The 488,353-nt window shown below is 39.5% G+C and overlaps 4 protein-coding genes and 2 long non-coding RNA genes across 10 annotated transcripts; 4 read left to right on the forward strand and 2 right to left on the reverse strand.

The window, feature by feature from the left end:
* Nucleotides 1-324: 324 nt before the first annotated feature.
* Nucleotides 325-121,028, forward strand: SLC16A10 (solute carrier family 16 member 10). Of its 2 annotated transcripts, XM_087444006.1 has the most exons (6): nt 329-854; nt 67,858-68,002; nt 72,426-72,888; nt 97,100-97,243; nt 109,634-109,862; nt 112,737-121,028. In XM_087444006.1, the coding sequence occupies exons 1-6, from the start codon at nt 521-523 to the stop codon at nt 112,967-112,969; spliced, it is 1,548 nt and encodes a 515-aa protein (XP_087300132.1). In that variant the 5' UTR covers nt 329-520; the 3' UTR covers nt 112,970-121,028. The 2 variants fall into 2 exon arrangements, with proteins under 2 accessions (XP_087300133.1, XP_087300132.1); XM_087444007.1 differs by lacking the exon at nt 97,100-97,243 and having other exon boundaries at nt 325-854.
* A 29,596-nt stretch (nt 121,029-150,624) lies between these two features.
* SLC60A2 (solute carrier family 60 member 2) lies at nt 150,625-166,879 on the forward strand. 2 transcript variants are annotated; one of them, XM_004422218.3, is made up of 4 exons: nt 150,625-151,015; nt 153,032-153,200; nt 154,540-154,656; nt 155,952-166,879. In XM_004422218.3, exons 1-4 carry the CDS (start codon nt 150,965-150,967, stop codon nt 157,190-157,192), a joined length of 1,578 nt encoding a protein of 525 aa, XP_004422275.1. In that variant the 5' UTR covers nt 150,625-150,964; the 3' UTR covers nt 157,193-166,879. The 2 variants fall into 2 exon arrangements, with proteins under 2 accessions (XP_004422275.1, XP_087300134.1); XM_087444008.1 differs by lacking the exon at nt 150,625-151,015 and having other exon boundaries at nt 153,088-153,200; nt 154,593-154,656.
* Nucleotides 166,880-178,601: 11,722 nt separating this feature from the next.
* REV3L (REV3 like, DNA directed polymerase zeta catalytic subunit) lies at nt 178,602-354,279 on the reverse strand. 3 transcript variants are annotated; one of them, XM_004422219.3, is made up of 33 exons: nt 354,112-354,279; nt 353,240-353,731; nt 298,917-299,106; nt 293,706-293,780; nt 284,712-284,872; nt 277,582-277,678; nt 273,165-273,259; nt 272,497-272,601; nt 271,307-271,391; nt 271,071-271,219; nt 265,059-265,178; nt 261,889-262,126; nt 257,273-257,415; nt 252,147-256,314; nt 247,987-248,900; nt 246,057-246,136; nt 244,623-244,748; nt 240,592-240,784; nt 239,452-239,563; nt 234,199-234,314; nt 231,268-231,386; nt 224,097-224,215; nt 217,151-217,292; nt 214,882-215,126; nt 213,537-213,645; nt 211,501-211,707; nt 200,097-200,206; nt 194,229-194,343; nt 189,216-189,353; nt 187,654-187,844; nt 186,096-186,342; nt 184,407-184,616; nt 178,602-179,724 (listed from the first exon to the last, which is right to left on the reverse strand). In XM_004422219.3, the coding sequence occupies exons 2-33, from the start codon at nt 353,376-353,378 to the stop codon at nt 179,584-179,586; spliced, it is 9,399 nt and encodes a 3,132-aa protein (XP_004422276.1). In that variant the 5' UTR covers nt 353,379-353,731; nt 354,112-354,279; the 3' UTR covers nt 178,602-179,583. The 3 variants fall into 3 exon arrangements, with proteins under 3 accessions (XP_004422276.1, XP_087300135.1, XP_087300137.1); XM_087444009.1 differs by having other exon boundaries at nt 271,071-271,222; XM_087444011.1 differs by lacking the exon at nt 354,112-354,279 and adding an exon at nt 343,706-343,834 and having other exon boundaries at nt 271,071-271,222; nt 353,240-353,386.
* LOC147914524 (uncharacterized) lies at nt 353,842-414,580 on the forward strand. The gene is made up of 4 exons (XR_015555251.1): nt 353,842-354,178; nt 376,713-376,965; nt 394,640-394,790; nt 413,258-414,580. It is a non-coding gene; the product is annotated as an uncharacterized LOC147914524 (long non-coding RNA).
* A 2,843-nt stretch (nt 414,581-417,423) lies between these two features.
* TRAF3IP2 (TRAF3 interacting protein 2) lies at nt 417,424-458,343 on the reverse strand. The gene is made up of 9 exons (XM_004422221.3): nt 458,063-458,343; nt 445,221-446,057; nt 434,603-434,795; nt 430,943-431,121; nt 428,830-428,918; nt 424,790-424,858; nt 423,545-423,661; nt 420,457-420,531; nt 417,424-417,993 (listed from the first exon to the last, which is right to left on the reverse strand). Exons 2-9 carry the CDS (start codon nt 446,047-446,049, stop codon nt 417,847-417,849), a joined length of 1,698 nt encoding a protein of 565 aa, XP_004422278.1. The 5' UTR covers nt 446,050-446,057; nt 458,063-458,343; the 3' UTR covers nt 417,424-417,846.
* LOC147914525 (uncharacterized) lies at nt 437,162-456,045 on the forward strand. The gene is made up of 3 exons (XR_015555252.1): nt 437,162-437,446; nt 447,918-448,152; nt 449,786-456,045. It is a non-coding gene; the product is annotated as an uncharacterized LOC147914525 (long non-coding RNA).
* Nucleotides 458,344-488,353: the final 30,010 nt, after the last annotated feature.

Here is a 488,353-nt window from a genome sequence, read left to right on the forward strand (position 1 = left end):
CTGGCCTGCACGTAGGAGGAGCCGCGCACCTTCCGTTAACACTTTGAGGCGGGTCACCTGCCCCTCTGCGACCCCCACCGGGCAGGAGGAGGCCGCGCCGCAGGCGCATGGCCAGATAGTGCCGCCCGCCGGCACCTGCGTCGGGGCGCCGCGGGGGTGTGCGGGGGGAGGTGGGCCCCGCCTCCGCTCTCCCGGGGCCCAATCATCTCAGATTCTGCCGGCCACACCCCCAGCCGGGGGTGGGGGGTGCGTCTTTAAGACTCGGCCGCCTGGCCGCTCGCTCAGTTGGGGGTGCGGGGCTGTGGGCCGGGAGGCTCGGGAATTGTTCCTTGAGGCGCGCGCGCAGCCACTCTCCTCGCGGCAGCCTGCGCGCCTTGCGCCGCCGGCCCACCGGGGGCTCCACCGCCCTCGCCTCGGCCTCGCTAGCCCGCCCGGCCGGCGCTCGGCAGCTCCTCCGCGAGCCCGCCGGGAACTCGCGCCCTTCGTGCTCCCGCGGCGCCCGAGGTGGCCGCCTCGGGCCATGGTGTTCTTTCAGGAGGCTCCCGCCGCCGAGCGGGGGACGAGCGAGATGCAGCCGCCCGGCCCCGCGTCCGTGGGGGCCGCTCCGGTGGACGGCCCCGGCCTCTTGGACGGCCCCGGGGCGGCCGCCGAGAAGGTGGAGTTAGAACTGGTAGGGCCGGCGGGCGCCGAGCCCCCTCAGCCTCCTGAGGGAGGTCGGGGCTGGCTGGTGATGCTGGCGGCCATGTGGTGCAACGGGTCGGTGTTCGGCATCCAGAACGCCTGCGGGGTGCTCTTCGTGTCCATGCTGAAGACCTTGGGGTCCAAGGACGATGACCTGATGATCTTCAAGACAGGTGAGGGGCAGCCCCGGGAGGCGGGCGCGGGCCCGCGAGCGCATCCCGCGTGCGGAGGCTGTGCGCCTCGGTGGGTCCCCGTGTGCGGGAGGGTGTGAGTGCCACAGGCAGCCTGCCGCTCCCGGGGCCTCGGTGTGCCTGTCTTGGTATTGAATCCAGGTGTAGGGACTGTGTGTTTGGAAACAGGTCGCAAAACTTACTTGCTTTGGTCTTGCTGCTTTTCTCTCTGCAGAGCGGGAGCTAAGAGTCTACGGTAGACTTTCCTCTTAATTTTTGAAAACAAACAACCTTCCAAACCCAACAACACCGCACTGTCATTTTTATGGTCTATTTCGTGACCGTGTCGTTGGGTTTTTGTTCATCTGCCTCGGGGGTTGCAGAGGGGGGTGTGTGTTGAGGGGAGGCCGGTTTGGCGAGGTGTCAGAGATTTATTCCAAGGTCACGGGAGTTACGAAGGGAGCCCTGCAAAACCCACGGTTTCGTGTTTTTTTTGGTGGGGGGGATTAGGGGGTACTTGGTGCTAAATATAGAAAGCATCGGAGGCAGCTAGATCAGGGACTGGGAAGAGGAAGGTGAGGGGTTACCCTTTCCTGCTGGGTTCTTTGTCATATTTAACCATATACCAAACCAGATGAAAAAGGTGCAGACTCAACAGTTTTTTCACTGTAGAGCGTTATTACATGGTCTCTTGACTGATGAGGCAAAAAACAAGTCCAAGACCCTCTGTGTAACTCTTTTACAAAAATATATTATTTTACTTTATCCTGCAAGGCAGGCATGGTCCACCCCATTCAGATGAGAAAACTGAAGCTTGGGGAAATAAAGTGTTTGGGTGAGTAGCAGAATGGAGATAGAACACACATCTTATGACTTAAGGGGCTAAGTGATTGCCGTGACTAAATTAGGCTCCCTCCCTGCCATTTGGGGAACTTTATATGATTAATAGTCTTTTTTTAACCTTAATTTTGTATGATTTTTAGAGTGAATATTCCTTAGGTCTTTAGCATGTGTACAAGGAATATGCAAGACTGTTATAACAAATTCTAAGACAGAGGTAATGTTGAGAATTTTAAACTTTATATAAATAGTATTTTACTATATGTATCATTCTGCAATTTGCTTTTGTTCTAATCTGTTATATCTGTGATTTATTCCCATTATACCTCAATTTGAGCTGGTAGCTTAAATTCTTTACATTTTAACTCATGGTTCTCATTGTATGACTGTATTATATATATTTGATTTGTGCATTCTCCCTTTAATTATGCATTCTCCCTTTAATTATGCATTCTCCCTTTAACAGACATTTAGATTACTTCCAAACTTACTATAAAGAATGCTGCAATGAATATTCTTGTGCGTTGTCTCCTTGCGCATGTATTGAATAAGGTACCATATTTAACCTGGAATTTCTGTTCCATAAATAGCTCTTGAAGCTGCTGTGTTATGCAGGTCACAGGGCTAGGTACAAAAGTGTTAAAAATGTAATATCACATGCTTACTTTTTAAGGAAGGCAACCCTTGGAAAGTTTAGCAGGCTAGATAGATATGCATATGCAATAGTAAACAAAAATAGTTTTGTGTCTTTTCTAGATGAGTATCAGGTATCTGAGAGGGAAGAGCTCAAGGAAGCCAAATTGACAGAGTTAACATTTTAACACTAGTTCCTCAGCAGTTAGCGTGTTCTTCAGCATTTAGCAGTAATCTTGCCTGGGATTACAGATTTTTAATGCAGTCAGAACAACAAGACAACAGTCTTTTGTTTACCACCGTTTTTGCAAACTCAAATGAGTAAATCCATTGGTGTCTGTGGGGTTTTTTTTCTCCTTCCTTCCTTCCTTTTTTTGAGAGAGAGTGAGCAGCTGCTGGAGAAAGACCATAGTTTTGCCAGGGATCAGAGTTTTGCAGTGTCGAAGCCTCTACCTACCTTCCATCTCCAAAGTTCCTATTGGCTACAGTATCTTAATACCAGGTAGCTGAAGGTGAGGGAGGGAAAGTACAGGAACCTGCTCTCTCGAACTTTCTGAAACTCCGTATTTTCAATTTTGATGAATATCTTTCTCTCTTTACTTAGTTAAATCCTTGACAACTTTCAGTCATGTTTGTATGTGTGTGGGTGTGTATCATATAAATCATACAAACAGTTAAACAGGTATGCCGGTTGAATACGGAAGATCTTTGTGCTTATCTGCATGACTGCCATGTATGGTTGTGCCCTTGCACAAAGGTACCCAATTCAGGGTAAGTCGAGATTGAAAACCAGCCTGTGCTCTGGGTGCCCATTATTTAATTCCTACAAAGGGGCCCTGTGCACTTGTAACAGCCTTGTACAATACAGCAGCTAGATTGAACAATGGCCTTTACTTGGATGCTATGTAATACATGTGCAACAGATACATTTTAAGGTCTGAGGAAGAAAACATATTTAACCTCATCTGTGAAAAAAGGGTGACGAGAGTCTTTAAGCCAGTTAATGTTGAGATATCTATCCTTCCCCCACTGCTCACACAGGTGTTTCATAAAGTCCATCATCTATAACAGGCACTGAAGTATTTGATAATACCTGCTTTGAAGTTGGACTGTTCAGGCTTTTTCACTTTGATATTCTAATGCTGAGTCATCTGTGATCAAACATATGCAAACTTCCCAGTACAATGCAAAAAATATCTGGAATTACTTAAGGCTTTTATTTTTCAAAGTTTCAGTCCATTTTCTGTTAACTTATTCTTGATTGCTAATCCTGGCGTTAGAGGGCAGTTAATACTGTCTCCATGCTTTCATTAGCTTCTTCATAGTGATTAGCTCAAGGATACACAGGGAGGTGGTGGTGGAATGGAACCTAAGTTTCCAAATGATGGTTCACGTTTCTTGAGAATTTCCTATGTGCCAGGCCCAGTTCTCAGCACTTTGCAGGCATTCCTATTTAAACCTTACGGCAACACTGTGAGACAGGCTTATTTAATATCTTTCTTTTCAGATGTGGAAAGGCTTACAGAGTTTAAGTAAGCAGTGGAGCCGGGATTCAACCTCAGGTTTGTCTGACTCCAGAAGCTGGGTTTTTAACAATTGATCGTATTACATTGGCTAGATGACGTTCTGCTAATCTGATGTTCTTTATGTTGTTGATTAATTCAACATTAGCGATTAATTGAGTACTATACCTGGAATTCTGGGGTTAGAAAAGAAATCTGAAAGATTAGGGTCCCTGTTTCTTCATCTTACTTTGCTATCAATAAATAATTGCCAATTGTTGATGTCTCACTGACATAGATTTTTGAAGTGTAGAGAGACTTCCCTAGAGAAAGGAGATAACTTCGTATGACATTTGAGCAAAAGTCTGGAGTTTCCTTTGAAGAACCACGCTGACTGATCCAGAGCAGGACAGTGTTTCCAGGCAGAACTGAAGAGGAGCCTTTCTCAAGCTCACCTCTCCTCCTCAGGGCTCTTTTAACTCTTCTTATGTAACTGATGATCCACCCAAAATTCTTCAGGAAAGGGCCTGAAGAAATTCATTCATATTAAGATATAAATAGTGAGTTTACACGTCTTAATGTTACTCCTCATTCATTCTACAACGTTTACCCAATATTTGACACCCACTGTGCTGGGCACTGGAGGTGGTAACTGAGAGACAAGGTCAGCTGTTCCCAAGGAGCTTTGGATCTGCTGTGGAATACAAATAAGTAAAAAAGACAGAATACTTGCCTGTGACATTTGCAATATACCAGTCTTATTCCGTAAGGCGGAAATTCCAGGGAATGGTGGGGGCTGGGAAAGGCATTTAATGGCTTCTTTCTCTGTGGTAATAAATTTCACTTTGTGAAATTAAGACTTTGGAAAGGGTAAGCAAGCTGAACTCCCAGGTTAGCATAGAACCGATGAGAAGTGTTGAGTGCACCACAGCCCCGTTATGTTATCCTGGCTGCTGATGACAAGGCACTCAGAGACGTGCCTGCTACTACTGGTCAGTAGTGTCAGTCAGAGGGAGCAAGCTGAGCTTGAGCTTTCTCTTTTCGGTCAGGTTGTTACCTGTTCACATGTGCGGCTTCTTGCCTGAGTGGAGGGGAATCAGACACTTGTAGGAAAACTAAAACAGATACTACAATAAACTGGAACATTGTTTTCCCTTAGAAATGCGCAACTTTGCTTTAGCTTTGCAAGATATCGGAAAACCCATTTTTAGTTCCTTCGTGGAACTGATAATGATGCTAAGGTTCTTTTATCTTCTTGATGCAGTGCTGTAGACACTCTGGAACCTTACTAGGATATTCATCTAGTTTACTTACCTGCTATCTTCCTGGAGAAAGAAAAATATTTTAATGGTATATTGACTTTTTTAAATATCTATTTAAAACAAATATGTTTTCAGAATCAGTATTTAGGGTAGTTAATGATATCCTTTTGAGGAAATTATGTCTTCGTGGTCCAGAGGCTTGGTCAAGAAGACCCCTACTTCTTTCAGTAATTCCCAAAATGTGTTCCTAAATAGTCTTTCTTTAAAGTAGAGGTCTGGGGGCCGGCCCCGTGGCTTAGCAGTTAAGTGCGCATGCTCCACTACTGGTGGCCCGGGTTCGGATCCCGGGCGCGCACCAACGCACCTCTTGTCCAGTCATGCTGAGGCGACGTCCCACATACAGCAACTAGAAGGATGTGGGACTACGACATACAACTATCTACTGGGGCTTTGGGGAAAAAAAAGGAGGAGGGTTGGCAATAGATGTTAGCTCAGGGCTGGTCTTCTTCAGCGAAGAGTATTGGCATGGATGTTAGCTCAGGGCTGATCTTCCTGACACACACACACAAAAATAATAAAGTAGAGGTCTGTGGTTAAGTAAGTTTGGGAAATACTGCACATTATCCTCCTCTCTTGGATGTTTAAAGGACAAATCAAGGTATTAAAAATTCAGTAATTTTAAAGAAAAATGAACTATCAAAAAAGGTCCCCAAAGGGAGGCTCTTTGGCTACAATAATTAACGCAACTCTGCCTTCCCTGTATGGAGGTAGTTTGCTCTTTAGACAGTTATAATCATAAACGAGGATTTTTAATAGCAGTTAGGGATGAATACATCTTGCAGCACCTCTCAATAGAGTCTTACCAGCACCTCTGCAACTTCAAGTCAGTTACTGCTTCCTGAAGGTTTTTTTTAAAAAAAAGTCTTCACATTTACAGTTACACTGATATCTACATACTGCAGTTGTATGTTACATCTAAACTTAATATAGGAAGTTTTGGTTATAGTTCACAACTGAACTGCTATTTCTGGCCTTTATGCAAAGGGCTGTTTTTCTGTATGGGGAAAGCTGCCTGTATAACTATTTCTATATCTTAGGAAGGTTTTTAGTAACGGTGCTTTGTGGAGCTGGTTACCGTGAACGAATGATCTGGTTCATGGTCCTGTACATCTTTCACTGTAAGAAAAATACCTGACTTTATTTGTACCAGAAGAGAGATTGAAAAGCTAAGAGAACTCACTCATGGCAGCTGTTATGCTTAGATTTCCTTCATTCTCCTCTGTGTTAAAAGATCCAACCTTGTATTCCATGTGAATTCATCTCAACTGCCTGCTAAAATAAGTCATTAGACCATAAAAATGGTTCCAGGATTTTGGAATAATAAAGAAATGAGTATGATGTGAGCATTTTGTACTCCATTTCCAGAATGTTCCTGAATTCAGAGCAAGATTGAATAGTGTGAATAGTGTATAGTGAATTCTAATTAAGTACAACAATATGAGTATTCCTGTGGTATTTTATCATGGGATTTTTATCAATAAAATTAACTGCCAAAAGAACCAAAGCAACTAAAAATAAAAGCATAATAGAATTATTTCAGGAGAGCTTTTGAGGTGTTTTTTAGAATAAATCATCCTCTGTGCTCTTGGTGTGATTTGCTAAATCTTTTTTACGGTCCTTGTTGAACCCCGTGGTGCACTTCTTTGAGGCTTAGTCCCAGGCCACGTCCTTGCTTCACTTTTCCTGCCTGCCTTGCTTGTCTCATACGCCCTGTGGCTCCAGACCCTGTGTTGGGGTTGTTAGTTCCAAATGTTTTCTCTGTGTTCAAGACCCATATTTACTATTTCTGGACAGTTCCATTTGGATGCACAGGTACACCATACTCAACTAAAATGAACTCATTTTTTTAGCCAACCCATATAATCTTCACCTACCACCAAAAACAACAGCCCCCCTGCAAATAGACATTTCTTCTGAATTCTCTCAGTGCATGACACCTCTGGTTGCTTAAGTCAGAAACCTGGAATTCCATCTTATTTCTCCCCTTTCCTTATCTGTTTTGTTAAATCAGACAAGTGCTTTTGTGCTTACCTCCTTAATGCCTCATAAATCAGTCTCTTCTTTTCCGTTAGTGCTGTGTCTTAATGTGTGCCTTCATTACTTTTGGTCTCTACTGTTGTCATACCCTTTCACTAGCCTTAGTTGTACACCTTGAATGATTTTTCTAAACATTGGACCGCATCATTTTTTTGTTGAAAAGCCGTCAGTGATACCCATTACTTCTAGGAAAATGTCAAACTCCTTACACCAAAGACTTTCAAGCTCTGGGCCTCACCAGACCCGCCTCTCACCCCCTTCTTGCTCTTTATGCTCCAGCTGAGCTGAGGGTCTTGCACTTTCTGGAATTTGTCCCACTGCCTTTTGTCTCCATGCCTTTATCTGTACCACTCCTCTCTTCAGTGTGCTTGTTCGTCTTCGTAAGATTCTGGTGAAATGGCTGGCCATTTTATTCCTTTTGTCACATAGTGGGACAAAATGATTTTATGCAACTGTTGTTACGTGTTTGATGCACTTGGAATGTTTTGGGGGTAGCATGAATTCAAATGAGTTATGAATTAAGCTTAAAGTGGGAGACAGAGAACTTAATTTCAACCTAGTCTAGCATTCTGTGAAAGGCATTTTTAAGATAATACATATTTGCTTAAGTGATAATTTGCATGGTTTACCATAAAGAAAGGGCTTTTTTGTACATTACTTAATTTTATTTTTTAGAGCAGCCCGTTCTGTGTCTTTACCTCCACTTATAGATAAGGAAGTTGCAACTTGCACAGGTTGGAGTTGGGCCACATGGTATCAGGGTTTACATCCATTAAATTGAATTTAAAAGCATCTTTTTAGCTGGGTAAAGATTTGTACTTAGGTTAAAGTTGTCCTGAAATGTAGAACTCTGCCTTTTTTTTTCCCCTTGGAACTATTTTCTGCATATTTACCTATAGGTTCTCTAGAACCTTAATAATGTCTCTACACAAGTTATCAGAAATCCTGTGAAGTTGTTTTTGGAATAGAATTCTACTTAGAGTTATCAAAACCCAACTAGAGATCTGATCTCATTCAAATTAAGCAAACAAACTGTAACAAAAACAAACTAAACCCCAAACACTACTCAACAGTCAGCTCACCACAGCTGTGAGCACCCCCTAGCCTGGTGCCACCCACGCAGGAACCGTGGGTATTTTTATTGGCTGTGATTCAGAAGGAGCACCTCCAGCGCTTTCCGAGCTGGGCAGACCCACCACACAAGAGCCAGCCCGTCCGACACTGGAGTGATGGAGAAAACAGTGCTTTCAGCCGTACATGTACTGAGTGTGCACGATCACACCTGCTTTGCTAAGCTTAGCATTAACAGCAAAGATAATTCCCCACCTTGTGTACAGAAACTAGAACTAAAGAGCTGAGGAAATGACTTGCCTTATTTCTAAGTTGGAAGATTTTTTTTCATTTTTAATTATGGGGATACATATGAAATAATGTATATGGACCAAAGCAGTGTTCCTCACCCACTTTGTTCCCTCTTGTTAAACATAAAAATCTCATAGTCCTTGGGAGTTTTGATACACACCTCCAAGGGTAGTTTACCTTTTGAGTGAGAATCCTTAATATTCAGAAGATAAAGCCATACTTGTGTATTTATCCACCAGCTAAGATTTTGTCACTTTACTTTTAGTTGTAGTCTGGAAATAATGAGGATTCTTTTTTTGTTTTTTAAACACAAAATTATAATATTGAATATGCTTTTTGAAACTAAATGTGCCTCTCTGGAACTTCTGATATGCTCCTCTTAGTGAGGGAACTGTGCTGTCTTCCTCCTCCAGTCCCCCCACTTGAGCATCACTGACTGGAGTTTTAAATTCGATTCAAGGAATGCTTTTCTATCATTAGATAGTTAAATCTAAGTGAAAGGTCAGTGGTTAAATTAGTGGATAAACATCAGGGAAAGATGCAGTGGTCTGCAGTTTAGCTATTCTGCAGTTTTTGCTAAAGAGTAAATTGTATTAACAGTGCTCTGTATGTGTTCAGCAAGTCAAAATTTATTCTTGGGACAAACTCAGACTGGCTCCAAAAACCAATTCTGAGATATGTTTTATAAAAATAGAAACCCTTATTCATTAAATGGAGATATTTATTGACTTTTCTGGGTAGATAGGTATTAATGCCAAGTTGAGTGGGTTAGTCTGGTGACTTATTAATAGTAAAAACCTTTTCATGTTGCCTAATTATCCTTTTTATTAGTTTTGACTTCATGTTCCGATTTCAAATGGCAATATCTCAGAGGATTCATATTTGTCAATGGTTGTTTAAATAACGACATTCCGCGAAGTTCATTGATGTTTTAGTGCAAATGGGAGCAGAAAGTTGCCATTGTTGTCCTATGGTAATGTGAACCTCGGCAGTAAGACCCCCAACTCCCTAGTTATCCTTGAGTGCCAGGTTTTTGAGTTTCTTTCTTTCTGTTGGTTTATCTATAGCTTCTAATTTTCCTACATTGAACAAGTGTTGCTTTTATAATGGTAAAAATATTAATATTAAAAATAATTCACCATTAGCATTAGAAATATTGTTTCACGACTGTAATAGTAAACTTGTCCTAACAATAAGCTGTTTGTAGGAATAAATGCTGAGTATGGAGTTTTAGTTGTAGGCATTATGTTTTGTCTCCTTTTACTCAGAGAAAAGTGTTAATTATGGAATAGGCTGGAACTGGTAAAGGGACCTGATTTTAAGTAAGATCAGATTGTTTGGCCACATTTTGTTTTTGGCTCAAAATGGAGATAAATATATCAGATGGACAGTCGTTAAGAGCTAGACCATATGGTGCTAATCACCCTGAGCCCCAGCCAGACTCTGCACGTTAAATTCTTGTTGGTATTTTTCTTTTTGGGGAGGTAGAGGTGATAGAAAAGAGTCAGAAGAGATAATAGACTCATAATTGTGTTTGAATGCATAATTATATAGGAATCATTAAATCCAGAGTTGATAAATAACTTCTAACCTAAAATCATCTTATTTTGGTGGTTCTTATGTGTTTCTGGTATACAGGCTGCTTATATGGGAGGCAAAGGCAAATAGACCATTTCCCCCACCTTGTGTTGCTGGCCAGAAAAAAAAATCTCAGAGGATCCTTGCCTGGATAAAAAATGATTATGTTTTAAATGTTTATTTAAACTAAAAGATTTAAGGTAATGCTTTTAAATGATGTAAATTTTAGGTTAGTGTATTTAACGGCCAGCTAGAAGATTCTTTTTAAAACACGAGAGTTTATTATTTCTTTCAATAAACTTGTGTCTGTAGATGATGCTCAGTAGGACTGAAGACTGACCCGTTTCCACAAATGCTGTGAAATCTTCTACAGAAATTTACTTGAGTCTAAGTAAAAAGAAATTGTAATAAGTTCAATTTTGTTAGTTTAGAATTTGTAATTATTTGGAGAGGGATTTGGTTTATCTATAGTTATTTGTCTTTTTCACACATTCCTGTAGATGTAGCATTATAAAGAGCCTTCCTTATAATGTATAGATGTCATCAGTACAGAGCCACAATCCTTATCTGAAACTCTTGGGGCCATATATGTTTTGGGGTTTAGATTTTTTTGGATTTAAAAAAAGTAACCTGGTACATACACCTATATTCTTTAACACCCCCTGGGGGACTCTGAGGCAGCACCTTGTAATCAAATACATTGATATTTCTGCAAAAAATATATAAATATTCAGAGTAAGTGGGACAAACAGAGACCGTAAATAGCCTCATGTTAGTTCAGATCATGTTTTGCTTCTGAGTGAGTGTTGACACTACCTTGCAAAAAACTTTGGGTTTCAGATTTCAGAATTACAAATAAGTAATCGTAGATTCACAGGTAAATATTTACTTTTGTTTTCTGTTTCTCAGTGAACATTCTTTACTGTATCACATAATATACCTACTTAATGTTTTCAGTAAGTATGGTATTCTACCATGCTGGTCTACCCTAGGTTACTCAACCAGGCCTCCTTTGCTGGGGGTTTGAATGGCAGGCAGTGTTATGCAATGTAAGTAGCATATTTGTATACATCTTTAAACTAATTTTTTTTCCCCTTTTGGATTGCTTCCTTGGGGTATACGTCCAAAAGTGAGATTACTGGTTCAAAGGGTATGAACAACTTTATGACACTTGTTACACATTGCCAGCTTGTTCTTTAGAGAACTTAAACCAGTTTACTGTGCACCAGCAATATATTGGCTTCCTGAAAGTCCTACCAACGTTAGGTTTAATTTTTGTTAATATTTGCTAATTTGATAAGTGCCAATAGGATTTTTAAAAATTAGTTTAAAATGATATTTTATTGCTTTTAGGGCTATGTGTTTTCCCAGTTTTTGAGCTCTTCAGAAGCAGCAAATGGCTTGGCAATTATACATAATATCTGGAAATACAAGAAGACATACCAGTGAATATTAGAGTAAAACTTCATTACTACAGGTGGGAATATGAGGAAGGCCTGGGGTTATCCTAGCCCTTAGATTCTCACATGACACACCTTGGCAGGTGGGACATGCCCTTGTTCCCTTTCCTCTGCTCTCTCAGCCCAGGTGTTGATCAAGGCCTTTCTTGGGGTTGGGAGTGGTGATGGAAGTTAACCATCTGGAGATTGGCCATGAGGACTTCATGACTCTTCCAGGTGACATCTCATCCTTCAGAGGCTCAAGTCTGCAAGAGCAGCCCTGTCGCATTCTCTCTCTGTGCTATCACCTTTCCTCAACCTACTCTGGACCCAGCTAATTCTGTTGAAAATAGCTTTAACTAATTAATTTGGGTGTATGTGGGTTTAAAATTATTTTTTGCTCTTATTTATTTCTAAAAGAGATATAGAAATCATTTAACTTATTGAGCACAAACTATGTACTAGGGGCCATGCAAGAATCAGAAATGAATTTGACCTGTTCCATATTCTTAAGAGGTTATGAGGGGAGACAAAATGATATGTACGTAAGTAACTCTACAGCAAAATGCTACACGTGCTAAATGCAGGGTAACAAGATACAGAATTTTATAGGAAGGCAAAATGACTTCTGACTGAGCTGATCAGGGAAGGGTTCATGGAGGTAGCTTTTGAGTTAGGCTTTAGAGGATTGGTAGGCTTTCCTTAGCAGATTTAGGAGAAAAAGGTATTCTAGGTGAAGGTGCAAGGCCTGGGCAAGGGCTAGGAGGCAGTCTAATAATGAATGTTTTACTGTGCTTTACTATGTATTTTATATTATCTTGTTTTATCTATGCAATAATCCTATAATATAACTGCAATTATGGTCCTCATATTTTAGATGGGCGACAGAGGCTAGCAAGTAGTGGGGCTGGATTTGAACTTAAGTCTCTGGTTTGGACCCAGGATCTTTATACTCGCCTACACATTAGGCTTATTAAGTGAGTGACAAGGAGTTTGGTTTGGCTAGAGCTCAGGATATATGGTGGAAAGTCACAGAAGATCGGATGGAAAAGAATGATGGAGGTGGGGAATGGAGAGTTTGAATGCCGGGTTAAGAAGTTTGAACATTATTTAATAGACAGGCAATGGGGAGATAGCGAAGATTTCTGAAGTGTGCCTCAGAAAGACGTGACTGGGTTGCAGAGGGAATGAAATAGGAGGAACATCAATTACAAAGTCCTTGGCTGAGAGCCAGGTGAGATTTGAAGCATGGCAGTAGAAATGAGAAGGAAGGGACAGGTGACATTTCAAAGGACAGACTGAGGGAATTTTGGGAAATGATGGGTGTGGACAGTGCCGTGGAAACAGAGATGATGCCTGCGTCTGGAGCCTGCATTTTTTTTTTTTTTTTTGTGAGGAAGATCAGCCCTGAGCTAACATCCACGCCAATCCTCCTCTTTTTGCTGAGGAAGACTGGCTCTGAGCTAACATCTATTGCCAATCCTCCTCCTTTTTCTCCCCAAAGCCCCAGTAGATAGTTGTATGTCATAGTTGCACATCCTTTTAGTTGCCGTATGTGGGACGCAGCCTCAGCATGGCTGGAGAAGCGGTGCGTTGGTGCCCGCCCGGGATCCGAACCCGGGCCGCCAGCAGCGGAGCGTGCGCACTTAACCGCTAAGCCACGGGGCCAGCCCCTGGAGCCTGCATTTTAATACTTTTTGAACTGGGAGCCCCACATTTTCATTTGGTCCTGGGCCCTACAAGTTATGTCAACAGTCCTGGATGGACTAGGGGCATGGGACGAGGAGTTGACGGGGAAAGGCTGACTCAGACGTTGCACATGTAGGCCAGCAGGACGTCGGGGGATGATGTCAGGCAGACAACTGAAAATACAAACCTGCAGCCTCAGAATGAAGCTGAGGCCAGAGGTAGAGCTTTGGAAAGAACATATGTCTCTAAGAGGAACAGGATGTAACAATAGAAACCCAGAAATTCTGTCTCAGGGGGGCCTGGTTGCTGTTCCTAGGTAGTTTAGTTAGTTTCTGTTGAAATCATCATCTTTAAAAGTAACAAAGCTTCATTCCTTAACAAGTCTTTCTGGCATTTAGATTTCTCTGATTCAGATTTGCAATTTTCCAAAGATAAGAATTGTATTTTTGCTACCATTATCTTAAGTATTTCTAAAATTTAGTCCTAAGACTTAGTTATTTTTTTCCCTTTAATTTTTTTTTTTAATTTTATTTATTTATTTATTTTCCCCCCGAAGTCCCCCAGTAGATAGTTGTATGTCATAGGTGCACATCCTTCTAGTTGCTGTATGTGGGACGCGGCCTCAGCATGGCCGGAGAAGCGGTGCGTCGGTGCGTGCCCGGGATCAGAACCCGGGCCGCCAGCAGCGGAATGCGCGCACTTAACCGCTAAGCCACGGGACCGGCCCTTTTTCCCTTTAATTTAACACAACCTCTAAGACTATTGGCATATACTTTTCCTTCTATTCATGATGTAATTAAGCCAGTCTAAGTCTTATTTTCAAGATGTTCTAGACCAAGAGACTGTGAAGATAACTTAGAATAGTTTCAATTAACTTATGTATTTCAAATTTAAATATAAAATAGTGACAGTGGTGGAAAACTCGTTCAACAGGCAGATGGTGTTATCTTGTAGATCAGCCTTCGCAGAGTTTAGTAACTGAGTCACCTGCTTTATTCACCACTCATAATGAACACAGCTAACTCTTTTTAGTGTAGGCACAGTTACTTGTCTAGGAAAGCTACTAGGAAACTAGAATAAATGAAATTAAGTTCTCTGTTAACTAGGGCTAGGGTGGAATAGTGTACATTTTGCTAAAAAACATGACTTGCTTTTGCACGCTCACACTAGACGGGGAGGAGGAGGTGGTTGTCTTGTGCTTGTTGGTCGGGAATGGAGTCAGTCCTAATTCAGAAAATAACTGGCCACCTGGCCACACACACGTGTATTTTGCCTTAGTTTCCTGTCACACAGCTTCGGCAATGGGTCTCAAGTAAGATAATGGAATGTCAAAGTGCTTTTAGAGGCATAAAGCACTACAGCCGTGTCAGACACTTGTTACTGAGCAGGTCGGCACAGTGCCGGTGTGCGGGCGTGTGTATTGACTCGTGCTGTGCTGTAATCGCTCAGAACTCAGGTCCTGAATTGCTGTCTTGTGATTGAAGCCCAGCTGAAGGTGCTGGAAGTGCAGTGGCCCTGGAGGGAGAACCAGACAAGGCAGGGGGTGGATAAAAGGGAATTGATAGTTGTGCAGGAAGAGGGTATCTGCCTTTTTTTTGTAAGCCAAGACACCCTTACTCTTGCAGTAACTGTTTCTTTTAATGTCTTTTAATATCATTTAATATCAGTTGGCTTCATTTTGAAGGTCTGTATTAGCAGATGTCAGGGTTTAAGGCAGTATTTGGACCGTGCTTGTGTGTTGTTGTGCTTGCTGGGATGAACTGAGGTACTGGCTTGCTACCAAGTAAATTTGATATCTAACGATTATGGGAGAGCAGGAAAAAAGTCCAACTAAAACATTGTTCCTTCAGCGTTTGAGAAACAGAAGCCATACAGTCTTTTAAATCCCATGCCAACACACCAGACAGAAAGAGACTTGCTAATAGCCAAGGTCAGGAATCACAAAATGTATGTTTTGGGATTGGCTGCAAAACACCGTTTCCTATAACTTAGTGTTCATTTGTTATGTGTATGCTGTTATAATTAGTTTTGTATATGAGGTAGTTGCTTTTTGTAACTTTGATTAGGAAACAAATGTTGAGCCACTTAAATCAAAAGGCAGACTATGACTTTGGAAAAAAAATCGGGTAACAGTAATGCTTAATCCAATTAATCTATCTTCTTCCTCTAATTCTTCATGATGACTTCTGGTGGCATGATGTCTGGTGGCAACTGAGAGTGGGTTATGGAAAAATGTCAAGACAATGTAATCCCCATTATGTATGGTCACTTAAGAGGATAAATTAATCATTGGTCCCTAATCTTCGGATAATTACTCTATTTAGCTGGAAATATCCTTAGTTTTTTGGAAAGCAAGTCAGTGAGTTAGTAGAGCTGTCAAAATTGATCACCTTTTCTAAGTCTAATAATAAGTGAATGGAAACTAGTTGCCTTCAACCTTTTCTTCCCTATATTATAGCATGATCGTTCTGTAACTCTGGTAACTGTGCATAAAACAACAGGGAAAATACATTAATATGCTATCTCGTGGTTTTCAGATAGGCATTCTAAGCCTTACTCCAGCTGAGGATTAACAAAGCTGCCTTAACAGATAAAGGCTTGCAACCTGTGTATGTGTTTTTGGTTACTAGAATTAGGCAAGTTAAAAACATTATAAAATTGGTTTGAATATAGATTGTTTAGGAAGTGAGTCTTCTGGTGACAGCAATTCTATTTATGCATTAGATAAATAAATATTTCGAAGGAGTCAACATTGTTTAAGTACTGTCTTTATTAGATGCTAAGGGTAGGAGTGGGAATAAAGAAAAATAAACATTTCAATCCCAAGGGAATGAAAAAAAAAAGGAGGAAGTCCTTGGCTTGTCTTCTACCTGAGTACAGTGTCTCACAGGCAGATGAGTGTTCAACTTTTAGAGTTTGATGTCTTCATTCAGGAGATTCCCAAAGAATCGTTATTTTTTAGAGTAAATGAGATTACGATGCAGGTGGAATCAGAGACATACTACTTATTTATCACAGTCAAAATACTGCCATTTTGATAATAACAAAATTCATCTATTTGTGAATTGTTGTAAATTGTTGCCTTGATAAGGTTTCTGGAAATAAAACAGAATTCTGCTATGTATTATTTCCAATCAGTAGAGAGGGATTTGTGTCATTATGAGAGAAACACAATACTATCCATATGGGATTAAACTACCTTAGAACTAAAATATAAATTAGGACTTTAGAAAACAAATGCAGATTTAGAAATCTAAACTAGGACACATTTTAGAAGACTCACTTTAATTTTTAAAAGTCAACTTTATTGAGGGATAGTTTACATATGATAAAATTCACCAATTTTAAGTCTACAATTTGATGAGTTCTGACAAATGTGTAGTCATGTAACCACCATCACAATCATGATACAGAGCCTTTCCATCACCCCAAGATGTTCCCTTGTTCTCCTGTGCAGTATTCCCCTACACCTTGGCTCCTGGCAACCATTGATTTGCTTTCTGTCACTATAGTTTTTCTAAAATTTTCTGTAAATGGAATCATACAGTGTTTTGTTTTCTTTTTTTTTTTTTGTGAGGAAGATTAGCCCTAAGCTAACATCCATGCCAATCCTCCTCTTTTTGCTGAGGAAAACTGGCCCTGGGCTAACATCCGTGCCCATCTTCCTCCACTTTATATGGGACGCGGCCTCAGCATGGCCGGAGAAGCGGTGCGTCGGTGCACGCCCGGGATCTGAACCTGGGCCTCCAGCAGCGGAGCACGCGCACTTAACCGCTACACCACAGGGGCCGGCCCCCAGTGTTTTCTTTTGTGCCTAGCTTTCACCCAGAATGATGCTTTCGGGATTCACCCATGTTGTTGCATTAGTAGTTCTTCCGTTTTTATTGCTGAGTGGTATTCTATTCCTATACCTAATTTTTTATCCATTCACGTGTTGATGGACATTTGGGTTGTTTCCAGTTTTTGCCTGTTACCAGTAGTGCTCCTGTGAACATTTGTGTACAAGTCTTTGTGTGAACATGTGGTTTCATTTCTCTTGTGCACCTTATTTTTATTTTAATTTAATTCTGTATGCTTATCTGTATTTTTAAATTTCATAAGAGGATAACTATTTTTTTTAAATGAAAAGAAATTGTGACTGAATGAGGAGGTGAAATAGTGGGAATGGGAGGACTCTGGAAAGACAGATTTTTCATGTGGGTGATTGGGTGAGTGGTGGTACTGCCAATCAAGAGAGTCAAATATGGCTGAGACTTCCTATTTTTATTTTTATTTCTTTTGTGAGAAGGATCAGCCCCAAGCTAACATCCGTTGTCAAGCTTCTTCTTTTTGCTGAGGAAGATTGGCCCTGGGCCAGCATCCGTGCCCATCTTCCTCTACTTTATATGGGACACCGCCACAGCATGGCTTGACAAGCGGTGCATCGATGTGTGCCCGGGATCTGAACCTGCGAACCCAGGGCTACTGAAGCAGAGCACCTGCCCTTAACCGCTTGCGTCACCAGGCCGGTCCAGAGATTTCCTATTTTTAAATGACTGAAGAGAGTCCATTGAAATGAGTCAGTGGAGGGCTGGCCCGGTGGCGCAAGCGGTTAAGTGCGCGCGCTCCGCTGCGGCAGCCCGGGGTTCGCTGGTTCGGATCCCGGGCGCGCACTGACGCAGTGCTTGGCAAGCCATGCTGTGGCGGCGTCCTATATAAAGTGGAGGAAGATGGGCACAGATGTTAGCCCAGGGCCGTCTTCCTCAGCAAAAAAAAAAAGAGGAGGATTGGCGGATGTTAGCACAGGGCTGATCTCCTCACCAAAAAAAAAAAAAAAAAAGAAATGAGTCAGTGGAAAGTCACTGATGATTTCAGCCAGTGTACACTCACTGGTCTGGGTGTGCCAGGGAGTGGGGCCTGATTATAGTCTGTGGAGCAGTGAATACGAGGTAGACAAGGGGGTGCAGGCTAAGAAGTGAGGAAGTGATGTCGAGGGGAGAAATAGGGTGGTAGCTAGAGGAGGATTAGGGTCAAGGGAGGGTAATAATTTTTTTATTCTTTTTTTTTTAGTTTTTAAATTTTTTTTAATAATTTTTTTAAAGATATTATGAGCTTGAGGAAAAGTAGCCTGTAGAGAGGGAGAAAGTGAAGTTACCAAGTGGCCAGTTGATGGACCAGGGTTCATGAGCAGGTCAGAGATAAGGAGATCCAGAGCACAGCAGACGGTGGGAGGTTTCCCAGAGGTGCCAGGTATTGAGGCCCTGGAGAGAAGAAAGTAAGACCGGAAGCAAATGGAGGTAGGGTTGGTGAGGATCAGGAAGCCAAGGGGGCCTTTGTGTTCTCCGAGGAGAAGTTATATGTTAGGTGTGGAGTTGAATAGCTGTGGCAAAGGTTTGGGTGCTGATTCGTGGTAAGGAAAAGGATTGATAACAGTTGTGAGAACTCAATCAAGATTGGAAACCATGAATTTGTAGTGAAACCAGTTTCTAAGATTGTGGATTTTTTTTTTCCAGCTGTGCTCTGCAGGCTATGTGAGCAAGGAAGGTGAACGGAACACTTGATGTAAGGTTAGAAGAGAACACAGCCAAGTAATTGCACGTTTTCTGTTTCCAGCTGTGTGCTGTATGGCTTCCTCTCTTCTCCACTTTTCATACGCCATTCTGAGACTTGAAAGTGTCATGTGTTTAAGTCTTTGGTAAAGTTAATTAAACATTTAACAACTGAATACATTTTTTTACATTATTTTGTTATTGTGGTAAAATATATATATATAAAATATAAAACCTACCATTTTAACATTTTTTTTTGGTGAGAAAGATTGGCCCTGAGCTAACATCTGTGCCGGTCTTCCTCTATTTTGTATAGGGGACACCGCCACAGCCTGGCCTGATGAGTGGTGTGCAGGTCCGAACCTGGGATCTGAACCTGCAAACCCCAGGCCGCCGAAGTGGAGCATGCAAATTCAACCACTACGCCGCCTGGCCGGCCCTCATTTTAACCATTTTTAAGTGTACAATTCAGTGGCATTAAGTGCATTCACAATGCTGTGCACCTCACCACTGTACTACAATTTTGATTTGAAGCAAGACGTTGTCATCTGTTTTCCTCCCCTTCTATCACTCGTGATCTGTAAATTCAACATTGTCCTTTACTGGATACAGTATTTGTGTTTTTGAAATTGAGGTATTGATAACAGTATGTACTGAGCTTAACTTTGGCAGGTGCTGTGCAAGACAAATTATGGCATTACCTTTCTCGCTATTTAGTTGTAATTATTTGTTAACGTCTGTCTTCCTTACTAGACGTATAAGGTCCATGAGTGCAGGAGCTATCTATGTCTGTCTTATTCATGGTTATGTCTTTACTGCCTAGCACAGTGCTTGGCACAGAGTAGGCATTCAGTGAAGTTTCTGAACAAATCAAAGTCCTTCACTGAAAGAATTTATTTGTTTAATAAGTTCTTTCTGAATGCTTTGTATGCAGTAGGCAAAACTTGTATTCACACATTAATATAGATTATAGGGCATGGCACATTCCAATGTCTGGTTAATTGGTAGAAGTCAAACAGGGTTTATATTTGCAGTTTCACCTTGGAGGGTATTAGAGCAGACTGTACAGCAGACTGTACAGAATTGGCAGCAGTGATCTCAAAGCTTGAAGGCTGTAGGTTAATTAGGATAACTTGACAGTGAGTTAATCAAATTTGAGAGTTAAAAGAATGTTCCAATAATTTATGTTTAAACACACTTCAAATATATCAGCAGATAACAAGAACTTTAGTTGCAGAATGCTCTAAAACACCAGTGGATTTTATGGCTTACAATAGTGTTTGGGAGAAAGAAAGCCAATAAAATGGTTTGGGGCCATTTGATTCTTTTACCTTATAATAAATAGAATACACTGGAGTTTAAAATATTACCTTTGTGAAAGATAGAAAGATAGTTTATTAATAAATATATTTAGGAATTCTATTTTTCTTTTACAGTTAGATTTATTAATGAATTCAGTAATACTTTTTTTTTAAATTTTTATTTATTTATTTTTCCCCAAAGCCCCAGTAGATAGTTGTGTGTCATAGCTGCACATCCTTCTAGTTGCTGTATGTGGGACGCGGCCTCAGCATGGCCGGAGAAGCGGTGCGTCGGTGCGTGCCCGGGATCCGAACCCGGGCCGCCAGCAGCGGAGTGCGCGCACTTAACCACTAAGCCATGGGGCCGGCCCAATTCAGTAATACTTCTAATTATTTAAGAAATATGTTCAAATATGGGCATTTCTCTGTTAGCTGATATTAGATAAAGTAGTATTTTTTCAGCTGGCCTATGGTTAAATGGAGGTCAAGAGGCAAAATACACGTATGAGAATTAGTTAGCAATATAATACGTCTCTATAAGAATAATCACAACATGTCTTCTGATTCTGAAAGGTAAGGGATCTGTGTATGTGTTTGTAGAACACCTTATTGAGGCCCTTTTATTTTATTTATTTATTTATTTATTTATTTATTTTAATTATTTATTTATTTATTTATTTATTTTTCCCCCAAAGCCCCAGTAGATAGTTGTATGTCATAGTTGCACATTCTTCTAGCTGCTGTATGTGGGACACGGCCTCAGCATGACTGGAGAAGCAGTGCGTCTGTGCGCGCCCGGCGTCTGTGCGCGCCCGGGATCCGAACCCGGGCTGCCTGCATCGGAGCGCACGCACTTAACCGCTAAGCCACGGGGCCGGCCCTGAGGCCCTTTTAAAAAAATAAAATCTGGGGGGTCGGCCGGGTGGCACAAGCGGTTAAGTGCGCGCGCTTCGCTGCGGCGGCCTGGGGTTCGCCGGTTCGGATTTGGGCACGCACCGATGCACCGCTTGTTAAGCCATGCTGTGGCGGCATCCCGTATAAAGTGGAGGAAGATGGGCACAGATGTTAGCCCACGGCCAGTCTTCCTCAGCAAAAAAAAAAAAGAGAAGGATTGGCATTGGATGTTAGCTCAGGGCTGGTCTTCCTCACAAAAAATAAATAAATAAAATCTGCCTCCAGCAAGGTATTTTTGGATCATATGGAAAGAGAAAAGAAAAAGCTATCAGGAGATCTAGTTCTATCATTTTCTTGCCCTTTTTAACCCTCAGTAAGCTAAAACTGGAGTTTGGTTTTAGGAACAAGTAATGGAAGTTTTCCTATGTACCATCAGCAAAATCTAGTACTGAGTGGTTACTGTCTTTTTCTTTGTGTGATGTGTGTGTGTATGTAGGAGAACAGACGGGCAATGGACATAGGTCTTTGAAATGGACTTCCTCAACTAAAGTAATAGAAAGAGGAATGTAAGTGCGCAGGGAGAGAGGGTAGTGGGGAGATGAGGGGAGGCAGAGGGGCAGGGAGGGGCAGAATAAGAGGAAGCAAAGACTGACGCTGCAGTCTTGGGTGTGTAAATGCCACTTCTTTGACTCTGCATCGCTGTGGCTGCCCTATCATGATGCTGGTGTTCAGCGCACTTTGAGAGGAGTTGGCTGTGTAAAGGCAGGATCTGGGGTCTTAGCGCCTGCTTGGCTGACGTGAGCAGATTGCATCTCTGGCTAGGCTTTGGAGTTCCAGCATCACAGATTTCCAGGAAACAGTTCCTCCTATCATCGTTTTTATTCCAGAGTCAACATAGGTATTCAGACGTCTGCTGTCCAGCTAATTGCAAATCAAGCATGGAGCTTTTTCTGTTTCTTTTTTTTCCCTCCTTTTTTTCTTACTTCCATCTTGTTTGTTACTCCTTTTCTTTATTTTAGTCAAGCGCACACATTTGAACATAACGATGACCATTTCCACTAGTGAGCATAGGACTCCCTCCTTACCTAAAGGACTCCTAATCCTGTGATGTGTAATGATGAATCAAGACATTTAAAGATGTTGCATGTATGTAACAACATTAGTAAATCTGAAGAACATAGTATTGAGTGAAAATATGAAGTTGTAGAATGTTTAATATGATACCATTTACATTGCATTAAAAAAACCCACGTGAAACAATACTACCACATTTCATAGAATCTAACACACTGTTCATGCTAAGATGCACCATTATTTTATGTACACTGAGAAGAGGGGAAAACCTATAGATTAAATTGTGATGTAATGCTTTATTATGGATTGTGAGATGCATCCCGAGATGTTATAATGTGAAGAAAATATGCATCTTAGAATTGAAGAAATAAGGTAAATATATTTTATTGAAACATACTTATGTAATAAAAATATAAAAACATGCACAGAAATGATATATGTATAGCCAATTAGGGAAGTGGTTTATCTCTTATGAAGGAAGGGAGGGGAATAGAGGATGGGGCCACATAAGGGGCTTCAAATCTATAATTTATTTTTAAAATTCTAAAGCAAATATCGCAAAAAGTTAAGATGAAACAAAGTTGTTTGGTGAGTTCCTATAATTTTCTATATATTGTAAATATTTCACAATGAAAAGTATATATTTAAAAGCTACATAAAAAGCAAGTTGCAAAAGCCTGTATATAGTAGATCCTATTTTATTTTCTAGTAGTATTTGATTTTGTGTTCTTTCAGACTTTGTCCTGTGTTCATCATACCGTAGCAGTGGGGCTTTTGCTGCTGCTGTTGTTGGAAGGCTGGAGGCTTTCTATGTCTCCATTTTTGTGTGTGAATTAAAAGATGTATCAAGTATTGTCTTAGTAATGATAAAAAGAGGGGAAGCATTTAATGATAAAGATGTCACAGGATGAGTAGGATTGGCTGGCATTATTTCTTGTTTGTTAATAAGTAGTAAGAAAAATGTTTATTTGTTTCTTTAAAGCCATTTTTCTGGTTGTTTCCTTATTCATTTTTTCTTAGTCATATGGTGTCTAGAGAGGGTCAGGTCTTGAGAAAAAAAGATTATTGTACAAGTTGAACAAAAATAAGTACTATCATATCTAGAAATCTGATAGGCACTTTTAAAATAGAGTCATGAAGCTTATGAACTCTTTCTTTACTCTTTTTCTGAAACCTAAAATGAGTGTTTCAGTTTTGCCCTCCTACCACCAGATGGAAGTTCTGTACATAGTAGGATGTTTGCTTATTATGCCCCAAGCAGTGAGGAATCAAGGGGCTGAAGAGGGTAACAGTTTTTGGGTTTTGTTTGTTTGGGTTTTTTTTTGCTGAGGAAGATTGGCTCTGGGCTAACATCCGTGCCCATCTTCCTCTACTTTATATGTGGGACACCTGCCACAGCATGGCTTCATAAGCAGTGCACAGGTCTGCACCCGGGATCCAAACTCGAGAACCTTGGGCTGCTGAAGTGGAGCGTGAGAACTTAATCACTATGCCACTGGGCTGGCCCCAGGTGGGTATTCGTTTTATCATATTACCTTTAGAGACCCTTCACCTTTTACATCCATGAAAAAGGAAAATTTTTCATATCCTGTAATATTATGTTAGTATCTCACTTAGGTGTTTAATAGTACTTACTGTTAGATTAAAAAAATAATTTGGCAAAATCTAAAAAACATATCAAATAGAGTCATACCACTTGATCCAGAATGTCACTCCCTAGGATCTTGTCTAATGACTCATAAGAATAAAAATCTAGGGCCGGCCCCGAGGTTTAGCGGTTAAGTGCTCGCGTTCCGCTGCTGGCGGCCCGGGTTCGGATCCCAGGCGCGCACCGACGCACCGCTTCTCCGGCCGTGCTGAGGCCACGTGCCACATACAGCAACTAGAAGGAAGTGCGGCTATGACATACAACTGTCTACTGGGGCTTTGGGAGAAAAAAATAAATAAATAAATTTAAGAATAAGAAGCTATATGCATAAAGATCTTCACTATACCATGTACTGTAAAAAAGTAAAACTTTGGAGTCAACCTAAGTGCCCCCAAATATAGAAATGGTTAAATAAATGATGACAATCTACTTTATGGATTATCTTGTAGTTATAAATCATAATGATTGCTATGTAGCATCATGGAAAATGTTTGATGGTGAAAAAAGCAGGATGTACCATGTGACTATGACTCTAAAAATGTGCATGAATGTGAACAAAAATGAAAGGAATATGGAAAATAGCAAAACAAGTTGCATTAGGCTGGTAGAATGTTGAGTGGGTTTCTCCCCTTACCATTTGTAAAAAATTTTGTACTTTTTTTAAAGGGAGGAGCCAGATCTTTTAAAGAAAAACTTGAATTTCTCTTTAAGAAAATGACAGATGGTAGGATGAGGGATACTAGAAAACTAAAAGTAGTGGCCCTTTTGAAGATAAAACTAAAACATTTTAAACCAGGATTGCTTTAGCAATGCACATATTGATTACTTAATTTTGTCTTTTAGAAGAAAGTTGGCCTAATGCAGTTGTGTGGAAATCAGAATATTGAAGAGGATTGGTAAAAAAAAAAAGTGGGAGGATCAAAGCCAATGTGACTGGCTTATTCTTTTGCACTACCAAATCAACCAAATTTTGGGCTGCATCTGCGTTAGTCAATATTTAGTTATTTGCTTTGAAGCTATTTGTTTGCAATAATGCCCTTAACATCTCAACAGAGCCAAAGTCTGACCCTGAGATGGTAGAATCTTAACTAATTTTATCATTTACATAGATGGAAACCTTTTGAGGACATGAAGGACCATTTCTTTTCACTAAACTTCTTGGTTGTTTTTTTTTTTTAATTTTCATTTATTTATTTTTTCCCCCCAAAGCCCCAGTAGATAGTTGTATGTCATAGTTGCACAGCCTTCTAGTTGCTGTATGTGGGACATGGCCTCAGCATGGCCCGAGAAGCGGTGTGCGCCCGGGATCCGAACCCAGGCCGCCAGCAGCCGCTGCCACAGCATGACTTGATAAGCAGTGTGTACGTCCACGCTGGGATCTGAACCTGCGAACCCTGGGCCACCGAAGTGGAGCGCGTGAACTTAACTGCTACACCACCGGCCCCTAAGCTTCTTGTTTTTGATTTTCACATCATCGTTGATTTATGGCTACCAAAAAAACTTGTTTAGACCGGCCCCTAAACTTCTTGTTTTTGATTTTCACATCACCATTGATTTATGGCTACCAAAAAAAAGTCCCATAATTAATTCACAGTTAAATCATCTCACCATCATAGGTAGAATGGGGCTGGTGATGACTGGGGAAAGAATAGAAAAAGCCTAATAGACTGAAAGAATTTTAGACCTCTAGGGCCTTGCTGACTAATTAATCAGCCTCTTCACTTTACAGGTAGGTAAATAAGTCCCAGGAGCTCAGCAATGAACCTATGTGTTAGGAGTCCAAATCTAGTGCCTTTTCAATTGTACTGCAAGGAGAGAAGGAGGGAAAGGGAGAGCGGAGCTAAATTATTGACATTTTAGGACAAAACATTGAACTCGATGTCAATGATAACATCTTAAGTTATAGTTTTTACCAAGATGACTATCCCAAAACAAAAATAGGTAAAACACATGAACAGATAATTAACCAAAGAAGAAATACAGTAAACATGAAAAAATTTACCATGTAGTTGAAGAAAGGTAAATAATAAAATAAATGCATATTGCTTCCTCAAGGTACAACATTTACGTATGAACTTTGTTATTCAGACCGTTGACCTTCTGGGACTTCTTGTTGACAGTCTACTCTATACTCTACTTTTAGGAAATATAATCAGAATGGAAAAAACTGATGCAAATGGTAAAGGACAAAGCACAACCCGTCAACAAATTTCATGAACGTTGTGGTAGCTTTAAACCTCTTTTTATTCATTCATTAAGTCTGTCTGGCTCCCACAGGTGAATGATCTCAGGTGGTGGTTGCCGACAGTGGACCACTAGGAAGGAAGCTGTGAAGGGGTCAAAGCAGTGGAGAATAGATATCAGCACCTAATTTTACTTTCCTCTCCTGACCCACACAACCAGAGAAGCTGGTTCAGATCTGACTAAGGGAGTGTTCTCTTCCCTATTCAGAAGATACTGCAGGGTCCCAAGGAATAAGAATAATCCAAACAGGAACTGGACAAAGGCAAGCGCAGTTACTGGAGGGTGTCATGCTGAAAAAGACAGGGGTGGGACTTGACCGTGACTCTGAAGCCAAGTGTCGTTCAGCAAAGTAAGATTACGGGGACTGTCCTTGCAACCATGTGCCATGTGTTCTGAACAGACCTTATCACCTGCGCCAGACCAGCACAGGAGTTCTTGTAAGAGGTCTGAACTTAGTAATACTGACACGAAGATAGGTCCCCTCAAGTATTATGCTAAACGAAATAAATCAGACAGAGAAAGACAGATGCCATATGATTTCACTCATATGTGGAAGATAAACAAGTAAACACATATATAAGGAGAACAGATTGGTGGTTACCCGAGGGGAAGGGGGTATGGAGAGGGCGAAAGGGGTAAAGGGGCACGTATGTGTGGTGACAGATGGAAACTAGATTTTAGTGGTGAACATGATGCAGTCCGTACAGAAGTCGAAATATAATGATGTACACCTGAAATTTACACAATGTTATAAAACAATGTGACCTCAATGAAATAATTAAAAAAAAAATAGATCCCCTCAAATCCTACTCGGAAGTAAACAGGGTAAAAATAATAAATAGTCAATGTTGCTTTTTAAACTTAATTATATTTTAGAAGTGGGCTCAATCAGACCATATAGAGATAGATGTCTCATTCTTTTTAATCCCTCTGTAGCTAAGAGTTGGCAAATGGTCTCTGTAAAGAGCCATATAGTAAATATTTTAGTGTACTCAGCTCCACTCTTGTGGCGTGAGAGCAACCATACACAACATGTAAATGAATGGGTATGACTGAGTTTCGGTAAAACTTGATTGGACACTGACTTTTGAATTTTATATAATTTTCATTTGCTGTGACATATACTTCTTTTGATTTTTTTTCCAACCATTTAGAAATGTAAACACCGTTTTTAGCTTGTGGGCTATACAGAAACAGTCAGCGGGCCAGATCTGGCCTGCAGGCAATTGTCTGTTGACTTCTGCTCTATTCAGTTGAAATATAAGGCAAGCCATATACTATATAAATCAAGATCTTCTAGTAGCCATACTTAAAAAAGTAGAAACAGGTAAAATTGACTTTAATACTATATTTTATTTAACCTAATATATCTCAATGCTATTATTTCAATATGTAATCAGTGTAAAAAATTGCTAGTGAGATATTTTGCATTCTTTTAATATTAAATCTTTGAGATTCTTTGCATGTTTTACATTTATAGCACATTTCAATTTGGATGGCTTGATACTGAGATATTCAGTATCTAGATTTAGATTTCTTAAAATGTGCAGTTGGAAAAAGTAGATTCACAGGGTACACAAGTTGTTCCAAACATACTTAACAGTTTTCCAATAATTGTATTGAATATCAGCTTTAAGTTTAATTTTCAAGTGCTCAATAGCCACGTGTGGCTGGTGGCTACTATATTGTATAGTGCAACTTTGCAGTATTCCATTGTATGGATGTCCCATAATTAACTGGTCCCCATTGATGGACCATATGTGGTTTCTAATCTTTGGCTTTTATAAACAATTATATAATGAATATTTTTATACATATAAATTAAATTAACATGTTGGTAAATTTGTAGATACATTCCTAAAAGAGAAAGTTCTGGGTCAAAGGGTATGTGCATTTTTTCAAACTTGTAAAAATTTTTTATTTACAAATAGTTGAAAGAATGAGAATAGTATAGAGAAAACTTTTATCCTTTAAAAGTATTTCTTTAAAGATAGATAAATCTAAAAAAGATAAATCCTTTATCACCTCTTGTTAACATTTTACTCCACTTGCTTTATCATTTGCACTTGATTTCTCTTGTGTGTATACATATACACACGTATATTTGAGAAAAAAAATTTTTCTGAAATATTTAAGAATAAGTTGAGAATATAGTGGCCCTTTCTCCCTAAGTGTTAAGTGTGTATTTCATGAAAATAAGGATATTCTCTTATATAACCACAGTAAGTTATCAACTTCAATAAATTGAACATGGATACATTTCTTTAATATATACTGTCTGTATTCCAATTTTTGTCACTTGACCCAATAATGTCCTTTTTGGCCTGTATTTCTTTTTCTTTCTTTTTTTTTTTTTGTGAGGAAGATCAGCCCTGAGCTAACATCTGATGACAATTCTCCTCCTTTTTACTTGGGAAGATTGGCCCTGCACTAACATCCATGCCCATCTTCCTCTACTTTATATGGGATACTGCCACAGCATGGCTTGACAAGCGGTGCGTCTGTGCGCACCTGGGATCCGAACCTGCGAACCCCGGGCCGCCAGAGCAGAACGCGTGTACTTATCTGCTGCGCCACTGGGCCGGCCCCCTGTATTTCTAATTTTAATAAAAATTAAAAATTTTTGTCCTCATAGAGGTGGTACCACCTTACATTCCCAAGAGTAGTACATGAGAATGTACAATTTACCTTCAACTTCACTAACACAGTATGTTAAAGAAAGAATAATATTTCCTTATAACTTGCATTTCTCTTATTATGGGTCAGGTTGAAGATCTTCTCTTGTGTATAAACAGTCATTTGTATTTCCTTTTTGTGAACACTCAGTTGTATCCTTTGTCTATTTTTCTACTGAAATGTTAGCGTTTTTTATTGATTTATAGGAATTTCTAATTTATTGAGAAACTCAGCCATTTATCAGCGACATGAGTTACAAATATTTTTCCCGGTTTGTCATTTACTTTTTGTCCTTGTTTATGGTGGGTTTTTTGTTATCGTTGTTGCTATTTGTTTTCATTTGGGGCATTTTGAAACCAAGACATACTGGCAGATGAATTGTGAATATTTTATATTATATTTAGATTTCATAATCAAATCCAAAAATGTGCTTAGGATATCAGTAGAGTAATATAAGAAAGGAAGAGGCAGGTTTTTACCTCTCGGTATAAAGGAGTAAGTAAACCGAGTAAAACAGGAGACATTTATTTTAGACTTAAATAATTGCTACTGACCCCACTGTGCTATGGGCTGCTTTCTCTGGTTCTCAAAGAAAAAAAAAATATAACAGTTATGGTGAACATGTTTCATGTTGTCTGAAACTTGATCATACCCAGGCCCTACCTGGGACTTAGAATTTTGGAAACTAAACAACATTGCAGAACACTGTAACCTTACTGGTTTGGAAACCATGGTTCTGGTAGGATTTCTGGTCTTTATTATTTTGGATATCCTCTTTCAAATATTTTATGGATCCAAACTCAAAGGATTTTCTTTTAAAGCTGATTAGGTGCAGTTTTTTTGTTTGTTTGTTTGTTTGGTGAGGAAGATCAGCTAACGTCCATGCCAGTCCTCCCGTTTTTGCTGAAGAAGACTGGCCCTGGGCTAACATCTGTACCCATCTTCCTCTACTTTATATGGGATGCCGCCACAGCATGGCCTGACAAGCAGTGCCTCGGTGTGCGCCTGGGATCTGAACCTGGGCCGCCAGCAGTGGAGCGCGCGCACTTAACCGCTACGCCACGGGGCCGACCCTAGGTGCAGTTTTTAAATATGAAGTTGGTTTAAACCATTAGGTAGTATTAATGGGGACATCCATCATAGAAATTAACTTAAAATATTTAGAAATATAAAAAATGTGCTCATAAATGTAATGCCTATATCTATTTCCATAAAAGCTGATTTGCATATACCTTCACTTTGCAGAATCACACTGGTATTCAGAGAAACATGCTCACATTGTTCTTCCAACATCCTTAGTTTGAGTTTCATGAAGCATTTTTTCCATTTCTCTCTTTTCTGTGTGTAATACTGTCTCAGCTTCTTGGAAAAATAATCAAGACGTTTTCCTCTGGGTCTGCTTATAATCATAGGTGTATACCCAGTGTGAAAAGTGCTCATCCACATTGTTTTAAAATATACGTGAGCACACAAAAATGGGCCCCTAAATCAGAGGTTAGAGTTGATAAATGGCAATTTTCTTACAGGTCACTGTTTTAGAGATTTAACTTAGTTTATGGACTAGTTTAGGGCTCAATAACTGGCAGCCTTTGCATTTTCAGATATGCTTTTAGTTAAGAATTTCTACACAATATAAATTTTATACCTCAAACGAGAGTAAAGTAAAATGCCAGTTGGAATCTGTTACTGTGTGCATGTATCCAGTCCAGAATTACTAACAAAGAGAAAGAAGGCAGACATAATGATTTTGTATTTGTATTTTATATTATTAAATTTATCAGACATAAAATTTTCCTTTCAAATTGCTGTAATGTTTCTTTTCTTTTTTTTTTTTTTTATTGCGTATAAACGTTTCTAAACACTCTTTGTTTCTTTGTCGTGAACTGGTAATAAATAGTTCACAGACCTGCACCCATCCATGGACCACTTTAAGCATTGGTCTTGATGACTTGAACTTATGCTATGAACCAACAGGTACTGTAGATTATTTGACAGCCAAAAGAAGGTGAACATTGTGTCATAGTGCTGATTATTAATATTTGAACAAGATATTAGGGTTGTCTCAATCACTGCAGAGTGGTTAATGTGATATTTTTTTAAAGAATTGATTTGATAGTATCTATCCTAAGGCGTCAGGGTTATTTTTACTCTTCAGAACTTCTCATATAAACTGTATAAACTCTGAAATAAAACTTATTTTGTGGGGAATAGTTTTTAAAATGTGTGTGTGTGTGTAGAAATGAGGCAAGTAGGAATTTTATTTCCCTAATGGAAAAAAAAATATAAAATGTTTTGTCAAATATTTCTGTTTATTTATCCATTCATTCAAAGTATATTTGGAATGTTTATTGCCAAGTGACTTTAAAATGTATAATACAATCAGCTTCTTAAAACTGCAGTTAAGTGAGCCATGGGTCAGACAATGACCTGTAGAATATAATGACACATATGCTTCCACCCTCCTTTTGGAGGAGTTGAGGCAGTCTGGTTACCCTGTAGGCCTGGATTGGTTTAGTTCTTTGGCACCAACATTATCAAGATTTCACTGTATTTGGAAGAACATAGTTTTTAGAGAAATTCTGTGTTATTCTTCCATTTCCATTTAAAGCGCAGTTTAAAGAAACTTTGTGGAAAGCTCCAGACTAATCCCCTGTTCCTTTGATTTTCATATTATAGCAGAGAACCAGGCAGGGCCAGCTTCCTGGAACGTGGCCTGTGCAGTCACACAGGGCTCTGTGCTCAGAAGGGTCTCCCGCTTGGTTTAATTCTCTGCTGTCAGCATCATGAAATTATTAATAATTTTATATTTGATCTTGTTTTGTAAATGAAGTCAGATGGGACAGTGGAGCCTGTGCTTGGGGTTTGGGGCCTTGGCTCATGTGCAGTTCTGCCTCTGAATCTCCCCAGCCCCTGCCCCATGTCCTCTGCTGCCCTTCACCTGGGACGACGACTGGGTCATGTTGGGGAGAAGGAGGCCCGTGTTCTGCTGTCACCCTTCACCTCCTGTTGGATCTGGGTACAGGCTTAGAGAGGGTTGGGGCCAGGTGCCTGCGTCTCACAGTGTAGTATGGAATGGTGGTGGCCAACTCCATCGCCGGCTGGCAGCACACTGGGTGGTCAGAAGGGAAAACCCGGCAGCCATCAGACCTGAGCATATACTTGCAGGACCTCTCCCACCCCACCATGAGGGTCTGCACTTTTTCCATGAGTATCCTTGTACCCAAAAGAGTGCTCCCTTGGGTTGGCTACCTGCCTGCGGGCACCCTCTCTTCCTCCTTCCAACTTCTTGAGTCTAACTTGAATTTGTCTCTTCTGTCTGGCTTGAGGTACCCTCTAGGCTATGGAATACAAATTGTGTCATTTCAGTGATTTTGCGTACATGTTAAATGCTCTTACATTTGCATTTAAAACTGGCATTGTACAGCATAAAGATAATGGTAAAATTCATGTTAATAATTAAACTATTTTTCTCTACTGTGACTACACAGTGTCAGCCTCTGTCGATTTGTTCCAAATAGAAAGATAAGATCTCTTCATGGTTGGATCAAACCAACATGCATGAAATCTGACATGTGGTAAAGTAGATCTGTGAAGGTTTTTGGTCAGAAGAGTAATCCCACTGAACATACTAGATTCCCACTATATACAGTACATTCTGCCAGAACACATCTTTACTATACGAAGCATGTCGTTTTATGTGAGCATGTAATGGCAGGAATGATTTCTGCTCTGAACTGAGTTTCTTTCCTGTCTCTGTGCCTGTCAGCTTCCTTGTTTCTGACTTTGGGAGCCCATGGGCTTTTTGACCATGACTTGCCCTTATTGTTGCTTGTGAGTCCCCCAGCCTTGATAGATATGGCGCTGCATTCATCCATTCCCTCATCGACAGCCTCTGTGTCTTACTCTTGTGTGTCCTGAACCTGGACCGGACTCTGTGGACTAAAGTCTAGTCCACATCTCAGCACTCCCTAGAAACCCACCTCAGCTGCATAGACAAAGAAGGAGGTGCTTTGGGCTTTTAAGGATGGAACCCAATGTACTGACTATCAAAAAGGAGTTCAGGTTCTGGCTGGACTGGGTCAGTGATTTTCCAGGCAAGAGAAACGTTAATGCTTGTTGGACTGCCCACCAGTGAGAACTCCTTTCTCCACAGTAGGCTGGCTGGGGAGGGACCCTGGCCTTTTATCTCCCTGTGCTCTTTAAAGCTTCCAGGGCACTACTGAGATCCTTCAGGCGTGGCTCTTCCATGCAGACTTAGCACCTGGTTTAGGTAAGGGCTCTTGTTGCCAGGTTCGTATCAAGTTCTTATCACAGTCAGCACAGCTCCTGCTTCCTGCTTCCCCAGAGGGAACTGATGGGCTCTGTTTTAGGCTGTTGTGCACATTTGGAGTTCACCTTCAGTTGCCAGCCATCACCCATCTCCTGGGAGAGGGGTGTTGAGCATAATCACTAGATACTGCTGTTGGCATTTTATTTACTACCAGTAAATTCATCGTCACTGAGATTCATTCCATTTAGAAAATAAACATTGCCTCACCTGTTGATGGCACAATATTTTTACACTTGCCTTTCACTCACATGTTGCGTATTAACTTTCCTTCTGAAAAGATCAGCGTGATCTTGGAGCCTGGTGTGATCTGGATCGTATTACTCCCCATGTATGTTTTTATCGTCAGGCGCTTCTTCGGACTGTAGCCCATTCCTCCCACCTGTCATCATTCTGTCAGGCTGATCTCTGCCTGGTTCCATAGTAACTTTGCTTTTGGATTTTTATTTCTTCCCTTTACCTACTCTTGCTTCCCCTGTCAAATATAATTTTCTCATGTGCAACTGTGCCTGATAATCCCAATGTGAAGGCCCCGGATGTTTTAATGCTTGCAAGGACGTCTCTTCAGATTACTACAGTGTAAAAGAATCCTTTCCCTTTCAGCCTCTCGTTGCTTACTGGATCAATTATTTATTTACTTGTGTAATTCATGTCCCTGCTCAGGTATGTGTTAGTGTAGCTCTGAGACTGTGGCTCTCTCTGGAGAAGGATCAGTGTCTGATATTAGCCTCCTTCCTCAGTGTCTAATTTAGTGAGGACCAAATCATGGGGAGACCTCCTGGCTGAGACTCGCTGCTCACTCAGTTATTTGGTTTACTGTTTGAGCCCCAGAGCCAGGAGGTGACAGTAACTTTGTTTGATTCTGTTATGTTCCAATAGACTAATAACTAGTAAAAGTTCCTGAATATTCTGATATAGGTCTAAGGGGCAAATAGGAGTTGAATCGGAGCCCCTCATCAGAGATGGTTTCCCTGGGGTGCTGGATTTGAGTCTTTGTCCTCCTTCATGCTAACTTCTGTGACCCTCAGCTCAAGGGGTCCTTTCTCACCTAGACGCTCTCCTGAAAGAGGTGCTGATATTCATCAGAAGAAGAGCAGGAGAGTTTGTTATGTTACCATCAGGGCGACACTGGCTTAAATCCCTCTCCCCACCTTTTTTCCCTTTTTAAATCTCTGAGAAGTCCCAGAGTTGGGAGTCAGTACTGGGTCAGAAGCAGCAGGAGAGTTAGCCGGTTAGAGTGGGAAAGGGCTCCAGTGCTCTACTCCAGGGCGTGTTGAGAGGCTGCACTAAGAACCAACCAAACGCTCTTGGGTCCTAAGAGAAAATTGCTCTAAATCCAGGATGGGGGCCGTCCCGGTGGCGCAAGCAGTTAAGTGCGCACGCTCCATTGCAGCGGCCCGGGGTTCACCGGTTTGGATCCTGGGCGCCCACCAACACACTGCTTGTTAAGCCATGCTGTGGCGGAGGCCCATATAAAGTGGAGGAAGATGGGCACGGATATTAGCTCAGGGCCAGTCTTCCTCAGCAAAAAAAAGAGGAAGATTGGCAGATGTTAGCTCAGGGCTGATCTCCTCACACACACACACACAAAACTAAATCCAGGATGATTTCATTCTAAAACAGAAGATAGAGGGGTTCTTGATTTGCACTGGGCTCTTTAGTTGCCAACAAGTAAGTAAACTTTGGGTGATGGGATTGGCCAGGAAAATGCAAAGGATCCTATGCTTTCAACTTCTTAAGTTAAGGCCTTTTATCTCCTTATTCTGAACTTAATTATTTGGGGTTGGTTGATGGCTAAATGGACTTTTGTACTTATTGTTTGAAAAAAAAATTTTTTTTAAGTTTTTTTATTTTCCCCAATAGAATGCTTTTCCTTCGTTGAATCCCTAAAACTTTATTTTGGCTTAGGTTATTTAGTGAGAATGGCAGAGAGTAATAATTTTCAGTGTGATCTTCAGTATGATGTAAAAATTAATCTCTGAGATGTGAAGTAGAAAATGGTTTTACAGACTTTCTATAGGAAAAACAAATGTTTATAAACTCTGCTTATCAACTGTTTGTTTTTCCTGCCTCTGCAATTTCGTCCATTAATAGCTGTTAGAGTTTAAGTTCATTGCACTGTAACTGGAAATTTTCCTCTCTGTTAATTAGTAAGACTTTGAATCAAAAGTGCTAATGGCTGAATGGCACAGTTCAATAAAGATAGCCATACTTTATGATCTCACTCATATGTGGAATATAAACCAACACATGGACAGAGAAAACTGGACTGTGGTTACCAGGGCAGTGGGGGGGGGGGCACAAGGGGTGAAGGGAGTCATATATGTGGTGATGGACAAACAAAAATGTACAACCCAAAATTTCACAATGTTAGAAACCATTAAAACATCAATAAAAAAAAAAAATCAAAAAAAAAAAAAAGATAGCCATACTTTAACCTGTGTACTAGTCTACTGGGAAGATGAAATACAATTAGAAAAATATTAAAATATCTTAAATTTTATTAATAAACTTAATTTTAACCCTGAATTAGTCTTTATTTTTATTTCTAAATTCCTCAGCTAGATCTAAATAGATCATGAAATCTGCAGAGACTTATTTTAATCCAAAGATCTATCTGCTTCTATAACTAACCACACTAAAGCTCACATTATCAACCATAAAAAGCAGTGTTTTTTTTTTTTTTTGCTGAGGAAGACCAGCTCTGAGCTAACATCTATTGCCAAATCTTCCTCCTCCTCTTTTTTTTACCCCCCAAAGCCCCAGTAGATAGTTGTATGTCATAGTTGCACATCCTTTCTAGTTGCTGTATGTGGGGCGCCGCCTCAGCATGGCTGGAGAAGCAGTGCATCGGTGCACACCCGGGATCCGAACCCGGGCCGCCAGTAGTGGAGTGCGTGCACTTAACCACTAAGCCACGGGGCCGGCCCCAAAAACAGTGTTATTAAATTACAGATAATTTATTACTTCACCTCCAGGGATAATAGGAGTAGTTTGAGGTGAACTTTTGTAGAAATGGTAGTATGTTTTGATAAATGTGGATAGGCATGGAGTGGTTATCACTTAGCTTCCGTGAAATTTCTGGAAAGGCATGTTCTAGAAAACCAGGACACATTTACAGAAAGATGTTATGATTAAGACTCATTGAAAAACTATCTGACTTGATAAGTTCACCAAAAAACTACTCTCTCCATGTCTTATCAAACTGCCCTTGAAATCTGTTTGCCTCTGTTAAGTTTTTCTAGACAATGTGAATAAGGGAGTGTGATTTCTTGGGTATTTATATGATTAAATGAGTAATTCTGACAACTGTCTTCATTCTTAAATATCAATAAAATCTTCTATTTATAGTCTATATTTTCTGTATAAAAAATGTAAAGTCTGTTTACTGCTTTACACTTTCTGATGTATTTTTAGCAACACCCTTAATCCTAACTCGACCAACATGTAGGATGGTGGCATTATTATTATTATTATCCTCACTGTACAGATGAGGAAACTGAGGCTTAGATTGACTAGATCAAGCAGGAGGTACCTGGAAAACCTAGGATGCAAACCTAGATCTTTGGACTCTAAACTTCATGTTCCTTCTATGCTCTATACTGAATACTTTTTACATTACAAATTCTTAGTGAAGACAAACATGGCAGTTAGTAACTTGAATCAGTAGTGGCTTTGTTCAAACTCAGCACGTGCATATTTTATGGTATAGGTTTCGCTGTAATATTTTTCATAAATGTCAAAATTATAATCAATAGTGCCTTATTTTTAGATTTACAGTTGAGAACCACTTACTATTTTAGTGGGAATTATCTTACAGTCTTAGAATAAGAGACAACAGTCATCCCTCAGTATCCACCAGGGATTGGTTCCAGGGACCCCTGCAGATACCAAAATCTGCAGATGGTCAAGTCCTGTATATAAAATGATGTAGTACAATGAATACAGACAGCCCTCCGTAACTGCAGATCCAAAATACATGGATATGGAAGGCCGATTGTGTTAACATTTTGCAGACTGTTCAAAATAGCGTTCCATATTGGGTATTATCTCATTTTTTTTCCATGTGATGAATGAGGAGTCAGTGTATTGGTGTTTTGAGTATAAAGGTAAAGTTGATTTCACCAGGAGTATTTTCTTGGTGTTAATAGGTCCTCTTTTTCACACTCATGCTTTGGGTAGCTTCTTCCCATGCTTCATGCTTATGCAGTTGTGGCTGAAGAATAGGTGGGTAGAACATGCATTGACTTATGTTGAAATATATCTAGGAGTGTCAGATTCATGCTGCTACTGACATTCCAGAGATGAAGTGTGAGGTTAAAGAATTTTATTGCTTACTGCATTTCTCTTTGACCTAGTTAGATTCATGTTAGGCAGTCTGTGACTATTTTAGGATATTATAATACATCTACATAGCACTTGATACTTTTGTGTGTGTGTGTGTGTGTGTGTGTGTGTGTGTGTGTGTGTGTGTGTGTGTGTGTGTGTGTGTGTGTGTGTGTGTATGTGAGGAAGATTAGCCCTGAGCTAACATCTGTCACTAATCCTCCTCCTTTTGCTGAGGAAAACTGGCCCTGGGCTAACATCCGTGCCCATCTTCCTCCATTTTATATGGTACGCCACCACAGCGTGGCTTGACAAGCGGTGCATTGGTGCCCACCTGGGATCCGAACCCCAGGCCGCCACAGCGGAACACGAGCACTTAACTGCTACACCACTGGGCCGGCCCGCACTTTATACTTTTAAAACTATCTTTTTGCATATTTGCTCCTCACAATAAACCCATCAAGTTAAGTGAGAAGACGTGGTTATTAGCATATTACAAATGAAGAAATCTGACTTGGAGATACTATAGTACTGTGGTTAAGAATATAAATTTTTATATTCTTACATATTCTTTTATGAATCAGACCAGAATCCTGGCTCTGCCAAATACTACCTTGGTGACCTTATAGGAAGTTAATCTCTCTAAGTCTTGGTATTCTAATCCGTCAAATGGGGGGCCTTATAAGGTTGGAGAGTTTAAATAAGATAAGGGGTAGAAAGTGTTTAGAATAGTGGGAAACATACAGTAGGGAATCATTATATGTTAAGTAGCATTATCATCTTCAGAGGTTATTACTCATTTATTTAACTCAATAAAAATTGAGAGCCCCCTCTGTGCTAGTCACTGGGTTAAGCATCAGGGATATGATGGCGAACTAGATAGATAGGGTTCTTATTCTAATAGAACTTACATTTTAGTGGTAGAAATGGTAAATGAGTCAATAAGAATTTCATGGAATGACAAGGACTTTGAGGAAAATATAACTGGACAATGCTTGAGAAGGGCATTCTTAGTTGGGAAGTCCTGTTGGAGAAAGTGGCAGTTGATCTGAGACCCGAGTGGCCATAGCCATGTGAAGATGCTGGAGGAATAGCCTCCCAGAGGAGAAAAACAGAAGTGTAAAGGCTGAGAGGCAGGATAGGGACAGCACAGAACAGAAAGACCCTCCAGTGTGGAGAGGTGGAGCGGCTGGATTGTGTAGGGCTGTAGGCCAGGGTACAGAGCTTGGGTTTCTTCTAAGTTTGGGGTTTTGAGCAGGGGAGGGATGTGTCCAATTTGGGGCAAGCACTAGGTCGGGTGCTATGAAGGAAACAAAGGTATAGAGGAAATATTTCTCTCTTCCTCTGGTTTAGAGTCTTCAGTGTCATAAACTAGTTTGTGGCAGATGAGCAGTTGGAACACTGCACGGTGTTCCTGCTGGTGTGCTCCGAGTCTGATAATGGGTGCTCTTTATCACGTGTTCTCACAGCAGTCATCTCTCAAGTGACATGGTTCTTGTTATCTGTCAATATACCTGTTTCTCTAACAGTCTAAAGGGGCATGGAGAGTGGAGACAGAGTGGGGGAAGAAGGTAAAGAGACTACTTCTGAACACTGGATACAAAATAGAGATTAGGAAGGAGGGGCGGGGGAGTGAAGGCAAAAAGCAAGATCCTTGTGCACAGAGATGAGGGATGCTGTTGAAACTGTGGCTTCTTGAGGTTGGGTGGGTGTGCCTGCCTGGGCTGGGCTCTGTTTCTCCCAGGGTCACCATGAACCCCGGCTGGGCAACCGTATGCTGCCGCCTTGGCTCTGGAGCCTGAGACTGTTAGTAGCTTTTCTCATCTCCACTGAGGCCAAAAGGGGCAGTGATACCCTCATGTTTTCTTCTCAGAAGAGAGTTCCAGGTTCTTGGAAGTTTGTTTCTTTGAATCATTCCATCAGTTTAGCTGTGATAATTATATATGATTATTTTTATAGTAGCTCACATTTACTGCCTGCTTATTGAGGGCTAGTTACAAGCTCTTTTACCTACATTATTCTACTCATCCTAAACCCTCCAGAGTAGGTGCTACTGTCCTTCTCATTTTACCTATGAGGAAAATGAGGCACAAAGAGGTTAATTAATCTGCTTGTGGTCCCAGAGCAGGTCAGTGAAGCCAGGGCTCAAACCCATGCTTAACTTTAGACTGGAGACCATGCTCTTAATTGCTTCTTCATTCTCATATATTTAACAGTTATTTATTAGTTATTTAGTGGTCTGAGAAGAAGGGAGGTGGTGTTCTTCTGTTGGAGAAAGTAGACTAGCTGATCAAGACAATACCAGTTGGTTTTAAGAAGGAATAGTATAGAAGTTAATTTCATAGCACCATACAATAAATCTTTCTATTCCCAAGAGTTCCACCTGTATACCACCTGAAGTGATATGCATTAAGGAAGGCTGTTTATTGACGAGAGAAATGATACCTCTGTTTCTTCAAAAGAGGATGTGTTGTCCACTATAGAAGGGGGCTTACCAGTGAAAGATTGTGATTATTACCTCTTTAGTGGTTTTTTTAATTATATAAACAATATAATAATAATTTGTAAATCAAGAAAAATCTTCATCCCAACAAATGAGCTGTTTTTATTTTTTCACATTCACTTCCAGTTCTTGTGTTTGTTTCTTTATAATTTGTACATAGTTGTAGTTATAGAGTATTAAGTTTTCATTTAACATCACGTTATAATGGGTTTTAAAGTTAAGCAGTAAGTGTCTCCTGTGAAAAGGAAAAGAGTGAAGTGTGAAAAGGCTACAAGGCATTAATAACTGACTGGGGTCATGCCTCCCGGGCAGCCACATCAGTTTGGAGCCGGCCTTGGAAGGAGCAGCTGTGTCTTTGGACCTTGGAAATTCTTCATCTTTCCATGCAGTCTGTCAGCCTTCCAAGAAAGCCGGGGGAGAAATGGAAAAATACAGTGATTTGGAACCAATGTAAAACTAACAAGGTGGTTGAGCTCGCTGCTGGAAAAGAGAGAAAACAATCCCTACCTGATATGGTGCTTTAATTGAGGGGTAAAGCTTTAGTGACTAGGCAGTGCCTCATAGTTCATCAGAATTACCAATATTCTGCTCTTTTCAGTGGCTTTAATAGTTTCCTCTTGGTTATAAAACCAGTTTTATCAGAGTGGAATAACAAAGTACTTGACAAATACTGTTTTAGAGATAAAGCTGTTATTTTATATTTAAATTCAGTTTAATACAAAGTGGTTTTTAAGTTTCAAATTTGTGTAACTATAGACTAGTCACTTGGCATTCAAAGGCCTCCATGATCTAAATCCAAACACCCCCAAAGATGGAATCCCATATTCAAGATCTTTACTGATGGCTCCCCCATCCAAATTGCCCTTTTTCTCTTGGGCCTCTGGATGTGACAAGAGCTAATTTGTGAAAGGCAATGGGACAAAGTATTAATCCTGTCAAACCTGTATGGAGGAATCCTGAGACAATTGATAGAGACACTGTTTCTTCTTTTCTCCTTCATAGAATAAGTAAAATTCAAAGTAATTTTTTTTTGGTTTTGGTACGTTGAATTTAATCTGATTGAGGTCATTTTACATGGTGGATCCCTGGGAAGATAAATTACACAAACTAGAATTCCAAAATCAGGTTTTATGTTAAGTTCAGGCCCTCACGTTTTAAATTAAGGAAGCCCCCATTTGAGTTATGAACTGGAATATTTAATTATGAGACATCATTATATCAGAATATGTAGTTTGCTTTTTTTTTTTAAATTTTTTTTTTTTTAATTTATTTATTTTTCCCCTAAAGCCCCAAGCGATAGTTGTAAGTCATAGTTGCACATTCTTCCAGCTGCTGCACGTGGGACGCGGCCTCAGCATGGCCGGAGAAGCAGCGCGTCTGTGCGCGCCCGGGATCCGAACCCGGGCAGCCCGCATCGCAGCGCACGCACTTAACCGCTAAGCCACGGGGCCAGCCCTGTAGTTTGCTTTAAAACACTTCAATGTATGCTCTTAGACTTTTCTCCCCTACTTTTGTCATAAAGATGTGAGACAAATGTTGGTACTGGAGCATATGTATAGATCAGGGGGAATGTATTCTAAATGAAATGACACCTCAGTGGAGTCAGCACAGTGAGATTTCCAGGGGAGCAGTCTTTCTGTTAAATTCACATAAAGACTTTCTTTACTATGGAAACATGTTTATGTGACAGTCTTCAATGAACTTGTCACTGAAGTGTGGACATTTACTTTGTGTTTACATACAAACAGTGCCTAGAAAGAAGCATCTTTCCCCAAGATGTTCTTTTTTGGAGGCCTCTACCTTTTTATGGGTGCTCCAGTTGAGTGACCTCTCAGCACCAGACATACTGTTGTGTATGGGGAGAGCTGCCTTGTGGCCTGGAAGGCATTACTTCTGCCCTCAGGGAGGCTGCAGCCTCACTAGACGGAAAGGCCACTCGTGTTTGCTGCTGCTGTTCACCAAGGACCTCTGTTTCTGTGTGTGAGTGCACACTTCTCTCCTGCTCTCCCTGGGGCCAAGACTTGGGTTCCATTTAGCCATCATACATGCTCCCACCTGCCCATCTCTGCTCTGATCCAATCTACTAGGACAATAGAATAGCTTTTTCCCACCAGGGTAATCTGTTTTTTAGTAGACAGGCAGCAATGTATTGTATTAAGAGCACCCTCCAAACTGCCTATGTTTGAACTCTGGCTGGGTTACTAACTAGCTATATAATCTTGGGCAAGTTACTTAATCTCTCTGTGCCTTGGTTTCCTTAGGTAAAAAGGGGGTATTAATAATGCCCTCCTCATAGGGCTGACATAAGGATTAAATGAGTTAATATTTATAAAACACTTAGAGCTGTGTCTGGGCGTATGGTAAACATTATATAAGCATAAAATAAAATGAATACTTTTTTTTCCAAATAACAGTAATACACTAACCTTGTAGAAAACTTGGAGAATTCAGAAAAATTGTATTACTTAGTAAGAGTTGGACTGAATAAATACATGGGGTAGTCAGGATGGCAGGAGCGTATGTCAGGCAGCGAGATGTGTGATGTCAAGGAACTGAGACTAGAATCTGGTCTTTGAACTCCTAGCCTGGTTGTCTTATGCATCATGATGGTTCGCTTGTTTTTCCAATTCCTAGATTTTTCCTCTGCCGTTGATACATCAATAAATTTGGAATATTCGATGAGTGAATCTTCAGTGAACTGGCCTTGAGCCAGCCCTCGACCAACTAGCTCTGTGGCCTTTTGGAGAATTACTTAATCTTTGTGAGCTTCAGCTTTCCTCCCAGTGAAATGGAGTTAGTATTCCTTGTCTCTCAGAGTTGCTGCAGGGATTAAATGCCATGTGTATATGGAAAGCCCTTGGCCCTGTGCTGGGGTGCTGTTTGGATGTTCTTTCTCAGCTCTTTTGACAGTATTGGAGTTGATGTATATAGAAGGTCCCTACTTGCCTTAGGGAGTGAGAATCCTGGAGAGTTGTATGGCTTGACTCAAATCCTCCAAAAGCTGAATTCTAGTATTTTTTTGATAGGCCTGTGATGTTTGGATGAGTAATAAAGTAATATAAAGGCATATTCATTAATTACTGTGCAATTATTCTATAACATTAATTATTTACCTTTATTTCAGCAAACTCATTATGTTATTATAATCAAGATATTTGAGGGGCTGGCCCGGTGGCGCAGGCGGTTAAGTGCGCGCGCTCTGCTGTGGCGGCCCAGGGTTCGCAGGTTCGGATCCCGGGTGCGCACCGATGCACTGCTTGGCAAGCCATGCTGTGGTGGTGTCCCATATAAAGTAGAGGAAGATGGGCATGGATGTTAGCCCAGGGCCAGGCTTCCTCAGCAAAAAAAAAAGAGGAGGATTGGCAGATGTTAGCACAGGGCTGATCTTCCTCACAAAAAAAAAAAAAGAGATATTTTGGTGTTCTAGTAACAAGATCTGGTCACAGTAATGATGGAAGGATTAAAAAAATAATGTCCTTGTATTTAAAGTACAATATTTGAATTATTTTCAACAAATATGGAAATTAAAGTAAATGTAAAAATAAAACAAAATACATATTGTATGGTCCCATCTGTGTAAAACATAGAAAATGCAAACTAATCTATAGTGACATAAAATGAATTAGCAGTTGTCTGGGGAGGAGCAGGAGGGAGGAATTACAATGAGGCACAAGGAAACTTTTAGGGTGATAGAAATATTCATTATCTTGATTGTGGCAATGGTTGCACAAGTGTATACACATCAGACCTTCTCTTTGAACACTTTATTGCATATCAATTATGTCTGTAAAACTGTAAAAAAATAAATGAAAGTTTATTTGTTTTAAAAATGTTATTATATTTCTTCTAAATATTAAAAATTATTAAGATAAAAAATGCAAGCTAAGACAATTTAATGGGAGAAAGAACAGTCTTTTAAACTAATGTTGCTAGCACAACTGGATAGCCACATGATGAAGAATAAAGTGGACCCTTATCTCACACTATATGCAAAAATTAAATCAAAATGAATCAAGACCTAAATATAAGAGCTAAAACTATAAAACTATAAAAAGAAGAAAACATAGGTGTAAATCTTCATGACCTTGGATTAGGCAGTGGTTTCTTAAATACGGCATCAGAAGCACAAGAAACAAAAGAAAAAAATAGATAAGTTGAGCTTCATCAAAATTAAAAACTTTTGTGCTTCCATGGATACCATCAAGAAAGTGAAATGAGAGGCCAGCCCTGTGGCGTAGCGGTTAAGTGCGTGCGCTCCGCTGCTGGCGGCCCAGGTTCGGAACCCCGGGCGCGCGCTGAGGCACCCCTTGTCAGGCCATGCTGTGGCGGCCTCCCATATAAAGGGGAGGAAGATAGGCACAGATGTTAGCCCAGGGCCAGTCTTTCTCAGCAAAAAGAGGAAGATTGGCATGGATGTTAGCTCAGGGCTGATCTTCCTCACAAAAAAAAAAAAAGAAAAGGTCAAATTTTCTAGTATGTGAATTATATCTTATTAAAATAGTTACAAGAGAAAAATATAAAAAGGCAAAATACAGAATATAAATCAAGAATTTTAACTTTTAAATACAAAATATTTATAGCTGGATTTTATTTACTTTTGAAATTTAATAAAGTGTTATTAAGTAGTCTTGTAAAACCAAAACTGTTCTAACATTCAGTGTCTATTAATTCCCAAGATAAACAATCAGTCATTTTTCACTCATATGAGGTCCACCAACATATGGATGTATTTAGGAGTGATGTGAATTGTTTAATACTGCAAAATTTTTCTCTGCATGTGCAATGGCTGTGAATACCATGCTAATTAGTGAGTGCTCCAGAACTGTAACTTGGAACAAGAATAAAAGCAAGAAAATGAACACTCAGTACTACTTGGAAGTGAAACTTCATTATACAACAATCCATTGCATTGGTGCTCTCTTAGAGGAAGGCTTTGATAAGTTAATTTGTTTTTCTCTTACCTAAGTGCTCCTGCTGCTCGTGTCCTTGGCGGTGCCAGTCTCTGAGTTTGGCAGTGGTACAGCCACAACTTGGTGGCATTTAGGTGAGATCCCCTTTTGTTGTGTGAACACCAGACAACAGGATATGGAGGTGTGCTTCTCTGAGGCCTGAACACGAGCAAGTATTTAGAGTTACAAGTCTCGCTGTGTCAGTGCTGAGCGTCCACGTGTTCTTTGATAACGTTTGTATGAGAGTGTGTGTCTGTGATCTGCAGGGGTCCAGGGCAGGGCTCCTTCCTGTGGGGTTCTGAGGGGGGCTGCTGATCACATCGCATGCATCTTTAGGCCTTACTTGATCCTTGGTCTACCTTCTCACTGTTATGCTTTCAATAGATGCCTGTTGTTTAAATTTGATTTTGAGATTAAACAGAATGGCAGACATAATTTTGATTTGGCTAAGGTAATCTTTCTTTCCTTTCATGCTCTGGGAAGATTGAGATTTCTAGAACATAGTAGAATGGAGCAAAGAATGAATGGTTTTGGTATCCTTTCTATCTTTCTTTTAAGCTATTTTGTTTTCTCAGTTATTCATCAGCTCAACTTGTCTTAATAAATTCTTCTATATAAAAGATGATCTAGGTCCAGTATCCACTGTCAAGGAGGAATGTGAGTGAGAGGCTTGGCTTGCAACTCTGCCTATATATACAGTTTATGGTTTATCGTGGCAGTTTAAGTGTTATCTCTGAGTTTCCTGTTATTCAATAGTAAGTAACTCCCTGGCAGAATTACTTATGGCTAGGAATGCTGTTATCAGAGCATCTTTGTTTAGTTGGTACTTAGGACAGGGCAAGGAGACATTTGATTCACTGATTTTCTATCTGATTTCAAAGATAGAAATCCACCTGTTAGGTAGAAACTTCTGTGTGTGGGTTGAGGCTTTCTTAGAATATCAAGACTTGTTTGTGCATGACAGTTTTAGGAGGAGGTGCTCTAGTGTCTCTCCAAAGGTTTGCTGTGGCTCTTTACAGAAGTAGGGCTGCTCCTGGTGGGTCGTGTGTACTGGTTAAGAACACAGCCTCCGGCCTGTCTGTGTTCCCTTCCTCCACTCTGTATCTTTGTGGCCTTGGGCAAGTTGTTTAACCATTCTTTACCTCAGTTTCCTCGTCTGTGCAAGAATAATAAGGGTACGTTAATCACGGTTGTTGTAAGGATTCAATAAGTAATGCATAGAAAGCACTTCAGCAGTGCCTGGCACTTAATCAGTGTTACTTAGTCTAAAACTCTATCGGAAATGTATACGTAGTTCTGTGTTGGGCTACAGGAGGGGTGACGGTTTGAGGTTAACTGGAAATTTTACCTTAGAGTTTGTCCTAGCCCTACCTAAATTACCTGTACTCAGATAAATCCCTTTGAATGGAGTTAACAGTTCTTTATTCCCTCTTGAAGGCAATGGGGACATTGTAGCTGTCTAGAATGACCTTTATTACTCTGAGCTCCGTGAGGTATAATATTCCTTTTTACTTTTTAAAACAACACATGCTGCTATTAAGTTTTAAATAGCAAGATAAAGCTTTATGATTTTAAGTCACTTAAATTCTCCAAAATCTCACAAAGGACTTTTTTGAAATAATTGTCTTCCCCTCCTTAGGCTGGCCTGGTATTTACCTTCCTCGGCAGCACTGTTCGTAGTCGAGACTCTTCTTCTCCAGTTTGCTCTGTAGCTATTACTTTAACCTTCCATTTTCTCTTCACATTGCAGATATTCTCATTGTTAAAGGAAGGATAGTTGTCTTTATGCCTTTAAGGGTCAGATGTTCTGGCAAGTTAGTAATTGAACTAGGATTCTAGCTCAGACAAAACTAGTTATAAGCGTAAGACTGTTTTTATATCTCCCTCCACCCTAGTCAGGAAAAGCTATGTTCTGACTTGGCTCAGGGAACCTACCTCTATCTTTGATATCTGACCCACAGATTCATTCTATTCCTAGGAATTTGGATCAGAGTTCTCAAGTCATGAGCCAGGCCCCACTACCATCACGACTCTCCTATTCCTGATGATGTCATTCTTGGCTTAGGCTGTTTGCTGTGTAGTTTTATTAAGTTATTTCATCATAATGGGATCATAAGATTTTTTAAAAGCAGGGACTTGGTGATATGCTCTGATTGATTCTAATAAAGCTGGTATCAATTTTCTTTCTAAAATTAATTTTTATGATTATCAAAGTTATATATGTATAGAGTATAAAAGATCAGAGTTCTCGAAGGCCTATAATAAAAAGCAACATTCCCCTGTCACACTCCCCTCGCCCTAGGCACCCCGCGCCAAGAGCAGCTGCTTTCAGCTCTTCATATTTCTAAACAAAACGCGTATCTACAGACTTCCCTTTGTGGAAGATGAAGATTTAACTCTTGTATACTACCCCTTTTCTCAGCCTTTTAATATAGACCACATTACAATTTTTGGTTAAATCATTTCAAAGGCAGTATAGCATAGAGGCTAAGAGTGAGGGCTCTAGGCTCGAATTCCAGCCTCACCAACCACTAGATTTGTGTGATTTGGGGCAAGCTTTTTAATCTTGGTGCCTCAGTTTCCTCAAGAATAACCTACCTCATAGGATTGCTGTGAATATTAAGTGACTTAATATCCATGAAGCATCTAGAGTGTCTGGCACATAGTGAGTTTTAAATCAATTCCAGCTATCATAATCTTCAATATCATTATGATGTATGGCCATCTAATATCTCCCTCTACGTTTAAAGGTTGGGGCTGGTGTGGCAGTTACAGGTGAGCTGGTCAGCTGTGATGTCTCCTGCAGGCTTGACCCTGTAAGCTTTTATCGTGGATGATCAGAGAATTGGGACTTTCTGAAGACAGGCCACTACTAAGGAGGAGAGGAGGCCAGGAGGGGCTCAGTTCCTTCTACCAAAGGCACCAATCAGATAGTCATCTTCCCCAGGAGTGGTTGCTGAGGGGCTGGAGACAGGCCTTGAGTTGACTCCATGGGAAGTCCCTGATGGAAACAAGAGGCCAGGGAATGAGGAAGGTTCCCTGTGGCAAGTCTGCACTTGCACTTTATTAGGACAGATGTTTTTGTCCTGTGGGTGCGTATTTGTGATCTCCACAACATAACTGCTCACTAACTGTGTTGCTTTTTGAAATTTGTAACATCTAAACATGTAAGTGTGAGGTATGTTCCCAGGAAAATTATAAATCTGTGTTAAATTTCTTTGCTCCTTTTTAACCAAGTCCATCCATCAGGTGATCTCTAGGAGCATCCAAACCCAGCAACAGTTGAGGTAGTTTCTGGCTTATTTGTCCTCCCCAGCAATAACTTGTTCAAAATATAGAAATTGAGGAAGTACCTCATGATATGGAAACTTTTGAAAGAGAATTTAATATAAAGCAACTACTTCTTCCCTGAGGAATAATTTTGGAAAAAGAAACTTGCCTTACACTCAGGCATATTGAGCTAGTTGCTGGCATTTTCAAACAAACTCATCATCTTCTGCTTTCCCCACTCCTGACACTGATTCATTTTCTTTATTCTTAGACTCTGCCTCTGCCCCTCCCCCACTTTGTCACCTAGCCAGATCTCCTAAGAGTCAACCTTATTGCCACTCCTTTCACCTTTTTATATCTAATGAATCATAAGTTCTTTTGAGTCTGTCACTCACATCTCTCCAGTCTGTCCCTTTGGATACTCTGCTACTTCTGAATTCAGACCATTGTCATTTGTCACTTGTAGCAGCCTTCCAACTGCCTCTCTCCCTGTCTCCCCCATGGATAGTCCATTCTCCAAACTGTTGGCAGAGTGAAGTTTCTAAAATACCATCTGATCATGTAATTCCCAGGTTAAAACCTAATGATGACTCCTTAATATCTAAAGGATAAAGTCTGTAGTTCTTAGGATGACAGACAAGGCTGTGTTGTGATTCTGGTTTCACTCTTAGATAACCACTTCCAGATATTAGCTTTGTACATGGTTTTCCCTTTAAAGGGAATGTGCCTGCTCCTCTTTCCCCCATGCTTGCCTGATTAAGGCCTGTTTATCCTTCGAGACAGTTTGAGTGTTGCCCTGAGGAAAGAGTGTCTGATAGCTCCTTCCGTCCCACGTCTGGGGTGGGTAGCCCTCCTAAGTGGTCCCATGATACATGGTTCACATCTTGGTCAGTTATCACACTGTACACTGCTCTGTCCTTGTCTGTCTCTCTTGAATGTGAGCTTCTTGAGGTTAGGGATTGAGAGCCCCAGTCCTCAGCAGAGCCTAAGACTTAATACATGTTTATTGCATGAATAAAGCTGTGTATCCCTTCCCGTTCATATCTGTCCATCTAATTTCCTGGACTCTGTGTGAAATGCTACATTTTTTTCGCCACTAGATTTGATTTTGTTGCTTTGAGTCTCCTCTTTATATGGATTTCGAGTCCTGATTTTGCCAATTAGCATATCAACCATTCTTCCCAACTTTTTGTCCCCCAGTAGAATGGCAGCTCCATGAGGGCAGGGATGTGTGTCTGTTTTGTTCACTGCTGTCTCCTCAACACCTAGAACAGTACCCGCCTACACGTTATAGGCATGCAATAAATATTTGTTGAATGAGTGAATGAATGTGTTGTGTACAAATTTGATAAATGGAACTCATGCTTCCCTTTAAGTCTTGGTCCTTACCTCAGCTACATTCTGTTCAACATTTTTGTTAGAGATAATTTTTTTAAAAATTCCTTCATTGTTACATAGAACTTAGTTCTGTGAATCTTAGCAGAACAAGGCTGTACTAAGAAATTCAAGGAAAATCTTAATGAATCAGGGCTATTTCATTGTGGGAGAAGTAAAGTATTCTAGAAATGGCTCATACCATGCTGTAAGTAGTTTCAGTTGTATGTGCAAGAACTCTTTTCTGGCTGCTTAGAAAGCATGCTGATGGAGTAAGGGAGGAACATCTTACTGTGGACAGAGGAGGTGGATTTGGATCCAGCCCTCTGTGAGAAAGATAGAGAGACCTGATATTATATATCCAGCAGTAACTTCCCTTCAAGGATTGAATGTTCCCATTCATTCATATATTTGATACATTTTGAGTATCTACTATGATATGAAGAACAGAAGAGGGGGACAGCATGTATAAGGCATGATGGTGGCATTTAAGAACCTTAGACTTGAGAGACAAGGGATGTATGTGTGTGTGTGTAAAGACAGTGTACATGGTAAAGAAACTTGGGTCAGTGACAATGAGTGGCACCAACAGTAAGTGCTGGAGAAGCTCAGAAGAGGGAAAGAACACTGAGGGCCAGTATGGAGGAACAGTGCTGGAAGAGCTTGGTTCTAGCATATTCCTCCATACAAAGGCATTTTAAGGAGCTTTGTTGGGTCTTCTTATCTTGTTGAGAGGGTGACTAACTTGTTCTTAGATTTAAGATGTTCCCCAGCGTAGGTGCTCTGACGAGAGGTTACAGAAGTAGTATGGTTGTTTACAAGGGGTGAAGGAATGGACAGAGCAGAGCTTTGGACCAGGCAGTAAGGGAAGTAAATCTAGAGGCTTCCACTTAAATAGCTGGGGACCCTTAGGCAGATCACTTCATCTGTGAGCTTTGGCTACTTCAAATACTGTAAGGATGTTGTCTATCTCCTGGGGTTGCTTTGAAGATTGAATGAAGTGTTCTATCTAAAATGCCCCACATAGTGTCTGCCATGTGGTAGGTGCTCAATAAATGTTAGTTTTCCTTTCTCCTTGCAAAGACAAGATGCTTGCTCTGGGTATATTTTTAGTGTTCCTGCTGACCATCATTAGTTATGGTGTAATTCTTGGTGTAGCAGTAATTCTTGGTGTAGCCACCACCCACATGGTTCAGTTTGCACAGTTAAGAGACAAAGGTTCACCATGGGGAGAAGAGGTGCACAGAAATGGGTGTAGAGCAAATGGATGTTTGAAGGGCATCTAATTTGGAAAGTACTTTTCTTGACGGCGTGGGATTTAAAATTATGTCATAGAGTCTTATGAGAAAATGATGTTTAAGTGAGAACAGTTGTTTATTTCCTCTCTATTTTGGAGACATTTTTCAATATCTTATATAAGAATTTAGTAAAATATTTTCCCCTTAACTAAGTTTTCCACTATAGGCCGTTAATCCTGTTATTACTGCAAAGTTTAAACAACTATAGTAATAATAGGATTATAGGTGTATTAATTTATACTGCCTCATTCCACAAAGGATTTGAGGTGGTTTTCAGAAGCATAAAACCAATAAAGTGGTGAGACAGAAACAGAAAATAAGAAATCAGGAACCATTGAAAATATATGCTGTGTGGTTAAGACCAGGGGGAAAACAGTACCCGATACATAAATCATAAGGGCCTGTATTATTATAATGCAATAATAAATTTGACTTTAAGCTTCTTGGCAACCCAAATGAAAAGCAAAGCATGGTGGAGGTGGTTAAAGAGGAGAAAATTTACCTATTACTCAGAAAGCAAAGTGTTTCCTAACTCCTAGCTTCTTGTAAGAAGCACTGAGTAATGAATGAATATTGGCACTATCCTTATGGTAGATGTAATAATAGATTTCATCAGGCGGTTTCTCTAAGTGTCTCTCAATGAAAGCCAAGGCTATGACATCAAGAGATTCCTCTGAAAGCAGTTCACCATGGGCCAGTGTGATCTGATCCAAGTTCACAGGTTCTAGGTCTGGCCTAATCTAAGGTTAGTGATGTGGAGAGTGCACTGCACAATTTTCCCATCTTCCTTAAATACCATTGCTTTCAACAGGGCTTTGATAAGGACCTGTATTGTGGGTATTTTATTGTTGAATTACACTGGATTCATCTCTGTTATAAATCAAACTAGCAGACTGTCAGGTTGGCATCTTCTCATGGAAACTGAGAAGTCTACTCAAGACTCACATTTAGGCATATGACTAGCACACTGCCTTATGGACATTGGGCTGGCAGATTTTATCTTCTACTTTGAACAATGGTAAGGTTGGAAGAGCTTCATTACTCTTAGTGTGAGTCTTAATAAACGAGGAGCGAGGAGCTTTGCATTAGAGGCCAGAACTGTGAATCTAGGTTAGGAGTGGGGAAAAAAAAACCCAAACTCAAGACTGTATGTGTACTACTTTGTTTTTTTGTTTTTTTTTTTAATAATTTTATTTATTTATTTATTTTTTCCCCCAAAGCCCCAGTAGATAGTTGTATGTCATAGCTGCACGTCTTTCTAGTTGCTGTATGTGGGACGCGGCCTCAGTATGGCCGGAGAAGCGGTGCGTTGGTGCGCGCCTGGGATCCAAACCCGGGCCGCCAGCAGCTGAGCGTGCACACTTAACCGCTAAGCCACGGGGCCGGCCCGTATACGTACTACTTTGAATTTCTGAGAGCTGTAAATTAAAGGTGAACCCTGGAGAGTGATTTCCTCTCAAAGCATAAGTTCATTTCCACTGTTACTTGTGTAACTTTCTGAGGTGAGCAGTAGGAGATTCCCAGATTTTTCAGTGTAGGAATGGAAGGTTACAGACAAGCAAAGGAGAAGGCTAGAATGACTCTTGTGATACTGGATTAGAGTTGGAGATATCAGTGTGAATTCATATTTAGTTTAATATAGATATGGATGGTTACATATGGAAAATATTTATAGCTATGTGGGTTAGGTACATGCATGTATTTCCTAGCTCTCTCAGCTGAGAGGGCCTAGAAGCAATGACCCCTCTGTAGCAACAAGCACACTTGGCACCTAGGTCTTGGTTTCTAATGCAGTACCATTCTCTGATAAAAGGAACCAGGGCTCTTTAGGGAAATGGCTGATTCTAGGACTGGGGCAGAAAATATACAAGATGAGCCTGGAGCATCTTATAGTACCAGAAAGCCAGGAAGTGCTAAAAAAACAACAACCCACAAAAAAACTCCCTCCACAATAACTGAGATATGTTAAAGGGTCACAGGAGCCAACTGAGGACCTCTCAATGGCCAAGAAAATAAAGTAGTATTGGATTATAAGTCAAAGTATAGAATAAATATCCATGAGTCCATATATAAATAAATGATTGAATAAATAAGTGTGGGAGAATGGATGAATCTCCCATGCAGAAGAATTTCAAATAATTTATGTAGGTAGATACTTTGCCCTCAAGGAAGTAAAGCATAATTGCCTACTCCTGAAGTGTGGGCTATGCTTAGAGACTTCCAAGAATGCAGTAGGAAAAAGGGGAAAAGAAGGTAAACTTAACAGTGGGGTAAAGTGACAAACACTACCTCAGCCAGGTGATCAAGGTTATTATCAAAAGTGGTAAGTCATGTTGATACTATGTACTCTTGATATGATGTGATAAAATGGCACTTTACTTCTGTGGTCTTCCTTCCAAAAAACCTCATAACTGCAATCTAATCATGAGAAAAACATCAGACAAATCCCAATTGAGGGACATTCTACTAAATACCTGATCAGTGCTCCTCAATACTAGGAAATACAAGGTCATCAAACACAGGGAAAGTCTGACCAACTGTCACCGTCAAGAAAAGCCTAAGGAGACATGATGGCTAAATATAATGTGGTATCCTGGAGGGGATCCTAGACCAGAAAAAGGACATTAGGTAAAAACTAATGACATCCGAATAAAGTATGGACTTTAGAATAGACTGAATAATGTATCAATATTGGTTCATTAATTGTGACAAATTTACCATACTAATGTAAAATGTAAATAATGGGGGAAACTGGATATGGGGTATATGGGCACCCTCTGTACTGTCTTCGCAATTTTTCTGTAAATTTACTGTTAAGATGAGACTTGGGTGTTTTTCTCTGAGAATGAAGTTTCTGAAAATTGTAGATACAAGTTAGCTAGGCTGTCAGTATTGTGAAAGCACAGAATATAACTTCAAAACACCTGTAGTTTTAAGGTAGGTGTATGGCACAGCACGTGTCAGAACTACGATCCTAACTGCCAGCACCTGTGAACTTGTATCCAAAGATGCCTTTCTTGTCTGCAAGCGTCATGAAATGCTATCAGTATACAGAAGTGGTAGAGGAGGGGGTAATAGAGAGCTCTTCTATTGTATTTTTATTTGATGTTTTTTAAAAGAACTATTGATAATAAAATGTGAAGAAAAGCTCTAATTCCAGAACAGTGGAATATATGGGACTTGCGGTTTTCAATTTTGCCAAAATAGTCTCTTTCATTTTTTTGTGTGTTTGTGTGAGGAAGATCAGCCCTGAGCTAACATCCATGCCTATCTTCCTCTTTTTGCTGAGGAAGACTGGCCCTGGGCTAACATCCGTGCCTGTCTTCCTCTACTTTATATGGGACGCCGCCACAGCATGGCCTGACAAGTGGTGCATTGGTGAGCACCTGCGATCCGAACCCCGGGCCACCAGCAGCGGAGCGCAAGCACTTAACTGCTACGCCTTGGGGCCAGCCCCTCTCTTTCATTTTTAAAGTGAGCTTTGTAGTGGAAGGAGTTTGAAATTTTTTCCCTTTTTGTTAGCCCTTTTTTGTAAAGCTATTTTACCTCCTCTAGAATAACCTTTTGAGGATCTTTAACTTTATATGTCTTTTTTTTTATTATTATTCAGTATTTCAAACCTACAGAAAAATGTAGAGAACAATAAAACAAATACATATTCCATATACCCACTTCTGTGGGTAGAAGTACTCAGATCCTCATATTTTCTCATTTTTCAAAAATTGTAAATCGTTACAGACTCAATTGTAGTCCCCTGTGTACCTTTCTCCATTCCTAATCTCCTTCATCTGTGCCTTCCCAAAGGTACTCACTGTCCTGAATTTTTTTTTTTTCAATTTATTTTTCCCCCAAAGCCCCAGTAGATAGTAGTATGTCATAGCTGCACGTCCTTCTAGTTGCTGTATGTGGGACGCGGCCTCAGCATGGCCAGAGAAGCGGTGAGTCAGTGCACGCCTGGGATCCGAACCCGGGCCGCCAGCAGCGGAGCGTGAGCACTTAACCGCTAAGCCACAGGGCCGGCCCTGTCCTGAATTTTTTATTATTCCCATTGTGTTTTATACTACTATTACATATGTGTGAATTCATAGTCCATTATACATTAATACCAACATTTCTTTATTCATTCTAATGCTGATGGGCATTTAGGTTGTTTCTAATTTTTTGCTATTACAAATGATGCTTCAGTGAACATTCTTATTCATGTCTCCTTGTACACGTGTAAAGTTTCTCTGGAGTACATATCTGGGAGGGGAGTTGCTAGAATGTGGGGTATGCACATCTTTAGCTTTTCTAGATGTTGCCAAATTGCTATTCACAATGGTTACTCCCATTTCTGTTGGTGTGCGTAAGAGAGTCCCCATTTCCCCATAGCCTCACTAAAATTTGGTGTGGTCAGACTTCTTAATTTTTACTAAATTGTGGTATTTATTCTTTTAATTTGCATTTTCCTGATTATTAGTGAGCATGTTTGTAAATGTCAGTTGGCCATTGGATTTTCTTTTCTGTGTATTTCCTCCTAACTTTTGCCCATTTTTCTGTTGGGTTGTGTTTTTCTTATTGATTCATAGGCTATCTTTATAAATGCAAGGTGTGATAATACTTTACTAGGTATATGCACTGCAACGATCTTCTCCCATTTTGTGGCTCATCTTTTTTTGCTTTGGTTCTAGTGTCTTTTGTTGCATAGAGGTTGTAAATTTTAATGAGGTCAGATGTTATCCATATTTTCCTTCATGGTTTGTGATTATGTCTTGAAATACTTTTCTATCGTAAGGTCAAGATATTCTCCTTTATGATCCTTAATTTTTTTTCCATATTTAGCTGTGTAATCTGAAATAGTTTTCTCCATCTACTGAATTTTTTAATTTCAGTGACATTTTTTATATCCAGGATTTATAATTAATACTTTTTTTAATGCACTTGCCCTGGTTTCATTTTTTCTCATTTGTTTCATAATTTCTTGTTTTTTATTTATTTTTTTTTATTTTTTTATTTTTTCGTGAGGAAGATTGGCCCTGAGCTAACATCTGTTGCCAATCTTCCTCTTTTTGCTGAGAAAGATTGGCTCTGAGCTAACATCCGTGCCCATCTTCCTCTGTTTCATACGTGGGATGCTGCCACAGCATGGGTTGATGGGTGGTGTATCAGTCCGCGCCTGGGATTCGAACCTGTGAACCCCAGGCTGCTGAAGTGGAGTACGTGAACTTAACAACTATGCCACCAGGCTGGACCCCCATAATTTCTTGTTTTTTAAAATGAAAATTATTCCTGTTTATTTCTGTGAAAGTTCTAAACATATCATTTTGGAGTGGTGGTCAGACTGGTCTATAGAGTTAATTCCACCCAGAGTGACTGTATTTGCTAATTGATGATTTGGTTGGCTGTCTTTCTTAGCGTTGGATTGATTTCAGTTTTTGGAATTTGAGTTACAGAGTCATTCTGAGTGGCAGGTGTGTTGTTTTGTTTGTTTGATTCTCTCCTTCCTCACTCTCCTTCCCTAATGATTTGCACTTTCTTCCACCTCTCTCCCTAAATTCCCGGTTTAGATAGGCCTTTCAAGTTTCACGCTCCGTAGTAACACTAGAAATCTCAGAGACCTAGCCAGAGAGCCAGTGGGGACCTTGTTTCAGGGCCTGCTCATGAGGCTGAGTCTGTATCCTCCTCCTTCCCCTAGAGGCTTGTAGGATTCTAAATCTTTAATCTGTATAGAAATTGCTAAATTCCCATCCAACTCACTCTCGCCTCCAGCCTTCTTTTACAAAGTGAGAGGGAGTTCCAGCTGTGGCCTCAGTCAATGAGCTTGACTCTCGGGTTATGTCTCACAGGGAATACTTTTAAGTCCTCTTTACAATTGCCAATGCTTGCTTCCAGATCTGGACCCCAGAAATGCGTGCGTCCAGAGCTGGACCCCAGAAAGCAGGCCTAACCCAGCCCAGCCCTTTTACAGCTCATCTGTAGCTCATGACCAGGTCTTTTTCGTATTTTCTTCTTCTTCTTGTTTTTTTTTAATATATATATTCTAAGTGCATTGTTACTTTGTGTTTGGAACAGAGGATGATGCATGGAAGTGTGAATTCACTGTGTCATCTTGACTAATGTCTGGATTTTGTCTTAATTAACTAAACTGTGAGCTTCTCCAGAGAAGGGTAGCTTTTTATCAACAACCTCAAGCCTGGTACCTGGCTGTGGGTTCCCGGTGGATATATTTTATTTTTTTTTATTTTTATTTTTTTTAAAGATTTTAGTTATTTATTTTTCCCCCCAAAGCCCCAGTAGTTGTATGTCATAGCTGCACATCCTTCCAGTTGCTGCATGTGGGACGCGGCCTCAGCATGGCCGGAGAAGCGGTGCGTCGGTGCGCGCCCGGGATCCGAACCCGGGTCGCCAGCAGCGGAGCGCGCGCACTTAACCACTAAGCCACGGGGCCGGCCCCCAAGGGTGGATATATTTTAATGAACGACTTTTTTGGCACGTCTTCTTATTCCTGTTTCTACCTGGAATGTTTGGTTTGAATCCCACTAAATTTGCATAACCTTGGCAAGTTGCTTAATGCCTCATCTCTTTTTTCCATCTTTAAAATGAAGATAATACTTCACAGGGTTGCCTGAGGATCTAGTGACAATTTTGTGCTAGGTCCTTTCCATGGATTAGGAGGCACTGTAGAAATGTTAGTTCTCATGGGCCGGCTCCGTGGCTTAGCGGTTAAGTGCGCGCGCTCTGATGCTGGCGGCCCGGGTTTGGATCCCGGCCACGCCCCAAGGCACCACTTCTCCGACCAGCGCGAGGCCGAGTCCCACGTACAGCAACTAGAAGGATGTGAACCTATGACATACAACTATCTGCTGGGGCTTTGGGGGGAAAAAATGAATAAATAAAATCTTTAAAAAAAATTAAAAAAAAAAAAAAAAAAAAAGAAGAAATGTTAGTTCTCTCTTCCATCTGTCCACACCCTACCCTCATCGGTGATTCACAATTTCTCTGGCATAGCAAATAATTTTCTGCAATTGTTGTTGGACATAGTGTTCTATAAATGTCAGTTAGGTTAAGATGGTTGATAGAGTCATCCATATTTTTATTTTACTGATAATTTTTGGTCTGCCTGTTCTATTATTTACAGAGAGAGGTGTGCTAAAATATACAGCTATGATTGTGGATCTGTTTAGCTCTCCCTTTAGTTCTGTCAGTTTTTGTTTCATGTGTTTGTTTTTTTATGACATCTATTTTTTGTTGTTGAAATATTCCATATAAGTTCATTTCTTCTTTTATCAGCATTATTGAGATATAATTGACATATAATAAACTGCGTGTTTAAAGTACACAATTTGATGAGTTTTGTGATATGTGTATACCAGTAAAACCATTACTACAGTCAAGATAATGAACATATCCGTCACTCCCAAAAGTTTTCTTTGTGCCCCTTTGTCATCTCTCCCTCCAGCTGCCTCCTTCCCATCAGGTAAATACTGATATGCCTCCTGTCACTATAGATTAATATGTATTTTTTAGAATTTTGTATAAATGGAATCATACTTTATGTACTCCTTTTTGGTCTGACTTCTTTGACTGAACAGGATTCTTTTGGTATTCATCCATGTTGTTATATTTATTAATGGTTCACTCCTGTTTATTGCTAGGAGTATTCCATTACGTGAATACACCTATTAAAGACAAAAATTCAACCCCCTACTAAATTTAAAGATCTAATTGGCTTTATTCAGTGATTCATGAATCAGGCAGCATCCCATTCAGCAAACAGATAGGAGCTCTGAGGAGCTGTACAAAATGAAAAGTTTTTGTAGGCAGAAAGAGGGCAGGACAATGAAGTTAAAAGAGTAGATTATTTCAGGCAAGGTCACCTTCCCTTAGGGGAAGGCAGGGGGTCTTATCGGATAGATTACCTCTCTAGTGTGTTGATCAGGAAATTCTAGTCTGATTGGTTTAAAATTTCATTCCTGGGAGAGGCTGAAACTGCATTTAGGATAGGTATTAAGTCTTGGTGGGGCTTAGCATAAGTAACTCCATTTTGGGCCTGTTTTTTCTTTTTAACACACCCTAATTTGTTTATGCAGTCACTTATTTCTTGACATTTGGATTCTTTCCAGTTTTTGACTATTAGAAATAAAGCAGCTATAACATCTATATACCAATATTTATATGGACATATGCTCTTGTTTCTCTTAGGTAAATATTTAGGAGTAGAATGGCTGGGTCATATTGGGGTATGTTTAACTTTAAAGAAAAACTCCTAAACTCTTTTCCAAAATGGCCATACTATTTTATATTTCTAGTAACAGTGTATGACAGTTCCAGTTGCTCTACATTCTCACCAGCACTTAGTATGATTAGTCCTTTTCATTTTAACCATTCTGATAGGTATGTGTGGTTTTTCATTGTTATTTTAATTTGCATTTTCCTCACGACTAATGATATTGAACATTTTTTCATTTGCATATTTTCCATTTGTATATCTTTTTTGAAGTGACTTTTGAAATCTTCTGCCCATTTTTAATTGGGTTGTTTGGTTTTTATTGAGTTTTGAGAATTCTTTATATAATCTGGATACAAATTCTGTATTAGATATGTAATTTGCAAATCTTTCCCCTCAGCTTATGGCTTTTCTTTGGTAGCGGAGGAAAAATGATTTTCCCTCTACCCATCTAGGTTCTTGGCTAAGAAAAACAAACAGAAGTTTAGTAACATGTATACCTCCTGTATACATGGGAGATACCCAGGAAAACTGAGTGACTCCCTGAAATGCCCCAAGACAGCACCTTAAATACCATCTCCAGCTAAAGACAAAAGATGTTGGAGAGGGGGGAGCCAGCTATGGGAGGTTATCAGGAAAAGCACAGTAAACAAGGGTAAGGTTGTTAGCAGATTTAAGTCTCTGCCTTCTCCATTGATAGGAGTTTCTGGAGATTTAGTCATCCCCCTCTTCCTGGTACTGAGAGGAAGATACCATTACAAATGGAGAGTTCCCTTATACATGTAAATTTCTCGTACAAAAGTGTAGCTTCTACTCAGGTTTTCAGAACTTCCCCTGTGTCTGCTGTTTCTTAAAAATAATCAGCTTAAAATAATCCTCATGCCACAGAGTATTTTGGGGTGACAAATTCTGCTCCCCTTCACTTTTCATTTTCTTAACAGTACTTTCAAAGAGAAGTTCTTAGTTTTGATGAAGTTTAATTTATCAACTTTTTTCTTGTATGGATTGTGTTTTTGAGTTGTATCCAAAAAATCTTTGCCTAATCCAAGGTCACAAAGATTTTCTCCAGTGTTTTCTTCTAGCAGTTTTATAGTTTTCAGTTTTACATTTAAGTTTTATGATCCATTTTGAGATAATTTTTCAATATGGTGTAAGGTAGGGATCAAATTTTATTGCTTCCTGTATTTCTGAAGCTCTATTGGTAGGTGTATATAAATTTATAGTTGTTACATCTTCCTGATGCATTGACACTTTTATCATTATGAAGTATCCCTCTTCGTTTCTAGTAATACTTTCTGTCTTAAAGTCTATTTTGTCTAATATTAATATAGCCACTCCAGCCTTCTTAGGGTTATTTTTAACAGGATATATCTTTTTCCATCTTTTTGTTTTCAACTTATGTATTTGTATTTAAAGTTCATCTCTTTATTATTTATTTTTTTGTTTTTTTGTGAGAAAGATTTGTCCTTAGCTAACATCTGTTGCCAATCCTCCTCTTCTTTGCTGAAGAAGATTGGCCCTGGGCTAACATCCATGCCCATCTTCCTCTACTTTATACGGGACACGGCCACAGCATGGCTTGATAAGTGGTGCATATGTCTGCACCTGGGATCCAAACCGCTGAACCCCGAACCGCCGAAACAGCGCATGTGAACTTACCCACTGCACCACCAGGCCGGCCCCCATCTCTTTATTTTTATTTATTTATTTTTTATTTTTATTTTTTGCTGAGGAAGATTTGCCCTGAGCTAACATCTCCTACCAGTCTTCCTCTTTTTGTATGTGAGCTGCCACCACAACATGGCCACTGACAGACAAGTGGTATAGGTCCACACCCAGGAACTGAGCCTAGGCCACTGAAGTGGAGTGCAGTGAACTTAACCACTAGGGGCTGGCCCTAAAGTGCATCTCTTTAAAAGAGGATATAATTGATTCTTGCTTTTTTATGCAGTCAAACAATCTTCACCATTTGACTGGAGTCTTTAATCTATTTTTATTTAATGTAATTACTGATATGGACATATTTAGGTCTGACATTTTGCTATTTGTTTTCTATTTGTCTCTTTTGCTTATTGTTTTTCTGTTCCTTCTCTTCTGCCTTCCTTTGCATTAGTCAAATATTTTTCAGTAATTAATTTTAATTCTTCTATTGGCTTTCTAGCTATATCTCTTTGTATTATTTGTTAGTGCTTTCTCTAGGGATTACAGTATGTATCTTTAAGCTATCCTATATTTTAAGTTAATACAGAATTGCTTCAGGTAAAATACAGGAACTTTTCAATAGTATATTTTCGTTTACCTCCATCTAAGGCTGTTGTTATCTATATGTAATACATCTATATACAATGTTATAATTTTTGCTTTAAACAATCATGTATCTTGTAAAGAAATTGTGCAGAGAATGTGTATGTGTGTATTTTGGTCCTTCCTTTGGACCCAAGTTGCCTGTTGGTGTCATTTCCCTTTCGTCTGAAGACTTTCTTTAACATTTCTTATAGTGGAAATCTCCTAGTGACAGATTCTCTTAGTTTTTATTATCTGAAATTATCTTTATTTGGCATTCATTTTCTGAAGGCTAGTTTAGCTGGATATAGAATCCTTGGTTGACAGTTTTTCCCTCTTTCAGCATTTCGAATATGACGGTTCCAATGTCTTCTGTCCTCCATTATTGTTTTTATGAGAGGCCAACTGATAATATTATCGTTGTTCTCCCTGGATATAATATGTCATTTTTATTCTGGCTGCTTTCAAAATTTTGGCATTCATAACTGTAACTATGATGTGCTTAAGGAGTGGTTTGCTTAGTGTTTATCCTGATTGAGGTTCTTTGAGCTTCTTAGATCTGTAAGTTAATGGTTTTCACAAAATTTGTGATTTTGGGGGGACCGTTACTTCTTCATATATCTGTTTTCTGCTCTTCTTTCTTCTCCATTCTTCTAGGATTTCAGTTATACTTGTGTTTAGGCCTCCTTATTTTTGTCCCACAGATCTCTAAGACTGTATTCATTTTTGTTTAATATTATTATTCTCTCTGTTCTTTGGATCAGGTAATTTCAGTCTTCAAGTTCCTAGATTCTCTCTTATTTTTATCTCCAATCTGCAACTGAGCCTATTGAATGCATTTTTCGGCTGTTCTCCTTTTCACCTCCAGAATTTCCATTTTTTATAGTTTCCACTTTACTGTTGAGATTCTCTATCCATTTACTCAATAAGACCATTTTTTACAGTTAATTCTTAGAAAATGTTATCCTTTACTTCTAACATATTTATAATAGACATTTTGAAGTCTTTGTCTACTAAATTCAACATCTGGGGCCATTCAGAGTCAATAAATATTGATTACCTGTTTCTTTGCATGTCTAGTAATTTTAGGTTGAAACTTGGACATTTTAGATAATATTTTGAAACAACTCTGATTTTATTATGTTATTCCAAGGATTATTGAGGTTTTGTTCCTAGTAGGCAGTTAGCTTGCCTGGACTCAAACTGTAAATTCTGTCTCTCCGTGGTGTGCAGCAGCTGATATCTTTTCTTTCTCTGCTGCTGCTCTTCTTTAGTCTGGTCCCTTACTAGTCTACCCAGCACCTGCATAGTTTGTTAATCCTCAAGAAAGCCCAAAAACTTGTAACTCTTCCAGTTTCAGCTTTTTAAGAGTTAACTCTCCTCCAACTTCTGTCTATTTTTAGACATTTTCCAATGTGGTTAAATATGTGTTTTTCTCCCCACACAGATTTTATAATTGTTATCTGCAGGAGGGTTTGCTTGACCACTTCACCCTGATGATATTAACAGAAGTTGATAGCAGATAATTTTAAAACCTCTCTTAAGTGAAATATAACCACCAAATAACCTCTAGGGTGGCAATAAAATGGTCAAGGCTAGTACAATCTACTCATTCTTGAATTTTTGTGTAGTTGTCAGACAGCTCCATGCCCCAAGAGTCATTAGGACTTTGCTAATAATATTTTGCATTTTAATCTCAGTTTTGTATAGTATTGTTTCATTTCATTTAAGGCTATTAGACCAATGTTGAGATATTGCTGAGCAAAGATGTCTTGAAAAAGGCCAAGATCAAGTGGAATTGGGGGTTGGAGCTACCAAAAAAGGGCAAAAGAATATTTATGAACCTTAAACTACAATAAATCTTCACCTTGGGTGTCTTCAATTGTAAACCCTTTACCCTTGCAGTCATTTACATCTGCATAATGACAACACTTTTGTTTTACTTAATATGCAGGAAAATCTTCTTAAATATTAAACCTAACCACTTCCTTTGAGTGATTTGCATTCTCCTTTGGCCAAACACTGAGAGCTGAGGATTTGTTCTCAGTATGGAGTAGAAAACAAAGAGGATCTGGATGGGGAAATTGGAAAGCTTCATGGTATGTTTTGAAAAAGATTTCCCAGCATAGCTTTCTTGGTTGTGTCTCTCTATAACATCAAAGACATACACATATTCAAATAAGAGTACACAAGCATGTTCTAAAGCCTTTCTTCAATTTACATTTTTTTTTGCTTGAGGAAGATTAGGCCTGCACTAACATCTGTGCCAGTCTTCCTCTATTTTGTATGCCATGGGGCCAGTCCCTAATTTACTTTTTTTTTTTTTTTTTTTTTTTTGGTGAGGAAGATCAGCCCTGAGCTAACATCCATGCCATCCTCCTCTTTTTGCTGAGGAAGACTGGCCCTGAGCTAACATCTGTGTCCATCTTCCTCCACTTTATGTGGGACGCCGCCACAGCATGGCCTGACAAGTGGTCAGGTGCGCGCCCAGGATCCGAATCCAGGTTGCCAGCAGCGGAGCATGCGCACTTAACTGCTATGCCATGGAGCCAGGCCCTAATTTACATTTTTTGACATCTATATTTCTCAAAACCTTTAGCACATTCTATGTGGTGTTCTGGTGGACCTCTATTTGCATATATGTTACTAGTTTGAAAATTATCGGAAGGTAGAGAAATCTCTTAGGTGTTTTTGTATTCTCAACAGCCTAGGATAGTGCCTGGAACATAACAGGCACTTTTAACAGGAAAGGAGAGAATGTTGTTATTCCATAATTTAAATAGCACCTCTTCCATTGCAAAAGATTTGTTTCTTCAATAATATTAGGAAACCCAGCGTGGGTGTTTGGTTGAGTTACATAGAGGGACTACGGCTAGTTTGATTTTTTAAATAAAAATTTTACCATGCTGGATATAGTGACTGTATACTTCAGTTTCTCAATTATTAAATGAACTTAATAAAAGTACCTACCTTATAGAGTTTTGAAGATTAAATGAGGTCATCTCTGAGCACAGCAAACATATTGTCACCTCAACAGCTAACTCTATTGAGTTTTTATTATTAATAATAATCACACAGACTTGGAAGGATGAAAGACAACAACAGTCCATTTTATTTTTATGGTGTATTTCATAACCCTTAAGATCTTGGATTCTTTGGGATGCCATGTTAAAACTACAAAAACTAGAAATTTTGTGAGTTTACAGTGGCAAGTAATTACCCGTTCAAGAATTAATTTCTTTTCAAATTTGATCAGAAGATAGACCTAACTTCATCTATTGCTAATTATTATTATAACAGAATATGCTATTGGGATTTTAGCTGAAGCACTGAGGTACAATAGTGTATAATTCCAAAGTGAGATATTTCATGTTCAAGAACCAGTTAGAAGCTCTAAAACCCATAAGAAAAAAAAAAAAAACCTGCAAGAAGGATGCTTATGGGACAAGGAAGAGCATTTCGTGAGGATTCTTTGAGAAAATTATGCTGTGGCTTCCTCCGACCCCATGGGAGAAATGGGGGTGCATGCTCTCTCACTTGAAATCTAGTGAGAGGAGCTTTCGAGGGGCCACTCAGAGATTTAAAGAATTCTCTTCAGTTAGGGGGCACAGAGGACTAAGGTCTGAATCCCCTGAGAAATCCAACAAGGAGAGAACTGTAGCTGGCTAACTGCTCCCACAGCAAGAGCTATCCAAGACGTGACTGTGTTGGAATTTGACTACACTCCAGTGTTTGTCGGGGCAAAGGAAATATGAGTGTTTCCTACAGATCAGAGGCAGGCCTACTGGAGGAAGGAGGGCAGCCTAGAGCTGTTTTGACTCCTGCACAAGTAAACTGCCTAGAAAGGCAGTGAGGCTCCAACAGTGAGTCCTTTAAGTGACATCCAGAAAGCCAGAAGGAGAATGAGTTATCCATGTCAGTGGAGCTAGAGCCAGACGGAACTCTGAGGTAAGACTCTGAAGAACCCACAAAAGTGAGTCCGAGAAAAAAGTCAGCTTCAAACATCAGACAGGCCTTTTGGCAGGACTGCTTAAGTTGGAATCTCCTTGCCTTCCTTCAACCAGCCTCCCTTTCCCCTATGCCCACCCTGGAGAGAACCGACAGCTAGGGAGCGGGAGAGGAGGTCATGGAAAAGAGACAAAGCCCATCTCAGTCAGATTTGATTACCAAGTGAAGGTTGGTTTGTTACCAAAAGTGACCATAGGCCTTTCTGTTATTTAACATTGGCCAGAAGAATCATGTGGGCCTGCCCAAGTGGTCATCCAGTGGCAGGGAAACATTTTTCCCTACCACATAAATTTTAAGAGGATAGTTGAGACACAAAGAAAGTTGTGTTTGGTTATATCCTACAGTTAGTGCTTGTTCAATGGACATAAAAATCTGTAAAATTTTTCATATTTGGTATAGCAGATTAAAACCTACTCTAATGCATAAAGACTCATCTTTATTCTTTTTTTTTTAATTTTTGTTTATTGCAGTAACAGTGGTTTATAACATTGTATAAATTTCAGGTGTACATCAGTATACTTCTATTTCTGCAAAGATTACATCATGTTCACCACTCAAATACCAATTACAACCCATCACCATACACATGTGCTGAATTATCCCTTTCGCTCTCCTCCCTCCCCCCGTCCCCTCTGTGTCTTTATTCTTGAAAGTGCCTTGACTGTTATGAGCATTAAATGCAATATAAGTATATGCTCTTCGCTTTCTTAATGTGGTCTGTTATTTAGTGTTGGCTTTTTACTTAATTGTAAAAGTGCCTTTATCCAAAAATAGATGTTAGGATGTTATTCTTCTAGTCTGCCCAGATTGTTTAGATTGTTTCTTAAACATGATAGATGACTAAACTTTTTTGAATGAGATTAAATTATTATAAATCAGTGACATTTTTATATAAGATAGTAGACTAAAAAATCCTTACTTCTCCTTAAGCAGACCCATACTGAATGGCTCTGCACATCTGGGGCTGGGGTGGTGCTAACTCATCTGGCCAGTGGCTTCTTTCTACTGTCCACTTCTGAATCCCTCCCTCCCCCAACGTCTAAGTCAAGATCGCATTGTTTGCACAGTTGCTTCATTGTGTTTTAAGATTATCATCTCTCTTCTTTCTGGTAAGGGAAGAAAGGAAGTAGAACTATGGCTGATTAAAACATATGTAATTTAAAATGTAAGACGGCAATGAATTAAATGAAATTGTTAGTCTGGTAAAGCTTCATTTGGACCCCGTTATTAAGAAGTGATCATTTGTGTAGGGTCTGGATTTTCTTCCTTTGCTGAGGAAATAGAGTAATAGACTAGCAGACTTGCAGAGCTGAATGGAGCTCTAGAGATCTGTTTCATTTTATATGACAGACAATTTGTTGTTATTAAAATTCTAAATTATTAAGTGCTTCTGTGCTAGATACTGAGGTTTAGACACATTTTCTCTAATCCTTAATAATTCTGGAAAGGTATGTGTTGGATCCTCTTTCGAGATAAGAAAACAGACTCGGGAAGTGACTTGCCCATGGATACATGGTAGTTAGAGATGGGGGATTTGGACCCAGATCTCTTTGTTCTGTACCCACATTCACTTAGTCCCCATTAGTTTATTATACTTTTTAAGAAGAATTTACAGACTTGATATCCTGTGAGATCACTAATTTCTTTGGCACTGAATTATGATAAATTGTCCTCAGTATTTGTTTATCTTTTTTGAGGTTGTGATTTTTACAGCATCAGAGCAGGAAATTATGACTTCTGATTCTTCTTATTTTTTTATTGTGGAAGATAACATACTTTCAGAAAAGAAGATAAAATGTATTTATGGTTTTATAAATAAAGTGAATACCCAATAACTATTGTCTAGGTCAACAACTAGTCTACTAAAAGTATGACTTGATTCCCTTAGCAAAAGAACTAAAAAAGCCCAGACTTTACACAGATGATCAATTCTTAACTACTGGGTCCAAATGATTATAATTCTCTTTCCTCCCCACAAGAGTTAACCACCATCCTGACTTCAGTGGTCATCATTCCTTTGCAGTTTGACCACTTAGGCATGATTCCTAAACATATCTCATTCTTCTTCTTCTTCTTCTTCTTCTTTTTTTTTTTTTTTTTTGGTGAGGAAGATTGGCCCTGAGCTAACATCTGTTGCCAATCTTCCTCTTTTTTTGCTTGAGGAAGATTGTCCTTGAGCTAACATCTGTGCCAGTCTTCCTCTATTTTATATGTAGGACACTGCTACAGTGTGGCTTGATGAGCGGTATGTGTGTCCAGGCCCAGAATCCGAACCTGCGACTCACAGGTTGCTGAAGCAGAGCGCACGAACTTAACCACTATGCCACTGGGCCGGCACCTCATTATTCTTTTTTAAGCGAATTTCTTTCCATAGATTAGAAGTTGCTTAAAACCACAGGTAACAGGATAGAGGTTAATAGTGTTTGGGTCATAGGAGAATGTTTGATTTATTTAAGACTACAGACTTTTCAAGAATTTATTAAATACAAATAATTGCTGTTTACATTTAGTATTGGCCAATCCTTTGAACTATGATTCAGATTTGTTACTAATTTATTCCATCCTTTTCCCATTTATCAGTCTGAGTAATACCTTTTCTGCATTAATATTTTTCTAAATATGTGTTATATCCTATGGGATAAGTACAAATGCAATTTACCATGTCATAGTGCCCCCTTTTTATTCTCTTTTACAGCATGGGTAAGTTCTCTCTCCATGGGGATGATTTTCTTTTGCTGCCCAATAGCCAGCGTCTTCACGGACATATTTGGTTGTCGGAAAACAGCTGTCCTGGGTGCTGCTGTTGCATTCATTGGACTCTTGTCCAGTTCTTTTGTAAGGTAAGGACTCAGTTTCTTCATGTTGCTTTTCAAGAACTCTTAGATACTTCAAAGTTTTCCTTTCAGAAACTTTGCTGTTTACAAGGAAAAATCCTCCTTTTCATTGCTTAAAACTTTAAGCAATATGACTCACATATTGTAAGTCATGGCAGCACAGAGAGCTTGAGAATTTGAATGCTGTTGCTTGCAGCACCTGAGTTAGAGGTTCGGATATATACATTCCCTGGAGCCAAGAAAAATGGTTCTCCTTTGGTTTGTTTCTATTCACATAAAAATCCTAAAAGAACTCAAGTTATAACAGTGAGTTGTCTAAAGTAATGGCCTTAATTTAAGGTCAGCTTAGTCTGAGGCCCAAAGGGTACAATAAGTGGTATTTTGAAGGAGTTGTTCATAGGCTCAATAGGAAATATTTTTATTAATGAGATCAAAACTTTGCTATTTATTTCAACGTAGGTAGAGAATTCCTGTCTACTTTTTTTTATTTTTATTTATTTATTTAATTTTTTGTGAGGAAGATCAGCCCTGAGCTAACATCCATGCCAATCCTCCTCTTTTTGCTGAGGAAGACTGGCCCTGGGCTAACATCCGTGCCCATCTTCCTCCACTTTATGTGGGACGCTGCCACAGCATGGCCTGACAAGCAGTGCGTGGGTGTGTGCCCAGGATCCGAACCCGGGCCGCCAGCAGTGGCGCATGCTCACTTAACCACTACGCCACGGGGCCGCCTCCTACGTTTTTTTAAAAAGAACATGCTAAAATTTAAAAAGATCATGGCAAAGTGAAGTAGTCAAATGCAGCTTAAAATAAAACTTAATATCAGTACACTTTCTCTGTGCCTATTAAAAGTCGTCGTGCACTGAAGAGGACTAACTGCAAAGAGCTGATGGGCACATTACTGTATGAAGCACCTCTCCCTCCAGCTGCAATTCTACTGGTAAATCCCTTTCATTGTCAGAATAATCCCCAGGTAGAGAAACACTGGTTTTAATATGTAGCTCTGGGCAACAAGAGGTGATTAACAAGAAAACCTCTGAAGATGACTTCCATCCTCTGTCTCATTAGTTAGAGTGATTAATCTTCATTTTCTGCCTCTTCCCTTCCCTAGCTATCTTCATGCTTTAGTTGAAAAGCATTATTGTGGTGATGAGAAAAAAAAATCAAACTTAATTTCTTGCCCTGTTTATTTTTAAATTTGGGGTATTTAATCAACAGAATCCTTGGTTTTACTATTTCTACCTCTCTCCCAACATACACCCCTTCCTCAACTCTAAAGCAAGCGTCTTTCTTTCACTTACCTTAGAAATTTTATTTGGATTCAAACAATTATTTTTATTTCTTGGTAGAAAATAGATAATCCATCTTTAATGTGCCTTTATGATCTTTTTCCTTGCAAAAGTTTTTTTTAAGGAAAAAAACCAGTTTTGTTTGGAATAAGATTCTGCTTAGGTAATTCTGTGAGGTCATTTACTTTTAGTTCTTTTTTATCGGTAATACAACATTGTTTTGTCATCGCGTCAGGAGATACCTGCTTTGTGCTGGGCGCCTCCAGGTGTCCGCTGTTCCTGCAGCCATACCTCTTACTGAATGTGTTAGCACTCAGGCCTTGATGGAGAGAGGACTAAGAGGCCGAAAGCCTGTGTAACTGATGGCCGAGTTTGGTAGACAAAACACATATATACAAACCTACTTCTAGCAAGCAGTGTTTTTCAAGCTTTTTTGACCATTGAGAAATAAATATTATGAAATATATTTTACACTGCGACCCAGTTCTCTCCCCCCTAACTGAAACAAAATTTCTTGAAACCATGTTTACCTTACTACATGTTCTCATATTTTCTATTCAACTTCATTATTTAATGCACTGATCAAAGCCATCAAAATTTCAGAGCAATGTTTCAGACCAAGGGGAAATGTGGTATAAATTCCAGGTGTCAAACAGTGGACCCACTTTTCCTCTAGTTCGAGTTCTGCCTTCTTAGGAAACCTTCTCTGCCAACCCCAGGTCACCTCAGTGTCCCTTCCCGGAATCCTTTTTGCACACATGGTTGGTATCTCACTGATTTACTCTGCTCTTATTCAGTCGTCGAACCTCAGTAGTTTGAACCGTCTGTTACCAAGGTGAACATTTAGAAGTAAGTGGAAAAGGCTCAGCAGCAGTGAGCATCCCAAAGCTCGTGTCCTTTACTTGGTGGGAGAGATACCAAGCGAAGCTCACCCAGCACTTAGTATTTAAAATCGTGCGTGAGGGCCGGCCCCGTGGCTTAGCGGTTAAGTGCGCGCGCTCCGCTACCGGTGGCCCGGGTTCAGATCCCGGGCGCGCACCGACGTACCGCTTCTCCGGCCATGCTGAGGCCACGTCCCACATACAGCAACTAGAAGGATGTGCAACTATGACATACAACTATCTACTGGGGCTTTGGGGGGGAAAAAAAAAGGAGGAGGATTGGCAATAGATGTTAGCTCAGAGCCAGTCTTCCTCAGCAAAAAGAGGAGGATTAGCATGGATGTTAGCTCAGGGCTGATCTTCCTCACAAAAAAAATAAATAAATAAATAAAATCTTGCGTGAGAGGGTGTTTCCATTTATATACAGGGCTCTCCAGTTTTCCAGCTGACAGCTGTACAATACTGTGGTATAATCGTATAGAAATTAATGTTCATGGTGATACTGTGTTGTCAATACTATTTTTAATATATGCTTTGAAGAAGGCAGAGAAATAGATAACAGATTTAGATTTTTCCTTTAAAATTATTAAGTAAGTTGCAATTATCTGGAAAACTACTTATGTGGAAAAACTGGTGCAGACTGAATGGAGTATTATTTATATCTTGTTCTGTATTATGTTCTTATTATTTGGGGTAGATGTCTTGTTTCACTAAGCAGACTATGAGTAGGGCATAACCACATTTAAAAAATTTTTTTCCACCAAGTACCTGGAACATAGTAGCTGCTCTCAATATATGTTTATTGAATAAAGACTTAGGATTCAGTCAAGGGTGATCAGAGTGAGGTGAGGTTAATCTGGGAATGCCTAGGAGCAACTCTTGAGCCTGCATTTTTTGTGTGTGTGTGTGTGTGAGGAAGATCAGCTCTGAGCTAACATCTGATGCCAATCCTCCTCTTTTTGCTGAGAAAGACTGGCCCTGGGCTAACATCCGCGCCCATCTTCCTCCACTTTATATGGGACGCCGCCACAGCATGACCTGACAAGCAGTGCATCGCTGCGTGCCCGGGATCCGAACCTGGGCCGCCAGCAGCGGGGAGCGCGCACTCAACCACTGTGCCACAGGGCCGGCCCTGAGCCTGCTTTGAAGATGGTGTGAGCTGTGGATTAATAGAGGGGGAAGAGCAGCTCAGAGGGAGGATTTCCAACATGCCTTAATTTTATCAGATTCTAGAGTTCTTGTGATGACCTCAGCATATTGCTAGACCAGTATTGTCCAAAATGTAGTTATTAATCGACTATATCTATCTTAGTTTCTAATAAATAGTTTGCCTATCTTAGTTTCTAATAAATGGTTTGCCTTTACTACTGATAAATAGTCTTTTGAATTGGACTTTTCAAAAGAAAAAACTTTAACCAGTTTTCTTTTACTCCTTACCTTGTTTCAACGAATGTAATGATATGATCCTTTACATTCATAAGAGATATGTGATTAAGTTATTTGGTTAAACTGTAAAATTCTTAATCCTTTATTATTCTTTTGAGACATACATGGCCTTAAAGCTTGCAAACTGGGATCACTAATGAACACACTTCATTTAGTCTTTCTGCAATCAGAATATGATTTTTTGTTATCTTGCACAACACTGAGAACAGCGCAACACAGGGCGAAGGTTGGTCTGCAGCCCTTAGGCCAGCAAAAATGAGACGCCACTGCTCCTCTGTGCAAATGTTCCTGACATAACCTTGAGGGGAAAATATCAAATGCAGCTTTTTCTTTGAATAGATTGCTTAGTAAGTACCTGGGAAAACTCCATAAAATAATGAGTTTTCATAGTTAAATTATAATTTTTTTTTAACTTTTATTGAGACTAGGTTTTTTGTTTGTTAGTTTAATCACTGTCAGTTTTACTGAGGCCCTTCCTGGCACCATCCTTTATTTCTGAGTTGTGGAGAGCCAACAGTTCTTACCCAGTGCTGCGTGGTTCACCTGAAATCCATGGACAGAGGAGGAGGAACAAAATCACTGATGACCTTAATGGTCATTTTTCACATAGTCAAGGCATTTTTATTATCCGTTTGAATTAAATTAAGATTTTTTTAGTGCTACATTCTTGACTAAGTTTTTTGCCTCTCTTTTTGGTTAATTTTTATTTGTAGAAAATATGTTGATTAACTAAAAGCAAATTTCACTATATAAGGTTTTATTCTGCCAAGAACATGATAAAAATAATGAAAGCTGCTTTGCATCTTTTTACAGGTCCATCGAGCCTCTGTACCTTACCTATGGAATCATATTTGCCTGTGGCTGCTCCTTTGCGTACCAGCCTTCATTGGTCATTTTGGGACACTATTTCAAGAAGCGCCTTGGACTGGTGAATGGCATTGTCACCGCTGGCAGCAGTATCTTCACAATTTTGCTGCCTTTCCTTTTAAGGGTTCTAACTGACAGTGTGGGCCTCTTTTCCACACTGAGGATCCTCTCCATCTTCATGTTTGTTCTCTTTCTGGCTAGCTTCACCTACCGACCTCTTGCTTCCAGTGCCAAAGATAAAGAGAGTAGAACCGAAGGAGGCAACAGATTCTCCCTCTTTTCCAGGAGAAGGTTCAGTCCTCCAAAAAAATTTTTCAATTTTGCCATCTTCAAGGTGACAGCTTATGCAGTGTGGGCAGTTGGAATACCACTTGCACTTTTTGGATACTTTGTGCCTTATGTACACTTGGTGAGTATGCTTCTTTGGCTTTGCTGGTAATGGATATTATTATTTCATACAGAAAACTTCTTAGAAGAATAAGATAGATCAGTTTGAAGTTGGCCTTAAACATTATTCTGGTTGTAATTCAGGGACTCATGAAATTCAAGATCTCTTAAGACAAGGTCAACATATCCATCAGATCATTAAACAGAGGATATGTTTCATGATGTGCTTTGGTATTTAAAAAATCACCAAACTTAAAAAAAAAAACTTAAAAAAAATAAAAGGCTAAAATTAAAATGTTGGAACAAATGTCATCAATACAAAAAACTTGATAGGTCACTTTTTCTTTAAGTGGCTTACAAATCATAATCAGAGACAGAGATGGTACAATGATTTTGCCAACATCAGTAAATTATTTTTCAACAAAAAGATGCAGAAATTAGGTGCATTGTAAAAGCCAATGGCCTTGACACAGGGAGTCATTACATCCACTTGTGGGATACTTCTAGGAAAATGGGAATTCTATTCAGAAGATTATTGGAGAAATGTTAGCAAGTTCCAAATGAAGGGAGAGAGAAAGAGTTTCACAGGAAATTAGGATTTCAAGTGCTCAAGCAATTTATATATTGTTTATTTCTATTTCAAAGGCAGCCTTTTTATACTGAAACAAGAATTTGCCTCTAGCAAAATTTGCTCAAAGGGCTTATTATGTTTCTTCCTGTTTTCTTACTGTTGTAGCTGAAAATGTATTCCAGTTCAACATAGTTGATAAATGATAATTAAAAATGATACTAGGACAAATTTTTCTTTTGTGTGTGTACTATGTGTGTGAACTTGGATCTTTTCTAGCTTGCAGTCTACTTTTGGACGTTTGTGCAATTTTTCTTTAGTTACAAGTTTTGGTGAAAGTTGGTAACACAATTCAAAGAATTACTGGGTTCAAGGGGTCAGCTAGTAAACTATGTCATCAACCCCTTGTGGGTTCCCATGCATAGTTCAGAAAGGAATTAGGTCACGGAACCACAAAGAGAGATGGGAGGCATGTCCTGGATCAAAGAATAATTTTGATTTCTCAATTTTCCTTTTTCTTTTTTTGCCAGAGGTGTTGAGGAAGCAACTGGGATGACCACTGGGGAGACAAGGAGAAGGACTAGTTTTTCATACTCTGAGCCGCTTGGCATTTTGCAGAGACTGAGGTCCTAGGTAAAATGACCTAGTATGTGACCCCTGCTGTATGTGCAGTATGTGGCTACATTGATCTGATAGTCCATTTTCACACTTTTAGCAAGGCATATCTGAACCATCTGAAGCTATTTTTTGTTAGAATATAGATCCATTGTGGAAGGATCAACTTTACCCTAACTTCTGTAGTTAAGAAAACATTTATGTTCTTCTAAAAGATAGATAGATTTTTTTTTTTTTGAGGAAGATTGGCCCTGTGCTAACATCTGTTGCCAATCTTCCTCTTTTTCTTTTTTCTCCCAAAGCTCCAGTACATAGTTGTATATCCTAGTTGTAGGTCCTTCTAGTTCTTCTATGTGGGATGCTGCCTCAGCATGGCTTGATGAGCAGTGAGTGAACTGGCAAACCCTGGGCCACCGAAGCGGATCGCATGAACTTAACTGCTATGCCATCGGGCTGGCCCCAGATTTTTAAAAATTTTCTTTGGCACTACGAGGTGAACACACCCAGAGAAATCAATATCTCAGCTTTGCTAATACCAGACATTTACCAAAGGACAAGTGGTAGGTGATGGTCCAATTATTTCTGGTAATATATTTGTAATTTGTAAATTAATTTCACATATATTATTTCATTTATCCTTCACAATAAACCTGTGACATAGGCAAAATAAATAATGTTAGCCCATGTTTACAAACTGGAAAACAGATCCATCATTAACAGAGATGTTAAGTGAATCACATAATAGCAGAGCAGGGGTTGGCTCCCGTCCTCTGTGCTTACCTGGTAGCAAATCTAGTACAGTCTCCCTTTGGAGCATATTGGGCCACTTCCCTGGATATACCACCAGATATGTGCATCTTACTGGGGGTAAAATAAGTATGCCTAAAGTTATTGGTCTTTTTCCTAAAGTAGATCAAATTTCATAGTGAGTGATGAGTTAGTGTTATAAATAGTATTGTCATCAGGAGGCTGTAAATCAGACAATACACAGAACAATAAGGTCTGTGTTAACTCTGATAACAAACCGGGCCTTTTTTCTGTTCTCCTTCCTTCCAGGTATGTTTTCTTACAAAACGTGTTGATATTTTTCATTTGGGATTTCCTCTTTGTTAAACTGCTGTGGCGCTGAAAGCCACGTTAGAGAGGAAACACCAGACAGTTAAATGCCGTGCAGGCTGATGGGTGTGCTGGCTTTGTCACTGTGTTGTCATTTAAGGTTTGGATTATGGATACGTAATCCAGGCGTCATGGACAGGGACACCACTTTCCTCCTTAGAGGGGGAAAAGGTGTCTCAAATCTTTCCAAAGACTGGTAGGTAATGTTCAACTCATATTAAACCCTTTATTGGGTGTTGAAGGGGATACACATGTGAGGCATAAGAACCTGTCCTGAAGGAGCATTAAGTGTAATCATAAAGACTGTTATAGTTTATAAAGGACTTTTACATGCATCGTCTTATTTAATCTTCACAACAATGCAGTACCTGTGGTGTAGCCTCCTCACTTCGTAGATGAGAAGACTGAGGCTCTTGAGAGGTTTAAAAACTTGCCCAGGGTCACAGAAGGAGTGACTGATGATTATTAGGATAGTACTTGCATGTAAGAGGCAGTATGTATAGTGGGTAAACGTAAAGCTCTGAAGTAAGGCAGATCTGGGTTTAAATCCTGGTTTTGTCCCTTACTAGTTGCATAACCTTGCATGACCTCTCTAAGCGTCAGTTTCTTCATCTATAAAATAGAGATAAACCCAATTTTGTAGAGTTGTTGTAAGGATTAGAGAAAATGTATGTCAAGTGTCTATCCAATTCTGGTATAAAAGGAGAGTTATTTTGATTAAGACAATGCGATTGCCAATTGAGTGGTTTTAGTGGGGGCTATAGAAGAGTCAAAGGAGAAAGATGATATCCGCTGGGAAGAGTGGTTAGTAAAAGCTTCGTAGGATTGGAGTTGGGCCTTGAGCATGAGATTTGGTGTTAAAACCAGACCCTTAATCAACTGGGGAACTAATTTATCTATCTAGGTCTTCTTTGAAGATTCAGAAGTACAATGAAGTGCTCTCATGGTTATGCTAAAAATTCTAAGATCTTATTTATTTAGCTATATACGTGATGATTTGAGAGAGAGTGTGTATGCTTTGTGGCAATCTTGCACTCAAAGCAAGGTTGGAGGTTTTATCTTTTAGTAGTTGACTTTTAAAAATGAAGCATTATATTGCTTCCTGGAAGCTGTCAAGTGATCTCCGTTTTAGGCCTACCCACTTATAATCTCCATTGTAAGGGTACAAATCTTATAGATCAATTTAGGTGAAACCTAACTTTCTAATAACCATTCCTAGTAGCAGCTACTTCAGTTTTTATGAATTGCCCCTTTTGCCTGAGAGTTGTTTTTTGGGTTATGTTTTTATGGCTCCTCCTTATTCAATTTTTCTTCAGAAGCATCACTCTCTTAGTTTTCCTCTTACCTCTCCATCACTCCTTCTTAGTTTCTTTGCTGGTTCCTTCTTTTTCACCCTGACCCTGAATATCAGTAGTCCTAGGGCTTGCCCCTTGATCTTTTTATCTACTCATTCCACTGGTGGTTTCATCCAGTCTCCTGAGTTCAAACATCATATATATGCCAATGACTCTAAATTTATATTTGTAGCCCAGACCTCTTTCCTGAATTCTCCAACAGACTTTTAAAGCCAACTGCTTACTTAATATCTCCACTTGGATGACTGCTAAATGTTTCAGATTTAACATGTCCAACCCTGAAGTCCTGATCTTACCCCCCTCAAAACCTGCTCTGCCCCAAGCCATCCTCATCTCCGGAGATGGCAATTCCATCCTTTTAGTTGATCAGGCCCAAAGCCTCGGAGTCATCCTTGGTTCTTCTTTCTGTCACACCACATTCCTGATCCAGACTGGAAATCCTGGTGGTTCTCTTTTCAAAGTATATCCAGGATCTGACCACCTCTCATCCCCCTCACTACTGCATCTTAGACCAGGCCACCATCATCCCTGGCCTGGATCACTGCGATAGCCTCCTAACCTGTCTCCCTGCTTCTTTCCCTGCCCCTTGCAGTCTGTTCTCTACACAGAAGCCACAGGTATTCTTTCAACACTTAAGTCACTCTGCTCAGAATCCTTCAAAGGCTCCTCCTTTCTCTGAGAGTAAAAACTAATGTCCTTATAGTGGCCTTAAGGTCCTCCATGATCTGGTCCCTCCTACCTCTCTGATCTCATCTTCTGTCCCTGTCCCCCTTACTTACTTTGCTCCTGCAACACTGGCCTCTTTGCTAATCACCTTTTAATAAGCCTTACCCTGACCACCTGGTTAAAACTGCCTTCTTCCTGTCCCCTTCACAGCATTCCCAAACCCCCTCACACTGCTTTTTTTTCTTTTTCCATAGCACTTACTACCTTCTAATATATTACATAATTTACTCATCATGATTATTGTTTGCCGCCTGTATGTGTATCTCTGCTAGAATGTAAACCCCATGGTTTCTCTGTTTTGTTCAGTTTCTCTGTAGACCCCATGGATCTTTCTCTGTTTTGTTCAGTGATAGAGCCCCAGCACCTGGCATAGTGCCTAATGCACAGCGGGTGCTCAAATATCTGTTGAATGACTAAATATATTATAAGTAAGTCTAAAGTGACATTCCATAAGAAATATACATTTTCTCATCATTTTAATCTTTAAAATTCTCTGCTTTGATGCCATAATGATTTTTTACATTTTGTACTTATGGGACATGATGGTATTCATTTTCATGAAACACTTAACAAATAAGCTTAAACTCAGCAAACCTGAGAATAATTGAGTAACACTAATTCCATCTGTTGATGGAGCAGAGTTGATGTGTTTTGCTTTGAACCACAGCTTTATATGCGTATGTTGAAATGATAACTTGATAAATAGAAGAAATTTCTCTGTCTCTGTGACAATTCTAAGTATATGGAAGGAGTGAGTAGCAACTCTTGGTGGCCATCCTCATTAACAAGGAAAGCTAGACAATTGGTGTCTGCCCTACTGTGTAGCAACTGAAAATCTCAGAGAGCCTTGGGTGGTATGTGTAAGAGCAGGATGAGGATGCAGGAGCCATAGGCCAACCACAAGTCTACATAACTTTGGTAGAGCAGTGACTGTAGGGTCACATCAGTCAGATGACTGATAAATGCCTACAGATGACAATGATGATGTAACTTTTCTCAGTGGCATGAAATGCTCCATCCTGAATACGAGGAGGATGATTTAGTTTTAATTGCTTCACATCTCTCCACCACTACTCACTTTTGAAAAGCAGTTATTTAGTACACGTGTTCTTCGACTTTAGAACACATGATAGTTGGGTCGAGTTTCAGTTTTAAGCTTTAGACCTACATAGTTCTCTATCAAGGAGAAGATGACTGAAATCTGCAATATATGTGTTTATTAGCCTGTTTTCAGAAAACTCCATGATATAAGTGTGTCGGTTTTGTGGTGGATAGCAATTGACTGTTCTCAAAAGAAACTTGATTTGGTAGAAAGATTTCATTTACCTAATGCTGTGAAGAAAGACACAATCATTTGCCTGCTGACAGGGCAATTAATTGGACAGCAAGATAAGCTGTAACTGGGAACAAACAAGTTGTATTTTTAAACTAGAAATGAAATTTTGGGGCACACAAGCCAGTAAATGGGGCCTGTAGTACCTCCAGAGAAATTTTATAGCTTTGACTAATGCCAGATGCTCTCATGGGTCAATACTGGGATGTGGCTGTTAGACCTCACTAGCCAAGGCACCTCCATTCGTGTTGTGGTCAGAGCAGGAACACTGCTCCAAGCCAGAGCTCAGGGCTCTGAGCCATGCAAATAGGAACAGCATCCATGCTTTCATCTGCTTGTGGCTTCCTCAGAGGGAGAGTCAGGTAACATTTGTCAAGAATCTATCATTTGTCAAGCGTTTTCATGAAATCTCACATAACCATCACAAAGATGAGTGTAATAACTAACTATATACTTAGAGCTAAGGAAACGACTCTGCTAAGCTATGCTTGTTCAGAGTCAATCACTGAGTTATGCTCAGAGTGGGATTTGAACACAGGTTCAAATTAGACCCTAAGTCTCATGTTCTTTTTATGAAAGAGTCTGCTGCTGTTCCTCATCTGGCCACCTCAGAGATGGAGTGCTGCCTAATACCAGCCACACTGGCCTAGACCAAAGTTTTCTTTGCCTTGCAAGTCTCCCTTCTCTTCTCTCAGAACTAAGAATAGAGGCAGTGTTGGACCATCTCAGCACTCAGAGTATGCAGTGTAGCCATGGAGAGGACTCTGGAGGAAACGGGCTTTTGTTCTGATGTAACGTGAATGAGAGGCTATCATGTAACCTTATTTCCAGCCCCGACTTCTCCTCTTTTGATCTCTAGTACATTGTGAGTATGAGAAAAGTAAATTGCTTTGCACAACCTATGACAAGCAGCCGGATGGAATATACAGTTTCATGTTCAATTTTGTTTTCTACAGCAAACATTAAGCATAGCAGAAGAAAAAAATGGACAAATGTACAAGTTTATAATAAGATCTATCGTATATTTGGTTAACATAACTACTATTATAGGAAAATGGAAAAAAGTAACTTGCTCGAATTTTAGAGTTACATATAAACTCTTTGAGGCCACCGATGGATCAATAATGTCCTGAGAAGGCCCGGAAGAGTTAGTGGGTTGGAAAGCTGTTTCTTCTCTCTGGTTAATGTGTAAGTTTCACCAGGTTTTTGTTGCTTTTGTTTTTAAGTATCTCAGGTTTTATTTGTTAAAATATAATATACTTTTGAATAATCTCAAAATTTAACTGTAATATGGATATTTACTTATCCCTCAAATCCTTGGATTAGTATCAAATTTAAGTTTGTTCAAGTTTAAGGAACCTAAATTACCTGATAAGTGTCCTATCATGATTTTTATAGCAACTAGAAAATAAATTGCTATGATAGTGGATGAATAGAAATAGAAATCTTGATTTGGAGAATCTTCCCTTGTGAGGCTGTTCTCATTGGCTTTTACCCCACGTTTACCAGGTGGCTCTGGCAGGTGGAGAGAGTTGTCTGATCCACTGGGAGTACATTTCTGCTGGTTGAACCTTTTCTCCGAGTTCTTGGGCATCTCTTTGGAGAAGCCCTTACAGGCAATAACTCCAAGGATTACAGAGCATAAGGGGAACAGGCCTTGGTTACGTATTCATGCTGTAGGGAACAGTCTTTAGCACCCAAAGAAGGTTTGAGGGCTGCACATCTTTTTGTGTATAAGCTCCATATGCCCACGCTGCTGTCCATTTTCCCCTCTGCTTTCCCCCCATCCTATCCCCATTATCTCTGTCTAGTTCCCCAGCATCTGTTCAGGAAGTTTATATTCCCTCGTAACAAATTGGAGAAAAGCTCATTTACTGGTAGGCAGTGCTTACCATTTGGAGGCAAAACTGCAAATGGACAACTGGTGTGCAGTTATGCAATCAGGCTGTATCTGCATCCATGTCAAATTGAACTGATTCGTTGCTGGGGTAACATGGCAAGAACGACCTCCGCATCCAAGCCCCAGGGCAAATGTAAGATGCTGCAGACCCAGACATCAGAGCCCTGCCAGGGTTTGTTTTAAACTGGAAGTTTCTTTTAAACAAATGTAACATTTATTGATTTCCCACGCTTTTATTAACATTTAGTTTACAAGAAGCTCCCATAAAGTTTCTCTCATTGGAGCCTCAGGGCCACCCTATGAGATGAGCATGATCAGTGTTTTCATTTAGCAGGAGAGGGAGTGGGTGGTGAGACAACTTGCTTAGGGTTGCAGGGCTGGTTCCTGGGTCGTCTTAAGAGTGTGGCTTTTAAATAGGATATTTAAATGCCTGCAAAAAAGTACAACAGTAATTTAGGAGTTGAAAGGGATTGCACAGGTCATTTTAATTACACTAGGTTTTTTGTTTTTAAGACTGGTGAAAGAACTGAGGCACAGAACGGTTACGTTGCTTGCCAAAAGTCACATAGTTATAAAAGTGGCAGAACTAGAGGTAACGTCCAAGAATATCCAAGGAAAACAAATGGAAATTTATCGGAGCTTAAAATGTAAATGTGTACATAGTAGAAACAGAATTGTTAGAGGAATGAAATTTTCTCACCTAACATAACCCTGGTCAACTCATAGGGTTTATTTCCCACAGGAGGCTGCTTTGCCATTTTGACACAGTCCCTGTCTTCAGATTGCAAGTGGCAGCTGTGCTGGCTTTGTTGTCTTTCCTTTGTGGATGTATTTGGAGCTCAGGGTCAAGGCTGTTGTGCGGCAGAGCCCTGAGAATGCAGGCTCATGGTGGGATCCTTGTAAACCAAAAGTTATTGTATATTGGGCCGGGACTGGCTGCTGAGCTGACCTCTCCTGCTGCCTGTCTCTGTTCATTGGAAAGTTCTGACAGGAGAAACGCCTTGGGGCCCATTACATGTCCCCATCCTTGGGGATGATGGGTGCAGAGTTTTGGAAACATTTTAAAATTGATTTACAGTGGAGCTGTGTGAGCTGAAGAGTTGCCCTGTCTCAGTCTTGTTAGCACTACAGCCAGATTAAAGAGGTAGAGTTAACATTTTAATTCTGTTTTTAGCCTGGAGGCTAAACACGGAGGCTAAATCCTAGGGTCTGAAGGCTTCATTTTCTCCCTCCCTCCCTTCTTTTTTTTTTTTTTTTTAAGATTTTATTTATTTATTTATTTTCCCCCCAAAGCCCCAGTAGATAGTTGTATGTCATAGCTGCACATCCTTCCAGTTGCTGTATGTGGGACGCGGCCTCAGCATGGCGGGAGAAGCGGTGCATCAGTGCACGCCCGGGATCCGAACCCGGGCCGCCAGCAGCAGAGCACACGCACTTAATCGATAAGCCACAGGGCCGGCCCTCCCTCCCTCCCTTCTTTCCTTCTCTTTTTATTCTTGGTTTTGGTTTGTTATTCTGATTATCTTTATGTTGATTGTTATGTTACCACACAAAGGGCACGGTCTGCTCGCTGCAAGACAAAAGCCAATCGTCAAGAGGCAAGATGGTGGCAAAGAAAGGGCAGTTTATTACAGCTTGCTAGCAAGGGGGAAGATGGCAGACTAATGTCCAAAAGAACCCTCTTACAGAACAAAGACTACAGGCCAGTTATACAGAGGGCTGGTCTCTGGGTGGGGGAGGCAGCTGGTCTTAGTTCCTGGCAGTCTTTTGTTTTACTTGATATGCATCAGAGACTGGAGCAGCACCCTCTACCCTGATCTTTGAGTTGTTATTGATGATGGCTATCAGCCTAGGCTCTCTGCCCCGGGGTCATCACATTTCTAAGGAACTCAGAAGAACAAAATTATCAATTTATACCAGCTGGGAGGGGCCATAAAATCTACAGAGCAGGGCTGGCCCCGTGGCTTAGCGGTTAAGTGCATGCGCTCCCCTGCTGGCGGCCCAGGTTCGGTCCCGGGCGCACACCAATGCACCGCTTCTCTGGCCGTGCTGAGGCCGTGTCCCACATACAGCAACTAGAAGGATGTGCAGCTATGACATACAACTATCTACTGGGGCTTTGGGGGGGAAAAATAAATAAATAAAAATTATTAAAGAAAACAATGTCCTCAACTATAAAAAACATATATAAAAAAAAAATCTACAGAGCATGTATATCTCCTGGAGGGTGCATACCCAGCTGGGTTAGTTAATCAGGTCATTCAAAGTTACAATACCGTTTCTTTTCTACAGTATGGCTTCCCTTATGTCAACCTTGTGTTGAGCCAGTATCAATATGGTAGTTCTACTCTTAATTTTTTGAGGAATCTCCATACTGTTTTCCATAGTAGCTGCACCAGTTTACACTCCCACCAGCAGTGTATGAGAGTTCCCTTTTCCCCACATCCTCTCCAACACTTGTTATTTCTTGTCTTGTTAATGATAGCCATTCTGATGGGCCTGAGGTGATATCTCATTGTAGTTTTGATTTGCATTTCCCTAATAATTAGTGATGTTGAACATCTTTTCATGTGCCTGTTGGCCATCTATATATCTTTGGAAAAGTGTCTATTCAGATCTTTTGCCCTTTTTTTTTTGTGAGGAAGATTAGCTCTGAGCTAACATCTGTTGCCTATCCTCCCCCTTGTTTGCTGAGGAAGATTGGCCTTGGGCTAACATCCGTGCGCATCTTCCTCTCCTTTGTATGGGATGCTGCCACAGCATGGCTTGATGAGCGGCGCGTAGGTCCACGCCCAGGATCTGAACCTGCAAACCCCAGGCCGCCAAAGCGGAGTGCACGAACTTAACCACTACGCCACCGGTCTGGCCCCTGTTTTGCCAATTTTTTAATTGGGTTGTTTTGTTTTTTGTTGTTGAGATGTATGAGTTCTTTATATATTTTGGAGATTAACCCCTTATCAGATATATGGTTTGCAAATATCTTCTCCCAGTTGTTAGGTTGTCTTTTCATTTTGTTGATGGTTTCCTTTGCTGTGCAGAAGCTTTTTAGTTTGATGTAGTCCCATTTGTTTATTTTTTCTTTTGTTTCCCTTGCCTGGTAAGACATGGTATTCGAAAAAATACTGCTAAGACTGATGTGAAAGAGCATACTGCCTATGTTTTCTTCTAGAAGTTTTATGGCTTCAGGTCTTACATTCAAGTCTTTAATCCATTTTGAGTTAATTTTTGTGTATGGTGTAAAATAATGGTCTACTTTCATTCTTTTGCACGTGGGCATCCAGTTTTCCCAACACCATTTATTGAGGAAACTTTTCTTTCTCCATTATATGTTCTTGACTCCCTTGTTGAAAATTAGCTGTCTGTAGATGTGTGGGTTTATTTCTGGGCTCTCGATTCTGTTCCATTGATCAGTGTGTCTGTTTTTGTGCCAGTACCATGCTGTTTTGATTACTATAGCTTTGTAGTGCATTTTGAAGTCAGGGAGTGTGATACCTCCAGCTTTCTTCTTTTTTCTCAGGATTCCTTTGGCCACACATCTTCTGATTCAACTCTCACAGCAATCTTTAATGAGGAAAGCAGCACTGGTGTTGGTTCTCCCACTAATAGATAAGAACCTTGAGGATCAGAGAGGTTTTATTTTGCTCAAGGTAGCACAGTAAGTGGGAGGAATGTTATTACAACAGAATTAGAATGGGTTATTCCATTGTGTCACTGTTTTTTTTTCTTGCATGTGTGTGATTTCCTTTAATTACAACTCAGTTGAACAGATACAAGTGCCCACTGTTTGAATATTCAAACAATATATTCAAATATTCATTGAGCACCTGTTGGTGCCACTAGCATTCTAGGTGTGGGGGGACAGTGGTGAGAACAGATGTGTAGTCTCTGCTCTCACAGAGCTCTATAAATAAGTAAACACATAAATAAGGTAGTTTTAAAATAGTAGTATTTTCTTTGAAGAAAATAAAATGAGATGGAAGGTGATAGTGGGAGGTAACTTCCGTTTGGGAGACCAGGGGCAACCTCTTTGAGGAGGTGATAGTAAATGCATTCTATGGGTGAAGGGCACTATTAGGTTTTTGGAAGATAGAAAAATAAGGCTGGGGGCCAGCCCCGTGGTGTAGCGATTAAGTTTGTGCGCTCCACTGCTGGCAGCCTGGGTTCAGATCCCGGGCGCACACCGAGGCACCTCTTGTCAAGCCATGCTGTGGCGGCGTCCCATATAAAGTGGAGGAAGATGGGCATAGATGTTAGCGCAGGGCCAGTCTTCCTCAGCAAAAAAAGGAGGATTGGCGATGGATGTTAGCTCAGGGCTGATGCTCCTCACAAAAAAAAAAAAAAAAAAAAGGCAGCTTCCTATTGCTCTCAGGAAGCCTATGACAGAATTTCTCTAGTTTCTTTCTTTCAGGCCAGCTAATAATGAATATTTTTATCCAACTTATTTTTATCTGATGTATTATATTAAAATCTGCCTGTTGAAAACAAGGATTGCTTTTTCTTCAGATATTTTATTCACTACTTATATCTTCTAATAACATACTACTATTCCTCAGTTCTCATGTGGTTATTACAGAAATGATTAGACATCTTCTCTCCTTCACTTTATCACCACTTTTTTGAGATTTTTTTCAATGGTGTCTATGCTTTTCTTGCTTTTCTAACCTTGCATTTATTTCCCTGCAGATCTCAACATCTGCTGCAATTTGACTACTCAGGTTAGTGAACATTTGCCCATTTATCAGTTTTGTGCCTTAGGCAGTATTCACCAGCATTCTCCTGCTTGAGATGAATGAGGATCTTGACTTATCTGGCCACTTGTGGCGCATTAATGGTGAAGTTAAATATCTACAGAATGTTCTCATCGAAACAAGCTAGTGAGAGTTTTTTTGAGTATTTTTTTTTTCAAATTGTAATACACTAGCATAGGAACTTGATAATAGGACAGGACATAATACCTGAGAAATCTAGGAAACTGATCATTTACAAATAATTAAAACAGAGCTTCTGCTTTTAGTAAGGCAGAGTAAGTTTGCCATGTGTCCCAAATTATATTTAGTTAGCCAAAAATAAGTATTTATAGATAATTCAACAGTAGTTTTTAGAAATGATGCATGGTTTATTGCATGAAAATTATCCCTAGAATGTAGGCTCCAAACTGCTAAAAGATTTAAAATTTGTGGGGGAGAAAGAAATCCACAGACATTTTTAAATATCTAATTTTAACCTAAATTGAAAAGCAGCAGTAGTGTATTTTTGTTAGGCCCTTATACTGTATAATGTATTCAATGTAAGTATGGGAAAGGCTGGTGAAGACTGTGGATTTGTCTACAGAATACACTGGGGAGTTTTGTGGGGAGTGTCCTGACACCTCAGGACATGATAAAGAAACAGATGAGGTAGACTGGACCCTTCACACAGGATAGGGGCAGAGCCCCCTCTTCATGGCTCCATCCTCAGCACCTAGCATGTGCCTGGCACTCGAATATTTTTGACCAATTTCAGGCTGAGCTTATAGGTTAGTTGAATTGCTGAAGTATGAGGTCTATTCATTACCCTTCTCATGACTCCTTTTCATTCTAACAGCAGTTTATGTTCAAGTTCTTTCCTTCTTTGATCTTCAATGTATAACCCCTGAAGGTGAGAACAGTTTTATCTCCATCTTGCAGGGAAAGGAGTTAGTTGGTTTAGAGACTTGCTCTGGTCACACATATAGTTAGTGACAAAGTGTGGTTTAAAGCTTAAATAATAGAAATAAAAGTACGCTTATCTAGATGAGTTTCAGTGTGGAGTAATTTAAAGATATGGAAATGGGTGGCAAGAGGTATGTAGTCAGCCCTGCTGAGGTGAAATAACACCTCCTATGCCTGTACCCTCTCCCAGCTGCTTCCAGAAGAATGGGATGCCTGAGAGTGACCCAGCCCGGCAAGTAGGCTCACGGGTGTCCACAACCCTCTTGACCCATGCACATATCTGTGGAATTTAAAATGCTGCTATATATTGATTATTGAATTTATGAAGCATTATAATAGCCTCAACATAAATCAAGTGTCCCTGTCCCTACTTAATTGTATCTCTGCTTATGTGAATAAGGGTTTTCTTTTATATGTTTCCTACTCCTCAGGAGCTGCCTCAGGGACTTTTCAAAATTCCCCGTCAGGTGTCTTCCTTCCTCCTGTTCTTTAGTTCAGCTCTCATGCACTCTGAATCCTGGGGTCGGGATTGCCCAGTCCTAGTGTCCCTGTCCTGCCTCGTCCTCGTGAGGTGCTTTCTAAGCTCTGCATCCTGTTCACCTTCACAGCAGCGCTGTCACATATGTAGAGCAGTGTGTCAGAACCAGTGCCTCCTTTTCTCTCCTGAAATAAAACTCCTAGGTCATAAAACCTACCTGTACACGTAATTTTTTTTTAAAAAAGCAATAATGGCCCACCTGTAATATAAAGGAGAAATAAAAGAAGTAATGTTTGAAAAAACTAATGTGTATTTTAAAAGGTAGTGCTTGAGATACATGCTACAACATGGATGAACCTTGAAGACATTATGCTAAGTGAAATAAACCAGACACAAAAGGTTAAATGCTGTATGATTCCATTTAGATGAGTTACCTAGAGTAGTCAAATTCATAGAGACAGAAAGTAGAATGGGAGTTGCCAGAGGCTTGGGGAAGGGAGGAAACGGGGAGTTATTTTTAATGGGTATAGAGTTTCAGTTTGGGAAAATGAAAAAGTTCTGGAGACGGATGGTGGTGATGGTTGCAAGAAGAAGGTAAATGTGCTTAATGCCACTGAACTGTACATTTAAAAATGGTTAAAATGGTAAATGTTATGTGATGTAAATTTTATTAGAGTAAAAAAACTAATTAAAAAAAGATAATGCTTGGGCACAACTATATCAGAAAGACAAAAACAGCTGCCACAGATTTCCAACACACTGCCAAGGGGATGGTACTACCGACATTGTGAACCAACGTGCAGTGTTTGTTTTGGGATCAGGACGCTGATGCCCGAGATCTTAGAATCAGTCAGGAGTAGAGCTCATTAGCTGACTCCAAAGACATTTCTTTCCTGCCATGCCTGGGCCTTCCGACTCTTAGTCCACAAAAGTTTCCTCTCTGCCATCCAGCTGCCTTAATCCAGACCACTGGGCCTTCCATTTTCTTATCTGTCCTCCTACAGGGGTGTGGTCTTTTTCTTCCCGAACACTTTAAAATCACAAGACAGAACTGAACATGTTTAAAATAACGTTAATCACATATTCCTCCCCGCTCCATCCTGAAATAGTCTTATTCTTGAGAAAGGGTAAAAAATTGGGGTAGACAATCTCAGAAGTATGTGGAAATGAGAACAGTGGAAGGAAAACTGATCTAGGTTAATCCTAACAATTTTTAATCCCATTCAAATAAAAAATATTTTTGAATTTGATGTGATACTAAGGAGTTAGCAATTAGATAACTCTTAGAATTAATAGAAAAGACTCAACACTGTATGCCTTACAAAGACTGGAGGAGAAAAGGGGATAGAAGATTTTGGTAAAGGAGTTCTCTAACAAATATCACTAGTCTGATGGAATCTTAGTGAGGAGAGATTAGAAGAAGAAGGGAAAATTTTCCTAGAAGGATCAATCTTTCTTCACTTTAGAATTAAGGGCAAAATTAAGAAGCTGAATTTGTTTCTCTCAAAAATCAGATCAACCTTAAACTAAATAAGTCAAAATTTCAATAAACCAACAGTCTACACATTGTTCATTGTTCAAGAAGAAATAGAACCAATTTTGATAATTTACAAACTATCTAGCTTACTGACATTATTGTTGCTGAGTAAGTAAAGTTGTCAAATTACCCCAAATCCTAGTGATTTAAATAATAATTTCTGAAAAATTATCCCTTCCCATTTTAAGATGAAGTCTTAAATTTCTAAAATTTAAGCTTAATTGAACTAGCCTTTTGTTGGGTGCATTTGTTCATTTTGGACTACTTTTCCAAATTCATGCAATTCAACTATTGATTAGACTCCATAACGCATACCTATCTATTTATTTGCATGCATATTTAGCCAGTAGGTGACTTTATATCACCAGATAAATCCAGGAGTAAGTTTAAAAGAGCATATCCCCCCCCCTTTTTTTTTGTGAGGAAGATCAGCCCTGAGCTAACATCCATGCTAATCCTCCTCTTTTTGCTGAGGAAGACCGGCTCTGAGCTAACATCTATTGCCAATCCTCCTCCTTTTTTTTTCCCCCCCAAAGCCCCAGTAGATAGTTGTATGTCATAGTTGCACATCCTTCTAGTTGCTGTATGTGGGACACCGCCTCAGTATGGCTGGAGAAGCGGTGCATCAGTGCGCGCCCGGGATCCGAACCCGGGCCGCCAGTAGCGGAGCGCGCACGCTTAACCGCTAAGCCATGGGGCTGGCCCAACATATCCCCCTTTTTTTAAGCAAATGCAAACATGGGAACACATGATGCCTCAAAAGAGCATTAATCACAAACAGGATCCCACGTTTGTGGAGCCTTTGCAACCCCCGTGTATCTTCAGAGTGCTCTACTGGAGTAGTAGTCAGTCAGTCATGCAGGCAGGCTGTGGACTGTGGCTGAGCCCTCTGGAGCCACCTTGATGCCCACAGTAGAGGCCGTCTAACTCCTTCACAGACAGACACTGTCTCAGCAATTGACAGTCCACCACGTTCATCCAAACTAGCCAGGAACCAAGGCTCTGAGGAAGCGGTGACTCTGGTGTGCCAAGAATGAGACTCCAAGAAAGAAACTGTTCAGAATCAAATTTGGATTTGGGAGGGATGAATAAAAATTTTAAATAAACCAACAGATTAAACATCTTTCATTGTTCAGGAAAGACTAGAACAAATTTTGATAATTTCTGTGAAATATCTGGCACAGGGTCACTAAATAATTTCACGTTACATAAAGACCCTAGTGATTTATTTTCTATTTTAAATGAAGTCCATCTTAACTTCTAAAATTCAGGATTATTTGGACTGGCATCTAAATCTGAATTGGCTTTGATTGATAATTCCTTTAAAACATTTTGCCAGATCTTGATCTGATCTAAATAATGCTGTGTCAAGGATGGACTATTTACTTGTTTTTGTTTTAATCTAAAGAAAATTATTTTTAAAAAACATCCAGAAAGGGAATAATAACAAAGGCTTTAAAGAATTTTTAGAGTTTAAAATGTTTTCAAGGGGGCCAGCCCGGTGGCGCAAGTGGTTAGGTGCACGCGCCCCGCTGCGGTGGCCCAGGGTTCGCCGGTTCGGATCCCGGGCGCGCACCGACACACCACTTGTCAGGCCATGCTGTGGCAGGCGTCCCATATAAAGTGGAGGAAGATGGGCACGGATGTTAGCCCAGGGCCAGTTTTCCTCAGCAAAAAGAGGAGGATTGGCGGATGTTAGCCCAGGGCCAGTTTTCCTCAGCAAAAAGAGGAGGATTGGCAGATGTTAGCTCAGGGCGGATCTTCCTCACACAAAAAAAAAAAGTTTTCAAAATTAGACCAAGGTTTTTCTAACCATCAGTCATCTTTCTTCCTTCTGATCTCTTTTTCTACCCCTTGGTGACTGTTAAATGATCTTCACTCTGGAAACTCTTCCCTCTTTTTTTCTCAGTCCCGACTTTTATGTGTCTTCACAGTGCCATGTGTGATTACCAACACCATGGAAACCCATCTTGATGCAGTGGAAAGACTGGCCGTTTAAAAAAACAAACAGAACCAACTACCATGCCTCCTAGAGCCCTGTTAGGCCAAAGGTCAGCTCTCTTGGTCAGCTGCTGAGGAGGCAGTTGGTACCTGCACCAGGAGTTTAGTCATGACAGACTATATTATTAATAAATTGATGCCTAAAGATGTTAGTTCTTAAAAACGTTGGCAGGCGAAGAAATTTTGTCTTTTCACTTCAAGCCTATTTTAGAGCTGTTTTATTCTCAGAGTACAGCTGATCACATTTAACAAGCTAAAAATGACAATTTGAGGCTGACCTCGTCAATGAATATCTATCTTAAGGCCATAAAGTCCCATTTCAATATTATATAATGTAAAGGGCTTAATTTTATGTACCCAGATCTCTGAGTTAGTTTCCTTCCACCTTTAATCCCCTCCCTGGGCTTGCGGCTGCACAGTGCTCACGTAAAACTTCCTCCGGGAATGCCCCGCTTGTTTAATCTGCTTCCTTTCCTTTTCTTGGCAAAAACAGATAAAGAAAACACAGTTGTTTACAAAAGAAAGTAAAAACAAAGCAAATTCTCGTTCCATTCAGAAGATTTCTGTTCATTTTACTTTGAAGTCAAAGGGTGGAGTAAAGTTTTGATTTGCAACAAATTCTGCGATTATCCATTAACCACCTCAGCAGGGTGTCTGCTCCCTTTCACATGCATGTCTAGTTTTTAAAGGGGCCAGGCTCTTTGCTGTGAGTTCACCTTTGAAAAGGTGCATTGAAGCAGGACAGTCTTGTAGAGTTAGGGAACAGCTCTTCAGATGCTGAATGCGCATATTCTTTAGAAATTACTCTAAAAGGCACGCAGATGAGAGGCAACAAGCCGCAGCTGTTCATCTCTGGAGGCAACAGCAAGTGAGTCGAAGTGCTCTGAACTCAGTATCCCTCTAGGGATACTGGAAAGTAGGAAACTGCAGAAATCATTCTGAATTCTAAAAACCACTGGAAATACTGTACAGCACGTATTACCTGGTTTTTGGATGTACCATGTAAACGTAAAAGTTATAGGTCCCCTGGCCTGGCCAGAAGAGTTTCTTCTCCTAGAGACAAAATGAGTGCCGGTGCCTACCTGTTGCCCATACCTCTTTTCAGTTTGATGATGTGTATCTGAAGAGGAAGGGCAGAGGATCAGGGAATCAAAATCATCACAGACAAGGACAGATGATGACTGTGTGCCTGGAATCTGTTTATCTCCCAAAGGGCATGGTAACTGCAACAACAGTGGATAATAAATATTGCTGATTTTTTTTCCCCTCAGTTCTGCAAAGGCAGCTGTAGTTCTATTAATCCCCTAGCCTGCAGTGCTCTGTTGGGCCTGTTTTTGCCCTTGCTTTCCTGGCCTCCTTAAAACACTGCCTTTGTTAGCACTTGGTACCTGAGACAGTCAGCTGTTACTTCGAGTCTACCTTCAGAAACAAAGTTATCTTTATTTTAAGTCTTGAGTCTCCTCCTTTCTTCTTTAACTATTTCCCAAAAATATTTGTCTAACTCATATGCACCAAAGTTTATCATATTCTTTATGTAATAAATTACATAAACATTACATAAAAGATGTTAAGCAACACCCACTCATCCCCTCAAAAAGGTGGGAGGGAGGGCCAGTTGAGGCTAATGACCATCAGGCATGGCCAGATAACACCATCTTAGAAAACAATACTGTAGGTGATTATTGGACCTTTTGACCAATGACCTCCTTGCTTTGCAGGTGTGTACCACACTAGGTTTCAAGGGCTGCTGTAAATAAAGTGATCTGGGGCTCCTTCTATTGGGCATTCTTCTGTTGTGAAACCATTTGTCAAGGAGAAGCTTGAGTTTCTAATGCACTTACGTCAGCTTTATTGGAGCTGGCTTTATACTATGGCCACCCATTTAACTTCCTTCATGGTTGACTCTGAGAACCAGAGGACTCAGTCTAGATTCTCAGTGAAGAACACTATCTGATGTCTCCAGATGCCTGGCACTGTGGCTCGCTCCTAGGGAAGAGGTGGAGAGGGGAGAAGGCAGGGCTGAGGGCAGTCCAGTGAGATGATTGCTTTCTTAGGCTGCTGCCCGCAAATTCTCAAAAAGGGAACTGCCTCTGGGCTCTAGTAAGGGAAGAGGAACCTCTCTCTTCAGTTGGCTGGTCGGAAACATGTCATCCATAGAGAGAGGCTGTACCACCATTTACTTGAAGTGGGGTGTTTAGGAAGGAGGGAAAACTGTGAAGTAGTTTGTCCTTTTTTCCTTCTTTCACCTATGGATATCGAATGAGCAGATATTTTGGGAAATGAATTCTTGGTTATCTTTTGATAACAAAACAATAAATAGGGTTTCACACAATCCAAAAATGACTTCTGTGGTTAGCGAAAGTCATCGTTGCTTAAGTGATGGAAAATGTTTCTGGAGCAGGCAGCATTAAAACTGTTGTCAGCCAGGCTCTGGTAATCCCTGAGAGGTGTACAGCCCTGGAGTAAATTTATTTATGTTTGAGAACATAAATAAAAGACTAATTCCTGCCCTAAAGGCACATATACATTGAGATAAAGTCTACTTGAAACAAACGGCTCTACAAAATGATGTTATCTCATAGTAGATAGTAAACTCTAGCATAAGCTTTGCATTGGTTTAAGTAAGTTAGGCTAAATATGGAAACATCTGTTCAACATTTTCATGTCCTTATCCATGCAGCTCTTTATTAGAAATATCAATTATGCTCCATATTTATGCATTCTGCTAAGCTAAAGTGCATGCCAGTGTCCGGAGGATGAGAGATGGGCAGGCATTTGTAACATAGTGGGCAGCACTCATGGGAGGCCAGGCTGCAAATAGAACACACCGCTCTCCTAGGTACTCAATGAGGAGGGCCCTCTAGGACGCAGAGGTCCAGCATGCCTGGATTCTGTTCTCCAGCCCCTAGATTCCCTTACTTACTGACCAAAGAAACTGTTATAGTTTGCCGATTTTGGCTGAGGGTGGGGAATGGGATATTAGAAGCTGAAGTTCTTGCTTTATTTAAACAATGATAATAATAACAAAATTCAGTGAAATAATGCCCCTCATAGTTGAAGAACTAGTTTCCAGTTAAGCATAATGTGAATTTACCAAATTTACCCTCTGTCAAGAGACCCAAAACGTTTCACCTTATTATTCCTTTTAAGGATTATAAAGTAGAGCAGGGGAAAAAAATAAACGACTAATAAAGGATAATAGCAATTTGGCAGGCAGATGTTCTTAGTTTCATCAAAAGAATGGTAAATTCAGTCTTTTTTGAATACTAAAGAATGTCTTTTAAAAAGTTATAATAGATCCTTTGGGTGCTTCCTGAAGTGGGATTATCAGAGTCTGGATTCAGATTCCAAGTAAAGCCGATGAATACACATAACTATATCCCACCTGACTTAAATCAGGTTATTCCTTTTCTTCAGAACTGAGCTGGAATCCATTTCTTTCTACTTTGTCTAATCTCACCGGATGGGGAATGATAAAGACCTGGAGGAATAAGCCAGTTTGAGGTCACTCTTATCAACAGCTATCTTATCTCTGCAGCTATAGTAAAAAAAAAAAAAAACCCAAACAAATTAGTTTCATATTTTATTTAATCAATGTAGCCAAAATGTTATTTCATCATGGAATCAATATTTTAAAATTATTAATGAGATATTTTGCATGCTTTTTTCCCCACTATGTCTTCTAAATTTGCTATGTATTTTATACTTATAGCACATCTCCATTCAAACTAGCCAGTGCAAGTGCTCTCTAGCCCGCATGTGGCTAGCAGCTGCCGTATTAGACAGCACAGTGCTCATGCGGTGTGCATGAGGAGGCAGCTGGCATGAGGCTGCAGTAGCAAAGCAGGAAGCCTGTAGCTGTCAAACCAGGAGTTTGCGCTTTATCCTGAAGGCTATGGGAGCCATAAAAGGATCTTAAACAGAGCAGTGTTGTTTTTAATTTTGAACTTAATCTGGTGGTCTCAGAGAATGTAGGTTAGAGATTTAGGAGTCGGGGCTCAAGCAAGAAGCACGTTAGAAGGGCTGCAGTTGTCCCGGTGAGGAGTGATAAGAACTAAAACCCCGGGGAACATGGACCAAAGGAACTATGAGAGACTCTTAGGAGGTAAAGTGATCAGAACTTGGTGGTGACTGCTGGGTTTGAAGAGAGGGAAAAGGAGTAATCTAGGATGGTTATTGGGTTTCTACCTTGGGTAGTTGAGCCAAGTAGTTGTGTGAACTGAAATGGAGGGAGGGCAGGTTGTAAGGAGAGGTAAGTTCAGCATGGGGCATGCTGACTTTGAGATGCCTTTGCAACAGGCAGGTAGATATGTCTAGTTTGGCGTGGAAGAGTTTACTCAAGAGAGTGTGAGAGTTAGAAGCTAGAAAGTCTAGGTAGGAACACTCAATACTTGGTGCTAATGAAAACTTTAGGCAGTAACAAGAAGGGGATGTAAGGCTGAGGTGATCAAGGACAGCTTTATAGAAAAGCTGAGATTTAAGCCTAGTCTTAGAAAATGGGTAGGATTTAGAAAGTCGAAGAAGGTAGAAGAGACAGCAGAAACGTAGAGAGGTGAGGACATATGTTTAAGCGACCCTGTGAATATACCCGTCCTGCTGGGCCAGATGGGATTAGGCTGAGATCAAAGCTGGCCCAATGCGGTGTGCAGGCACGTTGTGTTTGGCTTGCATGGGGTTGGATCACGCAGTGTTCTGAATATAAGTGAGGTGCCAACATTTCCACACGAAAATCCAGATTTCTGACTTCACTTTAAAATAAAAGGGGATGGGAGGTCGATTTGGCAACACTGGTGGCCCTGTATGGTGGTAATCAACTGAACAATATGTCCCTCTCTCCAACAAGTCTGTTCTACTCCTTTATGCTATTTGCCTGAGTCGTGTAGACATTTGAGTTTTCTGCTTGAGTCAAGGATCAGTAGGTAATCAAGGTACAAAGATAGACTGGGACAGATTATGGAGGGCTTTTAATGCCAAACCAAGAAGTATAAATGTAGGCAGTGGGCAACTGATGAAAAAGGGATTGATGAGATTAAAGCCATATTTAGGAGGATTATTCTGGACAAGAGTGAAAATACAGAAGTTAGGGAGAACAGTTACCAGTTTTGAAAGGGAAAAGACAGATACAATGGTGTTGGCGTATTCAAGTGGGTTTAAATATGCGAAATGGAAGTGCCTTAAGGAGATGTCATCCAGAAAGGCTACTAGTGCCACGTGGGAACCATCTGGGTCATTGAGCTTGCTGGGAAATTTGCTTTGTAGGCTTCCAGAATTCAGGCCAGTGTTTGGTGTAGGGAACAGTGAGTCTGATTGTTTGAAACAACTGTTTGTGTTTGTTATAACATCTCAGTTATTTCAGAGAAAGCTATGGGAGTACAGACATGCTTTTTTTCCTTGCTGTGAGCACAGAGAGGTGATCACTGAGAAATGGAAGAGCTAAGAAAGAGGTGGCAAGCCATGACCTCGGGGCTGTGGGAGCAAAGCTCACGTTAGACAGCGAGCGGCTGCTGGGCTGCAGGTTTTGTCATCCGATGTAATACCTGCCTGGTCATGCTCCTTTCAGAACATCATCAGGTTGTCAGTTTGCAGTCACTGTTCTAAGTAGACTGTAAATTGAGGGATAAGGTCATTTTCTTTTTAAAAGGCTAAATATCTGGGGCCGGCCCAGTGGCGTAGTGGTTAAGTTCACACGCTCCGCTTCAGTGGCCCAGGGTTTGTGGGTTCAGATCCCGGCCTGGATCCTGGGTGCAGACCTACACATCACCCATCAAGCCATGCTGTGGCAGTGTCCCATATACAAAGTGGAGGAAGACTGGCAACAGATATTAGCTCAGCGCCAATCTTCCTCATCAAAAAAAAAGGCTAAATATCTGATCATTATTAACTACGTGTCAGGCAGTATTGTAAGTTCTTCTTCTTCTTCTTCTTTTTTTTTTTTTGTGAGGAAGATTAGCCCTGAGCTAACATCCATTGCCAATCCTCCTTTTGCTGAGGAATATTGGCCCTGGGCTAACATCCGTGCCCATCTGCCTCTACTTTATATGGGACGCCGCCACAACATGGCTTGACAAACAGTGCGTCGGTCCACGCCCGGGATCTGAACCTCAGAACCCCGGGCCACCGAAGCGGAGTGCGCGAACTTAACCGCTATGCCACCGGGCCAGCCCCGGCACTATTGTAAGTTCTTTACACAGATATTTTACTTAATCCTCGTAACCCCTCTCTTGAAGTCCTAGTGTCATCTCCATTTTAGAGACAAAGAAACTGAAGCCCTAGAGGTTAAGGGCTTACCCGAGATTATCAGGCTGCTAAGGGATGGAACCAGGGCTTGAACCCAAGCAGAGTCTCTAGAGGCTTTTCTTTTAGCCGCTATGTTAAACTGACTCTGTATCTTTATCTGTTCTGTCACACAAATAGGCCAATTCATAGGGAGAGAACCCCATGTTTTTATCCTGGAAGCTCCAGGACAGCTTATTTCAGGGGTGTCTGTTTGGTTCAGGCCCTCCTAGAAGAGGTGAAACTCCAGAACTGATCCTTAAACTGCCTTTCAGGGGAGCAGACAATGTGCTGGGTCCTTGGGTGACCTTGAGAGAGCAGGGTTGTGTGGTGCATTCAAAGGTCTGTCCTCGTCCTTTAGCTAATGGCTCAGTTAGCTTACGTGTTCTGGGAACCCTTTATTAAAAGTAAAAAAAAAAGACCTCATAAAAATTCTCATTTCTTATATGCAAACTAAATCATGTTAGCTGTCCTTCATAGACATCATGAATAATTATCACAGCAATTTTTATAAAGATTTGAATTTGGAACAGGTGAGAGTCCATAACATTGTAGAGACACAAAGGCATTTGTACAAAGTCTCAAAACTTGTCAAGTTTTCCTACCATATTTAGTGTGGCTTCTTTCTCTTTGGTCTACAGATGAAACATGTGAATGAAAGATTTGAAAGTGACAAAAATAAAGAGGTGGTTCTCATGTGCATTGGCATCACTTCAGGAGCCGGGCGGCTGCTCTTCGGCCGGATTGCAGACTACGTGCCTGGTGTGAAGAAGGTTTATCTACAGGTGCTTTCTTAAGCCTTTTTTCCCCCAGCAAAGTTATCCGTATTGCCTAATGGCTCTGTAAATTCTTCTGTAAAAATGAGAAATATTGGGCCAGCCTCATGGCCTAGTGGTTAAGTTCAGCACACTCTGCTTCAGCAGCCCAGCTTCTGTTCCCCAGGCGTGCACCTACACCACTTGTCAGTGGCCATGCTGTGGTGGCGGCTCACATACAAAATAGAGGAAGACTGGCAACAGATGTTAGCTCAGGGCAAATCTTCCTCAGAAAAAAAAAAAAAAAAAAAGAAATATTTTCTAGAACCTAACTTCTACAAGCAGTTTTTCAAGGGCAAATCAGTTATGGGTTTGGGGTTTTCAACATGAGAGACTGGCAATCAAACAACAGTCTTCTTTGTTTTGTCATAGAACTCCACCAAACCCAAATGTTTTTTGCCCATTGCTTTTTCTAGGAAGAATGTTTTCTTTTTAGCATAGTTCCCACAGTCATGTGCCTTTTGGAATATCTTGTGAAATTCAGGGGTGTGTGTATCTTTTGAACTTCTTCATTGCAGATTGCCTCCTGGGTGTTATGGGGTGTGCACTAAACAAATGCCAACGCCAAGATCGTATTGACACTCATTTGACAAGTATTTAAATGACTCCTCCATTCCAGACATGGTGCTAAATGCTGCAGAAGAAACATGGTCTGTGCCCTCAGTTAATAGTTAATGGTCTCATGGGGAGACAGATAAAAGTGTTGCAGCACATGGAATAATGGGTATCTAAATGGGTGCCATAGAAACATAGGCGCCAAGCGTCTCAATCACTAGTGAGGGTCTGAGCATGCTTCCTGAGCTGGCGGAGTATTAAGAGGTGAGTAGTAGTTGGATAGATAATGAAGACGGAGAAGCGTGTTCCAAGTAGAGGAAACCACGTCGGCAAAGAGGTGGAGGTGTGACATAGTATGTGATGTCTGGGAAACTGAATGTTTGAACAGAATAAAGAGAGAATGGTAGCTTGATTGGCTGGGAGGGTAGGCAGGAGCCAGGGTGGGAAGGGCCTTAATGAGCACAAAAGAGGATGAACTCTATCCTGAGAAATCTTCCAGGAGCCATTAAAGGATTTTAAGCAAGGGAGTGACATGACATGAGTTGTATTTTATAAGCTTAATCCAGTAACTGTGGAGGGTAGAATGAAGTGGAGGAGGGAGCAAGTGTTGAGATAGTCACAAAGGCCACGTATTGTATGGTTCCATTTCTATGAAATGTCCAGAATAGGCAGCTCTATAAAGACAGAACGTAGATTAGTGGTTGTGAGGGGTCAGGGAAGGGAACGGAGAGTAACTGCTGCTGATAAAGTTATTTAAAAAAAAGAGTGGAGGCAGAGAGACGAGTTAGAGACTGTTGAAGTCTAGGCAGGAAGAACTGAGGCAGAGATCCTAGGATCAAACAGGGAGTCAAGTAGGGATACAGGGAATGAGAGTTCACTGGAGCCACCCATCTAAGCTGGGGCTGGGGTTTGTGGCTTGGGTAACAGTGGATGGTTTTGCTGTTTTATCAAGATCAGTAATTCAGTAAATTAGAGTAAGATGATGAGTTCATTTTGCCATGTTAAGTTTGTGGTGCTTGTGGGAAAGCCAGGTTGAGTTTGGAGCTCATGAAAGCATCTGGATAAGAGACCTGTGGGACTTCAGCATCCCTGGGCTGTAGGGGGTGAGTGGAGGACCAGAGGTATGCAAGGGAGACCGAAAGGGAGTGGCCAGATTGGTAGGAAAAAGCAGGGCACAGAGTGTTTCCAGGGGCAGGAGTGGTCTGCAGTGTCAGCTAGTAAGAGGGCAGGCACATTTCAGACTGAAAGGTTTTCATTGGATTTAGCAACAGAGAGTAGTTTCAGTGGAGTGGCAGGTGCAAAGGACTGATCATGATCAGTTGAATAAATGGAAATAAGGACAACTTTGCACTAAAGCTTGGCTGTGGAAGGAGGGTAAAGGGGATCCAAAAGGGGGACTTGGGATAGAGAGATTGAGCACGTCTGCTCACTGTATGGAGGAGAGGCGGTATTTGAGCAGGGCCTGGCAGGAGAGGTGGAATTTGGGCGCAGGAAAATGATGAGAAAAGGCGTTTATTTCAGCTAAAGTAACTTCCATTAGTTGAAGTAATCACCACTACCATCTATTGAGCACTTCCGCGAGCCAGACAATGAGCTAGTGCTCCCCATGCGTTATCTCCTTTACTCCTTGCCCCAGCCCTTGGAGGAAAGAATGATGGTACTCGTTCTTTCCACTTGTAGACGTGAAGACGGATGAACAGAGGCCACCTCGCTATGGGTCTGTGTGTGTAGGTCCAGGCACACAGCTGCAGGAAGCAGTCTACACAGCTAGAAGCAAGTGTAGACAGCTGGCAGAGTGCTACTTTTTAAAGTATTTACTATGATCGTTCCCCCTTCTATTAATACCTGTGGATTTCCTTGTGGAACATTTAGCAGAACATTTGGTCTTGTTCTCAGGTGTCAAGGGAGCCCTCTAATGGACATTTGTTGCATTACAGTCTTTCAGCTTCCTTTCATTCATTGAGAAAATTCTGAGTTCGTACTGTGCCCCAAGCACCAGCCTAGACCCTGGTGGGGGTGATACAAACAAGACAGACACGGTCCCTGAGTTTCTGGAGCAATACTTGAGGCAGGAAAAAGCTGAGCATGTTTGGGAACTCAAGAAGACAGGGAGAGCGGCATGGGAAGAGGTTGGAAAAATAGAAGGGGCCAGATTATACAGAGCTGTGAAAGCCAAGATGAAGAGAGTTTACTTTAGGTGTAGTGGGTCTTTGTGGGAGAATGACACTGTCTGATTTTACATTTTAAAGTCACTGTGGTTGCTGTGTGTGTGGAAGATGGAATACTGGGAGAGAAGCAGGAGTACAAGAGGGGAGGATGACCGTTAGGGATCAGTACAGTGGTCCAGGTGAGAGAGGGTGGAGGTCCAGACCACGGATGAGGTCATGGTATATTTGATACATCAACGTTTTACTGCACAACAGCTTTTGAAAGCTTTCCCCACTACAGGTGGGGCAATCAGGTCATTTACAACATTTTTGGGGCACCTTTTAATACATTTTTCATGTAATTTACAAAAGAAAATATAGCCTTTCCTAAATCGTCCCATGTTTGGTCTGCAGTTACACAGCAGTGAATTAAAAGTGAGTAATGTCATTTTGGGTGAAAGGTTAGTCTCAGCCTGGCTTCTTTTAGGTCTTCTCTGTTTTTTTTTTGCATCTAAATGTGGTGCAGTGTTTGTGGCACCCAATAGTCCATGCTGAGTCACAGGTGAGATGACTCATTTGAGAGAGGCCTGTGAAGGGGAAAGAGGCTTTCAGTGTGTCCTGTGGCTGCTGGGAGCCACCAACTGGGCTCCATCTTGTGAACATGGTGGCGCAGGAGCCCACGCGGTCCTCACCCACGCAGCCTCCTGGACCTGCTCCTTGGCATCACTCTCTTCTCCCCTCCCTCCCCCGTTTTTCCTGGCTCCCCTGCCCCAACTCCCAGACATTCAGTGTGCTGTCTGATTCTTGGCTCTTTCTTCTCTGCTGCGACCAGTTCCAGCTCTGCCTGTTTGCTCGTTCCTCTTTCTCGCTCCCTCCCTGGCTGTCTGCCTTTTGGCCCAGCTTTAAGGGTTGGAATGTTCCTGCTGCTTACCTTCCTCTCCTTGCTTTCCTTGGCGGTGTGTTTTCTCAGACATACCCGCTGCCCTCCTTTCGTCTGCTATAGCCCAACCTCATGGGGCTGTGACAGTTCTCTCCCTTCCTTGTCCCCTTGAAGCTAATTTTGAGTAGCAGCCAGGCACAGAAACGCTTCACAGCCTCCCACACGGTCTCATTTCTGTCGTCTTGGGTTTGGGAGCCTGCAGAGCAGAAAAGCACAGGCTCTGGAGTGAGACGCGGGTTCAGCCAGTCCTGCCGTCACCTTGTCTCCAGAACTGCAGAGGGCTGCGGTGAGGATTCGTGGTGACAGCCTGGGTAAAGTGCCGGCCCAGGGCGCATGATGGATAAATCCTTGCTTTTATGTTTTAATATTCTGTTAAATGCTGAGGCAGATCCAGATTTGGAGCAGGTCTCAAGAAAGGAGACCGTAATTATCCTGAACTAGAGATCTTTGCTTATAGGTAACAAAGAGTTTAGGAGTATATCTCACGCTTCTGCATAAAAGCTGTGAATTTAAACTTCTATCAAGGTCCCGGGTTCCAGGTATTTTCAGCCTAACATTTTTGTTTTTTGTGAGGAAGATCGGCCCTGAGCTGACATCTGCCAGTCCTCCTCCTCTCTTGCTGAGGAAGACTGGCCCTGGGCTAACATCCATGCCCATCTTCCTCCACTTTATATGGGACGCCCCCACAGCACGGCTTGACAAGCGGTGCATCGGTGTGCGCCCGGGATCCAAACTGGCGAACCCTGGGCCACCACAGCGGAGCACATGCACTTAACTGCTTGCACCACCGGGCTGGCCCCCAGCCTAACAATTTTAAATGCTAAGCGAAGAGATGATTGAACTGTGTTATATACAATAATAATGGTTAAAGAAAATCTTTGCAAAGGTTCCCAGAGTGTGTCCTTTATTGGGAGAGGAAAGGCTGTGTCCTGTATCTTCTTACCACCTTTTAACTTCACAGGCTTATCTTTCTAGTCACCATTAAATTACTACAGATTTGTGTCTTTAATATGTGACTGTTTCAAAAGTGTGAGAGTGTTTTGAAGGTTTGAAGTTATAACTCCATAATGAAAGAATTGAAAACTTTGGATTTAGATCACTTTCCCATTGTGTCATATTTCTCTGTGACATGGACATATTGAAGTGTGGACATCATATCCATATATGTAAAGCAGAGAAACTCAAACCACATGTGTGTATGCATAGGAAAGGTCTAGGAGGATGCAAACCAATTGTTGAGTTGTTATTCCTAACAAGGAAAGTGGGCATGAGTTGAGGGTGGGAGGGGGTTGCAGGGAAACTTTCATATATTACTGTATATATTTTTCTAAGGTTTAAATTTTGTAAAGAATGTATTCATGAGTTACTTTTGTAATTTAGAAAATTTTTTTAGTAATTGAGAAAAATGAATCATTTTCCTATCTGTCTTCCTGTGTAAGCTTCCTCTTCTGGCTGAAGTAGAATTGACTGATCATTGTTGCCCATGCTTTTTTCATTCCTTTTTAGCATTTTACACTTTCCTCAAGATACCTTGGGATAAGGGTACATGCTTTACTAAACGTAAGCTATTTCCAAAATAGTATCCAAACACGTAGCAGTTCCCCAGCCTGAATGAGGAATCAGACCATGAGGCCCTCTCTTCTCACCTAGGCTCTGGCACTGGAGCCAGTTCCTCCATCAGGCAGAAATGGTGGCTCTCACGTGCCGTGGAGAAAGCTGAACAGACTCCCTGTGAAGCACTTTGAAAGGACTGTGGCCTCTGTGTGCGTTAGAAGAAGCCAGCCACTCAGCTGTGGCCTGAACACTTCCTTTTCATTTGTGATGGACCAGTAGATCTCTGCTGCCAACTGGTGTCTGCCCTGGGTTCCTAGCCAGAGCTCTGAAAGTCTGGAAACTTTATATTGAATAAATTTATAGGAGCAACACTCGAATCTAACCGTGGCCAGTTGTGCATCTGCCTCTGAAAATGCATTTCTGCTTATTCAGGTACAGCTCGCTTTTCCTCTTGAGCTATACTTAGATTCCTGAGCCAAACTTAAACTCACATTTCTCCAAGAATGCTCTCTTTGTGATAGAAATGGGAAAGGTAATAGCAAAAGAAAATTTTTTGTTGTTCTTAGGTACATAAACTAACACACGCAAGGGGTCATTCTTCTAGAGTCTGTAATGTTATGACAGAAGATATTTCCTCGGATGGTTTTAAGAATACAAAAGCAAGAAAGACATCTCCACTGTCAGTGCCTTATTAAATGTCAATGCCAGAGCCTAGAGGAGAATTAGGGACCTTTGAATCCCTTATTTAAATGGAACCAGAGCTGCTGTGTTTGAGGGGGAAAAAAAGATTGTATAGAATACTAAATTTATTCATCTTTCAAACTGGGGCTCAGTATCCACTATTTGATATATGGATCAATATGTGTTTTGGGAAGTGATAAGGAAGTACTGAACCTCCTACATGAACAGTTGGCTAAACCTTGTGGCTCCTGTGGCTCAAGGGTCCCTGCGTATGAGAAATAGGTACGTCCTCACCAGCTTGGCCTCTTACCCCCTAATTGAGCTACATTTTGGGAAGGAACAGCTACTGGGAAAGAGCACCATTTCTCACTAGTATTGCTACAAATAAGGTAGAAGCAGCTAGTTATTTTCCGAGAAATGCTAAAGAATAAATGTGTATTTCTGTGAACTCAATTCTCTTTTTTCTTTTTTTATTGATGTCACAATAGTTTATAACATTGTGAGATTCCAGTTGTACATTATTATTTGTCAGTCACCACATAAATGCGCCCCTTCACCCCTTGTGCCCACCCTCCAGCCCCCTTACCCCTGGTAACCACCAAACTGTTCTCTCTGTCCGTGTGTTAGTTTATATTCCACATTTGACTGAAGTCGTACAGTGTTTGTCTTTCTCTGTCTGGCTTATTTCACTTAACATAATACCCTCCAGCCCCATCCATGTTGTTACAAATGGGATGATTTTTGTCTTTTTTTATGGCTGAGTAGTATTCCATTGTATATATACACCACATCTTCTTTATCCAAACATCTGTTGAGGGACATCTGGGTTGCTTCCACGTCTTGGCTATAGTGAATAATGCTGCAATGAACATAGGGGTGCATAAGCCTCTTTGGATTGTTGATTTCAAGTTCTTTGGATAAATACCCAGAAGTAGGATAGCTGGATCATAAAGTATTTCTATTTTTAATTTTTTGAGGAACCTCCATACTGTTTTCCATAGAGGGTGCACCAGTTTGCATTCCCACCAGCAGTGAATGAGGGTTCCCTTTTCTCCACATCCTTTCCAACATTTGTTATTTTTTGTCTTAGTGATTATAGCCATTCTCAGCGTGTAAGTTGATATCTTAGTGTAGTTTTGATTTGCATTTCCCTGATGATTAGTGATGTTGAACATCTTTTCATGTGCCTATTGGCCATCTGTATATCTTCCTTGGAAAAATGTCCGTTCATATCCTCTGCCCATTTTTTGATTGGGTTGTTTGTTTTTTTGTTGTTCAGGTGTGTGAGTTCTTTATATATTATGGAGATTAACCCCTTGTCAGATATATGATTTGCAAATATCTTTTCACGGCTGGTTGGTTGTCTTTTCATTTTGATCCTGGTTTTCTTTGCCTTGCAGAAGCTCTTTAGTCTAATGAAGTCCCACTTGTTTATTTTTTCTTTTGTTTCTCTTGCCCGAGTAGACATGGAATTCGAAAAGATCCCTCTAACACTGATGTCAGAGATTGTTCTGCCTATATTTTCTTCTAGGAGTTTTAAAGTTTCAGGTCTTACCTTCAAGTCTTTGATCCACTTTGAGTTAATTTTTGTCTATGGTGAAAGATAATGGTCTACTTTTGCAAGTAGCTGTCCAGTTTTCCCAGCACCATTTATTGAAGAGACTTTCCTTTCCCCATTCTATGTTCTTAGCTCCTTTGTCGAAGGTTAGCTGTCCATATATGTGTGGTTTTATTTCTGGACTTTCAGTTCTGTTCCATTGATCTGTATGTGTGTTTTTGTACCAGTACCATGCTGTTTTGATTATTATAGCTTTGTAGTATATTTTGAAGTCAGGGATTGTGATACCTCCAGCTTTGTTCTTTTTTCTGAGGCTTGCTTTAGCTATTCGGGGTCTTTTGTTGCTCCATATGAATTTTAGGATTCTTTGTTCTATTTTCATGAAGAACGTCATTGGGATTCTGACTGGGATTGCATTGAATCTGCAGATTGCTTTAGGTAGTAGGGACATTTTAACTATGTTCATTCTTCCAATCGCTGTGCATGGGATATCTTTCCATTTCTTTTTTTTCTTTCTTTCTTTCTTTCTTTTTTTCCCCCAAAGCCCCAGTAGATAGTTGTATGTCATAGTTGCACAGCCTTCTAGTTGCTGTATGTGGGATGTGGCCTCAGCATGGTCGGAGAAGCGGTGCGTTGGTGCGCACCCGGGATCCGAACTCCGGGCCGCCAGCAGCAGAGCACGTGCACTTAACCGCTAAGCCACGGGGCCGGCCCTCTTTCCATTTCTTTATGTCATCATTGATTTCTTTCAATAATGTCTTACAGTTTTCATTGTATAGGTCTTTCACCTTGGTTAAATTTAATCCTGGATATTTTATTCTTTTTGTTGCGATTGTAAATGGGATTGTATTCTTGAGTTCTCTTTCTGTTATTTCATTATTAGAGTATAGAAATGCAACTGATTTTTGTAACTGCAACTTTGCTGTAGTTGTACCCTGCAACTTTGCTGTAGTTGTTGATTATTTCTAATAGTTTTCTGATGGATTCTTTAGGGTTTTCTATATATAAAATCATGTCATCTGCAAACAGCGAGAGTTTCACTTCTTTGTTGCCTATTTGGATTCCTTTTATTCCTTTTCCTTGCCTAATTGCTCTGGCCAGAACCTCCAGTACTATGTTGAATAAGAGTGGTGAGAGTGGGCACCCTTGTCTTGGAACTCAATTCTTAAAGACGACCAAGAAATTTTATTTTTAAGTAACTAACAATTTTTATTTAGTAATTACGATTAAAATTTAATAATTATAAATAACTAACAATTATTGTCAAATAATTGAAAAAGAGAATATAAATTAATATAGTTTGAATTGAGAAAAGGAGAACTTGCAGTCAGGTAAAATATCAAGAAGTAATATGCTCAAAATATATAGTAATAAATTTGAAACTCTTAAGTGAATGATTTCTTACAAAACTGACCAAAGAACAAAATTTTGAAGGGGCCAAAAGTGGATAGAAAAATCAGGGTAACTACCAAAAGTAAAGTGCCTGGGTCTCATGTTACATAAATTGGTCCAAGAAAATATTCGTTTATTGAGCAAAATTGACTTTGTGCCGAGTAGTGTGCTGGGCTTTCAACAGTTCACTCTGGTGCTCTTATCTTGGAAGAGACTTGCACTGAACAAAACAGGAAAAGAATAGGAAGCACATTCACAGAAAAAAATATCTTCCTGAAAGCTAACCTAGTATAACTACAGTGGTGTGGTGGGGAATGTTTGGTCTGTGGCTTTGCCAATTAAACTCATTGAATCTGGCCCGATAGTGTCCTAAAGTTTTAGTCTAGATTCTCTGGAGTTGATGATGATATATATGTTTCAAAGATTCAAATGACTTTCCATGTTTAGCTCCTTTTACGTTTGTAGGTAGAGTTAAAATGTATGTATAATTAAGAATATTAGGGGGCCAGCCCCGTGGCTTAGCGGTTAAGTGCGCGCGCTCCACTACTGGCAGCCCAGGTTCGGATCCCAGGCGCGCACTGACACACCGCTTCTCTGGCCACGCTGAGGCTGTGTCCCACATACAGCAACTAGAAGGATGTGCAACTATGACATACAACTATCTACTGGGGCTTTGGGGGAAAAAAAGGAGGAGGATTGGCAATAGATGTTAGCTCAGAGCTGGTCTTCCTCAGCAAAAAGAGGAGGATTAGCACAGGTGTTAGCTCAGGGCTGATCTTCCTCACAAAAAAAAAAAAGAATATTAGGGTTTGTCAGGTTAGTTTTCCAATAAAAATGACTCCCTAAATCTTTACTTGTTAATTTCAAACCACTTTCTACATTTTGATTTATCTTTAGATCTCTTTTTGCACAGATTGGAAGCATCAGGAGGAAGTCTTTTTTTTTTCCCCTCCCCCCCCCCAAAGCCCCAGTAGATAGTTGTATGTCATAGCTGCACATCCTTCTAGTTGCTGTATGTGGGACGCGGCCTCAGCATGGCCAGAGAAATGGTGCGTCGGTGCGCGCCCGGGATCCGAACCCAGACCGCCAGCAGCGGAGCGCATGCACTTAACCACTAAGCCATGGGGCAGGCCCATGGAGGAAGTCTTTGTACTAGCTCAAGGTCACAGAGAGCTAGAACCTGGTCTCGTCTCTCTGAGCCTTAGTTCTTTCCAACCTACCAGGCTGCAAACCCAATAATTACCCATTGCTAAGAAATTATGCTTGTGCTTTCATGGAAGTTGTGTTGAAGAAAAAGATATTTAAGTAGAAAATAAAAAGTCAGGAGAATGGGGAGATTGTGTTCTTTAGAAAATATGAAGTATCAGGGCCGGCCCCGTGGCTTAGCGGTTAAGTGCGCGGGCTCCGCTGCTGGCGGCCCGGGTTCGGATCCCGGGCGTGCACGGACGCACCGCTTCTCCGGCCATGCTGAGGCCGCGTCCCACATACAGGAACTAGAAGGATGTGCAGCTATGACATACAACAATCTACTGGGGCTTTGGAGGGAAAAAATAAATAAATAAAATCTTAAAAAAAAAAAAAAAAAAAAAGAAAATATGAAGTATCAGACTTATTTTTCAAATAGTCAACTCAGAGTCTTAAACTAATTATAATTTTACCATAAAGCCATATTTTAGTAATGAAGAAGAAAAACTTACTTGGCTATATGGTATGATAGTGTCACAAAGAGACCTAACCTGGAGTTTGAAAACTTTTTCAAGAGCATGTTTCTTATTGCGGGGTCAGTGGACCACCTGTGTTAAAGTCACCTGGGGAGCTTGTGAAAACCGCCATTCCTGGATCCCCGCACTCACACTCTGCCGCTTCAGGAGCTCCTTGGTGATCCTGATGCACACTAAGGTTGTGAGGGGCTGCCCTGAGGCGTGCTGCAAAGCTTGGTATGCCATAGGTGCACCTAGTGGGTCCTAGGACAAACAGAACAGATGAAGATGGTGATCCAGATGCTGTTTTATGTGGTCTCTCTTCCTCCCCAGCCCCATTGTCATTGGAGCAGACCCTCAAGGAACAGTTCCATCTGCTCCCTGCTACTGCCCACACAGACCATGGCTTCCAGGCTGGCTCCAGCTGTGCTTTGGGCGCGTTACTAAACCTCTCCCAGCATCACTATCTTCATTTGTATAATGGGGATAACATTAGTATCCACCTCAAAAAGTTGTTATTAGGATCACCATCTAAAGTGCTTAGAACAGTGTCTCACATTTAATAAACACTATATAAATGATAGTTGCTGTTGTATGCATACTTTTCAAAAACCTGATGCTTTAAAACATTTCTTCTGCTGACTAGTGAATTGTCCAGTTTTAATTAGTTCTTTACCTAAAAAAGTTATTGAGTTGTCTGCTCCTTCTTTTTTTATACCCATCATACTTTGAATATACAACTCTGGCAACATCTAGAATACTTTGTGTGCTTATTTATTTACATGCTCATCTTCCCACAACCCAAGGGTAGGAACCAGGTGTTATTCACATAGCACAGTGTGTAGCACGTGGCACAGTAGCTACCAAATGGCAGGCAGAATCAGGTGTGTGATTCTATTAACTACTCTAACACTAAAGTGAAAGGGTTCAATGGCTCAAAATATTTCTCACCTTAACTCTGGGGTGCTTAAATAGGGTATATCTGTGATATACCACCAGAAGACATAATGTTTTCATAGTGTTTGAAAATATTTTCTGATAATAATATTGATTTATACTATCAAAGTAATAAAAATGGGTTACATAAATTAGTTCTTAGGATGTTATAGTAGAATGTTTTCATTGCATATTATGCATCATATTTCCTATGACAGTCAAAACAATTGGAATTTGAATAATCAAAATTCAATACATATTTATATAATACATATCAAATCATGGTTACTTATTTTAATCTCTCTCACTTGGTCTGAATATGCTCATCATGTCTGGAATATTAGCAGGCAGTATATTTTAAATTGATTATTTAAATATCTAAAACTTACATCACTGTATTCCCAGAACCAGAAGCTCTGTGATGTGAAGAACTGATCTTGCTGGCATATTTGCATTTTGCAAAGGACTAATACCAATAAAGTGTATATAATTTCAAAGGTAAAATTAAAAAATCAAATGTTTGATGAATGAATTTCAGCTGGTATTCAAAGAACAAATATTCATTGAGCACTGACCAGATGTAAGATCCTTAAACCTTATAATATTTAGTCCAAAAATGACTTTTGTACAGATTCTGACCTCAAAGAGCTTACAGGCTGGAAGGGAAAGTAAGTATATAAAAATAGTTACTTTCTTCTTGTCCTTCAATGGAAATATTGAGAAAGTGCTGGGGGAACTCGGGGGGGATGATTATGAGAGTTGATTATGTATATAAAATCAAGACGAACTGGGCTGGGGAGGTGACTAATAACCACTTAAAAGCCCTAAGCAGGTTGCTCAGTAATGGTAACATTCACTTTCCTGAGAGCAGAGTTAACATTGTGGTATCTGTCCTAGGTACTCTCCTTTATCCTCATCGGTCTGATGTCCATGATGATTCCCCTGTGTGACGTCTTTGGGGCCCTCATTGCTGTCTGTCTCATCATGGGTCTCTTCGATGGATGCTTCATTTCCATTATGGCCCCCATTGCCTTTGAGTTAGTTGGCACCCAGGATGTCTCCCAAGCAATTGGATTTCTGCTCGGATTCATGTCTATACCCATGACTGTGGGCCCACCCATTGCAGGTAAATGTAATGATTCTCTGGTAATTATATTCATAGCATTTTCTACTGCAGGTCCTAAGTCTCACTTATATGTAAAATATATTGTGATTTATTGGTTACTGGTCATTTGCTTTTGTGTGCCTTATCTATAACATTTTTAATAAGATCAGCTGTGGATACACATTGAAAAAGTTTGCTGAGGAGTCCTTCTTATCCTTATTGATACCTAAAACACTCATAAAACGTGTAATAGTAAACTTCTGGGCTTTAAGCTTTCACAATTCCTATATTTCACTTAGTATGTGTTTTGGAGGAATGGGAACATGGTTTCTTTTTTTAAAAAAATGAAGATTCTGAGAGATTTCTAAATATGTATGCTTTGTGTAAGAGATCATATCCCCCTGAGAAACAGTTAATGAAAAATAACATTTAGTGGAAACAACCCAAATGTCCCTCAGGAGATGAATGGATAAATGAAATGAGGTATATCCACACAATGGACTACTACTATTCAGCCATAAAAGGGAATGAAGTACTGTGCTGATACATGCTACCAGGTGCATGAACCTTGAGAACATCATGCTAAGTGAAAGAAGCCAAATACAAAGGTCACATATTGTATGATTCCATTTATGTGAAATATTCAGAATAGGTGAATCCATAGAGACAGAGAGCAGATTGCTGGTTGCCCGGGGCTGGAGCAAAGCGGGACTAGGGAGTCACTGCGTAATAGGTATGGCATTTCCTTCTGGTGTGATGAAAATATTTTGGAACTAGATAGAGGTGGTGGTTGCACAACATTATGAATGTGCTAAGTGCCACTAAATGGTTAATTTTATGTTATGTGAATTTCACCTTTAGTATAGAGATGTCTCGTTCAATATTACTTGGGTGCCAGTGTGAATTATTATGAGAACTTCTGATCAAATTATGATTAAATTTAATTTATGATTAAAAACTACATGTGCAGTAGTCCCCACTTATCCATGGGGGATACGTTCCAAGACCCCCCGTGGATGCCTGAAACCACGGATAACACCAAACCCTGTATGTGTTATGTTCTTTTCACTTAAAAGAAGCACTTTACAGCTTCTCTTTGGCATGTCCGAATTGGCAGCATCTTGCACTTTGGGGCCATTATTAAGTAAAATAAGGGTTATTTGAACACAAGCACTGTGATACCGTGATAGTTGATCTGATAACTGATATGGCTTCTAAGTGACTAATGTGTGGGTAGCATATGCAGCATGGATCTCTGGACAAAGGGATGATTCCTGTGCCGGGCAGGATGGAGCAAGATTTCATCACGCTACTCAGAACGGCAAGCAATTTAAAACTTATGAATTGTTTATTTCTGGAATTTTCCATTTAATATTTTTGGATTGCAGTTGAGTGCGGGTAACTAAAACTGCAGAAGGTGAACGCTCGGACAAGGGGGTGACTGCTTTATGTACCATCATCTGTTTCTGGCACATGAGGGGCTCAATGAAAGTTCAGCTCAATTCGTTCTCGTATCCAGAACCATGCATATCTAGCAACTTTGCCAGTTGGGAACCTAGTCATGAATCAAGCAAGCAGAGTCAGTACTGAGCAGAACAAGTAAAATTAAGTTCTTCTGAAGGCCACAGTGTCCCTGTAGGAGAACCTTCCAGTCCTTTCCCTCTACCCCAGGTAATAGACTATTCACGTTAGTTTTACACCTTACAGGCTTAGGTTTTTAGGGTTTCCAAGTCCACAGCAGATGACAAGCAGCACTTTAGTAGGAAGGGTGTTTGCTACTCAACTAACTGATAACAGACCAAGAATAAAGGAGGAAACAGGAAACTTCCAAAGCAGGCAGAACACCACACTGCAACTGGCAGCAGAGGGCCCCTGTTCACCAGGAGGTTCCGAGGGATCACAGTATTACAGCAAACATAATAATTAGTGTTCACAGGGTGAAAGGTTCAGTCATATATGGAATATTCGGATTCAGAAGATAGGAAAATCATATATGCAGATATATTGTATATTTTAGGTTTCTATCCAGAATGAATGTACACTTTTTTTTATGTGTTGGTATTTAACTGGACAAGTCCTCAGCTATTTATTCATCAGAGTCAGATATTCAGTACATTGTGTTCCCTGGACATTTCAGATAACTGAAATACTGTATAGTAACTGAAATGTTGTATAGTGAAAGTTTAAAAACACTAAGATAACTTTTAAAATCTGGATTTTGTTAGAGAAATTAGAAGTAAGAAGTACTCCAAATAACCATTTTCAGAAGCAGAGCCCAAGGATCTATTAGAGTGCCACACATGTAGTCTTACATTTTCCTGCCAAGTGCTGACAAGCCTTACTATCTTTCCCAAATGTATTTAACAACCTAACTTTTCATTCTGACTCTTAGATTTATAATTTTTCATGATTTTTGGATTATAATTTTAAATAGTTGCGTGTTATTTCATAAACAAATAGGCCCAAGAAAGGTTTGAAATGTAGATGTTCTGAGGTATGTGTGGATGAGAGAAGCTTCAGCTGGTGGTCTGTCCACCATCAGCTGAAATAAGAACCTTTACACGCTGTGTCAGAATACCCCAATGGCCCCTGAAGGGTTTTGAGAAAGCCAAAGCTTGGTTGAAAATATTTTTTCCATGTAATATCTTGGTGTGAAAACCCAGAAGCCTGTAGTCTGTGACAAGATTAAAGATATGAGATCTTTTCCTTCCTCATATCAGAAAAGGCTTGTATTTCAGATCCATTTCCTAAAAAATTCTGACATCTGAGATGTTGTTTGAACTAGTCCTGCTGAGATGAAGTTATTAGGTTGGGACTAGGCCGTTAGTGTGACTGATCTGAGACCCTTAAGAGCCACACTTGTTCTCTCCTGGTGACAGTTTTTTCCCTCCCCAGGGTTACTTCGTGACGAGCTGGGCTCCTATGATGTGGCATTCTACCTCGCTGGAATCCCTCCCCTCATTGGAAGTGCCATCCTTTGTTTTATCCCATGGATCCACAGTAAGAAGCAAAGAGAGACCGATAAAACCACTGGAGGAGAAAAAATGGAGACAATGTTGGAGAACCAGAACTCTCTGCTGTCCAACTCATCTGGAATCCTTAAGAAAGAATCTGACTCTGTTATTTAATGTCTTATATACCTCCAACAGACTGGATTTGATTTCAGAATTTTAAGCAATTTTTCCTTTTATATGAATTGCAAATTTCTTACTTTTTAATCACATCCTGAGAATAGCACAATAATTGGGAAGTAGAACCCTTATTACTACAAGAACTATTTTCTGCCACTGAATAGCTGTTCCATTATTTCCATGAGTCTGAGGGCAGAGACTTGGGTACATGAAAACATGTCTGAAAGTCAAATATTGTGAAAATTTGAAGCTATCTCAGTAAAAAGCAGCTCTAGAAACTGAATGCTATTTAGCTTGTACAAATATTTTAAAATACCTCAAGCTATACTGAAAGGGTTACAGTTTGGTTAGGACTGGAAATATTGTTGGTCATCTCACATGGCGTTTTTAGTTCTGGTATCTCTGTTTTAGTTTCTTCTGCTATTTGGAAACTTTTTACAAAATTTAAGCCTGGATTCTAGATAATGTCGGTAAACCTCAAGTCTTTGTTCAAGTTGCTTGTCTGCTGTTAAATAAGCTATGAAATTAAGTTATTCTGACTTGCTCCAGTCTCAGGAGACTGCCCTGGAGCAGATGCTAACAATGTATTCAGAACAAGTATGTGGAATGAAAAGGATCCTGTTCATAAGAGCAGAGCAGTTCAGGAATCGGGCATTTCTTCCATTTACGTTTGTTCCCTATGGGTTTGCAGTGCATCTTACTCAAGTAGCCAGAAACCCCCCAAATTTCTGAATTTGTTTAAATTGTAACAATACAGTAAAATACAATGAATGAAAGATATTCTGGCAATTTTAACATAGAATTTTTCTGGCTTCTGTATTTGTTAGACTAGGACCTGATATTTAAACAAAGTCTTATTGAGCATGTTATAAAGTTGTGGTTTCAGGCATGAATGGGGGAAAAAGAAGTCTTCGTATTCATGAAGAAAATATCTATTTCTGATAGAAACAATTGCTCAAATTGGTTTATGAAATTAATGGGTCTTGAAAGGTTAAAATTACTTATAAAGAGAAACAACTACATTTCCAAAACTTTCTGACAAAAATTTGCATTCATATGTATTTATCCTAGCGTGCTCCCCATTCACATTCCCGGCAGTTTTTCTGTTTATACACAGACAATTGTAAGAAAGCTATTGGAGTTTTAAGGACCTAAAATGAAAACCAAAGTCATGCCATGATGCTTGCTCATCTAAGAAAAATAGGAACACTTTCTTCATCCTTGAAATTATACTTTAGTGCATTTTTGTTTTATTTAGTACATTTTTATTTCTTTAAAAGTTAATATGCAAAATATATTTAAATTCTAAATATAGATGTATATTAGATCTTCCTCAAATGTAGCTTGTTCACCTAGGAAGAAGAATGCTATGTTTTTCTAAAGCACCTCTAGGATCCATCTGTTTCCAAATTCTCTGTAAGCATAGAAACTTAATTATCTCCCTACTTTTCTTTTCAGCTTCTATCATTTCTAAAAGGCAAAGCCCCTCCATTCCTTGTCTCTAGCTGAGGATGGAGGTACCTGGAAAGCATATGGATTTGTAGTTGTTGATGGGGAGGGGGAGCAGCACGCAGCCGGCTGGAGGGACGTGAGGCTGCTAATTAAACGGCTAGAAAACCTAATAACTTTTCCTTTCAGTATCAGCTTCTTATCTGCAACCTTGCAAGTTCAATGTGTAAATGCTAAATGTAGAATTTATTTTTAATCGGATTTTAAATAACTTTGATTGCAAAGACATTCAGCAACTTACTGTGCCATACACGTAGCTGCAACTCACTGCTTCCAATACTTCCACATTTCATATTCAGGGGACTTAGGTTATTTGTTTTTTGGAAGGTTCTGTTGCATTAAAAAAAACACACACATACACTACATTTTGACCATACTGCCCTTTCATGTTCTTACGTTAAGCTTTTAGAACATGACTTAGAAATGATAATATAATACACTATCAGGGTCTTCATTTATTCATGCCCAGTTATATGAAACACTATTTCCTCATTATTATCAGTGCTTTTGAGATCAACAAAAATGTACAGCTAAGACCAATCATCAACCCTGCCATTATAAAGTGTTTATTTTTTAATTCTAAAATACAAAATTTACTCTGTAAAGACCTCCAAAATGTTTTTCCTTTCAAAATTTGGCAAATTTTAGGGAAAAAAATAGGTAATAATTTGAAACTCAAAAGACTTGATCTTGCTTGGTTAGTTTCTGTAATAAAAGAGGAAAGTGACTTAAGTATTTATAATAAAACTTAGATCTCAGAATATTGTGTTTGTGTATGATATTACACATGTATAGTTTTCAGTCTAATGGAATGAATCAAACAGGATCTATAAGACTGAAAAAGCTCCATTATAATAGACTCTTATGAAGAGTGCTGTGCTGTAATAGTGAAGTTAAAAAGAAAAAGTAGAAAAGGTAAGGTGCTAACTTCCATAAAATGCATATTTAATAATATATTGTTTGGTACAAAAAGTTCTAAAAGTTTTAAGTCTAACGTTCTAAAAGTTCTACAAACTAAGAAAGTGAAAAATACTAATATTTACAAAGATTTGTGTTTTAGATCAAGAAATATTACTTTAATCTTTCAAAGTAAATCCTTTCTAATTTCTGAACAGAGTGTTACTGTTGCAATAAAGTGACCTGATGGGCCTAAATTTTTTTGTTCAGTACAGATACTTTTTTGAGAGGAAAAGAATAGAGTCAGAAGTCTGCTTTCTATCCCATCATTTTAATTCTGATAGGACTCAGCAAATTCTCAAATTCAAAATGTTCTGGCTTTTGAGGCCAAGAACAACATAAGAAGGGGAGCAGTTATTCCTCTTTACAGAAACTGGATCAGACACTATTGTAACAGATGCCCAGGGATCTTCCAGAAACATTTTGGTTAAATTTAATTGCAGTGGATATTGTTGGGATCCCTCCATTTCGGTAATAATAAACTACGCAGATTACTGATACTTTATTCAAAATTTATAAATCTCTTTGATCACAGTTGCAATGCTTAGTCTACAGACTTATTACAGTACTTCTAATTTCCACTGAAAATTGCGTAGTGCTTGCATTAAGCTTCAAATTCTATTCATAAATAGAATTGACTTCATTTGCATTTCACGATCCATATATTATGTTTATGCTTGTTTGCCGACAGTCCCATGGGTTCTGCCCAAATGTGGAGAAACTTTTACCACTATTACTTTCAACTTCCCACACTTTTAAATGTACACTTAGTTGTAAAGTAAACGTCTGTTTACTTCTGGTAAGTGTAATCCTTTTCATTGCACTTAGGAATATTTTAATTTGTACCATTGTTATTTGTAAACTGTCCTATGTCCAGACGACTTTTGAGGTTAAATCAATAGAAAACTGAATAGAAAATGTGGTAGGAGATTAGGGGTAGGCAACCAAAGCATGGAGTGGCTTTGAGTTCTTGGTGGTGTACTCTCACGCCCTTTCACATGCCTCTTTTTTCTTACTCTTTTCATCTATCTTTATCCTTATCATTCTTTTTCCCTTTACTTCCCCCTGTCCTTCAAAAGCCTGCTGAGGAGTCCATTGACATCCTTGCTGAGTTCCACGGGTTGCTTAGCTGCACTACTTACTGGTCCCTGTGGTTTCAGAGGATGGAACCCCATCCAATTTCGTGGGTAACGTGGAGAAGGGCTTGCTCTCAGCTTTCAGCTTCTAGTTCTAATGGTCCACATTGAAATTTTTTTTAATTATGTGATTAGAATTTAGGAGGGGAAGTAATAAGTTTCATATAATTGGCATCTTTTGTGCTAACATATAAAACTAAACATTTAAGGTAAATGCTTTGAGAGGAAAGGTTGTCACGTTCTTAGCATAAATATTTTCAGAGAGCATAATTTTTTACTCTTTCATGTTCCATTCAAGTTTCGCAAAATCTTAGTCCTGAGGGCACATCCTGGAGGATACTTGGAAGGTAGTGGGCCTCCCAGATGCAGTTCCTAATGAACCTCCCTTAGGCTGGGTGACACTTAACGGTGAATGGTGTTAAATTCCCAGAATCTAGAAATACAAGTGGAAAGTATAAGCTAATTAGCTCTAATTTTTAAATATTTAAACAATTTAAATAAATATTTAAAACTCTTTAGGGAATGTCTAACTCTGAAAACTTCCTCGTTGCTGGCATAAACATTAAGGAGCAATTTTTGTATTAGGTTAAAGATTGTTGCTTTTTCCAATGTGTGCAAAGGAGAAGGAAGTAAAACATGATTACTTTCTTTTTACATCTATATTCTTTTTTAATTTGAAAAACAAGTGGTGTCTTGGCTAGAAAAATGCATCATCCATAATAGTTTAATTAACTCTTAAAAACACAAACCTTTTCCCTTGTTATTAAAACAAAAGAACACTCTGACATTGATAATGGTGATGTGGTGTGTGGAATAAGAACACACCGTAGAAGGAAGGCTTGCTACTCTACTGATAATCGCTAATTCTGCTCATACTATACTCACTGATTTTTGTTGATGATTTGGTGTAAGAGAAATAAAAAGACCATCTAGAGCTGAGTTTGAGAATGGGTCCAAGGGCAAATAACAAAGTGGAGAGCAACAGTAGACAGCTCCTTGGCTCACTATGTCATAACTACGGCCATGTTTATCATTTTATTTGTTGGCAGAGACTAATGCTTTGTTTTATAAATACACTGTAGAGTGATAGGTCACAAATCTCAAGAATAAAGGGCCAAATGCCCACAGCTAAATGTGAAATCTGCATACAACTTAGAACCATAGTTACTGAACTACCATAAATATGGACTTTATCAGATGACTCCTGAGACAATAAAGACCCATGAAACAATTCATCGCCACATCTTTGAATCACTCCAAGAAACCCTGAAACTTTTGGGACATACTAGCTTACTTAGCTTGTCCTATTTAAATTATTAATTTTTAAATAGTGAACACTGATCATCTTGACCTCTTATACATTCAAGGAAACCCCCCATGGTACTATTTTTTTTTTGACAGATATAAAATAATATAAAAGGCTACCTCATTTATGAAACATTTCAATTTTTTATCAGTATGTTGGAATGACATTGGGAATGAAATTAAAGCTTTCTAAGTACTTGATCATGACAGTCCACCTACCTCAGCTTTCAGTGTCCAACTAAAAGCCCAGCTTAATCAATTCTTGCTTCATCAGAAGGGAGCTAATGGTAATTCTGGGATTAAAAGGCAAGGGAGTGCACGTTGTTTAGGGGGTCAGGCTATCAGTAAAATTTCTTAAGTGCTGTGTTCTCATAATTGGATATAAAAGGAACAAAAAAGGAATATTAACTAATGTGGCCTATGGATAATCTGAAAAAGGAAAAAAGCTGAAAAAATTTATAATCTATATGTAATAATGAACTCTTACTACAATGTTTTATTAAAAACCAGTGGCTTTTCACATGACACTGGCAGCTTGATAGGTTTTGTTTTCACTTGTGTCTTCTTTGGCAGAAGATGGATGATCACTGACAGTGGACTGTATGCTTGTGCCCTAACCTTACAGCTTCCATAGGAAACTCACGTAAGAGGCACCCCCATTCCCCAGGGGAGCAGGGACTGTGGCAATTAATTTTTGTCTCACTGGAGTTTTTGAAAATGCTGTCATTGAGTGTGGCAGTAGTGTTGGAGTTAACCCACACGTTCCCAATTTAATGAAAGATGTTTCTAGCCTGTCAATATGAGTGCTGTAAGAAGAGTATTTTGGAGTTGGATGTCACTAAGCATGTATGTGATAGAACCTATCAATATAAAATAATATTTAGAAATCAAATTAGATCTGTGATACTATTTTGGAGCCTCTGATATATGACTTTTATTCTTCACTGGATAATACTTTCCAATATCTGTGAGTTATCAGAAGAGTCAATTTAACTGTTTTAAATGTGTGTAAACACATAAACCTTTTCTACTGTGATCGTCCCTAAATGTAGTCTTCTATAGTATGTTCTAACATGCTAGAAAGTGATGGGTCCGTGTATCTTTCATAATTCAGCCTATGTGGAATATTATTTCAGGGACTGAGGGTTGTTATCAAGAGTGCTGTATGTTAACCCCAGGCTATGAACAGACTATGTATTTGGTGCCTTTTTTTTTCCCTACCAAAGAAAGATTATATCAAGATTGGTGCTAAATTTCATGTTCCTTTCAAAATTATTTTTTCTTTTTAAATATACATAACACTATAGGAAATGTCTAGATCCAGCAGTATTATGCATGTTGCATTTTGTATACACATTTGAGGAAAAAAATTTGACCTATGAAGCAATTATTGAGTTCAAATATCTACTTAGAGGTATGTAATGTTTGTTAGTACATAACGCTTTAAAGTGTGAAACTCACAAGAAAATGATGGCCAAATGAAAACTTAATGATGAACATAGCCCACAAGGTAATAACTAAAGAAAAAGTCCCTGGTCAGTGTTTCTAGCATGAAGTTAGCTACTCAAAGTATTCTGTAACTCTGAGGGTGTGCGAAAAATATTTTATGTGTATTTTATTATGTATATATTTAAATATACAAAATAGCTTTCTATTGAGCTTAAGTAGATATTTTAAGCTATTTTTCAGGCTAGAATTGGAGTTTTGGGAGTCATCAATCTTAAAACTTAGATAATGAGTTACATTTTTAAAAAAAAATCACAGAGTATCATTGCTCAGCTTTCAGATTTAACATTAGGACTGAAATGAGTAAGGACTGTGTCTGGTGGGTGTCAGCAGATCTCAGACTTATGATTGATAAGGGCTCTCAGCAGCATCGCTGTGGCTGACCGTGTGACACACACACACCTAAACTACCCAGATTCCACGTGGGTCTCTGAGTCCTAATGTACCTGTAAACAGGATTCAAATGAAGTGGGGACCACAGGCTTTTATTTAATCCTGTTGTCTTTTACAGACTTTGCCTTAACTCTATTTTATGAGGATTTTATAAATATAAATTAGGGAAATGATACACATTATCATTTTCCTAATTAACACATTATCATTTTCCTAATTAGGAAGACTATACATTTAGAATCTACTAGAGTATACTGGATTCTCCGTTAACTAATGATAACTCCTTTCTACTGTTAACATGAGTTATTTGTGGAAGGAAGAATGAGGGGCTTGTTAATCAGAGGTTACAGGAGAGTGCGATTAAATATCCCTTTAATAATAACTTCTGATGTAACTGTTAATATATTGTGGTTTGAGAAATGTAAGATTGTAAAGGCATTGCACGATGCTTGATAAATTTGCATTTTTGTCAGTTTGTTTTCCTCCTACCAGTTTATTTTAGCCTGAAAGTTACAGGTACAAACTGAACCCTGCAGTATTATTAAGAGACAGTTTGGATATTTTAAATGTCTCCTAGTATAACGACATTTTTCATGTCAACTTATTTTAATGTTTATCTAAAAAAAGTAATTTTAAAATTATTTTGCATATTTTCAAAGTTAGAAAAACATGCTTTATCTTAGACATCAAAACCAAGTGCATGGGCCGCCCCGTGGCTTAGCGGTTGGGTGCACGCGCTCCGCTGCTGGTGGCCCGGGTTCGGAACCCCGGGGCGCGCACCGACGCACCGCTTCTCCGGCCATGCTGGGGCCTCGTCCCACATACAGCAACTAGAAGGATGTGCAGCTATGACATACAACTATCTACTGGGGTTTGGGGGGGGAAATAAATAAAGTTAAAAAAAAAAACCAAGTGTATGCTGCTCACTGCAGTGTGGCTGTGCTTCTCTACCTACACAGGATGCCATTTTTGGCACAATAGTCGTTTAAATATAGATCACCATGTGAAATGATTATGCTGGATTTGATCAGTATACAGGATTTTAGTACTTGCCTTTTAAAAAGTTTTATGTTTCTTTTTAAAGAATATAATTTATAATTGATTTTTTAATAATGTGCAATTTAATATAGATAACCAAACCTTTTTAATGAAAAACCTTTGTAATCATTTGGAGGATAAGATCATTTTACTGTGGAACAATGTGATATTCTTAGTCAATACAATAAAAAAATTTTAGCAAATTTCTAGAAGGCTTTGTGATTACATTTATGGAATTCCCTGGGGAAGGTGGGGAAGGAAAAATTACTAAAGTGAAGGAAACGATCTGTGTTGAATAAAAGAGAAATAAGCTGTGTGTTTTTTAAGCTACATATATGAATTCTAAAGTGTGTTTGGGTGTTGTTATTTCTCTGGGGCAAAGAACAGGGATAAAAATCACTGAGAAGCACTGGATAGTCCAAAAATGATTTCTTCTTGACACTTTTTTTGTAGTTGTCTTACATTACTGTTTGTTTTACTTACACTGATTAAATTTATTAAATTCAGCTGGTACTAGGTGACTTCCTACTCATTGACAATTTCAGGGGATGATCAAGAACCAGGCTGGCATTAATCCCATGTTACTGTAGATTACCCACTTGGAGAAAAACTGACTCTGTAGTCAGCAAATGTTGATTATTTGATGAGCCCTAACTACAAAGCAAATTATTATGTATGTTTAATGGTGCTAAAGAGATTTTATACATTAAACTCAACATGGAATTTGTGATATATCATTTAATCTAATAATTATTTACCTGTCTGCACACAGGCGCCAGGATGTGCAGGCCACTGGAGGGCTTTTGAAGGAGCCAGGAGAGAATGGATATGACAAATGGTTACTGATCCTAAGCAGGATAAAATTCACTCTCTGAGAAAATAACGTTTATAGAAAAAATACATATATGACTTCTAATGTATACAGAAAACTTAATTTTTCTAAAGGCATAACAAATAATTATCATAGTATCAGACTTATAGGATTTAAAGATCTCTTCTCATAGTCTCCTACAGATGAACCTAAAACTTTAAATTCAAGAGGATTTTGTGTGTGTGTGTGTGTGAGGAAGACCAGCCCTGACCTAACATCCGATGCCAATCCTCCTCTCTTTGCTGAGGAAGACTGGCCCTGCGCTAACATCCATGCCCATCTTCCTCCACTTTATATGGGACGCTGCCACAGCATGGCCTGACAAGCGGTGCGTCGGTGCACGCCCGGGATCCGAACCTGCGAACCCTCGGGCCACCAAAGCAGAGCGTGAACGCTTAACCGCTGCGCCACCGGACCAGCCCCAAGAGTTCTTTTTTTTAAATCCTCAACTCAAGAGTCACCAGTGTCTTCTTAAACCCTTCCAGGGTAGGAAGCTCACTGCCCCACACGGTGGTCTCCTCCATAGCCGGGCCCTCTGCTCCCCAGGCTCACTCCATCCAGCTCTACCACCTAGTACGTGTCCTTGCCCCAGTTGTCTGTGGGCCTCCCTGGTCACTCCCATACATCCATCAGTTACTCTAGCAAAAACCTTTTGGTGCAAGTTTCAATATTCATGTGCAGCAACTTTATTTCCACTCACACCTAACAGTGACACTTGGAACCTTGTCATCTCTGGAAATGGCTTTATCTTTGAAATCTTAAATACCAACATCCCTCTCTCTCATCACAGCTTCCTATCACTTTATTCCCTCCTCCTCACTTCCATTGGGCCTGCTCTTCAATTTTGAGACCATCCTCCCATTGACTCCTCCATTCCCTCTCAGTCTGTCTGGTCTCTTCAAGTCTCCACTTCGTGCCCTAACCCTTAACCCTGCGATCTGCAAAACTCCAATCAGCTCTCTCAATTTCCAGCTCACTAGTTGCCCCAACATCTTTTTCCCCCCAAATTAAACACTTCCAGCTTCCTCAACCTTTTCTTCTCTCTTGTATCATCACTTATCTCCTCTCTACTGGATCGTTTCCATCAGCATAGATACATGCTGTTATTTCTCCCGTCTTGGGAAAAAGAAAAAAAGACCTCTTTTAAACCCACATGCCCCTTGCAGCTACTGCCTCATTTCTGTCCATTAATTTACAAAAGACAAAAAAAAAAACAAAGTTCTTGAAAAAATTTCTATTCAGTCTCTCTAATTTTCTCTTATTCTCTTTTGAATCCGCTCCATCAGGATTTTGCCCCTACCTCCACTGAAACTGCCCTTCTCAAGGTGACCACTGACCGCCACATCACTAAATCACAGAGTCATTTTTCAGTCGTCATTTCATCTGAGCCATCGGCAGCATTTGGCACAGTGAATCATTCCTGATCTCTGCATCAGGGTTCCAGTGTAACACACCTACCTGGTTTTCCTCCCACACTTCCAGCCTCTCCTTCTCAGTCTGCTTTGCTGGGTCCTGGTCGGCTCCTGACCTCTAAATCTTGGGAGTACATCCTGGCTCAGGTTTTGAACCCCTTCCCTAGTCTATCTGTACTCACTCCCTAGGCGACCATCCTGTCTCATGACTTGAATTACTACCTCGATGCTGATGGAGCACATACTTCTCCCTTCGACTCCAGACCCGTGTTTCCACTGCCAACCCAACACTTGTGACTGGATGACTAAAAAGAATCGCCCAGCATAACATAGCCAAAACCGAGCTCCTGACAGTCCCTTTTGCAGCTCTCCTCACTTCAGTCAATGGCCACTTCATTTTTCTGGTCGTACAGACCCAAAACCTTGGTGTTATCCTTATCTCCTCTCCTCCTCTCACCCCTACTTCTGTCTGCCAGCAAATCCTCCCGGCTCTACTCCCAACATATATCCACAATCCCTCCCCACTTCTCACTCCCGCCACCTGCTACCACTCTGATCCAAGCCATCATGCTCTCTTTGGTTCTTGCTCTTTTCCCTGGCTTCCCCTCCGTCTGTGCTCTACAGAACAGCCAGCGTGATCCTGTCAAAACACATCAGATGAAATCAGTCCTCTGCTCAGAATCGTCCTGTGGCTCCCTCTCTCTCGCAGAAAAAGCCCAAGTCCTTGCCCTGACCAGCAAAGCTCCATGCATCCTGTCACCTGTTGCATCTCCGACCGGATCTCTTACTCTCTCCTGATCCACTCTGCTGCCTGCACTTCCGTCCTTGCGTTGCTGCCCCTTGCCCGGGCTGCTCTCCGCCCAGCTATCCACCTGGATTGCTCCCTCGTGTCCTTTAGGGCTCAAAAGTCTCCTTCTCTGAGAGGCCTTCCCTAACCATGTAAAATTTAATCCCCCTCGACACTTCATATCCCCCTTCCCAACTTAATTTTCTTCTCCTTAGCTAGCAGTTATCTCTAGCATACTACATAATTATCTTGTTTATTGTCTGGCTTCCTCACCAGACTGTGAGTTCCACAAGGGTAGAGTTTTTTGTCTATCGTTTTATCTCCAACACTTAGAAAAGTGCCTGGCATAGAGTAGGTGCTCAAGAATTATTTGTTGAATAAATGAATAGTGTACAAACTTGTCAACATTAGCATATTGACTTTCTCCATCTAGGGAATATTTCCCTGGAGAACTCAGCCAGTGCAGCTGGAGTGAGTCGGCAGTGTCGGATCAGGACTGGGGAGAGCTTGGCTGGCATGGCTGCTCCAGGGCCGAGGAGAGGCCCACATAGTCGGGAAATTGATTCTATATATGGGGCTTGAACAGATAAGCAAATATATTGAGGATAATGGGAACCAGGTTTCCACTATCAGAGAAGGGAGGTACATATACAGAAAGGTGGAAGGCTACAATAAACATAGTGATGGACTGGACTTGGAAGATGTGGTGTGAATATACACGCATATGTATGTAGGTGTGTGTAGGTGTGTGTGTGTTCATATATCATTTCCCAGCTCTGTCCACTGAGAGGGCCTAGAGCAGTGACATTCCAGGAGCAATGATTATACCTCCATATTCAACCTTGTAACAGCAGGGACTCAGATGATAGATATTCCGCTAAAGAGAAGCCCCTGTATATTTTAAATCTAAAATATAATGCCAGCATAATGGAGTGAAGGGGACACTCATGGAAATTCTACAGTACCTTCTAATTTTACAGAAAAAGAAAAGCTTGTCTTGAGACATTAAACAAGAAGAAAATAAAAAGCATCCATAATCCCATCATCCAGAGACAACAGCCTTTATCATTCCAGAATGTATCCCTTAAGACTGTATCTATGGAAATGTTTGTGAAAGTAAGGAAATACTACACATACTATTTTGCGACATGCTTTTTTCACTTAATACTTGTAAATATCTTTCCATGTTATATCAATTGTGACTTTTTGTTGGTGGTGATAAAAAACAAAATCAAACTGGCTTAAGCAAAAGAGTGAAGAGTTCAGGCGCAGTCTGACGTCAGATGTGGCAGGATCCAGGGTCAAATGGTGTCATCAGGAGCTGTATCCTTGCCATCTCTTGACTCCACTTTCTTGTCTTGTCATTCAGGCTGGCTCTTCCCCCAAACAACTCCAAGCTATCCTTTTTATCAACTCCAGCAGAAAAAAGAGCTTCCCTTTCCCAATACTTTGGACAAAAGTCCTGGGACATATTGGTCCAACACAAGTTAGGTGCCCATCTGTGAACCCATCATTGAGACCAGGAGACAGGATGTGCTGACTCACCAGGCCTGAACCTCATGCCACCTGAAGCTGGCTAGTGGTCAACCCACTGCATGGAATAAGAGAGGATTCTTTCCCTTCCATGCAAACTGGGGTCCTGTTGCCTGAACAAAGGGTGAATGGATTCTGAGAAGGCACAATAACAGAAGTTCACCACATCATTCTTTTGATGGGTACACAGTTATCCCATGAAATAGAGGAACCATTAATTTGGTGTAACTCTGTTATTGGACATCTAGATTAGTTTCATGTTTCACAATGATAAACACTATTACTATGAACAATCTAATAGCTAAATTTTTATGCTCATCTTTATTTCCTTTAGGCCAGAGTCCTAGTGGTAGAATTTCTGGGTAGAAGGACAAGTACTTTTTGCTTTTACTATGTTTTGGGCCAAAATGCATTACCACATGTTTTCTCTGCACCTTTATAACACTAGGTGCTATTATTTTTTAAATTCTAAAAACTGAAAATTTTACAGGATTAAAAAAACCTCATTTCGGCCAGCCCCGTGGCTTAGCAGTTAGGTGCGCGTGCGTTCCGCTGCTGGCAGCCCGGGTTCCGATTCCGGGCGCGCACCGACGCACTGTTTCTCCGGCCATGCTGAGGCTGCGTCCCACATACAGCAGCTGGAAGGATGTGCAGCTATGACATACAACTATCTACTGGGGCTTTGGGGGAAAAAATAAAATAAATAAATTAATTAAAAAAAACAAAAAAACACCTCATTTTAAATTTGCATTGTTTTCAATAGTGGTAAAACACACGTAACATAAAATTTACTATTTTAACCATTTTTAAGTGTACTGTGGCATTAAGTACATTCACATTGTTGTGCAACCATCACCACCACTCACCTGCAGAATGCTCCCATCATCCCAAACTGAAACTGTACCCATTAAACACTAACTCCTCATTCCTCCCTCCCCGAAGTCCCCAGCAACCACCATTCTACTTTCTGTTTCTGTGAATTTGACTCCTCTAGGTACCTCATATAGTGGAATCACACAGTATTTGTCTAAATTTGCATTTTGTATTACTAACTAGTGTAAATATTTTTTCAAAAGCTTCTCGGCTGTTTGCATTTCTTCTTTTGGGGATTGTTCTTGTCCTTTGTCTATTTTTCTATTGGAGTGTTTATCTTTTTCTTATTGGTTTGTGAAATCTCTTCATATATTAACTGGGACTCTCATATGTGTTGCTAAAAATTTCTCCAGGGGCCGGCCCTGTGGCTTGGTGGTTAAGTGCGCGCGCTGCGATGCTGGTGGCCCGGGTTCGGATCCCGGGTGCGCATCGAGGCACCACTTCTCCGTTCATCCTGAGGCCGAGTCCCGCATACAGCAACTAGAAGGATGTGCAGCTATGACATACAACTATCCACTGGGGCTTTGGGGGGAAAAAATAAAATAAATAAAATTAAAAAAAAAAAATTCTCCAGTTTATTCGTCTTTTGACATTGATTATGGTTTTTTTTTTTTCAAATTAAAGTTTTCATTTTTATGGACTGTCATTGCTTATATGTTTAAAAAGGCCTTTCCCACCCCCATTATATAAATATATTCTTTTTTTTTTCCCCTTTTTCTCCCCAAAGCCCCAGTAGATAGTTGTATGTCATAGTTGCACGTCCTTCCAGTTGTATCCTTCTAGTTGCTGTATGTGGGACATGGCCACAGCATGGCCGGACAAGTCGTGCGTCGGTGCGCCCCCAGGATCCGAACCTGGGCCGCCAGTAGCGGAGCGCGCACACTTAACCACTAAGCCACCAGGCCGGCCCCATAAATATATTCTTAAAATTCCTTGTAATATCTTTACGGCTCTATTTTTACAGTAAATCTCTAAACTCTATATGATTTATTTTGAAGTATAGTATGAAGTAGGAATTTAGTTACTTTTTTAAATGTTTATCGAGTTTGATACTGGATACTATTCATGAAATAATCCATCTTCTCCCCCCTCATCTGACAGTATTTAATAATTTTCTACTATGAACAATGACAAAAATTAATATTCCCTCTTTCTCCTTCTCCCTACTCTTTTCTCCATCACTTTATTTTAGTAGGTAATCTTTCTTAGTGTTTACCTCTGTATTATTCAATAGAATACTTATAATTCTACTACTTGATTTATTAGCTGTAAGTGACAACTTTTGCCCCCTAGTTACTGAGGGTGAAGAAATCAGCATACTTTTATCCTTTTCCACCCCTTGCTTCCCACCTTTTGTTAGTGATATAATTTTTACATTATCAGGGCTAATAACATTTCATTCTGTTCTGTCGCCATAATTCCCATATTTTTCTTAGTCTTGCAGTTCTCATCAGTGATCACTGCCAATCCCTTTGAAGGTGTTTTTTGACTCATCTCCTGGTTGGCTGAATCTCCTCACAGATTTCTCAAATAGGCTCATGAACAGAATATTCCCTGAGTTCTTTCATGTTCAAACTATTTGTCTTTTGTCTTTAACCTGAGAGAGTTTCGCTCACACTTTTCTTCCTTTGGAATCTTGTAGACATTGCTTCAAAATCTTTGAGCATGGAAGTTTTCTACGGAAAAAGACTGAGGCCAGCCTTTGGATTCCCTCCTCCACATCATACCAAGGAAGCTCTAGCATCTTAACCTCATTAACTGTAGACCACCACTGAGTCCAAATATTAGTCAACCAACCAAGCTGTTACAGCCATCTCCGGCTACAGCAACTCCCACTTTGAATCCATAATCTCTAGTAAAGTGCACCCATATCAATGAATTCAGCTGCATCTAGTGTAATATTCTGCTCTCCCTGGTCTAATACCCTTAGCACGTACTCCCACACATTCACCAGGTTTCTGCTAATACACATTTACAAAGTATTACAATTCTTTTGGTGTGTAACCTATTTCCTCCTGGGTCATAGTGTGTATCTGTCCCCCCGAAGCATGTTGAGATTTGATCCTAGCTGTGGGGCTAGTGGCAGTAGACAGTGGTGGTCATGGGTCTTGAGGAGAATGGGCATCTTTTCAAGGCATCTGTCCCTGGTGACATTATCACACAGTTTTCAAACAAAGACTAGTCTCTTCAGGTACTTGAGAGCAAGCAACTTGCACTGGTAAGGGAGGCTCTGCCACCTTGCAATGACCATCCTTCACCATTGTACGCCTATACATTTTAAAAAGCTTTGAAGCTTAAGAACAAAGAGAGTACCTCTGAATTTCGTATCATATATAAACTTTTATTATGAAGCCACTAGGAAAAGAATACTTCTGTCTAGAATCCTTATAGCATACAGTTGAAACATCACACTCTTTTGTTGTCCCTGGCCATTTGAGAGAACACTATTTGCCAAGCTTTGAGGCAGACATTTTATATGAGTTGTTCTCAGCTGAAGTCGTATTGCCCCCCAGGGGTACTCTGGAAATTTGTGAAGGTGTCATAGTAACTGGGAGTTGCTACTAGCATTTAGTGGGCAGGGGCCAGAGATGCTAGACATCCTAGAATGTGTGGATAGTTCCACATACTATCCAACTTATGAATGTCCTGCTAAATATTCATTGAGAAGGGGCCGGCCTGGTCGTGTAGTAGTTAAGTTCACGTGTTCTGCTTTGGCGGCCCAGGGTTCACTGGTTTGGATCCTGGGCATGGACCTACTCACTGCTCATCAAGCCATGCTGAGGTGGTGTCCCCCATAGAAGAGCTACAACTCTACAACTATGATATACAACTATGTACTGGGGCTTTGGGGAGAAAAAAGAAAAAAAGAGGAAAATTGGCAACAGATGTTAATGCAGGGCCAATCTTCCTCCAAAAAAAAAATAATAAGGTAAATAAATACTCATTGAGTACAAAAAGTTGTTTTTAATGCTCTGAGCCTAGACTCTAACTCCTTTGTACATATAAACATAAAATATTTTTTGGATAATCCCAATAAACACCAAATTTTCCAAGAACATAAACTATCATGTAACTCAAGGGAAGACTGCATTTTGTTTTAGTTAGAACTTTACCAAGAGTGGTTCTCCATTTTGGAAAATCATCAAAGGCAATGCCACTCATGGCATCTGAGTGGTCAATACTCATCTGATCCAACTCAGTCTGTATTTATAATGTTGCATTCACAATGATTTGATCCATCTATATGAATATACTTATTCAGTCCTTATTTCATTAGTTATAGAGAAAAAGTATCAATATTCAGTTGAATATTTCAAATTGGGTCTCATATCTTCACCCACAAATGAACAGTTACCAAAATGCCCATCTTGTTAACAAGTTTTTCTCTAATGAAACAAGGAAACTGGGGCTGGCCCTGTGGCTTAGCGGTTAAGTGCGCGCGTTCCACTACTGGCGGCCCGGGGTTCAGATCCCTGGCGCGCATCGATGCACCGCTTCTCCAGCCATGCTAAGGCCACGTTCCACATACAGCAACTAGAAGGATGTGCAACTAGGACATACAACTATCTACTGGGGCTTTGGGGGAAAAAAAGAAGGAGGATTGGCAATAGATGTTAGCTCAGAGCCGGTCTTCCTCAGCCAAAAGGGGAGGATTGGCATGGATGTTAGCTCAGGGCTGATCTTCCTCACAAAAAAAAAAAAAGAAAGAAAGAAGCGGACTATCAAGATTAAGTGACCACTTTACAAGGAAACATGGTGAAAAATTGGCAGAGATACAGCATTCTTCTGAGATATAGCATTCTGAAAAGTTTGAAAACTCTTACTATTCACTGGAATGTTTAACAAATTTTTCCTAATCAGAAAGATGGCTTTATTGTTTCTTTCAGAATAGCACAAATGATTGTAAAACGTGCTAAGCCTTCATGACATCGGTCTTGGCAATGATTTCATGGATATGACACCAAAAGCACAGGCAACGAGAACAAAAAATAACCGAGTAGAACTACATCAAACTAAAAAGCTTCTGCACAGCAAAGGAAATAATCAACAGAGTGAAAAAGTAACCTATGGAATGGGAGAAAATATTTGCAAACCACATATCTGGTAAGAGGTTAATCTCCAAAATATATAAGGAACTCCTAACTCAATAGTAAAAAAAAACTAGTAACACTTTAAAAATGGTCTAATGACTTGAATAGACATTTCTCCAAAGAAGACATACAAATGGCCAACAGGTATATGAAAAAATGCTCATTTAGGGAAATGCAAATCAAAACCATTAGTCATTAGGGAAATGCAAATCAAAACCATAATGAGGGCTGGCCTGGTGACGTTGTGGTTAAGTTCAGTGCACTCCGCTTCAGCGGCCAGGGTTCGAGGGTTCAGATTCCAGGCACAGACCTACACCACTCATCAAGCCATCCTGTGGCAGTGACCCATATACAAAATAGAGGAAAGATTGGCACAGATGTTAGCTCAGGGCCAATCTTCCTCAAGCAAAAAGAGGAAAAGAAGAAGATTGGCAACACATGTTAGCTCAGGGTCACTCTCCCTCACCAAAAAAACCACAATGAGGTGTCACCTCGTACCTGTCAGGAGGGTTATTATCAAAAAAAAAAAAACCAAAAACAAATGTTCGTGAGGATGTGGAGAAATTGGAATCCTTGCATTCCAATTGTGCAGCTGCTATGGAAAACAGTATAGTGGTTCCTCAAAAAATTAAAAATAGAATTACCATATGATCCAGCAATCCCATTTCTGGGTATTTATCCAAAAGAATTGAAATCAGGATCTCAAAGAGATATTAGCACTCCTATGTTCATTGCAACACTATTCATAATAGCTAAGATGTGGAAACAATCTAGACGTCCATTGACAGATGAATGGATAAAGAAAATATGATATATACATACAATGTAATACTATTCAGCCTTTAAAAAGAAGGAAATTCTGCAATACTTGACAACATGGATGAACCTTGAGGACATTATGCTAAGTGAAATAAGTCAGTCACAGAAAGCCAAATACTACATGATTCCACTTATATAAGGTATCTAAAATAGTCAAATTCATAGAATCAAAGAATGGAATGGTTGCCAGGGGCTGAGGGGAGGGGGAAATGGGGAGTTACTAATCAACAGGCATAAAGTTTCAGTTAAGCAAGATGAGTAAGTTCTAGAGATCTGCCGTACAACATTGTACCTGTGGTCAACAGCAATGTATTGTGTGCTTAAACACTTAAGAAGGGGAAAAAAACGACTCTACATGAATCTGAAATCATCTATAGACAGAACTTGACATTTTAAAAAGCCTTAGAAATGACAATGCTGCCTGATACCTTGTGTTAGTAGTTGGGCAAAATAGTTAAGACTTTTTGGTTTTAGTTTCTTTATTTGTAAACTGGGGATAGTGATGTTAACGGCACAAAATTGGGGTTTTCTTGCCCGATGCTCATTAAAAAAGCCAATCATTACAGCATCCCAGCTTTTGGAAAAAGAAAACAGCTACATTGCTGATCAATCTGCAGGGAGACAGGGGGCACCTGCCCTCACATCTGTCTCCCTGATCCAGGGCTTGGGGCAAAATTTATGGGATGAGGGGCAGGGCAGTCTGAAGTGTAGAGATAGATGATCAGAGGTGAGGAGAAGTGAGGTAATTGATCTGTGCAAGCACAGTCAAGCTTCATGCCTCTTCTTAGGATGCACATTCACAAAATGGTGATGTTTGCACAATTTGAGGGTAGAGTTTTCAGCCCTTTGACATCAAAAAGGTCACTTATAGGGCATTTGCTCAGGCCCAGTTGATGGCTTGGTGGTCTCAACTGGCCTGAACTGGACAAGGAGTCTCAGTTCCTGAAAAACCACTCTTGAGGGCTGGCCCCGTGGCCTAGTGGTTAAGTTCAGCATGCTCCACTTTCGCAGCCCGGGTTCCATTCCCTGGCATGGACCTACACCACTTGTTGGCAGCCATGCTGTGGCAGTGACCCACATACAAAATAGAAGAATATTGGCACAGATGTTAGCTCAGCGCTCATCTTCCTCAAGCAAAAAGAGGAAGACTGGCAACAGATGTTAGCTCAGGGTGAATCTTCCTCAGCAAAAACGAAAAACACCCCACTCTTAATTACTCTGTTGATAAGATGGGGTCAGTTGAACTGGTCCTGGAGGGCCCATGGTTACAGCGACACCTACTTTTCAGGTGAGACTGAAAAAGTGCACAATGTCTTACCCTTCCAAAGAAATGGTAGCTTAATTGGTGTGTGTACATGTGTATGTGAGTATTTGCTTTTTCCTAAATGTTTAACAGTAAAATCACCTTTAAAAAAGGAAGTACAGGTCTACAGTCCCTTATCTGGGAGCTTTGGATGCAAATATGTTTCAGAATCAGATTTTTTTTTCATTATGGAAAGGTAATACAGGATATATGTACCGTCAACTACATAATACCCCCAATGGGGTATGTAATCAAACACATTCCTATCACATTCACACTAAGTGAATAAAAATCATAAATAGTTTCACATCAATTTGGGTCAGGTTTTGCTGCCAAGTTAGTTTTTATGCCAAAGTTATGAAAAATTTACTGTTTTTAGAGATCTGGAGATTTTGGAATTGTGGAAAAGGGAATGTGAACTTATATAATTTTATTGCTTTTTAGAAATATTTTTAAAACTTCAAATTATTTTTTGTCACCTTTATATCTTCTTTAACATCAGCAGCATAGCTTTATTAAAGATCCCGAAAGTCCTGGGACAGAAAACAAACAAAAAAAACCCAAAATGTGGTTAGCTATACAATATTAGAGAAAAATGAATCTTGCCACCTGTGTAATACCTTATTGGTATGAAGATGGAAGGAAATCAAATTGAAATAATTTCTTCTATTTCATTGAACAATGATACGGTTTCAAAAAGAACTGAGATGGCAAAAAAAGATATTGGAAAATTGGCCAAATAAAGACTTACAGTCAAGTTTCATTACAAATGGATGGAGGTATTCTGCATAATTAATCTTTATTACGTGCATATGTAACACTCGTAAGGAATAAAAAAATCATAAAATTTATTTCTAAAAATACTAAGAACGGACACAATAATTGAAACTAAAAAAAAATCTTAAGGAAAAATTTCTATTTCAATGTCCTTGTTTTGCAGCATATGAAACAACAGCTACGCTTGCTGGCAACATGGGTTTACAGCCAACTTACAGCCACATCAGATATTTCCACAGCTCACTGCACTCTTCATCAACAATACTTGATCTTTAAGAATCTTAATGAAAAGACTTCAAAATCACTGAATGTCATCAGTGCTAATAAACAAGGAATAAAATGAAGAATGATCCCTGAAAGGTAATTATTTCATAAACTACAATGACGAAGAAGAGCTTGAATGCCTTATCCTACACACATAAGTAAAATGGCTCTCCAGGGCATACTGCTTAAAAAGATTTTGTTTATTATGGATACTGTTGATATTTTTATTCCATCAATGAAAATTTAAACATAAAAATTAAAGTATTTTGAAGTTATCTGACATTTATTCTAGATATATTTGAAAAGTTGAGGTTCTTTCTTATACTGTAATCTCATTCAAATGAATGAATTACTTGTCAACAAATGTACATTATTTAAAATAACTTGCTTCCTGAGAGTTTTTATAATTTCCATCTTTGCAGCAGTTAGGCAAGAATAGGCTTAAAGATACCAATTTTGAAATCTATTGTTCTCATTTGTTTGCTAGTAAAAAAGGTGTGATGATTAGGTTTAAAGATTCATGTGAACTTAACATTACCAGATGGGGTGACTAATCTGTTTGAAACTAAGGTGGAACATATGAGCCGAGGGAGAGTTAATTAAACTTCAAAAAATGACTTCGAGGTCAAAGCACAATTTAATATCCTTCCAATTATGAAAGGTTTTGGAGGCATTAAGACTTTCATATCCACTTCTCCAGAAAGAAGCTAAATTACTGTTTACAATATTTCCAACTACATATTAAGTAGAAATGTTTCAGTGTAGAAGTACAGTTACTGCAAAAACAATGAAACTGCAAATATGTAAAAGGGGTTTCGAGATTCCTTTCCATGACTTAAATCAAATATTAAAATCAGTGGAAATACATGAAATCCAGCAACCTTGAATTTCCTTAATGAAGGTTTTTAAAAAATGTGACAGTATACAGTGTGTGTATATATATAATTTTTAAACATTCAATTTAATATTTATAGGACAATGATAAGAATTATAAGCTGTAAAAATTACATGTTGAAATTTTGGGCTTCTCTGTTCCCTGATAGTATCCTGATACTATCCCGAGAAGCATAGCACACACCTTTTCTGTAATTTCTTTCTTTATTTTTTTTTTGTGAGGAAGATCAGCCCTGAGCTAGCATCCGTGCTAATCCTCCTCTTTTTGCTGAGGAAGACTGGCTCTGAGCTAACATCTATTGCCAATCCTCCTCCTTTTTTTTCCCCAAAGCCCCAGTAGATAGCTGTATGTCCTAGTTGCACATCCTTCTAGTTGCTGTATGTGGGACGCGGCCTCAGCATGGCTGGAGAAGCGGTGCGTCGGTGCGCACCCGGGATCCGAACCCAGGCCGCCAGTAGTGGAAGGCGCGCACTTAACCGCTAAGCCACGGGGCCGGCCCTGTAATTTCTTGTAACGCTGTTTTTTCCCCAATTCATCTGCTATTCTTCATCACCTTTTGGAGATAAACTCTAAGGTTTTTTTGAAATACTAGAGGACTATATGTCTCAAACTGTGGTGTAATTAAGATAGGAATTTTTTTTTCTTCTGTGATCAAATCAAAATATCTAGAGAATTATTTTGTCACTACACTTATTAAGCTGAACTCTTCTCCACCCTGACATACCTGTCTTAATTTAAGGTTTTCCATCTCTATCTCTTACTTACAAGTAAGTCTTGTTGGTTATTATTTACACTAATACTTGTTTTTATTCTAGTGTCTTTCTATACTTCATTCATTTCTTGTGCTTCTCTTATGAAATGACTTAACTCTTTAAAACCAACCATCTTCATTATATATAGATGAAAACATCTGATTATTTTGTCTTCCAGTGAAGTGACCAAAGCATTCACATTTTGAAATACATATTATTTTACCATGAATTGCTCTTTAAATTTTCTCCTTTATATATAGTTGTTTTAAAATGATGCCCAAAGGTAGCTTTTGTTATTATTAATTTTATTTCAGATTAGTAAAGGAGATACAAAAGAATACTGGTTATTAAAAGGGGTGTTTGGGGCTGGCCCAGTGGCGTAGTGGTTAAGTTCGCACACTCCGCTTCGGTGGCCCAGGGTTCACAGATTTGGATCCCAGGCATGGACTTAATGCACCACTTATCAAGCCATGCTGTGGCAGGCGTTCCACATATAAAATAGAAGAAGATGGGCACACATGTTAGCTCAGGGCCAATCTTCCTCAGCAAAAAAAAAGAGGAGGATTGGCAACAGATGTTAGCTCAGGGCTAGTCTTCCTCACCCCCCCCAAAAAGAGGGGGGGGTGTTTGGATATCACAGGGTTGAGAATCACTGTTGTACATCATCGTCATCACCAGTATTATCATTTACTGAATACCTTCCATGTACCAGGCATTGTACTAAGTGCTTTACATATGCCATCTCATTTCATCTTCCCAATAACCCATTTTACAGATCAGAAACATGAGGCTTAAAGAAGTTAAGTAACTTGCCCAAGCTAATAAGTGAGGTTTGAACCTGATTTGCATGACTCCAAAGATGCTCCTTCTACTAAATGAAATGCTTTCCTCTGAGGAAAAAAAATTGCTTTGAAAATAAAATTGCAGTCACGCACACCTTACTCTCTGTAAGGCAAATTGCCTTACTCTCTGTAAGGCAAATTTTTCTCTCCTTCCTTGTTCTTCTAAAATACATGCAGCCTTTGTACAAATGGAATACCAAACTTGCATTCCAATGGATTAGTCCCCATGTTAGGGAGATTCTGGAATTAAAGGTCCTGTGTATGTGATCATTATTAATGTGGTATAATATACACCCAACGTTCTGATTTTTACTCTATATTTTACTATGATTTATGTAATAAAAATAAAATCGGTAAAGGACAGACCTGAACAACTTCCAAATGAACTTGAACTTTGCCTGCTCTAATGTTTTGTTAGCCTGGCTGTTGGAAATTAATAGGTTATAAAGTAAATCTGCTTTAAAAATAGCACCTTTTGTGTGTGTGTGTGTGTGTGTGTTTGTGTGTGTGTGAGGAAGACTGGCTCTGAGCTAACATCCATTGCCAATCTTCCTGTTTTTGTTGAGGAAGATTAGCTCTGAGCTAACACCTGTGCCCATCTTCCTCCATTTTGTATATGGGTTGCCGCCACAGCATGGTTTGATAAGTGGTGCATATGTCCGCGCCTGGGATCCGAACCTGCAAACCCCAGCCTGTGAAACCTGGCCCACCAGAGCGTGCGAAACTTAGCCACTACGCCACTGGGCCGGCCCCTAAAAATAGCACCTTTTAACTTTATTTTGTATACTACAATTTACTTTTACATTTGCCTATTTTTTCTTTTACTTTTTTTTTGTGGTAAAATATACATAAAATTTACCATTTTAACTATTTTTAAGTGTACAATTCAGTGACATCAAGTGCACTTACAATGCTGTAGAACGATCATCATCCTATTTTTATCATTTTTACATTTTAGACATTTGCATTGTTTTAGATTTTTCTATTAAAAAGAATGCTGCTATGACCACTTTAATATAATTTTTCTTCTACATTTCTGATAACTTTTTTAAGCTGGACTTCCTAGAATAGAATTACTAAGGCAAGACAAATGAATATTTTTATGTTTTTTATGCATATATGGTTTCTAAAGTTTTCAATCTAAGTAACGGATACACAGATACGATGCAAATGTGTGCATTCTCATCAAATTATGAATAAACTTCAGTGGATTTAAATAGTTTTGTAATTAAAAGTCTAACTTCACTGATAAACCCAAAGGTAGGTGTGTGCAGAGGGTGTCAGGGCATCAGGAGTCGGCTTGGGCAGGGTGGTGTGGCCTGGGGTGTGTGAGGTAGCCCTGTCAGGAGTGCAGTAGGAAAGACCCCTCTGGGGCACAGGTGAGCTGAGGCTGGTGGGCCCGTGTGCAAATGGAGTTAGGGAGCTACTGCTAGCGTGATGCCTGGGGTCTGCCTTTGAGAGACTGAGTGGAGGTGGTGACTGGGCCCAGGCAGGGGCTGTGACATTGCCATCTCCAAGGGACTATGCACAGCTGTGGCAGAGCACTACTGGAGGGGACACCCCCACCCTCACCTTACGCTCATGGCTGTTAGACTGTGCAGCAAGGGCAAGAAAAAGCAAGAAGCAGCACACGGGAACCAGAAGCCTCTTTCCTTCCACAATGTCTCTCCAGCGCCCCCTACTGACAAGTTTAACCCAGTGTTCACTAAAAGAGAAATGCTTAAGACTCGAATCCATTACTGCAGAGCAGGTGCTTAAGAGTGAATACCCAGCTGAGAGGTAATCAATTGATAACTAGCTGACATGATGCTAAAAGCTACAAATAATTGCTCACTTGAACCTTTTTGACGTGCAGGAAAATTTACTTCATTTTATGATTCAATATTGAGAAACTTAGATGGTTAGTACATGTTGTAGGATACCTTTGATCTGACAGCCACAGATGTAACACACTCTGAGAATTTGTGGACAAAGTCAGAAAATGCAACTCCTAAAATGGGAGGGGGAAATTCACTTTTGAAACTAACAAGAACCAACTTTAAATGGATAGGAGTAGCTACCTGTGGAAATCTTCTGAGAAAATAACATACTAACATAATGATTTATAGGGGCCAGCATGGTGGCGTAGTGCTTAAGTTTGCACTCTCCACTTAGGTGGCCTGGGGTTTGCAAGTTCGGATCCTGGGCACAGACCTACACACCACTCATCAAGCCATGCTTTGGCAGCATCCCGTATAAAAAATAGAGGAAGATGGGTACAGATGTTAGCCCAGGGCTAATCTTCCTCAGCAAAAAGAGGAAGATTGGCAACAGATATTAGCTCAGGGCCCATCTTCCTCACAAAAATAAAAAAAATAAAAAAATAAAAAACAAAGTAATGATTTATAAAGATATTGCTGATAAAACAAGGATGCTATCTAAATCTCAGCACAGGTCTAGGTCATCTCCCTAAAAGGAAAGACAGAAATTTAAAATCGTAACAATGAGAGATAAACTAATGGGAAGACTTGTAAATCAGAAGTCAAGGATATTTTTAAAAAGAACATTAGACAGTAAGAATTTGTCAGTGTATTCCCAACACTTCTAGGATTCTGATTTTGCTAATACAGCCAAAAAATTAGCCTGACAGTGGGAAAGGACAATTATCTGGTTCCATAGTTTTAAGGACATATATAATTCCTTTAGCTTAATTTTTTAATAGAGAACCTTCAACTATAGTGGTCAGCAAACTTTTCCTGTAAAGGGCCAGATGGTAAATATCTTAGGCTTTGTGGACCATGAAGTCCCTGCTACAACTACTCAACTCTGTCATTGTAGTGCAAAATCAGCCATAGATAACGTGTAAATGAATATGTGTTCCAATAAAACTTTATTTACAAAAACAGGATGTGGTCACATATGGCCTGTAGGCTTTAGTTTGCTGACCCCTGTCTAACTTATCATTTGACTTCCAGATGGGTCCTACTCATCAGGAAGGGGTGCCTTGGGAATACCAGATACAGGGCATATCACAAGGCAGATCCTGGGGGTCTGGTCATACCAGTCAGTTTTCTGGGAGCTGATCAGTTCTGGATGAATAATTGAGTTTTTAACGTTGGAAAGTCGAGCTCTGAAGACACTTGACCTTGGGGTCTAGCCTGAGTAGCTGACTGTCTCACTCATTTATTTCATCATTCTTTCTCTCTCAATCTCTCTTCCTCTTTTTACCATCTCTAAATGACAGCACCAATATACAGATTTTTATTTTTATTATTAATAGGATTTAATATGTACTACTAATCAAACAGGACTTTTTTTTAGGTTTAATAATCACCGTATATATCTAAAATATTTGAGTATAAGAGAAAATATTCAGTTATAACAATTAACTCAGCTATTATCATGAAGAGTTGTTACTCGCATTAAAAACATAAAACAAGGGTCAGCCCGGTAGTGCAGTGGTTAAGTTCACGTGCTCCACTTTGGCAGCCCTGGGTTCTCAGGGTTGGATCCCGGGCGTGGACCTATGCACCGCTTATCAAGCTAGGCTGTGGCAGGCGTCCCACATATAAAGTAGAGGAAGATGGGCAGGGCCAATCTTCCTCAGCAACAAGAAGAGGATTGGCAACAGATGTTAGCTCAGGGCTAATCTTTCTCACCCCTCCCCAAAAAAACACAAAACAATATTATGAAAGATTATATCTTAGTCAGCTCATGCTGCCATAACAAAATACTGTAGATTGGGTGGCTTAAACAACAGGAATTTATTTTTTATAGTTCTGGAGGCTGGCAAGTCCAAGATCAAGGTGCTGACTGATTCAGTTCCCCAGTAAGGGCTCTCTTCTGGCTTTGAGATGGTTGCCTTCTCTCTGTGTCCTCACATGGCAGAGAGAGAGGGAGCACACGCAAGCGCAGTGAGCTCTGTCCTTACAAGAAGGACACTAATCCCATGACCTCATCTAAACCTAATTCCCTCCCAAAGGGCCTACCTCCAAATACTATCACATTGGAGGTTAGGGCGTCAACATATGAACTTTGAGGGGGATACAATTCAGTCTGTAACAGATTATTTTTGCTTCTTTATGAAATTATCATCAAAAAAGCCAGGAAACTGTTGAAAACCAGGGACATCCAATAAACTGTTACTGAGAAATTCTTTAGATTATATAAGTAATTTTCCCTAATTGTCAAGGAACATAGTAATACAATAAACTGTTCGTGGTAACTGACATTATATAAACCAGATATGTTTCGTTTCTGAACATGCTATTTTGCCATGCTAGGTCCTATCCTTGCCTTAACACTTCATTCTTGTGGTTTCTCAAACCCCTTGTTTTGGCTTATCATTTCAGCTTCCATTCTTCACTAGGCCTCTTTGCTTAATGACTCAGTTTGACTCATTCTCATGGATTTTGACTACTTCAGCTCCCATTCACTGAGCTCCCAACGGGTCTACTCACTGAGACAATAGACAAGCATTTCTGTCTCAAACTAATGGACAATTGAACTGACCCTGGCTCAGCCTCCTCATCAAGAGCTGGCCTGGGTGAACACTTTCCATTCTACATAATTTCTCTTTGAAGAGGCCTGAAAGCTAGATCTAAGTTCTTAGGGCCAAATCTTTCACATCATTTGAACTTTTACTGTAGCGAGGTTAGTACCAAGGGGTGGTTTGTGGTTGGATAGGGGAGTGGTTTAGCCCACTCAAAATCTCCATTAGTCCCTTACCCTCAGCCACTCTAAATAAAGCTACAATTGAAGTAATAATGGTTTATCTTGAATAGAAGTCCCCTGACTCTCCCCACCTTCCAACCAGATCGCTACCTTATGCCCTCTTATATAGAAATTCTGGAGCCACCACTGAGCGTGTGTCTATAGAAAAAAATAGACAAAAAAAAACAAAAGGGAATTGTTGCCTCCTACCCACCCTTCCATTCTCACCAAGCCACTGTGGTGCAAACATAATTATCTCTTTGCTAACCTATGTAATAAAACTACTAAAGTCATTTCCCTTTCTCTAGTTTCTTGCTGCTCCAATTCAACTGGCCAATACTGCCTGTTAATGTTCTCAATCCTCTGCTTTCATCATGATACTATTCCTACTCAAAAACCTTTAATAGCTTCCTAAAGTTAAAAGATAAAAAAGTTTGGTTTTCAAAGTTCTTCACAATCTGGCCCCCAAATGCCTTTCCAGACTTACCTGTTGCTTCTGAAAGAACTTCCCACTCAGTCAAAGCAGTCAACTCATTATTTTTAAACCCACTTTGCATGGTCTTCACCTTTGGGTCTCTCTTAATGTTGTTTCCCTGCCCAATCCCCACTCAATCTCATATCTCTCTTGAACCCCACCATAGGGTCTGGTGCACGCAATGCTTGGTTTTCTCTCTGCCCTTTATCTTCTCTACCTTGGCTTCTCTGTGCAAATTCCCAAGCTTTTTCCAACTCAACTCTTTCCTTTTAAAATTTTTGAATAATTGAATTTGTTTACCTCAGACTTTACTAAATCCTTCCTTCACTGATCTAGGGTTCACTCTCAATTCTTCCTAGGTGTCTACAATGGAACTTTGCAGTGACTCTTTCTATACCCTAGTTTTGGATATAACAATTCAGTTAAAGAATTATTAAAACACAGCACTTATTTAACCCTTTTTAATAATTACCTACAACAAAACTTGAAGGATAACCCCAATCTGGGGAGAAGCGAGTAACAGTATTACTGGTATTATACCAGTTTCAAGTTGTTTTTTACTATTGGGACAAAAGTGACAGTAAGGAATGGTTTTAAATGGATTTAAACGCATTAAGTTGTTTGCTGCTCTTCTCAAAGTCAGAATTGCAGTGAACCTCAGGTATCATCTAGATTAATCCGTGCATTTGGAAAGTAAGGCTGAGGAAAGTTACATTATTATTCAAGAACATGTGCATGATTCTATAAATCCAGTGTATTGTCCACAGGAGATTACAGTTGATCACACCTGCCTTCTTGAATTTTTGTTTACTTGCCCTCTAAAACCACACACTCTCCTGATTTTCCTCTTATCGTAGTCTCCTTTGCAGGATACTCCTCATCTTCCCCACTCTTACATGTATGATGCCCTCAGGGCTTAGTCCTTGGCCCTCTTGGGTCTATACTCACAACTTGGGTGACTTCACCTAGTTACAAAGTATTATATCCCATCCACACACTGACATCTCCTCGTTTATATCTATTGTTCTGATCCTTCCACTGAACTGAATATCCAGCTGCCCACTTGATGCCTTCATTATCTAATAAATATCATAATCTTAACATGTTCACCCTGAATTCTTGATTTTCTTCCATTTCCCAGGAGAATTCATGCTCCTTCCACAATCTTTTCCTTCTGAATAAATAGAACCACTATTCACCAGTTGGTTAGGTGACAAAGAGTCTCTCCTTGACAAAACTTGAGTCAGGCTCTTCTGAATCCTCGACTTTTGAACGTCCATGTCTATCTTTGCATCACCCAATTTTAGCAAGAATCCTGCTAAGTTGGTTTAACCAGTATCCTCTGCCCTTCATATCTGATCACCCTTGATATTTGTCTGGATTCCTCATCCTCCACCATCCCCCGGGGGGAGATCTGATCTCCCTGGTCCTCCTTCAGCAAGAATCCCGTTGGGTCAGTTTAGCCAAAATCCCCCCTTACCCCTGATGTTTCTCTTGGTAATTTTCCATCCACAGACCACCTTCCTCCTCCAACCCTGCTCCTTGGCTATAAATTCCCACTTTTCCTTGTTATATTTGAAATTGAGCCCAGTTCTATACTGAGGTCTCTTTTCCCCTATTGCAACAGTTCCTGAGTAAAATATGTTTTTATGGCTTTAACTACTGTTCAGCTCTGGTTTTTCTTTGACATAGGTCAAAGTCCTTGAAGTCATTTTTATATGCTTCCTCTCATACACCCAGCCCATTAGCAAATACTACTGTCTTTCTCTTCAATATATTTCCCAAATTTGACCACTCTCACCACCTACACAAATGTGACCTAATCAAATAACCTCCTGATTGGATCCCTTCTCTCTGATCTCCATCCTGCCCCTCTCTAGTATATTCTTCCAACACATCCAGAAAGTCCATAACATAAGGCCTACACAATCAGGAACCTTGCTTGCTCTCTGTCTCATTTTCTACCAACTTTCCCTTCACTCATGCTGTTCCAGCCGCTCTGGCCTTTTGTGTTTCCCCAACACACCAAGCTCACTCCTGCTGGCGATTCTTGCACCTGCTGTTCTCTCTGGAATGCTCTTCCTGCATGGCTGGTTCTCTCACTTCAATTGGAGTTCTGTTCAAACGTCCCTCACAGGAGACTTCCCCAACCCTACACCTTAACTGAAAACAACCCCCTTCCATCACTCTCTATCCCCTTTATTCTGCTTTCTTTTCTTTAGAGTACTTACCATCTGACATCATATTACAAATGCATTTGTTCATTGTCTAATTTGTCCATGAGGGCAGGAATTTTTGTCTGTTTTTTCACTGTTAGAACAATGCCTGGCACATACTAGGTATTTCATAACTATTTAATGACTAAATCAATGAACAGGTGGGCTTTTACGTAGTTTGCTTAGAAATTAAAAAGAAATACTGTTACTGGTATTTGTTCCTAGCTTAGCCATTCAACAGTCTTTGTGGGAATTTCTGCAAAGGTTTTGGACTTTTTCCAAGCAGGTAGTATCAAGTGTGGTATTAGATGGCAGTGATCAAACAAGAATGGCTAAAAGCCATCTGTAATTTCCAGTTTTTCCTTTGTTCTAGGGCAAAGCAGTATCCAGCTCTGGCTAAGTGGCCTCCTCTATGTACAGATAGAGGAAGATCCTATCGCTTACAGAGCACCTAAAGCCCTAAAAGGGTTTCCTTTTTTATGCAGATGACTCTCTTTGCGTCTGAAGCACTTCGTACTTTAAGAAATATTAGTCTATTTTTGTTCTCTGCAGAGCCTACAGTAGACATGTTCTCCCTTTTTGTTTTTTTTTTAAGGAAGATTGGCCCTGAGCTAACATCTGTTGACAATCTTCTCTTTTTGCTTGAGGAAGATTGTCGCTGAGCTAACATCTGTGCCAATCTTTCTCTATTTTGTACATGGGAAGCTGCCACAACATGGCTTGATGAGCAGTGTGTAGTTCCACACCTGGGATCTGAACTTGGGAACCCTATGGATGTTAGCTCAGGGTTGATCTTCCTCACAAAAATAAATAAATAAATAAATAAAAATAAAAAAGAGCTGAAAAACAAACAAACAAAAAAGTTACATTGAATCCAGTTAAAGGAAATTTGAAGTTTACATTTTTTTTTTAATTAATTTATTTTTTCCCCCAAAGCCCCAGTAGATAGTTGTATGTCATAGTTGCACAGCCTTCTAGTTGCTGTATGTGGGACGCAGCCTCAGCATGGCCGGAGAAGCGGCGCGTCTGTGCACACCCGGGATCCGAACCCGGGCCACCAGCAGCGGAGCACGCACACCCAACCGCTAAGCCACGGTGCCGGCCCTGAAGTTTACATTTTTTTAAAAAAGGAAATTTAATTTAAAAATCAGTACAATTTTATTTTTAATAAGATAAAAAATTAATTCTATCAGACACCAATGTCAGATTCTTTCAATATTATTTCTCACTTTTCAAAGTACACAGCACAAACATAAAGGTTATCTTACTGAAATCAAATCTTTGTGACAGTTGGTTTTAACAGACTGGGCTTTTAGCAATAAAGTTAAAGAATGATCATTGAGGGGCCGGCCTGGTGGCGCAGCAGTTGAGTTCGTGTGTTCCGCTTTGGCGGCCTGGGGTTTGCTGGTTCGGATCCTGGGCACGGACCTACTCACCACTCATCAAGCGATGCTGAGGTGGCGTCCCACACAGAAGAACTAGAAGGACCTACAACTAGGATATACAACTACGTACGGGGGGCTTTGGAGAGAAAAAAAAACGAATGATCATTCAGTATACTGATAGAAATAGTTACAAATTCTAGTTTTCCCATAATGCACTTTATAATTAGACATTGTTTGATAAGCAAAAAGGATGGCCCCACCAGAGAATAAAGATTAAAGAGGTCCTAAGAGTGATGTGCAGTCCCCAAGCATGATCCATCTAACTTCTCACTCTTACCCAACGTAAAATTTCAGGTTGAAAGATGAAAACTCTGCCTCCACCAATATGCCAAGACAGCAGCATACTAGTGACTAAGATCCAGATACTCTCCTTTTAGATAAATTGCCATAGAGGTTGTAAAATATCCATTTTTTCAAGGGAATCAATAAAGCTTTATTTATTTTCAATTAAAACAATGGTCCATCAACGTTTTTATTTCTCCTGAATTGTTTCATGAACAAGAATATATCCTCACTATTGACCTAAAGGGAAGTCTGCATGAAGCAATGCCCTGGTTTAACCACCCTTTTTTTAAAAGGTGGTGGTGACCTCTGGAGGCAACTGGAAAAAGTGCTGCTTTCAGGAGTGAAGTGGGGAGAATGAGAAAGTAGATCTAGTTTCTATTTAGAGATTATTTTTTGGAAGTTTAATCAGGGTGAATTAGAACATTTAATTTAATTTAATTTTATTATTATTTTTTTTAATTTTACTTATTTATTTTTTTCCCCCAAAGCCCCAGCAGATAGTTGTATGTCATAGCTGCACATCCTTCTAGTTGCTGTATGTGGGACGTGGCCTCAGCATGGCCGGAGAAGCGGTGCGTCGGTATGCGCCCGGGATCCGAACCTGGGCCGCCAGCAGCGGAGCGCGAGCACTTAACCGCTAAGCCATGGGGCCGGCCCAGAACATTTAATTTTAAAATTAGTTGACTGACCCTCAATTCAGTTAAGTAATATATATTAAGTATATAATACAATGCTACAGGGAGATAGAGACATAAGACTCATAGTTTCCATCTCACTGAGCTTACAATCTACTAGGGAACTAAAGATAAGTGCTAAAATAACTATAATACAAACTAGAATATGTGAGAAAATTTAGGTGTAGCATAACTACATAGGAATTCAGAATTTCAGTTAGGGTGTTCTGAGAAAGTCGACTACATTCAACAAACATTTGCTGAAGAGCCACTGTGTGCCAGGCACTATGCTAAAGGCTAAATAAGACACAGTACCTCCCTCAGGCCCTCCCAGTATGGTGGGGAAGATGACACATAAACAGGAAAATTCTATATGAAGTAGTAGGTAGCCTATTAGAATTATGCATAAAGGAGGGAAACTCAAACAGCCTCAAGACTGAGAGGAGAGTCAGAAAAGGCTTCCTAGAGGAAGCAACACCTAAGGTGCTTCTTAAAAGTTAAGTAGGAATACTTCTGCTTCAGCTTTGGCATCATAAGCCTTCTCCAGCCCCTCTCTCCCACTGATTACAACGAAAAACTCACGACAAAATACAAACAGCAACAACCTGAGGATTCTGAAAAGTACGTACAGGTTGTGAAGGGGAGTCCAGACTTAGAAAGGAAACCTGCAAGGGGATGAGTTTCCTGGCTTTTTATCCTTTTTTTTCTTGTGGCTTCATCCCGAGACAAGGCCCCATTTGGGAACCGTTTGGTGGCATGGGTAGTTAAAACTCTGATAGAAACCCCATCTTACTGGTCCAGAGAACTGAGAAACAGAGTCTCTGTGAGCTGGAAAGTGAGTGGGGAAGAGGGAGAGGAGAGAGTTAGAGGTGATCCCTAATTTTGCGTAGGAACCACACAAATCTTGGGTTCACTCCTGAGTTGCGCTTTCCGCAAGAGACCCAAAGCAGCATAGCAAAGGCTCTGACAACTGATCTAAGACTCAAACTGTGACCCAAGTCTCAGACTGACCCCTGAGTGGTACATGTTCAGGACAGACCCAGAGCAGCATAGCAGAGGCCTTGACAACTGAACTGAGATTGAACCATTGCCCACAGAATGTGATACGAAACTTGCCGTGTGAACTTAACCAGGTTGATTGCCTGCGTAAACAAACATACATTCTCCAGAAAAGGATTTTAACAGGATCCAGAGTCTGCACAATGTCCAGGATGCAATAAACACAATAGGAAATTACCTGTCATACAAAGAACCAGGACAATGTGACCAAATCCCAAGGGAAAAGAAAATAAACAGATACCAACCCTGAGATAACACAGATGTTGGAATTTTCAGACAAAGACTTTAAAGCAGCTATTATATGCTCCAGGATGTAAAGATAAACGCACTTGAGATAAATGCAAAGATAGACATTTTCAGCAGAGAAACAAACTATGAAAAAGAACTAAGTGGAATTTTTTTTTTTTTTGGGAGGAAGATCAGCCCTGAGCTAACATCCGATGCCAATCCTCCTCTTTTTGCTGAGGAAGATTGGCCCTGGGCTAACATCCGTGCCTATCTTCCTCTATTTTATATGGGACGCTGCCACAGCATGGCTTCTCAAGCGGTGTGTCAGTGCCAGCCCGGGATCCGAACCTGCGAAGCCCGGGCAGCCACAGCAGAGCGCACGTACTTAACCGCTATGCCACCGGACTGGGCCCCTAAGTGGAAATTTTGAATTGAAAGGTACAATATCTGAAGTAAACAAATTCATTGGATAGGTTCAACTGCAAAATGGAGATGACGAAAGAAAGAGGCAGTGAACTTGTAGATAAATCAACAAATTATCCAAACTGAAGAACAGAGGGGGAAAAAAAGATCAGAAAAAAATAGAACATATGAGCATCCAGGACCTTTGGGACAATATGAAAAAGTCTAACATATAATCATTAGAGTCCCAGAAGGAAAGGAGAAAGAGATTGAGACAGAAAAATTATTTGAAAAAGTAATAGCTGAAAACTTCTCAAATTTGGTGAAAGAAGTACATTTACAGATTCCAGAAGCTTGGTGAACTCCAACAGCTAAATTCAAAGAAAACCACGCCTAGAAACAGAAATATCAAAATCAAACTTCTAAAGCCAAAGATACAGAAAAAAATCTTGAAAGCAGCTAGAGAAAAATGAAACACTACATAGAGAAAAGCAATGATTTCAACGACTGCAGAATCCAGGGTGTGGCCAGAAGACTCTGGAACAACATCTGTAAGTGCTGAAAGAAAAGAACTGTGAACTCAGAAGCCTATATCCAGTGCAAATATTTTCAGAAATGAAGGTGAAATAAAGACATTCTCAGATGAAGGAAAACTTAGAAAGCTATTGTCAGGAAACCTGCCCTAAAGGAAATGCTGAAGGAAGTTCTTTAGGACGAAGAAAAAGGATACCACTGGGAAATCTGGATGCTCAGGAATGAAGGAAGAGCAGCAGAAAATATAATTATTTAGGTTAATATAAAAGACTATTTTTTTCTCTTAAATTCTTTAAAATAAGTGCAACTATTGAAAATATAGGAAGGAACGCTATTAGGGGAAACTAAACTACTGCAACAAAAACTCAGTGATTTAAAAAACGAAGAGATTTTTCTCTCACATAACAGAGGGAAGCATTCCAGGTTGACAGATAGGGTCCCTCTGCTCCACACATCATTCAGGGACCCAGGTGCCTTCCATTTTATGGGTCTCTAGTGCCCTAGGGCTTTGTTGTCATCTATATGGTTGAAACTCTGTCACAGCCATGTCCCAGTTCCAGCTGAGGAAGGAGGAAGATGGCATAGAGGACGAATATCCAGTGTCTTAAGGCCCCTGGCCTTTTTGCTCACATTCTGTTGGCATCCCTAATTGCAAATTCAGCTGGGAACTGTGTGAGCTGGGCAGTCACGCACTGGGTTATAACTTCATTACTTAGAAAGAAAGGGCAAATGGATTTTGATGAACAGCTAGCAGCCTCTGCCACAGCAGACGAAAGAGAAAGGAGGCATTTTAGACAGAGGGGACAGTTTGATCAAAGGTAAGGAAGTGAGAAACAACATGTGTGTAAAGAACTAGTAGCAATTTTGATGTTATTGGAATGTAAATAATGAGATCAGGATAGCAAGAGACGAAGCCAGAGAGGTGGGCAAGGGCAGATGAAGTTGGCTTTTATTCTTGAGGAGTGGAACAGTTTTATGTAGCTGATTTTCATTTCAGTTAGATACTTAGGGGAGAAAGACGGATTTGGAGAACAGAAGACTAGAGGGCAGAAAACCAATTAGGAAGTTGGGGCAATAGTCTCGGTGAGAGGTGATAAAGTTTTAAAAGTAGGCTGTGACAATAGTAGTACAGAGTAAAGGCCTGATTTTAGAAATATCTAAAGAGATAAAATTGGCAGGACTTGGTGATAAACTGTGAGAGAGAAAGAAGGAAGCATCAAGGCAGGCTTGCAGCTTCCTTACAGAGATGACTGGGTGGATGGTGGTACCAGTGTGGACTATCACAGAGTAGGAGCAGATTTATTGAGGAAACAGATGAGTTCAGTTTTAGGTGATAAAGATGAAATATCGTGAAGCTTGAATTCCTACAAAATATTTTTGGTTTTATTAAATCTCAGTGTGCCAGTAGAAGTGTGTTGCTCAAGTCCAAACTCCTTTGTATGGCATACAAAGACACCCCTTATAATTTGGACCTAACCTACCTCTCCCACATCATCTTCTGTTCTCTTTAATATATATACCTTCTGTTTGGACCATCTCAAACTTTTCTCAGAGACCTTCCCTGACTCTGAAATCCAAAATAGGTTCTCTTAAATCATAGCATCTGTACTTTCTGAGGTAAATTGGGAATGGCTTAATGACCAAATGGACTGGGCTGGAGAGATGGACTGCAAAGGAAACGACAACCAGACTCAGGTTTGTAGTCTGGGAGCCTAAGTGGATGACAGAGAGAGTAGTAGGTGGAAAAAAACAGTTGAGAGAGACGATAAAGAAAAATATTTACACATTTTGAGGCTGTGGTCTGTTTGGTCAAAGAGCAAAAGGAACCAAAAAGCTGGAGTCGGATAAAGAAGATAAGGCCTTTCCTTTTCCGCTAGCATAACTTTACTCAGGGATTTCTGCAAATCGATGCCCTGCTCCGGTTCCGTGCGGAGCACAAAATGGAATTATTTACAGGGATTGGGGCGACAGTGCGCTTGAAACCACAGCTTTGGTTCCAGATTGCTTTCTCGAGCTACTGTTACACTGTTGACGTACAGCCACTGATTCACTGACTGACCTTGGGCAAGTTGCTCCTTATTCTCTATGGGTTAATCCTCCTATCTGTAAAAAGAGGATAGCATGCAATTTAGTGTTGTTATGAGGATTAATTTAGATAATACACGTGAAAAGTTACATACGAGGTGCAACAAATATTGTGGGTGGCAGATGAATGACAGGTCAATAGACAACAGATCTCCAAGCAGCAAGGGCAGGAATTTTAGAAAGTTGTATAAGGGATCTGCCCCCCAGGAGACCCGGGGAGCGAGTGCGAAGCCATCCCTTGCAATTCTTGGCCCGTATTTTCTCAGTTGGTTTGGCCGCCCCTTACCTCATGATTCGTGGGGTCCCAGACTGCAGCTTCCGCTCGCTCCGCCACGGGGCGCCCGCCCGCTGGGCCTCTGTGGGCTCAGCTGTGTGTGATGCTGAGGCCGGAACGCGACGTCCGGTATCCTAGGCAACCGCATCACTTCCGGTTTGTGGCTAGGCCGCGGCTGGCGAGAAGCCACATTTCCGCTACGTGAGCCGCGCAGGCGCCGAGCGTAGAGGGGCCGCTGGTCGGCGGCCTGCCACACCAGGTGCCTGCCCAAGTCCGACTTCCCGAGCTTGGGGAGCGGCCGCCTCCGGGGAGGTGGCGCCTGCCAGGACGGCCGGGCCTGGAGGGCGGGGCCGGGGCGCGGCTCCGGAGTCCCGAGGCTGGGCGGAGAAGCCGGGCAGCAGCAGGACCGCTTCTCCCGAGCCGGCAAGCTGGAGCTGGAACTGGAATTCCGTGGGGCCGGGGCCCCGGCTGCCGGGCAGCGGCTCCTCGAGGCCGAGGTCCCGGCGGAGAATGAGCCGGAGGCGGTGGCGGGCTCCCGGCGGAGCAGCGGGTCCGGGAGTATGCTGCGCTGGTTCATCACCGTGATCCTGTGTGCCGCCTTCCTGGGGCTGGTGAGAGCTGCTGTTGCAACCCCACGGGCCGGGGCGTGAGCACGCGGCCTGCAGAGAACGCGGCCTTCCGAGTGTCGCCTCCACCACCTGCAACCTGCGTGACGTTGGGCGTCCTAATCTGCCCGAGACTCAGTTTCGCCATCTGGAAAATGGGCAGTTTTAATCTTGGAGGGTTATTGCCAAGTGCGAAATTTGCTTTCCTGATATATTTTCCAGCTCCAGCCAACCTTCCTCCGTCTCCTCCGTGGGGTGGGGAGACGCAAGAGGGGTTGCCAGGTCTACAGTCCTGTCCCCCGCGCCCACCCAACCCTCGTATTGTTACCCAAAGCTGCTTTTCTGGGATTTCCTCTTCCTCTTCTGACCAATTTCAGCCAACCCCTTTTTTTACAGATGGGGAAATAGACCCAGAGAGGGAAAGTGACTTTTCCTGGCCACACAGCCGTCTAAGTGGTAGAGCCAGGAATCACCAATATATCTCTTGTTCTGCCAACAATCCTATGTAAAACAGACCTTCAGATCCTTCAGTGTTTTTCTTAGAGCTAACGGCAAGGCTAGAAGGACCTTTTGCCAAAACCCTTGGTCGCCCTGCTATTCCCTTGTTTCCGGACCCCCCCAACCCCATCACCTGTCTTGAATATTGGGATTCTGGGGAGTTGGGAGGATGAGTCCTCCGAGGAGAGTCGCTTCTGGTCACTTAAGGTCTTTCTCTGAGCCACAACTGATTCTTAGAGTATTTTAATTTGAAAAAAGAACAATCATTGGCGACGCCTGGTGAGCGCTCTCTGTCTGCCAGGTCCTGTTGTAAGTGCTGTGGAGGCAGGAACTAACTTGAAGAGAGCCGGGCCTCAGCCGTCCCTCCATGTACCGGGCGAGTGCTCTGCGCCTTGTGCCCAGGCCTGCTCTTAGTCCCCGACGGCTCCGGGCTTGGGCCGGGAGCACACCCAAGCCTTTAGAGCAGAGCAGTGCAATTAGAATCAGTTATTCTTGAAATGTAGAGCAATTAGAAGCATATTTTTAAATGTCCAACGAATTTCCTCTGAAAGCCAATTGTGACCCTTAATTCTTGCTAACACTACATTGTTTTTGAGTAAAATTTTATCTATGTATGTTTTTGGTGAGGAAGGTTCACCCTGAGCTAACATCTGTTGCCAATCTTCCTCTTTTGGCTTGAGGAGGATTGTCCCCAAGCTAAGATCTGTGCCAGTTTTCCTCTGTTTTGTGTGTGGGATGCTGCCATAGCTACGCTTGATGAGTGGTTTGTAGGCCAGAGCCTGGGATCCGAACCCGTGAACCCCAGGCCACCAAAGCAGAGCACTTGAACTTAACCACTAGGCAACCCTTCTGGCCCCAAAATTTTATTTTTAAAGTCATTGTATACCTATGTATGTAGTATTCTCTAAGAAAGCTTTACAGACTGTACTTTTCTGATGGCTTGGGGTTTTCTTTGAAGAAAAATGTAGATTTAAAAACGTTTCAATTGTTTATCTCCTGCATATTTTATACTCGTAATTCAGAGGAAGGACCCCATGTGCATCCAGAAATATTGCTGTCTGTTTTGACAACATCAAAGATGGGAATAATATTTTGATGGTTTAAAAAAATAATTTTTAACATTTAAATTCTTATGTTAGTTATTTGTGCATGTAGTATATTTCAAAATGTACAAAGCTATTTCAAAAATTAATGTTACTATTAATACAAAATAGTCTTTTATGGTATTGTTCAAAAAGGAAACAGAATTGCAGCAAAAAGCCAAAAGAACTGAAGAATTTTTTAAAAACTGAGAGTTGTGAAAACTAGAAAAACGGTAGGATTTGGCACACCAGAAATAGGAGTCTATGGCTCTAGTAGTACTAGTGTTGTCATCGAGGATTTTTCCTGACTGTGGGTTTCAAATTAATTTCCTGCATTACATTGAAATCCCCTCTTCCCTTTTTAATAGTGAAAAAAGCTACCACATAGATAGACATTATTTTAATGATTGTAAATAAAATCTGTTGTCTTTTTAAATTTTAGGGAATGAGTGTCGCTATCCTGGGACCCACGTTTCCAGATTTGGCAATAAACGTGAACCGCAACATCAGCAGTCTTTCTCTGATTTTTGTGGGCCGTGCCTTTGGATATTTGAGTGGCTCTGTGATTGGTGGAGTTCTTTTTGACAGTATGAATCATTTTCTACTTTTGGGTAAGTAAACACCAAGTTTAGCTTCTTTCTGACTTTCCAGGAATTTACAATTTGTTTTTAAATATGAAACATACTATCTTGCTGAATGGTTGATGACTTCAATGGACTAGTGTTTAGGCATCCTCAGTGGAAGTCAGGTTTCTCTGGTGCCTGCTTTTACCTTGGCAGTTACAGGGAATCTGTGCTGGGCCACTCTGGGAATTCAGATTAACCCGGGAGTGAGTTAGCCATCCTTAGCCTCCTGACTTCACTGTGATTTAGGCACCACCCCCTGGATCACATACTAGTTGTCCAAAGAGCTGTGCCTCTCAGGGTTTAGGGCAGATCTCCTGGGGCCACCATAGATCAGAATGAACTCCTTGAACCTGCCCAGGCTGAACCCTGGACGGAGAATGAAGGTGGGAGGGAATGGCGGGTGAAATGACATAGGCTAAATTTTTGTCCCTACTGCCCCATGTCAATGATGACCCCAGACCTTTCTACCTCACCCTTGAAATAGATGGCAAAGCTTTTAACTTATTCTTTTTTGAATAAATTGACATGTTTAAAGAAAATCTGGATTAATGTAATAAAACTGCTTTGGAAATAAGGAGAATAATTTCCTATTGTTGATGAATAAATAAATAATCCCTCTGATTTCCAAAGTGGTTGAAAGAGTGTATTTCTTGTATTTCCCTCCCTATTCCCCAAAATAATTTATTTAATACATTTCTACTACAAACTACTATAGTATTTGTAGTTTATTTTTGTGTTTTTTATTTTTTACTTCATATCTAAAAATCTCTTTAAGTTCTTAAATATGAAATATTTAAATACATAATTTTTGAGCTCTTTTGCTCTAAAACTTTGCCTTGTGGTATAATTTATAGTTTGATTATTAGCAGTGCTAGAAATTTATTTATATTAGAATAACTTAGGGCCGGCCACGTGGCTTAGCGGTTAAGTGCACGCGCTCCGCTGCTGGCGGCCCGGGTTCGGATCCCAGGTGGGCACCGACATACCGCTTCTCTGGCCACGATGAGGCCACGTCCCACATACAGCAACTAGAAGGCTGTGCAACTATGACATACAACTATCTACTGGGGCTTTGGGGGAAAAAAAATTAAATAAATAAAAATTAAAAAAAAATAACTAGAATAACTTATATTTTATAGTCCGTAAAGATCATAAAAGGTTTTAAATGAAATAACCATTTGTACAAGCTGAACTTCTCATGTACTCATTATTACTCAATTTTAATTTGACTTATTTTGCACTTTGGGGAGTTTTTATGATGTTGACTTGATCCGTGACTGCGTGAATATTGTTGTTTACTGCTGACTTTTACCTTTCTTCTCAGGGATGTCAATGTTGGCTACAACAGTTGGTCTTTATCTTGTTCCATTTTGTAAGGTGGCGGTATTACTGATTGTCATGATGTCCGTCTTTGGTGTTTCAATGGGCATTCTGGATACAGGTTCGTGAGCCCTTCACTGTCATCTCTGGGAGTAGGGACTTTCTACTAGTAAAAGTAGAACAGATGATATTAAATTGTCACTTGCTGTGTCCCCTAAAATGACACCTACTAAGTTGGTCATGGGGTCACCCCATCAGAACCACCCTGCTGGCATCGACTCTTCTTGCCAAGTAGGGTGCCTGTTTTTGAGCAGCTAACCATGGAGTGAATTTAAAGAATTTTGTTGTATGAGAGGTTGTGGATTTACAGTATCCAACCAGGGAAGGGTCCCCATGTGGGTAGTTACAGTGCAGGTGAGCGTGCTTTCATTTGGGGATAGACCTTTATCATTGCAGTATGGGAAGAATTGATGAGTTAATCAGTTAAAGTAAGTTTGGAACCATGATTTGGCTGAGCAGGCATAGAAGCAGCTACCCAATTGACAATGCACCTTGCCTTTTGAACTAAGAGAAACCTGTGCTGGGTATTATTTTCCTTTTCCTTTTCTTTCAAACGTTCCTGCCATCCTGCCGGAGAACTTCTCCATGTATCTTGATATCTTTTAAAACCTACTAAATAACACACGTGACATTTGTTCACCCCTAAAGCCAGGTTTCTCCCCCTCTTCTCTGCTCCACTGTTATTTGATATGTCAGGGAAATATTTTCTACTTTAGGCTTAGTTTAGTTGTGAAGTTACAGGGTACAATTGTATGTTTATCTGCAAATATGTTTAAAAAAAATGGAAAACTCAAGACTTGGTGCTTCTTGCCTTTCACCTTGTAGAAGGTATCCTTGTTTCCTGTAATGGGCCTCGCAGAATCCTGTAGTGTTCAGGTTCCTGAACATGTGTTTTACATCTGCTATATACATAAATAATTTTCCTCAAGTGGCTACCAATTGCAAGTACAGAAAGCTTTGGAAATTTGGCCACTGTCTGATAATAATAAATATTTAAAATATTTATAAATAAATAAATATATAAATACACCTCCCCCTCCCCCAAGCCTGATATTAGAACTGTATTATAAAAAGCCTTGTGCTAATGTGCCTGGCTCTAGGAGGTAGTGGTTTACTAGCTTGTAGAATTCCATTTGTAAGTATGTGATGTTTCAATGCTTAGAGTTCTCTGGTGGTGGTGAGTTTGAGTTCCTTAATCATAGAATTGACTTGATACATCATGCATGCAAACATGTGACAACTTAGAGTATTATAATCCTGTGCCATGTAAAATAGACTTATCCTTTTTCTAGTTGTAATGAACTGTTTTTTGCTAAGTTACTTTGATTAAATCATTTCCCCATCTTTCACTGGTAGGTGGTAACGTCCTCATCTTGGCTCTTTGGGGGGACGAAGGAGCCCCACATTTGCAGGCCTTACACTTCTGTTTTGCCTTGGGTGCCTTTTTGGCTCCCCTGCTGGCTAAATTGGCATGGGGCACGACAGCGTCTTCTGAAAACCACACAGAGGCTGACTTGAACCATTCTGCTCTCAGCTGGTCATCTGAAGCTGACTCAGAATCCCTACTCGGAGTACCTGACAATATGAATTTACTGTGGGCTTATGCTTTTATTGGTACTTATATTTTTGTAGTTTTTATCTTATTTTTTGCTCTATTTTTAAAGAAAAGCTCAAGGCAGGAAAAAGCAAAAGCATGTGCTCAGAGGTCTCGAAGAGCTAAATATCACAACATCCTGCTTTGTCTCCTTTTTCTGTTCTTCTTTTTTTATGTTGGAGCCGAAGTAACATATGGCTCGTACGTTTTCTCATTTGCAACCACTCATGCTGGCATGAAAGAAAGTGAAGCGGCCGGGCTGAACTCCATCTTCTGGGGGAGCTTTGCATCCTGCAGGGGCCTGGCAATCTTTTTTGCTGCATGTTTACAACCTGGAACCATGATCGTGTTGAGCAACATTGGCACCCTGGCGTCATCTTTATTTCTGGTGCTTTTCAACAAGAACCCAGTTTGCCTCTGGATTGCAACTTCAGTGTATGGAGCCTCGATGGCGACCACGTTTCCCAGTGGTGTTTCTTGGATCGAGCAGTACACGACTATCCATGGAAAAGCTGCAGCATTTTTTGTAATCGGTGGTTCCTTGGGAGAAATGGCCATTCCTGCAGTAATTGGAATTCTTCAAGGACAATACCCTGATTTGCCTGTAGTTTTGTACACCTCTTTGGGGTCAGCAATAACTACTGCTATTTTATTTCCTGTGATGTATGAATTAGCCACCTCACCTCTTCGTCATCAGCAAAAAGAACACAGGAAGAGTGAGGACCACAAAGCTTTGCTCTCGAGCTCTGGGCTACATGACTGTGAGGAAGAGGGTGTAGAGGAAGATGCAGAAAAATGGAATGAAATGGATTTTGAAGTGGTTGAAATGAATGATACAATGAGGAATTCTGTACTAGAGACATCTAGAAATATCTTGATGGAGCCCACAGCTGAAGTCTCCAACCAATACCACTCAAATGCTTTCGTGTTTGAGTCTTCTTCAGTTAATACTGGCAAGTCCGCTGTGAATCACCTTGCAAGACATCAGGACAAAAGAGACTAACACTTAGAGAAGATGGATTATTTACTGACTTGCTTGAATAATTGCCAGTTCTAAAGAGGCCAGTCAGAGCAGAGCCTTAGCAGATTTCCAGCATGTTCTGGGTATCAAAATTTCTAGATCAGAGTATAGCAAATGCTAAAAACGTTTTGAAACATTCTCTGATTCTCAGAATCTTCCATAAAGAACCAATGGTCTCATACAGTAGAATCTTGTTGTAAGGCTAGTGTTTGGCATGTGGCTGATTTGGTAGTATTTTACGGTCATCACCCTTCAGAGCATGCAAAGAAGGCATTTGTTTTTGAGAAGTTGGGTGCTGTTCTAGTAAAACAAAACCATCCAGTAATTGAATCAATTAGTTGAACAAATTATCAGTCGTCAGTAGTCTACCAGGGAAGTCGAGGGGAGGAGTTTGATGAAAGAACCTCTTTGAAAATGGACAGATTTTCATTAATTGCTTTACCCTGTCTGTAGCGTTGGACCAAAGAATGCTAATGACTCATTTGATTCCTGATTTCTATGAAGACAGCATAGAACAGGGCTCCCATAGACTTGGCTTTAAGCCTTGACTGCTGCTTTCCAGGCTTCTGGACCTGCACTCAGCCACTTAACTTACATTGGCTTTGTTGCTCTCATCTCCTGATCTGGGATTCTGTAAGTGAAAAGAAGATGATTTTCAAACTAGGGATCCATAAGTTTTAAAGTTTATGCAGGATGTCTGCTAGAAATTAATATAAATGCCACCCCATTCTTCATTTCAAATGAGAAGGGAAACAAAATGATAGCTTTAAGAATGTGCTACTGATTATGAATTCATGTCAATTTAAGACACTCTGTTTAATATTTTATTTGAATAATTATTTGAAGAATACATTCTTTAGTACTGTATTTCATTGATTCTAAGATGCACCTTTTTTCACATTTTTAACATCTCTGAAATCAGAATATGTCTTAAAATCAATGATTATTTAACATTGTGACAAGATTTAATTGACAGTTTTTTTCCATATATATAGCGAGAGTAACGTTGCGTTTTACAATCAATGTCTTAGATTCAGTGAAATACAGTAATTCATTCAATTATGGAGATTATACTATTTTTACAGACATTTTAAAAAGAAAAGTTATTTTTGTATGCTAATTTTCTCTATGTTCAGATGGGATTTGGAGATGCTATGTTCTGATTTGAAAAGCTGTTTCAGAGTTACTGTGTTAGTAGTCGTGCTGTGGATAGGGACTCTTGATGTCCTTTGCCTACCAGAGTCTGGGTCTGAGCCTTGCCTTTCCAGGATTTGCTATTCATTAAGTTTGGTTGGTATTCCCATCATAAGCACTGTAAACCAGGCTGCTAGTTTAATTTACAGTGAGGCACAGTCTTTTCCAGTGGTTGAAATACTTGTATCACCATCCAGGGCTCCTCCTTCCTGAGTTTGAAATACCTGGGAAACCAAAGTAATGATTAGAAAGTGGCTTGGTGGCCTAGGAGTCAAGGGTCACGAAGGGTACTTCATGTGAGTGTGGCACAGCTGGTGTGGGTGTCCTTTGATAAATGACTAGCACCAATGACAGATTTTGTTCACTTCTCTTTACCAAGTTTTATGCTGAATAACATCTAATTTCTATCTGAGTATAGTATGTCTACTTTCTCTTATTTAATTTCTATAAATTTGCCTTTGTTTTTCTTAAGTGAAATACAGTACCTTTCTTTTTTTTTTTTTTAATAATTTTATTTATTTATTTTTTCCCCCAAAGCCCCAGTACATAGTTGTATGTCATAGCTGCACATCCTTCTAGTTGCTGTATGTGGGACGCGGCCTCAGCATGGCCGGAGAAGTGGTGTGTTGGTGCACGCCCGGGATCCGAACCCGGGCCGCCAGCAGCAGAGTGCGCGCACTTAACCGCTAAGCCACGAGGCCGGCCCTACAGTACCTTTCTTGACCACTGCTCATTCACCTTATATCCCTGCCACAGTATTGGTTCATATTAATAATCTAAATTTTGGAGAGGGCTGGTGGAGAAATCAACAGAAAGAAGCCTATTCTTCTTGTTCTTGTTATACTATACTTTTCTTGTAGCTGGGGCTTGGAGATGACCTCTGCTCCATTTACTGCTTTTTCTCAGGTGGTTGGAATTTAGGCAGTAGCAGCTGTTTGGCAGCTGGGAGATGCTAGAACAGGAATTCTACCTGCAGCATCTACAGAAAAGGGGTAGGAGATGCAGCTCAGGGAGAGAAGGATGGTAATAAGAACATGGCAGAAAATTTGGTAATCCACACTGGAAAAAATACTAGAGTTCCACAAACCAACATGTGAATGGCCATGTGAGATTATAGGCATTGTTCAAGTTTGATAATGTATTTCCATATTGGAAGGATAAGACTTAGTACAGTTCCAGGAATTAGCATTCATCCTAATAATCACTTCTTAGGTAAGTGTCTGTTGATAAGCAAGTGTCCAATACCAAAGTTTTCTGTTGCTGGGTAACAAATTACCAAAATTTAGCAGCTTGAAACAACAGACATTTTTATCTCACAGTTTCCTTGGGTCAGGAATTTGGGCATGACGTCATCGGATCCTCTGTGCAGGATCTCACCGGGCTGCAATCGAGCTGTTGGTTAGAGCTGTGCTTCTTTCTGGAGCGTGGGGTCCTCTTCCAGGGCCGTGTAGCTGTTGACAGTGTTCAGTTCCTGGCTGTGGTAGACTGAGGTCCCTGCTTTTTACTGGCTGTCAGCTGGCACCGGTCTCAATTCCTAGAACCTCCCACAGTTCCTTGCCATGTGGCCCTCTCCTAGATCCTCTCACAACATGGCAGCTTATTTCTTCAAAGCCAGCAGGAGACTCTCTCGCCCCAGTCTGCTAAGCTGGAGTTTATGTAACATGAGTGATCACAGGAGTGACGTCCCATCACCTTAGCCATAGTATTCTTTTGGTTGGAAGCAAGTCACAGGTTCTGCCCAAACTCAAAGGGAGAGGCTGGTGCAGAGATGTGACTCATTGGGGGTTCACCTTTTGGTCTGTGTCTTATAGTCAGATACCTGCAAAATCAAGGTTCCAGAGAGAGAAAAAGTTTGAACTGAGGGAAAAAACCTTCAGCAGTCACTGAAAGTGATTAGAGGCCCAGCCCATCGATTGTCCTAGTGCAGGGGTGGAAGGCTCCCCGTAGGCCAGGCCAACTAACCTGATAGGGAAGAATCGTTTTTTGTTTGTGGGGCACTGGAAGGGTTAACTCAGAATTATGCTTTTTTTCCTTGACATTTTATGTCCTTTACGACGGTGCTTTTAACCTGTTCAAATGCAGCTTGACATGAGGGAAATAGGTAAATTTCAGTTTAATTGTATTTTCGTAGTCAAGTCCAAGACCGCTTTGAGAGCATTTTTCAATTACTCTGTTATTTTTTTAATGAAAAACATTTTTAAAAAATAAGTTTTTATTATAAAGGTATAAACAAGGTCATGGCAGAAGATTAGGGAAGTACATAAAACTATAAGGGATAAATATAATTAATCTATAGCCGTCTCTGGTGGTCTAGTGGTTAAGATTCAGTGCTCTCACCAAGCGGCCTGGGTTCATTCCCCGGTCAGGGAACCACCACCTGTCTGTCAGTTGTCAGACTGTGGCAGCTGCGTGTTGCTATGATGCTGAAAGCTGTGTCACTGCTATTTCAAATACTGCCAAGGTCACCCATGGTGGACAGGTTTCAGTGGAGCTTCCAGACTAAGACAGACTAGGAAAAAGGACCTGGCCACCCACTTCCAAAAAAATTGACCTTGAAAACCCTATGAATAGCAGTGGAGCATTGTCTGATATAACGCTGGAAGGTGAGAGGGTGGCACAGAAAGACTGAGCAGGGTTCCGCTCTGCTGTACGGAGAGTCGCTAGGAGTCAGCATCAACTCGAAGGCACCTAACATAAGTAATCCGTATTCCTAAACACCTACAAAAGTTCTTGCATTTCTCATCAACTTAATTTCCTAAGTAAATGGTAAGGGGTAAAAAAAATTTCTTCCTACCAGATAAGGTATCAGAAACATCTTGAATTTTGTGTCCAGAGTACAACTACAGTTGGTGGACTGGTTATTAGTTTGAAGAATTGTAGTTTATTTAAAAAAAAACATAATTGGGAGATGACCAGTATAGCAACACTTCCAGATTACAGGTAAAATGGTTTTGTTTCAGGGAGATTCCTTGAATAATCAGGATAGCTTTCTCATAACCAGAACTTTTGTTTTACCTTAGCGATGTATCATCCTGCCACTTAAAAGTTGTTGCTAAAATAGAGCTTAAAATTCTTAATGGAAGTAGATATATTGTGGGATGCCCCGTATCTGTGTTGAGTGGCACTTGTTTTGTTCCTAGTGTTGTGAGTGTGTGTGTTTGCATATATGAACCCGCAGATGTTATATGTGTTTGATATTTTCCTGTACTCTGGGAGTGCAGCAGGGGTAGAGGTGGTAGGGAAGGGATAAAAAAAAAATTAAGGTATGATTCACAGTTTGGCAGAAATGTTCTCTTTTTTTAATCGAAATTTTTGTTGAGATTATTGTAGATTGACAGGCAGTTGTACATAGTATTTTTTTTCATATTTGCTGGGTGAAGGACACTTGCTCAATCTGGAAGGGTAGAGAACTAGACTAGTGCTTCTCGTACTTTAATGTGCATTAGAATTGCTTGTTAAAATACAGATTCTAATTCAGTAGGACTCGGGTAGGGGCTGAGTTCTACATTTCTAACAGGCTCCTAGGTGATGGGGTGCTGCTGGCCCGTGGACTGACCACACTTTGGGGAGCAAGGTCTACTTTTGGGGAGTGTCGAACTCTCTGCTGCTTTTGACAGTTTGTTTGTTTTAGCTTTTCTAAATCTGACCCTAAATCTTTGGGAGTCTACTGTCCCTGTGTTCTCCCTCCTCTCACACACATGCTCCAGGACTCTGTTCTAAGACTGAGTTCTCTTCAGTCCTCTCCATTTATCACATTGGCTTTGAATATTTATTTGACATGTTTGCCGAATGCCTCCTTTTTGACAGTCTCTGTGGGAGGTGCTAAGTGTACACTGGGGAAAAGATCAGAAAGTTCCTGCCTTCATGGAACTTAGCCTCTAATGCAGTGCTGTCTGATAGAACTTTCCATGGTGATGGAAATGTTCTCTGTCTGCACTGCCCAGTAGCCACTGGCCACATTTGGTGAATTGAGCCCTTGAAATATGGTTAGTGTGACGTAGAAAATGAGTTTTTAATTTAATTTAAGTATCTACCTTGGCTAGTGCATGCTGTGTTGGATAGCACATGTCTATTGGGAGAAACAAGGTATCAAGGAATCATGGGAGATGTTTCCAGGAAGGCTTTATTTCCTGTTGTACCAGAAATTAACAAGTATCTGGTGTCAGAAAGGTGGTGGTAGATACCTTGTCAAATGGTGTAATGTAAATTATCACGGCACTTAAGAAAGGCCTGGTTTTAATGGGTCATGATGGTAGACAGTGCTGCTCAGTGATCTAAAAGAGAAAGTTTTGGCCTTCCTTGTGTGTAAAGGAACAAAACCGAGGCTAGAAACCTTGGTTGACAGAAGGAGGATTTAAGCTCTTTCTTTTAACGGACTTATGCTAGTTGGCATTTGAGCTAGGTTGAACTTGAATTGGATTTTTATTTAGGTATAAACAGTTTCATATTTAATGATTTAAAATTATATAAGACTGAATTCTTATAGTCAAAGAAAATTGTTCTTTCTTTTCCAACATGTTTCTGGGGTTGTTTTTTTGTGTGTGTGTGAGGAAGATCAGCCCTGAGCTAACATCCGTGCTAATCCTCCTCTTTTTGCTGAGGAAGACCTGCTCTCAGCTAACATCTATTGCCAATCCTCCTCCTATTTTTTTCCCCCCAAAGCCCCAGTAGATAGTTGTATGTCATAGTTGCACATCCTTCTAGTTGCTGTATGTGGGACGCGGCCTCAGCATGGCCACAGAAGCGGTGCGTCGGTGCACGCCTGGGATCCGAACCCGGGCCGCCAGTAGCAGAGTGCGCGCACTTAACTGCTAAGCCATGGGGCTGGCCCTCTGGGGTTATCTTAATTATGTCTTCTCTTGTCTTCTATTTCTGCCCTGTTTATTTTAATTGTTTCCGAGAAGATCCCTTAGGTTCTTACACTGTGGCTGTTAATTCTTATATATTGTTTTCATGTCTTCTTTTGGCTTATATTTTTAATTGCAGAATGCCTTTAGTGTCTTGGTCTCTAAATTTATTGCAGGTTGCCTTTGGTTATAGTTAATGGATGGCCTAGAGAAATTTTTTGAAGTTGTTAGATGACATGAGTAACTTAAGGGGTTGGGCCTTTTAGCTTCTGAACAACTTGTTGAGATTATAAGATGCTTTTTAAAAAAAATACTTACTTTTAATTGTGATAAAATATACATAATATAAACTTCACCATTTTAAAGAATACAGTTCAACGGCATTAAGTACATTCACGTTATTGTGCAGTCATCACTGCCATCACCCACAGAATATTTTTTTCTTGAAAAACTGAAACTCTGTGCCCATTAAACAATAACTCTCCATTCCGTCCTCCCACCAGCCCCTGACAACCATCATTCTACTTTCTGTCTCTATGAGTTTGACTACTCTAAGTACCTCATGTAAGTGGAATCAGATAGTATTTGTCCTTTTATGACTGGCTTATTTCACTTAGCATAACGTCGTCAAAGTTCATTCATGTTTTAGCGGGTGTCAGAATTTCCTTTGTAAGGCTGAATAATATTTCATTGTATGTATATTTTATTTATCCATTTATCTGTTGATGGACACTGGGTTTGCTTCCACCTTTTGGCAGTTGTGAGTAGTGCCGCTATGATGTACAAATATCTGTGTGAGTCTCTGCTGTCATTTCTGTTGGGTATGTCCCCACAAGTGAAATGACTGGATCCTATAATTCTATTTTTAATTTTTTTGAGTGCTTTCTTTTTATTATTTCGCTTAGATATGTCCTAATCCAGTTTTTCCAGAAAAGACCAGCTGTAGGAAGAAGCTAGAGAAACACAAACTTTTGTTAGTACCGTTTCAAACTCTAGCCAAACTTCTGGCCCGTTAAAATCAGCTCAGTATCACCCACATACTGAGTAAGTGAACTCAAAGAAAGGTTATGTCAGGCATCTACCTCAAAGTTTTGTTGTCTCTGCTTCCAGTTTTTGTTCCGTCATTGAGCAAGCGTTTGAGAGCTTAGTTTGTTCTAGGCGCTGTAGACTAAGTACTAATGAACTTCCTCTCCTGGCCTTGGAGTACCGAGCATGGTAATCATGTATTGTGGAGTTTTGATCCCAGTTTTCTGCTAAACGAGTCATCTTGTGTCCTGCTTGTGCGCTCCTTTGTTTATAAACACAGGGCCCCTCTGGCCACCTTAGAACCAGATGGAGTGTGGTTGGGGAACCATGGGCTGTGACGGGCCTGGAGCCCCCAGGAGCTGGGCCCAGTGCTGGGGCCAGGCTGTTCTCTACCTCTTTCTCACAGAGGCTCTGGCACTCTGTGGGACTTCTCCCTGTCCCTCCTTCCTCCTGGCCCATCCTCTGTTTATCTCTGGTCCAAATTCCGGAAGGATCTGGACTGACTTGAGTAGCTGCCATTGCCCTTATTGGGCAGAGCCCTTTGCCCCAGCCTCAGGAGTTGGTCAGCCTATGAATGGGCCCCCCTTGGATCGGTGCCTGCTGCCCCCATCCAGAGAGTGGCCACCTCCACACTCCTGCCACTGCTCTGAGTCAGGAGCTGTTAGAACCAAAAGGGGAGGTCCCCTGTCTGCTCTGTAGCTGGGGTAGTGCTGGGCTTAGTGAATATTTGCTTGAACAGGAGAGGTTCTCGGGCCCTGGAGCTGATGGTCTGGTTCATGGTTTGACTCAGAATTTGAAAAACAAAATCACACCGCTTTGCAGACCTTTTCTGAAGAGCTTATTATACAAGGTTAGTAGTGGACTGTTTGATTTCCAAGGAAAAAAGCTCTGTCCTAATAGGGTACAATGTATACTTGAGTGAGATACAAGAGGATTCCCAGTTTGCGAGAGATACTATTACAGCTCTAATCTCTGTGGACCAGAAGGATTTCCAAGTCCACACATTTCAGTCATTTACTGGGTATTTACTGAGCATTTACTATGTTCAGTAATCAGGCCCTGGGAATATGACAGAGGATAAGGATGGTAATAGGTTTTACCCAGTTCCAGAAAAGTCAGTAAAGTAGCCAAGCTCTTATTTCCTTGGTGTATGTTTCTGTCTGTTCATTTCCAGTATTTTTCACCTGTAATCTTTGGGGTCATTCTTGATTTAGAGTTTTATAAAAATTAATTAGTATAATGCAGTTGAGGTTACTATAGCGAAAACTTGCTTGAGAAGGCTACAGCAGAGGAGTCTGACACCAGCCTTGGAATTTCTTCAGTACAGCCAAAGGACACGTTAATGTTGAACCGGATCTTGGGTTACACCTCTGAACATCCGAGGCTTTCTCAGCCCTGTCACTCATCACTTGCATAGAACTTACTGCCCTTAGGAGGAGATTACCCAGTTCTGAGTCCAAACACTCTTTGGGCCTTTATCTTTGTTGAAGAAAGACCCAGAGACAGAAGCATTTAGGAAAGAAAAAGTTTCCCTGCGAAGAGAGCGAGAGGACTGGCCTGCCAAATAAGAACGCAAGTATTTAAAGGAAAAAGGGAAGACCCACCAAGGTTTCCAAGTTTGCATTAGTTCATGGTGGAACAGCAGCAGCTCTCCCACATGATTAGCACATTCACAAAGGTCGTGACAAGCCCTCAGACATCAGCGCAGCAAAAACCAGGGATAAAACTGCTTTCATTAGGGAGTCCAGGCTTCTGGGAAATGCTCCAGGTTTTATTGTTTTTGAGATGGGAACTGGTTAGATGATTCTGTTATGTTTGGTTTATCTCAGGGTGTGAAGTGCCTCCTCCTGACTGTGATATGGGAGGGGCTTAATCCTATTGAAGGTGGGGCAGAGTGACATTCTGCTTCTGCTCTGCCAGAGTCCATAAGCTCCAGGAGGACCAAGGACCCAAGGGGAAAGCGTGATTGCAGTGTGTCTTCTTGTCCCCTGTCCAAGAGATAAGCCTTCACTCCGATGGTTTTTAACCCTGAACCCAGGAATGTTCAAAAACTCCTGATGCCCAGCATTTTTACTTTAATATGAATTTAATTAGTCTGGAGTGGATCCTGAGTATGGGTATTTTTAAAAGTGCCCTGGGTACTTGTGATGTGCAGCCGAGGTTGAGAACCACTGCTTTTATCAATGCAGAGAACTGGAGCCTCTGCTAGTCACAGGGGTTTTAAAGGCTAATTTACAGCTTGGTTAAGTCGTGCTGCTTTTGTAGATGCTTGAAATTCTGTGCACATGCTCTGAAGGAAAACTGGTGAGGAAGAGCTCTCCTGTTCCCTGTTCCCTCCACGGCTGCTTGGTCAGTTAAAGGGGGTAATCCATACTGTTGTTTGAAATCCTGCCCAAAATGAAACTGAACCTGGACCTTTTGGAGGTTGCCCTTCTAGACAGGTTTTCACTAATCAGTTTTGGTCCGAGGGGCTGTAAGGCAAAGGAGTGATCTTGTAGATTTATTACATCTGGATTTAAGACTGCTTACTGTACATGGCTTTGTACAATGTAAAGCTTGTTTGAATAAAATATTTATATAAATAAATACTGATGTTGGCTTAAGATAAGATTTGTCTCATTTCATTGATGTTTAAAAATGAGTTTGACATCTCTCCTTCAGAAATTAGTCAAGAGTATTTCCAGATTTTAGATTATGAGTGCTCCAAAATGTATGTGATAGTTGCATTGGGTCCCTAAAATGTGAATAGTATTTTATTTTCACTTTACATAGATATTTTAGAAATGACACCTAACATCTTTGATGACATCTAACATTTTTGGCTCTTCAGCTTCTCTTAGGAAGTTTATGGTCTAATTTCTAAACTTACAAGTCCACCAAGATACTGGCTGGATACCTTGGTTAATATTTTACTTGAATAATAACTCTCTAACTAAGATGATTCTAGATATATATCTGTTTGCGAGTGGAAAGGAAGTTTTCAGGGTTGCACATCAGGCAGAAATTGGGACGCATCTCCTTGCTTCCCTTCTGTACAGGGCACGGCAGCTGAAAGCCTGCTGTGGTGACCACAGCCCTATCTTTTAACTTGTTCAGAAACAGCTATAGTGATAGTCTGGTTAAATGCTTCTGACTTGGAGCATGACTGAGGTGCACAGCAACCTCTCCACCCCCTTCACGCTCTACTGGAGTCTTGAGAAAAGATACTTCTAAAAGTGGGCGTGTTTAAGCTGGGAGAAACTAAATGACCACGCCCTCCCTGGCCTTATCTGAGCAGTTATAAATGACATTCCCGGTGCCTTTATTTGAGTGCTGCCATCTCTGCTTTCAGTGACCTAAGTTTACAGCTGTGCACTCTGCTCTGGGCAGGGATCCTCTTGGACCTTTGCCTCATGCCAGGGACTCTGGGCAAAGCTTGGCCTTTTCTGGCTCCTCCTAAATAACAAATTCTAGAAGACTTGGCGTAGGGCTAGGTATGGCAGGCTTTCACATATGACTGACTGATATCCAAAGGTCACCAACACGTTCCATGAGGAAGCAGAGGCTCGATTTATTGTTCCCCTCCCACTTGCTCTTTCATGGGTTTGGTTAGGCGTGAGAGTGGCCCGAGTGACTACCACGCACTCCTAAGGGTTCCCTGGGGCAGGGGATGGGGTAGGAGACTGTGGATCACAAGGACAGGCTTCAAGACTGGCTGGGCCCTTCTGCTGCCTCTCACTGGAGAAGATAATGGTTTGGGAGTAGAATTTTTCTCTTTGCTCACTCCAGCAGCCATTTCATTTTCTCTCCTTTGGGAAACTTTGATGGATCCAGTAGAACACATGAAAAAAGCTCATGTGTGTGGTGGTTAAGAGCGTGGGATCTGGAGTCTGTCAGCTTGGATGTGAAGTCTGAGTGTGCCGCCTACTACCCAGGCCATATCACTTAATCTCTCTGTTCCTAGGTTTTCTTTCATGGGGTAGGCAGTGAGGCTTAAATGAGGTAATGTTTATAAAGCACTTAGCATATTGCTGCATACTTACATGAGGTTGAATTAGGCTCCCCCGGTGGGCTGAATTGTGTCCCTCAAAGTTCGTATGCTGAAGTCCTAACCCCCAGTACCCCAGACTGTGACTATTTGGAGACAGGGCCTTTAAAGAGGCAATTAAGCTAAAATGAGGTCATTAGGGTGGGCCTGAATCCAATATGACTGGTATCCTTATAAGGAGAGGAAATTTGGACACAGGCACAGAAGGAAGACCATGTGAAGACACAGGAATAAGACAGCCATTTACAAATCAAGGAGCGAGGCCGCAGAGGAAACCAGCCATCCAATGCCTTGATCACAGACTTTTTTTTTTTTTTTTTTTTTTTGGTGAGGAAGATCAGCCCTGTGCTAACATCTGCTGATCATCCTCTTTTATTGCTGAGGAAGACTGGCCCCGGGCTAACATCCGTGCACATCTTCCTCCACTTTATATGGGACGCCGCCGCAGCATGGCCTGCCAAGCAGTGCGTCGGTGTGCGCCCGGGATCCGAACCAGCGAACCCCGGCCACCGCAGCAGAGTGCGCGCACTTAACCGCTACGCCACGGAGGCAGCCCCCGCTTTATTTATTTATTTATTTATTTTTATATGTAATTGACATATAACATTGTGTTTGTTTTAGGTGTACAATATAATCATTTGATTTATGTATTGTGAAATGATCACCACAATAGCTTAACATCCATCACCACACATAGTTACAAATTTTTCTCTCTTCTAATGAGAACTTTTAAGATTTACTCTCTTAGCAACTTTCAAATATACAATACTGTATTATTAACTATAGTCAACATACTGAATATTACATCCCCAGGACTTATTTATTTGATAACTGGAAGTTTGTAATTTTGACCCCCTTCACCCATTTTACCCACCCCCACCCCCTACCTCTGGCAACCACCAATCTGTTCTTTCTCTGAGTTTAGTTTTTTGTTTTTAGATTGCACATTTAAGGGATATCATGTGGTATTAGTCTTTCTCTGTCTGACTTATGTCACTTACATAATGCCCTCAAGGTCCATCCATGTTGTTACAAATGGCAAAATTTCATTCATTTTTGTGGCTGAATAATATTCCATTGTGTATGTTTATCACATTTTCTTTCTCCATTCATCTGTTGATGGACCCTTAGGTTCTTTTCATATCTTGGCTATTGTAAATAATGCTACAATGAACATGGGAGTGCAGATATCTTTTCAAGTTAGTTTTTTTGTTTTCTTTGGATAAATACCCAGAATTGGGATTGCTGGGTCATATGGTAGTTCTATTTTTGATTTTTTGAGGAATCTCCATACTGTTTTCCATAGTGGCTGCACCAATTTACAATTCCACCAGCAGTGCACAAGGGTTCCCTTTTCTCCACATCCTTGCTAACACTCATTATTTCTTGTCTTTTTGTTAATAGCCATTTTAACAGGTGCAATGTGATATCTCATTGTGGTTTTGATTTGCATTTCCCTGATGATTAGTGATGTTGAGCATCTTTTCCTGTACCTGTTGGCCATCTGTATGTCTCCTGTGGAAAAATATCTATTCAGATCCTCTGTTCATCTTTTAATTAGATTGTTTATTTTTGCTATTGAGTTATATGAGTTCTTTATATATTTTGGATATTAACTCCTTATCAGGTACGTGATTTGCAAATATTTTCTCCCATTCAGTAAGTTGCCTTTTCATTTTGTTGATGGTTTCCTTTGCTGTGCAGAAGCTTTTCAGTTTGATGTAGTTCCACTTGTGATTTTTGCTTTTGTTGCCTTTGCTTTTGGTGTCAAACCCAAACCATCATCACCAAGACTGATGTCAAGGAGCTTACACCCTCTGTTTTCTTCTAGGCGTTTTATGGTTTCAGGTCTTATGTTCAAGTCTTTAATCCATTTGGAGTTAATTTTTGTGTATGGTGTATGATGGTGGTCCAGTTTCATTCTTTTGCATGGAGCTATCCAGTTTTCCCAACACCATTTATTGAAGAGACTGTCCTTTCTCCATTATATATTCTTGGCTCCTTTGTCATAATTAATTGACCACATATGCATGGGTTTATTTGTAGACTCTCTATTCCGCTCTGTTGATCTGTGTGTCTGTTTTTATGCCAATGCCATATTGTTTTGATTACCATAGCTTTGTAAGATAGTTTGAAATCAGGGAGTGTGATGCCTCCAGTTTTGTCCATCTTTCTCAAGGTTGTTTTGGCTATTCAGGGTCTTTTGTGGTTCCATATAAGTTTTAGAATTATTTGTTCTAGTTCTGTGAAAAAGGCCATTGGAACTTTGATAGAGATTGTGTTGAATCTGTAGATAGCTTTGGGTAGCATGGACATTTTAACAATATTAATTCTTCCAATCAATGAGCATGGAATATCGTTCTATTTATTTGTATCTTCTTCAATTTCTTTCATCAATGTCTTATAGTTTTCAATGTACGGGTCTTTTGCCTTCTTGGTTAAATTTATTCCTAGGTATTTTATTCTTTTTGATGCAATTGTCAATGGGATTGTTTTCTTAATTTCTCTTTCTGATAGTTATTAGTGTATAGAAATGCAACAGATTTCTGTATGTTGATTTTGTATCCTGAAACTTTACTGAATTCATTTATTAGTTCTAACAGTTTTTTTTGGTGGAGTCTGTGGGATTTTCTATATACATTATCATGTCACCTGCGAATAGTGAGTTTTACTTCTTCCTTTCTGATTTGGATGCCTTTTATTTATTTCTCTTGCCTAATTGCTGTAAGACTCCCACTAGTACGTTGAATGAAAGTGGCGAGAGTGGGCATCCTGGTCTTGTTCCTGATCTTAGAGGAAAAGCTTTCAGTTTTTCACTATTGAGTATGATGTTAGCTGTGGGCTTGTCATATATGGCCTTTATTACGTTGAGGTAAGTTCCCTGTAAACTCACTTTGTTGAGGGTTTTTATCCTGAGTGGATGTTGAATTCTGTCAAATTCTTTTTCTGCATCTATTGAGATGATCACATGATTTTTATGCTTCATTTTGTTAATGTGATGTATCACACTGATTGATTTGGGTCACTAATTCCTTGGATGCTGAACCATCCTTGCATCCCAGGGATAAAAATCTCACTTGATCATGGTGTAAAGCCTTTTAATGTATTGTTGAATTCAGTTTGCTAAGATTTTGTTAAAGATGTTTGCATCTACATTCATCAGGGGTATTGGCCTATAATTTTCTTTTCTTGTGGTGTCTTTGCCTGGTTTTGATCAGGATAATGATGGCCTCATAAAGTGAGTTTGAAAGTGTTCCCTCCTCTTCTATTTTTTGGAAGAGTTTGAGGATTGGTATTAATTCTTCTTTAAATGTTTGGTAGAATTCACCAGTGGAGCCATCTGTTCCCGGACTTTTGTGTGTTTGGAGGTTTTCGGTTACTGATTCCTTCTCCTCACTAGTATCAGTCTGTTCAGATTTTCTATTTCTTCATGATTCAGTCTTGGTAGGTTGCATGTTTCTAGGAATTTATCCATTTCTTCTAGGTTGTCCAGTTTGTTGGCACATAATTGACTATACTAGTCTCTTATGATCCTTTGTATTTCTGTGGTATCATCGTAATGTCTCCTCTTTCATTTCTGATTTTATTTATTGAGTCTTCTCTTTTTTTCTTGATGAGTCCAGCTGAAGGTTTGTCAGTTTTGTTTATATTTTCAAAAAACTAACTCTTAGTTTCATTGATCTTTTCTATTGTCTTTTTAGTCTCTATTTCATGTGTTTCTGCTCTGATCTTTGTTATTTCCTTCCTTCTACTAACTTTGGGCCTCATTTGTTCTTTTTCTAGTTACTTGAGGTGTAAAGTTAAGTTGATAGAGCTCTTTCTTGGTTTGTTTTTTGGTGTGTGTGACAAAATTAGCCCTGAGATAACATCCATTGCCAATCTTCTTCTTTTTGCTGAGGAAGATTGGCCCTGGGCTAACATCCATGCCCATCTTCCTCCACTTTATATGGGATGCTGCCACAGCATGGCTTGACAAGTGGTGCATTGGTCCATGCCCGGGATCTGAACCTGTGAACCCCTGGGCTGCTGAAGTGGAGTGTGCGTACTTAACCACTACGCCACTGGGCTGGCCCTTCCTTCTTGTTTTTTAATGTAAGTATTTATTGCTATGAACTTCCCTGTTAGAAATGCTTTTGCTGCACCACATAAGTTTTGATATGTTGTATTTTCATTTTCATTTGTCTCAAGATATTTTTTGCTTTTTCTTTTGACTTCTTTGATCCATTGGTTGTTCAGTAGCATGTTGTTTAATCTCCACATATTTGTGAATTGTTCAGTTTTCTTCTCGTAATTGATTTCTAGTTTTATACCACTGTGGTCAGAAAACATACTTGATATGATTTCAATCTTAAATTTATTAAGACTTGTTTTGTGGCCTAATATATGATCTATCCTGGAGAATGTTCCATATGCACTTGGGAAGAATGTGTATTCTGCTGCTTTTGGATGGAATGTTCTGTAAATGTCTGTTAAGTACCTCTGGTCTGATGTATCATTTAACTCCAATATTTCCTTATTTATTTTCTGCCTGGATGATATATCCATTGATGAAAGTAGGGTATTGAAGTCCCCTGTCTATTTGTCCCTTTAGGTCTGTTAATATTTGTTTTATATATTTAGGTGCTCCTATGTTGGGTGATTAAATATTTATAAATATTATATCCTTTTGTTGGATTGACCCTTTTATCATTATATAATGACCTTCTTTGTCTCTTATTACAGTCTTCATCTTATAGTCTATTTTGTCTAATATAAGTATAGCTATCCCAGCTTTCTTTTGGTTTCCTTTTGCCTGGAATATCTTTTTCTATCCTTTCACTTTCAGTCTCTGTGTGTCCTTAAAACTGAGGTGAGTCTCTTATAGGCAGCGTATAGTTGGGTCTTGTTTTTTTTATCCATTCAGCCACTCTGTGTATTTTGATTGGAAAATTTAGTCCGTTTACATTTAAAGTAGTTATTGATAGTTATATACTTATTGCCATTTTGTTTGTTGTTTTCTGGCTGTTTGGTAATTCCTTTGTTCCTTTCTTCTCTTGCTCTCCTCCTTTGTGATTTGATGATTTTCTGTATTGGTATGCTTAGATTCCTTTCTGTTTATCTTTTGTGTATCTACTATAGGTTTTTGCTTTGTGGTTACCATGAGCTTACATAAAACATCTTATATTTATAACAGTCTATGTTAAGTTGATAACAACTTAAGTTCAAATGCATTTTAAAGCTCTACATTTTTACTATCACTCCCCCAGGTTTTGTTTTTGATGTCACAATTTAAATCTTTTTATCTTGTGTATCCAATGTCAAATTATTGTAGTTATAATTATTTTTACTACTTTTGTCTTTTAACCTTTATACTAGATTGATAAGTGATTAACCTACCACCGTTACAACATCACATTATTCTGGATTTAACTATGTATTTATCTTTACCAGTGAGATTTATGCTTGATATGTTTTCCTGTTGCTAATTAGCACCCCTCATTTCAGCTTAAAGCAGTCCCTTTAACATTTCTCACAAGGCTGGCCTAGTGGTGTGGAACTCCTTCAGCTTTTGCTTGTCTGGAAAAACTGTTTGTCTCTCCTTCAATTCTGAAGGACAACTTTGCCGGGTAGAGTATTCTTGTTTGGACATTTTTTTCTTTTAGCACTTTGAATGTATTGTGCCACTCCCTTCTGGCCTGCGAAGTCCCTGCTGAAAAATTTGCTGATAGTCTTATGGGGGGTTCCCTTGTATATAACAAGTTTTTCTCTTGCTGTTTTTATGATCCTCTCCTGTCTTTAACTTTTGACAATTTAATTTTAATGTGTCTTGGTGTGGGTCTCTTTGAGTTCATCTTGTTTGGAAATTTCTAGGCTTCCTGGATCTGGGTATCTGTTTCCTTACCCAGGTTAGGGAAGTTTTTAGCCATTATTTATTCACATAAGTTTTCTACTCCTTTCTCTCTTCTCCTTCTAGGACCATAATGTGAGTACTGGTCTGCTTGATATTGTCCCCTAAGTCCCTTGAACTATATTCACTCTTTTTCATTCTTTTTGCTTTTTGCTGCTCTGATTGGTTGAATTCCACTGCCCTGTCTTTGAATTTGCTGGTCCTTTCTTCTGCTTCCTTATTTTGCTGTTGAATCCCTCCATTGAATTCTTCAGTTGAGTTATTGTATTCTTTGATAAACAAGCAAAGAGCAATAGGATATATTGGAGTATATGAGGAAGCTTTTTCATGTAAAACTAATTTGGCCTGACCTTGTTTTTCCAAAAGGGCCTGACATGGCCTGTTGAGCATGCATTGTACATCTGCTTTAAACATTTACTATATCCCAAAGACAAGAATGATGCCCTTAAAGATAGGGATGTGGCTTCCCCCCACATCGGCATTTCTTTGAGGATAAGCATCTCTTCCTGGAAACTAAAGATGAATTGCCAACCTGCTATGGTCACCTTGTGACCATTGACCTGCTGACCACTGACCTGCTGTGCCAGCTAAGCATCTCATGACAGTAGTAAAAGAGATAGTCCTGTCATATGTGATGTATGCTCTTTGTTCCAGGATGGTGTATAACCACTCTGTACACCCCACTTCTTTGGTGCCCTTTCTTCCTTGCAGAAGGAAGTCCCCGGGCCATAGTTCTCAAACCTGGCTCATAATAAACTCATCTCAATTTTGATTTATAGATTGATTATGGATTATTTGCATCAACAACTTCAGCTCCATGATTTCTGTTTGGTACTTTCTTATATTTTCTGTCTCTTTGTTGAAATTCTCACTTTGTTCATGCATTGTTCTCCTGACCTCAGTGAGCATCTTTATGACCATTATTTTGAACTTTTTTATCAGGTAAATCACTTATCTCCATTTCGTTGAGGTCTTTTCCTGAGGTTTTATCTTGTTCTTTTGTTTGGAACACACTTCTTTGTTTCTTCATTTTCCTTGACTCTCTGCATTGGTTTCCATGTATTGGATAAAACAGCCACGTCCTCCAGTCTTGGTGTGGTCTTGTGTAGGAGATGAACCTTATCCTTCAACTCTGCCTAGCTCTTGGTTGTCTCTCATACTTTTTTGATTGTCCAAGCCGCTTCTTTGTTCTTAGTGGCTCCTAGTAGTTGAGGGTGTGCCAAGACCTGTCAGTGTTTCAAATGGGAGGATATCAGTCAGCACCTAGATGCAGGCTAATTAGAAGCCAGACTCGCAGGCAGCAGCTTTTAAAGTATGCAAATATACCTCTTTCAGAGGAAAACCAGGAGATAGATGTTTCTGTCTGATCCTTCTGCACTGAGCCCTGGAGTGGTAGCCAGTTAAGAACTGTTTATTTGTTGGCTATAGTCCTGTTGAACTCGTGAACGCAAGGCCCACTGGCCACCAGAGCCAAGTGATCAAAGGGGTGTTCCCTAGGCAGCAGCTACAAAAACCAAGATGCCAGATGTGTGTACAAGCTCCTTTCTGGGAGATACCAGTGACCTGGAGCAAGGCAGAGGGAGAGAGGGAAGATGGCGTCCACTGGCCTTGCCAGTCTCTGGAGAGTATTGCAGTTGGTGCCTTGATGTGTGTTAAATTAGAAAGCTGCCGCTCAGGCTGCAGCTATTAAGATAAGCAAATAGGCTCTTTCCCAGAAAGACTGGTTTTAGTCTGCTGCCTCTGCTGGGCCCCAGGAGGTTAGCCGTGGTGTCTTACTGGTCACATTCTCCTCTCCCGAAATACATACAGAAACCTGATTTTGTAAGTCTGCGAGTTCCTCTTCCTCTACAAGATATTTTGCTTTGTAAGCCACTCTTGGAGCTTGGCCAAAGTGACAGAGCTATGGGTGAGGGTGAGGAAACGAGACAGAGATGCAGTGGAATCACTGCTGTGTCTTACGACTTCCTCCTTGGATCTCAAATGCTAGAAACAATCTATGACTATTTTCCTGTATAAAGCTATTTATTAAGCAGAACTCTAGGGGATTAATGGTATCAGATTTCGATACTGAACCTCTTAATCTCAAGTTCACGTGCCCGATACCCAGCAAGCCAGACACTGAGACATCGGTGCTTGGAATTGGCCAAAACAAGTAGGTGGGAGCCTGGGTCCGCTCAAATCCACCTCCCCCAGCACAGAAAATGGTGGGGGGGGCGGGGGGGCGGGGGGGAGGGGTTTGATACCAGCTCAAGACAAGGTTGACATAAGGGAAGCCATATTGTAGAAAAGAAACCCTATCGTAATTTTGAATGACCTCTGACAAACTAAGCCAGCTGGATATGCACCCTCGAGGAGATCTAACTGCTCTGTAGATTTTACAATCCCTGCTTGTGCATGTACCTCCCAGCTGTGATAAGATGATAACTTTGTTCTTTTGAGTTCCTTAGGAATGTGATGACCCCCGAACAGAGTTTATGCTGATAGCCATCGCCAATGAAAAGTGAAAGATCTGGCGTGGTGACTCCCAGTCTGTAACACCAGAAGGTCAACATTCCTAACCTCCTCCCCTATAACCCATCGGCCTATATAACTGCTGTAAGATTTTGTGCCCCCGGGCCGGCCCCGTGGCTTAGCGGTTAAGTGCGCACGCTCCGCTACTGGCGGCCCGGGTTTGGATCCCGGGCGCGCACTGACGCACTGCCTCTCCGGCCTCAGCGTCCCACATACAGCAACTAGAAGGATATGCAACTAGGACATACAACTATCTACTGGGGCGTTGGGGGGGGAAAAAAAAAAGGAGGATTGGCAATAGATGTTAGTTCAGAGCTGGTCTTCCTCAGCAAAAAGAGGAGGATTAGCATGGATGTTAGCTCAGGGCTGATCTTCCTCACAAAAAAAAAAAAAAAAGATTTTTGTGCCCCTTAAGATGATTCTTTCAGACATGAGTCGGCCATCTTCCCCCTGCTAGCAAGCTGTAAAAGTCCTTTCTTTCCTACCACCTCACCTCTTGACTATTGGCATGTCTTGCGGTGGGCAGACGAACCCCCTTTTTGGGTGGTAACAGTTTTATAGAGCTTGGCAGGAGGGGCTTCAGGGAAACAAAGGGGTCATTCCTGATAAGCCTCTGGGCATTCTGACTTCTGGGCTTCAACAGCTGCTGAGGGCCAGCCATCCAGTGACTGCAACCTCTCCGAGGGCATTCTCTTTTTTCTCCAAGACAAGCTCACTAGTTCTTCTGGAAAATAAGCTCACAAATCCTTGAGACCCCTGAGTCACCCCTCAAGTTAAACAGGAAAAACAGCAAACTGATTTAATATCTACAGTACCCCTCAGGTACTGGCCTTCAATTTCATCCATTTTTATAAAACCAAAAATGGTTAAAGGCAACAAGTGTTATCAGAGGAAAGAGAAGAGGTATTACGGGGTAACAGTAAGTAGACAGCACTTGGCTGACTGTCCTCCAAGAGTGCAGGTCTCACTGAGAGAGATCAGGACATAGCCAGCCTCAAAATAGCTACTTGTGGGCCGGCCCCGTGGCTTAGCGGTTAGGTGCGTGCGCTCCGCTGCCGGCAGCCCGGGTTCGGATCCTGGGTGCTCACCGAGGCACCACTCCTCCAGCCATGCTGAGGCCGCATCCCACATACAGCAACTAGAAGGATGTGCAGCTATGACAGACAACTATGTACTGGGGCTTTGGGGGAAAAATAAATAAAATCTTTAAAAAAAAAAAAAAAATAGCTACTTGTGTACTGCCGCCTCCCCCGTCCCCCCCACCGCCCCTTCCTTTTAGTCATGGCAGAGCTCTAACAATGTTATTTATAGCCAGGTTTTTTACTTTATAAAATCAAATATGCGAATATTTTAAGAAATACTGTTCTGAAATTGAGAAATCAGGTTAAAGCTTATTTGATAGGCCTTCAAGGAATATCCTCCTGCTTCAGCTATTATGAAAATGAAAACTATAAGCTATAAGACTTGACTAGTATAAAATACAGCTCTAGAAGAGACTTTAGGGCATAGGGCAGTGTGCTTGATGGCAGGGAATGTGCATCTTCTGGGACTCATGCGGATGTCCCATGACAATCAGCAGGGCTGAGTAGAGTCCACAAACTCTCTGGGTGGCTTGCCCCAGCCCTCACAGGACTACCTCCTCTAAGAATTTTTTATAGCTGCTCTCTGTTTACATTTTTATCTTTCCCCCCCAATATAGTGGCCTTCTTCACAGACACTATTAGAAAATTGAAGTTCATAGAATTGAATATTACATGTTTCAGCATTTGCCCATTTCCCAGTTGATTGGGACCTCTGTGGGAGTCGGGAGGGGAGACAGAATTGTAACTAACTTTTATTTTTTAAAACAAGCCAATTTTAAAAAGATAATACCCTTTATAGGAAGATAAAAATCACACATATATTTCATATTTTATTCAATTTTAATATGGTTTCCATTATTAACTTTTAAAACAAAATGATTTCCAGTTTAGAAAACAATGCACTGACCACATAATTCCTTTTTCATTTTATACAGTTATACAAATATTCTAAATACACATTTTGTGTTCAAGATGATGGCAAATAAGATTAACTGTACAGTACATAAGGAAAGAAAATATTTTAAGCATATTTAGAAGCAATAGAAATGTCTATACAAAACAAGCAAAAATGGAATAAATTTTTTTATTTTTAAAGTATTGCAACAGGCCCACAGGTTGGTAACAAAAATGTCTTTGCACAGTTCCTCACAATGCCCCATAGCTAAAGCAAGACAGCGGGTTTAGAAAATAATGTTTCAAAATGCTACACGATACTATTGTTTGCACAGTTTGATCAAAATAACAACTCTACTCTGAGTCAAGCAAAACCTAGAGGAAATATACCAAACAACTTGAAAATCATTTGTATAAAATTCATTGCACATTATTTTACTCAGTTGTTTGAAAAGTAAAAAAGTGTATTTACAAAATATTTCGCAGTCAAAATTATGAAGTGAATGGATATCTCTAAGTAACACGTCTTGATACAGACAGTTCAAGGAAAACACACGAATGGTTTTTTTAAAAGAGGTTTTCAGTGCTCCTTCCACAGGGAAGTAAATATGATCTATTCAAATGGATATACAAGATGTTACACATACTGGAGAAAATTCAACACCTGCATTATAAAACAATGTTAAAAAGGTGAAAGGATGAGGAATTTGTACGTTGTAAGAGGTGAGCTATTCAGAGATCAACTAGTACAATTTTTAATTCAGTTAGCATAAAAGTCTTCATAGTCTTCAGATAATAGACAGTGAACATACTTGACTCGATGAAAGTTGAAAAAGCACCATGCACAACAGTTTAGTGGTAAACACTGAAAAAAATAGCACCTGGAATTTTGTGATATTGACAATTTAAAACTGGTCTAGTAATTGCCGGAGATATGGTGCCTTGGATAATTCTCTATTCACTCGGGAAAGTTTGAAAAGTACTGGGCAGTTCAGAGAAACACATGGGATATGTCGATCAAAGCAACCTGTACAGTTCTTGCATATCTGAAAGTACAAGAGGGATATATAAAACAATAGGAAAGTTCCTATGTATATGTGTAAACAACAGATTTCTCTAATCCCTCCTCTCTGACCCACCACCGATTACTGGCAGACATATGACATGTAATATATTACAGAAAGTTTCATTAATTTTCATCTCTTTGAAGCCTAGCCTACCCTATGTTGAGACATTTTGAAAGGATATTATTTCACAAAACAGAGCACAAAATTCCGTAAGAATTCATTTCATTCCAGAGATCAACTTTCATTTACAGTAAAATTCTATTATATTAAGATCCACACACCATTCAGACACTGCCTCTTAAATGTGCTATAAACACTATTTTTCAAATTACTCAGATTTATCTTTTTATATGCCAATCATGTTTCTTATTTCAAAGGAGAAAATGCCAGTATGAAAAAAATTAAAGGATGTCAATTTGAAAGTAGTAGTCTAGACCAGTGGTTCTCAACCCTGGCTATACATGAGCTTAAAAATATACTCATGCCTGAGCTCCATGCCAGACCAATCAATCAGAATTTCTGGGCCTCAGAGCCTACAAATCTGTGCTTTTTAGGGCTCCCAGGTGATTCTGATGTATAATAAGATCTGATCTAAAGGAAAATAATACATCATAACGCAATTTTTAAAGAGCAGAAGCATTATAATGTCTTATACAATGATCAGATTTTAAACAATACGTCAAGTCTCAGGTCACACATACAGTTAAAAAAAGATTATAAAATATGAAAAACATCCAAAAATTAAAAAGGATACTAGTGAGGACCCCAAGGATCAAGAAAGTACAGGCCGATTTTTCACCTGAATAGTGTATCCATGTGATTAAAAAAAGGGATACCAAATAGTAACTATTACTCTAGATTGTCTTTTAAGAGAGAAATCAATCTGCTCTACTTAGTTCTTTGATCTCTATCAGAGTTTCTGTTTTAGACATGTCTCACAGGCAATGACTTTTTGTTCTTTGCCCCAGTATCTTCCAGTGAACTGAAGGACATGTTTTCCTGAGCACACTGGTTATTGTGTCCAGTGTTAGGATACTGCCACAGCAAATGGCTGAGAGACCTGTGCTTCAGTGTGTTCTCTCAAAACGAAGTGTGCTGTTCTACTATGAAGCCTTTCACCAATGAGATCTCTGCCCAGAGACCCAAATCTATTCCCAAATACAGAATTTCTGTATTGCAGCTCTATGTACTGCAGCTATATGCAGGTGCCAGGACAAACTGATAAATATTTATGCACTTGCTGTGCTCGTCTGATAAATAAGCCAGGATGGAATTACTTGCCTCACTAAATTTAACTCAATGTTTAGTTTCAAGATCCTTTCCTGGTGATTTAAACCCTGAGCATTATAGCTGAATGTAGCTTACGTTTAAAATTTTAAACACCACAACCTGGCCATTTACTTTTTTAGCTCATAAGGAGGCAGACATTTAAAAAAACATCTGCTTTAATCTTCACTGATTCTTTCTTTTTGCTATCCTTTGGCGTACTTTCCTATTTTTTCAAAAATTTTCAGTCAGATGCTTAATTCATTTATTTTCACTCTTTCAATGTTTATTATTAAAAGTGTTTAAGGTGATGAATTTTCTCTAAGATCTGCTAGGGCTGTCTAGAACCTTATATGTAGTGTTTGTTTCAAAGGGAGTGTTAAAATTTCCAAGTGGAAGGATCATTTTGTTTTCTGAGTTTATAATTAATTAACAGCTTTATAGCATTTATTGATAAAATGTTGTTTGTAATATTTCTACTTTTTGAAATTTATTAAGGCTTTCTTTACAGACTAAGATACAGTCAATTTTTTAACATTCCATAAACACTTGAAAAGAAGTGTATTTTCTAATATTGGGTTACAGAGTTTGATATATAATCATAAGTTCTACCTTATAATGTTATTTATATCTTCCATAACTGTACTTATTTCTGATCACTTGATTGGTCTTGGGCTGAAGAAGGTGTATCAAAGTCTTCTGTTACTAATGTTTCTGACCATTTCTCATTATATCTCCTATAATTTCTGCTTTATGAAAATTTCTACTGATTATTTAGGTACAGGAGACATATTTTAATTCTCTGAAAAAAAAACCCCTAAAGTTAAAAATATCTTTTGAAAGATGATGAACCATCCTCATTTATAAACAGCATCACTTCTTTTCAACTACATTTTTATAAAAAATAAGACCTAATATTGAAGGAGGATTCTGGTTAAACTGATGGCACCAACCAGTGCAGTGTATGTCGCTGAGGGCAGAAGACAGGAAGGTACAGGGAAGAGACCACTCACAGCCTTGGACTTCAGTGGCGCTCTGGAGGTTCTGCTCACATTTGCGCCTTGTACTAGAAGCGAACAAGGGAATATTCTATGAGGGTTGGTTACTGCCACGAGGGAGCTGGGAACAGCCAGTGACTTCAGTGGTTGCACTGACTAGCACCACAAAGCTAGCACAAGGTGGCTGAAAATTGGTTGGTAATCAGCCCAGTGACATACTGCTGCTTTAACTGTGCATTCAGCAGGAAGCTGTTCATTCATTCAATGCATATTCACAGACCAGCTCCACAGGCTGGACTCCATGCTGGACTCCATGCTAGGCACAGCCGACTGAGCAGTGAGGGAAGGGTAGGGCCTCTGCCCTCACTGGGCTCACTTGCTGTCTAGTGGGGAAGAGAGACACATAATCACAGTAAAGCAGAGGTTATGGCAGGAGCCCACTGCAGGGAAGGCTTCACCTGGGTTGGGAGTTTAAGCTAATTCCTCTCAGATGATGATTAGTGGGGGTAGAGGAAAGCGTTCCAGGCACAGGGAACAGCATGTTGAAAGGCCAGGATGTGGAACAGACTAAGGTGTATTCATGGCCCTAAAAGAAGTTCATGGGTGGAGGATAGAGTGTGACAGGCAAAAGGGCAAGAAATGGTGACAGAAAGGTAGCAGGTAGGGGCCAGAATGGAGAAAGACTTATAAAATATGCTAAGGAGTTTGAATTTTATGAGAGAGAGAGAGAACACCAGATTTGTACTTTTAAAAGATGGTTCTAGCTACAATATTGAGAATGGATAGGATGGGAGGGGGTCAGGGTAGGACAGGGTTGCAGGAGTTTAGGGGAGAGAGAATGGTGGTTTGGACTAGGATGGTGACAGAGGGAAGGAGAAAGGTGAGGGTAGTTAAGAATTATTTAGGAGATGGAAGGGGAGACGGAAAAGTCAACTTATTTCAACAAGCTAGGCTTCTGTGGTTGCATCAAAATCATCATACCTTTTAGATCCCACCATCCTTAATGAGATCTATTTAATCTCATCCTTAATGAGATCTGTTTCTAGATGACTGGCTATACTCTCTAAAACTTAAGAATTTTCTGCCAGGACAAATTGAGCAGCTAGAATGGTACAGAGGAAATAGTCTATACTTTACCAATCCTTAATCATCTTTCTATAATCATTCAAATTCTTAAGAGCCTAGTGTCCTAAGAGATGGTTTCTCTCTCTGGTCACCCGCGTGGCAGTTAAGTTTTCCTACTAAGAGACTGTGGATTGATAATCTGTCTTGATTCAAAAGCTTCTTCACCTTGAGGACAAGGTGCAGAGCCTGGCCTTTACATACTGCTGGTTGGGTTACATGAGGCCTCTGAGCAATGAGCTGCTAGGAATGATTGTGTAAGAGAATTTACAACATTATAGCTGATGGGACCTTTGCATTCTGATAACACCGAGGCCAAGGGACATGGCCAATGTTATGAAGTCCAGACTAGAATTCTGATTTCCTTATTATCAGCATGTTTCATTTTCTACAAAATCACACTGCCTCTCAATTATTTGGTTGGTTTTAAAACATTTCAATAACTTTATATATTGCTCTTATAAAAGAAGACAAAACAACAAACTCCACCCCAAAATTGTTCTTGTCTAGCCTGAAGTTAAAAATATAACTTGAATATGATGGTATATTATATAGATATGAGATATATAAGATATAACCATTCCTTTAAGAAATATACATTTAAAAAAATGTGCTATGATAATTTTTCTTTAGATTTCATTTTCCAACTTATTTCAAGAGATTTCTGTTTATTTCTGCTAGAATTCCTGTGTTTGAAAAACCATCTCTGCATTTTAGGTCTATATCTAGCTTGGCCGCTTATTAGCAGTGTACCATGGGGACAATTACTCAACCACTCTGTGTCAGTTTACTCCTCTGTAAGAGGGCCTACAATAGTCTCTGGTGTATAGTAGATTTAATCATGATAACTATTAATTTTCTATCTGGACTCTTAGAATTGAGAAACTTCCCAAGTTTACTAGCAATTCTGTAGGACAACCATATTTTTATGGGAATGGTAGTAGATATAGTAGATAGAGGAACTGGTACTTTTCTTTCTCTCTTTTTAATACTATGTTAAAAGAAATTGTGTGTATGGATGTTGTAGTTCTAGGTTTTAATAAACACAATACACTATTCCATAAAAACAAAAAATAAATTATAAAACAAATTAAGCCATTTTTAATAGTTTAGTTCAATTATGATATTTTTGAGCTTTTAAGAAGTTTATTAACTTGGAATCCTTACTACAGTTTTCACAGCAGTTTCATATCTCATACTATACCTCAAGAATTGACTACATTTCCCCCCAAAATTAGATTGCTTGGGATTCTGGGTCTACTGAACAGGTCGTACCTTTACAAGTTGCTCCTGTTTACGTTCCAACTCCCGAATCTCTTGGTTGAGGATGACTGCAACATGCTGAGGTTGGCTCCGACATTTACTACAGATGCCGTGCTGAGTCAGGTCATCACACACAGGACAGTGTAAGGTAGTGAAATATTGTGAAATAGTGCCTTTCCGTCCTCCAGGTTCACTTCGAGAGAAGCTGGTCACTTTCTGGATCTATAAAAACATCAATTCAGAAATAAGTCTGAGCCAGCTTAACAGCAGAGCTGCTCTTCTCATGCTAATTATGGGTTTACCAAGGTATTATTCATTCAACAAATATTGAGTAGCTACTAGATGTCAGGCACTGCTCTAGACAATGGGGCTACAGAAATGAACAAAGTCCTTCCTTTCACACAGCTTACATCTCGATATCATCAGATATATTGATTTTTTTCTTTTGGAAAAAAAGTCTCCTACAGCTCAGTTTTTTGGTTGAGATACGTAGATGTATGAGATCACACAGGGCAACGGAGAGCAGAGAGGACAGTGGAAGAAATCCAGGTTGAGAGTGGATACTGTTTATGGCTGCACAATTTGGGCCATGGAAACAAGGCAAGCGGAAGGTTAAAAATAACTTGTTAGGCAGTAGGGTGCAAAATTCAAGCAAAAGTAAACCTGGAGCATTTCAAATGTAATACAGATACAAGTTACCTAAGCCGCCTTTATTTGAAGCTAATAATGGTTTCAGAGATCTGTCCTCTGGGACTCTTTTTACATTGAAATAACATTATCATATTATTATTATACCCTTGGCATAGTCTTATGGTGTCTTATAAATCACTTTGCATAAAAGTTATTAGGTCAGCCTCTTACAAATGCCATTGGTTTAACATTCTTGCTGATGATGAAATAAAAACTAGTAGTAGTAGCTGGCATAGAGCCAGGGTGCAGCACTACAGATGTCAGCCAGCACAGAGTCTCTGGGCACAGCAGCCACCTCAGTTTCCTGGATGGTTCTTTTCCTGAGGCCATACTGAGGAAGTAAAAATAATTTAAGTTTAAACTTTTATCAGTTTGCCTGAATACCATCAGCCTTTCATGGTCTGAGATAACAGCAAATGACTGAGCAGATCTAATTCTAAACAGCAGATAAAAACGACTACTCTCCTAGGGTAATGTAGCCCCAATTATTACAGAATCACATATTGTTCCTTCAGCCTTCTAATGAGTAAACTAAGAAAGAAGAGTTCAAGCAAAACTCCCTTTGCTAAGATTCCACATTGCACGTTTTCCTTTAGTATAATGCTATTTTACCGTTATTTCTTTAGTCTGGTTTCTTCAGGACTATGTCCAGATACTACATCTTATATATTTCTTAGACACCCATATTGAAGGAATTTTTGCTTTCCATTTATTTTTTTATTAGCTGGTTTATTCTGAGTTATTTTGTAGTTAAGTGCTTACCACTGTAATAGTCGTGGAATTTATTTTAGTATTCTATAATTTGGCCAATCGGACAGCAGCTGGGAAGGTGTTTATAGAAAACTTAACAGTTTCTTTTAGGAAACTGGCAGAGTGTGGCGCCTTTGCCAGTTTAACAGAACATCTGCTTTGCCTTTCATAGCACATAAATAAAATATTTAGTTCTACTGGAAATTTTAAGTAAATTCTCTCTATAGTCATAGCACAGGTACTATTTAGTAGTAGGCTTACCCTTGGTAATTCATGATACCAGTTGAAGACATCAATACCAATAAGTGAGAAGATTCTTGCCAGGGGTGGAAGGATTTGCTTGGTGATATAGTAGGTGGCATTCAGTCTCAGAGTCGGGTCCTGCAGGAGTTCCACTGGGCGCCTTACCAGCTGGATAAGTGGTACTCCGGGGGCCCCATAAATGATGACGTATGGCACTCGCTCCCCAACTCGAGGCTCAGAGCGCCGGTCATAAGTAAGCATTTTCCTATTTAAATCCAAATAAAATATGTACTCAAAGACTGTCGTGGAAGGCATCTTTCCAGAAAATTGCACGAGAATTAAACAATAATGAAACCATGAGAAATCTACAAGGGGTACCTTCAAGTTAGAGTTATAACTTTTTTTGAGAACTATATACACTTCACTTAGTTGGCCCCAAGTGGATATCCTGTAAGAGTTTAAAACTTACTCTTTGAATCGTTGCTATCTGGAAAACAATACGAGTTGGCAGATATCAGCTGGCTTAAAATGTTTTCTATCCCCTAAGAGTAAGAACTGTCATAAATCTAACAATGAAAGACCAGAGAAAATTTAGCTGATTAGATGATGTGATTCCAGAATGATACCATCTAAGTAGCCAGCCCTGGTGGTCTAGTGGTTGAGATCTGGCACTCTCACTGCTACATCCCGGTTCATTTCCCAGTCAGAGAACCACACCACCATCTGTCGGCTGTCATACTGTGGTGGCTTCGTGTTGCTGTGATGCTGAAAGCTATGCCACCAGTATGTCAAATACCAGCAGGGTCACCCATGTGGACAGGTTTCAGTGGAGCTTCCAGACTCAGACAGACTAGGAAGAAGGACCTGGCCAGCCACTTTGAAAACATTGGCCATGAAAACCCTGTGAATAGCAGCGGAGCATTGTCTGATATAGCATCGGAAGGTGAGAGGATGATGCAAAAATACCAGCCAAGGTTCTGTTCTGCTGAACACTGGGTCACTACGAGTTGGAATTGACTTAAGGGCACTAACAACAACAACCATCAAAGTGCTTTGGTAGATCAATATTAAGGACTATGAAGTGATTTTTTTTTTTTAAAGATTTTATTTATTTATTTTTTCCCCCCAAAGCCCCAGTAGATAGTTGTGTGTCATAGCTGCACATCCTTCTAGTTGCTGTATGTGGGACGTGGCCTCAGCGTGGCCAGAGAAGCAGCGCGTCGGTGTGAGCCCGGGATCCGAACCCGGGTCGCCAGCACTGGAGCACGCGCACTTAACCACCAAGCCACGGGGCCTATGAAGTGATTTTGATGTGAGAAAAACAAACTATTCAAGCTCTGTACCAGATTACAATTTCACTGAATTTAGTTTCCCAAGGGAAGCCCAGAAGACGAGTTCCTTCTTCCTGTGGGGGAGCATCCATTTACCTTTAGCGAGGCTTCACGTGGGCAGGTAAAAAAACAACTCTGTGTCTTTGCCTGTGGACTAGGTGTCTTTCCATCTACTTCAAACTATTCAGAATCCCAGGACTACACTTGCTAGGTATTGAGAGTTGTGCTATAGTCAGCATCATTACCTTGTAAGTTCAAGGGCTGGCACACAAGATCCAGGTTTATAAGAGAAACTTCCTCTGTATTCCTTGGCAAAGATAAAATCTTGTATGCTGGCCTTTCCTTCCAGAAGCTTCATACATTGTCGCTGAACATACTGTTTAATTAAACTTATATCTCTTGTTTCAAATAGCAGCTTTAGAGAACGCTCAAGTATCTTTAAAAAGAAAAAAGAAAAGATATGCTCATAAAAATAAAATATCATCTAGTATATTTCATTATTGTTATACTTTCAATTATGTAACCTACTTGGGTAACTTGCTGATCTACCTAAACAACCTGCTATTTACAATGATTGAATAATAAAAATTATTAGAAATTGGAAAATACTTGAGACTTTATATAGCTTGCTATTTCTAAAAATAGAATATCATGTAGTTTGAGGAAAATCATATCGAGATGACAGGCAGATGAAATATTTGCTACGTGGTGAGCAACATAAAACATTTAAGTTTTTTTAAATGGCCAAAAGCACTCTAGGCACAAGAAACCAGACATGATTTCATGTACTGTTTTTTATCTACCCTATTATAGAAAGGACCTGATTCAGGTGGATAGAGAGAAATTTAAATATCACTAAGCAGTGAAATAAAAATCAGTTTTTGCCTTTTTATGGTGTCAATAAATATATACTAATTGTGGCAGAAATTTCTGCGCTAGAAATATTTCTACTAGGAAATGACTGACATGCAGTAGATTTATGTAGTGCATTGAACTTAAATTAGTTCCAGGTGAAAGTTCCGTATCTTACTCTGAGTACTGGAACCCATACATATTTATACAAGAAGTTTGCTAATTTAGCCCAGGTACAATTCTGCCCTCAAAGAAAGAATGCACTGGATGATACCTCTTCCAGAAACTAGTATTAAATAATATCTCAAATTCACACAACAGTATATATTGACATAATAGACTGACTATTGTCTAATGGTCTCAAAAAAACTCAGTTTGTAGAGTGCTATTCCATTTATACCACTTATTTTTGGTTTGTTACAGAAGGAATTTGGGCCTGAGTAAAGAAAAAATAAATATAAAATACCATGGTTAAAATTACTATGGTTGAGAAATTTAGGTAACTTATAGTACCATTGTTCAGAAATCTGCCTAACTTATATTTGATAACCCATGTAAACGAAATTTCAGTTAATCTAGGATGGATTCTATTACTTACAGAATTTCTCTGTTGCTAGTTTTCTTCTTTATCCTGCTCCCTAGCTTTTGGGTGTTGTCATACAACATATATTATCATCTCCAGGTGATTAGGCAGGAAATTCTTTCAAGTTCATGTATTGTTTTTTAGCAATTGTGATAGAAGGGAAGGTATGGGAAGAAGTCAGAAACTAATGACTAAAGTCAAATAAGTTGTTTCCATTAGAAACGAAATTCTCAAAAATCATATAGTTCCTCTTATAGTTATATATAGTCATATAGGCGATAATTCCTCCACCTAGATGTGTGCTTAAGGATTTTCACCAGATTCTTTAGCCATTTATTTCTTAAAGATGAAAACAAGATAGATAAAACTTACCTTAGAAACAGCAGGGCAGGAATCTCTTCTGACTGTTTCTATTCCTTTTGCATCAAATACTGGGTCCTTTTGATCCAGTGTTTCATACATGTAACCCACATACCTCTTTTTTGTTTGCAAGACACAGGGCAAATACACCTATGATGAAATTAACAAAATGCCTCTCAATAACCATTTTTTCCCTACAATGAATATCTTATTTTTATGTCTTTTTCTTTCCTAACCAAATGTCAATTATAAAGATAGGGCCCAATCGTATCTTTTTAAACAATGAAAAAATTACTTTAAGTAACACCTACATATGAATTTGTATGAATACATACATACATATTTGTATGAATACAAATATGAATTTGTAGGGGGAATTAAGAAGTTATAAGAGAGGCCGGCCCCATGGCTTAGCGGTTAAGTGCGTGCGCTCCGCTACTGGCGGCCCGGGTTCGGATCCCAGGCGCGCACTGACGCACCGCTTCTCCGGCCATGCTGAGGCCGCGTCCCACATACAGCAACTAGAAGGATGTGCAACTATGACATACAACTATCTACTGGGGCTTTGGGGAAGAAAAAAAAAAGGGGGAGGATTGGCAATAGATGTTAGCTCAGAGCCTGTCTTCCTCAGCAAAAAGAGGAGGATTAGCACCGATGTTAGCTCAGGGCTGATCTTCCTCACACAAAAAAACCCAAAAGTTATAAGAGAATATACAACGATAAGTTCTGGTTCTCCAGCCTCTACTTTCCCCTCCCTAGAGGCATCCTCTGTTATTGATTTCCTGTGTATCCTTCCAGAGATATCCCATGCAAACACATGTCCTTATGCACATAATGGTAGCTTACCATATACATCATTCTGCACTTGCTTATTTCATTCAATAATTTATCTTGGAGAGCACTCCATCCATCATTTTGTTTTGTAGGTACATAGTCATCCATTAAGTGAGGGTATCATAATTTACATAACCAGTTATCTACTATGGATCATTTAGGATGTTTCCAGTCTTTTGGAATTACAAATAGCGTTCCAGTGAACAGCCTTGCATGGATTAATCCATAGGATAAACTCCTTGAAGTGGACTTCCTGGATCAATGGGTGTGTGCCCCCACCCTTTTTTATGTTACCAAGTTGGTCCTTTCCTCAGCCCTCAAGCTTTATCAATATCACATTAAATGTAAATGGTCTAAACATCCCAATTAAAAGGCAGAAATAATCAGATTGGATCTGATCAAAAAGTAAGACTCAACTATATGCTAACTACTAGAAATCCACTTTAAATATAAGGACACAGAAAGGTTAACAATAAAAAATGGAAAAAGACAGATATGCTAACACTAATCAAAACAAAGCTGAGTGGCAATATATTAATATCAGAAGAAGCAGATTTCAAGACAAAGAATATTATCAAACATAAAAGTATCAATTCATCAAGAAGATACACAATCCTAAATCTGTATGCACCTAATAAGAAAACTTCAAAATGTATGAAATAGAAACTGGCATAACTAAAAGGAAGAAACAGGTAAATCCATGATTATACTTGGAGACTTTAGCACCTCTCTCTTAGAAATTCGTAGAAAATCAGTAAGAATATAGAAAGCTTCAACAACACTATCAATTAACTTAACCTAAGTGACATTTATAGAACAGTCCACCCAACAACCAGCATACACGTGGCTTTTCAATGTCACATGGGAACATTCACTAAGATAGACCATCTGCTGGACCAAACAACAAATATCAGTAAACTTAAAAGTGCTGAAATCATACAGAGTATGTTCTTTGATCACAATGGAATTAAATTAGAAATAATAACAAAAAGATTTCTGGAATATCCTTAAATATTTGGAATTTAAACAGCACACTTCTAAATAAGCTATCGGTCATTATCATTGAAGCAAATGAATAATAATGAAAACATAAGATAAAATTTGAAGCTAAAGTAGTGTTGAGAGGGAAATTTATATGTTTAAATGCTTATATTAAAAATATTTGTTTAAAATTAATGATTCAAGCTTCTAAATTAAGAAGACAAGAAAAGCAAACTAAACCCAAAGTAAGTATAAAGAAGGGAAAAATAAATAACGGAAATTAATGAAATAGTTCTTCAAAAAGTTCAATAAACAGATAAACCTCTACTTAGAATGATCAAATAAAAAAAACCCATAAATTATCATTATCAAAAGTGAAAGGAAGGGCTGGCCTGGTGGCACAGTGGTTAAGTTCGTGCGCTCCGCTGTGGCGGCCCAGGGTTTGTAGGTTCGGATCCCGGGCGCGGACTGACGCACTGCTGGTCAAGCCATGCTGTGACAGGCGTCCCATATAAAGTAGAGGAAGATGGGCACGGATGTTAGCCCAGGGCCAATCTTCCTCAGCAAAAAGAGGAGGATTGGTAACAGATGTTAGCGCAGGGCTAATCTTCCTCACCAAAACAACAACGACGACAAACAAGTAAAAGGAGGGATGTCACTAAAGACCTTACAAATATCAAAATCATAATAAGGAAGTAAAAATAATTCATGCTAATAAATGTGAGAACTTAGGAGAAATGGACAAATTCGTTGCCAACACAGGTTATCTAAACTGACATGAGAAGAAAACCTGAATAATTCAATATATATTAAAGATGTTTAATTTGTAACTAAAAATCTCCCCCTCATCCCAAAGAAAATTTCAGGACCAGATGGCTTCACGGTGAATTCTATCAAGCATTTAAGAAAGAAATAACTGTACCAATTTTACACACTTTTTCTTTCAGAAAATAGAAGAGGGAACACTTCCAACTCATTTTACGAGGCAAGCTGTTTTTTCTCCCAAAACCAGACAAACACAATATAAGGAAAAAAAACTACAGACCAATATTCATCATGAACATATGCATCACAATTCTTAACAAATGTTTGTTTTCTTTGAGAAGTTTTGCAGTTTTTGCTTTTATGTTTAGGTCTGTGATCTACTTCAGGTAAATTTTCATGTCTGGTGTCCTATTTTTCTAAACATATTATGCTCCTCACTTTGCTAGATGGGTTGAGTGTCCACAGTACCATACAAATACTTCTAGAATAGCACTCATTATCACTCTGTTTTCTAATTTATCTCCTCTCTCTCTCCCCCAATTAGAATGCTCTTTAGGGCAGATACCATATCTAAGTCCTCTTTGAATCTCTTCTAGCACAATTCTCACCTCAAAGTAGGTACATGATAAACACTTGGGAGTCATCCTTGATTCTTTTCTCCCTTTTTTTCCTCTTCACACCTGCTCTCCTAAATCAACCACTTCTAACTCCTGCTCATACTTGTTTCTCAATATCTCTTGAATTGTCCTTTATTTTCACTAGTTCATCTCACTAGTTCAAGGCTATACAGGTTGCAAGAGGCATCCTGTCTTGAGATTCTTCTCTTCCCAATCCATCCCATACACCACTCCCCAAACAGCTCTGACTATGTCAAGCTCTGGTTTGATAAACTTCCCTGAATAAAGTTTAAACACTTTAGCTTGGCATTCAAGACTCTCTACCATCTGGTCTTAACTTTATTTTTTCAGATTTCTCTCCTGCTACTCTGTATTCCCATATTGTACTTTTCCAACTCCATATCCTTCTGCATGCCATTTTCTTCCATGCAGAATTGCAGCCCCAGGGTGCGTATTGAAATTCTAACCATTTTCCAAGACACAGTGCAATATTACCTCCTACACATGGAGTCTCCCCATCCAGCCCAGGAGGACACAATACCTCCGTTTCTTTGTGCTCTTACAGTGGTTAGGGAGACTGCTCTCAAGATACTTTTCTAAGTTTACAATAAAAGAGATCATTTATATACATTTTTAATCTTTCTGTTTAGATTACTGGCTCTTAGGGGGCTGGACTGTGTCTTATGCTTCTTTGCATTCCATACCTCTTCTAGCTCAGTATCTTTTATACAGAAAGAACTAAGTTCATATTTGATATTTAAAGTAAAATGAAAATAGTCAAATGTCCTTGTGGCAGACTGTATTTTCCAAAGAACTAATATCTCCCATCCCACATGGTCTTCTTACACTGTGACTCTGACATTATTCCCATTAAGAGATGGGGTGGTCTGTGTTCCCTCTGTGTATCTGTATTGCCATCTAGATGGTCTATGATGCTTTGTGACTGAGACTAGATCATAAAAAGCAGAACAGGGGCCGGCCCCGAGGCGTAGCTGTTAAGTGCAGGCACTCCACTGCTGGCGGCCCGGCTTGGGATCTCGGGCGCGCACCGACACACCGCTTGTCAGGCCATGCTGTGGCGGCGTCCCACGTGAAGTGGAGGAAGATGGGCACGGATGTTAGCTCAGGGCCAGCCTTCCTCAGCAAAAAAAGAGGAGGATTGGCCTGGATGTGAGCTCAGGGCTGATCTTCCTCACACACACACATAAAAATAAATAAAAGAATTAAAAAGAAAAAAAAAAGCAGAACAGCTTTTGTCTGTTTCTCTTGGGGATGTTCATTCCTAGAACTCAGCCATCAGGCTGTAAGGAAGAACAAGTAACCCCAGGGAAAAGCCATGTGTAGGTGTTCCAGCTGACAGCCCAGCTCATGTCCCAAACAGCAGCCAGCATCAACCCCCAAACATGAGAGTGAGCAAGCTTCAGGTGATTTCAGCCCTTAGCTGTCAGTTGGGTCACCTCTGGCCTTCAAGTTTTCCCAGCTGAGGACCTAGACATTGTGGAGCAGAGACATGCCATCCTGCTGCACCCTTTCTGAATTCCTGACCCATAAAATCTGAAAGCATAATAAAATGGTGGTTGTTTTACACCATTAAGTTTGGGGTGGTGTGTTACACAGCAATAGTTAACTGGAACAATCTTTTCACTTATATAAAGACATTACTAAAAAAATTTGAGAAAATTATATAAAATTAAGGGAAAATATTTTAAATTTAACACTTTTATAGACCCATACATTGTTACTGATTCTGAAAATGTATTGAGCAAGTCAGAAATCTCTAGAAGTATGTGGATTTTAGATGTGATTATTAGTATTACATTTCTCTTACCTTTTCAAACTTCAATTTCACTGGTTTAGGATTGGTAGCAGTTACAGCTTCAGCAATTTCCTGACCAATCTTGAAAGACTGCTCCTTAGTGGCTCCTTTCAGTAGCACAAACATACTAAGAGGATTAAAAATAGAGTAGGGTAATGAGGAAGTCATTGTAATAAAAATTTCGTCAAGAGTAACTTTCCTGGCTAATACTCTAGTACCAAAGAACACCTTTTTTTCTCCTTATTCTTCCTTATTAAGTTGCTTCCTACCTAAGCTTTCTTGTTTTATCACACTATCCTTGTGTACTCATGGTATATCTTGTTACAGATCTTTAAGACAGCTAATATTTCTAGCTTAGCTACACACAGACCAGCTCAGCTATCACAGTTGCCAGGAAGGTCCTGGGTCATTCCTAGACATTTATAGCTTCGTATAACACACAATTACGTCAATCATAAAATAAGAGAAAGTGTAATCATCAAGAATTGGAAAATTTACTTGTGATATGGGAGGAAATTTCCTTCTAGAATGACCCAACTTAAAAAAGGCACACATATATTTTGTCACATGTTTACTGAAGAAGAGTTGGAAAACACAAAAAGGCACAAAGAAGAAAACAGCCATCTATGATCTTACCATTGAGAAAAAAGATGCTACAAACTTTTTGTGTATATCTTTAAAGTTTTTCTCATTTGGGATAACAGATCACGCTGTTTGGTAAGTTTCTCCTTTCATTTAATGGTATACTGTGAACATTTTCCCATGTCACTTAGTTCTTTTACATTATTTTAACAGTTGTACTGTATTTTAATTTATGATATATTAGAAATTAAACAAACCCCTATCATTGAAAACTTAGGTTATTTGAATTTTTTGCTAATATTTCAATATATAATAGTAATTTGGCACATCTGTGATTGTGTCCTTAGAATAAATTCCTAGAAGTGAAATTTTTGGATAAATGATATACACTAAAAATACTTCTTGAAAGATACTGTCAAACTGAATTCCAGAAAGCTATTTCCGATGTACAATCCCACCAGCAATATACGCTAGTCAAGAAGGAAGGCTTTCTAATATGGTTAAAAATTCCAATACAAAAAATACTCAAAAATAACTGGTAAAACAAAAGTATTGGGCATTTTTTTCCTAATATAATCTGGTTAACTTTATAGTAGCATTTTTCAGTATATACCACAATCTGAGACTGATAGAAATAATGGCTAATAAATATATTTAAGAGAGATTATAAAGTTGATCTTCACTTATAGTTTTAGTGGAAAGATATAAAATATTGGATATGTACAATATCTTGAACCATGACTTTAGGATTCTTGTTTCTAGTCTTGGAGCCACATAAACCAATCTCATATTTCTTAATTGTTTTTATATTGGACTTTAAATCTCATTTGGATGGTTTCTTTGGAAAAGCTCGTTCTCTGCCAATATTGTATACAGTACTTGTCTTAGAGTCTGATATCAAAGGCTTAAGAAAAGGAGTATTTATTCAGTATTACTTAAGGTCTTTAAAATGAAAATGGTCTCAGTCTGAATTTTAACATTCACTAAGGCGGAACAAACAGGCCTTAGATAGTTAATTATACCTTTAAGCTAAGCTATACTCTGAACCCCCTGAAGCTTTTTATAATAGTTTCTTTTTAGGCCCATCTGATGCTCATTATACTAATGTAGCCTTATTTTTTGAATAGATTATTATAAAATTTCCTTTTGAAAGATTGTTTTTAAAATCAACTTTGTTGAGATATAATATGCATATAGTAAAAATGAATACATTTTAAGTGTAGTCCATGAATGCTGACAAATGTATAGACTTGTTAGCGGCTGAACTGGGTCCCCCTAAAATTCATATATTGAAGCCCTAACCCCTGGTACCTCAGGATGTGACTGTATTTGGAGATAAGGCCTTTAAAGAGGGGACTAAGTTAAATGAGGCCCTAATTTAGGTGGTTAGGGTAAGCCTAATCTGACTGGTGTCCTTATAAGAAGAGGTAATTTGGATATGCAAAGAAACACCAGGGATGCACCCAAACAGAGGAAAGATCATGTGAGGACACAGCAGGGTGGCCACCTGCAAGCCAAGGAGAGAGGGTTCTGGAGAAACCACACCTGCTGACACACCTTGATCTTGGACTTCAAGCCTCCAGAACTGTGAGAAAATAAATTTTTGTTGTTTAAGCCATCAAATCTGTGACAGCCCTAGAAAACTAACACGCTTCTGTAACTACCACCAGAATCAAGACACAGGACATTTTCATCAGCCCCCAGAGTTCCCTTGTACTCCTTCACAATAATTTTCCACTCTACTCCCAGCCCTAGGCAACATGTGACCTGCTTTCAGTTACTATATGTTAGTTTTGTTTTTTCAAGAATTTTATATAAATGGAACTATATAGTATGTACTCTCTTATGTCTGGCTTCTTTCACTCACCGTATTTTTGAGATCCATCCATGTTGCTTAAGTAACAGTAACTGGTTCCTTTTTATTGCTGAATAGTATTACATGGATATGCCATATTTGTTTATCCATCACCTACTGATGGACATTTGGATTCTTTGCAGCCCTGGACTATTAATGAATAAAGCTGCACTGAAGACTTGCATTAAGTCTTTGTGTGGACCTAAGTTTTCATTTCTCTTAGGTAAATGTCAAGGAGTGAAATTATTGAGTCACATGCTAAGGGTATGTTTAACTTGAGATGTAACTGCCAACGTTTTTTTTTTAAAGATTACTATGCTTAAAATGTTCAGATGCAATGATGAATGAAAAAATTTTGAAATTAAAGTGTATAACTTTGTTGATATGCTTACAATGTAATATGCTTACAATGTATACACATTTCTATCAAGTTCTAGAACAGGCAAAACTAAGCTGTAGTAATAGAAATCAGTTAAGTGGCTGCCTGGGGGTAGGGGATGAAAGTGAGGAATTGACAGCAAAGGGGCATGAGAGAACTTTCTATGGTGATAAAAATGTTCTGTGTCTTGACTAGGGTGGTAGCTGGTTACATGGGTCTATGCATTTGTATACTGAACTACAGACTGTGCACTTTTTTGTTAAAAATTAAACCTCAATAAAGTTGATAAAAATTAAAGGTATACATACTTTACATCTTAAAAGTTATTATTATAGGGTATACATCTGAGAATTTACCCAGTAGTGTTAGTGGGTTTGAGTCCATCTACGCTGTTTTGTCCAGTTTTATTTGGAGCTAAGCTTCAAGAGAGCTAGTCAGGATTAACGGAAGTTTTGGGTCACTTAGAATGCAAGTGACTAGCCTACAAAGAGAAAGATTGTTTTAAAATAAGTTTCTATTTGCCTGGCATTAATGCTTTTAATCTAGTTAAACATTTATCTTTAGGTTGAGAGATCCAAGCACACATTTTGAGCCATGAAAATCACATGGCTCTTCTCAGTTACACTCAGATGAATTTCCCAAGAAATTCTTATTCTAGCTCCCCACTGCCCTTCTGCTGCCCTGGAAGTGTGTGTCTTTTCAAATGCCCTTCCCTACCCTGCCTGAGAATCACTATTGTAGAGAGCTTCAATAACTGATGGGAGTAGGTCATATTACTAGTAGGTCATAAATATTATTGAGAACCACTACTATATAAAATAATTGTTTGAACCACTATAATATAAATAAATACAGTGTGTTTTTTTATTATAATTTCTAAATGGACAATAATGCATAACCGCTTTAGAAAGAGAAACACCCTTCTAACAGAGTAATTTTGATGCTTTGGTAACCAATCTCCCTTAGCTAGATCCCAAGATTCATAAAATCAGCAGTCTTGAAATTGAAGGGAGGCAATAGTCATTCACCACCCGCTATCAGATTTCCTTCATTCTGATGACGATGCAACTTAGCCTCAGAGAGGCTCAGAGAGGCTCAGAGAGGCTAAGTGCCTTTTTAATGGCCATGCAATCAGCTAGGAGGACAGCCAGAAAGAGAATTCAGACCTCACTTTCAGTTAAGAAAAATTTTTCACTCTACCAAGTATTATCTATTATCCCTAAGAGCAGTGTTTCTTAATCTTTTATCACTATTGTCCTTCCAAAGGAAAAAAAGTTAAAAGCAGATTTAACAAGATAAAGTAATTATCAAGGAATAAAATGTTGTTGGGTAGGGTTGAGCTTTCTGGGGCCAAAACCCACTGTAATATCTAAACGTTTTTGCTCCCCAAGGACTAATTTGTACCCTGGTGGGGCAATATTGTTACAATTGAGAATACATGCTTCCAACTGAATTGCCCTCATATAGTATAGTTCCATAAACATTTGTTGAATGAATCAAATAATGAATGGTGATCAAAAATTCTAATGATACTGCAAATAAATTTCCTTGATTGGAATCATAAAATACCTAGGAAGTCTGACGTAGAGAGAAAGCACCAGCTAGGAATCAAAAACCACTGTGTACCGATTTATAGCTCCATTGTTGACTAGTTGGGTGATCTTAGATAAGTTTCTTATCCTGAGGGAATTTGCTTTTAAGCAGCACCTGAGAATGTGCCTCCTAGGGTTCCTCCCAACAGCATGAAAAATGCTGACCTAAATGATACCAAAGTCTTCTTCTAGCTCTGACATTCTGTGAGTCTGTGTTTTTTGGTTTGTTTGAATTCCTAAAGATCTGAAAGGCTAAACATAACTACAACCAGAATCATGCCAACTTCTGATTCTGTGTGTGTGTTGTCAACCACTGACATGTATGACCCCAAATTAAACTCAACAATTTAAATGTTTAATTTTTTCCTCTTCCCTACATATTTTGCAAGGAGCTCTGCTAACAAGGTGCAAAACTATGTTCTAGTAACTTTTATTTTGCTAGACTACTCAGCAGAAGTGGTTTTACAGAGCAGTCAAATACCCAAAGTCAAACTGAGGCATGGCTTTGATGGGGAACAGTAGGGACTATGGATAATTGAGGGCTGGATAACTTGAAACTATCCCCACCTGTTGGTAATGAAACAGCTGCTATATAAGGCAAGGCTGCATTCAGCATTAATATGATTATGCTGATTGTATGTGGCTTAAAGAACTGAAGAAGATTAAAGATTATTTAGAAGCTATTTTTAATAATTAGAAGCATCATCTCCTATTGCTTCGTTGGACTGTAAGGTAATCAGAGCTCCTGAGGGAGGTGCTCTTAGCATGATCACACTGTGACTCTCAGCTTTCAATATGAAAAAAATTTCAGACTCCACGAAATTTTCATACCTATATTCTAGAAGAATTTTAATGAGTCATACAAATAAGATGTTACACAAATAACTAGGCCCTGAAAATTATCAAAGCAAGCAAGCAGGCTGTGGTTATTCAGGATTCAAAGGCAGTCCCATCCTTTGTCAGTCCATGGATGATGGGCTTCAGGAAGTCTATGAGCCCTCTGGAATCAAATGGAAAACTCTATTTGCCTATCAAACTTCTTGTAGAAAGTCAACAGATTTCGGGGCCTAGTGAAAACTCAACCACTCACAGCTTTGGCAACTGTCTTTCAAAACGTTTGGTTATTTTAAGATATATGTTTAAATTCAGAGAGCTGCAGCTATACGAAGAATTATTCACATTAAACAGACTAGACTCCTGTGTGTACAGTTTTTTACAGATGACTATCTACTTGGCTACCTGGAGGGATGCCGTGGGAATCTTCAGAGTTTGTGGCTCAGGACACTTACATTTTCTGTCTCTTAAGATCACATCTGGTAAATCAGGACCTCTGCTAACTCTGATCATGAGATCATAAGGACTGGAAAGTAGAACTCTGTTTTCAGGAAGGATTACCCTCAAACCATTTCAAACACTGAAATGAATACCCGAAAAGATGCAAAAAGACAACTACAAAACAGAAAGTTCATTACCTGTCAGTATCACCATATACAACCCTAGCACCCCATTTCTTGGTATCATTCACCAGTTTAATAGCTCGCTCCAAGGTCTCTCTGGCTTTGTGCACAATACTATCACCAACCTGTTGGTAGAAAGACATTGGAAATAATTTCTTAACATAGCTTGTATAAGTCAATAGACTTTAACATATAATACTTGATTTTAATTACTAAGTATTTCTAAAAACAAGGAGAAAAGAACATAAAAAAGAAAATAAAATAGTCATCAGTGTCATCATTCTTTCTATGAGTACTAAAGAAGAAAATGAGGTGGATGAAGAATTTAAAAGAAGGAACCAATCAATATACAGACTTGCCTGTGAGTGTATCAGTAAGTACAATGGATTGCACTTTATACAAGGTACACAATTACATTTGATTCCTAGAAGAATAAGCCTTGTTTATTCAAGGACTTTCTTATATGCCTTTATAACCAATTAGGCAGGAAATTACTCTGTGCATGTGCATGAGTGTGTATATGTGTATCTTTTAAAATTTTTCTGTTGGAGTGTTATGATAATTTCTTCAGTATCATTGAAAAGTTAATGCTGAACTTAAATCTCAGTGACTGGTTATCCATAATTTTTAGATAATACTAAATATAAGCAAAAATGTATAATTATATGATGGAAAATATAAGTGTTCAGTTTAAATCAAGTAGGCAGATATATATAACAAGGGTTCTTTCATTGGTGATTGGTGAGTTTTAACAATGATCATGGTATAAGTTAACAAAACAAAGATTGATACATCTTGACAAGTATGAGAAACAAGCCAATTATATTTCATGGTTAAGTAAATTAAGGAGACTAGTATAGCATTATTGCTTCATTTATTAAACTCGTCAAAGCTAAGCATAGGGGAAAGTTGCCCTTCAGCATAAATGGAGCATTCTTTTTAAAATTTTAAAATAAGAATCATGTACTTTTTCATTTGTGTTAAGAAGCAAACAATAGTTAACGATTCATCTTTTACTGTAAAATTTGCATTACCTGAACTAAATGTAGGATTGAATAGTATTTAAAAGGCTGTTTAAAGTTGCTTTACAAAGGAAATACTAAGTGTATGAACAAAGGAATAAAAACTGGTAGCAGAAACTTAATTTGGGTTTTAAATTAAGATCATGAATTCTGTTGAGACCTTCAGTGCATTAGGAAACTTTGAGAATGTGAACTATAACCTAATACATTTTAAAAATCATGTTATCTAATTGAAATTCAAGTTCGAATAAAATGTTCCATCTGTCATCTGTTGCCACTTTCAAACAAGATAAAATTTAAAATATGTGATGGCAAATAGCTGGATGGGTGAGCCATCTAGTGTCAGAGTCACATACGCTTTTGAGATAGACACATACAAATAAATACATACACATACCGATCCTAAACGTCTGGCTCCTGCTGCCTATTCTGACCCATTTAAGTTACCCCTGGAAGTGTAAGTCAGAACTCTTGCAGCTGCCCCTGAAGACCATGCAGCGTGAAGGATTCAGTGGCATTGGCATTTATAAATTAAAACTGATTCTGCTACTTTGTGCCATGGTTCCTAATCTGAAAAACATTACTGGGGCCGGCCCTGTGGCTTAGCGGTTAAGTGCGCGTGCTCCACTACTGGCGGCCCGGTTTGGATCCGGGTGCGCACTGACGCACCGCTTGTTCGGCCATGCTGAGGCGGCATCCTACAGACAGCAACTAGAAGGATGTGCAACTATGACATACAACTATCTACTGGGGCTTTGGGGAGAAAAAGGGAAAAAAAAAGGAGGCGGATTGGCAATAGATGTTAGCTCAGGGCTGGTCTTCCTCAGCAAAAAGAGGAGGATTAGCATGGATGTTAGCTCAGGGATGATCTTCCTCACAAAAAAAAAAAAAAAGAAAGAAAAAGAAAAATATTACTTCATTATAGGGCTAGGATATTGGATTTAAAAAGAGGAAAATAATTGGTTTCACAATTTAGACAATGGTTGGGATCCTGAAAAGTCATAGTAAGAAAAATATTTAAAGTAAAGTTTCTCTGAAAAGAAACAGAGTGTTGGCGAGGATGTGGAGAAAAGGGAACGCTTGTGCACTGTTGGTGGGAATGTAAATTGGTCAGCCACTATGGAAAACGGTAAGGAAGGTCCTCAAAAAATTAAAAATAGAACTACCATATGATCCAGTGATTCCACTTCTGGGTACACATCTGAAGGAAATGAAAACACTAACTGGAAAAGATATATGCACCTATGTGTTCACTGCAGCATAATTTACAATAGCTAAGACATGGAAGCAACCTAAGTGTTCATTGGTGGATGAATGGATAAAGAAGATGTGGTATATATATATACACATACACACACACACAATGGCATATTATTCAGCCATAAAAAGATGGAAATCTGGCCATTTGTGACAACATGGATGGACCTTGAGGAAATTAGGCTAAGTGAAATAAGTCAGACAGAGAAAGACCAATACTATATGATCTCACCTATATTTGGAATCTTAAAAAAAACAAACCCAAAACACTGAACTCACAGATACAGAGAATAGACTGGTGGTTTCTAGAGGAAGCGGGTGGAGGGTAGGTGAAACAGGTGAAGGTGATCAAAAGGTACAAAATTCCAGATATAAAATAAGTTTTGAGGATGTAACGTAAAGCATGGTAATTACAGTTAATAATATTGTACTGTATATTTGAAAGTTGCTAAGAGAGTAGATGTTAAAAGTTCTGATCACAAGAAAGTAAAATTTGTAACTATGTGTGGTGATGGATGTTAACTAGACCTACTGTGGTGATCATTTAACAATATATACAAATATTGTTGTACACCTGTTGTATGTCAATTATATCTAAAAAATAAATAAATAAAAAGAGACAACAAACAGCCAGTTGAAAAAGTTGTCAAATATACGTGTATATTGAATATGAATAGTAAACAGTTTAGGAGAAAAATGTGAAGACATAAAATTTTTAATTTATGAAATGTCAGTGACAATGTCTGAGACAAGACTAATATTAACCTACAACTATTAGCTACATTATTTATTCTCCATATTCTTCTCAGAGGAATTCTTGCTTACAAAGTCTTGTCTTTCTCTGATAGTTCAGATCTAGCACTTTTTATGATCTCAGTGGTACGGTCAAATATTTTTGATTGTGTGTTCACTGAAAGAAAGCATGTGGCCACAGTCAGTAATCCATTCACCCTTTTTAAAATGTGACTAATAGCTTCCATTTTGACTCCATTGGCCCTAACTTTTCACTTGTTCATTAGAGGCCCTTTCTGTGATGTTAACTGCTTTTTCCACTCATGATGTCATATGTAAGTTAACACAACATTGTATTGTTGTGATGCTGGCATATAAAGAAGGGCCAAACACAAGCTTGCAGTCATTAACTGCAGAATAACTGAAAAGTCCAGGGTCAAGGAGGCAGATGTTGTTCGGCAGTCAGACATCAACATGCTAGGTAGTAGCATACTTCCTGGCAGTCTCCTAAATTTCGACTGCCAGATAAAAACCTCCAAATTCCAGTTATTCTAAGGTTAAAATATTTATATATATTTAAAAGAAGTGTTAATTCCTGCATTGTTCTGTTACCAAAATATATTAATAAACAAATTTTAAATTGAGAGGTAGTGAAAAAATTAGGGAAATGTTGAAATGGCCTAAGACAGGCCCTGTGGTCTAGTGGTTAGGTTCGCGTGCTCCGCTTCGGTGGCCTGAGGTTCACGGGTTCGGATACTAGGCGCAGACCTGAACACAGCACCTCAGGCCATGCTGTGGCAGCGTCCCATATACAAAATAGAGGAAGATTGGCATGGATGTTGGCTCAGGGATAATCTTCCTCAGGCAAAAAGAGGAAGATTGGCAACAGATGTTAGCTCAGGGCTCAACTCCCTCACCAAAAAAAAAAAAAAAAAAAATTTGATATCTTGGTTCTACTTTAGTAATATAGTATTTCCACTTTTTCTATTAGATTATTTAGATCAATGTTTTCCAAACGTGAGTAATAATATGAATCCCTAGGATTGACAGGGTATTTTTTGTATTACCTAAAAATATCCAAAAAATTCGAGTTAACATTATTTTTTTATTATAGATGGTATTTTGCTGTCTCAATATTAATATGCCACTGACTGCTTTGCACAGGTTTTTTTCCCCAATAGACTTTATTTTTTAGAACAGTTTTAGGTTCACAGCAAAACTGAGCAGAAGGTAGAGATTTCCCATATAACCTCTGCCCCCACAGATGCATAGCCTACCCCCTTATCAACATCTCCCACCAGATGGAACATTTATTACACTTGATGAACCTTCAGTGACACTTCTTTGTCACTCAGAGTCCATAGGTTTGTATTAGGGTTTTACTCTTGGTATTGTACATTCTATGGGTTAGGACAAATGTATAATGATATGTACATATCCACTATTATAGTATCATAGAGTAGTTTTAATGCCCTAAAAATCCTCTGTGCTCTGCCTATTTCTCTCTTCCCCTCCCCTCTAGCCCCTGCCAATGACTGATCTTTTTACTGTTTCCATAGTTTTTACTTTTCTAGAATGTCATATAGTTGGAATCATACAGTATATAACCTTTTCAGATTGGCTTCTTTCACTTAGTAATATGCATTTAAGCTTCCTCCGTGTCTTTCATGACTTGATAGCTCATTTCTTTTTAGTGCTCAATACTAGTCCATTGTCTGTATGTACCAGTTTACTTATCCATTCACCTACTAAAAGACATCTTGGTTGCTTCCAGATTTTGGCAATTATGGATAAAGCTGCTATAAACATCTGTGTGCAGGTTTTTGTGTGCACATAAGTTTTCAACTCCCTTGGAGCTCGATTGCTGGGTCAAATGCTAAGAGTATGTTTAATTTTGTAAGAAACCACCAAACTGTCTTCCAAAGTGGCTGTTTCATTTTGCATTCCACCAGCAATGAACGAGAGTTCCTGCTGCTGCACATCCTTGCCAGCATTTGGTGGTGTTAGTGTCTGGATTTTGGCCATTCTAATAGGTGTGTAGTGGTATCACGTTGTTTTAATTTGCACTTCCCTGATGATATATGATTTAGAGCATCTTTTCATATCATTATTTGTCATCTATAAATCTTTGGTGAGGTGTCTATTAGGTCTTTGGCCCATTTTTTAATCAACTGTTTGTTTTTGTATTGTTCAGTTTTAAGAGTTCTTTGTATATTTTGAATACCAGTCCTTTACCAAATATGTCTTTTGCAAATATTTTCTCCAAGTCTATGGCTTTTCATTCTTTTGACAGTGTCAGAGCAAAAAATTTTAATTTTAATGAAGTCCAGCTTACCAATTCTTTCTTTCATGGATTGTGCCTTTGGTGTTGCATCTAAAAAGCCATCACCAAATCCAAGGTTATCTAGATTTTAGTCCTATGTTATCTTCTAGGAGTTTTATAGTTTTGTGTTTTATATTTAGGTCTATGATTCAATTTGAGTCAATTTTTGTGAAGGGTGTAAGGTCTATGTCTAGACTCATCTTTTTCATGTGGATGTTCAGTTGTTTCAGCACCATTTGTTGAAACGACTATCTTTGCTCCGTTGTATTGCCTTTGCTCCTCTGTTAAAGATCAGTTGACTGTATTTATGGGGGTCTATTTCTGGAATCTCTATTCTGTTTCATTGAACTATTTGTCTATGCTTTTGCCAATATTACAATGCCTTGATTACTGTAGCTTTACAGTAAGTCTTGAAGCCATGTACTGTCAGTGCTTTGACTTTATTCTTCTCCTTGAATACAGGCATACCTCGTTTTATTGCACTCAACTTGATTGAGCTTTGCAGATATTGTGTTTTTTACAAGACCCTTCACCAGCAAAAAGATTACGACTCACTGAAGGCTCAGATTGTGGTTAGCATTTTTTAGCAATAAAGTATTTTTAAATTAAGGTATGTACATTGTTTTTTTAGACATAAAGTTATTGCACACTTAATAGACTACAGTAGAGTGTAAACATTTTATATGCACCGGGAAACAAAAAAATTTGCGTGACTTGCTTTACTGCAATATTCGCTTTATTCCAGTGGTCTGGAACTGAACCCGCAATATCTCCTAAGTATGCCTGTATTGTGTTGGCTATTCTGGGTCTTTGACCTTTTCATGTAAACTTTAGGATCAGTTTGTCAATATCCACAAAATAACTTGCTGGGATTTTTGAACCGGGATTGCATTGAACCTATAGATCAATTTGAGATGAAATGACATCTTGACAATAATGAGTCTCATCCATGAATGTGGAATATCTTTCCATTTATGTCTTCGTTGATTTCTTTCATCAGAGTTTTGCAGTTTTTCTCATACAGATCTTGCATTTATTTTGTTAGATTTATATTAAAGTATTTCATTTTGGGGAGGGCTAACATAAGTGGCATTGTGTTTTAAATTTCAAATTCCACTTGTTCATTGCTGGTATATAGGAAAGTGATTGACTTTTGCGTATTACCTCGCATCCTGCAACCCTGCTATAATCTCTTATTAGTTCCAGGAGATCGTTTTTGGTCAATTCTTTTGGATTCTCTACAGAGAGGATTATGTCATCTGTGAACAAAGACAGTTTTATCTCTTCTTTCCCAATATGTATACTATGTTTACCTTTTATCTCCTTTACTTGTCTTACTGCATTAGCTAGGACTTCCAGTACGATGCTGAAAAGCAGTGGTGAGAGAAGGAACGTCCTTGCCTTTTTCCTGATTTTAGTGGGAAAGCTTCAAGTTGCTCACAGTCAAGTATGATGTTAGCTGTATGGTTTTTTTGGTAGATATTCTTTATCAAGCTTAGGAAGTTCCCCTCTATTCCTAGTTTACTGAGAGTTTTTATCATGAATGGGTGTTGGATTTTGTCAAATGCTTTATCTGCATCTAGTGATATGACGTGATTTTTCGTATTTAGCCTATATGTGATGTGATGGATGTCATTAATTGATTTTCAAATGTGGAACCAGCATTGCATACCTGGGATAAATCCCACTTGGTTGTGGTGTATAATTGTTTTTAAACATTGTTGGGTTTGATTTGCTAATATTTGTTGAGGATTTTTGCATCTATGTACATGAGAGTCTGTAGATTTCTTTTCTTGTAATGTCTGTGTCTGGTTTTGGTATTAGGGTAATGCTGGCTTCATATGATGAGTTAGAAAGTATTCCCTCTGCTTGTATCTTCTGAAAGAGATTGTAAAGAACTGGTATAATTTCTTCCATAAATGTCTGGTAGAATTTACCAGTGAACCCATGTGGGTCTGAAGTGCTTTCTCTTTTGGAAGTTTATTAATTATTGATTCAATTTCTCTAATAGATATAGGCCTATTTAGATTGTCTATTTCTTCTTGTGTGAGTTTTGGTAGATTATGTCTTTAAAGTAATTGGTCTGTTTCACCTAGGTTATCAAATTTGTGTGCATAGTATTCTTTTATTATCCTTTTAATATCCATGGGAACTGATGTCCCCTCTTTAATTTCTGATATTAGCAATTTGTGTCCTCTCTCTTTTTTCTTAGTTAGGCTGGTTAGAGGCTTATCAATTTTATTGATCTATTCAAAGAACTAGCTTTTGGGTTCTTTGATTTTCTCAATTGATTTCTTGTTTTCAATTTCATTGATTTCTGCTGTAATTTTTATTATTTCTTTTCTTCTGCTTACTTTAGATTTAATTTGTTCTTCTTTTTCTAGTTTCCTAAGGTGGAAGCTTAGATGACTGATTTTAGATATTTCTTTTTTTTAATATATGCATTCAATACTATATATTTCCTGCTAAGCATAGCTTTTGCTGATTCCCACAAATTGTTTTCATTTTCATTTAGTTCAAAATATTTTTTAATTTCTCTTGAGATTTCTTCTTTGACCCATGTATTACTTAGAAATGTACCATTTAATCTCCAAGCATTTTGGGATTTTCCAGCTCTCTTTCTGCTAATGATTTCTGGTTTAATTCCATTGTGATATGAGAGTAGACATTGCATGATTTATATTCTTTTAAATTTGTTAAGGTGTGTTTTATGGCTCAGAATGCGGTCTATCTTGGTGCAGGTTCCATGTGAGCTTGAGAAGAATGAGTAATCGGCCGTTGTTGGATGAAGTAGTCTATACATGCCCATTATATCCAGTTGATCGATTGTGTTGTTGAGTTCAACTATGTCTTTACTGATTTTCATGATTGTTTTTTATTTGTTGCTCATTTTTTGTTCCTATTTTGGTTTTTCACACTTTTTCTGCCTTTTGTGGTTTTGACTATTTCACATGATTCCATTTTCTCTCCTTTCTTCCTTTACTTTTTTACAATGGTTGCCCTAGATTTTGCAATATACATTTCTTTCTTTTTTGTTTTTTTTTGTGAGGAAGATCAGCCCTGTGCTAACATCTGCCAATCCTCCTCTTTTTTTTTTTTGCTGAGGAAGACTGGCCCTGGGCTAACATCTGTGCCCATCTTCCCCCACTTTATATGGGACGCTGCCACAGCATGGCTTGCCAAGTGGTGCGTCGGTGCACGCCCGGGATCCAAACCGGCGAACCCCGGGCCGCCGCAGCGGAGTGTGCTCACTTAACCTCTTGCGCCACCGGGCCGGCCCCCATTTATTTTCAATATATCACTTTCAAACACCACTATACCACTTTACAGGTAATGTGAGTACTTTATAACAACGAATTAATCCTCATTCCTCCCTCCCATTCTTTGTATCATTTCTGTCATTCATTTTACTTACATAAAAGCACACATATATACATAAACATACATAATCAAATACCTTGTTGCTATTATTATTTTGAACTATTTCTTAGATCAATTAAGAATAAGAAAAATAAAGGTGTTTATTTTACCTTCATTTATTCCCTCCCTATGCTCTTCTATTCTTTATGTAGATCTGAGTTTCTGACCTGTATCATTTTCCTTAACTCCAAAGAACTTCTTTTAGCATTTCTTGCAAGGTAGGTCTACCACCAATAGATTTCCTCAATTTTTGTTTGTCTGAGAAAGTCTTCATTTCTCCTTCACTTTTGAATGATAATTTTGCAGGGCACAGAATTCTAGGTTGGAGGGTGTTTTCTCTCAACACTTTAAATATTATACGCTGTTCTCTTCTTGCTTGCATGGTTTCTGAGGAAAAGCTGTAATTCTTATCTTTGCTTCTTTATAGGTAAGGTGTTATTTTCCTCTGGCTTCTTTCAGGATTTTTAATTTATTATTGATTTTCTGTAGTATAAAAATGATATCCCTAGGTTTAGTTTTATTGGCATTTATCCTGCTTGGTGTTCTCTAAACTTCCTGGATCTGTGGTTTGGTGTCTGACATTAATTTGGGGAAATTCTCAGTCATTATTGTTTCCAATATTTCTTCTGGTTCCTTTCTCTCTCTCTTCTCCTGGAATTCCAATTACACATATGTTACACCCTTTTGTAGTTGTCCCACTAATTTAGGATATTCTATTCTCTTTTTTCAGTCTTTTTTCTATTTGCTTTTCAGTTTTGGCAGTTTCTATCCAGATTTCCTCAGGCTCAGAGATTCTTTTCTCAGCCATGTCCAGTATATTAATAAGCTCATTCAAGGCATTCTTCATTTCTGTTACAGTGTTTTTGATCCCTAGCATTTCTTTTTGGTTCTTTCTTAGAATTTCCATCTCTCTGCTTACATTGCCCATCTGTTCTTGCATGCTGTCTACTTTATCCATTAGAGCTCTTAGCATCCTAATCACAGCTGTTTTAAATTCTTAGTCTGATAATTCTAACATCCTTGCCATATCTGGGTCTGGTTCTGATGCTTGCTCTGTTTCTTTAAACTGTGTTTTTTAGCTTTTAGTATGTCTTGTAATTTTTTTTTGATAGTTGGACATGAGGTATTGGGTAAACAGAACTGCTATAAATAGATCTTTAGTAATGTGGTGGTAATTTGTGGAGCGAGTGGAAGTGTTCTATAGTCCTATAGTAGGACTCAGTCTTTCAGTGAACCTGTACCTCTGGACTGTGGACTTCACACATGCTTCTCAGTTTTTTTCCTTCCTTTAGTGGGACAGGATGGCTAGAGACGGCTGGAGTAATTTCCCTTCTTCCACGTGGAAGGCTAGAGCAATCGGAGTTGGGTAATTTCCCTTCTCCTAGGTCAGTTAGGCTCTAATTAAATAGTTTCTCCTGAGGGCAGACCTTATTAAGAACAGAATGCTCTGGTGTATTTCAAAACAGTTCCTTTCCCCTCCTCATGCCAGAAGCACAAGAGAATTTCTGATATATCACTGTGAGAACCTGGTTAAGCTCCTAGAGGTAAAATTCACAAAAGTGTGGGGACCCCAACGACTGGGTACCCTGGAGATTTATCTCTCAGACTTGTCCACACTGAGCCTCCAGCAATTCATCAGTTAAAGTTCAGGTTTCCCTACTGCAGCACTGGTTCCTGGAGAGGTGGGTGGTCTTGGGTTCCTGCTCCAGTAAGTTGTGATTCTCTGTATTCACCTCTTGGTCTCTTTAATTTTGGGGGCAGCAGTTTTCCCTGTAACCTCACTTCTTTGACAGATTTAAGAAGAGTTGTTGATTTTTAAGTTTGTTCAGGTTTTTACTTGTAAGGATGGAGTGGCAACTCTGAGCTTCTTCCATCGGGGACCTGAAACGGGAAGTTCCTTGCACAGGTTTTTGGAGTTGACTTTGCCTACTGTGAGCTGTGTGCAAACTTTATTCTTCCACTGCTTCGCCCTCATTGAGCTACTACAAATACGGCACACCACCATGTTCTGGCCTTCATTTGGCATGAAAAGATCATCAACAAAACAAGTCCACCCTGTTCTTTTCTCAGTTACTAGTAAATTATATTATTCTGTCACAGTATATTGTATTCATGTCAAATTAACACTCTAATTTAGTAAATAACAAGAAATTAGTCTTAGTCTATGAAAGTGTTTCAGTTGCAACTACCACTGCAAAAGAAAGGTTTTGCTTTGTATCTACTGATAAACTAGTAAATACAGAATGATTTTTGTTCATTCTGATATTTAGAGAAGCCAACCAAACTATCATCAGATCTCTATTAATAGATTAAAAGGAATTATTTAGTACCAAGGTTGTTGTAAACACAGCTATAAAGGTGGCACTGAAATCTCATTCTAATGGTTGGTTACAATATGGTCATCCAGATTATGCAGAAAAATATATATGCTAATTTCTAAAATTATCATTGAAATAAAGACACAAAGAGTTCTTATAGCAAAAACCCACAAATTCCTGAAACTATGTATGTATATAAGCCGGTTTGAGAAAAACTGATCTTATGTTATGGAAATGAAACCCTTTAGTGTGAAGTTTCAAAACAAAACAAAATGCTTTAATGAACAAGTATTCACTTAATGCTGCTTTAGTCTCTTTTGAAAAAACTACAGATTCATATCACTTACCTCAATGCATGGCATTCTCCCAGAGAAATTAGCAGCTGTATAGCCCAATGTGACATTTGCTATAAGCTTAAGTCCTAGCTGACGTGCATCAAGCATTCGTGAAAGGGCTCTGTCTTGCTTGTAAGCCTTCATCGACTGTTTCACCATGAGTCTAGTCTTCAAAATTTCTTCGAGCATTCTTGGTAGCACACCTTTTCTTACTGAAGGCTATCATAAAGGAAAAAAGAATGTTTAAAATCCCATAAACATTATAGACTTAGATCATTAAGAAGGAAGCACAAAGTATAACAGTGGCCAACTGTCATGAATTGCAACATACTAATAATTGAGTGGCCATAGGACCAGTGGCCATCAATACCAAATCATCACATTTTCTTTCTTTTGAAGAGGACTTTTTGCCTGAAAGGTTCCTGTAATGTTTATAAATCTCATGTAGTACTACTATGTGAGTTCAGAGACCTCCCGGGAGGAGGATGTCAACTAGTGCATAAGAGACCATATAACAAACAAGTTCAGAGGGAAAATTTGTTCAAAACTTTGATCCAAACCCCCACTCTTTCAGAAAGACACACGGGATTTGTATCATTCATAACAAACCTCAGTTTTTAAAGATCTCATCCTAATGACCCCACACAGTAATCTGCATGGAACTCCATTTATCTACCTTGGAAGAATGATGAGCTGGGTTGACTCTGCTGACATTCAAACCTGCAGTTCCAGGGGCTCTAGGTATTTCAAATCTGATGCTTAGACCACTAAGCCATCCCCTCCGGCCTATATTTATTAGCAATCTGGAAGAGGGGATGAATAGTGAGGTGATAAAATTTGTTGATGCCAAAAAAAAAACCATAGGTATTAATCAAGACTAGGGAGAATTTATGAGAACTCCAGCAGGAATGAAAACCACAAAACAATATTAACTTTGAAGATGATTCACAGACACGTGCAAGGTAATGCATGTCAGACTGACCAAGTAAAACCCTAGGAATAGGATAATCACACTCCTGAATATTAAAAAATCTTATTTTCATTAAGCTTTACACACTGGGTCAAAATGTAGATGCAAGGTTTTAAAATGCTGTTAAAGGGAGATAATATAATCAGCTGCTAAGTATGTGACAATGAAAACATATTCTAACCTCTGATTCATTCTGTGTACCTTTTGAAGCAGCCATAATATTTAAGTAAAGACATAATATACATCATTATGTTAAGACGTAATATTTTCCAAAAAGAAATATATCAGGAACTCTCTGGCAAAAATTTTCCTCACATCTAAATGGCTAATTTTAGGGTACTTTTTAAACACAGCATCCTCTTACTGGTAGAGAATGATGCTACTTTTGCTGAGTACACCAGAATGAATTTGAGGGCTAGTGGGGTCCATGCTACTACCATCAACCACCCTATAGTCACATGATTCTAGTACAGACTCACTACTAAGGAAACAGAAAAGAAAGAAATGAAGTTGGCATATGAGAGGCAATATAATCTTCCAGATCTCTACTATTTGTCTTTAATTTATTCATTTATGAGGCTTTCCTTAGTCTCTTTTGAGGGGAGATAAGGGAGAGAAAAAAGAGACCCTATTATTAGTTTGGATATCTTCTTAAAAATGCAATTAATAAATACATTACAGTATCACTTTCTAAAGATAGTCAATTTAATTTAAAATAATGTAGAATGATTAATACAGTTTACACATTAAAGTAATTTAAATCCTTATAAGTTAACATTGTTGTGATCATCAAATAGCTATTTAATTCTGCCAGATTCTAATAGAGGCAGAAGTACATTTCTTTCTTTAAAAACTAAAATCTAACAATTAAAAGATTTTAAACCTAAATTCATGCAAAACAATATGACTGATTTTTTTAAACGATTTCTTAGAAATTCCTAAATCCTTGACTTTTTGAGATAAGATATTCAAGCAAACTTGTTTTTTTGTTTTGTATTATATGCCAACAACATCTAAATCATTAGCTCTCCAAAGGTTAAGCCACAGTTGATACCTTTCATTCACAAGAGCGTATTACCTTGACAAAAGCTATTCCATTGGGGGACACTGTGATATCATGCCTAATTTGGTAAAGTAAATCTGGAGGTACTCTTAGAGAGGTACAGCCAAATTTGAACTCATCATACCTGTTAAGAAAGAAAACACTAAGCAAATACTATCTCAAATCATAGAACAGAGATTCTAGGCAATTTTAGGAATCTTTCTAATTCCAGTAGAAATTCATTTTCAAACATCTAAACATGAATTCATGTACTTAGTAATATGTTTACCTAATTACCAAAAAGAAGTTCTTCAAATATTTACAATTTCTTAAAAGAAACATTTCTTACATGACACTATCCTAAAATGTATGGGTAAAATCTATTCTGAAATACCAAATTTCAACTCAACATATGATCACCTTACACTAAATTCCTTGAAGAAAAATTTAAGCCTTAAAAGACTGTAAATAGCTTTTCCAAATTTATGTTCTTAATAAAAAGACAAGATTACCAATACAGTTTCCACAAATGCTTTCTATGAAGGAGTGAGTACACTCTAGACCAAAACTATAACACTTGGTTTTAAATATACAAAAATCATTACAAAGGAAGACTATATTTCTTATAAGAAAAAATCTACTCCTTTGAATATTTAAAATGTTATTCTCATTCAGTTCATAAAATTCTGTTGACATGAATAAATAAAACCTAACATTTAACAATTTAACTTTTCAAAAAAGTCACAGACTCTTTTTTTTTTTTTTGCGAGGAAGATCAGTCCTGAGCTAACATCCATGCCAATCCTCCTCTTTTTGCTGAGGAAGACTGGCCCTGGGCTAACGTGTGTGCCCATCTTCCTCCACTTTATATGGGACGCCGCCACAGCATAGCTTGATAAGCGGTGCATCAGTGCACACCCAGGATCCGAACCAGGGCCGCCAGCAGCGGAGTGCATGCACTTAACCACTATGCCATCGGGCCGGCCCCGCAGACTATTTCTAAAACAAGTCAAGAGCAGGTGATATCTAGAGTTGTAAGATCATAATCCTCAAACTGTTTCAATGAAAAATGATTTATATAAACAAATTAAATATAACTCTCATTTAAAAAGAGACCATAGATATACATGGAGAGTGAAACAGATAAGTTGCAAGGCTGACTATTCAGTTTTCTTCATGAGTCATCCATCCATGATGCCGAATCAGTCATAGGGTGATCCATGTCAATTAGTAACATAACCACAAAGAACGAATTAGCTGTGCTACAGCCCATTCATTTTGCTCATCAGGACAGTTTCAAGTGCAAAGCAAAACTCAAAGAAGTCTAATTTTAGTAAGAAGTACAAAGCACAACATAACTATAAATACGTAAAAAACTTACTTTCCCAAGTTCTCCACATGGCCAAGGCAGGTGGAAAAACAGTAGTTGTATGCAATCACAATAGAAGGATATAGTGACTGGAAATCCAAAACCAGAACAGAGTTGCTATAGAAGCGAGATTCAGGCTCCATAATTAGGGGAATACACTGTGGGGCTCTCATTTGGGATCTCTGTTGTACACTAGGTGTCACAGCAATATAGTTCATTGGTTTAGCAATACGCAACATCATTGATTCCACACGGTACTGCAGGCAGAGAGATGGAGGTAGGAAAAGAAGAAACAGTTTAAATATAAATATACTGGTCTCTTGAATATGTGAATTGGGGGATGTTTTGCTTCTCAAAATAGAGACGCATGACTTTCTTACAATAGTTGTATAGTATTGGTTATTTAGTCAGCTTTCAGGTACCTGAAGGGGACATTCATAAATCCTCTTCCTATTCCTATAACTTTTATAAAAACTGCAAAATATGTCAAATAACTTACACAATAAGTCAATTTTGAAAATACAGACACAATTAGATTTCTTCTTATATTTAAATACACCCTTATCATAATAAACAGATGCAGGAGAGACAGCTGTACAGTTTGACAATTTCATTTAAAAAGTTGGCAAATAATCTTTGAGAAATTTATTTGGGAAAATTAGAGAATGAAAGTCAGGAGACTTGAGATGGATAAATGTTATTCCAATTTTCCAAGAACAACACACGAAGATTCTAGAACTGAAAGGTAGTCAGTTTAATACCAGTCCCTCGAAAAACTGAATCAAACAATTACTGATTGTTTATAATAACCACTGTTAAGCAGATGGTTTAGAGTATTAGGGAAAAAAAGCACTCACATGAACAAGCATGGGTTCACTGAAATGTTCTCATGTGGTTTTAAGGTATTTTTCCCTTTTATTATAAGCCACCTCAAATAGCTTTTGAAACTTGTGGGGGCATAGGTAAATAAAATAGCTTATAAGCAATAAAATTAAATAAAGAAATAGGTAATGCCAAAATAGTTAGAGCTCTATTTTTTTCTATATTTACTGATTTGGTAGGTTGGGGGAATGTTATAGACATAAAGTAATTAAAATAACTAAAATAAAAGATTTTATGAGGTTAAGGAACCTGAGTGATTTAATGTACTATCTCTGATCCCTAGCACAGTGTTTATTTAACACACTAGAGGTATTTAAATAAATATTTGTTGAATGAATGCATGAAATCATTTTCAGTAAGACACTTGACAAAATCTCTCATTATATTTTTGGAAAATCAGCTAGAAAAATATGAACTAGGGGCTGGCCCAGTGGCGTAGTGGTTAAGTTTGCGCTCTCCGCTTCAGCGGCCAGGGGTTTGCAGGTTTGGATACTGGCCGTGGACCTACACACTGCTCATCAAGCCATGCTGTGGAGGTGTCCTACATACAAAATAGAGAAAGACTGGCAACAGATGTTAGCTCAGGGCCAATCTTCCTCACCAAAAAAAAAAAAAAAAAAGATATGAATTAAATGGCTTCTAAGGTTCCATTTTTCTTTAACATTTTAAAAAAGTGATACAGCTCACTTATATTGACTCCCAAATCCTTTTCTCTCTCTTTTTTTAACATAAAGTTATCTGTTGGGAGTTGGAACAAGTCAAAATTAGGAATGTAAAACAAAAGAAAGTTAGACTTTCTTTGCTGCTTCCCCAGTTCTAAGGAGCCTTTGAAGGCATCCCTAATCATACTGACAATATTCAGGAATGTAATATCATCCTCAAGAGCATAGTCATTTTTTTCTTAATACCATGAAAAACTTAGCAGTGGCCAAAAAGTTGGTATGGAGAAAAAATAAAAAGTGGAGCTGTTAAGTGAAATTAAAACTCTTCCAGGGGCGGGCCCGGTGGTGCAAGCGGTTAAGTGTGCGCGCTCTGCTGCGGTGGCCCGGGGTTCGCCGGTTCGGATCCCGGGTGTGCACTGACGCACCACTTGTCAAGCCATGCTGTGGTGGCATCCCATATAAAGATGGATGTTAGCCCAGGGCCAGTCTTCCTCAGCAAAAAAAGAGGGGGATTGGCAGGTGTTAGCTCAGGGCCAATCTTCCTCACAAAAGACAAACAAACAAAAACAAACAAACAAACAAAAACTCTTTCAGAAAATAAAATGACAAGATCTGATTAACTAGCTTTATATTAGTTGGTATCAGAAAGTTCAAAAAATCAAATCACCTCAAGCATCTCAAAGTAAGTATATCAGTCACATAGAACTTGCAAGAGTGCAAGAAAATGGATTTCCTACCTGTGAGCCCCTTGTCAGTACATGTAAAAACTGAATGCCAAAAAGTCTAGCCATTTCACTGGTTTTCCCAATCAGGTCCACCCGTTCTAACATTTGGAGATTTCCACGGACACGGCTAATGTAATGATCAACCATTTTCCATCTGTTAAAAGAGAATCCGTGCTATGAACATTCGAGAGAAATTTGGACACTTGTTTCATTCTGCCAGAACTTACATATAAAAAGTGAGGTTATTTAAGGAGTCACCACGATGTGAGCCTTCAGCCAAGTGTTAAGGAGTTAAACATTAGAAAATTTCAGACATTTCAAGGGCATAAAACCTAGTGAAAATACACAAAGTTTAAAATAGTACTTGTGACAAGGTGGAAAGACTAAGAATAATTATTTTCAATATTTTGCTTGATGTTACTCTATTTTTATTATAAAAAATTAACATTCTCTCTTAGATGCCACTGCTGATGATGCAATAATTATACAATTATAATTTATCATATCTATAGGTTTTTAAAGAACATGAAGGATTTGGGTTATCATTGAAAATACCAGTCTAAAATAAAAGTGTGTACAATCTTCTCCCTGGAAAGAAACAGTAATTTGGTGAAGATTTAGAAAAATCAGGAAAATATTTTAATGAGACCATATATGGGGTAAATATAAATCAAATCAGTACTTTCTGTGAAAATATAAATATTCCATTCTTTGATTTAAACCTCTAAAAAAATTAACCTCTTTACCTTTTTTGTTAAGAAAACAAGCAAACAACAAAAAACTTTCACCAAAGCCATGAAAGGAAGTTTTGATTTAGTATGACTATATTATTAAAATATAAAAATGACTGAAAAGTATACTATAAAGAATAAAATTTATTCATTTAAAGATTATCACTTAAATATATTGTAACCTTTAATCATATGGCTTTTAGAAGAATATAGTCACATAACTGTTCAATAAAAATAGTTTAAAAACCTATTCCTATGATAATGACTAATGCAAAGAGAAAAACTAGAAAATGAACATAAAAAGAAGAAGAAAATCACCCTATAATTAAAAAGATAGATAATAACAAGTGTTAGCAAGGATGCAGAGAAATGATAACCCTTATACACTGCTGATGGGAATGTAAAATAGTGCAGTTGTTTTGGGAAAGAGTCTGGCAATTCCTCAAATTATTAAACATAGAGTTACCACATAATCCACCAATTCCACTCCTAGGAATATATCCAAGAGGAATGAAAACTAGGTCAACACAAAAACTTGTACACGAATCTTAACAGCATTATTCATAATAGCCAAAAAATGAAATAACCCAAGTGTCCATCAACTGATGACTGAACAAATAAAATGTGGCGGGCCGGTCCCGTGGCTTAGTGGTTAAGTGCATGCGCTCTGCTACTGGCGGCCCGGGTTCAGATCCCGGGCACGCACCGACGCACCGCTTCTCCGGCCATGCTGAGGCCACGTCCCACATACAGCAACTAGAAGGATGTGCAACTATGACATACAACTATCTACTGGTGCTTTGGAAAAAGAAGGAGGATTGGCAATAGATGTTAGCTCAGAGCTGGTCTTCCTCAGCAAAAAGAGGAGGATTAGCACAGATGTTAGCTCAGGGCTGATCTTCCTCACAAAAAAAATAAAAAAAATAAACAATAAAAAATAAATAAATAAAAAATAAAATGTGGCATACCCACATAACAGAATATTATTTGGCAATAAAAGGAAATGAGTTACTGAAACATGCCACAACATGAATGAATCTGGACAGCATATGCTAAAACAAGCCAGTCATAAAAGGCCATATACTGTATAATTCTATTTACATGAAATGTCCAGAACAGGCAAATTTATGGAGACTGAAAGTAGATTAGTTGAGGGGATGGGGGGTGGAAAAGGGAAGATTGGAGGGTGATGGCTAAGAGATGCACGATTTCTTTTTGGGGTAATAAAAATACACTGAAATTTATTGTGGTAATGGTTGCGCAACTCTGTGAATATACTAAAAACCATTGAATTACCCACTTAAATGGGTGAATTGAATGGTATGTGAATTATACCTAAATACAACTGTTAAAAAGAATTAGGCAAACATAAAAAACCATCCTAAACTTTATCAATATTCAATTTTTAAACAAAATAGACAAACAGAAATACTGTTCTGTAACTTGCATTTTTAACTTAATACATTGTGACTATTTCCCCTTATTTAGTTTTTATAGTTATTGAGTATACTATTGTATGATTATAACATAACTTATTTAATGGATCTGTTATTGAGTATCTTTTATGACTATAAGCAATGCTGTGATGAATATCTTTATAGCTAAGTCTATGTACAGATGCTTAAATACTTCCTTAAGATAAATTCCAAGATTTGGTCAATGGGTCTGCTATGATTTAGTTTTTAATACATAATGACACACTGCTTTCCCCATGGTTTTAATAAGTCACATTCATACTAGTCATGATAAAGTGTTTGCTTCCTTGCATCTCTGTCAACATTGGGGATTATAATTTTTTAGGTTATTACTAGTTTGATAGGCAAAAAAACTGTATCACATTTTAATATATATTTTTTGTTTTAGATTATTAATGTAATCCTTCCATAATACAGATTTGCCAAATGTAAATCTGAGATAATGCATTATGTGTGGATTTGATCAGTCCTTTTAAAATAAAACAAAATGGATTTAACAGCTCATCCTTTCCGTAGACCACGTGAGTGGTCAATGACCTGTCTTGGAGTTCACTGATCCTTTCTTCTGCTTGATCTAGTCTACTGTTGAATCCCTCTACTGAATTTTTCAGTTCAATTATTGCGTTCTTCAGCTCTATGATTTCTGTTCAGTACTTTTTTGTATTTTCTATTTCTTTGTTGAAATTCTCCCTTTTCCCACGCATTGTTCTCTTGACCGTGGTGAGTATCTTTATAACAGTTATTTTGAATTCTCTGTCAGGCAGTTCATATAACTGTTCAATTATGGTTGGTTTTTGGAGATTTATCTTGTTTCCCTGTTTGGAATATCTTTGCCTGATTCTTCACTTTCCTTGACTCTCTCTGTCGGTGTCTGCATTAGACAAAGCAGGCACTTCTCCCAGTCTTCATGGACTGGCCTTGTACAGGAGAAGACGTCCACCAAACAGCCCAGCCAGAGATTCTGGGGACCTCTACCAACTCTTTCTCTCCCCAGGGAAAAGTGGGCAGTTGTGGTTTTCGTCCACTCACTCTGTGCTGAGCAGGAAGGGGAGTTATGGTGTCTACTAGTCCAAACCACCTTCTTCATTCCCCTCCCAGGCAGCTAGACTTTGCTGGATCTGTTGCAGCTCCAAGACTGGAAAGACAGATGCCAGTTCTTTGGCTAGCCTTGGAGGAGTTGGGGCATTGCACGCATGGATCAACTCTTTCTCTCCCCAGGGATAAGCTGAGAGCTGGGATTTTTCATCCACTTGCTCTGTGCTCAGCAGCGGGGAGGATCTATGGTGTCTCCCAGCCCATGCTGCCATCTCCATTTGGCTCTGCCAACTAGACTGCGCCAGACCTGTCAGAGCCCCTTTGGAAAAGGTGGGGTGCTAGACATGCAAACCAATCCCTTCCTTCCCCTGGGAGGAGCTATGAGCTAAGAGCCATTTCCTGATCACATGACTCTGAGCCAGGGGCAGGGACTCTGGCAAAAAAGTGATCTTTTTGAAATAAGATGACCTTCCTTCCTATTTTCTAGTCCTATCTGGCTAGCCATGTGGTATAAAAAGAGAATGGATACTGTAGCCTTTTAAAAAATAAGCATAGCATGACAAATTGAATTTTGTTAAGTAATTTTTTGTTTGGTATACGGAATTATGCCATCCTCCTGATACTCTGTCAAACTCAACTGTATTAAGCAAGTTTTTATTTGAGGAAGAGGAAGGGAAATATAAAACATAAGCTACTCAGGATAGGCCTGGGTAGGTGATGAAATGGTTGAACTTAAGCATCTTGAGGGAACAGATAGAACAGGTGGGAAGACGGTGACAAAAAAGGAGATATAAGAATTCCAGGGCCAGCCCCGGTGGCATAGTGGTTAAGTTTGGTGCACGTTGCTTCAGTGGCCCGGGTTCGGTTCCCAGGCGTGGACCTACACCACTTGTCTGTCGGTGGCCATGCTGTGGTGGCGGCTCACATAGAAAACAGAGGAAGACTGGCAACAGATGTTAGCTCAGGGTGAATCTGCCTCAGCAAAAAAAGTTTGGAGAGTGAGTCTTGTCAAGTTGGAGGGGCTTAGGAAACATCATGGGCTTTCCAGAGATCTACCTTAACAAAGCATAAAAACCACGTCTGCACAAGTTCAAAGAGATCAGCTAATAATTGAATTGCCTACTAGAGCAAAAATAAGCACACTTCAAAGGCAGATAACAAAAATCCAGAATCTGTGCAACAGAACATCAATAATATCCATTACATAATCATGCAAAGAAACAAAAAAAAAAATGACCCATTGTTAAGAAAAAAAGCAATCAACAGAAACTAACAGAGATGGCCCGATGTTGGATTTAGTAACCATTATAGATATGTTCAAGAATCTAAAGAAAATAATATTCAATAAATACAAGAAAAATATAGTCTTAGTGAGTGAACAGACAGAGAAATTCATCAAATATAGAAAGTATAAAAAGAAAGGACCAAATGAGAATTCTGGAACTAAAATTACAATAACTGAAATACAAAATTTATTGGCTGGCCTCAACAGCAGATTGGCAATGACAGAAGAAAGTTAGTGAACTGAAAGATAGGTCATTAGAAAAAAGACTGAAGAAAAAGGTACAGGGCCTCAAGGATCTGTGGGACACGTCAAATAGTCTAACATACACGTAATTGGAGTCTTAGAAAGAAAAGACAGTAAGAGTGGGGGCAGAAAATATTTAAATAAATAATAGCCAATTTCCTAAATTTGATGAAAAACCTCAACTTAAAGATCTAAGGAGCTCAGCCAACACCAAGAAAGATAAATACAACAACAAAAAAATCCACATCTAGGAATATCATAGTGAAATTACTGAAAACCAAAGGCAAAGAGAAAAATCTTGAAAGCAGCTAGGAAAAAAAATTATAGAGTTCTGCTTCAGATGTAGAAAGCTACAGAAGAATATCACTCTAGTCTAACAACGATAAAAAGCTGGATAATCTACAAAATCATAAGTTTTACTGAGGTCATCAGAAAGTTGAGGTTACAAGAGAATCAGGTGAACTTAATTTCACAGGGTGACAAACTCATCTAAGGATAGAAAGGACACAACCTATTTCATCTTTTGCAGAGCATAGGAGGGAGAGGCAGCTGCCATAAAAGCAGGTAAGAATGAAACAGCTAAAATGTTAACAAATTCTTAAATGTCATGGATGAGCTACCATGACAGTTTAGAATCACTGTGAGCCCCAGAGACCCAGGGAGTCTTTTTCCACGGGCCCCCACCAAATGCTCATGAGACAGGGCAGAGTACACAGGAATGAAAACCTGCAACTTCCTCTGACCCTTCTCTCACATGAAGCAAAGCCCTGAGCTGCTACGGGACCAGCAGGAGACTTTCCAATCCTCAGGGAAAGAACAGATGCAAAAGATATCTGCTGCTCACAGAGGGGTGATAGCAAAAGCTACACCTGAGGGAAGAGCAGGAAACTTCCCGTTTCAACCACGGGCCTTGTACTAAGTAGCAAGCAACAGCTGTCTACTACTGGGAAAGAGGCAGGAAACCTTCCCATCATAGATTTCAGGCAAAGATACACTGCTGCTGAGGAGGGAGTAGAAGCAAAAGCCACCTTCTCCTGGGAGACATGGAAACCTGTGTGGGGCCAGGACCTGGCAGTGGTACAAAGAAGAAGTCTATCACCACTGTGGGAAGAGCAGGAATGCTGAGAAGGCCTCATCCCTGAGCTCCAGGAGAACAGGAACTTCCAAGGACGACTAACTTCAGTCAGAACTGAGAACTGAGTAACTTCCCCTGCCTCCATACAGAGTAACAACAGCAGCAGTCAACCATTCATTAAGCCTGACTTTGGAAAAAATTGCATTGCATACAGTGGAAAAATGAGAATGACAGTTGATTTCTCATCAGAAACAATGGAGACCAGAAGAAAAGGGAATGAAATCTTTAAAGTAGTAGGGAAAAAAAGAATCTCAATCCCCAAATTAGACAATGCAAATATCATTCAAAAATAAGAGTGAGACAAAGACCTTTTAAGATAAATCAAGGCTGAGAGAATTTGTTGCCAGCACACTTGCACTAGAAGACTTGCCAAAGAAAACAATTTAGTAGTTTCTTAAAATGTTAAACATGCTAACCATGAGACCTGGCAATTCCACTGCTCAAGAAATGAAAATGTATGTTCACACACACATAAAGACTTGCATTCCAGTTTTATTCATAATAGCTTCAAAGTATAAACAACCCAATTGTCCATCAATAGGTGACTGGATAAATAAATTGTGGTATAGTCATACAATTGAATATTATTTAGTAATAAAAATGAATAAACTACTGGTTTATGCAAAAACATGGTTGAATCTCAAAAAACATGCTACAGTTTCCTGGCGGTCTAGTGGCTAAGATTCAGCGCTTTCAAAAAACATCATGCTGAGTTCCTTGAAAAAAGCCAGACAAAACAGTAGATTGTAAATAATTATATTTATATGAAGTTCTAGAATTGGCAAAACTAATCTATAGTAATAGAAATTCAATCAGTACTTACATGGGTGGTTAAGGAACAGGTAGTTCGACTGCAAAGTTGTATAAGGGAATTTTCTGGGTGTTAGAAATGTTCTTTACCTCGATTGGCATAGTAGTTACAGGGTGTATGCATTTTTCAAAGTTATCGCACAATACACTTCAAATGTATGCATTCTGTTGTATATAAATTATATTCCAATACTATTTATTTTAAAAAAGACATACTATTCTTTTCAGAGTTATAAAACATTACCTGTATAGATCTGTCTTGTTATCAAACCAATCTGATAAGACTCGAAGGGTAAAGAGAGGAAAACGCTGATGAAGAATGTGAAAGCTCACATTTTCAAAGGTGTAATTTGTTAGAGCCACCTAAAAAAAAACCAAGACTCTATTATAATAATGCTTGTATTTATGTGCAAATTTGGTTCTAAAAGATACCAAATATTACTTCTAACTTTTCATAGTAGATATGAAAGCTACTTGTAAAAATGATCTGTGTTACAACTGAATCATAATTAATTTAAAACTATGGAAATATAGCCTACCAGACAGAAATGTTCATAATAAATTAATATTTAATTGGAAAAAAATCAGACTTGATGAGATTCAACTTGGTCATGTAATACTTACCTAAGAGCATCCCAGTTCTTATCACTTCTTTTTACAGTCTACGCCAATACAAATACTGACAGACAGTAGCATTGTTAAGCAAGCTAATGTTTTGTTCTTTCCATACTTACATTTTGGTCCTTGAAGACATGCTGATTAACAGGATCCCACAGATTCAAGGATGTGTTATCTAGTTAAAGGCAGGCATTCATCCTGCTCCCAAGAATTACATCAGTACTAAGACCCAATACATGGACATTACGGAGTCACTTAATTTCAGTCCAAAAGCAAAAGATTAAAAAGGAAATGGCAGAAATGTTTCCCCATCTTCAAAACATGTAGGTAAAAACTATGTTAATGGGCAAAGAATACTGAAAAAGGGCCCAGATTAATAAAACATACCTCTAGCTAGGTGATTTCTCAGAAATATCTATAAGACACAAGCAACCTAGACAATGGCAGGCATTTCAATGCAAAATGGAAATTAAGGAACCTGCAGTCGCCATTCTTAAGTCAGCTTGGGATTCTGAGGAATAGTTCGAACAGCCCTTCATATTTGTATATTATAGTTTTAAAATATTTTCTTTTCCACTTCTACAGTCCAGCAAGTACAAAACAGGGATTGAATGTTAAGCCCATCTCAGTGCAGCGAAGCCAAGTGGTCTTTATCTACAATTTCTATCGATCTCCAGAAAGACAGCATTGGAATGTAGCATACTTCAGAGTGTGTGTATGTACTTACTTACACACACACACACTTTTAAACTTTGGAATGAGCCTATTCTAGAGTCACCAGTATAAAGCAGGTACTAACCCATTATCTTAAAAGTAAATTACTATTTCTTTTCCAAAAATCAGTACTGGCCTGGAGTACTTGTCTCAAAAATAAATAACTCATTTTATTATCAAATCCCAACATCTGAATGACTTTTCTACTCGCTAATGAATATTTTCATTTAATTTTTTTCATTTAATTTCCATTTCGTTTCATAGAAAGTGGATGCAAACATCTGATCTCAGGTTGTTACACGATTACCTAATACAGAGCATAGCTCTTTAGACCAAATCTAAACTTCTCCTGGAGTATACATCTTCATTAAAACAAAAAATCAAAAAAAATCTTGGGGCCGGCCTGGTAGTGCAGTGGTTAAGTTCGCGCACTCTGCTTTGGCGGCCCGGGGTTCACTGGTTTGGATCCTGGGCGCGGATCTACTCACTGCTGCTCATCAAGCCATGCTGAGGCGGTGTCCCACATAGAAGAGCTACAGCTCTACAACTATGATACACAACTAGGTACTGTGGCTTTGAGGAGAAAAAAGAAAGAAGAGGAAGATTGGCAACAGATATTAGCTGACGGCCAATACTCCTCAGAAGAAAAAAAAAAATCTCTACAGAAAAGATCACCTTGTCCTGCAGCTCTCATGTAAGTTGACCTATAAGGATTAACTAGGGGATTTTGTGACCTGAAACTAAACTTAAAATCTTCGAAATTGGTCCCCAATATCTGAGGCAGATGGCAGACCTATGTTCTGGGTTGATTTTATTTCAAATAGAACAATTTCCTAAATTGGATTAAGACTAAACAAGTATTATAAGCTTATAATACCCACTCTACTTTGGGTCTCCTTGGTGTCACAGAAGCATAAATATGCACAGCTATAATCTCAGCTGTGAATAATGTTAAAGGAAGGAAACATGAACTCTAAAATTAAGAGGCTCCATCTTCAGAATGTTACAATGTTTAGAGAGTGATTTACTCTACAAGTTGAAATATGAATGTAAAAATATGAATTAGGAGTTTGTTGCTTGTTCTGGGGGGAAATCTAAGTTAAACATTGGAAAAATGTGCTATGTAGATCAAAGTCAGAATTGATCAATAAATCAATAAAGTGTTACAGTACTTGTCTATTTTATTGATAAAGGAATGGGCTGATAGAGGTATGGTTGTACATTTCCATTCATAGAGTCAAAGTGCAAAACACAATGGTTAATATCTTCAGAAACAAACTTGCTCAGAACTGGGAGAGGCAGTCAGAATTAGCACAGAGGAACAGAGAAAATAAAAGTGAAAGGTAAAAAAAAATGGAAGGAGACCATAAGTAAGCACCTGTGTCCTATATCCTCCATCACCTTATTCCTGCAGTTGTTCCTCATTTCCTGAGTCTTCAATTAAAAATTTTTTTGATTGACATATACTTTATATGAAGAAATGTACACAAATTTAAAGTGAACAACTCATGAATTTTTATGTATGTATACACGTAACCACCACACATATGAAGATATAGGACATTTCTAGGACACTGGAAGGCTCCCTTGTGCCCTTTCCCAGTCAACACTCACCAAAGTTAACCACTGTAGATTAGTCTTGCATATTTTTAAACTTCATAATAAATGGAACCATTTATTATGTACTATTATTTATCTGGTTTCTTTTGCTCAATGTTACATCTGAGATTCATCTATGTTGTTCAATGTGGCAATATTTCATTCTTTTTCATTGCTGTATGGTATTCCTTTGTTATAGCTGCTTACTCTGTACCCTAATATGCACCAATTATTTGCTAACAAGTCTATCTCCTTTTCTAGGTGTTTTCTAGAGTGTTAGAGTGTTCTTTGACAGCAAGAATATCTTTGTACCCACCCTCTCCAACTCCTCACCAAAACTCAACAGTGATCTCTCTTTCCTCTAAATGTATATACCATTGATGTCTCATTTGGCTGTTACATGGTGCCTGTAGGGTCAGTGATAGATGCCCTATCAAAGCCATATAATATATTTGGGAGATATATATCTATACTATAACTATACACACACATACACCCTCACATACTCATTGTGAACATGCTCTCTGTCCTGAGACAGCTTATTATATATTTTATTTTATATATACTTAAAACAAAATATACAACAAGCTCTCTGAGGTCAGAGAACATGCCCACAATGAGCCTGAGTCTTGATCCCTTACTAGCTATGAGGCTTTAGGCAAGTCACTTACTCTCTGTGAACTTCAGTTTCCTCATTTGGAATAATACCTCACTACTCTGTTGTCTTACCTATGCTGCAAGTTTGTGAGTATCAAAATTTAAAAATGACGAGTATGTAAAAGTGCCTTATAGATGATAAGACAATATATGAATGCAAGGAAGTATATTATTTTACCTCTTTACATAATCTTCATTGCCTATCACATTGTGTTAATTTTTAAAAGCACCTGACACATGCTTATTGACAGACTGAAACTGTAATAGGGAATATTAGAACCAGATTCTAATGTTACCAAACTGAGATAATGGGGGAGCTTATATGCTTACGTGGAAGCATCAGACCTTCATAGCGACTCCGTTGGGAGTTTTCTTTCCTGGTTCTTCGTTATCTTATCTGACTACACCTTCTTAGGATCTGATTCCTCTGTCTACTCCTCAAAATGTTTTCCTTCACAAAAAGGTTTCCTTGGCTTAGTCCTGATTACTCTCTCCATTCACTTCTTGCTGAGCTCATTCACTCGCATGTAGTCGACTTCCAAGGCTGTATCTCTAATCCAGACCTCTAGCCTTTATTTGGGACATTCCTATTTAAATACCTGTGGGTATCTTCATCTGGATATCTGACTGATACCTCATGCTCTATATTCTTAAATCATCATTTTCCCCCCTAAACATGATCTTAAACCATCCATGCCAGAACCCTGATAATCGTTCTTGACACCTCTTCATCATTTTGTACATCCAATTCTTCTGAATTTGTCCTCTAAACTGTTTTTTGAATCCCTATACCCTGCCAACTTTCATTTGAGCTACCCCAAAAATCTTACTGGTTTCCTTACTTTGAATCTTGTCTCCTTCCACACTGCTATCAGAGAGAGAGGTCTCAGAGGTAAATTCACATGTCACTGCCTCCATCCCACCTTAGCCACCCACTCCACGACCATACTTCAAGGTCTATTATCACCAATAATTGTACCCCCTCCATAATCTCATGCATCCCATTCTCTCACCACCATGTCCTATCCTTCCAGTTTACTCCCTCTAGTGCCCCAATCTCTCTTTGTTCCTTACCAGCTCAAATTCCACAGTCAGTCATTATAATCACAACTTTGCATATACTATTCATTTCTTTGCCCCACTCCTGCTTGATTTATAATTATCTAATTAATTACTCAATTAACTAAATTTTAGTGAAGCCATAGCCCTTTGCTTGTGAGTTGTGGTCAAATCTAAATCTAACCCTCTGTTACTCTGTACTTACACCTGTGAATGTGAATAACTGGCAGGTATCACTTTAATTTCCTGATGCAAATCTCAAATGGGCTCTCAATGCTGCCTAGCTTTTGTACTATAGTTTCTTAATTAACTACTCTCAAATTCTCCTAGATAACTATTTCACACTTTTCTCTCTTCAAACCCAAAAGCCCCTCCACTAGGCTCACTCTCAGCTGAGAACAGTGATTCCTATTTCACTGAGAAAACTGAAGCAATCAGAAGAGTACTTCCACAGATTCTCATCGCCATACCTACCCACCTATCAACACCTGCACACACATAATCTGCCTTTCTGCCTGTTAAAATAGAGGAGCCAGCTATACTCTTACTTGATCTAAACCCAGGCCCAAATCTGTGCACTAGAGATGGCATTCAAATATTTGTTGAATTTAATCAGGTCTATTTCCAACCTACTTGGCAAATTCTTGAAAGGCCTGGATTAAGTTGATATCCAGAAGGCCTCTAAATATAATCTTCTGGGGAAGAGTCATTTATTCTTTCATTTAAGTAGTCAACAAATATATCATGAGCTTTATTTAAGAGGCACTGTGTTTGTTACTCAGGATTCTGAGGATTCAAAGTCCAGGGGGAATAGCAGTAATTCTATGTTAAAGTTAAGCAGGAGAGTGAAAACCAGTATATTAAAAAACAAACAAATTTTATTAAACCCAAACGAGGCATAGAAAAAAGATATCCATTCAACTGCAAACTGTATCAGGGCAGTACAACTGTTGAGTGGATGTCCTAGAGAGAACAAGGGGATTTCACTTTCATTCTACATACTCTTATGCATTTATTTTGTTTTTTTATAGTGAGTAGAAATTATTTTTAATAGAGCATACTGTATAAACAAACTATTAAGATTTTAAAAACAATAATAGGGTTAGAAACTGCTAAGTGTCATGAAGAAGATACAGATAAAAGAAATAAAGATAAAAAGGAGCCTTTGGAACCGTTTAAATCCAGAAAAAATAGTTTGAGGACCTCTAACATGAAGAAAATTCTCAAGCCCAGCTGATAAAGATCAGAGATGGTATATATTCAGCCTAGAATCAGAGATAGCCTTTGACTCTGAATTTTCAGTAAGGACCAAAGAAAGCTCCCAACTTTGAGAAAAAATATTTACTTTCTAATTTGTGATTTTAAGCTAATAGTGGATAATTGCTCCAGCTGCCTTTTGGATCTTCAGGGATGAAGATCCCTGAAATGAAGATACAATAATTGAATTTTGTGTTTATGTACTTAATTTATGTGTTCATCTCAGGCATTAGCAGAGACTGCAGTTTGAAATATGTAATGGAATATACAAACCAAATACACCACAATCTCTGTACTTTCCATATCCTATGCTCTGTCAGTAGGAATTATTTTATAGTCACTGGGGATCTTGTGCTCTGTAATATTTTAAGAAGAAAACAACAGGATAAAATTATCCTCAAGCACATACATATATCATACATTTTCAAACTGGATGAAAGGTGACCATAACTTTAGGCTCATGGTGGGGAAAGGAAATGAAAAGAAAAATGAGAATACCTGAATTTTATATAAAGAATATATTTCCTTATCTGAAAGAATTACTGTGTGATAGTGCCCAAAAGAATTGCAGAGGCCATGCTTGAAAAGTCAAATGTTTTATATAAATCTAGAAAAGCCAGAAAGATCATAGCAAATAATGAACATGTAACAGAAAGAGTATAATGAGAAAGTAGGTTCAAAGAGAACCTAATGATGTTTAGGTGTAACCTAAACATTAGGTTTAGGTGTAAACCTAATGATGTTTATGATGTAAACATAATGATGTTTCAGTCAATGATGGACTGCATATACGATGGTGCTCCCGTAAGATTAGAACCACATAACCTAGGTATGTAGTAGGCTATACCATCTAGATTTGTGTAAGTGCACTCTATGATGTTTGCACAACTACGAAATCGCCTAACGACGCATTTCTCAGAACGTATCCTCATCGTTAAGCGATTTGTGACTGTAGTTTGTTGAAATTTATACTACCAAAAATCCTTATCTGAGCCCCAAAGCCTCAATCGGATGCTGCTATTAACTATTTCCAAATACTGTCTTTCCAATTTACCTTATTTGTCTGACCCAGTTTTTAAATATCCTTAGTTCAAAAAGTTCTTTCCTATGTCTAGACTAAATTTTTCTTACTGCAATAAATCCAAAAAGCCAAGCTATATTCATCCGGCTTTAAGTGCAAAAATGATGTAAGTACAAAAAATGATGAATTTATACAACATTAAACACACACAACATAATATTTTATGATAGCTATAGACTTTCCTAGCTATTACTACTTTACACACAAATAGAAAAAAAAATTAAAATTCATCAATAACATTAAATACTTCCGTAGCTTTGCATTTTAGAAAATAGTATTTATTTTTGTAACTTTAATTAAGTATAATAAAAATAATTCACAAAGAAGCATAAGTTACATAGTAAGCTATACTAATACTCTATAATGATTAAAATCGTTATATTGATCTAATCTCTTATTTCCAAACAAAATTTTAGATAAAGCACCTTACCTCATTTCTCATGATTCTCCAAAGATTCAGTGTAATTCGGCCAACGATATTTATCTCACTCATTGTATCTGATCCATACTCATCTCTTTCAGTTGCAAATCTGTTCTCCATTTTGTCATCTATAGAAGTAAATATGGATTGCATCAGGACTCACAGAAACCAAATTTCCAAGCAAATTATGCCAAATAAAACGAGAATAATTGGGGCCGGCCCCGTGGCTTAGCGGTTAAGTGCATGCGCTCCGCTACTGGTGGCCCAGGTTTGGATCCCGGGAGCGCACCAACGCACCATCTGTCTGGTCATGCTGAGGCTGTGTCCCACATACAGCAACTAGAAGGATGTGCAACTATGACATACAACCATCTACTGGGGCTTTGGGGAGAAAAAGGGAACAAAGGGAGGAGGATTGGCAATAGACGTTAGCTCAAGGCCAGTCTTCTTCAGCAAAAAGAGGAGTATTGGCATGGATGTTAGCTCAGGGTTGATCTTCCTCACAAAAAAAAAACAGAGAGAGAATAATAAAAATTAAAGACGAAGATTAAAGATGAAATGTAACTCACAGTCTATTTTGTATTAGACTTAGAGAATAATCATTATTTTGACTAATAAGACAATTTTTCTCTTTAAGTTATGAAAGAATTCTGTGAAATAAATGTATCTGAAAACTACGTATTTTGTAATAAAAAAGGTATATATACACACATGTACTTTTTTTTTTTTTTTAAAAGATTTTATTTATTTATTTTTCCCCCAACGCCCCAACAGATAGTTGTCTGTCATAGCTGCACATCCTTCCAGTTGCTGTACGTGGGACGCGGCCTCAGCATGGCCGGAGAAGCAGTGCGTCGGTGCGATCCCGGGATCCGAACCCGGGCTGCCAGCAGCAGAGCGCACGCACTTAACCGCCAAGCCACGGGGCCGGCCCAGCACACATGTACTTTTAAAGTAATAAATTCTTTTCTCTTCAAGTTTGGTAATTTCTGGTGCTATTTTTTACGAACACCTAATGTCATAGCATTTCTTTGGTGTTAGGATGAAAAATGTTTATTTTAAGTTAAACTGGTAACTTCTTGGAAAAAATGGTAGAGTTTTTAATGTAAACAATTCTCTGAAAATTTGTTGACATCAATTATTGATGTTCATATTCAGGATGAAATTCTCTTAACTGTGTATGGAAAAATAGATGAAGAGTTCCTCTTATAGCAAATAGAGTTCTGAGTCTAGTTTCTTAGGTGATGATTTTACCTAGAATATAAATTAAAATGTGTTTCTCTTATATAGCACTGGGTATATATGAATGTTGTTGATTAGAGGCTCTGGAATAATAAATATATTTACCATATATCGAATGTCTATTATGTCTAAAAACTTTACTAACATTATTTCTTTTATTTCAATACAGCCACTTTATTATGTTAGTATAATTTTCATTTTGCATTGTAGTCAATTCTACTCAGAAAAGTTATATCTTGCCCCAGGTCAAAGAGTAACAGAACCAGTATTCTAAACCAGGGTCATCTGATTCCAAAGACCATGGACACACATCCACTCCTTTTCTTTCTTTATTTTAAAGAGATAATGTGTAAAAGTTTTTTTTTTTTTCATTTAACAAATACTCATGTAATGTTTACTATATTCTCAGGCACTGTTCTAAGTACTTCACAATCGCCCTATGAGATAAGTTCTATCATCATCGCCATTTTACAGATGAACAAATCGAGGTATGGATAGGTTAAGTCACTTCCTTGACATCACATAGCTACACAGCAGTATAGCCGGGATTTGTGCTCTTTACTACGCTGCCTCCCTCACCAAGCCCTTTCTACTGCACCATGTTGCCTCAGAAAAATGGTGTCAGCAGTGTTCTAAAAGGACAAGAGCCTTCACTCACTCTTCTGATCTGAAGTCGTACACTTTGCCTGTTACAGCTAATTAAAGCACACTGAACACCCATGCTCCCCTCCTGAATATTCAGAAACCTATTCCAAATGAAATGCTGAAAAAATTGAGATATACCACTACTCCTATCAAGGAACACAGAAGCTACAAAAAATTCATGCAAGGAAAAACTAAACTTAAAGTATCTCTGCTTTTTTTATTCCAAGCTTTTGTCCTTGAATCATCTAGCTTCAACCTTTCCCTTTAAATTTACCAAGACTTAAGACATTTTATTGAAGTCATACCCTCTCCCAGGAAGTCTCCTGATTGGTTTTTACCAATTTTGTATTTGGTCTTTTATCCTCCTAAGTATATGCTACTTTGTTCTAGTCAGACTTACAGGGAGCCTTTAAAACAAAGTTATTAAAAATTCTATAGTTATAAAAAACCCTAATTTTAACAAGTGCTTTATAAACTGTAATTTTGATATGATATTATTATTGCCCCCCTTTTCAATTAGGATCAGACTTTTCGGGAACAGCCTTCAAAATTCATGCAACTTTTTAGCCTGATACCCAAATAAAAATCAACAGTCAGTGTTCCTCTACCATCTCCTTCCTTCCCAGCCAAATGGATAAAACGTAGAACCAGACAAATAAAATAATGGTACTTCAAATCAAAGAAATGTTATATACTTCATAATGATTATGAAGACTATCTCATAATACAGAAAAATACTATGATAAGATGCTGGATGAGGGAAGCATAATAAAAATAGGATACATGTCATATAAAAATAAAGACTTATAAATGCATATGAAAAATGACTGAAACGAAAAAATAACATACTAACAGTATATATAGCAGTGAGATTGAGGTATTTTTTCTTTTTTCTTGATTTTTAAACTTTCTATAATGGAGTTACGATACATCTAGAACTTACACAATTTAGTATTAAAATTAGATTAGAACAATAATAGTCTTTAACATGTTGTCTTTATTTACTATGTAATTTGCTCTGTAAAACCATAAAACACTCACAATGCTTCATACCTGGCACCCGAGAGATCATCTGACATAAGTCAACACTTAGGGCAGCAGCCCTCTGTAAGAGGTAACCCCAGGAATGCATCTGAATCTCATACCCTAGCAGAATATCAGGATCATACCTAAAGAAGGAATGAAAAAATTAAACAAGGACCACACATTTGAACTTTTCACCAGAAGAATTGTTTCTTCATGATATAAAGCACAAAAATAAAAATCTATCTTCTATAACGTTTCTCAGATGGGGAAAGGATGATATAGTGGAAGCTACAGAATTCCTATACAGGAAGGAATAGGGGCAATTAGAGTTCTTGATTTGAAGCTACTTTTGTAAAGCAAGCATAGTTTTACTCAGACTATGTATTTATTTGCTATGCCTTGGGAAAGGCTGATAGAAATTGGGGTGGGAGGGAGGCACACCCACTGAAATACATGAATGAGGGTAATGGAGGTAGGGACAGGGGGAAGTGTGAGGGCCTGTGTGGATACTGTATTTTGAAAAAGACCCCCCAGGTCATTCTCTTGTCTCTTCTCTACCCCTCTAACCTATACTGTCCTTAAACAGTTTTAACACTGAGAGAGAAAATGAAAATGTCTTCCTTTCCTCACTTAATTTTAGTAATGACTTGGTCCTCACATGAAGTAAAGACTCAGTAATGACAAAATTGTCCTCTAAACTTAAAAGGAAGGTGACTCAGTTTAATGGAAGAATAAAATACTAATGGGGGGTGAGATTAATGTGGGGAAGCTAAGTATCAGAAAGTAGGAGAAAAATGTGCTCATTGTGGTCACAGAGTTGCATCCATAAAATTGAACTGACAATCTGTATCCAACTCAGAAGGAGCTTCTTTGTGGCTCCTCTTAGGACTCTGACGGTGCCGACCATGGAAAAATGTTTGGTTATAGTACAAGGGAAAATAAACATGAAGATTTACTTCAATGGGAAAATTGTGCAGGGAAGAGAGGATCTGATTATAGTCATAAGTTGAGTGTAAAAACTTTTGAGGGACCGGGCGGGTGGTGTAGTGGTTGGGTTCCCAGGCTCGGATCCCGGGTGCAGACATACACACACACCGCTTATCAAGCCATGCTGTGGCAGGCGTCCCACATATAAGGTAGAGGAAGATGGGCACAGATGTTAGCCCAGGGCCAATCTTCCTCAGCAAAAAGAGGTGGATTGGCAACAGATGTTAGCTCAGGGCTAATCTTCCTCACCAAAAAACCAAACAAAAAAAACAAAAAACTTCTGAGAGCAAAAACTACAGTAATGCTATCAAATTAGAAGCTCCAAATTACTCTGATTATTGTACTGTTTATAAAAGCCAAAAAGCAGAGTGAAAGATCAGATAAATTTATAAGTTGGGTTTTACATAACTGCTTATAAAGTCACTATAATGAGTTGTGGGACATGCGACCTGTCCAGATTCTATCATTTAACACCTGAAGTATCATCCAATGTCTGCAACATAGAATTACACTAATTTATTGATATATGCTATATATGGCTACTCTGCAAGTCTGTGGTATAACAATGGATCATGAGTAGATCACCAGATCTATTTTTAGAAGTGGTTTGCTAATATTTTATCATACTTCCATAGCTACTTTCTTAAAATGGGTGTTGAATGGCTTTACTTTTTACTGAGTCAACAAAAATAAGAATGTCACAAAAATGTCTCCTTATGTTTAATCCTGGAAGATTTAAGTGGCTGATGTCAAAAGAACTAGGTTCAAACTTCTGCAATAGCATTCTTTTTATTTTTCCTAGTCCTTAAAGGCTCTATCACAATGTGCTTGCTAATGTAAATTTCAACATCTGGTAATCTACTTGTGATCCTCTGTTATACCACAGACTCATGGAGTAGCCCTCAAATTTGTCAGGAGAAAAAGATAACATATATATTATCCATGTGCTTTTCTCCAGATAAATAGGGTTGAAATTTCTGAAAAAACTGCTTATATAATAAACACTTATTGATAATATCATACAACAGCCAAATGGACCTTTTCACCAACCTATAGAAAAGTATTTTCTCGGTTGAAAGTGCCACATGCCTGGTAATTCTGGAATGAAGAGCAGGATTATGCCATGAGCATGGAGAAGCAAAAGAAAGCAAGGCAATACGCAACAATGGGGCAAATGTTTAGTCTCAGAGATCAGGAGCCAAAACAGTAGATTAATTCTTAAAAAGGAAGTCCAGAAAGATCCTAGGGCACTCAAGAAAAGAGAAGTCTCCCAACACCCTTCCTGCTCACTGTCTTCTAACATAACATCCAATACCTTAACACATCTTTGTTGATAGCAACTTCATCACTTCTTCCTAAAGTTAAATTCTTCTCAGAGCAGCCAAAGATGAACGATCTCTATGACAAGTGCATTTCCCTGTAAAACTAACTATGCCATGTCTAAATTTGAGAAACTGGGGCAGAAGTATCAAGTGGCTCTTGGGATCATCAGGGATAGGAGATTTGAAGGATTCCCATATACACAGAAAAGAATCCATGCAGTCGACTGCTTTAGTACTAAGAGTCACTCAGAACAGGCATTACAATGTGGCACAATTGACCTTGATCTCAAGGGAACAATACGGAAGACTGCTGGAGTTCCTATCACATACATTTCTAAGCACAGGTATAACATGAAGAGGATGCCAGATGATACAGAGCCCTTCTGTTATAATTCTTATTAAGACAGTTCCTCTGATTTCTTCACATGAATTTTACAAGATGCAAAATTCTTATTATTGCAAGAATTATCATTATAATCTTATCATTGCAAGAATTCTTCTTCTTATTATTAATAATAATCTTATTATTGCAAGAATTATTATTCCAGTCAGCTACTTGCTCTGTTGTGGCAACTGACTAATAGAGTTAGTTAAGCACAGTTATTAGTTAGGCACATTTATTTTTTAATAATGTTTTGAAAATAATTTTTTCTCAATTAAAAAGACATATTTCAATAAAATAGACATATTTTATAAACTGCTACTGCTCAGAGATGACTGCTGAAAAAACAACAAAGGTACCCTGTGCTTCTCTTAATAGATTCATTAAATAAACTTTGTTCTTTTAGAAGAATTGTGTAGTTGTTTTTTCAGATCTATCACGTATATTTATTTTTTGACCGAAAGGCCATTTTGCCTCAAGAGACTTTTTTGTGTGTGTGTGAGGAAGCTTAGCCCTGAGCTAACATCTGTTGCCAATCCTCCTCTTTTTCCTGAGGAAGACTGGCCCTGAGCTAACAGCTGTGCCTATCTCTCTCTATTTTATATGTGGGGTTCCTGCCACAGCATGGATTGATAAGTGGTGCATGGGTCCATGCCTGGGATCTGAACCCATGAACCCTGGGCCGCTGAAGTGGAGCACGTGAACTTAACTACTACACCACTGGGCTGGCCCCAAGAATGAAATAATTTTTTAGTGGGTTGTCTGGACTATATAAAGGACATTACAAAATTGAAATGTTGATATTTAAGCATTTTTCTTCTTTTTAAAATAATCACATGATCTTTTAGATTAAGAACCAGAAGTGTTTTGGGCTGGCCTGGTGGCGCAGCAGTTAAGTGCATGCGCTCCGCTGTGGCGGCCCGGGGTCCGAAGGTTTGTATCCCGGGCGTGCACCGACGCACCGCTTGTCAAGCCATGCTGTGGAGGTGTCCCATATAAAGTACAGGAAGGTGGGCACAGATGTTAGCCCAGGGCTAGTCTTCCTCAGCAAAACGAGGAAGATTGGCATCGGATGTTAGCTCAGGGCTGATCTTCCTCAGGAAAATAAATAAATAAGAACCAGAAGTGTTTTGTTTTGTTTAGTTTACTGCATTTTTCTTAATGACTAGTATAATTCGTGTTACGGACATTTAAGAAAGTTACTACACTTGCAAATGACTGACAAAATTCTCAATGCTGGCAGGTAATTCTGTTGTTGGCAATACACCTAACAAGCAGAAGACAAGCATACAAAGCCCAGGGACATTATTGGATGTGTGCTGGCACACAAAATGGTATTGACTGACATTCTTACATGTTCCTTTTGCTAAGTTGCTTGCAGAAATGAAAGTGTGGGCACTGAAAGCATCTGACATGCTGGTGATAACTTCTGTGAGAAGATAAATGGTAGGACTGACAATGGCAAGACTCAAAGGGATGGGAATCCATCCAGTCGCCAGTGCTATAAATAGTAAAAATACATTCCTCTTTTTTCCTCCCTATAGTGGTGGGTAGCAGCATATCATTTTTGATGCTCTGACATTTAATTTAATTTTGTTTTGTTGAAAACATTTTCTGGTTTCCTAATTTTTTAAATAGTTTATATTAACCCATCTGAGATGCAATCAGATGTTGAGTTTGTAGAATATCACCCTGATCTTTAATGCAGAATATCTCAGTTTCACAGGCAAGAGTTCAACTGTAGAAAGCAGAACAGAGAGGGCTGAGTGTAACCACAGGCTCGAGGACAGCTTTTACCCATACATCAGGATCCAAAGAGTATTTTCTGGCCTGCTTTAGGCATTTAAGAACCTAAACCTAGCAATGGGCAGAAATCTTAAGTTCCTAGAAAAGTGAAGCATTTAATAAGAGAGCCCATGGCCACCAAGAGTTATAGTCTTGAGAATATGCAAAAGGTACACAATTTTTAAATTAAAATATTTTTGTTTAAAAAAAATTCTTTTCATAAATTTTGACAAGACTCTACTCTCAACCATTAAGGCAAACTATCAAATGGTCAAAAGAGATCGTTAAGAAAATATGTACACAAAAGATGTACCAGATAGTCCTAAATTTATAAACAGATTGCATTCCAAAGCTTTTTGGAAATATTGGTTTGTTTAGAACTCAGAAAACATTTTCTTAAAAAAAAAAAAAAAAAGGGGTACTGAAATAGTGGCTGGGCCCCAAGGTAGCAGCCTATTTAACGAAAACTACAATTTAACTTGAGTACGGTTCTCCATTATTTCACCACTATAGAAAAATCATGCTAAAATCCAACTTGAAAGCTAGAGGCTAAGCTAATATTTCTCTTTCACTGGCCCCTCAATCTTGAAAATCGAATATTCTTTTTCCTATCCCTAATCTGATGGAAATGGGGATGGTGGCAGGAGGTGAGAGCAAAATCTTTCCAGGGATAACTACTTTCAAGGGTCACAGGCAGAATCCGGATTCTCTTCCTCTTTCCTATCTTCACCTATATGAATCAGCAACAGCACAAAAGGACTCTCTGAACAAAAACTGGAAAAATCAAAAAATACAAAACAATACCTCTTTATTATATCTGCAATTTCTTGAAAAAGTGCCTTCTCATCAGCAGCATAAGTAACTTCTAGTCCTGTAATTCCAGATCGAATAAGTAATGGGGTCTGATATCTGACATCTAAGAAAGAAACAAAATGTTTATTACATATAATTGTGTGAGTAATATTATTCCTTACTTTTTAAAGGTTTTCTAGTTTAATATGCAACTGAAAATTCCAATTTCATATTTTCAGTTATTTTCCTGAAAAGTCTATATTCAGAAAATTCCCCAGATAATAATGTGTCACCCAAAAAGAAATTTTATTACTTTGTTTCTGTCTTTAATTTTAATCAGTGGTATGCTGGAAAATGTTTACAACACCTCTCCAGGGGGAAAAAAAGCCTTGATTTGTAGGGCTTGCCTATTTCCATGACATAAAGACTTCTCAACATGAATAATTTCAAACTACCAATGTGACATCAACTAGTCAAAAAAAATTCATGAAAATTTAACAATTGGCTTGTGAGCTGGTACAAGTGAGCTCAAGCACACCACTGATTAAACTGCAAATTCCCTTATGGTTCTATTCTGTGCTAAGACTTCCTCCTCAGTTGACTGAATTCATGTATTACCATTTAAAACTGCAGGGGGACATTGGTATTTTATAAAATTCCTTACATGGTATATTATATGAAAAACCTCTGAACCAAAAGTGTAGGTATTTAGGAAGAGATATAAATAAAGTTAGAATATATCTTGAAAGTCTCTTATAAAACATTAACTTACAATAGTGACAACTTCTTAAAGCAAAGAGAAACTCTGTATTAGCAACAAAATACCAGCAAAGTATATATAAGGAAGATTGTCCACTCAACCTAGAGCTACATAATCATCTGGATTCAGTATTAACAATTAGTATTTTATAAAAGAATATTTAGAACAAATTAGATATGCTAATTGGAAATTTTGTTAAAACCTTTATATTGTATTGCTTCTGACTTCTGACAATAATTCAAGAATAATGAATCTAGGACAAAGCTATATACGACATTTCCTACTCCCACCTCAGGAAACATTCTAGAGCTTGCTCGGTTTAGGTCTCCAGCACAGAAACTGCCCCATTAAAAGGTTCATCCTAGAGTGGGTAGGATAAAAATGAACAATACCTTGACTGGACACTGTCTTGTCTTTATCGATCACTATTACACCCGTGAGTTCTGTTTTGTCTGTATCCGGTAGTGGAGTGTCAGATGAGATGCAGTAAAACAGAGCACAGATTGGGTCAAATTCAGGATCTGGTTCTAAATCTCGTCTAGTTCGAGCATGTAACTCCACACTAATTATGGTAAGATTTTGTATCTATAAAAGGAAATAAAAATTATGCTTTTAAACATTTTTTTGAGACACGCTGAAAGAAGTATGTTTCACTAAGACTCCAAGGAAATGTGTGTGTAAAATTACAGGAAAAATAACCATAAAGGACACAGTCACAACACTCCACAGAGTAAAGATTTTTACTTCTAAGATTAGATTAAATCAATTCATCTTATTTTAGAAAATCTTCTTGTGTTGTAATTTCTCAATGACAATACATACTTAAAACAATTTGTCTGAAATACATGCGTGCCTCTCAATTTTCTCAATTCCTGTTTGAGGAACTAGGGAATGACTAGCCCAAGTGGCTGTACATTCAAACCAAAGTCTGTTACTTTTTACTTTCTTCCTGGTTAACCCTAGTTCAAACTAAAAAGAGATATTTTTTAGTTTGAAGCTCCTGCCTATTAATTCTCTACTACTCCAGGACTACTTAAATTTAGACTTTTGTATATACTAGGCAGACTTTTAATCATAGTTTTTTCTTGAAAAAATCATAATTGCATGGTATCAACTACACAATAGTAGATTTTGCCCATGCACATTTTCTCTTTGACATATAATGCAAAAATGTAGTATTTTACACTTATTTTCCTACGCTAATAAAAACTCTTAACTGTAACCCTTACGCTCTTTCTAATTAATCAAGACAGAATAAGTAGAAACTCTGGGCAAGAAAAACAAAATATAGGTTGGATTCATGATTATAGCTGAAATTATAGCCATCATTGTACCTGTGATATACATACCTGCAATGGAAAATAGTACAATATTGATAATTATTCAGATCATATAAATTTAATAAAGGATTTGTATTTTGTATTTATCTTGCATTCCAACTGTTGAAGAAATGTAAATGCAAGGCTCTGACTAGTGATGGGAGAAGAATATGGTAAACCTCTTTGGAGAACAATTTAGAAATATCTATCAAAATTAAAAATGGACATATCCTTTGATCTAGTAGTTCTACTCCTGAAAATATACCCTGCAGATATATTCATACATGTAGCCAAAACATATGCACAAGGATGTTCATAAATATAATATTTCCAGTCTTTTATAAATTATAAAAGACTAAAATCTAAATGTCCATCAGTTGGGGACTGGTTACAAATTATGCGGCATCCATAAAGGTTGGATACAATGGAATACTCTGTAACCTTTAAAATTTTCAAAAGAATGAGTCAGATCTAAATGTGCTAATATGGAAAGCTCACCATAATACACTGATAAATGGAACCAGTGAGTGTAGTATGCTTCCATGTATGTAAAAAATGTTAAGCATATGCACAGAAAATTTCTGCAGAGAGACATAAAAAACATAGAACTGCTTATTGCCTTTGGGGAAGGAGATTGCTTAGTTTGAAGTGGGAGGGAAGCTTACTTTTCATTGTAAATATTTTTGTCCTGATTGAATTTTTTTACCAGGTACACGTAATATTGCATGCATTCATCAGTAAATTTGTTATTATTTTTAAAATACAAAGAATATTATTTATGCATGTATAAGGCATAATGAATAAAACAAATATCCACAAATCCACCCCTTTCCATATGAAATATATATTGCTGTTTCTATTTAAAAAACAAACTAGTATTAAAAAAAATCAAACCAAGAAAAATGGTGAACTTAAGGAAAGAACCTTACTTTTAAATGTATACTCTTCAAGATTGATTTTTTTTTTAACAATAAGCATGTATTAATTTGGTAATACAAAAATGTAAAATGAAAAATCTCTCCCTAAACTCAAACAAAATTGAACCAAAAAACCAGTTTAATTAGAAAAGGATGAACAGGTAGAAAGACTATGGAGAAGATTGAAGACAATTTCACGTTAAAAGAGTCTTGGAGGTTTATTTATTTACTAGGCAAAATTTCATACTCAAATTTTGCCTTTCTATTCCTTGATATAAAATGCATTACTGGAGGCCGGCCCCATAGCCTAGGTGTTAAGTTCAGCACACTCTGCTTCGGTGGCCGAGGTTCGGTTCCTGGGCACGAACCTACACCACCACTCGTTGGAGGCCATGCTGTGGCAGCGACCGACATACAAAATAGAGGAAGACTGGTACAGATGTTAGCTCAGGGCGAATCTTCCTCAAGCAAAAAGAGGAAGATTGGCAACAGATGCTAGCTCAGGGAGAATCTTCTGGGGGGCGGGAATAAAAAGCATTACTGATTTTAGGAGCATTTCTTTTTTTTTTTTTTTTAGCAAACATGAAGAGATGGAGAGAGAGATTTACTGAGTGTGACTAGGAAAGAGGTAGGTGAGAAAGGGGATTACAACCCCTCTCTTCTGCATTGAGTATTTATATGCAGGAGAGAGAGATTAGCTCAGGGTAATGAGAAACAGAAGAAAAAAATGCTATGGGCACAATTTCCTAGAAAAAGGAACAGAGTATAGTGCAGATTTTTTGGGTTCATTCTCTATTTGACCGCCAGGTGGCTGTTTGGAGTGTGTCTTGAGATGAAGAAAGCCTGCATGGGGAAGAAGCTATGAGCAACCCTCCAAACTAGCAGTGATTTTTAACTTCAAGAAGGCCCATGATTCTGAAACGGCGTTATGTAGAATCATGTAACAGTGTCAGAAGACAAAGTTTAAGACAAAATTGACTTGAGAACAAAAAAACAAAAAATAAAAAATCAAATTCTCTGCTCTAAGGGCAAAGACACAAAACAACTAGTTGTATAAACCAGCATTGTTCATTAGAAATATCATGAAAGTCACACACGTATTTTAAAATTTTTTAGTAGTCACATTAAAAAAAAGTAAAAATGGGTTAAATTAAGAATATTTTCATTTAATCCAATACATCTAAAATATTACCCTTTCAATGTGTAATCAATATAAAAAATTACTAATGAGATATTTTACATTCTTTTTTCCCATTAAGTCTTCAAAATCAGTGTGCCTTTTACATTTATAGCTCATCTCAATGAGGATGCTAAATTTTTTATGGAAATACTTGATCTGTACTTTGATATAAAATTTACAGCTGAAAAAGTAGTTTTACATAACTAAGTTGTTCCAAACATAAAAGTTTTCCAAGAAATCAGCCAAGTATCAGTTTTTAAATCTAAATTAGTTAAAATTAAAAAAAATTTAAAATTCAGTTCCTAGATGTATAAGCCAAATTTTAAGTTCTCAATAGTCACATTGGTAATGGCTACCATACTGACAGCACAGGTATAAACAATGAAAATATACTCTAATTTCCACCTTATTGCCAGTCAGACATGTGCTCTGAGTTGTGTTTTCTTTAATACAGATAAATTTACAGTGACCCATTCACACATATTCTCCAATCCATCCTGTGACTGATGTACGTTTTTACAAGACAGCTCCCTAGTCTTTGGCATATGGTCTGTGCTATGAAGGCAACTGGGTTATATACAGATTATATGAACAAATGAACTGTAGCAAGCACTAATCCACTGAGCCAACCAAATAGAAAATACAAGTAAACATCACATTTGGGATGTGATATAACATCCTAATATAACAATCCCAGAATAACATACAGATTTTCCAACAGTTAAAAAACCTTTTCTAATTTTAGCTTCTATAAACTGAATTTCAGTTATAAGATTTGTAAAAATTGTGAAACCACAAAGCAGTCTCAATAACTGATGGCTACTTTAAAAGTGTCTCTATTTTATATAACCATAAATATGTAAAATAGAATAATAAGAACAAAATGAAGATTAACAGGTATAGAATTCAATGTATTGCTCCCTCAGCTGTAAACAATTTCCAGACTTGTTCCAGAGAATAAGACATAAAGTTAAACAGTGCACGTGTCCTTACTGTCACAGTTTTACCTCATGTAAAGCTTTTGCCTCCTGTAAGTTTTGTACGCTGACTTTGAAACCGTAAGTATTGTTTAAGGATGGTCCATCGATCTGAGAAGTTTCTTTCTTTGGGGTATTTACCAATGCAAATTGATTCTATTAAAAAAAACACAGCCAGAAAAAGATAAATGAGCAATCATTTTCTTCCTTTTGATTACTTACTCACTTAAAGAATATGCTGTATGTGTTTAGTAAAACATGATGAACTAACATCTCTTTAAGTCCAAGAAGAAACCGTAAGTATTTTATTAACATTCTTTTCACGCTACTAATTCAAGATACCAGAACTGGATATATGTAGAAATATCTAATATAATCTATAAGCAAACCATATGTTGATCTTTGAGTTTACAAACCTCAAATACTGAAAATAATAGTTTTGTAGAGAGTTGACATTTACACCACACGGACATTTATCTTGAACTTTCTTGTAAGTATGACAAGCAAGCAAGCAAGCAATGTATTGGCAACTAATTTGGCTAAATTTATAAACGATTTGAATTCTGGGTTTGTATTTTACCTCGACACAACATGTGTTTGAAAGATGAATTAAAACATAAATAATCTTCAAGTGTTTAGAAATAATAGAATCTATTTTTTAAAAAATAATTTTTCTGATTTCCAAATCCATTAACGATTTTCCCCAAAGTGATGATTTATATTCAGAACACATTCATACTTGTTTTTAATATAGACAGCTTGTAATTCAACAATACTGATTTAAAAATGAAAGTTTTTAACAAGTATTTATAATCTCAAAATAGAAATACTAAAATATATTTTATGTAGTTAATATTATCTATGAGAAGTGGCCAATATGGAAATGATTTCTATTATGTATCTCCAAGGATATACGTCTAATGTATACTTTTCTCACATAACTATGTTTCTAAGTTAAGTATTACCACATTTTTAGTATTTGAATGAAGACATTTATTTTTCAGAGTTTCAGTAATAAATAATGTTGCTTTCCTTTGCTTCTTAGTAAAATGAACTGAAAAATCAATAATGTTATATTTGAGAAAAAAGTAATAAACCATGAAAAAGGATATATTTTTGGTGGGATCAAAAATCACTTACTTGAGCTCTGCTGTCATTGGATTGTTCTGATTTTGCCAGTAATCAGTTAATGTATTTGTATCCTCATAATCCACATTTTGGCTATCATATTCACTTTCTCTGTAATATTTGTATTTACATATAAGAATTTTTTAGATCCCAACAACAAAAAAAACTAAAAAAAAATTAGGCAATTTCTCGTTGTCTCAAAGATATGTAAATAAAATGATGCAAAAATATAATAAAAATATTTTAAATTGAGACACAAAGTTATCAATTATCTAACTAAAATCTAAGAGTAAGAATGGATTTCCACTGATCTTTAAATATGTTTAGCATAGTTACCTTTGCTTGTGTTAAAAGTACTCTTCTAAGAGTGTCAGTATTACTTCCTTTCTTACGACTCAATTTCTGGGTTTTTGGTTCTGTGGAAAGAAATTTCATATTTAACATGTACATCAAAATCACCTGCTTCTGGTTTTTTTCTTTTAATTTTTGTTGTTTCAAACACTCAAGTACCATTTGTGACAACTGTCCTATAAATTCCTCCCAAAGACTTTATAATTTAAAAATGAAACTAATTCAAACTTCTGATCCCCACCAAAATAGCTTTAAAATTTTGCATTTTTAAATAAAAACATTTAGATTTCAATTATTTTTATACCTCCGTCATTATGCCAGGGAATCATTTAATTCATTTATTCACTTACTTATGAAGTATTTATGATGAGGAGGAAAAGAGACAGTTTCTACCCTCATGGGGTTAGAGACAGAATCAGACGTTTATCAAATACATATAGAAGAATAAAATTATAACTGGGCTAAGTACAACAAAGGAGAATATAATTGGGAATTTTTATCTAGTCAGGGAGATTAGCAAGGCGTTTTTCAGACAAAATCAGAAGAGAGAGTAGTAATTAACTAGGAACAGAGTGGGAATTTTCCCTGATTACCGAGCAAAAGAACTGGAAATTGCTAATGGTAGATAAGAAGGCTAGGGTAGAAGCCCAGGTGACAGATGATGACAGCTTGGCCTACGGTCGCGGTGGTGGAGGCAGACAGATTTGGGTAATTTAGGAAACAAAAAAGGGACAGGACTTGGTAATGGACTAGAAACCACAGGCCAGGCAGTGAGGGAATCAGGTGCATATTACAAATAAATCCCACGTTTCTGACTTGCGTAACTCAGTGACAGAGAGATGGTGGTACCATTCATTAAAACAAGGAAAACTGAAAGAGGACCGGATGGATTTCTATGTGTGGGCATGTACGTGTGTATACGAGTGTACTGGATGGTTGGTGGTGAATGTATGCAGTGAGATCACGAACTAAGTTTAAAAAATACTGACCTTGTGGTACCTTTGAGCATTCAAGTAGACATGCCAAATAGGCAGCTGGATATGTGTTCTGGAGCTTAAAAGAGACTTCTGAACTGGAAATTTAAATTTGTGAGTTATCTGTAGTAATCCTGTGAGCAGGAATTAGATCATTTAGGGAGAATACAGGGTAAAGAGTAAAGAAGGTTTAAGGCCAAGCCTTTATAAACTCCCACATTTAGATAATAGCTGAGAATGTGAGATAAGCTTCAAAGGGAAGCAAGTGGGAAGAAACAGAGGAGTAGGAGAAAAGCCAAGGGTAGAAGCAGCTCCAAGAAGGAAGGTATGGTCAACAGGACAATGGCTGCTCAGAGGGCATGTGATAGGAAGACTGAAAAACATCCACTGGCTTTAACTACATGAAGGTTATTGAGAACCTTACAAGAGCCATACTGGTGGAAGGATGGGGCAGAATCCAGTTTACAGTTGGTCGAGAAATGAGCAGGAGGTAGAGAAACGGAGCTGTCAAATTAGAGAAATCTTAAGAAATTTGGCTTTGAAGGAGAGGAAAAAGAGTAGAAGCTGGCAGAACTAAGGTAAAGGCAGGTATTTGGTGTTCTTTCTATTTTAAAGGGTGGGAAAGACTTGGGTATATATTAAAGCCAATGGGAAAAATCAAGTTGAGAAGAAAGTACAGTTTCTGAGAGGGTTCCTATATTTCACCCAGAAGGCAAGACGACAGGATGGAAACAGGTAAGTAGATTTCATAGATTTCACAGCAGAAAGATCAAGTTTCCATGTAATGATGTCTTTCCAAGACACGACAAAATAACAATCTCTCATTAGCTGAGCTAAAATTTTATTTAAAAAGCCTGATTTTCATTACACGGTCTAATGTTGTTTCCATTTCTAATCTTTGAAGAACAATTACGGAGGCTTTCTGTTATCTGTCAACTTACCTGTTGATAAAGGGCTAAGGCTAGGTGCTTCAGGAAGCCCTTCCAGAAGTTTTCTCTGTATGATTGGTGTACTATGAAGGCAAAGTGATTCACATATCCCAGTTCTCGCCCTAACATTAATTGGAGATATCACCAGAGACTCCCGAGGCTCACTGCAGGGGCTTTTCTGTACATCATCTTTTACTGGCTTTAAGAAGTTCTCAATAGTCAAGGAACGTAGCTCCTCTGCTGGTGATGAGGATCTGTTCTCTCCATTTAAGGTTTTGAAATCTGAGGATGTTGCTTGTTGCCAAGGGGGAATTACTGGAGAATCAGGGGAGCTATAACTAATATAATAGTCATCATCATCATCTTCATCTTTCTCAGGATCATTTGAAGAAGCAACTGGTGGCAGCATCTCACTTGCACTTGCAGTTTGACTGCATCTTGTGGTTGGCACTTGTAAAGCAAGCTGAGAATTATCAACATCTTGCTTGGTATGTGCTGTAGTGGGGAGTATATGTGGAGCTGTATCCATTTTTGGAGGCACTACAGGTTTGTCATCTGGGTTAACTGAAGAGCTAAAGTTCTCAGCAGATTTTATAACTCCAGTTGGCTCAATTTTAGACAGTTTCTTGGAACGTTCGTATTCTTCTTTGGCTTGAAGCCATGCTTGAACCAGTTGTCGACTTGGGGCACATTTGCAAGGCATAATCACAATTTTTTTATCTTCAACCACTTTATGGCTATTACTTGACCCTGTATTGACAACTGCTTGGCCATTGCGAAGGGGTGACCCTGGTCTTGGATTTTGAGTCATTGCTGAGAATGCTGTTTTCCATAGCCGAAGGCCTTCCAAGGAAAAGTCTCCCTCAAACTCAGCCAGATCATTTGGAAGTCGAGTTTCTACCATGAGAAGCCGTCCACCGATCTCCCTATAAACAACATATTTTAGAACAACTGTTTTGTCTCAAAGAGCAATTACCAAAATATTTAGCTCCCTCTCCTAGAGATTTTTTAAAGTTCTTTTTGAAGTCTCAAAAATGCCCATCTCTTTCTTCCTTTTCCACACCGCCCCACACACATATTTTATGCACACACACTCTATCTTTAGTCTCAATATGCTTTTCCTCACAGGTATATGACTACTAAATTAATTTCTTTTGGAAGTTATCATCAATACCAGGGAAAGAAGGTATTTTCTGTTTTAAGTGCCCTATGAAGCCTTCCTTTCTTCAAAGAAACGGCACAAACTCATCTAATCAGAATCTTTTCTTCTACTCATCTTAAATAACTTTCGACTGTCACCACATATGAATAAAAACAATGGAAGAATTTATCATCAGACGCCATATCACTAGATTTTATTGATAGCCTCTTTCTACATTCTCTAGTGTCTACAGTAGTTTAGCAAAGCCAGTCAGTTCAAACAAATCTTTGTACCCCCTAAATTCCCTCAAACATTAAAAAATCATACACCATTGAGGTAAATTACCACAATTCTTTCTCCCCATTACATGGCAAGGTTTAACTAACCTTTAACTAACCTTCATATGTTAACTAACATAAGAACTCAGGAGTTGACAGAGTCCACAGAATGCATAGCTTAAATGTTACTGGTGTATGTATTTGTGGGGAAGCGTTAATTAGAAGGTAGCCTGGTTTAGTTTCCAACAGTTATAAATGTTAAGCTAAACCTCTCTCAGAGATTCTCTAACATATTATCCATTGGTACTATTTCTGCCTTCTGCAGCAACATAAGTCTACTTTTTCTTCTTTATGCTATCTCTTTCATGAATATGAAGATAGTTCTTAGTTTTTTCAATTACTTCTCTTAGGTATGATTTCCCAAATGTCATGGTCATTCTCTAGATAAAACTCAATGAACTAGATTTATGTTTTTTCATCTGGAGCTGAAGGAGGAGCATCAGGGTTACCACAGTTTCTTTTCCCCTTTACATGGAAAGATTTTGGCCCCTACTAGTTAACTCCACAACCAGCATCTAGCACCTTCTCTGCATCTACCTCCCAGGTATATGAAAAATTAGAAGCAGAATTATTGCTATTAAAGGAAATAAGTACACATGGCACGGACTATACCCAACTCTAATATTAATGACACAGAGATAATGAAGTGAAACAACAAAAATTGGCGAGGTGTGGTAAATTCAGCTTTCTTGAATATTGTCAGCAGCATGGTAATTGCTATAACTCATGTCATAATATATATTAAGAGCCTTAAATTTTTCAGCAATCCTACTTCTAGGGCCTATAAGGAAAAACTCCAAAATACAAGAAATGCTTGTCCCTAGAGTGGCAAAACAGGGAACAATTGTTCTGTCCAATAACACACAATGACAGAATATTATGCAGCCATTAAAATGATGTTTCAAGAAGCTCATAAATTTAGAAAATGTTTATAATACAATGTGAAGTGAATAAATCTGGATGCAATACTGTGATTATACAGTAAGATGACATTTAATAAAACAAAACAAAATAAAAACTGTACTTTAATAAAACTAAGAAAACACATTAATATTAATAATGGCTGTCACTAGGCAGAGAAATGGTGTGATTTTTATTTATTCTTCTTATGCTTATTCTTATACTTATTCTTCTTATACTTCCTAAATTTTCTATAGTGAATACATAGTTTATATAAAAAAATTTTTTTTCCAAAAAAAAATGACCATCATCCTTTTATTTCAGCTGCAGGACAAGTGTCGAAGTTGGATAACAACTAGCAGCAACACAGAGTTAATGATGAGCATGTGGTACGTTAACTAAGAGTTAAAAAGATGTGTAAAGCTGAGGTAGAAAAATACTTTGATTAAAAAATATACCATAATCACTACTGATAAAGTCAAAGCCCCCAAAATAATGGAAACTAATGTCCAAGAAAGACATTCATGCATTCCGGCAGTAAAATAAAAAGAAAGAGTCCCATTTGGGTTAAAAGACCACATGTGTAAGCAAAACAAAATAAAACTGTAAAACTGTATGTTAGGAAGGGGGAGGGATTTTCCATCTCTCACTTCAAGTCCTTAGAGGAGGGAACTTCTACCCTATATGTCTGATCATCTTTTCTCACCCCTTTCTGAAATGGACTCTTGCAGGAATAAGTGCTAATCTGCTGGGTAAAAGCCAGGCATTCATTATGTCTTTCTGACTAGGGTCAGGAACACAGTGCTGCTACAGGTCAGTGCATACATTACGGAGGCCTCTTGCCTTAGTTGGCTCTTCATATCTCTTTCCATCATTCAGACTAAGCAGGGTCTGCCTCAGCAGTGCTAGCCAACCTTCTCTGCTTCTGACTGGATGGCTGAAATGAACTACCTCTCTCTGCAACTGGTTAGGTAAATGGGATCAAAGACACAGGGGGCAGGACCAAGAACCATCACTTTAACCTCCTGGATTAAGTCATGCTCCCCAACTTAGCTCTTATCAGATATGTTCTACCTTGGTCACGCAGGTGGTACAGAATACCTACTTAACTACTGGTTTATAAATAAACCAGTACTATGATTCCTTCCCATTTTGCTATTGGCTCTGTGTGTGTGTGTGTGTGTGTCTGTCTCTCTGTTTATCAAAAGAAAGAAGAGATAAGGGGAACTGAAGTCCATCTTGTGCCTCTAATAATTGTACAAACTAACAATAGTAATAATATGATTGAAGATGTGGCAACATGAAAAGAAAGTGGCATATAATAGAAACAATTTAAAATAATCTTCATTTACAGATATACCATATGAGTACCTAAGACATATGTACATAAAACTCATTTTCACACACCTTTAAATTATAAAAGTTTACCATTTTAGAAATAAATATACCATTTTAAAATGATAATCATAATACTTTTAAAGTACTATGACATCCTTCCTTATTTGGCGTCAAGTCCCAATGTGCCTCTGCATCTTTAATCCTTAAGGTTGACACAATGTTAAATAATAGTAGATCCAGGACCAACACTCATCAACTTAAATAAATTCTCTAGGTGCAACCACCTAGCTAGTTTGTGAATTATCTTACTAAGTCCATAATTATGAACAGTTTTCACAAAGATATACTTATGAATACAGTATCACAGCCAGAAAACTAACAGTCAGGTACCAACTGTTGTTATATACATTATAATTATTCAGAGTGACCCAAGGGGAAAAAATAATTCTGATTACCTGGGCTTTTCCGGTACATCAGAAGGATTACTGCAAAATGGTTCCTGGTAAACAGTTTCTGAAAGGTCATGATCCAACAACGTTGCCATAATTTCTTCCCTACTTGGTGGTGACATAAGTGGTTTCAGAACGTGAGCAGTTCGAGGGGTGAAGCTGCCATTTTTAGATTGTGAGGGAGAGCTGGTAGACCTCGGTGAACTGTCAGGAGTTGGTGTCAATATGTCATTGTTTCTTGAAACATACAATTCTAAATCTTCAGAGGCCGCATCCACAAGTTCACCATCAGGTGAGGACAGTATTGTAGTAAAAGAGGTATTGACTGAGTCAAGAGACTGTCCTATGTCTTTTCTGGTATGACCTTGAATCCAGTCTGAATTGCCTGGCTGTGAGAGACTAAGAAACACTTCTTTGCTTACTGAACTCCTATTCAACCTGGATTTTTCATTTAGACAGTCCTCTGCTTGCTGGACACAGAAAGAATCCATGATTGAATTAGACCGAGTTGTTAGAGGCTGAAAGCTATTTTTCCACTGGTTGTGGCAATGATTCTCATTGCTATCTATGGATGATTTCTCAAATAGTTCAGGGCTCAGAGTACCAGATCTCATCCATGAGGTTGAGTCTGAGGCATGATGTTTGTCTGCATCACACTTCTGGTTATCATGACTTAAAAACTCAGTTTTTTCTATAGTTTGTCCTGGGAAAAGATCCTGAACTGCATCACTTAGGAACTTCTGAGGCAAATTCTGATCAGCTGGGACAAACTGACTTCCAGAATAAAAGCTACAAAATCCAGTTTGACCTATTGTATTAATATCAAAATTATAATTATGTTCAGGAGACAAGCTATCTTCAAGTGAATAACAACTTTCAAAACCTGGATCTGAAAAAAAGATGGGACTATCATCTGATAGCGAGTTATCCAACTGGCCAGAGTTTTGTAAATTTAGAGAGTCTACTTTAAGCAGTTTGGGAATTTTTTCTTTAGGTTTTGTACTTCTGGGAGTTCGAGGTTTTCTTGGAGATGTGACTGATCGTGTTCGTTTAATTGTTTTGTTATGTTCAAGGGAACCAGAAATATTTTTGTTTGGTTGATGTTTATTAGATAATGGGTCTTGCATGATATTTGCATTTTGTGCTTTCTGCTGTCTTTTCTGTAACAGTTCTTTTAGAACTGCCAGTCCAGACTGTCCTTCACCAAATCCTGAAGGTGTTGACACATTTCGATTTTTACACTGAGAAAGTGCTTTGGTTTGTGAAATTGCTTCTGACAATGACCTTTGTTTTACCCTTTCAGGTTTAAAATTTGACATATCTAAAATAAAGCCCCTTTGTTTTTGCTCCCATGCTATTTGTTTGATTGGACTTCTCAAGGAAGTTACAAAGCAATTATTAGGCATCTGACTTTCCTCTGAAGCTGCATTTCCTGGAGAACAAGTTTCATTGTGCTTTGACTGTTCTGCCATGCACACAATCTGCTGCTGACTGTCTTTGCAATGCCAAAAATTAGGGGCATACGCCTGATCTGGCTTTGATCCTAGGGAATTATGATAGTCATTTAAATTTCTGATAGACGACAAATAGTTTTTTTGTATATTTGCATTCTCTTCTGTTTTTGGAGACATTATACCTGAAGCCATCTGTGTATTCTGTGCTACCTGAGACAAATGGTTGGAAAGGTCAAATATATTTTTTTGAATCAAGGTTGATTCCTTTAGAGTAAACATAGCACTTTGATTATGAGACCTTTGAACATTAATTTTTGAGATTCCAGGTCCCAAAGAACTACAAACAACTGATGAATGCAAATCATCTCGTGAACTGGGGAATGTTGGCAAATCCACAGGCTTCTTGCTTTCTAAGAAAGAAGAAAAGCAGCCAGATAAATTCTGTTGTGCATGAATTCCAGTGGGTCGGGGAGCAGAAAGGGGATGATCTATAGCAGAGCCCATTAGGGACACATCTTTCTGTTTAAAAAGTAGTTGAGAACCTCCAGAACCATTTGAAGTCTCAGACACATTCTGATGTTTTAGCACAAACTTAACTTCAGCACCAGACTGAGATTTTATTTTTTCATCTTTAAGTGTTACGTGCTTTCTTGGCGTACCTTTCTCACTTGTTTTTTGTTTCTGTTTTGCTCTTGGTTTCTTTTTTCCATCATCTACTCGTTTATTTGTCTGATTTCGTTTGTTCCTTTTCTTAGTAACTATAGAGGGATTAACAAGCTTTGTTTTTGATTTCTTAACCTGTGCTCTTGCTCGACTATTTTTTTCTATACGGGAATTAACAGTCTTGCTATTATATGCATTAGGACCCTTAAAAAGCACTGCTTCTTTATCTGCAGCAGCCATAATTTCTTCAGCTCTTGGATCTGTGGGAGACCAGCAGCGAGGTGGAGAAGAATTTATGGGACTTGTGCTTCTCTCAGAAAGAAAACCTAATTTAGACATAACATCACTATAATTCAAGTCACAGTCTTCGGTTTCAGCATTGTAAGACGGTGAGGGAGGAGAAAGAACAGCATGTGACCGTTTTTTCCTGAAAGACAGAGTTCTCTTAACATTTTCACTATTTGTCCTTTGTTGCTTACCAGGTTTTTTCTTAGCAGACTTATGTTTTGCTTTTCTTCTGTGACTTTTCTTTGGTGTTAGTGGATAAATGGGATATTTGGTTGCAGGGGAGTCAGGAACTTTTGGCCAAAAATCCTTCAAAGGTGCAAGCTTTTTATATAGTTCCATTTTTTCCTCTGTTAATATTACTTGTTTTTCTTTAGAGTCTATTTTTCCTAGCTTCACAAGCATATTTTTTCTCCCTCTAAATCTATTAATAATAATATACTTTATGATGACAGGGGGCAGCTTTTTAGACATTTTTCTTCGTTTTCGAGATTTGAGAGTTCCATCTAAACTTTCACCAATTTCCATGGGATGAGGTAGGCTAATTTTTGAGTTGTGTGTTACCAAACTTGACTCACTATCTTCAGTCTCATAATTTACCTTGCGTTTGGCTCTAAGTGTGTATTTATTTCCATACAATCCAAAGGACTGCTCAGTTTCTAAGGTTCCATCTCCAAAGTGACAGTCTATAAAACTGTCTGTAGGTGTTTTATTTTCAAAAGCTCCACGGGTGACTTTAATTAAATCACTGGCCAATACATTATCCTTCTCAGGATTACTATTACAAGTATTATTTTGCATACAATTATCTTTTGTGGATCCAGTCTCACTAGTTTTGGTAGAAGTCTCTTGATGTCCTACAAGTTTCTTTTTATTTATTTTTAACCGGGACTGTTTATTGCCAGGGTGTAGTTTATATGTGACAGGAGAGAGCTTCTGTGGTCTACTGAGACAGTTAGAAAGAACAACACTGGGAAAAAACATGTAATGTGCTGCTTGCTGGCTGAGGCATGGCTTTTCTGTTTTATGTTCTTGAAATTCTTCATATCTAATTTTAAGTTTATTCAGTCCACTTTCATCAGCAATGCTATCAAGAGAATGCACCATAGTTCTATTCTCCCCTGAGCATGACAGCAATTCACAATTTTCGGTTAATGATGAAGGGAATAAACTATTCAGAGCTGTGCTGTTTCCTTTTTCATTTCCTTCAGACGACAATTTATTTTTTGAATGACTTAAGTCAGAAAAGTTGCAAGAATTTTTGCCCAAAGTACTTTCGCAAGTGTGATGGTTCATATGCACAAAAGGGGCATCCTTATCAATTTTTCTAATGTTTGTATACTTTCTACTTGGTACTTGTCTTGTACCAGATGGAATATCTTCTTCATAATCAAAAATACTACTTTCACAGGAAGATACTGGAAGGATATCTTTCTTACTACTTTCTTTATGAGAGTTTTCTGAATGGACAGTACTGCTTAGAGATCCAGGGTATTTCATAGAGTAAGTGCTTTCATTTGTAAAAGAAGCAACTGAACAATCTAGATCTTTTTCTATGTTGTTTGGCTGTGAAAAGTCTTCAATTAAATCTTCCTTGTTCAAAACATGGGAAGAAAGGGCACTTGTGTGTTTACACTGAAAGGTAATCTTAGCAGAAGATGGGGGTTCTAACGTAGCAGCATCTTTGTGAAAGATGGAAGGTTTTATTGATAGCTTGCTTGTTGCAATCACAGAAGAGTGGGTTCTAGAATTTTCGTTGTTCAATGGATTGTCTGAAATAGGGGAAAAAAATTTATTTCACTTCCACTCTTTTAATTTTTTAAATATTTTCCCATACCATGGTACTATCACTATGAAAGAAATTATGTGAAATTAAGTTTGTGTTTAAAATGGTTATTTCAACAAAAAGGTCACTCCTATCATTAGGAAAATAACTCAATATAAATAATCAAGAGTTAGTTACATTTGATAATTAGTCATCATTTTAAACACATATTCCTTTGATCAGAAATAGATATTAATATTCAGTGCCTCTGGGGGAAATAAGGCAAAAGTACTGTCACCGTAAAGATTTTTCAAAAAATAATAGGCTTCTTTGTATCATCACTTCAAATAAGCTACATATACTTCTTACAGTTTCTTATGCTACTTAAATGTTAACATGATAAACTGATTAAAGTTTGTGACGCTTTAAATCAGCAACTTTTTTTTGTTTGTTTTTTTGTTTTGTTTTTTGTGAGGAAGATCAGCCCTGAGCTAACATCCATGCTAATCCTCCTCTTTTTGCTGAGGAAGACCAGCTCTGAGCTAACATCTATTGCCAATCCTCCTCCTTTTATTCCCCAAAGCCCCAGTAGATAGTTGTATGTCATAGCTGCACATCCTTCTAGCTGCCGTATGTGGGATGTGGCCTCAGCATGGCCGGAGAAGCGGTGCGTCGGTGCGCGCCCGGGATCCGAACCCGGGCTGCCAGTAGCGGAGCATGCTCACTTAACTGCTAAGCCAGGGAGCCGGCCCTAAATTAGCAATTAACAAACATTATCCTTTCAGAAATGAGAAAGAATCATACATCTACATTCTTTCAAAAGAAAAAATCCTGGAGAAGAACAAAACACAACAGTATTGTTATAGCCTTAGTCAATTATATAGGAAGTGTGATTACAGTTTCAAAATCAAATATATTTTTAGCCCCTAAATAATGAAATGCTCACAGTAGACTGGTTTACTTACCACTATTTTCATCTGCAGTTCCATCTAACTGAGGTATAGAAAGATTGGCTAGAAGCAAACTGTTATTACTCCATTCCATTTCTTCATCTGAAGATGAATCATCTTCTTCGGTTGAGCTTCTATGGGTATTTCTGCACAGTGATCTAGAGAATATTAAGACTCACTAATCATACTCATGATTATTAGAAAAAAAGCATATAACTTGCTTAATTTGATGCTGCAATAGTAAAACTGAATAAAAAAGATCTGAAAATTCTAACTTTAAAGAGAAAAGCAGATTGACTTTGCTTTACTATCATGTCCTACAAAAAGTTGTTGTAAACAGACTTGGTAATCCCTTTCATGTGAGCCAGAAGACCCCATCATTCCTGTATTTAAAGCTCCACAATATCCTGGATTACCATATCTAATCCTGTTCTTCCTTGTATCCTCCCCTTCATCCTATCATTAGATATACATACATAACAGCTTGGGTGAGAACTTGGTAATACCTACAAAGGTAGCATCCTGGCATATTTTAAGAAGTCTCCATAAATATACAATCACTACACTATGAATTGGAAAAAAACAAACAAAATGGTGGGCTGGGGGTATTCAGGTCGGGGCTGAAAGAGAAATAACAGGGATCAGAGAGGGGCTAGGAAGTAGGAAAGGTGTTGAGTCAGTCCCAGCAGTGGCTATAAAGCAGAGTTACTGAGGGATGCAGATGGACTTTCAAGTCCAGATGGATACTCTAAGTTCCATCTCATATTGATTTAAATTTTTCATTAGATCCTAGCCTGATACTTTCCTGTCTATCTGGATGGGCAAACTTACTTTCTACCCATACCTAATTTTTTCTTTCTCTTGTCTCAAAAATTTGAAAATATCCCTTTATTATACATGGAACAGTTTTTCCATTAAGACTTTCCCAAATCACAATTTGTCCTAAAATCACTCTCTTAAAAGCTGAAAGAGTTATTAGAGGTCATCTAGTCCAACTTTCTACTCAGTGCAAAAACCTTATTTTTAACAGGCTCGACACAATCTCTGCTTTTACATTCTCAGTATAAACGGCTTGCTGTCTCACACAGTAATCTTTGTCATTGTTAATGGCTCTAATTGCTAGTAATTTTCTTCCTATATTACACAAGAATCTTCCTTTCCAACTTTCATACATTATTCCTGCTTTTGTTCTGTGTAGACATATGCAGCAGGCCTATGCCATTTTCCACATGATAACCTTTAAAATATCTGAAGACATTTATCATTTGTCCCATAATTCCTCTCTAATTAGAGCAAACGTGATCTATTTTTTTCTACTGTTCTTTAAAAGTGACAGTGTTACCGTTCCTTATAGTTTTCTTCCTCTTCTTTCCCTTTCCTTTACTTTCTCAGTATTCTTAAAACATGGTACTCAGGGCAGAATATAACATCCAATATACAAGTAGAGAATTAAATGACTCCTTTTCTAGATACTATACTTATATTATTCAACCTCTTTCTAATTAACATTTATGAAATGTTTAGATTTGTTTTTCCAAGGTTAACCTGGGCATAGTTTTCAAAGAATTGGTCCAGTCAATGAACACACAAGCATTAATTAATCATGGGATAAACCATGCCTACTATTTTAAACAGCCTAACACTACTGGTAACAAGGAGATTGTGACTTGATAAGAATTTTATATATTTGAATATGTACCTACTTAATACAGGTATAAAAGTATAAATAGATAAACAGGGTATAATCTAAGAAACTGTAGAAGAAATGCTAATGATACTTTGAAGGAAAAAGCAAAGGGTGAATACCAAAATAAAACAATGAGAGAACAATGAACAAAGAAAAACAAATGGAATAAGAAAAAGTGAAATGCCACAAGACCAAACAGAAATATCAAACAGCCAACAAACTTTGCTAAAATAGAAAAGAAGCAATCCAATTACAGCAAGACTTAAATACATGAAATAAATACTATAATTATTTTATTAATAAAATCCAACATCTGTTAGAATGATCAATGTTACCCCAGGTACAGCTGGCAGCCAATAATTAGACTCATTATTTTGGCAACCATACAACACTACAGACTTACCGTGCTCTTAATAAAGTAAAATCCATGGCTTTCCCACAGAAACTGTTAAGCCCAGAATGAACTGAAGGTCTACCTAGTCTATATTTGTGAAGCTGACTCTCTGAACCTAAACGTATCACTCTAAACTTTATTAGGCACCACCTATTTAGTTTCAAGATATTTTTGAGTCTATATTCTGTTATCCAATGAGTTACCAATCTCCATTATTTGTGACAATCTCAATCCAATCTAGCATGATACTTGGCACATAGCAAGCAAGCATTTAAGTGGTTTTGGAATGTAAAATTATGTAAGTTCTCTGTGAACTCACCTAATCTGTCACTACTGCAGCGTATTCTCCTTATCCACTAGGATGTTATGTAACACTCTGTTAAATGCCTGGCTGAAATTAAGACTCAATACAGTAATTAGATTCCCTTAAGTAACCATATTTAAAAAGGATATAAAAATAGTAGAGCATGATTTGAACTCATAAAGAGTCCTGATATTCTCTGCTTCCCTTTCTAAATGCCCACAAAGTGTTTATTTAATAAAATCATAATTATCACCCCTATTATAAGAGAGTAGGACTGGAAGCAAGGAGACTAGTCAAAAAGTGAATCATAGTATTCTAGATAAATGGTAATGAAGGCCTAAACTAGGATATTACCTTGGGGAGGAGGGGGATAGAAAGATGGAACAGAGGCTATGGAGAAAAGTTGACTGATAGGCTTAACAACAAACAGATAGGGATGTAAAGGAAGGCAAGGCAAATATAACACTGAAGTTGCAAACTTCCAGAAGTTGGGGGGAAAGTGGTGTCACTACAGGAAAAAGGAACAGAGATACAAGAACAAAGCCATTTCATAGCACTCTCTATTATCACTTAGGATTGCCTATGCTCCAAAAGAGGTTGATGTGGTTGAGGCATTTCCCAACAAGATATGATGTCATGAAAAGATTTATAAAGTTTCTACAAAAAAATTGACAAAACAATTTATAGAATAGCTACAAAGAAATTTTATGTCCTTCACTTGACTTCTTTTTTTAAAATAGATTAGGAAATATCATCAAAAGGCATTTTATGACATGGTTGAGGGTAAAATCTATCAAGAAATCAAACATTGATTTTGTCTGGACCATATGAAATTAGGTCTTCAAAGGTCAAGGAGCTGAGTCTTCAAATGATTTATCACTGTGACAGCAAAGGGGACTGAGTACACGAAACTAGGAAGAAAGTATGAAACAATACTTTGCAGTTTTGAAATTTCCTATTCACAGAATGAAAATGGACTTCTTTGTAGGAGCATTCTGTGAAAATACAGAGGAGAAGCTTCTGATGTATACCCAGATAACAGGAGAAGGGATCATAAATTTTATTTTTTATATCAGGTAGTGCTGAGAAACTAGAGAAATATTACATACATGTTATATATAATATGTATGTAAATATAATATATGGATTAACCTCTTTCACCTTTCAATAATGGCTTTGGGGGTGAAAACTTCAAACATAGACTTTAGAAGTTTTAGTACTGCCTACAGAAGTTTAAAGGAGAGGCATACTCAGTGTTTTAGGCTCAGAGGCCTAATTTTTTCTACACACAGAGCATAAAGCTTAGGAGCAGACTCAAACCAATCAAGCTCACAAGAGATTGATATATAAAACCACAATGCCATCTTATTCATTTACCTTGAGAAATGAACCAGAATACCAGTGTCTGCTTCTGGGACTCTTCTATTTATTTATTTTTAATATTGAATTCCTTCAGTCTAATCAGACCTAGAAGCCATCCTCATCTTCAAAGCTGACTATAATTGTTGCTCCGACTCTTCACAGTTTAACTCACAGAGGGCATTCTTTTTCCCCAAGTTCTAAGATGAGGAGGCACTTCTATTTTGCCCCATTTATTACCCACACATATTAATACTACATATATAAATGGATGATTTCTAAACATTAGCTTTATGGCGGAAGGGGGAATTGGAGGAAGGTGGTCAAAAGGTACAAACTTCCAGTTATAAGATAAATAAGTACTATGGATGTAATGTACAATATGATGACTACAGTTACCACTACTATATGATATATAGGAAAGTTCTTAAGAGAGTAAATCCTACAAGTTCTCACTACAAGGAGCAAAGTTTTTCTTCCTTCCCTCCCCCAATTTTTTTTCCCCATTTCTTTTTACTGTATCTACATGAGATGATGGATGTTAACTAAACTTACTGCGGTAATCATTTCACAATATATATGTCAACTTTTATGCTGTACACCTGAAACTCATATCAGTCAATTATAGCTCAATAAAACTGGAAAAAAAAGTAAATAAAAGTTAGGTTTAATTTTTTTTAATGTAGCAAAATTTCATTTTGCTTGGAATATGAAATTATGCCACAAGAAAAACAAAACACTACTTAAAAGGGATTTAAAAGAAGTAAATTTAGTTTATAAAATATTTTATATTATGAATAATAGTAAGAAATAATTTCTGATTAAAGAAGAACAGTGATAATGACCAAAGGACGTTATTAAAGTAACTGAAATAACTAAAAAGTTACCTCTTTTTGGCACAATGTTCTTCAATATTGCTGTCCCATCTCTGAGACATCACCATACTAAGCTCCATTTCTTCTTTTTCAATCTGTGGTTCATTTTCTTCATCATCACTATTTTGGAGATTTTTAGTGTTTCCAAAGGAATGACATGGTGTTGGCATCCTATTTCTTTTCCCCTGATATCCATCATTTTCCAAACCAGCAAGAAGATGTACCAGAGCCTCATCAGGACTACTGTCCACTATAAAACAAATGTAGCATCACCAACAAATAACTTAAGTTTTCTAAATAATTCAACAATTCAGATCAATTATAAAACAATGACAAAAAAACAGATGCTGGCACATGCTGAAAGAATACAGCTGGTGCAAAGACTTAGTGTTGATGTAGCTCTTCCATCAAAGTGCGTTCCTTGGACCATCGGCATCAGAATGATTTTCTGTCCTTATTAAAAAGAAGATCCCGAAACCTCATTCCATATTTGCTGAATCAGAATTTCTGGGGTAGGGCCCAGGAACTTGCATTTTAACAAGCTGCCCAAGCTCTTACTGCAAAATTAAGCTTGAGAAGCACTAAACCAAATATGGTCACAAATGTTCAAAATAAATAGAAAATATGCAATAAATATACGAAAATGCTAAGAAAGTGCCTTAAAAACAATACATGTCCCTCACTTAAGCTTTATTTAGCTCACAGGATAGTCAAACGAAAATTGTTGAAAAACACAAGAGAGCTTTAAAAGTGGTTAACAAAATTACTTAAAAAACCTTGAAGACCACAATGTGATACCACTGTATCTCATACAGCAGGGATGCTAAAATCAAGACAGATGATAACAAGTGTTGACAAGGGTGTAAAGAAATTGGAACGCTCACACATTGCTAGTCAGATTGTAAAATGGTGCAGCCGCTTTGGAAAAAAGTTTGGCAGTTATTCAAAATGTTAAACATAGAGTGACGATATGACCCAGCAATTCCACTCCTAGGTATATACCCAAGAGAACTGAAAATATATGTCCAAACAAAAACCTATACATGAATAATCACAGCATTATTCATAATAGCCAAAAAAGTGAAAACAACCCAAATATCCATCAACTGGAGAGTGGATAAATGAAATATGTTATATCCATATGATGGAATATTATTCAGCAGTAAAAAGAAGTGAAGTACTGATATGTGCTACAACATGAATGAACACTGAAAACATGCTAAGTGAAAAAATCCAGAAACAAAAGGTTTTATGATTCCATTTATATGAAATGCCCCAAATTGGTAAATCCAGCAAAAACAGAAAACAGATTAGTGGTTGCCAGGGACTGAGAGGAGGGAAGAATAGGTAGTGACTGCTAACGGGTAACGGGGTTTCTTTTTGAGGTGATAAAAATGTCCTGGAACTAAATAGAGGTAATGGTTGCTTAACTCCATGAATATGCTAAAAATCACTGAAATGTACACATTAGAAGGTGAATTTTATAGTATGTGAATTATATCTCAATAAAAGCTATTATTAAAAAAAAAAGACCACAAAGACGCAGGTTTGCTCTAATCTAGGTACACAACCTTTTTCTCTGTAAAATGAGATAATGCATTCACCATTCACTAAAATATCAAGTTTCAGGTTTTCTTTGTTGACATTAAAGAAGTTGGTTCAATTGTGCTACCAAATATAAGGCAAAAATCCATTTCTTAAACCTAGAATTGCAGTTTGTTTTATTTTTCCTGCCTCATACTTAAAAAAAAGATTAATATTAGCAAATGAATTATACACATTTGACTCTCAGATCTTTGACTAACATTGAGATTGCATTTTTAACCTTAGGCCAGGTGGAATATCTGCTGATGATATATATTTTCCTAATGTAATGAAATTTGATATATGATATTTGCCTAACGTAATGAAATAAGGATATGCCTCGCTCCCTCTCTTTTTCAGTTCCTTAATTTTCTCTATGTTATTCTCTTTTAACTGTTTATTTTTTATAACTAGAATGTAATTTAGGTGTATATATATGTGTATATATATATGTATTTATTCACTCAGATGGAGAAAATAGAACATTTCAGATTATAAACTTCGAATTAATTTTTTTTTTTTTTTTTTTTAAAAGCAATTGTTTCCTTTAAGATTTTATTTATTCAGTTTTTTTCCCCCCAAAGCCCCGGCAGACAGTTGTATGTCATAGGTTCACATCCTTTTTAGTTGCTGTACGTGGGACTCGGCCTCACGTTGGACGGAGAAGTGGTGCCTCGGGGCGCTCCCGGGATCCGAACCCAGGCCGCCAGCATCAGAGCGCGCGCACTTAACCGCTATGCCACGGAGCCGGCCCCGAATTAATTTTTAAATGTGGTCTTTGGGTCATTTCTTTCTGCATATACCATTCATTAAAAAAAAAAAAAGTTTCTTACTCCTGTCTATAGTGTTCTTGAAATTGTGTACAATACTTTTGGTAGTGTTCCTAGTCAGTCAATTTGTATTCCATTCAAATGAAAATGTAGACAACAGAGAGAAGCTAGCATCACATTTGATGCTCTATCTCATTTGATACAATATGAAAAAACAGAAAATGAGCAAGGAAAGAAACATAAAATCACTATACCAAGCAAAACAAGAGGCATGAAGTTCAATGATATCTCACTTTTTGCAATGAAATTTTAAATAAAATTCTGAAAAATGTCAGTAATTAGACTAAATTATTGAAATGAAATCTAGCAAATGGCTTATTATGCTCATGAAAATGCAAAGACACTCAAATAACTGTCACGTTCTAGGCTAGCCAAAAATTAATGGCTTGAAAGGAACTGTCCAGGGAAATTTCTGATACTCACCAAGAAAGAATCAATTATGACATTTTATTAACGTACTTAACTTTAGAGAATTTTAATTCAAAATAAGCCTATTTTCCCCCTAAAGAAATATGGTGTTCCTCCAACCAAAGTAAAGTTTAAAAAAAGGAAATTCTTTTCTTTTAATCATTTTTTAGAAAAAGCTGTGTAGAAAACAAAGAACAAAGCTACTTCACTTAACACAAGGTTTCATTTTTATACTAACTAGAGTAAGGACTTATTGAACATGCAACATTAACTTCTTCAAATCAAAGAAAAAATACCTCCTCACGTATACACTTTTGTTGATTTAAAATAGTGAAAATTTATGGTAGACTTGTTACTTACAGAAAACTGGTGACTCACTCAGTCTTTTGGTCAAAGGCTGAAAAGTCTGACTATTTTCCATAAGGTTCAAAATCGCTTCTTCATTAATAAGAGCTTCCTCCACTTTGTGTCTAGTGTGACCTTAAGATGGTAAAGAATACAAACACATTAAAGCAATGAGCCTAACTCTCAAAGTCACTGTTTAGAATTTGTGTAATTTAGGAAGCGTTACAATGTGAACCTATTTAAAATTTTGAAGTGTTAGTGATATATGTTTTAAAAACATAATAAAACTTAATAAAAATCACAGGACTATCTAGCCAGTCACATGAAGTAATTAAAAAAAACAACCCTGAATCTGTGAATCACTAAATACTTGCCATCTCTTTAGCCTCTTCAATCCTACCTAGTTTGTACAGACAGTTATATTACTCTGATAAAAATCACTGCACATTAAAACATACAAACGGAAAAGAAAAGACAAACTGTCTTATTTGAATAATAAAATTCTTTATTCTCTATGGTTTAAAAATCACAGGGGCCGGCCCAGTGGTGTAGCGGTTAAGTGCGCGTGCTCTGCTTCTGGGGCCTGGGGTTCGAAGGTTGGGATCCCGGGTGCGCACCAATGCACCGCTTGTGAAGCCATGCTGTGGTGGTGTCCCATATAAAGCAGAGGAAGATGGGCACAGATGTTAGCCTAGGGCCAATCTTCCTCGGCAAAAAGAGGAGGATTGGCATCAGAAGTTAGCTTGGGGCCGATCTTCCTCACAAAAAACAAACAAAATTACAAATAAATTCATTTTACATTTCTCAGAAAACTTTCAACTCATCATCTAAAAATATAAGTCTTTCAACATGTGATTTTTTAAAAGGTCTAATGTACAGAGGGATTAAATAATTTTAAAAACAAAGATAAAATGCATCTCCTATTATAATCTAGTCAAAGGATGAGCTAGAGAATAAAAAGCACACAGTAGTAGGGGAAAAAAGACTAAAGCAAAAAGTGGCAGGCAGTTAAAAAAGAGCTAACTAGAACACAGTTCTATTTTTCTGTTTCTGGTATTCAGACGTAAAACTAAATGCTTTCAATAGTTTTTAAAAGAGAGTTAATAGCTTCAGGAAGAAATATTTTTAACACATCCTAGGACATAGCTGGGCTAATAAAGAGTGTTTAATCAAAACAAAAGAACAAACAAACAAACAAAGAACTGTGAAAGTAGCTCACCCCAAAACAAAAGACAATTGAGAGGATCAGTAAAAACAAAAGGTGGTTCTCTGAAACTAATAATAAAATAGACAAGACTGGCAAGAATGATCAAAACAAAATAGAAAGAAGGCATAAATAAATAATGTTAGAAATAAAAGGGAAGTGCCAAAAGTAAAAGAGAGACATTAAACTAATACTATGAACAACTTTGTGCCAAAAACAGGGCAAAATCAGATAAAATGAATAATTTCTTAGGAAAAATATTATATAAAACCGGATTCAAGGGCCGGCCCCGTGGCATAGCGGTTAAGTAGGCACGCTCCACCGCTGGCAGCCCGGGTTTGGATCCCGGCTGCGCACCGACGCACCGCTTGTCAGGCCGTTCTGTGGCGGCGTTCCACATAAAGTGGAGGAAGATCGGCATGGATGTTAGCTCAGGGCCAGCCTTCCTCAGCAAAAAAAGAGGAGGATTGGCATGGATGTTAGCTCAGGGCTGATCTTCCTCACAAAAAAACAAACAAAAAAAATGGATTCAAAGAGAAACAGAAAGCTTGAGTAGATCTATAACAATTATGGAAATTGAATTAGTAGTTCAAAATTGATTCCCTTTTCCTCCCACCTCCCAACACAAAACCTACCCACAAAAAACTATACTAAGTCTGGATGGTTTTACATATGAGATCTATCAAATCTCCAAGAAACAGATTACACCAATCTAATAAAAATTCTTGAAAAGAGTTGAAAAAGAGGGAAAGCTCCACAATTCTTTTTAATGAGGCCAAGTATGGATCCTTCTCAATTATTAAAAAAAAAAAGTTAAAATTCTAAGGAAAATATTAGCAAAGTAGATACAGCAATGCTTAAAAAAAACACACCACACTGTGACAAAGAAGGGTTTATTTTCAGGAGTGCAAGGATTGTTTAACATTAGAAAATAAAAATTATTTTAATGTAACTACCACATTAACAGAGTAAAAAAGAAAAACTGTGATTATTTCAATAAATTCAGAAAAGAACATTTGGTAAAATTTAATATTCATTAATGATAAACAAAAAAACCAAACTTCTTAGTAAACAAGAAATGGAAGAAATATTAACCTGATTAAAGTTTATCTACCAATATCTAATAGTAAATTTCATACTTGATGAAATATAGAGGCATTTCTTTTAAAGCGAAGAAAAAGACTATTATCATTTCCACTTAACATTATCCTAGAGTTCTTAAGCAGTGATTTTTTAAAACATTAAAAAAATATACATGAGGATGGGAAGAGAAGTAATAAAACTGTTATTTGAAGATGACAACTCTATACACAGAAAATCCAACGGAAAAGACATATAAACTATTAGCACTAATAAAAATTCCTGGATATAAGACTGATATACAAAAGTTGGTGAAGTTTCTAAATGCCAGCAAGAAGATGTAATTTTTAAAAGATAAAACTTAAAACTGCAACAAATACAAGGCACCTAGAGTATATACTACAAATGATATAAAATAAATTTACAAAGAAAATTGCAAAACTTTATTGAAAGATATGAAATGATATGAAATAAAATGAGAAATATATCATGTTCATCGATGAGACCATTTGGTATAGGGAAAGATTAACAATGTTCCTAAATTGGTCTATAAATTCAATGAATTTCCGATAAAATCTCAACAGATTTCTTCCCAGAAACAAAACAATCTGATCCTAAAATTTACATGGGAGAACTATTTATTTATTTATTTATTTTTGTGAGGAAGATCAGCCCTTGAGCTAACAGCTGCCAATCCTCCTCTTTTTGCTGAGGAAGACTGGCCCTGGTCTAACATCCATGCCCATCTTCCTCCACTTTATATGGGACACTGCCACAGCATGGCTTGCCAAGCAGTGCGTCGGTGCGCGCCCGGGATCTGAACCAGCGAACCCCGGGCTGCCGCAGCGGAGCGCACACACTTAACCGCCTGCGCCACCGGGCCGGCCCCAGGAGAACTTTTTTAAAAGATAAAGAGTAGACAAGACCATTCTGAAGCCAAATAAGGGAACAGCTGCCCCTTATAAACTAACAGTAATTACAACAGTATGATATTAACATAAGTGAACACGACTGAGGTGGGAGACTTCAGTGGAAACAAATTTTTTTCAATAAATATGTTGGAACAACTAGCCATCTATATTTAGAAAAACAGATACAATTAGATCCTTACTATATATACAAGTAAAATTTCAAATGAATTGAAGACCTAAATGTGAAAAACCAAATTGTAAGCACACATAAGCTTTAAGAATGAAAATTTTCATTATCTAAGGGTACAGAAGGACTTGTAAACCAGGTACAAAAACCAAACCATAAAGGCAAAAAATTGTTAAATTCGATATTAAAATTGAAGACACGCAAAATACTTAAAAAAAAAAAGGAAAGAGAGGGGAAATAAAAATTTAAAATTTTTTTGAAAACTTCTAAAGTACAAGTCTAGATGAGAAGAAAATATCTCTATAATACATATAACTGACAAAGGCTTAATATCTAGAAAATATGAGGAACTCCTACAAAGAAAAAGACTGGTGACCCAAGAGAAAATGAACAAAGAACACGAATAAGCAATTCTCAGATAAAGAAACCCAAATGCTCAAACTTATTGTAATGAGGAAATGTAGATTAAACTAAGGAGATACCATTTCAAAGAATCAGAATGGCAAAAAGTTTTTACCTCTGACACTATCGAATGTTGCTGAGGATGTAGGGAAATAGGGAAATACAAGCTCTAACACATCGTGGGAATATAAACTTAGGCAGATCATTTTATAGGGCAATTCTTTAATACTGGCATTTCTGATATTTTTATAATTAATATACTTTAAAATCTGAAAAATTGAGCTCAGAAAATAGGGCTTATAGGGGAAAAAAAAGGTTAAGGTAAAACTTACACAATTTTGTAACCAGAGCACTAACAAAATCAGTAACCGGTACCTGAGGAGGTAACTGATCAGTCAGGCAGACAGCTCAGTTTGGCTGGAAGCTGCCATAAAGGATACTAAAAACACAAAGAAAACAATAGCATGGAAATGCTGGGTGCATTTTGATCAGAGTGGGACTGGTAGATGCTTAGACAAAGCAAATAAAAGCAGAGTTCTGTAGGCTGCCATTAAGGTGAGTTCAGGAGACACTGCAACCTGCCATGAGTCCGAGACTGCACAATACTGGGACTCAAACCTTAAGGGGGGAGGAAGCCCTGGGTGTAGGTGCTCATCTTTAGTTGCTGTTTAATACAGTCAAAAGAGCCCCTACTGCTAATACAGTAGTGAAAAGAGGGCTTTTCCTTTCCTGCTGAAGCCTATAATTCTACTCCTGCTATTCTGGCTGCCCTTGCCTAGAAAAACTGCATATAAAACCACGTGACTTCTGGGTAAAATTTTCATTATTCTCTTATTTACCAATCATGTATGAGCTAATTGCGTCACAGAAACCCTGTTAGAACAGATGCTATCTAGGTAGATTACAATACATCTATCCTAAGACCTGGCAAATTACACTTCTATATGTTTTCTTTCTAGAGAAATTCTTGCATATAGCCACAAGGTGACAGATATAATACTGTCAATAACACTGGAAAGTGAAAACCATCTAATAGCTGTAAAGAAACAGATAAACTTGTTTAGTCTTACAAAGGAACACTAGTCAGCAGCTAAAATGAATGACCTACCAACATGTATGAACAAGGATAGATTTCAAACTCATAATGTTGACATAAAAGATACTCAACATCATTAGTAATGAGGGAAATGATAATAAAAACCATAATGAGATGCCATTTCACACACACTAGGATAGACATATAAAAAAGACAGATAATAGTGAGGATGTGGAGTCATTGGAACTCTCACATATTGCTGTCACTTTGGAAAACAGTTTGACAGTTTATTAAAAAATTTAACACAAATTTACCAAATGACCGAACAATTCCACTCCTTGGTATCCACTCAAGAGAAATGAAAATATATATCCACACAAAGACTTGTACACAAATGTTCATAGCAGCATTATTCTTAAGAGCCAAAAAGTAAAAACAACTCAAATATCCATCAACTGATGAATGAATTAACACAATATGGTATATCCACACAATGCAATACTATTTGGTAATAAAAAGAAATGAAATACTGATAGATACTACAATATGGATGAACCTGAAAACATTATGCTAAGTGAAAGAAGCGAGACACAAAAGATCACATATTGTATGTTTTCATTTATATGACATATCCAGAAAAGGCAAATCTTGAGAGACAAGAAAATAGATTAGTGGTTATTTGGGGTTGGAGGCGGTAACAGAAGTGACTGTGAATGGACACAAAGAAACTTCAGAGGTAAAGGAAATGTTCTAAAATTGAATTATGGAGATGTTTGCACAACTCTCTAAGTTTACTATAAATCACCAAATTATATACTTAGAGTAGGGGAATTTTATCTTATGTAAATTATCTTAAGTTGTTAAAAAATATAACGTTGAATGAAAAAAGCAAGTTGCTTAATCTACGCCAAGTAGAACACCATTTATGTAAAATTTAAAACCTATAATAATAGTATATACTGTGGACATACATACATAACAAAATATAAAATCATATATGGTAACAGTTTGCATTAACTTCAGAATAGTGCTTACCTCTAGAGAAGAAGAAAAGGCAAAGGAATAGGAAAGTGGTTTTTGCTATATTTATGATGTTGATTTCTTAGGGAAAAAAACTTAGGTAACTCAACTAAATACTAATATCTCAGTGCTAGATATACAGATGTCTGTTAGGGTACTTTCTGTATATTTGAAAAGAAAACCTCACCTTTGCTCAACTCTGTGTCTTTGTGGACTTCTATCATATTAGCCGGCGTACACTGAAGAATTTCAGGAGACAGAACCTCAGAGTGCAACGTTAACTCAGCAGAGAACTCCTGGGATCCATTGTTATAGTCCACAGATCCTGATAATGTTCTGCTTAAGTAAAACATATCCTTTATAACAAACTAGACAACAAAGCAATAAAATTAGTTCTGAGATCTATAATAAATAACCACTTACACAGAGAAATCATTCTGTTTGAGAATTTCCTGAAGTCTCTTCTGAAATTTTTTTTCACTTTCTGTTGCTGGCACAAACCTGCGATCTTTGAATTGTAAAAGTGCGTTAAAAAATGTAGATAGCAAATGAAAGAAATATTTTCCTTTCTCCTAGAGTAGCTTTTAAAATGGTAGCAATTTCCTATCCTCTTGACACACATAACACCACCCAAATGCAGTCCTATTATAAAATCAAACAAAAGAGAAATGGTTATTATTGACGCTATAAAATCAAGCACTTAAAGTCAATTCAAGTTCTATAATTATAACAAATCTATAACAGAAAAACATTGTTCTCTTCCTGTAAATGTATCATATACCCTGAACCCAGAAATTTTCCCTTTATAAAATATATTTTCCCTTTATAAAATATAATATTTTCCCTTTATAAGATATATTTCTATTTAAAAAGGCATAAAAAGCATTCAAAATTTATCAAAGCATTTTTAGGGTCCAAGACATTATAATAAAAATTTTAATTTGACTTCAAATTTCATTAAAAAATTTTAATTGGACTTCAGGCTTACTACTATATTTCAAATACATTTGCCTTTTGAATTACATCTTTTATTCTTTTACCTTTATTTTGAAAATTCTGTTGTATCCATGGCATTTATTTAAGCCCCCTCCAATTCTTTTTGAATGTAGCTGGGTTTAATAATAAATAAAATGAAGACTTCCTTCAGAGATGTACAAGATGATCAAAGTGAGGGTTTATATGACATATCCAGAAAACAGTTTGGGGGCAGTATTTCCTGGGTTACATTTTCAAAGCTTAATGAACTAAACACAGCGTTTCTAAGTTGGGATTCATGATCTTCTGTAAGTATTCTATAGCTCATTTGGAAATAGAGAAGACCAGAACATACTAGAGAATGAAAAAGGAGCCAACAGGTGGGGCAAAGGGACAAGGTGTGGTGAAAACCAAAGACAATGAAGATGTTAATTTCTTGTGGGGAGAGAGACAATGACTGACACGTGGGAGGTAAAGAATTACGGTTCAGAGCAATGACAATAGGAAGATATATATAGGAAATTTAAAGGTAATTCAAAAAGTAAAATCAAATGTCAAGGTAAAAACTCAATGGCTTAAACTTTTCCATTAAAATATCTAGTTTAAAAAAAATCATCAGAGTACTATTAGGTTTATACCTTGTGATTCGGGTTGGCTAATTTGAGAAGTTTCGTTTCTGCTTCTTCGCCGTTGCTTTTCATCTTCCCATATGGCCTGCAGACCAGGGTTTCCACCAATTTGAGCTGTAATCACAACAATACTTCAATACTACAAGGGCCAAAGTGAAAAATACTTGCTTAAAAAAAGAAATCCAACCTTTTAAAATACTGCCTTTTAAGAAAAATAATTACCTACTTTGTGTAATAAGACAAACTATCCCAACCTACATATATTATGCTACTCCTTTTTTAGTTTTCTTCCTACTGGTTCCCAAAAACCTAGCAGGTGAATAAGATTCAAACATTTGATGATAGCCAATAGACCTAAGAGTCCCCTCCCTGGCATATAAACTGAATATAAAAAAATTAAAAGGCAGAACATATTAAACTCTTTTATAATGGCTAATTTATTTAGTGTTACACTTTAGGTTCATGTCTATGCAGACACACTCATATGAATGAAAATATAAATGAAAAAATAATGACCATCTCATCAGACGTACAGAAGCAATCTTCATAACATCTTGTCTCCTCCTTCTATAATATCTTACTTTCCTAATAATGTTTTCTTCCCTACTTTTTCCACTCTACTTTGGTCATTAATTTTTATAAATAAAAACACGTATTAAGAATAACTGTGTATATACCTTCAATGTCCAGCCGATTTAAGATATCAGCAGCTACAGCATCCACTTCTAATTCACACGTACTTTGTGGTTCAACACCTTCCAGTATTAAAGAGCTGTATTAAAAAGATATCAAAAAACAGTAATTATGTAAGAGCAGATTTTCTGAAGATTTTTCTTATACAATTTTTCATGTTTAGGTGGTAACCAGAAAAGCCAGTGATACTGTATTAATTCATAATTATTATTATTATTGTTATTTTTGCTGAGGAAGACTTGCCCTGAGCTAACATCTGTTGCCAATCTTCCTCTTTTTTTGCTTGAGAAAGATTAGCCCTGAGCTAACATCTGTGCCAGTCTTCCTCTATGTTGTATGTGGGTCATCACCACAGCATGGCTGACAAGTGGTGTGGGTCTGTGCCCAGGATCCGAACCTCTGAACCTGGGCCAGCAAAGCAGAGCATGTTGAACTTAACCACTATGCCATGGGCTGGCCCCAATTCACAATTATTCATGACATAATTGATACTGTGAGTATACATATAAAGAAATGAAAAACAGAAAGAGAAAAATACAAAACCTATTATACTGATACTCTACTGAGATCCTTTTGCAGTATATTTTACATATTTTGGTTCATGACATTTTTTTTTTGGTGAGGAAGATTAGCCATGAACTAACATCTGTTGCCATTCCTCTTCTTTTTGCTGAGGAAGATTGACCCTGGGCTAACATCTGTGCCCATCTTCCTCTACTTTACATGTGGGATGCCTGCCACAGCATGGCTTGATAAGCAGTGCTAGGTCTGTACCTGGGATCTGAACCTGTGAACCCTGGGCCACTGAAGTGGAGCGCGCAAACTTAACCACGATGCCACTGGGCTGGCCCCTGGTTCACGACATTTAATATACAAGAAATATACAATGTTTTAGCATGTGGGTCATATCCAGGGCAGAATGGAATAAGATAACAGAGGGACAATAGAGGGATGCATCAAAAACCATACACATATGCAATCACTGGCCCAGAGGCATCTTTCTCAGCAATCATAGATGGTTTAAAAAAAATGAGAAGAGAATATGCAACGAGATGAGGGGAGGTGAGCATACTGAAAAAGTGGGTAAAGAAACTGTTCTCCCTGCCCTCAACTACTGCTGAGCTGGGGAATGCTTTAAAGTTCTCCATAACCACAGAATTGAGAAATACAGAAGACCAGAACATACTAACACCAGAACAACATTAAGTTCAACAGTGGGATCACAGCTAGAAGAACTGGCGACAGCACGAGGTCATTAATTTTTATGAGAACTACAGAGGGCTGTTCCCCACTAATGCTGACTCAAAAGTCTTTCTGTTTTTCATCAGAGCCACAAAAAAAGATTAGGAAGACACCACATAACTGTCCCTGCTTGACAGAATGAATATACAATATCAAATGTGGATCCCAGTTTACTCATTCCAAAATTTAGATCTCCTACCAATATAGACACCAAATGAAAAGGAGAGAACTTTTACTAGAAAGTGGGTGATGGCAGAGTTCATTAACATTTTTATTTGAACATTTTTTAAAGTTTTAAGAGAAACATATTAGCAAAACCTTATTTTCCATTGTCTAACCCTAAGAAAATTTTAATGGAACATTAGAAGTTAACTTTGTTAAACCACAGAAATTTTACAATTCAAATAAATATATATGTATACATACAAACACATACACATATTTTTTTACCATTGATAGAGAAGGGACGTATTAGCCAACCTATCACGATATCGCCCTTTCACTTTCAGAAAAAAATATCTCTCGATGTAGTCTGTCTTCTTTATTCATATAATTTAACAAAATCAGTTTTCCCATGAATTCAAGTACCAGATAAAATAATTTTTGGTCGACAGTTTTTGTCCTTGTCCTTATACTAAAAAAGTCTCACAATTTTTGGAAGAATTATATTGTAAATTTCAAGGGTAAATTTTCCAGGAGTAGTACCTTTGTGACAAAGGAGGGAAACAATGACATCAAAAAATACAATTTCATAGTAGAAATTTACAACTATTTCCTGCCCTTATTACAAAACTACTTCAGACATTCTGAACAGGAGGTGTTCCTAGGGAAAGGAAGTAGTTTTCAGAATTAAAAATCTGTTTCCAGCATATAGAAAAAGCGTGAATAAAAAATTTGAGTCAGCAAGTACATGTAGACCATTCATTTTAGTCATGAAAGGTAGATAAGCAATACGATGGTAATTACACAATTGTGCCTCTCTGAACATTTCTGGTCATAGTTTAACACTACAGACCTACTAATTAGAATCATTAAGGGTGGAGCTCAGACATCTATAATTTTAAAAATCTCTCCAGATCATTCTGATGGGCAGCCAGGGTTGAGATTACTGCAGTAGGCTCTAGTTTAGTGGATTCAACACTCCAGCAAATGACCCTGAAGGTCCATGATATGTGGTAATTTACAATGAGCTAGCAAATAAGGTTAGCAGAGCTGCTGACTCAGCACTCTTTTCTCATGACAAGTTTGTTGCTCTCTGTTTATGGCCTTTGTAATAATGTTTATAAATGGATATAAAACATTTCTTTGTAAGAAAAAAAGTGGTACCCAAAAGAAGGCGCTAGCACTGGGAATAGAAATGAGACTGAAAAAATTTAAGAGTATTGATTTTTGGCAAAAGTTTTTTACCTTGTTATTTGTATTTGATTAAATTATGGATTTTCATGTTTAAGACAATATGAGCATCCCCAGAATACAAATTTATGGGATAATCTGAGACAAAAATATATAGCTATCCTACATTTATTATAAATTCTAATTCTGAACACCTTATCTAATGTCACCAGTTTGCCTACTCATATCTTTGCTTATAATTTGTCAACTCCTAAAAGTAACAAAATAGGATCCTTGAAAACATTCTAAAATTCATACTTTTCATTATAATACATAGGGTTTCCCCAAACTTACCCCTAATTAGTGGGGCTTTACTATAGTCTTATGACTTAATCAAAAAGATGTTTGTTCCAAAAGGCTTCAAATACAAATAAACTTTGATTTTAACCTGATGATGCAAAAAACAAGTTACTAAATGTAGAACTCTGAAAACCAAGGGGATCTAGCGAGTAGGTAAAATCCTTGGGTCAAGTTGATTTGCTCCAATTTCAGAGAGAAAGAGGGATGGTATCACAGACATAAAAAATGAGACAGCAAGTAGCTTGTTGGTCACTTTGCTCTGGGCAGGTCAGAACTTGAATCTGATGCAGTAAATAATATTCTCTCTACATTTAATACCATTTCAACATAATTACAAAAACAATTCTGCTGTATCTGCGAAGGAACCAAGAAGTGTGTGTGTGTGTGTGTGTGTGTGTGTATGTTTATCAAAAAGTCCTGATACTTGTTAACCTAAATAAAGAGGTAAGGCAAGTCACCGACTGTCCATATCGTTTTGAAGTTTTCAGTCTCATTCTAGTATAATATTCCAGTCATAAAACCATGTATTTCTATCATTATTTAATGAGATTCTTTCTTAATTTCAGGTATTAAAAAGCCCAAGTAATTCCGTAATACGGAAATTCTGCCAAGTACATATTAGGATCTTAAACTACATAAATTAAGCTCTAAACAAATATTTTTATGATAGTTTATCTTCAATTGATTAATAAATTCACATTTTCTTATCATGAAATAAAAAATAAAGTCATTTAAAGTTTTTCCACCTTGCACTCTTCATAAGAATTATCTGCTTAAAAAGCATCAGGTGACGTGTAGTGGAATGAGGAAAACCATAACCACCCTGCCAATACCCAACTGATCAATAAAAAGATCAAGAAAGCTTGGGCAATACTTTGCAATATAAAATAGAAATCCTTCTGAGTTTTATGTAGATAAAGCTATTATTGATAATTTAGATAGGTACTAATTACAAACGTGCTTTATGGTAGAGAAATCTAAACATTTGCAATATATTACCTCCCCCACAAAAGTCTAATAAATAATAGTCAAATCACAAATTATATTATTCATACACAGTATGTCAACCCACTTTTTTTCCACAAATACTTAATATACAGAAATTTGAGGGGTTATTTTTATTAAAAATATTTGCTGTTTAGGTTTTAAATTGTTATTTTATTATGTGATTTTTACTTGACAAGTTACAGGATATCAATTTAGAATGCACGATGAAGATGAATGTTGGAGAGAAGTATAAACATTTACAACCAGATTCCTTTTATTAATTAGGTATATTTTCATGGTCTGTTTTTAAAATCTATGATTCCACGTAACATGCTAATGTTGAGATTTGCTTTTTCGATAAACTTACAGATTAAAACAAACCAAATATAAGGTTAAAATTAAATTCTGGTAACCACTGATTTCTGAATACAGTAGGATATATGTAAATAAATTTTCTTTTCCTTTACAACATTAACTAACCTTGGTATTTCATCTTCTTCCCACCGAAATAAAGTACCAGTAAGAGAATTTCCTGGTAGCCGATCCTTGCAAGATCCAGTTGTATGCAATGGATCACCTAGGAATAGAAAGGTAAAAGGGGATAAAATCTACTTCCAACTTGCATATAATTACCCTATAAGTAAAATAATATACAACCTATACTTCTAGTTCCTAAAAATTCTTACACACACAGGAATGCATATGCACAGTTGAGAGTAATGGTTCCAAACTAAGCGGGGAAAGAAATATTTGCAATATATGAATATGAGAAAGAAATAACTACAATACTTTCATACTAGAACGAACGTATGATACATCTGAATGTACTATTGTGGTAGGTATGCTTAAAATCTCATTTTAAAAATAAAGAAAAATTAAGAATTTTTGTAGACTTTAAATTCCTAGGGTATTCTCAACTAAAATTCTAGTGGAAATCAGATTTCAGATAAAAATAAAACATACTTTAATACTACTCCCTGAACAACAACAACAAAATATACAATGCATTCCAGACGTAATGTCAGTAACAGTGAGCAGAAACCTGGGGCAAATGCAAATATAATTTGACCAGCAGCTGAAGACGGGACTACACGTTTGCTTAGTTGTTCCAGTTTCAGAAACTGAGTCCTGGGGTCATGCTTTGGAAGTACTCTCTAAATTTTAGCAACTCTTCTGTGATCTCTGGTGGGAATTTAAATTTTTACACAAGAGAAAGCTTGAGTGAGCGGCACAGAAAGAATTCTAACATTAAGAAAGAGATTAAATTTATAATGCTCTCCAGCTAAATTTAGTACTTTGATGTTCTTATTTGGTTAGCTAGATCACAAAATGGTGTAATTAGACTGAGATCAGGTATTAACATTTTAACAAAACTTACGCCAAAGCATTAACTGATTCTACACACTTTCGGAAGTTTTTAAAGGTTTTGCTGTTATGTAGCTAGGGCATTTATATAAAATTACTTTGCAAGTTGTAAATTACAATATAAATATTATTTTCTAATAAATTTATATTAAGAATGTACATAAGTTTACCGATTCAAAATTATCTATCACATTATAAAAATTCACATTTTACCTACATATAAAATTTCAACTGTGGATATCAAAAAATGTAAATAAAAATGCCTCTGGTACTCAAAATATTTACTCTATTTAAGTACTTCTATATACTTCCCCTTGTGAAGTAATTAGCACTATTTCTATTTTGACAATTGATTATATAACTGAATACTGAGATAAAATTGCATATACACACATAATAAAATTTCCAAATCGTTTTCACTTTTGATTTTACTCCACTTTCAAAAGTAAGCTACATTATGTTCTACATTAACTTGCCTTATAAGATAAAAATGTTGTTATGCATATATATAACATACACATTAATTTGCCATAAAAAGTTTACTGTCAGTTTAACTGTGTCTTAGATAACACGAAAAAATAAAATACAAAAAAATGATTCACCCATTCTTTCCATGATTTCAGTATAAACTTTTATCTTATACAAACCAACAAAACAAAAACCTGAGGGACATTTAATATAATAAATTAAGATAAAAATTTTTATTTTATCATATTTGCAATTTCCCTGCTTCTAATTTCTTCCCAACTAAATTTTATGTTTCTGCCTTCGAATTGTAAAAATTTTCCATTTAAAAAAAAGAAATCTTTCTATTTACCATTCTAATACTCATCTAACTTTTATAACTAAAATAAATGGCTTACATATATCTGCTAATTCAAACTTTTCTCATGCTTTTTCACCTCTTAGAATCAAATTTTTGTGAAAATTACCTCCTTTTTCTATAAATATCTCCTGTACATACTCTAGAACCTTTTCCATTCTTCAATACTTCTTGAACTCTCGGTATATTTGACACTGATAACAAACCTCTTATTCTAGTTTTTTGCAATAACCTTTTTATTTTGGAATAGTATTAAATTTATAGAAAAGTTGCAAGGATAGTATAGACAGTTTCCATACAGTGTTTACCAGGTCTCCCCCATTGTTAACATTTTATATTACCATAGTACACTTGTCAAAACAAAGAAACTGACAATAGTACACTACTATTAACTAAACTACACACTTTATTTGAATTTTACCAGTTTTTCCACTACTGTCCGCTGTTTCAGGACCCCATCTAGGACACCATATTGCATTTCTAGTTTCCTCTGGTCTATTTCTCAGTCTCCGTTTTTCATGACCTTGATGAGGTCATGAGTACTGGTGAGGTAACCTGTAGAATATCCCCCAATCCTGAGTTCGTCTGATGTTTTTCTCATGATTAGACTGTGGTTATCGGTTTTTGGAAAGAATACCATAGAAGTGATATGTCCTTCCCATCACATCATACAAAGGGGTACGCAATATCCACATGACACTACTGGGTTAACTTTCAATACTTGCGTAAGGGACAGTTCCATGGGTCTGACAGATGCCTAGAGTCATACTGCCATGTCAGTACTGTACAGAGTAATTCCTTCACTCTAAAAGTTCCTCTGTAAACATTTGCTTCATGGTCAACACTCCCCTCTTCTCCAGTCCCTGGAAACCATTAATATGTTTTCCATTTCGATAGTTTGCCTTTTTCAGAATGTTATATGAATGAAATCATACAATTTGTAGCTTCTTGGGTCTGGCTTCCTACACTTAGTAAAACGCATTAAAGATTCATCGATGTGTGAATCAATTGCTTGATGCTTTTTAATGATAAACAGTATTCCACTGTATGGATATATCAGTATTATCCACTGTCCCATTGAGTGGACACTTTGGTTACTTTAAATTTTTAGCAATTATAAATAAAGCTGCTATAAACATTTGCGTACAGGTTTTTGGGTGGACATAAGTTTTAAATCGCTTGGGTAAATGCCTAGGAGTGCAATCACTGGGTCACATGGTAAGTCCATGTTTAACATTACGAGAAACTGCCAAGCTGTCTTCCAAAGTGGCTGTACTAATGTGCATTCCTACTAGCGATGAATGAGAGTTGCTGCTGTTCCACATCCTCACCAGCCTTTATTATTGCTAGATTTTTTGGATTTTAGCCATTCTAATAGGTGTGTAGTGGTAGCTCTTTGTGGTTTTAATTTGCATTTCCGTAACGATATATGTTGAGAATCATCTTTTCATGAGTTTGCTATCCTTATATCTTTTTCATTGAAGTGTCTGTTCAGGTCTTTTGACTATTTTTAATTGGGTTGTTTGCTTTCTTATTGTTCAGTTTTAAGAGTTCTTTATATATTCTAGATACAAGTACTTTATCAGATATGTAATTTGAAAATATTTTCATGCAGTCTGTGACTTATCTTTTCATTTTCTTAATAGTATTTTTTACAGAGCAAAAGTTTTTTATTTTGACAAAATCAATTTATCAATTTTTCCTTTCATGGATCATGCTTTCTGTGTTGTATCTAAAACGTCATCGCTAAACCCAAGGTCAGGCAGATTTTTCCTTTGTTTTCTTCTAGAAGTCTGATGTTTTACATTTTACATTTAGGTCTATGACCCATTTTGAGTTAATTTTTATATAAAGTGGGAAGTATGTGTCTGGGCTCTTTTATTTTCTGGCGTATAGATATCCAATGATTCCAGCACTATTTGTTGAAAAAACTATCTTTTCCCCACTGAATTACCACTGCACCTTTGTCAAAGGTAAGTTGACTATATCGTATGGGTCTTTTTCTGAGCTCTATTCTGTTCCATTGGTCTACATGTCTATCCTTTTGCCAACACCATGCTGTCTTGATTACTGTAGCTTTATAGAAATTCTTGAAATTGGGTAATGTGCGTCCTTAAACCTTCACTCTTGAAAATCTCTACACTGGAAAAAAAAAAGGAGGATCTCCTGGATAAGAAATAACACAGCCCTCACAAAGATGGGAGGGGAAACAATCGCCGTAGGGAAGAAAGTTAAGCAGTGGGCAGTTCTCTTTCTCCTGCTTTTCTTACATCTTCCTTCTTCCTTCCTTTACTTTTTAGTCTCTTTCTCTACGGAGACAAAGGGAGATATTGGGCAAACAGCCTACCTCATCCTTCATTAGATGATTTCTCTTTTGGGGATCCTAAGCACCAAGGGACAGCTATTCGTTCACACAATTTGGTTTATTGTAAAAATTTTATAGTATTCTAAGATTTTGAGATGAGAAAAACTGGCAGTTAATAAACTATAAGTTGTCATCTAAACCTGAAGTTATTATTATCTAGTAGAATTAGTTGTAAACGAATGATTTTGGTCTACGTAAAAGAGGAGTCATATGCTGCTCTCAATGCTTCGATCTTTCTGCTTCTGTATTTAAATGAAAATGTAATTATTTAATACAAGTTGTCACTACAAAACAATCTCTTTTTAAAAGAAGTATCGTGGGGCCAGCTCGGTGGCGTAGCGGTCAAGTCTGCACATTCTGCTTCGGCAGCCCAGGTTTTGCCAGTTCGGATTCTGGGCATGGACCTACTCACCGCTCATCAAGCCATGCTGAGGTGGCGTCCCACATAGAAGAGCTACAACTCTAGAACTATGATACACAACTATGTACTGAGGCTTTGGGGAAAAAAAAAGAAGACTGGCAACAGATATTAGCCCAGGGCCAATCTTCCCCCCACTTCCCCCAAAAAAGTATTGCATCTAAGTTGTTTCACGTAAGGATATTATTAGCATGTTGGAAAGACAAATACAACTATAAATGAATATAACTTATACATTAGAGCACTGCAAATAGTGTTACATTTAATAAATATTCTGAATTATAGTCTTTCAAACAGCATCTAATAATTTCAATATCTGAATTCTTTGTAGGTTTGGGGGGGTGTGTGTGTGCACGCAGGCATGTGCATGCACACACATGCATGTGTTTGCTAGGTTTTACTCATGGAGACAGTTTTCTCATGTGACTGGTATATTCTAAATTGTGTGCTGAACATATTATACTTCAAATTTTATTTTTAGGAAGAATATGAGACCTAAAATAAACATAATTCCCTCTAGAGAGGATCTGCATTTGCCTCTACCAGATCTGAGTGTATTACCAGACTAGCACCACCTCAAATCAAGTCCTAGACTTGGGAAGCTCTTTTAGTCCCAGGGGATTCAAACTGGGCTGAAATGTCCCAAAAGTTGTTCCACTTCCCAGTTGGTGCTCAACTTAAGGGCATGTCTATCTGAGACCCTACCTTACTCTGTGAGGGGTTCCAACTTCTCTAGCAGGCCCCGGGTTTTTGTTTCTGTCTCCCTCATCTAGTAAAGCTCTCTCAATGGAAGTTCTAAATTTTCCAGGATTAGCAGACTCCTCAGGGAAAAGGCTTTCAGCACTCTATTCCCTCTGTTGGCCAGTACTTCTTTTTTTTCTTTCTTTTTTTTTGTGAGGAAGATCAGCCCTGAGCTAACATCCGTGCTAATCCTCCTCTTTTTGCTGAGGAAGACCGGCTCTGAGCTAACATCTATTGCCAATCCTCCTCTTTTTTTTGTTCCCCAAAGCCCCAGTAGATAGCTGTATGTCATAGTTGCACATTCTTCTAGTTGCTGTATGTGGGACGCAGCCTCAGCATGGCCAGAGAAGCGGTGTGTCGGTGTGTGCCCGGGGTCCGAACCCGGGCCGCCAGTAGCGGAGCGCACACACTTAACCGCTAAGCCACGGGGCCAGCCTGGCCAGTACTTCTTAATTGTTTTGTAATCTCTTTGATGCATTTAAGATTTTTTTTAATCTTATCTAGCCTTTAAATTGTTTTTAGTAGAAGAGTTGATCCCAATAACCTAGCCCACTATTCACGGAAAAAAAAATCCTCCATGGTTACTTTTCAGAGCACAGTTTGGGTATGGTAGAAGAAATGAAAGGAGTTAACCCCCCCCCCCCCCACAATAGCTGGTAAACTATGAGACAAAAAAATGCTAACCTCTGGTTCAAGAAGTTTGGCAGTGAAGGAAAAGAAAAAAATTTTAACAGTTAGAAAGAACAGTAGAGTTGGCATAAAAATGCTGGATTCGTTTTTTTTGTTTGTTTTCTGAGGAAGATTCACTCTTAGCTAACATCTGTTCCATTATGAACAACGCTGCTATGAACATTCATGTACAAGTATTTGTGTAGCCATATGTTTTCATTTCTCTTGGCTATATACCTAGGAATAGAATTTCTGGGTGAACTGGTCTAGCATCTTTAGCCTTTTATTCTCTTTGGATTCCACCTTCTCTACTTAATACAAAACAAATCCAGGGGCCAGCCAGGTGGAACAAATGCAGGTGGAAACCCAAAATGTCCACCAATTGATGAATTGATAAACAAAGTGTAGTTTATATCCATGCAACAGAATTTTATTTGGCCGATAGAAAGGAAGGAAATACTGATACGTGCTACAACATGGATGAACCTTGAAAAGATAAAGCTAAGTGAAAAAAAACCCCATAAGACTCCATTTATATGAGATGTGCAGAATGGGCAAACACAGAGACAAAGTAGATTAGTGGTTGCTAAGGGGTGGGAGGCATGGGAAAATGGAGGTGATTGCTAAAGACTACGGGGTTTCTCTTAGAGGTGTTGAAAATGTTCTAAATTTTATGTGGTGATAGCTGCACAACTCTGTGAATATATTAAAAACCATGGGATTGTCCATTTTATTTATTTATTTGTGGTATGGAAGATTGGCCCTGAGCTAACATCTGTTGCCAGTCTTCCCCTCGCCTTCTTTTTGGTTTGAGGAAGATTGGTGCTGAGCTAACATGTGTGCCAATCTTCCTCTACCTTGCCTGTGGGTCGCTGCCACAGCATGGCTGGTGAGTGGTGTAGGTCCATGTCCGGGATCCGAACCCGTGAACCCCGGGCTGCCAAAGCGGAGAGTGCCGAACTTAACCACTATACCACCAGGCCAGCCCCTGAACTGTCCATTTTAAATGAGTGAATTGCATGATATGTGAATTATATCTCAATAAAACTGTTACCAAAAAATTTTCTTTTGAGATTCTTTTCCTGATAAACTCGAAGACCATTTTGCATATTTCTTTTTATTCTTTATCCACTCAGCACTTATTTTCTAAATATATATTATTTTATAAATCATCAATTACATAACACTTGTTTCAAAGCTTTAATCTGAACTTGCGAAATTAACCTTACTTTTCCTTCTTGCTTTTCGGAACTTGACAGCAGCCAGATTTATTAAATTCATTCCATACAGATTGTAGTCAATGAAGAGCTGTAGGAGGTAGGGAATATGCGCTTCATGAGGCTGGTAAAATTTATTCATTATGGCTCCACTTTGCAAAAGTTCACATATCCTGTATTAGAAAAAAAAAGTTATGTCATAAAATTATGTTTCCTAAAATCTTAAGTGAAACAATGATTAAATTAACATAGAGAATAAAACACATTATATTAGCACACAAATTTTTCATTTTAACTTTACTGGAAATTTGTATTTTGTTAGAAATTAAAAGTTTAAATCAAGTTTCAAAGAAAGCTATGTACTCTGAAAGAAAATGACAAAAAACTTCTTGGATGAATATCTTGACTTCTAAAACCAATTTAATACTAACTATATTAAAAAACCAAAATGTCAAAAAGGTTTTTGAAATGTGAGCTTTTCCTTTTAAAAAAGCAGAAAAGGGCGGGCCCCGTGGCTTAGCGGTTAAGTGCACGTGCTCCACTGCTGGCAGCCCGGGGTGCGGATCCCGGGTGCGCACCGATGCACCGCTTGTCCGGCCATGCTGAGGCCTTGTCCCACATACAGCAACAAGAAGGATGTGCAACTATGACATACAACTATCTACTGGGGCTTTGGGGGAAAAAATAAATAAAATTATAAAAAAAAAAAATGCAGAAAAATTTTTGAAAAGATTATATAAAAATTCTAAAAAAGGAAATATAACTCAATCCACCACTCAGAGATGTTACTATTTTAATATTTTTCTTCTGAGTTGTTTTCCCTTTATGATGGGGAATATAAACAACAGGCAATTATAAATAGTCTAAGTGCCATGCAGGGCAAGTATATGAACATCTAGAAGGAGTATTAATCAGACAGAGGTAGTGTCTGCAAAGCCTTCTTGAAGAGAAGTCTCTAAGGAGGAAATAACTTTGATGAACCAGAGATAACTTCTTCTCTGAAGGGAGGGAAGAGTATTTTATGCAAATAAAATTGTACATGTAGGGGCTGGCCCTGTGGCATAGTGGTTAAGTTTGGCCCTCTCTGCTTTGGCGGCCCAGGTTCATGGGTTCGGATCCCAGGCGCGGACCTACACCACTCGTCAGCCATGCTGTGGTGGTGACCCACGTACAAAGTAGAGGAAGATTGGCACAGATGCTAGGTCAGCGAAAAACAAAAAAAAAAGCACATGTAAAGGGTCATGAGAAAACATGGCTTATTCCGGAAATGAACTGAAACCACTGAGTGAGGCCTAGTGACAGGCTGTGGTAGGGGAGGGAGGATAGAGAGGTAGTAACAGATCAGGTCATGCACAGCCTATTAAGATGTGTGGAGAGGTAGTGGAATTTGCCTGTGAAGTGAAGAGCAGCAAAGTGAAATGACCAGGTTAGACAGAGAATGCACAAGACTGGATAAAGGGACTGAGAAGGCTATTGTGGAAAAACTAAGATGATGGGGGCTTTAACAACGATCACAGAAATGTGTTGATTCAGGAGGCATATAAGGAATAAAATGGTCAGGCCTTGACAACCAACTAGACGTGGAGGGTGTGGTAGAACAGGAGCTGAAGACAATGCCTACATTTCTTGCTTAAGCAGCTAGCTGGTGGTGTTGCATTTATTGAAACAGAAAGGACTGGAAGAACACAGGTTTGTTTGGAGATTTGTTTTTGGAGCAGGAATGAGGATAATCTCAGTTTTAGACATAGTGGGGTTTAGGTATAGCAGGGTATTTCATCTATTCTATGAAAATATTGGAAATAAATGAGAATGAAGATGATAAGAATAATTTTATTAACACAGCAGAGGCAGCTAACATTTTTGAGCACTATGTACTGAACACTGTGTTAGGTGCTTTAAATGCTTTATCTCAAGTAATCCTCACCACAAACCCGTGGTACTATTATCCCCATTTTATAAATAGAGAAACTGAGTCTTAGAGAAATTAAAAAGTTGTCCAAAATCATATGAATATAAAGTGGAAGAGCTAAAATTCAAACCAAGTTTTCTTTGACTTGTGAACCATCACTCTTAACTAGAGTGCTATTCTATTTATTCAGTAGATGGTTTGATATATATATACTGATCAGGAGCTCTGGAGGGATATCTAGGCTACTGATAGACACTTGGAAGTCAAATGCATAGAGATTAACAAAAACAAAAACAAATTATGGGAGTAGATAAGGCTACAGAATGAGGAGCAAGTATAGCGAGAAAAGATGAAAGCCTCAGACAGAACTCCAAGGAACAACCACAGATGTTAAAAGAGGAACCAACAAACTGGCATAAATATGAATGATCAGACGGGTATAAGGAAAACCAGAGGAGGTTCATATCAAAGAAACCAACATTTGGGATTATTTTAAGGCACTGTCAGCATTGACACGAGGTCAAAAGGTAAGGACAAAAAGGTGTTAACTGGATTTAACAATATGGAGCTCATTAGTGAAGGCAATTTCAGTGGAATGGTTGGGGTAGAACCATATTGGAATAAGTTAGAGGACTGAATGGGAGGTAAGAAATTGGATACACAAAGTATAGATAAATCCTTCTGGGAGAATAGCTATGAGTATGAATGTGAGTATGTAAAATTAACAGAGTCATCAATATTTAAATGGTGTGCAAAGGGAGATGGGGATAACTGATGGATGGAAGAAAAGGTCAAACAGAGTAGATCTTGAGCTTTAGGGGTGAGAGGGAAAATCTTTTTCACTGTAATAGGCAGCAAGAAGGAGAAAATGGATGTGACCAGAGTTTAAGGATCCTTGATAGGAAATTAAGAGAGATTTATTCCAGTGTTCTTGAACTTTTTGGTGCCAGGACCCTTTTTCATTCTTAAAAATTATTGCAAGTGCCAAAGAGTTTTTGTTTATATCCATTGAGATTTACCATATTAGAAGTTAAAACTGAGGAAGTTTTAAGAAACTTACCTCCTAATTTTAAAATAACAATAATAAACCCATCATATCTTAACATAACATTGTTTTATAAAAAATAACTATATTTTCTAAAACAAAAACAATTTAGTGAGAAAAGAGGAATTGTTTTATATGTTTGAAAATCTCTGTCTGTTTAACAGAAGACAGCTGGATTCTCACATCTGCTTCTGCTCAATCTGTTGTGATATATTGTTTTGGAAGAAAATCCAGCCTCACGTAGATATGTGGGTAGAAAAAGGAAGAGTAACTGAATAGCCTTTTCAGATAAATGTTGATTTTCTTCTTTGATACTACAAGGAAATGCAATGGAATGGTAGTTTTTTGTTTGTTTGTTTGGTGAGGAAGATTAGCCCTGAGCTAACATCTGTCACCAACCCTCTTCTTTTTGCTAAGGAAGACTGGCCCTGGGCTAACATCCGTGCCCATCTTCCTCTACTTTAGATGTGGGACGCCTGCCACAGCATGGCTTGGTAAGTGGTGCATAAGTCTGCACCTGGGATCCGAACCTGTGAACCCCGGGCTGCCGAAGCAAAGCACACGACCTTAACCACTACGCCACCAGGGAGTGGTAGTTTCTTAAAGGTTAGCAACAATGTGGAATTTGAAACAGTATCAGTGAACTCTTTGTACTCTGTTACATTAAAATCTACTGGTCTGTCTTACACTTGGAATAATTTTACCCATGCCTGATTTTCTAACATCATGCACTGGTCATTTGGAAAATATAGATCCACTAAGTTATACAGATATTCTAAATGTTGACAAATTTCATTAAATGATATGAAAAAAAATCATTTGTTAATATCATCATCTATCTCATCAGAAAAATCTTTAAGTACTAGAAAGCTGTTAAGTTTACATTAGCAATAAAGTTTTCCAAAATTCTCATGTTTCCTTAAAAGCTCAAATTTTATCATTGGCAACAAATACTATGAGTTTTCTTCTTTGAAGTGACAGGCTCACTTTGTTCATTGTTGAGAAGATGTCTGTCAAACAGGCAAATCATTATAACTTTTTTTTTTTTTAATTTTTTATCTACTTTATTTTTTTTTAATTTTTTGTTTATTGCAGTAACATTGGTTTATAACATTGTATAAATTTCAGGTGTACATCATTATACTTCTACTTCTGCATAGATTACATCATGTTCACCACCCAAATACTAATTACAACCCATCACCACACACATGTGCCAAATTACCCCTTTCGCCCTCCGCCCTCCCCCCTTCCCCTCTGGCAACCACCAATCCAATCTCTGTCTCTATGTGTTTGTTTATTGCTGTTATTATCTACCACTTAATGAAGGAAATCATATGGTATTTGACCTTCTCCCTCTGATTTATTTCACTTTGCATAATACCCTCAATGTCCATCCATGTTGTCACAAATGGCTGGATTTCATTGTTTCTTATGGCTGAGTAGTATTCCATTCCAATACTACTTTCCATATGGAAAGTAGTATTCCATATACCACATCTTCTTTATCCATTCGTCCCTTGATGGGCACCTAGGTTGCTTCCAAGTCTTGGCTATTGTGAATAATGCTGCAATGAACACAGGGGTGCATGTATCTTTACGCATGGGTGTTTTCAAGTTCTTTGGCTAAATAGCCAGCAGTGGAATAGCTAGATCATATGGTAGTTCTATCCTTGATTTTTTGAGGAATCTCCATACTGTTTTCCATAATGGCTGTACCAGTTTGCACTCCCACCAGCAGTGTATGAGAGTTCCCTTCTCTCCACATCCTCTCCAACACATGTTGTTTCCTGTCTTGTTAATTACAGCCATTCTGACGGGCGTGAGGTGATATCTCATTGTAGTTTTGATTTGCATTTCCCTGATAGTTAATGATTTTGAACATCTTTTCATGTGTCTCTTGGCCATCTGCATATCTTCTTTGGAGAAACGTCTGTTCAGGTCTTTTGCCCATTTTTTAATTGGGTTGGTAGTTTTTTTGTTGTTGAGATGCATGAGTTCTTTATATATTTTGGAGATTAACCCCTTATCAGATATATGGTTTGCAAATATCTTCTCCCAATTATTAGGTTGTCTTTCGTTTTGTTGATGGTTTCCTTTGCTGTGCAGAAGCTTTTTAGTTTGATGTAGTCCCATTTGTTTCATTTTTTCTATTGTTTCTCTTGCCCGGTCAGACATGGTGCTTGAAAATATGTTGCTAAGACCAATGTTGAAGAGCGTACTGCCTATGTTTTCTTCTAGAAGTTTCGTAGTTTCAGGTCTTATGTTCAAGTATTTAATCCATTTGGAGTTAATTTTTGTGTATCGTGTAAGGTAAGGGTCTACTTTCATTTTTTTGCATGTGGCTGTCCAGTTTTCCCAACACCACTTGTTGAAGAGACTTTCTTTTCTCCATCGTATGTTCTTGGCTCCTTTGTCAAAGATTAGCTGTCCATAGATGTGTGGGTTTATTTCTGGGCTTTCGATTCTATTCCATTGATCTGGGTGTCTGTTTTTGTGCCAGTACAATGCTGTTTTGGTTACTATAGCTTTGTAGTATATTTTGAAATCAGGGAGTGTGATACCTCCAGCTTTGTTCTTTTTTCTCAGGATTCCTTTAGCTATTCGGGGTCTTTTGTTGTTCCATATAAATTTTAGGATTCTTTGTTCTATTTCTGTGAAAAATGTTGTTGGAACTTTGATAGGGATTGCATTGAATCTATAGATTGCTTTAGGAAGTATGGACGTCTTAACTATGTTAATTCTTCCAATCCAAGAGCATGGAATATCCTTCCATTTCTTTGTGTCTTCTTCAATTTCTTTCAGCAATGTTTTATAGTTTTTGGTGTGCAGATCTTTCACCTCTTTGGTTAAGTTTATTCCTAGGCATTTTCTTCTTTCTGTTGCAATTGTAAATGGGATTGTATTTTTAATTTCTCTTTCTGCTACTTCGTTGTTAGTGTATAGAAATGCAACTGATTTTTGTATGTTGTAAATCATTATAACTTGACTTGGGCCAAGGTGCCAGCAGTCACCAACAGGTGAATCACATCTTAGTATTATGAAAATAATTTTGACAATGCAGATCCCCGGCAAGGGTCTCAGGAATCCCGTCCACACATTGGCAACTACTGTCCTAGACTGATGGGTTCTATTTTCTCTATGAAGTAGGAGACAAAGCCTCAGGAGAGGCTTAACATTTGAGTAAAGAGGCTGGAGAACAGTAAGGAGAGAACTGATTAGAGAAAAGCAGAAGTAAGGCAGGGTAAGGTAGGGCCCAGGTGAAGTTGAAGACCAGGAATTTACAGTGGCACCAATCTGTTGTGATTTTTTTGTATCCTGCAGTAATCAGAAACCAGAGTTTAGCAGAGAGAAAGTAAATAAATGGATGAATCCAGAATTGATGGTTTCACCTGGCAGGCAAAGGAGCTGAGAAGATAAAGAATAGAATCTAAGATGGAAAGGAAAGAAATTAATTGTAGGAGGAGGTTACAAAATGGGGCAGTAGCAGTGGGGCCAAGGAGTTTGAAGTGGGAGCAACTCAGGGGCAGAGTTAAAAAGACAGAAAAAACAGACATAAAGGACTTACTGGAGCCATGAAAAGGTTCTAAAACTGAATTACAGTGATAGGTACCCAACTCAGTAAATTTACTAAAAATCATTGAATTGTGTATATTTAATATGTGTGAATTGTGTGGCATGTAAATTATACCTCAAAAATTTGTTAAAAAAAAAGAAGATTGTAGTCAGAAACCAAGATGTGTGCATGTAAAAGCTGAGAGGTAGGAAAGTTCCAGGGTGTGGTCAAGAGTAGTAGTTTCAGAAGAATGGAACTCAAGATCACAGGAGACGAGCAAGAAGAAGAAGCAAGAGGCCAGTCTCCAAATGATATGTATAGTTTTCATTCATTCATCCACAAATAGTTACTGACTAACTACTATGTGCCAGACGCTGTTGTAAACACTGGAGATTCAGCAGCAAACACAGCAGAAAAAAATCTTTGCTCCCGTGGTATTAGATTCTAATATGATACCAGTTTTATATGGAAATTTTAAAAAAAGGATATGTGCATATATATGTATGAAAAATAGAAGGACATACACCAAATTCTTAAAAGTGATTGTCTCTAAGGAACAGAGTTAAGAGTGAGGGTAAGGCCCAAAAGTTGCACTTTAACATTTTACATACATACTCTAGCAAATATTTACACAGTGCTTATAATGTGCCAGGCACTGAGTGACTGACAAATATTAGCACATTTGATCATCAGAACAATGTGTACTAACATTAACCCTATTTACAGATGAGGAAGCTAAGGCACAGAGAGATTAAATAATTTGCCTAAAGTCACCCAGCTGGTAAGTAGCAGAGCCAGATTTTGAATGCAGGTAATCTGGTTTCAGAGTCTGGACTCTTAACCACTACATTATGTTTTAGTTAAATACCATAACACAAATGATTCATGTATAAAGGTACTATAAAAAATAACAAAAAAAGAGAAAATATCTTCTTTCATAGAACCCTGTTCTTTTCCTTAATTGCGTGTATCACATTTTTGGTATATATTTGGGTTGCTTGTTTACTGTCTCTCTTCCCTGCTAGGCTGTAAGATCCCTGAGAGCTAGAACCATGCAAACTGTGTTCACCACTGTTTACCCAGCAAATTCCATAATGGATCAAATACCAATGTAGGCATTTTATAAATATTTATTAAAAAATGAATAAATGAATCAATCTGTCAATAAATCAGGGAATTTCAGACAGGCACTGTAATAAGCTAACTATATAAATTAAAGCAAACTTACTAGAAATAGTTCAATAAGTATTTGATGCTACAGTCACAAGGAAGAAAAACAGATTATATTTATACTTCAAGTAGAACTACAGTTTATAGGTTATTCATAAAAGACTTAGGCAAATTTTATTCGTGGTTCCCTCTCTAGCACAACTGGGGCCAAGAAAGAGGAAAATGACTGAGGTTCACTCTCTTACCACTGTGTGTACAAGAGAGGGTAAGAATCCACAAGGACTGCTCTTTTGCACTCTAAGAATATGAGAAAGTGTGGCTAGACAAGAACTGGTATAAGAAACTTCATTGTCTGTAAGTGCCTATTCTGGAAAATTACTTTGGTGCCCTACATAACAGAAGCTGTTTGGGGTAAGCTTAGGGGAAGGTTATGCAGAAAACTAGTTTTCACTGGTTACTCAGAGAAGGGACTAACCATTGGGATGAGGGCTATGATTCAGTGAAGTACTCAACTGGCCTAATTTAGAGTAAATCCTATCCCTGGTGGCTGTGCCTCTCTCTCCTGGTGCCTAAATTCACTCTGGGGAAACATCCAATTTGTGTCTCACCAAAAGGTTACCTTTTGGAACCTAGTACCTACTAGCAGAGACAATCTTCTGAAAAAACGACAGCAATTCTCCAAGGCCACTTTTACTCTAGCTTGTCACCAGAAAGAGTGAAAACCCTTATTTTGAACCCTAAAGAATGACTGAAGTCTTCTCTATATGTGCCCTTTCTACTCGCAATAACTTAGACTCCAGGACGTCTGAGGGAATAAGCTTAGGCAGAGAGACTTATTGAGAGAAGGAAAAAAACAACCAGAAATAAAACAAACAAAAAATCTGTGATATAAAATTTCACTGACATCAAATAAGGAGTCAACAGGATTCTGAGATCTTGGGAGCCCTCCCCCTCTGGCCTCACTCTCACACATTTCTCCCTGCTTTGAAACTGAAGGGCAAATTTCTCTTGGTATTGAACATCTGGTCTGGCCAGCAGGGCACTAAGATCATAGAAGACAGCCATCATCTCCCCTTATCTACTTCCACAAACTCTATAAGACAGAAAAGAAGCAGTCAAGGGCTATAAACCAAGGTCCCTTCACCCTTAAAATATCCTTCCTAGAGTCCAGGCCATGGGTCTCTCTCTTTACACATATATGTATATAATATGATCTCCTTTTTAATAATGCTACAAACTATATAGGCCTTTCTTCTAGATTTTTCTTTTTATTATTAAATTATTTAATGATAGTTATTCATATTTTTACTTCATTTATCTTTGTACCTTTTCACCATTGCAGGATTGTAAAGATAGATCTTCATAAAGTGTCTTTCCTTCTCATGATAACCATAAAAAGGCCTGAAATAAAAGAAAAAGATATTCCATATTATTTTCATCATTCAGAGATGAAATAATGCAACTTATAGCCCTAATTAGATTCAGCTGGTCTAATTCAGTCTTACTTATATTTAATATTACCAAAAAACAACAAAAAAAACTCCAAGACCTTTCAATTAAATCTACCACAGGTTAAGATATGAAATACTGAAATCTGGTTACTTCTTTTAAAAAGTTTAAAAATACCACTTTCAAAAAACTAGGGGAAAAAAGGAGCAGCAAACTATTCATATCTTAATTTCAATCACTATGACTCTATTAAAAAGTGGCTCTTTTCTCTTTACTCTGACCATGTATGAGAAAAACAGAAACCTTTCAGGCACCTTCCATTTCCCCTTTTTTCTGTCAAAAACTAAAGCTCTTCATCAACAAAGTCCTTTAATTAACAGCATTTATATAACTTTCCTTATTTGTCTTTGTTTATTATTAATTTTTCGAGTTCACTAGGCAGAGACAATTTACCTATTTCATATACATATGTATGTGTATATAACACACATCCAAATCAAATGAAGCCTGTGAAAACTGTGTGGACAGGAACTTAAGAGATTGAAAAGACCATGGCCTTACTTAACGACCCTAGTCATGCTGAGGCTGGGGTTTTCTCAGGGCATCAGCTGCAATGGGGAAAGGGAGAAGCAAAAATCTACACGATAGGGAGAGAAAGAAGTTTTCAGTGAAAGATGAAATAAGCTGGGCCATCATCTTATATCATTTCAGGAGGATCTGAAACTACACCAGTACTTCTGATATTCAGACTACCATTTTCTAAGATGATGTAATTAGAAACAATATATGAACAGATAAGATTTTGTATCTGCCTAGCGTTTGTCTGCAAATAAGTGGTTGGTTAAGCCTTTAGGTGGACAAACCCAATCACTTTTCATTTTAAAAATACTGTCCCTTATGATGGGCACTAGATAGAACTTTCCCTCATTAGGACACCATTTCTGTCATGTCTGACATGTCTGTAATGGACATCAAATATAGGAATAATTTGGCAGCAGAATCATTATTTAGGGTATATTTAAACAATTTTTTACAGCTGTTTCAAGCCCTTAGGTCAGAGACATCTGTATGATTGCTGTAAAGCAATTTCTATTAAAAAAAATCCAACTATTTACCAAGGTCTAAAGATTCTTTATCTCATCCTTGCCACCCACTTCAATCTTATGTCATACCACTCTTCCTTTGTCCTCCACCATTCTAAACATTTCAGCTCCTCTAACCTGATCCACTCTCGGGTAACTTGCCATTCCCTCTGCCTGGAAAGCTCTGCCCTGAGCCTTTGCATTGCTTGCTTTCAATCTTCATTCAAGTGTCTGCTTTAAACTCACCTCCTCAGAAAGGTCTTCTCAGACCATCACTCCCTATCCCTTCCTCTTCGCCTTTCTTGACTTTTTTTTTAATAACACTTACCACTTCCTGTCTAGTTTGCTGCTGCTCACCCCATTTTTGCTGCTATGAAAGAAGGGGTGAAAGAAAGACACATTACACGAACGATCTCATTCTCTCTCACTGGCAAAATTCATCTCTTTATTCCTCCTGCTATGGTATTTTTCATATATATAAATATACCTCTCTGTCTAAAGACATGGGTTATCTTTAGCCAAATAAATGGGAAAAACACAAAAAGAAATTCCCATTGGTTCTTTGCTTTGTTTTGGTTTTGCTAACAATCCTTAGGTTTTTACAATTAGAATCTCATAAATTTCAAAAACTGAATATAAATTAAGACTATCAAACCTCTAAAATTCTTTGTAAATCTAAGATTCTGTTTTCATATTTATTGCTCCAAAATATAGCCTGGAAATTTTATAAATTCAGTTTTCTGCTTCTTCTGGCCAAGAAAGTCTCTGTATAATTTAACCTGCAACCCTTACTTTCTGCTGTTGGCTTTAGTTGATTTTGCTGAAAGAATTCCTCAACAGGGTAACTCTTTAGGGGGAAGAAAGTAGAATAAAGCAGAATTTGAGAGTAGATATTTTTATGCTTAAAAATTATATTCGATAATTAGAGTTAGTATTTTAATATAACAATGAGAAGGAAAGTGAGCATGGATAGCAAAAAATCTCAGTTAATCAACTTAGATGGATTAAGACTCTCTTTATAGGATATTTTCCAGAATCATGGTAGCTAGGTGGCAAGGAATCCCAGAAATGAGCCTAAAGTCATGGTCTTATCTATCTCTTAACCCAGCCTCTGGATAATGTGTAGTCTAGGAAGACTGGAATTAAACCTTGCACAAATTTTAGGTAGCTATGTGCAGCCTTGTCTACCTTAAAGAAGTAGGTAATATTGAAGGAGTAAAGTAATCATAGAAGCTAGAATTTATGGTAAGGGAAAAGGGAATCTAGGTAAGAAAAAAAAATTAGAATAGGAGAAAAAAGAGAATGGCAGCCGTAAATTAGACTGAACAGCTCATCTTTTGCCAGCAGGTATCCAGATTTGGAACTCAACTACTCTTAAAAATATGGCAGTGCCTTTAACAAATACCCATCAAAAATATAGAAAGATTGGTGACTAATTTTCATTTCACTAGGCTGTCTGGAAATTCCACTTTGAAATGGAATTATGTATAGGAAAGTCCTTAGAAACCATTAAACATAAAAAAATTAGAATATAAAGCTAATGATGATCTTTAACCTAATTGTTGCTGTCACAGGATGGATATGGACTTTCACCCCCTTCATTTATTCAACCAAATAGTTATTGAGCCATATTTATTAAGTGCTTAACACCACACAATATGCTAGGGATATAAAGATGGACAAGACAAACACGGTCCTTTTTCTCATGGAGCTTACCTGCTGGTGAGAGAAACACAAAAATTAAGTAAATCAACAAAAAATTAAAATAACTGCAAACTAAATAAAATGCTACAGGAAACAAAGAACAGGCTAAGATACAGAATAATAATAGTGACAACCTATTTTAAGTGGGGAAGTCAGAGAAAACGTCTCTAGAGAGTTGAAGGATCTGAAGGAACTGGAGAAGGGTACAGCACTCAAGGAAAGGGTACAGCACCTTTGCACATACAAAGGTGGGGAAGAGCTCAGCACCTCAGAGGAACTGAAAGGAGACCAGTGTTTCGGGATGGAACAAAGTGAACTAAGTTGTAGGGGCAGGCAGGGATCAGATCACACAGACTGGGGTGAGAAGCTTAAATTTTTTTCTATGAGCAATATGAAGCTACTCGAGGATTTTAAATTATTTTTAAAGGATCCAATTGACATGATAAGAAGGGTGCTTTTGCGGCTCTAGAGTGAGACAAGAATGGAAGAAGGGAATTCAATTACAGGGATACTGTGGTGGTCCAGAGGAAAGCCGAGATTAAGGTAGAAGAAGTAGATAGATTTAAGATGGATTTCGCACAGACATATCAAACTCAAAATGGTAGGAACTCCAAATCTTTCCTGCCAGCCTGCTCTATCTGCACCTTCCATCCTTACAGCAGCACAGACTCAAAATTTTATAGTCATCCTTGACTCCTCTCACAACCCTCATCCAGTCAGACAGCAAATCTTGTTGACTCAACCCTCAGAATAGATCCAGAAGTTAACCACTTCTCATTATTCCCCTACTACTACCCTAATTCAAGCCACCATATTTTCTCAGCCAGCTTAATAAACAGACTCCTAATGCTCTCCCTGCTTCTACTTTTATCCCACTATAATCTATTCTTCACACAGTTGCTAAAGTAATCCTTTCAAGTTTAAGTTAGATCGTGGCTGCTCAAAATCATGCAGTAGCTCAGAGTAAAAGTCAACGTCCTTAGAACAGCCTACTGCAGTGGTTCTCAAACTTTAGTATGAATTCAAATAATCAGAAAGGCTTATTAAAACACAAATTGATGCCCAACCCCAGAGTTTCTGATTCATTTAGTCTGGGGTGGGACCCAAGAATGTATCTTGACTAAGTTCCCAGGTGTGTTAGTCTGAGTCCTCCGAGAAGTAGATGCCAAAATGTACAAGAAATTTATTAGGGGAAACACTTGTGAGAGAAAATGAGAAGGGACCCAGGAGAGGCTGCGACAGCCACCAGACTTAGATACAGGTGTGCTCCCAAGTGAAGAAGAGAGGGACAGAGGGAAAATCAGTGGAAAATACCATTGCAGCATGCTTCTAATGAAAGGTCAGAAAGGCTGTTGGAGAGTTCTCACATGTCTCCCAGGAACCTGCCTTAGCATCCTTGCCATGCTTAGTCATTGGCTGGGAGAAGCCTACAGAAAGCAGCTTCAGCTATATGGGATGATAGATGGATTTCAGTGCAGCAGCTGGGGCTGTTGTTCAATTATGCTCCCTATACTTGGAGATCTGAGTGGTGCATTCTTATGGCTGTCAAACCAGGTAAAGCTGATGCTGGTTATCCTGGAAACCAAAGTATGGAAACCTTACTTTGAGAACCATTGGCCAGCATGATCTCCATCCTCTCATATCTCTCTAACCTCATTCTGTCCTACTCTCTTCTCTCTCCATTCCAACCACCTGGCCTCCATGCTGTTCCTACTGCCTCACCTTAAAGTCTTTGCTCGAACGTCATTTACCATGTCGACGACACGTTCTCGGATTACCCTATGTAAAATTGCCACCAGTCCACTTCCCCACTCCATGTTACTGATCCTTCTTATCCTGCTCTACGTCTTTTGTTCTATAGCACTAATTATCATGTAATAAACACATTTATTTCATGTTATAGCTACTGCTTATTTTCTGTTTCCCATTACTAGAATGTAACCTCCATGAGGGCAGGGATCTTTTTTTTGTCCACCAATATATTCTAAGCACCTAGAACAGTGCATGGCACATAGAAGGTGCTTGATAACATATGATGAATGAATGACATGAATTTCTACAGCTCTAGCAAGCAGAGAAATGGAAAAAGTTAAAACAAAAAACACCATTAACCATCTATCTTTCATTGCAATAAAAATTTACTTTATAAAGTTATAGCAAGAGATCTGCCCCAGTTCCATTAGATTAGAAGTAAAAGAAAAACGAACAGAATACGTTTGAATCAGATAAGTTTTCTTTCAATTAGAATAGCAATAGAAATACTAGAGATAAATGAAAATTTAAAAAGATATCATATACTTACATTCCTGATACTAATGACACTTTGAACACGTGCTGAGCAGTGGAAGATGGATTGCCTAAAGCCACATTAAGTGCTCTGTCGATACTGAATGCCATCTGAGAAAGATACCTTTCTGGCTGCTGTCCATAACCATCGTATGGCACATAGAGGTAAGGAAAGATGCCATGTAGATGAAGACACGTCTTCTGACCTGAAATGTAACACATCATAAAATTTAGTCTTGAGATGCATTTTAAAATTTTCACATTACAAAGCTCAGAATGCAAGTCATTTAAATGTTCTAATATAAAGTAAGGGTATCTAAGGTAACGGTTGAAGAAAATTAACTCACAGTTAAAGCCTATGTATTAACTACATTTTACAACAGAACTTTTAGAAGCATTTTATAAACATAAGCATTATAGTATGATTTAAACAGTAGTTTTGATGAAAATGTTTGAATATTTGACCCTCACAAACTAACTAGTTTTATCTACTTCACTGAATCACCCTGTAACACCACTTAGCACAGAGTTATGAAGCTTACAAAAATTAACTGAAAGTTCATTAAATAAATCAATGAATGTCTGTCTTAGCATAAATGTTTTCAAACAAGAGACTTCCCTAAGACAGAGACAGCTCTGGAAGAAAGGAGAGGGTAAAAGCAGTTACAGTACGTAGAATTTTTTGGGGGAGAGAGGGGAGTAAAAATGAAATTTTTCTATTAGAAAAAAAAAAAACAGATAAAAACAAATGAAAAGAAAACCCCTACAGATCAATTGTCTGTAATGGACTTCTTGATATCTAAATTGCACATTTGGTGGAGTGGGACAGAGGGAGAGACAATGAGAGGAGAAAAAACAAGCATGCACATTTCCCAGGAAGCCATTAAATCAGATAAGGTGCAGAGGGGGTAAATGGTGCTGACTTGCCAACAGACAATCCGGCAGAGCCATGATAAAGAAAGTAATATGAGTGAAAATCCACAAAAGAAGTGTCACAGAAACAGGAATGTATCCATGACAAGGTTAAGTAACAACAGCAACAAAAAGCAGATGCACCACTTCTCTCATGAATCTGGCAGGGCTGTATGGAAGTGGTTCCCGTCCTCAGACCATTGTCCCTAGTTCCCCTTGAGTGCATGCCATTTGTCTAATTCAAACAGGAAGGAGAACAGCAGTGAAGGAAGAGCACATCCATTTTGCTCATGCTGTCACTCACTATCACCGTGCTGCCCTGCCAACACAACCCTCGGGCTTCTTCCCCACCCCTTATCCCACTCTGCTTCACTGGGCTTCTTCTTTTGGTAGGAAAGTAACTATCTGTTTGATTACTATTTCCTATTTATAATTTAGAATGATTTATATAAAATATATAAAAAATAGTTCTATGTGCTGTTGATATCTTGTATTTACACTTTTTATAGTGAATAACATCAGCTTGTCTTATTTTTAAGGTACAGCTATAAGAGAATTAACAAAGAAATCTGGAACGATTGTTAATTACACAAAGTATAGCAAAATTAGAAAGATCAGTCACATAATGGAATAAGACTTTCTGTGTGTGTGAGGAAGATTAGCACCGAGCTAACATTTGTTGCCAATCCTTCTCTTTTTTCCTGAGGAAGACTGGCCCTGGGCTAACATCCGTGCCCATCTTCCTCTACTTTTTATGGGACGCTGCCACAGCATGGCTTGATAAGTGGTGCGTAGGGCCGCTGAAATGGAGTGCATGAACTTAACCACTACGCCGCCAGGCTGGCCCCCTGGAATAAGATCTATACACTCTCGAGTGCAGTATTCTGATTTGAATTAACTTTCACACTTTTGAAGAATTACAAATTGTGTTGCTGTTAGCCCAATTTCAGTTTCTATTTTTAGCAGCAGTTACGCTACTTAATTTCAAAGGAAGGAAAAAAAATATTTTCAGTTAAAAGCAAATTCTTTGACTATTTTGTTTCACTTCTATATACAACATGGTACTATTTCCTCAATATCGCAGTTTTTAATTCTTCAAATAGAAAAAATTCAAATTGTAATGATGAATGAGTCTTAAGAAAACATATTTAATCAATTTACTGATGATCTACTTGAATGCTTTTTAAATATCTCACGGAAAAAGGTTATACCTTCACCCTTCTGGACATAAACCACAGTTTGGTTAAGAGCAACTGGCATGCTAAACCATGGAGTGAGGGAGGTGGGGAGACAGAGAAGTAGTCCCTTTTAAGTTGACAAATAAATCTAAGACCAGTGATTACAGAATTACTAATGTAATAGCATATTTTACAAGCAATGTTGTAAGTTTCTAAGATATTAATTTTACAGTCCATATATCTTAATAAGGGAAATTTGGGTAAATTTTACAAGAAATTAATTTGATTCCTACTAATAGTTTCTTTATAGGCAGAGTGTTCACAAAATTTTTTAAAGTATCTTTTCACATCTCCTGTGAAGTAGGGGCCAGAGAAATTATCTTTTTATTTAAAGGCTTTGGAACTACAATAATTTGTGGTGTATGATTAAGGAAAAAAGCAGAAATTATTTATTTAGCAGGCACTGGACTAAGTGCTTTACATATACTCATTTCTAAAACTTAGAACAACCCTGCAAGTATCACGAAGGTTAACTTTCCCAAAGTCACATACCTATTAAGTAATTGAACCAGGATTTGAAAGCCGATCAACGAAATCTAAGACCAATGCTCTTTCCATTTAACCATGCTGGTTCACTTTAAAAAAAAGTTAATGTTGGCTGCCTCAATCCTTAACTCTTCAGTTCTTATTTTGTTTTGTAAATGCCTGTTTCCTTATCTGACCCTCCCATTTGACTGCAAATTCTTTGAGAGCTGGTGCTGTGTTCAAATGATCATAATATCGCCAGGACCCAGCACAAAACACATTGTATGTGTCTAATAATTTATTAAATGAATGAATGAACCCTCAGCAAAACAGAATAATTGTGAAAGGAGAAAGGAATGGTGTGAAAGCCTTGAGTATTTGAAACAAATCTATGAAAACAGAGGGACTCTGATACAACTAAGGAACTACTATCAGGGTTACAAGAGGACATGGGTGATGGGAAGAGTCCCCAGCTTATTGCACTTTCCTACTCTGAATGACCCGAAGTCCCACGTGAAACTGTAGTCACTACATCAACACAGATGTACCTCCTTCTGGTTCTCCAGCAGCTAGGGATGGCTCAGTGCCTTACTCTCCACCATTCCCCAAGAACACCCTCCTGAAGAACCACCACAGCACAAAGAATTCTTGGCATAGCACTAACTGCTCTACTATAGAATATCATAGAGAAGAAAATGATGAGAAACAAGATAAAATAAGAAACTCAAAAAGTTAAATAAGGAAAGAGGAATGTGTAAAAATGAATGTGAGAGTCAATTTTTTTTTGGCAGAGGATGTCTTTTACTATTGTAAAATCTGTAGTTCTATAACAGCTTTACTTTATCTTGACAAGAACCAGACCACTTCTATCCATTTCCCTCCATCAGTTCTACCCCACACAAATGTGCGGAGCCACACAGATGTAAAGCCCCTTCAGGATAAACTAGTCTACCCTGACCCCCATCAGTTAGGATTAGGTTCAGCTGTGAGAAAATGTCCTCGAATCAGTAGCTTAAGCATTAAACTTCTCTCTCATAAAAGTAGTCCAGAGGTAAGTAGCTGGTACTAGGGACTCAGGTTTTTTCAGTATGTAGTTAGCGGCCTAGGTAAGAGGAACTTCAGACTTCAGTCCAGATGCTTTTCCACTATACTTCAAAGAGTTCCACAGACAGGCTTCTTTTAAGAATGTTTTTATAAAATTAGTGAAAGCTATGCTTTTTGAAACCTAACTAAATGATTTGGGATTCTTAAAGGATTCAGGATATTAGCTATTTCTAGGTAACGTGTGGATCCAAAGAAAGAAAATATCTCTAACTTCTGAGTGTCCGTCCCCTCTTACTGTCATGTCTAACTGAATTAAGGCAACAAATGCAGTAGGAGTAAAGACTGTCTTTGGGAGAATAAGCCTATCTACACAGGTTTCAAAAAATTTTTGAGTTTGGATTTTCTAATTTGACCGATGTTGCTTAATTCAGAGACTTCAGCAAAGTTGTTTCAGGAAAGCTCTATGGAATCTTGTCACAGCATAAATGCTGGCTATTAAAGACATCATGGCAAAACTCCGTGGAGTTGGCTACTTTTCAACTGTGTATAAGCAAGGCCTCTATAACTGAGGTGGGTGCCTCTGTAACAGCTGGTACTTGGGTGCTCTGAAGCTAATCTTTCACAGAACTTAAAATTACTCTAAACATTAAGTTCTCTGTATTCCAACATTTCTTACGTCATTTTCCCACATTTTCTTCTATATTTTAAATGCCTAGATTTGGTCTCTTAATTAAATTGTGCATCTAAAATCTTGTTAGTTTATCTATAGCAAAATTACTTTTATTTTTGTAGACCCATTTTCAATAAACAGATTAACATGTACCATGCCTCTAATTCCGGGGTCTGCAAATTTTTTCCTGTAAAGTGGCAGACAGTGAATATTTTACACTTTATAGGCCACACTGTTTCTGATACAACTACTTAGCTTTGCTGTTATAGCCTGAAAGTAGCCATAGACGGTACTTAAGTGAATGGGTATGGCTGTGTTCCAATAAAATTTCATTTACAATAAGGGCAATGGGAGGGATTTGGTCCACGGATAGTAGTAGTTTGCCAATTCCTGCTCTAACTGATTAGTCTTCTTTGCATTCAGAACAGAAAAGTTTAATGTCGTTTTCTTTTTTTAAAACAAGCTGATTGGTAACCACAATCAAAATCATGCTGGCCTAAGAGTATCTTAGGAGACTGAATAAGAAATGCTTATTGAGCCAGCCCTGACGGCCTAGTGGTTCAAGTTTGGTGTGCTCTGCTTCGGTGGCCTGGGTTCGGTTCCCCATGGAACTACACAACACTCATCTGTCAATAGCCATGCTGTGGTGGTGGCTCACATAGAAGAACTAGAAGGACTTACAACTAGAATATACAACTGTGTACTGGGGCTTTGGGAAGGAAAAAAAAATAGAGAGGAAGACTGGCAACAGATGTCAGCTCAGAGGGAATCTTTCCTAGCGGAAAAAAAAAGAAAGAAAGAAAGAAATGCTTATTTGTAATTTGCAAACCCCATCTCTCAAATCTCAAACTCAATCTACACAAGATTTTAAACAAAACTCTACAGAGCTATCAAACATAAAACTTGGTATGTGAAGAGGAAAATTTGTATTTATGGAGTTTTTCATATTTTCTTCCTCCTGGAATATCTCTTTGTAAGTTTTATATCATTAACATGAACTCAATCTGCTTCCCTCCAGTCTTGCTTTGCTTCTATTTCTCTAAAGTTTCACTCCATCTTTCTTTCCCCATCCCTACAAAACCACAAAATGAACCAAATAAAACTCAGAGTCACAGTCAGAAAGCAAGTGTTATATCATCTATTCTCATTAAAAAACAAAAGTCTTAAGAATTTACACTTAGCCCTAGAAATTACATATTCAAAATTTATCCTAAGGAAAAAATTAAGAATGTACATGAAAATTTAGATATTAAGAGGCTAAGAGTATTACTACTAATGGTAAAAAAAAATTGAATATAAATTTCCAAAAATAGGAGATTAAGTAATTATGGTATATCCATATCATAGATCTATGGTTCTCATACCAAATCCTGCTTGCTGCCTGTTTTTGTAAATAAAGTTTTCTTGGAACACACCACACCCATTTGGAACGATCTGTGGCTGCTTTTGCTACAGGCAGAGTTGAGTAGTTGCGACAGAGACCTTCTAGCCCTTAAAGCTTAAAATATATAGTATGTGGCCCTTTACAGAAAAAGTTTGCCAATCTCAGCAACAGACAGTGTTGAAGTATATTTCCTAGAAAGAAGAGACATTAATAATATATTTATTTCAGGTGATATTCAGGTTTATTTCAGTTATAAAACTACATATATTAAACTAGACAATGGATGATTTTATTTTCTTCTTTTTGCTGATATACATTTTCTTTGTGTAAGAGAAAGGCAGGAAGGAAGGAGTCACCTACTTCTAAATGACCCAGAAATTTAAAAAGAAACAAAAACAAAAAACAAACCAACAACTAAGTATGATCACTAACTTTACAAAAGGCATATGCATATAACTTCCTCTTGAACAGTTTCTCTTCCTTTTCTTTTTTTTTGTTTTTTGTGAGGAGATCAGCCCTGTGCTAACAACTACCAATCCTCCTTTTTTTTTGCTGGGGAAGACTGGCCCTGGGCTAACATCCGTGCCCATCTTCCTCCACTTTATATGGGACGCCACCACAGCATGGCTTGCCAAGCAGTGCGTTAGTGCGCACCCGGGATCCGAACCGGCAAACCCCGGGCCGCCGCAGCGGAGCGCACACACTTAACCGCTTGCGCCACCGGGCTGGCCCCCTCTTCATTTTCTCTTTTCATTTGTAAATAATGCTTTGGGGTTTCACATTTATTAATGTTATTTTATTTCTTCAACTAAAGTATACAGGACTTTACATAGAATCATTGGCTTTAAGTTACTAATCCCACATTACTAACAAAACTGTATCCCTCAAATACCAGATGTTTCAAAAGTCTATCTTATTCATACATTTGTCTAACGTATCTTTGTAGTTCCAGTGCTAAACATGGTTGATTCTTTCATTCATAAATGTGGGCATAAATTCTCTAGTCATCAAATAATTTCTGGAAGCCTAATGTTAGGTGCTAGACCACAGGCTGCTCATAATCACACTTCCTGATCTCATGGACTTTACATTCTACTCAGAGATAAAGATGAGTAAATAGGCAATTACAGTATGGTAATTCTGTATCCAGAAGTATCTAACTCAGATTTGTGAGAATATAGGGACGCTTTCTAGAAGAAGCAACAAAAGAGCAAAGTGAGAAAGAATGTTGCAGTATGTACAGAAATCTGAAAGCAAACGAGAACATGGCATAGCCTGGGAATAGGAAAAATGTAAGTAGGATGGAACAAGAAGTGCGACAGAGAGGCAATATGCATGTGTGTGAGAGTGTGTGTGAGTGTGCGAGAATGAGAGAGAGAGAGAGAGAGAGAGAGAGAGGGAGGGAGGGAGGGAGGGAAAGAGAGAGGGAGAGAGGGAGGGAGGGAAAGAGAGAGGGAGAGAGGGAGGGAGGGAGGGAGGAAGGGAGGGAGGGAGAGGGAGAAAGAGAAGACTCTGTGACCTGAGTGGATTTGCATTTTATCAACTTTTCTTGTGGACACATTGTGGAGAAGCTGGGGACAGAACCTATAATAGGATGATATGTTTAGGAGGCTGTTGGAGTAATTCAGGCAAGAGGTGTCAACAGAGATGGAGAAAACATCAAGAAAGATTTAGGGCATAGAATTGAGAGGTAACTGACTGAAATTTGGGGGTAGGGTAAAGGAGAAAAAATCAAAGATGACTCAAAATTTTGGTTTAAGCAACTGGATAGATGGGAATGTCATTCAAAGAAAACCGAGAAAGAAGAATAGGTTAATTTCTGTTTTGAACTTGTGGAATTTTACTTGTCTATAGAATTTCCAAATGGAGCTTTACATTAAGCACAATTAGGTAAACAGATGTGGAGCTTAAGAGAGAGATCTGGGCTAGAGAAGACGACAGATCTGAGAGTATGAGCAACAACTGGGTAAGATGGCTAGGGAGTAGATAGACAAGAAAAGAGGTGTAAGCCAGAAACTTGAGGAATACTAATATTAAGGGAGGAATAGAGGATTTTGATTTTGTGGGATGTGAAAGAAGGAGCCCCTGAGAGGGCTGCCAAGCAAAAAGGGAGGTAATAGTCAGTGAATAACTGAGAACATAAGCATGTTAGCCACACAACCAGAGTTCCAAGGGTCCAGGAGAAATGTATAAGAGAAAGGCAAGCAATGAAAGGATGGATCAGAGACAGGAAGCAGCATGCAGATAAAAGCATATAAGAATGGGAAGAGGCACTTCCAGAATGGCAAAGGAAAGACCTTTGAAAACCTACGCCTTTGAAAGCAAAAGGAACACTGGCAAATAGTGTCAAAATCAACTTTTTCCAGCACTTTGGAAATTAACTAAAGGCTTGTGGTAATCCCAGGACTGTCACCCAAGAAAACCAGTTGAATCTTAGCAAGAACAGCAAGCTTTGTAGTGTTTTAACTTGCCCTAATCTAATCCCCCATCACGAGCTCCAGAGTAGCCTTGAAAACCAAAGCCTTGCAACCATGGTACCTGGGAAAACCAAAAACCCAAACAGGCACTGGATAGGTCAGAATAGATTTGGAGTTACTCAAAAAAAGTGTCACTACTTGCCCTGCCTGGCAGCTTGCTAAAAAGCTCCATTCTCACGGCTTGTCTTTATTTGATCAGACTCAGAGCTCACTCTATGTGTATAGTCCTATTTGCACCATATTTTTTTAAAACAACCAGCAGCAGTGGTTTAACATCGCAGTTGCATGAGGGAGTTTTACCAGTTGCAGCTAACAAGAGGTTGACCAAAAAAACTTGAAAAACTGAGGAATGAAATATCCATAAGGGGGTTTGAAAAGCTCTGATATAGTCCTGGGAATTTAGAAGACTATGCATCTATGAGGAGCTGTGTGGATGCTCAGGAAGAGCTGATAAGGCCCTAATCTTTCACTTCTGGCTGACCCTGAGGCTCTGCTCCAACACACACACACACACACACACACAAACCCACACAGAGTCCCTCAGCAAAAGCTGGAATGAGACCTATTGGTTCAAGGTATTTAAAGAAACCTCTGGCCAGTAATTAACTGACCACTAAACTAGCGAAGCAGTGACTTCAAAGAATAGAAACTATACAGAATTAGTTCAGGAAAGTCACTAAAGAAACAAACAGCAACATCAATAACAGAGTAAAAACAAATCTCGGGGGTAGGGAGGAATGTGATTTCCTTGCCTGTCACATTATTTAAAACGTCTAGTTTTCAACAAAAAAATTCTAAGACATACAAATAAACAGGGAAAAACATGGCCCATACATAGGAAATAAGTAGTCAATAGAAACTGTCCCTGCAGCAGCTCAGGCATCGGTCTTACGAGACAAAGACTTTAAACCAGCTATTATAAATATTTCAAAGAACTAAAGGAAATTATGTCTCAAGAATTAAAGTTTGAGAATCATGTCTCACACAATAGAGCATATAAATGAGAGAGAAATTATAAAAAAGAAACAGAACTTTTGGAGTTGAAATGTACAATAACAGAAATGAAAAATTTGCTAGAGAGGGTCAACAGCATATTTGAACTAGCAGAAGAAAGAATCAGTGAACTTGAAGACAGGTCAGTTGAGATCTCCAATCTGAGGAACAAAAACAAAAAGAATGAAGTAAAAACAGAACCTCAGAGATCTGTAGGACTCCAACAAGCATACCAACATATACATAATGTGAGTTTCAGAAGGAGAAGAAAGAAAGGGGTGGAAAGAATATTTGAAAAAATAACGGCCAAAAACTTTCTGAATTTGATGGAAAACACTAATCTGCATACCTAAGAAGCTCAACAAACTTCAAGTAGGACAAACTCAAAGAGATCCACACCTAGACATATGATAGCCAATCTGTCAAAAGACAAAGAGAAAATCTTGAAAGCAAAAAATAAAAGCAATTCATCATGTACAAACTTTCCTCAATAAGATTAATAGCTGACTTCTCACTGGAAACCACAGAGGCCAAGGGGCCAGCCCAGTAGCATAGTGGTTAAGTTTGCATGCTCTGCTTCAGCGGCCCAGGGTTCGCCAGTTTGGATCCTGGGCGCGGACCTACACCACTCATCAAGCCATGCCGTGGTGGCATCCCATACACAAAACAGAGGAAGACTGGCACAGATGTTAGCTCAGGGACAATTATCCTCAAGCAAAAAGAAGAAGACTGGCAAGAGATGTTAGCTCAGGACCAATCTTGCTCACCAAAACAAAAAAGAGAGAGAAACTATAGAGGCCAGGGGGCAGTGGGATGACATAGTCAAAGTGATGAAAGAAAAAGATGTCTGCCAAGAATTCTATATCTAGCAAAACTACCCTTCAAAAATAAAGGAGAGCTGGGTGAGTTGTGAAAAAAAAATTAAGATATTCCCAAATAGGGCCGGCCCGGTGGCTTGGCGGTTGAGTGCACGCACTCCGCTGCTGGCGGACCGGGTTTGGATCCCGGGCGCGCACCAACGCACCGCTTCTCTGGCCTTGCTGAGGCCGTGTCCCACGTACAGCAACTGGAAGGATGTGCAACTATGACATACAACTGTCTACTGGGGCTTTGGGGAAAATAAATAAATAAATAAAAATCTAAAAAAAAAAAGATATTCTCAAAAAAACGAAAATTGAGAGAATTCGTCACACCTAGCAGACCTGCCCTACAAGAAATACTAAAGGATATTTCCTTTCTGGCTGAAATGAAGAAACAATAGGCAGTAACTTAAATCCACACTAAACAATAAAGAGCACCAGTAAAGGTAACTACATAGGTAAATACAAAATATAATAAAAATGTATTTTTGTTTGTAACTCTTTTCTTTGCCTATCTCATTTAAAGGACAGGTACATAAAATAATAATTATAAAATTTTGTTGATGGGCTTATAATGCGTAAAGATGTAATTTGTATGAATGGTGTTATATTGGAGCCAAGTTTTTATATACTATTAAAATTAAATTGGTATTAATGCAAACTAGATTGTTTTAATTTAAGATGTTGAGTGTAATCCCCAGGGCAACTATGAAGAAAATAACTAAAGATATATATATACACACACATACACGTATACATACACACATACAAGCAACAATAACGGAATTAAAATAGTATACTAGAAAATATCTATTTAGCATAAAAGAAAGCTGTAATGGAAGAACAGAGAAACAAAAAAGCATAAGACATAGAGAAAACAAACAGCAAAATGGCAGATGTAAAACTACACAGAACTGTGTAGGTGGCTGAAGGAACACATTATATCTTGGCCTATAGCTCTCTCCTCAATGGGGAAGATCAATTTTCCCATTTTTACATTCACCAGTACAATTTGCGGTATTATGCAAAATGAGAACTTGAAGCATCAAAAGCCAAAGAAAATCTGGATATTACAATCCTTTGCCTCAGCCATGTCTCAGACATGCTCAATACGTTTCCTTGAATTAATTAACATACTCTATGTATCCAGAAGAATCATCACGGAGGAAACAGGAAAAGAGCTGATGTAAGGAGTATTTTTGAAGAAAATAAAGAATATGATTAGTATTTAGATGGAAAACACTGTAACTGCATCTCATTCTTGAAGGACCAGCTCACTTGCTAATTTACCTACACATACCTTCCTTTACCTACAAAAGTAAGTTTCAAACTTGTTTCCTCATTTATGTTCTCACAGCACCTGTCTAAATATATCATAGCATTTATCATAGTATGATATACATGGGTTTATACACAATGGAATCACATCATATGTACATTTTATTTACAGGATAGAAATGGTCAAGGAGAATGGGAAGAGACACAGGTAGAGAGACAGACAAAGTTTAATATGAGAACACAATTAAATGGCGCCAGTGTGTCCAGTCAATAAATCTATGTTCTAGCGCCGTGAGGTAGCGTATACATATAAAGCTGTGGTTCCTTAGTTAGTCTCAGTTCAGTTACTTTGTGCCTCTAACAGTGGACGCCTCTCCTATTGAGAGAGGCAACTAAGTATGATTCTATTGTTTAAAAGATATAGTTCACAGTTTTCATAAAACATGGCCCTGGTTGCAGTCCAACTATTTCAACTAGGGCTCAAATGAGGAAACAGTGATTAATGTCTATATCTAAGGAAAACTAAACTGTTGGACTTATTGAAAGATATTATGGTCTATTTCATGCAATTTAAAAGACTGTCGCGGGAAATTCTGCCTTTGAGGATTTAATCTCATACCTTTGCCTCAGAACCTAATTCCCATGTAAAATGCAACTTCACTGTCTGTCTCCACATCCGTAGTGTGAGTTCCTTGAACAAATTTATCATGTCTTCTTATTCTTCCTATTCTCAACGCCTAGCAGAGAGCCTGGAATACAGTGGATGTTTGATACATGTTGGATAAGCATGTGTGGTATAATAAAAATATACGTACTTGGTCTTTGTGCCTGATTCCTGGCAAAGAGCTTCTAAAACCCTTAGTAATTCCTGAGTGATGGGAGTGTCTTTTGTTATTCATAATGAACCCCTTTCAACCATACCTGAATTTATCCTAAGGAGATGACTCTTGGTGGGGTCTTTAGATAGCTTCTAAACTGGGGCTGGTTGCCAGAGGAACCAAAAGTATCATTAGAGGGTTGAAATTTTCAACCCCATGCCCCTCAACCTCACCTCCAGGGACGGGAGAGGGACTTAAGATTTAGTTCAATCACCAATGGCCAAAGATTTAATCATTCATGCCTCTATAATGAAACTTCAATAAAAACCCTTGAGCAACGAAGTTTTGGGGAGCTCCTGGTTGGTGGAGCATCCCAACTCCACAGGGACAGAGGCATCTGCACTCAGGATCCTTCTGAACATTGCCCTATGTATCTGTTCATCTGGCTGTTCATCTGTATCCTTTATAATAAACTGTTTAAGTATAATACTTTCCTGAGTTCTGTGAGTTGTTCTAGGAATTTACTGAACCCGAGATGGTGGGGGGTTGTGGGAACCTCCAAAGTTATAGTGGGCTGGGCAGATATGCGGGTAGCCTGGGGAACCCATTTGTGGCTGGCATCTGAATCAGGGCCAGTCTTGTGGGACTGATCCCTTACCCTGTGGGGTCTGCACTAACTTCGGGTAGTTAGTACCACAACTGAACTGAATTGTAGAACATCCACAGTTGATGTCAGAGAACTGAGAATTTCTTGTTGGAAAAGCGACACAACAGGATGTCTTTTTCACACTAGGTAACTCCTAAGAAGGCTTTCAACTGAGTCTAGTAGAAAATTTGACTGCTTTTATTTTCTCTCCTTATAAATTATAGAATTTCTTTTCAAATGGTAATGAAGATATTTATAATGTCCTCCTCTCTTCCCTATTTGCAAGGGGGACTAGAAGAGACTGAATTAAGAACCAACTTTCCATTAAACAACAGTAAAATGACCAACAGCAACATGTAACATAGAAACTCTTTTATAATTAATAGGTCAAGAATCTGATGAAATTACGTGTCCAAAGTTCATACGTAATTTAATTTGCAATTATTATTATAGAAAAGAAGTCAGTAATTACCTTGACTTTCACAGTGATTGTGAACCTCAGTTTGGGTGCTGTTTAAAGGCCCACACACCAAGATATATAAGCATAACTTCCAAAAAGCCTAGCCTTAAAAAATTAAACTTCTAACAGTGGTTTCAAACCAGAATCTCCAAGAAAACGTGTACTTCTCAGGCTAAATGTTATATAAATAGCTAGTGTTTATTAACCTTTGCTAAAAATAAAATTCTGAAAAAAAAAATTCTGGCTTGTAAAACAAATATTGTTTTAGTTTCAGATGTTTTAGCCAGAATGGTCACACATGTTAATCTTGGTGGTATTTCAATTGAAAAGTAAGTAATCCAAGTTCTCGAAGTAAAATTAATAATCTGACTACCATCTGAAAATTCACCTCAGATGGCTTACCGCAATATTAACAGCTAATCAAGAAAAACTTAAGTGTCCTGTCAAATTTGTATATAAATGCCTGAATTTACTTTGAAAGACACATAAATAAAATGTTATAGGTAATTAAATTATGCGACTCTAGTAAATTGTTCAACCATACTTTATGATAGCTGAACACTGAAGGACCTTAAAATTTTACCTATCTACAAGAAAGTGTAGGAATAAGAGAAAACTATTTGGAAATCATATTTGATAAGGGACTTGTATCCAGAATAAACAATTCTTACAACTCAGTAATAAAAAGACAAATAACCCAATTGTAAAATGGGCATGGGCTCTGAATAGACATTTCTCCAGGAAGATATAAAAATGGCCAATAAATACTTGAAAAGATGCTCTACATCAGTAGCCATCAGTGAAATGCAAATCAAAACCACAATGAAATACCACTTCATACCCACTAGGATGGCTATAATTAAAAAGTCAGACAATAACAAGTGTTGTGGAGAAACTGGAAGCTTCATACACTGCTGGTGGGAATGTTAAATGGTATAGCTTCCTTGAAAAATAGTCTGGTAGTTCCTCAAAAGATTAAACAGAGAGATATCATATGACCAGCAATTTTACCCCAAGAAATATGCCCAAGATAAATAAAAATATAAATCCACACAAAAACTTGTACAAGAATGCTCATAGCAGCATTATTCATAATAGCCAGAAGGTGGTAATAACCCAAATGTGCACCAACTGATGAACAGATAAATATAACACGGAATATCCATACAATGGAATATTTATTCAGCCATAAAAAGGAATGAAATACTAATACATATTATAACATGGATGAACCTTGGAAACATTATGCTAAGTTAAAGAAACCAGACATAAAAGACTACACTGTATAATTCCATTTATGTGAAATGTCCAAAATAGGTAAATTTATAAGGACAGAAATGTATCTAGTGGTTGTAAAGGCTGACGGTGTCGAGTAGAATGGGTAATGACTGCTACTGGATATGCCATTTCTTTTTAGAGAGATAGAAATGTTCTAAAATTGATTGTGGTGATGGTCGCACAACTCTATGAATACACCAAAAAACACTGAGTTGTACACTTTGCATAGGTAAACTGTATGGTATGTGAAATATATATGAATAAAGCTGTTAAGTAATTTTTTAACCTATCCATGCTCATTGTTTTCTTTGGAGGTCTCTAATGAGAAGATCTAACTTTGAATATACCATTAGAGTCAATGCATTAATTAAAATGAATTACTGCGTTTGTACCACAGAAATAAACTGAGAGAAATAACATTAGCCACTAAAACCACTTATACAACTTTATTTCCATTTAATGACGCACTAAATATAGTATTTTCAATCTTGAATCACTTTAAGATATTTTGTCAAATTATGGAGAGATATTCCACTTAAAGTGATCATTACCAAAAACAGATAAAGAAATTAAAGATTGAGAAAGAACTGTCAAAGTAAGAAAGTCTTTTCATACAAAAACTTAATGACAATAAAACTAAACTACTACACTGCATTTAATATTTGCTCTGTCAAAAGACAGAAGCAGGATAGCCTCCCCCCACCTCTCAAACCACTCCCCACTCAAATATCCTACAACTTCTGTATATGAATTAAAGGGAAGTTTTCTTAGGACTATGTTTAGTTACTTAAGAGTACCAAACTGATACAGCCAATTAGTTCTACTAAGCATAACTGGTCACATGGGGGCCGGAATAAGACAGAGTTATAAACCATGAATATTAAAAATTCAAAATTTTGGGCAGAAACATACTGCCAAACCTACCAAAAAGAACGCAAACCAGTGGAGTGACATCTTTAAAGTATTAAAAGAAAAAACTACATTTTTTTAATGTTTGCTCTAGAGTTTGCTGTATACGTTTACATCTACTCTGCATCCTCTGTCAAATAACACTGTACTACCCTTCACGAGTAGTACAGGTACCTTATAACAGTATTCCCAATTCCTCCTTCCTGTCCCTTATAACATTGTTATCATTCATTTCATTTATCCATAAGCTATAATCACCCAGTACAATGTTTCTATTATTATTTTGAACAGTTATCAATTAAGAATACAAAAACAAAACATTTTATTTTACCTTCACTTGTTCCTTCTCTAACACTCTTCCTTTCTTTATGTAGATCCGAGTTTCTTTTTTTTTTTTTTTAAAGATTTTATTTATTTAATTTTTTCCCCCCAAAGCCCCAGTAGATAGTTCTATGTCATAGCTGCACATCCTTCTAGTTGCTGTATGTGGGACTCGGCCTCAGGATGGACGGAGAAGTGGTGCCTCGATGCGCACCCGGGATCCGAACCCAGGCCACCAGCATTGCAGCGCGCGCACTTAACCACCAAGCCACAGGGCCGGCCCCCGAGTTTCTGACATATATCAGTTTCCTTTACTCTGAAGAACTTTAACATTTCTTGCAAGTAGCATTTCTTAGTGGTGAAAGATTCCTTCAATTTTTGTCTGAGAAAGTTCTTTTTTCTCCTTCACTTTTGAACGATAATTTCAATGTATAAAGAATTCTAGGTTGGTAATTTTTTCTTTCAACACTAAACATTTCACTCCACTTTTTTCCTGCTTGCATGCTTTGTAAACAGAATTCCAATGTAATTCTTAGCCTTCTTGCCTTCTTCCTGTATGTAGGTAAGGTGTTTTTTCCTCTCTGGCTTCTTTCAAGATTTTCTCTGTCTTTGGTTTCCTGCAGTTTGAATATGATATGCCTAGGTATAGATTTGGTATTTATACGTGGCGTCCTCTGAGCTTCCTGGATCGGTGGTTTGGTGTCTGTCATTAATTTTGGAAAGCTCTCAGCCATTATTACTTCAAGTATTTCTTTTGTTCCTTCCTCTCTTCTCCTTCCGATGAGCCCCTCAAAGGCATTCTGCATTTCTGTTACAGCGTTTTTGATTACTAGTATTTCCTTTTGATTCTTTCTTAGAATTTCAATCTTTCTGCTTACATTACCCATCTGTTCTTGCACACTGTGTACTTTCTCCATTAGAGCCCTTAGCATATTACTCATAGTTATTTTAAATTCCCAGTTTGACAATTCCAAAATCTCTGCTATATCTGACTAGGAGTTAGCCTGTATTTACTGTAGCTATAGGTATCAGAGGCTAAAATATCCTCGAATGTCCTTATTTTTGTCTCTCCTGTTGCCTTTGGGTTTCCCTAGAAACTCCTTAAGTAGAGTGCAAGCCTTGCAGTTCTCTCATCTGTAACCCTCTGTTATTATACAGGAGCCCTGTTCATGTGGTGGTAAGATGCGGGAAGGAGAGGAAGTGTTCCAATCCTATGATTAGGTCTGAGTCTTTTAGAGGACCTGTATCCTTGGTTGTGGCCTTGGTAAGTCCTCTCAGCTTTTCTTCCCCCTTAGACGAGACAGCAAGGTTAGAGAGGGCTGGACTTGGGTATTTCCCTTTCCCCAAGTTGGTTAGGCTCTGGTAGTTTCCCTTTTGGGAAGGGGGAGAACAGAATGCTCTGAGCATATTTCAAAATGGTTACTATTCCTCTCCCCCTGCTGGAAGCATGAGGGGATTTCCACCCCAATCTTTACTGTGAGAACCTGGTAGAGCTCATAGAGGAAAAAGTCACAAAACTGTGGGAACCCCCTTAAAACCGGGCCCCCAGGAGTTTTTAACTCGCAAGCTAATCCACACACAGCTTCTGGCAGTTCATCAGTTACAGTTTAAGTTTTTCTACCAGTTTCTGGCTCCGTCAGCTTCTGCTCCCAGTAAGCTGTGATTCTCTGGATTCCCCTGTCTCTTCAGTTTTCAGGGCATTGGTTTACTCTGTGACCTCAATTCTCTGACGGATTTAAGAAGAGTTGTTGATTTTTAGTTTGTTAACTTTCTTCTTGTTGTGAGGACAAGAGTGACAACTTCTAATTTCTTTCATGTCTGAGAAATCAGAACTCTTGTATCCTTTTGCTATGTTCCCATCATTCCTTGAACACTTTCTTATTTTCTGGAACAATAAGATGTTCCAGGATCATCTTGTACTTTTTTTTTCTCCTGAGGAAGATTCGCCCTGAGCTAACATCTGTGCCAATCTTCCTCTATTTTGTATGTGGGTCACTGCCATAGCGTGGCCACCCTCAAGTAGTGTAGATCCACACCTGGGAACCAAAGCTGGGCTGCCGAAGCAGAGCACACCAAACTTAACCACGAGTCCACAGGGCTGGCCCCATCTTGTACTTTCTATGCACCAGCCATGGAATCAGCTTTCTCTCAAGGGAGTCTTGGTTACTTTTACTGGAGAATGTTATTTAGAAATCAAGATCTGGATGTAAAGTGTGCTCATTGTATGTGGGTGTCAGTACTTCTGGAACAACTCAGCACACAGAGCTAGGAAATTCATATATTTATACACCCATAATGTATCTACCTATTTATCTATCCTTCTCTATATATAACAAAAACTCTGAGTTCATACTGATACCCCCAATTCCAACCCCACAACCCAGAGACATTCTAGTTGTCCCCATTTCCACGTTTCTCTCCCATCCAACAGTGAGAAATCTGGCTCCTATTTTCCTAAATGTATTTACTCTCTTGCACAAACCTAGAAAACATAAAAAGTAGTTTCAGAATTACTAACCACTACCATTGAGAAAGGCATATCTACTAACTAGAATTCAATATTTGTTTACTGTTCTTTTCTGAGCAGGGAAGAGTGGTAAAATTCCCATATAGTGAAATGCACAAATATTAACTGTACCTTGATTAATTTTGACAAATGTGTGTATCTTTATCAAGTTATGGAACATTTCCCATTTTCATCATCCAAAAAATTCCCTTATGCTGCTTTTCAGTTAATCCCTACCTCCTCTGAGGCAATTACTGTTCTGATTTTTCACAATAGTTTTGTCTAGCACATCATAAAAATGGAATCACACTGTACATATTCTTTTGTGTCTGAATTCTTTTTGCCCAGCACAGTGATTTTGATATTCATCCATGACATTACATGTATCAGTAGTTCATTCCTTTTTATTGCTCCATAGTAACTTCTTGTATGGATATATCACAGTTTACTTACCCATTTTATATATGAGACAAGAGATTCAGAGCACCTAAGTCACACAGTTAACTGGATGAGAAGAATTCCAAAGACCTCAGAACCAGAAAAACTCTAAGCTTTTAATTCTTCATCTGGGTTTCTTTTAACTCTACCAAAGCACCACTTTGAACAGCTAAAAAACAATAACAGCAGCAAAAATTCCAGGGATATATATATATATATATATATATATATATATATATATATATATATAATGTGTGTGTGTGTGTGTGTGTGTGTGAGAGGAACATCAGCCCTGTGCTAACATCTGCCAATCCTCTTTTTTTTTTTTTTTTTTTTGCTGAGGAAGACTGGCCCTAGGCCAACACTCGTGCCCATCTTCCTCCACTCTACATGGGATGCCGCAACAGCATGGCTTGCAAAGCAGTGCGTCAGTGAGTGCCTGGGATCCGAACTGGCGAACCCCAGGCCACCGCAGCGGAGTGCGCACACTTAACTGCTTGCACTACCGGGCCAGCCCCCAGCAATATATTTTTTAACAAATAAAATTACTGATTTATAAGGAAGTACTTATTTATAATCACGCCACAGATGTATTAATATTTTTAAAAATCACCACTATAACACTTTCCAATGAATTCTTAACAGGAAAGGAAAAATATCCAAAATTAAAAGGTCATTGAATCAAATGCAAACATTTTTAAATCTTTAAGAATATCTGTACAGTTAACAACATTGACATTTCTTCCATAATCCGGATTCCTTCATAATCCTTACTTCTGCCAATGCTGATTCCAAATATACCTGGTATTTCTCAAATAATATCTCCTAAACACTTAACCTATATTCTGTCTTAAATGAAAACAGTTTATATGTTCACCAATTTCTCCTATTTAATCTTATAAACTGCCAAGAGGAGTACTCTCCTAATTCTAGCATTTCTAGACAACTTTTAGCCTTCCGAGTTTCTTCTCAAGTCTGTCAAATCATCCATTTCTAATCCTCTATTTAGAGATTCACTCTTTCTCTCCTTAAAACATCATATAAAAGACACTAATTTTTCAAACCATAACCTTTACTCTCCAATCAGACCATAATTCACTTAGTTATTCTGATCTAAGGATGAGAATTTTTCTGTACTATCAAATGCTACCACTTCCCCCTCATGATGGAAGTGTACGGTGGCACCATTCAAAGTGACCCTAAGTCATTACCATAGACTGAAGGGCCCAAAGTAGGGGAACATCGACAGTGAGATGACCATTTGGTTGGACTGTCCCACACCCCAAACATACATACCCTGCTTCTCAGCCCAATCTACACGAATTTCATGAAGTTGAAGTAACTGAAGGAATTTGATGTCTCATCCTCGAAGGCTATGAACAAATCTATGGATCTATTACATTTGATGTAAACCCCACTGTAAAGTTCCCCTCTAATAGGTTTCCAGAGCTCTCAAGTATTCCAAAACAACATCCATCTCACAAGAACATGGTGAAATATAAAGTGTACCTTAAAATGCGGAGAACCTGAAGATACTATAAAATTTGAAATGCTCCCACAAGTCAGGGATGTTATAATCCTAATTCTCCTAACATGAGAACAGGTTAACTTTGGACTTAATCTATCACATATATGATGACTCAAGAATTTACTCTATGACACAAATGAGGTAGATGGGACCAACTAACTTATCCTATTTTACTCACAAGTCACAATCCTTAGCTCATAATTTATGTGAAATAAAATGCCAATTAGTATTCCGAGTGAAGAAAACAAAAAGTTTAAGATGTAATTAGAGCATTGAATAGAATTCTATAACAAAACTTCCCAACTGCCAGTCACTAGATCAAGCACAAATGATGGTTTGATTATTAACAGCTACAGCAAAGACACCTGTTTGGCATTTGCTTCACCTTCTGGTTCTAGGTTCTAAAAATTCCTGTGAACTTCTACTTTCATCCAAAACAAAACAAAACATTTTGATATAGTCAAGATAACATGCCTAAGGAGCTGGTTGCGGGCTTCCCCTACTCCAAGTCTATAATAAAATTAGCCTTATTTCAAAGAAAAAAATGCCAGGGCTGTAATGTCACCTGCTCGTTTTTGCTTTTTGCCATTAGAAAAATTCTGCAAAGCAGGTTAATGTTTAAGAGATTCTTTCCTCAGCTGCTAAAGAGAACTTAATACTTTTTTTTTTTTAATTTATTTTTTCCCCCCAAAGCCCCAGTAGATAGTTGTACGTCATAGCTGCACATCCTTCTAGTTGCTGTATGTGGGACATGGCCTCAGCATGGCCGGAGAAGCGGTGCATCGGTGCGCACCTGGGATCGGAACCCGGGCCGCCAGCAGCAGAGCGCGCGCACTTAACCGCTAAGCCACGGGGCCGGCCTGAGAACTTAATACTTCTAATCCTACTTCCCCAGAAATATAGTGGCCCAAGTAAGGGAGATTTATGGAAGGCAATAATTAACCCAGAGAACTAACTTAGGTAGTCAGGCAACTGATCATCTCATCATTTTCAAGAACTAACTGAAGATAATAAGATGGTAATGGGAAAAAAACAAGAAGCTCTTGGAACTTGGCAAACTGCCTCGGAAGGGAAGGAAAAATAGAACTTTGGTCCTAATTAAAGTGTCAATGAGAATATAATTCTACCTGAAAAAACAAGTGCTAAGAATCCAGGTAAAATAAAGAAAAGACAATTAAACGTATTAAATAAATTTAGCAATTCTAAATTTAGAAATACTAACGTTACACTTACAAAGAAAATCTCCTTTTATAATATTTTCTGGCCTACTTGTTCTAAAGAAATTGGAAGAATACGCCAACAACTGATCATACATTTTTACTGAACATCTAGTATATAAAAAGCTTTGTACAGGTAATGTGGATTTTAAAATGAATTAAATACAGTCCCCTGCCTTTAAAGAGCTGGGGATGGGGCTGGGACACCAAGTTACATTATAAGCCATAACAGAGATGGAAACAAAACGCTTAGGGAGCCCAGAGAAAAAAGAAATTAGTTAGAATGGGGTGTGGCAAAAAATGCTTCATGGAAGTGATATTTGCACTGGACTTTAAAGGATGGGAAGGAATTTAAAAAGCACAGATAGGAAAAGGAGACTGGAAAAGGTAGAGCAGGAAAAAAATTAAAAAGAACAATGTAAGAAAGTTATGGAAGTTAGAAAAACCGTAAGACATAGCCAGGAAAATCCAAGCATATGAGTGGAGCTGAAATACAACGTTCATGGCAAAGAGAGAGAAAAATAGAAAAGAAAAGCATAGCAAAGAAGATTGGAGAAAGACTGAGGAAGTCCCTAAACACAACACAAAAAGTTCATTTTAGCAGTACGAATTAAAATGATTTTGAGCTGTAGAGACTACATAATCTAGATTCTTACTCTGAGATGAGCCTGTGTATGAGTTAAGTTTCACTTTAACAACTGTGCTATCTTGCAGCCATCAATCCACCAACGCTCCGAGGAGATTCAGAATCAGAATAAATGCTGAGGCTGGTTAATCTTAAAGCCTATCCAGCTGCTCAATGGTCAACATGATTATAAACACGGTGACCATATAATTTGTCATCCAAACTGGGATTTTTGAGAATAAAGAGGGACATTCTATTAATACTTATGCCAGTGCAAATTAGGAACAGCCCAGACTAATTGGGATGAATATTTATCTTAGTTATAAAAACTCCTCAAATCACAGGGACCCTCTCCTTTTTCTTTCTTAGATTCTCTTCAGTGGGAATCTCCTCCTGTGAAGCAGTAGGAGAATTTAGCACTTGATAATCAGATTAGTGGCATTTTAAAGAGACAGGCACATATTAAAAACAAATAACAGATCTATTCTTTTTATAGTAGCAGAGACTTGAAAGGTGAATAATAACTTCATGCAAATCTGTATAAGACTTCCTTACCTTAACTAATGACAACCATGAACAGAGAGGAACTACATACTGATTACTAACCTCAGAAGCACATTTAGACTCAGATGGTATTTCCTGAGCTTCTGTGTTTAATTTTTATATTTGAAAACAATTTTCAACTATACCTACCATCTCAAAGCATATTACTTTTTGTTTTACCATACTGCAGGGGAAAAAAATCTGTTTTTATTGCTAAAATTACAGAAAACACTTGATAGTTTGCAAAAGATTGTTATGTGGGTGGTTGCAACACTTGGCCTTTAGCCTCTTGCCAAATACCACAGCACATGTGTTCTGAATCACCAGTAAACCCAGATGCCCTCATGTGAGATATTTCAAATCCAACCAGAAATTAATTAAGAGACAAATAAGCCTACGGTCTTAGTGGATGAAACCAAGAACTTCCAATCTAACGTTAGGAATTTAGGAAAGTAATTTAACCTCTTTTTAAACATTCATTTTGGTCAAAGTCTAAGACCTGATTAAAGAAGGTCTTGACACTGCAAAAAGAAGTCAAACTTTTTATATTAAAAAATATATAGGGGGGCCGGCCCGGTGGCGCAAGCGGTTAAGTGCGCGCGCTCCGCTGCGGCGGCCCGGGGTTCGCTGGTTTGGATCCTGGGCGCGCACCGACGCACTGCTTGGCAAGCCATGCTGTGGCAGCGTCCCATATAAAGTGGAGGAAGATGGGCACAGATGTTAGCCCAGGGCCGTCTTCCTCAGCAAAAAAAAGAGGAGGATTGGCGGATGTTAGCACAGGGCTGATGTCCTCACAAAAAAAAAATATATATATATGTATATATAGGGGCCAGCCTGGTAGTGTAGTGGTTAAGTTCACACACTTCGCTTCGGCGGCCCAGGGTTCGTGGGTTTGGATCCCAGGCACAGACCTACGTACCGCTCATCAAGCCATGCTGTGGCCGTGTCCCACATACAAAATAAAAGAGCATGAGCACAGATCTTAGTTCAGGTACAATCTTCCTCAAGCAAAATGAGGAAAATTGGCAACAGATGTTAGCTCAGGGCCAATCTTCCTTGCCAAAAAAAAAAATATATATATATATAAATAAATAATAATATATAAATAATTATATATATATATATTTATATATTTATAAAATCACCCTATGCCGGGGTCGGCAACCTTCTTCTGTAACAGGACAAATAGTAAATTTTAGGCATTGGAGTCTCTGTGGCAACTACCTACATTCTGTTGAAGCACAAAAGCAGCCACAGATAATACGAAAATGAATGGGAGGGGCCGTGGGCCAACAAAATTTTACTTACAAAAACCAGGTGGTAGGGCTGGATTTGGCTCTGAGGGCTATAGTTTGCCAACCCCTTTTCGAGAGTGTAAGCTCTTTTGTAACACTAATGCCTTGGGCAGTGTCTGATACATAATACATGCTCTGTAAATGTTTATAGACGATCATATCATTAAATAATCAAAAAACATAAGCAAAATGAGCTATCTGAGCTATCTTGGTACAAACATTGTGTTTATTGAGTATTATTTGAGACTTGAACTTCCTAGGTAGAATTTATACGTTGGTATTTCTCATACAAAATACTTACTTTTCAAAATACTTACTTTTCAATTTTTTTAATTAAAAACTTTTACTTTAATTATATTATTAATCATGGTCATGTCACTATTTAACTCTGCTTTTCCAAGATTAATAGTAATTTTCTGGCTCCTTGGGGCCATTCACATTAATAGGTAATCTGACTATACAGTATATAAGGACTAGAGCTGAAAGGTGATGTTGAGCTAAGGCCAGAGTTAATACCCTGGCAAGGGAAAGTCAAAGGTAAGTGGGAAAAAACCTGCAGAGGAGACTGGTGTGCAGAGAAGAGAATGAAATAGAAGGCAGACCTGTTTGCACCACGCCATGAAGATCTGAGAGATTTCTCTGTATTATAATAATAAATTTCCTTTTTATTAGAGCTTCTTTGAAAGGATTCTGTTCTTTGCAACTAAATGATTCTTGACTAGAAAACGGGTTATGAAACATTTTAGAGAGGCGTTAATAAACTTGAGGTGAATCTTTAAAAAATGAACAGACAGGGCTTCCAGTCTACATAAGGAACAGATTTACCCTCCCACCTGAAAGAATTAAAAAAACAGAAAAATAAATGAAACAATGGTTTTCAGACATTGGACAATGGCTGGTATAGGAGAGTAATCCCCAAGAGAAGGGAAACAAAGTGAGCCCCCTCCAACAGCTCCCTGCTTAAAGAGCATTTCCAGAAGTCGAGGGAGAAGGAATGCAGGTAGAGCCCAGCAATCTCCCTGAGTTGAGAAAATAAAGTTGGGAGGCCACGCTTGCTAGAATTTGCCTGGTAGAGTACCAGAGAGGAGAGATCTGCAGAGAGAGAGAGAGTAGACAGATCTGCAGAGGGTCCCCCTCAAGTCTTCACAGAGTAACATCTGCACGTGCTTGTGAGGATTCTACCCGAAGCAAGAAAAGAACCAACTAAAAAGAGCAGAAGGCACAATCCCAGGGGCTCAGACACTAGCAGGAATAATTTGTGTTGCATTCAGAAAGGAAAAGATCTCATACTTCACAGGACATCAGGTAGAATAATCATAAGGTTGTTGCTCAGTAGTGGAGCAAAATGAGCTCTAGATAAAGTTTGCTCTGGTCCCGCCTAACCAAGCATAAAAATAAGCATTGAAAGTGTTAAACTATTTCCAAATAACTTAACTGTGTCCCAGAATAAAACTCAGGAATATTTCTAGAAACACAAAAATATGCAGAACACAACAAGGTAAAATTCACAGTGTCTGGCATCCAATAAAAAATTATCAGGCAAGAAAAGAAATAGGAAAATATAACCTATAATGAGGAGAAAAAGCAGCAATAGAAACAGGTCAGGAAACGACATTAGAAGTAGTTAGCAAAGATATCAAGATAATTATTATAACATAATTTACATGTTGAAGAGAGTAGAGGAATGCATAAACATGTTAAGCAGAAACATGGACAATATAAAAAGAACTCAAAATTTTCATCTTAGAGACAAAAAATAAATGTTTGAGATGAAAAATACAATGGATGGAATTAATAGTACACTAATAATGCCAGAATTAAAGATTAATGAACTTGAAGGCACAGCAACAGAAACTATCTAAAATGAAGCAGAGAAAGAAATAAGCCTGAAAAAAATGAATAAAACGTATGTGACAACTTTCAGCGGACTCATATACAGGCAATTTGAGTCCCTACAGTGGAGGATAAGTGCTACACACAACTACAAAAAAAAAAAGTAGGGAAGTATGGGCTTAAAGAAGTACACAAGAGCAAACTATTATAGATTATGGACAGAAGGAAAGAAATGAGAAAAGCTGCACATTTGGACGATTAGTCTGCAGCTGTTGCCTCTAAGAATAAAGTAATACAGACCCAGACAAGGATGTGATAGGAGGAAAAAGAGAATTGAAGATATTTCAAAGGAAAAAATAAGAACTCATGAGTAACTGTATATTGCGAAGCAGAAAGCAAGATGTTAAAAATTTTTTAAATGACTAGACTAAGTTTGAATCTCAGCTTCCCTACTTACTAACCATACGAACTTGGAGAGGTTCCTTAATATCTCTCTGCCTCAGTTTCCTCATTACTAAACTGGAGATAATAACAGTACCTAATGGGCTGTTTTGAGAATTAAATGAGTTAAAACAAGTAAAGGACTCTGACATGTAATAAGTGCTCAACAAATACCAGCTATTCAGTTCTCAAACTTTTTGGTTTCAGGACTGCTTTTCACTCTTAAAAGCTATCGAGGACCCCAAAGAATTTTATTCATATGGGTTATATCTTTCAATATTTACTATATTAGAAATTAAAACTAAGAAATATATAAAATATCAATATTTCATTCATTAAAAATAATAAACCCATTTCATGTTAACATGAATATTATTTCATTTTGTATTCTGAAAGAAAAAAACTAGTACGAAGATAGAAATTGTTTTACATTTTTGTAAATCTCTTTAATGCCTGGCTTAGTAAGAGAAAGCTGGGTTCTCATATCTGCTTCTGCTCAATCTGTTGCTTATGTTGTTTTGGCTAGGAAAGACAACCAACTAATCTGTGTTATGTAGAAGCTAATATACCCAAGAAACCTAAGATAGCACCTCCAGGGTGGAATGACTAAATATAAAAAGGGGGACTGGGCCAGCCCCCATGGCTTAGTGGTTAAGTACGTGCACTCCGCTACTGGCAGCCCGGGTTCGGATCCTGGGCGCGCACCGACGCACTGCTTCTCCGGCCATGCTGAGGCTGCGTCCCACATACAGCAACTAGAAGGATGTGCAACTATGACATACAACTATCTACTGGGGTTTTGGGGGAAAAAAAAAAAGGAAGGGGATTGGCAATAGATGTTAGCTCAGAGCTGGTCTTCCTCAGCAAAAAGAGGAGGATTAGCATGGATGTTAGCTCAGGGCTGATCTTCCTCACACACACACAAAAAAGGGGGACAAATTCTGTAAATCTTGAGAGTGCTCAAGAGTGGAATGAGATATTATCTATAAACTATCCTCATCAGCTCACAAGGGAAAGAGCCAGAGAAGCTATTCATTTATTAAATTTATCCCACGTGGGTTATAAGAACTTCAGAAAGGAGAGGGAATCATGAGGAGTTCCCACACAAGACAGTAGAGATTCACAGTTCTACATGAAGAGTAAGAAATGCCCTGGGCCTGAGCTGGGAGTTTGGAAAGTTCCAAATGTGAGAAGCCAGATCTTCAAAGGACATGGAGAAAAAGAGAGCAGGGCCAAGTAATGGAATCACAAGGGGTCGAGGGGAGGGAGAGCAGAGTTGTGTCTAGTTCTGAATACCTCATAAGTTTTTATATACTCCAATCCATTGCAAGTTGAATCAGTGAACATTTTAACTGGTTTTGTCACTCACATTTGTACAAATTTGTCAATTTCCCACTTCTAGGATTATAAATTCCCTAACAAAAGGGCATTTTATCTCATTCATAACCTCCTCCGATCTGTCACACAAGACCTATGTTCATACTAGTAACTCAGAAAATGACTGAGAGAGCACTTTCAGGCACACATCTGACAGACTCGCTTAAGTGTGAGAAGTGTGTTACCATAAGAGCAGTTATCCCTGCGCAGATACCAACTATAGCCAAGAAGTCAGAAATTAAAATCCTAGGGCACAAAATGACTCTGATACTCTACCCATATTTAAATCTAATTTTTGACCAAATTCAAGTTCACAAATTTCAGGACGCAAGTTTTATAAGGTCACCTCAAAGCCAGAAAGATTCCGAATAAAATAATCTCCATTAATACTTTCAAAAAGAGGTGCCCAAATAATAATTTAAAATTTTAAATATTTTATACTACAACCTATTAAGAACAGAAGGCATAAAACTTCTACAAGAAAGCACAGAAAATATGTGTAACTTGAGGTTAGGCAAAGATTTCTTAGGTCACAAAAAGCATAAACTATAAAAGAAAAAAATAGTAAATTAGATTTTATCATAATTAAAAACTTTTACTCTTCAAAAGATACCATTTAAAGGAAAACAAAAAGACAAGCCACAGATTGGGAGAAAATATCTGCAAAATATATATCTGCTAAAGGACTTAAGTCCAAAATACATAAAGAGCCCTTTCAATAAGAAGGAAAACAACTAAATGTTTTTAATGGGCAAAACATTTGAATAGATACTTCACCTAAGAAGATATATGGCTATGTGAAAATAAGCACAATGAAAAGATATTCAGTATCCTCAGTTCTTAGAAATGAAAATTAAAACGAGATGTCAATGCATTCTCACTAGAAAGGATACGATTTTAAAAAGACTAAACCAGAAGCAAATGTTGATGAGAGTATGGAGAAACTGGATCTCCTATACACTGCTGGAAGTAATGCAAAATGGTATAGCTACTTTGAAAGAGAGTTTGGCAGTTTCTTATGAAGTAAACTTACCGTATGACTCAGCAATCCCACTCCTAAATATTCATAAAAGAAATGAAAATACATATTCACACACAGACTTGTACATAAATGCTCACAGCAGCTTTACTCATAATAGCCCAAACTGGAAACAACCCAAATGTTCAGTTCCTAGTGAATGGTACATCCATATCATGGAATATGGCTCAGCAATATAAAGGAACACAGTACTGACACATGCAACAATGTGGATGGAGACACTAATGGCTACATACTATATGATTCCATTTATATGAAATTCTAGAAAAGGCAAAACTATAGTAACTATAGTGACAAAGCAGATCAGTGGCTGCTGGGGGTGGGGAAGGAGGTTTGACTGAAACAGGCACAAGGAAACTTTTTAGGGTGATAGAAATGTTCCACATATCATGATTGTGGGGACTGATGGTGGTTATATGACTGCATATATTTGTCAAATTCATCTAATTGTATACTTAAAGTTGGTCAATTTTGTTGTATGTAAACTACACCTCGATAAAACTGATTAAAGAAAAAAAAATAGACGAATGAACACATTTTCCTTTCATCTTACCTGTCCCTCATCGGGATTTATCAACACTTGACAGAAAATGACAGTAGGTGGGAAAGGAGAAATGTGGAGATCATCAGCAAGAAAGGACAGGGAGTTGATAGGAATGATGAAGTCACAAGGAAAAATAATAATTTGCCATTCTTACTAGATTTTAACCATTCCAATAATGAAAATAATCTGCTCCTAAAAGAGACCTTGACCAGTCCAAAATAGCATCTGTTACATCAAAATAGTATTTCTTATATACTGTTCTAAGGGCTACCTAAATCAGAAGCATCCCAGACCTTCTCCATCAGATACTCTAAGTGAAAAGTCCCAAAATCTACCTTTTAAATTGCTCCCAAAGAAATTATTTTGCAAACTGAGTCTGAGAGGACTAGCATATTGGAAGGAACATACACAAGTGCCTGCACACGCACTTACATCAACTGGGTTTGCAATGGCTCCAGCTCAATAGTATTCAACAGCACATACGCTTTCCTTCAGAACACAAAATCATCTGTTTCATGGAGATGTAAGGGGCTCAAATGACATCATCTATAAAAAACCTCTTAGGATAATGCCAAAATACTCAATGTTGTATCGCTTGCCAATCATCTTGGACTTGAGAAGGAAGACAATTCTAAGCAGAGAAAAAAAAGACTCCTTGACTTTACTAAGTTTGAAATTCTATGATGCCATATTGCTTCTGTCTCACCATTATATACTAGTTAGTAGCAGGTGATAGCCACCTCAATTTTAATTACTATTTGTAATATCACAATAATATTTTCTTTAAATATGTGATTTTTAAGAGGTATGTGGTATGTTTGCCCCTTTACTTTATAAATTCTGTTGGTCTGTTATAGAATTTCCCATGGGCTTTCTCTGTACATTCAACTTAATTTCAAACATCTTTAAAATCAAGTACTACTACTGTCAAAAGAAAACACAATTTAACAATGAAACAAAGCACTGTTAGGAACTGTAGAGAACAAAGCTGAGTGACTAGACCAAGGTTTTTACCTTTGTGAGGTTTTATTTTTATTGTGCTAAAATATACATAACATAAAATTTACCATTTTAACCTTTTTTGAGTGTATAATTCAATGGCATTAAGTACATTCACACTGTTGTGCAACCATTACCACCATCCATCTCTAGAACTTTTCCATCATCCCAAACTGAAACTCTGTACCCACTAAACAATAAATTCCCATTTCCCCCTTCTCTCAGCCCCTAGTAACCCCTAATCTACTTTCTCTATGAATCTGACTATTCTAGGTATCTCATATAAGTGGAATCATACAATATCTGGCCTTTCATCATGAGTTTTTTCTAGTGTGTATATATATATATTTTTTGGTGAGGAAGATTGTACCTGAGCTAACATCTGTGCCAATCTTTCTCTATTTCGTATATGGGATGCTGCCACAGCATGACTTGATGAGCGGTATGTAGGTCCGCACCCAGGATCTGAACCTCCAAACCCTGGGGCGCTGAAGCAGAGTGCGTGAACTTAACCACTATGCCACTGGGCCAGCCCCTCTACTAATTTTTATTATATGTCCAGGTACCAAGCACTAAGGACACAAAGACTGGCAGCATACTGATCTGCCACCCTAACAGAGAAGTAAGACAAGTCAAAAAAAAAAAAAAAAACTTGCAAGTCAATGTGATAACTGCTCTAACAGAAGTACCAGTACAATGGTGGCACAAAGGACTGATTAACTTCGACTGAGGAAAGTTAGGAGAGCTTCACAACAAAGGCAATGTCTGAGGACAGTTTTGAAATGTGAAGAATTCACCGAATGGACATGCTCATTCCATCCAGAGGAATGGCATTCATTCATTCATTCATCAAACATTTAATGAGGGACAACACTATGCCACGCACTCCACACCTAGAACAGCAAGAGTTCCTGCTTTCCTTAAGCTAAAAGCAAATGCAGAGCCATGAGATATGCATCTGAGCAAGAGCAAGCAGTTCCGCCTGAAGAGCAAAGTGCTTGAGGAGGAAGACGAGGAGGCTGGAGAGGCATCCGGGTATCAGATCATGGAAAAGTTTTACTCTATACTATAGGCCGGTTTGAGAACTTTAGAATATATAATAATCACCAGTGGCACTTGCTTGAAGTACACATTCCTAGGACAACCCCAAACGTTTTTATTTCATATTTTTGGGGTGGACCCCAGGAATATGTACCCCAAGGTGATGCTCAAGTAGGTACATCCATGGACTACTTTTTGGGAAATACCTCTGTAGAATATGGAAAGCTAATGACAGCTTCAAAGGAGAACAGTGTGAGCAGACTACATGTTTAGTTTATTATTTTTTTCCCTAATTATAAAGTAATACATATTTTATTTAAAAGATACGAAAGAGCACAAAAAAGAAAAACATTACTCAACTCTACCACCTAGAGATAAACACTTCACATTCTGGCATATTTTTTTTTCTCTGTTTACATTACACACATTTTAAACAGAAGCATCACGCTGTACAAACTATTCTGAAGCCTATTTTCTTCACTTAGTCATGCAAGTGAACATTTCCCCCTTTATTCTCTCTTAGTAAGATTTCTAATGACTGCATAGCAGATCATATGTACCATATAGATGTAACTACCCCTTACTTTTTGAATATTTAGGTTATTAGCAATTTTTCACCTATTTTCCTGTACCATTGTCAATATGTCAACATTTGGATGAAATATGAGCTTTAGAAGGATTGCTCTAGTGACATTATAAGGGCTGAATTAGAAAAGAGGTGAAGTTAGAGGCAAGTTAAGAGGCTACTATGATGGTCTAAGCAAAAATAATGAGACCTCAATTGAAGTAGTAACAATGGAAATCGACAGAGAATGGATTTGAAAGTCCACAATCTACAGGTAAGGGTTTGTTATCTGTTTTAAGATTATATACAAAGAGATAATTCCTCTTCTTTTCTTCAATAAATATTTACCAAAGCCCTACAATGTATCAAAGAATAATTATTGAGAAAAACATATTATGATAAAAGAACACTATGCATTTTCACTTTTCTGTGTGTGTGTGTGTGTGTATGTATATACACATATGTGTACGATCAGGGTTCCAACTGCATTTAAGTAATTGAGCGTCTTTCTTTTCATCGAGGAAAAACAATTCCCTGTTCCAGTTCTACAACTGCAAAAGTAGAGCCAGAGAGTCACAGTCGTTGACAGGAGCTTGATCCTCTACTCTGGAGTATATGCTGGGGCTGGAGTAGGAATTTACACTAAACTAAATAAGAAAATGCCCATGATCAGGTTTACTTCAATTTTTAAAAAGAGTCTGTATATAATGGAGCTTTCTGCCAAAAACGCAAATGCTTTATGCATTTGGCTCCTTGTCCTTTTATGTGGCTATTCTCCAATATCAACTTGGAGATGTCCCCATTTCAAAATCTGTTAGCTACTAAAATATGGGTCAAACAAAACACTTTTCCTCTCTGTGAAAAAGTATAATGTATCATGACAAGGAATCTTATTAGGTAAAGCTGAGATCACATAAAAATGCTTACAATGAACCAGTTCGCCCAAAACGTTTTTTTAGATACTAATACCTATTCCACAATATTAAGCTTCAGATTTCAAATATAAGGATGTTTTATAATTAAACTTTAGACACTTGAATCAGAGATATCTAAAGATTCTTTTTTAAGTAAATCTGACACACCTCAATTGATATTAAAGAAAAAAATTAGAAGTATATCCTTGCTTTCCTTTTGAGATAACATTCCTTTTTATTCATCTCCCATGTAATTTAAAAAATGAAGTAGATAAGTCTCATTTATCACTTTTGATAATTCACAGCATCTGAATCTACTCAAAAAATTTTTCCACACTTTGAAATTTCCAAATTTTAAATTTGCTTTATTTATACTAATTGGTTTACTAATTTATAGTGGTCTTAAATCTTCTATGCATAAAAAAAGTCTCTCCTTTAAAGGCATCCCATTTATAGTTCCAAACCACTTTCTCAACTAACAGACTATAAAAACAAAACAAAATACTAATGCTGATTTCTTACTTGTACTGTACCTCATGTCTATTTAATTCTACATACTTTTAGGAGAGTAAAATAAACATATCTGGGTCTAGCTGCTTAATAACATGTAATATTAACTTTTTTATTCCAAATTAAATATGTACTATTATAATAATAACTGACGCATAATTCAGAATGAAAACCTAATGAATTTCAAGTGGTTAATATAGATAGAAAAATAAAATATTTTGACATATAAAACTAAAAACACATAGCTTAGTTTGTAAGTCATTAGAATTATTACATTACATTCTATCTTCACAACAACAGTCACAATCCTGGGCCATTTCTCGTGGTCTCAAAATCTAATCAGATTTTTAGTTGGACAAATTTTATTATAAACTTATACTGTACTAATAATCTGAAAGATCTCAGGACAAGCCAAAAAGTTTAAGCCTCTATATCACAGCTTCACCTTCTGAAATATCAATACTTCAGGAATAGCAACAACAACCATTATCATCAAGGAAATCTCATTAAAAGATAAATCTCATCATATCAGAAAAAAAAGAGTGGGGAGAAAAAAAGAAAAAATCCAGAACAAATCATACAAGAGCTATGAGACAATATCTGATGGTCTAACATACATGTAATTGAAATCACAGAAACAGAAGAGAGAACAGGTCAAAATACACAAAGAGATAATGGCTGAGAATTTTCCAAATTAAAGATACCAAATCAAGGAGTTCAAAGAACAGCAAACAAAATAAAATAGACACATCATAACCAAAGACAAAGACACATCATATCCAGACAGAAAAAATCTTAGACAGCCAAAAAAAGAAAAAAACACTCTACATACAGAATCAAAGATAAGAAATCATAGCAAAACTACGCAAGCCAGACAACAACAGAGTGACATCTTTTAAGTGCTGTAAGACAAGAAAGGCAATCCACAATTCTATATTCAGTGAAAATATTTTATAAAAATGAAGGAAAAATAAAGTCTCTTTCAGAAAAACAAAAACTGAGATAATTCACTACCAATAGACTTGCTCTACAATGAATGTTAAAGAAGTTCTTCAGGCAGATGAAATATGATACCAAACAGAAACCTGGATCCACACAAAGAAATCACCCAACACTAGAAATGACATAAATGAAAGTAAACATAAAACTTCAGTTATTTCTTATTTGTAACTGCTCTAAAAGATAACTATATAAATCAAAAATAATAGCAATGTATCGTGTGTTGATAGCCCACATAAAAGTAAAATGTCTGACAACAAAAGCACAAGGGATAGGATGAATAGGAAGAATTGGGAGTATACAGTTGTAAAGTCCTTATAGTACATATGAAGCTATGTACTATTATATGATGGAAGACTATGATTAGTTACAAGCATATATTATATATCCAAGGGCTGCCACGAAAATACTTTCAAGAAGAGGTATAAATAAATAAGCAAACAGTGGCGAGAAATGAAATAACAAAAAATATCCAAGTAATCCAAAAGAGGAAAAAAAGAAGCAAAGAACAGATACGATAATAGAAAACAACTAGCACAGTGGTAGATTTTAGTCCAACCATATTGCTAATTACATTAAATGTACACAATCTAAACACACCAATTAAAAGTCAGATTGTCCTACTAGATATGCAACTAAGCTCAACTATATGCTGTCTAAAAGAAATCCATTTTAAATATGAACACATAAATGGGTTGAAAGTAAACGGATGAAAAAAGATACGTTGGGAGACAATTCTCCATAGGTCTCTGTTGAAGTAGATGTCTTTGAGTCTACTTCTCAGTACTTGGCCCGCAACTATCTCCCCAATTTCTCCTTATTAATAAGCAATATAGTGGAGATCCAGGAATCTCACATCCATTGCCAGCATCTCTGAGATTTTGGGCAAGGCAACTTGGTAGCTTGCCAAAAGGTAAAATCTCAGATCTTTCACAATTCTTGACATGATATATCATGTAAACACTAACCAAAAGAAAGCTGGAGTGGCTATATTAATAATACACAAGGAAGACTTCAGAACAAGGAATATTATCTGGGATAAAGAGACCATTTCACGAAGAAGACAAAATAATCCTAAATACATATGAACCTAACAAAACTTCAAAATACAGAAAGCAAAAGCTGACAGACTTGAAAGGGAAATAGACAAATCCACAATTTGGAGACTTTAACACTCCTCTCTCAACATTTGATAGAGCGAGCAGATGATAAACATATGGAAAAATTCAACCTTACTAGTGAGAGAAAATACACAAACTCACAATGAGATATCATTTATACCTACAAGAATTAATTTAAGACTGAAGACGTCTGACAATTCTAAATGTTGGTGAAGATGTAGAACATCAGAAACTCTCATATACTGCTGGTGAGAATACAGCTTGGTAGAACCACTTTGGAAAATAATTTGGCATTACCTGATAAAGATGTGCACATCCTAAAGAGCTATTCCACCTGTAGTAGAACCATGACCAATTTCTTATACACATGCACTAGGAGAGATGTATGACAGTTTTCATAAGAGCATTGTTTATAATTAGAGACAAAAAATAGGAAACAATTCAAACGTCCACAGACAGGAGAATGACTAAATAAAATTGTGGTACAGTCATATAATGCAACACCATACAGCAGTGAAAATGAGTACACTACAGCTAAATAACTCAACATGGATGATTCCCCAAAACATAATTCTGTGGGGGAAAAAAATCACAGAAGAACACACACACATAAATAGCTCCAAAAAGATAAAACTAAACAATATGCTGTTTAGGGATATATACCTATGAGGTAAAACCATAAAGAAAAGCAAGGAAATGATTAATCGAAATTAGACAGGAGATGAGGAGGCAATCAGCTACTTCAAAGATATTTGTAATGTTTTATTTCTTATCCTGGGTGTAGATAGGTGTTTATTATATATTCCTTAATCTATACATACTATATATATTATCACATTTATTATAATTTCATATTTTAAAATTATTATGAAGAATAAGTAGTAAATACAGATTCACTCAGCAAATATTAAAAACAAACCCCCCAAAATAAAAGAAAATCATGAAACATAGGGACAACACCCTCTGTTAGGGCCAACTAGACACTGAGACTCACACGACCCAAACAGGCCATACTAGACATTGGTTATGCTTAGCAGGATATAAGGCATGAAATAACATGCCAGCAAGACAATGTCAGGTAGTTACTCTTCAGCAGGAGTCTTCACAGCAATTCAGAGGGTATTCACTCCCTGTCCCCCAACCCCCTCACACACGTGGCAGGTCAAGTGTAAGAGAACGAGATCCCCAGCTCAGAAGTACCAAATAGTAACCACTATCTCCAGTCCCATAGACATAGCTTCCTGTGTCTCAACAGACTTGCTCAATTACAAGAGTTATCACACCCAGGCAAGCCCAAAGGTGTAGTCTCTCACCGGTATTTACAGTTCATTCACAGTCCTCCCAGTCCATATGTAACGTACTAATGATGAGTCATTTTTACCAGAAGCAATGGTGCTAGGTTACACAAGTGACATAAATAGCTCCAAAATACTCCTGCTGAAGAGTAACTACCTGACATTGTCTTGCTGGCATGTTATTTCATGCCTTATATCCTGCTAAGCATAACCAATGTCTATCTTTATCAGGTTTTTCCAGGTGAATAAAACTAGGACATTAACACAAGGCCAAAATTAACCAGAGAAAAGAAAAGCTATTATTAACTCTTTACTCATAACAAATAGGGAGATTCAATTTAGAACGGCACTAAGCTAAACACCTATTAATATATTTCAATGAACCGAAGACGCCAATGATTATAAGACATCATTAATATTTGCACTACCAAGAAAGAAAAAATGCTAATTACAGTGCGCCATTGATTGTAAAACACATCCCAATTACTGAGGTATAGAAATGGGGAGAAACGTACTTCTTAGAATCAATGAAATACAGACTACCCCTTCTCCGTTTTTCACTAAAATATACAACCCTATTTTCTACCTTGGACAAACAGTCGGCTCCAAAAGAAACCAGCTGCCTACTAAAAATTTTCTGAGATATCTAAGGCTGTATTCTCTCACTCAATACCTCTCTTTTTCCATCTATTCTAAAAACACAACTCTCAATACCAACATAACTGATGGGGCATAGCCCTCTCCATCCTGGATGTTAAATTAGATTCTATCACTGATTAAATCACCAAAACTCTTAAGGGCCTTGACAACCTGGAGACTTTCATGTAATGCTCTGGTTAAAAGAGGAAAAAAGAAAAAAATACTGCCTCAGGTTACCCAGGAATAAGTCTGCTCCCACATGACAGAGAGACTGTGCAGCGAGAAAGGGGAAAAACTCTTAAACCTCAATCCAGTAGAGGCACACTAGGTGAATGTTTCCATCTAAGTGGGTTGTGCACAATTACTAGCTCTGTATATCTGGGAAGGCAATTCTATCAGCTTATAAGTGGAAAATGAAGACAACTAAGTGGACTCTCCATACTCTGCCTACTGGCAAAACACCAGTACTGGATAAATAGCTTCTTGTTTATGGATGGATAAGCATGGGACCTATACAAACATTCAGCAGCGTAGATAAAATATCTTCTTAGAATGCCAAAGAAAAGAATCTGCGACAATTGATCACAGATCACAATCTCAGTGAGGAAATGCAAAAGTATTTGCTGTGTGTTCTCAACTTTAGAAGAAAGTAAAGTTTCTGTGAAATATCTTTCATAAGGAAAGATGACCAGTTAAAAACACCAGGAAAGAATAAAAATGCAACAGACATATGAAGACTAAGATATAGATGGAACTCTAAGAGACAAGAAAAAAGAAAGGAATATAAACAACAACAAAATTAAAATCCACACTCGAGATGAGAAAGAACAGAATCAATACTGCAGAAAAACATATCACTAACATAGAAGATGAAAACAAAAATTTTAGTGCGAAATGACAAAGTTAAAAATAAGAGAGAAGCCAGGTATAAAAAAGAAATGTGATCCAATCCACAAATAATGAGTATTTCTTTTAAAAAGAAAAAAAAGCATAATATATGGAATAGAAGCAATAATCAAAGGTATAACTGAAGAACTATCACAAAATAAAAAGCACTAGCATCTCTACATCAAAAGGACTTTCTTGTCTCTGTCAAAATTAAAAGACAGCAGAATAACATTTAGAGAATTTTAAAGGAAAAAGCCTGGGACACAAGAACACCATACTGAGCCAGGCTGTCATCAAAACATGCAAGCAACAAAAAGTAATTTTCAGATATTCAAGGGTTCAGAAAAGTAACCCACATGTATTATCTCCTGAAAAATAGTACGTAAAAACATATTTGAGGCAACCAAAAAATAAATCAAAATTGGAACTCAAGAATGGATATAAATGGTGTCATATAAAATAGATTAGCGGTGGTGTTCCACACCAAATGAATATGTAGAGTTGAAATTGTGCTACTGAAATTGAACACATCAGCTAAAACTTTTTTCAAAGAGAAGATATACAGTTTAAAACATTCCACATTTGTAAGTTAGTCTTAAAGATTAACTTGGGAAGCTGAGAGTGTTAAAAAGCTAAAATAAGCTATATTTCTTGTATTACGTAAAAGAAAATAATACTTTTGTTTTTGAATTCTATAATTACAACTACATTTCTGAATATATGCTTTTAAAAATGATTTCTGTATCTATGCTTTTTAAAAATATAAAACACATAAAACAGTCTATGCTGTAAAAAACAAAAGCCAAAGGAAAGAGTAAAATTATGAAAAAGTATAAAATTATAGGAATAAAAATCAAACACATCAATTACAAAAAACTTTTATTGTTTAAAATCTCCCTATTGGAAGGATCCTCATACGGGGCTAAAAAAATGGAGTGACATAAAAAGGATTAAAAATAGTGACATGCAATGAATATCATGAAAACAGTTAAACTAAAAGGAAACAGGAATAATAATGTTGACATGGGAAGAAGTAGGATTCAAGAAGAAAAGAATTAAAGAGTCTCTTTAGATTGGTAAAAAGATATCTACTGTGTTATTCAAATGCGATCTATGAACTAGCTGTTTGTTATAGGTCTGCAACAAGACACATATAAAACTTGAAAGTAAGCATTTAGAAACTCATAGCAATCTGACAGGGGAATTCTATACCTGTTTAATATAATAATAAAAAAGGAAGCTTGTATTTTGCTTGTTGGTTTTTCTTTCTCATTTCATTTTTCCAGTAATTCACTTTTAATGTATTTTAAAGAAGCATCAGAAAAAAAATTGACTCTTCACCACAAATAATGTGAAATAAGCACCACTATAAAAGACATATCAGTTATGAAGCTTTATGTGCCAAATAACATGACATCAAAATATACAAAGTTAAAACAATTAGAGATGCAAGGCAAAAATGAAGAACAAAATGGAAGTGGGAAACAATCTCATTTCATGACAGATAAGATACAAAAATAAGTATACAATGGGACCAGCCCAGTGGCATAGTGGTTAAGTGCATGCGCTCCGCTTCAGTGGCCCAGGGTTCGCAGGTTTGGATCCCGGGTGTGGACCAAGACACCACTTGTCAAGCCATGCTGTGGCGGCATCCCACATAAAGTGGAGGAAGATGGGCGTGGATGTTAGCCCAGGGCCAGTCTTCCTCAGCAGGAAAAAAAAAGTATATAGAGAATGAAAACAAATTACAAAACATCATATTTTCTTTAGGAAGTCGTTATAAGATGTCCCATCAGTTTAATATCAGTTTTTCAGGGTGGAAAATTACTGTATTGAATGTACACGTTCTGAGATGTCAACAACCTCAGAAATTTTAGTTTTTTTAAAAGGATTAATGAAGGAAATAAGCCAACAGTTTGGTATAAATAAGTGGAAAACTTCTTTTTAATTATCAATGAAACATTTATAAACATACTGATGCTATAACAGACCCTAAAGAACACCTCAATAACTTTGAAAATTAAAAACTATGTAAAGCATGGCAAAAACTGGTTTTCAAACTTTCCCCACTATAAATCACTTTAGGATTTGTTTGTTTTTGATTTTTTGATGCTGCTGCTAAAATTACACATTAAGAAAGGTTCTATCAACTTTAAAAACTTTTGAGGGGGCCGGCCCTGTGGCTTAGCGGTTAAGTGCGCGCGCTCCGCTGCTGGCGGCCCGGGTTCGGATCCTGGGCGCGCACCGACACACCGCTTCTCCGGCCATGCTGAGGCCGCGTCCCACATACAGCAACTAGAAGGATGTGCAGCTATGACATACAACTATCTACTGGGGCTTTGGGGGGAAAAAATAAAAATAAATAAAATCTTTAAAAAAAATTAAAAAACTTTTGAAAACCGGGGGCTGGCCTGGTGGTGCACGTGGCTAAGTGCACGTGCTCCGCTGTGGCAGCCTGGGGTTCGCTGGTTTGGATCCCGGGCGTGCACCAACGCACCGCTTGTCAAGCCATGCTGTGGCGGCATCCCATATAAAGTGGAGGAAGATGGGTGTGGATGTTAGCCCAGGGCCAGTCTTCCTCAGCAGAAAAAAAAAAAAGAGGAGGATTGGCAATGTTAGCTCAGGGCCAATCTTCCTCACAAAAAAAAAAAAAAAACTTTTGAAAACTACATTAAATGACTCAAAACACACTCATCTGTCCAGCCTCACAGTTTTCTAATTCCCTTTTATACACAAGTCAAGGGAAGAAGTCAAAGTATTTCATGACGTCAGATGCTGTGCAGGAGGTAACAGATGCCTCTGCTACTCTCTTTCTAGCTCCCCACAATCTTATTAAAAATGTAGGATATTATTCTGGGTAGTGGGCAGCATTATTGCTGTCTCAGAAAACGTCACAGTCTGTTTCTTTGTCTTTCCTCTATGTGGCCCACTGGGTAAAGGCTTGCCTATTTTAGCCACCCTAATATAGCTACATGGTTGATTAAGTAAAGGCTGGCTGCATAGGTAAAGGGTTATATATAACCTAGAGCATTGCTTGACCCACTACAAGTATATATTTGTTGTACACATTACATATACTTACACACACACAAACACACACAAACTGAAGTAGATGAGACTCAAAGCAACATGAACAATTCATTCTAAGCGAAACAGTGTTTTCCACCTATGCTACACAGTCTAATTATCTAAAAATAGCTCTCCAAAGGATGATCCTACTTCTTGGACTGGTCTGTCAAAAGGAGTGGTCTCATGAAAGAACCAAACCCCGAAGAGAAAAGAGTAAATCAAAGATCAGATCCTTTTGAAACTCTTCATTTTCTACAGAGTTTTAAAAAGTAAGTTCTCTAAATAAGATGTGATAAAGTCAGGATCTTTTTCTTCCATTCTCATGCCTAATATTTAAATCTAACTTCAACTAAATGTGATTTAAAAGCCTCACTTAAGATATACAAGTTCTTTATAAAATGAAAATATTATTTAAAGAAAATGTATTTACCATAAGAATAAACAAACTGGGAAAAATATTTGCAATTCAATTCACAGAAAGACACCAATTTTCCTAACATATGAAGAGCTCCTTGGAATTAACAAACAAAAGACCAAGACTTTCGACAGGAAAGTGGGTAAAAGATAAACAGGTAGTACACTGAGAAGGAAATACAAATGGCTCTCAAGCATATAGAAAAGCACTCAATCTCACTCATAATAAAAAAAATGCAAATTAAAACTACACTGAGGTCCACGTTTTTATCTGTTAAATTGGCAAAGATCAAAACATTTGAGAACATAATCTTGATGAAGACATGAAAAAAGTCTCATTGCTGGTGGGAGTACAAATCAAAACAACCTCTGTATTACAGCTTTTCCTCACTGGATGAAATCCTTGTAAAGCATTTTAAAAAATGTAGTACACAAGATATATTTAGCCCACTTTGGGCTACTGGTCATTTTAAAGAAAACTGTCATAATAGAATTCTGTTCATATAACGAAGCAGATAGGTGGGCAAGTTTAAGAAACCTGGATGATGCACACAGCACTCTTGCTCCATCTGCTGCTCGCCCCATGATACCTTATTGTGCACTCAGTGGGTGCTCAGTAAGTATCTCTTGAGTGAACGGGACAGGAATGATGCTAACGGATGATGAGAATGGAATAAAACAAGTAAGAACAAGGAATTATCTAAATTTATCTGAATTGTTGAATAAATTGCTTATATAAACACTATTCTTTTTCAAAATCAGGGCACCATCACACTGGCAAATGTTTCCTGAAAAATGAGTCAGCCAGCAACAGTGGCATAGTAGCAGTAAATGGCTCCCTAATGAGTCACATACTCTTAGGAAACCCCTCCCACACTGACTCTGGGCTTGGCCACATGACTTGCTTTGGCCCATGGGACAACTGAAAACATATGGGGCTTGCCTTCACTTGGTGCTCCTGTAAACCCTACTACTGCCTCCAGATGAAGGCTAGCCTGCTGGAGACACATGACCCTCCACCACCCCAGCCAACAGCCAGCCCCAATATCCAGACATATGAGTGAAGACATCCTAGACCAATCAGCTTCCAGCTGACCTATAAGCTGATGGCAGCCCCATAAGCAAGCCCAGCCAGTAGCAAGAGAAGAACTGCTTAACTGAGCCTAGCCCAGAATCTTGTGCTAACAAATGGCTACTGTTTCATACCACTAAGTTTTGGGAGGTTTGTTATGCAAAAACTGATACAAGTGGGGAGGGGAATAGGACTGGTGGTCAAGGAAAATTTTTGCTTTACCTGTTCCTGTTTTTTAAATACCACAATGAGAATACATTTATATACTACTTGTTTAATTAAACTAAACTTATAAAAATACTTTTATCAGATTGATATTAAAGTCCTACTATCACCTTATAAACACATATGCATAAAACAAAACAATTCAGTCCAAATGGGAACATGAATTTGAGAGGAAACATTAATATTGCTCAGAAAAAAATGGGTCAGTACAGAGTACCAGGGTATACTATCACACAAAAAAAGTAGTGAATAAGAATATATTCATGATCACTGCCATGACTCAATAATGGCTAATCTCAAATTCTGGAAGTGTCAGGAGACACACATCTCATATTTTGCTTCTTCTATGTAGGCAAGTGATAGCCTAATACATATTCCCTCATTTTAATACTCACATGCTATGAGGTAAATGTACGCTGAATAACTTTAGGCAGAAGTTAATTAACCTCTCCATGCCTCATTTCCTCAACTGTAAAATGGGGATAATAATATCTATTTTATAGCGTTGTTGTGAAGATTAAATCATTTAGAACAGGGGACACAGCAAGAGCTCAATAAATGCTCTATCACCTGTTAGTAAAATGATATAAAATTAAGGTCTTTTGACTAATCTGGCTTCTATTTTAAAATCAAAAAGCATCATCAACTAAGGTATGAGACATCAAAATTAATTTGAAAATTTTTCTAATGACTTCATGAAAAAAATTAAAAGACAATGTTACTAAAAACCAAACCAAAACAAAACAAAACCTGGGAATATATGTAGACAAAACATGGTGAAGAGAATTGAAACTCCAGGCAACAATGAATTCATTTGGTCCACATCTGACAATCCTAAATAGCTTTAAAAACCTTGGGCTTCGATTTTTGTGTGTGTTACAAGTTCACAAAAGGCAAAAACAAGGAGAGAGCAATAAACCCTACTGTCACCTTTATTGTGATCTCTGGCACACACACTTTCAACATGTTCTACCACCATTTTAAAAAAAGCAGGCACTACTGATGGCTTTGGAAAATAAGGCTGTTTCACAAGAAATACACTTAACCTAATCTGCAGCACTGGAAAACTATAGTTACTCCTTGATCAATGACTTAACAGTGCCCTTTTTCAAGGCAAGATCAGGCCTGGACACTTTTCTGTCTCTCCATAAATACACATCAACAGTTAAAAAAGAAAACTCAGGCCTGAGTGGGGTACTTATTAAAAAAAGTCAAATTTTTAAAAAGTGTTTTTAAACAGGTAATTACCTAGCCTGTAGATATATGAGTCAGGGACCAACTGTAAAAAGCCTTACACCACAATGTGCAGCTATCTTTTCTGTTGTGAGGAGCTAATAAATGCTACAAAAATTCCATTTTCATTTCAATTCAATTCAAACATTTTAAAGAGTGTATAGTATATATGAAGTAACGTGGCAGATTCTGGAGTCAGAAAGGTAAGGAAAGTAACATTTATGTTACTATATACATGCCAGACATTTGCTGCTTATTGTATTCAATCATAATAATCCGACAAGGTAGAAATTATTAAAACTCATTTTACAGAGGAAGAAATTAAAGCTGATAGAAGTAAAATAACTTGCCCAGGGTCTCTCAGCAGTAGAAAGCAGTATGGAGGGTATAGGGGGTGGGAACGTGGGGAAGGCACAGGAAGGTAATGAATGCCATGTGACTACTAACACCTACAAACACAATGCTCTGTGTAGTAAGTCCTTTATCAGCAACGTGAAAGGGGGCTAGGACTACTGGAAACCAAAGAGAATCTTTTGGCAATGGGCAAAGGGTCACAGAAGGCTTTAAAGAGGTCGATATTTGAGTTGTTACTTCAAGGATGAGTAGGATTTATCAATTTCAATGCCAAGGCTCACCCCCACCCCCCTCATCCCCAATATATTAACCAAAATAAATTACTTACTTGAAATTGAGAAAAACAATTTTGAGAGAAATCTTCCTCAGATATATTATTCCATAGTTTTAAAACAAATAATATGATGACAGTTTAATTTTTTAGGTTGCTTTTATGTGGCTTGTCTTGGTTTTTATTCTGAAATGAAATTTAGATTAGTCATTTTCTTGTTCTGAGAAACTAGGAGTATGCCAACATGTTTTAATTTCACATTTTTTCACATATCAACATGTATTCTTACTTACAGACTCTTTTGTTTCACCATCTCAAACAAAACCTAATTTAATATATAAATTACTTTGAAGTATAAATATATATATATGCAAAATAAGATATTTCTTTTAATTCTTTTCATATTTTCTTGGTAATTATAATAAATGGAAGAAAAAGAGAAAACTCTTGTTATACTATTATATATTACACAAGCATTTTTGAGGTAACACGCTTTCTTTTTTTATTTGAATTGTTTATATAGTAAATGTTCTCTCAACCCAAAGAAAATTAAATAACTGTCCCCAAGGAAATTGACCTCAAATTCTTAGTAATTCCCACAACTATCATCTAAAAAAAAAAGAGAATTGGACAAAAAAAAAAACCCTAAATTTTCCAATGGCAATTACTACTCTTTTTTCTCAGAATTTACTCTGCTAAGCATATATTCAATTTCTGCTGCAGAAAACAGTCCAGTTTGCCAATATTAATTAAGCAACAAAATACTTTTCATTTAAAAAAGTGAAATATTTAAAAATCTACAGAGAACTAGAAGAAACACAGATCATCTGGAAAACTTAAAAGGAATGACCAAAAAAACCCCACACACCAAAAGGTTAAACAGACTATCATTAAAAGGGTTTTACTTTTACCTATAATTAGTTTTTGTCTCAAAAATGCATCCCTTTATGTTTGGACAGTGGAATTTTTTTTTTAATTGCCTAAGACACCTACCCCTGCCTTATCTGTATCTTACTTGGAAACTATAAGTTAACACAGTATTACCCGGAGTTTATTGTACCTTAACTCCCATTATTTCCTCTCTTATTTAGTATCACTCTGGTGTTAAAATGGCAGCCAGGTATCAAAGTGGCATACATCATACCACATCCTTTATCTTAATAAGTTTCTAAGTATTTCTTTGAAATATCTAAGGCTAATGGTAACATCCTTTGAAGCCTATTTAACCCCAACCTACTTAAACCCGAATCATTTTTCACTCATATTTTTAATTGAACAAATTCTAATCCAATCAAAAGCAAGGTGAGAAAAATTTAATTACAGCACCAGAGGAACTTGAAAGGTCTTCTGATAACACTCCCTTTTTCTTTGAAAAACGGTATACATACAATTCTAGTACCAATTTTTGTTTATATCCATCCCTAATTCCTCTTGCTATAGTCTAACCCTTATCTTTCATTCTTTATTTAAAGGAGATAGCTACAATCATCTCAAAACAAATCCTACTATTACCTATTCTACAGTTAGACTCTAAGCACTACTGGACACAGTAGGCCCTCAAAGATTTCTAAGCCGTGTACATGCAGTTCTTTTAATAATTCTTCTAAGGTTCTGTATATTCGTCTTTCACTCCATCATCAGCGCCTTCCTCCAATTTTCCCTCAGATTGTGGGGCACCAGTGTGAGGTAGTGAGAACTGAGAGTCAAGATCCCCAGTTTTCAGACCAAGCCCCAGACCAACCAACTATAGGACACTGGACAAATCCCTGAGTTTATCTACCTAGATTTCAGTTTTCTTTATATAAAATGAGAGGATTTGACCAGAACAGTGTTTCCCAACCTTTTTCACACTGTAAATATTTGTTCAGCACACTGGCCAACAGAAGGGCATTTGGAGGCATCGGTATCGTGCTTGGCAAAAAAAATTTATCACATTTTCTTTATATAATTACACATGAAAAATTAAAATTTAAATGAAGTTTGTAATAATATGAACAAATTTCAAATCCAACCTTTTTCACATCAGGAACAATATTTCAAAATAGCAATGATGCTTTATTTTTGCAGAACATACATGCACTATTTAGGCAGTCACCTTGCAGCAAGCTAAACGGCACATCAGATGCCCATGGCTAGGAGGATCCAACACAGGTGAATACAGAGATCCAAACCTGGTACTGGACCCCGCAAGGCAACATCCCTGCTACCCTGTCCTCTCATCATCAGTGGGCTGCACCTTGCACTGGGTGACATGCTCCATAGGCACCTGGAATACTACAAACTCCAAAAGCAGCTCTGTGATCCCTTCTCCACAAGAGGCAGCTACACACTCTGTAGCTGGCTAAAGTGCATTCCAAGTAGTAAATTTAGCACCTGCTTTAATGCACTTAAAATATCAAAAGGAGCAGTAACTGCTAGTTGTTGCTCATCATGCTATCTGCTTACAGGAACCACACAGCCTTGCTTCAGACCCCACTCCACTAGAGCCACCCTCCAGTGAGCCACATAACGTCAACTGGAGGCTCTGAATTAGAAGACTCTAGCAAAACCTAAAATTAAACAGTACTGCAGTAATCATTTGACAACTGTTTACAACTACTACGGCCTTTTATTTTTGTTCTTCCTTACCAATTCCTGCAAGCATAATGTAACTTTAAAAAATCAGCTTTGAATAGGTATTGCATGCATATGGTAAAAGAAATATTCAAAAATTACCAAACAGTATATTAAAAAAATTTAGTCTCCCACCTTTGTCCTCTAAGCCACCAGTTCCCCTCACTGGAGGGAACTATTGTTATCAAACTCTCATGTATCCTTCCAGATATAAATACACATATTTTAAACCACACAAATGGCAGCATACTATACATGGAGTTTTGCATCTTGCTTTTTTTCCTCTTAATATATCTTAGATATGCATCATAGCAGTACACATAGTGTTGCCTCATTATTTTTAAGGGCTGCCTAATATTCCACTAAATAGATTATACCATATTTACTTAACCACTCACCTACTAGTTTATGTTTAGGTTGTTTCCAATCTTTTACAATGACAAATAATACTGCCACAGATATTCTTACATGTTCATTTGACATCTATATAAAATCTTTTAGAGGATAAAAATCCTTGAATGAAATTGCTAGATCAAAATATATTTGCATTTTTAATTTTGAAAATAATTTCCAAATTGCTTTCCATAGACAATGAACACTTTATAGTCCCACCAGCAATGTATGAGAATGCCCGTTTCCCCTTTCTCTCATCTTCCCCAAGTTATACTATGTAATCAATCTTTCCTAATTTGATAGGTGATAAATGGTTTGTTGTAGCTTTAATTTACATCTTCATTACAAATAAAATTGTCCATCTTTGCATATGAATTCTCTTTGTTCATTTTTTCTACTGGATTATTTTCTAGGAGCTCTTTGTATATTAAGAGGAAATTAGTCCTTTGAGAAAAATGTACAAATAAGATTTACTAGTCTGTTTCTCTTTTATGATTTTTTCCTCCATACAGAATTTTATTTTTATATTGTAAAATTCAGCAATCTGACTTCAGTTGTTTCATGTTTTGAAAGGCCTTCGCCACTCCTAGATTTATATTAAAAATAATTATCCTATTTGTTTGTTTGTTTTCACATTTAAATCTTTGACTCATCTGGAAGCCAACTTTTTATTTTTCCAGATGACTAAGTGGCTATCTCAATACTGTTTACTAAATAATAATTCTTTTCCCTACTGATAGGTAGAGGTAGCATCCATTATCATATACTAAGTTCTTATATATATATGAGCCAGTTTCTGGCCTCTGCTCTATTTCATTGCTGTCATGTGCCAAAATCATGCTACTTTTCAAAACATTTTAAAATCAGTTTACATATAAATGGGTATGATAAAACCAGAAATTACTGGCTTGTTTCAATATAAAAATCATTTTGCAGTTCCTAAATTGAATTTATATAATCAAGTTCAATACTATTATCATGTAATCATGCATTTTGGTTGATATTTATTTTGGAGCCCAATATGAACCTCAAGTCTTTTTTACTCTATTTCTGAACCATATCTAGAAAGCCAATTTTTCCTTAATTTTATACACAGTTTTTTTTTTTTAATTATAAAATCAACACATGTTCTCTGTAGAAAATCCGAAAAACACAAAACACAGCTCCCAGAGATCACCAACGTTTATACTTTGGTGTACCTTTTCTGCATTTTTAATAAATGACCATTTTGTAAACTGATTTTTTTCACATACTATATTGACAGCATTTACCCATATTATTTTATATTCTTCTAAAACATGATTTTAATGACATAAATTCCACTATACGAATATGCCCAATTTATGTAACCACTTCCCAATTATTGGAGATTTGGGGTCGTTCTCTGCGATGACTATCATCTATTGAATAATTCTCGCAACAAATGCTTGAGTTTCAAGCACTGTGGTAAGACCTGACTGTATAATGGTAAGCAAAAATGACTACATTACCAGCATTTATGGAGGTTATCGGGAAAAACAGACGTTAATCTCCAACATATATAAAATTACAACTAGAGCAAGTGTTATGAAGGAGAGTTTATGGAGCTTTGAGAGTCTATGATAGGGAAGGCTTCCCTGAGGAAAGATAAATCGGAGTTGAGGTGAAGGAAAAGGAAAAACATTCTAGGCAGAGGGAACAGCAGGTACAAAGGCCTCACTGTGGGAGGGAGCATGGCAAGAATAAGGGACTGAAATAAGGCCAATGTGGCTGGAACACAAAGAGCAAGGCAAGAAGAACGTGGCTCAAGCCACGACTGGATAGAAAGGTAGGGGCCAGACTATGCAAGACCTTCTAAGACATGAAGATGCCACCACATAAGACATGTAGCTTTGTCCTTATCCTAAATGCAATGGAAAGCTACTGAAGCATATCAAGTGGTAGAGTGATATAATCAGGTTTGCATTTTGAAAAGATCCCTCTGATTACACCGTAGAAAAGAGATTAGAAGGGAACAGAGTGGACTGGGGTAGGCCAAGATTAGGAGGCTATTGTAAACGTATCCAAAAAGGCCAATAGTTTAGACTAAGGTGGTAATGGATAATGAAAAGAAGTAGATGGATTCAAAAGATAATCAGATTTTGCTAAAAGATTTACATTCACAGATTAAAATCCTTTAAAACTAGAATTATTGGGTCAAAAAAGAACATTTCAAGGATTCTGATATGCATTGCCAAGGTGCCCTGCCAAGGGCAGTTTTCTCTTCATTTGTGAATTACCTTGTATCTGTTCCTCTATCAGAATTTTTAAATTTTAAAATTCCTTTAAAATGATTTAATCCATACTTCCTTCATGAAGCCTTCCCTGACTCACTCCCCTGTTTGCCTGCTAGGTGGTCGCTGAACATGTCCTTCTTTGAGTCCTCACTTGGTCTTATACACATTTCTATTATACTCCAATCAAACTATGTTTGACTTAGGCTTACATGTCTATCATCTCTGCTACACTGTGAGCTTCTGGAGGGTGAAAGTTGTTTATAACGACGGCACCTAAAAAATATCTCAATATACACAGTATGTTCTCATAAAGTGTTCACTGAATGAACTGCATCACAAATTACCAGATTCCTCCATGTCCACAGATTTTAAGAGGGCTACTGCTTAAGCCTCTGATTTACTGATTGTGATTTTAAATCAAATACAATACAGAGAACTAATAAAATTTGCTACTCAGGGCTTCAAATACCTACTAAATAAAGTGACTAATCTTGTTTGTGGTAAATCATTAAATCTCAGTAGTGCTCCTCAAAAATCTTTCTAATAATTATATCAACTGGTATTATGTGATCCTAAAATATTTTTAAATGGTTTAGCAAAAAAAAGGCTATGAACACTTTTATTAGAGAAATTATTTATAATCTGAGTTGTTGATAAACGCTATAGTTTTCAAAATCGTACTCATCTCAAACTTATTTAATAATCCACCAATTTATTTTAAAAAGCGAGGTTATTAAGCAACCACATAAATTTATATCGCATTTTAGAATTATCAATCTTTTACGTTCAAAAACTTGACTATGTTTAACAGTTAGCATCTAGAACACTCTACTAAAATTTTCACTAGCTGGAGGAAGACTTAGAGGGGGGATTGGCAGAGTTCCTTACAGTAATCTTAAAGACAAGCAGCTCCCTCTATAGTCTGTTTGGCCTACGTTGTCTAATTCCTTGCTTTGTGAACATCTCACTCACACTCTTCTATTCACTCCTACTCTGCATCTCAGCAGGGAAGCTTTTTGAAAGGATAATTCTGTTTAACCTGGTGCTGAGAAAACTGAGAGCTGTCTAAGCTCAACATGAAGTGAGTTACATCAAGCAACTAAGCAAGAGCTGGGATCTGGAAACTGGACTGCTTCCCAGGTCCACCGGAGTCAGGTCCTCATAATGAAGCCCTGGGATTTTGTTTGAAGTGAATCCCCAGAGTCACACCCATATTCAAATCTAAGTGAAAAAACACTGTCTCGTACTTGAGTTATTTATAACTTTGCTTCCCTCCATTAGAACAAGTTACCAAAATGTTGTTATATTGCTCAATACATTGTTATGTCAAAACAATGTTCAAGACATTTTAAGAATAAGTGAAAGAAAAGCAGAAGAATCTTTTGTTTTTTTAAATAGTTCTATCACTCACATGAAGAAAATTTAAGTGATTGTCTCAGAAATCAATATCCTCAGTCAGCAAGGGATTAAATCAGTCAGGATTTACCATCCAAATTTGAATATGCCACTTTTTTCATACCTTTTCAAATTTCACCAACTTAAGATATGAGAGCTTTTAAACCTAAGACAATTTATCTCTTAAATTACTCAAGATATGCCCCTAAAACATAGGACAATCAGAAGTCAAATGGACTGTTTTCTAAAGCAGAAAAATACTTGAACTAGTAAAAATGTAATAAACTTATTAGTTCAGAATAATATAAATCTGATATGGCCACTTTATTTGGGAGAAAATTGCTGCTGCTGCTATTTTTCAGGACCACATTCGTAAAGCAAACTCAGTTTAAAAACATCTTTTCTGCAAACCAAGGTAAAAAACTAAGGACTTCCAAAATTAAACTTATAGTATTTTATGTAACATAGGTTCATCATGTGTAACAATTTTTCATTAACTTATTTTACTAATTAGTAACTATATAAACATAGTTTGTACTTTCAAACAATAAATCTGTCTTCATTAAAAATTCTAGCATTCAAACTTCTACTAAGCCGAATTGACCTCTCTTTTAATTATTTTCAAGTTTTATGTTACTGGGTGGACTGGACTGGTTTTCTTTGAGGAGAGAATTCAGAAGCAGATAATTGGAGAGTTTCTGTTTACATTTAATTAATACTAATTTTACTGAGAGTTTCTGAGGTACTAAAAATGCTGACTTGATTTCTGAAAGCTGTAAACTCTAAATGTATGCCAGTGACTTCAAAGTTTTTCACCTGTTGAGGAAACACAAAAATTTTTATGTTTGAAACTGAACTATATTTATAGCAAACAATTTGATAATCCTTAACAACTTGAAGTTCGGGTTTCTCTGTATCAAGTTTTACATCTTTCAATGTATATACAAAAAGTCTTACTTGTATATTCATTTACAATATACATTTCAAGGTATATAAAAAAACAGTTTGGGTTTGCGCTTTTTTTTTTTTTTTAAGGGGGGGCTGGTAATCTATTTTAAGATGTCCAAGAGGGAAGAAATAAATGTTTCTAATCATAGAATAGTTCAAGTCTCTTTTTTTAAACTGAGAAACACAAAAGTATATCATATTCTTTATTTTTTTAAGAATATTTTCTCTGATAACACAATTACTGCTAGCTCACAATGAAATTCATTTATTTCCACAAACAAAACTTTCCTATGAAACAGAGCTTGAAAATCACTCAGCAATACATATTTAATGACTTGTGTACAGAAAAAAAAACTATGTGTAGAAAAGTAACCCAAACCATACAAACTGTAATACTCAGAAATGCCACAGTACATACTATGAGCATGTCACTTTATAATCTGGAAATCCAGCTGAACAGAGCTATATCAACGTCACTATCTTTTTCCTTCTCTGCAGCTGAAGTGAGAACAAACAGTATATTACACTGAAATTCCAATTAAAACAAAGACAGCATCACTATATTTAAAAGGGCAGAAAAATCTATCCTTCAGAACACTTGACTGCCTCTATTTTCCAGCTTCCAAAGTTTCAAGTGCTACACGTTCAACGAATTGTTAACAGCATTCAAATACCCCACCTTACAAGGTCCATATCATCAAAATCTTTTTCACTATTTTAAAAAGGAATACTCTACCAAATCTCACTAACATCACTGAAGTTTTTAACAAAGAGAATTCACATTAAAAGATAACTGCTTGGAATGAGTGCTTGTCTTTGGGAAAGTAATGCTATTATCTCGGTAGTCCACATAAATTGACTAGTAGTAAGATGAATGATGATTAGGGAGAGGAGCATCAAGTGGGAAATGCTATCTAAAATCCCATAGGGCAATACACAGCTAGAGGCAACAGCATCCCTTTCTAGGAGGCAGCTCCATTATTTCATGTAGGCAGTTCATAGCACGTAGAAACGAAAAACAACCAAAAACACCTCGTAAATTTGCCCACTATCCATTTATATTATCATAAATCCCCAAAAGCTTTTGAGAAGGTAGCTTGTCACTGCCGTCTCCCCACCTGGCTCATTCTTCAAAACAGTTTGTTTTAAATATATTTGTATATAAAAACGCAACCCTACAACCCAGCATAGGGTTATCTTTTAATGTTTGTGTTGCTGAGTTGAGCTCAGCGCAAGCAATTCACGCTAAGTGGGATGTTTTACGTTGGGCAACATAAACACGCATTTCCTACTTCCATGGACGCACATTTCCCTGAAAGCACTGCACCGGAGGATGCTGCCCTGTCCCCAGACTCTGAGGCTTTAACTCTAAGGAGTCACGACCTGCGCTCACAGCAGAACCACATGGTCACTTCACTGAGAACGATTATCTGGCCCCAGGCGCCGCTCTTCAGCCCACTGCCTCTCCGGAAGGGGCAGAGGAGAGCGCTGCTGGGAGGCGAAGAGGAGCGATTGACAACAGAGCTGACACTTCCCCTCCCCTCTCCAAGCCATTTCCAGAAAGAGGCACTTGGGAAACGCAGGGGATGTCCGCGGTCCCACCGGCGACCGACCTCAGAGCGGGGCCCGGCGAACCCGTCCCCGCAAGACATGGCGCGGCCACCTGGCCCATCCTCCGGGGCCAGAGCGGTGCTCGCGAAGCTCGCTCCCCCTGCCCCGCAACCCGGCAGTGCAGATCCAGATCCCGGCCGCCGCACACAGTGTAAACACTCGGCACCCGCCGCCTCCCCGCCCGGGGGGCGCAGCTCTCGCGCGGACCCCCGTTTCCGCGCTTCTTGTCACGCACGGGAGGAAAGGCGAGGAGGGCGGAGGGCAGGAAGACGCGGCAGCCAGCCGCCGAGAGGGCCGGCGCCGGCGGCGTGGGCGCCTGTGCGCGGCGGGGAGGGCAGCCCCGGCGCCCCGCCGGTTCCCGCCCGCGCCCGCTTACCTGCCGGGGTCGCTCCGAAGACTCGCACCACCGGCACCTTCTTGACAGGGGCCTGGGTGACGGGGGATTGGCAGATATCCAGCCCCTGCAGCGGGCTGGCCATGTAGTAGTCGGCAGTCACTATCCGCACTGAAAACATGTTCGCCGCCGCCGCCACCGCCTCCTCTTCACTAGCGACCTGGCAGCGGCAGCAGCGGCGGCGGCGGCTCCTTCCGCAGCGGCAGCCCCACGGCAACGGCGGCGGCGGTGCCCCCTCCCCTGCTCGGCGCGTCCCCCTCCCCTCACACACAGACACCGCGAGCGGCGGCGGGCGGGGCGGGCCTGGCACGGCTGCCGCCGCCTCCTCAGGAGCAGCCGGCGAGGGACAGCAGGAGAGAAGCCGTCGCGCTGTCGTCGGTGCTGGTGCTGCCGCCACCGCCGGGAATCACACGGGCTCCTCGGTCCCAGGCTGCAGCTCTTGTTGCCATGATGATGATGTCACGGACGCAACCACTGGGGGAGGGGAGACCGGGGTTGTGAGTGGCGAAGGGAGGGCTGTGAGTAGTTGGGGGAGGGGACGCGGCGGGAAAGGGAGGGAGCGGGGCGCGCGCCCGAGCGGGACACCCCGGTGGGGGCCGAGAAGGTGTTTTCTCCCCCGCCCCCGGGCACGTAGCGGGGTAGGAGGCTGGGGGAAAGCTGGGCCGGCGCCCGGCGCGGGGGATCGATGACTCGGCCGGTGGGCACGGCCACCTGGGTCAGGGGCAGCGGAGGGGGCGGCGGAGCGCCGATGACATGGATGGGCTCGGAGGGGCTTGCAGGTGGGGGGTAACCCATGTTCACGGCCGTTTTGGCGGCTAAGCGGGATTGGCCGGAGCTACGGTACTCGCGCTCACCTCGCCGACCGCCATTTCACATCCTGCACAGGAGGCGGGGGCAGCCGCGGAGACGGCTTTTTACAAGGTAAGAAAACCCGCCTGCGGGAGGAGGGAGGCGAGGCGCAGATCTCGTGCCTCGGCGGCCTCGCGGGAGGGCGGGCGGCGGAACGGGCGGGGCCAGGCGGACGCAGCTGGCCCTTCTCAGGTAACGCCGCGGCTCCGCGCGTGGCCCGAGGGCGGCGCGAGGGGCGGGGGCGCGCGAGCGCGATCTTCGGCCTATAAAAGGGTCGCCCCGGCGCTCCCTCCCGCCTGTGCGGCGCGAGCCGCCGCGCCCCCTCTTCGTGTGTGCTGCTGCAGTGTCTGCGTACGGCCACTTAATGAGATTTATTCACGCTCGGCTCTGCTCAGCCTTGCCAGGATTTGGCAGATCCAGTGCACAGGGATTTCCCACCGCGGTGTTTTTCTCCCGCCCCTTTCCTTCCCTCGCCCTAGCGTATCCTTTCTTGGTTTCCTTTTCGGGCCCGCAGGCTGCGTCTCGGGCGCGCGCGCGGACATGTAAGGACTTGTCAGCTCCCGGTGACCTCTCTCCTCCCCGCCCTACCCCGGTGGAATGTAGGATTAAGAGCCTTTCAGAGAAATTTTCGGCCAAAGAAAAAGGCCCGTGAGAGTCGCCGCGGTAGATGTGGACTCCCGGTGTTATTCATTAACAGGTTGTGCGAGGTTTTGCTACCCGAAGGCATAAAAGGAAAAGGGGGAGGGGACCGTAGACAAAACAACTTGATCCAAAAAGAGCAGGGGGAGTAGGGGTACAGTTAATGAAATCGCAAAAAGAAGGGTAGTAACATGCAACTGTGTTGGCCATTATGTTGGAACCTATGGGTTTTTGTCTGACTTGGTCACTAATATTGGGCGTGACCTTGGACAAATAATTTGTTTTGGGGGGCTTCAGTTTCCTCATCCGTGAAACGAGAGAGTTTCACTTAAAAATCCATGAGTTTTTCCCAACAAAAAGATTTAAGCAGTAGGAGGCAGAAACCATAATTTCAAGTTCGAAATATGCCACTGAATTAGGACTTTTGACAATCATCTCAATCTACCCAAATTAGAGCTCATTCTTTCACGCTTATATATTATACAGGTGTGTTTTAATGGTTATTAGGTTGCCACATATATGAAGAGGTGTGAGAGATCCTCATTTGGAACCGTTGTGGTTCTTCAAATAGGAAAATCAAAAGGCTCAAAGGGACAAATCACTGGTAAGAAGCGGTCTAGAAATTCCATAGCATATAATGCTAATAAGAATTTATGCTCCAAGGGATTTGAGACTGATTACCACAGTAAATGAGCCTGCAGTTCTCAACTCAGAGCATGATTATAAACATAGGTGGCAAGATTTCTACTAATATACATGGAATTACCTAATAATATTTTTAAGATGCAAAATCTCTTAAATTGATTAAGTTTCAGAAGGCTGTGGAAGGGGTTTAAAAATAGGACTACCATGCTAAAATGCATTTTCTGGTAATTAAATATTTTGTACAAGCTGAAGGTCAGATGCACAATACTAGTGATTCTCATAGTATTTAATATTTTGAGATTAAATATATAATATATATTATAATTATATAAATATAATTAATATTTTGAAATTTATTATTTTGGGGGGAATGGGGCCTGGAAATTTGTATTACTGGGAACCCCACCCACCACTCTCATGATTGTTAAGTAATATAAAATTGAGAATGCCTGTATTATGCTATAATCAAGCACATCCGTAATATTTAAATTATACCATTCCTAACTAGAAAAAGATAAAAGCATCAAATTCACAGATCTGTTTCTAGAAAAGGGTTTCTTTCCTCCTACCCCTTGAACAACATCATTTACTTTAAGAAAATGCAGTTGCAACCACAATTCAAATCCTTCTATAACTCCAAGGAAAGAATGCTTACTCTTGAAGAAAAGCATTTGCAGCGTGAAATTAGAATATTGTGTCCATTGCACATAATTGAATTTAAGTTCATGCTCAAATTAAAAACCTGACAATTCCCCCCTACCTAATCACTATCAAATGTGTTTTATAAATATATTCTCCCGAGCTAAGAAAGAACTCTGGAATGTTGAGTCAGAGAATGAAAAATTTAAACCATCATTTGCTATCTAAATGAGTTTGGACAGCTCACTTTATTTTTTTGGAATTTGTTTCCTCATCTATGAAATGGATAGTAATTCCTGTTTTAACCACTCAGGGATGTTATAAGGCTCAAATGAGATAATGTCTGTGAAGTATAATAAACTGTTGACATCCAGAAGTTTAACTCGTCTAAAAACAGTAAAATCATTGGGAATTGTCTTACCTACGTACAATATGAGAAATGCCAAAATTAAGCTCTATACTTAATATCCTTAAAGCATCTCTTTTTTTGTTATTGTTGAGTGGGTTTTATTTGCCAGGTGATTTGAGATATAGTGAGAAACAAAACAGATGTGGCCCCTACCCTTATGGAGCTTATAGTGTAGCATCATAGAAATGTATTTTAGTCATATCAATCCACATTTTATCATCTCTTCTAGTTCACTGACCTAGACTCATCATGTCGTGTGTTTAGTAAAAGCCTGCCCGGCCTACTGTGCCAATAATGTTCAATGTGTGTTAGCATCTTCTTGTTAGAACAGAAGGCAATGGCTACCATAATTTTTTGGCAGATATTATAAAATGGCTTACACAACACTCATCCAGTTTTCTTGTGGCTTGCTTTTCCGTACTTCAGAAGCTAGAAAATCAAAAACTACAGTTTCTAGACTCCCTTGCAACTAGAGTACTGGCATGAGATGAGTGGTGTGCCAGTAAATGTTTAACAATGGCTGGGGGAAGGGAAAGACCCTGATTTGTAGCATTGGCCAGTTTTCGTGGTGTGAATATTCTTAAGCTACCAGAGTTACTTCAATGAACGTGGCGTTAGTTGGTGAAGATACTAACAATCATGAGCTTGCTTTAGCATATCACTACATATGACCTAATTTCCAGCAATCAGATGCACCCATTCAAGACATAAATGTGAAAGTGAGCAACACAATGGCTCAGCTGCACTCAGGGTGATGGTATTTTCTGGCAAACATCATGGTGGAGGTGTCTGGTTCTTCTGGGCAGCTGGGGAGGAGTTCTGGCATCCATTTTTAGAGTCATAGGTGCTGACTGGCAGGTGGTGCTGGGGTGGGTTTCTGCTAGAATAGCCTTGTGATGCAGGCTATTCTTGTGTTCTTCCTGGTTTGGTTTTTCCTGGATGTTTCTAGCTATGTATTATCCAAGCCTGGTTCTCTGGTCCTCTCAGAGATCTGTGAGCTAAATGCTATCCTTTAATCTCTTTCTGCTTAAACTAGCTCAGTCACTCCCAGCAACATAATTTGTGGGGCTCAGAGCAAAATGAATACGGTAGGCCCCCTGGGTCAAAAAGCAAGGAAAAAGTGCCACTATATATATTTAAATATAAAGCTTTTTCTTTCCTCTGTTATCTCTCCCTCGACTTGTCATGATGTTTTTTATTTGCTTTTTAATATCATTCTAAGTAAAGAAAAATTAGAATTTTAAATTATTAGAATGAATTTTACCATTCATCTTTACATTGTGCAATGCCATTTATAAATGCAAATATAAGAGCATTTAACTCATATATAGAATCACCAAAATTACACAATTCGTATTTCATAGTTTGTACATGCATATGTATTTCGTGCTTATCAGAACAATGTAAATGCTGCTCAAAACCAACTCAACTTTTTATTTCCCTTCTTGATATGAAGCACATCCTACCAACCTGAGTAAGGAAGGACTGAAAGGAAAGGGAACTGTGGGCTGCCCTACCTTTCCCCTTCCTTCTATGTCATCATTTTCAGAGTAAATGGTATTACAGGGAAGTAACACACACAAGTAAGAAAGGATATGATGGGGTTCTTTGGTCACATCTATTTCTTAGGATGCCATTGCCTTCTTTTTGCCCCTGAAGCAAGTTCTGGGTCAGATGGAAAGCATAGCCTCTTGGAACTGTCAGCGCCTCCACTAAATCAGTCATAGATGTAACATGCTTGCCTTGACTCACTCTGTGACTCCCTGAGTTCCTTCACCTCATAGGTCCACCAGAATCTTGTGCTTATGAGGCATTGTGAAGACTGTATGCAAATAGGGTGGCAAGGAAGAAAGGACACACACGTTACCTCCTCTGCTTGCATGTATGATTCATTGTACCACTGGACTTCATTTATAAAACAGACATTCAAACATAAAAGTATTAAGATTTTCAAAGTAGTGACTGCAGAGCATTAAACCAGGCACTGAGCCCTGTTTGCACAGTCTGCATGCCCGTGAAGTTGACCCTGAGCTCAGTGTTTCTCAAGGGGGCTTCTCCTGGTATTTTGGGTGAAACAGTTCTTCATTGTGCAGGATATTTAACATCTCTGGCCCCTGGGCACTACATGCCACTGTGACAAAAATGCCCCCAAAGAGGAGTTACTGCTCTCCGCTGAACTCCTAGAGTGGACTCCACTCTCTGCAGCTAGAAACCATAATCATTACAGATCCAAGAAAGGTCATGTGCAGTTTTTGCTAGGGATTCTCAAGCAGAGCAAAATACAGAGTTGAGTTTAAAAGATTTCAAAATTCTCACACCCGGGAGAGCAGAATTATGGTGACTTTTTTTCCCATTGTCAGAAAAATAATACTACCTATATTGGTGATGAAACAAATATTTGAGGTGAAAGTTTAAAGGTGATCAGTGGGCTTTATGTGTCACATGCATATAAATAGTTGACTCCAGATACATGGCAATTTCTGGTAATTAAGAAAAAGCAGAGAACCACAGAAAAGCAAAGAGAACCATCTTACTTTCATTATCTTCATCAACTGGCTGAAGGAGGAGAAAAAGCCCCCCGGAAAAACTAAGCAAGTTGCCATAAGAAGCTGTGGTACTCTTAATATATTAGATTTTGAGCTTAGTTTCATTGTATTATCTCTTTTTAAGTTTTAGTTCTTGATTTAAGAATATTAACATCATAGCATAATAGAGCTGAAATAAGATATCCAGATCATTTTGTTTCCTTTATCCCTACACTATTAGCCATGTAGAGATTAAAAGCGCTAGTTTTATAGGCCTGGCCTTGCCTTTGCTAACTCTGAACCTCAGTTTTCTACTCTCTAAAATGGGGATAATAATATAACTAGGCTCTAAGTCATTTCACCAAAAACCAATTCATTAAAAAGTAATTTTACCAAAAAATACACTTGTTAAATTCAAGATGAATATTCCCTAAAACAAGTATTTGGTAAATATCACTGATACTTTGGCAAATTAGCTTTTAGCAAATTGGAGTGTTTTCCATCCCTGTTAGGCATGTTATAAGGATTAAATGAGGTATTGCAAAAAAAAAAAAAAAAGTGCTTAGCAAAATCCTCCATAAATCTTAGCTATAGTCCTTCTAACATTCTGACTTCAAGTCTTGCTCATTCTCTCTCCTGAATATTCCCCATTCATGTCCATATACTCATCGTCCTTCTGTAGGCTTTCACTGCCTTTAGATGGACTATTGCAATAGCCACTTAATTGGTCTCTTGGCTCTTCCCCTCCAAACTTATTTTCCACACTACTGGAAGGGTGATCTGTCTACCACATAAATTTTAAATTATCTTCTACAATATAATATCTCATTTCACTGTCTTTTCCATTTATCCTCTAGCAGCACTGGAGTACTTGTGGTTCCTTAAATATACCTTAAATATTCTTTCATCAAGTCTCTATGCCTTTGCCTTTCTAACTTGAGTATTTTCCTCCTCCTTGTCTCCAGTCAAAATTTTTATTCATCTTTCAAATTTTAGATGAAATGCTATCCCACTTGTAAAGATTTCCCTAAGCAGATTTAGGTGTTCTTTCTGGGCTTCCACTGCTTTTTGTACATGCTTCTGTTATAACTCTTAGATTGTTGTAGTTTGTTTGCTGGTAATCTCCTTGAAGGAGGGGACCATGTCTTTTCATCTTTTACGTACTAGCTTCAAGTATAGTGCCTAGAATATATCTTTAACATTTACTGAATTAAAAAATTAAAAGTTCTAGTTACAGGGCCTGCCTGGTGGCATAGTGGTTAAATTCGCACGCTCCACTTTGGTGGCCCAGGATTCGCAGGTTTGGATCCTGGGCGCGGACCTATGCAACACTTGTCAAGCCACATATAAAGTAGAGGAAGATGGGCACAGATGTTAGCCCGGAGCCAGTCTTCCTTAGCAAAAAGAGGAGAATTGGCAACAGATGTTAGCTCAGGGCTAATCTTCCTCACCAACGGAAAAAAAAAAAAAAAAAAAGGTCTATTTACAACCGTTTCTATTGCCTTCCCACTACACCTCCATTTTACAGATCAGGAAGCTGAGGCACAAAGAAATGAAGCTATTTATTTAGTGAGAACCCATGCCTTCTAACTCCAGATCTATTGCTTTTACTCCTATACTGTAGAGAATCTTCTGAGTAGCATCTATATACTAGTCATTTCCATTGTAGGAAACAGCCTGTCTTGTCAGTGTCTTTCCATTCATCTCTAATCTAGGGAATAGGCAGAAGGGCATAGTGATTTGACAAGATTCATATTTTCTTTGTTATTCAATTATTTGTTTGCTTTTGTTTGTTTTCTAGTAAATTCAGTGGAATTCAAGGTAAATTATTCTTTGTGTCATTCCTTTCCTTCATCTTTATAGAACTCAGTTTTGTCAACTACCGTGGGATTGAATGTCGGATGCATTTAGCGTAGTGGTCCTCAACCAGGGCAACTTTGCCCGCCTGCCCGGAAGACATTTGGTAATATATCTGGAGACGTTTTTGATGATCACATCTGAAGGAGTGCTACTGGTATCTAGTAGGTAAGAGTCCAGGGATGCAGCTGAATGTGTGACAATGCACAGGACAGCCCCCACAACAGAAAGAATTATCTGGTCCCAAGTGTCACTAGTGCCGGGATTGAAAAACCCTGATCTAGTCTAAAGGAAATTTTTACCAGCCCTTCATCCAGTGTCTTGCCTCTATGAAACGATGATGGAAAAGAAAATCATTCTCTCCCAGAAGGGATTTCAAAGCCCTAAATAAGTATGGCAAACCCTGGAGGCAATTGCTGTCAACTCTACCCACTCTCAAAAAACTTTATGCAGGTTTCTCCAATTTTCATAGCACCTGCCTGGGTATAAGATAGGCACATAAATATATATTGCCTGAATGAGTAATAAAATATTTTTGACTAAAAGAATGAGGTTTTATTTCTCTCTTTGTTAAACTAAAGAGAAGTCAAGTTAATCGTTGTGGTGAGAGCTGAATTTCTCTCTGTTCTTATCTTTTTAACCAATTAATCTACTCAGTTACAGAGAGAAGCAAAACTTTTTAAAAACAACTTTCAACTCGCTCACTTTTATAAATTAGCAGTAACAGTTTTAAGGGAGAGACCAATGAGCCTATAAATTAAAGATGATGTTTGAGGAACAAAAACCAAAAGAAGCTTTCAGAATAAAGTAACATTAGAACTGATGCTTGAGCTCTCCAGGACCCTCATTTAAATTACGTAAACAGAATTGATATTGGAGCGTTTCTGATGGATTATGCCTAGGCAGGAAGAGACCAAACACGCATAGAGTAAGGTTAAATTAAGTTCCCAATTTAAATAATCAAGATACAAAATCTCAGAAGCAACATGTCTATATAGAGCAGCATATCTCAGAGTAGTTTTCCCTGGCCCCCAAGTCCCTCCTGCACTTTTATATGCATAGCTTAAATCACATTCCAGGAAAACTTCCACTAATAATCTTTGTTATTGACAGTGAACTCTCCTGGGTTTTAATCCTCATTTTACATCCTCATTCCAGGGGCCAGGAAAGACTATTTATTCTCAGATGTGTAGATACAGATCAACCCTTATATTTCCTTATTTTCAAATAAAATGTATTTTTTCAATCTTAGAAGTTTTAAATGTATAGCATAGAAAATATGGAAAACTGTAAAGAAAATATGGGACACTCAGTCCCACCCAGAGGCAGTCATGATTAACATTTTAGTCCATTTTTTTCTAGAAAATTTTTCTATAAATATATTACATAGTAGAAATAATGTCCTGGTTTTTTTACTTTACATCATAGCAGAAGCATTTCCTATGCAAATTAAAATTCTTCATATACATTGTTTTAATGGATGCAGAATATGCTGTGCTGTGGACATGTGATAGTTTACCATTTTCCCACTGTTGGCCAACAACAGAATGTTTCAATTTTTACATTATTATAACTACCCCACTGAGCATTTGGTGCATTTTGGATCCTACCCTTAACTTTTCAAGGAACTTACTTTAAATTTCATTATTTGACAAGAACATCAGTTCCTGGTACATACCATGTTCCTTCTCTCCAAAGATGAGAGATTTGTGTGTGATATTCTTTCTGCCTGGTTTTCTCTTCCTCTCTCCACCTCTTTTTGTCCACTTAGTTCACACTTTAGATTTCCAGTCAAAGGTCACTTCCTCAGGGAAGCCTTCCCAAACTCTATTTGATTATTGTTCTGTTACATACTCTTTTTTTTTTTTTTTCCTGAGGAAGATTCACCCTGAGCTAACATCTGTGCCAGTCTTCCTCTTATCTTGTTTGTATGTGGGTCGCCACCACAGCATGGGCGCTGATGAGTGTTGTAGGTCTGTGCCTGGGAACCGAACCCAGGCCACTGAAGCGGAGTGCACTGAACTTAACCACTAGGCCACGAGGCTGGCCCCTGTTACATATTCTAATTGTACTGTGTTCATTTCTTGCATAGCACTTACCTCTGGTTGTAATAATCCATTCATTTGTTTATTATTTGATTAATTTCTGTTTCCCCCCTTGGACTAGAATACTACAATCATTACCTGGATAAGCAATGATTATAATGCTGTTATAAACACTGGCCGATTAATATGATCTCATTTGTATCACTGATAAGATGGGTTAAAGCTTGAGACTGAAATACAGTTAGGCATCATGCTAGGTACTGGGAATACAGAAGTGAGAATGACAGGCATGATTTCAGCCTTCGGGTGCTTATAGTCTAGTGCAGGGTTTGGCAAACTCTTCTTGTAAAGTGACAGATAATAAATATTTCGGGCTTTTCAGGCCATATAGTCTCTCTCACAACTACTCAACTTTGCTGTTGAAACGCAAAAGCAATCATCAACAATACATAAACAAAAAAGTGTCTGGGTTGCAATAAAACTTTATTTAAAAAACAGGCTGGGGGGGCCCAGCCCAGTGGCATAGTGGTTAAGTTTGTGCGCTCTGCCTCAGCAGCCCGGAGTTCGCAGGTTCGGATCCCAGGCGTGGACCTACGCACCGCTTATCAAGCCATGCTGTGGCAGTGTCTCATATAAAGTAGAGGAAGATGGGCACGGATGTCAGCACAGGGCCAATCTTCCTCGGCAAAAAAGAGGAGGATTGGCAACAGATGTTAGCTCAGGGCTAATCTTCCTCAAAAAACAAAAAAAAAAAACCAGGCAAGGGGACTGAATTTGACCCATGGGCTATTGTTTAATGACCCCTGGTCTAGGGGACAAGACAGCCATTAAACAGATCGTTTGAGATGATGAATGCTTCAAAAGAAAACGACAGGGTGCAATAAAATCACATGGCAGAGCTGTCTAACCTATTCTAGGGAGAGGAATAAAGACTTCCTTGAGGAACATGACTTTAAACTAAGATTTAAGGAAGAAAAGGAGTTATCTGGATAAAAGTAGGGGCAACAACCTCAGTGAAGACCTAAAGCATGGGAAGAGCAAGAATAGAAATTCATTTGTAAGCTTAGTGATTGATAGGAAGGCAGAGATGAAATTACATAAGGATGGAGTATAGAGTGAAAGGACAGACTCGGTACTGAAAATTTTTGAGAACCTAATACATCTCTAGAGGAAGAGATGCCAGCAGGAAAGACTGAGAAGGAACAATAAATGAGGCAGAGCAGTAGCAGGAAGTTTAAGACCTTACAGACACACTAGCCACCTCTTCCATTTGAATGTATAGGATATGTAGGTTGGGAATATTAGTTTAAAGGCTATGGGAACCTCAGAGAACTCATATGATTTCTGAAGGGTAAGATATATATATATATATATATATATATATATATATATATATATAGAAGGAAGAATAGAGCTGAGGGCTAGGCAAGGGGTGAGGGGGAGGGAGTGGTAGGGTAGAGAATGAACAGGTAGTGAGGAATCAGAAGTAACAGATAGGCACACACTGCTGGTATATAGTAGGTGCTCAATAATTTTTTGATAAATGAATGGAAGGATAACAATATAAGATCAAAGAATCCAAGAGGGAAAAGTTTTCAATAACACGTTGGTCAGTACTTTTGCATGCTTAAAAGAGCTATTGCTCAAGGTTAGTTTCCTTGCCTATCTGGGAAAGGATGCAAGTAAGGACTCAGCCACTCGTGGTGCCCTACCACAGGATAAGCCTGACCTCCAATTCCTACCTCTAGGAAAATCTGATTTGGCTCTTTTCTTCCCTGAAGATTTCAGTGAGTAGGAATGGGGACCTTCCGGTGTCAGTACATGCTCAAAATAAAAATACTATAAAATTAGAATAGGAGCAAGATTTTTCCATAGATTACAATGACACCAGCTCAACTGTTATCCCTTCTCTTGATCATATATATTAAACATGTATTTTATTACTTAATTATAAACTTGTTTTAACTTTTTTGTGTGTGTGTGTGAGGAAGATCAGCCCTGAGCTAACATCTGCTAATCCTCTTTTTTTCGCCTCAGTATGGCTTGACAAGCGGTGCGTTGGTGCACGCCGGGGATCCGAACCGGCGAACCCCGGGCCGCCGCAGCGGAGTGCGCGCACTTAACCGCTTGCGCCACCGGGCCGGCCCTTTGTTTTAACTTTTTATTAACTTCTTGTTGATACCTATAAAGTTTTATATTAGATGCTGTGGGTGATTCAAAACCTGTGAAACATGGCTCTGGGCTCAAGTATTATGTAATTGACCAATAAGTTGTAAGCTTCTTGGCATTAGGAATCATATTTGACATTTCTTTTTTTCTTTGCATAATATCAGGCATATGGTTGGTACTGCAGAAATAATTTTCCCCTGCCCTCTGCATTACACCATCTGGTGACCAATGGTGTCTATCTAGCCACTTCTGTATGACTTGGACAAAACATGCCGCTTTCTGACGCAGACGATATGCTGAAGGCATCAGTAACAGTAATTTCAGCTTGTTGAAGGTGGAGGTTCTTTGTGTAAAGGTCAGCCTGTCAGTAAATAGCATGCCACCCTGGTCTTTCAAGATTATAAGAAATCTTTGTATATGTGTGTTTTTACAATAAAAAAAAAAAAAAAAGAGTAGTGGGAAATTGTACCCAGTGGTCTCACCAGATGTTTTCAAATCAGAACTGGGGCAATTGAATTGTAATTTATTTTTAAAACATTTATTTTCACAAATTTATGAGAGCAAGGAGCTGAGATTTTTCTTGTCTGAATTAGTAGGTAATTCATTCTCCATACGACTTCAGCAGAGAAGACATAGCCTTAGGATGAAAATGTGAAGCACAAGTTCTTGCCAAGTATGAAAAGTGGAGCAAAGATTAGTCTTAAGAATGAAGGGAAACATTACTCATTTTTCTTAAGCTGCTGCTTGCTTCTGCATTAGTATGAACTGTTTTGGACTGAAAGCTCATAGATAAGGGGCAAGGGTCCCCTTTCTGGAATATCCAGTCCTCTGTACTAAACATATCCAAAGTCTTTCAAGAATTAATTTATTAAAGGCTGTGACACATGGCTTATAGTCTTCCTCTTACCTTAACTCCTGCTCTCACCCTGAGTGAATTCATTACCCAAGTAGACAGTCCACCTAGCATCAGCCTCGAAGTTTCTTGACATGCTCGTCTCTAGTGAACTTCAGCCACCCACTTCTGTTGCCACACCTTGGATCTTGTCATACCCCCAATCTGTTTTACCTCTAACTTCATAAATGCAAACCTCACATTCTCTGGCCAGAACTTTCCTCCTGGCTCTCTCACTCAGTTACTCCAGTATAACCATTCTCAGTTCCCTGACATCTCATTTCCACTGCTCTTCCCACTCTACTTCAGCCTCGCACCCTTCTCAGATTTCTCTGACTTGGACCTCCAGTCCACAGACTTCTCTTTTTTCTCCCTCTCAGCCTTCTCCTGCCTTTGCTTCCTTTGATCTCCTGCTGCATTCTGTGTTAAATTGCTTTACCACTGTCTTGTCAGGAACCACGAATCTCCTTTGCCCTGTCGCCCTGCTATCATTCACCTGGCAAAACACCAGCTCTAACTGGGTGCCTGTGCCCAGATTGCTGAGTGCACCCAGATAGAAAAAATAACACTGCTGTGTAGACTGGCATTTAACACTAAATTCAGGACCACAAACTTCAGCTAGATTACTCTCTATCCATACTGTTGGGAAGGGAAGGTTATCCTTGTAATGTATTAGTCTCTGTCATCTGAACCTCATACTCCACATGCCAAGGTATAGTGTTATAAATTCTCCTCTGTATACCCAAAATTAATAATAGCCTGAATCATTGCAATTATCATTACCCTCTCTCTGACTCTCTAATTAGCTTTTGTGCTTACTTTCTTGTTTTACTTTATAGTTTTGGGTCTAGATCATCCAATAAGGTAAATTTTTATTTATTTACATTTTTTGTGAGGAAGATCAGCCCTGAGCTAACATCGGTGCCAATCCTCCTTTTTGCTGAGGAAGACTGGCCCTGAGCTAACATCTGTGCCCATCTTCCTCCACTTTATGTGGGACGCCGCCATAGCATCGCTTGACAAGCGGTGCGTCAGTGCGCGCCTGGGATCCGAACCCCGGGCCGCCAGCAGTGGAGCGCGCACACTTAACCACTGTGCTAAGGGGCCGGCCCCTCTAATATTTTTTAAATCAATATTTGATCAGTCAGTTTGGGGCCGGCCCCATGGCGGAGCGGTTAAGTGTGCGCGCTCCGCTGCTGGCGGCCCGGGTTAGGATCCAGGCACACACCGACAGACCGCTTGTCAGTCCACGCTGTGGCGGTGTCCCATATAAAGTGGAGGAAGATGGGCGCAGATGTTAGCCCAGGGCCAGTCTTCCTCAGCAAAAAGGAGGATTGGCATGGATGTTAGCTCAGGGCTGGTCTTCCTCACAAAAAAAAAAAAAAAAAAAAATTTGATCAGTCAAAAAGAACATGTCTAGGGGCCAGCCCGGTGGCATAGTGATTAAGTTTGCGCGCTCCACTTTGGCGGCCCAGGGTTCACTGGTTCGGATCCTGGGCACGGACCTACGCCCCACTCATCAAGCCAGGCTGAGGTGGCGTCCCACATAGAGCAACTGGAAGGATGTACAACTGTGACATACGACTATCTACTGGGGCTTTGGGGAAAAAAAAGGGAAAAAGGAGGAAGACTGGCAACAGATGTTAGCTCAGGGCCAATCTTCCTCAAAAAAGAAAAGAATATATCTCAAACATTATGGAATGAAATGATAACTGAAGGAAAATCACTCCTAGGAATAGTGAACCTTTTTAGAGAAGCTCTTGTGAATCTAAGTAGTCTCTAGTTGTTGTAACTCAGGGCCAGGGGCTTTAGGCTCAGCTCCCTTGAGTCATTTCAGTCTTGCCTTTCCCATCTTCCCCCTCCCATCATTTCTGATCCCACAAATTTTCTAAAAACACGTCCTTTTTTCCTAGAGTGGCAGGGAAAGCAGTGCTACTTGGGTGAGGAACAGTGGTGGGTTCTGTTTGTATGTATAGGGCATTTATTGAATGGCAGTGTAGGGTACTGGTTAGGAGTTTAGGCTTTACGGCCCAGTTTCCTACTTACCTGCTCTGTGACTTTGGGCAAATTACTTTCTGTGCCTCAGTTTTCCCCTCTGTAATATACAGATGATAATTCTAGTACCTACCTCACAGTGTTGTTGTGAGGATTGAATTACATATATTAAATGAGTTAATATCTTAGAACTTGTAAGCACTCAGTAACTGTAAGCTATTATTCATAATTTAGAGGCAGCTTCTCTATTTCCTAAAATACATTTATTCATTAACAAGAAGAGAGTAATGATGAAAGCTAGGAGCTGTTAAATTTCCATTGATTGGATATGAAAAGTAGACTTTTAGAATTGCAAAAGACCCAAGAAATTATTTAGACCCTTGGTTCTTAACCAGTAATATACATCAAGAATCACTTACGAAGTGTTGTAAAGCTACAGTTACCCACGCCCTCTATTCTCACATCCACCCAGTCACAATGCCCACAGGCAATTCCAATGAAGTCTTCCTTGCAAGAATCACTGAAATAATTCAAGTCTTTAGATTTTATGATAAGGAAATTGAGACTTAGAATAAATGACTGGCCTAAGATTCCAAAGAATAAAGGGGATCCAGGTCACCTAGTTCCTTCGTAAGTGATCTTCCTATTCTTCTATATTGCTTGCCAAATATATTAATTTTTTGTGGTGAGGAAGATTAGCGCTAAGCTAACATCCATTGCCAATCCTCTTTTTGCTGAGGAAGATTGGCCCTGGGCTAACATCTGTGCCCATCTTCCTCTACTTTACACGTGGGTTGCCTGCCACATCATGGCTTGATAAGAGGTACATAGGTCCGCGCCGGGAGCCGAACCTGCGAACCCCGGGCTGCTGAAGCAGAGCAGGCGAATTTAACCACTACGCCAGCTGGGCTGGCCCCCAAATATATTAATTTTTAAAGAAACTAATATGGGAGTTTATTCTTCTCTCAGTAATATCAGGAAGAATGATATAGCCTTTAAAAGTGTACTTTATTCAGCATTTAATTTAATTCAAAATAACAAAATTTATTTTACGATTCATGCAGAGGACTATTGCACATTTATAATAAGATTTAAAGTGAATTTTGCTGTGCTTTTCATGTGGACGTTAGTCTTTCCCACAGTGCTCGTGCTAATTAGTACAAGGAAACACTGTGTGTGGCAGAGTCGCTTAACCCAACGTCACAGACTGACAGGCAAACAAATGCTTTATAGGGCAAAATAGCTGTAGGAATTAAACTCTTTAGCACTCTCAATAATAAAGTATGTATTTCTTATAATTAGGATTTTTCATTTTACGTTTTTAAGTTTTTTAAAAAAAAAACCTTTGTAAAATATTCTTGGAATTTTCCAGCCTATGAACAGTTACTGTAGAAAAATCAGCGGTTATTAGGTACAGTGTTCTTATTGTAGCTTTACTGATTGGTAGATTAAAAGTCTAAAAAATAAGGCAAAAAAAATTTCTGAGTTTTTGTATGGTATTAAGTACTATGATATTATATCTTTTAAAATATGTTTTTCTTTATCCATAATATAGAGGAATCAAAAAAATACATTAGATCTTGGATGTGAAGTTGCACAAATGTGTGAAACAAATTAAGGTGACAGGGAGGAGCAAGAAAATGCTCAAACTAAATCTCTCTCTCAAAGCAGGTCTATTTATATTTCACTATATTTGCTATTATAAATTTATTTCCATGTATGTGTTTCTTTGCTAGAAATTATAAAGGGCTGCCAACCCAACTTCTGACTCTTAGGCAACTCCATTTTACCAATAAACCACTCATTTCTATTTGGTAAACACTATACACAAGCTCTTAAAGAAGTCCACCATCCCAGATCCCCATCAACCTATTATTAAACCACTCTTGCTTATACTTTGCCTGATTCCATACCCTTCACTGTACACTTCTTCTCAGGTTTGGCCTTGAGATCTTTTTACTTGATGCTTGTGTTTGGCTTCCTGGCATTTGACTCTATGCTCAACCTGATTATCTTTGGTTTAGACTCACCTTCCAGTTCTAAGCTGCCAAGATTTAAACCCCTTGATTCCAGCACAGCCACTGGCTGCTACCTCAATAGGACCAGCCCCAAAAACTAGCTCCATATTATAAGCATCCGTTTATTCATCTGTTCAACAGATTTTACTCATCACTACTATGTGTAAGGCACTAGAGTAGTTTCTGGGGAATACAGAAGATTAATTAGTAACAGAAAGCTCCTTAAAGCTCTTAAAATCTGGTAGGACAAATAATACAAGTATATAATAATTTGAGATAGTATATGTTGAACTTTTATGAAGTATGTATACAAACAAGACATTAATTCATGAAAGCTGCAAATAGAAAGATCCTTAATCAGGAAATTAAGGGGTATGGGGTACAAGGGGACATGACCAATAATAACCTGAGATGGTGGGTCATGGATTAAAAAAGATTGAGAACACTGACAGGTGTTAACTAGACTTTGAAGGTAGGGTAGGATAGACACCATGGGAGAAAGACATTCCAAAAAGTGGAACCAAACCAAAAAGAGCAGAAAAAGTAAGTTATATGAAAGAAAGCTTATTCATATAGATTGGTGGACAGTATAAATAAGGGGTAGAAGAAAGCCTAGAAAAATTTGTTATGGAACGTTTTGGAAAGTTATGGAAGCCTTTGAATACTGAGGAGTTTAGAGTTGGCAAGCACGTATTGGAGAGTCAGAAGGTTTTGAGCAGGAAATAATAATTGGCTTGATTTAGCAGTGATATACAGGAAGGATTTGGCAGTGAGGAAATAGGAAGGCAAGACTGCAAACCAGGAAATCACCTTAGGAGACTAATAGGTACAGTAAACTAAGGAAGGGAGGGCCTGGAGATGAAGACTTGATTCATTTGATTAAGTGCCAGTTACGAGCTAGTTGCGGTGATACAATGAGGACAAGGTCCTTGTCGTGAGGGAATTTTCAGCCTAGTGAGACATTGATCTCTTAAAGGCTCCTATCAGGATGTCTGTGCAAAATTTTGGCACCACTTCTGACCTTTGCCCAGTTATTAAGGAATTAGGTCCTCATTTAATAATGGGATGTATTCCTTACTTTCTAAAACTACTTTTCCATTTTATGAGTCTGCTAAGGCAAAGGTATCCCACCACTTGTACATAAAGAAAAGCAATTTATTACTTAAAACAAGATAAGACAGGAACACTACACCAGACAAGGCAAAGAAGAAAATGACATGTTTTGAAGAGATAACTGAAGATGATATGGAGAATGAATTGGAGATTAGATTAGGGGCAAGAAAACCAGTTAAGAGGTTATAGTAATCCACCTGCTTGATCATGAGAGTCAGTGTGAAAGAAGAGGAGGCCTTGATAGCTACTTCCACCATAATCCTTTCTATCACTGCCCTGGTACAACTAAGGGATGGTTAGGGGACTCTCGTTTGGAGTTAAATCTTGAACAGGGGGACCCAAGAACACAAGAAACACTGTTTACTTCTTCAGGCTTAGAAGTAATGTCCCTACTGTCAAGTAGTCTCTTTTCTAATTTGGAGCATGGTTTGCCAGCCTTCACATTGATTCTGTGAGCTCCCTGATAAATTCTTGTTTTTGCTTTAGTTGGCCCATATTGGTTCCTAGGGCTTATAATAAAAAACCCCTAATTGACACTGTATATGATGTTTGAGGCACCTGTGGATAACCAGGTGGAGACTGTTAGATAGTTGGAACTATGAAAGTAGAATAGTGGTTCTAAAAGTGATGCCTCAGCATCACTGAGAACTTGTTAAAATGCAAATGCTCAGGCCCCACCCCAGATTTACTGAATATGATACTACGGGAGTGGGGCTCTATCAATCTGAATATTAGTAAGCCCTCAGGGTGATTCTAATGCATGCTATAGTTTGAGAACCAACTGAACTAGAGCTTAGAAGAGAGATTCGGGGCTTTGCTCTAGGCTGGACTCTTTCACTTATCTGCCATCCTCCTTCTGGAACTATCTGGCTTGCCTGGGTGTACCTCTCTCATGGTGATGGAAGAAGCGTTTTAAGAGGACAAGCAGAAACATACAAGGCCTCTTGAGGCCTAGACTCCAAACTGAAACACTGGCACTTCTGCCTCATTCTATTGTCCAAAACAGGTCATGCAGCCAAGCCCAGATTCAAGAGGTAAGGAACTAGAATTCACCTCTTAGAGAAATTGTGAAGTGACATGGCAAACGGCCTGGGTTCATGGAGGGGTGAAGAATTGGGACCGTTAATACCATAGTAGGGATGACCTGAGCATGCCTGCAAGTAGAAGGGAAGGAATATGCACAATGAAGAAAGTAAAGAGAAAGATCAATACCATAGGTCAGAGAATTAACCTTTGAAAAAAGGAAGGGCACTTCTGGGAATGGAAAGAAGGGAATTTGATTGAATTAGATTTAGCAAATTAAAATACAGGATGCCCAGTACAATATGAATTTCAGGTAAAAAATGAATAAGTTTTTAGTATTAAGTATCTTCTATACAATATTTGGTAGGCTTTGAGTACATAGTTTCTATTTTTTATTATTTTAAATACTATTTAAATGTTTCTATAATGCAATATTTGAGACATACTTATACTAAAATATGATTTCTTGTTTATTTGAAATTCAGATTGTACTGGACATCCTGTATTTTATCTGACAACCCTACTTTGGATGGATTTTAAATAAATCCATAGCAAGATAATCTATAAAGGGATAGATGGGTGCATTTGGGGATTTAATCCTGGTTTGAAACTGCTGCTATGAATGCTGCGAGGTGTCAGTGAAAGAATTGCTGAGCAATAGTGAAGGCCCAGTTAACAACAGGCAGCATGAATCTTTCTTGGATTAAATCAGCAGTAATGTTTCACTGCTGGGAAGCAGTAGCAATAACAGAGATTGCTGGTGCAGGCGATCACCTTGGTTTAACTTCAGCAGGAGAGGTCTGGGTAGGAGTTGGGGGCATAATTGAAATTACTTAGGGGTCCAAGTAGTACAGGGAAGCAGGTGAAACCAGAAAGTGAATTGGGAGGCAGAAGGTGAACAGTGCGAGAGGTGGAAGTTCACAGAGAAGAAACAGAATTTACAATCTTGGAAGAATAGTTCTGTATGATAATGAGGTTAAAAATCCAATTTCTCATTACAGAATGGGAGCTAAATTAAGACCAAGAGCTCTGGAGACAAGGCACCTGATTTTGCATTCTAGTTGTGTGATCTTGGTCAAATAATTTAACTTTCCTATGCCTTAGCTCTTTATTTGTAAAATAGGAATATTAATGGTTCATACCTCATAGGGTTATTGCGAAGATTAAGTGAAATAAACCATAAGAAGTACCTAAAACAGTATGTCTGGTATATAGTAAGCCCTCAAATGTTTGCTATGTTTTATTATTTTAAATACCTCTTACATGTATCTATAATCAATAAATGTGAGTGCTTTAGAGAGTATTTTAAACACAATGGCAAGTATACATTGTGTGTTTTCCATCTTAGCTAACAAATGCCCTGTTTGATAAATACATACACAATTAGCTACCTGTTAAAGTTGGAGCTCATGCAGCCTTCACCATTTAAGGTTGTTTACTGTTATTACAAGAAAATAATTATCATGTTCAAGTCATATCTGTCTCCACATTTCCCCTAGGTGACCATGCTTTGGGATTTTCATAGTTAGAGTAATTCCTCTGGGCTCTGCCACCCAGCAAGTTAAAGAGGACAAGATTCCTCTCGGGGTGTTGTGGTTCTGGGAATGTGAGCAGCTTGTTTTCATGAGATCTCCACCCTGACCTGGCCTGGTAGGAGCTGTTGTGTTGATGGTTGTATTGTTTTTAGTTGTTTCTTCCATTTTACGCAGTTATTTGTATATAAAGATTTTTGAAAAGTGAATTTTTTGTTGGGATGTTTTGCTTATAGAAAGAAAAATTAAAACTATTTTAAAGTAATTACTCGTGTCTTATTTTTTCTCTTTTAAAATAAATTAAAGTTCTAATTGATGTTGTCTGGAAAGAAAATGAAGGCCAAGGAAATGGCTATGCTCTTAATGTTTTAAAATAAAGTAATATTATTCTCTGTTTGAATGGAGCCTTCTAAGGAATTACTACAGTCTCATACACAATTGACTTAAATGCATTCTTTATCTTTAAAAGGAAGTAGAACAGGATCATTGAGTAAATCGCATGTGTTCACAGTCTTGTCTGGTGTAATCAGATACTACACAAGCACATTATTCTCTAGTCAGGAGGGAAGGGCACATCTGAAGCAGGGCTTGCCCCTGCAGAGACCTTTTTTTGTTTAAAGAACAGTGCAGTGCAAGACCACACAGTAGAAGATAACAGAAAATATCTTCCATGCCTTCCTCCACCTTTATACTTTTTCATTCTTCTTTGTTCTCTTAGGACATCTGTTGTAATGATTATTCCGTAAAACTCATAGGTACATGGCAGACGGCGTATCATATTTCACTTATTGTTTTGTCTACTATAATTGCTCTCTTTATATCATGCCATTGTAGGTTTTTAAAATATTTTGTTTATAAAAGATATGAAAGGATGGTATAGAAAATTTATTAATTGACTGTAGATATCTAAAGAGTAAATGTTTTAACTCTGAATTTAATAAAATAATATTTTAGGAAGTCTAATAGACTTATTAAGCTACATCTTAAAGAGATAAATACACTAAAAAGAGATGCTTAAAAGGATGAATTTTCCTCTTTTATATTAATTGCAATGGATTTTTAAAAAATGTCATACTTAGGCATTTGAAAGACATTCTTAATTATGAACAACAGTGATGTGAGATTTTGGAGGCTTCAAAATAGGTCCATTATTTCAAATGTTTTCAACATTTTAATAGCTGGTTTGCTGTCTACATTATGGCTGCAATTCAAAATTCAAGTTTTTACTTCTTATTAGGGGTTCTTATATTGCATCCCAGTTTTGCCCTAGGTTGATCCTTTGGGGATTTTTGAAATTTATGTTTGAAGGGTTTTTTTAATCCTTTCTATTAAGAAAAATTTCAAACGTATGCAAAAGTAGAGCAAATAGTATGATGACCCCCAAGTCATGTTTGAGCTTTAAGTGATATGTTAGTACAGGTACTACATTTGTTAATGCAACAGATGTTCAGGAACTCAAGAAATGCTTATGGCTTAATATATACTTGAAAGAATTTGTGTAAATCAAATTTTAAAAAATATCCAACCATATCCCAACCTATGACAGATTGTATTTCAAATGTATTTTGGTGGTCAGCCAATTTTTGGATCTACAAATGTGTTTCTCATAGAAGTAATCTTAAAATGGCTATTAGCTTTTCAGGCCAACTCGCAGTAACTGATCTAATTCACAGTTAAGAGAAACCTACGTACCATTTTTAACATCATTTCAATGAGAAAGTGCCTCCTTTGCAATTGGAATACTAGGGAACAGCCACCACCCATCTTCCCTTCTATTAAGTATGGCGGATAGGAGAGTGGGGAGTCAAACTCTCCTGTAATGGAGATTCATGTCCATGATGGCTCCTTAATTCTCTCAGCAAAACTAGCAGAAACTCAAGAGAAGACATTAGGAAGGGTCGGGGGGCAGGGGGTGGGGTGGATGGGAGTGCACTCCGTACATACCATTCCAAAATTGTTTACCATTTCCTCTGCTAGTGGAGTTTGGTTTTGTGCTTTTTTAAAAAAATGCCTTTTTATTTTTAAAAAAAGGAATCCTTCCTTTATAAAACAAATACTCTGTTGTATCTAAAGTTTACATTTTACACACTTTTTTTAAAGTAGCTTTCTGATTATTTTCTTCTTTGAATAAGTTTCCGACATAGGGGGAAGATTATTTTCACTGGCTGAGATATGCCTAAGACAACAAGAAAAGATTCCTGACTACTAAAACACAAAATTGGAATATAAACATAGGTACTTAACTGCCAATAAGCTAAAATCAGGTTGTTGAAATAATGTTTATCATGAACCTATAAGTAGTATTAACCTTTTGGAGTATCTGGGAATGACGAAAAAGATGGGCTCTAATGCTTTTGTCATGCCAACCTACACTCTCACTCTTCCAAATGGACCTTAAATTCCTACTCTTCCAAAATCCTTCTCTAAGCAAGAACTTGGAGCCACAGAACTGTCCTAATCAACTTCTCATTTTGTACACATAGTATATATAAAAAAGGGAAATAGAGCAAGTGCTTTATGGATAGAGCAACAGGAGCAAGATTCAGAAAATGTGGAATAGCTGAAAACAAGGCCAGCTCAGAGTTAGGAACTCTAAATATTACAACAGTACCCTGAGAAGGTCACTTAACCTCCCAGGATAATTAGTAAAATGAGTGATTGAAATAAATTAGCCCTGTTCCTTCTAGTTCTAAAAGTCTCATCTGTGAATAGTCATCTTAGATCCTGTGAAGACTTCAAATGCTAGTGTGGCATGGTTATTATCCTGTCAGCTATTACAGACTCCAATCTCTTACATCCACTCCAGAGAATGTGTATTGTTTGCCTGTGAGTGACTTGACAACAGACCCCCAAAGCTAGCTAGCCTTATTTTCCAGAGGGAGTAATACCAGTACCCTTATGTGGAAAGAGAATCAAACATACTTTGTGATGAGTCCGCTGAAGGTCCCAGAACATGGTGTACGACAGCTTCACTACAGACCCACGCTCCCATTAGATAAGGAGGGGCCTACTGTGTGTGCCATGCTAACAAGGTACTTCACATATCTTATCGTATTAATCCTCATGGTAACCCTGAAGGATGAGGGTGTTGTCTTCATTTTACAGATGATGAAATTTCCCAAGAACTGGTGATGGAGCTAGTGAATGTTGAAACTGGATTCAAACCTGCTATGAGGGGAATGAACCCACAGTTCGCTATTTGAACCTGCCCACCAAACTAGCTAAGGGAAGGAAACCAAAAAGCCTTCTCTGCAGTTAGCTTTACACTCACCAGCAACTCTGGATCCTCTGCCTGTGGGACCTGGGCCCTGCAAGCTCCCAGAGCTAGCTCATGTCCTCAAGACTCCCTAAACCCCAGGTAAGCATGTCCCCTCCAAGCCCTTCTGAAGTCTCAGATGAATGCCCTGCAGCTTTCATAAGGCGCCTGCAGCTAGAAACCCAGCCACCTCTAACGCAGAAGAGGAAACTCTGGAGCTGGATATTAAGACACTGCTCCAGAACCCTTCAGATGTGGAATCCCTCCCTGCCTACTGGTGGTGGTGAGTGCCAGAGGACAAGTTCCCCTGCCAATAACTTCTTCAATAACTTCAAAGATAGCTACTTGTAGATCTCCGAATCCCTAACTGCTGATAAAGAAGAGTCCAAATTTAAGACATCAGCCTCAGAAACACACAAATAGACTAGGGCAGTTCTCAGAGTATGCTCCTGGGACCAGCAGTGTTATCCTCAACTGGGAACGTGTTAAAAATGCAAATTGTTGGGCCCCATCCCAGACCTACTGAATCAGAAATGGGGTCCAGGGATCTGTGTTTTAACAAGCCCCCCTCACCCCAATGATCCTGATGTACACTAAAGTTTGGAAACCACTGGCCCAGGACGATGAAGGATGATCCCAGGTTCTGCATATTAACCTAGAATTAACCTGCAACAGCTACCTGGGGCTAGATTCTGCCCTCCCACTCCCCACCCAACTCTAACCAGTGCTGTGGTTAGAGTTACGTGACTCTCCCAATCAAGACTACTGCCTAGTGGCTCTTTTTTTGCCTTGACAACTCCTAGGATAATTTTGGGCAGATAGCAGATGATCAGTAATGATTGAATTGCAATTTTAAAACTCATTGCTTATGATAGGGGAATTAGAAATAAATGTCCATTAGTAGAAATTTTATTAAAAACCAATTATATGAAGATTGGGACCAACACTGACCAACACTATGTTCAGTATATTCTCATTGCCTAGTGCAGTGTAAGTATTCAATATTTGTTGATTGAATGAGTAAATGAGTATATATTCATATATATTCAAGTCCTGAAGTACAATGCAGCCATTAAAAAAGATGTTTTCTAATAGTAGTCCCACTCCTACGTATTTACCCAAAAACCTGAAAGTCAATGTTTATAGCAACTTTATTCATAATTGCCAAAAACTAGAAACAACCCAAATGTCCTTTACCTGGTGAATGGATCAGGAGAGGACTGCATTTGGGGAAGTAGTGAAAGGGACTTTATTTTATATGTTGCTGTTAGAGTTATGTAGAAGAATTTATTATTTATTATGTAATTAAGAAATAACATTCCAGAGACTGGAAGGATAGACACCCAAAATGTCAATAGTAGTTATCTCTGGTTGGTAGAATGACAAGTGATTTTTATTTTCTTTTTTCTTATTTGTAGCTTCTAATTTTTCTATATAAACAAGTTATTCTTTTGTAACTAGAAAAAAACAAGTTATTGAAACAATGGGGGGAGGGAGACCCAGGAAACATATTGACTCAAAAAATTTATACAGGGCCAGCCCCGTGGCTTAGTGGTTAAGTGCACGCGCTCTGCTGCTGGCGGCCTGGGTTCGGATCCCGGGCGCGCACCGCCACACCGCTTCTTCGGCCATGCTGAGACCGTGTCCCACATACAGCAACTAGAAGGATGTGCAGCTATGACATACAACTATCTACTGGGGCTTTGGGGGGAAAAAATAAATAAATAAATAAAAATTTAAAAAAAAACAAAAAACTGCCAAACTTTAAAAAAAAAAAATTTATACAAGTTAGAAACGTGAAAGTTATAAAAATATTTAAAACAAAGTTTCACTGGAAAAAGAATTTGGATACTCCCTCTAGAATAGTGCTTCTCAAACTTAATGTCCATATAAATCACGTGGAGTGTTGTTGAGATGCAGACTCTGATTCCAAGGGTTTGCATTTCTAACAAGCTCCCACATGATTGCAATGCTCCTGGTCCACAGAGCACTTTGAGTATGAAGGCTCTAAAACGATACTGTCAAAAGAGCAGCTACTAATTAGCCACATATGGCTATTAAATACTTGAAATGTGGCTAGTCCAAACTGAGTTGTACAGTGTCAAATACACACTGGATTTTGAAGACTTAACACACACAAAAAGAATGTAAAATCTCTTAATTATTTTATATTAATTACATGTTGAAATAATATTTTTGGACATAGGGTGTTAAATAAAATATAGCCTTAAAATTAATTCACCTGTTTCTTTTTACTATTTTAATGTGGCTACTAGAAAATTTTAAATTACATTTGTGGTTTGTATTTTTGGCTTGTATTATGTTTTTATTGGACAGCACTGATCTAGAATAACTATTAACAGGATTTTACTTCACTCTGGGTCTTAAATCACCAACATAATGCAGGAAAAGGATTACTACCCCATTAATGACCAAATTGGCAACTTTTGTATAGTCACATAAACATTCCTAGGAGTTCTTAAAATCAATAGGTAGAGGTTGGGACAAATAGAAATCATAGAATTTTAGATCAGGAAGAAACTTTGAGGTCATAAAGTTCAAACCCCTTGTCCTATGGAATTATTTATCAATTTGACAATGATGTATTCAATACCTAATATCTGTAAGTACTGAATAGGTACTTACATGACAGGTAAGTGAGTAAGGTGAGGCACCTACCCTGGAGAAGCTAAGAATGATGGTAGTGGTCTGTAACAACCCCCCATGACGTGTTGACAGAGTGCTCTCAAACACAGAGGCAGAGGCCAACAGACTCCATTTTCCTGAGGAAGAATCAGAAAAGTTCCACACTAGATGGCTTATTTGGGCTGGCTCTCAGTTTCCCCAGGTTTTATAGTTTCTATTTGATATTAATGATGCAAATAAGGCTTTAGGATTAACTGTTTATTTAAATAATCAATGTAAGGCATGCTATCCCCTCTCCTCTCGCATACAAAATAGACTATTATAGAAAAGCAAAGAAATTTAGACCTCAGAAACTGAAAGTTTGAACATGGTTGATGGTAGCAGAATGAAATTTGGAGTGTAGCAATAGCACAGCCAGCCTTCAATTTATATGTGCAAATGAGGAGCAAGAATTGCTGAGATGATTAAAAGCTATGAATAAAACAAAAAGTTCATTTTAGCAATTACTTTTTAAAACGTATTTATCAGGAATATCTTATACAAGAGGCATTATGACTGAAATTGGTTCTTATTTGAGTTACATTTCCTTTGAGAGAATGAAAAGACAAATTTAGGATACATAATAAAGCATTTCAGTGAATTATGAAAATTTTTATTACTTCAAGAGGTAGTAGGCGCTGAAAATATGAATAGCCCTTTAAAAATTTTTTTAGTTAAAATCTAGGTTGCCCCCAGTAATGTTTCAATCCTTTATAATGTAGTATTGAAGGAGTTCAGGTTGCTTTGGTATACATTCTTAGCCTGTAAAGAAACAGCTTCAGAGGACAAGCCTCCTCATTACATGCACAGACCTAAAGGTCCTCTGGATCATGGGTTGGATCTAATCTGAACATTTGTATTATTCATTTTCAACCAGTATTTTTTAAATTGCCCATCTGGAAAAAGTTTACCTAAGAATGGCTGGATGGGCCTTGCCTGAGAGTGAAAAACTGCCTAAAGCTATTCAAAACTAAAACTTGAACTAAGCAGAATAAATAGTTCTGCCTAAGAATTGTAACTCCCTTCCCCTGTCTTTAAGAGTAATTGGAATAGCGTTTTTAGAAGCTTAAATGTTTGCTAGGAACCAGTGAGTTAGTTTGGTTAATTTCGCTTCATTCATACCAAAAAGTAGAATGTATTGAGTCTTTGGTTGGCTTTGAATATTCCTAATGATTTTGTTAAACATCTCATTCCCAAACATGAACTGTAATTATTTATAGGAAGTGGTCTAATTTTCTTAAATAATAATCTATCGTCTCACACACACAAAAGGAAAACCCATTACCTCATTGTTAAAAATGTGTCAGTTGTAAAGATACCTGTCCTTGGATCAGCATGTTGGGGGTGCAAGAGATTCCTGTCTTGGGATACCTGTCATAAAGATCCCATAATAGGGAGATTTGGGATGATGAGACGCTTACAAAAAGTTTAGATTCTGAAAGAATATTTATGTGTAAGTGTAGTCCAATAATGTTGTAATTTAGGCACAAATTCTTTTTTTCTCAAATAGAGAGTTTTAGGAGAATAAGATGTTTTAGAAGAATCAACACACTGCTCATGTCTCGTAAAACACCAAGATTGCTTTTCTGTTTTCCTGAGGTACATCAATAGAAAAAAATATAAAACGATAATTAGTCTACTTGTCACCTCATCAGAGGTTTTATAGGTTTATAATTTTGATGTATAGCATATTTATGACACAACTTATACACCCTTATTTATTTGAGATGATTTATTAGATAATATCTGCAGGGTGTGAAAACCTAACCCCTTATCTTTTCTAAGCTTTCCATGTCAGGTGGTCATTAGAAAGCTTCATAGTCTTTTTGAAAAAATTCCTAATATTCCAGCCTCTTAAATAAGCATTTTTACCACTTGACATTAATTTCTCCTTAAAGTTTTTACTTCAGCTGTAATTTTTAGGGTAAATGGGAAATACACATAATAATAAGTGCAATTAAATTTGTGATGTGCTGATTCTCTTTTGAAGGTAGTCTTATAATACAGAAGGAATTCAAAATACAGAACTTTAGTTTCTGCGGAAGTACGAGATAGCTACAAATCTGGCAGCATTTCATTCACATTTAGCTATACATTTCTGAGGCACATCTACTCTTACTAGAGGCCGGAATTTTCTCTCTCTCTGGAGTAGACTATCCATAATAAAAATGGATAGATATTGATAATTACTGGGCTTCAAAACGATGTTTTCTTCATGTAGATAGATTCAGGAGCAAAAGATTTAGAGAACTGTTTCAAATGCATCTTGGGTTGAAGAGAACAACCATGGCAAATCCAAACTACTCATTCTCTTACTCTCCTAATCCATTGTTCATACCTTCTCCTCCTCAAACCCCCAATACCTCCTCCTCCCTCTTCGTTTTCAGCCCTTATTTCCTTTTTCCCTGAGAAATAGGAGTAATCAGAAAAGAACGTCCACAGACTCCACCGCCACCACCAGTCACCTACCGGTGTCTGTGCCCATATTCTCTGCCTTCCTTCCCGTTACTATGAATGAAACGTTCCTTGCTCTGTATCTCCGCAGCTTGTGTACTAGGTCCCATCCCTTTCCCTAGCAAGGATAGTGAATGAGCAACTTTCTCCTCTCTGCTGCATCATCATTCCCACCCTCTCTATTGGATCATTCCCATTTGCATAAACTACTACCACTTCAGTGGAAGCAGCTATCAGCTGTCTCCTGGATTCTTGCAGTAGCCTCCTACCTAGTCTCTCAGTCCCTGCTCCCCTTCAGTCTGTACTCATCACAACAGCCAGAATGCTTCTGTGAAAATCCAAGATCTTGTCACTCCTTGCTCAGAAACCTTCAGAGTCTTCACATCTCACTGAGTATAAGAACTAAAGTCCCTGCAAAGGCTTTCACGGCCCTATTTGGTCTTTCCTGCCCTCCCCCTGTCCTTACCACTCTAACTTCCTCTCCTACTTCTCTCTCTGGGCTCTGCTTGCACTCACCACACTGACTTCTTTATTTTTCCTTCAACATCCAGGCACACTCATTCCGCTTGCACCAGATTTTCACGTGGTTTGTTCCCCTACTTTCTTTTGATCTTTCCTCAAATATCACCTTCTCAATAAGACCTTTCCTACCTTTCCTCTTTGTATGTCAATCCACAGAGAGCCTCCAGGCAGAAAGGTGGGGCATTTGTGGAACTCAGCTCCTTTGTTTTCTTTCTCCCAGGGATCACAGTCTCGTACTGCCTGTTCAGCTTCTGAAAATGGTTGTTTGGTATATTTTGTCTCTTTTTATAGTTTTTATAGAAGGAGAGCTAGTCTGGTACCAATTACTCCATCATTCCCAACTATGTTTTTTATTTTTATTTATTTATTTTGTGTGTGTGTGTGTGAGGAGATCAGCCCTGTGCTAACATCTGCCAATCCTCCTCTTTCTTTGCTGAGGAAGACTGGCCCTGAGCTAACATCTGTGCCCATCTTCCTCTACTTTATATGGGACGCCGCCACAGCATGGCTTGCCAAGCAGTGCATGGGTGCACGCCTGGGATCCGAACTGGCGAACCCCGGCCCGCGGCAGCGGAGCACACGCACTTAACCACTTGCACCACGGGGCTGGCCCCCCAACTATGTTTTTTAGCATTAACTTCTTTGTATGTTTTGGAATTTTGATTTGCACAATTACCTTGAGTGGGAAATATTTTTGTCATCCTTTCTTATTCCATCTCCAGTTTGATGAATATTTCCATCTGCCCCTATCCCCATTCCATTCCACAGTCCAGAACAAGATCTTACAATGGCTTGAGAGGGCTCCTTTTCCTTATCAATATTAGGAATATGGCTAATCAAGTAACTGAGCCAGCTGGTATCTCAGTTCATTTGCTGTAGTGATGTTTTTCTTTTGTCCTTTTGCTTTCATGGGTCTACTGCTTCCAATAAATCCACAGCCCCAGGCAGTATATTGGCAGTAGTTTTATTCAGCGTCCTTTCATGGGGCTGGGAGAAGTCAGGTGACCAGTCATTGCTGTTTGCCTGGAACTAAGGGGTTTCCTGGGACTTGGGATTTTTCAGTGCCAAAACACGGAGAATCCTGGGAAAAACAGCATGGTTGATCTGCCCCAGTTCCTGGCTTTCAGTAACGATGCTGGCTTTGATCTCTACCTTAAATAGAGCATTTTAGCCCCAGTATTCCACCAGAGCTGAATTTCCAGTTGCCACTAGCTGCTTCAAAACCCGGACCCTGATAGGCTGCAGCTTTAACCCAACTCATTGCTTTGCATTTCTGTTGTGTTTCTGGTATACAACGATGTTTATCTTGCTTTTTGAGCCCAGCAATGACCTTTTGGTTTTCTCTTTTTCTATTTTATCTGTCATTACCATGTGTTTAGAGCATACAGGATGAATTGAAGCATGAATTCACTGTGCCATCTTGACTGGAAATTCTACTGATTCTTTTTCAATTTGATATTGTCTTAGTTTAGGAAATAATGTAATTTAACAGTCTGCATTCTTTAGAAACCCTCCCAGCCCTTCCAGTCATTTTTAGAGACCCCAAATCACAGAAATTCAGGTGAAACGTAGTCACTGTCCATATAGTGGTTCTATTCTTTTTTTAAGGACATCATAACTCAGTACTTGAGTTAGAATAGAACAAGGGAGAAATAACATCCTAGCTTTGCCCCATCATACATCTTCCAGTTGATGAAAATGTTATCAAACAATATTTTACTATCATCTCCACCTCCACTTCTGGCTACTCTCCTTTTCTTATTCCTCCATTCTTGAAGAGGCAGGAGGAAGAAAGTCTAAGGGAGGTTAGGGCAGTGGTTTCCAACCTCTTTGAAACTGAGAATTCTGTTTTTATGCAACCCTTAATCTGTTTTTGGAGAAGTATGGATTTACAAACCCTTTTAATAGCTTTGGAGCTTTCCCAAAGAGTTACTACCCCTGAAATTGGGCAAATGGAGCAGGAAAATGCCTTCTACTTCCTTGTTTGTTTGCCTCAGATTATGCCCTATCTATACTCTTTTCGATGTGAAGATGTTTTAAAACAATTTGCAGTCTTTTGCTCTTCCATTCTGTTGACAATAACAATCCAATTAATTGTCTTGCAGACTTGCATTGTGATTTACAGTAAGCATTTTAAATATTTCTACTGGATTAAAGAGTTTTTGAACATAAGGGTTTTCACGTTTTAAACCTAAGTATCTAAATATCATGCAAACCAAGCTTCTGTCATAGTACAAAACGAGTGAAGTGACAACAATACTTCCTGGAGCAAAGTAGTTCACACTAACCATCTTAGCTCTACCTAGAAAAATATTCCAATCACTCAGCTTTGGTTTTCTGTTTTTAATTGAAGTGGTAGAAATGTATACGTGGCTATTCTCATTGAGACATTTAAAAACCGATATTGCATGGTATCAATTTCTTTAAGAGCCAATCTATTTTTAACAAAAATAAAATAAATAGGTGAGTTAACTGCTCACACGATGGAATTAAATATTTTCTGGGAGGTAATTTAGTAAAAACCAAATGATTCAAGAAATCATTACCTTATTGTTTTGTTTGTTTGTTTGTTTGTTTTGTTAAAGACGCTAGTTAGAAAACGCCTCGTTGGGGTATTTTAAATAACTCCATAGGTAGGGTAGCTGGTCTGTAATTCCTGACTGGGGGTATGGAAAAGTTACAAAATGAAATGGAGAGCTGTCATTTAGCACTTGAGAACACACTTTGCTTATTTAACTAGGACTAAATACTGCCAGAGCAAATTTTGTGCTAAAATTGGACATTGGGGTTGGTCCAATAGCAGCACAAGTTATAATCCTTTGGAAATCATAGTCTGTTGGTTCAAATCAGGACACTGCAATGTGAGACTATAAATCACTTATGCCATGTTCTTATGGGACCATTAAACCATGGCTGTCTCCATTACAGGACAGTGGAGTTACCAAAGCTAGAATTACTTCTACCTAAAGGTTGAGTTTTGTTTTATTTTTTGCTTTTCTTTCATATATGAGAAGGCCCTCTGAAAATGATATTTAATTTACTAACACTCTGGTCTCATGACCCCTCACACATAAAATACATATATATATTGGGAAGCATGTATTAGATGAGTACTGTGGACAGCATACTAGAATGTATAGGTTTTAGAAAATTAATGAGAAAGGTAATGTGGTATAGTGGAAAGAGAATGGGTCTTGGAGTCAGACATACCTGCCTGTGAATCCCGGAGAAATCAGTTTATTTCTATGGGCCTCAGCCTTCTTATCTGGTTGAAAAAAAATAAATAAATAAAGCAGAAAAGGTCAGGTGCTGAGAAAATGTCCCCCCACCCCACCCCCACCATCAGAAGACATGTAGATAGATAGACAGAATTTTATTAAGTTAATGTTTACTATGAGCCAGGCATCGTGCTACACATTATCTCACTTAGTCTTGACACACCCACGAAGTACTGGAGATTGTACAGTCCTTCCAAATGTCTTTAGGCTTCGCTTGCCTAAAGGTACATGGCTAGAAAGTGGCAGGACCAAGATAGAGCCCAGTGCTCTTAACCACTATGATTTCAGCCTTTCAAAAATCAACACCTCTTAGAGACATCCTACCAATTTAATGCTGTCAGAAATGTAATGACAAACCATTCGTTTCTCACCATCTCTCTTTTTTTTTTTTTTTAACCAAATTTAATTTTGATTCATGTATTAGCTTGTTAGAACTGCCATAACAAAATACCACAGACTTGGTGGCTTAAACAAGATTATTTTCTCACAATTCTGGAGGCTAGAAGTCCCAGATCAAGGTAACAGCAGGTTTACATTCTTCTGCTACCTCTCTCCTTGGCTTGCAGATGGCTGCCTTCTCTCTGTTTCCTCATGTGATCATCCCTCTTTCTATGTTGTCTGTGTCCTAATCTCCTCTTCTTATAAGAACACTAGTCATTTTGAGTTAATGACCCCGTTTTAACTTAATTACCTCTTCGAAGTCCTTGTTTCCAAATACAGTCACATTCTGAGGTCTTGGGGATTAGGGTTTCAACATATGGATTTGAGGGGACATAATTCAGCCCATAACAATGCATATGTAGCATAAACCATGTGATACCAAGTAAAAAAGAAAATCACTAACCCCTATAGAGTGTTTACTGTGTGTCACACACTCTTCAAAACACTTTACACATATTTATTCAATCCATATGTGCTAGATACTATTCTTACCCCCATTTATTACTGAAAGATTAAGTAGTTTGTCCAGAGTCACATGTCTAGTAAGTGGTAGGCTAGGACTTGAATTCACACAGTCTGACGTCAGAGTCTGTACTCATTCAGTGTATTATACTACCCCTCTTAACAAGAAGCATCCTGTTTGGACCAAAGAAACAGAAAACACAGTAATATCTACTTGAGGTAAAATTATGAGTAACTTCAAAAGTCTGTGTATGTTTAATTAGTAATTACTAGGCTGTCATACATGAAAAATAATGGAGCAGCTTTCATTTATTCCTTTGGTATGGCACAAGTAATAAATCAGAGTTCCTTAGAAAATGGCCAAGAAAATTCTAAGTAAAGGGGCTGGCCCAGTAGCGTAATGGTTAAGTTCACATGCTCCGCTTCGGCAGCCTGGGGTTCTCGGGTTTGGATGCTGGGCGTGGACCTACGCACCACTCATTGAGGAGTGCTGTAGTGGCATCCCATATGCAAAGTAGAGGAAGATGGGCACAGATGTTAGCTCAGGGCTGATCTTCCTCACCAAAAAAAAAAAAAAAAAAAAAAAATTCTAAGTAAAATTTGTAGCATTCTACTCTGTGTAATGAAGAGTTAATTAATACAAAGTATTTTTCTTCTAAACCTTCAAAAGTAAATAGTACCCACAATGAAGTAGTAATATTTCTTACTGAAGAAAAAAAAAGTTCCATGTCTGGAGATGTTGGGCTCAGGGATAGCAATATCCTCCTTCCAGCCACTGGACTAAGTCTAGAGAAGAAAGAACTTGGAGCCAGAAGTGACTAGGAAAAGAAATTGTAAATTACCTCCACTCACTTCCAGAGTCCTCATACAGTTAGGAAAGAATGTAGGGCTCCCACTGCACAAAGGAATAGGATTTGAGCCAATTTAGTTGAGTCTCAAAGGAAAGTGGTTCTCAGCTCACAACTGCTTTAAACTCAAAGTAAAAAAAAAAACAATAGATTTGGGGTTAGGAAGCACTGCCATGGTGCTCTCTGCCAGTCATTTTAGTATGTCAGCAGAGTCTCTGTCTTCAAGACGCTTACAGTTTGGCGACTAGAGGGATTTACAAAGATGAGATAATAGATTTTACAGAGCACTCAGTCAAGTTCTAAGCTGAATATAATCAAATATGGAAATAAGGAGTGGAGATACTGTTATGGCTGTTCAGGATTTTAGAGGCCACTGCTGACTGGAGTTATCAAGGCACGCTCAATGGAGAGAAAGTGGGTTTTGAGATGGGCCTTGAAAGATGTGGTAGGATTTGCTGGGTGGGGAGAAATGAAGGGATTTTAGAAGATTCAGTAGCATTTGGGGCATGAAGCAAGAGTGAGGGAAACGTGGGAACAATGAAGAGACGTCCTCTCTGGAATAGACAGATTTGGGGGAGTAATGGGATATATACTTTACAGAGTGGGGTCAGATTATGAATCTGGTTTCATGCTGAGGTCAGCAATATTATTCTGTTAGTTGAACTGCTCACTGAAATTATCTCAGTTCTCTAAACAGGTTTATAAGAACACATCTCAACAGAACTAAGTGCTTTGCACTTTGTAGCATGTTTGTTGTCCTTAAGGCTGCTCAGACTACAACAACATACTCTGTGGACCGCTGTCCCTTCCAGAGTTGTGTCATGCCTAATTGAGCTGGGAGATCATGCAACTGTTAGCCCTAGGCCTCCACAGACTCAGGCCTGGCTAGAGGCCATGGAGCAAGCTTAAGTGGTTCTAAGTGTCTGACTGGAGTCGGGAGGAGAGTGCCCCTGCCCTGTGAAGGCATATAGCCTGAGAAATGGCTTCAACTTGTTTTTAGTTAATGAAATACACATTGTCTGTCTGCATTTTATAAACCTTCAGTGGGAAGAGCTCTACAGAATTCTGAGACCCCCATGCCGTCTTGTGATAGTAGAAAGAAGTTTTAGAGTCTCATAGACCTTTATTTGACTTCTGACCCTCCTGTGTGACTTCATATTACTAAATTTTATGAGCCTGTTTTATTTTTTAATCTGTAAAACAGCCCAGTAACTATGCAGTTACTGTTAACTCTCTTCCTCCTCTTTTGTGACTTCTCTCAGTCCCTGACGTTTTTGAAGAACATCTTTTTCTGATCATAAATGCTCTCTGCTATCAAGGAGGTGAAAACGCTACCATTTAGGATGTCTATGGATCCTGAAGAAAACATGAGGTGGATGGAGTTGGCCTGCCCCTGTCCTCCCTGTCCCCAACTATGTATTTATTTCCTCAGGATAGGATTTCCAGTCAACCAGAGGCAGTCCTTAAAATAGTGCAGAGTTCAATAGGGTCCAGAGTTCTTGGAAATCATCTCAGGGTTGAGAGATCGACTACCCTTATTTGTACTGAATTTAAAACAAGAAATCATGCCATTATGTGGCCTAAAGCCTATAAAAATTAAGCTTACATGTGACAAAGCATTTTATGAGTTCAGAAACAGTTGGGCAAGGCCATAAACTATCATATTACTAAATTGCTACCATTTCTAATGTTCAAGGCTCCAACTACAAGTTTGTCCTTAGAAATTGCAACATCCTCTCAGTAATTTGGGTGTACCCACTTGTGCTTGCAGCAAAGAAGCACATAGGATTTGCGGGTTAGTATTCTGCCTATATTTGAATCCTAAAAATAACCACCTCATGAGAACAGGCTGAGCTTGTGGAGATTATACTCCAGTTGGTTAGAAATGGAAGGTGCATTTTTCCTGTCCCCTCTGGCCTTTCATTTCTAAGCACATTTGCCTCTACTCTGAAGCAGAGGAGACTATTAGAGCAGCTGCAGCGAGCAGCTGTAGAATCTTCTGTGTCATCTGCTGCCCTGCTTTGCAGACTTTGTCCCAGCCTCTGCCCCCAGTTGTCCTTTTCTTCCTTTCAAAATGGCCCACTGCCCTCTTGTGCCCAGTGCCCAGCCTGGCTTCTGGCTCTGTCCCCACAGTGATTTCAGGGTACTCTGCCTGGTGTCTCCTGGCTTTTACCGTTCTTTATGGTGAAAAAAAAAATGAGGGAAAACATTTTTATGTTCTGAAAAACAACTGGAAGGGAAAAAAAAGAGTCTATCAGCCAATAAATAGCTGCTTACTGCTGCCCCCGCAAGTTCTGCTTGTCATTTTTGCTGGTGCTCTTTTCAGTGTGTGACCATGTCTACATTTGCATGCAGAGGCCAGACGATTATGACTGTTTGAAGGGAAGCCCTCCACAGGATTACCTTGAGAGAAATGATTTATTCATCCTGTGCACAGTAAACAGCCGTCCTAGAGGCCGTTCCGTAACTTCACACGGAGCGTTCCTCTCAGTGCACGATAAACTGTTACAGCCAGCACCTATGGAACACTTCTTCGTCTTTTTTTAATGTATAGCTGATTGATTTTGAACACTTAGAAAATAGGCTTGCATTCTTCTTCTCTTTTTGAAGAAGCTACTATGTTGTTTTAAAACATACATATTTTAGACCTTAGATAATATATTATCCAAATACTAACTTACAATAAAATATTATTTAATATATTTGATTTATAACACATTACATGCACCAAGCTTAGAAAGCAGGTAAAAACAAATTATATGTTTTATTTTACTATGTGGGCAGAAGAGTAGTCTGACCTAAAGAACAATATATATCGCCTTTTATCACTGCTCTCTGAAAATAATTCGGGGTTAACAAAATCTAAATTGTATCTGTCAGAACTGCCAGTAATATCTTCAGTTTTCACTGACTACACTCTCCGTTCTCTCTCTCCATAGCTTTAGAATAATGGAACAACAGCACAGTTTCTGCGATAAAAACAAAAGTGAAAGAAAGGAAAGGAAGAATTTATAAAATTTCTTTTGGGTCTGTAAGAGGATGGATCCTAGCATGAACAGCGTATAAGTATGTAGGCACAGTATACCTCAAATAAGGCAGTACACACACACCAGGCTCGATATGTGGGTGTGGTATGTGCACGTGTGCACTTGCCAAATTGCCCATTTTATCCCATAAATATGGCGGTTTCACAACCTGGCGGCAAATATTTTAATGCTTTATGTGGGGGAAAAAACCCACTAAATTGCCTTCTTTTAAATATCACAACATACAATAAGTGTATCTTTGCTTAGAAATGTAAAAATAATGTGCTTGCAAATGCTAATTAACTAGAACTGAGAGTAAATACTTTGTGAAGAATAGATAATAAACTAGAACCATTAGACCTCAGCTGGCCTAGACCAACTGTGAAAATATAGAATCACGGAAGCTCTGACCTGGAAGGGTTTGATTAGGCCTCTATAATCCAAAACTTATTAGAGGCATAAACCCCTTTGTAACATCCCAGTGAAGTGGTCATTCTGCCTTTGTTTTAAATACTGTTGGCGCAGGAATACTCATTACTTACCCATGCAGCTGGCCTCACGTTCTTCTCATTCAGGGAAGATATACTTATCTGTACCTTTACATTCATTTGGTTCTTATTCTTCCCCTTCAACCCACACAGAATAAATCTAATCCCTCCTACAACCCTTCAAATTTGAAGACAATCATCATGACTATAACTGAGCCATCATGAAACAAGACTCGTCTCCTAAACCAGTCAGAGCCAGGACCGTCATCCATCCACACCACTCAGCAGCTGAAAGATCCTCATCCCTAGAGTAGATTGGTGGTGGTGCTTCTCAGATGATGGGCCTGTGATGTGGTTGTGCTGTGTTGATGAGTTACTGCTAAAGACACTGGAGCCAGAGAGGGGAGATCCTAAGCCTAGAGAGCCCAGGAAAGAGCTTCAAGTCTTAATTAAGTTGGTGGCAGCAAAGCAGGGACAGTGATATTTCACCTGCACTAAAACCAAAAAATATTAATTCATGTCGCTGACATTCAACCAAACCTGTAATTTCGGAGTTAGGGCCTTGAGCTTCATTTCTACCACCAGCTCTGCCACTGGCCAGTTGCATGCCCTTGGGCAATCCCCCTCACCATTCCAGAGTTCCCTCTTTGACATGCTGCTTTTCTGCCTAGAAAGGTGGCCACCTCTCCTGGCCTCAGCTTAGATGTCACTTCTCCAGGAACCCTTCCCTGACTCCCATCCTCATCCTACCCTGAGACCGGCCTCTGTCTTCCATTGCACCCTGTGCTCACCTCTGCGGTAGCACCTACTGCATTGTGTTTTAATCACCTGTTTACTTGTATGTGTCTGCTGTACTAGAGGTTCTTTGAAGCTAAGTACTCTCAGTCTTGGTCCCCAGCACTTTGCTCAATGCCTGGAGCAAACCTGAACTCAGAAGGTATTTGTTGAAAACAGGAAGAAAGGAAAGAGAAGACAAAGGGAGAAGATAATATGAGGAAGTTGGACTACATTATCTCAATAGCCTCTTAACAGCTAAAACTTCACAGTTCCTTGTGCTTAAATTCCATCTTTAATGTCAACCTCAGAGTTTTAAAAATTCAGTTTTCTCTAGGAAGAGGATGAGTTTCAAGTGGTTACACCAAATTAAAAAACTATAAATATATATTCATACATATAATACAATTTAGGACTGAGATTTAGAGTTCATTTAATGAGCTCAAACCTTATTTTATATATGAGGAAACTGAGGCACAATGAAATTAAGTTATCTGCCCAAACCTACCTGGTTAGTGGGAAGACCAGATTTTAAACTGATCTCTCTTGCCCCTAAACCAAGATAGCTGGTCTCTAGTCTCCTTCCTTTTTGAAAGAGCTGCTACAAACTTGGCTACAAATGGAAGTGACGGACACTTTCTCTTTTACGTTATCCACAACTTTCTGGCTGTAAATTAAATTTTGAGAAATACCCTTCTCTGCTCCTAGACAAACTAATGAAAATTAGTTCTCTTTTCTCTCAGAAATGTCAGAGGGTGCTATAATGCTATACGAGGCAACTCCTTTAAGTTGTTTACTAAATAGAGTTGTAGTCATGTGAATTACTTTCAGCCAGGTTGGGTATCGAAGCTCACTGTTCTGGTGTTAAGTCACAGGGCAGTGCTGCCATGAGACTAGCTTCTTGGCAAGTAGCCCTGAGGTGCAGCTGTAAGGTGACCCAGTGCAGGCTTGGGGCCAGGGCCCAGTGCTCAGTGCCAGAAACCTGAGCCAAATGCTAGAACTAATTCCCAGGGCAGTGAATTGGTCTCAATTAAAATTTTAGATGAAGAGATTTTTTGTTGCCCCTAAGAACCACTTCAATTTATAAGCTCATAGGAAAACTGGATGTTTTGCCCTTATACTTGGAATAATTTCCAGAGGCCAAAACTTTAAGAAGAAGAAGAAGGAGAGAGAGGAAGAGAGGAGGAGAGGAAGAAGACTTTATTTAAGAAGTCATGAAAATATTTCTTGAAAGCAATAGTTTTCGTAAGATATGATGACTGAGAACTTTCATTTTTCTGCATTTTTGAATATACTGTGTAAGTTGTAAAACTCCTTAAAATGTAAGGTGATGTTGGAGTAGAAATGGTAGAAGTGTGGTCAAAGTGATGGTGATGATTGAACCAAAGTCTGGACCCATACAGATCTAAATTCAGAAGGCAGCGCCACCACTTGCTAGCAGCTGGCCTCAGGTAGTGTACTTCAGCATGGAGACTGTGTTATATATTGGAATTTTCTACCTGGCAGCCGTAGGATCACCTAGATGCTTTTAAAAAGTATCCCTTGGGCCGGCCCTGTGGCTTGGTGGTTAAGTGCGCGCGCTGCGATGCTGGTGGCCCGGGTTCGGATCCCGGGTGCGCATCGAGGCACCACTTCTCCGTTCATCCTGAGGCCGAGTCCCGCATACAGCAACTAGAAGGATGTGCAGCTACGACATACAACTATCCACTGGGGCTTTGGGGGGAAAAAATAAAATAAATAAAATCTTTAAAAAGTATCCCTGCCTAGGCCCCAACCCAGACCAATTAAATCAGACTCTCTGGGGGTGGGACCCAGGCATGAATATTTTTTGAATGCTCCCTGGTGATTCTAATGTTGAGGACATAGTGATTAAAACTTGGGCTCTGGAGTCAAATCGCTTGGGCTTAATCTATAGATATGCCATTTTGTAGTATTTGACCTTGGACAATTTACTTAATGTGTCTGCCTCAGTGTTCTCATCTGTGAAATGGGTTAATAAGAGTTTAGTGTAGGGTTGTTAGCGGATTAGTCACTCATATAAAATATAGCACAGTGCCTACAACATAGTGAGCGTTCAATTATAGCTGCTATTTTTATTATTATTATCTATAATTCCTTTAATTCATGTTAGGTTTAAGGCCCAGTTTGATCCTGATCACTATTCTGCAGAGAAGACTGAAAAATCAGAAGTATCTTACTACTGAATGTAAAAATAAGTGGAAAATCCTGTAAGGATAAATATTTGTGTGCAACCTTCTTCTCAGATTTTGAGTAAAAAGATAAAGTTTAGGGTCTTCACTGACTCAAGCTCCTACAGGACCTTAGTATTTATCATTTCTCCACTTCACAGAGTCTTGTTAAAAAAAAACACTGAAAATATGTAAACACAGAGGCGCTCAAGGGAGAGACATATTGGAAGGAGGGAAATGGGGGCTGGAAGCCTCTAGCTAGAAAGACATTCTTAGCTCAACAGTCTGTCTCAGTAGTTCTCAAACTTGAGCATACAACAGAGAATCATCTGGTGCTTGTGAAAACACAGATTGCTGAGCTGCACCCCCAGAGATTCTGGGAGTAAGTCTGGGATGGGGCTTAAGAATTTGCATTTCTAGCAAGTTCCCAGGTGATGCTGGTGCTGCTGGGCCAGGGACCACCCTTGGAGAACTACTGGTGGCTAGAAATGGTAGCTCTTGGTAGTCTGGGTGTTCTTAGACCCTGTTGGCTGTTTAGGTTGCTTTCCCCTCTGCACCCCTACAGAGTTGGTGGGCACCCCAAAATCTCTTTCTCTTTTGATGACCTAGGTATTGCCATAGAAGAGAGTGTTGGTTTTCTGCTCAGTAGTCTCTTCTCAGCCTCAAGTCTTGAACTGCTCTTTCTTCTGCTGCTTGAAGGTTGCTTGTTGTGCAGTCTTAAGCTGCAACAGTGGAGTTTCATAGTTCATTTCAGAAAATGGTGAGTATTCATTTTTCCTGCTAACCGCCACACACCACCTCATTCTCAACTCCCCTAGGGCCCTTGCCCAGACAAAGCCCAGATCCAGCAGCATGGAATGAGTGTCCTTCCACAAAGCACTCTCATTCCAACCTGGCACAGGTCTAACTCAAGAATCTGAGATTTTTGGTTACAGTCTCAGCTTCTTTATTTCAAGGACATTGGGTCACATAGGCAAATCCAGACCACTGTTCCCTGAGGTAAAGGTACAGACCAAACTTTGTAACAATCCTGGGTCACATATGTTATTAGAAACTTGGGATGATAAAGGACTAACAACTCAATACGCTCAAACTGAATCTTGCCTCAAGACCATCTTATCCTTCCGACTTCACAGTTTCTGTTAGCACTTTTGTCCTAGTTACCCAGACTCAAAATTCGGGCATAATGATCCCTAATATTTGCTGAGTACTTAATCCTCACAATAATTGTATGAATGGATACTATTCTATCCATTTTGTGTAGGAAGAAACAGAGGCTTAGCAAGGTTAAGACATAGCTAGAATATAAGCTCCAGAATCTTCTAGAGCTTATATTAAGACATAGCTAGAACATAAGCTCCAGAATCTTCTAGAGTCAATTTTTTTCTCTGATGTAGCCAAGTGCCTAGAACCATGCCTGGTCCATATTGATGATCAATAAATATTTATGGAATGAATGGAGGGTGATACAACAGACACGTGGGATCTGGGATTTGAAACCAGATCTGTCTCAACCACTATACCACGCTTTCTCCTGCTTCAGCTTTGACTTTCCTCCTGTCATTCCCACAAACTCATCCCCCAAATCAGCTATGAGTCCTATCAAGTCCATTATCATGATGTTTCTTGCATTTGGCCCCCTTTTTCCATTTCTGCTGCCACCAACCTAGTTAAAGTGATTGCTATTTATTTCCCTAACTATTGCTGTTCTTTCCCCACCTGCAGTCTTTGCAGGCCCCTGTGTGGCCTACACAACTTTTATCAGATGGCTTTTTTCTTAAAGTACATTCAGTACATCATAGCTCTGCTCAAAGACAAGGGAGGTAGTGTGGTATAATGAAAAACAGAGGAACTAAGAAAACCAGGGTTCTGGTCTCAATTCTGTGACCTTGGACAAGTTATGTATCCCTCCTAGGCTTCAGTCTCCCCTTTAATAACATTAGGAAGTTGGACTGAGTGGTCTCTTCCTTCTCTGATGTTGTCTGGTGGTTTTAGACGCACAGGCTGTTACACCGTGTCACTGAAATCAGGTAGGAGGGGCAGTTGTGCCTCCGAAGGGTTTAGAATAAGATGAATACATTCATTTTTATCAAACAAAGCAGAGGAGTGTAAGTGCCATCAGAGAAGTAAAATGAGGAGCAATGGCTGTTAGGGGAGGGCGAGATCACATCTGGGTACTAATGGGGGGTATGGACGGGGCACAGGTGCTGCTCTTCCTCTGATGTCAACCCATCCCTGGTGTGCAGGCCCTTACCTCATTGATGAGAGGAGGAGAAGCTGCTGAGATCCCAATAGTTTTAAGCCAACAGCTTTAAGCTGTTGCAGAAATCCATCATGAACACCCACTCTCTAATTCAGAAGCTGTTGGCTCAAGACACAAATTGGTCTAATGCTTAGGAAACTGCTTACAGAGGCAGAGAAAAGAGAACATAAAAGTGGTTGTCGTGTTCCTGATAAATGCTCCATGTCTTGCTCTGCCACTTATTAATCAGGTGGCCTTGGGCAGGTCACTTATCCTCTCTGAACCTTGGTTTTTAACCTCAGTTCCTCATCTAGAGATTGGGGATAATAATATCATCTCTGCAGGATTGTTGTGAGGAATAAATTAGATATAGTATGTAAAGCCCCTAGGGTAATGCCTGGAGCACAGTAGATGTTCAGGAAATTTTATCTTCTGTCTCACCTCCTGCCCCTCTAAACATGTCCATGTTTAAAAACACCGTTTAAAAATCCCTGGCCAGGGGTGGGGGTGGGAGGGAGAGATGATTTCACAGTGATAACTCATAGTATTCTATATACTCTGCCCTTGCATTCAATCAGGTTTTGGAAATGATGTGCCATATTTACTTAAGAAGCTTCCCCTCCCCTTTATAGCTATTAAAAGGACAAGGTGGAAAGAGAAAATCAGAAGTGGCCATGTGGAAGTATAGATGTATACTTCTATAGAAATATACAGAAGTTATATACTTCTATAGAAATTATATAGAAACTAGGGAGGTCCAGAAAGCAGCATTATTTCTTTTTCTGGATTAACTGATGAAGACTTAGAAGCAGCAGCTACATCATGGGCAGGGTGGCCTAACCTTGTCCTTTCACTTTCATCATATAGTTATCAGGCCTTTAAGGAGCGGTTATTGCTATACCTATGATTGACAGTCATCAGGGAAGCGAAGAAAAATTCATGTGGCAAAAAAATTACATTTCATTAAACTTTGGACTGAGGAAATATATGTGTAGAATATAATTTTTTTTAGAAATTAAGGAAAATCATCCATGCATTCAGCCTTCAAATGCCTATGAACAGGTACTATTGTGACAAACACAGTTCTAGGCACTGGGGATACAACAGTGACTAAAACAAAAATCTCTGCCTTCTTGGAGTTTATATTCTGGTGAGAGATGGAGAAAATAAACAAGATAAGTTGGTAAGATATGTATTCCTAATACTATATATTAGGAAGTAGTTAGTGCTAAGGGGAAAAATAAGGCAGGAAAAGGGACTCTAAAATATAATTGGAGATGAGGTGTTCAAATGTTAAATAGTAGTCCAGCAAAAGTCTCATTGATAAGGTGCTTTCGAAGTAAAGACCTGATGGAAGTGATGAGTCAGCCATGAGGAGGTCTGAGAGAAAACTTGCAAGGCAGGGGGAACACTAGCTACAAAGGTCCTGAGATGAGAGGGTGCCTCGTGTGTGTGAGGGAGGTGCCTTGTGTGTGTGAAGAAGGTGTCTAGTGTGTCTAGTCTGAGGAAAGTGCCTCATGTGTCTAAGAAAGGTGCCTAGTGTTTCTGAGGAAGATGCCTTGTGTGTCTGAGAAAGGTGCCTCTTGTGTGTGAGGAATGTGCCTCGTGTGTGTGAGGAAGGTGCCTCGTGTGTATGAGGAAGGTACCTAGTGTGTCTGAGAAAGGTGCCTACTGTGTGTGAGGAAGGTGCCTTGTGTGTCTGAGGAAGATGCCTCGTGTGTCTGAGGAAAGTGCCTCGTGTGTGTGAGGAAGGTGTCTAGTGTGTCTAGTCTGAGGAAGGTGCCTCATGTGTCTAAGAAAGGTGCCTAGTGTTTCTGAGGAAGATGCCTCGTGTGTCTGAGAAAGATGCCTCGTGTGTGTGAGGAAGGTGCCTCGTGTGTGAGGAAGGTACCTCGTATGTCTGAGAAAGGTGCCTCGTATGTGTGAGGAATGTGCCTCGTGTGTGTGAGGAAGGTGCCTCGTGTGTGTGAGGAATGTGCCTCGTGTGTGTGAGGAAGGTGCCTCGTGTGTATGAGGAAGGTACCTAGTGTGTGTGAGGAAGATGCCTAATGTGTGTGAGGAAGGTGCCTTGTGTCTGAGGAAGATACCTAGTGTGTCTGAGGAAGGTGCCTCGTATGTGTGAGGAAGGTGCCTAGTGTGTGTGAGGAAGGTACCTGCGTGTCTGAGGAAGGTCCCTAGTGTGTCTTGTCTGAGGGAGGTGCCTAGTGTGTGTGAGGGAGGTGCCTAGCATGTCTGAGGAATGTGGCTCCAGTGTGTGAGAAAGGTGCCTCGTGTGTGTGAGGAAGGTGCCTCATGTGTGTGAGGTGCCTTGTGTTTGTGAGGAAGGTGCCTCATGTGTCTGAGGAAGGTCCCTAGTGTGTCTTGTCAGAGGACAGTGCCTAGTGTCTGTGAGGAAGGTACCTAGTGTGTCTGAGGAACAGCCAGGAGGCCAGTGTGTGAGCTGACGGTGTTGCAGGGAAGCAGTTGGCAATCAGGTCAGAGAGAAAACCGAGGCAGGTTATGTGGGGCCTTATAGGACATGGTCAGGACTTTAGCTTTCACTCAGAGTAAGAAGAGAAGCCAACAGGGAGTTTGGGCAAAAGAATGATTAGATATTATATGACCCATTTTTATTGAGTACTTACTCTGTTAGATTCCATTTTAAATGCTTTATTTATAATCCCCACAATAACCTTATGAGTTATCTTTCAGTTTACAGAGGAAACAGAGGCCCAAAGAGGTTAAGTAACTTGCCTGAGGTCACACAGCTAGTAGGGACTTGGCCAAAAGTCCCTCAGGCCAACTTGCAACCACCTCATTATCCTGACTCCCCAAATGCTTAAGAGATTGAGCTGTTCCCTTTTTTTTCCTTTCTTGATATCAGTATTTCCAGAGCACACTTACAACAAAATTACTTCATAGTCATTCATAAATACAGAACTTCTTTGCTTAAACTGATAAATATTCCAGTATTCTTCTTTATAATTTCAGGTTTTTTAAAAAGCCCTCAGATTAGCATATTAACAAGCATGTTGACATGTCTCTCTTTAATTATGCAGACAGCTATTTCTTTTTTGCTCCTAATGTAGAGGTTGATTGGGAAAATTTTTATTTTATTGCTTCCAACCTTACCCTAGTGTTACCTAAATCACTACTATATGATTTGGCATCTATAATTTATCATTTTCCTCTGCTAGTAGATGAAATGCCCTTTAAAGCATTCCACAGCAAGGTGAACACAAGTCAAGCTTGAAAAGTTCTAGAAAAAAGAATTGCAAAGAGTCATTAAAGAATAATGAAAGTTGATTTACATAGCATACAATATCAGGGCTGCCCAGTTTAACAAATATAATTATTCCAAGTCATTTTCAGAAGGCGTCTAAATTTCAGCACCTAATTTTCATCATCTTTTAAGGAATAACATCGAAAACACATTATTTTTGTAAAGACTCTAAAAGCAAAATCTTTAATTCATTCAATTCTTTAATTCCTTTCTCTGAATTTCACTAAAGCTAAGACTGAAACAATAGACAATTTAAAATATAGGAAACCCAGATTCCTTTTACTGTTGTGTGGCTTTAACATTCTACTGCTGTAGCCAAGAGCCCTTGGCTTCTGGGGCCAACTGCCTTTTGCATGCTGATTTTCCAGAAAGAGTCTCTCGGGAGTTATTCCTTTTGAGTGGTATCTACCATGACTTCACTCCGTGCAGGAAGTGGGGGTAGCAGAGTTTGGGAATGAAAGCACTGAGGGAAAAATCTCTCCCAGTGGAATCATCAACTCAATCTAATTTTAGGTTTCCAGGCAGACCACTTAGCTACCTGCAAACAAATGCTTCTCAGGTGCCCATCGTTGAAGGACTACAACCAGTCCTTTATTATTTTTAAAGAAAAATAATAAAGTTTTCTATCATAATATTTTTCAGTAAAATAGGTGATGTGTAACAATGTGTGTGCATGCACGCATGCACCCAAACCGTGTGCATATATACCTACATTCAAGTATTCATGGCATTCAGAAAAAGGGAGACAGTCTAAAGGGTTTCTATTTTTCATAAACTCTAATTTTTCCTGCCAACCCCTACAACCAAAAGGACCGATAGTTCTGGGCTCAAGACCTCAGGAACCATATTACTGAGTTATGTGAAACAGGAATAGGAGGCATTTTTGGTAATAAATTTTATGTGGTAGCTATTTTGATATTGAAACAACTAAATCAAATCTAACACAAGTCTTTTGAGAGGAAATGGTTAAAAGGGCACGTCTTGTGGCCAGGAAAACCACAGCAAAGTATTCCAATTAGGAATAAATTAGAGAGTGCTCCACTTTTCTGGAAGGGTCAGGAAGTCAAGCTCTTGGCCTTGAGCTGCCTCTTACCTCCACCCCTGCTGACCCTGGGAACAAGTCACTCCCGTCTCTGTGTGAACTCAACAGTTGCTGCCAAGTCTTGCCATTCCTCTGCAGAGAAGAGCCAGGGATTTTCACCAGAGGCTGCCGGCCAGCATCAGGGTCAGAATGAGTAACCGAGTGCCAGAGACTTTCTATAGGGCCCCAATGCCAGCTTTCTGTCTGCAAAGGAAAATTCACTAAATTCGCTCAAGCCAAATCTGACATAATTAAAAGTCTCCAAAAGAAGTTTCATAAGCTATTTTGCTACGAGAAGATTAAGCTCTCATTTTTCAGATTATATTTTCTATTCTCCTTAAATTCAGCAGCACTTTTAATCCATAACACTTACTGGTATACAAGAAAAAACAATTCTGCTGTCCTCATAATTGATTGAAAGCATACAGCTATGACATCTTGGTACTTTATGTTGTGATTAATTGCCTTATACTAACATCTGATGAATATTTTTTAATGTTCTTTAGATAACCTGTGCGGCTGACATGTGTGGTTAGTTGGGAAACTGGGGCTATGAAGCGAGGTGCCCCAAACAGCTGAATTTGATCAAGATGTCATGCACTCTTGACCTCTTTAATAGAGTATTCTGCTCTTTGACAGCATCTAAAACGGGTCCTTCTAGGTCCAGCTCAGTTCCTGCCTCCAGCCCAAAGCCTTGCCTGACAACTTAAGTTCTCACTGAGATCTTCCCTCTGGGACCACCTAAAGCCCTGTTATCTGTGCAGCTGTAATGGCATTTGGATATGTCATCACACACCATCATTTATTCACTTTTTTCAAGTCAAAGGCCGTGTGCTCTGTCTCTTCAGTTCCCCACACAGTGCCTAGCTCTGTGGTAGAGGTTGAGTTGACTTATAGCCTTTTTCATCATTTCCCCTATTATCATATCTAGGACTAGCGTTTGCATTATTGCTTTTTATTTCTCCATTCACTGTTTGTTCCTTAGTGACCCAGAAGCATCCAGAGTGAGCTGCAAGATGGACCACTCCTGGAATAGATCCGTCACTTGTGTTTTTTGGCTTGGACATCACTGTTCTGTGCCACCCATGGAAAATGGGAGACAAATTATATCCCTTATGATTGCAGACATTAGGGAATTACCAATGAGTATAAAGAGAAAAAATAAACTAATGGAACAGAGAAGGAAAAGAAATATAAAAAAGGATGGGAGGAAAAGAGGTGGAAAAGAGGCAAAAAAAACCCCAGCAATCCTGCTTTCTGATGTCAATATATGTTTCCTTTTTTAATGACAAAACATAAAGACTCCTTGCAAATGCATTTCACGGATGATTACTTGCACATCTTAGTGATGTTTGCTCTTTAAGGAATTGTATGCAGAAACAACTGCCTTTCCAGTTCGAATTAGGAATAAACTGGAAAGGCAGTTACTTTGGGGGAAAGTACAAGCAAAAGCCTAGTAACACTGGTGCGTTGTATGCGGCAGTAAGAAACGACAGCTCAGAATGGGGCAGACTTCTCTTATGTGAGCAGCTTGCTATGCCCTCAGTGAGGCCACGAGATTTCGCATTTTATAGGTTGAGCTTCCCACTGGCAGCAACTGAAGCAGTTCATTATGCACATCTGTCACGTGATCCGCTTCATCAACCAAATGGAACTGGGAGAATAAGTCACCCTAACAAGATCCTTCAGTACACTCTTAAAAACTACTTACAGATGTACTCTTCCTCCGAAGGGATACAATGAGTTTCCTTGTGCTGTGCCACATGATACAGGAAATGCATTATCCCCATCCAAATTCACGCATACCAGGAGGAAGCACGTGAAAGGAAAGCAGTGCACAAAAGCACACACAGCTTTTGCAGAAGTCCTGAGAGGGACTCATACACCAATTTTTGATAACAGCAGATCAAACCCCAGGCCTCTGAAGCTCAGTTCATTATAAATGCTAATGTCCACACTAGGAAGGGAAACCACATCAGCATTCAGCATCGACACAAACACTGCTAATGCTTTTTATTTATGGTTGTCTCTGAGTCCCCTCAGCAGTGTGCCAGATCTCCATTTGTGTTGTAACTTTAGCTACTTTATGTGCTTTCGTGACCAGCTATGTTATGTACCCATAGACAATCTGTGCTTTCAATCTGTGTCTGCTGAGATAAGCGGCCACACTTCAGATCTTGAATCGGGAACCATTTTGTTCACATTCAGATCAGGTAGAATGAATGTTTTTGTAGATGAGTCCGGGATTAGATTCACTTGCCATTGTTAAATCTTACTATTTCAGTTGGTGTGATCAATTTATCTTTTATTCAATCAGCTAACAATGATTTATTAAATACCTACCATGTGGGCCGGCCCCGTGGCTTAGCGGTTAAGTGCGCGCGCTCCGCTGCTGGCGGCCCAGGTTCGATCCCAGGCGCGCACCGATGCACCGCTTCTCCGGCCATGCTGAGGCCGCATCCCACATACAGCAACTAGAAGGATGTGCAGCTATGACATACAACTATCTACTGGGGCTTTGGGGGAAAAAATAAATAAATAAAATTATAAAAAAAAAAAAAAATACCTACCATGAGCCAGGCACTGTTCCAGGCACTGGAGATATAACAGTGAACAGTGCTATCATAGAGATTGCATTATGGAGGGGGTGCAGGGGGACACAGTAAACAAATAAATATGTAATGTGTCAGAGTGTATGTCAATCAAGATAGGCTAGTTATTTTGTGACGGTAAACAGCCCAGTATCTCAGTGGTTTAAAACAGTTTATTTCTCACTTACACTGCATGTTCATTGCAGCTCAGCTGGGAGCTCTGTTCTATGCAACTTCCCTCTGGGACCCTGGCTGCCTGGAGAACCACCATCTGGAGTATGGCTAGTCTCTGTGAGAGAGGGAAAGATGGGATGGTGAAATGCACACTGGTTTTTAAAGCTTACACCTGAAAGTGACACATGGCACTCCTACTTACATGTCACTGGACAAAGCAAGTCACATGCCCACACCCAACTTCAGAAGATGAGGAAGTGCAATCATACCATGTGTTTGGGAAAATCAGACACACTCGGTGGGCAGAACTGTCCCAGATGATGACGATTGCTATGAAGAAAAGCCAGGTAAAGGAGATGATGTCTAGATGGGCGGTTTCTGCTTGACATAGATGGTCAGGAAATGTCTCTCTGATAAGGTGACATTTGAGGAGAGAGTCTAAGGGTGAGAGAGAGGGCCATTTGGATGGGGGCAGGGCAGCTTCCTGCAGAGGATACAGCAAGGGCAAAGTGTGCCTAGAGGTCAAAGTGGCTAGAGTGGAGTGAGCAAGGGGAAAGCTGTAGAAAATCAGGTCAGAGAGATAACAGAACTGTGGGACACAAGGTGGGGCCTTATTGTAAGAGCTATGGCCATTGTAGGTTTTTGTGCAAAGACATGATCTGAGTTAGGCTTTCAAAGGATCCTTGTGGCTGCTGTGTGGAAAATAAACCAGGGGGCCAAGGATTAAAGCAGGGAGTGGTTAAGAGGCTCTTTCAATAATCCAAGTGAGGTAAGAGTGGTCAGATTCTGAAGGTAGAACCAACAGAATTTGTCAATGTCTTGGTGTAAGAGAAAGAGAAGATTCAAGGATGACTTCAAAGGTTTGTTTCTTCTGGTAATCCCTGGATACACATAAGGACTACCTTATATGGTTGGTTGGTTGGTTGGTTTTTGCAGGAAAGATTCACCCTGAGCTAACATCTGTTGCCAATCTGTTTTTTTTTTTTTTTTGCCCCTTCCCAAAGCCCCAGTACATGGTTGTATATCCTAGTTGTGAGTCATTCTAGTTCTTCTCTGTGAGCCGCCAACCGCAGCATGGCAACTGACAGACGAGTGGTATGGGGCTTTGGGGGAAAAAATAAATAAATAAAATTATAAAAAAAAAAAAAATACCTACCATGAGCCAGGCACTGTTGTGTAACAGTGACCAGGAAGCAAACCTCGGCTGCCAAAGCGGTGAGTGCTGAACTTGAACCTCTAGGCCATCAGGACTGGCTCTCATGTGGTTTTTGAGAATCTTCACATTTGGCAATATCGCTATATCATATTGTCTCCCCCATAAATGCGTCAAGAGATGGACGGCCAAGTGGAGATATGGATGCTGGGGCAGTTCTGATTCATGCACCAGCAAAGGGTCTTCTATCCCCACATTGCCCTCATATCTGGTCTCTCTTAGGGCTTATGATCCAAGTTAATTTATAAAACCAGAGAAATGAGCTTCATAATTACAAGCAAAATAGGAGATCATGACTGAGTTGTCCCAACCTCATCCCACCCCTCCATTCCTCTGTGACCTCAGATGTCACTACCAAAAAACCAAGCTATTTTACAACATGAGGTCTATCCTCAATGGACACTGGCATGGTGATGTGTCACCTCCCATTCTCCTGGAGATAGGTTGAATAGAATTCTTAATAAATACAATAAAACAGCGTTGTGGTGTTTTCCTGAATAGTGTGTCCTCTCTTTCTGCTCACTCTGTCATCCATGTAACATGGGTCTCCCCAGCACCACCACCTAGTAAATGGCAACTAAAACTCCCTACTACACCTGGGCCTTCTCTTGTGTCTTCTCCAGCACAGGAGAGCATAGGTTAAATGCAAAGTTTGCCAACTATCATAAGGGAATGAATAAATAAAGGTCGATGCTGTTTTTAAAAACTATTTTGGGGGTGGTTATACTCAAAAGCATTCATTCATTCAACAAATCTTCTTGAACTCCTATTATGTGCCAGGTACTCTTCTAAGCACTGGAGACACAGCCGTGAATAGAATATATAAGTAATACATATTCTTGGAAACTGGGAAAGCATAGAAAAGTATTCGGAAAAGATAACATTTCCACTAACTCACCACTGAGACATAACTGCTAGTAACAATTTGGTGCCCAGTCTTTTTCTAAGCATGTATATCCTTCCTTCCTGCTTTTTTGAATAAAATTTACAACTTTGGACTTATATTGTACATTTTTTTCTCTTAAAATTTTTTCTTCTTATAAAAATAAATCATAGCAGATGCTCAGGAAGTATTTGTTGAATGAATGAGAGAATTAATTATAGAAACAATAAATTACAGAGAAGCAAAAATTTAAAAATGAAAATCACTACTAAGAGATAATATCACTATTAATAGTTTGGGTTGTTCAATATGGAATTGAATAATCAGCATCTTTTTACGCCATTGCTCCACAACAAGTGATTTACTTTTTTTTTTTTTTTTTTTGTGAGGAGATCAGCCCTGTGCTAACATCCGCCAATCCTCCTTCTTTTTTTTTTTTTTTGCTGAGGAAAACGGCCCTGAGCTAACATCTGTGCCCATCTTCCTCCACTTTATATGGGACGCCGCCACAGCATGGCTTGACAAGCAGTGTGTCAGTGCGCATCCAGGATCCGAACCTGTGAGCCCTGGGCCACCGCGGTGTAGTGCGCACACTTAACCGCTTGCGCCACTGGGCTGGCCCACCCCTTTTTTTTTAACTTAACAAGATATCATTAAATTTTAAATTTGGAGACAATCTCTCAAATTTTCTGAAAAGTTGAAAGTCAAGTACAAATAACTTTTCTCCCCCTTACCATTTGAAATAAGGTTGCCAATCTGGTTCCCCCATCACCCCTGAATATCATACAGCACATTTCCTCAGAGACATTTCCATACATAAGTCCAGTCCAAATAGCAAAATTTGGAAATTAACATTGATGCATTGGGGTCTAATCCTCAGATTCCAGTCAAGTTTCTCCATGGCCCAATAATATAATTTTAGCGAAAGGGTTCCTGTTCAGAACCACACGATGCAATTATTCCTCATGTCTCCTTAATCTCCTTCAATCTGGAATAGTTCCTCCGTCTTTTCCTGACTTGCATATCTTTGACACTTTTAAAGAATATAGGCCAGTCTTTTTGTAGAATGTCCGTCAATTTGTGTTTGTCTGATGTTTTCTCATGATTTAAGTTATATGTCTTTGTCAGGAATATCACATGCTATGTTTATCAGGACTATCAGACGCTTTGTTCTTCTTATTCATCTTATTAGGTAGCACACCTGCTTTGGCTTTAACACCTGTGCTGGACCACCTTCCTACACAGACACCCCCCTCACCACGCCACCTCTCTACAGGGGTACCCTCTTCAGCTGGCCTGCGCTCCAACACTATCCCTTTGCAAAAACACTCCCCACACCTCATGTGGGCTCTGAAACCCCATGCCGGGCTGCCCGCCCCCACCATCCTCAACCCACCTGGGATCCAACACCCTGCATTGGGCCATCCTCTCAGCCCTCTTTGATTCTGACACTGAGTGAAGCTGACCCTCTGCAGGGATGCCCCTCTTGTCCGTCCTGCTTGGGCCCAACACCCTGCACCAGGCCTCCCTCTCAGGTGGATGCTGTCCTCACTCCACTTTTCTGGCGTTCTAGTTCTTTAAAGATCTGTGGTATCTATGTATACAGTATCAGTTTTTCCTCAAACTAAAGAAGTCTGTGTATATATTATTGATGGTCCATCAGTAATAATGCGTTTTCATTTCAATGATCTAAAAAAACATAATAAAATATGAGCTTATTTGGCTCACCTGGTATGTTCATTTTATAACCACATACTTTTAGTGTCAGTGCTTTGTGTTTAAAATTGGGTTGGTGCCATGGCAAAATATGGCAATATTTAACTTTTAATGTGTTAGTAGTCTTTACTTATTTTTTTAGGATCTACTCTCTTAGCAACTTTCCAATATGCAATGCAGTATTATTAACCACAGTCACCATGCTGTACATTACAGTGTTTATAGTCTTTAGATTGGCATCCCTGGCATCAAAATGACAGAAACCTTCTTGCATTCTGTTTGATAAAAATCGTATTGAATTATCTTACCAGTTACAAAGCTAAAGCTGCTCTTTTTTAGTGATAAGATGCAATTAAGTTTAATCTCTTAATTTATTTAATAAATTGATTTTTATTTTCCATCATAAAAATAACGATGCCACTTTAATTGGCTAATGAGAAAAGAACCTGGCTGACCTCATACACAAATGATGCATTCACACAAAGTGAAGGCCAAATGAATCATGGCAGCGGTATAAATGAAGTTTTAGACTTCACAGTGGTTGAAATAGAGGAAAATGGCGAGAAAATTGAGTCATTACAGGTCTCCTGGTAGCACAGGTGGAACTCAAAAGAAGGTAGGCAAAGCGTCACTTTATTCAGGTTATAAGGGGATGTACATCATTGGTTTGATTCTCTTGTTTATATCACATACCAACTTGCAGATTTTCTCCATGAAGAACTTTTCGTTAGAAGCTTTTTCAAAAAAATTTATCATTATTATATTTTGGAGAGTACCATTTTTAAATCAGTTGGACCAATTAAAATAATCAACTGATGGTTTCAAATGAGTAACCTGATGGGAGGAAAAGTTATAATAATGATAATGATTGTGAGTCAAATGACTGTCCATCATGCTCAAAATCGAATATTTAAATCAACGATTGCAACATAAAATGGGTAAAAGTATCTTATTATGCTTTTATAATTATGAGTATAAATTGTAATTAAACCCAATGTTGGCTATTTAATGTCAGCAAAATATTACCACCTTTACACCAAATTAATGCTTTTTATTTGAATTTATCTGGTGATTTTGTTTTTATTTAATTTGTAAATTTGACTTGTTCTTATAGTTTTTTTTTTTAATTTTGGTAAAAAACACATAGCATGAAATTTACCATCTTAACCATTTTTAAGTGTGCAGTTTGGTAGTGTTAAGTATATTCACATTGTTGTGCAACAGATCTCTAGAACTTTTTCATTTTTCACTCTTATAGTTTTTAGTGAGCTATTAAGCATTTATACCTAATTATATATTGGTACATATTTAAGGAACAATATAATGAAAATTATTTAAGTCAACATGGGTGGACTTTTTTCCTTTAAAAAAAAAAAAGAGGTCTGAGAAACACTAACCAATGTGGTAACTCTCTTTCTTTTTTTTTTTTTTTTGTGAGGAAGATCAGCCCTGAGCTAACATCCATGCTAATCCTCCTCTTTTTGCTGAGGAAGACCAGCTCTGAGCTAACATCTATTGCCAATCTTCCTCCTTTTCTTTCCCCAAAGCCCTAGTAGATAGTTGTATGTCATAGTTGCACATCATTCTAGTTGCTGTATGTGGGACCTGGCCTCAGCATGGCCGGAGAAGCGGTGCGTTGGTGTGCGCCCGGGATCCGAACCCAGGTCGCCAGTAGCGGAGCGTGCGCACTTAACCGCTAAGCCACGGGGCCAGCCCGTAACTCTCTTTCAGTTTAAGTGTTTGCTTAACCAGCCCTTCCCCCTTTTCCTTGGTGGCTAGATAATTCAGAGTGGGCTGTGTTGGAGAAGACAACGATAACTTGTTTCTTAGAAAAGCAGAGCCAGAGGAGAGCATAGCAGTTTTCCCAACCTGAATTCAAAATTTCCTTTTTAATAATAGGTATAATATGAACACAATACTGCCTTTCAAATTACTTTTCAAAATACTTTCCAATCCATTTTCCTATTCTTTAGGCCCCATTGTGAATATCTAAAGTTAGTTTCCTTTAAAGTCAAACATCGTTGCCAAGTTTGGTATGTTATACCTCTCATCATTCCAGCCCCTGCTGCTGGGAGTCCTGCTCCTTAGCAAGATGTCAGAGGACAGAAGGCTCTCTCCAGATGCTGTGATTGTTCTGCGAGTCTGCTATGGCCTCTCCCAGGTCTTATTAAGAAAACAAACTATGCTGATTAGCTCCTCTGAAAGACTAGATGGAAGTTTTAAGCTTAAAAGCTCATATGTTGACCTCTCCTAAGGCTTCATTTTTAAAATGAAAGATTTTTTTTTGTTAGGATTTGCTATTTGACTTTTTGGAAATAACATTCAAAGTCCCCTAAAATAATCATTAATTATGAGCTAGAAAGCAAGAAGGAAAGGGCAAGAAAGGAAGGAAGATTTATTGAGTATTTACTACATGCCAGGCACTATTCCAGGAGCTTTATGTCATCCATCTGACCTTATCCTGACAGCCTCCCTGGGAGTTGGTTCTGTTGTCCCCATTTCGTGGCTGAGACTGAGAGGTTAAGTAATGCCTAGGGTCACACAATTTGTCAGTAAGCGAACTGGGATTCAAACTCTGGTTTGTCTGATTACAAAACTACACCTCGCGCGAGTGAGAAACACGTTAAGACACATCACAGACTCAGCTTGGTCAGTGTTTTCTGCCACAGATTTTGTTTGGGGAAATTGGACAGTGCCAACATTCATTCATGGAGCGAGTTTCTTCGCCCATTCCAGCAAATTATCATTTTCTGCTTTCTCGCTCAGTTATTTGTATGTTTAGCTGACAGGCTCAACTTCTAACATTCCCCACACCCTACCGAGAGTGCGGAATTCCATTTGCTCTCTCCCAGCTGAGCCCATCACCGCCCTGTTTCTGCCTTCCCAGATGTGGAGGTTGCAGTGTAAAAAGCACATCCTCGCCTTCCCACTTTGGCAATGTTGCCGGGCCCTTCTTGAGGCACGGATCTAGGCTGCTCTTTAGAGAGGGCTGATGGATGCCCTGTGGGCTGCCTTGTCATTTATTGGTTTAATATGCACACTCTGCGGTGCTTTTTCATACTTTGCCCATTTCTTACATTTTGTCTCCTAATCTTGCATCTCATTTATATGGTGATTTATAGGGACTTTGAATATTATAATCTAAAAGGTGTATGTGGGGAGGAGGAGTGAGCAGGTCTTCTATTTATTAGGAAAAATCTCCAGTCATCTGCTTCTTTGAAGATCTGACCTTGAAACTGCATAAAAGTGAGCTCAGTCCTGGGTCATAGTGAAGGTCAGGGAAAAGGGACCAGCTGGCCCACATGCTTAGCATTTACTGTATGCTGCCTTGGGTGTGAGCTTTTCACATGTTATGTCTTGTCTCCCCAGCTAGATTTTAAATACTTGGAGGGCAAGAGCACGTATCATTCATCTTCGTGCCAAGCATAGTACTGTGCACATAGTAGGTATTTAATAAGTAGTTGGAGATTTGTTATCTGTTATCTGCTGCTTAACTCCCACCCTGAGACCTTTCTGGGATTAGCTTTTGAATGACAGTTTCATTAGAAATGGTACATGATGGAACCAGACCTCTCATGCTCACACTGGGGTGTCAGGGACTTCTGCTTCATGATATCCAAAGATCTAGTTTAGAATCTTGAATTTTAAAAACCCGAATGTGGAAAGGCCCTACCCACCCACTTTGGAAGTCCCTCCTTAAGCTCACCTCACAGCAGGGTTTAGTGCCTGAACTTGGTGGTTTTTTTTTTTTTTTTTTGGTGAGGAAGATCAGCCCTGAGCTAACATCTGTTGCCAATCCTCCTCTTTTTGCTGAGGAAGATTGGCCCTGGGCTAACATCCGTGCCCATCTCCTCTACTTTATATGTGGGATGCTGCCACAGCATGGCTTGATAAGCTGTGCATAGGTCTGTGCCCGGTATCCAAACCTGCGAACCCCAGGCCGCCGAAGCAGAGTGCACAAACTTAACCACTATGCCACTGGACCAGCCCCCAGTGCCTGAATTTTGCGATACCATTTTGTCTGGGAGGGTTAGTGCATGAAACTCTTTCCTCCACTGACACCAGAGTTTAAATTGGTCCTTCAGGCAGCCATTTTTTTTCCTATTAGGGTTAAAGGTAAGGTGATGAGTGAAGGGGCAGCCAGGGCATCGTCTGGGAGGAGAGGGCTGGACGAGAGGGGCAGGGGCGGTGGTGCTGGGCATCTTGTTGGAGGAAAGAAGGAGCACCTACAGAAGCAGGGAGGGGTTTAGGTGCTGCTGAACATTAACCGCAGCTTGACAGCTTTTCACCAAGCTGGCGGGCCCTGGCTGTACAAGTTCTCCTCAGTTCAGTGGTTTTGCCACAACCTAGTTTAGAATTGCCTGTGTTCTAAAAGTCCGTTGTGAATGAGCATCTTGTTTTGAAAATCAATTTGAAGTTAGAGTGGAAGAAGTTTTCTTTTAGTCACAAGGAGAGAACAATGAAAATATGACTATCTTCCTTTATCATTATTTTTGGCCTCATAATAATAAAAAGTAAAATCCTCCCTTTTAACTTGGGAGGATTTTATAATGTCTCCACATTTTGTGTATATTTCAGACATGAGAATCTACCTCCCCAGAACCCATCTGAGAGGGATTTAAAGCTCGGAGAAATAGCTCTCTGCAAATTTCTGAGTAACTGAAATTCCTAGATAACAACAGATTGGAAGATAGAATCAGTTAATCCCTGAACTGAAGGAACCCTTGGCCCACATCCCAGATAACACAGGATGCTGAAAATTGGTCATGTTCCAGCCTCACCCAAACACATTTCTCCTCCTCTCGGGAGAAGACAGCTTTTGACCACCGCCTGCCTGAGAGCCGGGCCTCCCCGTCATGCCTCAATGAATGCGTGCACAAGTGGCTTTCTATGGAGGGCATCGCCTGGAAGGTGGCAAAGGCCAGACAGGTACCTGCAGCCCAGCTGCTGCCCACAGACGAGGCTGGCAGCCAAGCTGAGCACCAGCTTTTCAAAAACAGCCCTTTTGATAACACTGATTACATTTCCCTCACTAGAGCCTTGGGCTGATTGAGCAACAGCCAACTTCTCCGGGTAACAAAGAGGAGGGGAAAGTAATCCAAACACAGGTTTTATTATAAAAACCAGGGAGTGAGAGAAGTATGTTTATTCTGTAAGATAACACACCTGCTCGGTGCCCGGGAGGCTCGTTTCCATCGGTTGCCATGGCAAACTCGTTATACTTCAAGGCCATGTGGCTTTGTTTCCTTTTGAGATCTGGTCCTTGTCCTACCTTTTCTAACAACTCCACCACAATGACATGGAAGCCTGCGACAGCATAATTGATTTCTCCTTCCCTCTATCAACGGTTCACATTTGTTCAGCACAGGACGGAGGCTGCCTCCTCCTTTGAACTCCTAGCTAACCATGAAGGCATGCTTCAGAGAGCCATCCTCATTAACATTCCAGGTCCCCCTTCCCTGTCGGCGATAAACAAGCCTGGCATCAATGGCCTCCTTCCTTCCACTTTTACAAATGAGTGGCTCAGTTCCACGTTTTGCTGCCGATCCAGGTGCCCAGGCGTACAATGTGGGGCTAAGAAGCACGCGGGAGAGACTAAAAATAGAACCGCAGTTTTGGACGCATACCAGAGCAGCTACTCCATCTCAACTTGCTTTGCACACTAAGCCTAATGGGATCCATCAGGCATGAGTTCTCTCGTGTGCTCTCTCCCCCCTCTCCCTTCTCTCCCCAGCTGCTGTCTGCCATCAATGCCTTCCTGGTGAAGGGAGCAAAGGGAGGTCAGGCAAGGGACAAGAAATGTGTGCCCTCATGGTTTTAGTTTACAAGTCCTGGGAGATCTGGGGGCTGCAATTACTCCTTCCAGACGAGTGTTTCTAGAAAAGAGCAGGCAGGCCCAGAACATGGTCACCTTTGCCCAGGTACAGTTCGGTCCAAGACTTTTATTGTTCAGCAAAGCCTCAAATATCACTTTCTAAACACCCTGGTAAGTGTGACCTAGACCCATACTCATATGCTCCTTGAGAATTTAAAGAGAGAACTAAACACGAGCGTTCCTCTTACAGGTCCCAGCTGCTTGGCTTGAGGCTGAGGATTTGGGAGCAAATGCCCAGTCACAGATGGAGGGACTGTGGCACACAGGGGGTGAGTCAGCAGCACGTGACTGCCCAGAGTCTGCAAAAGCCTTCTACTTCCCACCAAGTATGCTGTGATTCTATCTGAAAGCTTTTTCCAATAGAAAATGGAACAAATCAGAATGAAGTTAGGAACACGCTCTCCGGCCTGGGCATAAGGCCTCCCAGAATGCCAGCTGGATTGATTGAGCTAGGCTCCTTGTGTTGTTGATGTCCCTCCTGATAAAAAGGAACCCTTCCTGCAGCCTCCCCCCACCCGAAGGAGACTTAGCATGACCCACACATTTCTCATTTCTCCGTCTGAAAGGTAATGCAGATATTTCAAACAGCCGTGTATCATTCCAACAAGTGCCACTCTTGTAGAATCAGAAGGGTGAGGGAAAAATGAATATCACAGTATTTAAAAATAAAAACCTTTTTCGTCGTTGTTGTTTTGGAGATTGGTCAGATAAAACTAAAAGAAATCGATCTAGTAGCAGGTTTTGTCTGTAAGCTTCAGGAAGGTGTCAAGAACTTTTAAATTGTGCCTTGGTTTCATGTAATACTAGTATAAAATAAATATGCCAAACTACTTCAAGAGAGTCACACTTCATATAATCACAGTAATAATTAATTCCCCCAAGGATTTCCCACAGAACAAGTTGCAACATGATCATTTAATCCTCCAGCCATCAGAAGACAGAAGTGCATCTTCCCTCAGGCCTCCTATGTTCATGAGGCTCAGTTTACCTCCGGGAGATATTGGGTCATTTCTTGAACAAATGTACCATCAAAAGCCAGGAAGCTTTCTAGGTTCATCAAATAAATGTCTACAGACTGGAAACCAGGAAACCTGGGTTTTAGTCCTGGGATGAACTTCAACAATCCTCGGTTTCCGTGGGCCCCCCTTTTCTCATGCATAAAACAAAACTGTAGGGGGCCTGCCTGGTGGCTAGTGGTTAAGTTCACATGTTCCGCTTTGGCGGCCCGGGGTTTGCCTGTTCGGATCCTGGGCGCGGGCATACTCACTGCTCATCAAGCCATGCTGAGGTGGCGTCCCATACAGAAACAACTCTACAACTATGACACACAGCTATGCACTGGGGCTTCGGGGAGAAAAAAGAAAAAAGAGGAAGATTGACAACAGATGTTAGCGCGGAGCCAGTCTTCTTCAAAAAAAGGAAAAAAAAAAAACTGCAGAGGTGTGTGATTTCAAGGGTCCTTTCCAGACTGCAAATTCCATGACAGAAATAAATGATATGAGAATTAAATTGATTTTAGTGCTTTCTAGTTTTTGTTGTTTATTTGGTTGGTGGGCTCATATAGAGCCATTTGTCTTGAAAAATAGTGCATAATTCTTCAGGGTGAGAGGCATTTCTTCTTTGTGGTATTTTCCCACAGTCTAACCTTCCTTCTCTTTTCATGTGCCACTAGGAGGTGGGTCTCACTGATTCTTTTTGGTTCATTAAGAAGAAACAGAAAGATCCTGTGTTTTGAGAGACTCTTTCTGGATCATTTCCCAATAATCATAGGACTTTGCAATCTGTTTGGCAAAGGTGATGGTGACAGTGGGGTGTTTGGCAAAGTGGTTGATGAAGTGGCTGAGGTTAAGAAAAATGCTCTTGGCAAAACATCATGAAACAAGGTCTGGAATGTTCAAAATGGAGAGCTTGCCTCCCTTGCTGAGATGACTCTGAGAAAAAACTCCATCTTTTGAGGGAAAAAAGAAAAAGGGATCAACAATAATTTTTCTGAGCACAGCTGAGAAATAGCTAGTCTAATACTTTGATTGTAGCTAAGAACTGAGATGTCCTGAGCAATATAGAAGTTAAATTAAGCAGACAGATGTTTTGAAACCAGTCACTGAAATTAAAAATTACATTTTAAATTTTAAGTTAGTCACTAAATATTAGACAAAAATCTAACCTTGCATTCCGCACACCTGACCCCTAAAGTCAGTTTAGGTCTGAATAAAGCCTTGAGGCTCAGAGGTTATTTTTACTGAGTCAGCCCTACCCCACTTCCACCCCCAGAATATCTGCAGATGAACGCACGAGCACCAGGATAACGTCTAAATAAACCACGTGTTAATCCTAGTATCAGCGCTCTAAAATAGTTGTTAAAATTCCTTTTATGTTCGTGGTCATCATATTTCATAGAAACTTCGGGTGTCAAACTTGCATCACTTGGCCAGGTGTGTGTGTGTGTACTTTTTGTTGTTTTTTTTTTACTACCAGTGCTACCAGCTGTAACACTTTAACAACTCTTTGTGGAACACCAGGGACCTTCCCTTGTCACTCACCTGGGGTAGGAATACTGGCTGAGAGCTCAGAATAGGTCTCTGAAGGGAGGAGGGGTAATAACATCACACTGTTAAACCTTTTCGAACTAGAAACATTTCAGAGCAGTAATTGCTGATGTCATTTTATTTACAGTCGTGTGAATCCTTAATGATGGTGTCACCTCCAAAAAATATAAAAACAGAGAAAAAAGAGTTGAAGTTTCTGTTTGGGGTGTTTTTCAGGCATTTCGAGTTAATCAGGCAAGAAAGACAGTTCTACCAGGTCTCAAATGCTCCAGAGTTGAAGATACTTGTCACAGAGTCTTACAAATGAGTACTTAAGGTATACTAGCTTTTCTTTTCGTTTCCTATTTCTTTTTAAAACAAAGACATTCAACTTACCCAGTAGACATCTCGATTATAATGAAAAGGAAACTAATGTTCTTTGAAATTCATTAGCAAAGTTTCTTATTTAGAGTGGGTAAGTATTTGTCTTTTCCCTATAGTGACATGTAAGGGTTGAACTATTTCATAGCACAATTGAGCCTTGTTTCAGAGGTTAGACAGATGAGAGAAAGCAGTAGCTCTCACCCCCAAAAAGTCTTCATATTGGCTTACTATCTTGGGCCATAATTAAAGTCACCCCACCTTGCCCTGTAGTTTATGTAGATTTTACATATATATATTTCATATACACGTATGTTTGTGTATTCTTTTTTTTTGAGATCTGATGAGCAAGATATATGTATTTCTAAAATGATTAATGTGAGGGTGTTGTTGAAGGTTATTAACAAAGAAGAAAATGTCCCTGTTGAGAAAATGTAATTTTATCCCCTGGGAGACATAATTATGAAAACTCAGGGCCGGCCCTGTGGCTTGGTGGTTAAGTGCACGCGCTGCGATGCTGGCGGCCCGGGTTCGGATCCCGGGTGCGCATCGAGGCACCACTTCTCTGTCCAGCCTGGGGCCGAGTCCCGCATACAGCAGCTAGAAGGATGTGCAGCTGTGACATACAACTATCTACTGGGGCTTTGGGGGCAAAAAATAAATAAAATCTTTAAAAAAAAAAAAAAAAAAAGAAAACTCAGTCATTCCTTAAAAGAATATTTAGGGGCTGGCCCCGTGGCTTAGCGGTTGGGTGCACGTGCTCTGCTGCTGACGGTCCGGGTTCGGATCCCGGGCACGCACCAACGTACCGCTTCTCCGGCCATGCTGAGGCCGCGTCCCACATACAGCAACTAGAAGGATGTGCAGCTATGACATACAACTATCTACTGGGGCTTTGGGGGAAAAAAATAAATAAATAAAATTATTTAAAAAAAAAATATTTAGAATTTAGGTCCTAGACCTTAAACCTTTTAGGGTCATCAGCGATACTTTTTTCCATGTCATTTTATAAATAAGTCCCCAGAGTTTCAGAAAAGAGAAAGGACTTGCTTGAGGTCACACGGCTAGTTAGTGGTAGAACCAAGACTAGAGCACAGGTCTCGCAAGCCACAGTTCGAGCCTGCATTATATATTCCTTGTCACTTCATAGAAAACACACATATATTTACATATATAGCCAGACCCTATTTAGAATCCTTTTAGAATCATGGTTGTGTGCTGTACCAAGTTGTTTTGTTAAAAATTTCTACTGCAAGACTAAAGCTTTTAAGATTATGTTAAAAGGGACTGTTTAACTATCTGGCTTTAATCCTTTAATACAGAGTAGTCTGTTACATTTATCTAATATTATATCTAAGCAGCTTTATTAAAGTCCCTGGATGCAACTGCCCATATCATTATGAATTAGCACATATCTATCTATCTCCCTTGAGATAAGTGAAACACAATCTTACAAAAGAGTAAACGTTTTATTATTTGTACATGAATCAGTTTGGTCTGAGGACACACAAGCATCTGGCTAACTCAAAAAAGTAGCCTTAAGCGATGGGAGAGTGGGGCCGTTTACATTTATTGCAACATCACGTATATTATGTACGTGCTAAGCACCGAGAGGCCCAGAGTGGACATGTCGGACTGTTAGGAGCAACACGCAGTGAGCTTCAGAAGCGGGGAATGCAGAGCCGCCACGGCCTCTCTTTCAAAGACAGGGTCTGTGAGGTCCCAGGAGGGAGGGTACTCTGCAGAACAGGTTTTCTGGGGTAGGAGGGCCCCTCTGAGAGGGGCTGAAAACAAACAGCCTCAGCTAGAAGCATGCTTGTCGGAACAGGGCCCCAGACATGGCATGGCCCCAGTGACCTGGGGAGGTAAGGTGTCACAGGGGTACCACTTGAAGGGTGGGCAGAGGCCCCCGGGGAGGAGCCACGTACTCTTCCTCTCTGAGCAGCCGCAGCAGGATGTTTTTTTTATTCTTGGGCCAGCTGTAGACGTGAGTGTTCTGAAGCCAGGTGGGCACGTGCTCCTGTGGGAGACAGAATGACAGGAGCAAAGGCCGTTCGAGAAAAACCTGGATTCCAGATCCCAGGCTCAGTTCCCAAACATCTACGGCTTTCCTTTCACGGGCGTTTCCTACCAAGCTATCATGGGAGCCGAGTTATTTTGCTTTTGGAAGAGTTAGCCCGTGAAATGCTTTTGGCTTCGGGAGCAAGCTGTGTATCTCATCATGGAAACCACATGTGCACAGCATTTTCTGTCAGTCTCCCAGGCTACCTGCCCTTTGCATTTCAGCGTGCTTTTCACCACCCTCACATAAAAGGGGGAGGACGGAGGTCACGCAGAGTGATGTGAATTCCCCTGTGGCTTCGCAAGAAGTATGTCAAGGCTATGGGCTTAATCTAATTCATCCTTTCATGCCAGCCACAGGTCTGGCCTGCAGTAGAAGCAGCCCACCAGATCTCAGGTGTCAGGCACAGCAGAAACTGTAAGCCGGGGATCATGAGGGTGCAGTTTCAGACTGCCCTCATGGAGTGGGCATTCTGTTGGGGAAAGACAGATAACGAATAAGTAAAATGTATAGTGTGTTCGATGGTGATACATGCTGTGGAGGAAAAAAAACAGAGAATGGGGATAGGGAGTGCTGGGGCAGGGATGGAAAGTTTGCAGTTCTAAGTAGGGTGTTTAGGAAAGGTCTCAGTAAGAAAATGGGCGAAGACCTGAAAGAACAGAGGCAGCGAGCTTCATGGGTGTGTGGGTCCAGGCAGATAGAAGAGTCAGTGCAAAGGCCCTGTGGTGGGAGCATCCCTGGCCTGTTCAAGGAGCAACAAGGCCAGTGTGGCAAGAGAGGAGTGAGTGAGAGAGAGTAGGTGAGGAGGTCTGGAAGTAGAGGGGGCTGTGTCAGATAGGGCCTGGTAGGTTTTTCTCTGAGGAGATGGGACTCCTTTGGGGACTGCAGGATGTGCTGAGAAGCAGCACCTGCTATATGTCAGGCATTATCCTGAGTACTGATGATACCCAAATGAAAAAGAAACAGGTACTGCCTTGAGGAGCTCATAGTCTTATCATGGAGTCAAAATGTAAAGAAACTATTTTCTAGGCAATGGCGTACCAAGGGGGCAGGCAGTAGGAACAGTCTGACCCGAGCATAGGCAACAAGGGGATTGCCTGAAGAAGTTTTAAACACAGTAAAACCAACTAAAAGTTGGTCTGCTTTTTCTATCACCATGCTCCAGTAATTCTAAACAGTTACTCCCAGCGCTCCCACCCCCAAACACATACCATTGACTCAAGGTACTATAGTTAAGAGCTCTTGAGAGAGGGACAATTCAATATATCGGCATAAGGGAAGGGAGGTCAGGAGAGGCTAGAAAGATTGGGTGACACAAGGATAAGCAAGAGTTCACTAGACAGACAAGTCAGGGAAGGGCATTGCAAGTAGAGGGAACAGAAAGTGCAAAGGCACAGAAACATGAAAGAACATGGCGTGTGTGATGGGGCATGCTGAAATAGTCCAGGATGACGAGAGTGTGGAGTTGTCGGTGCACAGGCTGATAAGAGGGAAAGTGGAGCAAGTGGGCAGAGTTCTCTTCTAAGAGGCCTCATACATCCTTCTAAGAAAGGTGGATATGATCTTGTAGTCAGTGGAAACCATCACAACACTTCTAAGCTGCAGAGAGACAGATCAAATCTACATTTTGGGTTTCCTCTTTGACAGTAGAGAAGAGGCTGGCTAGTACAGGGTCAAGGTAGAGACGGAGAGACCAGTAAGGAGATCTTACAGTGATGGAAAGGCATACTATTGTGCGGGTTGTGAACCATACAAGCCTGGATGTCTCATTCACATAAACTGGACCCTCCCTCAATCACAGCAGAGGTCTCAATGCAGTCCTGACATCTAGGGATCCTCCAGGTGAATCTGGGCCTGAGCTCAGGGTGCTGTGGTCTGACTCACAAGACATTTACACCACTGCCTTCCTTTGCTAAGCCTGGCACACGGCCTCAGATGGTGGCCCCATTCCCCAAACCTGCTGGCATGCCCTTCTGGTACAAAACCCCTCATATGAACCCCAGCAAAGTTCACTTTGGTAGCTGTGTAGATTTAATTCCTATATTCTACAGCTTTGAGAGCTGAGCTACGTGCAACAAAATACTTTCATGAAACAGGCAGTAAAAAACCTACACATCTTGACTTCTATGTTCAAGAGATAAGAAGTATAAGATCAACAGTCTCTTTTTCTCTCATGAGTTAAAACACAAACTACTTCTTTGTGTGTAATGGCTATTTGAACAATTACGACAGTGATGGTCTCTCAGATAACACTGTAAAACCTTCCTGATTCATGCTGCTGAACTGAGTGGTACAGTTGATCTTTCTGGTAACACTGTTATCTCTAAGGATTGATAAAGAGTTGACAAGCCTTTCCACTTCAGATCCCAGATGGTAAGCAAACCAAAGCTTGAGTTATAAGGTTTTTGTTTGTTTGTTTACCTTCTTAGCATTTGGGAAGAGCACAGGGATGAATCTGAAATTCATGCTTCCTTGTTTTATGAACTCAATCTGCATCTGGAACAGAACAAATTTGCAGGTTTAATTTCAGGAATGAGGATGAGGAGTTAATGGTACCTACAATCGTGCAAGCCCACCTTTATTTAGGTTCCCCACACCAGTTCCAACTTGCTCTGACACTGCGGTGGCGCAAAAAGATTTAGTTACCAAGAACTGTATCAAAACTAGAATTTTAAATATGAGGAGATTTAGAGTCTTCCAAATCCTGTGACCAGCACAAAGCTTTTGGTCATCTGATGACAAAGAGATGAGGAATTATGTGTTCCCAACTATTTCATCTCCCAATTGATTTTTATAACTGAGAAGTCTTCATCGTGCATGGGAATAAAACAGAACAGAAAAGAAAGTGACAGTGGTGACCACTGATTATTGAAATCACCATAGAAACCCCCTCATAAACACACACTCTTACACACTTACACATAATCACACACACAATCACAATACACACAAATCCTCCACAAGGTGTTTTCTCAGAACCATCTCCCTTTAAAAATCAGAAGGCAACACCAAAAGCGTATTTAAAAATGACTCAAGGGCTAGCCCTGTGGCTTAGCGGTTGAGTGCGCGCGCTCCGCTACTGGCGGCCCGGGTTCGGATCCCGGGCGCGCACCGATGCACAGCTTCTCCGGCCATGCTGAGGCCACGTCCCACATACAGCAACTAGAAGGATGTGCAACTATGAAACACAACTATCTACTGGGGCTTTGGGGAGAAAAAAAGGAGGAGGATTGGCAATAGATGTTAGCTCAGAGCCAGTCTTCCTCAGCAAAAAGAGGATTAGCACGGATGTTAGCTCAGGGCTGATCTTCCTCACAAAAAATAAAAAAATAAAAATGACTCAAGTACTGTGCAACTAAAAGCACCAAACACACCAGTACAAACATGTGAAAGGAAGGGCAGAGGGTTTATAAGTTAAAAGTGAAGAACCGGATTTAGTTTCCGACTTCTAGGACATTGTATACTGTAAAATTTTGCTTGTCCACTAGGCTACCCAATGTGTTGAGAGGCAGGCCAGCAGCAGTGCATTTTTATTTTCTCTCATATTTCCAGATATTAGCCCTCTGAGAAGTCGTTGGCTCTATGGTGCAGTTACTCATGGGCACCTCTTCACTCACTCTGTCCTGGAGTTTTCTGCTGCCTGGAAGGGACCAGGAAGTCAGCCAGGTGGGCAGAAGGCACTTCTGTATCTAGCCTCTTCAACCCCTTCAGTGACGATAAAGGGCCCAAGACATCATTGTCCCAAGAAACCAAGTTTGGAGACAATCTGGCTCATGGCTGGGTATAGTCAGACAAGCTGTGAGCTTGAGCTGCGTATTACTGCCTGGCATTGCCACACACCAGGAGAGCTTGACAGTTTCCTCAGGAACTGGCAGGGACCTGGAGCCCTTCCTACACACCAGCTGTTGACTCCCAGGACTGGCAGGTTCCTAGAGATACAGACAGAACATCGAGGGCTTTGGGTCCATGCAGACATGCAGGAGACAGCCAAGGGACGGCAGCACCCAGAGCCAGCCATGACCTTTTAGGGCAGAATGGTACCTTTTCTGGGCCCCACCCATGGCTGTGAGAATGGAATAGGAGAGAGACTATCTCTTGACTTCTTGGCCTTACTCTTTGACCTCACCATCTTACCTTGGCTTTTACTTTGAGTTAGTTCTGAGTGCAAATAAGTGGTCGGTACTTGGTAAAAGAGGAGACAGAGCCCCTGAAGACCCAGGTGGTGAACACCACCTGCCCACCCTGCCTTTTTCTTGCGCTCCTGATCCACAGGACAGACCTGGATTTAAGTCAGCTTCCTCTGAGGTAAAGCTGCATGTCCCTTGACTGCCTGACTGCCTCCTGCCTTGTGCTGCTTACTTATTCTGTCTGGGCCACTTCTGCTTCCTGCATCATCTTCCTGTCTTAGTCAGTGATCTTTATGCCCATTCCAGGTGCCTTCCCCGTCTGTGGAATGTTAGAGCTGAAATGGAGCTTACAAGTTCTAGTCCACTGATTTTGAAGCCTTTTAAAATCTCAGAATCCTTGGTAAACAAACAAGCCTAAAAGGCAGACCAGCTCTGGTTGAGGTGGGGTGGGAGGCCCAGAGCCACTCCCACCCCCAGCACCCAGTAGGGTCTCCACGGGAGAGTTTAAAAGTCATAAGTCTAGTCTGGCATCCTAGTCAAGCAGGAACATTCTCCACAGTGTCTCGACAATCATGGAAAGCAGGAAGATTGCTAGCCCATAAAACAGCCAGTTCCAGAGCTAGGTGATATTTTCAGTCAGAGTGTTCTATCAGATGCTGAGTAAGTCTACCTTCCTATAAATTTCTCCCACTGGTTTTAGTTTGACCAGGCCCCACAATTCAGGTGAGGCAGTGGACTGTTGCTCATCTATCATGAGCCACGAACAACCCTTTCCCTTGACTGAGCATCCGATGTGTGCCATATACTTCACAAACATTATTTCATTTAATCTTCACAACAACACTGTAAGTATTAGTGACCCATTTTATGAATAGGGACATGAGGCACAAAGAGGTTTAAGCAGTTGGCCCCTGGTCACACAACCTATACATGAGGAAGCCGAATGTGAACCAAGCTTGTCTGATACAACAGCACGTGTCCTTTGTACTGTGCTTTTCTGCCTCTCTGAAAAGGCAGGGGACAGAATATGATACAGATGCAGGGGCCTGCTCTCCTCACAGCCCTGTCTCCCCCACCCCAGGACTTCACATTCATTGGTAAACAAGCAAGCCAGCAGAACACTGCTTTCCAGAATCTTGGAACTTAGAGATACAGATTAATCTTCCCTTGTTACTGATAAGAACAGAGTCCCAGAGGTGTGGTGACTTGCCCAATGTCCCAAAGGTAGTCAGAACCAGAACCAACATCCCCCTCTCCTGTCTGGGGTTCTTCGCCCATCATCATGCGACCTTCAGTGGGTCTCTAGTGAAGGACAGGCCTTCACAGAAGAAAGAGCTTGTCTCCGAGGGACAGCAAGGTGCTGTGGTTCCCTTACCACTCACCATTCGATGAATGTACTTAGTATGTAAGCCATGCTCATCCTCGTCCAGCTGCGACTCAGCGCCTTCCACATCCTGTTTGTATTTGGGGCTGATTGCTACGATAATCATCACTGTCTTCTGTTAATGAGAGGGAGAAAGCATGTTTATGGAAGTGTAAATTGTGGTCCATTTGGTGAAGGCAGGCTGGAAACTAGCCAGCAGGACTGTAAGCATTCTCTGATATACTGGAGGATGGAGGGCTGGGCTCATTCTCGGTGGAAACTGAAAGGCACTGGCCCCCACTCAGGCAGACTCCTGTCTCCCCTTCTCCCCTCTGTCTCCCTCCCCAATTCCCTTCAAACAGGCAGAGCAAATGGCTCCGAGAGGAGCTCTCCTAAACGGATGCGGTTTTCCCCACCATTTTCCACACCATCACTAATAAACGTCTAATGAAAGCCGGAATCACTAAGTGATTCTGCATCCTGGCAAAAAGGCTCTGCAACACCACTGATGAAAAACCCCCTCCCCTCTCCGGCCGCTGGATCTAAGCTGTCGGTTACTGCACTCCCGACTGCCCTGCTTGCTGCCTGTGTGTGTTAGCACAGTCGAGAGGAACAGACCCCTCAGCACAAAGGAAACCTCAGGCTGCAGACAAAAGGACAAGCCACAAAACCCCAGCCTGCTGAGACTGTCCCCCACCGCTCCCTCCAAAAGGGCCGGCCGAAGCGGCCGACACGGACATGCTGGCAGCAATCAATTTCTATCTTGTTAAAGCACAAAGTGTCCCAGTGGCCGGTATAGATTCTGTCAGTGAAAAACAAATCACAGAGCTGTGAGGGGGCGCCTGGGGGTGGTGTGCTGCATGGCCTGCGAGGCTGCCCGGAAACCTCTGCAGCCCGGAAACCTCTGCAGCCCGATCCCACAAAACACTCGGGGTGGCCTCAGATTAAATGGAATTCTGCCGCTCCATCCCCACTCCCCGCCTTCATTTCCTCCTTTCCTATTCTGGTCAAGAAATTGTTTGCTCTGATTGTTATCAACCACCTGTGTCTGGTTTGACCGTTATTTCCTGCCTGGGCATGTCCAGGAGGGCAACCCCATCCTTCCTTTCCAAGTCTTAGCACGGCTGCCAACAAGGAAGGCTTTGTTGAGACTTTCTCAGCTTTGGACTTCGTGGGTATGCCAGTGCTTCTTTCATAAAATAATTTTACAAGCTAATTGTCTTTCTCACCAGAAAACAAGCTCAGAATTTTGGAATGTACTTACATCCCTAAGGTAGCGTTCCATCCACTTAATGATATCAATGCCTCGGATTCTATCCTCAAATATGTCAATCTACAAGAAAAAGACGTGGGAGGTGGCTCTAATGAGAAGCTTTCTCTAGATGCAGAGCAAGAAAAAACACAAGAAACTATATACATCTAAAATTGAAAAAGGTACCAATGCTTTTGTAATGTAAATCTAAAGAACAAAATACAATTTTCTTAAAATGTTCCCAATTTCAACAATAGTAGGCATTTAAGTATTTAATATCCATAATTAGGATATAGTGGTACACATCAAAATGTATCTTTGGCTACACAGTAATTATGTTTTAAGAATCTGAGAGACAAAGTAGATCACCAAGTTGGATGTAAGCCAGCAATATACATACTATATATATCATACTATATATATATATATATATCTGTAATTGGAAAGGCACACATGATTCTGAAACATTTTAATGGATACACGATGTGTAAGTACTGAGATACAATTGTGGTGCATTACTTGCATTAGCCAGGTCATTATTATGGTATTATGTCCAGTTTCGATCTATACGTTTAAAAATGATTGTATGAAACTTGGAGCAAATCCAAGGAATAGTCACAAAAACAATTACTGAGCTGGTGGGGAAAAGGTTTATGATGAAAGTCCGGAAGTAGAACTCTTGGGCCTTGAAAAGACTGATATTAAATATCAAGTCATTTAAGGCGTATTTGAAGGGGAGAAAAACCAGTTTCACAGAAGACCAAATAAGAAGGCCTTTCTTGGGCTCAGGCTTGTCCTGCAGCCAGAGAGTAGTGTGTGTGTGTGTGTGTACAAGGTGCTCTTGACTGGAAGAGGGATTATGTACTGGAATAGGATACTCAGGGAGGGTGTCCTTAAGGAGGAGTTATTTGATTCAGCCACACTGCTCCCAGATCAACTGTCCTAAGTGTCACTCTGCCGCTTAGGACCCATCAAGCCAAGTCCCAGCACTCAGCAAGCTTTCCACACCATCCATGATCCACTTTACCTCTCTTTTCCCCACATGCCCTATCTACTTTACTCCCCACACTGGCATCCCCAACACCCTAAAAGCACAGCGCAAGCCCCCCTGCTCTGTGAATCCTCCCCACATGCTGTCTTCCTCTTCACCTCACCTGACTCTACCCCATTGTGACCACTAGCAGTACTGGACAATTAACACATTATTATAACATTCTTTCATTTACTAAATGTCTCATTTATGTCTGCCTTATTTCTTCAGCCTGGTTCTAAGCTTACTATGGAACAAGATCGTGCTTTGCGTCCACTAAACAGTCAAATACAAACAGTACATAATACGAGTTCAGAATATGTTTCTTTACTGATGGGACATCAAAAATGGAATGGCTTTCTTTTGGGTTTGGATGATTCCTGCTTTAAAATGTCTGATGGCCAATGACTACCTTGGGTAATCTTGAGGAAGCTTTTGTAGCTCTCTATGACTGCATCAGTAATCCGTTTCTATTATGCAAGATGGAAGCAATATAATGTTGAGATTGAAAAGAGACAGACAGTGTGGCTCTACTCTTGGTTCTACTATTGGCTTCTGCACTTCCCACTTGCATGACTTTGGAAACATTACTGAAACTCTCTAAGTCTTATTATCTTCATTTGTAATATATGGTTAATAAACTGACTTCCTAGGATGGTTGTGAGAATTAAAATGAGTTAACATGGAAAAGGCATATCATAATGCCAGGCATGAAGTAAGTACTCAATAAATGGTCATTATTATTATTAGCCCAGCACCTAAATTATTCCTTGCTACTGAGGTGGACATTCTGGGAGGCGCAATGTGCTGGATATCTTCCATTTGTCTCTCCATATCTCTACTAAAACCCATAGCTCCTGGCAAGCCAACTTCTCCACATAGCTGCTATTCTGGACGGAATTATGTCCCTCCCAAATTCACATGTTGAAGTCTTAACCCCTAGTGCCTCAGAATGTGACTGTATTTGGAGACAAGACCTTTAAAGAGGTAATTAAGGTAAAATGAGGCCATATGGTGGGGCCTCATCCAATATGACTGGGGTCCTTATAAGAGGAGATTAGACCAGGTGAAGACAGAGGGAGAAAATGGCTACCCATAAGCCAAAGAAGAGGCCTCAAAATGAAACCAACCCTGCTGAAACCTTGATCTTGGACTTCCAGGCTCCAGAACTGTAAGGATATAAACTTCTGCTGTTTGAGCCTCCAGCCTGTGGTACTTTATGGCGGCTCTAGCAAACCAATGCAGCCACCCTCTTCAGGCTGCAGTCACCACTGTTACCCTGCCTCTGTAGACCTGGGGCTGGTAGCAACTCCCTGCTTTTGCTAGTCCCAGAATATTATATTATTCTCTGTGGATTCCCTAAAACTTACCTAGAGCTTTGAAAATAGTCCCTTTATTAAACTCTCCTTAAAGTAACCACTAAGTTTTTTTCTCCACTAAGGGGATCTTGATGTGTCAATAGAGTAATTAGCTGTCCAGGACGGGGCTCTGTGGTTCTACCAGGAGGCTTCAGAGTGATGAGGATCAAGGACAGATTTAAATTCTGCCTAAACAGCCTACGATTGTTAAGGTCACAAAAACCTGTCTTCTTCTCCAGTGGCACTCAGTATGCTTATTTAGAAAGGACCAAAAGTAAGATCTTTTCTGAGATGTTGGCCTTATGTCCTGTAATTTGATTTTATGTCATGGTTACCACAGTGCTTTCTATTCCAGAAATGAGAAATTGAAATGTTGGTCTCTATATAGTCATGAAGTTGGAGTGTATAAATTGTATGCTTTTTACAAATTTTCAGACACTCTCATTTTTTAAAAAAAATTACAGAATAAAGAAAAAATTCAAATAAAAACTCCTGTTAAGTAATGCTAAATAGTCTTTTTAAATTTTATTTACTTTATTATTTTTTTTGCTGAGGAAGATTCCTCCTGAGCTAACATCCGTTGCCAATCTTCCTCTTTTTTTGCTTGAGGAAGATTCGCCCTGAGCTAACATCTATGCCAATCTTCCTCTATTTTATATGTGGGTCATCGCCATAGCATGGCCACTGACAGGTGGTGTATGTCCACAACCAGGATCTGAACCCGCGAACCCAGGCCTCCAAAGCAGAATGCACCGAACTTAACCACTATGCCACAGGGCTGGCCCCCTAAATATCTTTAAAATGGACAGTTAGTTACTAAGAATTCCCTCTTTATCCTTCAACATTCCTATTCATAGATACTTCCCTTAATTATTCACCACTCTCTAGAATTCACTGTCACTAAATACCCAGAGGAGGCCTCTGGGAAGGAAAAGAAGTGATCTTAGTGATAAGGAAAGCCAGCTCTCCGAGTAGACCCCTGTGACATTTTATTTACCCTAAAAAAGAACTCATATGGCTTTAAGCTGTGCTGTTTCAAGGCATTGCAGGGGGACTTGAGGAGTGTGCACTTCCTGAGATTTCTTGGGCCAAGATCACAGTAAACTGCAGGGCTGGGCTGTCTACCTCTCCTAGAACTAGACTAGACCAGCAGAGAACCTGGCCATGTATTCCCTGTCCTGCGTTCAGTTGTGGAATGGCAGCTGTGCCCAGTGGGGGGACCCAGGCTGCAGGCTGCTACTTCAAACCTCACAGCCCAGTGCAGAATGAAAGGACCTTGGAAGATAAGCAGGTGACCTAGCAAAACCTGCAGCCTTCTGCATCACAGGAAGCACAACCAAAGCAGGCATATTGGTGAAAAAGGGCGAAGGTACAAGGTGCAGCAAGAGCCTGGCGTTTCCTTCCAGCTGCGTATGTGGTCGGTATTAACACTGATCTGGTTGTACTCAGGGTCAGTCAAAAAGCATGCAGGAAAACAATACTGGAGACCTTGGATAGTTTAAGCTCTAGAAAATAATTACCTAAATCCATAAGCGTTTAGTTCATAATCACATAAATAATATAGTTTAAAACATCAACAGCTATTAGTACTTTTTCTCCTTTTGTTTTTCTTTTCATTGTACTCACTTTAATTGTTCAGTCTTGCCTTTGGATAAAATACTTACAGCAGTTTGGAAGCCGTTTACCAACAAAAAGTTGACGAATTTCACCACCTCCATGGCTGTGTCCATAGAATAAGTGATGAAGACTTTCCCTAAGAGAGATTTTTTACATTTATTAGAAACTAGTAAAATTATTCTATTCTGAAGGCACTTGCAAATTGTATGCAATATCTTTTGTCTTTCTAGATTAATAAAGGGAAACCTCGGGCTGGTTTAAGACATAAATCCACAGGCCAAAAGGGGCATGGGGATCTGTCTGAGGGAGCGCAGACCGCTCAGGGTGCGTGGAAAGAAGAGGCACAGGGGAGAGCACTGGCAGGCCGAGACAAGCCAAGGAGGTCTTTTGAAAAACCACGTGATGCATTAACAAAAAATCTGTCACCCAGAACCTGCAGGTCTTTAAGATCAGGCCACTGCCTGGTTTCTTAGCGACACTTGGCACTGTGCCCAAAGAATACTCACAGCAGGCCAAGAAGCTCAGCCTTGCTAAGGGGCCACCCAGCAGTGTCCTCTCTTGATCTCATCATGCTCTCTGCTGCCCTGAACTCCTGCTTGACAAAAACAAGCGAGGTGAGGGGGAGAAAGTGGTTCTCACCCCTTCCTTCCCCCCATCCACTCACTGGTGGGGGAAGGCAAGGAAGTTGGAGTAGATTAAAGTGCAGCTCAGAAATGTTAGTGAGAACTTCAGCAGTGTGAAGGAGAGACACCACCTCTGGGGAGTCCAGGGCCACTGACTCTCTTGCTCCTCCCTAGGTCAGCCTAGAGCAACAGATGGTAGCGTACCCACAAGCTTAGCCCAGTCAGGATAAAAACCAAAGTCTTGGGAAAATAATCTGGCTAGCATGTTAATGTGATAGATGAATAATCTCTGTGTGTTGGCTTTTAGTCTCGAATGAATTGACTAAATCTCAGGAAGTCCCTAGGGCGGAGGGTGGAGAGGAAAGGGGGGTTGGAGAGAAAATGTGAGTCAACGTGTATTCATCTACGCTCAGGCTCTTTTCTTTGAAACACACCTCTCAAATGGAAGTGTGTACAATGGTCATATTGACTCATTTAAGCAGCTAGGCATATTGATGGCATTCAATTTATTTTCTTCTCAACACTTAATATTCAACCAACTCCTGTTAGAATTTTAGACTCCCTTTATAGATTATAGTAAGATAAATATGATCCATAGACTGACATCAGGACTATATCCTATGCAGGGCAACATCTATTCTCCAGAAATGCTCAAAATTAAAATGTATACAATTTTCAGAAGATTAAAAAAAAATTCTTTTTGAATGAAAAACAGCAATGGATCCTTGTCATAGAAAATTTTTGGAGTCCTATATGACTAAAGAGCACACATTCCCCAATAGGAATTAACAAATGCAAAGGGCTTAATTTTAAAGTTTGGTTCAAAGAGGTGCCCAGATTTGGAAAGGACTTATTAGAATTACCTGAGCTTCTCTAGCAAGCACAACAGAATATAACAATTTCACAAGTAGCAGCTGTTTTCTTAAGATTTCTGGAACCTACTGTCCTGACTGACCTTAATATGAGAACAGTTTGGTGATATTTCAATATTTCTGGTTCTGGCTGCAAAATGTGGAAAAAGAATCATCACCTAACACTCAGTCGAATGTTTCTTTAAATAAAAGGCTTAGTTTGCATTTGGTTGTAAAGCAGTATGGAGAATGTGAGTGGCTTTTTCCAAACAAGATTGCTCATTCCTACAGGAAATGACCTCGTTCTTGAAGGCTGTTGCTAATTTATGGTGAGACGCTAGGTCCCTGGCCAATACCACATGGACATCCAATCAATTTACTCAGGGACAAGTCCAGTCAAGAGCATCATTTAGAAGAGGGAAAAGTGTTGGGTTATTTGTTGTTGGAGTGTATGTTTAAGAAAACCTAATGGTAAGCACTTTGTGAGTAGTATTGCTGGCAATGTCAGAATCACTCAAAACACTCATACAAAATGCTGGTTACTTTTTTAGCAAAAAGCAAAAAAGTAAATTATATTTCACTGTGTAGATGAGAAGATTATCCAAAATTATGGATGAATAATCATCAAATACTCTCAAAGCATAAGACCTGACAAGAAGGAAGAAACAACATTGCAAACAACTTACGCAATTCTTCTGGCAAATTGCTTGTTTTGAGAGTTCCTCTGGCTGGAGGGTTACTAGGGGGTCTAGGGACAGCAGCTGGGGATGGAGCCTGGGGACCCTGTGGTCTCAACTCTGCAGGACACTCCAAGGACTCCTCAGGAACTCCAGCTCTGTTAGGTGGCTGGTTATATAGCTGGTCCCTGGAAAGGAACACATTTACAGTAAATTTGCATTTTTTCCAAAGACAAACCTAGAAGGACAGAAAGCCTTGAAGAACTTTGGGAAGATACCAGTGAGCTCTCTCTCTCCTCTGCTTCCTTTTCTTTTCTGAGCCAGAGAGACGAGGGTTGCTCCATGGAGTTTCAGTCAATAAGTAATTCGGCCGGCTGCCATAGGTAAGGGCCTGTGCTAGGAGTCGAAAGAGGGAACTAGATTTGATTTCTTGATTCAAGGACCATCTAATTGGGAAGATAAGTCTCATGGACAGGGCAGACAAAGTCAGCAATAAAACAAAGTAGTATAATGGGTGACATAAAGGTTGGTGTTTAGGCATTCAGGTAAAAAGACAGGACTTCTAGATAGATAACATTTAATTATGTATCAAAAGGTATAAAAGGCTATATAGGTTTAAAAGTATTTATGTTGTTAATATATGGATGAAAGTCTGATTTTGAAGATCATTTAAAGAAGTTCCTACCACATTTTATGGCATCTTTATTATTTTTTTGGTCGCCAGTATTCCCATGAACATTCTGCTGAGAAGAACAATCAGACTCATGTGAGATTTGGAAGGCAGAAGGAAATGGACGCCATGCTTCTGCCACTTCTGTTGGAAAGTGCTGTCATGAGTTCCTCAGTTCCTCAGGAAGCATCCCAGTATCCCGTTATCAGCTTCACAGTGTCAAGATCAGGGCATGGGCATACATTTTTGGCCAGTGCAGATCTAGTAGGCACAGAATGGATCTAATAGTTGTAGTGGTGGCGGCTTCCTGATTCTGGATTGTGCTGTGGCAGCCTAGCCTAAAATGGAGAGTTCCATGGTGGCTTTCTGATCCTCTGCCTCTCTGACCATGACAGAGGAAGAGGCTTCTTTGGTGTCCTGTTCTGTGGTGTTGCCCTGGGATCATTCCTAGAAGCTCGCTTCTCCAACCTCCCACAATTTCGTAAGCACCCGATTCCCTATATTAAATCCCTTCTGCTTAAAATAGCTAGAGTAGTTTCTGTTTTCTGTAATTGAATCCTAACTGATAGGGGGACTAAAACTGTAATGTTTTATTTCTTTAAAAAACTCTGAAGCAAATGTAGCAGTATGTTAACATTTTAAAAATCTAGGTAGTGGGAACATGGATGTTTGTTATTTGTTGTGTGTTTGAGATTGTTTATATCATACATTTAAAAAGTTTTGATTACAAAATCTATGTGTATATGCCCAGTTTTTATAAATTGTTGCTTATGTTGTCATATTTTCGCCCAAAAGGGTAATCAAAAATTCTGAAAGTCTCATGTAACAGAATATAAAATAAAGTTACACAGGTTCTCAAATATACTGTATTTATAAAATATAAATGTCTGAGGAAGTTATTTTTATTTTATATTTTTATTAATATAGAAAAGAAATTCCTACAAAATTTGCCTTCATCTGATGGATATCCAGTTCCATATCCTTCTTGCATTAAATCTCTTTATACCTAAAGTTGCGTAGTTGTTATAAAAGAGAATTGCTTATTTGATAAAGAAAGGTTAAGGCCTTGATAATATTCAAAAACGTCTATATAAAAACAATATCATGAAGATTAATCACAGAGTAAACTTTCTGTATTAAGGTTCTCTTTCAAATTTTCAGTAAGAGGGGAATTAGCTTCATTGCCTGCACTTATTTTTCATTATCCTAAAATAATAAATCCAAGGAGACCAGAGCAGGCTTAAATTGATGTTACAAAAGCAATTATTCTGTACTGTATTTGCAATTCTTCTGTAAATCTAAAATCACTACAAAATAAATGTTTATTTTAAAAATTACTATTGCCTCCCCTATTCAACACCAAACCTGTTTCATAAAGATGCTAAAATTTTGTTTGTTTTCTTGGAATTTTAGATATTTCTTCTATAAGAGTGCTTATCTGACTGTAAAATCACATTTTTCTTAATTCCATTATTTAAACTCCATGTAATTTTGTTTTAAAAAAATAAGGGATCTGGAGGCCGGCCCCGTGGCGTAGTGGTTAAATTTTGGCGCATTCCGCTTTGGCACCCTGGGTTCGCAGGTTCAGATCCGGGGCTTGGACCTACACCACTTGTCAGCCATGCTGTAGTGGCAATGCACATACAAAATAGAGGAAGGCTGGCACAGATGTTAGCTCAGGACTAATCTTCCTCAAGCAAAAAAAGAGGAAGATTGGCAACAGATGTTAGCTCAGGGCAAATCTTCCTCATCAGCAAAAAAAAAAAAAAAGAACCCCACAACAAGGGACAACACTGATAGGGGTGGATGAGGCAGAAATACACCTCTGCTGAGGGAAATAAATAAATAAGAGACCTGTCTGGAAAGAAAATTTGAGGGCTTGTGGGCTTTTGAGTAAAGAGGAAAGCAGGCATGTATCTTATCTGCTATTGTAAATAGAGTAGGCTTTTTTTCTTTCAATAAACTTTTTGAGCTAATTACCAATTTCTATATTTCTGAAAAATCTGCTTTAATAGGACCTTCATGTTTATTCTCAAAACAGAATATAGTTTTATTTTGAGGGGTATATAAAAGTTATGCTTGAGCAAGAGCAAATATTTCATCCACTCTAATTTTGTCATAAATTAGGAAGCTCCATTTGTATGAGTTTTTCCTATATATTTTAGATCCATAAATTAAGAGAAAAGGAAAACTTGAAGAGTCAAAAGAAAACAATGAGAGGAAAAATGATTACAGTCGTGTGTCACTTAATGACAGGGATATGTTCTAAGAAATGTGTCGTTAGGTGATTTTGTTGTTGTGAGAACATCATAGAACGTACTTACACAAACCTAGGTGGTATAGCCTACTATACACCTAGGCTATATGGTACTAATCTTATAGGACCACCATTGTATATGCAGTCCGTCATTGACCAAAATGTCATTATGTGGTGCATGACTGTAAAGTGTTAGACAACTGAAGTCAAGAAAAACCAGAATTGTTTTTCTGGAAGAAGTATAGGAAAGACCCAATAATGATGTTCAGCATGAGTGAATGCTTTTATTACAAAAGAAAATAGGTTATTTTAAATTTCTATTGAGAACTAACAATTTAAAGTTTCAAAGTAAGAAATGGGTTTAAACAGGTAAAGAAACTAGGGATCTAAAAAAGAACTTCGTAACAGTAGAAGTTAATCATAGTAAAAATAAAAATCTATCTCGTGGGCTAAAAGGCCAGGTGACCTGAAAGTAAAAGAAGTGGGGAGTGACAGCATCTTAAGAGCATTTCCTTCAAGAGAATTTTGACTAGTCACCAGTGGCTTTATGTGTCTGGTAAAGAGGGTCTTGTCAACTAGCTTCCATTTCCTCCTGACCTGAAAAGTCTATGTGGCGTGTTCACTGTGTGACTTGGTCACTAACATGGCTGGCAAAGCAACAGAGTTTTGATACATCATGATTGCACTGGCATCATTCTTTTTCATGTTACAAATGTCTGAAAGTTGGCCCTGTCATACTTACTGATACCTCGGGAGCCCTGGGGAGAAGCAGTCTCTTTGTGTGGGCCTCTCTTCTTGGTCCCAGGGGCTGGGATAATTCAGGATGACCTTCTGCACAGGGTGCAAGCCTCTCACACTGGCTCCAGGTAGGGGCTGCCCGGGCAGAGCCGGCTGGATCACTTGCTGGTAGGCTGCTCGAGGGTAGTCGTGGCCATCTGTAGGTGAAGACAGCAAAGAGAACAGGGCAGATTGACTCTAGCTCCTTGGTGGGAAAGGAGAGTAAGCTCAAGGCAAATTTTTGTCTTGATACTAACTGAGGATTCCAGATATCAATTACCACCTCTGTTGTATTTGCCATATTTCTGTACTATTATTTACTTGATAGTTTTCATTAAATTGAGTCATTGTTTCTCTTTTTTTCCTAAATACAAACATCTGTGAAATCGTGATTTGGTGTTCTAATGGGAAAGCACAAAGCTCCACAGAGGCCCCCATTTTAATAAGATACTTAGGATAATCCAACCATGAAGAAGCTCTCTCACACCATCATTCCTACCGTAATTCCCCAAGTTTCTAGAACAAGGCTAGGAGAAATTATCCTCATGATAGATACAGAATCACTGCTCTCTCCTTTCCTTCCCCCAAGTGGACACAACACACACACACACACACACACACACATTCACACACATATACCATTCCCTCTTAGGAAGAAGTAAATGAATGAAAATTTGGCTCGTACGTCTGGGAAGTAGCCAACCAGTTGGCAACACCTCCCAACTGTCTTGGTCCTCTCTTGCTAAAACTTTCTGTGTGCACTTGGGGCCAGGGCAGTTAGAGGAGGGCAGGCTTTGGAGCACAGCCAGGGCCAGCGATGACTTATGTGAATGTGTAATCTAGGAGAAAGTTGGTCCCAGCCAGGCCCAGGAGCAGCAGGGTCCCAAGGGAAGAAGGGCAGCCTGCGTAACCAGGTGAGAGAAAAGAACTGAAGGCCAGAGGAGGAATGCAGGGAACGCAGTAAGGGTAAGAGAGGAAGCCTCCGAAGGAACTGCCCAGGCACAAAGGGGCTCACGTGTAGGAAATCTGAGAGGTAAGGAGGGGGATGCGCCATAGGGGTGGGTCCAGCCTACAAGGGGACTGGAGACAGCCAAGTGGGTAACACAGCAAAATAAACCATTAGCATCTCCTGGTGATCCAAGCATTGCCAACTCTGTCCGAGTAAGAAGTTGGATGATCCAGGAGGCATAGCTAGTTCAGACAAGAAGGAACCTTGTTTTTAAAAATATATATATTTCTGGTCTTTATTCTTGATTTTTCATAATGAAGTTTGCCTGCTGTGTAAGTAGGATACATGCAGGGATGTAAAGTGAAATAAAACTGGCAAGCAAGCAAGCAAGTAACAGATAAGGTAGATTGAACCAGAATGTAGGGAGTGAGAATGTGGCTAAGAGTTTTATTTTTAGTTTGGTAAGTAGCCAGGAGTCATGGAAGTTTTCAGGGGAACATTCAGAAGACTGATGGCCTCAAGTACACAACAAAAAGACAGATAATGTGTGTGTTTGCTAGCATGGCTGGCTGCAGGTCTCCACTGTCTGGACTCAGGAAACTTGGCTGGGTGACCCTGGGAATGTGCTCAAGCCAGTCTCTCAAGCACGATCAGATTCTCTGGATTCAATCTATTGTTTGCTTTGATCCGTGACACCAGCCAGGTCCTTCCTGTCACGCTTCCTCTGGCAAAAGTGACCATACCCCTCCAACCCAGATGGTCTCCTGGCCCTGGCCGTGACCCTTGCCCTGCTGTTGCTTAGGCTTGGTCATGATATTAGGGGTGGAGGAAGGGGAGGAGGATAAAAGGATCTGCCTGGGCCTTTCCCAGCCCCTGGCTGATAAAGGAGACCAGGGCTTGGAGGGCATCTCTAAGTAGGGGGAGACAGGACCACAGAGACCCCTGTGGTCTAGGACAAGATACACCACACAGGTTTTGCTTTTACAGCCTTCCTGCGACAGGTCAGATATATTCCAAGGGATCCAGATCACCAGTTGGAGTTTCAGGGCAATAGGACAGGTCACTACTGCTGCTCCTTTTCCCCAGCTAGAAATGGGCAAAAAGTGCCACTGCCATCAGGTCACCAGGCAGGGGCCAGCCCTGCTTTGGATGAGTCTTGCATGAGTAGACCATTTCCAAACCCAGCTGTAGCTACACCCCTCCAAAGATCTCCCACTGCACTTAAAATCCACCCTGTGTGATCTGCTCCCTGCCCTTCTTCATCTCATCTCCTACTACGCTCTCACAAGTTCGCCAAGCCCCAGCTACCCTGGTCATCTTTGTTCTTCTTGAACACCCCAAGCTTATCCCCACCTCTGGGACCTTGAGTTTGCCATCCTCTCTGCCCAGAATGTTTTTGCCCTATGTCTTTACAGAGCAACTTTTCATTCAAGTTGCTGTTGCCTATTCAAAGAGGCGCACCCCTTCACCCAGTTGCCTCATCCCATCCCCTCTATTTTATTTTCTTCATAGTGCTCATCATGTGTTTTGTGTAAGTAAGCATGACTCTTGCTTGTCAACCTCTCTGCCTTCCCTACTAGCATCTAAGCTCTGACAAAGCATGGACTGTGTCTGATGGCCACCACGTCTCCAAGCATAGTGCTGCACACAGGGGATGCTTGAAAAGTGAATGCGTGAAGATCGAATAGTTACAAAGCCAACTTCACACACACAGAAAAAGAGAAGCCATTGAGGACTGCACAATCTGCTTGCTAGGTCTTGGATCTTCTAGACCGTCTACTTCTCATGTGCTGTCCATTTTGGTTTTTTTTTTTTTTTTCCTTCGTGTCTCCCTCCGGGAGTAGGAAGGAGAAAGTCAAGGTAAGAGAGGAGAAACTTTGCCAGTGGCCTTGAAAGTTTTTAATGTTTGGAGCCATTTTTGCTTTCCACATCCATTAATAAGTGGCTAATAATGTTTTATTTGCTTTAAAAGGACTACCAAGCTCTAATCATAGGGTTTGTTTCTTTTCCAGAGAGCCGATGTTAGTGCTGTTAATCAAAGCCTTTGAATCAAGGTCATACGATTTCTAACAGATTATTTCCCGCACAACATGTTTTTGTCTCATAGCAACAAATCGTATCATTAAAATCACTAAGGCATGTGGGCTAAGTGTTTGATTAGCTGTAACTTTCATTTCTGAAATGGCCACCTGTGGTAAAAACTTACACGGGTTTATGTGAGCAGATGAAAATGATCCACCTCATCTATTTTTAAAATTAGGGTACTGAAAGTAGAGTTCTCCGTGCTGTCCTTTGATTGTTTAAAACAAAGAAATATTGGATATCAGAGGATCAATCAAAAATAAGCTTTCCCTTTTGTAAGTGGAATTTGACTGGTTTTGTCTGGAATTTGGCTGGTCGTGCGGAAAAGTTGCTAAATGAAAACTATGCTTCTCAGGTAAGTGAGTACCTTTTCCTTGCTCGAGTGTAATCATTCCATCCCACTATTTTGACCAAGTGTTGCTAGTTTAGTTGAGTACCGTATATATAATAATGGCTAACATTTATTGAGGACTTGCTACATCTCAGGTACTGTTCTAAGTTCTTTATTCAGGATTATGGAGTTCAGTTTTCTGTTTTCTGAAAGAAGTTTACCTTAGAATAAAATCCAATTCCCTACCACAGTCCTTGCATCCTTCATCTGCTAGCGTATCATTCTCTCCCTGCTCACCTTGTTCCAGCCCCACTGGCTTGCTTTTGGTACCTTAACTACACCAAGCTCTTTGCTTCCTCAACCTTCTCATTCTTTAGATGTCAGCTCAAATGTGTCCTCCTCAAAGAGGCCTCCTCTGGCCATCCTGTCTATTAATGTTTGTTCTAACACCCGGTTATTTCCTCCATAGCCCTCATACTTTGTTGTTTTGTTTGCTGATTTCTACTTATCTGTCTCTCCAGTAGACTCTGAACTCCATGAAAACAGGACCATGTGTGTTGTGTTCACCACTGTACACACAGTGCCTAGTACAGGAATGGGAAAATATTTCTTGAATAAATTGATAAATACATGGACAAGTTGTGTTTCCAAATCTCATTGACCTCCCTCCCTTCCTCCCCTCTCCCATAAGACAGTTAAAGATGGCTTTTCCAAGGCCTGATATCACAAAGGCTCTACTGATGATTAGGGACCACTCCTTTCCCCAGGAAGTAGGGAACAGATTTCTTTTTATTCATTCAACAAATATTTATTGAATTTCTATGGCTAGGCACTGAGTGAACAGAATAAATAGGATCCAGTTCCCTTGAGTAGCTCAAAATAAATGGAGAGAGAAAGAAAGAAAATCTGTGTGTCTGTTTTGAAACGCAAACCCACACTCAGTGTGTGAGAAGGGGAGGCATGCAAGCCGGCAGCCACCTACATCGTAGACTTAAGAATCACTGCCCAAAAATATCTCCCCCACTGACTTGTCCTCGGTGCCTAAAATTCCGTCAAGAGAGTTTATTCTGTGGGAAATGGAAAATAGAAGGCGGTGGGTGATATGATAGACAAATGATTTGTTAGCATGGTAACGCCTCAGTTCTGAGGCAGTGTTCATCACAAAACAAAAATACAGATCTTGCACAATCATAAATGGGTGCCCAGAACTGTATGTTATTTGTCAATCTTATGATCCTCTTGGCCTGGGGACACATGATCTTCATGTTACTACCACTTGGAATTTGTAAACCAAATCCTAAACGAGGTTTTCCACTTATCGGTCAAAACATTCAACATTTTTCTTCCTTATTAAGAATGGTATTAAAAGAGTCTATGAGAGAGAAAATAAAATCTGATTTTTAAGTTGTCAAAAAACATCATGATATAATGCAATCAGTTCAGCAGGAAACAAGATAACCAACATAAACTGTTACAGGAACTCCCACAGCTGGAAGCAGCTGTGGGTCCTGAAAGGCAACGCCTTTCTTTATCATTTCTTCCATCTGGTTTATTTTTTCCTTACTTTTAATTGTGCATGCATTCTAGCATACAAATAATCACTTTTTGGCTCCATATGAGCAATAGTAGGCATGTGTTATTTTATTCAATCCACAGTTTTATTTTATTCAATCTCCTTGGTAGAGAAAGCAAGAATTTCATAGTAAAATAAGGGCTCATTAGATTTAATATGTTCTTTTTTCCAATTTATTTGCATCATGGGTTTTATTTGATTGCACAGCCATGATCTCCATTCTGGTGACCTTCAGTGGAAGGATTCTGAGGCAGTATGAGGCCAACTTCTCCAGGGGGTTGGGGGAGGACGAAACATAGGGTTATTCCACTTCTCGTTTTCACCTGCTTTGAAAACGTTTTCCTTTTTTACATGAAAGGGGTGACCAGTAACCATTTTTGCTTTAACTTGCAAAGGCTGAGGTGTGCCATTTGCATGGTGATCATTATTTATTTATATTTTCATTAATGGATGAGGAAGTAATGCTCTTCTAAAGCTGAGTAGAACCACGTAGCCATGGTTTCCAACTGCACGAGCATCCCTTAGCTGAACAGCTCTTTTGAAGTGGTTTTGTTGGCAATTAAGTGCAGTTGTAGCACTGACATGAAACTAAGCATTTGCAACACCTGCTTTGAATGCTTAAAATCTGTGCCAGCAAGAGGATCTGGAAGTAGAGTAGTACTCGACAGGGCTGGGCTGCAGGATCCATTTAAATAATAGTAATAATAACTAAGAGCTGCTAGTTATTGAGGGCTGAGTACAAGCCAGCCACTTTCCCAGTGCCTTTAATACATTATCTCACTGAATCCTCGCAGCAACCTTCATGGGAGCCATCACTGCTGGAGGCTTCACTAATATTCTGGGCTTATAGAGCCTGGAAGAAAAACCATAAGCCCTGGTCTTCCTTGACCAAAATGGCCCAACCTGACCCTCCTCCCTGTGATTAGATGCTCTTGGGAGCCAGGGCCAAGGCACATGCAGGGTGCACGAGGGTGAGCCCACCTGTACACTCTCCTTTCCCCTCACCTTTCTTTCTTCTTTTTAACTTTTACTTATTTTTTAAGTATAAAAGTAATATCTGTTTGCTATAACAAATTCAACTAAAGTATATAAAGTTAGAAGGAAAATCTCCCTGCCTCTTAATTCCCTGCTCCCCTCCCCTCATGATCACTGTTAACAGTTGGGGCAATTCTTCCAGGCTTTTTAATGTATAGTTTTTAAACACATGTATTTTTTTAAAATATCACATATGGGATCAACACTGCATCTTGCTTTTCCACTTAGTCTTTTTTATGTCAGAATGTGTATTTTGTTCTATGTAACAGAGGCCTAGTAGTCCATTGTATAAATAAATCACAAATTACTTCTCTCTCCCCTCATTGATAGGTATTTTAGCTGTTTTCATTTTTACTCTAATACAACGATGCTTTAATAAACATCTTTGTTTGGGTCCGGCCCTGTGGCTTGGCGGTTAAGTGCGTGCGCTCTGCTACTGGTGGCCCGGGTTCGGATCCCGGGCGCGCACCGACACACCGCTTCTCTGGCCATGCTGAGGCCACGTCCCACAAACAGCAACTAGAGGGATGTGCAACTATGACATACAACTATCTACTGGGGATTTGGGGGTAAAAAAAAAAAAAGGAGGAGGATTGGCAATAGATGTTAGCTCAGAGCCGGTCTTCCTCAGCAAAAAGAGGAGGATTAGCATGGATGTTAGCTCAGGGCTGATCTTCCTCAAAAAAAAAAAAAAAATCCTTGTTTGTATATTTTTATATGCTTGTTTAATGTTTCTTTAGGATAGATTCTTTTTTTTTTTTTAAGATTTTATTTATTTATTTATTTTCCCCCCAAAGCCCCGGTAGATAGTTGTATGTCATAGCTGCACATCTTTCTAGTTGCTGTATGTGGGATGCGGCCTCAGCATGGCTGGAGAAGCAGTACGTCGGTGCGCGCCTGGGATCCGAACCGGAGCCGCCAGCCGCGGAGCACGCGCACTTAACCGCTAAGCCACGGGGCCAGCCCTAGGATAGATTCTTACAAGTGAGACTGCTGGGCGAAAGAGAAAGCACATTTAAAATTTTGATTAATAGTGAGATTGCCTTCTGCAAGATTGTACCAATTTACACTCCTAGCAAGAGTAGATAGGAGTGTTCATTTCCCCATAACCCCACTAACACTGGTTGTCTGAGGCTTTTTATTTTTGCACACCTAATTAGGAAAAAGGTATTTTTAAAAATGTTGCATATATACATTTTTCTTAAATTCGGTAATGTTCAGCTTGGTTTCATATGCTTATTGGCTGTTTGTATATCTTCTGTAAATTATTCTCTTCTCCTGTCCAACTTCTCTCCTCTCTGCCTTTCTTCACCTCTCTTCACTCCCAGGATCCTAGGCGACCCTCTCTTCCCCCCATTCGATAGAAGGATATATTATAGAGATCAAGGGACAGGGATCTAATGAAAGAAAGCAGGTCTTGAGGTATTAGAGACTAAAAGTTTTTCCAGTGGAGTGTTTGCATGTAGAAGAGCCTGCCCAGAGGGGGCAATGCTTACCTCCAAAGACTGCATTGCTAATGGGGCCATTTCAGGCTTCAACAGGAAAAATACTTTCAAGTGGGAAGATCTTCCTGGGACCCTCAAATTATAATGAGCCAATGCTTTCTTTGTCTACCACGATGAGGCTTTCTCCTGTGAGTGGATAAAGGCAACTGCTTGGGACTTAGGATCACAAAACCCTTGACTAAGTCTTCACACATCTACACATTAATCTAAAGAATTAACCAGAAATGCAGATAAAAACTTATGTACATAATGTTTGTCATATCATTGCTTATCAGATCAGAAACTGGAAACTATTCAAAATGTCCGACAACAGAGAATAGGTTACAAACAATTTTGTAGATACATCTGATGAAATACTATGCAGCATTTTTAAATGATGCTGGAAGAAGTACACTGAATGTCATTGGAAATTATTTGAATTTTACATTAAATATATATGCAAAGAAAAAACAGAAATAAATATGTCAAAACCCCAATAAAGGAATTATATTTGGGTAACAGAAATATGAACTGACCTTTTGGGCATATTTCAATTTTGAGAGTGAACAAATATTACTGTTATGATCAGAAAAATTATCTTTAAATGCAGACAGTAGAATGTTAAAAGAGTAGTTGATGGTGTTATTCCCACAAAATTAATCCCTTTTAACCTGGGAATCATTGAGAAATAAACACAACCCTGACCCTGCCAAGGTTCAGTTCTCAGTGATTCATACTGAAGGAACTCTGCCACCACACCCATCCTATCCCTGTTGGGCACCCAAAGCAGGCAGTCCTGTCCACCACCCTCAATCCGTTGACTTCCCCACATCCAACACACTGGGTCCCAGTTTTAGGCCTCAGGGGCTCTTTCTCCCCAAGTCCTGCTGCTTCCCTGGCTCCTGGCTTCACTCCTAACCTTATGTTCATTCTTACAACTTCCTTTTTTGTTGTTGTTTTCGCTTGAGGAAAACTAGCCCTGAGCTAACATCTGTTGCCAATCTTCCTCATTTTTTGCTTGAGGAAGATTCACCCTGAGCTAACATCTGTGCCAGTCTTCCTCTACTTTGTATGTGGGTCGCCGCCACAGCGTGGCTGACAAGTGGCTGACAAGTGGTGTAGGTCCACACCTGGGATCTGAACCAGTGAACCCGGGCCGCTGAAGTGGAAGGTACCAAACGTAACCACTACACCACCAGGCCAGCCCCCCCCTTTTTTTTTTTAATTATTAATTACTGTGCTGCTCCATTCACTTTAGGAAGCTTTTTTTTTTTTTTTGTGAGGAAGATCGGCCCTCAGCTAACATCTGCCAATCCTCCTCTTTTTGCTGAGAAAGACTGGCCCCTGGGCTAACATCCATGCCCATCTTCCTGAACTTTATATGGGACACCGCCACGGCATGGCTTGGCAAGCAGTGCCTTGGTGCACGCCCGGGATCCGAACTGGCGAACCCTGGGCCAGTGAAGCGGAGCGCGGGCACCTAACCACTTGCGCCACCGGGCGGGCCCCACTTTAGGAAGCTTTATAGTAAGTGTACACGTACAGGGGCCAGCCCCATGGCATGGCGGTTAAGTGCGTGCGCTCCGCTGCTGGTGGCCCGGGTTCGGATCCCGGGCGCACACCGAGGCACCGCTTGTCAGGCCATACTGTGGCGGCATCCCATATAAAGTGGAGGAAGATGGGTATAGATGTTAGGTCAGGGCCAGTCTTCCTCAGCAAAAACAGGAGGATTGGCATGGATGTTAGCTCAGGGCTGATCTTCCTCACAAAAAAAAAAAAAAGTGTACATGTACAAATACATAAATTGTGATTGATTACAGCATTTGTGATTATTTCTATAATTTGTTTTAAAGCTGGGCATCAGGCCTTTGGTCAGACTCTTCTTATACCATTTGAACTGCTCTTTGTACAGTGTTTATTTGCTAAGAAAAATATCACATCTCACAGGCCTGTGTGTGATCTGTAAAGCCCTATTGTTATTTTCCAGTGGCGTCAGTAGAGATTTAATATCCCGAATTCTGACGGACCTTTTATCTCAATCTAAGACTTTATCACTCTCAGAGATGCTTAATGCCCTGATGCATATTATTCATTCATTCACTCATTCAGAAATAGTCTAGGGTATGCTGGTCACTGTGCTACATGCTGGGGAATTATGGATTGAAAATACACCTTTGTTGATGTGCAGAAGTTTGCAGCCTGGAAGGAGAGGTAGACAAGCCCATAAGTAGATGCCATACTGCCACTGTAGTAGGAGCCTCAACAAGCAAAGCACAAGGAAATAGAGAGCCTGGAGGAGGGACTGATCTGGGGAGGTTTCCAGAGGGACACATGAGCTAAGTCTTAAAAAATATGTATGGTGATGGTTGTATAACCCTGTGAAAATACTACAATCCATTGACTTGTACACTTAAAATGGGCAAAGGGTGAACATTACAGTATGTAAATTAGATCTCAATAAAGTGGTTAAAAAAATAAAAGAGGTATAGAATGGGGTCAAATGCGTAAGAAGGGGAAGAACATCCTGGATAGAGAGAAGAACACGGGCAAATGCTTGGAGATGTGAATCGGCTAGACAAGTTACAGGGACTGCCAGTCCTTGGGTGTGACTAGAACATAAGATAGAGGTGGATGACTCAAGTCTCCAAAGGGGTTTAAGCAACAGAATCACAGGAGCAACCTGATCTTCATGTGATGGCATGAACCCAGAGTCTCGATGACATTCTGGGCACCTTCTGATTTTTTCGACAGAAGACCCCTTTCTCTGCCAAATCTAAGATGGGGAAGAAGCATGCAGATGGGGAAGAGCCCAGATGCTCAAGAATTTGGACAACAAACTAGTTTTCTTAAAATCATTTGGGTCATCTCCCTGCCTCGAGGTAGGTTAATGAACCTAGACAGGAATTTGTTTTTCCTTAAAGGTTCCTAGAGAAGCACGTCCCAAGAGGGACGGGCTTTGGGCTAAGACAAAGCATTCTTCTAAAGCCCCTTGCAAACCCAACCACACATGGAAAGCCCCTCCCTGCATTCTGACCTGTCTGTGCTGGTCTAGTGATGTGACGCATTGATGTGAGGCCCTTGTTTACTTCGTTACCCAGCCCAGAATGTCCAGAGGTAAAGCTCACTTACATGGCACCTGGTGATCGGGACCTCCAGGACACTGGTAATGATAGTTCCACTGAGCCTGTGGGGAAGGGTTAGGAGGCAGCATCTGTACACACGCTGGATACCTCTGAAGTTCAAACTGATGGAACTCTCTGGACCGGAGAGGTCTGGGGAGGTCCTGGGGGTAACACACGGAGGTGAGGGGCAGGGGCCTTTCCAGCTGCCTGATGCCCAGGACATCTTGGGGCTGGGAATCATACCCCGTGTCTATCGTAGGCAGATCCGGGGCTGCTCGGTTCCTGTGGGGCTGGGGCTGTGGTGCCATCTCTTGGCTCCTGCCCGAGGAGTCTACTGAGGGATTAGGTAAACATTGTTCTGATTTGTCTGAGTCATGGCCAGTGTCAGGAGAAGCTGCTGAAAGCTGAGATCCCAGCCATTGATTACGTTTTTCCGTAAATGAAAACTGATGCTCCTGCGGGAGGGCTCCAACCACAGACTTGGGCTCAGGCTCGCCGGCCGCGGAGGAGCCCGAGGGAAAATCTTTGCCTGGGTCTGGGTGTCTCCTCCAGAAGCTGTCTTCACTCTCCTCCAGAACTTTAGTGCGCAGGCAGGTGACCTGCTGGGACACAGGCCACTGGTGATTTGCAAGTTTCAGGGGTGGGTGAGCCTGAGAAAAGTCTCCCGAGGAATAGTGAGGGGTTTGGGGCACAGACGAGCTGTTGGGTGCCATGTTCCTTCTATCTGGAGCAGGTGGTTCTGATTCCTCTTCCGGGGAATATTCTGGGATTGGTTTCAGTAACTGACTTGGGTATGGTTCTGATTCATCCACCTCCACAGGAATGCTTCGGTTCATTCTAGTTTCTGGAACAAGAGAAAACATGCCACAGCCTTAGAAGACAAATCATTTCATGGAGTCCTCACTTTAGGACCGTAAGAGACCTCATTCAGGGTGTGGTTTAAATTAACAGAGAGTGACACCAACATGCCTGCAGAGCCCCAGTCACATAAAGTTGTTCACTTATCCTCCAGGCAAAGGCGCTAACACTTATTAATATATTTTTATCTGGAAGGCAATTCAAAGGATGTGACTGGACCATCATGTGGTAGACAGCACAAGGGGAAGACATAGCTGAAAATCAAGGGCCAAGTATTGAGGCAAGAGAAATTATCATAGTGTAGGTTGCTTCATATGTGCTCATAGATGTATAAGACGTGTGGGGGCCAGCCCTGTGGCGTAGTGGTTAAGTTCTGTGCATTCTACTGCTGCGGCTGGGGTTCATGGGTTGGATCCCGGGCACGGACCTACACCACTCGTTAGTCATGCTATGGTGGCGACCCGCATATAAAGTAGAGGAAGACTGACACAGATGTTAGCTCAGGGCTAATCTTCCTCAGCAAAAAAAAAAAAAAAAAAAAAAAAAAGATGCGTGGAGGATACACAAGACATGCGTACATTAGTTTCCTCTGAGGATGGAAATAAGCTGGGGGAGAGGTGGGGGAGGGGGATTTTTCACCTTTTGAACTTTAAAATTTTTGCTTTGTGTGACTATTGCCTAATCAAAAAAAAAAGATTAAAAGAAAGAAAGCCTGAGTTAAAAGCGCTGAAAAAAAGGTCATAGGGACATTTTCCACTTAACAACTATAGGTTGTTTGGAGGACTTAATTCTCTCTGGCGTTATGCCTGCAATTAAGGTAGCCATGACCATCTGGTGTGTGGTGTGGTAGTTGAACTTGCAAGGCTTGCTCAACTAGCCTTTAGCCCACAGAGCATTCAGGCCACAGTCCAAGTAATATCGGACTGTCCAGTAATATAAAAATAGAACTCTTAATCAACATAGCAAAATGAGAAAGAAAATTAGCCTCCTCTTATCATTGGATTGGTAGAGATGATGCCCCAAGACGCCTAGGCTCCAGGGGAAAGAAGGAGGCAGCCTAGGGACAAGACAGCACAGGAGTGACTGTAGACCTGCAGAAGGCTCCAGAGCAGGTGTAGTCGGGGGAGGGGGAGACATCCCCGAGGTTCGTTCTATGCAGGCCTTGTCCATAGCATACTTCAAATACCCTACAGAGAAAAGGGATGGTACCAGTGGTGGATTATTAAATTCGTATTTTAGATCCATGTAGAATTTCAACTACATTTACTAAGGGCTTATTGTGCCTAAAGTCACGATGTACATCAATTATTGTTCTAAGACAAGTTTTGAAAAATATGAATTCACCTTCTCTTGAGCCCTGTACCCAACCCAATGGCAACATAACACCATGCATTTTAAAATGCTGCCCCTCAGAGCAGAGGTGGGGCCAGCAGTTTCCTACTAAATTTACCTTCACTGCCTATAGAAAGATACTTCAATTTGCCTCTCCATTCCCTGCCAAATGAATACTATTTAATATGTCTCTTACCCTCACTTGGTATCAAACATACCCATCGGCTGCAAACAACCTTTGTACTGTTCTCTGGCACAACAGAAAACTCCTTCAGCTTCTAACTCCCGGCTGGCCCTCACTCCCCACTTCAGTCTTCCCCTTCTGCTGTCTCCTTTCTAGTCTGCTGTCTAGGCTGTGTGTGCCCCTTGTCTCTTGGCTCTGGGGAAAAGAGACCTCATCACCTAAATGGATAAAATTGATAAACTGTAAAAATGAACAAGAATCTAACCAAAACACGAATATTTCAACTATTATTTTTAAATGATCAGCATTGTTTTCCTTTCTTTCTTACAGTTTTTCTACAGCTATGAAATTGGGTATGCCATGCAACATCCTCTTCAGCTGCTCTGGAAACAAAGCTATTTTCTGAAGGGCTGGCTGAGCGTTGTGTAATCTCCTGCAAGCATCTGTGGGCCCACGGCTGACTGACGGGGAAGGCAAAGAGATATAGCACGTGAGCGACTAGCCAGAGGACTAAGTTCTGTCAGCTGTCTCTTGTCATGCAACTCTTCCATTGCTCGCATTTCAGGTACAACTGTTCACATTCTCCCTGGGTTTCCAAATGTGAACGCCTTAGAAGTGCTTCCCTGAAAAAAAATGTTGCAAATTCTACTCTTCTAGCTGAGGAGCCTTCAGGAGCTCTGAGGAAGCTAATGAAAAAGGTGACAAGTGTGATCATCTCAGGTAACTGGAAATCTGAGGCGCATCCTATGGTGGGAATTCCACAGTTAAAACTGGTCAGAAAAGGAACAAAAGGCCCCTCGGATGATAGTCAATAAACCTGGCATGTCAATGAACAGCCTCTCAGGAAAGCTACGGGATGAGTAATCTTTACAAAACAAAATGGACCCTGGTGTTTTCAATGCGTCACCATCAAATATTCAAACGGCAAATTACTACTGAGCCCTACTATGTGTCCAACTCTATGCCGTGTATCCCCCTTCTGAGCCCTAAGCTCTATTAAAAAATGTTTTATAATAGGTAATACCTACAAACGATACAAAATTCAAGAGATACAAGAGAATATACAATGAAAGGTAATCATTTCTAAAGACATATAAAACATTATTCCTACCTTCAAGTTGCTTATGATCCAGCTCAAGAGAGAAAACTAATACAGGAAATCAATGGCCCTGCCCCAGGGCCTTTGCACTTGCTTTTCCTTCTCTTCGTAACCCTCTTCCCCCACGTATCTGCATGGCTTACTTCCTTTCTCCTTCAGGTCTTTACTCAGCTGTCACTTTCTCTGTGAGGGATCCCTGGTCCCTGTCTCTAAAATTCATACACACTCGTTCCCTTGTCTCTCTTCCCTGCTTACCATCCTCTCTAGCAGTTATCACCATCAGACATACTACAAAATGTATAAGTACCAATATCTAATAGATTCCTTGCTTATTTATTATCTCCTCCCAGAATGGAAACTTGCTGAGGGCATGATTTTTGCATATCCTGTTCACAGCTATATTCTCAGCACCAAGAACTGTCCGTGGCCCATAGTAGGTGCTCAATAATATTTGTTGCGTGAATAAATCGTTGATGCCTGATTCAGAGAGGGAACAGATCTGTGTAGCTGGAAGGATCACTGACAATGAGAATGGCAGGCTCCATGGGGGTAACAGGGAGGATCTGATGGGCCAAGTCCTCAGAGTTCTTAAAATTATACCACATGGGGACTCTTCCCTCTTCCTCTAAGTGTCAGGCCCCAAGGTGGCCTAGGCCATGCCTAAAGAGGTCCCGCTCATAGGCAGGGTTGACCTTGACGCTCACTTGCAGAATAAAGGTGATTCTGCCACCCAGCGTGATGGGAACATCTGCTGTTCTGCTCCAGACAGGGAGGCAGCTGGTCTGTTGGTGCATCCTCAGAGCTTCGCCCAGAACGGCAGAGGGTGGGGCGTGCCTGCAGCTGCCACGTGGGCCCCTCCCTATGCTAGACCTCACCAGAACTGGCAGAACAAACCCTGCCACCCTCCAGAGGGTGAGGGTGTGAGAATAATTACACACAAATGCCACATCAGAGGGCCACGGGCAGATCAGTGGGTTGTGTCGGAAATGGCAGTTTTATTTTTTGGTCTTTGATGTCAATCTTGTAAAAGTACACATTTTTAAAAAAATCAATCAGTATCTCACCGCTCCTATTTCCATTTTCCCCTGTTTTATTCCAGGGCTTCTCCATGTGATGTCCACGTGGTTGTAACCGTGGCACGGCCTGTGCTCCAAGGGCAGCACTTGGATTGGAGTGGAAAGGCCCTGTTTCCTAACCATGACCTAGAGGAGAAGTCTCTGACCCCCAAGGGGGACAGATGACCTGACAGCCAGGCCCCTGCAAGCCCCAGTGCTGGCAGTGCCCTGGACCATCTTGGGCTCATCGGCATGAATGCTGAGCTCAGAAAGGCTAGGAGAAGCTGAGCCTGTCAGGCCAGGAGGACAAGGCCATGTCTGCCTCACCCCAGCAAATCCCTGGGGGAACGGAGAGGCTGGAGGGTGAGGGAACCCAAGGGGATTTAGGGCTCAGAATCCCTTTCTGGGGCTCACAATACAGATGCCTGAGCCCCACACCTAGAGATTCTGAGGTGGGGCCAGGGCTTCTGTGTATTGTTGTTTGAGTCCCACGAGTGAACAGGTTCTCATCCTTTGCCAAGGGGAATGTAATCTGTACAATTTGGCAATAACTGTCAGAATTTTAAAAGCTTATGCCCTTTAACCTAGTAATTTCACATCTAAGAATCTCCCCTACAGAGATACGGACATGTTGTGTGAAATGAAGAGGCTATAAAGATAGGCAATGCGGCCCTATTCATAACAGCAAAGACTAGAAGCAACCCGCTTGTGCAAAATGATTCTGATTTTTAAACTGTGGTCCCACTGTGCAATGAATACTCTGCCTCTTTTAAAAAAGACTGAGGAAGTGCTGTGTGAACTGACGTGGAACTATCTCCAAGACTTATTGTTAAGTTAAAAAAAAGTAAAGAGCAGAACAGCACGTAGAGTATATGCTGCCCTTCGTAGGATCTAAGATTGTCTACGCACCCACCATCTCATCAGAAATTCGGAACAGCGGTTGCCTCCAGGAAGGGAACTGGGAAATGGGAACAGGGGCAGGAGGGAGCATTTTAGACCTTTTAAATTTTGTACCAAGTTCCTATATATCTACCCAAAAGATTAAAAAAAAAAAGAAAAAGAGAAGCTCCACTAGTGATTCTGATGTTCTCAAAGATTAAGAATCGATGTGAATGAGGCACTCCTGGACCACCGAGAGGAGAGTGCACGCGCCCCTTAAAAGGCAAAAGACCATTTGGCAGAGGGTGAGAACATTCGCCCGGGCTGGGAACGGGTGGGCACAAGCCAGGAACAGAGGGTGGTCCCAGGTACGCACAACGAGGCTGGAACAGGAGTGCCTGTGAGTCTGGTTCTTACTCCCTCGGATCTGACCCCAGAGACGGCGGCTTTCCCTCTCTGCAGTCTCATTGCCCTTTGGACCGTGAACTGTGGTTCTAGCTCTTGCATTCTGATTGCACCTTTCTTCAAATCTCTCTGTTGGTTTTTCTCTGTCCAAGTCTCTCCCTTTGGCTTCCTTTCTGCCTCGTCAGGCCTGAGCCCTTTCTCTTAGCCCCTCCACTCTACCTGAAGTAGCCTGGTTTTGCAGACAAGATCTTACCTAGATGCTGGCAGTTTTGACATCCCATGTGACCATGCTCCCTGGTGTCTCATTCACAGAATTTCCCATTCTCTCTCCCTCTCTCTATTTCTCTCTCTCTTTTCTGCACACAGCTCACAGTCAACCCCCCTGAGCTGCCTCCAACTCTTTGCTCGTGTCTGTTCCCGACAACCTTTTTCTCTTCCAGCACATCCTGCGTTAGATCATTAGTTTCCTGAAACAGAGTCTATTAGTCTTCACAACACTACCTTTCTGATCTCATAGTCCATCAAAAGCTTCCTTGCCTGCCGTTATTCCTGCCTCCCCTTCTGCATGCTCATTAGACCCCACCCTCGCCTATGTGGGAAACAGGTCTCTCTCAGGGCACACACAAACAGATCGAGTGTCCACATTCACAGTTAACTGTGGCTTCTACCTTCCAGATCGACTTACCCTGAATCAACACATATTTCTAGGAAGTGGGAAAATATGCAGTACTTAAATGCACAGGCTCTAGATTGAAACTCCCTAGGTTTAAATTCTTTCTCTGTCATGATTAGATGTGTGACCTTGAGAAAATTACTTAACTTCTCTGGGCGTCGTTTTTCTCCTCTGTAAAATGGGGAAAATAACAACACTTGCCCCATAGGAGTATTATGAGGATAAAAGTGCTGCCTGTAGGGCCTGGCCCATATCAAGCTCTCCAAAAACAAAGGCTATTTTGTTATTATTTTTGCAACAACAAGTGAATTGGCTTTGGAACTCCTTTTCTAGACCATGTTCACTGGTTTTATACCTGGACGCTAACACTATGATATGATCTAATATACGGAGATCATATCTTTTTAACCAACATGTGTATTTCTGGCACATTCGATACACATCATCTCATTTGGTCCTTAAAACAAGCTGGGCCACAGGTGGGGTACATGGCATCTCTTTAGCGTTCCTGCTGTACACAGGCTTAGACACATTAACAAGCTTTTCCAAAGTCACAGCCCAATCCAGCCTATAGACTCCCTAACTCATTCCTTTAAATCACACGGACCAGGGGTTGGCAAACCTTTTATGTGAAGAACCAGAGAGTAAATAGTTTATGCTTTGTGGACCACGTACTGTCTCTCTCTCATGCTCTGCTTTTTTGTTTGTTTGTTTTCTTTTTTATTTTTATTTTTTTTGTGTGTGAGGAAGATCAGCCCTGAGCTAACATCCATGCTAATCCTCCTCTTTTTGCTGAGGAAGACCGGCTCTGAGCTAACATCTATTGCCAATCCTCCTCCTTTTTTTTTCCCCCCCAAAACCCCAGTAGATAGTTGTATGTCATAGTTGCACATCCTTCTAGTTGCTGTATGTGGGACACAGCCTCAGCATGGCTGGACAAGCAGTGCGTCGGAGCGCGCCTGGGATCCGAACCCGGGCCGCCAGTAGCGGAGCGCGAGCACTTAACTGCTAAGCCACGGGGCCGGCCCTGTTTGTTTGTTTTCAAACATCCTTTTAAAAATATAAAACCATTCTTAGCAATAGCCGGTGCAAAAACAGATCATGGTCCCCCTTTGGCCTGAGGGTTGTAGTTTACCAAGCTCTGATATAGATTATGCTGATGAATGAAAATATAAACCTAATGGAATGGATATACTTAAGAAACCTTACCCTTTGTTAGTAATAAGTGTTAATATTTATTGAATGTTACTGTATCAAATATTATTCCAAGTGTTTTACATGTATTAACTTATTTCATCCCCACAGCCACTCTATTTGAGAGAGACGATTGCCAGTCTCATTTTACAGATGGGGAAACTGAGGCACGGGGAGGTTAAGTAGCTTCCCCAAGATCACATGGCCAGTGAGTAGCACAGCCAGGATTGAAATGAAAGCAGCTCAGCGCCAGAGCCTGTGCACTTGACCATTTGTGTCTCGGTTGGGAGCATTGAGTTGTATAGATATTTGAGGGGGAGAAAGGAGATGAGGGAAGCTGAGAAACCCTTAGAAGCTTCTGGAATAAATATATCTCAGAAGCATTCACCTTGAAACTAAGGAGGCGTGGATACAGGCCACCTGTGTTGTATAATGAATCCCCGGGCTGGGAACCTCTGGTGGCTTTCCTTCATGCCATTACAATAGAGGATACGGATGAGACTGCAGAGGCATCTTGATTTGAGAAAAGCACTTGATTGGCTCTCATTAAATTTTAATCATAAACTGAATTCAAAATAAATTGAAAACTGGTTGACAGAGCACAAACAAAGGGGGATGATAAATGGTGAGGCATCGAGAGATGGGAGATCTTCCACGGGACGCCTCTGAGGCAAGGACGGCTGGGATTTAATGAAGGTGTTATGTCCCTGGAAGAAGACAAATAGCATAGCAAGAAACAGAGGAAGGGCAGGAGTGAGCAGCCTGAGTAATTAATAAACCACATTACCAGCTCCTAAATAATCAAGGCTTGCTGTTCACCAAGTGTTTGGATCTTTTTATAAGCATTCTTTAGGTCAACAATAGGGTTGAAGAGGCCTAGAGACACACAGCATGAATATTTCAGGTGGACATAACAAATAAATCTATAAATTTACAGCTAGGAGGATCGTCAGATCCAATTTGGATCAGATACTTTCAATTACAATTATTCTCAAGGTCTTACTTCATTCCCCAGGGAGTAATTTTTTTTTTATAAATCTCTAAAAGCCATAGATATAAAAATATCTGTAAACTCCTTAATGTTCTGTTTCCTGCCCAAATGCATGCAAACTTGCACAACACGGGTTTGCTTAGTGGAAGCTGGTTTTGAGTGACCTGTTTGGCTCAGGTTCAAATTCCAGTGAATAAATACTTCCAAGTTGACTTGTAATTTCCCAGACAGAGTTCTTCCATTTGGTTTGCCAGAAGATTGGAAGCAGTGGTGAGCCCTGGAGACAAGGAAACATTTACTGGCCTTGTCCATTCCCTGCACAGTACAAGTCACATCAGGCTGGAGGCAGCACAGCATGACCTGACCTGATTTGAAGAGGTCGGATCTGGAACTCCTTGGAGCCGATAAACAAGGAGGCAATGGACTAAGAACGGACTGACTCTGCCATGTTGGACGCTGGTCATAAACATTTAGAGAACAACCTCAAACCAGCCCATGGGTTTTTTGTTTGTTTGTTTGTTTCAGATAAAGTTTCTCTAAGCACACATCTGTGATTCTTAATTCAGTCCAGCCCCCAGAGTGAAGGAGAGGAAAGGGCAGAAAGGAAAAATCAGAAGAGGAAGAAGGGATAGGAAGGAAGAAAGGAGAATGGAAGAGGAAAGAAGCAAGGAAAACAGGGAAACCTTGAAGGAAATTTTTAAAAATTTGCCCTTTGTTGGTGTAAGAGAAAGACTTACTTAAATCGTGATTTTTACGTGTTGCTGAGAGGGGGCAGTTGGAAGGAAAGGGAAAGAATGAATACAGTGTGGTAGGTGAGCTGGTAAGCCAGGAGGAATCTGGGCAGACAGCACAGAGGAGGAAGAGAGATCAGAGACAGAGGAGACTCAGTGACCTTGGGAGGAGAAGAAGGAAAAGCACGGGAACCCTGAGCGCAGGAAAACAATGAGTCCAAGAAGAGCCAAGTTTCCCTCATCACTGAGGGAGCTGCCAAGACCCAGCCAGCCCAGGTCTGAGGGGAGGGAGGACGGGGGACACGTGGGCTGGGGCTCCAGTAAGTCTCATCACTCCCAAAGAGATGGATTTCAGCTGCCTTATCAGGGAACCAAACCAAACTGGCACAGCAATACCGGTCCCGAGGTGGGAGAAAGCCCACCGTCCTCCCTCGGCTAGTTCACAACTTCCAGGCTCCAGGAAGGTCTGCAGTCACATCTGTGGACACACACAGACACACACACACAGGGACGGAGTGAGCTGAGCAGTCAGGCTTCGAAGCTCATGTGGGCTAGTAGGAGGCCTGCTGGGCAAGAGACCCAAAGAATGTCAGTTTCATGAACTAAAAATATCTTGGTGACAACGCACTGGGAAGAAACAGGAGAGGCTCAGGGGGAGGGCATCTTGATTCCAACCCTCAGATGCTTTCTCACAGAAAGACGGCAGGATTGTTTTGATAAGGAAATGTGATCAAACATTAGGGGTCATTTCATTGGATCTGAAAGGGATTTAAAGTTTAACATGCCTCATCTGAGCTCTTTTTTTTTCTGCTGCAGTTGCCTGCCATTCATGTATGTTTTTAAAGGCTAATCTAAAATTGCCTGCAGCAGAAAAATGATTTGAATTCAGAATATTTCTGAGATTTCGATTCTGCGATGTATAAAACATAGATTTAATTTAGACAAACTGCCCACATAATCTATCTTTCTGAATGCCTGTTAAAGAAGTCTGCAAATACTCCTGCCTTCTCCTCTTCTCATTTTCAGAGCATTTGAAAGTCACTAACTCCTTAATCCTGAGAGAAGCAGGCTTAAACATTTTCTGTCTTTGCACCCTCCCAAAGTGAGTATCCCCGAGTTAAGAACCTTCTCCTCGACATGTTGGTTCACAGCCCAGACTTCACTCCTAGTCAGCCCACCCCACACAATGAGCCGAGCAGAGACACTGCATTGTCCATCTCATGACATGCCATCATGGAATGATCTGGAGCTGCAACACCAGATTAAGAATGACTGTGGGTGGCCTTTCTGGATCAGAGCTGGGCTGGCAGCCCGATTTCAGGTAATGGTGCATCGTTATTTGAAAATAAAAATCAGTAACTCGTCACAGGTGAAGCATCTTGAAATTCTTGTCCTCTCATCCCAGGGGGATAGAGAGAGCCATCTAAAAACATGACAGGGCCGGCCCCGTGGCTTAGCGGTTAAGTGCGTGCGCTGCGATGCAGGCTGCCCGGGTTCGGATCCCGGGCGCACACAGACGCACTGCTTCTACGGCCATGCTGAGGCCGCGTCCCACATACAACAACTAGAAGAATGAGCAACTATGACTTACAACTATCGCTTGGGGCTTTAGGGGAAAAATAAATAAATTAAAAAAAAAAAAAAATAAAATAAAAAATAAAAACATGACAAAGACTACACCAGGGCCTTGATATTCCACAGAAATGGTTTAGCAATACCGAAAGCCCTGAGTCAGCCCATCCCGGTCAGCCAAGGCCTGTTTGAACCGTATTGAGGGAGACTAATTGCCCAAAAGAAACAATAACAATTTTTAAAAAGTGGTGGTTTGGAAAAGGTTAAGGATTCTGTGAGTCTGCAATCTATTAATGTATCCAATCACCGTCATCAGCCTTACATGGTATCAGGATGTGTTTCACAGCTTCCTTCCACCTCGGTTAAAGGCCCCACACACAGTGATTGGTCTGGCCAAGGAGTGGTTTCCAGCTCCAGCTCAGTCAGTAATGCAGCCTTCTGGAGCCAGGCTTGTCTGCCAGTTCCCTGGCCTACTCTGACTCTGTGGGCAAGTGCACAGGCCAGTTCTTCCCGGGTAACCCAAATGGGACACGAACTAATTCAAGAAACCCTCTGTTTTCTCCTATTTAGCTAGAGCCAGTACTAACGCCTCAATTCCAGGCAGCCCTCCTGCAGAGCCACATGGCTGCCCAGACTTTCACCCAGACTACGCTTTACCTTTTGCCTTGAGAGCAGACGAGTGAAGCAGAACTCAGAGCAGCTTATGTGGAAGGAGCCTGAGCACCTACGAGGCGTTTGACAGTATACTGAGTGCTGGGCTGTAGAAAAGGATTAAGAAACAAAAGTCCTTTTCCTCCAGGGACTAACCGTGTAGTAGAAGGAGGTTAAATTAATTTATTTGAAGAATCAGTAAACAAAACAAGTCTTCTAAGACCACCCATTACAGCTACCCCTCTGGGACTCCCATTACTCTAGCCTTATTTTGTTATAAGGGAATTTAGACAAAATCACGTTAGTTCACCACCCCCATCCCCACCCCACATTTTATTGAAGAAGAAATCCAGGCCTGGGAAAGCCAAAGAGAATTGCCTAAGTCACAGAGCCAGCAAGGGGTGGAGTGAGAACTTGAAATCAAGTTTCTTGTTCTCTTTTTTATTATTTGGTTTAATAATAAAAAATAATAAATAATTATTATTATTTATATATTTGGTCTCTTCTTTTACTATTCATTTAAAAATATCCTCGTATTCTAAGAGACCATCTTGAACTTGAAAGTTACTTGAAGCTCGATTAGTTTCTAAGATCAAGTAATAATAGCTTTTCTCCCCTTGTTTTCCCTGAAGGCTCCGTCCAGGACCAGCAAACGTCTGGGTCGCTGGGGAGGGCTGGAGGGCTGTGGGAGAGGGGCTGAAAAGGCAGCCCACAGCCAGCACCGAGCTAAGCTGAACTTCCTGACCCAAGAATGCGGTGTTGATTTTTTTTCCCTGCGTGAAACAGGGCTTGAGAAAACTTGAGAGTTCCCCTTCCATCTCTGCCACTGACGTGTTCTGGGGCTGGAAGCCAATTACTTAATCTTTGCCATCCGGGCTCCCTCCTCGGAGAAGTGGGGCTTGTCTTAATCAAAACTTGTGGGGACACTAAGTACTCAAATGGTTCCCAGACAGCTCTGAAACCTACGAGTGACTCCTCCACTCCTCAAAGAGTTAATCTCTGCTGGCCTGCCTGAAAGACCAAACCACCAACACTTTCTCACAGCAGAAACGTAACTGTCATTTCTCAGCCCAAGCCGGTCTCCGCACGAACGAATTAAAGATGGGGAGAGGAAGGTGGAGGAAAGGAAGGCAGAACGCTTCAGTAAAGGAGAAAACAGTGTTTTGGAAAATGGGTCAGAGGTTAAGAAGTAAGGCTAGGCAGGCGACAACTCTGAACAACTTACCTTAAACCTCCACGCACAGACAGACCAGGCCCCGGGGTGGTCCCGCTCTCTCCTTCTCGTGTCTCTCCACCTTGGGTGGCTCCCAGCCTCCCTCCACCCTCTCCAGGCCCAGGTAAGTTGTCGAACGGGCTCTGAGCAGGAAGTGGAAGCTGTATGCAAATTACTACCGAGGCTAGGAAGCCTCGTTTCAAAAATCTCCCTGTGGGCAGTGAATCAACAGCCAAGTCACTTTAGTTCTTAAAACAGAAACCTCCTGCATTCACTAGAAAAGGCCACTGACCAATTAGGCTGCATTTTGTTTCACCACCCAGCTAAGTAACTGCCGAGGAATGTCTGCGCTGCCCCGGACCTCAGGATTCCCGCAGCGCCCTGATTAGCAGCTCCAGAGGAGGAGATGGGGGCAGATAATAGGCAGGAATAAGAACCAAGAGCTTCTTACTATTTCCAACTGCTTAAAACATCAGCATTTGCTGCCCTTACCCACGGAGGGAGGACTCCCTGCTCATCCCCCTGAGAGCGAGCACACGCACGCACACATACACACACTCTGCCCCATCGACAGGCATGAAGAAGTGACTACTTTAAAGAAAACACACACACACTCTCCTCCTCTGGCTGCATTTTTCATAACCTCACGTTTATTTCCTCTCCTTCCCTCCTCCTTGTTTAACCAGAAGCCTACAGAAGTTATTGCCAAAGGAGATGCTGGAGGCAGGATGACGGGGGCAGCAGAGTGTGATGGGAGCCGGGGTGGCCAGAGCTCTGGAGTCAGAGGATCCTGGGTGTGAAATCAGTAATGCCACTGGCCAGCTGGGCAGCACTGCAGGGTGCCTGGATGGGCACACTGTGCTCCTGGTGCTGGCCTCACCTGCCTGTTGAAGGGGCCCGAGGGTCAGCTCACTTGGCTGGCTGTCGCTCCACCCTTGTGCAGAGGACAAGCCCCAGAGCATCCCCACCCAGACTGCCAGCTTCTGCTTAAGAGGGCCGTGTGAAGCAGGTTGCTCTACATTCTACAAGCAGAAGGAATGTGGCTTGTTTTCACAACAGGATATACAGGGTATATGTATATGTATAGAGGTATATCCTTACAATGGAATATTACACAGCTGTTAAAAATTATAAATATTTATTTAGGTATGTTTTTATTTCTACATACTAACATGGAAAAGTAGCTCTGACAAATTATTTATTGAGAAACATGATTTCATTTTTGCTGATATATATATGACAGGAAAACATACATACATACATATATAGATCTGTTCACGACAGGTCCCAGCACCTAACACACTGCCCAGAACGTAGTAGGCAATCACTATACATCTGTCAAATGACCGAGAATGACAGAAATGTCTAGAAGAATGCATGCCAAACTGAGAAGTGGTTGTCACCTCCAAGGAATGGGATTGAGGGGAGTGAGCGAGAACGGAGGGCCCTTACACTATTTACACATATGGGCCCTTTGATTCCCTTTTCCACAACAAGCATGTGGTACTGTATTCATTAGAAAGAATAAAGATTAGGGGCCAGCCCCGTCGGCTTAACGGTTAAGTGCATGCGCTCCGCTGCTGGCGGCCCAGGTTCGGATCCCAGGCACGCACTGACGCACCGCTTCTCTGGCCGTGCTGAGGCCGTGTCCCACATACAGAAACTAGAAGGATGTGCAGCTATGACATACAACTATCTACTGGGGCTTTGGGGGAAAAAATAAATAAAATTATATAAAAAAAAAGAAAGAATGAAGATTAAAAAAATAGTACTTATTACCTTGGCCTTGAACTTTCTGCCTTGAAATTATTATTATAATAATCTTTTTTAGGTTAGGGAAAAATAGCATTCTCTGTGGAGAGTTGGTACCAGAATACGTTGAAAAGACTATCAGTGTTCGGAGATGAGAACAGCAAAGAGAGGAAGAATGTCAGGGGAGGAAAGGAGTGAGAACAAAGACAGGGGCAGCTGAGAATGGTTTCACGTCTCTTAGCTGCCTGTAAATGGATTGGGGAAGCCTGGGAGATGCTTCTGTTGAGAACTATCTTTGCAACACAACCCATCTGCAAGAACAAGGGGAATCTTTTCCTCCATTTCTCCCACCAGCTGTTTGCCCAGATGTGAGGCCTAAGGGCCCCATAGGACGAGACCAAGTGCTGGAGTGTGACTTTTAATGGCTCTTAGCTGGGCCTTCCTTCTGTCTCCATTTATCCTGAGCAGAAAGGCAGGCACTTGGGGGAATGAGTTACTGTGCCTACTTAGAGGCCTTTGCTGGGGCCCCTACTGAAAAGCAGCCTGAGGATATAAACTGTTCGGAGAGGGTGTCCTCAACATGAGAAACTTCTGTCTGAACACGACTGAGGCAGTCACAGTGAAGTATGGATTGCAGGGGAAGTGTCAGGGAGTCTGGGAAATGAACACTTCCAGCCCCCAGGAGTCCCCACTGGTGTTTTCAGGCTAACACATACCACTTTTTAGCCGCCGTCACAGGAGAGTGTGAGAGATCAAGATTTGGCCACCCTGAAATATATCTCTTTACCTTGATTGTTTTCTCTGATGGACATTTGACCTCCCCCACTAACTGCCTAAAGAATTTGACATAGAACATCTGTTCCAGGAAGGAGTTACTATCTGATGGCTATAATATAATGTAAAATAGATGTTACAATAGGAAAGGCACCAACAAGCCCATCTTATCGGAAATTCTGTCTCTCTGGCCACATTCTCTAGATGGCCCTGCAAGGAGTTGCCAGACAGACATTTACATTTATAAGGGAAATCTCCATTTGTAAAGGTATCTCCCTCTCTGTATTGGGAAGAGGGGGGATGACCTCATTTCTAGAAACTTATCAATGTGAAAGCTGAGGCCTTAAATCTGCATAATAACCTTACTCTTGTTTACTGTGCTTTAGTGGTGATCTCCTGTAACTGACTCCCCCCACCCCCAACATCCTCCTTTGTCTTTAGCTGAATATGGTATTTAAGACGAGAATTTCTGCTATTGTGCTGAGAAACTCAGTGTCCCTGGTTTCTCTCATGTATACATGTTATTAAACTTGGTATTATTTTCTCCTGCTAACCTGTCTTGTTAATTATTTGGCCAGCCATAAGAACCTTAAGAGAAAGGGCAGAGGGAGATTCTCCCTCTTCCCCCACAAGAGGAACTCTTCATGGAGGACCTACCATATACTACTTTAGTGCATTTAATCCACCAAACAGTCCTGTGAGATGTGTTTACCATCATTCCCACTTTACCTTTGAGGAGTCTGAAGCTCAGAGACATTACATAACTTCTCCAAGGTCACACAGCTAGTCTGTGGAGAAGGATTCCAGAACTGTCTCACTTCCAGGTGGATGCTACTTCCCCTCCCTTCATTGCCTTGTTGTAGTCTGTTCCTACCTACATGCTTGGGTGGAACACAGGTGACTTGCTTTCTTTGTACAGCTCTTGACAATGCTTAAGAGGGAAAAAAAAGGTGTAGGCAATAGAAGGGTGGGGCTGAGACTGTGCCAGTTACACTGGTGCTGCGTTTATAGGGTGACGGCTGCTGTATAAATAATGGGTGGAGTAGTCATGTGTGGGTCGGCCCTCTGCCTCTGGTTAAAAGTCTAGGAGGAGAGGATTTGTGTTTGCCAGATTCTTGAGTTGCTCAGTCTTCTTGCAAGAGGCATAATTAGATAAAGGTCAGCTCTCCCCACCTCCGTAAACAAAACAAAGCCATTTGGACCGAAAGCTCAGAAACTCTCCATTCTACAGCATTAAACTATGAAAAGAAAGGAAAGAAGAAAAAGGAAAGGATTCATTCCTTGGACAAACCTTGATTTTCCATTTTTAAATGCTACGATTTCAAGTGCTGAAAGTGCAGAGTGAAACTATGACACACCCTGAGGAAGAGAAGAAACTCCCGTCATGCACTTCCCTGAGAATGGCCCTTGTTCAAAAGGCCCCCTGGGCTCAAACATCGCTGGCAACTCTCCCCACAACCTCTCAGTCATAGAGCAGCTGCTGGGACAGAGGCAGGAAGAGAAGAAACACCCAGGCTCCCAGTGTCTGGTCCTGCCCTTCAGGGTTACTCCAGTCCCACCGCCTCTAGTGAGCGCTTGCTTTATTCCAGACATGCGCTAGGTGCTAGGCATGCAAACCAAGAGATTCTCAACATGTTCTTGTGTCTCTTTCAAAAGCAAAAACTGTGGCGATGCAGGCAGTTCCCATCCAACTAGCCACTAGACAAAGCTGAAGAATCGCTGATTGCTTCTTCTCCACGGCTTTGGTTGGCAGCTTCTAGTCCAGAAGGGCTGCCAGCCCCAGGCAGATGGCAGGATCCATCACTGCCCTCCTCCTCTACTCCCCACTGAGCACCTGGGCCCTACTCCACTAGTCCAGATGCCCCTTCGTTCTAGGTGAGTTCCCCTCTGGAACTGTTTCCTGTTCTGTCAGCAGATTGAGTCAGGACCTAACAAATCTAGCAAAGAGGTCCTGGTAACACAGACTCTCACAAGGAAGAATTAGCTCTCAATCTTTTTCTTTCCAAGAGGTTCCTTGACCCCAGTACAGATTTTTTCATCTCCTTCCCCTACTAAGGGGATATTGGGAACAGCAGCTTTTGTCCATCTACGAAAAGTCCTGGCATACCATTTCCCCAGACCAATGGGTGCCTATCTACCTTACATCTGTGTGCTTAAAGGGGATCATTCTAAAGTTCTCAGAAAAGCCAAAGATTATCTGCTCCCAAGTGACTCTCCTCATGGTCAACCAGACCCAAAGTTGTTGGCAGCTTCTCTTGCTAAAAAATCATTAAGTCTTAACACACTGGGCTCCCCATTACTACCACCATTACTACCACCCCATTACTACTACCAATAATGAGAGCTAACCTTCAAACAGTGCTTATGAAGTGCCAGCAGTGTTCTAAGAACTTTGCATGCATTTACTCATTTAATGTTCATAATATCTCTATGAGGTATGGACCAAACATTGACATTTGGGTCAACAACAGACTGCATACTCAATGGCGGTCCCATAAGATTAGTACCATATAGCCTAGGTATGTAGTAGGCTATGTCATCTCAGTTTGTGTAAGTACACTCTATGTTCGCACAATGATGAAATTGCCTAATGATGCACTTCTTAGAGAACATATCCACATTACTAAGCAACGCACGACTGTATAATATTGGCTAACATTTATTGAGTATCTACTATGTGCCAAGTGATTTTCATTATCTGCATAATGAAGTGGAGAGATGTAGTCACCAGAATCCCAGACAGCTGCTTTCCAAAAGAGAAAAGCAGATAGAGACCAGATTCTGCTTCTTATGGAGGCCGAACACAGCAGCGCAAGTCAGATGAGAGAGAGGAATGTTTGGAAAGGGGCGATAAGAAGGTAGCCTGAGCCTTGCAGAGGAGGTGGAGGAGACACAGCAGTGTGGTAGTGAGGGCCTTCATGGAGCAGTGTGGCAGGGAGAGAGCAAGAGGGATCCCTACACCCCTTCAAGAAAATCTATGATAAATAATCCTACATTATTCTCCAAGTCTTCTCTAGTTGGATGTACTCAATTCTTTGACTTTTGGACATGCACATGGGCAGCTTTATTTAGGTTACATTTAAAAATTAGGATGTTACTATAAAAAAAAAGAAAATAACAAGTGTTGGTGAGGATGTAGAGAAATGGGAATCCTAATGCATTGTTGGTGGGAATGTAAAATGTTGTAGCATCTATGGAAAACAATATGGAGGTTCCTCAAAAAATTAAAAGTAGAATTACCATATGATCTAGCAATCCCACTTCTGGGTATATACCCCCCAAAATTGAAAGCAAGGTTTCAAAGAGGTATTGGTGTACCATGTCATAGCAGCATCATACACAATAGCCAAAAGGTAGAAGCAACCCAAGTGCCAGATAATGAATGGATAAAAATATGTGGTATATCTATACAATGAAATATTAGTCAGCCTTAAAAAGGGAAGGCAATTCTGACACACGCTACAACATGGATGAACCTGGAGGACATTACGCTAAGTGAAATAGCCCGTTACAAAAGGACAAATACTGTACGATTCCACTTATATGAGGTACCTAGAATAGTCAAATTCATAGAGACACAGATCAGAATAGTGGTTATCAGGGGCTGGGGACAGGGAGGAATGGGGAGTTACTGTTTAATGGGTACAGAGTTTCAGTTTTGCAAGATAAAAAGAGTTCTGGAGATAATAGTAGTGATGGTTGCACAACAATGTGAATGTACTTAATGCCACTGAACTTGTACACTTAAAAATGGTTAAGATGGTAAATTTTATGTTATGTGTATTTCACCACAATTTAATTTTTTTTTAACTTAGTGGTTTATTTTATTTATTTTTTATTTTTATTTTTTCGTGAGGAAGATCAGCCCTGAGCTAACATCTGATGCCAATCCTCCTCTTTTTGCTGAGGGAGATTGGCCCTGGGCTAACATCCATGCCAGTCTTCCTCTATTTTATATGAGACGCCGCCACAGCATGACTTGACAAGCGGTGCGTTGGTGCACGCCCGGAATCCGAACCTGCGAACCCCAGACCGCGGAATCTGAACGCATACAGTTAACGGCTATGCCACCGGGCCGGCCCCTCACCACAATTTAAAACAAAATGAAAATCCCAAAGCAGCCCTGCATGGTAGGTTTCATTACCCTCATTTTACAGGTGAGGAAATTAAGGGGCACAGAAGTTAGGCAGCTTGCGAGGGCTACACGGCTGGGTTTCAAACCAGATCAGACCCTAAGAAGGCCACGCCTGTCTCCTGCACCATGCTGCCTGGTACCCACTGTGGGGGCAAGGTGGCTGTGGGCGTATGCTGAAGCCACATGGATTCATCTCCTTTCTGTGCCCTTTTCCCGCTCTAGACTGCCCTTCCTCCAACACTGTTTTTTATAGTGTCCTTATTCTCTCCTCTGCCTTTCTCTCATCAAAAGGTGCTCTCAGGAAAAAACCTGATCACTCATTTATACCTAAGTTACATGGTGTGAATTTAAATCAATATGCTACCTCTCAGAGGGGTGCTTGCATTTTAAGCCTCATCACCCTCTATGAGATGAAAGCCTTTGTTCCATATTAAAGGAATTTCAGGCATCAGGGAGCCAGCGGAGAAGAACTGAAGGGTGGTGGTGGCAGGGAGGGCAACCACAATCCGAAGAAATGCACTAAATGGTGGAAACTTGAGGCACAGAGTTAGAAGAGAGGTATATTTTATGGCTCTTCAAGGCTCCACAAAGATGTGAGGTGTGGATGCGTAGGAGGTAGGTGGATAGTTCAATTAAACCCCACCCTTTGAGCAAACTTGGCTGCCTGACTTCCAGACTCTGAACTCGTGTTTGTCATCAGAACTGTGCACATCCCAGAAAAGAGAATGTAGAGGGTTGATTTCCTTCGGGTGTCATTTCCCTGACAGTGCTCAATGCCTCTTCTCTTCCTGCTACATCGTGAAATTCCAGTCTAAAGCAGCTGGGTGCGGTAGCTGGAGATGTCTGTCCAAAGAATCTGAGCAGTCATTCCTTTAGGGTCTAGAATGCACTTTATGCACTCACTGACGTACTGCGTTGTGTAGAACCTAAAGCAAATCACGTGGACGTGAATGCCTGTCTTCTGGGCCCTCACAACCTAAGACCGAGCTTTTCCCAGGGAGTGGGAAAGACATTACGCCAACAGCATCCAGGTTAAGAGCCCCAGCTCCAAGTCAGGCTTCTGGTTTGAGTCCCTACCCCACCTCCTGCCAGCTGTGTGATCTTAGGGGAGTTTCTTAACTTCTTCGTACCTCAGTTTCTTACTCTGGGTAATGGGAATAGTAAGGTGTCTTTTACATGGGTGGTCAAGGCTCCAAATGCATCAGTTCTGGCTGCTGCCTTGGTGTGAAGAAAACATCTCCTGTCCTCCAGGCGAATGAGGACTGTCCCCCAGCCAGACCTTGGGGAGTGGGGACTTTTAGCCCCACTTGCCTCCTCAGCCAGGCACAAACTGCACAATTGTACACAGCAGCCTCATGGGATGGTTATGAAGATTAGACAAAATGACAATTGTCTGGCATTGTGCCCAATAAATATTAGCTACTATTATAATAATAAGTATTAAATATTAAATAAATGCATAACTCAGTATACCAAGAATCAGTCAATACTGTAAGGGGAAAAAACTCAGCAAAACAGTAGATAACACTAAAATATTCATAGGCAGCAATAAGACATTTCTATGCTAACAACTGAATAAGATGTATTGTGTGTCAGAGTCTTCACTGCAGATCAGAGAATTCAACTGATGCTGGCCCTGATACCAGTTCCCCTCAGTAAACCCAGCATATATGGGGTTAAAACCAAAAGCACTCATCCCCTTTCCCTGCTTCTCTAACTTACATTCATATGTAAATATCGTTTTTTTTTTAAACCTTGTTATCCCTGAACTTTACAAGGCCAATAGAAGTTACAAATTGTTAAAAGCCCAGGTGGCCTCACACTGGGCTTCCACTGAAGTTTTGGCTAGTTATGGGTCTTTTGAAGTTTTATTACAGGGAAACTGATATTCAGAGAATATCAAGAAGCTAAAGCTTCGCAGACTCTAACTCCTTAGCTTCCTGGCACCAGAATCCACCCTCCACCACGTAGGCAGACAACCAAGGACACCCATCTGCGGATTCTGTTATCTTGCCATTCTCTTCCCTGCAAGCAGCCTCACAAGGCCAAACGCAGGCTGGTGGGAAAGCACCGACCAGCAAGGCCACAGGCTCCCCCTCCCTACAAGCAGGCGCGTTCCTCAACACCTTTAAAACCCCTTGCCTCCCATCTCTCGGGGAGATGGGACAAATTTGAGAGCTCCCGTCTCCCGGCTGACATCACTCAAAATAAAAAATCTTTCCCTGCCATAAGCTTGGTGTTCCAGTTTTATTTGGCCCCTCTTATGTGGCAGGTAAGGAACCTGTGTTTGTGTCGCGTAACACAACCACATGTGAGGACCCAGTTGAGGAAAAACCAAAGGTGGAACCGCATTCATCTCGAGGGCGTTTGCCAGCCCCGCTCGCACTCCGTTCTGGGGACAGAGTGACCGCTTCACCTCTCAGACCACGTGAAAGCTCAAGTACAAGTCTTTGCTCTCTAAGCTTGCTGCCTTGGTGCTCGCCCCTGCCTGGCTGGAGAAAAATTATGTATTCTTTTAATTTAAAAGATCTTCCCTTTCAGCTTTGCCTGACTGGCAGGATGCATATAGAAGTAAGAGTAAATGGGGATAGTGATGCTATCTGTAAGAAAGATGTTCTTAGAATTGCATCTGAAAAACAATAAGGCCAGGAAATTCTACTCTGTGTGTGTGTGTGTGTGTGTGTGCGCGTGTGTGTGTGTGTGTGTGTGAGAGAGAGAGAGAGAGAGAGAGAGATTTCACTTTGAGATTATGTTAAAAAGAAAAGAAAACAACAATCCCACAGCCCTTTTTTAATCTATAACTGTTCTACCTTTCCTCATGAGCTCCCATTCCACTGCAGAGTGGGGAAAAGACCTTATGATTGTCTGTCAGGGTTAATTCAGTCTCTTTCAGTTCAGTCTGTCTTTGGTAATTTTTCAGTCTGTTGGCATTTTTCTCTCTTTCTCTTCAAGTTAGGATCTGGATGTAGAGGAGAGCCTGTGTGTCTTTATGTTAGTAAGGGCAGGGCTTCAGGTCCGTGGCAGGCTTTTCTGTTCTCTGTGGAAATAGTCTTTGTCCCACTGGGCACGTTTCTCTTATCTGAAGGTAATGACAATGCATGACAAGCAAGACCCTTCTAAAAGCTCACCTTGGCTCTCCTGGAAGGGTAAGCTGACTTGCTCTTCACCTTCTCCTGGAGACTCTCTCAAGGAACTAGACTGAGCTTGGTGCAGCTCAGCCAAGTTTGGGTTGTTGATGTCTGTAGCAGAGGCTGAGAGTGAACTCCAGTATCCATTCTCTTCTTCTGCCTTAGTAATAGACTCTGTAGTTGGGCAAATGGCTACCCAGAATAAAGACTACATTACCCAGCCTTCCTGCAGGTAGGGATGGCCATGTGGACTAGGCTCTGATTAATGAGATATGAGAAGTGCCATGCCCTTCAAGCAAAGGGGCATGCCTTCCTCTTCTTCTTTCCCCTTCTCATTGGCTAGACCATGGATTTAGTGGTGGGGGTGAGCCGTTGGGGACCATGTGGTTGACAGCAACACCCCAAGGATGGTGGAGCAACAACACGGAAGGAGTCTGGGTTCCTGATAACATCAGAACCTATATCCTAGGTATGTAATATTCTACAAGACTCCTATTTGACTTTGGTTTGATTATCTTATTGGGATTTCCTGCTATAACTGCATCTTAACCTCCCTTCCCCTCCAAGAACTTTAGGTAGGAGATAGGTTTTCCTTGAAAATTGTGGGCATTTCCATTATTCGTAATCTTGAGAAGAGCTCAACCATAGAAACGATTTGAGGACTAGGACAAGCCTTAGACCAGAATGGGAGAATAAGCTCTTCCTCTCTCAGGGCCTCCTGGATAGGGCTAGGACTCTGGATAGAAGGCATATCTTCTGTGGGGAGGTGAGTTAGTCTAAGGGAGGAAGTTGCAGGCTGGGATTCCCTGAAGATGATCTAGTTCTAAGTCAGAAACAGACAAGCAAAGGGGAGCCTGCTCCTGACTAGCGTTGGGTCTGACAAGGAAGCCATGAAACCCTGACAACCCATGAGACAACCTCTCTCTCTCTGTCATACACACGCGCACGCGTGCACGCACACGTGCACACACACACACACACACGGTGCAAACGTCAGCATTCTGGGGAGCTCTCAGGTCCTTTGAGAGAGCTTAATTTCTGGCAATTGATGGGGCTCAAGCCCTCACACTTTGAATAATTTAAGGGAAGTATTACTTGGCATTTGGGTGAGAGGTGGCAGGCCAGTGCTAACCATACCTGGGAAGGAGGTGATGTTTGTCTTTGACTCCTTTTCATTAATCAATTCCCTTCATTGGTTCCGGGTCCCCTTCTTTGAGGGTACCATCTTCCCGCGAGACTCCTCTCACAGGGCAGGGGGCTGTTCCATCTCCTCACTGGCTCCACCCCTCCAGGCCTTCCAGTGTGACTGCCACCAGGTCCTTTGCCCTCCTTGACCCTTTCCTGCCCCAGATCTGGCCAACTCTCTGCCTTCCGCATGCACACTGCCTCCTCTGACACACTTCTGGGGCTGATAAGGGAGATACAGAGCAGGAAATGGGAGCTTAAGCTACTTGCCCAAGGCCACAAGGCTAGTAAGTGGTGGAGCTGGGATTTTAACCCATGCAGTCTAACGCCAGGCTCTGCCCTAAACCCTCCAGACTTCAGAGGTCATCCTTCCTTTAACAAACAGATAAAATGACTCAAGTCCTCCTCCCACATCCTATGGGAAGTCCAGCAGTGTGCCCAAAATTCCCGAGGATTCCTGGGTGGTAGGGGTTGAGTTATATTCTCCTGGTTATTCCCACTTAAATTCATGGTCCCTTCAAGTCCTCTTGCCTCCAGCATCTGCTGTCCTCTGTCCCCTTCCCTCACTCAGTGCAAGAGCACTGTCTCTCCCCCTTATTCTCCAAAGCACACCTAAGCCAAACCAGCGCGTTAAACCTGTTCTGAAGGATTGGAGATATTTGGTGATAACAGAGGGTCACCATGCCATGGCAGCTCAGCAAAGACCTGCAAATCCAAAATGGGGTGTGACAATTCTGCAGGCTCACCCCTACATTTACAGGGATGGGGCAGGAGTACACATGGAGGTCTCACTCTCACTCGCTCTCCCATGCTCTTCCTGACACCAGCTCCAGCCTGCACATGAGGGACCCCAGGTGAGAACACCCCGGCGCATGTTTAAACTCTGTAGCAGCCTCTTTGGGAAGAGGCCTGCATAGGATCGGGGAATTCCACGGTCCTGAGGGAGGGGAGAAGCCCAGTGTGCACACACCCGTTGGCCCCATGCGGCGCTGTGCTGGCTCCTGAGAGCCAAATCACCTCTCTCGAGCTCCACTTTCAGTGCATCACACCGGTAGCTTGAAGTTAGCTATGGTGTGGCGGGGATATTTACACGGTGCAGACTGGCAAACATTTCAATCTACAAATCAGGGTTTTTTTCCCCTAGAGAGCCTGTTTAACAGTACACCACTGGCCCATGGACACCTCACCCCGTGCACAGGGGCACAGCCAGAAAAAGGCCAGAATGGAGCCCTCTAAGGCAGTGGTTCTCAGATTTTGCTACATTAGAACAACCTGAGAGCTCTGGTGGTGGGCTGTCAGTATTTTAAAAGTTTCCTAGGTAATTCCAATGCACAGCCAAAGTTGCAGGCCAGTGCTCTAAAACATCTCTTATCAAAATCTAGTGTACAGGGCCGGCCCTGTGGCTTGGTGGTTAAGTGCGCGCGCTGCAATGCTGGTGGCCCGGGTTCGGATCCCGGGTGCGCATCGAGGCACCACTTCTCCGTCCATCCTGAGGCCGAGTCCCACATACAGCAACTAGAAGGATGTGCAGCTATGACATACAACTATCTACTGGGGCTTTGGAGGGAAAAAAATAAAATAAATAAAATCTTAAAAAAAAAAAAAAATCTAGTGTACATATAAATTGCCTGAGGATCATTTAAATGAGAGATTTGGTTCAGTAAGTCCGGACGAGGCCTGGGATTCTGCATTTCTAACAAGCTCTCGGGTGCTACTGTTGCTGTTATTCTGTGGACCACAGTTTGAGTAGCCAGCATCTAAAGCACAGGAGCTTTGCTGCTCTGAGGCCCTCGGCTTTGCCTGTCAAGGAGAATTTCTTACTGGAATTGCCTTTCTCCTTAAGCCCTGACCTCAGCCATTTTTTGGAGCCTATTTGGACCCCTTTCACCCTATTCCGGGTAACAGGACACCAGTCTCCCTTGATGCCTGGAGAAAATCCCCAAATTCCTGCCATCTCATTATGCAGATCACTTCGGTTCTCCTTCCAGACTACGCTGGGAGGCTCGCCTTTCATAACCAAACAGGTGTTTTCCTAAACAAGCCTTTTTTTTTTTTTTTTCCTGTGAGGAAGATCAGCCCTGCGCTAACATCTGACGCCAATCCTCCTCTTTTTGCTGAGGAAGACTGGCCCTGGGCTAACATCCATGCCCATCTTCCTCCACTTTATATGGGATGCCGCCACAGCATGGCCGGACAAGCGGTGCGTCGGTGCGCGCATGGGATCCGGGCCTGCAAACCCCAGGCCGCCGCAGCAGCACGAACGCACCAAACCGTCTGCGCCCCTGGGACAGCCCTAGACAAGCCATTTTGCTTCTGCTTCACTTGCCCACCATGCTACACCTTTAGAATTCAGACACACACCTACACTGATTTATTTTTTGTATCACTTGTTTTCCTTTCCTGTTACACGCGCAAAGACTGAGACTTAGTGATAAGGGCCCTGACGCGGGTGTGAACACCCTGCACAGAGCAGGCCATGCGGGATGGGAACAAAGCGGGTCGCGCAGAAGAGAGGCTGGACCAAGGAGCCCGAAGGTGAATCCCTTAGCCCCACAGGCTGCTGTCCCCAGACCCTTAGCGAACAGAAACGCAGGACTTGTCTCAGAACTAAAATGATGGCAAGTTTTTTCGTAGTTTCTTGTGTAAAAGTGTAACTAGAGACTAATCAGACTACACCTAATTCTTCCTACAGAGCATGGGTCCAGTCACTTTAACAAGTCTTTTGTTGCTTAAAGTCTTGATTAAAGAAACCTCCTCTGTGTTTCTATAGATGGATCTCTGGACAAGGTGACCCTATCTGAGTATCAGAATCAAGGTTCTGGTACCCACAGTGACCTTACTGAGGCCGGCAGCACTTTCCAAGATCCTGCTGCAGTGCCGGGTGGTTCTGTCTGAGCAAGTCCACATTCCAAGGCCTGTCCTTGCTCCGCCTCGCTCAGGGCTGAGCTGCCCCAGAGCGACTTGTTTGGGGCTGTTCCTCATAGTGATGGGAAGTTAGATATAATCTAAGCTGCCCTGATGTCCCCTACTCCCTGAAACCCACAGAGTTCTGTTTCACAGGCTGTGCATTTTGCCAAAACTTATCTCTGAGAGGGCGAGTCTCGGTTTTCCGCCTGTTGGAACGTTCACTAAGCAGGGCCTTCCTGCGGCATATGACGCTGGGGCTTCACTCTTGTTCTTCCTACTTGCTCAGGGGGCCGCTATCACAGCTCCATTGCACATAACAGAATTTAGCTGAAGGTTTAGAGACAGTGGAGGGGAATTACTGCCCAGGGCAGACCAAGTAAGATTATTAGAGCAATTTAGAACCAACTATGAGGCTAGAATGCTTCATTGGCCATCTTTGCCTTGGCGAATATCTCATTGGTCATCTTTTACTTTAGGATCCGCTGACCTCGGCCGTGTGGAGCAGGGTCCCCTCTCCCCAGAGACTTCTTCTCGCCCTCCTTTCAGGGCCCTAGACCACTGTCTCAGCCCACTCAGGGAAGACAATATTCTTGCAATTATATCAGGCAGTACCATCTAGTTCCTTTCTTGGTGGTAACTTTCTCCTTCCTGACCGTTAAAAGGAATCTCACCTTTCACAGTCAACCACATCCCATCAAGGTCATTCCATAAACAACCATCTACCACTGACATCAATACTGGTCCCTAAACACCAAAAGTGATCATTTTATCTTTTTGCAATGATTTTTTTTTCTGTTACATAAGAAATTTTAGGACTATTAAAAACAAATTAGGAAACTGGCAATTCCTCAAAAAGAAACATATACCCAAAAGAATTGAATGCAGGGACTTGAACAGATATTTGCACATGCATGTTCATTGCAGCACCATTCACAGTAGTCAAAAGGTGAAAATAATCCAAATATCCATCAACGGATGAATGGATAAACAAAATGTGGTATATCCATAAAATGGAATATTTTCCAGCCTTGAAAAGGAATGAAGTACTGATACATGTTACAACATGGATGAACCTTGAAAACATTATGCTAAGTGAAATAAGCCAGACAAAATTCAGAGAAAAAGTAGAATAGAGGTTACCAGGGGCTGGGAGAGGGGAGAATGGGGAGCTATTGTTTAATGGGTGTAGAGTTTCTGTCTGGGATGATGAAAAAATTCTGGAAATTGATAGTGGTGACGGTTGCACAATGTTGTGGATGTACTTAATGCCAATGAATTGTACACTTGGAAATGGTTAAAATGGTAAATTTTATGTTATGCATATTTTACCACAATAAAAAAAAACAAATTAGGAGTCTTGGCTCTTTTATCTTCTACAACTTCAGGCAAGAACCTCCTCCCTACAAGTCCCTGGAGAGCTCTAGAGGCGACAGGTGGGGCTGAGGGCAAGGTCAGCTGGTTGTTGCCGCACAGCTGTGCCTGTGAAGCAGGAGGACTGTTTCTCAGATTCTGCTTCTCTTTGGGACTTGGCATCAACGCTTGGCTCCAAGGTAAACCTTCCTTCTCAAGATCCCAAATGTTTTGCTGTTTTCAGTTTTCGCCTGTCTTTTGATTGGGTTGAAGCCAGCTCCCTCCCTGGGATTCATATTCACAACAAGCAGCGAGCGATTAATTTAGCCAGTTGAAATTTATTGTGCACTCGCCTTAACTCAGAGCCGGCTTCTGCTGGGTGTTTATTTCTCACCGTTGATGCATTGCACATGACAGCCCCTAAGCATCTAAATTTAAAGCACACCATCATACAGAATTCCCGCTGCCCTGTTCCTCTCGCCGACCCCCTGAAATCTACAGAGCCCGGAGTGCCGCACCACGTCTCAGAGAAGGCAATTCTGGATGGCTGGCCTATGGGAACACTTGGGAGCCTTGAGACAGTTTAAGATTGCATTTCATGCCCGGCACATCAAGCTGGTGACTCATTTCATTTCAGGGAGTTTCAGTCAATAAATTTTGACTCTAACTTATAAGCACATCCCACTCCACTCCAGCTGTGGCAAAAAACCACCAAAGAGTCTGAGCCTGGCTCTCAGACCGAGCATGAAGGCCTCTGTGCTGGGTCCATCCTCGCTCAGGGTTCACATGTGCCATCAGGCCTTGGGAAGCTCATCCAGCCCCAAACTCTTTTCCTCCTGCCTCACCCCGCTTCACCTCACCCCACTGGCCCATCCTGCCAAGTACTGTCTAGAGAGGACTCTAACGGCTGGTGCCTAACAAGGCAGAACAAAGGCCCGCGTGCTCACCAAGTTCCATTTGGAGTGCGCGACAATTTCAGAGCACAAATGGAAAAAGAAAAAAAAGAAGGTTTGAAATCTATAGCTGGCTTTTATCAAACCAGAACTTGTAGCTCTCGGCTGACAATCAGCCAGCAGCTAAAACCCGCAAGGGACGGTTCTTACTCGAGCTACTGGCTGGCTATTAGCCACCAGCAGCCTTCTGACCCTTTTTCCAGGGAAGTAACAGCTGGCAGCTGACAAAGGCACTGGCAGAGTGGGCAGCTTTTGCTTCTCCTGAAATGGATATAAGATTGGCAGGAAATAAGGCATTCAAAATATGATGATGATAAGCATTTTCACTTGCCTTTCTTTATCATGCTTTTGGATTCTGGCTCTGATTGCTAAAATGTATTATGTGCTAAGGAGCTTTGATGGCATTTTTTGCAAAGTACATGTCCCAGCTCTTTCCCTGTCACTAAAACCAACCCAGATAAAGGTGCTTTCTATGAGTGTTGTTTACTTAGCTGTCTTTAAAACAATTGTTAATAAACAAAGATGATAGACTAGTGGCCATGAGATTATAGGAGCTTAAGCGTGGTGCTGCTGACTAAAACACGGCTTGAGCTTACCTGAGCCTGTCGGGCAGGGCTTTCTGTAGTGTTGTAGGAGTTGAAGAGAAGTGAAATTGGGATGAAGTGAAGCAGAGATGGATTAACTAGCTGTGGGTTGGGTAAAGATCAATTTAGCCTAACTTCTCTCTTCCATGCAATGCCCAGCCCTCCATTTTTCTGTCAGAAAGGGCAGAGGTGGTGGGGATACAGCAGGAAGCCCCAGCTGGTGAGCAAGTGAGTGTGAGATGGGATAACCCTCCTCGGAGAGAGGAAGGACATGGTGTGAGGACCCCACACCTCAGCCACTTTGGTTCTAGCTGCTTTGCTGCTTCCTCTCTCATTGCAGGGCACAGCACTGTGGGGTTGTAGCCAATACACTGTTTGCAACATTGCTGTTTTTATTCTGGTAGTAATATTACAATCTGCTATTGTAATGGTTGATCTATATCAAAAGTTTTCATTAAAATGTAGATGTTTGAGGTAATGTCCAAAGAGCCCCAGAAAGATGAGGATAAAAATCCTGGGTTCTGAACCCAAGTGGCCAACAGGGTAGAGAAATATCTAGAAGGTCAAAAGGACTAGACTAGATGGAAGAAGTATGTTTCCATTACAGGCTTAAATGACACACATATATATACATTTTGATTTAGTAACCAGAGAATTTTCAGAACACTGTATTCTGTTTCTTATGTTCTTGCCCAAGAACGAGTCAACTTTGAGAGGAGGGCTTACCTTTCAAGATGGTGGACTGAGCACATGAGTTTCTATCTGCTCTCTCCCAAGGACCCATTAAAATGCTAATGAAGGAATATGAAAAAGGTATAACCGCACAACATGAAGAGAATTGAGGATCAGGAATCAGTGGACTGTGGGAGAAGGAAGGTAAGTGCAAAGACAGTTGATTTTCTAAATAAGTTCTCTGTACCATTTTTCTTCTAAATCATGTAGATACATTACTTTGATAAAAAAGACTTTTATTTTTAAGTTGGAAGGAACCTTTGTCATCTTGTTCCTACTCTGGTCTTTAATCAAAACCACACTTTCACCATCCTAAAGACGCGAGCTTCCGTACTATTTTAACAACCCCCAGAGAAAGGCAACACCAGCCTCTTCTTAACTGAGCCATTTCATTGTCTGACAATCCTCATGGTTTTGATTCACGTTTTCCTTGCAGCCCGAAGGTGATAAGGTCCTGTCTGAAGGAGCTAATGCACACCCAGGGAGCAGCCCAGCTCTGGTCAATGAAATAAAATGTCCAGAGCTGTCCTCTTTATGTTTTATATGGCAACACACTTTTATGTGTGATTAAGAAACAAAACAACAAAGGGAGGAATGTACTGAGCTTATCAAAGTACAATAGTTGCTGCTTCACCAGAAAAACTAGTGCTTTCATTCTATTTCTGGCGCTGTTAGGCTGACCCTGGGGAACCAAAGACGCTTTGCTCTCAAATAAAGATTAACACTTAACAGCTGTAGTCAGCTCATGGCAAAACTGTGAAATAGGCAAAATTTGTCATTAGGACTTTTCCTTCATCCCTTGCTGGGTATTTCTTCTTACTGATCCCTCTCTCAGCTCCAAGGCACTTATTGCTCTCTGGGTGCCAGGAAAACAAAACAAACCATTTCACACTAAAATATCATTGACTTCTTGTGAATTTTACCCCAAGGGATCCAATCAAGAGAGAGAAACTACATGGTAATTGAGATAGGGAAAGTACGATATAATATAGGAATTATTAACTATAACAGGGGATTAAAGTAACAAAGAGTTAGTAAGAAGTCAAGAGAACTCTGAAGACTATAGGAATGGCAGATAAGGAGCCACAACTACCCTTAGGGCTGAGATAGGGTATCCAAGGAAGAGGTCTCCTGGGTTCAGATCCAGATCTCATTGAAGAGTGCACAGCTTTGGCTCACTGGATGGCAGAGAAGATGCTGCATTGGTGGAACTTGCTGGAAAGCTGCCCTCTAGGGTGTCAGGGAAAGTTGATTACAGGGAGCTATCTCACCAGAAATACTCTGCTGCAAAACCACCTGAGGTGGGGGAGGGCCGGGGAATCTGCTGGCCACTGGGTGCTGCTGGTCACTGTGCATTATAGGAGCTGGGCGCTGGAGAAGCTGCTGGCGCTACAGAGCCTGGTAAGCTACAAGAGTCTGCCAAGCAAGCATAAGGGAACTAGGACAGAAAACCCCTTCCCTTGCAGTGTCTCTCTCCAGCATCCTCTATTGACAAGGCTTAACATTGTGCCAGCTGCAAAGGAAAAATATTTAAAGGGTACAGGTCCATTTTTGAAGAACAGGCAATTAAGGGTGAATTTGGACTTGAGAGGCAATACATTGATAACTGGGACACTTTTTAAAAGAGAAAGAAAAGATCAAGACAATGTTGAACCCAATGGATTTACCTAATGGTAAAGTTCCTGAGCAGTCAGACTAGAGAAAGTATTTTGGAGCAGGAGAGCTTTCTAACGGTCCAGAAATCACACTACGTGTGTGACGTAAATGTATATGAGGGTGGAACGGGATTATTAGATGTTGCTTCTAGGTAGGACAGGGGTGCCGTTAGGCTCTGAACTCCTGGTTCAGGTTCACCGCCACTGGTTCAGGTTCAGCTGGCTCTGACAGCTGGATTCCCACCAATTCCATTTCTTCTTTCAAGCACGTGAGGAGACAACATTCCCCAGACTCTTTGCTTCTAGATGAAGTATGCAACATGTTCTGGTTGATGAAATGTGAGAAGAAGTAATAAATGCCACTTCCAGATCCTGCCTCTAAAATGTCCCATTAGACCATCAGTTCATTGTCCCTTCACTGACGGCCAGATGAAGGCAGAGGATCCAGTAGAGGGCTTCAAAGGAGCTCTAGGGGATGGTGGTGCCATAAGATGGAAAGAGCCTGAGCCACAGCTCAGAGGAGAGACATGCAGGAGAGCTGCTCAACTCACATTAGACTAGAATGTGACTAAATAGTGTCAAGCCTCTGAGATTTCTGGGATTTTTGTTACCGCAACCAGTGTTAATTTCCATGACTGATACACTGAGCAAATTAAGACCCTAGGATAGCCTCAGTCTTAAACTTAAATAGCAGAGAGATAGTACCCATCATTTCTTTTGTTTGAGCTTGTCAAAACAAGGAAGTTAGATCCTATATTCTCTTCAGTTCTATGTCTCATAAGTGTGGGATATCAGAGACCCAAAATTTTCCATGGCCCACCATGGAGGGCAAAGCATGGCGGCTAGGTTTCCCTACTGAACAGAACAAAGACTCCCTCAAGGTGAGCATAGGGGTGCATTCTTCTCTAACTTCTGGGAGTTTGGTACAAATAGGCTTGACATGGAGGCCCATACTTTGCCTCAGTGCACAAGGGAACTTATCTGGTGCAAGAAGGGAGCTGTTTCCCACCATAGCTCAGCCTTGGCCCCACCAGGTAGCTCTACTCCTGGCCCTCACCGGGTGTGCCTGGAAGAGCCCCGAGATCGGGGCTCCACTCTTCTCTCCATTATTCACTGAAGAGCAGAGGCAGATTTGGGTGCCTCTACAAATATTTAGAAAATGCTTTGTCTTCCATATTTAAATATATAGATATATCTTAAATATGTATGTGTACTTTTTTCCCTTCATTTTTTCTTTTCATTTTTTTCCTTTTAATATGGACAGGCTCTTTTCGGGTGTGTATCAGTAAAAAAGGAAGGATATTGCACATGGCTTTTCTGCCATCCACAAAAGCAAGTGAGAAATACTTCTGTGGCCTCTTCTATTTTACAGCTGTCAGGCTTTAAAGCCAATGAGGAGACACTTCTACCACCTCAGCCTGGGAGAGGCTTCACCCCAGACCTCTGTGATTCCAGGACCTCCAGAGAACTGCTCTGACCCTTGGGTGGTGTCTTTATGTGACGCCAGCAGGGTTAGCAAAGTCTCCTGAAGGTCTGCCTCCTGAGATCTGACACCTCGTGGGTAAATCATTTTTAAGAGCGCATGGCACTGTATAAAGTTTATGTAGGATGGACATAAATTTGGATCTGGAAAGAGCCCAGTTTCCTGTGGTGACAGGCAGCTAGGCTGGTGTGCTTTAACACTCGGTCACCCCCTTTACTGGACTGCATTCTATCAGCTGGAGGCCTTAGGAGAATAACAGACGACAAAATGAAGGTCTGCGGAGGGAGAGAGAGACGTCAGACACTGGCACACGGCACCGCCCCCCAATCCAAACTCAGAACAGCTTTTAATACTGCGAGGTTTGCTTGGTGCAGGAAACCTATTACACTGAAGGCGCCTCCCTCTAACCCCAGACCGACACCTTTCTGGAGGTTAGGATGATGGACTTCAGACAAACCAAAGAATTAGAAAGACAGACGTGGGGGAGTGTGGGTGACAGTTTTATTCTCTGAGACATGGTTACATGGTTCTACTTTAGAATTCTGATTTGGGACAAAGGATCGCCAAAAGAACTCACTGAACCAAACATGTTTAGGGGCTTTTTACACTGAAATCCAGATCAGCCCCCCAGATTTGCTGCCGGATCCACATTTTCAGCTCTGTCTTTGGTTCAGTAGGGTTGCACAGGTTGACCTTTGTGAACGTGAGGGATCCTGGTCTACAGAGTTGAGGGCTGTTCACACACCTAAGCCCCAAACCACATTAGCCCTGGAAGACATGCTTATGGCAACTGCTAGGCTGCCCAAGACGTTACAAATCATTGCTCTCCAAAAAAGGTGGATGTTGGGTTTGGAAGTGTGAAGGGGAGGCCAAGGAGGTGGTGGGGTGGACGTTGGAGGAAGGGAGGGTCATCTTCAAAAATGTGAAGTGGCACATCGGGGTGAGACCTGGAACACCCCCAAATGCCAGTGCCTTAGAGGCAGCTTTGCAGGTTTGGAACTGGGTGGGGCCAGGGAGGACGCCAAGTGGCATTGGGAGCCACGAACTCTGCTCTGGTGAAGACCTGGGACACTAATGCTGAAGTGGCTCCTTCAATCCCAAGAAAGGGGAGGTGGAGAAGAGAGGAGGCGAAGAGCTTCAAGGCATGCTCTGTGACTGAGGAAGTTTCCCACATGAACTGACCCGCGCTAGAGGCAGCGGCACAGTGCAGAGACTATGAGTGTGGATTCCGGCACGGGGCAGTTGGCACTCAGTTCCTGGCTTCCCCACTGATTGGCTGTGTGACCTCGAGCAAGTCCCTTAGCCACCTTGTTTTCTAGTTCTCTCAATTATAGAGGATAATAAACTTACTACGTGTGAACTGTTTAGAACAGAACATGACACTTCAGGGGTTAATTTAGGAGGAGGCGTCATCTAAGTACCTGTAGGGGAAGAAAAAGATGGAAGTCCCTCTCCTCCCCTGCTCAAGGCCACCTTATGCTTCACCACCGTGGAAACTCTATTGGCAGACCAGAGGGCCAGGCACATACAAATCAATGCAGAATTAAGACTTCCCTGGGTTCCTCCCTTGTGTTCAGGCAGCATGGAGTGGTGGAAAGACCCCTGGGCGGGCAGTCAGTGGACCTGGTTTTCCATCACAGCCCTGTCACAGGAGTCATAGGCCATGTACCCAATCTTCCTGGCTTTCATTTATTTACAGATTCCTACAGCAGCTGAATGGGGCCTTGAAGTTAATCTAGTCCATGTTCGTAATGTCGACAACGGCTACCTTCAGCATTTATTGAGAGCTTCCTGTGTCAGACACCATGCTTAGTGTTTATGTGAATTAGCTCAGAATTACCTTCTTTTTTTTTTTTTTTAAGATTTTATTTATTTTATTTTTTGCCCCCAAAGCCCCAGTAGATAGTTGTATGTCACAGCTGCACACGCTTCTAGTTGCTGTATGTGGGACTCGGCCCCAGGATGGACAGAGAAGTGGTGCCTTGATGCGCACCCGGGATCCGAACCCAGGCCGCCAGCATCGCAGCGTGCGCACTTAACCACCAAGCCACAGGGCCGGCCCCAGAATTACCTTCTGATATGAGGTAGTTACTACTTTTACACCCATTTTACAGATGGGGAAACTGAGGAAGAGAGCAGTTAAATGACATTTCATATATATTACCTCATTATCAAATTAATATACATGAGGTAGTTATTATCTCTATTTACAGATGAAAAACTGAGGCTCAGAGAAGTGAAATATTCCACCTGTCCCCCAAAGAGTGAGTAGACTTAAATTTAAGTCCTTATAAAGTCTCTTGTAATATGAGTAGTCCTTCTCAATTATTTTATTCTTTATTGAGGAATAACTTACATTCAGTAATGTGCACTAGTCTTAAGTGTACAGTTCAGTGGATTTTTATTTACATATACACCAATGTAACCACCAACCTGATCAAGATTTAGAATATTTCTTTCTCTCCAGAAGGTTCCTCTACACCCTCTCCTGGTTAATATCCCCCAACCCCATGATAGTCACTAGGCTAACTTCTATCACCATTGATTAGTTCTGTTTGTTTCTGAACTTCATATAAATGGAATCATACAGAAAATACTCTTTTGTGTCTGTTTTCTTCCTCACTACATACTAATTTTGAGATTTTGTCCATGTTATGGTGTGTATCAATAGTTCGTTCTTTTTTATTGCTGTGTAGTATATTTCACCGCATGAATTTATCCACAATTCACTGATCCATTCTTCTGCTGCTGAACATCTGGATTGTTTCCAGTTTTTGGCGTTATGAATAAAGCTGCTATGGATATTCATGTGCAAGTCTTTTTGTTGGCATATGCACTAATTTCTCTTGGACATATACCCACCAGTGGAATTGCTGGGACATAGGGCAGTAGGTATACGCTTAACTTTACTGCCAGTTTTCCAAAGTGGTGGAACAAATTTATACTCCCACCAGTTGCTCCACGTCCACTCCCAACATTGTATTGTTAGTCCTTTTGCAGTTAGCCATTCAGTGCTATCCCAGCGTGATTTTAATTTGCAGTTCCTCCAGAGTAATGTTGTTGAGGCATTTTCCTATGCTTATTGGCCATCTGGATATCCTCTTTTGTGAAGGGCCTATTCAAATCTTTTGCCCATTTTTAAATGAATTATCTTTGTCATATAGATTTGTAGTTCTTTTTATATTCTGGGTATGAGTACTTTGTAAGAAATATGTATTGCAAATATCTTCTCCAAGTCTGTGACTTGCCTATTCACTTGCTTAATGCTGCTTTTGATGAACATAAGTTCTTATTTTTAATAAGGTCCAATTTATCGTGTTTTACATTAATAGTTGAAATCATTTAAAGAAATCTCTGTGTACTCCAAGGTCATGAAGATATTCTACTCCAAGGTCATGAAGATATTCTACTATGTTTTCTGCTAGAGGCCTATTGTTTTACCTTTCATATTTAGGAAAATAATCTACCATCAAATTAATTTCTGTGTATGGTGTAAGTGTGAAAATTCATTATTTTCCACATGGATATGCAAATGATTTGGCACCATTTTATTGAAAAGACCATCCTTTTCCTACAAGATTTCAATGGTGCCTTTGTTGCAAATCAAATAACTCTATATGTGTGGGTCTCTTTCTGGAGTCTCCGTTCTGTTCCATTGGTCTATTTGTTTATCCTTGCCCTAATAACACTCTGTTTTATAGTTTTATAGAAAGTCTTCAAATCTGGTAGTAGAAGTCCTCCAACTTTGTTATTCTTGTCAAAATGGTTTTGGCTCTTCTAAATCAAAATGGTTTTGGCTATTCTATTCTATTTCCTTATAAATTTTAGAATCTTCTTGTCAATTTTCATAAAAATTTCTGCTGGGATTTTGATTGGGATAGACTTGACTCTGTAGATCAAGATAGAGAGAACTGACATCTTAATAGTATTAAGTTTTCTGATCCATGAGGATGGAATATCTCTCCTCGATTATTTAGTTTGAATAACAATAATTTGAGTAAAACTTTAGTATTTTCAAATGGTTAAGGACAGAGTTACCATATCATTCAGTAATTCCACTCCTAGGGTGTATCCTAGGTATACACCCAAGAGAATTGAAAACATATATCTGCACAAAAAGTTGTACATGAATGTTCATAGCAGCATTATTCACAAAGGCAAAAAGTAGAAACAACTCAAATGTCCATCACCCGATGAGTGGATAAAGACAATGTGGTATATCCATACAATGGGATATTATTTGGCAATAAAAAAAAGTACCAATAAATGCTACAACGTGGATGAACCGTGAAAACATTATGCTAAATGAAAGAAGCCAGTCACAAACGACCATATATTGTATGAATCCATTTAAATGAAATGTCCAGAATAGGCTAGTCTATAGAGACAGAAAATAGATTAGTGGTTGTCTAGGGCTGAGGGGATGGGAAGGGAATGGAGGGGCGGTGATACCTACGGGGTGTGGAGTTTCTTTTGAGGTAATGAAAATGTTCTAAAATTGATTGTGGTGATGGTTATACAACTCTGTGAATATACAAAAAGCCATTAAATTGTATACTTCAAATGACTGAATCATATGGCATGTGAGTTATGTCTCAATAAAGCTGTTTAAAAATTTTTTTAAGTTATTTTGTCCATAATATATTGTTATGGGTTTAGACGCATTTTAACACACATCATGTTCTGACGCATTATAGTCACACTCTGAGGTACTGGGGGCTAGGGCTTTAACATATGAATTTTGGACATGTGCCATCAAAAGAAAAAATTTTATGTATTTAAAAATGTAGATTTCTGGGTCTCTCCCTAGGATCAGAAGAGTCCACAAATCTGCATTTAACTAAAATTTCAGACCCTGTTCTCTCAGCTGCCTGAGTCAGCAGTGAGCCCACAAGGAGGCAGCCAGCCAGGTCAGAGCTGATAACTTGAGTGTCCAGGGCTGGAGACACACTGCGGGATGCCCCTGAGAGCAGGAGGTGGAATTCGTGTCCACAACTTTACCTGAGGCCTTTTCAGTTTGAAGAAAGCCACATGGGGCATGGAAGCTCTAGAGTCATTCAGCTTCTGGAGAAAGTCTCTGCGGATGTTAGAATCCTCTCTCCTCAGCAGTCCTTCTCCAGCCCGCCGTGGTCTCATCCTCTGGGGAAGCACATTTGACTCTCTAAAGGGTAAGGGGAGGTACTTGAGATAGTTCTATTTATCAAAAGATGGCATAAGGAGTGAGGTAGGGTGTTCCTTCAATGTGGCCAGCCCAGGGACAGGACACTGGAGGCCATTCCACATGGAGACATTCTCATTATGAAAAAGACAAGGTAGGGGGGCAGGAAAACAGCCAAAGGGAGTTTTTAATACATCGTTTGACCGGTTTCATCTATAAAACTAGGAGTTTGCCCAGAAAAACAGTCCCTTGTGCCCTACAATTTTGAGATTCTGGGACTCTCTGCCGGAGGTCAGGTTCATCAAATCCAGTAGGGCAGCACCTCCTTGAAGTGCTGGTGTTGAGGTCCTGGCTGAAGCTCTGCCTTGTAGCCCCAAATCAAGTGGGAGAAGAGATGTGAGCTGGGCACCTCGCCCTGGTATGACGGGAGTCCTGTCATCCTGGTCCCCAAACCTCAGTCCAAACACACAGCTGCTCGCAGAAGACTGACCACAGGTCACTAGTTCCTATTGTAGCAGGGACTTGCTTTCTCAGGGCTTGAGTCAGGCCAAGCCCACCTGGCCTGGCCTGGCCGGCTTCTCTAAAAGCTGAAGGCCCCATGGCCGAGACTGCCCTGCTGCCCTGCCCTGGGGGAGCACCCGCAGCTGTGCCCTGGGGTGCTCTGGTCACCAGCCCCTTTGAAGTCCCTTCTTGCCAGCAGGGGCAGACTGTGACGCGGTTGCCAGGGCTGCCCAGACCAGAGTTGAGGGTGGGAGCCTTCCATGGGCTGAGGCAAGTGGGCTTAAAAGGAACACAAAGAGTGTCATGCGATTGTTCTGCAGCTACAAGTTTCCAGTGGGAGGAAGGTGAGAGCAGGAAAGGGCTTACGTGCTCAATGCAAATTCCTGGGCCTCCAGCCAAGGAAGCCTGATTCAGCAAGTCCGGGGAGGGGCCCAGAAACTTGCATTTATTTATTTATTTATTTTGTGAGGAAGAGTAGCGCTGAGCTAACATCTGTTGCCAATCCTCCTCTTTTTGCTGAGGAAGATTGGCCCTGGGCTAAGATCCGTGCCTGTCTTCCTTTACTTTATATGTGGGACGCCTGCCACAGCATGGTTTCATAAGCAGTGTGTAGGTCCACGCTCGGGATCTGAACCTGCGAACCCCGGGCCCTCGAAGCAGAGTGTGAACTTAACCTCTATGCCACTGAGCCAGCCCTCAGAAACCTGCATTTTTCAAGATTCTCTTAGGGAATGCACAAGCAGGTTTGGGAACTGCAGTTTTAGGTTCCCCTGGTTGGAGTTTGTTCAGAAAGCTTGGGAAGGGTCAGAGGTCAGTGTGAGACAGTTTGCATCAGGAGTTGGGAGCCTCCCTCCCTCCCTGGGCTCAGGGGCAAGGGCTTGGCTCACCCCATGACCTAGAACCCCCAACCCAGCCCCCTGGTACAGAGGGAGCCTGGGGCAGTCGGGCTCAGAGGAGCATCAGGCTGGGTGTGCAGCAGGAAGAGCCAGCCCAGGGCTGAGCCCCAGGCTGAGGGCCGAGGAGGAGCCGCCAGGCCCGCAGCTGCAGTCACGATTCTGACCGGGCAATTCTCTCACGTCTGCAAAATGCAGCTATCGTTGCAAGCACTGTGTGCACGAGCTGCTGCTTTCTAGTCTCAACATGGGTCCACGGGATCTTGAACCCGAGTGGACATGTGTCTGCATGCAATACAGATGCACCCTCTCCTGATACGTTTGAAGCCAGCTGTGCCTGGAACTCCAGTGAAGGGCAGTGCTCTGCAGGTTCCCGGTCAACAATGGAAGCTTCTCCTAAGTCAGGTCTTCTGGATTTACTAGCCAGTTTCAGCAATAGGCACAGGCGCTTTAATTTTAGACAATAACAATCCTAACATTTACCGTAAAGAGGCAACAGACTCTCCGCCAGGCTACAAGTTTCAGAAAGTTTTATATTACAGCACCAAATCCAGCGTTATGGTTCCAATCAATTCAGGAAATAAATGTCTACAATTTATTTGGGTCTCTAAAACTCAGAACTCTTGGCCAAAAATGTGCCCTTTGATCTTCATCCCTTTAATCTGAAGCATTCTCTAAATGCATTTCCATTTTAATGAACAATGCCTTACATTGGCATAATAGTCTTTGTTGAAGAAACTCAGATTGTATTTTAGGATTCCAACTCTTGGATTAAATTCAGTATAACATCCGAGAGCCTAATGTGTGGCAAGTTCCTACCCTAGGTGAGCAGACAGGCGAGGAGGAAAACTGAGGGAAAAGTGGGCAGCGAATGCCATGGAGAGACCAGAAGCCAAGCGTGGGGAGTTCTCAGGAGGGAGCTTTCACTGTGATGGAAGGATAAGAGAAGGCTTCATGAGGGACCAGATGTTTGAGCTGGGCCTCAAAGTTTGGATAGGCTGTTAAAAAGAGGAAAGATGGCAAAAGAACATTCCAGGCCAGGGGAAAAGACTGGAGTAGTGCAGAGCACGCTTGAGGAGTTGTAGGCAATTCAAAGTAGCTTGGATCTAGGGCGGGGTTATGGTGGAGGTGAAGGGAGAGATGAGGCTGGCAAAACAGTGGAGTTGGACTGCAGTGGCCTGAACACTCTTGAATTAGCTCAAATGATGAGATGATGTTCTGCAAGGGTTCGAACAATCTCATGGAAATGGCACTCAGGAAATACAGCTGGACCTCCAGATACAGGAGTGAGGACAGCAGCTGTTTCCAGTCACTCTCTCTCTCGTGGCCCATGATCTCCAGCCAATGCTCCCCCTTTGTCCTGGCTCCTTATATGCACACTGTGTCCTCTGCTCCCCCATGGGGCCAACTCTTGCCCTGACTCAGCCTCACCTGTGGGCCAAGCGTCCATCACAACAGCCTCTTGATTCTTGGTTCCAACTCGAGGGAGACAATATTACCTAGGGGCCCGTCGATGGATTGATTCCTCCTGGTCAGGTGTCTGCCCTTGGTAACATTCAGCTGTTCTGGTGGGCGCAAGGGTCATGTGGTAAAAACGTGACCTTCAACAGAGGCTGTAGTGTTGGGGAGAATTTAAAGAAAGAGGTGTGGGCTGGGCAGGCCCTCCAAACATGTCTCCTTCCACTAGTGGGGTTGTGGGAACCATCATATTTTTTGAGGAGAACAATACAATCAAAGCTGTGCTTTTAGATATCTGTCCACCCTGTCAAGGACTGACTGAAGATGAAGGGGAAGATGCCCATATGGATCAAATGTCTACCATGTACCATGTACCATCTACCATCTATGCTAGATGCTGTATGCATATTACTTGATTTCGTTTTCACAAGAGCCCATTTTACTTCTGAGGAAACTGAAGCTAAGAGGCTCGGAGAAGTGAAGTAACTTGCCCAAAGTCACACAGCTAGTAAAGTGGTAGAACTGTGATTTGAACCTAAAATTGGTCTAGATGTGAAATCCATGTTCTTCCACCATACCAAGCAGGAAATCAGCCAGGACAGCCTCTCGTGGATGTCTGCAGGTGCCTCATGTGCCACGAGTCCACAGCAAATCCGTCATCTCCTGCCTATTTTTCTGTCCCTCCTCCTGGAGGGGACAGATATGTTTTATCTCCGTTAACGCTATCACCACCTACCCAGGTACCCAAGCCCAAATCTCTCTAAATCTCAGTTTCCTTCTCTGGAAAACAGAGGTCAGAACAAGATGTCCCAAAGGTAACTGTGAAAACAATTAAATGAGATGATTCTCGTGAAGGGCTCAGAACCGAGCTTGGAGCTTGGCACGTGCTGTATGCCAAATTGATAGAGCGAATGATTGGATGTGGGGGACAACAGGAGTGTCACTTGGAGTTTTATTTGTCTAATTCAAGAGTTGGCAAACTTTTCTATAAAAGGCCAGATAGTAAATATTTTCAGCTCTGTGGATCATATGGTCTCTGTTGCAATTACTCAACTTTGCCGTTGTAGGGAAAAACCAGCCAGAGACAAGTGAATAGGTACAGCTGTGTTCCAAGAAAACTTTTATACAAAAACAAGCTGGGTGCCGATATGGTCTAGGGTCGGCCTGTCTCCTGGTCTTTGTTCTGGCTCCTTCCATGAGGGTGGGGCCATGTCTCTTTAGTTCATAGATTTTTCTCCATCTAGCACGGTGCCTGGCACATGGTAGATGCTCCATAAATATTTGCTAAAGGAATGATTAAATGAGAGAAAACAAGCAAGAACAAAAGAATGGGTGAGAAGGGACAGACTTTGAGGATCATTGAGTATTGGTTGCAAGGTTCAATGTAGGAAATAGAAACCATGCTAGGTTTTTTAAGCAAAAAGAGGTTTAATATGGGGAATTACAGACTTGTTGGAAGGGCTGGGAGAGAAGGCTCTATGTTGGACCTCCAGGGATGACTCTCAGAATGTGGCAGAACCCGTCTGCCAGGAGAGCTGCCACAATCAGGAAGGTGGGACTCCAGAAGCTTCCCTGGAACTGTTGACCTCAAGAACTCCACAGCTGCAACACAATGGTCAGAAAGTGGTCAGAAGCTGGGAACACGTGCCACTGCT

Source organism: Ceratotherium simum, chromosome 19, assembly GCF_057802395.1.
Source record: "Ceratotherium simum simum isolate JZ-2026a chromosome 19, ASM5780239v1, whole genome shotgun sequence".
NCBI classification, from domain to species: domain Eukaryota; kingdom Metazoa; phylum Chordata; class Mammalia; order Perissodactyla; family Rhinocerotidae; genus Ceratotherium; species Ceratotherium simum.

Coding starts and splice junctions, on each gene's coding strand:
- SLC16A10 (XM_087444006.1), top strand. CDS start 521: ATGGTGTTCTTTCAGGAGGCTCCCGCCGCCGAGCGGGGGACGAGCGAG. Junction 68,003..72,425: donor TTGTCCAGTTCTTTTGTAAG/GTAAGGACTCAG, acceptor ATCTTTTTACAG/GTCCATCGAGCCTCTGTACC. Junction 97,244..109,633: donor TGAAGAAGGTTTATCTACAG/GTGCTTTCTTAA, acceptor TATCTGTCCTAG/GTACTCTCCTTTATCCTCAT.
- REV3L (XM_087444009.1), bottom strand. CDS start 353,378: ATGTTTTCAGTGCGGATAGTGACTGCCGACTACTACATGGCCAGCCCG. Junction 284,873..293,705: donor AATCCTGCAATGGTGAAAAG/GTACAAAGATAA, acceptor TTTCTAATACAG/GATATGTGAACTTTTGCAAA. Junction 186,343..187,653: donor CCAGCCCTTGAACTTACAAG/GTAATGATGCTG, acceptor GGATTTAAATAG/GAAAATGCTTACTTATGACC.
- SLC60A2 (XM_004422218.3), top strand. CDS start 150,965: ATGCTGCGCTGGTTCATCACCGTGATCCTGTGTGCCGCCTTCCTGGGG. Junction 151,016..153,031: donor GTGCCGCCTTCCTGGGGCTG/GTGAGAGCTGCT, acceptor TTTAAATTTTAG/GGAATGAGTGTCGCTATCCT. Junction 154,657..155,951: donor AATGGGCATTCTGGATACAG/GTTCGTGAGCCC, acceptor TTTCACTGGTAG/GTGGTAACGTCCTCATCTTG.
- TRAF3IP2 (XM_004422221.3), bottom strand. CDS start 446,049: ATGAACCGAAGCATTCCTGTGGAGGTGGATGAATCAGAACCATACCCA. Junction 434,796..445,220: donor TCCCGATCACCAGGTGCCAT/GTAAGTGAGCTT, acceptor CTTCACCTACAG/ATGGCCACGACTACCCTCGA. Junction 428,919..430,942: donor CAATTTGCCAGAAGAATTGC/GTAAGTTGTTTG, acceptor AATCTCTCTTAG/GGAAAGTCTTCATCACTTAT.